General features: G+C 52.8%; 16 protein-coding genes and 3 long non-coding RNA genes across 40 annotated transcripts; 11 read left to right on the top strand and 8 right to left on the bottom strand.

Moving 5' to 3' along the window:
• Positions 1 to 6,920: 6,920 nt before the first annotated feature.
• LOC135282610 (uncharacterized) lies at positions 6,921 to 9,016 on the bottom strand. 2 transcript variants are annotated; one of them, XR_010348688.1, is made up of 3 exons: positions 8,923 to 9,016; positions 7,956 to 8,054; positions 6,921 to 7,860 (listed from the first exon to the last, which is right to left on the bottom strand). It is a non-coding gene; the product is annotated as an uncharacterized LOC135282610 (long non-coding RNA). The 2 variants fall into 2 exon arrangements; XR_010348687.1 differs by lacking the exon at positions 8,923 to 9,016 and having other exon boundaries at positions 7,956 to 8,662.
• Positions 9,017 to 9,469: 453 nt separating this feature from the next.
• Positions 9,470 to 38,271, top strand: FAM222A (family with sequence similarity 222 member A). 3 transcript variants are annotated; one of them, XM_064392244.1, is made up of 3 exons: positions 9,470 to 9,882; positions 25,082 to 25,200; positions 36,114 to 38,271. In XM_064392244.1, exons 2-3 carry the CDS (start codon positions 25,119 to 25,121, stop codon positions 37,319 to 37,321), a joined length of 1,290 nt encoding a protein of 429 aa, XP_064248314.1. In that variant the 5' UTR covers positions 9,470 to 9,882; positions 25,082 to 25,118; the 3' UTR covers positions 37,322 to 38,271. The 3 variants fall into 3 exon arrangements, with proteins under 3 accessions (XP_064248314.1, XP_064248316.1, XP_064248315.1); XM_064392246.1 differs by lacking the exon at positions 9,470 to 9,882 and adding an exon at positions 9,927 to 11,075; XM_064392245.1 differs by lacking the exon at positions 9,470 to 9,882 and having other exon boundaries at positions 14,589 to 25,200.
• Positions 38,272 to 42,469: 4,198 nt separating this feature from the next.
• Positions 42,470 to 50,949, bottom strand: TRPV4 (transient receptor potential cation channel subfamily V member 4). Its single transcript, XM_064392269.1, has 16 exons — positions 50,872 to 50,949; positions 48,273 to 48,717; positions 46,907 to 47,079; positions 46,605 to 46,757; positions 46,362 to 46,502; positions 45,975 to 46,273; positions 45,356 to 45,535; positions 45,112 to 45,270; positions 44,932 to 45,024; positions 44,695 to 44,768; positions 44,444 to 44,609; positions 44,178 to 44,244; positions 43,635 to 43,948; positions 43,409 to 43,536; positions 43,089 to 43,210; positions 42,470 to 42,960 (listed from the first exon to the last, which is right to left on the bottom strand). Exons 2-16 carry the CDS (start codon positions 48,635 to 48,637, stop codon positions 42,818 to 42,820), a joined length of 2,577 nt encoding a protein of 858 aa, XP_064248339.1. The 5' UTR covers positions 48,638 to 48,717; positions 50,872 to 50,949; the 3' UTR covers positions 42,470 to 42,817.
• A 417-nt stretch (positions 50,950 to 51,366) lies between these two features.
• On the bottom strand, positions 51,367 to 54,111 carry GLTP (glycolipid transfer protein). The gene is made up of 5 exons (XM_064392844.1): positions 53,932 to 54,111; positions 53,237 to 53,298; positions 52,908 to 53,041; positions 52,279 to 52,429; positions 51,367 to 52,120 (listed from the first exon to the last, which is right to left on the bottom strand). Exons 1-5 carry the CDS (start codon positions 54,032 to 54,034, stop codon positions 51,938 to 51,940), a joined length of 633 nt encoding a protein of 210 aa, XP_064248914.1. The 5' UTR covers positions 54,035 to 54,111; the 3' UTR covers positions 51,367 to 51,937.
• A 280-nt stretch (positions 54,112 to 54,391) lies between these two features.
• TCHP (trichoplein keratin filament binding) lies at positions 54,392 to 59,844 on the top strand. Of its 2 annotated transcripts, XM_064392842.1 has the most exons (12): positions 54,394 to 55,300; positions 55,382 to 55,550; positions 55,749 to 55,805; positions 56,375 to 56,443; positions 56,644 to 56,799; positions 57,020 to 57,132; positions 57,441 to 57,507; positions 57,766 to 57,938; positions 58,160 to 58,241; positions 58,423 to 58,608; positions 58,677 to 58,781; positions 59,251 to 59,844. In XM_064392842.1, the coding sequence occupies exons 1-12, from the start codon at positions 54,768 to 54,770 to the stop codon at positions 59,281 to 59,283; spliced, it is 1,743 nt and encodes a 580-aa protein (XP_064248912.1). In that variant the 5' UTR covers positions 54,394 to 54,767; the 3' UTR covers positions 59,284 to 59,844. The 2 variants fall into 2 exon arrangements, with proteins under 2 accessions (XP_064248913.1, XP_064248912.1); XM_064392843.1 differs by lacking the exon at positions 55,749 to 55,805 and having other exon boundaries at positions 54,392 to 55,300.
• A 233-nt stretch (positions 59,845 to 60,077) lies between these two features.
• Positions 60,078 to 84,174, bottom strand: GIT2 (GIT ArfGAP 2). 5 transcript variants are annotated; one of them, XM_064392838.1, is made up of 21 exons: positions 83,822 to 84,174; positions 79,512 to 79,645; positions 78,906 to 79,018; positions 78,123 to 78,228; positions 77,734 to 77,820; positions 77,458 to 77,588; positions 76,925 to 77,019; positions 76,335 to 76,380; positions 75,526 to 75,577; positions 74,984 to 75,056; positions 74,560 to 74,657; positions 74,172 to 74,283; positions 73,572 to 73,714; positions 72,703 to 72,852; positions 70,972 to 71,220; positions 69,514 to 69,603; positions 67,118 to 67,200; positions 66,849 to 67,031; positions 65,241 to 65,357; positions 63,049 to 63,112; positions 60,078 to 62,286 (listed from the first exon to the last, which is right to left on the bottom strand). In XM_064392838.1, exons 1-21 carry the CDS (start codon positions 83,994 to 83,996, stop codon positions 62,074 to 62,076), a joined length of 2,514 nt encoding a protein of 837 aa, XP_064248908.1. In that variant the 5' UTR covers positions 83,997 to 84,174; the 3' UTR covers positions 60,078 to 62,073. The 5 variants fall into 5 exon arrangements, with proteins under 5 accessions (XP_064248908.1, XP_064248903.1, XP_064248905.1 ...); XM_064392833.1 differs by lacking the exon at positions 65,241 to 65,357 and having other exon boundaries at positions 83,822 to 83,977; XM_064392835.1 differs by lacking the exon at positions 65,241 to 65,357 and having other exon boundaries at positions 75,526 to 75,574; positions 83,822 to 83,977.
• A 260-nt stretch (positions 84,175 to 84,434) lies between these two features.
• ANKRD13A (ankyrin repeat domain 13A) lies at positions 84,435 to 96,561 on the top strand. 2 transcript variants are annotated; one of them, XM_064392841.1, is made up of 16 exons: positions 84,437 to 84,849; positions 86,267 to 86,320; positions 86,858 to 86,990; positions 87,102 to 87,226; positions 87,642 to 87,687; positions 88,305 to 88,448; positions 88,859 to 89,054; positions 89,623 to 89,689; positions 90,609 to 90,690; positions 91,365 to 91,423; positions 92,036 to 92,172; positions 92,469 to 92,626; positions 93,016 to 93,120; positions 93,307 to 93,458; positions 93,669 to 93,733; positions 94,488 to 96,561. In XM_064392841.1, the coding sequence occupies exons 2-16, from the start codon at positions 86,312 to 86,314 to the stop codon at positions 94,684 to 94,686; spliced, it is 1,677 nt and encodes a 558-aa protein (XP_064248911.1). In that variant the 5' UTR covers positions 84,437 to 84,849; positions 86,267 to 86,311; the 3' UTR covers positions 94,687 to 96,561. The 2 variants fall into 2 exon arrangements, with proteins under 2 accessions (XP_064248909.1, XP_064248911.1); XM_064392839.1 differs by lacking the exon at positions 86,267 to 86,320 and having other exon boundaries at positions 84,435 to 84,849.
• Positions 96,562 to 97,560: 999 nt separating this feature from the next.
• Positions 97,561 to 306,940, bottom strand: C17H12orf76 (chromosome 17 C12orf76 homolog). 2 transcript variants are annotated; one of them, XM_064392846.1, is made up of 3 exons: positions 306,937 to 306,940; positions 99,299 to 99,402; positions 97,561 to 99,194 (listed from the first exon to the last, which is right to left on the bottom strand). In XM_064392846.1, exons 2-3 carry the CDS (start codon positions 99,396 to 99,398, stop codon positions 99,109 to 99,111), a joined length of 186 nt encoding a protein of 61 aa, XP_064248916.1. In that variant the 5' UTR covers positions 99,399 to 99,402; positions 306,937 to 306,940; the 3' UTR covers positions 97,561 to 99,108. The 2 variants fall into 2 exon arrangements, with proteins under 2 accessions (XP_064248916.1, XP_064248915.1); XM_064392845.1 differs by lacking the exon at positions 306,937 to 306,940 and having other exon boundaries at positions 99,299 to 99,455.
• On the bottom strand, positions 100,309 to 107,325 carry LOC135282865 (sodium-dependent serotonin transporter-like). The gene is made up of 13 exons (XM_064393055.1): positions 107,151 to 107,325; positions 105,366 to 105,500; positions 105,056 to 105,275; positions 104,791 to 104,929; positions 104,472 to 104,606; positions 103,687 to 103,790; positions 103,082 to 103,209; positions 102,889 to 103,001; positions 102,509 to 102,640; positions 102,326 to 102,425; positions 102,032 to 102,132; positions 100,583 to 100,750; positions 100,309 to 100,389 (listed from the first exon to the last, which is right to left on the bottom strand). Exons 1-13 carry the CDS (start codon positions 107,323 to 107,325, stop codon positions 100,309 to 100,311), a joined length of 1,731 nt encoding a protein of 576 aa, XP_064249125.1.
• SGSM1 (small G protein signaling modulator 1) lies at positions 110,828 to 144,865 on the top strand. 5 transcript variants are annotated; one of them, XM_064392029.1, is made up of 26 exons: positions 111,759 to 111,865; positions 111,958 to 112,001; positions 121,336 to 121,411; positions 124,652 to 124,814; positions 125,570 to 125,722; positions 126,208 to 126,275; positions 126,408 to 126,553; positions 126,957 to 127,088; positions 127,594 to 127,718; positions 129,107 to 129,174; positions 129,542 to 129,705; positions 130,081 to 130,210; positions 131,472 to 131,642; positions 132,485 to 132,623; positions 132,880 to 132,944; positions 133,263 to 133,408; positions 134,371 to 134,499; positions 135,052 to 135,234; positions 136,907 to 136,978; positions 137,484 to 138,065; positions 138,752 to 138,876; positions 140,021 to 140,103; positions 140,291 to 140,400; positions 140,653 to 140,749; positions 141,105 to 141,272; positions 141,531 to 144,865. In XM_064392029.1, the coding sequence occupies exons 1-26, from the start codon at positions 111,847 to 111,849 to the stop codon at positions 141,617 to 141,619; spliced, it is 3,447 nt and encodes a 1,148-aa protein (XP_064248099.1). In that variant the 5' UTR covers positions 111,759 to 111,846; the 3' UTR covers positions 141,620 to 144,865. The 5 variants fall into 5 exon arrangements, with proteins under 5 accessions (XP_064248098.1, XP_064248097.1, XP_064248099.1 ...); XM_064392028.1 differs by lacking the exons at positions 111,759 to 111,865; positions 131,472 to 131,642 and adding an exon at positions 110,828 to 111,105 and having other exon boundaries at positions 129,539 to 129,705; XM_064392027.1 differs by lacking the exons at positions 111,759 to 111,865; positions 131,472 to 131,642 and adding an exon at positions 111,151 to 111,505 and having other exon boundaries at positions 129,539 to 129,705.
• Positions 155,424 to 220,240, top strand: KIAA1671 (KIAA1671 ortholog). 7 transcript variants are annotated; one of them, XR_010348860.1, is made up of 14 exons: positions 155,424 to 155,700; positions 175,620 to 175,748; positions 176,014 to 177,652; positions 178,219 to 178,312; positions 179,725 to 182,925; positions 183,681 to 183,803; positions 210,537 to 210,655; positions 214,624 to 214,876; positions 216,338 to 216,512; positions 216,712 to 216,839; positions 217,029 to 217,162; positions 217,309 to 217,391; positions 217,755 to 218,081; positions 218,741 to 220,240. XR_010348860.1 is itself a non-coding variant. In XM_064393008.1 (14 exons), the coding sequence occupies exons 4-13, from the start codon at positions 176,067 to 176,069 to the stop codon at positions 217,385 to 217,387; spliced, it is 5,892 nt and encodes a 1,963-aa protein (XP_064249078.1). In that variant the 5' UTR covers positions 155,424 to 155,700; positions 156,539 to 156,614; positions 175,620 to 175,748; positions 176,014 to 176,066; the 3' UTR covers positions 217,388 to 217,391; positions 217,755 to 220,240. The 7 variants fall into 7 exon arrangements, 6 of the variants coding, with proteins under 6 accessions (XP_064249078.1, XP_064249077.1, XP_064249079.1 ...); XM_064393008.1 differs by adding an exon at positions 156,539 to 156,614 and having other exon boundaries at positions 217,755 to 220,240; XM_064393007.1 differs by having other exon boundaries at positions 217,755 to 220,240.
• On the top strand, positions 223,212 to 226,663 carry CRYBB3 (crystallin beta B3). Its single transcript, XM_064393014.1, has 6 exons — positions 223,212 to 223,339; positions 224,023 to 224,102; positions 225,345 to 225,463; positions 225,542 to 225,674; positions 225,752 to 225,894; positions 226,402 to 226,663. Exons 2-6 carry the CDS (start codon positions 224,028 to 224,030, stop codon positions 226,565 to 226,567), a joined length of 636 nt encoding a protein of 211 aa, XP_064249084.1. The 5' UTR covers positions 223,212 to 223,339; positions 224,023 to 224,027; the 3' UTR covers positions 226,568 to 226,663.
• CRYBB2 (crystallin beta B2) lies at positions 229,777 to 232,522 on the top strand. The gene is made up of 5 exons (XM_064393015.1): positions 229,777 to 229,830; positions 230,485 to 230,603; positions 231,325 to 231,499; positions 231,951 to 232,093; positions 232,218 to 232,522. Exons 1-5 carry the CDS (start codon positions 229,777 to 229,779, stop codon positions 232,384 to 232,386), a joined length of 660 nt encoding a protein of 219 aa, XP_064249085.1. The 3' UTR covers positions 232,387 to 232,522.
• GRK3 (G protein-coupled receptor kinase 3) lies at positions 245,081 to 300,859 on the top strand. Its single transcript, XM_064393129.1, has 21 exons — positions 245,081 to 245,513; positions 258,577 to 258,653; positions 272,551 to 272,624; positions 275,070 to 275,171; positions 275,966 to 276,040; positions 276,923 to 276,984; positions 277,967 to 278,018; positions 278,632 to 278,723; positions 281,178 to 281,277; positions 287,497 to 287,575; positions 287,979 to 288,109; positions 288,860 to 288,954; positions 289,792 to 289,899; positions 291,867 to 291,933; positions 292,105 to 292,205; positions 293,595 to 293,661; positions 294,115 to 294,210; positions 296,405 to 296,567; positions 297,311 to 297,447; positions 298,340 to 298,453; positions 299,892 to 300,859. Exons 1-21 carry the CDS (start codon positions 245,401 to 245,403, stop codon positions 300,051 to 300,053), a joined length of 2,067 nt encoding a protein of 688 aa, XP_064249199.1. The 5' UTR covers positions 245,081 to 245,400; the 3' UTR covers positions 300,054 to 300,859.
• Positions 306,208 to 363,715, top strand: MYO18B (myosin XVIIIB). The gene is made up of 45 exons (XM_064393053.1): positions 306,208 to 306,265; positions 306,824 to 307,100; positions 307,404 to 307,651; positions 308,666 to 308,946; positions 309,040 to 310,263; positions 310,485 to 310,551; positions 310,687 to 310,799; positions 310,897 to 311,073; positions 312,052 to 312,250; positions 313,048 to 313,190; positions 314,108 to 314,208; positions 314,604 to 314,667; positions 315,881 to 316,025; positions 320,051 to 320,215; positions 320,770 to 320,860; positions 321,733 to 321,925; positions 322,548 to 322,628; positions 323,587 to 323,737; positions 323,858 to 324,017; positions 324,661 to 324,844; positions 325,894 to 326,086; positions 326,607 to 326,716; positions 328,272 to 328,337; positions 329,724 to 329,852; positions 330,079 to 330,222; positions 331,753 to 331,842; positions 333,029 to 333,148; positions 333,259 to 333,367; positions 333,814 to 333,938; positions 335,458 to 335,612; positions 336,399 to 336,522; positions 337,095 to 337,289; positions 337,390 to 337,500; positions 338,061 to 338,165; positions 340,158 to 340,304; positions 343,367 to 343,480; positions 343,890 to 344,006; positions 344,639 to 344,722; positions 346,071 to 346,208; positions 346,445 to 346,630; positions 353,675 to 353,808; positions 355,027 to 355,068; positions 355,779 to 355,940; positions 361,074 to 362,332; positions 363,105 to 363,715. Exons 1-44 carry the CDS (start codon positions 306,208 to 306,210, stop codon positions 362,329 to 362,331), a joined length of 8,280 nt encoding a protein of 2,759 aa, XP_064249123.1. The 3' UTR covers position 362,332; positions 363,105 to 363,715.
• Positions 363,716 to 382,436: 18,721 nt separating this feature from the next.
• LOC135282910 (uncharacterized) lies at positions 382,437 to 385,276 on the bottom strand. Its single transcript, XR_010348888.1, has 3 exons — positions 385,087 to 385,276; positions 384,623 to 384,759; positions 382,437 to 382,762 (listed from the first exon to the last, which is right to left on the bottom strand). It is a non-coding gene; the product is annotated as an uncharacterized LOC135282910 (long non-coding RNA).
• A 4,097-nt stretch (positions 385,277 to 389,373) lies between these two features.
• SEZ6L (seizure related 6 homolog like) lies at positions 389,374 to 427,869 on the top strand. Of its 2 annotated transcripts, none has more exons than XM_064392138.1 (17): positions 389,374 to 389,877; positions 412,392 to 413,114; positions 413,734 to 413,867; positions 417,587 to 417,779; positions 418,279 to 418,464; positions 418,839 to 419,004; positions 419,687 to 419,853; positions 420,613 to 420,807; positions 420,922 to 421,060; positions 422,730 to 422,926; positions 424,000 to 424,194; positions 424,596 to 424,787; positions 425,007 to 425,201; positions 425,528 to 425,560; positions 425,682 to 425,796; positions 425,969 to 426,071; positions 426,347 to 427,869. In XM_064392138.1, exons 1-17 carry the CDS (start codon positions 389,808 to 389,810, stop codon positions 426,374 to 426,376), a joined length of 3,033 nt encoding a protein of 1,010 aa, XP_064248208.1. In that variant the 5' UTR covers positions 389,374 to 389,807; the 3' UTR covers positions 426,377 to 427,869. The 2 variants fall into 2 exon arrangements, with proteins under 2 accessions (XP_064248208.1, XP_064248207.1); XM_064392137.1 differs by having other exon boundaries at positions 389,597 to 389,877; positions 425,685 to 425,796.
• On the bottom strand, positions 396,327 to 400,196 carry LOC135282398 (uncharacterized). The gene is made up of 2 exons (XR_010348594.1): positions 399,574 to 400,196; positions 396,327 to 397,431 (listed from the first exon to the last, which is right to left on the bottom strand). It is a non-coding gene; the product is annotated as an uncharacterized LOC135282398 (long non-coding RNA).
• A 3,914-nt stretch (positions 427,870 to 431,783) lies between the features above and the next one.
• On the top strand, positions 431,784 to 440,310 carry ASPHD2 (aspartate beta-hydroxylase domain containing 2). The gene is made up of 4 exons (XM_064392482.1): positions 431,784 to 431,960; positions 434,321 to 435,374; positions 437,728 to 437,841; positions 438,849 to 440,310. Exons 2-4 carry the CDS (start codon positions 434,495 to 434,497, stop codon positions 438,956 to 438,958), a joined length of 1,104 nt encoding a protein of 367 aa, XP_064248552.1. The 5' UTR covers positions 431,784 to 431,960; positions 434,321 to 434,494; the 3' UTR covers positions 438,959 to 440,310.
• Positions 440,311 to 442,996: the final 2,686 nt, after the last annotated feature.

Genomic DNA, 442,996 nt, shown 5'->3' with positions numbered 1-442,996 from the left:
AAGGGGAAGTTTCGCTGCCACTCGATTATAGGAGATTGTAAAATCGCATTAGGGAGGTTGGCATTTCAAGGCTGATGCGTTTGGACAGGGTGTCTCTCCCCGGCTCGGAGGGATCGATTATCCATCAGAGGGACGGCGGCTGGAGCTGGCACTGCACACAGCTCCCAGCTCCCACTGCCATCCACAGCAGGGCAGCCCAGGGACCCCCAAACAGGGCAGGGCTGGGGGAACCCCCAGGGCACCTGGATCCAGTGTCCCCCTGAGCAGGGCAGGGACAGGGGAACTGGGAAGGGGAATGTTCCTGTGCTGGAGAGTGGGATCCAGCAGTGAACAGCCCAGCCCAGATTGTGAATTCCCATCCTGGTTGCTCACACCTTGTGACTCCATTCCTGCTCACAATCCTACCTGGATGACCCATTTGATGCCAAAACCCCCTGGCACCTGCCCCTGCTTCCCTCAGTACCCCCACTGCCATGCCAGGGCCAGCGCCCTGCTTGCTCCCCAAGCCAGGTGTGGCTGAGTGACACCATTCAGTGTCACCTCCCTGGGATGATGTGGGAAGTGTCACTTTGCCTTGGGCTCACTTCTTTCCACTCCATGTCCCACCACAGCCAGGATTTGGCACCGCTGGGGATGTGGGGCTCCAGGCAAGGGGATGGTTGTTATTTTGGGGTGTCCTCCAAGGGCCAAATCCCCCTGGTTCCAGGGAAACACCGGACGCCTCCAGCACGGCTCCAGGCACCATCGGCTGTGCTGGGTGCTGCCATCACCCTTCCCTCCCTGGCTGTCCCGGCTACCCGTGAGCCCCTTGATTAATTCCCTGAAACCTGCAGTGCGCAAATGAGTAATAATCCCAGCAGTGCTAATTGGTGAGCTGTGTCCTGACAAATTGATTTGCGTTGTGTTAACATGGCACGCCCGGCCGGCCCCGCGCCCACCGCGCCGGGGTCACTCCGGCCTGCTGGGATCAAATCCTGGAGCCACGGCACGGATGGCTCCTTCCTCCCTGGCTCCTGCCTGCCCCGGGGTGGGCAAGACTGGGGGTGAAGCCAGAGCAGCCCCCAAAGCCCCCTGACTTTCATTCTGTTTGTTCTCAGGGGGTCTGTCCTCTGGACAGCGGGAGCTTCCAGAAGCTGGGCAGGAACCCAGGACAGGAGCAGGGCAGGAACTGGGAAGTAGCCTGGGACAGGAACTGGGCAGGAATGGGGCAGGAGTGGGGCAGGAGCTGAGCTGGAGCCCGCCAAGAGCCCGGGGCTGCGCCGCTGCCTCTCGCTCTTGTCAATTCTTTATGGCACTGCATCTTTAATAGCTTTACAGAGCCCATTTAATGTGCTCCCAGACATGAAGTGCTGTCTAATCAGCACATTTAGGAGAATTGCCCACATCCTGGTCTCGCTGCCATAAAACAGTGCCCACAGAAGCATCTGTAATTAATGTTTTTTTTCACTCGCTCTCTCTCTCTCCCACTGAATCAATTTATAAAGCGCGGACTTCCTCTGCGCTGGAGCTTTTAGGCTGTTTTACTCCGGCAGCCGAGGTGACTCGGCAGCGCTCGTCAATTAAGCAGCTGTGTATAATGGATGCTTCAGAGTAAAAAACACAGCCTGATTCCCAGAAATGATCAATGCGCATTTTTCTCACAAAAAAACCCCGGCTCGCACGTCCCCACCGGGCTCTGCTCAGCCTCCTGGGGCTCAGCAGAGCCACCGAAAGGGAAAGGGGGGGGTTGGAAAAGAGCTGCTCTTTGCCCCTGCTTTTGGAGTGGGGAATTAAAAACGGGATGAGAATTAAGGACAGAGATAATTAGTGTCACCCGCTGGGCAGGACCTGCCTGTTGCCACCCGGAGAGGGGGAAATCACTGGAAGTCCTGTGCTGGGGGAACACATCAGTGTGGCCACGGAAGGTGGGAGGGAATGTTTTGGGACCCCCAGGGGGTTCTGTGAGGTGTCACAGCCCCCAGCCCCGGCCAGGGAAAGTTTACAGGTTTTATTGCCGGAGGTGGCTCCTAATTGGGAAGAAGGAAATAAAACGGGAGTGAAAGTGGGGCTGGGCCGGCAGAGAGGGGCCAGTCACCCCCCTGTGCCCCGTTTTGGGAGACTTCAAAGCCTCCCGGCGCACAAAGGCGCTGCCTTTGCTCTTTGGCCGTGCGGATCAAAGCCCGCGGCGGGAGGGCACCGGCAGCTCAGCCAAGCACGGGGGCCCCCAGCCCCAGAGCCTGGAGATGCCCGGCACCACCCAGAGCTGCCACCTCCTCCCCATTCCCGTGGGATCCCCACTGCCCCGGGATGCAGCAGGAGCCAAGGCCTCCAGCACCCCGTCACGGCCGTCAGCCCAGTGTGGGTGTCTCCATGTGTCACCAGGGCTGGGACAGGGATCACCCCGGTGTTCAGCACCATCCACAGGGATTCAGGGCTGGGAAGCCACCCCAGGGTGATGAGGTGGGGTCAGGAGTGTCCCCCCCACACAAGGGCAGCCCCAGGCCTTGGCGGCTCTGCTGGTGCCCAGCAGGACAGCGGCCGTCCCACAGAAACCTGCTCTGAAATGGAAAACTTATCATGGCGGTTAATTGGTTTTAAGCAGAGCCTAATTGGGATTGTACACCTGGGCACCGTGCTACTTTCTGAGCCATAATTGGCCTCAAAATTGGGAGAGGGGGTGGCGTGACTGGGCTGTGAGAGGAGGGATGCTGGGAGTGGGATGTTGGGAGCACATTCCTGGGGACATGGAGCTGCGAGCTGGGAGCTGACTTCCAGAAGATGGATATTGGGAGCAGGGCCCTGGGAGTGGGATCTGGGAGCAGGATGCCACAGGAGGTGGGGTGGTCCTGCCAATCCACTGGGCTTGGCAGCGCTCATGTGGGAGCCCTGCCAGCTCCTGTCATGCTGCAACAGCAAGGCTCTTGCCCAAGAGAGCCGTGCCTTTTCCAGGAGGGATTTGGGGGCTGGCTCCATGCAGAGCCCGGCTCGGGGGCACACAGAGCCTGATTTGCACGGTCCTGGTGTCACACAAAGGCAGAGCCGTGCTCATGGTGACCGATGTGCTGGCTCGGTCACAGACCTGGCTGCCTCATCCCCAGCCCCAAGCTGAGCATGGTGAGGATGGTGGGGATGGGGAGGATGGTCCCATGGGACAATCACAGCCCAAGCAGGGCTGGGGATACCCAGTGGGCTTCCAGTGAAAGCCAGGGTGCTGCAGAGAAAGAATTTTTTGAAAAAAAAAACAGGGGAAAATCCCGATTTAAAGTGATCATCTGCTGTGGAGGCAATGTCACACCCTGCTGGGGACACGGGCAGGTCCCAGTGCCAGGTAACAGGGACAGGGATGGCACGGATGGATGGCAGAGCTGCCAAGATGTCCCGTTTCTCCTTCTCTGGAATACACCATGTGGGAATGGAACTCCTCGTGCTCTCTCTGTCCCCATTAACCTTCCCTGGGTGCTGTGGGTCATCAGGAAGGGAGCCCCATGTCCCGAGGAGCCAGAAGGGGCAGAGGGGGCAGGAGGAGGAGCTGAGCCTGGTGCTGTCCTGGCCACAGTGCCACAGCCAGGCTGGCCAGGGGACGGGCAGAGGTGTGGGCAGGGGACTCAATGCTGCCTTCCCAAAAGTCAGGGCTCAGCTGCAGCACCTCATGGAACCTGGATGGGTTTGCCTGAAGCAGTGTGCCAAGAATTAATATGCAGGTGGAAGGATCCTTCCCCCTGGAGCTGGCTGAGTGAGGGGAACACAAACCCGGCGGCTGCCACGGGAGACGACGCTCTTATCAGAGCAGCGACACCGACAACCCGGCTCTATACATTTTTAATAAATCATTTGAAATTCCTGCCTGTCAGGAGGATTGAATCGGGTGCTGAGAGGCCGAGGGGCTGTGCCAGCTCTCCTGGCAGCCCTGATGGGGGGCACAGGGGTTCTGGTCCCAGCATGTGGCATTGCTTGGAGCCGCTGGGTGTTGCTGGTGCCCTGGCATTGCTCTGTCCCACTGTGGAAGGTTCAGGGATCATTCACCTTCCTTCTCCCACCACAGCCGGTGCCTTCCACGGTGCTGGGGCTGCTGACAGCCCGGCAGAGCTGGGAGCAGCACAGGGGAGAGGGGGAACCTGCTGAAACAAGCAAATTGCAATGATTCCCCTTTTCCAAATGTCAGCAGATTTGGAGGAGAAAGAAGCAAATAAGTTAAAGGTGAAGATCTCCTGGGAATCTCCAGCTTGCTCTGCTTTCGTTCCCACAGCTCAGCTTCCTGGGGCTGCCCCCCTTGGCAGGGAGCAGCCTGTAATCCAGGCTGGTAGCACATCCCAGCACTGCTCCAGAAATGCAGATAAACACCCCAGCCGGGATTTTGGGGCAGAAGGAAACTGGTTAAAGAGCAAGGGGAGGGAAATAAAATATTGGTGTGGGGGCAGGAACAAGCCCAGCAGCACCATCAGGCCTGGCCCTGATTGTGTCCTCTTCCAGGAAATGGTCACTCACAGAGCCAAAAGGCTTTGCCAAGGAGCTGGTGAATTCCCTGTGAGTGAATTCCTCTGTGAATTCCTCTGAATTCACACCCTGGGGCAGCCTGGCACCCTGGGGACCAGCAGGGAGGAGGTGATGGCCACAGGACAATATCCAGCTGTGCCCACTGAGCCCTCCCTAGGAGTGGCACTTTTGCTCTGCCCACAGAGCAGCTGCAACCTGGGGACCCCCTGAAACCAGCACAAAGAGGCTGTGGGACATGGCCCCGTGCAGGATGTGAAATATCCCCAGTGAGATAAAACCAAATCACCTGTCAGTCAGCACCTTATCTCAGGTGGCATCAGAACCTCAGGACTAACAGGGATAGAAAATGCTCCACAGGCTGGAACTGGCTCCTCCTTATGCACCCGGCTCACAAGGGCTTTCACACAAGATTTTGGTGAAATATATTGAATTTTTCACAAAATACCGTCAGGAGGGAAGAAAAAGGCACGGGATCTGCTCGGGCAGTGACAGCGGAGAGTGAGGACACAGTGACCTCAGGATGCTCCTGGTCACTGCCAGGATGCAGAGCTGGCACAGGGCCACGCTGGGGCTGCTGTTCGTCACACTCCAGCCCCAGGAGCACCTGGATATTTCTGTGCCCCCACATTGTGAGGGCTGCGGTGTCCCCTCGGTGCTTTTATAGGATGGGAAGGGTGAGGGGAGCTCTTGCAGGAAGCTGGGCTCTGCTCCTTGTGTTGGAGCTGGGAAGACCCTGAGGGGAGTCACAGGAACGATGATCCATCATGTGCCAGTGACCCGGACGGGGATATTTTTAAGCAGGGAATAAAAATAGACTCAGGCTGGCAGCAAGCACTCGCTCCTGGCATCACTGTCAAGGGGGCTGGGGGCTGGGAGGGGGGGCAGGGTGGACCCCAGCCCCTCACCCATCCAGCACACCCCTCACCCCACACCCTGATCCCCCCACCATGGACAGTCCATCCTGGCTTTCTCTCGGGGTGGCTTTTGTGTCACCACCGGCCCCTGGGGACTGTCACCCTGCCCAGGCCACCCCCTGGCCCCGCAGATGCCAGGGTGGTGCTGTGGGGCTGCCAGTGCCCCCAGAAAATGCAGCCTGCTGCACTGGGAGAGGACGCAGGCGCCGCTGGCCCCGGGACCCGGCTGGAATGGGGATTTGTTTCAGCTGAATAACTCGCTGAATCTATAAATAAACTGGGGGGAAGCAAGCGCAGAGCACGGGAGCTTCTGCCTTGCTGACCCTGCAGCACCCCAGGGAGCTGCCCCCAAATGCTGCCCAGCTCCAGCTCTGTGCCCACCCACAGCAGCGGCACCCGGGGGCACAGCAGGGAGGATGCTGCTGGACACAGCTCCTTGCCCAAACAGGAGCTTTCTGAGCCTGGATCAGCCCTGTGTCCCCTGTGCCCCCTGTGCCCTCTGTGCCCTCCGTGCCCTCTGTGCTCCCTGGATCCAGCTCTCCCAGTCTGGCCCCAGCTCTCGGGGAGCTTCTGGCCCCGAGGACTCCAGCAAGGAGCTGTTAAGACACCAGTTTTTCTTTGTGGACAAATTCTGCTCTCACTGATGAGATTTGGGATCCAGGAATGTGCCCATGCACTGGCACCGGGCGAGGGGCAGCAGATCCTCTGTGCCACAGCAGCAGCTTGGAGAGACCCCCACTCCTGCCTTCCTTCCTCCTCCTCCTCCTCCTCTTCACGCCTGGCTGCCCCTGGCCGTCTCACTCCGCTCTCCATTTGCTTTCCCAACAGATGTTGGTGTCTCTCCTCTAACGAGCATTTTAACGCCGGAATGTCTCTCTCCCCTCTGACTGGGAAGCAAAAAGCTTGACATCTCCCATCAGCATCAAAGTCCCTCGCCCCAACACCCCGCACCCCACCAGTGCTCTGTGTCCTCCGTGTGGTGCTGCCAGGGCAGTGTTTGTGTCCCCCATGTGTCCTGGAGCCACCTTTTAGACCCCCATCCCCTGGAGTGCTGCATTTGGAAACAGCTGGGAGCTGGGGGAGACCTCTAAGGGTTTGATGGGAATGGGAAGTGGGGTCGTGAGCCAAAACCAGCCATGGGAAGGAGTGATGACAGCAGCACTGGCACTGGTAAACCTCAGCAGGGTGGGTGGGCATCCGTGTGTCCCTTGCTGTGCCCAGGTGACATTAAACACAGGCAGGAGCTGGCAGGGAGCTGAAGGTGCCATTTCCCCCTCCGTGTCCTTCATCATCCCTTTGTGTCCCCTCTGCAGCACGGGAGGGCTGTGTGCAGGGCAGGAGCCAGCGATCCCAAATATCGACAGCGGCCCCGATCAATGCTATCTCCTCTTTCCATGCCTATGAGCTCATTGATTTTTTTTTTTTGTTGTTGTTACCTCTGTGTTTATGTAATGTCTGAACTTTGCACAACTGAACCGTTTAATGTGCAGAAAAGAGCCCTGTTGCCATGAAAACGGACCTGCAAATGACAGCACGGATGCGGAGATATCCCTGTTTTATTGGGCCATACGGAATGGATTTTAACCTTGATAAGTCAATAACTTTTCGTACAAAAAGAACGAGAGCAGATACAGCTTTCAGAACCTTGAATGCATTTAAAGCAGAGAGTAATGGCCCGGTTTTAATCCCCGGGAAATCTTTCTCGTACCGAGGGCCAGGCATTGCCAGGGCAGAGTGACATTTTGGGCAAAGAATTACAGCGTGCATTTGTCAGGATGAGAGATGGAGACACTCCGTGCTCCAAATTGCCAGTGCCGGTCAAAAATAATGATATTAAATTAAAGGGATATCGTTATCTGAAAGAGCACAGAATCAGAGAAGAGAATCAGTGAATGGTTGGAGTTGGGAGGGACATTAAAGCCCATCCTGTTCCACCCCCTGCCATGGGCAGGGACATCTCCCACTATCCCAGGTTGCTCCTGCCCCATCCGACCACTTCCAGGGATGGGGCAGCCACAGCTTCTCTGGACAATCTCTGCCAGGGCCTCACCTCCCTCACAAGGAAGAATTTCTTCCTCATATTTAATCTTAACCTACTCTCTGTCAGGTTGAAGCCATTCCTGTTGTCGTGTCACTACAATCCAGTGTTATTCCTGTTTTGGGAGCATGGAAAACTTCGGGTGGGCTCCCCAGAGCCTCAAGGGAGGGACTCACCCGCCGCCACCCCAGACGTGCTGATGCATTATTTATTTGTGCTAAAGCAGAAGGACTTTTAAAAATCTCTCTCCTCCAGCTTCCTCCCTGCAATTCAATCCCTCTGGAAGTGGCAGCGGAGCCGGTCTCACTTTGCAGAGCTCATTCATTAGCAGATTAAGGCTCTCCTTGTGTTCCCAACATCGCTGGGGGAAATTTATGTTCCGGCAAAGTATTCACGGGTTTTCTGAATCACAAAAGTGTTTCTCCTCTGTAAAGTCTTAAAAAAAAAAATAAAAAGGAGAAAAAGGATGGAAATGGGGAGGTCAGAACTGCTTAATAGTATCTCCTTGAAGGCAGTGCCAAAACACCCACCTTTTGAAGTTTGCTATTCCGGGATGGATCTCTTCCCTGGCAAAGACGCCGTCACCCTTTCAAGTCCTTCTGAGTGACTTCAGGTGGCTAAAACATTTTCTGAGAAGAATGAAGGCTCCTTTTTATATCTTTTTTTCCCCCCTGAATAAAGAGCAATCTTTCTTCCTGCCTTCCTAATAGCTTTGATTAAATTATCTCTGAAAAATCTAAGTGCTGTTCGCAAATCTGTAATGGTTTTATTCTTATCGCCGGCCTCTACTGCAACACGGGGAAGCAGATAAATAAGCTGCAGAGAAGGTATAAAACTGCACCAGAACCTGCCAGAGAGATGAGCTAAAAATGTTTGAACTGAAACAAATGAGCAGTATGAATAGCCCTGCTCCGAGAGGGAATTTATTCAATATAATGTATTTTCACAGGGAGGATAATACGTGTTATAATTGCACAGAGGAGTCGCTCTCCTGAAAGCAGATCTAGCTATTATTTTAATTTCCCAGCCTGCAGCATTTGCTGGATCAGGAGTGGTGACTGGAGCAGCTTCACGTTTTTGGAAAATGGGCCCTGGGTGTCAGCTCTCCCCTTGCCACCCCTGATTATGGATGCCTGGAAATCTGCTGGTGCTTCCAGTGGAGAGGCCACAGGAACAAACCAGATCCACTCAAAACTCCTCAAAACTCAGCAGAGAAGCCAGATCTCCCCAAAAGTGGCCAAACCTCAGTGCTGCGAGGCAGGAGCTGGGCAGGAGGGATGCAGGGAGGGGATGAGCGCTGGGGGCTCACACTGGGCTGCTGAGGGGGAGCTGCTCGTGTGGGACCATCACGGACAAAAGTGAACGGGCTGCCCCCCTCGCACACGGAGCGGCACAAACAACCTGTGGCAGGGATTTTGGGGAAGCAATAACGGATTTCAGGACTTGTGCTAACCGGGGCAGCCTCATCCGCAGCAGCGGACCTCACAGCGCACAGACCTCAGGGCTGTCTGTGGCCATGAGCGCCAGGTGAGCTCCAGCCTGGCTCTCATCCCCCGCTCGCCCCGTACTTGTCAACCGCGGCTCCCCCGCGGCAAACCCCTCACGCCAGCAGGACTACAACTCCCATGAGGCCTCACGGCGCCCCCCAGCCCCGCGGCGCGGCGCCGGCGCGCGGGGCACGCCGGGAAGCGCAGTCCCGCCGTTCGGATTTTCCCGCTTCAGGCGGGGAACGGGGCGGGGGGGGGGGGGACGCCCCGCCTCCTTTCTCCCCCCTCCCCGCAGGACGCGGCGCCGTGGCCATGGCAACGCGCCGGGGGCGGGCCCGAGCCGCGTGCGGCCGCCGGGCCCCGCGCGGGGCGCGCTCAGAGCCGCCGCAGCCGCGCGCCGGGCGGGAGCCGCGAGCCGCCCGCCGGGGCCGCCCCGCCCGCGCCCCCCGCCCCGCCCCGCCCCGCCGCGACCCCCGCCCGCCGCCGCCGCCGCCGCCATGGAGCGCTGAGCCGCCGCCGCTGCCCCCCGCGACACCCCCCCCGCCCCGCCGCACACCCCCCCCCCCGCCCCGCCCCGCCCCGCCGCCGGGCACCGACCGCCGCCGCACAAAGGAACCGGGGGCAGCCGCGGTGTGATGCCCCGCGGGGTCGCCGCGCCGCGCCAGCTCAGCCGCGCCGGGTGGATTTGGGGTTGATTTTTTTTTTTTTTCCATCCCCCCGGATATTTTTTTTTTTTTTTGCGCTCTTCCTATTCCCGCCCCCCCCGCCGCCGTTCCCCGCGGTGCTCCCCGCCGTCCCCGCCGGGGCCGAGCGCCGGGACCCGCACGCTGGCCGCGCACGGGGCGGGGCGGGCCGCCGGCGGGGCGCGGGGCCGGGCGGGCGCCGCCGCTGCTGCTGCGCGGCCCGGGGGGGGCGGCCCGGCGCGCCCCGCAACGCAGCGCCCGCAGCCGGCCCGGATCCAGCTCTGACGGTAACGGGGGTCCGGGCACCGGGGGGGTCGGGGGGGTTACCGGGCGGGGGCGCGGGGAGCGGGGGGCTCCGCCGGCTCCCGGAGCGCAGCGCCGCCGCAGCGCGGTGCCCGGCGGTGCCCGCGGAGCCGTCGCCGCCGGGGCCCGGCTCGCCCGTCGCTACCGGAGAGGAACGGGAACAACTTTTGGGTTTTTTTGGGTTTTTTTTGGTTTTTTTTATCCGATTTTTGATTTTTTTAAATGGCTTTTTGGGTCGCCTGACTCACAAGTGGAAATAAAATATCCACGGGTGCCTCCAGGAGGAAAGCTGAGACACTTCCAGCGGGAGCCGACCGGGAGCTGCCACCTTTGCTGCGACCCTTTTCTGCCCCTTTTCGCCTGGGGGAAAAAAAAAAAAAAAAGAAAAAAAAAGAAAAAGGGATTTTCTCCTCCGTCCCGGGCAGGCAAGCGCCCGATCCCACCGCGACACCGGAGCGGGTGGTGGCAGAGCAGGACCCCGCGCCTGGTGTGGATCCCGCCGGTCACAAAGGAGAGGGAAGAAGGACCCACCCAGCGATGGTTTATTTAACACCCGTCTCCCTGGCTGCCTCCGCCGGGTCAGGAGGCTCTGCCGGGGAAAATCCCCTCTGGAAAAAGCTCCGCTGCGGAGGCAGCATCCCTGTGGCGTCTTCTGGACCATCGGCGCTGGGAATACGATTCGCCGGGGACGAGGCATCGTGGTCCCCGAGAGCTCCAGGGCATCCACCGGGGCGGCCGCCGGCTCCAGCCGGGGACGAGCGAGCTGTGCCGCCTCTCCGGCTCGGTCCCCGGCAGAAACGAGGTGTTGCCGGTGCCAGCAGCTCAGCCCCAGCGTCCCAATCCAGCCCCGGGGAGAGCCGTCACATCGTGGAGATTTAATGGCTGGAGAGGCAGGGCCTGGACGCAGCGAGCCGGCGGCACGGCACGGCACGGCACGGCACGGCACGGCACGGCACGGCACGGCACGGCACGGCACGGCACAGCTCGCTGCAGGGCACGGCTGCGACCGGGGCTCGGCTCCGGCCCTGCGGGGTATTTCCGAGGAGAGGCAGTGGCAAAGTTTTCCAGCCGTGCTTCGATTTGCCAAGGGATGAATCCATTGGCATTGGGCAGTGGTGGTTTGCCCGGCTCTGGTTGTCAGGATCTCCGTAGGGAGGTTTTTGATACGTATTTATGTGTGTGTATATATATATTTTATATATATATTTATCTGTGCATCCTGCTCGGGATGCTCTGGCAGCCTGTCCGGGTGGGTGAGGATCTTTCATGGAGGGTGGAGTGGCCGTGGGGCTCTGCAGGCGTGGGGACAGAGCCTCTCTCAACAAGGAGCGTCCAGCATCGTTCTTGGGATAATTCAGTGGGATTGGGCAGTTTTGCCCCTTCTCGTGGTGGGGTCTGACTGCCCGCTGTGCCCGGCACACGTCGCTGGTCAGTGCCCATCCTGGCCATCGCTCTGGTGGGACCCTGGCCCGCAAAGCTCTCACACCCAGGCTGTGATGATGGAGATGAGGTGGGAAACATCCCTGGCAGAGGGCACCCGGCGTCCTGCGAGGGGTTTTTCTTAGGAAGGATCCATAAAACTTTGAGGAGTGGGTTTGGTGCCCGGGTGTGAGCCGGGTGCGGTCGGGCCAGGCGGCCTCGAAGCCGCGGTGTAGAGCAGGGGAAGGGAAAGCCATTCCCTGGGAGCACGGCTGGTTTTCCCAGCTCCAGGAGCAGCTTTGCTGCTGCTTTGAGGGTCGGTACCAGTAGGGCAGTTCTTGATGCCGGAGCAGCACCGGCTGTGAGCCGGGCCCTGTTTCAGCCAAGCGTGTCGTTAAAAATCGCAATATCTCGGTGTGAATATTTACCCCCAGGCTGGAGCAGGGAAGCCCATGGAGGGAGGACACGAGTGGCTGCTGCCAGGCTGCTGAGGCCACGTCACCTCAGATTTTTAGCCCCTCTGTTTTATTTGAGCCTGAAATTGGTCCATCCCTGAGCGGGATGCGGAGGAGCCCCTTCCCTCCTGGGGCTGGTTTTTAATTGCGTGATGCTGCCCTGCCCGGGGAGGGCTCTGGCTTTGGGACCGAGGGTCCCCCAGACCCACAGGGGTGATGTCCCCGAGCCGGGTGCCCCGTCCCCGAGCTGTCCCCGATCTGTCCCCGCCGTGCGTGCGGCATTACTGCCGGGCGCTTGCATCCCTGCCAGGCGGCGGAGTTAATTTTTTTTTTTTTGCCTGGAGCGGGTTTCCTGCGTGGCCTCAACTTGTGTGGGAAAATCTGCGGTGGAGCCGGGCAGCCCTGCTCCCTCTCCGGCGCGATCCTGCGGCACAGGGGGAGCGGAGGGCTCGGGAATGTGTGCTGGGAGCCAGCCCACCGCAGCCCCCTCCGCCTGTCGGGGTACCCCGGGCAGGGATGCGGGGTCCTGAGCGTGCAGGGTGGTGGCAGAAACCTCCTGTCCCCACGGCTGCGTGTGGGGACAGCAGGATGTGTGTCCCTGGGTACGCTCTTTGCTGTGGTGTCTCTCCCTGGATGGAGGCAGTGTGTGTGTGACCCCCCCAGGGCTGGGGGTGCTGCAGCTGGCGGGGTGGGCCGGGGGCTGCACCTGCCGGGACCCCTCTCCCGGCCCCCGCCGGCATCTGTGCCGCCGCATGTCCGTCTGCAGCAGGCGCATGCATGCAAAAAAATAAGACATTTCTTCTTTCTCTTCTGCCTGCGCATTCCTCAAAAAGCTAATATTCATGAAAGGTAATTCAATCAAACCGCGATGCCTATCAGCTAATGCAGCAAAGCTGGCGCAGGGGTGAGAATGGGAGCCAGGAACACAAAAGCCCTGTTTTATTACCTCCTGCTTGCCTGAGAATTGCTTTTCTCCCTCGAGTGAGCCGGCTAAAGCTGGCTTTATTATGTTAACCTATTTGCGTGTCAAGAGCTATTGTGCCTCTCTTTATCTGTGTTTGTATTTGCTCGATGCAGGGAATAAAAGGACGAGGCGAAAATGGATGGCTGGTCAGTGCTCCGCACTCTGGGGGCACTGATTGGTTGCTAAGTGATTTGCATCCCCGGTAATCGCTTTTATCTCGGAAGGATGTCGTGTATAATTATAAGCCTACTGACATCTTTTGAAATCTGCCTAATGGGTGTTTTTAATTTACATGGGAAGCAGGGGCTATTTGTGTTGCTCTGATTACAGGTTGGGCGAGTATATGGGTTAAAAATACAGATATTTCCATAGATGCGGGGCACCGGCAGGGACGAGGCTGGGATTTTTGGCAAGTCCCTGCTCGCCTGGGGACGGGTGGAAGAGCACAAGTCGCCGTGTGTGAGTTGGGGGTTTAATCCCTCAGCCCAGTTGTGGTGCTGGTCCTGCAGCCATCCCGTGAAATACAGCACGAGGTGGGCTCCTGGCTGCTGCCAGAGCCAGGGGACCCCCAGGACCCCCCTCTGCAGTGAGGCATGGGGGGGCTGTGCCACCCAGTCCCCACTGGGCCATCTGTGCCAGCATGGGGCTGGTGGGGGTGGCACACGGAGCTGGCTGTGCCAGCAAGGGGACAGCCTGAGCTTCTTGTTCAGCCCCCCGTGCAGGGAGTACCTGTGGCAATGGTGGCTGGGGGTACCTGTGGAACCATCGAAGCTCCAGCTGGGTTCACACGGGATGAGTTCACACAGCCATGGCCAATAAAGCACCTGTGCCAGCCCTGGGCACCTGCACCCAGCAGGGTCCCAGCAGGGTGGCTCGCTGGAGCTGCCAAGGCACCAGCAGGGTCCAGGGTGATCTCCCCGTGTCAGGGGCATTGGCAGGGCCGTGGATGCCTGTCCTGGGCAGACAGCAGGATGTGGGTGCTGTGAGATTGTCCCGTGTGTGCCTGGGTGCAGAGGAGCCACGTGTGGGAAACATCCTGGCAGGAACACCGGGCTAGCAGTGCCAGTGACACGCTTGATTTCGTGTTTCTGTCTGTGCTGTTGGAAAAGCAGAGCTCTGAGGTGCAGGCAGTGGGGAGATGAGGGGTCTTGGTGTCCCCCCAGGGCTCTGTGCACGGGACTGGGTCACCTCAAACACGCAGAGGTCCCGAACTGAGGCTGGTGCTTGTGACAGGGGCTGGGCTGGGTGACAGTGTGGGGCAGGTGACCCACGGGGACAGCTCCAGCCAGCTGCCTCCCTCCTTCTCCTGCAGGAAAGGCCGGGACTGAGCCGCAGGCACGTTGCAGCTCCCTCAGGCCGTGCTCAAGGTGACCCCATCCATTTGCAGGGCTGAGGTGGCTCCGTAGCACACGGTGCTGCTGTTCTGAGCAGGATGGGGTGCAGGGAAACGTGGGGCACGGGGAAAGTTGATAGAGGAGAGCAAGTGCTGGACCCCACACCTTGGAGCCTGGTGTGCTGAGCCCCCCTGCACAGGCAGCCCCATCCCATCCCATCCCATCCCATCCCATCCCATCCCATCCCATCCCATCCCATTCCATCCCATCCCATCCCAGCCTGTCCCGCTGGCGAGCGAGCGGCGCGGGCGCCGCTATTTATGGCTGGCTGTAAACAAACTCCCAATGAAAGAAAGTTAATGACCTGAGACTGACAGGAGCCTGCTGGGAGTTTTTATAGCCCCTGGGACTCCTTTTGCTAAAGAGAGAATACATCAGCGTTTTAACCCAAAACGGCGAGAGCCGCGCGCTGCGGGGGCGGGGGGACAGCCCCAGCCTGGGGAGGCATTTCAGGGGGGCTGGTGCTGGGTGAGGAGGGGGCTTCGGTAGGGAGACCTTGACTCTGTGTCCCTGCGTGGGACTGGGATGCACAGCCCCCCTTTTTGAGGAGGCACGTCCCAGCATCGGGGGCTCTCCAAGGCTTTGCCATCTGCCTCTTGTAGGTCATCTCTCTGCGCTCCAGGCAAGAGCAGGGCTGGCTTAGCGTGGCTGGTAACCACACACTAATAAAGCCTTAATACCCTGCAGCGGGGAGATTTCACTGTCAGAGATAAATATTCATATTGCTTTCCAATTCAGCCTTGGCTGCACGACAAGGGCGCCGTGGGGGGAGAGGGGAGGGCTGCGGTGTGCTCCGAGCCCCGCTGGCTGCCCTGCCTGCTCCTGCCTGCCTGCTGCGTTCAGTACCGTGCCCTGGCTAATTGTGGGCTGTGAATATCGTGCCCAGGGCTCTCAGGGGACAGGATGGTGAGCGTGGCACAGGGTGCCCCTCTCGCCGTGCTCCCCGCCTCCTCCTTCGCCGCCGCCTCGCGCACGCAGCCTCCATCTGCACGCGACGCTTGATTTACCGAGGAGAGCTGGCAGTTAAACCTGACAAATTGAAGGCAGTTTTAAGTGGTTCAGGTTAATTAATAGTCAGGGAAGTATCAATTTTTTTTAAGGGATGCTCTTGGCTCGCAGGGAGAACTGGAGTTTGACTTTGCCTTTGGAAAGTATCACCATCTGCACGGGTGGGCGCCCGCGGGCAGGGGGATGGAGCTGGGCAGGATGCTGAGCTTGGTGTCACTGCTCCAGCTCCTGTCCCACAGCCTCACACTGCTGCTGGTATTTCTGACCCCGGCTTGCTGGTGCTGAGGGAGTCGCTGGCACAGGGAGGGACAGGGCTGTCCTGTGTGGCCCCAAGCTCCACTGCTCATCTCAGGGTCCTTCGTGGCTCTGGTTGTCCTCTCTCCTGGGGTCTGTGCCATGGCTGCAGTGCCAGAGGGTGCAGCTGTGCCAGTAACCAGAGAGATTCATCCATAGCCACGTGTAGTGGCACAGCTGGGTGGCTGCAGTGTCCCTGCTCCCGTGGGGGACCCGAGGGTGAGCAGCAGCTTTAATGGGGGGTTCATGGGGGTCCATCCTGGGCTGGGACTGGGAGCTGGCATGGATGAACTGGAGCAGCATCTGCTCCCCTTGGTTTCTGCACATGACCCCCATGTTCACATCTGCCAAAGCCTGGGAATGCTGAGGGGAAGACAGATTTTTAAAAATCCCACTGAAAGAAGGTTAAGTCTTGTATAAGGAGGAGAGATGGCCAGTCTGAGTGTGTGTGGCACAGGAAGGCTCCGAGCTGTGTGTGAGAAAGTCTGCATGGCACAGGAGCTGAGCTGTGTCTGTGATTGTCACGGGATGCCACAGGGGTGGACAGCTCTGGGATCTGGCTCAGGGCTGTGTCCCAGAGCAGCACAAACCCTTCCTCAGGCCATGTGCTCTGTCTTTCCCAGCACAGAGCAGGATGCAGGTGGAAGTGATGGGTTTCCAGCAGCCCTAATTCTTGGGAATATGAGAGATTAAGGTTAGTGACCATTTTTTAACTCAATAAAGGGGAAGACAAGCTGGAGTCTGCAGTCCAGAGATATAATTAGTTCGCAGCAGTGGTGCTTTCTTGATTTAGCTTCAGAGAGCAGAACAAGACAAGGATGTTATACCCAATTAGCAATAACATACAGCCCGAGCCTCGCTAGGTGAGATAACAAGCCATTTTTATAGCTCTTCTTTACGGACTTTTTTTTTTGGAAAGAGAGGGGGGGAAAGACGAAAGGGACCAAGTCTCGATTTCTTTTCATCAGGGAACAATTATCAGTGAGCTCAGAAAGCCCAAAGCTGAGTGATCTGTTGGCCAGCGCGGATGATAAAACAAATCCAGCAGCTCAGAGCTGGGCTGAGGCCATCTCTCCATGCAGCTGGGGGAGGCTGAGCAGGTGACAGCCGTGTCCCGGCAAGGACACGGCCAAGGGCCACCCACACACCGTGGATGTGCAGCTTTGTGGCACATGGCCTGGCCGTGCTGCCCGCGGGGACCTGGCGCAGGTGGGCGCTGCTGGCTGTGCTCGGGCTGTGTCCCACGGTGGGTGACACCGAGCCGTGTCCCCTGCCCAGCCCCGGTCAGGTGGCAGCCGCCTGCCTCTGCCAGCGCCGCCGTCCCTTTGCATTGCAGATCGATGGCCATCGATTTTTCCTCCCCTGTAAACCTGCCCGGGTCGGGTTTTTGTGCACGTCTGGCTCTGCCGTGGTCGGAGCAGCCCGTGCTGGTCCCTGATCCCATCCAGCTCCCCTCTGCAGCAGTGAAACTCAAGGACATCCGGAAAAACAGCCTTGTAAAGAGTCGGGAAAACTCGGGTTTCATTAATCAGCTGTTAATGACGGGCTCTGCGGTTCGGTGGGGTGTTTGCAGCCTCTCTCCTCGCTCCCCAGGGCAGCAGCCCCAGCCCCTCCTGTGGTACCCGCTGGGGATGGGGCTGTGCCAGCTGGTTTGGGGCACCTGTGGCAGCAGGGTGTCACCCTCAGCCTGGGGACACTCCTGCTGCACAGGGGGCTCAGTGTGGGTGACATTCTCCCTCCTGATGTCGCCCACCCTGCAGCCACCCCTCCGATGGGGCAGAGCCTGGGGATGGACAAGCAGGCTGCTGTCCCCTCCGTGTCCTCCCTGTACCCTCCGTGTCCTCCCTGTCCCCTTGTCAGAGTTTTACAGCCTGCCAGGCAGTGGTGTGGCTGCATGGGACCACCTGAGCTCATCCCACCGCACCCCAGCCCACCCGTGGGAGCTGGGCTGGGCCATCCTCGCTTGTCCCCGCCGGGAGCCGCTCTCCGGGCTATTAACACCCCGCGATGATCATCAGCTCTCGTCGTAATCATTAAGACTATTAGAAAGAAATGTTGGCTCGCAGCTCGTGTCAGACTTTCCGTTCTGCTTTGCAAACGCGCACAATTAATGCCAATCAGGCGGGGGAGGCAGCCAGCTCCGATCCCGGCTGCTCCCAATCCCGGCTGTCAGCTCTCCCCATCCCGCCTGGTACATTTTCATACAATTGCTATAAACATCTGAGGGAAACTCCGTGTTCTTCGGCAGCGCTGAGTATTGTTCTCTGTTCCTTTTAATTACTCGGCATTCAGCGGCTCATCCGGCCTCCCGATCGGTGGGGAAAGTAGGGATTTGTAAAACAAATAGAGAAATCTGGAGAGATGCCTTATTTTCCCATTCAGTGCCTGCCTTAGGTTGTCTATGGCTAAATAAGAAAAACCTGCTAATTTTTCTTTGTCTTTTTCTTCCTTCCCCTCCCGAGTTGCTTTCTCCCCACGAGGACACAGCCTGGTCCCTCTCCCCAGAGAACCCCAAAAGCAGGGTGAGCTTGGGAGAAGGCGGGGAAGAGCTGGAATTACTTGGCCGGATGGTGGTATAATCCTTGTTACAAAAGTACACATCAATTATAAGAATTCCTACAGTAATCTTGGAAATCTATCTTTTCTGCTGAACCAGCTCATTAAAGAGCACCATTCATTTCCATCTCTCCGGGTGAGAAGGGTTTAAATCTCCAGAGCTTTGTGTTACCAAATAGACTGAGGGTGATGGACTCGCGTTAAATATTAAAAGGAAGAAGTTGATTTTTATTTTTTTTCCCCTTTTTTTCCCCCCAGACCGGCAGCACAGACAAAATGGAATGAAAGGAGAGGAGGGTGAGGGGTCCCTGCTGTGAGAAGGTGTTGGTGGGTGACACAGGGCTGTGCTCAATGGCTGCCTTTGAGGACCCCCCATTCCTCCCTTGGCCTGGGGACCCCTCCAGCTCTGGGGGAGGAGGGAGGGAGCGAGGGAGGTTTCCCCAGGCCACCCTGGCAAGCCCCCGAGCCTGCGCCGGAGCCGGCCGTGGCACAGGCAGGGCTTTTGTGTGCCGGCGGGGCAGTGGGCGAGGGACGGGCACAGAGCCCCTTTGTGTGCAGCTGCGAGCAGAGCAGGATGTGGGACAGAGCCCAGCCGTGGGGATGGGGAGCTGGTAGCCAGGGATGAGGAAAGGTAGCCACGGATGGGGATGGAGAGCAGCGGCCGGCCGGGTCGAGGGCGGCGCGGGGCGATGTGTGCGCTGTGCCGAGGCTCTGTGCAAACATGTTAATTTGTTTTCTTTCTTGCCTCGCCTTTCAGGGTAATTGGTTGCATTTGAAGCCTTTGTGAAAGGCTTTGATTATAGTAATTTCAGCAGCGCGATCTACCCTGGATTCCTTAGCGAGATTCTTTCACAGCTCCAGAACTTGGGGCTGTAATTACGGAGTGGAGCACGCCCAGCTGCCGAGTGTGGGGCAGCTGGACAGGGCACCACGGCCATGGGAGCACAGGGACTGTCACTGCAGGGGACAATCAAACCCCTGGTAGGAGTGAGCCAGGATGGGACAGGAGCTGTGATGGGGAGCTTTGGTCTCTGCACTGCTGAGTTTGTTGGGTCTCAGCTGGAGTGCCCATGGTGTGGTTGCCCGTGCTGGAGTTGGCTCCTGGCTTGTTGGGGTCCAGAGTGCTTTTAGTTGCTGCTGCATGGAGCCACTTGGCTTTTCTGCTGGTTGATCCCAGGTCTGTGCTGGGGCTGGGACTAAAGCCCGTGAGCATCCCGAGCATCCATGAGGGACAGCTCCCCAGTCCGTGTGCAGGAGGAGGGCATGGCACGGCTGTGTCAGATCAGTGAGGTTTTGCTTTGAGGAGCTGTTGCCACATCCGAGGGGCCACGTCTCCACATGTCTGGCAGGACCTGGCAGATCCTGCCCGCCCGCTGCGCGCTGGCCCTGCCGGGACCTCGGTGCACACAGCCAGGGCTGAGCCCTGCCAAAAACACCGACGGCACCCAAGCGGGGCCCTGACCTTTGCTAACAGGGCCGCTCCCCCCTTGCTCCTGGCATTTTGTTCCCAGTCCCACGTAATGACCTTCTCGGCAGCGCCGTGCCAGCGTCTGCCACTTCCAATTACCCACGGCTGCTCGGCGCCCGCCGCGGCACGCGGGGCTCCTTCCTCCCTCCATGCCCCTGCATGCTGCACTCTGATCCCCCACCCTCCTGCCCTGGGGAGCCTCAGGAGCCCCCCGAAAGCCCCCAGGGCTCCGGGGTCCTGCCCTGGGGTGCTGGAGGCTCTTGGCTTTCCAGAATCATTATTAACCTGTTCGAGAGCTGTTCCCGCTCGCAGCGAAAATAGATCTTTAATCTCTGCCCAAAATAGCTCATTTGATGAGAGGCCTCCTTAAAGCTGACACATAAATTTAACCAGGCCGCCCGAGCCCTGCACAGGGACGTCTGCAAATGCTCAACAGCACTCGAATTGTTGGGTTTTTTTAAATTCCATCGTTGCGGACATATCTGATACCCAATTTCTTCCTTAGGGTCTTTGGAAGTGCTCAGGAGATGATTTGCCGTGCCCTGTCCCAGTTCCTTTCACCCTGCTTGTGAGCAAAAGGTTATTTTAGGGTATTTTTTCATGTTGACTCTTGAACAGTCCAAGGCATTTCTCCTTGGAGCTGCCACAAGAGCAGAAACCTCATCTCTGGGTGGGATGGGATAGACAAGAGATGCTGCTGTAGGATGCCTGTAGCAGTGAGTGGTCCAATGCCACTCTGTCCCTGGCACTGTGCCACGGCTTGTGGGCTCTGTGCCATCCTGGTGTCACAGCAGCCCAAAAAAGTGGGAAATGAGGATGCTCAGGGTGTCACAGCTCTGCTCAGCACCAGGTCCAGGGCCCACCCAGCACCTTCCCAGTATTTCCACAGAGCATGGGCTGGGGGAAGCCACTTGGCTGCTCTGAGTCTCTCCCCCAGCCCCCCACAGTCCCCACATCCCAGCGAGACCCTGAGCAGCAAAATAATCACTTCCAGCATCATTATCCATCGCAAACCCCAGCTTCCAATTTTAATCAGAGGAGCTGGTGTTGCTTTAAGATCTGCGGGTTTTAAAGATCACAAGAGGGGTTAGAGAAAATTACCCTTGACTCTTACATGCTAATGTAATCTCTAACCAGATCTGCAGCACTGCAGCTAAAATTGCTTTTTAGATTAACATTTAATTATTAACAGGGCCCCCTGAAAGGCCTGGGGCTGGAGCACGCGGAGGGGAGCGGATTAGCCGGGCGGGATGAGGGAAGGTCGGGCGAGGGAAGGTCGTGGGGTGACTCGTGTCACCTTTGGTGACAAACTTTGGGTTTTATTTTACCTGATGCTCCCCGTGGTTCACAGTGGGGTGACCTTTCTGTGCTCACTCCTTGTAGGGCTGAGCTGTGGCATCGCTGCATCCCCTCCACCCTAAATCTGGATGGGAGATGGGAGTGGCAGTGCCAGGCAGCAGCACCGGCCAAAATCCTGCTTGCCCTGCAATGGGTGGGCATCCACTGTGTGTGGAGGGGAATCCTTCCTCCTCTGGCACCTCCTCACCCTCGGCATGGGATGGGAAACCAGTGGTGGTGGCAGTGACGGATGGGGGTGGTGACAGGGAGCTCCGATGTCCCCAGGGCTGTGAGGGAGGGGAGCTCCCTGCTGGTGTGGTTGGATTCTCCTCCACCTGTGGAGGGACGAGGGACAGGGATGTTCTCTGTTGTACTCTTCACACCAAGGGCCAGTGAGGGCTTTTGCTTTGTTTCTCTGGTTGCTGCCAGCCTTGGCCTTCTCTGTGCTGTCCGTGTGTCTGTCTGGCACTGTCAGGAGCCTCCTGTGCCTCTCAGGGTCACCCCTCACCTCCTGTCCTCCTGCCAAACCCAGTGCTGGCTTTTGATAGCCAAGGAGGACACAACCATGGTGTGGCTCAAACAGCTTTGCAGTATCCCTGGTCCCGCCCCCCTTTCCTCTCCCAACCCCAAAAGCTCTCTTTTGATGGGATTGCACCCCAACAACACCTGGGGAAGGATCTGGAGCTGTTCCACCACAGCCTGGATGGTGACCAAGACCTTGTCCCTCACCATCCCCGCCCTGCCACAGCTCAGCAGCCACACAGACCCACTTCAGGCTGAGACTTTAAAAGTTCCTTTTTTCTTTTCTCCCCCCTCCCGTCACATTTCCTTTTATCTAAATCCTCGCCTGCAAAAGCCTCAATCGACAGCTGCCCTGGCCTTATCTCGCGGGAGGGACCTTCGCAGGGCTCTCGGAGGAGATAAGCCCGACTTATCAGCTGCTGATGTCAGAGGAGGTGCCAAACCCTCCCATCACTGGGGCTTTAGACATAGAGGGTGGTGTTTTTTATTAAAGTCACAAAGACCTTGGGCTTATAAATAGTGTGATGTCGAGATGGATTAGCTGGGTGTGGGGCAGGGTGGAGTGGTGGGAGAGGGGAAGGATGGAGTTGTGGCTCCCCCATCCCTGGAAGTGTTCAAGGCCAGGTTGGACAGGGCTTGGAGGAACCCGGTCTACTGGAAAACATCCCTGTGCATGTCAGGGAGTGGAGGAGAATGGGCTTTAATGGCCCTTCCAACCCAAAACATTTGGTGATTCTGTGATGCCAGAGTTGTGGAATATGGGGTTGGGGCTCCTGGGGCACCTTGCTCCAGATGTCCCCAAGGGACCCCACTGTTGGTGGGACTTGCCCTGTGCCCCAGTGCTGGGTGATGGTGGGTCCACGTGCACAGCCTGGGCAGAGACCGTGCAGACTCGGGGCGTTCCAGCAAAACTGCTGAGTGTTGCCTTCCCTGCCACGAAAGAGCCAGAGCAGCTTGAACTAAATCGGATCCTGCTGATTGGAATTAGTTCAAATGCAGATGGAGCTAACTAAGCCGGCGCTAAGCGTTGGACAGCCCAGCGCCCAATTCCCATCAGCTGATTCAGGGGCTTTTCGGAGCGGCATTAGCGAAATGCCACCGCGGCACAGATGCCCATTGTGCCAGGCGCCCACCCGCTCGCCCACGGGCCCTCTGGGGCTTGGGGCTCCCAGCAGGGTGTTGGGGTGGACAGACGGACGCTGTTCTGGGGTCGTGGCACCAGAGCCTCCCTGGTTCTGAGCGTGCCTGTGAAGGTGGGGCGAGGAGCAGCGTAGCTGTCGGGAAAATCATCTGGGCTGCGAGACGCCGGGAGACGGGGGCAGCAGCAGGGGCTGAATTAATCTGTGCCTTTATTCAGTTTGGCGTGTGGCTCCCGCGCCTCTCCCGCCCGCTGCCGGCGATGATCCCAGCCCAGGGTGGGGATGGCTCCAGGAGGGAGCTGGGCTGTGCGTGGCAGGGCGCAGAATTGTGGGGACAACCTGTGCCAGCATGGAGGTGTCCCCAGGGCTCTGCTGGGCCCTCAGGGTGCCCTCAGCTCCTGTGGCAGGCTGCATCCACACCATCCCTGTGCCAGCACGTGGGTTTGGTGACCCCCCGGGTGCCTTCTCCTCGCTCTCAGCCCCGCGTGCCACAGGGACCAGCAGGGGCCTGATCCAATCTGGCAGTGGCACGAGCCGCCCACGCCGCCCGTGTCCGCCAGGGACACGGGTCAGTGTCCCCGCGAGGAGCGGGTGACGTCCGCCGCTAATCGGCCAGATGGTGACACCCGGCGGGACGCCAGCCCCGAGGTCACCGCGGAGCTCGGGCTCAGGTACGGCAGGAACCAGTGCCATCATCCATCTCCTGCACGGCCGTGGGTGCCTTGATCCAGGGCCACCCCTTGGGGACAGCGATGGGGATGAGGTCGGGGTGGCAGCTCCCGTCGTGGAAAATCCGGGTGCTGGGCACGTTCCGGGGGAGCCGAGGCGCCGGGAGCGGGGCTGCGTAATGAACCCCGAGTCCCGGCGGGGAGAGGAGAACTCCTGGCAGTCAAGTGCGTTCAGGCTCTGAATAAGAAGCACTTCATTCTCTTTTCAAATTGTATAATTTCTGCCTGATTGTAATGGCATATTTTAAAATTACCAGAAATCGAAGCCAGAAAATGGATACGGCTGCTTTTACTGCGAGCTGCGTTAACAAAGGATATGTAATGCATGAAATAAAAACACCTCCCTGCCCCCCTCCTTTTTTTTTTAAGACAGTAATAGGAGAAAATTGGTTTTGAAACTGAATAAAAGTCCCTTTCAGAGGAAATCATTTCTTTCAGGGTACCTTTGCTGAAAGTAAAATAGTGAATAATGAAAGGTGGTTACATGATTGTCTTTCATTTAGAGAGCGCGAGGACAGATGGAATCTGGGAGAAATGCACGATTGGAATAATTGCATGGTAACAAGGCGCTTGTTGTGAAATTAGTATCTTAAGAAAGTAGTGAAAAAGGCTTTTACTCATGAATACTTCATTATTAGGAGAAAACAGCACAATTTGGGTTCTCCAGACACCTGCTCGGTATTAGATGACTTCCTCCCCTCCTCCTCCTCCTTCTCGTCATCCTCCTCCTCTTCCTTACACCTTTTGCTGACGAGTCTCTCCTTGTCCTTGCTTTGCTGGGGGAGTCAGGGTGAGACCCTGAGCCTGATGAGCCCAGCTGAGGCATGGACACCCTGCATGGATCCCATCCCGGGGATTATCCCAGAGCCTGGCACCCTCTGCCTGGTGGAGGGCACAGAGCAGGAGCAAGCATGGGTCCCCTTGTGTGTGCCCATGGTGGCTGTAAAGGTGTTTTAAAGGGTGACATTTAAACCAGGAGAGCTTGGAGAGCCTCAGGCACAGCTCAGGAAGCATCAATCCATGCTTTATTTCCTTGTGCTGATGGTCACGGGCTCTGCCAGAGGCCACCACGTGCCTGAGGCCACCGCATCACTTCCCAGCTCTGGGACATGTGGGAAACATCCTGGATGGCTGCAGGAGGACACGATTCCCCCACAACAGAGAAGATGGAGTGATGTACCCAGAGGTGACACCCATCCATGGTGTCCAGTTGTGACCCCCGGCCATCCACGAACGTTCAGCCAGAGAGCAGCAGCGCAGGAGCTGGAACGCCGGCGGATGGGCACCACGCCTGCTTTTCTGCTGCTCCTGCCCACGTCTCCCTGCCCTCTCCGAGTGGGAATATCGCTCCCTGCGCCAGCTGGAGCAGTGGGAGGGTGTCAGCAGCAACTGGTTGTAACTCAGGGCCCCGGCGGCGGCTGGGGAAGGATGTACAATGAGCAGCACCGTGGTGACGACGACTTTGGCCTGACCCCTCCAGCTTTTGTCAAGCGGATTTTGATGCCAGCTGGGAGCTGGCGGCAGATCCCAGCACCCCGAGTGGGATGTTAACACTGTCTTTCCCCAGCCTCGGCCGGGGTCACTCTGTGCCAGGAGGCACCGGCTGGCACGCCGGCGGAGCAGTCTGGCACCGCCACGATGCCCCGGCTGCGCCACATTCCCGGTGGGAAGGGCGGAAAGCTCTGCAGGAAGCGCAAATCACCCGCTGAGACCTTCATATTTATTTTATAGACATCCCTATTCATTTCAGGCTTTCAGAGTTAGTTGTTTGTCTCCAGAGGAGCGAAGGCACTGAGTGCAGGGGAGCTCCTGCTGGGTGGGCACCGGGGTGGTGGCAGGGGGTGTTGGCAGGGGGTGGTGGCAGGTCCCTGGCTCACCGTGTGTCTCCTCTCTCGCAGGGCACGGGGCGGCAACGCCCGCAGGGAAGCCTGGACCATGCTGGCCTGCCTGCAGAGGACCCAGAACCCCCCAGCCCAGCACCTCCCCTGCCCCAACAAGGCGCTGGAGCCACGCAAGTGTAAGTGCCCGGGGGCGGGCGCCCGCTTTGATGCTGTTTCCCTTATTGAAAAAGACATTTATTTAACCGATAATTAAAAAGAGCAGGAGAAGCGGGGAGGAGAGGGGGAGGAAGGAGCCAAGATAAGCAAATTAAATTGGGTTCTGTGGTTGATAAGTCCAACTTCAGCAAATGTTGCAGAGCTGCCTGGGAAGCGTGGCGGCAGCAGAGGATGGTGCAGTCGGCCCCCCAAACCTCCCCGGCCCTTCCCCCCCTAATTACTTTCCCCGTTTGTGCTGCAGCTCGCCTTCCCCAGGAGCTGGCCTTTCAGATAAGCTGTAAACTAGTTACATTAAAATGGGATCCAAAAGGTCACTCCGGCAAAGCACCTGTCTCTCCCAGCCTTTGTCTCTCAATCCAAACCGTGATTAAATGTATATTTAATGAGCCTGCTTTAGGCAGGCGTGTTTGACCTCCCCGGCTGGGAAAGACGCATTAAGATTCTCAAGTGATGAATGTGTGTTTTAAAGAGGGGAGTGGATATTTTTCTGCTGGTCTCAGTTGGATTTTTAAACATTGCCGGCTGAAGACAAATCAGCTGCTAAAGCTCTGCTTGTTAGGCTGTGACAGCCCCCGGGTGTTTGTTTAATGAGCTGGATTTTCCTGTAGATGTTTTTTTTCCCCTCTACCTGGGCACCCTGAGCAGCCAGGTGAGCTGGGCATGGGGTTTGGACAAGCTGGGTATGAATTTTGGACGATGCTCAGCCTCTCTGGGGACCCCCAGCATCGCTTCAGCATTGCACTGCCAGCCAGGATGGTTATTTATCCCTGGAAGTTCTTTTATCCCTGAAACTTATCATGTTCATGGCCGTGGACAGGGCTTGGAGCAGAAGGTGTGCCTGCCCATGGCAGGGGTGGGAAGTGGGTGATCTTTAAGGTCACTTCCAACACAAAGCATTCTGGATTCCATGATTTTTTGTGTGAAGCTCCCCAATGGCCAGCACAGGGAATAGGACACCCAGACCAGAGGTGGGGTTTTGGGCACTCGGGTGTCACAGTGCAGCTTGCACTGCACTGGAGCATGCAGTGCCTCCCAGGTCTCCTCCTTGTTGGTGTCTGGAAGGAAAAAAGGATGCTGCTTTTGTAAAATGATTTGTAATCCGTCACGCCTGAGCATCGCAGCAGCACAGGGCTGGTGAGAGGTGTCCAGCTCCTGGAGAACCTCGTTGCCATGGAATAATGAGCCCAGCCGTGCCCACATGGTCTGAGACCCACGGGCAGGATGAGCCTGACAGGGTTTTCTGGAGAAAAACTGGAGGTGTTCAGCGTTGAGAATCTCTGTGTGATCTCATTGTGCTCCTGGGGTCAGGATACAGCTGCTGGTCCCCACAGCATTCCCAGCAGAGCTAAGGAGCATCTCAGCTCATGGAACAAGCCCCAAAGGGTCCCTAGGACTGGTGGAGGGTCTGGTGCTTTCTAGCATTTCCCACCCTGCCATAGGAGCTGAAATAAGGAGGTTTGGGAAGCAGGAGCCCTTATGTGGTGTCACACACAGTGCCATGGGTGTGAGAGATGCTCCTGGATACAGCTGCCTGTGTCCTGGGAGGGTCCCAGCCCCAGTGTCCTGGTGGTCCTGGAGTTGTGCCAGCGGGATGGGGACACAGGTTTGACCCCACCCCAGACTCTGGCAGCGCGGGGTACCCAGGAGACAGAGACTGGTCTCACCTCATCCTCAGGCAGGACCGTGCTCACCTGAGATCTCCAAGAGAATTGTGTCCCCCAGGATGGGTGGCAGCAGCCAAGCTCCTGCCCACGCTGCACTCACCACCAGCCAGGTCACCTTAATCAAAGTTTAGCTGCCCGTATGTTTCCGCTCATTACGGGCGAATCCGGCACGTCTCGCTCCTCTCTGCCTCCTGCCAGCGCAAATTAAATTGCAGGTGACATCCAGGGCCACGCATCTGGCTTGGAATACAATTTTCCCTTCCTTATTTATGGCACCTGTGGGAAGCACAGTGGAGGGGCTGGGAGCTGGCACGGGGCTGAGCTCCCGCTGCCACCGGAGCGCCCGCGCGGGGAATCGCACCGAGAGCGCGCTCTTCAAACCAGGCGCAATTTAGAAGTGCCTCTGATTACTTAATTTGCTCCTGAGTATCTCAGTAATTATCTTTATGGGTCTTATTTCTGTCCTCTGGCATTGTTTCTGTCGATATTAAATGAGTCTGGCTCTCGGCACATTGGCCGTCTGGCCCAGCACCACTGTGAAATCCTATTATCCTGCCCGCGCCGCTGATTAATTTTGGTATTAATTTCACGTAAAAGGTGAGCTGACTCATTTTCCTGCCCATGCAGGGAGCTGCTGGTGCCTTCACCCCCCGGTTCTGCCCCTGGCCTTTCCTGCTGAGTATTGTCCCCCCCATCTGTGTGCCCCCCACATCGGTGTGGCTGCATCCCAGCGGGCCTGGAGCATCCCACAAAATCCATCCTGACAGAGCTGGAGGTGACTTTGCTGCTGTTGCCAGCGGTATTCCCAAGGCTGTTCCGTAGGAACCAGCCTGGCATGCCTTGAGGAGGATGCAGGAAGGTGCCAGAGCCCTTCCAGCCCTGCCTGTGCCTCCCTCCTCCAGCAGAGGAGCAGGAGCCTGCAGAGCAGCAGCATCCTCAGGAAAATATCACGTCCAATTAACTCCAGCAGCCTGGTCCCTTTTGATTTTATCCTGGGCGCATTACAGGAATCCTGAGCTTCATTTAAATTATAAATCAAATAATGCCCCTCTCAGCTTGGCCAAACTCTTTGCTGCTCCCACTCTCAGCAGTCACGGAGCAGTGGATGGTATTTAATGAAATGTTATATTCCATGTGCCCTCCTCCAGCCAGCCTGGCGCTGGCAGTGTGGCAGGGAGCAGGATGTGCGTCCCCCTAAAGGGGCTGGGAGCCATGGGGAGTTCACAGAGGTGAACCTTGAGCATCCTCTGTGGCCTACAGGAAAGATGGAGAGGGGTTATTTACAGACTTTGGAATGGCAGGATGAGTGGGAATGGCCTCACACTGCCAGAGGGAAGGGATAGATGGATTTTGGGAAAAAATTCTTCCCTGTGAGGGAGGTGAGGCCCTGGCACAGGGTGCTCAGAGAAGCTGTGGCTGCCCCATCCCTGGAAGTGTCCAAGACCAGGCTGGACAGGGCTTGGAGTTACCTGGGACATTGGAAGGTGTCCCTGCCCATGGCAGGGGGTGGCACTGGATGAGCTTTAAGGTCCCTGCAGCCCAAACCAGCCTGGGCATTCTTTCACCATTCACATCCTCCCATGGGAGCTGTCACCTCAGCCCCACAGGGACAGTGTGACAAATGGCTCTTTGGGGGTGGCACAAACCCTCCCGGGGCCCATCTGGGTATTTAAACACTAACGAGGGGATGGCCCTAATGAGAGGTGATGGCCAGGGCTCCCTGCCTTCAGGGTCACCCACAGCTCTCCCCGCACCTGTGGGGACTCTCATCAGTGATAAACCAGTTAATTGCACACGGGGTGAGCCCCATTTAATGGCCTCTCGTTACCCAATTCTGCTTGTTCCAAGGGCATTTTCATTAGAGTGGCTGCAGCGAGGCTTTGCTTTTGTACACACCCATAAAATATCATTTTAATTTCATGAGGGGTTACACATGAGTGAAGTAAGATTAATTCTTTCATTTTCAGTTTCTGGAAGGGATCGGTTAATGATGGTTCTGTGTATTTATATACGTGCCATAAAAAGGAGTTCAATTAACTGCTGGGCCCAAAATGTGCTGTTCACTTGCACTTTCCCTGCCAGGAATCGCTGCAAAAACACTTTTCCCTTGGTCATGTGTGGAGGATGAGGTGGGGCTGCTCAGTGCCCATCTCCTGCCAGGTCAGAGCCCTGGATTTGGGGTGGGCTTGGCTGGTAATGGTGCAGTGCACGAGGAGGTTTTGTTTGTGCCCAAACTTCCCAGGATTGTGATGTCCATTGGCCACAGAGCAGGTTCCTGGGCACTGGCAGACCCCAGGATGGGGCACCCTGCTTTGGAGGTGCCCACCCTGCTCCCCTTGGCGGATACAGAACCCGTGCCTTAAATTAATTACAATATTAATTGGCTGTGGATGAGTGAGCAGAGGGGCTGGGGGCAGCTGGGATGAGCTGCAGGGCCAACAGAGGTGGGGTCCCCTCCTGCTCCCGGGGTCCCTCGGAGGCCCTGTGGTTAAATGGCATCAGAGCTTCTGAAAGGTGGCACTGGGATGGCACTGGGGTGGCAGTTGTGTTGGGTGGCCTCAGGGTGCCTCTGGGGTGGCTTTTTAGGGCTCTGTTGGCTTCAGATGGGTGGCACTGGGGTGGCACTTGTGTTGGGGTGCCCTCAGGGCTGCGCTTGGGCAGCGTCGTGTGACATACAGGTGACATTAGGGCAGCATCAAGGTGGTGCTGAGGTGGCACTTGAGTAGTGGCACTGGGACAGCATCAGGATGGCTTTGGGGTGTCACTGGGCTGACAGTGGGACAGCAGCAGGGTGGCTTTGGGGTGGCACTGGGCTGACAGTGGGACAGCATCGGGGTGGCTTTGGGGTGTCACTGGGCTGACAGTGGCACAGCATCAGGGTGGCATTGGGGTGTCACTGGGCTGACAGTGGGACAGCATCAGGGTGGCATTGGGGTGTCACCGGGGCATCTTCCCGCAGCGGCACGGTGGCTGTGGTGGCACAGAGCACGGTGCCTGTGCCGGGCTAATACCTCGTGGAGGAGACAAATGGGAAGTGACACGTGTGTGTGTAGACGGGTATTTGTGGTGACGCTTTGACTGCAGATAATAAAGTGCTCGCCCCGAGGTGATCCAATTCAGCAGCCGCCTCGGCAGAGCCGCACGCGGCAAGGGGGAGAAGAAAGGGGAGGAAGAAAGGCCCGTCTGAAATGACATGTCAGCCTAAAAAGGGAACGTGTTAACGGATGAATATCTGGGGACGGCGAGCCCGGCGCTTCCCTTTGTGCTTTGTCATGAATTTTGTTGTCTTTGCAGATTCCGGCGCTGCCGCGCGGGGTTTGCCACCTACGGTTGTTCAGATGGATTCCTCCCGCTGTTATTGCTGTGGTTGGGTTAATTTAAGCCCCCGGAGCCCTGGAGCTGGGGTGGGTTTGTCTCAGCTCCTGGCACCAGGCCAGGAGGGGGCTGTGCCGTGGGGTGTGGTGATTTTGGGGACAGTGCAGCGTGCTGGTCACAGGGGGTGCTGTCCCTTCAGTGATGGGGAGGGCAGGCAGGGACCCCACGGCGTGGTGGCCTCTGTGCCACCCATCCTGGGGACACTGTCACCATAGAAACTGGTGCTGGGCGGGAGGGCTGGGGGATGTGGCAGCTGCCCAACCCACCCTGAGCGGGGGGCACAGTGCCCACAGCCCCCCAAAAACCACATGGCTGCTCTCCCCATGCCCACCCATTGGGCACCCTGCTCTGGGCAGGGCAGCATCCCCCCAGCCACCCCCCAGCTCCATCTGGGACCCCCTAGAATGTGCCCTGCCCTTGGCTGGGGTCACTGGCTCCGTGTGCCAGCTGTGCCAGGCTCTGCCCTGCAGGGCAGTCAAATCCTGACAGGCAGCTTTGCTACTTGGGGCACAGACCCAAAACTTGAAGGACTGTCTTGATTTGTTAAATGTAGCAGCTTTTGTTTGTTTTCTTCCAAGTGTTTTTCAAATATTGAGGTTTCTTCCAAGTGTTTTGCAAATATTTAGGGTTTAGCTTTTACAAAATCTGTTCCCAGCGTGGCAGGCAGAGAAAAAGGGGATTTTTGATGCTTTTTGAAGCTTTGAAGGCACTGGGATTGCCTTGCTGCAAGGGGAACAGGGATCCTGGTCCCAAAGCTGGGGACGAGCTCTCTGCTCTCACAGAATTTAATTCCTTTGGAGGCTGCAGCACTATTATTTTTTAATAAGAGCCATTGGCACTGCTGCTCAGGTCCCCAGTGTGCTCCTGCCTCTGCCCGGCATCGCTCCCCTTCCCACCCCTCCTGCCCCTGTGCCAATTAAAAATGCTGCCTAATTGCTGCCCTTCTGCCCTGCCAGCTCAGAGAGGCTGGGCAGGAGCAAACCAGGAGCTCAGGGCTGGAAATGCCAGTGCTGTTCTGGAAGAGGGGCAGGGCAGGACAGGGATGGAGGGTGAGGTTGGGTAGGATGCTCAAGGCTCCAGGAAAATGCCCCTTCCCAGGGTGAATGTGGCAATGGGACCCAGAGCTGGGGCAGACACTTTCCTTGAGCTGCTTTTTTTGGGGTCAAGCCCTCCATTGCAGCTTTTTTCCCATCTGAAAAAGGGGTGAAAAGCTTTTTCTTTTGGGACCACGGGGAAGGCTCAGGGAAGCTTCCAGCCAGCCACACGTCGCCTTCGGCAGCTTTATAAAGATTCCCTGCCGAGATTACTGCTTTCATTTATTGCAAAATATTGTAGCGCCTTCGATGTGTAAAAATAAGGATTGTCCCATCTTATCTCAGAAGGAATGGGGGGGAGGGAGGGAGGGAGCAGCACGTGTCTCTGGTGCTGCTGTTAACCACTGAGGTGCCGTGTCCTGCCACGTTCAGCTTCTCCCTGAGGAGTCCTTGCTCAGGGCTGTGGGGCTGCCGGTGCTGATCCCCAAATTGTTCCTTCTGTGCACCCAGACCTGCTGCTCTCCATCCCCTTCCAGAGCTGGGCAGCTGCCAGGCAGTGCAGCCTCATGGGCTGGAAATTAAAGGCACAAATTGCTGGTGCCCATGCTCATCCTCCTCCAGGAAAGAGGGAGCCCAGCCAGGGATGTTGTTCCAGCACCATCCTGGGGGTCACACAGGCACCTGGGCTGTGGGAGCACAGTGGAGCTTCCTGCTGTGTGCTGAGGGTCCATCCTGCTCTTCCTGGTCCAGAGCATCCTTCCCAGTACCAAGCATCCTTCCTAGCAGTGAGGATCCACTCTGTCCTTCCTGGTTCTAAATATTCCTCCTGATCCTGAACATCCTTCCCAGGACTGAGCATCCTTCCTGGTCCTGAGCATCATTCCTCTCCTTCCTGCTCCTGGGCATCCTTCCTGGTGCCATTTTGATCCCACAACTGCTTTAACCAAGTTAAACCAAGCTAACCCTACTTAGCTTTCCTTCTCTTCTTTCTTCCCATCTTCCTTTTTTCCCTTGACCTTGGGGCTGTGGCTGCAGCCAGGGATGGTGTGAGGGTCCCTAGGGGCTCCAGGGGTCAGAGGAATGCAGGGGATGCAAGGAATGCTGTGCAGGTAGGGGATTTGGGAGATGCAGGGAATGCTGGATGTGTGGGGGATGTGAGTGATGCCAGCAGCAGGCAGGTGGGCACATTTGAGGAGGTTTTGGGAAGGGTTCCTCCCACCTCTCCCACTCTTCCTGGTCCCTGTCGGACATTTTGCCTCATCCTGCTGCTCTGGGCACAGCAGGGCTGGAGCTCCCTGCTCCATAAAGCAGAGATTTATCCCGGACCGAGGCCCCAGCAGGGTCTGGGATTTACATCTGTGTCTGGGACTGGGTTTGGTGGCCAATTTGCTAAAGTAAAAAGTTGTTTAGCTGGAGGCGTAATCTCATAAGCCCGTGCTGCCATTAGCTGGGGTCTCCTCGCTGCCTGGCTTTCCAATAATGCTCCAAGCAGAAGCTCAGAGTAATATAAAAAGCCATCGGATTATTACTGCGGGCGATGCATTTTCCATTTACAGTAATAAAATACTGAAGAAACAAAACAATTTAAAATTCCAATAAAATTCAAACCAAATCTTCGGCTGCTGAGCAGATTCAATTATTTAGCTGTTATTGAGTGCAGGCTGGAAAAATAGAGCAGGTCAGGGAGGGAGGGGGAGCTGGGGGGGTGCCGGACGCATCCCATGGGAATGCCGGTGAGGGAGGGAGCTGGGAGGCAGGGAAACATCTGGGAGGAGGGGCTGGTCGCTAGCAGTGCCTGGGCTGGGTTTAGGGATGGCAGGAGGTGGTGATGGCTGTGCCGTGCACAGGGGAGTTCAGGAGGGGATGGACACGAGGACAAACAGCCAGCAACAGTGTCAGGGATGTCTCCCATACTCCAAGCTGAGGAGGGGATGGAAATGGAGGAGAAGCAGTGAGTGGCAGTGTCAGGGCTGGATCTGATGCTCCAAGTTGAGGAGGGGATGGAAATGGAGGAGAAACAATGGGTGGCAGTGTCGGGGCTGGATCTGATGCTCCAAGTTGAGGAGGGGATGGACAAGAGGACAAACAGTGAGTGGCAGTGTCAGGGGTGGATCTGATGCTCCAGGTTGAGGAGGGGATGGACACAGAGGACAAACAGCCAGCAGCAGTGTCAGGGCTACAGCCAGCAGCAGTGTCAGGGCTGGATCTGATGCTCCAAGTTGTGGAGGGGATGGACACAGAGGACAAACAGTGGGTGGCAGTGTCGGGGCTGGATCTGATGCTCCCAAGTTGAGGAGGGGATGGACATGAGGACAAACAGTGAGTGGCTTAGTGAGGGCTGGCTCTCATGCTCCAAGTTCAGGAAGGGATGGACACGGAGGACAAACAGCCAGCAGCAGTGTCAGGGCTGGTTCCAATGCTCCAAGTTCAGGAGGGGATGGACATGAGGACAAACAGCCATCAGCAGTGTCAGGGCTGGTTCCAATGCTCCAAGTTCAGGAGGGGATGGATACGAGGACAGACAGCCATCAGCAGTGTCGGGCCGGCTGCGCCCGCCGGTGCCGCGTGGCTCGGGCCGCTGCATCTCGCAGCAATTAGAGCCCGCTGCAAAGCAGTAATTAGTGCGGGAGCGGCAGCGCCGGCGTGCCGGCAGCCGCCGGCAGAGCGGCTCTCTGTAATTTTCCCGGCGGGGGTGCGGTGCGTCACCCTGAGATGTGACAACACACCGAATTGGTGGCTTGTCACAGCCAGCGCAGCTGGAGCAGAGAGGCGACAAAGGCTGCTGCGGGCACGCGGCGATGGCCTCGGCCAGGCTGGCATCACCGGGCTTGTCCCGTGGCACAGGGCCAGCCCTAAAGTGTCACCTGTAGCCTCAGGGCTTGGGGACAGGGTTGTGGTTATCCCCGTCAGGGAGCCGTGGTGCCCACAGGTGACATCCCCTCCTTCCTCCCTCCTGCAACAGCCCCTTGGTTTTTTAATATTTTTTCCTCGGAAAGGAGTATTTCCATGGTATGGGCTCATTAGGGATTCTGCGAGTGTCACCAGCTAATTAGTGTCATGTTAATTGAGTATTCACGATGCTGCCACCTCCAAGGACAGTGGTGCTGGCATGAAGGGGAATGCAGATGTGCCGTGCTGTTCCGTGCCATTCCGTGCTGTGCCATTCCATGCCTCTGGGCAGAGGGGTCCTGTTCTCAGCCCCCTGCACCCACTGGCTTGGAGGGTGCCCATGCCCATCAGAGCCCACCATGCCCCCTCAGTGTGCCCTCACTGCCCTGCTGGCTCTGCAGGAGCTTCCCAGGGGCCGGAGGCTCAGTGCCTGGGATGTCCTGGTGCCACAAGTCCTCACGTGTCCTGCCAGAGGGAGCTGCTGGTGCTGCTCCTCCTGTGTTCCGACAGCTCCTCTAAATCCTCCTCAAAGGCGCTGGTTTTAATTGGCTTAATACACTCGTTAATAACAATGTCTATTTAAGACACCTGTGAAAAGCCCATAACATCAGCTTAATGGGAGCAATGGCTGGCACAGGGCTGTGTCCTGCCTGGGCAATTCTCTCAGTTCTCTGATGGAGAGCATGGAGAGTGGCCATGGATGGAGAGCCTGGAGAGCATGGAGAGCAGCCACAGCCTCGCTGCTGTGTCCCCCCTCTGCTGCTGGGAGCAGGGGTGATGTGGACAGTCACAGATTCCAGTGCATCCCTCCTGCTGAATCCTGATTTTAGCCAATGTCTGGTTCATCTGGGCGTGTCACAGCCATGGAAATGTCACTCAGAGCAGGACTGGGACAGGAAATCCCCTCACAGGGAATGTGGAATTTACCCAGAGGTGCAGCTTTTCCGTGGTGACTTTGCCACCCAGGATGTGGTGGCGTCAGGGGTTGCTGATGCTGGTGGCATCGGGAGCAGACTGCTCCAGGTACTGGGGGGCTGAGCTGCCTGGCAAGGCTGGGCCTCCCCAAAACCCCCAATTTTACCACCTCTCCCTTGCAAAACCTTCCCCTGGGCAGCCACCAGGTCTGGCATTCCCAGTGTGCCGTAGACACCCCTTGGCAGGGCTGGGAATTTTGGGAACCAGCTGGGAACCAGCCATCATTCCCATGTTCCAACGTGTACATGCACGTGCCTGCATGTGTGTGTGTGTGAGTGTGTGTGGAGATTTTAAACACCTAATTTATTCCTTCTATTAGATAGATTTTGTAGATTTAATCATTTTCACAGTTGGTGGCTCATTGGATACTCAAGATAAACTCCAAATGAAAGTATAATGGGAACGACAAATGAGTTTTCACACCAGAATGGCAGAAACTTGCTCAGGAAAGAGTTTGAAAGGAACAAAACTATATACATATATAATTTTTTTTTTCTGCAGTGGCTTTTGCTGACTCCAGTAGGTTACCACAGTTAATTTCACCAGTTTTGTTCATCTGTAAAATTGCATAAAAGTGACATTTTTGTGCTCATTATAGGAACTGCTGATTTATGGCTGGTAAATGCAATGCTTTTCCATTTTTGGTGAGGTTCTCGTAGCAGCGCAAAGCACCCATGAAATTGCTTGTATAATGTAGTTTAAATCCAATCTCAGAGAAAGATTCCCCCGTTGGGTAAAGTGACATTTCCATTCTCCACACCGAGTTTATTTTAGGCCACTTACAAGTGGCTCCCGTCAGTGGGAGGGGACAGCTCGGTGCCGTGACCTGGTTTCTGCCGGGAGCGGGTGGGATCCGCCCTGGGGGAGGACGCTGCTGGGCTGCAGGGTCCCCTCATCCTGGTGGCACTGGATTCACCCCCAGCTTTGCTCCCGCAGGCGAGACGGCCCCCATGCATTCCCCGCGCTACCCCAGCCCCGCCGAGCTGGACGCCTACGCACAGAAGGTGGCCAACAGCCCGCTGACCATCAAGATCTTCCCCACCAACATCAGGGTCCCCCAGCACAAGCACCTTAACCGGACGGTGAACGGCTACGACACCACGGGGCAGAGGTACAGCCCCTACCCCCTGCACGCCGGCGGCTACCAGGGGCTGCTGGCCATCGTCAAAGCCTCCGGCAAAAGCGTGGTGAAGAACTCGGAGGGGAAGCGGACTAAGCTCTCGCCCGCCCAGGTGGGCGTCGCTCCCTACCCCGCCTCAAGCACTTTAGCTCAAGGTCCCTCCTGCGCCGGGCAGCTGAGCTACCACGGCGGCCAGAAGCAGCTGGAGGGTCCCGTGCCCCCCAACGTGACGGTGGCGGCCTCGGTGCTGCCGCTGGCGGGCAGGAGCCTGGCCCTGCCTCCCTCCAACCTGCCCTCCATCCAGAGCATCATCTACCAGATCAATCAGCAGTGCCAGGCGCAGGGTGCCCAGCCCGGCTGCCCGGCCGTCGTGGCAGCCCACCCCAGCCCGGCCAAGCACGGCGCCTTCGGCCCCGGCTACGGCGGCACCGTCCTGCCCGAGTGCCGCAAGGGCGCCGAGCTGCCGCTGGGCTCCAACCCGGCCGCCGCCCTGGGACCCAAGGCGGGCGTTTACCCCGAGGGCATGGACTACCTGGTGTGGCAGCAGAAGCAGCAGCAGCAGCACCTGCGAATGTACAGCGGGGGCAGCGGCGGCGGGGGGGCCCTCAGCAAATCCCCCGAGACGTGCGCGGGCGCCTCGCGGCCCTACGGCCTCGGCGGCGCTGCCGACAAGGTGAGCTCGTCCCCCTTGAACTGCATGCACGGCAACTTCGCGGTGGGGCAGTACTTCGCTCCGCCCTGGAACAGCATCCTGGTGACCCCCAACAGCGACTGTTACAACCCCCCGGAGCTGGGGGCCGGGCCCCGCGAGCTGGGGGTGCCCCCGGCCGAGGGGCTGCCCAGCAAGACCCTCTGCAATACCTCCATCCTCAGCAGCAGCCTCCAGTCCCTGGAGTATCTCATCAACGACATCCACCCGCCCTGCATCAAGGAGCAGATGCTAGGCAAGGGCTACGAGACCGTGTCTGTGCCAAGGCTCTTGGACCACCAGCACGCCCACATCCGCCTGCCCGTCTACAGATAAGGGACCGATGCTGCTCTTCCCAAACCCAGGGCGAGGACTTTGGCGCGAGCCGCGGGCACCGGACCGCGGCGGCGAGGGCAGGGGACAGGGAGGGGGACGCGGGGTCGGCTGCCAAAAGGGCTCCCGGGACACTGGCGTTGCACCGGGGTCCCCAGACTGGACACACCCGCGACCCGCTGGAAGCCGAGGCCGAAGGACCGCTTGTCTATATAGCTCAGAAATCATTTTATCTCCACGAATGTGAACAGGGAATTGCTACGAGTTGCTGCTATCCAGGGAGGGGAGGCTCTGCTGCGCTGGCGGTGCCCAGAGCGGGGCAGAGCCCGGTGCTGTGCCCGGCCGGGAGGCTCCAGGGTGGGTCTGGGAGGCTCCGTGGTGGCCAGGGCTGAGCTGGCAGCTGTCCAGGAGGCTCCACAGTGGCCAGTCCTGGCACAGCAGTGGCTGGGAGGCTCCGTGGTGGCCAGTGCCAGCCTAGTGGTGGCCGGTCCCAGCCCGGCGTGTGGCCGGTGCGTGGCCGCAGGGAGCTGGCGCCTGACCTGTAGCTGAAGTCCGTAACTTGCACTGCTTTGATTAAAGCTAATAACTGGGGACAGTCTGGAGGCTATTTAAGAAAAACACTTGAAAACTTGAACAGATTTTTTGGTTTCTTTAATTTTTTTTTTTTTTTTTTGGTTAACTAGGCTGTACATCTATGTGTTGGCTGCTACAGAGTCTCCTCCCACCCCTCTTCCTCCTCATCCTCCTCCTCTCGCCCGGCCCCACAGTGGCCACGGCTCCTATTCCCACTCAACCAGGAGATTTGGGACCCCCTCAGCCCCTCTCTCCTGGGAACCCCTGGCTCTCACACTTCCAGGCTGTTTTATTTCCTCCCTTACTGTCAGTTCTACCTTGGTTCTGGGTCGCGGTACTGGGGCGCTCACATACCTCCTTTTTTTTCTCTTTTTTTTTTTTTTTTAAAAAAAAACTAAAACCCAAACAATTCCAAAATTATTATGGTCCGTTATTCACTCTGTGTAATTCTGTGTTTAATAGATTTGTTCATTTACAAAAGGCTCCTCACCACGAAATACAAAGTGTTTTGATGTTTAAAGGTAAAAGAAGAATAATATCCCGATGAAACCCAAGGCGATTGTGCTCGGAAAAGAGGTACTGTATCCCTGAAAGCCTGTTCAAGCACTAAGTGCATTTACAAATCTCTGAGAATGTTTTTTTTTTATACTAAAATTGACCATTATATTCTACTGTGAGAAGTGCTGGCTGCACTATATTGTTTTAAAAATGAGAAAACAAAATGAAAAAAAAAAAGAAAAAAAAAAAGAAAAAAAAAACCAACACAAAACCCGCAAGCCGTGTGTCCGGATGGTGTTTTTCCCAAAGTAAAACCAGGATCTCGCTGGATGTGTGCTCTGGAGTCTCTTTGCTTTGCTGTGGCCTCCCCCAGAGCTGGGACACCCCCCTGCTCCCAGAGATTTTTAGGGCACAGAGGAGCACCTATAAATAACCTTTTAACGATGCTGAGCCATTAATCCTGGCACCAGCCTCCGCCTCACACCCAAGGGGTGGCACATGGGACAAATCCCTGGCTTAGGGCTGTGGCCTCACGTGCACCCTTGGGACGCCCGTCCCTCATGGGGCAGTGGGTGCCAGGGTCAGGCACCGTGTCCCCATCCTGTCACCAGTGCAGGGGGTGGCATCTCCGCTGCCATCCATCACTCCTGTTTCCCACTGGGTTTACATTCCAGGGCCATTCCTGGTGCCCAGGTGGGGTGGGGGCTCTCTGGTGGCCCTAAATCAGACCCCGCTGCTCTGCCCAGCAGCAGCAGCAATCACATCAGGATAATGGGACTGAATCCCAAATTGATCCAGGCTGTGGATGCTTCTCCCCGGCCTCGGTGTCCCATGATGGGACACACGGCGTGGCCTTATCCCAGCCAGGGAGGGGACAGGGTGACAGAGGCTCAGCTGCCTTCCGTGCATGACCAAGAGGGTACAGGGATGGGATGGGATGGGATGGGATGGGATGGGATGGGATGGGATGGGATGGGATGGGATGGGATGGGATGGGATGGGATGGGAACCAATGGGAATCAATGGGAACCAGTGGGGATGGGAATGGGGACAGGATGAGGATGGGGATGGGATAAGGGTGGGGATGGGATGAGATGGGACAGGGATGTGGGTGGGACAGGGATGAAGACGGGAATGAGATGGAGACAGGGATGTGGATAGGATGAGATAAGAATGGTGAAGGCGATGAAGACGGCGATGGGATGGGATGAGGATTGGGATGGGATGGGGGACAAGGACAGGTGATGGGGACACAGCCACGTGCCTGGAGCTGCCCCATGGCCGTGGCTGAGGCCAGGGCTGGCAGCTCCATTTGCCTCTGCTCTGTCACCACAACAGCTCCGTGGGTATTTATGGCACGCCGGGAGGGGACCTCTCTGTCACCGGCAGCAGCGAGCGGCGTGACAGCCGATCCAGGGAACAAAGAGAAATTGGGACAAAAGGAAATTCTCACAGAGGTTAACATTACTGATGGGGGGGTGCCACTGCCTGCCTGCGCATTAAAATTATTCCGTCTGGAGGAAGATCTTCGCTCAGATCTTTGTCATTAAAAAGACGCCACATCAAAGGAATGTGAGGCTGGAGCAGGCGGGGCTGCTGGGGGCAGGGCAGCCCCTCCAAAGGGGGACTCTGCAGAGGCTGGGGTGCACAGAGCCGTGCTGGGGGCTCCAGGAGAAACTTTGCTCCGTCAGCGGTGCCCGTGGGAGGAGGATTCATTAGCACTGCCTCCATCAGATTTCCCAGCTCGCCATAAATCAGGGCGAGCGGCTGGGAGCGACGGCGCGATCCATCTTGCAGGTCTCCAAGTCATTACATTTCATTAGGAGGTGTGCGGGGGTTTTTATTATTTAGCAGGTTAATTCTCCCCTCAGATCGCTCCTTGGGAGGAGGATTTCGCTGGGCACGGGGAGGCTTCAAGTGAGGAATGCAAAATAAATGGGTTCCTCCTTGGTGGGTACCTGCTGCAGTGCCAGCTCTGGCAGGTGCAGGTGAGCACTGGGGGACCCAAAAACGTGCACAGACTGGTGGGAGGTGGGGCAGGGACACCTGAGGTACAATCCAACAATGAGGATGAAGACACCACAACCCAATGCCCTCCCATTCTGTGGGGCACAGCACACACGAGCACTGTGGGAACACACAAGGAAACAATGCTGCTTCTGGCCTACAAATACCTTCCTATTCAAATTATACCAATAATAATACCAATAATAATACAAATTTCGAAGTGCATGAGGCTGATATTAAACTTAGCCTTTGCTGTTTGGGAGCGAGGAGGAGAGACAGGCAGTATAAATTGCACGGCTGCAAAAGGACTTAAAAAAACCCATCTCTCATTTTGATTGATATTAGCTTCACAAATTAAGCTTTAGATTTATCTAAAAATAAATTTGCTTCCACGCTCCGCATTCTGGATGACAAGTGCTTTTCTCTTCCCTTTGTTGGGTTTGTCATCTCTGGCAGGGCGGCGCGGGGAGGGGCGGGAGGGGGCCGGGGCCGAGCACCCCCCGTTCACCGGCCCCCCGCTGCCCCCATGGCCACGGCTGAGGGTGGAACAGCTCCAGGCTTGGTGGGGCAAGGGGGAAAAGGGCCAAAGTCAGTCCCTGGAGGTGGCAGAGGCCTGCTGTGCTGGGATGTCACCATGGTGGCTGTGGTGTCCACGTCCTCACAGAGCCACCGCAGAGTGCAGAGTGATGGTGCAGGGGCTTGGTGACAGCTGTCCTTCCCACACCCCAGATCTTTATAAAGCTCACTGGTATGTGGCCTCTTGGCTTTGGGGCGTCAAGAGCTGCATGGGAGGGGAGAAAATTGGTTTATGTCTCATTTTACTGGAAAATCCCATCTCTGGTGCTGCAGCCGGGGGCAGCCACAGTGCTGAGCCCATCTCTGGCTGAGTCCTGTTCCAGGGCTCCCCAGCCACCACAAATGGCCCAGCCAGGACTGCCCACTGTGGACCTGTGGCCACCCACTCGGGTGAAAGCCAAGTTCATTGTTTTCACCCAAGATCCAGCCTGGAAGCAGAGCAGCTCAGCTCCTCATTCGATTATGAGGCAGGAGCCGCCACCTCCGCCTCTCCCAAGGAGCGATAATGAAACATATTCATCCCTCACCCTGGGGAAATACTTAAACCACAATATGAGAGATGTATGTAAATCACATTTAAACGGAGACGGTGCCGTTAACGCTGACGGCAACTCATCAAGTTGGAAGATGAAGTGTCCCCTCTGCTGCTAAAGGGTTTGCTGAGAGAGCTGGGCTGTCCCCAGGCCCTGGCCAGGGGCTCTGGCAGTGCCACCGTGCCACTGGTGCCCGCCCAAGGCGCCCCTTCACACCCACACAAAGTCCAGCTGTTAAAGGAACGCTCACCTCTGCAAGTGGCTGGGAGGATGAGGAGGAAAGGAGTTACAGAGGGGTGATGGATGGGAATGGGCTGGGGATGGGAGTGGGATGGGGCTCCACGGGGATGGGCTAGGGACGGGAGGGGATGGGGTACGGATGTTGTGGGGGTGCGGAGAGCTGGTTTGCAGCAGCCCGGCAGCGGTCACACCCCTGAGCTCGGGGTGCAGGGCCAGCCCGGCCCGGGCTCCCCGCGCCCGCCGGGGCCGGGCCCGCATCGCGCGGTGTGCGCTGCCCTCCAGTGGGGCGACCGTGCACCGCACCCTGCAGCGCATCCCTGCACCGCACCTGTGCATCGTAACCGTGCACTGCACCTGTGCATCGCATCCATGTGTCACACCTGTGCATCATATCCATGTGTCACACCTGTGCATTGTAACCGTGCACTGCACCTGTGCATCGCATCCATGTGTCACACCTGTGCATCATATCCACGTGTCACACCTGTGCATCGCATCCATGTGTCACACCTGTGCATTGTATCCCTGTACCGCATCCCTGCACCACACCTGAGCTCAGCACGATGGGTGAGCATGCCCAAAGGCACGGCACGGTTTGGCATGGTTTGGCATGGTTTGGCACGGCCGGGGAGCGGGCAGCCCCTCCCTGCGAGCCCTGCCGGCAGCCCGGCTGTCCCACCAGGAATCACCCAGCGCCGGGAGGGCACGGCGGTGGCGCGTCAGTCTTTATTACTAAATAAATAACCGTATAAATCTTGTGCAAAACTCTGTGGCAAAACCTGGGCGGGGGCCGTGCTTCCCACCCGGGCCCAGGCTCCCGGCACGGCACGGCACGGCACGGCACGGCACGGCACGGCACAGTGAAGCTGGAGCTCGCCGGTGAGAGCCGCGACCGCGGGCACCGCTGGGGCAGCGCCGCGTCCCCATCCGGGCGGGACAGCCGGGGGGACAGCGGCTGCCGGAGGGGACACGGGCTGCGCGAATCCCTGAGGAGCAGACAAGCACCATCCATCCAGCCCAGCCGCGGCTCCGGGGGCCCGGGCAGAGTCCATCAGCTGCCGGTGCTGCCGCGCTAAAGCGGGGAGCTCGGGGCATGGCCGTGCCGCCGCTCCCGCGGCTCCGCTGTGCCCACGGTGCCCAGGGGCACCACCACCTCCTCCGGAGGGCAGCTCTTGTTCAGCTCCACCACGCGCGGCACCACCGTCGACCACCGGTCTGTGGAGAGCGTGGGAGATGAGCAAAGCCTGTGGCTGCTCGCCAAGCCCCCAGATCTGCTCCTGGGGCTCATCAGAGGCTGCAAGCGGCGTCGGGGGGGATGTGCCAGCCCAGAGCAGGGCGCTCACCTCTTCGCAGCCGGCCCATGGTGTGGGAGAAGCCGTAGTACTGGTAGGTGTCGCTCTTGCCCGGGTCCTCACTGATGATGCCCAGGTTCTGGTTCCAGTGGGACCAGTTCACCTCGTCCACCCTGTGGGGAAGGTCAGACCCGCAGGGGCTGCACGGAGTGCCCGGGAGCCAGGGCGGGACCTGCGGCACCCACCGGCAACGCCAGCTGCCTCCAGCCCGCTACAAAGCACCCAGCAAATGAGCGCACGGTGCCAGCCCCCCAGAATGCTGCTGGGAGAAGCTCAGCTGCCCCCCAGCCTCCCAGGGCGCCCACCTTTACCTGAAGCACCAGCGGCGGTCGGGGGTCCCGTCCGTGCCCTTGCCCACCGTGACCATCTCCCCCGAGCGGAAGGCTTTCCGCAGGAACACCGGGAAGGAGCGCTCGATGTCCAGGATGGTGGTGGCCCACTGCCAGGGGACACCAGGGACTGATTGAGCATGGAGGTGCCTCGATGCTGCAGCCCCTCCCTCCCGGAGCCCCCGTCCCGCCACGCCCAGGGTGGTACCTGCAGCTTCCAGATGTGCTTGCTCTCCTTGGAGACTTGGCCCACGGTCTCACCCATGAGGGCGATGAGCATGTTGAGGAGCAGCACAAAGGTGAGGATGATGTAGGTGACGAGGAGGATGATGAAGACGCCGGGGTATTTGGCGCTCTCGAGCATCTCCAGGTCGCCCATGCCGATGGTGAGCTTGAAGAGGTCGAGCAGGAAGGTGCTGAAGGTCTGGCTGTCCCGGCAGGAGGGGTAGGTGGGCACCGTGCAGTTGGACTTCTCGCTGCAGGACTCACTGCTGGGACACGGGTTGAGGAGGGACACCAGGGCTGGGGGAGAAGGGACAGGGACAGCGAGTCCGCAGGGGCAATGGCAAGGACAGGATCCACAATGGGCCCCAGCGTGGCTCCATGCTGGCTGAGACCTTCTCCACCATGGGAGGAGGCAAAGGCTGAGCCTGTGGGTAGGTGGGATGGAGCTGGGGGTCTGCAGCCCCCTGCCCAGCCATGCTGAGCCACAGGGCTGTCCCTCCCCCAGCCAGGGGAGCTGGCTGGTTACCTGATGCGTAGCCAATCATGAAGAGCAGGTAGACCAGGAGGAAGCGGAACAAGTCTTTGAAGAGGATCTGAAAGTGATGGAGAGCAGGGTGAGGTGTGCTGGACCACAGCATCATCATCAAGCTGTGCCACTGGCAGAGCTGGGCTGGGAGCAGGGCAGTGGAGAGCCACAGGAACCCTTCACAAAGCCTGGAGGGACCTCTTTGAGCTGCACTCCCACAGGAGGATCACCCCTGGAGAAGGACAAGACCCACGACCCCAGCAGACCTTCTGGATCATGATGCTGTAGGTGCCTGTCAGCTTGAGCCCACGGGTGAAGTACAGGGCGTTCATCCAGCCCAGGACCAGCGCGAAGACCATGACAGCCAGGTAGGCCTCGATGCCACCCAGGTACAGCCCCGCCGTGACAATCACCAGCACCGAGTAGATGAAGCTGCAGGAGAGCTGGGCTCAGACCCTGCAGCCACGAGCCTGGGGGATACAAAGGCTCGTGGTGGCCCTGGGGGTTCCCCACGTACTAGAGCAGCTGGAAGGAGCCATCTATGAAGAAGGAGTTCACACCTGGGCACTTCTTCATGAACAGGTCTTTAATCTGTGGGAGAGAGGCAGAGGCTGGAGGGTCTCAACTGGCAGGGTCCCCATGTCTGGGGCCACTTTGGCAGTGGTGGATGCTTCAGGGGACAGGGCTGTCACCCCTGGAGACCCCAAAGAGTCCAGTGGTCCCAGGGGAGGACCCCCTGCCTTGCCACACTGACGTTTGTGCAGAAGAAGAGGATTCCAGTGAGGAGGGTGATGATCTCCCCGGCCAGGCGCAGGTAGTCGGCGGTGCTGCTGTAGGGGTAGGGCGGCTGCGGGGAGAGCACAGGGCTGAGCTGCTGCCCCATCCCCGGGGACAGAGCCCTGGCAGACCCCCCTGCAGGGCCGTGGGGACTCACGGGGCCTTCCATGGGGCGGTAGTAGGCGACGAGGGTGAAGATGATCATGGCGCTGAGGTAGGAGACCACGCTGATGTAGAAGGAGACAGCCCCAAACTTGCGCCACTTGTCCCTCAGCAGCTCGTTGATGGGCTCCACGGCCAGCATCTCGTGGCGGTTCTGGTGGCACACGGCTGCTGGCAGAGGGGACAGGGCCACCCAAGTCCCCTCCAGAGCCCTCCCAGTCCCCCCCAGCCCTGCACACCTCGATCTTGCTGTTGTAGACGAGGATCTCCAGCACGGACACCTCCTCCCCACAGGTGTCCAGTGAGGAGAGGTCGTAGAGGGAGGAGTAGACAGGGCCATAGGCCCAGTCCTTGAACTTCCTGGAGAGGTGCCGGGCGTCCTCATCCGTGATTTCCCTCCGGATGATGTGCTGGAAGATCTGCCAGAGGGAGGGAGGGAGGGAGGGCTGCTACCCACAGACCTGGCCCCACCTGCTTGGGGCACCCTGCCCTCCTCCCACCCATCCTGGCTGCACCCCCCAAGCCCCTCCCTGCACCCCAGCGAGCTCAGGGTGCTCCCAGGAGCTCCTGGGGTGATGCAGGCACTGTTGCAGCCCTGCAGGATGCTGCAGCTTTTGCATTTTGGGTGACTCCCCCCCTGCCCCACCAGAGGCCAAGGGCAGGTCAGGGGAGAAGATGGGCTGTGTGAGGGTGTGGAGTTAATTGGGAAAGGGCCAGAACGCAAAGGGGTGTTAATTAGCCAGGTTAATAGGGCTGCACATCCAGGTTTCCAGCAGCATCTGCAGAGAGAAGCCGTGCATGCACTGAGTGTGACAGGGACAGCACGGAGACGTCCCCAGCACGGGGGGGACACCGTACCCCGATCTTGCCGGTCTTGGCTGCCATCATGAGCGGGGAGAGGCCGTCGTTGTTGAGCAGAGCCTCCAGGTTGGTGTCGGGGAAGAGCTTGGCGCACTTGACGAGGAGCAGGTCGTACATCTTGGTGACAAACTTGGTGTTCTCGCGGGTGTTGTCGGCGATGGCCACCAGGGCGTGCAGCACGGTGTTGCCGCGGGAGTCCTGGCGCCGCAGGTCCGCCTGCTTGTGCCCGTTCTCCGTCAGGTAGTGCACGATGTGCGGCTGGTTGGTGCAGGCGGCCAGCGAGAGGGGCAGCTCACCTGCGGCGACAGCACCGCGGCCCCTGTCACCCCATCCCCGCTGCGGGGACACCTTGGGGCGCAGCGCCCCAAATCCCCCCCTGCTCACCGAAGTAGAAGTAGCCGCCCTCGCCCTTGGGCTGGAAGAAGCGGCCGCGGGCCTGGGCGTGGACATCTGCTCCTTTCTCCACCAGCAGCTCCACGTAGTGCTTGCAGCGGCGCTCGATGGCGATGTGCAGCGCTGTCTGACCTGTGCCACCGCCGCCCGTCACCACCGCCGCGCCCGGCGACATCCCCCGCGCCCCAGCCTTCCCACCCCAGTGTCCCCCAGCAGTGGCCCCACGCCCCCCACCTCGGTAGTAGACGTCCCTGAAGGGCGAGTTGATGAACTCGCGCATGTTTCCCGTCTTCTCGGCGATGTCCAGCAGCACCGGGATGGTGTCGTTCTTGCCCCCGCTCAGGTTGAGCAGGGCTTTGGGCAGGCACGTCTTTCCCGTGGAGGGCTCTGCGAGTGGAGGGTGCTGATGGGGGGCCAGGGCAAGCCCCTCAGGCTCCTCAGGCCCCTGGCTCCCCATGCCAGAGCTGTGCATCCCCATTCCCTAGGAATACAGGGGTAGCCAGTGGCACCAGGGCAAGGAACAGCCGGGTCCTCACCTCGGAACTCCTCGTCTGTCAGGCGCTTCTTGTGGGTGAGCAGGAAGGAGAGGAGCCCATCCAGGCCGGCCGGGGACCCGCGGGAGACGATGTCGAAGAGGATGGGTCTGTTGAAGACCTTGAGGACGGGGGGCGGGTCGGGAGCCGGCCCCTTTGCGGCGGGCGGCTGCTTCCTGCGGGAGGAACGCCGTGGCTGGCAGCAGGAGCCGCTGCCTCGGCTGCCCCCACCTGTGCCATGAGCTTGAGGGCGCTCAGCCACTGGCGACAGGCACGTGGGTCACCGGTGGGGCCGGGGCAGCCTCCCCATCCACAGCAAACCAGTGCTCCCGGTGCCTTTCCAGCTCCCACCCAGGTGCTGCAGCGCCTGGGGCCCCCAGCTGTGCCCCCCACGAGGGACGGGCCGCGGGCTTGTCACGCTCGGGCACCACGGGTGAAGCCAGACCGGTCGGAGCAGTCGGCAGCAGGGCGGGGGGGACGGACCGGGAGCAACTCCGGGCACCGGGAATGGAGGCAGGACTTTTGGCGGCTGCCCCAGCCGGGGACTTCCACTCTGTGGGCTCATGGGGCATCCTGGCCCCCTCCACCCACCTCCACGGGGAACATCCCGCTCTCCTAAGCCGGTTGCACCCCTGGGTGGGGACGCTGGCGGGCCGCCCCAGGTGCCCGCACAGAGGGGCATTGTGCGTCCGGGCCGGGCTGCCCCCCCGGCTCCGGTTTCCTGGCGCGGGCAGGGCGGAGGCGCTCCTGAAAAGCCCTTTCATGCCGCAGCCAGACGGCCGCACCGGCCAGGGGAGCGGCCGGCGCACAGAGCCTCTTTCATGGCTCCCGCAAGGGGGAAGGGGAGCGAGCTCCGCGGCACCGGGGGCTGCGCAGCCCCAGCGCGGCACGGCACAGCCCGGCGCGGCCACCGCGACTCGCTGGGAGCTGCTCCGCCTGCCCAAAGCGCCCTGAAATGCCGCTCGGGGGTCCGCCCACGTCCCCTGCTACTGAACATCGCCATCCCCATCCGGGTGTCCCCAGCTGAACATCCCCCAGCTGAATGTCCCCATCCCTATTGGGGTGTCCCCAGCTGAACGTCCTCATCCCCATCGGGCTGTCCCCAGCTGAACGTCCCCATTCCCACCGGGCTGTCTCCATCTGAATGTCCCTATCCCCACTGGGGTGTCCCCAACAGAACATCCCCACCGGGGTGTCCCCACCTGAACGTCCCCATCCCCACTGGGGTGTCTCCAACAGAACATCCCCATCCCCACACAGGTGTCTCCATCTGAATGTCCCCATTCCCACCGGGGTGTCCCAAACTGAACATCCCCACCCGGATGTCCCCATCCCACCACCCCGGGACCCGCGGGGGTCCCGTACTCACTCCACGATCCTCCTGCGCCAGCGCTTGTTCTCGCTGGGGTGGTGGCGGTAGGTGCCGTAGTCGAACAGGGAGTCCATGGGGGCTTTCTTGGGCGCGGGGACCACGGGGGACTCGTAGATGGTGGCCTCCAGCAGCTCCATGGGCTTCGGGGCGCCTTTCCGAAAGGCCCCGTGGAATTTCATGCGGAGGTTTTGCTTTCCATCCCCGGCGCCGGGGGGACCCCGGGCTGCCTCGGCGGGGCTCGGGGTGTCCTCGCTCTCGAACAGGTTGGCCAGAGAGGAGAGCGGGAAGGATTCGTTCTGGAGGGAGCCGTCCTCCCCCGCGCCCTCCCCGGCATCGCGCGGGGCGTCCTCGCTGTCTGCCATGGTCCGTGCCCGGAGGGACGGGCACGACTGACCTGCCTGGCTGGCTGTGACTCCCGGCTCCTTCCACGAGAGCAGGAGACCTGGCAGAGAAAAAACCCGGTGTCAGCCCCAAAACACCCTCCCCATCCTCTCCCCGCGGCGGGACAGGTCCCTCACCCACCCTGGCGAGGCTGGGGCCGGCAGGACCCGCTGTCGCTCAGAGTCTCCCGGACGGTCCTGCCGTGTCCCGGCTCTCCTCGGCACCCACCCACCCGCTGCGGGGACCCCTCACGTCTGCGGGGGCCCCTCGGGCTGCGGCGCTGCCGGGCTGGGCGAGGGCGAGCCCGGCCCCGCTGCGGTCAGCCGGGGTGCAGCCCAGGACAGGGCACAGAGCAGACCCTGTGCGCTGCGATCTGCCGCCCAAGGAAAGAAAACATTCCTTGGGATACTCCCCACATCCAAGGAAGCGTCCAGGGAAGCGCCCAGGAGCTGCCACCGCAGCAGGGCCGGGAGCGGGGCCAGGGCTGCACAGCCCAGGGGGGCTCGGTGGGACCCGGATCGGGGCACCGGGAGGGGCTGCAGCCCGCGGGAGGGCAGGAGCAGCGGCTGGGACAAGAAATTACGGGTTTAGGTTGCCCAGAGGGACGTGGGGATGAAGGAGAGACGTGCCATCAGCGCGGCCAGCAGAGCACTGTACCGTGTCACCGCGTCCTGCCCGCCACGTCCGGGACACGGGCAGGTGACCGACCCCAGGCACTCCCCCAGACCCGATCTCCACCAAAACCCTCCGGAGAAACCCAGCAGCGTTAGGGCTCAGCACAGCTCCCGCCCGCGGCGAGCTCAGCCCTCCCGGGACGGAAAAAGCAGCGGGAACGTGTCATTTTGTGCTGGGCTGAAGCTCTGTGCGACAAGCCACAGTGGCAGGCTGGGCTCTGTCAGGGAAGGCTCGAATGAGGCACAGGGTCCTGGCAGCCACGCGGGGCTCCGTGGGCACGGGGGATGAGCGGGGCAAGCGGCCCCAAACCCTGCAGGGACAGGGAGGGGGCTCAGGGAGCAGTCCCTTGTCCCTGCCACCCCTGGGGACACCCAGAGGGGCTGGGGGACACCCAGCAGGGACAGCGCAGCCCTAGGGGACACAGAGCTGACAGATTTTCCTCTTTGCTGACGTTCCTGCCATCCCCGTCTCTGCAAGAAATTCCACAAGCACCTGCCAAAGCCCGCAGGTCCCACATCCCGACCCCATGCAAACAGGGGCCCTCGCATGGCCAGCGTGACCTTGGAAAGGGAGGAGGGGGAATTGCCAAGCACACGGACCCTGCGGGCTGGGAATGGGGACGGAGCACCTGACCTGTCCAACCTGGGCTGGAATCCGGAAAAGCGCAGCTTTAGGGAAAACCTGGACACGGCACGGGCTGTCCCACACCTGCTGTCACCGGGTGAAGGTGACAGCTTGAAGCTTGTGTGGGAAATGAGGGACTCGGGGCTGGTGCCGTCAGCCCCGGTGCTGCCAGGAAAGGTGCTGTCACAGGGGTTTGATTTGGCCCCTTGGTTATTTGGGTTTGGGTTTTTCAGACTTCCTCACCTCATGGAATAACTGAGTCAAGGCACAGCACTCGCATCCAACACAAACCCCACCTGTGCTCCCAGCTTCCCACCAGGTACCTCCCAGTTGGACCAGTGTCCCCTGTCAGTGCCCGCTCCTGCCACCACGGGAGCACGGACGCTGTCACCAACACCGGGATGTGCGGGGACATCTGCGGGTGGGCGGCAGGGAGGGTGTCCCACGACATTAAAGGGTGATCCGGGGGGAGTGAATCACTGAAACCGCAGCGGGCTCTAGTCGGAAATGCTCATCCCGAGTGATGCAGCTGCTTCCCAAAATCATCCTCACTGCTCACCTCGGCAACAGCAGGAGCTCGGTGTGGGCAGCATGGGGGGTTCGGAGCCGGTGGGAGCCCCCTCCTCAAAGCTCCGCCTGGGAACCCACCCGCACCTCAATCTCCTGAGTCCCCAGGCTGTCCGGACAGTGCCGGGGCATCCATGAGGGTCCGCCTGGCCCAGCCCAGCTCAGCCCTCGACCCCGGCCTCACCCGGGGTCTCCATCCTGCCCCGGTCCCCGTGTGCTGCCCGGAGAGCTCCATCCTGCCCGTTTCCGCGTCCCCGCACCGGAGGCTCCATCCAGCCCCCGGTGCCCGTGTCCCGGCCCGTCCCACTCCCGGTGGTGCCCCCCGCTGCCCGCTGCCCCGGTTCCGTACCGCCAAAGGTCCCGTGGAAAGTCCCGTAGGCTCCGGCGCCGCCGAGTCGCCCGGGGCCGGTCCCAGAGCGGCCCCTCCCCGCCCCGGCCCCGGCTCCAGCGGCGGAGGCGCCGCCGGGACCCGCCCTCGGGATCGGCCCCCGCCCGCCCCGGCAACCCCGGCCACAAAACAGCCCAGAAGGAACAGCCCCAAAATACCCCCCCCCCAAAAAATAAGCCCCCGGGAAAAACGTCTCTGGCACAGCCCTCCCAAAGAGCAGCTCCAAAAACCCTCCCAATAAACAGCTCTCCCAGGATACGGCTTCAAAACAGCCTCTCAGGAACTGCTCCAAAACATCCTCCTCAAAACTCTCCTGAACACGGCTCCACTAGGAAAAAAAACCCGAATCTCCCCACCCAAAACAGCCCTGCCAGATACAGCCAAAAACACCTTCCCTAAAACAGTCTCCCCAGGCACCCTTTGGGGCTGACACGGCCCCAGATGAGGCTCCCAGGCCACGGGTACTGTCAGTTTTTATTAATTGCTGCTCCCGGGGCTCAGGAGGTGAGGGGGGCTCATAAGGCACCGCAAACACCACGGGGACAGTCCCTGGTTTCTGAATCCCAGCACAGGGGCTTGATCCCACGCCAGCACTGGAGGAGTTGGGATCACCCAGGAAAGTCATCAGCTCCTCCTCCTCCATGGGCATCATTCCTGACAATCCAGTGGCAATCAGCACGAGGTGCCCGTCGGTGGGTTCCAGGCACAGTCCGAGTGCCACTTCATTCATCAGCAGGACACTTCATTCCCTGCCCCACTGAAGACAGGAATCCAGGAGTTGGGACTACAAACACTTGTTCTTCCTCTTGGGAAATCCAAGGGTGACACCCACAATTGTTTTATTGCCGTATTTCTAATAGAAAGTTAATTACTGTTATTTTTTGGTTAGAAAAGACATTATCCACTGCAGATCCAGACAGGAATCGAAGTCACCAGAGAGCTGGGAGCCGCCCCAGCTGCCTCAGTGATGAAGATATAGGTAACACCCATCACACGTTATTTAATCTGTGCCAATCCTGTGCCAGCTTCAGGCTTTGTAGCTCAGCTCAGCGTTCATCTTTGTGTACATCTCATAAATTGCATCCAGGATTGGAGTGACCCTCGTGAGAAACTGGTGGATTTTTTCTATGCTTTCCTCTTCCTTGACTTCTTTACCATTCTCCAAGGCCTTCAGCAAATCAGATTTGTAGGGAAGAGCATAGACCGAGCCCTGTAAAACAGGGAGAGGATGTTTGACCCCCACAATAGAGACCATGAGTTGGGTTGTTGCTATGTGCCAACGCTGTGGGGGTCTCTGGACATTTGTCAGTGCACAGGAGCAGCCTTAGGGATGGTGTTTGGATGCCTGGAGAGGGAGGGAATGCTCACCGTGAAGAGCTTCTGCAGCATCCAGCCGTGGTATTTCTTCAGCGCGATCTCGTAAGCCTTCAAGGCGTTCACTCGGATGAGGTTGGGATGCTCTTCATCCCTCTCCCCGTCAGAGATGCTCTGCAGCAACACCAGAATGAATTTCAGACCCCTGGGAGAAGAGCAGAGATGTTGGGCTCAGGGAAGTGGGTGCTGCTCCCCAGCTTCCGGCCTGGTGTTTGCAAGCACCCCAAAACCCCACAGTGCCAGCAGTGCATCCCTCTCGCAGAGCTGCTGCCTGCCCCTGTGTGTCCATCCAGGGAAGAGAGAGGAGGGCTGCATGGAGCCCCCAGGGCAGGATGGAACCCCCAGGTGAGGCCAGGAGCTGGGCAGGGTCAGGTGCAGCCCCGTGGATCTTCCTGACCTGTCCAATTTGTGGGCTTACGCTCTGAGGTTGAACTCCCCTGTGCATTCCCAGGTTGGAGATTTGAAGAAGGAGTTCCCAACAGCTGTGCTCCCCAAACACAGCACCCCACTGCCAGCTGCCCAGCCCACAGGGAGCAGCCCAGCACACACAGGCTCCGTTTGGAGCTCTCCAGCTCCCCACATGCCGGGACAGAGCAGGAGCAGCTCCCGACGCCGTGAGTCACCTTTTCAACCACATCAGCGCCAGCGTCGCGCCCGTCTTGGGCCAGGCCGAGCCGTGCAGCTCCTTCTCCACCTCCAGGATGTTCTGCAGCGTTTTGAACTTGGCAGGGTTGGAGTCATAAACCGCCCGGATTTTCTGAGGGCAGAAAAAGGGGATTGGCACCTGGGAGCAGGGACTTTGGGCAGGAGCTCTGGGAATAAACTGTGACCGGGCGAGCCGCTGCTGAGCCCAAAGTCCCCGTGGGAAGAAAAGCCTTTTGAAACACCTCCAGTCCCACAGCATCTCTCCCCAGGGATTCTCCTCTCCGAGCCCTCCTGAGTCCCTTCCTACCTTGATATTTCCAGTCAGGTCTGCTTTGACTGGCGAGTAGACTATGGGAGTCCCCAGGCAATCTGTGGGGACAGAGAGGGAGAACAGCTGGTGACACAGGGAACACCACAGACTTCCTGAAACCAACAGGTTTCACTTTAAGCACTGAGACTAGAAAGGGATCTCAGAGCTTCATACACGGCTGTTGGCCCTTGGGACAGCCCTGCCACCTACTGCGGCCCCACCAGCGACCTCCAATCCCCCTGGCTCCGGGACACAGCCCTGGCAGAACGTCCTGGAACAGCCTGACCGGCACCGGACACTGCCCGTCCGCAGGCAGGCAGCCCCACGTCCTGCCCTTCCGGGGCTGCCACACAATAGCTGACATTGTGGAGGGCAGCGGGCACATCGTGCCACGAGGGCGGCCACGCCGACACCCACCCGTGTCCCGGCACCGGGTGGGATGGCAGCCCCGGGCGATGCCTCGGCATGGGGCGCTCCAGGGGACGGCAGGACGCTTCCCAGCGGGGCTGCTCGGCGGGTTTGACAGGATCGTGATGCAACCCGGCCCCGGCAGAGCAGCCAAGCCCGGCGTGAGCGCTGGATCAGGTAGGGGGGCACCACCCAGAACTGGGGACGGGGCACCCCGAGCGGCTGAGCCCGCAGCAGGCCCGGTCCCAGCCCGCATCTCCCAGCCCCGGCCACCCCGGTCTCACCGAAGAACGGCGGCAGGTGCGCCACGGCCTCCAGGAAGGGCAAAGTCTCGATCTGCTTATCAGCCGGCAGCGGCTTGAACTCGTGCTCCAGCAGCAGCGCCATGACCAGCGCTCCTGTCCGGTTCCCCCCTCACCGCTCCCCGGCTGAGGGGGCTCTGAGGCGGCGGGGGCCGACCCGGCAGCGCGCCCACGCCACGCTCCGCCCCCCGCCTCTCCGACCAATGGCTGCTCATCAGCCGTACGGCCGCTGCGCAGCCATTGGTGGGAGAGGCGGGGGGCGGGGCTTTCAGCCCAAGGAGGAGACCACGCCCCCATCGCCCCCTCAGACGCGGGGCCTGGCCGTGCGCTGCCCCGGCCGCGTTCCCAGCGCCGGGCGGGCCGGCGTTAATTATTCACGGGACATAAATATTTTATAGGGAACAGATGGAAAACAAACCTCAACGCGCGGGAGTGATGACACACCTCAGTGAGGGGTTGGGTGGGAAAGTGACACCGAGCGGGGACACGGAGAGGTGACGAAGAGCTGGGAGCGGAGGGAGGCTCAGCCCGCCCGCTGCGTGGGGAGCGCACTTGCCGGTGACAGGGCCCCAGATACGGTGTTTTTACCGGTTGTGCTGGAAAAACAGGTCGTGGGGCGATAGCGATCGGTGCCTGGCAGGGCGGGTGCGGGTACAGAGCGGGTGCGGGTCAGCGGCGGGGGCTGCCGGCTGCTGCCGCCTCCGCCCCGCTGCCAGGCTGCTGTGGTGTCCGGAGCCCTCCCGGGACGCCTGAAGCCTCTGCCGTGCCCTCAGCCCGTGCTCAGAGCCTGTCCTGGGATATCCAGCGCTCCCTTCGGGATGCCCGGAGCCATCTCGGGATGCCCGCGGCCGCTCCGGCGGTGCCCGCGCTGTCCCGGGTCACTCAGCGGCCGCTCCGCTTGGGCTCGCTGCGGGCGGCGCCGCGCTGGTGCCCTGCCAAGGCGGGCAGAAACAGAAACCTTTAACCCCTGGGATATTTACAGCGCCGCGAACCCCGCGGCGCTGCGCGCTCCGAGCCCGGCCCGGGCTGTACCCGCACCTCCTGCGGGCGCTCGCTCGGGGCCGGGCCGGAGCGAACCCACCCGGCCGCCGCTCCATCTCCCGACCCTGCCTCTCTCCCCGCCTCCCTCCGCCGGTCCCCGCCTCCCCGTGTCCCTCGGCGGGAGCCGTCGCGCTGCGATGGCGCTGTGGCTGCGGCGGGGCCGCGGCCCGGAGCGCAGGGCGGCCGAGCGGCGGGAGCTGCAGGAGCGCAGCCGGCAGCAGTGGGAGAGCACCAGCCGCGCCTTCGCCCGCGCCGCCGCCTGCTGCTCGCTGCAGGCGCGGTGGAGCCAGCCCCGCGTCCCCCCGCCCAGGTAGGGCCGCGGTGCGGCGGGTGCCGGGGGTGCGGTGCGGTGCGGTGCGGGGGTGCCGCTGAGCCCCGCTGTGTGCGGCAGCGCGGCGGCGGCGCGGCGGGACGCGGAGGAGGCGGCGGCGCGGCTGGAGCGGCGGCGGGAGCGGCTGCGGCGGCTGCTGGGCGAGGAGCGGGAGGCGCTGGCGGCGGAGCTGCGGGAGCGGCGGCGGAGCCAGGAGCTGCGGGACAACGCCGGAGAGAGCGGGAGGAAGGTGAGGGAGCTCACCGTGCTCGGCCCGCATGCCGGGGCTGGTCCGGTGCAGGGCCGCTGCCGTGCCTCAGCTGTTCCAGCGGGACTTGCTGGAGGTGCCACCGCCTGGTGCCCTGAGCCCCTGTCAGCCTCGGCGGGTTTGGGATGCCGAGCACTCCTGTGTCCTGTATCCTGACCTGAGCCAGCTCTGTGTTCCCAGTTCGCTGAGCCGCCGCTGCAGGAGCGCTGGAACAAAAACAACGCCGAGCTCCGAGAGGTGATGTTGCTTTCTCCTGAGTCCCTGCTGCCTTGTATTTATTAAACTGGTTTTTAACTTGAAAGTCATCGTATCTCTGCTGTGGTCACTCATCTCGCATCACAGCAACTGCCCCAAGTTCTGATAAACAAAAGGCAAAGAAGCAAAGAGTTTTAAGTTCAAATAATTTTAAGAAGCCCTCTCAAAGGTGTATTTTTAAAAGCCAGAAATCTGTTCAGACTCTGAGCAAATTTTCAGAGCTCACAATGTAAATATCTCAGGCACATAAAATATAAATAACACAAAAAAATATAAATCTTTATATCTCACCTGCCATGCTGTGGGGCTTCCTCATTCTTTATTCCACCCACGCGCTGCTGCAGCATTGCAGTCCTGTATCACTGTCACTGTGGTGTTTCCCATGTGACAACGACCCTCAAGACCTGGTGGGCACCTTGGACACTCAGATGAGCCCACCTCTGCAGAGGCAGATCCTCCTGGGATTTCAGGTGGTGCTCCAGAGAGTCTGGAAGATCCTGGGGGCAGAACCTCTGGCACTGATGGCCCTGCTACATCTGTTGTGTCTCCAGGCAGAGTCTGAGCTGCAGAGGAAGCACGTGAGGGAGGCTTGGGGTGATCAGCTAACACAACAAACCAAGGTATGGGGGCAGCCCTGGTGTTCTGGGCACTGGGAGGACTCTGCAATGTGTGTGTGGGGTGACACTTGTGCAGGAAGGGCACTGTTAACAAAGCTGTCCAGCTTGCAGGACTCTGCTCTGTGGATTTTCAGAGAAACAGCCAGAAGCTGTTTCTTTGAGTCAGGCTAACCTGAAATGCTGTTTTCTTTTCTTTGGGAAAGGAAGAGGTGACCAAACTTGAAGAGAAGAAACATGAAAATGAGTGTGAAACTGCACGAGGGGAAGCACTGGAAAGAATGAGACGAGAGGAAGAAAAGCCTCAGCTGGAGAAGACCTTGCTTCAGCAGATAGAAGAACTGAAACTGCAGGAAACAAAGGTAATCTTGACTTTCTCCTCATTGGAGAAAGGAATTCATTGCTTCACTTGGAAATACAGCAGGGCTGACCTGACCTCTTCTCTCCATGTTTGCACTGCAGGGAGGGTTTTCCCTGCCTGCAGAGGAGCAGAGCAGGGTACAAACTCTGGTCAAGCATGCTCTCTGGGATGTTGTAGCTCTCTGATGAACTCTCTCTCAGTGCTCGTGTTTTCCTTTTTAGGCAACAAAGCTGAAAAAGGAGCAAGAGAATTTATTGAAGCAGCAGTGGGAGCTGGAGAATTTGGAAGAAGAAAGGAAACAAATGGAAGAGCACCGGAGGAAGAAGGAGCTCGGGTAGGACACCAAGTGGAGCTTGTTTTGGATAGAATCTGTTCCTGTGCCCACAGCAGTACTTGGGACACAAGGAGATATTCCAGGTAGCAGTGGTAGAATGTAAATATCCGAGTTTTGGTGGACTTGCCCATGGCAGCCAAGGAGCAGAGGCACTGGTGCTGTTGCTTTTTTTTTTCTGGTAGCAGGTTCTTTATTGTCACAGATGTACCTCCTCAGGTGCTGCTGTACAATGATGTGGTGCTTTAGAGTCAGTGTGACTAAAATACTGTTGGTTTTTTTTTTAAATTTTGCTTTTTTTCCTCCTTCAGTCGCTTCTTGAAGCATCAGTGTGATGTCCAGTTAAGGAGACGAGCGCAGCAGGTACAAGAGGAGCTGGTAAGAGACTCATTTATACTTTATAGATGCTGTGTGGTGAAAAAACTTGTTGTGTGTGGTTTGTGTGTGCCTCTGATTCCTACAGATCAGGGGGCCCCTTCCAGCTTGTGCACAGGGCAGGAGCACAAAGCTCACGGGGAAGCAGCAGATGGAGCATCGTGCTGAGCACATGACACTGTCACCAGTAATGCCTAGAGGAGCCCTGCACACGGGCTGGGAGGCTCTTGGATAGTTGTAAATCTCGTGGTTTTTCTCCAGGAGGCAGACAGGCAAATCTTATCAGCCCTCCTGGAGAAGGAAGAGCAGGATCAGAGCTGGCAGAGCGCGTGGCGGGGATGGGCGGTGGCAGACGTGGCCTGGATGAAGAAGGTCATTGAGGAACAGCTCCAGCTGGAAAAGGAGAGGGAAGCAGAGCTTGAGACTATCTTCAGGTGAGTCTGAACCTCTGAACCTCACCTGAAGAGTCCATGTGTGCTGAACGTTCTGGGTCAGGGGGTCACTGAGAGGCACAGGTGGGATGGACGCACCAACTGGCACGGGACAAACCTGAAGAGAAACCCGAGGGCTCCTCTAAAGCACAGGACAGCTTGTGTGTGCCTGTGGAGTATACAGGGAGGGTAACCTCAGAGATAATTCTTCCTCTCTCCTTTAGGGAAGAAGCAAAAAAAATCTGGGAGAAGAGGGAAGAAGAATGGGAAAGAGAGAAGGCGGCCAGAGATCGCCTGATGAGTGAGGTGATGACCTCTGTTGATGATGTGTGCCCCTTGGCACAATGAAACCATCATTCCACTTGTAACCCACCACCCTCTGGAGAGTTAGAGCCTTCCATGCTGGGGTGGAATTTTTTTGCTTGTCTGGTGTGTTTCCTGGGAGCTGTTTAACCATCTCCTCCCTCCATCCCCTCCCTTTGCACAGGTCCTTGCAGGCAGGCAGCGCCAGATCCAAGAGAAGATGGAGCTAAACAGAAGGGCCCAAAAAGAGTCCATTAAATATCGAGAGCAGCTGATCAAAGAGCTCGAGGAGGCCAAGGAAGGGACTCGTCGGGAGAAGGAGCAGGAGGAGGAACAGCAGAGAGCCCACAGGAGGGAGCTGCAGGCACAGGTAGGCTGAGCTCCCAGTCCACACCTGGCTGCTGGGGCTGCCCCATCTCACCCCATTTCCCTGTGCAGGGGACAGAGCACAGCTTGAGAGGGGAGGAGCAGCAGGAGGGATCAGCCCGGCAGCACCTGGAGGAGCTGGAGCAGCAGGAGGCCAGGCAGGGCTGGCACAGCAGGGTAAGGTCACACCTGGGGCACCCTGGGGTCACCCCAACACCTGAGCCCATCACGGAGAGTGACACCATCCTTGTCTCTGACCTGCACTTCAGTAATCACAGTACCAGGGCACAACACAGGGCTGTTCCTTCCCCTCACAGAGCTCTACAGTTCTCTTTTCTTTTTTGCTGATATTGAGATATTAGGCCCTAGCTTGTAAAGAATTTTTGAGGCAGATGTGTTGCTGATGCCTCAAATCTTGCTCAGTGCTGGAAGGGATTTATTTGCTACATTAGTGCAGTTGGTACAGTGCAACTCCCGTGCTCAGTGTCTTTGTTGACTGTCCTGCTGTGCCTGGCTCTAAAATCAAATTTGAGTAACCCTACCTGAAGCCCCTGCCCAGCCCATCTGCTCCTGTGCATGCTCAACTGTGTGTGGATAAATTCCAGAGCCCATAAACCTGTGCTGCTCTTTGTTTTGACCCCATCAGTTCTACAGTTACCCAAGAGCAGCTTGGACCTGAGGAATGAGCATGAGATGCAGCTCCAGACTACAAAGAGAAAACTCTGAGCACCCAAGGAACTCCTGAAATAACAGTGCCTCTGGAATAGCCTACAGCGAGATCAAGACTTGACTCAGTCGATTTCTGAAAATATTTTTTAGTTGTGGCCAAGCTGAAGAGGAGAAAAGTTCTACTGTCTTCAGGAATGTGGAGGTGTGAGCACCTTCAGAGAAGTGAACTGCTTCACTTTGCATTCTGGAGTTGTGCACATGTATTTTGGTATGTGAGAAGCTGAAGCAACCCAGCAAATTAAAGGGCCCTGTGGACCCGAGCCACAAAAGCATCCGTGTCTCCCCAGGAAGAGGAGCTGTGGGGCTGTGTCAGACTCCCACCTTGGAGAATCAGGCTGTGCCTGGTTCCCACTGGACTGTGAGGAGTTAATTCATAATGTGTATTGCAAATCAGTCAGATCATGTGTGCTGTGGCAGCAGTGCTTGCCCAGTTCCTCTCCAGAAGGTGCTGGAGAATGAAATATTGTTTTTCACTTCTTTAATAAATAATGAATAATTGAAACCTGAACAAGGATTTGGTTTTCTTACATGAGCAAACCACTGCAGCAACAGGAGAGGAGATTGAGTTTGATTATTGCAGTTCATTCCTTGCTGTTACCATCCACTACTGCAGCTTGACATCAGTCCTGTCCCAGGGCACAAGGAGCTGTTACAAAGACTGGCAGCACTTTACTCAAGAGCAAAAACCTTTCCAGGGATCTTTAGAGAAGCAGCAGTCAAATAAACCCACATTATTTCACACACTGAAAGGGTTTTAGCATTTTATAGTAATACTGTAAACAAAAGATTAAAAGTCAAAATATTGTACAGACAGAATGACACTGATAAATACAAGGTTTGGAAAAAGGCAAAAAAAGCTTTTCCTTTCCTCTGCAGCATTTTGTAAAGGAAGAGCAAGTTTGTTTACAGGGGAACAAGAGATCTAGTCCTAAAAGAAAAACACACCTTTGTTACTTGAGGTGCTACAGACTCTGTGACTGCAGTGCTGTGAGTGGAGGGTTCATGAATTTGCTGCTGGGGGTTCCTGTGGGGTGTGGACCACTCTGATTTCAGTGTAGCTGGAGCAGGGGCTGGCAGTTACTAAAGTGTCCCTTGGTTTTGGATCAAAGGCAGGTTTAAATACTTGATAAATTACACCATAGCTCAGTGTCACCCTGCTTTGGAAAGCAGGTAAGATATGTTAAAAAACAGCACACAGTGGTGTCCTGGGAGACTGAAAAATACCATCTGCTGCCTTTCAGCCATTATTTAAGGAAAAGTTCCTAGAAGATTCTCAATGTATTTAATTAATTGCCAGTTACATGATTTTGAAGTAGGTTTCACAAAGGTCATTTGCAGTTTTAATCCCAGCCTGCCTCTGCTGTCTGGCTAGAGCTGCTTCTGGGGTTCAGAAGGGCAGAAAGGAAATAAAACACCACAATGAAGAACATTAATTTACTGGGCTGTCATCTCCTCTCTCCATTCCTTCCCTCCCTCAGACTCTGGGAGCCAGACAGCACCAGGAATCCAGCAGTGCTATGGCACTTTTATATCCACACAAACACACCATGGCTGGCTCCTGGGCAGGGACAAGACACTTCCAAATGGGACAGAGGCAAAAATCAGTGATTTCCTGCACCACCGAAAATTCAGACTCCCAAAAATATGCTCAATTTTTAAATTATGGACTGACACACTTCTATGAACTGTTGTAGATGAAGCAACCTGGAGCAAACATGGCCACTGGGGCCAGGCAGCCTGGCAGGGGTTACTCAGCAAGTTGTCAAATTTGTAAAGATTTGCATAAAAAACTTAGGAGATACGAGAAAGATTTTCACATTTGGATATGTTGAGGTACAGAGGTTATGTGCTGTGGCAGACACAGCTGCTTTTGCACTGGCACTCTTCTAACTTCCTTTTTTTGTTAATAAGCACAGAAATCTTTAGTGAAATTGCATCTGGAGTTACTGAGAAATGCTGCTGCAAACAAGACGGTGCCTCAAAGATGACAGGAAAATTCTGCAAGAAACTTAAAAATGAAATACTAACTCAGAAACAAAGGATAATATTTAACCACTAATGCCCTAAAATAACATCAAACATATATATTAATGGCATAGTGACAACTAAAAGAAATAACTATTAGGTTTCAAATTCCTTCCAAAACAGATAAAGTGACAAAGACCTTGTAGAGTTACACGTAACAAGCTTGGATGCCCACAACTACTACTGGTTTAGCAGACTAAAAAAACAAAAACATATTGCACAACAGTTGATATGGGAACAGAGAACGTTGGGCTTGCACCCCGTTACCAGGACAAACCTTCTTCCTGCTGGGAGCAGTCCCGGAGCCTGGGGAGCCTCAGCCAGCAGGATCCCAGCAGGGGAGGCTCCAGAGGGATGGAGATGCTGCTCTCCCATCCGTGCAGCGGTGTCAGAGCAGTTCCACCAGCAGGATCTGAAAGCAGAGCGTGGCCCCAAGGAAACATCTACAGCGCTGGGACATGAGAGTGGCTCGACAGCTACTTGCAACATGCTATTATCCAAAACTACACTGGCAACACAGGCACAAAATAAGGCAGTGGGTTAAATTAATCATAAAATTGTTAGAAAACATGCAAAAATAATACTGAGTTTAAAAAAAAAAAGTTTCTTGCCCCTTGAAGTTTTTTTTTTCCTCATAAAAATGCGCATAGTTCCACACCTATACGTTGAAATCCAACCTTTAAAAAAAACCCCGGAGTAAAAAGCCCCGAGTGCCTCAGTTGTTGTTCTCTTTGGTTGTGATGGTGACCAGCTGCTTGGCGGCCTTGGCGATGTCGTAGGCGCACTGGATGACCTGCTGTGTCACCAGCTGGATGTCGGGCGCGGGGCTGGGCTCGGCGGGCAGCGCTTTCCTGCACTCCGACTGCAGCCTGTAGGCGCTGGATGTCAGCAGCCGCAGGGAAGTCCTCACCAGCTCCGACTTGGGCTTCTGCGAAGGGAAAACAGACGCTGGGACAGGCAGAACAACACAACCTTTTAATTAGCCGGGAGTGCTCACAAGGGCTCTTTGATGCGGCCGAGCCCCGATTCCCCTGGTGGCAGGCGGCGGAATTTCCCTCGGCTCTCGGGGAGGTCCCGAAGGGCTGCCGGGCAGCAGGCAGGGAGCAGTGCTCCGTGCCCTCCCTTAGGAAGTTACTCATGCTCATTTCTGGTGGCTGTTTACTGTCCCCTGTCCTGGCTGGCAGGAGGGGACAGCATGTCCAGGATATGGGTGCAGGCAGGACAGCAGCTTTGGTTCTTTACTTGCAGTTTTGGAGAGGTGGGTAAAGACTTTACAAGAACTTGGTCACGGGGATTTCACTCCCTAAATTTTCTGTGAGCAAACAGATCGCTTTGATGGATGGATAACAGATTTAAACGTGGCTCCAGGAAAGAAATCCAGGTGATGCCATTCAGATGGAAAAGGGGGTGATGAGTCTGGTGAAATTCCCATGTAACCACACAACTCTTCATGCCAGATCAAGCACCTCCAGTTTTGTACAATTCTTAAGAGTTTTACATTCAAGAGTACAACTAAAGGCTGGACTCACACTTCAGCCTTTACCAGTTGCCACGCTAATAAATACAAAGGTGCATCATAACCCCATCATTTCTCCCTACCATTTTCATTTTAAAGTGAAATAATTTTTGATTTTCATTCTGAAGGGGAATTACACACGAGGAAAGCACTCTGATGGTGGCAGGTACTTACTTTTGGGAACAAGGCTGCCATTTCTGTCACTGCCACATGTATTCTCTCGGAGCACGGTATATAGCTGCAGAAAGATGCTCTGGGTTATTCATTGTTGGAGACTCCCCTCCCTCTTCCACTTCACTGCTCAGTGACTGTTAATCTAAAAACAGCCACGTGACTTCAAGAGAAAGCAAGAACTTAACAGTGCAAAATGATTTCTTAGGTTTTTGTTGTTTTTTGGAGTTGGTTTGAAGGAGTAACTGTCCAAACTTTTATATAAAACTTTGTCAGGAAAGTCTCCATTTGTGTGCAACTTCAGAACACCAAGATGCCTTCTTGGATTAATTAATATCCAGTAAACAGACAAGGCAGAGTTCTCACACACATGCAACCCCAAACTACCAACTGCATTCACAGTCTGAATTCTAAATATTCGCTAATTCTGATGAGTTAGTTAATAAAACAAAGGCAGATTCCATAAATACTCACAGATTTCACTTCTGATTTATATACCAAATGAAAACCGGTCTGTCCAAAATAGAACTATTTACCATAAACTGCTGTGAATAGTGATGTTAGTGTGCTCTCTCACAAGTCTCATTTCAAAATATTCTTATGCTAAAATTGAGTCTTTGAAGCATAAGTTAGTTCACATGATCCAATCTTAAGCAAGAGAATCTCAAAACTCACAAAGCATTCAAGAAAACTATTCAGCATGTGTGGGTTATGGTAGGTCAGTGCCCTTTCAAGCAAAAAGAGCCCCCAGACCCACCCCCCCAGTCATTATTGATTTGATCTTGCAACACCAAAGGTGCAAAAAAATCAGTCACTTGCAAATGCACCGAGAGAAAAGCAACACACTGGGGTCATTTTGGCAATGCAGGAAAATTGCTTTAAAAGGAGTATTTCTATGTGTCTCAAGTCACATGAGTTCTTCCAAATAAACTAAAAGTGGAGAGAGGCCTTCCAAGTTCACCACAATTCCCCTTCTGCTGTGGAGTTAATGATTAATCTGCTCCCTGCAGCCACAGTGACCAGCACCCTACCTCATTAAAAAGTCAATTTACTGATTAAACCCTTCACTAACAAGGCAGAGAAAGCCCTGAGAATAACCTGAATGAGACACTCAGGTGAACATGTTTCACTGTATGTTCTCTAGGTCAGCTGCAAAGTTTCCAGTGCAGCCTGGAGGAATGGCTTTAGTTTAATGTCTAAACACTCACTGTGAGATGCTCTGACTCTGTGTTGGGTTTACACACCTCCAGTGAGACATCAGGAAGATATTAAAGTAGTGGCAGCTTGGAAAGGAATCCCTCATTAGCAGTAAATTGTGTTAATCTCTTCCTCCAATCCTGACATTTGTTGGGTTTGAACCTGGGCAGTTCTGTTTTAAAGAGCCTCTCAGGCAAATGTCACTTTTATTTTAGGCACTTACAAACAATGTTTAGGTCAGGTTGGAAGATATCATATAAACAGACATCTTTTTTCATGGATTTGGGATACAAATGATCTCATTTGACCCCCAGCTGTATAAACACTTGAGAGGACTCAGATGTCAGGTGTGAATGTTCCACCTTGGGAACGTGAAACTCCTGCTACTTTTACAATGGTGCTAAGAAGCAACCATGTGTTTTGTTCATAAAATTATGGAATGGTTTGGGTTGGAAGGGACCTTCAAACCTCAAAGATTTCTTCCTAAAGGAAGAAATTCTTCCCTGTGAGGGTGAGGAGGCCCTGGCACAGAGAAGCTGTGTCTGCCCCATCCCTGGAAGTGTCCAAGGCCAGGCTGGATGGGGCTTGGAGCAACCTGGGATAGTGGAAGGAGTCCCTGCCCATGGAGGAGCTGGAACAAGGCAGGTTCTAAGGTTCCCTCTAACCCCAACTATTCTGTAATTCCATGAACCAACCAAGTTGTAATTTAATTTATCTTGACAGGCAACAAAACCCAAAATAGAGCCAGGAGAATACACCAGAACCAGCTGCAGCTCCAGGCTGTGGTTCTGCTGCCCACTGGTACCTCCTGGGAGCTGCAGGGGCTGTGCCACACCCCTGGCCTGGAGGGGCTGCCTGCAGTTCCCTCATCCCCTGCAGCATTTCATGCATCGCCTTCCACGACCCCCGTGCGTGCGGCCGGAGAGGGAGGGACAGAGGCAGCAGAGAGAAGGAGAAAGGACACTGTGCCTGGGAGGCAGGGACAGAGGCCAGAGTACCAGGAGGCAGGGCCGGGCTGCTGGCTGGTCAGAGGCTGCAGGGGCGCTCGCTCGGCCCCGGGGAGCCGCGTGCCGAGGCTGTGTCTGAGCTGGGATGGGCCCCCACGCTCCACGGGCCTGCTGAGCCCATGGAGCACAGGGAAAGGGGTGGGAGAGAGTGAGAAACAAAAGGGAGAAGGGGTTTCATTAATAGATTATACTCTTGCATTTTTTTACTCTCCAGCACGTGATTTTTCTCTACAACGCTCCCAGCACGAGCTTGGAGGATGTGTTATTACATCCTCAAGTGTCTCATTTTGGTAAGGAAGCATTCCCTTGTGTTAAGGAAGCCAGGGAAGAGGAAAACAAAGAACAGCAGCTTCCTCGTTCAGTGTTTTGCAAGACAACACTCATCTAAGCATAGGCAAACACCTCACTCCACGTGTGGTACAGAAAACAAAAATGCAGCATAACAGGTTTTTTAAAAACCTGATCAATTCAACAACGAAAGCCAGGTATGCTGCATTGCTTCCTTCAATGATGTTTAAAAAAATTCACAACTGTATAGTGTGATAGACATAAAAACTACACTCATTTGAAGCTTCTCTGTGTGAAACAAGCACCAAGAGACTGCACTAGAAAAGGTTACACCAAGGGCAAAGAGCTCAGTACAAACACGGCAGAAGTCGTCACTCGGGTGAGAAGGAGAGGCCACGCCAGCCCTGCTAAAAATAGCAAAGTACAAGAAGGAAAAAACACAGAACAAAAGTGGCCCCATTGTTGTTCACTTCTCTGAGCCAGGCAGGAAGTGAGGGCTCAACACAAACCTCTGCTGCTTCTCCCAGGCACAGAGGGCACCGAGCTGGGGCCACAGCAGAGCCAGACCCAGCAGCCTGCAGGGCCAGCTTTGCTGGAGCCCAGAGTGTTCCAGCCCCAAAATGTGCTCATGTCAGGGAATATGTAACTTTGATTTACAGCCTTCTAGAAGAGCTGTGTGGGGAAAAGCACCTGCTGATCAGCAAGGGTAGTATCGCTTTTTGTAACCCACAGCTATTCTGGAAATTGTTCAGGTTGGCCAGAATTTCCCTGAGGGAGCTGAAGCTGCAGCAGCCTGATCTGGTCAGTCAGTGCTCTGCTTACTCAGCTGGCTCTGCATCTAAAACCAATAGTTCAAAACACTTTTGCTGGTACGTAATTTGTACTAATACCTCAGTAGGAAAGCCAAATTCTCCCTCTTTCACAATTTGCACCAAGCAAGGCTTGGTGTTACTATCACATTCTGCAGGGTGTAATTACCTATGGACATAGAGGGGTGAAGACCCAAGAAAAATTTGCAGGGAGTTTTCTACAACACCTTTGATTTGTGTCTATTACAACCCTGGTTTTGCAGCAGGACTCACAAGTTAAGGGCAGGGCAGGCAGCACTGCAGCCAGGACCCCCTCACAAGGGGCTGGTCACTTGTCCCCAGTTTGCCCTGTGGCACTAAGGACACCACAGACCTACACATTTTACAGGTGTGAAATAGAAGAGCTGTATTTCAAGTTCACCTGTGCTACAGGTGGAAACGCCTGAAGAATTTCCTTTGTTTTCTCACCAACTCCAGAGCTTTTCCAGCTCTCCCTCCTTACCTGTCATGTTTGTTCTCCTGTGCCGCCCTCAGCAGCTCCTGGATGTTCTTGGTGATCTGCTCTGTTTTCCGGATCACATCTTCTGTGCTGGGCAGGCTGGAGCTGGGGGCTGGGTCAGTGTCCTCAGGGATGGACCCCTCCCCCTGCCACACCACGCTGCGCTGCCTGCCCTTCCTGCCCGACCTGCAGGGAGCAAAGCAGGGCTTGGCCCGGGGACAGAGCAGTCCCCTGCCACCCCCAAGCTGTGTCAGCTGTGTCACAGCACCTACCCTGGCTCCTCCAGCTCCACGGGGGTGGTGGGGTTGTCATAGTCGCTCTCAGACACGCTGCTCTGCTTCTCCAGCTTCGAGGCCTGCAAGGAACAGGTTTACTTCAGCCTGTGCAGGAAAGAGCAGCTCTGGGCTGGGCCAGAGCCACAGGCTGTGGATTTGCTCCTTGCACAACAGCTCCTGCATCACCCTGCAGCTGCTGTGCCCCTCTCCCCATGCCAGGCTGCTGCTCAGCTTGTACCCAAGGTCCTGGGCACTGCCAGCACAGCCCCACCAGCCCCTGGACACCCAGCACGGCAGGACAGACAGACAGACAGAGCACAGCATCCTTCCCTGCCACTGAAACTGCCCCAGGGACACACTCTGAGAGGCCACCAGGAGCAGAGGCCAAATGGAGAAGCAGCACCATGAAACAGGAGCCTGAACAGTGAGTAAGAACCACTGGAGAGGGAGAGAACCCCAGAGAAAAGGAGGCCAGGCCAAGAGCAGAGCAGAGGCCAGAGACCACGGTGGGGAGGCTGAATGCAGAGAGGAAAAGCCACTGCAAAATGGGAGCCCAAAACAAGGGCTGAAGACTATTTTGGCTTTCCCACTGCCACAAAGACGGGAGACAGAGATGGGGGAGCCCAAAGTGCAGGTGGAAGACTGAGGGCATGCATGGGACTGATGAGACCTGGAGCTAATCAAAATTTGGGGCCAGAGGAGTTAAAGCCCATTGCAAAGTGAAGCCCAAAACAGGGTGGGAGGACAAAGTGTGAGGAACTGAGGGACACTGAATGTTTAATTCTGGTACAGAGCTGGAAGATCAAAGAAGTGGGAGCTGTGCCCCAGAGCACTGGATGCAACAAGGGCACGAGGCCAACCATGAGAGGGCCACAGAAGAGTAGTGTCAAAAAGAGGAGAGGGGCCAATTCCAAAGTGGAAGCTGAAATGAGAGCAGGAGGAATGCAGGGAAGCAGAGGCTGGATTGAGCTCTGTAGACCCATTGCAAAGTGGGAGGCTGATCCCAGAGCAAGGGCTGAATGAAGAAAAGGATATCAAAATGAGCTTGGAGGGCAAACCCCCAGCCAGGCCCCAGGATCACCACACATCTGCTTCCTCAAGTCTTCTAAAAACTGCAAAGCTTCACCCAGGTGCCCAGCATGGTGTGTCTGGTGTCACTCCGATCACAGAGAAGCAGCTCAGGGTTCTTCACAGACCCAACAACCAGCCCTGGGGCTCTTACAGAAACCCTGAAGTTACCATGAGGGAGTCTCCAGGGTTAAACTGTAAGGGACACCTCCAATCTGCTGATCAAATAATATTTCTGCCTCAAGGACAGACCAAAAATGTGACCAGGAACTGGTTTTCACTGGCTGAGTTTCAGTACATTTGTTAAGCACTCATCTGATGTTAAACCCATCAATTCTTAAGTGAAGCACCTGGAGTTAGAAATCCCTTTTCACTTTTAAAGTTACTCTGCACAGGAGGAAAAACCAGCATTTTTTGAACACTCCTCTCTCAGGACAGCTGGTAAAGATCAGTTGTAAAAGTGAAATGGATTTTGAAGATAAGAAACTATTTTATGTAGAGAGTCTGACCTTTCCCCACTCCCAGGTGTACAGAGACAACAATCCTAATAGTGGAAAAGCTCTTACCATCTGCTCAGAAATACAAACAACAGGGATGAATTACAAGAAGAAGATACTGTGGAATCACTAATATAGAATCAGTGTAGAAAAAAAACAATCAACCAAACCCTGTGCAAGTTTCCAGTATCAGACAGCACTGCAGCCAAACCCAGATTTCCATTTGGCCAAGTAGGATATTCCCTTGAAAGTTTTTATTCTATCCCTACTTCCAAATCTAATATTTTCTGGACTAATATGTCCAAACATGGCACAGCCAAAATAAAATTGGAACAGAAGGAATTAAAAAGCAGAATCTGTGTCCTGGCAGGGACAGACCAGAGTAAACATTTAAACCCCCAGATTTTTACCTGTAAGGCAAATAGTCAGTCAGGACCACCTGGATTGGTGCAAGCCACCAGCCCCCAAGGAAAGCAGCTTTGAAGCTGGGCCTCATGCAGTGCTTTTAGTCAGCAGGAGAGTTGTACATTGGCTTAGAAACATCAGTGAGAGCCTGGAAAATCAGTGTCCAAACAGCAGCCAGCTTGTCTTGGGGCTGTTGTGCAGCTGAACGAGTGACCTGGAGAACTGTGCGTGGTGTTAAAGGCTGAAGATGTGAAGTTAGAGAGAGGCAAGAGCCCAGAGCTGGTGGCAGCAGGAATGGAAGGGAGGAAATTCTGCTCCATGCAGGCTGGAAGGCCAGGCAGTGAGAGGGGGAAGAGAGAGGATGTGGTTCTGGGGAGATTGGCACCTCCTCCAGGGAGAAGATGGATTGGGAAGGTACTTAACCCTTCGTGTGCTCTCATCCCTCGACCAGGAAAGCGTGGAGGGGAAGGAAGGTAGAGATGAAGAGGAGGTCACAAACGCACTCCTCCCGATCTAAAAATGGGAAAGAGAAAAACCAAAACCAAAACACAAACAAACTCTTAACTGAAATCAAAGGAACATTCTTAAAACCATGGAGATGACACAAAGCAAGAATGATGTTGAGAATCTGGCTTAGGCTGAGGGCACTTAATTCTTTCAAAATACAATTGAATTCATGCTCATTCTAATACTGAGATTCCAGAGGTGCCAAATTCCATGGAGAACAAAAAAAATTCACCACATGCCAAATTAACTAACTCCACAACACAAATCAATGCTTCAGAACTGCTACTGCTATCCAAATTTCCACCCAAATGACCAAAGGACCTATACAAAGCACTGTCACATTTTGCAAACACCGTCACACACAAATGAATTCTGACATTTCTTGCTGCCAGAACTGCCATCATATCAACATGACAATATAATTTAAAATTATCTAGATTTCATAGCTTAAATTAATTTAATTGAAGGTGGGGATTGAATCCCTTGGTGCATTCAACCCTCTTCTGTGGGATGTGAATGGAATATTTACTCTCCCTCATGCCAAAGGTAACTTCAAAACACATTTTAAAGGTCTTACTGATTTGACTGGAAGGAAATAAAAGACATTGCTACTAAGAGGGAAAGATATTGTCAAAAATCCACATATTTTCAACGTGTGTCTAAAAGACACTGTCCTGTATTGCAGCCCACAGGGCAATCTATGAAGATGAAACAAAAAATTAACTGTGCTAATTAATTAAATGCACTTGTTAATTAAATGCACTAGTGTGTGTTGGGTCATTTCTGTAAAGTGTGAACACTTCAGTGCAAAATCCCTCTGGCCAACAGAGAACTCCCTCTCCACATCACAGGAAAATACCAAACCAGAAGAATCTGCTTGACTGGCAGATCTAAACCATCTCCAGCCTCCAATTCCAAATTCAGAATAAGAAACTGGTAGTCTGGTGAAAATTTTTCAACTTTATTTTATTTTTTCAAGGTGGTTATGAAGTTCCACAAATTGGTACCTGCATGTTTATCTCCAGAAATACAAGAACTTTACCTACCTTCTTGGAATACTACTTCCCCCTCCCTTCCTGGTTTTCAGACAATCACATATTGATATTTTACATCTATATATAGTGTGGTTAAAAAACCAGCAAGCAGAAGCCAAAAGCTCCAGTTTCCATATTCCAGAACTGCTACAGCTTCTGCTTTTCAAACCAACAGGCTCCTGCAGACATGTTAATACAGCAAACATGAACAATTCTCACAGTTTTATCCCCCGTTTTTTTTTTCCCCTCTGAGGCAGAAGCTGAGTGAACGAGCAGCGTCGGAAGAGACAGGAAAGCTGAACATGAGAGGCAGTGCAGAAGCAGCAGCAGTTTTACTCACGTGTGGAGGGAAGGGCTGCAGCCTGGTGATGTTTTCCTCTGGGTAGGTGACCTCCCCCATGGGCAGGTAGGGCTTCTGCCCCGAGCCAGTCTCGTACATGGACATGGGCCTGCTGCCCCGGGCCGACGGGCGCCGCTTTAGGGAGGAATTGCTGCTGGGGTCTGGGTACTCAGAACCACTTTGCACCTGATAGATATTGGTTGTGGCCTGTCTTCTGAGGTTGGTATTTTCACTCTGTAGAGTTTGGAGCTGAAAGAAATGTTTAGCAGTGGGATTTGGTTTCCTAAGAGCAAGTGCCAAGAGCAAAGTGACCACGCGACACTCGCTTGTCAGCCGTACCAGAAAATCCAGGTACTGCTGCCTGGGGGTTCATTTCTTTTTCAAAAACTACTTTACTTGCTTGGTACAAGCATAGAAACACCTTTGTTCCAGATCTGGAAATATTTAGGTGCTGGTTTCCAGCAGCTGCTGGGATGTAAACTTGACGTTAGATGTTAAAATTGGCTGCTGTAGTTCAGAAACACACGACCCATTCCCTCCAGCCTGCTCTACTGGCACAGGAATCCTGGGATAGAAGGAGGCTGTGGGGGAAGCACTGCCAACACAACAGTCTTCCAAGCAAAGGGATCCATTGCAGCAGCCAATACAAGGACTTAGAAGACTTTAACATAAGGCCAGTGAAATCTGACAATGCCAGCACAGACACCAGAAGCAGCACAAAGGAACTTGAGCTTGCTCTGCAAAGCAAGGAGAAAGTTCAGCTTATGAAAATTAGGCATCAGCTACTGCTATCTAAAGGCCAACAAGAAAGCATTTTAAAGCTTTTATTATTATGTATTTATTTGATAGTGAAAATGTACGAATTCTGATTATTTTGTGGACTTGGAGTAAGTTTGCTATATTAACACATCGGAAAGAAAAGATGAAGTGAAGAAAAACTGCAGGACAGAAAAATTTCCCTTCTGCTACACCATGAAAATATCCTCATTAATTCATAGGCCCCAAAGGGTTTTTTTTTTACCCTAAATGATTATATCCGTCTAAAGAAACCCAATGTACATGAAAAATTAATTCAATTGATGCAAGAGAAATGCTGAAACCAGTACAAGCTGTTGAAAGACCAAGGAAACAGCCTGAGATCTCCCAGTGTTCACCATTCTAAAAGAGTAGAATTGGCACTTAACAGACAAGGATATTCCAATTAATCTGAGGGCAAGCAGCCAGCCCTTTCTAGTGTTAGTCTAGTTTTATCCTATCTTTCAGACAGGATAGTGAACTCAGATATAAATTGTCTTTTACCCCACAAAAATATAGGTAAGTGCACACACATACAGTGTACTGACACTTGATTCCTCATTGTTTAAATCTGCTTATTTTGAAGCAAGACACCAAAAACACCCAGGACTTGAAACAGCTCTCCTGTCACTTGGAAAACTGATGTTAAAGTTCTGACATAAGTTAAATCATCCTTGTGATTTGCAGGGCTGGATCACCACCAGCACCACAAAAAAAACCCAAAAAAACCCCACAACATTCAAAGCATGTGCTGCATATAAATATTTATAGTCTCATGTCTGATCCCAAAGCAGCTCCACTTCAAAATGAATTTTCTCACTATCCTAATACTGGATTATTTCTAGTTCCTTATTCCAGTAATATCCTCAGTTCCAGCAGTTTTATTCTGACAATATCAGATATCCCAAAAGCTGGAGGGAGGGGTTCCTCTGTTACCTTTTTCTGCATAATCCTCAGCTCATCACTCAGGTTGATGTTCACTTTCATTAACTGCTGAATCTTCACCTCAGAAGCCACCAAGGCATTTTTAACCTGCATATATTCCTGGGCTGTCACTGGTCCATCTGACAAGTCTGAATCCAAGCTCTAGGAAAAAGGAAAAGAAAAATACTTACACCATTAAGAAGAAGAAAACAAGATAATGAGATTTCAACAGCTTTTCATGTACTTACTTTAAAGGCATCACAGTTCAAATGAAGTTGAAATTAATAAAATCCATTAACCAGAATAATTTAAAGTCCTCTAGAAAATCAATCAGCTCTGAGCTCCTCTAAAAACATTTGCATCAGCATTTTAGAGATAAAATACTCTTTTATAAGGGTTTTTAAAAATATGCAATAAAGAAGTGCAAAGTTATGAAAGACAGACTGCTAAATATCCAGTGTGCATTTCCAGAGAAGATTAAAGTAGAACCACCAGGTTTTACTGCCCTTTGATGCTATTCTGCATTATTCCAGGAATGGTTTAACTCACCTGGACACCATTGGTCTGCTGTGAGTATTCCTCCAGTACGAAGTAGCAAATGTTTGTGAAATACCATGGAATCACTGATTTGGAGCTTTTTGGCACATCCAATTATTTCATCTATGCAATTAAATCTGTATCTTATCCTCCAGCCACACACATTACTTTTCTAGAGAGGCTTTTTTTTTTTTTACAATAAAAATTCCTCAAGCAACAACATTTAAGGAAGTTCATAGACTGAGGCATGATTACAATTAATTAAAATATTAATTTCCTGATAATTTATGCAAATTACCTTTATGAATAACACTTGGGGGGGTGTATCACTATTTCAATCCTACCTTCTGCCTGTTTGATTTAGCTGCATTTGTTTCCAGGTCTGTATCTTCATCTGAAGCAACACTGTCATAATCAGGCTGGTCATTGTCCTGACTTTCACTGCTGTGCTGATTGCTGATTGATTTCAGAATCAGCTCCACATTTTCTGCAGATCAACACATGAAACACATACTAGTAAGTATGGAGAAGAAATAGAAGTTCATAATTTGGAAAAAATTCAATTTAGATCCACCTAGGAGGAATGAATGATTACTGTCCAAACCTTCCAAGTATTATGGTTTTGTTTTTTTATTTCTTCTAAGTGTTTAGGCAAGTTAAAATAAGTGGTGAGAATCCTTCAGCAGCTTAATAAAATTAATATAAATTGAAAAAAACCCCAACAGACTACATTGGACAAATGGATGTCAACATGCAAATGAAAAATATAGGGAAATATTAAAAGATAGAAAAGATTTGTTTGGTATTTTGTCTCCAGAGGGAAAAAGATATATGAAAACAATATACAGATCTCTCTCATAATTCAGCTCTGCTGAGGGGCTCTGGGAGTGACTGAACTACTGAAGAAGTGCCTGCAAAGGAGCTGACAAGTAAAGCTCACTCACCTTTGGAACCAGTGAGAGAATTCCCCTGTTGTCTTCGTTTGGCATCACTTAAAATGTCTATAACCAGTGTAGCAAACTCGTGGGCATTAAATCGAGCCAGTTTCTGCCTTCCCTAAACACAGGAAAATGCAGAGGAAAGAAAAGTACATCCTGTATCAGAAGAACAGCAGAGTCCCTAGGAAAAACTAAAACTACACACTTGGTGTGGACTATTCAACTACATTTATTGCAAAAAGTGTGGTTTAAAAGGGAAATGTGAAATTATTTTAACTTTTTTCCAAGTAGATGCAACTCTTCTACAATAATAAAATGCAGTAAAGCAATATTAATTAGGCCAACTTAATTACCTGGGCTGTTATATTAATTTTACAGTATTAAGATTGCATACCTGATTCCTGGTTGAGGAATATTCAGGATTTACAGGAAGAAAAGGGACCACAGTGGTCTCTGTCACAAGTGTGCTGTGGTTCTGAGTAGCAAGCCAAACTGTTCCAGAGGAAAAAAAAAAAAAAGAGGGAATAACCTTCCTGTACTGCTTGACAGTATTTCTTGTCAAATAAAAGACTGCAATTTCAAACACAAACACAATCAATTCAGAGGAAAGCTTTTCCCCAGAGGGTTCTCTACTTTGTGGAAAACACAAGATTTTTTTCAATTAACATCCCCTTCAGGCAATGCAAGACAAAGGAACCCTCCTCAGCAGTAGCTGCTGAATACAGAAGCACTTGAACAGAACATGTGCTTGGATTGGAATCTTGTATGTAAAGTGACAATCCAGACTTGTTTTATTTCATTCCAGAAGTCTCACTCACCTGCATCTGTTTCCCTTCTGTCAACTTCATCATACACATCCATGGCAAGTTCTTCAAACAAGTGGTTGCTTAGCTAAGGGTAGAGGAGAATAATTAGAGTTTGAAAAGAAATGAAACCCAGCTAGATCTCTGATAACAGAAAATGACAGGGAAAATGTAAGAGCACAACTCTGCTCTTTCCTCCAGCCTCTGTAATCCACAGAAAAGCTCCTTTCTCAGGCTGCACAGGCAGCAGACATGCATGACCACCCCATTTCTAAGTACAGAAACAACCACCCTCTTCTACACTCCTTTCCTGGTCAATGGATTTTTTTTCCTGCCCCATCTGATCACAAGAAGACCTTTTGTGTTTGGGGTGAGGCAGAGGCACTGTGGGAATGAGGTACCAAATGGCACTGGAGATGTGAACTTCAGGGAACAGTGAAGGCTCACAAAACATTTGTGTATCAAGCTGCTCCTACAGCAGACAAGTGAAGAGATACTTGTGCTAGGGAGCCTGAGGGATGGGAGTTTGCCACATCTAGAAAAGGAGTTTTACTTACAGACTGAAGCTTCTTCTTGGCTGCTTTTGCCAGTTCTGATACATCCAGACTGCTATGAAAACAAGAAGTGATCATTACATCTACAGCATTTCATGGCTTCTACATAGCAAAATTCTACATTTTAGTAACTCAGTGATTAAAATGTCACTTTTACCTTAACCCCCTAATATTTCAGTATTTGTAGCATTGTTTTTAACACACTGATGTTATTACTATTGCTACTGTAACATCACAATTAGCATATTATTAACCTTTATTTTCAAAATTAAAATGAAACAATACAAAGAACTCTTTGGAATATGAAAACCCCCAGGTTTTTACCCACTCAATTTTTAAGTTACTGAAGTTTTTCACAGAAGTTTTGCAAGCAGGAGGTTGGACAGTGGTTTACTTACAGCCGTCTTATTTCCAATTGCACAGCAATAAAAGAGGAACAGGAACTTAAAATTAGTACTTGATACTTCTTATACAAATCTGATTTCATTGATCACAACCAAAAGTTAAAAGCATTAAAATATCAGAAAAATACTCAATTGGTCCTTAAATTATTTCCACCATCTGTTTCCTAGGAATTCCCCATGTGTGTTCCCTCCCCAGAAATGTCTCACCTTCTCCCTGCATTTTAATAAAGACAATTGGCTTCTATAATTTTATGATTTTGTTGATATCCCAATATTCTTTCTACGAAAAAGACTAATAAAGGCACACATAAAAAAGTTAGAATAGCAACAAGCTTAAAAGGTGTTTCAGAAAGGAAAGAAAACTTAATTATTAGATGTTTTCAGGTATGTGATGGAATCAGAACTTACCTGTCTGCCATCTGAGGTATAACAAAGTGCTGCCCATTTTTGTGCTCTAGAATCGAAAACAAATTGCACTTTACCAGGCTGGTACTGCCTACAGTTTTCAATAATAAGCATCAGGCAACATTAAGTAATTTCTCTTGCATGTAATTACTCAATTAAGGCTTATTAGTTGTATTGAAATTCCAGGAAAAAAAAAGAAAATTAAGTTCTAACACAGGTACCTTTATGGTTATAAAGCTGTAAGTGTTCTTGTGTTCAAATGGCACCCACTTAACAGAACACTCCCCTGCTGTTGCACTTCAATTAGAAGAAACTACTTGAAAGAGTTTCTACAGTATATAAAGAACATGTATTTGAGGAAAACCAGGAAGGAATTTTGGTTTTAATTTCTGTCTATTTAAAACGCTGGATTTTTATCCCAATTTTAAATGCATCATCCCTAATCTTGCATCTTATACTATCTTTGGTTCTGTGTAATTTATTTGACTATTTGGAAGGGTTACAAAAAGTGCAGTGCACAAATATGACACAGCAGAGTCTGAATGTCCTGTAAGTGACAGTGACAGGTCTGAGGGTGCAGGTGTGCTGCTCACCTGGTTTCCTGCCACAGAGGTAGAAAGCCAACCTGTCTGTGAGCTCGTACTGGATCTCCACCAGCCTCTCTGCCAGCTCGTGGTGCCCCCCTTGCCTGCTCACACACAGGGACAGGGGCAGTCAGTGACACACAGAAATGGTCAAACACATTTAGTACAAGCCAACCCTGCACTGTTTGGTGCATCAACCCATCACAGACTCAGCCCAGTTCCACCCCGTGTGCCCCAACCCATCTCTGCAGTCTGGGACATTCCTACAGCAATTCCTGAGCTAATCCTCACTCCTGGAGCCTGAACTTGCAGGAACTCTTCTCTAATTAATTTCCTGTGAGCTGCTAGATTGGCACAGCCTGTGTTATTGGCATCATAGCTGATGTCTCAGGCACACAGAACACAGGCTGTGATCTGATGAAAATACTTATTCCTCATTTTTAGTCATTCACTCTTTCTCGAAAAAGTATTATCAGCATTTAGCAGACAAATTATATCTTAGCGGGTGCATTGTGTGATTTATGGATATCAGAGACTCCTACCTTGCATAATCAATTGGAGTTTTCCCATTGGAATCTTGTGTGCCAGGATCAGCACCATAAACTGCCAAGAGTTCTGCTTGCAAAGTCTGTCCTGCCTTAGCAGCAACGTGCAGTGGGGTGTTTCCTTTCTCCTGCAAGAGATTAAGGAAAATATCTACTTAGCCAACAGGTCTGAGTAGAAGATTGAAATATAACATGAATCAGCTGAAATGAATGTAAATAATATGAACTGGAATTGATTGTATATCATCAAAATAATGAAAAAAGTGTTCCTACAGGATGGAAGAAGTTGGCTTGAGCTCCTAAGGAGAGCAGTCGCAAACAGGTCTCCAGATTTCCTGTCCTCACACTGGAATGGAGTTGCTGAAAAAGAAGCAGAATTATATTTAACACACTGATTCAGCACTTGTTTTTCAGCCATGCTTTGAGTTACAAGAGTATGCAGAGTTCTCACTACAGCTCTTTTGTGTAAAGGGTTTTCTCCAAGTTCACCTCAATTAATGCCTCTCAATCATGACCTCCAGTGATAACCACAAAAAGGGGCTTCATGTTGAAGTCGAGCTTTATTTATTTATGTGATAATGCAGAAAACCAGAAACAGTTAAGCCAAAAGCCAGCAAGGGAAGGCAGTGAGATTTGCCTGTGCTGTCCCAGGAGGCACTGACCTTGCTGAGATCCTTGGCAGTGACACTGTCGTCCTCCCGGCACGGCAGGCGATGCACAAACGCTAACATTTGATATTTAGCTCTGATGAACTCTGCTTTGTTGGGACTGCAAAGAGAAATCCAGGCAACAAGAAGGGAAAGGAAAGAAATATCAGTGTTTTGATAAGTAATGCAGATGTTCCAGAAAAAGAAAAATTTCACAAATGAAGGCTGAATCAGAGATTTGCGTGTTGCTGATGGCAAAGTTAGGCATGGAAAAATATTTTCATTAAAAAACAACCCAGTGAAGATTGTCTGACTACACAGAGAAAAAGTCTGTTACAACCATCAAACATCTGCAGACTGTAGCACGTGGTGTCTGTTTCTTAAAAGAAATACAGACTTTAAAATCATGCCAACATAAGGTCTATACTTACTCTACACAGTTATTTACATTTTAAAGTGAAGCACATAGTCAGGGACAAAATTCTCTGAACTTTTATTTAATTCCTCAACCAAACTCCATTTTGTTGGCAGCATTGAGTTAAATGAAACATATGACAAAGAAAAGTCTTTTGACTAAAGTGCAAGCAGAGCTCCTCACTATTCAACAGGAATCATTAACTCGGAGAATTCAAGCACCGTATTCCTATTACTGCAACAAATTTTAAACAAATTAATACTTGGAAATAAAAGAGTAACTACCAAACACACAGAGGTTCCTATGGATTCCTTGTTGCCCTGTCACTGCTGAATAAAACAATCCCACTTCTCTAAGACAACAATTCTGCTTTTCCCACTTACTGCACTTTATCCTGCGGGCTGGCCTTGCGCCGCCCGCTCATCACGGAGGCAGGGTCCAGCAGGGAGTGCTCCCAGATGGAATTAGCACCATTGTTGTACAGAGTTTCCACCATCTGAAAGCCAGAACACACAGATATTTTGCTGCTGGCTGTATTAATCAACTATCTGTAATTATTTTCAAGCAGGTATCAAGCCAACAGATTCCCACTCTGTGTGCCAGCATCTGGAACCTGCTGGGATATCATAACTGGGCACGTGTTTAGGATGTTATGATGTGGAATTTAGTGAGAACACCCTTAGATCTCTCTGCTCTTCCCAACAGCACCTCCAGTGAAAAGAACATTCAGGTTGAAGCACATGTACTGTGGAATTTCTTTCACAGATGTACTGTGAAAGTTGAAAGTGACCTTCCAAAGCAAAGTTATCAAATTCAAAATGCAAAGATAATTCTGACTTTAGTGGTCCACAACAAAACAAGAGAAATAAAATCAGAATAACTTAGAAAAACAAAGCTTTAAAGGACCATCCCTCTCAGAAAAAGGTTTAGTGATTTAAATTGCATTTAAAAATCACCATTTTAATGGAGGAGAACAGTTTCCTCTGTACCTGCAGCAGTGTTGGAGGCCACGGGGTGTGTTTGAGATGCCTCACTTGGGAGATGTGCCGGCCCAGGCTCCTGTGCACACTGCAGCACTCGTCACAGATCAGGATCCCCCTGTTTATGGATGCCCAGCAAGGATCTGCAAAAGAAGCCATCCATTATAACACAGGAAGCAACACGGCCTTGGATTGCAAAAGCAGAGTCTAAAATGAGCAGCTCTGCCTTTTAACCTTCCCTGCTCAGCCACTGCGTGAATGTCACAGCTTTGCTGGGGCTCTGGAGGCTGGGAAAATGGGAAACACCAGTCCTGGCACTCATAGGGGATGTGGGATTCCAAGGACAGTGAGAAGATCTGCAGTGGAAATTTGGGGAAAAGCCCCACTGCTTGCAGTTCTTGTGGAAATACTTTCCTTTCTAAACATAACAAAGCACTGAATTTATCACCACCTTGAAGTGCTTTACTTGTTGTTTTGTGGACTCCCACAGAAGTGTTCCTAACAACAGTGCCTACTTGCTCTTTGAAAAAAACTCAGTGTTTTTTTTACCTTGTCAAAAATACTTTTTAAAATAACAAAATCTACACACAAGGTTGCCACAGCACTCAGCCTTTTCCCTGCTACTCAGTTTTCAGTTCTATATAATACCAATGCCTTTTAAATTTCCACATTAAATAATAAAAACACACAAGAGTGCCATAATAAAAAAGGATACATATGCGCCAAGTCAAAGGCTCAATAAAATCCAAAATTCTCAAGCAAAATAACTTCATCTCATAGCAGATATGAACTGAATCATCTTATAAGCAGCCCAGAAAGAAAACTGATGGGAAGTGAAGTAGTAAATAATATATATGAGCTACAAACATCAAAAGGCATAAAATCAAGTAGGAATAGTGGATTAGGTTAAAACAATAAATGCCCACAGGACACCAAACAGGTCCCTCAGCTGCTCAGAGCTCAGTCTCCAGAAGAAATTCCAATTTCTGTCAGTGACACGTGAAACTCAACGTGCCAGAACTCTGCAGGAACAGGCAACTGAGCAGCCAGACAGAGCTTCAGACCTAGCACATCCCAGGAGAACAAACAAGGAAATCAAGACCTCTTTTATTTTGGAAAAAGTCTTAATTTCAAATGCAGAGATGAAGTCTGAGGCCAAATAAGCGAGTACAAGGCTGCCTGGTATTTGATGAGAGAACTTGTGAGTCCTGTCAGAACACATCTGAGCACTGGTGCATCAGATGGAAAAGTCTCCTCTGACCCACACAAATGGACTGAATCCCTGCAAACATGATGTGATCACAGGTTTCTGAGCAGAGTTGATGATCTGGGTGTGCTGCAGGCAAACCTGTCCGAGCCACGAGGGACAGCAGCATCTGCTGACCCACCAGAACCTGCCCAGGCCACAGCCAAATTAAAGCAGGTGAAATAAGAAAAATAATCAATTTGTTAAACAACAAATTACAACAAGCACATTGAACTCCTTGTTAAATCATTCCATTATTTAACAACTTTGATTTCCAAGAAGAAAAAGAGCAGCTATGGAGTGAAGATGCATTCATGGCAAGCTAATGACCCAAACTGAGGCAGCCTTCCAGATTAATGAGCCTGGTCCTTTCTTGTTAGAGACAACCTCATCACACACGGATGGGATCCTCAGGGATCCTTCCCCTTGCCCATTCCCAGGCTGTCTGTGAGCATTGCTCTGCATTATCAACAGTCAGCACTGGGGGTTTTCTTTACCTGCACCTCAACACCCAATGCTCCTGGATATTTCAGGTGTAAATTTAATGCAATGAAGTATCTGTCCTGGAATTTGAGTAATTTTTAAGAGAGACCTAATTATGGACTCAATCAGAATATGTTTAAGCCAGTACCAAAATACACAGAATCCCACAACCACTGAGGTTGGAAAAGACCTCCAAGACTGAGCTCACCTGTGAGTGATTATCCCCTTGTCACCATCCCAGAGCAGTAATGCTACATCCAGGAATTCCTTGGACACCTCCAGGCATGGGGACTCCAAACCTCCCTGGGCAAGGCCTGACCACCCTTTCCACGAGGAAATTCCTCCTGGTGTCCAACCTGACCCTCCCCTGGCACAGTTTGATGCAGTTTCCTCTCCTCCTGTCCCTGTTCCCTGGGAGCAGAGCCTGACCCTCTCAGGCTGTCCCCTCCTGTCAGGGAGTTTAGCAGAGCCAAAAGGTTCCTCCCCGAGCCCCCTTTTCTCCAGGCTGAGCCCCTTTCCAGCTCCCTCAGCTGCTCCTGGTGCTCCAGCCCTTCCCAGCTCCATTCCCTTTCCTGGACACGCTCCAGCCCCTCAATGTCTGTCCTGGAGCAAGGGACCCAGAGCTGGACAAAGCAACTGAGGGGCCTCAGTGCCCAGCTCAGGGCTGGCCACAGCCTGGCCCTGCTGCCCACGCTGGTTTTGACACAAAGGACAGCTGGGGAGAAGCTGCAGGGCCGGGCAGGCGCTTTCAGGAACCTGCAGGGTGGTTCAAAACAGGAAGCGTGAGACGAAGACAAACCCGGCCCCGGGTTTGAGAAGCGAGCTCCTGCCTCGGGATAGGAAGTGCAGCACCAGAGCTCCTGTAAGATCACCCGAGTCAAAGAAAACCCTCCACACTCTGCAGGGACAAAGGGGGCATTGAGGAGCTTCCAGGAGGAGCAATAATTAATTTGCAGCTGCCCTGGTGCAAAGGCTGCAGCCCCCAGGTCTCCTGGCACAGCCCCCCAAGCCAGGGACAAACCCTCTGGTCTAGCTAAAGGGAGGGGCTGATTGGTTTTATTTACAGAAAGATAAAATTAAGATTTCTTTATATACATGGATAAGGCAGCGGATTTCTCGTAAATAAGGAAAGTTAAGATTAATTTATACATGTGGATAAGGCAGTGGATTTCTAGTAAATAAGTGAAGAGCTGGCAGTGCTCTAATGTCACGATAAAAGGCAGGGTTACAGGATTACCTGACAGTGATTCTGATACCCCCAGGAGCTCAAGGAACACAATTCACACAGCTTTATCTCCGAGTCACAACACCCCTGAGGTGTGTGAGCACAGATAGGCTGCCTTGTGTGATAGGGAAAATTGCCTGCCTGCTCCATTTATTGTAAAACCAAGTTTCTACAGGGGTACAAGCAGAATCCAGACTAGTTTGGGTTGGAGGGAGCTTAAAGCTCACCCAGTTCCAATCCCTACCACGGGCAGGGACACCATCCATTATCCCAGGCTGCTCCAAGTCCCATCCAGGCTGGCCTTGGACACTTCCAGGGATGGGCAACCTGTGCCAGGGCCTCACTACCCTCCCAGGGAAGAATTCCTTCTGTTAAAAGAAGAAAGTAACTTCCTGGAAGTTAATTTGGAAGTTTTACAATTTTTAAAAACAACTCAGATTTAATAAAAGTTGTTCTCCTTTCTCCCACATCTTATCTTCTACCAACTCAAGTGTTATCTACATTATACGTGTAATAATGATGTATTATTATATTAGTGTTTTAATTCATTTCAGTACATGCATAATTAATTAATTATATGGGAAGAACCTGCGCAGAACACAAACAGCAAAAACTAGAGAGACAGAAAGGACACAGACAGAGCTGATAAAATAAAGCACGACGGTTTTAGATACAAGAGCAGCAGAATTACAGACGGTCAGGAGACAGGACAGCCCTTTCTAAACACAAAATCTGTTTCCATTCGCTCCCAAACTGATCTGCAGTGGGATTTGTGCCAGCCCAGAGCAGACACTGCTCCCTGAGCGCCTCAGACACCTCAGCACAACTTTCCTTGGAAGTCTGGGACACCTACACCCAACCCCGGCCCGGGAGCAGGGGATGGGTGCCGAGCCCCGAGCCCAGCCCGCTCCGGCCTCCCCAGCTCCCCCAAACCTCCCGCTCCCTTCCAGGGACACATCCCCACCCCTCCCACCTGGCAGCCCCGTGACTGGAAGGTGCATTTCTGTCAGCTTTCCTCCCTCCCGAACGGGGCAGCTCCGCGCTTCCTCCGCGGGACGCTCCCGGAGCTCTGCCCGCCCCGGGCTCGGGAGGGGCGGCGGTGCCGGCGGGACCCGGACTCGGACCCGGAGCTCTATCCCAGCCCCGCAAGCGTCCCAGGCCAGCCTGGCCGCGGCTCGGAGCAGCCCGGGCTCCTGAAGCTGTGCTGCCCCCGGGCTTTAAGCTCCCTTCCCACACAAACCACCCCGCTCCACCACAGGTGCAGCGGCGGGGACACCCCCGGGCCAGCGGCGCCCTCACGGCCCCCGGCCCGAGAAGGGTCGGCGGGACGAGCCCGCGCGGTGCCGGCGGCGGTGCCGTGCCTACCCTGAGCGCTGCAGTCGGCGCACACCTCGCTGCTCCTCAGGCGCTTCGCCATCGCGGGCCCGGCGGCAGCGGCGGCGGCAGCGGGGCCGGTAACGGGCCCCGCCAGCCCCGGGCCGGCCCCGCGCATGCGCGCCGGGCCGCCCTGTGCCGCTCCGCATGTCGCCCGTGCTGCCATCTTTACTCCTGGCACTGGCCTGCCTTCAACTGAGCTCTGGTTCAGCGGCGCAGCACTGAGCGCTCACGCCCGGGGTTGCAGCCGCTCGCCCGCTGCGCCCTTTCAGCGAGGTGACGAGAGAAACCGGGCTTTATAAGCCTGGTGGAAGAAGCCGCTGTGCGGCAAGCCCTGCCCTCACCCGCCATGGCGGGCGGGCGAGCGAAACCAAGGCCGGGAGAAGGCGGGGTGAGAGCAGCCGAGCGCTCCCCCCGCGCGGCGGGCAATGGGACAGCTGCGGGCGGGACGTTCCATCTGTCCGCCCGCAGAGGGGGAGGGGGGAGCGGCTTCCGCTTTCCGTGCGGTTGTCGGCGGCGGCGGAGTGCGGGGCGCCGCGAGGAGCCCCCCCCCGCTCCGGCCGCGGTGTGGTTGGCGCCAGCCGTCCCCGGAGGGACGGGGAAGAGGGACGGGGGCGGTGAGGGGGCGAGCGCGGCGCGACCCCGGGAGCGGCGCTGAGGGGGCTCCGGGAGGAGACCCTCGGGAGCGGGGGCTGCGCCAGGAGCAGGGGAGACCCCCCCCCCCCGCGGTGGGGTTTTGCATGGGGCTCCCCTCGGAGAGGGGTGAACGGTTCCTAGCGGGTTGTGGCCCGTGCTCGCACACACGCCCGTGGGCCGGGTGGGTGCCGGCGGCGAGCAGAAGGGCTCAGGGCTTGGGGAAGCTGGGGTGTGCGGCGCCCAGAGAGTGAGGGGCCCTGGCTGCCCCTCGGCGGGTGCGTGCCGGGATGAGCTCGCCTGGCGGGGCCGGCAGCGCCTTCCCCCTGCACGTCCTGGTGTGGAATAACGACTACAGGCGGCTGGACGAGGAGCTGCGGCACCAGGTAACGGGGCCCGGGGGCTGCTGGGCCGCTAAAAGCGCCCTGCTGGTGCTGCCAGGAGCCTCCGCTGGGCGTGAGGGGTCCCCGCACTTCGTTACCTGTTTATTTGTGGTGCGGGAGTGGTGTTGGAAGGTGTAGGAATATAGTTTTGTGTCAGATATTAAACGTTGGTTTCCCATCTGTAAAGCTGTGCTCTGAGCATTCCAGCTCCAGAGTAGCTCTTGGGGCAGTTAGGAGTTGCTCAAGGAGAGCAGCTGTGGTGGGGGTTAATTTATTTATTAAAGCAATAAATAGTCTTTATCTTAATGCAAAGTCAATGTGCAGCAAAGGTGGCTGCTGCTGCTGCTGGACATCAACCCAGCCTTCACTTTGCTGAGCCCCATCAGCTCTCATAGATTTGCTGCTGCCCAAGATTGGGGGCAGAGCTTTTATATTGGTTGGAATGTTGTCAGCATCTCTGGTAAAAAAAAAAAAAATGGATCATTGTTCCATGCTGGAGAGTAGAAAACACAAAGCTGTCCCCTCTCTGGGATGTGATGACGTAAGGAAATGGCCTGAAAGCTGCAGCAGAGCTCGAGCAGCAAAAATCCTTCTGGCTGAGCACTGTGGAAAAACTCTGACAGGAGCTAGAGCGAGGTACAGTTAATAAGCAGAGCTGATTAATTAATTATACCTGACACCACAAGTAGGTGAGCCCAAGAGCAGCTGTGCTTCCTCCTGACTGTCACCTGCAGCTCTAACGGTGCACCTGACTTACTAATTCCTGCTTAGAGCATGTTCCTGCCCTGGTTTGGGAGAATCTTTGGAATGCAGCCTCACTTTTTATCTAATTTACATCACCTTATGCATTAACAGAAGTCTTTAACCTCACTGGCACGTTGCTCCTGTGTGTTTATTTCTGCCACCTGTGAGGGTTTGTGGTTGAATAGGGATCACCCAGCAGCTCCCACCTGTGGAATGCTGCTCCCTCCCTCCATTCCCTGGGGGAACCAGCAGCGTGTGGAGATGGACTGTCTCTCTTACTTCCTTTACCTGCTTTTAAACCCTCTGTTTTATTTTTTTTAAAGTATTCCAAAGATCTGTTTCCCCCTGCCTCTTTGGGATGAGCTTCCTGCTGCGGAGGGATGCGGGAAGGGATCAAAGGCACTCCCAGCTGCAGCTGGGCTGGAAAATGGGGTCGGGCATGTGGGGACCAGGGAGCAGCAGCAAACAGTGGGGAGGGACCCTTGGAGCTCTTTGGTGCTGCAGGAGGTGGGGAAGCAAATTAATTAATGTTCCACCCCAGAAGTGAAGTTGCTTTAAAGCGAAGCTTTCCCACTCTCTGTGAGATGTTCTGACTTGAAGCTGTCAGATAACGCTGTTAACGTGCATAATAACCTTCCTTTCTCATTCTGCTATTGACTTTCCCCTTTTCCTTTAGTTATAGATGCTCTTCTGTTTCAAATCTCTAAGCTAATAGTGAAAAATGTGTAAGGTATGAGTATGTTGTGCTTGCATGTTTTGGATATTTGTGCCTGTGTAGTTTATTTTTTATTTTAGTGACTTGTAGAGAATGCCCTCACTCCTCATTGTGCTGTGTGTGCTTTGTGAAACACCATCTGCTTCTGTCCTTTCCAAAAGTGCTGTCCAAAAGCTGTGTTGTATGCCCTGTTGCCTTTTTTCCCCCTTTTTGTTGTACAGTTTAAGCCCTCTGTGGGGTCTCAGGCTGTCCATGGGGTGATCCACACGGATGAGAACTCCCATCTCCTCCTGAGCCTCCTGGGGGGAGCCAGAGGGGAAATAATGACAGAACAAGAAATGAAAAGCACCAGCAAGAACTCCTGTCCTACAGATTTTGTGTCATTTCTTAGGCCCCGTTCTGCTTCTCCTTTTATTCCCGTGGGGGAGCGAGCCAGCTCCGCAGGAGAGTTTGGGAGCGGATCCGTGGGAATGGCAGGAGTGGTGACTCCTGGATTAGCCCTGTTTGTGCAGGCTCTGACGAGCTCTGCTCCTCTCTCTTGGACACTGGCAGGATGTTGAGCAGCGGGACCCACGGGGCCGGACCTTGCTGCACTTGGCTGTTTCCTTGGGCTACATCGAATCTGCCAAGGTCCTCCTGCAGCACAAGGCAGATGTGACCAAGGAGAACGCGCAGGGATGGACGGGTAAGGAGCAGCCCGGGGTGGCATCCTGTCAGCAGCAGATGTTCTGTGTTTTTATGGGGAGTTTTGGTCAGCAAGCAAAGTGACACCTGGCTGTGGCTGGGTTTCTTGCAGTTCTGCATGAGGCTGTCAGCACAGGGGATCCAGAGATGGTCCAGCTGATCCTGCAGCATCGGGACTACCAGCAGACCTCCATGACCCTCGGAGGAGTTCCTGAGTTACTGCAGAAAATTAACGAGGTAATGATTTGTTGAAGTGTAAACTCTCACACCAGACTGAAATCACTGCTTCAGCTGAGTGAACTATTGCAGTCAGCTGGGCAACTGTGTTTTGTTCCAACCTGCCTATTCTGTAGGAGGCTTTTCTTTGACTTTATTTAATCCTTTGTCATGTAGTCCAACATTGGAGGCTGAATCTTGAGGGCATTACTGCCCCTCCAGTAAAACAAGGAAGAGCAGCTCCCCAGAAAGCAGCAGGGGCAGGGCAGTGCCTGTTGTTGCTACTTTCAATTTCAGTTTTAGCAGTGGCTAATAATTTCTCCAGTTCTGCTCTCCTTTTTTTTTTTTCTTCCTTTATCTAAAATGTTCACAGGAAATGCTGCACTGAATGTCAAACTATTTCATGAGGTATTCATCAGATGTTTTCCTTCTGCAGACTCCTGACTTTTATGTGGAAATGAAATGGGAGTTCACTAGCTGGGGTAAGAATCTTGCTCCTTGTTACCAATTCCAAGCTGTAAAAATGAGTTACAAATGTCCCACAACAGAGGCAGGAAATATCCGCTCCCCGCAATCCTCCTGTCCTCCATCTCAAAATGACCTCTTGTGCTTTTGTTGCACAATTATCCTTTGTTTCCTGTGTGGTTGGTTGGTTTTTGGCAGTGGAGAATTTAGCTGTTGTTGCAATTGCTGAAGACTTTTCTTGATTTTTTTTTTACCTGTCCCTGCCCATCTGATCATGTGTCATCTGTGGATGCACCGGTTGTTTGGGAAATACCTGCTCTTCCCTGAAAGGAATGAACACTAGGCCTCACAGCTGATTAAATATTTCAAATATCAAACTATTAGACTACCAGGCATGGGGTTTATGCCATGTCACACCCTTCAGTCTGAACAAATATCTTCTTCCTTTTCATATTCATCTTTAAATTAGACTCATTTTGCCCTAAACTGGTTGTTCTTAAAGCTGAAGAGGATCAGTGTCTCACCTCCTCTGGAATGACATTCCCAGGAGTGAGCAATCCCTGTGCTTGAGTTCATTTCCTGTGTGCTGCACCTGTTGCCCATTTTCCCTTTCCATTCCTCCCCTTTCTCCCAGTGCCCCTGGTGTCCAGGGTGTGCCCCAGCGACGTGTGCCGCATCTGGAAGAGCCGGGCCAAGCTGCGCGTGGACATCACCCTGCTGGGCTTTGAGAACATGAGCTGGGAGAGGGGCAGGAGGACTGTCATCTTCAAGGGAGAAGGTAAAGAGTTCACCTCTCTGCACCACTGACCCCCAGATACCGTGTGAGCACAGCGAGAAACCCTGATTTTACACAAAAAAGGCCTCTTGTGTTTTATGAAGGTTTTATGCTTATGTTTGTGTCTCATAGAGATACTGTTTTATGAGGGCTTAACTTCTTTGCTTTGAAGAAGTGGGGTGCTTTGAGTAAAGCTGAGGTAAAAATTTGGTGATGGGCTAAAATGTCAGTATTTTATAGTTTCCATCCTTTTCTGCTGCCCTACATATAAAAAATAATTTTAGTTCCATCTCCAAGTTTGATCCCTGCTGAGTGCAGAAACATCTGGGTTTGATCCACCATGTACCCCCAGCTTTTCACCCTGGAACACTTGCTGAGTTTTTTAACTTGAAATGTTGCTTTTCTTCCACCAGACACTGGTGGCTGGGCAGAGCTCATTGAGATCAACCACGATGACAAGTTTGTCACAACAGAGAGGTTTGAGATCTCCCAGCACATGAAGCGTTTGACTTTGGGGTCGATGACACCCAAGAGGAAAGATGTGGAGAGGCGCCTCACATCCCCAATCATCAGCACGTGCCTTGATACCAAAAACATTGCTTTTGAAAGGTAAGACACAGAGTTTCTCCTAGCAAAAAAAAACCATTTTGATGTTATGCCTGAAAAAAGCTTTAATGACAAACTTGCAAAAGTTTTGATAATTAAAACTTTTAGGGCTAGGTCTGAAATTACTTTAAGCTTCATAAACTGCTAGATAAAGAAATTTGGGTTGGTCAAATTGCCACTATTGCTTGGCAAAAAGTTCCCAGATGAAAGAACTTCCAATTTATCACATTAGTGGGATAGAATCATTAAGGTTGGAAAAGGCCTCTAAGATTGAGTCAGTTGCTCACTGCAAATTTGTATTTCACTCAAATCCATGTGCTGGAACTGATGGACAAGAACTTGGATTTGGTAACAAATAGGTCAACTCTCACATGAATACTTTAAGTAAAAATGCACAGTATGTCTTTTAACAGCCACACATTTGTCTTTCTTCATGACTACGCCTATTTATCCAGGTATCTGGGATTAATAAGCTGTCAAATGTTGTTTAAAATGAGATTTAGAGGAACCAGCTGGGGGGTTGTATAGAAATGCAGCTGTGCAGACACTTGTGGTGTTCCCTTTTTGTCAGAACCACATCTGGATTCTGGGTATGGAGGACAGAAAAATCAGAAGGTGTCAATGGTTATGAAGCCAAGGTAAAGCCTGTTCTGTTTTTCTGACAGATCTTGCAGCAAATTGAAGTCTGGCTGTGCTTTTTCTGTATATCCTGACTATTTCAGGTCTTCAGATTCCTACTGGGACATTGATTGTGTTGCCAGCAGAATTGGGCTGGAGTGAGGAACTTCCAGGCTTGTGGGAGGGATGGAGCTTGTGTGCAGGAATGTCACCAGGGGTGTCAAGGAGGGGAGAGGAGGGACAGAAGATTCAGCAGAGCTGCCTGCAGTCCTTCCCTTCCAGAGGCTGGCACTCAGCTCACACTTGAGCACTGCCATTGTTTCAGTGGGTGAAAGTGGAGGAACCTGTTGATAATAGCAGCACTTGAAGCAGCCATGAGAGGCACCATGGATTCATGGGCTGGGCTCTGCCCTGCACCTGAGACACAGCTGCTCACAATGGCTCCTCCTGACACTGCTTTTGACCTCTGTTTCACCTCAGTGAAATATTTTTCAAGGTGGTTTTGCAGCCTTACTGTGGTAGGAATTTAGGTTTAGAAGCACAAGATTTCATTTCCCTGATTCTGTGTTTACTCCAGGTTTGAGCATTGGTGCAATAAATTTCATTTTGTAATTTCATTCACCAGAAGAGTGAGTGCTGAGTAGCTTTGACATTTATCTGAAGGTTTTTCCTGATAAGACTGCAGGGCTGTTCAGCTGGACAGAGAGTTCATTACTGTTCCCAAACTGTCACTAAATATAATTTCTGAGCTCTTATAACTAATCTCTGATTAGAAATAATGTTCCCTGACTTTCCTTTTCCATTCCCTCTTAAAATCTCTTGGAAATTCCTGTCTGTTGTTGAGGTTGGTTCAGTTAGTTTTGTGTACATGATGTTTTACTGGGAAACTTTTTTTAACCTGTGATGCTGATTGGTTTTTGTCCCTGTATTTTTTGTAAGGTCTACATGGCAAACAACGTGAACGTGGTCACACGGATCAGAACAGAACATTTAACAGAAGAGGAGAAGAAGAGATATAAAGGTATCTTCCCCATAGGAAAATTGGGAATAAATACACCCATTTGGCTGTCTGACACCTCCTCTGTGTCTGAAGAACTGGGCAGACAAACAAGGAAATTCTCTTCTGACTTTACCCTGCTTTTCTTTGACCTGTTCTGTGTCTGAGGCAGCTCATTATTTCACTCTTAACCTACAAATGAACCTGGTTTTATCCCAGCTGTATTTAGAGGAAAGAAAAACCCTTCAAACCTGTTGAAAGTTTGCTGACAGTTTTAAAAGGCTGCACTTTTCTGCTCTGGAATGTATTCCTGCCCTTACTTCACTTCGGCTATGGGTATAAGTTTCACAGAGACTTTGTTTGCTTGGAATTTTTGTTTTGGTCTACTAATTTCTTCTGGTATTTGAACTAGAGTAAAGGGTGACCAGCCAGTTACTTTATATGGAAATTCTCCTACCCTGGGGCCACTGAGGCACTGGGATTCATAAAGGTGTCTGCAAATCATAGAAACCACTGAAAATCTGTGCTCTGTTCTGTGTTGTACCTGTTTTGGACCATCAGCTGTAGGTCCTGGGCTTGCCTGAAGCTCACAGGAGATCTGAACAACTTCCCTTTGGGTGGGAAGCCTGGCCTGAGTGCCAGTTTGACTGCTAATTAATACTAATTGCTGTTTTTATTTTCCCTCCTGTTACCTGAAGCTGATAGGAACCCTCTGGAATCATTCCTGGGGACAGTGGAGCATGAATGTGGTGCTCAGGTGAGTGCCTGATGTCAGCACAGGTCACTGTGCCAGCAGGAATTCCTGGTGTGTGGAGTCACCTCTTGTTTCCTTAGTTTGGCAGCACTTTGGATTATGAGGTTTTCATTTGCCCTGAGGATGTTTTTGTTTGGTTGGAAATAGGTGAACTTTGAGATCCCTTCCAACCCAAACCATTCCATGATTCCACCTGGCTTTAGAAGCTCCCTTGCTTCTGAACTGTGAAAGAAAGTGGATAATGGATTTGCTGGCTCTCTGTCAGGATGGCATTGCACATTTACAGGGATTTAGAGATTTTGGGTTCAAATTCTCCATCCAAGTTTTGAGTTTAGTAAAGGAGTCTGGAAATGCTGTGGCTCATGTGTGTATTTCTAGTTGGTTTTCAGCCTTAAAATATCTAAGTAGATTTTTCCTGTCTCTAAAAATCTGGAGATTTTTAACCTCAGTAAAACAGAATAAAGCCTCAGTCTAATAACAGCTGGTGCTTATGGCTGTGTGTCACTGTGTCTGAAATAGGGAAGGAGTTACTTCACAAAGGGTAAATTAAAAGTTTCTTGTTGTAACCGCTCTTTATTCCTTTTGGGTTGTTTTCTTCCCTCTCTTTCCTTCTAGAACATATCCAGGACTACAGAGTATGCTACAACCAACAATCCCACTGCTATTACTCTGGAGGAATACTTCAACCCAGAATTTGATTTGAAAGGCAGAGACATAGGAAGACCAAAGGAAGTCACTGTTAGAACACAGAAGTGAGAAATACCATTTTAACTGTTTCTAGTTTGTCTCTTCCCAGTTACCTAATCCCTGGAAATCATTTTTACAAATATCCATTGTAGTTTTTCCCCCTGCTTTCACAATTAATTAGAAGAGAGATTTTGAAGTATTCAGCTATGATCGATTTTTAATTCCACTGAGTCAAAGCAAACATTTGGGCTGGTGCTGTAACTTGTTAGTAACCTCCTGTCACTGCCCAGCTGCCTGTTTTGCTTTGCATCTGTTCCTAAACTGTGAATTTAGGATGTTCTTATCCTACTTTGTCTTTAAGATTTAAAGCAACCTTGTGGATGAGTGAAGAGTTCCCCTTGTCTCTTATGGAACAAGTCACTCCAATCATTGACCTGATGGCCAGAACCAGTGCTCATTTTGCCAGACTTAGGGATTTCATCACTCTGGAATTTCCACCAGGATTTCCTGTCAAAATCGGTAATATTTAGCAATTTTTATTGTAACATCTTGTCCATTTTTTCCCCTTTGGTTTGGCAATGTATTATTTACAAAAAAACACATTGGCTTTGTAGTTGTCTCACTGCTACCTAAAATGTTGTTTTGTACATCTGGAGGCAATCCAGAAATATAATTTTAAAGACAATATAATTCCTGTGACAATGAGCTGTTGTCAGCCCCTTTCTTCTTAGCTTCAGTGCCTTAAATTTGGCAAATCTTATTTTAAAATAAGAGATTTAAAGAGAGATGGAGAATAACTAAAGCCTCCTTCTTGGTGTGGTGACTTCCTCTGTGCTTTGACATTATAAGAAACTGTTGTAGAAGCAAGTAGGAGTTCTCATTTTGACAGAAGTCTTGTGCTCTTACAGAAATTCCCCTGTTTCACGTGCTGAATGCCCGAATTACTTTTGAAAATGTCAACAGCTGCAGGACAGCTGAGAGAACCTCTCCTGGAGGTGCACAGAGTGATGCAGGTAAGGGATCCCACCTTTTTACATCCCTGTCCCTGGAATGCACAGAGGAGAGAGAAGCTGAACTGCAGGGAATGGAACAGGGGGAGCTGCAAGGTGTTACTGCAAAAACATTCATCAGAACCTTTTCAGTTACAACTTGTTACAGACAGGGCACACTGTGTTTTTAACTTCATTTGGCTTCTGTAGGTGCTAATTTTGAGGTTGACCAGTCGGTGTTTGAGATCCCCAAATCCTACCACATCCAGGATGATGGCAGGAACATCCACGTGCAGGATGAGGACAATGAGATCATGCAGTTTGCCATCCAGCAGAGCTTGTTGGAATCTGGTGCAAATAAAGTAAGTGCTGGGGTCTGTACATGGCAGCTTGGGCATGGACTGTGCAGCAAGAGCTGAAGGAAAGCAGTATGGGACCAGTTTTTCTAAGACTTTAGAAGATAAAAATAATGTATTTCAAAGAAGAAATAAGGGTGGTTTAAGGGTAGCTTTCAGTGAGTTACGCTGCAGATCTGATAACTGCTGTGGAATTGTCTCTTTGGCCATCTCTAGGAATTGGAGGTGCTTTCCAATGGAGCAGTTGCATATTCCCCAGACTTCAACATGCAGTATCAGAAGTAAGTACCTGTTTTCACATCAAGCCATGCAGTGACAGAGCAAAAATACCCCCAGCAGTAGCATGAAGCAATTTGACAATTTTTTTTTTTTTTTTGTGTATGAATAGCAAATGCAAACTTGAGGTTTCTTCTTGTGCTTCTTCCAATTTTTCCAAAAAACAAGACTTCCAAACTGGCCCTCCCTGGTTTATGTTGTGTAGTTCTTTCCAGCTGTGGGGCTGCTCTGTGCACACAACAAATTCTTCATACAAACAAAATACAAACCCAGTCCTTCTCTTCTGCTCTTAAAACTCTGGATTTGGTCCCTCTGTGTTGAATGTTTGGTTATTAGAGGCTGCACACTTCAAGGCAGCTCTTCTTTCTTTTCAAAATCCTTATGTAATCCTTAAAAATACAGATTTAACGGACACTTAAAAATGTGCTCTGGTGTCTGTGGAGTCTGTCTGCAGTTAAGTGCAAAGAAACCAAGAGCTGAATCTTCTGGGTTCTTCTATACATGAAAAAATCCCTTAAACCAGGTGAGGATGCTTTTAGAGGCCCATTGAAAATATAACTGTTGGCATCTATGAAAGATTCAAAGGAATCCCTGTTTGACACGGAGAATTTTACAAGTGTTGGAACTCAAACTGTTTTCTCCCCTCTGGGAGAGATTTTCAGGTTTGTGAGTCTAAAACAGTTGCCAGGAAGGATCATTGCAAAGAATATGAGACAGGCTCTGTCTCTTTTACATCTCAAAATTGTTCTTTTCCATCAGGGCACTGCAGGAGAGCTTTCTGACAAGATCAGGGAACTCCCACAGCAGCAGCACCAGTGAAGCCTCCAGCTTTGAGAAGGACTTGCAGCTTGCCATGGAATTGTCCGTGCGGGAGCAGGAGGAGCAGGAGAAGCAGCGTCGGGAAAAGGAGGATGCAGAGCTTCAGCAAGTTCTACAGCTCTCTCTTGTGGAAAAATAGCTCCTAAGTGACCTCCTGAAGCAGGGATGACCAAATCTGTGTAAAACTGGAGATTGTCAGAGCTGTCAGCCTGAAGACCACTCCTGGATTGCTTAAGGAAACGTTTTACTGCCTTCTAAGTTGGCATCAGCTTCAGAAACCTGATTTATTTTTGTTTGGGGGAGTTGTAGATCACAGGACTCCACATTTGGCTCCCCAGCCATGCAGTCTTAGCTTTGAAGGAAATGTTTTTATCTAAACTTATTTATTGAAGAGCAGATGGAAGTTTTGCTTTGCACCAGGATGTAGGATTGCAGTAAAGCTTGAAAGTCTGATTTATGAGGAGTTCAGGAGGGAAACTTCATTACTTACCAAAGAAATATTCATCTGCTTCATTATTTCTTAATAATTCAAAGCCATTGCCTGTTTTTCCAGCTGTTTCATGGGAGAGCATCTCCCTGCCTATACACACACAGTAGTTCTTCATGCTGACAGATGTTTTCTGTTAGTTTTGTTTAGATATGGTTATCTCTCCTCTAGTTATTGAGATTTTTGGCTTAAGAGGGATAATTTTATACTTGAACAGCTCATCCAAGCTCCAGATTAAACTAGTGCTTTCTGAAAAAAGGACAAAATAAATAGCCAGTAACATTTTAGATGCTGAAATGGGACCATCTGTCCAGTACAGCAGCAGTTTCTGCAGTGATTCCAGACCAGCTCGTTCCCCTGCTCAGAGGGCAGCAAGAAATTAAGGCATAAATACAGGTGCTTCTTTGGGATCTCTTGGTGTGCATGGCTGAGTGTGGGTGCTAAATGCAGCCAGGAAAAGAATTCAGGGGAGATTTCCATGTGTCCTTATTGGAAGAGGAGTTTTAATTCTGCAAGGGAAACGTGTGTTGCTTTTTGAACCCCAGCGCTTGTCCTTCATGTGAATACATCTATTTTTTTACCTGAATATTTTTATTGATTTTAAACCAAACCACTAGGCCTACACTCATCAAACTGGTCTTGTAACGATTCCTAGGTCTGTTTTAACCAGCTTTCCTCAGGTTTTTGGCCATACAGGATCTTTGTAGCTCTTTTATCTGCACTCCTCTCGGTGTTTACAGTACTCACACTGTGACTCACAAGTGCACTCCACAGGTACACGATGAACAGCCACAGGAAAGCCTTACAGTTGTTCAATGTGAGCAATATCCCTCTGCTCTGCCTGCCAGGGCTGGAGGAACCTTTGGTACAGCTGCTCTGAGCTTGCTCCTAATGCTGCTCCTGTTCCTCAGGGCACTTCTGGGTGACCAACTCTTAATTAACCAATGTAAAATCACTATAAAATGGACTTGATCATAACCAGTGGGGCACTTGGAACCCTATTTTAAACCAATAATCCATTGTTTTACATAGGAAATTATTACAGTTCCTTCAGTGTACACTAGGACTGGCCTCTCCACACTGGTTTTGTTCCCTGGCACAACTTGCATCCCTGAAAACACCTTCCTGGGTGCTGCTGGAGTGGGGACTGTCCTGCACAGGGGCAGTGGGCTGGGTTGGGATTTCTGTCTTTGCAAAGGGGATTCCTGTGACTGTCACAGCTGGGAAAAGGGAAGAGGCCTCGTGTTGAGCTCCTGGCAGGGTGGGAGGTAGGAGATGGAGCCGTGGGCATTCCTCCAGTGGGAATAAAGAGTGCTGTTGCCTTTACAAACTGCCTGCCTGGCATTGCCTGTCTTCTGCTAAGCTTTTCAAAGGTTACAAGAGGGGTAAAAATAGCATTTTTCAAGCTGACTTGTTCTGGTTTTATATTTAAACTAAAGAACATTGAGCACTTTCAGCTGAAGTTTTGTTATGCTCCTGCTTCTTAGTCTGGGACTGTAAAATAAATTGGATTAGGTTTTGGGGTGGGGTTGTTTTGGTTTTTTTTTTTTTTGCTTTCTTTGACATTTGTATCATTCCAGCTAAAACTAGAAGGCCCTGCTTCCCTCAGCCAGGTGCTGCTACTCTTAAAGCCTGGCTTATCTCTTTCAGTGCAAGATGGTCATGCTCTGTGTGCTGGAAGAAAAACCAAAGGTACTGCACATTACACCACACGCAGGTATTTTTTCTCACACTGTATTTGGAGGTTTTTGGGGGTTTTTTTGTAATTATCTGGGATTTTTTGGACATTAAAGTGACATTATCATCTATGAAATTCTCCAAGGTAGTTCTGGCTTAGTGTGAATCAGACACGTAATCCCCAGAACCACTTTTGGACTTTTTCAGCCAAGTTTTGAGTCTCCCTGTGTTGAGAAGGGAGAATCAGTACAACACAGAAGTTAGGGCAGTGAAAAGCAGGGAACCCTATTCATTTCTCTCTGCATCCTCTTGTAAGAGAGGAGCAGAGGGTTCTCAGTGTGTCTAATATTAAAGCCAAGACTCTTGTGTAACAACAGAGTCCAGTCTCTCTCTGAGGCAGCTTGAGGCTGATGTAGGAAGGAGAAGCTCAGAGTTACAAACACCTGTAGCTTCTTCTAAAACTACAACCAGCTTTAAAAGTTCTTTAGGTTGATGCTGTTAGTTCCTAAAAGCAAGACTATGTGCTTTTTTTTGGTGCTTTTGACCCCATTTCAAGGCTTTTTACATCAGCAATTCATGATTTTGTTTATTTGGAAACCCTTCTTACACTGCTTTGGCTGAGGTTTGATTCATAGCTGAGCTGCTGGAAACTGCACAACCACTGCAGGATGTGCTTCTGTCGTGCTGTTAAATGGCTCCTTGCTGACAAACATCCATGGAAACATTCCCCCAGCACTGCCATCCCACTAAAAACAAGGTAGGAGCCATGAGGTGGGAATCAGGACAGCCTCACCCTTTCCAGCCCAGTTAATAACAAACAGCACAGCCATGAATAAATACGAGCCTGGGTTGTTTACTGAGCGTTTTATTTGTACAAAGAGGCATAGCAGGGAGTGAGGAATGAGAGCAAACAGGAATTCTGCTCCTGGGAATGCAGAGCTGAGGCTGGGAGCTTCACCATCCACCCCCACGAGCAGCACAGGCTGCAGGCCAGGCTTCACAGCGATGAAGGACCAGGAAAAATCAGGAACACAGGAATCAGAGAGCAAAAGGAGGGGCAGAAAGCAATAGAAAGAACAGTGCTGCCTTGCTGCCTCACTCTTGGATTAACAGCTCCATCTGCTCGAGGCCAGGCTCACTCTGTCATTTCTCAAAACAAAGAAAATCCCTGTTCAATGCCAGCACTCTGTGTCCTTGAAACACAACAGAAAACACCTCAGATGCAGCACGAGGGCTTGAGAACAGGTCAACAACAATTGTTCTGGAAGTTAACGTTTTAAAACTAAATAAATTACTAAGCAAAACACCCCTATGTTAAATATTAAAGTAATAATTAGTAAAATCCAGTTACTATGTGTAGCAGTGCAAAACAAAATAGCAGCTTTCGTATGGAAGTGGGATTCAGTGTAAACAGTTATTACTGAAACTGCATCAAATGGGTCTGGCTGGAGCTCAAACTCTTCCAGAGCATCTGCCTGGCCTGCAGACCTTGGGAGGCTCCTGTTTCCAGGAGCAGTGACCAGCACATGCTGGAATCCCTTACCTGCACCCCAGTTCCCAACAGGCTCAGCAGGGCTGGTTTGATGGGAGGTTTTGGGGCTTTTTAGCCAGGAGTTAAAGCACGTAACAATGGGAATGAGAAGCCTGACTTGGGAAAACTCAGCTCATGCATCAGTGTTCTGCTCAGAGGCTGGAATGGACCAGACCCTCCACCCACTGCTGGCTGCTTCACTGAACTTTTACCTTTGGAATATTTTAAAATGGGACCTTAAAGCTCATCCTGTTCTACACCCTGCCCTGACAGGGACACCCCCCACTACCCCAGGTCGCTCCAAGCCCCATCCAACCCCAGGACTCAGCGTTCAAACAAGGACCTGAATGAATCAGAGAGCAAAAAGCACACACGTGGAGCTGCTCCCCGCACAATGCCCCAGTCTCGCCCTGTTCTTGCGCCTGCACGCCCCGGGGATGCTCTGGAGCACACGGGCTGGGATCAGCCTCGCAGAAACGCTGGGATTTGGGAGGCGTTGCTCAGCCCCTGCTCCGAGCCGGGCCCAGGAGCTCCAGGAGCGTTTGCCGAGGGAGGAGATGATTCCCAGCACCCGGCCACGCCACTGCTGGAAGCCACATCGCGATGGAGCCGCGTGATACAGCAGAGATGGGAGAAAAGCCACGCTCGCATCCTCAGGGCATCCCCAGCAGCTGACGGGAGCGGAGGGGAGAACCGGGCGGCACCGGAGCACTGGTGGCACGGTGGGCACCGGAGGGGAGAACCTGCTGGGGTCGGTACCAGGCGGGAGAACCGGCAGGACTGAAGCGGTGCTGGGACGGTGGATGCCAGGAGGGAGAACCGGGTGGGATGCAGCATTCTCTCGACGTCCCGCGGCTCCCGCTCCGCTACCGCCGCCGGACGGGCCGGTACACACAGATGGCCATGAGGATGATGGTGAGCAGCAGAGCGCTGAGGATGCTGCCCAGCAGCACTGCGGCGGGAGGAGAAAGAACATTCATTAAACGCTCCCTGAGCACCTCCCGAGCCCCCGGCCGGGTCGTGGCGGGGCCATCCCCGGTGCCCCCCGCTCCTCACCCAGGTTCTGGTGCTGCAGCACAGCGTAGGGCCGGCTGCGCTCCGCCGGGCCCGGCGACAGCGGCGACAGCGCCCAGCCCCGCGCCGCCGCCAGCCCCATCGCGGACCCGCCGGGCCCCGGCTTTGTGCGCCGGGCACGGACCGGCCCTGCCCCTTCCTGCGCCCGCCCCGCCCCGGCACCGGCCTTCCGGGGGAGCGGGGCCGGGAGCGGCGCCGGGAGAGGCACCGGGAGCGGCACCGGGAGCGGCTTCGCCCCGCGCCCGCCCGGGGCAGACCCGCGCGTCCACCCCGCGCCTCCCTGCACCCCCATGGGCATCCTCTCCCCCCCTGTGTCCCCCCTAGCCCCCGCTGTCACGGACGTGGGTTCTTTCCGGTGTTTTATGGGCCCCGGGAACGGTGATGCTGCTCTGGGAAGCCGCCGCAGGTAGCTGCTTGACACAGGCTCAGCTCGACCCAGGGTTTGGTTTTAAATGAGGTCTATTAGGTTTTTTCCCCTGTTCAAATGCCTGTTCTCTGCGGCAGAGGCACCGCTCCGCCCCGGCTCCAGCAGCACCTGGGACCCACACCGGGGCCCGGGCCATTCCTCCGCCGGATTTGGGATCTTTGTAGCAGGACAGGGTGGGTCTGGACAGCGACAGCCCCTCCTGTCCCCAGCCCAGCCCGGCGCTCCATGAACACAGCACTGCGAGCTGCGGCTCCTCTCCCCCCGCTCATCTCCGAGCATCAGCATCTTTATTTTCCAGACACGGCACAGTACAGACACGCACGGGGGAACCTCCGAGCGGGGCAATTCCTCCGTCTGCCCCGGGAGCTGGGGTGCTCCTCCAGCCCCGGGCGCTTGCCCCCTGGGCTGCCAGCCGGTCCCGTTCTCCCTGCCGAGGTTTTCCTGCCAGCAGCGAGAGCGGGCTCAGCTCCGCCAGGGATGCTCACGGTGGGGATGGCAGCTGTCCCCTCGCTGTGCCACGGAGGGAGCCCGAGCAGCCTCCGTGTCCCCCGGCCGTGCCAGCGCGCTACAGGACGGGGGCCATGCCCACCCCCTCCGCCTGGGGGGCTCGCATCCCCTTCTCGGGCCGGATGCAGACGGCGAGGCGCTGATGGGGAGACAAAACACCCCGCGGTTCCCTCCTGCCGTGCCCTTCCCGGGGCAGCTCTCCCGCTGGGGTTTAATTGCCGCTCGAACAGAGATGCTGAGGATGCATCAACCAGCCTGGGGCTGGCCCCAGTGGGGTCCCTGCCCACCCCAGCCCACCCAGGAGCCCTGGGGCTGTCAGCCCTGCTCCTGACCTGCTTGAGGGACCCCGGTGTCCAGACGAGCTTGTACACCATGTAGAGGGGGATGCAGATGAAGGACGACGCCCCGATGAGGAATCCCACGGAGATGCTCCACTCGGGGTACTGGTACTCAAAGAGGGTCAGGGGTGGCTGCTCCAGGAGGGAGCTGATGACGATGAACTGTAACGAGCAGAGCCACAGGGGCCTCGGGTGCTGTGAGCAGTTTGGGCTCCTCACACCAGCACAGACACGGAGGGGCTGGAGCGTGTCCAGGGAATGGAGCAGAGCTGGGAAAGGGGCGGGAGCACCAGGAGCAGCTGAGGGAGCTGGGCAAGGGGCTCAGCCTGGAGAAAAGGGGGCTCAGGGAGGATTTTTTTTATCTCCCAGATGGAGGTTGGGCTCTGCTTCCAGGGAGCAGATGAACCAGAGGAAATGGCCTCAAGTTGTGCCAGGTTATGTTGGATATCAGGGAAAATTTCCTGACCAAAAGGGTTCTCCAGCCCTGGCACAGCTGCCCAGGGTGGAGTCCCTATCCCTGGAGGGCTTTAACTGATGTGTGGATGTGGGCCTTGGGGACGTGGGTTAGTGGTGGCCTTGGCAGTGCTGGGTAATGCCTGAACTCTTTGATCTTAGAGGGCTTTTCCAACCTAAATAATTCCCTGATCTCCTCAGCTCACCCCTCAGGTTATCAGGGTACAGGGATGGAACAGGATCATCTCTGAGGTCCAACCCAAACCATTCTGCAATTCCATGATTCTCTGAGCACCCTCCACATCCTGCTGCTCCCCCCATCATCCCAAACCCCAGCCAGCATGGACATCACAGGGACGTCTCCCAGGCTGCCCCCCTGCCTGGGTGAGGGTTTGGGGCTCTGTCTCACAAGCCCCTGGCCTGCGAGGGCTGCTGAGCCCCGTGCTGAAACAAAACCATTTGCTGTGTGCTTTGATGATAATACTCCTCTCTTAATAACCAGGGCAAAGTGCTTAGAGCCATAATTAATCCTCACAAGGCCTCTCCTCCTGCAGATCCAGTGAGATTAGACCCCTCTGCCGACAGCAGCCTTTGAAGTGCCTGGGAGCTGGCATTTCAAAGGGACACATCCAGCCCAGCACAGGGACATGGACCCGTGGCCAGTGCTGGGAGGATGAGGCAAGGCTGGGTGAGCACCCAGCTTTGCCCTGGAGCTGTGGAAAAGGCTGGAATGTGAACTTCCAGCTCCCCTTCTCAGTGAGGTCCTGGGGATGTGGGCACTGTGGCAGTGCCCCTGGCTGGAGCAGCACCATGGGGAGGGCTGGTATGAGATCCCACAGCCCTGTCTGCTCTCCTGGCAGCTTGGTCACCTCGTGTGGGTGACAGGGGAGTTATCCATGGCACGGGGAGCTGGGCAGCAGAGGGGAGTGGCTGTGGGGTATCCAGAGAGACAGCAGTGACCTTGTCCATAATTTGGTCATGGATACTCACTGCCAGCAAAGCTGGGCTGATGGCAACCCAGCACAGCTTCCAGAAGAGCCCTGGGGTGAAGCCCAGCATGGCTTTGACATCGTGGGAGAACCTCTGGATCCCTGCCAGAGGAGAGAGCCCTCTCAGCCCCGGGATCCCGCTGGGGATGTGGGGTCAGGGGTATCCACACGGACACAATGCCCTCTGTTCCCATCCCAGCCTGGCCAGGAACCACACACAGGATCCAGAGCCTGGGATTTACTCACCTGTGTAGGTGGCCATGGAGTGTTTTCCACCACAGAGGCAGTTTCTTACCATAAAACCAGGAGACAGCGATGGTTTCCAGCAGCACCACTGCCAGGATGGAGCAGCCGGCACCAAACTCCTCCAGCAGCTTCACCACGTAGGCTCCCCCCTGGGGCAGCAGGAGGAGGCTGCAGACCCACGGGGTGAAGGAGGGGACATGGGGCAGGGCAGGGTGGTGCCAGTGGAACTCACGTAGGTGAGGGTGCTGAGGGAGCCCAGGAAGCAGACTGTGATGAGGCCGAGGACGAAGAGCTCCCGTCGCCCTGCCAGGACCTGGGGGTACTCGTCCATCACGGCCGTGATCACGGCCTCCAAGCCTCCAAACTGCCAAGGAAATGCTGGTGTGGGGTGGGGAAATGGGATGTGGGGACTGTCCTGCTCTCCAAGAAAATCTGCATGAACAGGGATGTCCCGTCCCATCCCATCCCATCCCATCCCATCCCATCCCATCCCATCCCATCCCATCCCATCCCATCCCATCCCAAGGCCATAACTCCCCTTGTCACCCCACTGTCAGCCATGGGACATGGCCACCCCCGTGGTGGGGACACAGCTGGGCTGTCCCCTCCTACCGTGCTGTCCAGCCCCAGGGTGATCATCATCAGGAAGAAAATGATGGCGAAGAAGGTGGATCCCACCATGTTGGCAATTGCCTCAGGGTAGGTGATGAAGAGCAGGCTGGGCCCTAGGAGGGGACACTGGCTCGCTCGGCTGCTCCCTGGCACAGCCCTGGGGGTGGGAAGAGGCTGCTGGAGGGAGGAGAACCTTTATCTCTGGCGACATCCTCCACCTCCACGTCCCTCATCTCGGCCATGTAGCCCAGCACGGTGAAGATGACGAAGCCTGAGAGGAAGCTGGTGAGGCAGTTCACAGCACTGGTGACCAGCGCATCCCTGGAGGGCAGAAAAGAGGCAGAGACCCCACTCCAGGTCAGCCCTCACCCCGCTCCAGCTGCCCTGGCCTTCCCCCACTCCACTTCCCTCTCCTGGTGGCCTGTGACACCAAAACCATCAGTGAAATGGGGAAAGATGCCCAGCCTGCAGCCACGGGGACCAGGAGCTGCTGGGATGTGGCAGTGGGGACCAGGAGCTGCTGGGATGTGGCAGTGGGGACCAGGAGCTGCTGGGATGTGGCAGTGGGGACCAGGAGCCACTGGGATGTGGCAATGGGGACCAGGAGCCATTGGGATGTGGCAATGGGGACCAGGAGCCACTGGGATGTGGCAGTGGGGACCAGGAGCTGCTGGGATGTGGCAATGGGGACCAGGAGCCATTGGGATGTGGCAGTGGGGACCAGGAGCTGTTGGGATGTGGCACTGGGGACCAGAACGTGACTCCCCTGCAGCTGTGCCCACTGGGATGGACCCTCACCGGTAGCAGTTGTTGTGGAAATGGTTGTAACTGGCCAGAGCAAGGATTACTCCAAATCCAGGGCCCAAGGAGAAGAAAATCTGTGCAGCAGCATCCACCCAAACCTGGAGGGAGACACAGTGCTGAGTGTCCAGAGAGGAGTGTCCAGGCCTCCTCTCCTGCCTGCTCCGTGTCCCCAGGAGATGTTCTGGGGGCTGAGGAGCTGCTGTGGCGTGGAGTGAGCTCATTCCCACCCTGGGCTCAGCAGTGTCACCCGTGCTCACCCACACTGGGAGCAGGGATGGATGGATGGATGGATGGATGGATGGATGGATGGATGGATGGATGGATGGATGGAGGGATGGATGGATGGATGGATGGATGGATGGATGGATGGATGGATGGATGGATGGATGGGAGCCCCGAGCCTGCCCTGCCCACTCCTGCTGACACATTCAGTGCTGGCAGCACGGCCCTCATTACCTTTAATGAGAATTCTCAAGTGCTGCCTGGTAATTACCCACAGGAAGCCCATTGTCAGCCCAGGGGGGAGCACAGCACAAACAAAAGCGGCCAGAATGAGATGGGTGATTCAATTATGGATTTACATTTCCAAGAGCCTCTCCAGGGCGCCTCGTTTCTGTGGGAACAAGGGCCCCTGTGCTGGGGCCAGACCCGTGGGCAGGGTTGGGTGGGTGTGCTGGGCAGGGCTCTGGGTGCTGCCGTGCCCAGGTGGGTGGGTGGGTGTGCTCTGGGGGTCTCTGGGTGCTGCCATGCCCTGGGCAGGGGGTCCCACCCGCACTCACCGCCGTGCTCAGGAGCTTGCCCCAGTCTGGGCGCAGGTAGAAGACCACCCCTCTCCAGGCTCCAGGCAGGGTGGCCCCTCGGATGAGCAGGATGAGCAGGACGACGTAGGGCAGCGTGGCTGTCACCCACACCACCTGGGGGGAGGCAGCTGTCACCCCGTGTCACCACAGAGCGCCCAAACCCCGTGCTGGGCTCGCTCGGGGTGGCCTCAGGGGCAGGGGATGAGGAGGGGGTGACATCCCTTTTTCCACAGTCAGGTGGGTGGAAAGGTCCTAGAGGTGAGGGGTCCCCTCCTGTCTTGGCTGGAGCCCTCCTCACCTTCCCAGAGGTTTTCACCCCTTTCCACAGGCTGAAGTAGACGATGGTGAAGATGAGGAAGAGGCAGAGGAGCAGCTGCCAGCGGATCCCCCCAATGTCATACAGACCCCCGGATTTCTGGATCTCCAGGACCTTCCTCCTGCAGGCAGGGATCCCCACGGCTGGGAGCAGGCTCAGCCCCAGGCAGGCAGTCCCTGAGCTCCCCAGGAGCATCCCCACCCCAGAGCCCCCTCGGGGACGTGCCCAGCTCACAGCATCCACCTACGTGTAAAACTCCTCTGCGGGGGACCTGGAGAAGTTGCTCCAGGTGACGTTGCTCTTCCCAAAGTAGTTGGTGCAGTCAGGGGTGTTCCAGGGGTTGTCGCAGCTCGCCCAGGGCAGGGTGCCCGAGAAGGACGAGTAGAAGTAGTAGAGAGCCCAGGCAATGATGGTGTTGTAGTAGAAGGAGACGTAGAGGCCGATGATGCAGATGGCAAAGCCGATGCCTGGGAAAAGCAGGATGGGGCTCAGCCCTGGGACACGGCCTTGGGGACCTGCTGGGGGCCACGGTGTCACCCCAGCTGGGGGGGGCTCACCTTTAAAGATGGGGCAGATGCGCTTCCAGATGGGGATGGCACCTGTCCTGTGGAACTGCCCCAGGGCCAGCTCCATGTAGAAGAGGGGCACCCCCCCAAAAACAGCCATCAGCGTGTAGGGGATGAGGAAGGCTCCTGCAGGGGGGGGAGCAGAGCAGGGTGAGCGCCAGGCTGCCAGGGGACCGTGGCATTGTCACCCCCCTCCCTCCTGGCACTGCCCCAGCAGGTTTGGGTGTGTTTGTGAGGAGTTTTGGAAATGATCTGGTCAGAGGAGCTCGGAGATGTGAGACCCTGCTTGGTGTTGCAGCTTCCTGGGCTCCCAGGACAGCCCTGCTGGGGTCCCAGCCCTTGCTGGGGAGGCCAGGATGGAACAAAGAGCCACACAAACCATTGGGGAGGGGACAGGGGAGGGGACAGCCAGCACCCCTCAGGTCTGGAAGAGTTTTGGAGGAAAATCTGACTGAATATGCACAGCCACCCCAAGACACATAATTAGCGCTGTAATCTGCATTATTCATAACATCCTCATTTTTACTGGGGCTACACTTGTACCCCATGGAGCTTTTGGAAGTGAAACTGCTCTCTGAGTTCTGCTGGGATTAGTTAATTTAACACCCCCCAGCTCCTCCTCCTGACAGATGTGAGTGTGGTGCACCCCAACATTCCCAGTATCCCCAATATCCCTGTCACCTCCAGCATCCCAAATATCCCCAGCACCCTCCTGCACCCCCCTGTCTGCCTGGCAGGACTGGCCCAACAGGACCAAGCGTTCTCAGTGTTTTCCTTCCAGGCAGAGCCTGAATTGGGGGTGAGTCCAGTGCTGCCCATCCCTCCACGGGGCTCTGCTGCCCCAGAGCTGCTCCCTGAGCTCCTCACCCTCCTGGCTGTGGGGCAGGTGGAAAGCTCCCACCCGAACCACAGGCACGCAGAGGGGCTCAGCTCTGCTCCCAGTCCCACAGGAGCAGCTCACAAATAACTCTGTTTCAACGTGGGCACCTGGGATCCACAGTTTTGCCTTGAGTATGGAACTAATTATCTCCTGCTAATTTTCCCAAGCAGTGGAGGATGCTCCCCGAAAGCCAACTTTGGCAATTAAATCTGCTGCGCTTTCCCAAACAGCACAAAATTCTCATCCCTCCTTTTTCATTTCCATGTGAGGGGGGCTTCTATCCTGCTCCATTCCGAGCAATTTATTTAGCTGTCATTTACTGAAGGTTTTTCCCTTTGTGGTGTTTCTGTGTCTTCTCTTCCCGTTGATCCCTCAAAGCCAGGGCTGCTCATGAGGTGCAGCACTGCCAGCCAGGATCCACAGCAGGAGGGTGGGATGCTCATGAGGATGATTTTAAACCAGGAACCATCCCAAAGAGCAGCTTCCCAAAGTCCCAAAATCATGAAGTGTGTGAGCCTCCCAGCCCAAATTTACAGATCTTTATCTTTTTTTGCAATTTGGACGATGCTGGTTTTCCTTTTGTGATCCTAGAGCTGCTAACGCACCTCTAACCCCGCTGGGAAAGGAGGGAAAGACCAGAAAAGGAGGAAAGGAGCCCAGGGAAGGAGGATGGAGGGAGTGGAGGAGGATTTTGAATGAAGAAAGACACAAACAGAAAAGAGACAGATGTCAGGAGAAGTTGGGTCGGTCCTTAAACCGCCCTGTCTGAAGTGGAGCAGCTGGAAACAAAGAAGGAGAAGAAACAGTGAATTCTTCAGGGTGGGAAAGATGGAAAACGAGGGAAAAGGCATCATTTCTCCAAAAGAAGACTTAAATAAGCCCACTGGTGTCCTTACCCCCTCCGTTCTGGTAGCAGATGTAAGGGAACCGCCAGACGTTGCCCAGATCGACGGCGAATCCGATGGCGGAGAGGAGGAAATCCATCTTTTTGCTCCACTTGTCCCTGGGGTGGGTGTGGGGGTTTGGGGGTGCAGGGCTGGCAGGGGGACCCAGGCAGGGCTGCTCTGCCATCCTGCCACCCCGGCGAATCCTGCAGGATTCAGGCTGAGTAACTTGGGAAGGGTTTCTGTGCTGCTGATGACAGATCCGAGGAGGGGAGGGTCAGGCTGGCTGCGCTTCCCCACCTCCCGCTGGAAACCTGCACGGGGAGCAGCCGGCAGGGAAACAGAGCCCTGCTCTGATCAAAGGCAGTGGGGAGGGCAGCCCCCGAGCCTGGGACCAGCCTGACCCTGCAGGGACCAGCATCATCCCCCAGGGACCAGCCTGACCCTGCAGGGACTGGCATCATCCCAATGGGGACCAGCATTATCCCACAGGGACCAGCCTGACCCTGCAGGGACCAGCATCACCTCATGGGGACCAGCCTGACCCTGCAGGGACCAGCATCACCTCATGGGGACCAGCCTGACCCTGCAGGGACCAGCATTATCCCACAGGGACCAGCCTGACCCTGCAGGGACTGGCATCATCTCCCAGGGACCAGCATTATCCCACAGGGACCAGCCTCACCTTGTGTGGATAAACATCACCCCGTGGGTCCCACCCAGGGGAGGGGATTCCAGCTCAGTTTTTGGGGCTGAGGTGGTAAAATGGGACTGTGTTTCTTCCTTCCTCCTGACAAATCCTGGTTTCTCTCTCCATGGTGTGTTTTGCTAAGGAGGTGACATTGATGCTCGCAGGGGAAATTCGGGAATCGTGGTTTGGGAGGGAAGGGACCTTTAAAGGTCATCTCATCCATCTGGGCTCGACAGGTCTCTCTGTGGTGTGAATTGCCAGGAAAAAGCCACACAAAAGTGAAATAACTTTCACAGCTGAGCTGTGACCAGGAGGGGATGGCAGCACCCCCAAAGCCACCGCTCTGCCCCGCGACAGCTTCACAGCAAAACTCATTGCAGGGAAACGTGTCTGTGCAGGGCTTGCACAGACCTGAGGTCACCGGGTTCTCCCGGGGCTCTGGGGGCCTCCAGCCCTGGCTTTCACAGCCTTTCCAATCTTTAATTAAAAGAAAATACAGGAGAGACGGAGCCGGAGCTGCGGCTCCAGGGCCATGGTGAGCAGGTTGCTGTGACGACGTGACGCAGCTGCCGGGCACGGGAAGCCTCTGGACACTGTTAATCCCTCAGGCACACACACAGGGACCCGTTGGAAACCTCCAGTTAAAAGTGTTTTTATATTTTTTCTTTTATTTTTTCTCTTTTTTTTCTTTTTTTTTTCTTTTTTTTTTGTTTTGTTTTGTTTTGTTTTGCTTTGTATTGTTTTGTTTGTGTCTGGCCCTTTGGCTGCTTCGGCTGTCATAGAATGGAATCACAGAGTCACGGAATTGTTTAGGTTGGAAAAGCCTAAAAGGGGGTCCAGTCCTCTCAGCCCCTCCACAGGGTGGACTGCACTCCCTCTCCGCTGTGGAACCTGAAATTATTGTTGCTTTAAGGTGAAATAATTGTTCTTGGAACACCTCTCCTGCTGTGAAACACAGCAGTTTTCTGCTGGGGGGGTTACGTGGAGCCACGAGGATGTTCCCCCAGTGAAGGGGTTGGGGGGGGGGTTCAGGGTGGTCCCTGGGCTGGGGGGGAGTGAGGGGAGATTGGGGGGCTCCCGGCACAGCCCCTCCATCAGCTCCTAAACCTGATGTGGCTCTCCCCAAGCCCAGCCCCAGCACACAGGTGGGGAGGGAGAGTTCATCTGCCCCGGTTTATATGGGATTTGTGCCCCTCCTGGGAATTTCCAGAGCCGTGCATCCCAGTCCTTCAGAGCTGGAGTGGAGATGAAAGCCGAGGCTGTGGGGGCCGCCCTTGTCCCGGGTTTTGGGATGAAGGGGAGAAATCCCCTCTGGGGAGCGGGGTTTAACCCCCTGACCAAAGACCATCTCGGGGTGTAAATAACAGAACTAAGGCAGCTGGTGCCCTAACAACTGTGAAAAATAATAGATCATAGAGAATAGATCACAGAGAATAGGTAAGAGCTCTTTGTCTGCTGCTGGCCCTTCTTTTCTCCGGGTGGTTTACACGGAATGGCTCAGTGGGACAAGTGGGAGACCCCCCTGTTCCCACGTCCTGCCCCTGCTCAGGAGGGCTCAGCAGATGGGCTGAGGCACTGCCAGGGGTCTCAGGGGTCTGCGGGAAGCAGGGACAGCCCCCAGCATCCCTCCAGCACTGGACAGGGACCCCTTTCCCAGTGTGAAGCAGCAGCTGTTCAAACTCTGGCATCTATTTCAAACCAATCTCCTTTCTCTCTTTTCCCTCGCACCGAGCTGTCACACCACGCTCGGGGGCAGAGCTGTGCCTGCAGGAGCAGCGGCGGCCGGAGCTGCTCCCGTGCAGGGTTGGAGCGCCGGGATGCTCACGCTGCTCTCCGGGAGCTCGCAGTGCTCGGGCACGGCCGGTGCTGCAGCCCCGGGCCGAGCCGAGTCGGTTCAGCGCCCCCATCGCACAGATGCCCCGGGATGGCCGGGGAATGAGCCGTGCACGCCCCCGGGGGCACGGCCGCGCTGTCAGAGCCATCAGCGCGGAGCTTTGACATCCGCACCCGCCTTTGGAAACCGCCCGCTGGAAAGAGCTGCTGCAGGTGGGAGGAGGGCAGGGGAGAGGCGTCCTGGGGAGGTCGTGGAATGGTTTGGGTTGGAAGGGAGCTTAAAGAGCAGCCAGTGCCACCCCTGCCATGGCAGGGACACGTCCCCTGTCCCAGGCTGCTCCAAGCCCCGTCCAAGCTGGCTTTGGACACTTCCAGTGATGGAGCAGCCTCAGCACTCACAGGGAGGAATTCCTTCCCAATCTCCTGTTTCCCCACCTGAGACAGCGTGGTCAGACACTCTGTGCATTGCCCCAGCCACTTCTGCTTTTTCCCTGTTGTTTTCCTTATCCAAAGCACAAATCACTTCAGATTGAAAATGCAGAGTTGAAATCCAGCTCCAATCAGATTTAAAGTTGAATATCCCTTGCTTTAGAAGTTGTTTCTAAACACCAAGATGACTTGATCAGCAGAATGCTTTTATCCCACCTGCTCATCCATGCAGGGAAGTGAATTGTGGTCTTAAAACAGCTATCCTGTTTAAGCCTCAGAGGCAGCAGTGGGAAGTTTAATTTAATTAGCATGATACTTGGAGATGTAACTTAATCACATTAAGAATAGATCAACGTGCTCTCATTTAAGCTCTCCAAGCTCCAGAAAACAGGGGCCAATCCTCTCCCACCTGCCTTTAATCCAGGGAGGCAGATTTTTCCAAGGAAAAGGAGCCAGCAAGGCTTGGGGGGAGCTTGTCCCTGTGCTTTTTTCAGATTATTTTCTCCCAAGGATTCTGGGACCCATCTGGTCCAGCAATCACATTCCTCCGAATTACATTTGTGCTAAACGGGTATTTAACAAGCAAATAAACAGCGAAAAGCAAACAGAGCACACGGAAATACAGGTACGGCCCAGGCTTCCTCCTGGCCCCTGGAAGGTGCAGAAGGAACCGAATTCGGATTAATCCCGAGGCCAGAGCTCCCTCCTGTCCTCCTGCCGCTGTGCAGCGGAGGGAACCACTGGGATGGTGCTCCCTGCTGTCAGTGAGGCACCGAGGAGGAGCAAAGCTCGGCGGCAGAGATGCAGCCCAGCCCTGGGCGCTGCCGGCGGTGACAGCGTGTCCCTGTCCCCGCGGCCCGTGCCGGGATGGAGTCCCGGAGCAGCGGGGCCGGGCCGGGCCGTGCCCGTGGCCGCTGCCGCCGTTCGTAGTGACTGAAAACCGGACTGCGGAGGAGCCAGGATGCTGTTTCTATGGAAATGTCCTGGAACAGCAAACCAGGGAAAACAGAGGAGGTGGTAATGGAGCTGCAGGCAGGGCACTCTCCGAGGGGCTGTGGTGTGTGGTTTTGAGAGGAGGCGTTGGGGGTCTCCGGTCGTTGTCACCTTCCCGCTGTGCTGGAGCTCACCGGAGCGGGCCTGGAAGGCTCACACCTCAAAGGACGCGGTTGTTCCCCCCTGCGAGGGACCCCCAGGGCTGTCCGAGGCCACACACTGCCCCAGCCGTCCCCACGAGCGGGGACACCCGCAGGGCTCTCCCCGCTCGGTGTCACCCAGCCCGGCCACCGGGGGCTGGCCCGGGGGTGCGGGGGCCTGGCTGGGAGGGTAACGGGGATCAGGGGCTGCTGCGACACCGGGGGACGGCTGTGACCGCACCGTGGGACCGGTCCCGGCTGAGACCCGGGCGAGAGCACCGGTACCCGTCCCTCGGGCCGCCGGTGCCGGGGGTGTCGGTGTCAGGGGTGTCGGTGCCGGGGGTACGGGGCGAGCCGGGGGTGCCGGGGCTGCGGATGATGCCGGGGGTAGCGCGGATGCCGGTGCCGGTGTTACCGGAGCCGGGGTAGCGGGGTGCCGGGGGTACCGGAGCCGGGGTAGCGGGGTGCCGGGGGTACCGGAGCCGGGGTAGCGGGGTGCCGGTGCCGGCCGCGGATTGGCGGCGGCGGCGGCCCCTCCCCGGCCGGCGGGCGGGGGGCGGTGCGGCCGGCGGGCCCGGCCCGGTGCCCGGCAGTCTGCGGGCGCTGCGGAGCGAGCGCGGCCATGGCGGCGGCCCCGGCGGGTACGGCGGGCACCGGCACCGGGACCGGGACCGGCACCGGGGGTGGCGGGGCAGGGCCGCACTAACGGGTCTCTTCTCATTTCTCCCCGCAGAGGCGGAGACCCGGCAGCGGCTGCTGCGCACCGTGAAGAAGGAGGTGGGTGCGGGACCCCGGCCCGGTGCCCGCGGGAGCGGCGGCTCTGCCCGGGGAGCATCCCTGGCTCCGGCTGCTGCTGCTGCTGCCGCGGGGTTCAGACCCCCAAAACCAGCCCGGAGTGGGGCCGAGAGCGCAGCCGGGCGCGGCTGCGGGTCCCGGCGGGCGGAGGAGCATCCCTGCGGCGCCGGTGCCCGGCATCCTTGGAAAATCGCCTTTGGCCGGGGGCAGGGCACGCCACAACTTGGGATTTTGCGCAGGGAAAAGGGGCGAGTCCCGGCGCTGCATCCTTCCCTTGGGAGCGGGGATGGGACGAGCCCTCGGCGCTCCTGGGCAGGGCGGGGGGCAGCGGTGCTGGGGACCCCGGCCAGGACAAGGGGGGGCCCAAATGCGTGTGCCCGCTGCGGGGGGATGGCGTTCCGCATCTCGCCGTGCTCCCCCTTCCCGGGCACCTCTGTTAGTTTGTTTTGTGCCGAGCTCCGTGTTTATCCCATGTCCACGGTCCATCGGGTCCCCGAGCACCCGGGGCTGTTGTCACGTCCCGCTCTGTCCCCGCAGGTCACCTCCCGGCATGCCGGACGTGGGGAGGTGTGCGGTGTTTGTTTCTGGCGTTACGAGCATCTCGCTATCCGGTTTCCAGGGAGTGGAAGACACGGCTTTGGAGTCGGGAGGAGCAGAGCCGTGGGCGGTGGGTCTGGGGAGGGGACAGCTCTGCCCAGCCAGACCACTTCCCACCTCTCATCCTGTGCCGGGTGTGGTGCTAAGGAATACTACTGGTTGCCTCAGCAACGGCTATTAAACCAGGAAAAGGGTATGACATTTATTTGGCGTTGTGGATAGAGCTGCCATCTCATTATTGCTGTCTGTGGCAGCTCCTGAGTGCAGAGCAGCTGCTGCAGGGTGGGAGCCAGGGCTGCTCCTGCCTTCCCCCAGAGCCTTCAGCTTTGCTGGCCCCCAGGGCTGGGGAGAGTGGAGCTGGTACCCCAGGGAGCAGAGCTGGGGCTGGTTCCTGCCCTTCTCGTGGTTTTGGGGGAGATGATGTGGGTTTGGTGAACGTGGGTAAAGCCTGAAGGAAGGAGGGTGTGTGGGGAAAGCCCTCCTGCCCTGTGCAGTGCCACCACGGTGCTGTGAGCTGGGTGTTTGTCACCCTCTGGGCTCTCTCCAGCAGCCCCTCGGTGCTGACACAGAGCAGAGGCTTTTTCCTGGTGATCCCAATGCTCGGGATTCCCTGCAGGTACCAGGTTGTTGCCATTCCCTTGGGATTTGCCTCCCACTCCTGCTGGAAGTGCTGAGCTTGGGCAGGGGCTGTGGGTGCCACACAGGTAAGGGAATTCCATGGAGTGGAATTCCCACTGTGCTCTGGTAGGAATTCAAAACCTGGGGAAATATCATCCTGTAGGTTATGGAGTGAATCATTCAGCACCATCCCTGAAACCAGGAGCAGGTGGGGCATTCTTGTGCCTGTTGCTCTCTGCTCATGCTTTTGGTTTTCCTTCCTCTTCTAGGCTGGCCTCAGGTTAAGTCAGGAGGGTGTGCAGACTCCCAGGAGCAGTAGAAAGGGCCAGTTGCAGAAATTTGGATGGTTTTTTTCCCCACTCCCAGGATTTTAACCTTTCTCAGACCTGCATTATTCTCATTTCACGAGGCCACGCCTGGTTTTGCTCCCTCAGTGCGGGTGAGAGCAGGGACAGGCAGGGCTGTCCTTGGGGAGCTGTGCCACGTCTGTCAGGGTCATAACTGAGAAGACAAACACTGGGAAGAAGGTCTGATCCGAGCAGGGACAGAAACAATAAACTGGAATTAGCCAGGGCACCGAGCAGCCCTCAGCATTTGGCTGTTGCCATGGTTAAGGCACTGGGCTCTGGAGAAGTCCTGTGCTGCAGTGCATGTGCAGGTTGAGATGAGCTGTGTTATCTGTCACCATCTTCTTCCTCCCCCCCCAAGCCCATATGGCCACAATAAATCAAAGCAGCCCTGGAAGCTGCAGGATGGACTGTTTGTCAGCAGGCTGCAAGGGAAGGAGTGCAGCCTGACTTGGTGAGGCATCCTGTGTGCTGTTGTGCAGGGCAAGCAGCATGACCAGCATCCTCTGGTTTTTAGGGCTTTTATCACATGGAATGAGGCTTTTTTACTAACCCAGAAATGCCCAAGTTTGGAGAGGTGTGGGTTTTCAACTAGAAATATTCCTCTTATAACCTGTGCTCCTTCTTTTCCAAGTTTTGTTTTGCATGGAGGAGAGCCCTGAGCAGTGTTTCCAGCCCCTCCAGGCAGCTGCAAGGCACAGAGGAAGGGGAGCAGGTGTTACCTGTGCAATCCCCCTGCACACGTGGCCCTGGAATGTGAGCTGAGTGGCGTGTAAAAGCAAACAGTCATCTTGGGCTTTCTTCTGCAAAAACTTGGTTTATGTTTAACTTGCCACTCAGGAAGCAGCTCTGAGTCTTTGCTCATCAGTAACTGCTGAACCTGGATTGAATATTTTGCTGCCTGCTCTTAGGATTCTTTCAGATATTGGGGTTGACCACAGCCTGCTTGTCTTCTGCCAGATCTATTGTTTATTTTGCAGTAGCTGGAATGGTTGTCACTGTGTAGCTGTTGACTAATTCCTTCATCATGTGTCATGGGAACAGCAGCAGTCAGTCTCTTCCTCCCACCCTTTCAGAGAAGCCCCTGCTTTGCAGCCATGTTGCCTGGTTTGTGGCTAAATAACACAAATGACTGGTAAGAGCAATGTTTTTGCAGCTTGGGTTTGTTTTTCTGTGTGCCTGCTATTCCAAAATATCAGATTGCAGGCATCAGTGCCAGCTATTTCATTCTGGATGGGTAGAAAATTGTAAATTAATTTAATGTTACTAGGATTTGAAAAATTAATGTTGAGAGCTTTAAGTGTTCTTGAGGCCAGTTTATTAAAAAAAAAAGAAAAGGGAAAAGGCCTTTGTGTAGCTGTCAAAAGTGTTCAGGGAAGATAAGGATGAGGATGATGAGCTGCAGGCAGGTAATGAAAGCTGCTGTTGGCAGAGGGACCCTCTGATGTCTCTCAAGCACCCAGGGCAGCCTTTTTTCAGATATTTCTGTACCAAGAGAGAACAGAGGGCCCTTAATGCAGCATTTCTCGATTGCCTGCATCGATCTGCTCTGGAGAGCAGCTCTGATCACTGGGGACCATTTCCTCTCCTCTCAGAGATAAAAGCAGGGCTTTGCACAAGAGCTCTCGTGCTCCACGAGCCCCTGCCTTGATCCTTCATCCCCAGAGCAGGTTTTGTGCTGCTTTCCCCCTTCCTCACACCTTCCCTGGGCCTGGGCACCCTCTGTCCTCTGCTGCCAAAATTTCCCTGCCCTCCTCCCTCCCTGCATCCTGGCTGTTGCCATGGAAATTCCTGGCTTTGCACAGATTCAGGACTCCAGGGCAGTTTGGAGCTGGAAGTTTCAGCCCTTGGTTTCAGCATCGTCCTTTGCCACGTTTCAGTGAGCCCAAAAGCCTCTTCAGGGTGCCATCACTACCTTGGAAAAGCAGGAGCTTTGGGATGTGCTGGGAGCAGAGCCCAGCCTCGAGGCTGGGCGTGCTGGAAACACAGAAATGACTAAAGTTTGCCTTAAATGTTTCCTTAAATGTCTGCACTGAGCATTTACAGCGAGCAGTGCCCACAGATGGCGTGGAAATGTGCCTTTGACAAGCACAACAGGAATAGAACCAGCTATAACGTGATCTCAGGCAGCTCAAATTAGTGTTGCAAGCAGGGGTTTTTTGGCCAAAAGTTGATGCTCTGTGAAGAAAGTCTTGCTGCAAAACATTCTCAGCAAACACACGTGGCTGGGATCACCCCTGTGTCCCCCAGGGTGCAATGTTGCATTATGGATCCTTCCATTAATATGTTTTTAAATTCATTTTCCAGCCAACTGCACAAATATTCAGAGTTCTTCTCCTCCTTTATCCCCCCCAGGAGCCTCACCCCAGTCCCCAGCTGTGAGCACAGCTGGTTCCTGGGGAAGGGCTGGCCTGGAATTCCCTCCCGTGTGCCACGTGGAGGATCCCTCAGCTGCAGGAGGTGCCATGTTTTATTCAGCAATGGTAATAAATAATTAAATAAGACTTTCAGAGAAGCCAGAGGTCTCAGTGGGCTGGAGGGTGATCGATGTTTCTGAGGCAGCAAGAGCAGGGAGCTGCCAAATGGCTTTCAAGGCAAGTGCCTGCTGCCATCAGAGCTGTCCCCGTGCTGTCCCCTCCTGCCAGGGCCACCAAAAATGCCTCAGGGTATAAATGCAGCCTGTGCCCTGCAGCTGGGGGTGTTTTAACTGATCCCAGCACAGTTAATTGGGATTTTTTTGTAGTGGTCAGCCAGTGAGCTCTTGGGGAAGTGGCAGAGCGTGGCTGCAGCTGGGGGTGGTGCTGAGCCGGGTCTGGCTCCTGCTTTTGGGATCATCAGGGAAAGATGGGGAGCGTGGTAAGGCAGGAGAAACAGGAAATCCTGCAGCACCGAGCTTGGAAATGTGAATTTTGTCAACACGGCTGCTGAAAAGGGGCGTTGTAGCAACAGGACAGGCAACAGGCAGACATTTCATTTTCAAATGAGGAGATAAATCTGGTTGGTGAAAGGTTTCAGTCTGAGGGGTTCTGCTGTAGCTGGAAAAGTGGCTTGAGCTCCAGCGTGGCCAAAGTGCTGAAATATCCCAGGATTTCCATCCAGCATTCCCTGCACATTGCTGTGGGCACCAGAAGGACTTGGGGTTTGGAAAAATGTCTTTGTGTCCTGGGGCTGAGCAGAGATCCTGCACTTGCTTTGCTTGGGACACCTTTGGTACATCCAGCAAAGCCAGGCTAACATTCCTGCTGGGAAATATCCCCCTGCATGCCAGGGGAGGCTGTTTGTCCTTGCAAATACAGCCCTGCCTGCATCTCAGTGATCTTCAGATTTTGTAACACCTGAGAAGTGCTGCAGTGTTCCATGGGGAGCTGCTTCCTGGGGGGATTTTTCATGGAAAGAGACCTTGGTTGGGAGAAGCAGTTACAGGAGAGCTCAGACCACAGCAGGGAATTCCCAAATGCACTCGTTGCACCAAAACTGACAAGGAAAATGGGATTTTTTAAGTGCAAGAATTAACTTCAAACACATAATCAAAGCAGTGATGAGAACACTGATGAGAATGAGAAAGCTCCACTTGGAAAGGAATTGGAAAAGCAAATGTACAAAAGCAAATCAAGTTTAAAGCCTCTTTCATCAATGGATTGGGTGGTTTGTGGTTTTTTTTAAATTATTTTGTTGTTTGTTTGATGGCTTTTGAGGGCTTGCTGGTTCTCCTGGGCCAGGTGGATTGAACAGGAACTGTGAACCTGGGAGTGCTGGGTGAGTGGTTGGGCTCAGTGATCTTGGAGGTCTGTTCCAGCCTAAACAATTCCATGGTTCTGTGATGAATTCCATGGTTCAGAGGGGGTGCAGGCAGTGCAGCTTCCTGGCTCTGGTCCTGCAGCATCTCATCCACCTGATCTGACACCCTGGGTGGATGTTCAGAGGGAGCAGGAGACATCTCCCTCCTCATCTCCCTCCTCATCTTCATCTCAGTCATCTCCATCTCTATTTTTTGTGTAAATCCTTTGGGTTTGGGATGGGATGCTCTCCCACTGCTTTGGCTCCAGTGTGTGACTGCTGTGCCACATTTTTTGCCCATCCAAGTGTTTTTTTGGTGCTGGATATGGCAGCCAGGCCCATTCCTGGATCTGGTGGCCAGGAGCATCCCCACAGCTGCCCTCAGCCTGTGGCAGCGTGAGCAAGCTTGACCCTGGAACAGGACTGGGAAAAGGATCTCCCTGGGGACTCTGTTTGCATCTGGCTTGCTGTAAACAATTTCACAGAGTTGTGAGCATGGCCAAATAGACAGGAGGTGCTGTGCTTCCACAGAAATGCCCTAATAACCACTGAAAGGCTTTGCAAGAGGCAGGAAAATGGACTGCACATGATCCAGAGTACAGCTTCTGTAGGGAAAAATCTGACCAGGCACAACAGTTGAGAGTCAATATTGCCTTGGACTGATGAAAGCTGCAGTTCTTGGTGTGCTCCTGCTCCCTGCACCTCGGTGGTGGCAGTGGCTGTGATAACATTTGGCTTGTTCCAGCAGTGTAAATGACAGCAGGGCTGGCTGACAGCAAAGCTGGACTTTTGGTGATGCATATCCCTGGGAATTTTGTAGCAGAGAGGTCTAAGCCTTCATCCTTCATCCCTCCCTGGGGTTGTTGGACAGGTGAGGGTTTGATTTTCCTTGTCCTGTGCTCCCAGCTGGAGCCTGGGGGGCTGTTGGTGCTGTTGTGGAATACTTGATGCTATTCCTCTCGAGTTTACCTACAGCAAAATTATTAGTTGCTGTTTTAATTTCCTTTCTAATAAAAGAAGAGCAAACATCTCATTTCTCTAGGCTGGCATGAGATGCAGAGTGGGCAGCTTCATCTGTTGGGATTGTTCTGGCTGCAGTCTGAGAATTAGCATCAAAATGCAGCACACTCAGAGGCTGCTCCAGTCTTCTCTGTGCAGGGAGCCAAGTGTGCCTGAGCCATGTTCCTGTCCCCAGGGTGTCACAAATCCCCTGGCAGATCCCAGCTGTGGTGGGAGAGTCCTTTGGGGTCTGCAGACAGAGGATCTGTCAGGAGTTTTGGGCTTCTCTGGCTCTGAGCTGTCCTACAGATGTGTCTGTTTGGGCAAATGTAGGATGGTTTGGTTGGAAAACTTTCTTGGTAGGTAGAGGAGGTTGGGATCTCCTGGCTCCATTCCCTGGAAGTGTTGATTCTGTTCCCTGGGAGTGCCCACGGCCAGCTTGGATGGGGCTTGGAGCAGCCTGGGGTAGGGGAAGCTGTTCCTGCACTGCAGGGGGTGGAATGGGATGAAATTTAAGTTCTTGCCCACCCAAACCATTCCAGATATCCCTTGTTTTGTGTTACAAGGCCATGTCTGTCTCTCTGGTGTTTGTGTTTGTCACACACCAGGTGAGTGCCCTTGTTGCCCTTTCCACTTCCAGTCCTTTAGACTTGGTTTATTTTTAGTGTTACAACTCAGTGCAATTAATTTTTTTTTTTACTTTTAATGAGTAATTTTCCACTAAACTGTGTCTCCTGGAAGGTGTTTTGTTTGTGCCTGGAGCGTGCAGGTGGTTTGTGGAGTGTTGGCACTGAAATGCCCTCTCAGAGCCGGGTCCTGCTGTCCTGGATGGTCCCCAGGCCTGGACAGACAGATGGTCACTGCCCTGGGGAAGGCCCCGTGGCCTGAGGCACTGCAGGCATTGTCAATGTACTGAAATTTCAAATATTTGAATATGCTGCTTATGTTGGAATATTTCCTGATGGAATCAGAAGCTGGTAAAGACCCTGCACGTTGATTTTCAGGTGTGTTTTGTGGAGGAGGGAGAGTAAAATCCTGATAGCACCACCAGTGCTGCCACGGGTGTACATTGAATATCTGTGTGTGGTCATTTTCTGGGAGATCAGTTGGATGTGTGAGAGAGGAGGGCTGAGTCCTGCTGCCTGAGGAAGCTCAGCCTGCCTGGGCGAGGGTCAGCAGCCATCTGGACCAGGGTGGCTCAGCCAAATTCCAGGGAATCCCTGGGGGCCCCAAGATGTGAACCTCCCCACACCACCAAGGGGTGGTCAGGGATGGTGCTGGGCTGGGCAGGATGCCAGAATATCTGTGCTGGGCATTCCAGGGGGAGGGAAAGGGGCAGCCCTGGGCAGCACGTGGTGGAGGACACGAGGTGGGTGCTGCTCCCCATCCCTGCTCCACCCTGCAGCCAAGCCTGGGGCTGTGTGGGAGACAGAGGCTCCTCTCCTCTCTGCTGGGACTGGCTCTGTCCCTGTTTTTGTGGCTGAAATGTGAAATAAAATGGTGCTGGAGCAAGGAGTGAGGGTTGCAGCTGCCTCTTCCCTGGTGCCCAGCGTGGGACAAGGGGGAAGCTGCAGGTGAGGAAGGAAGGAGCACCAGGAGGTGCCCTGGCCAGGGACAGCTGCAGTTTTAGGACACAATACAGCACTGAGGTGGAAGATGGAGCTTTATCCTGGTCCCTGGGGTGTTCATGCAGTGCAGTCACTGCTCTGAGCACAGGGCTGGAATTTCCCAGCGCTCTGAGGCACCTCCAGTCCCGGTTCCACATCCCAGTGACATTCCTTGCTGTGACTTCCTGACTCAGTAGCAGCTCATCCGAGCTGCTGGCATGCAGGGAAGGCTCAGGGCTCTGTCAGTCACCGAGCAGGGAGCAGGGCTGGGATCTCACCTGGCAGAGCAGCTCTTGGCTCAGAGACTCTGCTCTTAATCCATACTCAGGATTTCCTTTATGGAGCTGTCAGCCGCGCATAACTGACCTTGATTACACCTTGCAGAGCAGTTTAATTCCCCAAATGATGCCATTAAAGGTCTCTCATTCGTGCCAAGGTTTGCTTGGCCAAGTCTTGACCTGCAGTGTTTGCCTCCTCCCTGTGCCCTCAGGGAGAGCACCTTGCACAGCAGAGCTTCCTTCACACCCTAGCTCCGTGCTGGCAACACTTCCCCCTGTGTTTTCCCAAACCAAGATGTTACAGAGGCACTGGAAGATGAGATCCAGGCATGCTGGCAGCTGTGTTTGAAAGGAAAAGTGCTTGGGAAGTGAATGTTTAAGGAGCAAAGATTCAGCTGGGCTTTGGCTGCTTGCAGCAGGATTAGGGAGAGTGACAGCTGGGGATGGAAGTCACCACTCTGCTGCCAGACCTGACCTGCTGGCTCTGACCTCCTGTCTGCTCCCTGCAGCAGTTGCCCTCCTAGTTTGTGTGGGGTCCTGTCTGTTTTTGTCCCCTAATCGTGCCCCTGATGAGCACTAAGTGACAGCTTCCTCTGGATCAGCTGAGTGCCACTTGTGAGCCAGAGAGGGCAGAGCTGCTGGCACTGTGTGCAAATGGAATTCCTGGGCACAGCTGGTGCCAGGTGATCACTGAATTAGGCATTGATGGAGAGTTGCAGTCATTTGGGACAGCCGTGTCACAGGACATTTGTCAAACAAAATGAGAGAACAGAACAATGCTGTAAAAACCTTAAATGTGAGATTTGTGTGCCTTTATTAGATGGGTTTATCTAAGTGATGCTCCATTCCCTCAGTTAATCCTCAGCTCACCGTTTTCCTACTGTGAAGTTTCTCAGAAATGAAACAACCCTTTTTTCATACCTGGCTTTTTGAAGTGGCTGGTGATGCTCAGCAGGCAGAGCTGCACCAATCCTCTGTGAGCTCTCCTGTGCCACTGGGAAAACCTGGGAGCAGAGGAGGCTCCTGTGCACCCACCCCACCGCAGGTCCATGGCTGAAATTCCATGTTTTCCCTGACTGCCTCTGTCCTGCAGGTGAAGCAGATCATGGAGGAGGCTGTGACGAGGAAGTTTGTGCATGAGGACAGCAGCCACATCATCTCCTTTTGTGGTGAGTCTGGACTGGGGCTTTTGGTGCTGTGCCACTCCTGGGAACACTCTCCAGCTCCAGGACCTTGAGCTGGGGGAGTGGGGAGTGCCAGGGGATGGATTCTTCTGGCAGAGGTCAGAGTCCCTGAGGTCTTTGTGCTTAAAATATACAGGGATGTGTCAAAAGAGGGAGGGGTGCTGGCAGTGTGTGCAGCCATAGAGGAAGGGCTAGAAACAATACTTTATTTTTAAATTCCCTTGAGAATTAATCCGACTGAAAGTCTGTCAAGTCCAAATCTTTTCTTTGCTGTTATGGAATAGGAGTTTATGGAAAGGAGGCTGGGCTTTCTGCTTTCCTGCTGGGCTCTCACATCAAAGACTCTCAGGAGCCTGTTCCCAGCCCGTGGCCCCTGAGAGAGCAGAGCAGACCTCAGGTGTGACTCATTCCCTGCTTTTCTGTGCAGCACGAGGCTCCTCAAACTGCCATTATTTATAGGCTCCTGTGACAGGGAGCTGAGGCACCCAGGCACGAAGGGCTCCTTGGTTCCTTCTGGCCTCTTAAGATGCTGCTGCATTCCCCTGGTTCCTGGCGAACCCCTCCTGCTCCATCTGCTGTTCCTCTCACTGGAATGCTTCCTTCACCTTCCCCAGTGCTGTGGCTCTCCAGGAGCTGGGTGAGCTTATAAATAACCTCTTTGCCTGCCAAGCAGAGCGTGCTGCAAGCCTGGCTCTGGCTGCCAGAGCTGCCCTTTTCCCTGGAGAGAGCTGCCTTCCCAGCAGAGCCCTCTGTGCAGCACAGACCCCTGGGGATGGAGCAGTGGTCTGGCAGGGAAGGGCAGCTCTGAGGGGGGGTTTGGAGCAGACAAACACGAGCTGGCATCTGTCACGTCCAGGCTGCCCTGGGAGGCTGATGGGGAGCCCAGGGTTTGGTGTCCACGCCAGCCAAGGCTGCTCAGCCCGAGGGGTTTGGATCATGTCAGAGCTCTGGGCAGCTCAGGAGTATTTCAGTCTTTTGGCAGGAGTCAAAGCTGCCCCTTAGCTGGGGGTAGCTGAGCAGGGCTCCTGCACCATGTGCATCTGCTGTAGATGATATCCTGAATATCCTGGCTCTGCTGGAAGTTACATCCTGGGGGATGAGGAGAATCTCTTTGCAGTGGTGACAAAACTGAGCTCCATAACTCATCCTATTTAAAAATCCTGCCATCACCCCTGGATTTAGTAGAGCATGGGGAGAGGTTTTCCTGTGGAAGCTGCACATTTCCCTGTCGTTTGCCAGCAGGAGAGGTGTTTTGCATGGGTTCAGGTCTGGCATTGGGAGCAGATGCTGCTGACAGCTCTGGATGCTCTGTGCCAGAGGCCTGTCAGGAGCTGGGATTTCTCCCTGCCTGGCAGGAGCTGGGATGTGCTGCCTGTGACCTGAGCACAGTGAGAGCCCCAGTGCTCCTGTTTGCTGGGAATTTGGAATGGAACTGGTGGCACTGGGAGCTCCCTTTCTTGGGATTGCAGCAGGAGCATCCCTGGCTGCTCACCCCCTGTGGGTACCTGAGCTTTCAGCACCAGCCTGAGCTGGGCACTCCAAATGGGCACCCCTGGGTGCAGTCCCAGGCACGTGGGGCTGTTTGTCACTTGTATTTCAGCCACGGAGCGTAGGACAAAGCCATGGAGCAGTTTGGATTTTATTTTATTTGAAGCTGCCTATAATCCTGGGGCAGCTGAAGCCCTTTGGGCTTTGAGGGGGCTTGTGCAGGGCCTGGTTTCAAAGCCAGGTGTCCATGCAGTGGCTCTGCCTGGCTGCTGGGGGCCCAAATCTGTTCTGCCAGCACAGGCTGTCTCACCACCCCTCACATGCTGCTGCTGGGCACTGAGCTCAGGCATGATCAGGGCAGGATAATGAGCCTCTCCCAGCCTGGGAGCTGCTGAGATGGGGCTGCACAGAATGCCTTTTTCTGTGTCTCCATGGAGCTGTTCAGCTGTAGGGAAGTGTGCCTTTCCAGGCAGGAGGGGAAGCAGCATCCAGGCTCAGCTCAGCAGCGCTGGCTTTCCCAGGAGGAGGGAGCAGAACTCCTTGTCAGACCTGGATCAAGGGCCTGAGGACTGTGGGTCTGTGTGATTTTCCAGTGCTTTGATCAGCCTGTTTAATCAGTCTGTGTTTGGCACCAGGCATCCATCCTGAGCCCGGCCAGGGGGCTTTGGGAAGGAGCTGCTGGCTGAGCCTGTCTGTGCCTTTCTGTGGAGTCATTGCTGGTTCCTGGGATCCCTGCTCACCCTGGCAGGGCAGGAAGGTGTCTGGGGCTGTCTGGGCACTCACTGGGGTTTGGTGAGTGCCTCTGGGCAGAGTTCAGGACGTGGAGTCAGGCACTGCCTTCCACAGGGGCTTAATGAGTCCCTGTGTCCCCGAGTGCCAACAGAGTCCCCAAATCCAAACTGAGCTGCTGGCACTGCCTGTGGTTTATCCCCAGGGTCTTTGTTCCTTTCAGCTTTTCAGAGAAATGTTTGTGTGAACATTGAGATTTTTTGGGGAAAGTTGCCCCATTTCCTGTGCTGCTTTAGAAACCCTCAGGCTGCCTGTCCTTGCTCCTGAGCTTTCTCCTCCTGACCTGCACCGTCCCAGCACAGGGAGTGAAACCTCCTGTTCCAGCTGTGCCCATCCCTCAGACTGGGCTGAAGGGAAAACATCAGGGAGATGCTGGTTTCTCCACAATCCACAAGAAACCACAAAAAAACAAACCCACAAAAAGGAGAATGTCAGCCTGTTTGCCCAGCACAGCAATTGCCCTGCCTGGGGAAGCTGTGGTGCTTGTTGTTAATTCCCATGTGGGATGGGATTACAATTTCCTGAAGCCAAGGTGGGGATGTCTGCTTCAGATTTACTGTCTGAGGAGTTTTGGGAGCTTCCATCCGTGGAAGTGTTCAAGGATAGGTTGGATGAGGCTTAGAGCAGCCTGGTCTAGTAGGAGGGGTGCTGATGAACAGTCCCTTTCTGGATTCCTTGTAATCCCCTCAGATCCTGGGGGTGCTGTGAGGTCTCCACACAACCTTCTCTTCCCCAGGCTGAACAGCCCCACCTGACTCATAGGGAAGGTGCTCCAGTGACCCAAGGTTGGCTCAGTTGGGTGGAGCATGGTGCTGCTAAAGCCAAGATTGCGTGGTGCTAACAAATGTGTGTTCCATTGATGGAATCCCTCAAAGAGCTGGACTGGGTGACCCCTGTGGGTCCTTCCAGCTGGGGATATCCTGTTGCTGAGGCCTGTGCTCTCTGCAGCCGCCGTGGAATGCTGTGTGCTGTTCGGGCTGAAGCGGAGGGCGGCCGGGTTCCTGCGCAGCAACAAGATCGCAGCGCTCTTCATGAAGGTGGGCAAGAGCTTCCCCCTGGCAGAGGAGCTCTGCAGGAAGGTGCAGGACCTGGAGCAGCTCATTGAGAACGCGTAAGGCACCAGCATGGCTGCCAGTCCTCTCTGCTCACTCGGGTTTCGGGGTGGGATGTGTGGTTTGGGTCCAACTTGAGCCTCGGCAGGAGGAATTGCTCCCTCGGTCTTCTCCTGGGTTTTTTATGTCTTGACCAAACTGGTTGCCGTTCTAGGAGACTGAGTTGTGGTTGTGGTTTAAGCAGGGTGGACAAGTTCTAAGTCTCTGCCTCTGCTCTGGTGCTTCAGGGACAGCTGAGCACGCTGCTGCTGAGCTGTCACAGTTTATGGAGCAGTTCACCAAGCCAGCTGGAACCACTGTCCCAGTGTGCAGGGCTCGAACCTGCAGTAATTCAGCTGCTGTTTGGGAGAGGATTACTCATCCTTGGACAATTAGCAGGGAGATGGATGGAGCAGCGACCTGCGGGCAGGAATTTTAAGCTGTCCTAAGATGAGCTGCTCTGCGTGTGAGCTCAGCCGTGGAAATGTGTGTGGGCTGGAGGACTGTGCTGAGGGAGAGCAGAGTTCTGGGGTTGTCTTTACAGTGGGGAACTGATTTGGTGGCCTCTGGTTTCAAATGCAGGTGTGGCCCCTCTGGAGCAGGGGATGGGACAGGCACAGGGAACAGCTCCAGAGTTGTCCCAGACAATTCCCTGGGATCCCCCAGCCAGCACGGTCAACACCCCCAAACCCCTGGTGGCAGGAGTGCCCTGGGCTCCCTCAGAGTTCAGGGGTGAGCCTGTGGCGTTGTTGTCTCTTGTCTTGTACCTCTGAAGGAGAAACCAAGCCCAGGGGGTCCCGGAGAACGTGCGCAAGGTGCCGAAGCTGCCCAACCTGTCTCCTCAGGCCATCAAGCACCTCTGGATCCGCACAGCCCTCTTCGAGAAGGTCCTGGATAAAATCGTGCACTACCTGGTGGAGAACAGCAGGTGAGCACTGGCACAGCCCACCCATGTCCTGCCCGTGGCACTGGGGGTGTTGCTGGCTGGAAATACCTATATCCATGTGGGCCAGGGAAGTCCCTGCGTGGCACAGGCCAGGTGTGTCACTCAGTGCCCATCCTGGGACTCTGATGGATGCCCTGCTGCTGGTGACCACTGTGCACTCCCTGAAATACAGACAGGCCACACTGGCCCTGGTGGTGGCTGGGCTGTCAGGGCTGCATTGTCCTTGTCTTCTGGGATCTGCCTGCTCAGGTGTCCTGTGCTGGGACAGGTTAGTTAGGCGATGGTGATGTGCTTGCAATGTGCTGCAGGAGGGTTGCTGCTCCCCAGGAATTTCTCAGCCTGTTTAGGGCTTCTTGCCCTCTCCCTATCAAGGAGTGATACAGAAAGAGAAGGGCAGGATGGGGATTTAAACCACTGTCTATAATTTTGCAGTGCTCCAGCATTCTGATGTCCTTTATTTCTTCTAGTAAGTACTATGAGAAGGAAGCTCTCCTGATGGATCCTGTGGATGGGCCAATTCTAGCATCTTTATTGGGTAACACTTGCTTTATTTGCTTTCCCTCCTTGCTTTCCAAACCCATGCTCCCAAATCTGTGATCTGCAGATGCAGGAGGTGACCGTGGGATCAAGGATGGCTCCCTTATGTTTGGGGTGTTCCTCTCCACAGTGGGGCCCTGTGCACTGGAATACACCAAGATGAAGACTGCTGACCACTTCTGGACAGATCCCTCTGCAGATGAGCTGGTCCAGAGGCACAGGATCCACAGCTCCCACTGCCGCCAGGACTCGCCCACCAAGCGCCCGGCGCTCTGCGTGAGTGGGGGATAAACCTCTCTGAGCATCTGGGCTCCCTTTGCTTGGAAAGACCTGTGGAGCCCTCTGATGAAGGAAGTCTTTGAGGCAGAGGTGCTGGGAATGTGGCCCAGGGAGAGCCATGGTGTGCCAGCCCCTCCTGGCACTGCATGCCGAGGTCTGTGTCCCTGAGATCATCATGTGTGAACAGAAAGCTGAATCTGCTCTGTGCATTGCAGAAAAAAAAAGTCACTCCTGATGCTTTCTGAGCTTGGACAGAGTCAGGAATCCCCTTAGAGGCCCCCGAGGGAAAGATTTCTAGTAGTGGCTGTCATAAGTGAGGAGGGAATGAGGTTCAAGAGAAGCTTTTGGGAAGCCAGAGGTGTCTGTGCTCACCTCACATTTGTGAGTGCGTCTCTTGCAGATTCAGAAAAGACATTCCAGTGGCAGCATGGATGACAGGCCCTCCCTGTCTGCCAGGGACTACGTGGAGTCCCTGCACCAGAACTCCCGAGCCACGCTCCTGTACGGCAAGAACAATGTCCTGGTGCAGCCGGTGAGTTCTGCTGGGAACCTGGGCTTGGAAACTGCTCTGCCCATCAGCACCTTGTTCTGTCCCAAGCTGCTCTTGGATGGAGAAAGCACATTTTCCATCTGGGAAGGCAGTGAGTGGGCTGTGTTTGTGGAGGTCATTGTGATATGGATCCTCCCAGTGGGATGGAGGAGCTCTGCTCCAGCCTGGGAAGCACAGGCTCCTCTCCCTGCCCATTCTTTACCACAAAACTCCTTCTCCTGTCCCCTCCTGCTTCTTGCAGTCAAATAAATGAAGTGCAAACTGCTTTTAGGTGGAGCTATTAGGTTTTCCTTGCTAGGCAGTTGCTCTCAGCCCTTTTCCAAGGCCCTGAGGTGTCCTGGAGTCTCTGCTAGGAGGTTTTCCAGGGACACAGTGGGTTCCTCCCTGTTTGTGACTGGGTGGGCAGGGCTGTGTGAGGGGCCACAACTGGGCTCCAGGGCTTTGTGCTTCTTCCAGCTCAGTGTGTCACTGTGTTTCTCCTCCCAAGCGAGATGACATGGAGGCAATCCCGGGGTATCTGTCCCTTCACCAGACTGCTGACATCATGGCACTGAAGTGGACCCCCAACCAGCTGATGAACGGCTCCGTGGGGGACCTGGACTATGAGAAGAGGTGACTGGCTCTGAGTGTGCCAGGGCAGGGGGGGAAGTGTTCCCCTGGGTCAGAGTTTGCATCTGGGATGCAAAGCTATCACTGTTTTCCCAGAGCAAAACCATCATCCTTGAGCCTGTAATGGGAAGGAGGCAGGGAGAGGGTGGCAGGAGGTGGTGTGAGATGTGTCTCTGCTGGGAAGTGCTCAGAGAGGGAGTGGGGCTTGCTCCAAAACACACAAAGTGGTTTTGTTGGTTGCCCTGGGGGATTTTCTGAGGGGAATGCTCTCCCTCCCAGCACAATGTGCTCCCAGGTTTCTCCTGGCTCCAGGAAGGTGGGAGTGTTTAGGATACTGATGCTTTGACCTAGAGATCCTCATCAAAACTTGGTCCTAGTTTCATTCATTGTCAGTTGTAGTTTTTTGTTTACCTGTGTACTTTCCATCTCCCCTTTCTTCTTGGCCCCCGGGCCATTCAGTTGTGCCTGGTACCCTCCCCTAAAATCTGTTTTCATCTCTACACTCCTTTTCTGAGTTCTTGCCTTGGGCATCAGCCTAAGCTCTAAAAATTCCCAGTGTCAAGACGTGACCAAGAAAGAGAGGAGGCAGATGGCACAGTAAGTATGACTGTACAAGGAGTCACTCTTGCACACCTTCCTGTCCTTCACGAGCTGTTTTTAATGTTATTTAAGCACTATTTTTACAAAGTGGCAGATGCTGCTGCTGCTCAGAATCTGGAGATTTGCTTTGTTGCAAAGAAGTGGGATGTGATTGAGTGCTGACACCCTTGGACAGCAGTGCTGGGCTCTCCACGGGAATGAAACCCTGCCTGTCTGCTCTGTCTGGTGGCCACCAGCTCTCCAGCATGTTCTAGATCTGCTCAGACACCTCGAGCTGCCTGTGCTGAGACAGTTCTTGAACAGAAGCAGCTGAGACCAAATCTGTTGTGAGCTCTGAAAAAACCCCACAAATTGTGAGGGGTTATTTCCCCTCCCTGGGGCAGAGCAGCAGCACATTTCCTCATTTCTCACTGCCCTTTTCCTTGGGGCTCCAGGGCTGCTCCTGAAGGATTCTTGGGCTGCTCAGAGGAGAGTGCTCAGCTCTGCAGGGCTCCAGTCCCTCCCTGCAGTTGCCAGGATCCATGGACCTAGATGGGATGTGTGAGGGCAGAGAAACCACCCAGGGCAGGTGGGACAGGACTGGCCCTGGCTGAGCTGAGGTGGCAGGGACAGTTCCTGGCTCTGGAGGCATGTTGTCACTCATCAGGCTGGCATCACTGCTCTGGGATCTCATCCTTTCTGTGGCTTTGGCTGCTGCCAGGGGATGAGGAGCAGGGTTTGGAGCTGCTGTGAGCAGCAGCAGAGCCTCTCACACCCTCGAGGCTCACAGCTTCCCTGTCCCTCTGTTCCAGCGTGTACTGGGACTATGCCATGACCATTCGCCTGGAGGAGATCGTGTACCTGCACTGTCACCAGCAGGGTAAGGCCACAGCTGGGGCTGCTGGGGGCTGTGGCACCTGGCTCTTCATCCCTTACCTCTGGGACGTGGTTCTCCAGGGCTTCAGGGCAGTTCCAGGGCAGTTCCCCAGAGTTTTGGGTGGTCACTGTGATTTAAGTGCTTCTAGAAAAGTCTTTCCCCAGCACCTGGCTGTGGTGCTTGGCTGGGAGTGCTCCCTGCAGAGCAGGGCTCTGATTTCCAAGGGGGTGATCCCAGCAAGCCTGTCTTATCATGGACTTAGAGAAGAACCCACACAAGGAAGAAAGTCCTTATTTTCCATTCCCTGAGCTCTCCTGCCTGTGCTGTTTCCCCCACTGATGGCTGTGTCTGCTCTCCCTGTTGCCAGCAGTAGACAGTGGTGGCACGGTTGTCCTGGTGAGCCAGGATGGCATCCAGAGGCCACCCCTGCGCTTCCCCCGTGGAGGACACTTGCTGCAGTTCCTGTCCTGCCTGGAGAATGGCCTCCTGCCCCACGGGCAGCTGGATCCACCCCTCTGGTCACAGCGGGGAAAGGTGGGTGCCTGTTCCTGCTGGGGTTCCCCTGTGGACCCTCTGCCTGGCATCAGCAGCTGCTGTGTTTTAAATCATCCCCTCCCCAAATTAATACATTCAATTAATTAATATTAAAATGTGGTGGTTGAGTTTAGCTCATGGCCTTGCCCAGCTAAACAGACCCTTCTAGAAAGCTGGGGGAGGGCTGCCCATGAGGGTTTGGCTCTCTGGGCTGTACCTACCCTGTGCCCAGCAGGGTTAGGGATTCACCTGCCACTGGAAACTTGGTCTAGGGGCTGCTCCAGCCCAGGGAATGTGCAGACATGGCAAAGCAGGAGCTTGGGAGGGGCGTGGTTGGACATGGGTGGCTGGTGAAGGGCAGGTTGTGCTCCCCAGGGAAAGGTGTTCCCCAAACTGAAGAAGAGAAGCCCCCAGGGCTCCTCGGAGTCTGCATCCGACAAGGAAGATGATGAAGCCACGGATTATGTCTTCAGGATCATCTACCCCGGGACACAGACGGAGTTTGGTGAGTGCAGGGCAGCCTTTGGGGGGGTTGGAGGAGCTGGGACACGGTGCTGGTGGGCACGGGGCAAACTGGGAGGTGGTTCCAGGGGAGGGGCTCTGCTTGTGCCAGTGCTGCCTGATGGAAATGTCATCATTCCTCCCTGGGAGGGTGGGAGGTCCTGGCACAGAGAACAGCCAGATGTGGCTGCCCCATCCCTGGAAGGCCCCAAGGCCAGGCTGGAAGGGGCTTGGAGCTACCTGGGATCATGGAAGGTGTCCCTGCCCATGGCAAGGGGTGGAGTGAAATAATCTCTAAATTCCCTTCCAACCCAATCATTCCATGATTCCATCTTTTGTTTTGTTTTAACTTCCACTACTGAGTCCTTTGTTTCTGCAGCTACACAACAGCACTAATGGTCAGCAAAACCCCCTCTTAATAATACCCACATAATATCAGTTAAAAGGTTCACTTTGGTCACTTGGGGGCCACCTTCTGCCATCACAAGCCCCCAGGGATGATTCTTCCCTTGCTGCCCCAGACTGCACTAAATCCACTGATGTTTCTTCAGTGTGGCTCCTGCAGCACAAAGGGGAGGGCCCAGCACCCTGCCCTGGGTGCTGCCAGGCTGCACCCACCTGCCTTCAGTCCCTAACTCGAGGGAGGGGATGCTGCTGGATTCTCCAAAGCAGAAATGCCTCTTCATGTCTGGTGGTGAATGATCTGAACCTGGCTGAAATGTCTGTACATATCTCCTCACTCTTCCGTGAGGTGCCAGGGACTGTTTTCTGACCTCTGGGGACATCATAGGTGACTTTAGAAGGGGGAGAGAATGAGTTTTAGATGGAAGACTTGTGGAGTGTTTGTTAAAAAAGCTCTGAAATCGGATGGGAGCCTTTTTCCTACTTTTTGGAGGCTATGAGGGAGAAATGACATCCGCTGTGACTCCTCCATAACGTCAGTTGAGATTATACTTGGTTCTCTCTGCCTTCAGCTGACTAACACAATTCAGTGAGTCAGATAAAAACCTGATTGGAGCTAAAACAGCAGATAGAGATGTGCCTTTCTGTGGCTGCCTTTTGATCTCCCCCTTAAAATTCTATGCTGGGGGCCACATTTTCTGGGAAATGAATTGCTGCCACCTCCTCAGCTGGCATCATCACAGCCTGTGCTGTTCCCTGTGCACCTCCTCAGCCAGGGGTGGAACTGCATCATTCTCTCTTCTCCACAGATTCTTCCTTTCTCCCCTTTCACTGGTGCCTTTGTCCTCTCTCTGTGTCTCTAGTTGCCATTAATGGTGCTTTTCACCCATTCCTTGCACCTGTGACTGCTGGGAGAGGGAAGATCATGAAGATTCCAGCTGGAAGCAAGATGGTGGTGATCCCCAAATGGTGTCTGAGTCTCCCTGGCAGATCCCGAGCTCTCCGTGCTGCTCTGGGCCCCTCTGGGCATCAGTGTAATGAGCTGTTGGTTGGGTCTGGTGCTCAGCTCACCTGTGTTGTCACTTGGGAGCTCCTGCAGAGCTGTCCCTGTCACCACTGACTGTCCCTCCCTCAGTGGGAGGGAAAGAGATTTCTGTGGGAATAATTCAGTATTTTTCCTGCCAATGTAATTTATTCCTTATCACGAGCAGGGAGAGCCAGGGAGAGCGAGGACACCTTTGCCCAGCCAGAAGATGAAATTTCTACCACAATTTAATTTCCAAGGAGGAGTAAAAAGGATTATTCTTCATGGCCTGGGCTGTGCATGGGTGGTACCTGAGCAGACCTGAGGCCTTTGCAGCAGCACTTTGAGTTTAAGCAGGGATTAACAAGTGACAACATGCAGAGCTCCTGCTGTCCCTCTCAACCTCTTCATCCAAGTCTTCTTCTCCTCTCTTGTGATTTGGATGCTCCCTTCTTTCCCTGAACTTTGGATGGGATCCTTTGAGGGATGGGCCTTTCCCTTCCAGTAATCCACTCTTCCTGGGGCAGCAGCTGATTTCAATCCTGTTTTCTCTCTGGAGCCTCTGCGTTGGGTGTTGGGTTTCTGCCTTGGTCAGCACGAAGCAGTTTAAGATCAGCTTTCTGAATTAGCTGGTTAATTACCAATGGTTCTCTCTCATCAGTGCTCTTTGTTCCCTTTCCTTTCTCCTGAGCTCACCAGTGCTGTGATTCCCTGTGGTGGCCCCTGCTTGGTGGCTGGAGCCTCCTTGGCAAGAGTGGGATGCTGCGTTTGCCAATGAAAGCTCTCTCTGCAGCTCCCTGACTGCAGGGCAGTGCCAGCCTCTAGCTGATGCTCCTCTCTGCCCTCCTGCAGTGCCCCAGGACCTGATGGACGCTCCAGGGGCTGTCCTGCCCCCCATGTGGCAGCCCAGCACCCGCAAATCCTCCTGCTCCTCCTGCTCCCAGAGCGGCTCCTCCGACGGGGGCCCGGCCAACGGCTGCAGCCACGAGAGGTACGAGGGCACAGGGGCACAGCAGAGCCAGGGCTCGGTGCCCAGGAGCCATGGCAGGGCCACTGGGATGTGGCTGAGGCGAGGCTTGTCCCTGCATCTGGGACATCTCGGCTGCTCCAAGCCTGGCAGCAGGAATTGCTGCTCTGATCCCTGGTGAATCTCTGCAGGCAAAGCTGGATCAGTGGGATCAAAGCCAGGCTGAGGGGATGCACAGGAGCATCTTCTCCCCTCACATCCTGTGTGTTTCTGTTGGCAGAGCTCCTCTGAAGCTGCTGTGTGACAACATGAAGTACCAGATCCTGTCCCGGGCCTTCTATGGATGTGAGTACTTGTCACCCCGCTGCTGCCTTGGGATGTGTGACAGGAGAAGGGGTGAGGTCCCGGGCTGGGGGAGCTGGGACCAGCCTGCTGCACGTGCTCAGGGTGGGGAGCAAGCAGCTGGGCTCTGACTGTCAGCCTTGAGCCCCGTGAGCAGCAGCACTGGGGTACAAGATGAGGGACCTGTCCCTGGAGACTCCCTGCTCCGAGGGCTGGATGTGGCTGCAAGGAGTCCCCCCCAGGGGACCAGATCTTTCTCCTGCTCTTCATCCTCGTGTTTCCTGGAGTTCCACAGCTGAAGGTGGGGTGTTCCTGCTGCAGGGCTGGCCTACTGCAGACACCTGTCCACGGTGAGGACCCACCTGTCGGCGCTGGTGAACCACAACATCGTGTCCCCTGATGTCCCCTGCAGCGCCAGCGCGGGGCTCACCGTGGACATCTGGCACAGATACCTGCAGGACAGCTCGGTAGGGCCATCCCTGGGGACACACCAGCTCTGCTGGGCTTGGGGAGCCCGGGGCTGTGTCACTGAAGTGGGTGTAGCACGGGGAGGTGGTGAAGCATGTCAAGAAGTTCCTCAAGGAGGGAAGTCAGCCAGGCTGTCCCAGGCTGCACGGAGCCTGAGGCTCCTAATCCTTGGCATGTGAGAGCTGAGGAGTGAGCACTGCTCTTCTGCAAGTGCTTCTGCTCAGAGCCTGCCTGCAGCAGTGTCTGTCACCCAGCTGCTGCTGTCCTGAGTGGGGTCCTGAGTGCTGCCAGCTCAGGGGCACAGCAGTGGTGCTTTGGTGACTTTTTGGGCCACTCTTTGGTGTGGGGAGCCAAAATGTCCACCCACAGCAGCCTCTAACTCTGCTTAAACCCAGGCAGGGGTCTGAGGGATCACAGGCAGTGAGGCTGGGGGCTCTCTAACACAGAGATGAGACAGAGTTGAAAAATAAAGTAGGTATTTATTAGAAGGCCTCAATGGGTCCACCTAGGGCAGCACAAGAGCCCAGCCAGGGCTACACCCAAGATGAGTCAAAATGGTCACAAAATGCATGACCAGTTACAGGATCTCTCACTTTTATAAGTTCTGCTCCATTTGCATATAGGAGCTAATTGTCCAATTATATCTTTAGCCCATGAAGCCCCATACTTGTTTTTCTCTCTTCAGTCTATGTTTTTTATGCTCTTGGGCCTGAGATTTGGATCATTTGTCCTTAGTCCCCAGCTAGAGAAGGAATTGTTTTGTCTCCCTAAACTCTGTGAAGAGAGCTCACTGTCCCTTAATGTGAAGCTCAGAACTGCCCACCAAAGCAGCACAGGATGTGAAAAACATAAAAGCTAAAACCTGAGGCATCATCTGTGGTGCTGATGGGTGGCACAGCCAGGCTGGGGGCACCTGCACATCCTGGCTGTGCCTGTGCCCTGACCCAGGCTCTTCCCACAGAGTTACGAGGACCAGGAGCTGCTGCGGCTGATCTACTACGGCGGGATCCAGCACGAGATCAGGAAGGCGGTGTGGCCCTTCCTGCTGGGCCATTACCAGTTTGGCATGACAGAGGCAGAGAGAAAGGAGGTTGGTGAGGGTGTGCTGCCAGCTCAGCAGCCCGGGGTGCTCACTGGTGTGCTCTGGTCCTGCCCAGTGCAGGGGTCTGCTAGCAGAGGTCTGTTAGCTCCATGGGAGATGGTTTGAAGTAGGGGTGAGGAGGAAGAGGGTGTTCCTGGCACTGAGGGGCTGTGAAGCATGGCATTGGGCTTCCTGGCTCTGTTTTCCAGCATGGAAGAAGCCTCAGCACACCCTGTGAGCCTACTGGGCCTCCTGTCCACTCTGGACTGGGCTGTAGGTAGGAGTGGGGCAAACCCTTGGATCAGCAGGAATTGGTAGGGCCAAGCTTGTCACTGGGCTGTGCAACTCCTCGTGTTCAGTGCCTTGTGCACCTTGGGAGGGCAGGGAGGAGATGGACGGGCATTTTTCCATCCAAATTTTGGCCATGTTTTGTGCAGGGTAGAGGTGGCTGTGTGCTGCGAATTCACACAACTGTGCACCGCCCTGTGTGGGGCACAGCCGGGGCTGGTCTGGGGCTCTCCAGGGACAGCCATTGCCAGCCCCTGTCCCCCTGTGTCCCAGGCTGACGAGCAGACCCGGGCGTGCTACGAGCACACCATGGCAGAGTGGCTGGGCTGCGAGGCCATCGTCCGGCAGCGCGAGAAGGAGTCCCACGCCGCGGCCCTGGCCAAGTGCTCCTCGGGGGCCAGTCTGGACTCCCACATCCAGAGGATGATGCACAGGGACTCGACCATCAGCAACGAGGTGAGGGCTTGGGCAGTGCCCACCCAGAGTCCCTGTGGGGTGCAGACACAGGTCCTGCCCAGCCTCCTCCCCTGACCTGTGCCCACCTGTGTGTCTTGTTGTTCACTCTGTTCTGTCTAAGCGAAATAATCCTTACCTGATGCACTTCTGGGGCAGGATTAGCTCCATGGGAGATGGTTTGAGGTAGGGGTGAGGAGGAAGAGCATGTTCCTGGCACTAAGGGGCTGTGAAGGAGGGCTTCCTGGCTCCCTTTTCCAGCATGGAAGAAGCCTCAGCACACCCTCAGTACACTGTGTCATCCATGGGGACACCCAGCACCTTGGGACTGGCTTTTAGCAATGCACTGAGGAATGAGATCCACAGCCCAAACCAAAGGGTGTGGAGGGAAAAGCCTGTGAAAGGAAAGGCAGCCCTGGGAACAGAGTCCAGGGAGTGTTTCCATGAGAGTTTTGTCCTCGGAGGAGAAGAGCCCAGCATGGCAGAGCATTCCCTGACCTCAGGCTGCTGGCCCAGAGGGGAGGTGAGCGCTGGAGATTTGATCTGCTTCCTTCTGGGAAGTTTATGTGGGTGCTTTGGGAAAGAGATGAGCTCAGCCCCAGTCCTGCAGGCTACGTGTGTGCCCAGAGAGGGAGAGATGCAGGGAAGGCAGGTCGGAGCCAGGGGCAGGGTGGAACTGGATGATGCAGCTCTCAGAGGTGCTGCTCCATTGGCTGAAGCTCTGGGAATTATTCCTATCCCCTCAGCATCTCCACCGTGGCTCTTCCTTTAGACCCACGTGTGGGAAGGGAGCTGGCAGAGTGAACACATGCAAAGTTCCCCCCTTTTCCCATCTCAACCTGAAATTTCCTGTTTTAAGTGCTCCCATGGTAATGGAGGAAAACTGTCGCCCTTCCTTTCCCCACCAGAGCCCTGCCCAGCAAACACCCACAATACAAGGGTGGGGACAGCTGCTGTTCTGAATGTGCTGCATTTTCTTAAAATCCTGTTGTTTGTGTGTGATGTCATGGCCACGCTCTGCACTTCTGCTCAGTTCATGGGGAGGACTTGCTCTCGTTGTGGGCTGGTTGTTCAGAGGGACCCCACGGAGCCAGGCTGGTGCCTGCAAAGCCCAGCCCTTCCCTCTGTGCTTCAGCTGGAAGCCAGAACCCAGTGCTCGTGACTTTGAGAGGAGCTGCTTCCACCGAGTCTGGCTTAAAACATCAATATTTGTCCTTGAAGAAAAGGAAAAAAAGCATGAATATGCTTGGAGGGACTGTTTTATAGCCTGACTTCATTGTTTATATAAACGGAGCTGGGCTGAGCTGCATTGCTGCCAAATTAGGACAGAGATTTGTAGAAATTCGCACTCCAGGGAAGCAGTGTGACCTCCGTGCAGGCCAGAGGAAAGCAGCTCCTTCAGACCCAACACACAGCACTTGAACAAGTGCATTGACCTGACAAAGCTTTGGCTTTGTCACCTCCCCAGCAGTGTCAGGGGCTGAGGCAGGACACTGTGCTGGGTGATGCAGCACCACAGATGTGACAGGAAAATCATGGGTCACGTATTTACTGGATGCATTTTCTGCTTGTTCTTCACCTGCAGAAGTGCCACCTCTGCTTGAGCTCCCTCTCCCTGACCCCTTTTCTTTTCTTTTCTTTTGTTTCTCACTGCCTTTCTCCCTGTCACCTGCAGTCCTCACAGAGCTGCAGCTCCGGCCGGCAGAACCACGCCCGGCTGCAGAGCGACTCCAGCTCCAGCACCCAGGTGAGCACCTTGTCCCTCCATTCCTTGTCCCCACGGCTCTGCTTTCCTTGGGCTGACCTCTCACCACAACCACAGTGATTTCTGGCAAACAGAACCCATGTTGGAAGAGGTAAATGAGTCCCCAGCCTGCTTTGGAGCTGCTAATGTCAGATCTGTGCTCTGCTTGGGGTGTTCAGTGTTCACCTGCCAGCTCTGCCCTGTGGCCTCACACCTGAAGGTCCATGGCTGCTCCCTCTTTTCATGCCCAGATGTTCAACATCTGTTGAAATTTCTGCCCAGTATATAATGCCAAGCAAAGCAAAGTCCTTTGGAGCAGGGGTTTGTGGGCTTGGAGTTGTGCAAATGACCAAGTACTGACTCAGATCCAGGCAGAAGAAGCTAAAGGGGGATTTTCCTCCCTCTCCACTGCTGGGAACATGGGCACTATGAGTACACAGCTCTTGGGGATGCAGTACCCATGTTCCAAACATTTACTGAATACCTGGGATGTCTTCCCACTTTGCAGGTGTTTGAATCTGTGGATGAGGTGGAACAGACTGAAGTAGATTCTCAGCTGGAAGATGGCAAACAAAGCAAGATCCCCAATGGGACAGTCCCCAACGGCACGTGTTCCCCTGATTCTGGGCACCCCTCTTCCCAAAACTTCTCCATCACATCGGGGTTCTCGGAGCGCAGCTTCAGCAACGAGGACAGTGCCCTGGAAACCACCAAATCCTCCTCCAGCTCCCAGGGAAAGGCTGCTGGCTCCGACCTGCCAGCCCCACCAGACACAGACGGTGTCCAGCAGGAGAAGCTGCAGGGCCAAGACAGCCTGGAAGGTGAATTTCCCACTGGTGGCAGCGTGGATTTTGTCCCCATGGGTGAGGGCTCGGCGGGGCTCCTGCGTGACAGTGACACTGTGGCCCTGACTGTGGTGGAGAGCTGGGCAGACAGCGAGGCTGAGAAGCAGAGCCTGGTGGAGAGTGAGGACAACCTCTCAGAGGAGCCAGAGATGGAGAGTCTGTACCCACAGCTGGACTCTCTGACTGTGACTGATCTGACCAGCAGTGAACCAGCTGCTCTCTCCTCCACGGGCGTCACCTACTCTGTAAGTACAGACCTGGCATGGGGGGGTTCCTTCCTGGCTGCCTCACAGGACACAGAGCAGGTGCGGTGGGAAGGGCCCTCTGGAGATCATCCCCTGCCAAGGGAGGGTCCCCTGGGGTAGGTGACACAGGAATGTGTCCCAGTGGGTTTGGGATGTCTCCAGAGAGGGGAGTTCCATGCACTTCCTGGGCACTGTTCCAGGGCTCTGCCACCCTGCATGGGAAGAAGTTTTTCCTCATGTTGTTGTGTTTCAGTTTATGACCATTGCTCCTTGTCCTGTCACTTGGTACCACTGAAAAGAGGCTGGCACTCTTCTTTTGCACATGATTTGAGATGTTTGTATGGATTGATGAGATTCCCTCTCAGTCTTCTCCAGACTGACCAGGCCCAACTCCTGCAGTCTCTCCTCATCAGAGAGATACTTCAGACCCCAAATAATCTCTCTGGCAGCTCCTTGTCTTTCTTGAGCTGTGGAGTTCAGAATTGAGCACCACACTCCAGATGTGCCTCACTGGGGCTGAGTGGAGGGGCAGGATTTACCTGCATTTACCCTGTGCTGATTCTGCATTTGGGCGCAGGGCAACTCCCACTTTCCACCCAAGCTCTGGCCTGTCTCTCCGCTGCCCTTGCAGCTCTCTCCATGCTTTTTACTAGAAAACAAATCAACTCTGCTCTTGTTTTGGGCAGCCAGAGCTGCTGGACATGTACACGGTGAACCTGCACCGCATTGAGAAGGACGTGCAGCGCTGTGACCGCAACTACTGGTACTTCACCCCCGCCAACCTGGAGAAGCTCCGCAACGTCATGTGCAGGTGGGGGCTCTGGGGGCCTTCCTGGGGTCCACCTGCAGGCTGGAGCCTCAGACTGTGGTGTGGTTATGGAGTTTTGCTCCTTGCCTTCCTCCCCTCGTCACCCAGCACTGGGTCACAGCTCCAAGGAGGTGGCGGGTCCCAGACCGAGGTGTCCGGCTGTCCTTCCCCATCACTGCTGTGTCCTGGGCTTTTGGCCAAGGCAGGGGCTCCCTGGGCTGCCCAGGAACCAGTGCAGCCCACCTGCTTCCTGCAGCATGCCTGGCAAATGTTTTAATGAGGATCAGCCCACAGAGCTGTGGTGCTAATGAGAAAGTGCCTGAAGCACTGGAATGGTTTGTGCCTGCCTAAAATCCCAGGAGAGAGCCAGACCTGGGTGCATTTCTGAGCCCTTGTGACTCAGAGCTTGCTAGTGACACTCACAGGCTCAGACCAGCTCCAGCTCAGCTGTTGCTTCACAGGCAGCAAAGGCTAAAATATTGTTACTCATCTTGCAAACATGAGGAGAAGCTGCTTTTCCATTAGTGCTGTCACTTCACCCGACAGCCAGAGCTGGAGATCTCTGCTGAGATTAGACCTTCAGCACAGCACATTTTGGAAAACCAGTGGGCAGGATGGAAAAGATCCTTCCCTTGTGCCAGCAGCAGATCTGAGTCCTCTCCGAACACATTTTGCCTTGCTACCAAAAAAGGGAAGATATCCCTGCAGGGCTGGGTGCTTCCTGGGACACTGGGAATGGGAAGGGGAGGCAGGCAGTGTCTGCAGAGAGAGCCAAGGGGATGAATGGAGGGAGAAGGATGAGAATGAGAGATGAACAAGTTCTATCAGTCTCTGCCCTTTAACCAATGACCCCACTGTGCTGTGCTTTGCCATTTTGCTTTTCCCTGGGCTGATGTGCCCTGCACAGCCGTGGCACAGCCCTGCATTGACCCTGGATGTGGCCATGGCAGGGTGTTGATACAGGACTGTGCCATGCATGCCTTACCTGGGAGGCACCACAAGAATTTAATCATTTACAGCATAGGGATAACGGAATTACAGGTGTGATTTACCCCAGCATCCCGGGAAGGGAGACAGGGCATGGGCAAAGGAGGTGACAGGTGGTGGCACTCAGGTCCCAGGTCACCTCTCCTGCTCTCTCACACAGCTACATCTGGCAGCACATTGAGATTGGCTACGTGCAGGGGATGTGTGACCTGCTGGCCCCTCTCCTGGTCATCCTGGATGATGGTGAGTGGCTCTGCTTTCTCTGTCCCTGTGTGGGGATGTGCCTGGAGGTGTGGAGCAGGATCCTGTGATGCTGTCTGGCTCCCAGGAGCCCACCCTGGGGCCAGGCTGGATTTTCTGGAGGGATGTTGCTGCTGCAGGAGCAGCAGTGGCCGTGCAGCCCTGCAGTGATTCTCTCCTCCCTGCACAGAGGCTCTGGCTTTCAGCTGCTTCACCGAGCTGATGAAGAGGATGAACCAGAACTTCCCCCACGGAGGAGCCATGGACACTCACTTTGCCAACATGAGGTCTCTGATCCAGGTGAGTTCCTGGCATGGGGATGGCAGCTCCTCACACCCAAGGGGGAAAGCTGGTCCTGGAGGGGCTGGGGTGGGTTTCAGTGCTGGGGAGCAGGAGGGACAGGGGCTCTAAGGACAGCCTGGGGCAGTGTGTGCAGGAAAGGGAGGGAGGAGCTGGTGCAGGAGGGGAGCAGTGGGATGGAGGGAAGTAGGCAGAGGGATGGATGGTGCCTTGTGTGTGCATTCCTGAGCTTCCTTTTGCTTTTCTGGACAGATTCTGGACTCTGAGCTCTTTGAGCTGATGCACCAGAATGGGGATTACACTCATTTCTACTTCTGCTACCGATGGTTTCTCTTGGACTTCAAGAGAGGTGTGTGAGAGCACCCAAGGGTGGGGCAGGGTCTGCTTCCAGCCTTCTCAGCAGGTTTAAACTTTTTTTTAAAATTTCTTTTCATTTTTCCCTGGTTTATGTTTGGCTGATTGTTCTGTCTAGATACAGAACCTGTTGTTCCAGACCTGTTGCTGAGTTTTTCCATGACTATGTCCTGAGGCCTTTGTCACCTGCTGCTGGGCAGAATATTTCTCCCTACAGATGACTGACTTCTGCTTCCAGCTGCAGCAGGTTCCTGTGGGAAGGAAGCACTCAGTGTGTCCCCCCTGCTGCTGTGAGCTCTGTGAGCCTGGGTGGGGTGAGTGGAGTGGTAACTGCTGTTCTCTGCTCACAGAGCTGGTGTATGATGATGTCTTTGCTGTCTGGGAGACCATCTGGGCTGCTGCTCACGTCTCCTCTGCTCACTACGTGCTCTTCATAGCCCTGGCCCTGGTGGAGATGTACCGGGACATCATCCTGGAGAACAACATGGATTTTACAGACATCATCAAGTTTTTCAACGGTACAGCTCGTGCTCTGTTGGGCTGAGGTTGGGGCAGCTGCTCAGGTGTGGGAATGTTTAACACCCAGAGCTCTGAGTGGTCTGGTGGGGCTGGAATCCACCTGCCCTCCTCAGCAGGGGCCAGCCTGGATGTGTTGGAGGGAGCTGAGGTTTGGGCTGGTTAAGGATGGCTCTGCAGAGCCAGGTGGCCCTGCCAGGGGAGGTTGGGAATGTGGGGTGGGGGCTGCTCTGCTCTGACCTGGCTGGTGTGTGTTGCAGAAATGGCCGAGCGCCACAACACCAAGCAGATCCTGAAGCTGGCTCGGGACCTGGTCTATAAAGTGCAGACTCTGATTGAGAACAAATGAAGGAGCCGGGGCAGACGAGGCACCCAAAGAGCCAGGACTCCCCTCCGACGCCTCCTCCCTTCTCCTGTTTCTCCAAGTGCCACACCCGTGGGACTCAGGTGGTGGGACATGTGCTGCTATGTGAGCTGGGAGTCCCCTGGGCTCAGCACAGGCCCAGGCTCAGACCTTCTGCAGTGACTCAACCAAAGATCCCTCCAGGTGTGTTCCTGTGCTGGGAGCAGGACCAGGCAGTGGCTTCCTGGCCTCGGAGCAGCTGCCGTGGCCACCAAAACTGCCCAGGCATTGCCACATCCCAGGGTGGAGCTCGGGGGCTGGGGGAGCAGGGCTTGGTAGCACAGAGGCAAAGCTGATTCCTTGGAAAGCTGCTTCCTTGGGCAGCCCTTCCCTGTGGTGTGGGAAGGCAGCCAGCCCTGAGAGCCCAGGCAGTGCAGGGATGCTGCCAGTTCTCAGCTTCTCACCAACACAATGAGGTTGTGCCAGTAATGGGGGGCACTTTGATCACAGAAATTCCTCTTTTGATCTTGTCCCTCAATGCATTGCTTCCCCCTCAGTATTATCTTTTCTTAGGGCTCTGTTTTCTCCCTGGGATTTTACATTGTTCCTACAATATCTGAGCACACAAGAGGTTTGTGTCTGGATGGATTTTCAGAACAGCTCCAAATTCAGCATTGGGGTTATTTTTCAAAATCCAGCCTCTTTAATGTTCTCTGAACACTGGGAAATCTGGTCCTGACCTCCTCTGGGAACTCCAGGCTGGAGGTTTTCTTACCTGCCTTACTTTAGCTGCTTGTGGTAGGAGTCTGGTCTCTTGTTGTTCCTCTGAGCTCTTGTGAGGGAAGGGCTCAGAAGCAAGTCAGAGCTCCTGATTATCCTGACTTTCCCTCTGACAGCTTCAGGGCTGGCTGTTGAGTCCCTAAACCCACTGAGCATCTCCAGTTTGGTCTTGGTGGGCTTTCCCCACAGGCCTGTGAGAGGAAAATAGCCCAAGGTCCCTGAGTGGGCTTTGCTTTGGGAAGATGCACTTGTGTGGCCACTTTTCCTGCACAGCCTGGAGCCCACTGCATGAAGTGCCTCTCCAGCTGCTGTGTCCCACACAGGCTGCCCTGCAGAGGCTTCGGAGTCATTTTTCAACTCAGGTAAAAACAATACAGGAAAAGGAGAGGGGTGGGTGGATGGAGGGTCCAGCCCAGCCCGGGAGGGCAGTGCTGGGCTGGAGCTCTCTCTGAGGGTACTTTCTCTCAAGTTTTGCTGCAAACATTTGTGTTCCCCCCTGGTGCAATGTGTGCTGTGTGTGTGCTCTCCTCTGGCCCTGCTCCTGCCTTGCTGCTGGAGTGCTCCCACAGGAGGGAAAGGGGGCCTTCCTCCCCCTGTGGAACATCTGTCTGTGCTGGTTTGTGTTGGCTCGTGGCACGTGTCAGATGTTGCTGGCAGAAAAAAGGTGGTTGTCAGTGTGCACAGGAGAAAAGTGCTGCTTCAGGGAAGGTCTGAGCAGCGTGGTGCAGTGGTTTGCTGTCTGTGAGCAAATCAGCAATTTCTGTATTCTGGGACATGGAGGTCAAAGCTGGAAAGGGCAGTGGCACGTCCTGAACCCTTTGGGGAAGGGGCTGGGGAAGGGGGAGAGCAATGGGCAGCCCTTCACTCCTCATAATCCCAAAAGATGTGTACAACAATCTGGGAAATTCCCTGAAGCAGTAAAACCCCAAAGGGTGCTGGGCTGCAGTAGCACAGGAAACAAAGAGCTTGAGATCTGCCAGTTCCTGTGAGAATCTTTCATCTTTCCACCAAGCAAGAGTGAAAAGCTCGTGTCCTCCCTCCTTCCAGGCTGCTCCTGTTCCCCCAGGGCTCTAGGAAGGTCTGTCACCTGCCTAGAGGGAAAGGGAAGTGTCTGTCCTCCCTTTCCTGAGGGCCAGGGACCTACAGGTCACCTCAAACACCACCTGACCAAGCAACATTGCTGACACTAAACCTTTCAAGCTTCTTTCCTTGGTTTTTAAACAAAAACAGCCAAGAAATTCTGCACAATATTTGCTGTCTGTATTAACTGAGAGTGTCTTTGGGCCGCTCAATAGCAGTGTTTTTTTTGAATAATTTCTTGGGGGGGGAAAAAGTATTTATTTATTGATTGTACCTGACTGTGTGTCCTTGTGTGCTGGCGTGTGAGTGCGCTCTGTTGTGCAAATGGAGATAGAAATTTTCAATGTTATTTACGATATCTTGTAAATGTTTACCAGAGAATCGTGTCTATATATAATATATATACAGTATAGAGAGAAAATATGTCAACTAAGTGGGTTATTTTTTGAGGGGGGGGGCGGGTGAGAAATCTTTTGCTTCTAAGAACTGTGTGGTTTCTATAGCACCTATTCCATGATGTGCCAATCTGTCACTGTCCCTGTGCTGGGAGAGCTGTTCTGGTGGGGCAACAGGAAGCTCAGAGCAGAGCCACCATCACAACCTCAGTTTGGCTTCACCTTGGTTCTGACTTTAAGACTGGACAAGAGGAAAAAAAAAAGAGGGAACACTAATATAAAAAAGATATATTTCAGCTGTATCCTGGGCAAGTTCTTGTGCATGTGGGGACCCACAGGGAGACCCCACTAGGAGCCTGGGGCACTCTTTGATGGTTAAAAGCTGTTAAGAAGCTGAAAGACAAAGGTTTTGCTGTGGAGCTGTTTGTGGGTCTTCTCTGGGCTCAGCCTCTCCTGCCCCCCTGCTGGATCCCGATGAGATAAAGCCTTGTTCTGGAATTCTGACAGGGCGGTCGTGGTGCTGGAAGCCAGCAGGGATCTCTCCCAGCTGTGCAGCCCGGGATGGCCTGTTTGCCACGCAGGAGAAGCCTGTCACCAGGCTTGTCCATATACAGTAATCTTGTCTGGCCCCTTGGGGAAGAGGAATGTCTCATCCCAGCAGCTCTGTGCAGCTGAAATCCTCCCCCACAATGGCACTGCCAGCCCAGGACTATTTTAGCCTCTTGTTGGCTCTGTGGGAACAGGGGCTGGAGCTCTGTGCCTTAAACTGACAGAGGGCAGGGTTAGATTGGATTTTAGGGAGAAATTCTGCACTATAAGGCACTGGCACACCCTGGATCCCTGGAAGTGTCCCAGGCCAGGTTGGACAGGGCTTGGAGCAACCTGGGCTGGTGGAAGGTGTCCCTGCCCATGGCAGGGGGTGGAACTGGGTGATCTCTAAGTTTCCTTCCAACCCCAACCATTCCATAACTCCATGCCTTCTGAGGAGATTGCTGCAAGGGTGGCATCAGCTGCCAGCCCACGTTCCCTGCCCCAGTCACTCCAAGCTGAGCCTGAGGAAGGAAGGAAGGAAGGATGGGCTCCATGGGCTGAGTTCAGCTCCCATCACCCCCTCACTGAGCTCCCACTTTGCTGTGGGGTTTGTGGTTTGTCTCACACTGAAGCTGCTGAGCTCAGATAATCTCGGTGTGTGTAAATCCTCTCAGTGTTTGTGTCCTGCCCCTGTGTTCCCCTGAGGGAGTGACAGATGGATTCTCTTCCTGCATTTGAGCTTTCTGCTCTTGCAACCTTCCAACCAGCTCTTGGTACTCATCTCTTTTGGTGTCACCTGTGCAGACCCTTCAGAAGTTGTTTGTTCCTAAATGTGTGATTTTCCTGGGAGTTTTTCTCTTGCTGTGTTGAGTCCCTGAATGGCTTTGCTGTGAATGTTTTTTTATGAAGACTGAGAGGGATTTTTTTGCATGGGAACTTCCTGCTGTGTCCCTGTTCTGCTGTCATCCAGCTCCTGGCATGGGGAACATCCCTTAACTTATCCAAATGCACCTGGTAGTGCAATGTGAGCCATTAGTGGAACTGCAGGTGTCAGCCCTGGTCACTGACAGGTGAAAAAAGATTGGAACTGTTGAAGAGGTGGGTCCCAAAATCCCTGGAGACACCAGCCTTGTGGCCAAGAGCAGTTTATGGGATGAAGTTCTTCTTATTCTTTGTTTTTTATTTATTTATTACTTATTTTGCCTATTTCCCCTCTCTTTCCTGGTTTTTCCTGAGGTTCATCCCCTGCACTGGGAGCCACTGTAGCCAATGGGCCTCTGACCAGGGATGGGACCAGTTTTGGGCTTCTCATCCCCTAAGTTTGCTTTTGAAATATCTTACAGTATCTAAATCCCCTTTCTCTAGAGGCACAGTGGGAGCCTCTGAGCCTTTGATCAGTAGGACCAAAATGATGATCATGTCATCAAAACCTCTGTCTTATTTCTCATTCCTTTTGGGAATTTCCCTGAGTGCTGAGCAGTTCTGGGCTTGCCTTCAGCACTTTCCTATGGTGTGAGCACAAATTGATAGAGCACAATGTAGAGATGGAGTTCCAGCCCTTCCTAGCACTATGGAAGGGTTGGAACTCACCAGAACCTCTGTCAGAAATTCCTGTAAAAGTTTTTTCAGATGCCCTGAAGTAGATCAAATGCCGCTGATTGTTCCTGCTTTTCCACTCAAGGTCAGCATCCTCATTGCCCTGAATAAGCAATATTTCACTGATTAAGGTATCTAAACATTGTGGTTCTCAGTGTGGCCACTTTTCTCTCCTCTGGTGGCCACGTGGGCCATGGCTGAGGCCATTTGGCACCACAGCCACATGTTCACACAGCTCAGTGTGTGGATTCCTTCCCAACTTCGCCCGAATCCTGAACTTCTGGAGAATGTACATGGTTGGAATAGGAGTGGAAGTCTTTCAATGTGTCTAATCTAATCTAATTTCTAATTTAATTTTGGATTGGTGCATATTCCACCTTAAATTCCTGTTCAGTAGTTTAATAGCTTCCTTTTATAGATGGATTTTGCACATGGAGGCTGAGCAGAGCCCATGGATGGTGCTGCAGGGGACAGTCCCTTCTCCATGGTGGCTCCTGAGCCATCAGCAGTGGGACATGATGGGAGCAAAGGCATTTTGCATCAGTGCTTTGATGAGGGGAGGGAAAAGCACCATTTATCCTTTTTTTAAAATTATTTTTTAACAAATTAATGCTAAAGATTAAACTATGCACAAGATCTTAAATACATGGAAGTTTTAGGAATGAGTATGGCTTTGCTGCTAAGGACAATAAAGAATTGAAAATCCTGATCCTGGATACTGAGAGACTAAAAATGTCATTGTTGTGACTATGTAAGATTGACTTAAATTCTCAGAAATTCATTCTCTCTGGAGAGTAATTCCCAGAAGCCAGGGAAGAAATTGTTTTCCCAAACAGAATTAATGAAAAGCTTTGAAAATGCAACATGGGTGTAACCTCAGACCCACGATTGTCACTTCCCTGGTTCAAGGAATGTTCTGGAGAGCCAGGCAGGGTGACAGGGTGTGACAGCCATCGTGGGGGCTCTGTGGGACAGGGAATCACCCCTCAGCACAGGGATTTGAATGTATCTGGTGTCCTGGCATTAGACTTTTCTGTTGCCCTACACGGAATTGCTGCTTTTCTCTGTTGGATGCCATTTTGGTCTCTGGGAGTTGCTCGATCTGAGCTTAATGAGCACTTACAGCTTTTAATCTATTTGTAGAAGTGCTGCTAATGTTCTTATATTATCTGAATTCCACACTGTGGTAAAATATCTGTTTTATATTATTTTATTCATGCTTTTGAGGTTTTTTTTTAAATGTAAACTGTTCCTTGTTGTTGAGAAAGAAAAATTAAAGCTCTATTCTCTATGGTTAATGTATTTTCAAATCAATCAGATCTTGGTGGTTCTTTCTGTCTGCGTGGTCTCTGGGGAGGCAGTGAATGGGGATATCCTGAGCAGGGAGTGCCCAAAATGCTCTGAATTTCCACGCTGCTCATGGATTTCAGAGCCTCCTGTTGCTTGTGATGAGCCTCCCCTGTGCTGGGGGGGACTTTGGCTTCTTTTTGCACCCTCCTTGTCCTCATGGTCCTCACTTTACCCCATCCCCATCCCTGGCCTGCTCAGTCCAGCTTTGCTGAGCCTGTCCCTCTGGGCAGATGTGTGGCAGTGACACCTATTTGGCCCTGCTGGCACTGTCACCTCTGTCCTTTCTCTTGCTCTATGCCCCCTAGAACATGGAGAATTTAAACTGGTGGTGAAATAGAGCGATGGAAGAGGAGGAAAAGCACTGAGCAAGGGCTGGGCAGGTCCAAGGAGGTGTCAGAGCAGATGGGGAGGTGACAGAGGGCCCTGGCATGGTGGCAGCCCAGAGCTGGGCCGTGGTGGTGATGGTTTGTACCTGTGTGTGATCTTGTGCTGCCAGGTGAGCTGGGCAGGAGGTGAGGGAGTGCATTCTGCAACGGTGCCCAAAATGACCTTGGACCTGATGTCGTTCTCTTGCCTCAGTATTTCCTGGATCAGTCTCCAGACCTTTAAACTGGCAGTGATAGGATGGGCTGCGGTGCCTTTCTTGCAGGGAAGAGGAGGGACAAGCTTTTCATCAAAAACATGAGGAGGACAAGCTGCCTGTGCTCCCTGCTCAGGGTTGGCACTTGTCACCCCCTGGACTCCACAAGATCCTTGGGTGCTTGTGGGTCTTCCAGCTGTGCCATGGGGGGATGCCGTGTGTGGGAAGAGGGAAGAGGTGTCCCCAACCTCCTTTCTGTGGTGTCAGTTCCTGAACTGCTGTTGGAAGGGTCCACATCACCCCAATGTTGTGTTTTAAGCAGCACAGAATTTAACTGCATTTCTAAAAATGGGAATGCAAGGAAGGCTGGATGCTCACTCCAGATTCCTGCCTCTACCTACTTATGAGAAGAGGCTTAATTAAATAAATCCTGGTATTTAATTAATCCTTAATATGTTTGCTTCTTGAGGCATGTTTGCTCTAATGGCCCAGCCCCAGTTTCCAGTGCAGGCTGAGGTTTGCAGGGAGCTCAGAACTTCAAAAGCTGATGAAGACACTCCCCAAACACGCACAGTTTGCAAAATGTCAGGGTGGGATTCAACCAGCCCTTGCAAATGTGTTAATTACCTGATATTAATTGGCAACCTAACCACCAGGGGCCACATCCCCAAGGTGCCAAAGCAGGAATGCTCTGTGTTCTGAGCAGAGAGACTGGCAAAAATCCTGCCTTTTGGATGGAGGAAAGTAAATGATCCTAAAAGTGAATTTCATTAATTTTTAACTTGGGATAGTTTCTCACAAAAGCAGCTATCCTGAGGTTGTGCTTTGAAGTGCATGGAAATTTCCATCAGTTGCCACCTCCGTGCAGGGCAGGAGACAGCAGCTCTGGAGAGGCAGCAGCTCTGTCCTGTGCAGGAGGAGAAACCATTCCAACCCCTTGCCAACAAGGGCTCCTCAAGAGATGCTGAGGAGGGGCTGGATTATGGGAGCTCCTCCAAGGGGTGGTGGCAGCCCCGGGACTTTCCATGCTCTGTTTTGCTCCTCTGCTCCTCCTTTGGCTGCCAGGTGGCTGTGGCAGATGAACCAGTTTGGCTGTGCCCGTGCCCAGGGCTGGGTGTGATGGGGGGCACTGGGGGCTGTGCTGGTGAGCCCAGCTGGGAGTGCTCGTCCTCACACACCCTCCTGCCAGGCTGGGGCACGTGGCACTGAAGGACCCAGAGTATTTATAGCCCTTGTTAACATGCATGAATGGACACGCTGAGTCCTGGCACAAACATCTGCCCAGGTGGGTGCTGTCCTGGCAACATCCTGTGCTCCCTCTTAACGTGCTCCAGCAACTCTTTCACAGAGGCCTTTTGCAAAGGAAAATGAAGCTGAAAATTCAAAAGCTGATCCAGAGCTGTAGCAATCCCTGGGTAAATCCTGCAGAGGCCCAGTTTGTACAGGCACCACCACCTGGCTGATGCAGGGATAAGGGGCTCACAGCCTTGGGTCACTTCCCAGCCCTGCAGCACTGGGGGATGGAGGACTGTACAACAGGGATTTTGTTAGCCTGGGGTTGGGAATCTCAGGGCACATAAAGTGATTTTGGATGGAAGAGACCTTAAAGTCTACTTAATTCACAGAGGCACCTTCCACTATCCCAGGCTGCTCCAAGCCCTACCCAACCTGGTCTTGGACACTTCCAGGGATGGGGCAGCCACAGCTTCTCTGGGCAACCTGTGCCAGGGCCTCAGCACCCTCACAAGGAAGCATTTCTTCCTAAACTCCAATCTAAACCTCCCCTTTCTCAGTTTAAGTTTTCCTTTTGCTTGCTTTGAGCGCAACAACTGAGGTGAAGCAATCCATGCTCTGGCATTTCCAATGAGCTGTGGATGTACCTCACAGCCATGAAAAATGAGCTGAGATCCAGGAGACAACAGCACAGGGATGTGTTAAGCCAGTCCTTAAGCACAAGGAAGTATGGTGCTGTTTCCTGGAGCATTCCTCAGGAAGTGAAAGCATTTCTGCAAGGCTTTGGCAGCCGTGTTGGAACAACATATGAGTGCTTAGGAGTTATCAGAGAGCTCTGTGATAGTGCAGCACCAAGATTATCTGTGCTGCTTCAGTGGATTTTCTGAGTAGTTTCTAGGAGTTGAGAGGTTGTTGGGGAGGAAGATGCTGCTGTCACTGTGCACAGCTTGGGGTTCAGTCGGGTTTAGTGACTGACCTGGCCCTTGGGTGGATGAGTTTGAGCTTTTTTTAGTCCAGCAAATGGAACACAGATCCTCAGCTTTATCGCCGTGACTAAGGACGTGTTGTTGTTGGCTGAGTTACAGGAGTGCGCTGAAATCTGAGTCACTCTTCTGCTTGGCAAAACAAAAGCAGACTCCCAGGAAATCTGCATCCTTTTGTTCTCCCCACAGCCCCCCAAGCCTGGCCATGTGCTGCTGGCTGATAGCACAGGGATCAGGATGGGGCCATGTCCTCACCCAAAGCGGTGCAGGCAAAACCACCAGGGATTATATAACTGGCAACAATCCCACACCCACTGGTTCTTCCCTCTGTTGCACTGAAACCTCCGTGACGGTGCAATCTAACAGCTCCTTCCTACTGGAGAGCATTATACATACAAATTTGACACTCAATTATCCTTGTTTTTTAGTCAAGGATTCCTTGGCTATGGCTGCTTTCATCAGCTGAGGTTTGACAGCCTCTGCCTTCCCAAACTTCTCCTTTCTGGAGGAAGAAATATTGTGTGGACACCACGGTGTAATCCCACAGCTCCACGCCCCCTCCCAGGGGTGATGCCCTTTCCAGGGCCTGGCAGAGCTCAGCCTTCACGAGGACATTGGACCGTGTGTTTAACAGACTATTCCCTTTAAAACAGGACTCTCTCTCCTGCCTTCCTCCTCCCAGCCCTGTTCCCGAGTCAAACTTGAGGATGGGAGAGGCAGCAATGGGGCCCCATGGCCAGTGGGGTTTCACTGGGAAGGCAGTGCCCTCCCTGTGCTCTGAGCCAGGCACTTGCTCTCTCTGTAGCTCTGCACTGATTTCCATGGTGGATGAGCAAGAAGAGGTGGGAAAGGAAATTTTAAGGACAGTTGCCGTGGTGGTGATGGAGAGTGGGAGGATTTCCTGTTTTCCTTTATGCAGATTATATGTAGTGGGCAGTGGAGCACCTTCCTGCAGCGCTCAGTGCCTGAGGTGTGTGGGGAGCCTGTTTCCTCCTGGGGCTCATCTGAGCTGTCACCAACAGTTCTGGATTTTGTGGGAGCAGTCACCTGGGGGAAGGTTGCAAGGCAGGACACTGAAGTGCTTCCCTGCTGAAGGCCAGAGCATTTCAATGCCACGTGGGCCTGGGAAGGGGAGCAGGGGAGCACTGGAAGATCAGTGTTCCCCTGACCCAGACGGGCTGTTTTTGCATACACCTCCACCTTTTCACATAACAGGAGCAACTGGCTCAGCAGGAAGAGAAGGAGACTGCTGGAACAAAGGAAGGGATTTTGTCGCACCCGCCAAAGTCAGGCAGGGGTGAGACAGAAACGAGACAGAGGAGGGGCTGGGGGTCTGCCTGGGTCCCCTGGTGTTTGTCCCTGCCCTCAGTGTGCAGGTGTGTCATGGGCAGTGTCCATGTGCCATTTGCAATTAACCCGTTTCTCCACTGCAGGGCACTGACAGGCTGTGTGAGAGCAGCTAAATCACCCGAGCAGCCCCACTGGAGCACAGAACATTCACTGGTACTCCCTGCTTTGTGCCATTCTTAGCTCAGTTCTGAAGAGATCCCAGCCTGGAAATTAATTGTATGGTGAAAAGGATAAACAGTGGCATTACTCATCTGAGGAGTGGAGCCTTTTGTTTGAAAACTGTATCTGAAGAATGGAAACTTCACAGATAAGGGACCTGTCATTCTTTTCTGAGTGCAGGCACTCCTTCACTGTAGATTGCAGCTTGTCATCCCTCTGATGGCTCCAGTGAAGTCATAAAACAGAGGGTCAAAGCTCAGATGTCTGCAAGATGGGTCTGGAAGTGTCTGTTCACTATTGCCATCCACACTGCAGGGTGGAATTACAGCCCTAATTCATATACATGGGGTGAGAGGCCAGGGCTCTGCATTTAACTCTGCCCCTTTTGGGGTCACCTCTGCTCTGTTAAGTGCTGATAAACACAGTGGGACAAAGATTCACGCTGGGTCTCAGGTGGGGACAGAGCACAGGGGAAGAACCTTTCCAGGGGCCAGGGCTGTGCCTCATGCCAGGTGCTGTCCTCGCCCTCTGCTCACTGCAGGACACACACACTGGATATTGGAGCATGTCCAGGGAAGGGAACAAAGCTGGGAAAGGGTCTGGAGCACCAGGAGCAGCTGAAGGAGTTGGGAAAGGGGCTCAGGAGAGACCTTCTGGCTCTCCACAACTCCCTGACAGGAGGGTGCAGCCAGGTGAGGGTCATGCTCTGCTCCCAGGGAAGAAGGGACAAAACCAGAAGGAAATGGCTTCAGGTTGTGCCAGGGGATATTTAGATTGGATAGTGTGGAAATTTCTTCATAGAAAGGATTGTCAGGCATTGGAACAGACTGCCCAAGGAGGTAGTGGAGTTCCACCCCTGAAGGGATTTAATGAATGTGTCAATGTGGAGCCTGGGGACATGGGTGGCCTGGGCAGTGCTGTGGTTGGACTCGATGGTTTTAGAGGGCTTTCCAACCCAAAAATTTCTATGATTCTAAGGGAGCAGCAGCACTGGGGTGGCAGTGGGGTGGCAATGAGGTGGCAATTCTCCTGCCTGGTGCCAGAGTTGGGGTGCAAGGGCTGGCTGTGACAGCCGGGGGTTCCCATCCCAGCGCAGCACCACCACTCCCACAGTTCTGCACTACAGCCATTCCTTTTCTCACAGGTTTGGGGTGTCCCCAAGGCAAGAAGGGCCGGGTGAGGATCTGGCCCCTGCGGCCCCACACGGGCCAGGCCGGGCCTGCTCCGTGCCCCTCAGCGCCGCCATCCCGCCGGCGCAGCTCTGCCCCGGGCCTGCCGCACCTCCAACCAGCCCGAGTTTCTGTGGCCACTTTGAAGCTCCCAGGTCTCATCTCCCGGGGCATTTGCCAAGGCACCCGCTGAGGCTCCTCCTCTCACAGTGGGAAACAAGACAGCGGCTCCCTGGGAACACGGCTGCTCTCTTGAAGCATCCATTTGAATGCAGCTCCCAGGGCTGTGGAGCCTCCACAGCCTGGCGTGCCCAGTTCTCCCGCTCTGTCTCTGTGGAGGTGTTTTTGTGGAGGGAGCTGCCATTAAGTGGCTCCTGAATAACTGATCAGGCGCTTTTCTCGTTCCTTATGACTTTGCTGAGAGCCCCGTGTGCCGGAGCAGGGATTCCCAGCCATGGGTGGAACAAGAACCGCTTCAAAGAGGTGCAAGAGACAGGAACACCGTCCTTGCAGAGGCGCTGATCCAAGCCGTGGATCGGCCTCGTCTGTGCCAGAGCTGCAGGGAGGGTGCTGGCGGGGAAAGGTGGCTGAGGGGATGGGTTACGGCTTGGCTTCTGGAAAAGTGGAAAGGCAAATGAGTCATGGAATTGGGATCCCTTGGTGTGGTGAAGATAAAAGGGTTGCTAAGGTGGGGAAAACACCTATATTATCCTGATTTGGGAGCAAGGGGGGAAGCTGTGGGAAAGTGATCTTAATTTAAATGGGATGTGGGTGGGAACAGAGGAGGCAAGGCGAGCTCCATATTCCTGCTGCTGTTACAGGGCTGGATGTTTTTCTGCTGAAACTTTTCCTCTTGCTCCCATCCATGCACCTGCTAAGCTACAGAGACTCTGCCTGGCTTCCTTGGAATGGATCATGGAGAGATCCAGTGGCTCCACTGGCTCAGGAGCCCTGTGCCTGCAACAGAAGGAGATTTGGGCTGGTTAAAGGCAGAATGAGTTCCCCATGGAGGGCAGGGACACAGGACCTGCTGCCTGGTCTTTCCCTGTCCTGCCAAGAGCTGGGATGAGGACATGGAGATGGATTTTCCCTGTGCCATGGCATCGCCCTGGCCCCTGGCCAGCCCATCATCCACACTCCCCTTCCTCCTGCCGTGAGTCATGGCCTCGCCTCGGAGCTGACTTTGGCCTCCTCGGCAGGGAGCCACACCTTTGGTAATGACAAAAAGCAGCACTTGGAGCTTTTGAACTGTGACAGCTGTGGCATGGAGAGGATGCCAGTGGGCAGATTCCATGACTTGGGTGCCATTCCTGAGAGGACTAAAGAAAAACACTCCCTGGTCTGAGCAGAAATGTTTCCTTTCTGATTTTCTCTGCTCTGAGGCAATGTTTCCTGGACTGGGCTCCACAGCTGTGCTACGCTGAGAGTGACAGAAGGACAGTGGTGGCCAAGGAGCTGCCACTGGTGGCCACAAAATTGGGTTTTTTACCTAGTATGCAACAAGCCAATAATGACACAATCGAGAGAGAGTCATTGATTATTTATTTCAGGGTTATGCAGCCTGGGTGCTCAGTATATTCCACAAATCCAGCACACCCCACTGACTTTCCTGCTGTTGTTTACACACAGAAATTCAGAGTTAGTAACTTTCCAAGCACAATCCTTTATTAGGGTTTGTCAGTAATTTCCATGCAAGTTGCTTCTCCACATGCCCAAGGGAAGGGTCTTCACCTGGGCAGGGTCTTTCTAACCTGTAGGTGTGATTTTTATTATTGTAACAAACATAGTTCAGCTACAGAATGCACCAGCTTTGAAAGTTACCAATGTTTATGTAAACATACATCAATTTCTTAGTTCGGGTCCCTAAAGCTTGTAGTTTCAGGGTGTCCTTGACTAAGGGATGCAGCTATTGCCTGTTCCACTGATTAGAATCACAGAATCCCAGAGCAGTTGTGGTGGGAAGGGCTCTCTGGAGATCATCCAGTCCAACCCCTCCGCCAAGGCAGGGTGACCTGGAGCAGGTGACACAGGATTGCATCCAGGTGGGTTTGGAATGTGTCCAGAGAGGGAGACTCCTCCCTGGGCAGCTGTCCCAGCGCTCAGCCACCCTCCATGGGAAGAGCCTCTTCCTCCTGTTGAGGTGGAACTTGTGTTAACTGCTCCTTATCACCGGGCACCACTGAGTAGAGCCTGGCACCATCCTCTTGGGACAGGATTTGAGGTGTTTGTATGGATTGCTGAGATTCCTTCCAGACTGACCAGGCCCAGCTCCTGCAGTCTCTCCTCATCACAAAAACGCTCCAGATCCCTCATTATCCTTGTGGCCTCGGCTGAACCCAGTCCAGTATCTCCCTTTTTCCTTTGACCTCGTCCAGAAGCAGACACAATAAGATAATCTTGACACACCCCACATTTTCCAGCCCTACCCACGCCCAACCGCTGTCCCTGGGGACGGCGGGGCCGGGACTCGAACCCGCGCCCCGCGCGGAGCAGGTGGAGCGGGGCGGAGCCAATCGCGGCCGCGCTGCGCGGAGGAAGCCCCGCCCACGGCCCGCACCGCGCGGTCACCATGGCAACAGCGGCGCTTCCCGCGGGGCCCCGCGGCCGCCGGGGCGAAGGGGCCGGACCGGCACCGGGGCGGGACATTCCCGCCTCCCGCCGCCTTCCCGCCGCCCTCCCGCCGCCTTCCCGCAGCCCCTCGCTCCGGGGAAGCGCCGAGGGACGGCCCCCTGCCCGCCCCGCCCCCGGCCGTGCCCGGCCGCCGCTCTCCGCCGCCGCGGGGGAAAGGCCGCTGCGCGCCCAACTTCACTTCAAGCAACTTCCCCGGCGCGGCGGAGCCGGTGCTGGGCTTTGCGGAGGGAGCAGCCGGTGGTTGGGCTGGGTGAGTGCTGCTGGCGGAGCCACGGGGGTGGGACAAAGGCGGGCAGCGCTCGCTCAGCCGTAGGGCCGGCACGGGAATCCCTTCCCCGCTTCCCCCGGGGTGCCTCGCCCTCCTCGCCGGCTCCCGGGGAACCGCGAGGGGGTCCCGTGCCCAGGGTGGCCCCTCGCCCCGCTGCCGGACCTCCCGGCTGCTTCTTTCCCACTGCGTCAGCGCCAAGGGCTTGTGTCCTCGCGGGTTAAAAGAAGAGAAAAGCCCCCCTCCAAAAAAAAAAAAATCCTTTTGTGGTTCCAGTCCGGCGGCTGGAGGTGGGCAGGGGTTGTAGGTGGTTTTTGGTGGATGGTGTTGTTGCTCGTGGTTCTGAGGATTAGAGCGCAATTTTGTAATCCACGAGGGCTGCAGTTATCTGTTCCTCGCTGGATTAGGGATGGTAATGTGCTTGGAGGTCTTAAATGGACAAATAAAGATGCTCCCCCCTTTCTCCCCCCCTGGTTTGCAGAGCAGGAGGGATTCAGGCTTCCCCGAGAGTGGTATGTGACTCCTTAATGCCTTGGATTTCGGGAAATATATTATCTGCTCGTTAAAATTACTTCGAAGTGCCAGTTTAAAGTCATCATGCTGCTTTTTAATTGAAGATTTTCATATCTTTGTTTGTTGGCAACGTGTGTGCATAGAATCCCAGGCTAGTTTGGGTTGGAAAGGATCTTAAAGCTCATCTCATTCCAACCCCCCTGCTAAGGGCATATATTTTTGTTTTGGAAGCACTCGGGTGGACAGATTTGTGTTGTTCTGGTGGCATGCAGCTCATTTGTTAATTTTTCCTCCTAACTCCAAATCCCAGCGGTTTATATGTGCACGGAGAGCCGTGGAGTGCTGCTTCTGGGTGGATATAGCTGGTCCAAAAAGATCACGTGGAGGTCAGTTCCTTGAATTTGCACGGAGTCCTGGGCTCGGGTTTGGGAGGGAGCAGCGCTGGGATTCTGGATGGGTGAAGCTAATCAGTGAAATCCCAGAATTTCCTGTGTGGTGCTGCACGGAGCCGGGTGGAAAGCTTTGCGTTCCTGAGCCTGCCTGCAGCATTGTTGCTGTTCTTGCCTTTCTCCCGTCTGGAGGTGGGAGATTAATCCCGTGGATTCAGGTATTGACTTGACTTCTATTTCTGTGGCGTAATCCGGGCGATTCTGATTTGTGTGTGAGGAATGGGATTAGGGGAAATCACACTTGGCAGATGGCGGAGCCCTTCTGTGCCATTAGGAGATATTGTAACCTTTGATTATACCTGCAGGTCTGGTAATAGAATTCCATTCCAGATCAAATATTGCTCGTGATAAATTACTGGGATCACATTAAAGGAGCTGCAGCAAACAGAAATTGATGTTTTGTCCAAACTGGTGCTTTACTCCGGGGTGGTAATTGCAGGCAATTTTCCCTGTCTGCTGAGGGGTAAACTCTGTTTCCAGGGTAACTGGGAAGTTGTTCAGCTGCTTCTGAGGTACTTTTTTGCCAGAGCTGAAGGTTGTTGGCATTTTCTTTTCCTTGTCTCTCCTCCACAAACCAGAAAGATTTGCATCTCTCTAACGACCACATGAAAATGGGAGTTTTCTTTGTTTTCCTGTGACGTTTGCAGGGTGTGTAGGGGAAGCAGACAGTTGTGTGGCAGAAATGCTAATAAAGTTGCCTGGCAGCTTAATCCAGGTAAAGACTTTCTCAGAAAAAAAAATCTTTCAAGAATTTATAAACTTTTCCCCTCTTTTGTTTTTTGGCTAGGATTTTCTTCACAATGTGCTGTGCCTTTTCCTGTAAGAATTATCAGGGATATTTAATAGTAAGCAAAACTATAAAGCCTTTGTGCTTCAGAGTAGTTAAGGAGGTTGGAATCCTATTTAAATAGATGTTGTAGCCTGTAATTCCCTTTTGATAGGTGTAGAGTTTATTGAAAATGGGTGTGTAAACTTTTCCTCTGTTTCAGACAATGCCCTAAGCTAAGTCTAAGCTAAATGCTTCCTTCCCAATGTATAGAAGACACAGAACCAAGTCACTCTGGAGTGTCACAGTATGGAAAGTCCCTAAAAGGAGGCAAAGTCTAGGACCGTTTCCAACTCGAATACTTTGGTTTGTCATTTTTTTGCTGTCTCATTTTATATGTGGCAGTAAAGGACGTGCACAGCCCCGGCCCCAGGGTTGTGCTCACGCTGCAGTTCTGGAGCTGCTGCTCTTATGGCAGGAGAAAGGGCACAGTACCCATCTGTGCTCCTCCTCATGGCCTGACGAGATAACCAGGGATTCAGAAAATTTCCATGGCTGATGATGAAGCAGTTTTTCCCTCTGCCATACTGAGGCTTTGTGTAGCTGCAGGATTTTTTTCTTGTGTTTTTTTTTTTTTAATTCCATTTTCAGCCATGTGCAGCACCATCACCTTGGGTGTTAATTGAGCCCCTTAAGTGTGCAGACTCCTCTGGCAGTGGCAATGGGCTTCCCAAATGCCTGATTTCTTCCAAAGTGGAAAAAACCCACTTACAACTTGAAAATAGGCTTTACTGAAAGCAGGAATTTCAGACTTTGTGTTTCATAATTTTACCAGCCCTTCCTGCCCCATGTGCTCAAGGTGACATTCAGACCACATGTGAAAGAAGCAGGTCCTGACCAGCAGGTCCCAGGAGGATGGAGAGCTGAGGTATTCCTGCTCCTGGGATTCTTTGCACAGCTCTGTGATTTCACTTGGGTGTTGTCCTGGACTCTGCTCCATTCAGCACTCATGTTTCTCTGGCTATTAGATAATTTTGAAACCAGTCCTGTCACCTGCCCTCTCTTTGGCACGTGTTTGGTTACTGCAGAGTGCAAAAGGAGCTCAGTCTCTGTGGTAATGAATGTGCTGCTCTCCACTCCCTGGTCCTTGCCCCGGAGTTATTCTGTGTTTGGTTGTTGCTCATGGAGCTTCCTCCCTTCTGGCAGATTTTCCAAGTAACACGTGAATCAAATTGATATGATTTCTCTGTCCTTGAGTTTGTGTGAAGTTTTCTTATCTCTGTTTACAATCTTGAAAATTCTGGTGTAGTGTTGCTTGTGGGGAGTGCTGTGCAGATCAGGGATCACATTGGAGAGGATTTCCCTGAGTGTGTCAGTTAGGGACACCTTACAGTTGTGATTTCCTCTCCTTGCTGCTCATGTGTTTAAAAATTGTGCTGGTTTCTTTTGGGCAGTTTCATAGACAAAGGTGTTTCTCCAAGCCATGGTGTGATTTCTCAAATTGATACTCCACAGAAGTTGATAATTTGGCACTGTTTCTATCCAGGGAAGTGTCCTTTGGCAGTACATTGGTCATGCTGGGTAGTTAGTGAAAAAATTGACTAATTGTGGGTGTGTCTAAATGCAGATTGGAGTGTTCTGCATCCACTTATGTGTAATGTTGCTGTTCTTTCCTCATTTTCAAGCTGTTTATTTTAATGGATTGTTTTCTTGCATGAGGTTTGAAGTCTTTCACTTCCCAAGCTGGGTGAGTGTCCATGATGCTGTTGATCATAGGGAGGTGTGCAGTGCTGCAGCCTTTCTGCTCATTGATTTTATAAATTTATTTATTTCTTAGGGTAGGTGCAGCTTGTTCAACTCTCAAGTAGCAGGCAGCATTTGAGGAGGAAGGGACCATTCCAGTGAATCCTTTCTGGAGCAGGAGATCCTGCTGTGTGCTGTGGGCTGCTTGGAAAAGCGAGACTGAAATAAATGCTCAATCCTGCAAGCCCAGGCATGAGGCTTGTGGTGATGCTGTGAGCCCAGTCTGTATCACTGCTTTGTGTTTGGTGCACAGGGGTGACTGGAACCTGGGAATGTTGCAATGTTTTTAGGTGTGTTTTTAGTTTTGTGTTAAGAATTGCCCAAAGGCATTGTAGGGCAAAAGCCACAGATTTTTTGCTTTTGCTTCAGAAATCTCTTTAAATGAAGAGTCCCTGGTTGTGGTAGTAGGATTTGCAGTGTAAACCACTGCGTGGTTGTCTTGAGCTTGCAGCCAAAGAGACTGGAATAATAGCATCAGGAGAGCTGAGGAATTCTCTCCACAGCAACCAGGCTTGAATCCTAATCATGGCCCTCGGAGCCACCACAGGCTTGGTGGGTTTAACAGCTCAACTGGAAGACTCCATGCTTGACAAACTCAAGATGCACCTGCTCTAGGCAGCTGGATGTGCAGACTTTTCCTAAAAATGTCCAGGAATTGGCTCTTGGGTTGCCTGGACGTGCTTCCAGTGAGATTTGACTGCTGATTCTGAAGAGATGCTCTTCTTGCTGGGTTAGGGGTGAAGTTGGTTCTCTGTTTTCTTGTCCTTCATTGACTCTCAGTGAGAGAGGGACATCCATGAACTTCTGAACTCTCAGGCCATTCTTTTCAAGCTGAGTTCCAGGAATAATTAAAATATTTACAAGCAACAAAGCCAGAGCAAGTCAATTGCTCTTTGCCTTGAGAGGGCTTCTATAGGTGAGGAGGACTTTCCATGTCTTGAGTTCTGTTAACTGGCAGGAAAAACAAATTCTCATGGAAACCTGGATATTGAGTGTTGCCAAAACATACTAAATTTAGCGTGGTGACTGTTTTATCTATTTGCAGCTATTGCTTAAAAAAAAACAAACCCTAATGTTTCCCTCTTATTTAATGATTGGTACGACCTGAACATCTGATCACAGAAGGATGTTTAAGTCTACTGCGTGATGATTCTCCTCAGGCCTAGGCTTAAAGAATTCAGACTCTTAAGATTAAGCTGTTTATGGGAGCATACTTTAGGTTCTTTTCTCAAATCAAGGAGGTTTATTTTCTTGGTTCCCACTGTCTTTGTTCTGGGAATATATAATGCTGGAACTTTTGCAAACAAAGACACTTCCAAACAGCTTGGGGATATTTTTCAGTGCATCTGCATAAATAGGAGATCATTAATACATTTTTTTTTGCAGTTCCTGAATGCCTTACACTTACGTTGAGACAATGGGAGTTGAGTTTTCTTTTTATGCTCTTCATCTTTACAAAACACGCTTGAGGAGAGGAAGTGAATGTTTTCTGGGGGTTGTGTGATTGTGGTGATGCAGCTTGAGCAGTCCAGGGCACAGAGAGGGTTATTATCCAAAACACTGCTTGTTTGTGGTTGAGTCATGTCCAATGAGCACACACTTAAACATTGGGGGTGGGGGGATCCGGGCTCTTCTAAAGCCACTTACAGAGCTGTTCATTAAAAGTTCTTATCAGAATTAAGTGCCAAAACTTCCAGTTTTGGGCTAGAGTAAAGCCTCTGCTTGCCTGAAAGGAGATAGTGTTGGTCTTGGAGCAGTGTGAGAACTGAAAGCTTCTTACTATTGTAGTAATTACGAGTCAGGATGGTCATTAGGCTGCTGTAACGAGCAGGAAAAGATGACAATTCAGTTGCTGGAGGTTTGGTGTGTCCCCAGTTTTCACTTGGAGGGAAGAAGCGTGTGCGCTCCAGCAGCTCCTCCAAAGAGCGATGTGGGCAGCTTTGGAGTGAGCCTTGTCTTACTGCACACAGCTAGACGGGCTTTAATGTGGGCAGGGAGGAGATCTGAGCCTTATTTCCAGGTCAAAACACCCCTTTCATTTGGTTGGGGGCTGGGAATTGCCAGGAGCCGAGTGGGCTGTTAACTCCAGCTCCAGGCTTGACCCAGTTCTGGGAAGCTCCGAGCGGGCAATTCCAGCTCTGCTGCAGGGGCAGCGCTGGGATGTGGAGATGGATGGCAAAGAGAGAGGAAAAATCACTTAGCTGCGTTCTGGTGTTTAAATCTAAACGACGTGGGTTTAGATGCTCGGTCTGTACTTTGTTAGTTTTCCTTTGATTTTGGCAGTTACCCTTCATAACCCTTCCCACCTCTTTCCAGGGGTAGGAAGCTGCCAGTGTTTTAGTGAAATGCATGGAAATAAGAGGATTTGTGTGTGCTTTTAGTGCTGCTACATTGTTGCCATACACAGCAGCCTCTTCTGTTTATATTTTCATAGTGACTGTTTTTGTAATCACATTATTGGTTAAATATGTGCTTTCAGTGCCTTTCAACAAGCGATGTTAATAAATGTCAAGTTCTAAAACTGGTTATTCCTGCTGTTGTAAAATGAGGACCATCATTATTTTACAGTGTTGGTGAGACTTTGAAAGGCACGAACAGGAGGGGAATTTTAAGTTTGCCTTTATTTTGCTCTTTTAATGAGCTCAGCCTTGAGCCTGTGCTGGGCTTGGCTGTCTCAGTGCAGAGCCGTAGCACCGGAGTTGTGCCAACATTTAGGAGGGATGTTTATCTGCTGGGAGTATGTTCAACCATACAAGGCTTTCGATGGACAAAGCTGCCTCATCCATAACGAGGCCAGCAAACCAGGATGTGTTTTAAACAGAGCTGGAATTTCTGGCCACTGTAACTGTTGGATATTTCATGAGAATACTGGGAATTCTTCATTGACCCAAGCGAGCACAACAGGCCTTTCTGCTGGAGCTGAGCAGCACGGCTGGCTCGCTCCCTCACTGAGGGACTTTACAGAAATGTCACTGTTGTTATTGTTGTCAAACAGTGTCTTACTGTATTGGCACTATTGAATGTCAAATATTAGTGTAATCTGTCGTTAGAATGTTTTCAGCAACATGATGGCTGCAGAGCTATCTAAATACCATCCTGTTCCTGCTGTAAACATGATGCAGTGTGGGTTTTTTGAATGTTTGAGCAGTAGTAACAGTTCTGTCCAAGAGAAGCTGGGGCTGCCCCATCCTTGGAAGTGTCCAAGGCCGGGTTGGATGGGGCTTGGAACAACCTGGTTTGTGGAAAGTGTCCCTGCCCATGGCAGGAGATGGAATGAGATGAGCTTTAAGATGCCTTCTAACACTTCTTCTATAATACATATATTCATTTATCCAAGTAATATTAGATATTTCTAAAATGTATGGATTTATGTATCATAATTCTTACAAGTCATCATAATGTTCAGTTAATGTTCTTCACAAAATGAATATTTAAAAAAATAATTAAATCACTGCAGCTCGGCGGCTGCTGTCTGCTAAGGAGAGATTAAATGAATCACTCTGATTACAGCAGAGTTTCCAGTACAACTTCAGGTCTTTGTTGCTCTCCTAAGTACAGTTTTAGTCACTGTTCCTGTGTGGATGTGCTGGAGAGGTTTCCACGTGTCTGACCTGCTCTCACTTGACAGGGCAGTGGTGTTTTGTTGCCTCCTTCCCCAGCTGGGTGAATCACAGCCCCCATCAGAAATGCTCATCAATAGTTACAGGTCAGCATTTCAAGAAGGTCAGGGAGGCTGCTTTCTGCCTCGTGAGCATTATGCTAATTCAGTCGTTAAACGTATTGGAATTGTGCTTCCTTTTGCTTCTGCAGTGCTTGCAGATTCCATGGGAGCCTTTTCCCTGAGCTCGGAGCACACAGGGTTAGTTTTGGGCAGGGAGAGGTTTTCTTGTAGCCTGTGTTGTAGTCAGACACAGGAAATGTGTCTGTAGATCTCAGTGTGAATCTGTTCTTCATGTGAAATATTTGCTTGAATAGTGTCACTGTCACGTTGGTGCTCATGCATGAGGAGGAACTCGAAGGGAGGTGATGGAGAGGCTGAAGGCTTAAGATGAAATACGTATTTTCCTCTCCCAAAGGCACTTCACTGAAGCACCTGTGTAACTGTACAGTACTGACACCTCTGAGGAACCATATTGAGCCTTTTCTCTCTCATTTGTTTTTAAATACTGGGAATGTATTTTAGTATTGCTTCCACACCACCACATGTAGAATCTTCAGAGATTATTTGTGCTCTGTGTGTGTGATCCATGTGTAAAGTTATGATCACACAGAGCATTGTCTTTGTTGATATTGGACTGTTGCACACAATGTACAAAGCAATTGATCTGGAATCCAGGTTTGTTCTACTGTAGATTTATGGCCGGCTCAGATGGTGTTTTCACAGACTTGGCTCTGTAGGGAGCAGGTTCATATATTTTTCAAGTTGTCTCAGAAATTCTTGTTTCACTTCCATTGTATTATTTTATTTATAATTTAACAGCTTTCATGTCAAATTTGCACCCTTCAAAAATGCTGAAAATGGTTACTTTTAAGGTTAAAGCTTTTTCCATCTTTGTTCACCTTGACTGTAGAAGTGGTTGTGCTCTCTTCTCTGTCATGTCTTGTCTAGTAACCCTGGAAAGCTGGGCTTGAACCGAGCTCCCAGAGCCCAGGGCTGGAGCTGCTCACAGAGAGAGTCAGCACCACAATTTGTCAGATCTAATGGCTCTGCTCCTGCTCACATCTGGGCTGAAGGCTGGAGTAAAAAACTTGTTAAGGCACGAGTGTATGTTTTAAAATATATAATTAACAGAAGGTTGTTTATAACTGTTTACCAATGTGCAAGACAGTGTTTGTAGTAGGTTGGACTGGCTTTTATTAGACTTCAGAATCTGTGGCGTTTATCACTTTGCTGCAGAGCAAACAGGCCACACATTGCACTGGGCAGGTTTGGTCAGGCAGAGCTCTTCCAGTCTGGCTGCTTTTTGTTAATGCTGATTTTTTGAACACTTTGGCTCTTGAGCCTGATAACTTTGTGGAGGAGAACTCACCAGGCTGACCAGGGCAGTTCCTGGGCAGAGTTTGTGTCCGGTAGTTCACATGGACCTTTTGTCTGTGGTTTGCTGCTTGATTCATGTGTGATGAAACAAAATGAAAAAATTGCCCAATCTTCTTCACTGAGCAGGTGTCTTCTGTTGGCTCATCATGTTTCAAAACTGCAGATTACTAGAAAATGAAAAGAAATTAGATTTTGTGCCTAAGTCACTTCTGAAGCATCCTTCACCAGCTGCTGTCTCATGAAAGATGTTGGGATATGTGGATCTTTAATTTCCTTTCCTACTTTGCCACTTCACATTCAGTTGCTTGGATTAATGTGGCTCCTGTTCTGTAACTGATTTTGCTCAGGTGGGATTCCTCCTTCAGAAATTCTTGATGCAGTGTCAGTTATCTGTTTTTATGACAACTTCATGCCACCCTTTGAACTTGCAGATCTGTACCAGAAAGGCCAGCGAGGGAGTTGGCTCAGCAGATTTCTCAGTAGCTGCAGGACTTGCTGTGCCTCTTGAGGCTGGTGAATGTCTCTGCCTTCCAGAGGCCTCCAGTGGTGTTAACAGTGGTCACAGTGGGTCATGCTTCACTGTGGGACTCTGTGGGGACAGGCATGAACAGAGGTGGGGAGCTGGGAGAATTGATGTATCCTGGTTTTTGAGTCAAATTTCAGTCCAAGGATCCTTCTTTGTAATAACTTTGGAAGGGTGTTTCTAAATTCACTGTGAGATAGTTTCTCAGAGCATATCCAAGGAAGGGATTTAGTAACCCAAAAACTGAGATCAGGTGCCAGGGCTGCTGTAACTGTGGTGTGAGTGTGGCTGGCTGGGGGTGGTTTGAGGGAAGCTTCATGGTCTGGCTGCTCAGGGGCAAGTGAGTGCTCATGCTGAGGCACTCAGATCTGGATGAACTGGTGAGGACAAACCTGTGATCTTTCACTCCTCCTAATTCTTGTGAGCTGCAAAATATAGCCTGTGTCAGCTATTCATTATTCATTGCCTTAAAATCTAAGTGATCTCTACATTGGACCATGAGTTCCGAGTGCTTTTGTGTTACTCTTCTATCTTCATTTTGATGTTTAAGTGCCTCTCTGCTCTCTGTGCTTACAACTTCTCAAAAAATTAAAAAGCCCCCAGGGTTCACTTGTGGTTAAAAATGCCCTTCTGTGCCAAAGCTGTGAATGTGAGCAGCCCCTGGGGGTCCCTGTGCTGGGCATGTTCCACACCAGTGCTTGTGCACATCCAGGCACTCCCAGGCTCCCAGTGCCACCAGAGCTGGTTTTTCCCACTCCAGCTATTTCTTTATCTTTCACCCCCCTCGATAAATACATTAATGTTTTTAGTGCCTGAACTGTTGTCTTTCAATTAATAGGCATTTTTTCCCCCTTCTGTGCTTTCTCAAGCGTGTAGGGAGGTGGAGGAGATTGTTTAGTACTCACAAAGCTTTTGGGTAGTGTACGTGTTATCAATAATTCATTACAGGCCTTGATTTTGCTGAATAATGTTGTGTTTCTGAAGAACAAGGTAGTGTACAATGCATGTGCAGGCTTGTTGCTGTCGGAGTTCTTGGCTTAAACATCCTTTTGTTCAGAAATGAGGAGAAATGCAGTGTCACTGCTCTGGCTCCTCACAGTCACACGCAACCCTCTGTGCTCTGTTCCATTCCTGGGGCTTTGGGGGAAGAGGAAGCTCCTTTGTGAGTTGCTGCTAACAATGCCCTGCTCACAGGCTACCAAAGGAACACTTGTACAAGCTGGCAATACCCAGCCAGTGGTTCTGAGGTGGGCGTTTGCATTAATGTGGGGGAAAAAAAACCTATTTCCTGCATATGTGAAAAGCCAGATGTGCCCACTGAAGGAAAAAGAGGAGCCTTATCATCAAGGCAGCAGCAGCAGCTCCTCTGGCACAACGTCAGGCTTTGTTGACAGAGCAGGTTTGTTCTGGGTGTGCAGCTTAGGGCACTTTATTGATGGCTGGCAGGAGGCAGCACCCTGCTGCAGCACCATATCCTACCTGATTTAATGCCAGGTGCAGTACACAAGGAAGAGATCAAAGAGCTGTTGGAACACTGGGAACAACCTGAAAGGCAAAAGGATTTCATGTCTCAGTATGCCAGTGTGTTGTAGGGCAGAGGGTGACATAAGGGATTTTGGCTCAGGCATGATATATGCCACCAAGTATTTGGCTTTTATAACAATATTTGATTTGACTCAGAATAGATCCACCCATCTCTCCTTAGTCCAATGTTTTTTTTCACTATCTTTGAGACAGGAGTGGAAATGGTAAATCTGAGGGTCATGTCCATTTGATCTGAATGAGTTTTAATGGCTCCATCAGTATCCTGAAAGACATAACTGGAGTAAAATTAATCCAGTTTAATACTGTTAATAATTTTCTAGTTCCAAGTTGGGTCATCTTTTCTGTGAAGCACTTCAATTGCTGCTGTAGAGCTGAGATGCAGGTGCTGCCTGGGAGATGGAGCTGTGTTGTTTATTAGTGCCAGCTCTGCCAGTCCTTTGTCACAGTGCTTGTCTCCTGCAGCAGTACCAGGGAGATCTGCTTATCTCCAGCTCAGCACTGCTGTGCTGCAGCTTTGCAGGCTTCATCTTCAGGGCACAGGTTGTTGTGACTCAGAGGAGCAGGCTTTGAAATTGTTCATTTGTTGAAGAACAGAATCATCTGTTCCTGGGAACCACCTGGTCCAGCCCCTGTTTATCAGGGTCCTGCTCCCTTGCAGCTGCAGTTCATTTCCAGAGCACTGCCTGGTACGAGTATTTTGGGCTCGAGTGTATTTGCTTGTTGACTGAACTTGACTACGTGCTTATGCTCTGACTAATCAAGTATCTGAAAGGTGGAATGATGGACTGAGTGGAGAAATTGCTGTGACACAGTGTTGGCTCTCTGTTTTGATAGAAAATGTGTCATTAGCAGCCAAATTGAAAGCTGTTGAACACAGAGCTTTTTGCATATGATTTTTTTTAAGATCACAAGTAGCAAACCAGCCATCAGAGAAAACATCTGATAGCAGAGCTGTGAGAGCTGAAGCAGTACATAAATATTCGTACCAAGAATGTGCAGTGACAGTTTTCCCCAGATCTCCCAGGGAGGCTGTGGAGTCTCCCTCCGTGTAGTTATTCCAGAGCCATGTGCCATGTGCTCTGAAATGACCCTGCTTGAGCAGGAAGATGGGACCAGCTGACCCTCTGTGGTCCCTTCCAGCCTGAGCCAGTCTGTGATCGTGTGACTTCTTTTAGTCCAGGTGAAAGCTTAGGAGCAGTGTAATCTCTTGCAGCATCTCTGCTCTGAGTGTTTTATCAGTAGCTGCCACGTGCTCTTTGTGAATGAGTCTTTGCTGGCGACTGTGCAGCTTCCAAATGTGTCTGACAGGAAAAGTACAGGTACAAAAATAATGCACTGTAAACCTGCTTTCTTGTTTTTGCAGGAGCAAAGGAATGTTAATTCTTAGCCCTCGGATACATGTTAGTCACCATAGCTATGTATACACATATATCGTTTTTAATGTCGTGATTTTGGTCTTCTTGCCCATCACTCTCTTTCCTTTGTCCTCCAGTTTTATGGGTTCAGGTTTTCTCCAGATTAAACTGTTGAAGTGATCTCTTGGTGTGTTCAAGGTCATGCTCCAAGGCCAGTAGCCTTAAGTTTTCTGAAAGTCTGGATGAAGCCACTTTTTTTTTTCCTCTCCATATGGCAATACCTTAATTCATTTTTCAGCACTCAGATGAATGTATAAAGGCTCAGTATTTATAAATTCGTCCTGGTGACCCCATGTCAATCACAGGACAGCTTGAGCTGGTTGTACTTTCTGAAGGTGGTTTACTGTGCCAGGCCACAAATGCGTTTTCCAGCGCTGGAAATCCATTAGAATTTGAGGAGGCAGATCAGAGGATTAGGGGCTTTGTCCTTCTGACACAAAAGCACCTGCTGTGCATGAAGGCAAGCAGGAAATGTCTTCTCACCTCATGCTATTTCTGTGTTTCAGTGACCTTCAGAGGCTGGGTTTGTGTAGAGAGATCCTTCCCCTGATTCTTGCCTGGGGGCACAGGGCCATGGGTCAGCTTTATTTCTGAAGTCTTCAAAGTGCTGTGGAGGCACTTGCCTATTTTTGTAACAAGTAGGTGGATTTTTTCAATAAACCAAAGCCCCCGGATCTGCTTCACTCAATCCTTTGACTTGAATTCCTCAGCAGGTCAGCCAAGCCCTGTCTCCCACAGTTCACATGAGCTTTGGTGTCCCCACCAGGCTGCCAGGCTCAGCAAGGTGCTGTGCTGCAGGGCTATTTTTACTGCACCTCTGCTCATCAAGGAGTTCCAATGTCAGTGTCCAAGTAGCTTCCACCACTGTTTTGGGAAGAAAATGTCCCAGTTATATCATTGCTGCTTTTAAAGCATTTGCAGCAGCTGGTGGCTCTGAAGGCAGCAAATAAAACAAAGTCCAGTGGTGATATCCATGTCCTGTCAGCTCTGAGATCAAACAGTTGTCCTTCCCTTGTTGCCAAAAGGATGAGAAATATGCACAGTTACAGTAAATATTTCCAGGTGTGGGTGGTCTCTAAGCTCCTTTTACTGCTGGAACGTGGTACCGAGCGTGGTGTTGTGGAGGGGAGTATCAACTGGAAGAATGCCAAAGTTGTTTTTCAATCCCATATTTCTGTCTGTGCTGCAGCTGGCTCATCCATCTCCTTACACTCCTTCAGCTGTGTCCATGGTGTGCTTGCCAAACGAGAGCATTCCCACCCAAAGCTGGAGCCTCTGGAGAAACACAGCCCTGCCTCAGTTCTGGGGCTTTGGAAAGTGCTGCCTGCTCGAGGTCAGAGGGATCAGTAGCTGCCTGATGTATTTATGAAACTATAATGAGCCAAATTTCACCTTTTTAAAGCAAGGTCGTGGAGAAAATACACTCAAAGGACGCATATATAAATTAGCTTTTGATTAATTCTATCATATTCAGGATGTGCAGCATAAGATATCAAAAAGAGAGTCAGGGATTTAACCCATTCCTTCAGAATCCATGCAGGAAAACTTAACTCTAGCCAAAATTTATTTTAAATACAGTCAAAAGTGAAGTTAAGCTTCCTTCAACAAGAAGACTGTGTTGCAATTAGCCAGCAGGAAGTTTCATGATGATTTTGAAAAGGTATGAGGAGAAATTTGCCAAATTGCAGATTCAAGTACCCACCCTCTGCTGTGTCTAGGACATAACCCCATTGACTTTTGGGAGCTGCAGGTAGAATAAAGTCCTCCCTGAAACAACCAAACATCTTCCTGGAAGAGCCTTAATTTGACTTATTAATCTTTTTCAGTTCCATAGTCAGTTTTTCTTGCTTGTAGCCAAACCTGATCATTAATATTTTATCTGGCACGCAATGCAGTTGTTTCTGGAATGTCTTTTTTTTTTTTCCTGCTTAACTGCATGGGAAGGTTATTTGCAGGTCTTGTTTGTGGTTTAAAATAATTTGCAAGGATGAAACCTAAAAGAACATTAGCAGGAGTTGAAGCTGACCACAAAAGCAAAGGTTTGATGAGAGAAGCAAACAGAACAGCATTCTGAGGCCTGCTGGGAATACCCACCTTCTGCACAAATACACTTTTAACCTCACTTCAGCCTTATCCCATAATTCATGTTTTTCTGCAGAATGTCATCCTTAGCTGGCAGAAATCAGGATTTTGCTTTTTTTGCCTATTTCAACTGCCAAAAGAATTGGACTTTCTGAAAATACCCACCCAGTAATGAGCTGGGTGGAATCCCTTGTGTGGAATGCTGGAGGTAAAAGATGATTCACACAGGAGGGTGAGGATATGCAGCTTCTGGTACCAAAAAATGGTGATTCACCACCATTTAATGTAATTTTCATTTGGTTGGGGTTTTTTTCCTACCTGAGACTCAAGAGACTTTCAAAACAAATTAAGCCTACTGTGAATCTGGAAAGGGAAGAGAGTTTCCTCTGAAACTGTCAATGAGAGGCTTGGGGAGAAGGAAATTGTGGAATTGGGGTGTGAGGAGGCAGTTGTGCAGGTCAGAGGAAATGCCAAGAGTGTTCTGTCAGTCCCTGTGCTCTTGAGGGATCTCTTGAGTAGAAAACAATATACAAAAAGGAGAATCTCCAGCCAAGACCTGGCTTGGACAAAGTTGATCTTGACCAAGGTGTTGGCCTGAATTGTTTGTAGAGCAGTGGTCATTGCCCCCAAAGCCCAGTGCAGAAATTTCTGGAGCTGAATACCCAAAAAATGGGTACTTGATACTAAATCTGTGGTAGCAAACTGTTCTTTTCTAAAGGGGGATATTCTGAAGCTGTTTTCTAGAAAGAACTGTAGCAATCTTTTGTACATGAATCCTGTTGGGTTACGTTTTATATGTGACACACAGACATTGTTATGAAAATTGCACAGACTGACAGCTGTGGAAACATATTATTACATGTAATTTTTTACCCAAATCATTCTCTCCAGACACATCTGTCTCATGAATTCAAGGAGATTTGGAGGATGACTCCCTTTGCCCCACAGCCATCATGGTGCATTCTCTCCTGGTTACACCCAGTAGCATTTTGCTGTTGAATCCATAAATTAATCACAGAATCCCAGACTGTTTTATGTTGGGAGGGTCAGGGACAACTTCCACTAGCCCAGGTTGTTCCAAGTTGTGTCCAACTTGTCCCTGGACACTTCCAGGGATGGGGCAACCTCTGCCAGGGCCTCCCACCCTCACTGTGTTTTCCTGAATCCCTGTCTCAGCTGATTGTCCTGCTACATCAGGAATGTGATCTTAAATTCATACTGGCCATTCCAATATATTTAACATAGAATTTTTGCTTTACTGAATAAATATTACAACCTCTATGGGGCCAGCTTGAATTACTTAAACTGCTGTTCTATAACTTGTTACCATTTTAACTGCCCAATCTTTGCAGCGTGGAGATCAAAATACAAGGTGTAAAGTTCTCACCGTGGGACTGAGGTGGCAGCCCTTAATGGAAAGGGAGGCTGGAAATGCTGCAGCTCTTCAGTGCAGCTGCACGGGGGTGAAGCTCTGGCAGGTGATGGTCGTTATGCAATTGTACTGGCAGGAGCAATTAGAGATTTACAAGTGCTTGTAAATGCTGCTATTTATAGGTCGGACACTTTATTTAACAAAATGCTAATCTTTTCTGTAGTGGGAGGAAATGTCAGAGTGGAGTCTGTCATGCTTGGGTTGGGACTGGACTCTATAATGTCCAAAAGAACAGCCCTTAGTTCTTTTTGTAAAAGAGAAGAATTAAAGGTTTCCAAGAGACTTGGACATGGGAAATGGAGGAAGGATATTTTGAATTTTGCAATATTTTGGAATTCTAGTATTAATGATCTGTGGTGCTTTGCAGATCTATCTGGCTTGTGAGATTTGGAATATGTAGTTTTAATTCTCAGCCTTCTAGTTTTCATTATTGAAAAGCAGAACTGAGTTACTGTGGAAAAGATAATTTAAATGCATTTTATTAGCTGTTTTTACTTTGCGAATAAACTTGTCCTCACAAATTAAAAATTAGAGCCATTATGGAAGTATTTTTGATAATCTCTCCCTTTAAGAGACCCTGAATGTCCTCTTAAATACTACTGATGGATCCCACTGCAGCAAATAATAATGTGAATGAGGCTTAAACCCAAAAATAGAAAAAGCCTGCTTTTTTTTTTACTGAATTAGTTTCACGATCTACTTGGTTGTGAAAGTTTCAAAATAAGGTTTTTTGTGTTATTTTTGTTGCGCTGTAGTAAGTTATGTTCTTGTCAGCACTGACACTCATACGTGCACAGTAAGTGATAGGATCTGCTCTGTTAATTCTTATTTAATCCAATCAGCACCTCTCCAAGTGCAGGAAGGAGGATTTCTGGGGAGAACGGGCAGGGATTGCTGCAGACTGACCCCAGGGTTTGGTCAGTGGGGACAGGAAGGAGAAAGGAGAGAAGAAAAATGTCTGTAAAGACTAAATCATTTTAGACAGTGGGGCAACCTTTTGTAGGAGAAATGAAATAAACCTTGGTTTATGGTCATTGCTCCCAGTAGCTCCTGTGGCTTGTTGGGCCAGGGGAATGTACAGAATCATGGAATCCCAGACTGGTTTGGGCTGGAAGAGTCTTTAGAGATCATCCAGTCCCAACCTCCCAGCCACAGTCATGGACAAAGCCGTGTTTTCAGGAGCTGATAATATATGTTGTTATACAAACTTCTTCCTGTATCTACACAATAAGGGAGTAAATTTTTTATATTGGAAGCAGATTTGCTGATAATGTTGTATATAAAGAAGAAAAACTTTGTGTTTATGAGGTGATTTTCTGTGGAGTATTTTTAGTGCTGCTGGAGCCAGGCTTTCTGCTTGATCTCCATGTCATAAACATATTTGGTTTTGTTTTTTGTTTGTTTGGGTTTTTTAATAGCAGAGACATTCTTAGTGGAATTTTTATGCTTTCCACCCTTAGAGAAGACAGATGGACTTGTTTATCTGCTGCGAGGTTCGGGGCCAGATTATAGATGATTTTGCTTTGTGTCATTTAAAACATTCTTGTTTCTGAGCAAGGAAGTTGGCAATGGTCACGTGATTCATGGTGGAAAAATTATCTGCAGGCTGTTGCTGTTGCCTTAATAGGCTTAAAGGAATTAGCAGTGATGTAAATAATAGTTGAGTGTGTGGTGGGTGGGCAAGTGCCAAAGCGAGGGCGTGTTTGGGGTGCAGCCCATCCCAAATGATCTGCAAAAATAACCCTGAGAAGCCAATAATCCATTTTGATTTCTTACAAGGAAATTGTTGATAATTTTTGTAATGATCTTTAATTAAAAATGCAGGCAGCACCTGAGGGCATTAAGATTTGGAGGGACCTGGAGCGGTGTTGGCATTTGCATCTCTGTGACACCCTGTGGTGGCTCAGCTTGGCCCAGGAGAAAAAAACCATCCCAGTCGCAGGTGTTTGGAAGCTGAGGAAGAGGAGCAGCAGGGGAGAGCCAGGCCTTCATCTGCCAGCCTTTCTGATAAAAGCAGGAGGATTTCAAGAGACACTTGAGTGCCATTTATAATTTCATTTGTGTGCAGAATGCGCCTGCCACAGCCAAGGGGAGCGTGGGCACTGCTTGGGAGGCACGGAGAGAAACAGTGCCCAGAAATGGGGACAAGGTGGCTTTGAGGCTCTGCCACACGGGATGGGGACATGCAGGGGCAGCATGGCCAGCTCGGCTGACTGTCCCTGGGCAGAGGAGGTCAGGGAGGCAATGACATGGTGTAGCTGATGCTGAGGGATTTACAACTGTAGTAGTACGATTACAGCAGTATGACTAAATATTAATAGCCTCTGAAATCCTCCTGCAGTTCAATTTACAGTTGATCTTTATAAATTGCCCCAAATTTTGTATGTTGCCAAGTGGACTAGAGGTATTTTATTAAGAAAGAAACAGGTTTATCTAAAACAAGATATGTTTCAAAACTGAGACACAGTGTCTGGTGTATGTTACACTTGGCATTGATGACATGATTCCTCTTTATCAAGTGTGCTTGTATCAAGGAGCTTTATCATTTTCAATGTTGGGTGATTATTTTTCCACTAAATTTTTGTTCTTTTTCAAACACTTGTCTGTTTGGAGCCACGTATCTGTTGGAGGGCATCTGAATTTAAAACATGAAAACTGACTTGGGTAGGTTATGTAGGGGAAAATAGGGTCCTGTAATGCTGGAATATAATGAAACTGAGGAAGGGGTAAATTTTGTGTTAGGAATATTGGCTGGAGAAGCAAGTTGTACTCTGTTACCAGGGATTAGGTCCCACATTATAAATTCTCTGCCCTGCGTTCCATTGAGGATCAAGTTTTAGTCCATTTAAGAAGCTCTCTGCCCCCTTCTTCTTTTCCAGAGAAACAGGGACTACAGAATGATAGGAGAGAATTTATTCTCAGCTACTGCAAGACCGATGCTGTTTTCACAGCTGAATTTTTCCCTTTGCAATGTTGCCTGTGAGCATCAGCCTCATTCCAACAAGTTTCCTTTTACAGCACCTCCCAAACCTTTGCATCCTTGGAATGTGAGAGCATTTTAATCGGATTTTGATGGCGTTTCTTAGAGCAAGGAGTGGGAGAGGGAGGAAGATTTCATGGAGATGTGTGAGCTGGTGGAAGGGGCAGATTGATGTGGATAAGCTGATTGGGTTAGTGGCTATTTTGGAAAGACGAGGTCACGGACTTGGGAGGAGGGAGATGGCATCAGGGATAAGTGGTTGAGACAGAACTCCAAGTGGATTGGAAGATGAAAGGGAACGGACAAGGTGAGGGGAGTTCATTCTCCTGCCTGAGAGAGGGAGCACAAGCAGGGACAAAAATAAATCCCTGCAACTTCAGTGCCAGTGTGGGCTAAGTCTGGTCAAGGGAAGCTGAAGGTGAAATATCCCCTTGTCCAAACTGCAGACTCAGGAAGGCAAGATTCTGCTTGGGTTTTTTTAATAATCACAAACGGGAAGCTCCATATTCCACAGAATCTACAAATAAGTTTATTTGCATGGTAAATTCACACCAATATAGGGTCCAGTGAGTGGAGTCCAAAACTGCCCCTTCAGAGGCTGCCCAAAAGAGACAAGAGGGTGACAACACAAATTTGGGCCCCTGGTTATGAAGTACAGTGTGAGTTTTCTAAAAATGAAGAGTATGACAGCTTTTGAAGGAAAAAAATAATCTAACCTTACATAGCTGCCTGCATCTGCTATGAGTTTAAATATACTTCTGTAAGGAAAGATTCAGGTTACTTCTTGGAGCTGAAATTCTAATTACTGCTGGTTTTCCCACTTCTCTGCAGTAAGAATATAATTAAAGCCAAAGCTCTTCTCCTGCCTTTGCTAGCCAGATACAAAACTGCTTTGTCATGGTAAAAGTTCCATTTTGATGGAAAATCAGCCTTTTGCAGGTCAGCTGCTCAGGTAGCACTTCACAGACTGCTGCCCCAGAAAAGAGCTTTACAATAGAAAGTAAATTACAGTAATTGAGATTACAGTAATGCAAAGCTCTGTGTTTAACCAGTGATTGACAGCACTTGAATATGCGGTCTTACCTAAATGCGGTTTTAACTGCTCAGATTTGTTGTGTCTGTTGTGCAGTTTGAGTTATTCCCCCTTCACCTTTCAGTTGCACCTTTAAGTGGTAATTTCTTGTAGATTCTTTAATGGCTGTTTGAAAAATAAACATTCTTCTGCTTTTTACAGTTGCATGAGGTCATTTTTGCTTGGGTACCAGCTTTTTCTCCTTAGAGTGCTCTGGATTTTTGTCCCACATGGCATTGTCTGGGTATGTGCCGCACCTGAACTGGAATATTTTGCTTATTTGCAGGTGAGGTCTGGGCAGTGTCTCTGGAGTGATCACATTCCCTGTCCTTAATGTGCCCTTGGTGACAAAGCTCGTGTTGTCACTATGAGGAAAGATTCAGGCCCTATGGATTGGATGCAGCGGCAAATTATGGTAAGTGGGAGCCGGGAAATTTGTAGGATATGTTTATTTCCATTGTATTTGGTTGTTGGGCCAAGCTAGTAAATGATGGTGTTTCTTGTTTTTTAGAGAAGGAACACTGTGTCTTTCAGTGTGATAAACTCTGGGATCAGCATATCTGAAAGGCACCTTAATCTGAGTTTGCTTCCTTGTGAATTTATGTGAGAATGATGTTATTTGATGTTCATGCTGACTCTACATCAATACTTGCATTTTTCTCTTCTTTTTTTTTTTGCAGATTCTTTTTCCTTGCTGGAGTTTTTCAGTTCTGTTGAATGTGTAATTCCAACTATGGCAACAAGAGTAGAAATAAATTCTACTTTGGCGTCTTTGACGGCAGTCCCTGACCTAGCTGAGCTCAGGGCTGAGGAGAAGGCACAGCGTGTGTATGTCAGTGTGCTTTCAGATGCCAGCAACAAGGCAAAGGAGGCCTCAGCATCCCTGACTCTGGAAGAGAACAAGAAATTTGGGAATTCCTTGAGATCTGCAACGATGCCCTCGCTGGGATCAAGGCCGAGACTTTTCCCGAAGCCTTTTTGTAAAGAGAAATCCTCGGATACTTTTGCAAACGTCAAACCGCCCGTTCCAGCCTTCAGATCCAGCAGCATGGTGAGAAAGACCACTGAGGAAACGTCCTCTGTGAAGGTGTTGAGTGGCAGTGTCCCTCCCTTAGTGGATCAGAAAGCCATTGGCACCGAAAATCAGGCTGGCAGTGACATGGTGACAAACGTGACTTTCTACACGGGGCCCAGCGCCAACACGGTCATTCTGTTTGAGCCAGGGGGCCCCGAGCAGACCAAGGTCAGCCTGGCCCAGGAGAAGAAAGCTCAGGAGCGCAGGGGATTCACTGCTCTGCAAAGCAAGGACCTGCAGGGCTCTGGGAAAGCAGCAGACACAGCCAGGAATCCTGACGGGGCTCTCCACAGGCATGTGTCGTTCTCCTCCGCTCTCAGACCAGAATCCTGGAACTCCCTCAAAACCGGTGACAAGAAAGATGCTCGTGAAGTTCATCCAGGGGAGAAGAACAATGATGATGCAAATAATCTCAACAGTAAAGCTGATTTCTCTGTTGATGTCCAGCAAAGGGCAAAACATAGACCGGTGTCTGCTATTTTTCTGGAATCATTACGAGATCAAAAGTATCACGCTGTGGAAGCTTCTGAGGAAAAGTCTCCTGTGGAGAAATCTGGGGTTAGAAAACCAAGACCTTTGTCCATGGACCTGACAGCTAAATTTGAACATAAAGATCTTTCTTCTTGCAAGAAGGCTGGTTCATCCCACGAAAGCAAGGAGGATGTATCTGTAATTGCTTTTACTGATGTGGGTAGTCATGATCAGTCTGAAACGGGGCCAAAACATGAAGAAACTGAATTGAATAAAAGCAGTTCTTCTAAAACAAATCTGAAATGCAGTAGTCAGGACATTGGCATCCTAAATAATGGGAAATACACCTGGGAAACCAAACTTAAATCTAAAAATGAACAAATTGAGACAAAACCAGAAATAATTATTAACTTGCAGGGTCCTGAAAGAAGCCCTGAAACAACCAGTGAAAGCAGAACTAACAAGGGGGGGAAAAGAGCAGATCAGAAGGAAGGTTACACGTTCCTGGGCTGTGAAAGTCCTGCAGCTTCCTCAGAAAAAGAGAATAATATTTTAAGAGGTAGTGTTAAAAAACACATAAGTTTGTTTACTTTGGAAAATCCCAGTGCCACAGTGGATACAGAGATTCTCCCAGCTGCTGCTGAGAAGGAAAACAGGTGTGTGACCATCCAGCAGAGGATCAAGGAGCTGACAACAGAAAATCCTGAGGTTAAGGGAGGAAATCTGCGCCGGTCCCTGCAGACACGGCCACTCTCTGCAGACTTAACCAAGATGTAGGTTACAGAGAAATTCTCTTTAATCCTCTTGGCTTCATGTTGTTCAGTAAAACTTGCTCTCTCAGTCCAGTAAAAAAAGCTTGATCATTTTGCTTCCACTTAATGTGATTTTTTTTAGTAGTATTCTTAAGCTCCTTTCCTGCCTTTTTTAATGGGAAAGAGAGAAAATTAAATATTTTCTGACAACAGCTGAAAAAAATGAAGCTGTCAATATTGTGACCTTTGCACTTAAGTGTAACTGTCAGTGAGAGATATTATAGCTTGTTGTGCATATCTAAATCCTCTATTATCAATTAAGATGCATAAGTAACAATATTATTTATAGTAACAATAACTACTATTGTCATATTAATATTAATAATTAGTATATTAATATTTTGGAAATTCCTCTGGTCTAGAGATACAATTTAACCACCAAATACAGTCATTTACTGTGAAATAGTGGTATTTCTCCTTTATGAAATGTGATTTGATGGATAATTTCTATCAGCCTGCTTTGGTAGGAAGCCACCCTGCTCACTGACCAGCTGGACTAAAGAAGTAACACCAGTCCTTTGTTTTAGGTTTTCAAGTCCAACATCAGGGGGTGAAGCAAAGCCTGAGAAACCTGGGGAGGCTGGAGCTGACTCGATTCACGACCTGCAGGAAAATCCAAAAGTAAGGAACTGGCAGCAGCTGGAGGCTCCAGCTGGCTCTGCAAGGTCCTGGTGTGTGTGGCTTTATCAATCAGTGATTTTTAATGGGTATGGAGATTATTAGGGCTGACACAACCCCAGTGGATCTGCTGGTGTGAGTTTGTCTTTGGGATGTGCAGAGAAGAGTTCAGGAGTGTTGTGTCAGCTCAGGTTGTCAAGCTCTGTGTGCACACTGTTCAGTGTAGGAGTGGTAGAAAGGGAAGAATATTTTGCGTTCTGTTTTTAAAGGATTTCTGATGCATGAAACCCCAGTGAGCTGCCTGTGGCTGTGCTTGGTTTGTGCAGTGATTCTTTATTTTCTTCAAGCAGAGCATTCAGATTGTGCTTTCCTGCATCCCATTTCCCAGCTCCTGATAAATCTCAGCCTGGACCTTGGTCGGTCTCCTCAACAACATTTACCTGAGCAGTTTAGACAACAAAGTGTTCCAGGGAAAATGGGGATTTGCTGTGGAAGCTTTAGGCTCTGTCTGTTTCTAAGCAACACTTCAGTGTTGCAAAACAGAACTTCTCTGGTGACAGTTCTTGGTAGAGGAGATTTAATGTAGTTTAAGGGTGTTTGTAGTGAGCTCTTATGGCTTTTTTCCTGTCCAAGATAGGAATATGTGGTAAGGAAAAGCTACAGGTGCAAAGTTTCTGTAGTTCAGTGTTATTTTCAAGGAGAGCAATTTGTTTTAAAAGGAAAATCTTTCATTAATGGAAGTGCTGTTTTCAGAATGTGACAATAAAATAGGATTAAAGAAATTAGTTGAAGAATATAGCTCAGACCTTAAAATCTCCATTTATAAATGGAGATTACCTTTAGTGTTAATTTTCTGATGTTCTTTAGCTTTTTTGAAAGACAATCTTAAGTCAACTCTGAGTTTTAAATTTTAAAACCTGAATAAAATATTGAACTCCTATAAGACCTCTAGTATTCTGATTCCCTTTATTATTTGCATGCTGTGCTTTTTCAGCAAGTGCCATTAAAAATACCACCTTTAGGATGCTGCTTGTATTTCCTGTAAGTAGATCATAGTGAAGCATTGGTAGTAAATATTAATTTCCATCTTTCCTTTCTTACTTCGGCTCAGCTTAATATTTCTCATAGCTGAGCAGCTCCAGCTGTGATATTTACTCAGATCTTCATGTTCCTTGAAGTTTGACCATGTAACTGGCTATTAAAGAGATAATTCTGTTAAAATCAAGATTCGGGAGCTGGAGCTACACATTCCCTTAGGTTACCTTGGTCTCAGTGGAGTTCGTGTTCAGGGAATGTGGATGTCTTTGACTTGTACAGGCTCTGTGGCACAAAGTAGGTGCAAATAAGTTTTAAAATAAACGTTATTGGACTTTTTAAAAGAAACTCAAGATAACTGTTGGATTTTATTGTTCCAGAGCAAGGAGCTGAAGCTCACCCATGGCACAGATGTCACTGAGGCATTTGCTCCTGGGAAGCCTTGGAAATCCCGGCAGGTTTTAAAGATAACCAATAAACCTGATCAGCTGGAGAGGAAAGGCAGCTTCCTTGGAGATGCTCAACATTTCTCACAGCAGAGTGAGAGTTCTGTCTCATTCACGAGCAACTTTGAAAAGAAATTAAACCCAGCTCTTCTGGAAAAGCCCTTCATTAAAACTGTGCGGGCCACCGTGTTTGAGCACAATGTGCAGAAGCACAACGTTGTTGCTGAGCATTGTGGGGCTGATCCTGCACCAAAAAGGACCCAGGAGCCTGAGGCAAAGCAGGACCTGGTGGTTTCAGGGCACAGCAGACGCTCATGGATGGGAGAAGGGGAGGAAAGCACCACTGCAAAGGAGCATCACAAACAGCCTGATCCATCAAAACATCCAGCACATGTAGAGAAAAGTCCCAAACCAGCTCCTTCAAGTGAAGACAAGAAAATGAGTCCAGGAATTGTCTCGGAAAAATCTTTGGTTGAGAAGAGTGAAAAACCCACTCCCAAAAATGCAGAAGATTCTCAAATTTACCAAAGAATAGAGCCCAGGTATGAAATCTTTCAGACTTGTGGTGAGAGGGCTCTTAGTGAAGCCATCACAATGGCTCCTGAGAAAAAGGCCATGACACTCAGAACTAGAAAATCATCTGTGAAAGAGAATAAAACTGATGAGGATGTTGTACCTACAGGGCAGTCAGTTAAGACAAGTAGTCACACTCTTTACTTGAAAGAAGATAATGTTACTTCAGAAGCCAGAGAGGCAAAAGTTCTCACAAGCAAGGCTGTGTTGAGAGAAACTGCTGGTTTTCTCTCCAGTGAATGCACTTTACCTGAACAGAAAAGAGACTCTGATAAAACTGATCCTGAGCCACTGTTCATAGCTGAGAAATCACCTTATTCCACAAACAAAAGTAAAGGTTTGGGAATGAGTGAAAAAGTCAGCAAGCTACATGCTGAAATTAAAGGTGATAAGAGTGAAGTGTCTTCTATAGAGAAAGCAGAGAGGATTAATGTTGTGAAATGCTCTTCTGAGAAAAGGAGTTTCAGGGCAGGTGGGACAGACATCCATGAATTCCGAACCAACCTGGATCGTGAAGTGATTTCCACACGTGTCAACAAACACGGGGCTCAGGCTTCAGTGCTTGCAAGTGGGCAGTATTTTAAATCCTCCAGTAGCCACCCCCCTGATACAAAAGGACTGAATGTTACTAAAGAGGAATCTGGGGCCTTTGGGTTGAGGAAAAGTCTGGAGTTAAACTGCAAAGAGCAAGACTTCAGCTTGGCTTGTACAGCTCCTGAAAACAACGAGAAACTCCGAGGAGCAGATCCAGAAGACAAAGTCAGGAGAAGCAAAAGTAGCGTTTCTGACTTGAAGATCTCTGAAAGGTGGAGGAGGAGGACCTTGCCTCAGGAGTCACTCAAGGTGGAAGAAGTTGTGTGGCTCACTCCTGAAAATATCAAGAAGCTGAGCCGGGCAGATTCATTGCAATTGAATGAAAATTTACTTAAAAAGAAAAGCAAAAATATCAAAGATGGGGTGGAGGGGAGTGAGGCTAACCAAGCTGTTCTTGGCAGTCCTGATGATTACATGAAACATCAGAGTTCTGTCTTTGAGCCAAAGGCAACTTATTTTGCAGTGACTTATCAGATTCCTGGTATCAAAAAAGAGAAAAGCTTTGTTGGTGCTCCCAGTGCAAGTGAAATTAATACGGTCTCTAGTTCAAGCGAGGCAGCAGCAATTAATCTGGACCCTGTTTTTCCTGGAAGGTCCAAACCTTTATTGCAGCAACCAAATAAAAATGTGACAAGTTCAACTTGTAGAGAAGACTCCTGGGAAGCACGTATTAGCAAGGATTGGGTCAAAGAAGATGAAAAAGATGCTGTTTCCTCCAAAAATGTTGCATTTGGTAATTTTCCTGCGTCTAGGAAAGATAATCAACAGCATCTCGAAAAAGGTCTGGATCATTCTAAAGAGAAAATTATAGATGTTGATGCTTTCCTGTTAAAACATGATCTGGAAAGTACAGCTCAAGCTGATCTCAAGAGTGGCAGAAGGAAAATCTCCTCTTACCACGAGCCCCGGTCCCCGCCGCGTTCCACTCAGGTGCGTAAGGACAGTGAGCTGGGCCCCCAGAAAAGGAGTGACAATAATTCTGATCTGCCTGGAAGGAAAGCTGAGGATGGGTACAGATCCCAGATTCTCGATATTGATGCGCTTATGGCAGAATATAAAGAAGAATCAGCAAAGGCCAGTAAAGTTCAGGAGAAGCTTTCTGAAGATCTTGGCTCGCTGAGTAGGGAGAGAACAAAGAACAAAAGAAATGTGTCGGAGAGAATGACTCTTACCTACAGCTGGAATGAGTGGAAGAGTGGATCAGACCACTATTCAGTTAATAACAAACCAGGTGAACGTGCAGAAGAGCAGCACAGGCCAGAGAAACTAATCCTAAATGAAAAGAGCAAAGAGAAACTGGAATTACGGAGCCCTGAATTTGATAAGCAGAAGTCCAAGGACAGAAAGATCAGCCCTCCTTACTGGGGAAGCCCCAGCAGCATTTTTCCAGAGAAATTTGTAAATTCACCTGTGGAATTTGCTAGGAAGAAAACTTTCATTGTTGATGAGGACGAGGAAGTGAACTTGACCTCCAGAAATCAGGGTGCAAAATTTGTAATTGAAAAGGTGCAGCCCATAAATGCAGTGAGTACAGAGCAGAGGCTGGAAGTCAATCTGGCCTCCAAGTTGTCCCTGAAGGCTGATGATGGGCTCTTGCAGAAGAAGTTGGTGACAAAAGAACAGTTCTTGGAGGTGTCTCCAGAGGGCGATTGGAGCAAAAACATAGTGAGGAGCTCTACACTGAGAAGCAAAGACAGCTCCAATAAAATGGGTGAGGGAGACTCTTTCAAAAGTAAGAGTGATTGGAAGGGCTACATGTCTGGGTTTGGGACTGTCCCCGCGGATCTCAGGCGATCCTACTCAGAGAAATGCCGCCAAGGGAGGGACAGCCTGCCCCTCCTGCAGGAGATGAGGGCGAGGAAGGACCTGCATCGATCCCGGCCCAGCTTCCCCTTGGAAACTGTGGATAACTCGTGGAAACACAAGGTGTCAGCTCAGTCAGATCCATTCTTCCATGAGGATAAAAAGGTATTTTCAAATGGTAGCCAAGTGTGTCATATAACTGTAACTGAACTTTTTTTTATTAAGATTTTATGTCCTTGTAGCACTTCTCAGTGCTCTGCAGCAATGCAGCAGATTCATACTTTTCACTGGAATTAATTTCTTTTTGAGTTCTCTTTTCTTGAGCAATGGCTATTGCACTAGCTGACCTCATTTTTGCTTCAAGTCTAGAAATACTTACTGATGTTTTTGTGGAGAGCTTGATAAAGCTTTAAAAAGTGTGCTTATTATTTTTGTGATGCTGTGATCCTGGGAATTTAAATTGTTAACTCTGCAATTTTCTATTTACTTGAAAAGAAGTAATTTGAGTTTATTTTACGAGTTGTCAGCAGTGATCTTTCTGGATCTCTCTTTGTTTTTTGTCTTTATCTAAAGGAAGCAAATTTTATTTTTATTTTTACTGGGTGAATGGCCTTCGTTTGTCTAAAACTCCACTGCTTTCCTGACCTGGGTGAAAGCAAGAGATTCCCTTCACACAGTGACATGTGAATGAAATCCAGAGGTTGGATTTGGTTGGAAAAGACCTTAATGGTCCTGTAATTCTGTGATTAAAGTGTAGGATGTTCATGGCTATCATGTTTTTCCATTTTGTGTTTTCAGCCTTGAGTTTCCTCTGGTTTTGGTTTTTTTTTTTTCAAAAGGCATTTTTTACATATATGTATATAAAATATGTATGTGCATATGCATGTGTATTTAATCACATTCATATCTGTATTTTACAGGCTCCCAGGAAAGAGTGGAGCAAGCAGAGCTCAGACAAAACAGAGGGAACAGACTTTTCCTCAGTGTCTACACAGAGGAGCCACCACAGTTTCTACAAGGAGAGAAGAGCAGATTTTGGGATGGTACGTGACCCTGGAGGAGGAGTTTGGGTGGGATCAGGGAGCTGCAGCTCTGTTTTCCTTTCTGCAAAGGGCAGTGCTGGAAGGATGAGTCTGCCAAGCAGAGAAGCATTTGCTGGGGGTTGAAGTGGTGAGGCTGCCCCTCCCTGGGATCCCACCCCAGTGCTCCTGCCAAAGCTTCCAGCACTAAGCCTCAGCCTTGCAGCTTGTTCACTTTACTTTCTGAGTGAAGAATTTTCATCCTGAACTCAAGATGGCTCTAGAGCATTACAGTTTTTGTTGTCTTCTCAGCTTGTGCAGACAAATAGAGCTGTGTCCCAGCCTGAGAAATGTTGGGTTTAATTGTCTTTCTGTCAGCAACACACAGAGAAGTGTTTTTGGGAAAGATCACAGCTGACATTTTGGATGGTTTGATTTGTGTCTAACACACAAATTGTCGAGGTGAATTCCTGCTTGATGTTGTTGGGTGCTGTTCTCCTCAGTTTCAGAAGGATGTCCTGACTTTAGCCCTCAAAAAAATTTTATGTAGTGAAATAGCATCCTACATCCAGCTGTTGTTCTGAACTACGAAACAAAGTCTGGATGTTCCAAAATATGTGTAATAAATGAAATATCAACGTTTCCTGAGGGAAATAAAGGGTTTGGAAAGTGGAGACTGAAGGATGTTGTCCCATGGACTGTCCCAAGGTCACACCTCCCCTGTCCTGTTTGTGCCAGCACACTCTGCAGTGAGGTGCTGCACTGCCCTGTTCTGTCATGGCTCACTCTGCTGTTTGCAGCTCTTTAGCAGAAAGCACACAAAAATATAAAAAAGTAAAAGAAATTCAGTATTTGCTTCCCTTCTAGCAAAGAAAAAGAGAACACCTAAACCTGTAAGGATTTTATAAACAAGTTTCCTAATTGGAGTTCTGGAAATGGGCTCAGATTGTTCTTCAGTTCGAGTCTTTAAGCTTCATGGAAGGTATCCAAGGGCTGATGTCCCTTTTTTCTTTCCCATTCTTAGCATGGTTCATCTTAAGGAATTTGGGTTATTGACAGAATGGGCATTTATCCAACCCCTGAAAGTTATGTGCCATCAGCTTATAGTGAAAATATGTAAAGGTGGTGTTGACCAGCTAGGAAGTGTGGGACAGAAGGGCTGTTGGAAGTCGTGCTGGGGTAACTGAACTGTTCAGGTGCTGTATCAGATAAATACAGCTGCTGTTCTGCAACTTCTTTGTTGATTGGGAGGTTACTCAGAGTAATCCTTCAGCTTCACCAAGTGTAGCCTGAGACAGGAAGGGAAGGTGGGAATGGGAGACTCAGCTCCATGAAAAGAGAAAGCTGACCTGTGTGGAATTCAGTAGGATCCGAGTGCTTTGCTCCTTTGTGTTGGTTTGGAAAGGCTCCTGGGGTGTGATTGTTGAGCAGTGCCATGGGAGCCAAAGGGCAGCCTGCTCCTCCTGGGTGCAAAGTGTGAGTGAGTGAGTGCCTGGAAGGGGCTTTGACTTGCATTTGGGAGGTGGAAAACTCACCACACTGATGTTTTTCCAAGTCTCACGGAGGTACTGCAGAAGGTTATGTAAAACCAAACTGTGTCTTCTGCACCAAGGCTATGTCTTTGTTTTCCTTGGAGAAAACAGAGATTTTGGGTGCGGAGTCACAGCTCCCGGTTCCATCAGCGCGTTCCAACACTCCCCTCTGCTGGAGACACATCCGAGCTGTGTGAGGTGGACAGACACGAGGGGTCAGGAAAGAGCCATGGAGCCACAGTTAAATCCCCTATTCCCAGAAATCCCAACGCAGTCTCTATTTCCCTTGGTGCAGCTGGAAAGAGGAGTTAGATGGAAATGTGACATCGTGCTGCTCTTTGCTTTGAATGGTTTCTGGTTTATGTAGTTGGGAAGTTACTTGTTTTTTCCTGGTGGCTTAGTGACAAAATATGTTCTCCAGTCCATATTGCTGGTCAGTGAGGGTATATTGGTATTGTCCTAGTGAGACTGAGTGCTCAAAGTCACAAGCCTTGTTGTAGAATAAACTATTCCTTTTGATTCACATTCACCACTAAAGCAGTGAAGAACTGATATTGATACCCCTTTATATTTGCCAAACAAGTTTACAAGAATCAATTTGTTGTATTATTCCATGTATGTCTGTGATAGTAAACTGCTTGAATGGCATTTTCCACGACAGCTGATGAGCTAGGTTCCTATGGATAAACACAATTTCAAATGGAATTAAGGTGCAGTAGTAAAATTTACCTCTGGAGAAGCCATTTCTTTGTGAGTATATTCTAGAGAATCTGCTTGCAATTAGGCTTTTAGAACATTACATAGGATGACTTTGAAATCAGCCATTGCAAAATACAAGTGATAATATGGGATTGGTGTTTGAAATTGCAAAGGATGATACTTTGGAGATTTAACACTCATCTAGATCATATTGTTCAGCTATTTTAAATTTGTATTGATTAAAAAATAGAGTAATGCTTTTACAAAGATTCAAGCATCACTGCTGGACTGTCATCATCTGTGATTTTACTATGGCTGGTACTTCCCTCCCTTTTAGCCCTTCTGCAGCACAGAGTAGGTATAAAAATTAAGCTTTGTGCTTTGGACAGCGAGAGGTTTCTCTCACTGACTCAGCTGCAAATCTCAGAGCCTGCAGCAGGCTCAGGGCCTTGGGCTCTTGTAGGATCTTTTCCTTTGGACCTGGAATGCAGGTGAAGGGACTGGTGTGAGCACTGAGCAATCAAACCCTCTCTGGGCTGGTACCTGTGGTTGGACGTGGCCTGTTTCCTGTCAGTGCCATTCCTGCACATCCAGGGACAGCCACAGAGCTCGGGAGGTGTTTCCATAAATTGTGTGATGCCATCAGAGCTGACGCTCAGTCACAAGCCTGGATTCCTGATTGAGTCATCCAGACTGATAAGAGTGTTGGGAATGAAAACCTGAGGAATGTGTGCTGGGACTCATCCTCCAAATAAAGGAACTGCAGTTGTGCTGTGGGGCTGGAGGATCTGCACCTTCAGCTGCAGGTGGAGCAGCTTTAGTGCAGCTTTGGGTTATAACCCAAACTTCTGCTTTGGGGAGTTAGAACAGAGCACTGCTATACTAGAACTGGTGTAGGCAGGAGTTACTTTGAAGTCTCTCAACATATTATTTATTTATTTTATATTAAAGTCTGGGGTTTGGGTTTTTTTTGTCTTTAGGGAGGAAAATCTCTCTAATGGTCTCCATAGAAAGATGCATTTATATGAGACTGAGATATGTGGGTGGAGAAGGATTTGTTGAAGAAAATCATGAGCTGACTCCTAAAATATCTTGGAAATGAAGTGCAAGGGAGAGAAGATAAATATTTTATAAACATGTGCAGATGAATTTATGGTTTGGCTTGTCACAGTTCACCAGTTGTTTTCAGTTCTGCCCATGACAGATCTGTCTCCTGCCCACTGAAAACCACACCTTCTCTTTTTCTGGATTGTTTAAAGTCTCTAATACTGGAGCTTTGTTCCTTTTGAAACCCATCTTGAGTTGTTCTGTTACCCCAAAAACTGATGCAACCTGGAAGAAAATCAAAATACTTTGGTTGAACTCTACAGGAATTCATAGGTGATGATTAGGAAGGTGGGAGGTAGTTTCCTTGAAGTACCAAAATTTCAAGGAGAGGAGGCTGCTGCAGCATCCTGGAAGCAGTTTTGTGTCACCTACACCTTGTCCCCCCATGGGAAGGGTGAGAGCTGGAGCAGTGCTGGGAGGGGACAGGCTGCAGGGGCTCTCCCTGGATGGGCTCCTGTCAGTAATCTTTCCTTTTCCTATCAAAAAAAGGATGTAAGTAAAAAAAAAAAAAAAAAGCAGTGTTACAATTCCCATTTTTGCTCTTCACAAACCACCCACTGCTGATGTCCAACAACTCCACCACTCTCTATTTTAGACCCAGCCCAAGGAGGACGACCCGGGGGTGGGTAAAGCTCTGCCTGGGCTTTCTTCCTTTTTTGGCAGTTTTTCGTTCCCTGGGAACATTCCAGGGGTGTATAAAAAGCCACTTGGTTGTGTCTATTTCTTCTCGTTCACAAAAGACATTTTTATATTCAAAGAACATAAAAACAGCAGCTCCTCTTGTTACATGTGTGGGTTTTTGTCTTTCCTGTACATCACCCAAAACAAGGTCAGCCAGCGACCCCGCCGCTGTTGAGAGCATTTAATAACTGAGGGGTTTTAAAGCTTCCCTTTCCTTCTGGAGGGCCTTTACTGCAAAACCCAAAGTCCTGTCACTAATTCCAGCCTGACCCAGTCCAGATTACGGAGCTGGGAGCAGTGGGCTGCTCAATAACAAGTGGTTAAGTCACGTGCAGCTCAGCGGCTGCTCCTGAGGAGCCCCAGCTCCTGCTGGTGGTGGTGGTGACGTGGGGCCAGACACACTCAGGACATTATTACATTATTCATGGTGCTTTTAATTGCTCCACTCTGCTTTTAACCGGTGCTGGAGGCGGGAGAGCTGGGAGCTGCCTGCAAACAGGGATGGGTTGGCGTTGACTCGGAGCTGTGGAAAATGGAGTATTATTACTGTCCACGTCTGCTGAAGTTCCTGCAGTATCTGTGGGTAAGTGTGCTCTGGAATGTCTGTGTGCTCCCAGAGCTGGCCGTTTCCACTCTTTTGCAGAAATCCTGCTGAAGCTTTCATCAGCAGTTCCTTTTGGAGTAGTAACGTGAAACTCATGGTTTATTTTGGGTGAGAAAGGCTCTTTTATCTCTAATACATAAAACTGTAGACTACCCGAATGTGTCTTGGAAAATCCTTCCAGGAATCGACGTTTCTTCCTTGTTTATGCAGAACCCTGGGAGTTGTGGTTTAGTTTAGTGTGCGTTAGGAATATTTTTCCCTCTTTGTGTAAAAGCTCTGCCTGGCTCTGGGGTTGCTGCCCCAGAACCCTCCTGCACTGCTGCTGGTACAGCCACTGCTATTCCAGGAAAACAGCCGTGCTCATGGCTTTAGGAGTGTGTCATTTTACAGTTCCTTACTTGTTTTTAATTTGACTCTTCATGGGTTTCGATGTCTCAGTGAGCACTTCCTCTTCCAACACTCCTCAGGGCTGTCTGTCATGAAAAGCTCTTTTTAGCAGGCTCTGACTGTGCTGCCCTGCCAGCTTTGCACAGGGACTGCTGTGTGTCTGAAACTTTCACATTTATAAAACATGAATTTGAGCTGAAAAGCCTTTATGAATAAATACTGTACTGCTTTGAACTAATGAATGTTTTAATTTCTCCTGTACTCATCAAAGATCAGGTTTCATTTGCTTGTTGTAGTTTGCATTGATCTCCATTTTTTCAGCTGTCAATTCAGCATGTGATCAGCACCAAACCTTTTCTTGTTAGCTGTTTGCTATTATGTTTTAAAACTGTGGCAAAGAGTTTCCTTCTGTCATTTTGAGTTTACTTCTGCAATCCTTGCCTGTGTGTCCTTTGATCAGCTGTGAGGTGAGATTGCCCACTGTGAATTTCTTACAGCTGGGAGAGAACATTGTGCTTGAAGAACTGGGGATTTTGTTGGAAACCTTTTCCTGCTGGAGACTGTAGTAGCATAAAACATGGAAGTGCTTTGGACATTAATTTTTTTATTTGACCAGCTGTATTTTTAAGAGAAAGCTTCCTTTAAATGGCAAACTAAAAAAATCAGTCATTAGTGTGAGGAGGGGGTGGCTGTTTTTCATGGTTTGTCATTGTGAGAAATATGAAAGGGCTGGTTCCCTGCTCTTGCTTTGACATGGGATTTTCCATAAGGCCAGGGGAAAAATCCCAAACCAACCCAATCTTTGGATCAGTCCAGATGGTGGGATCCAGTATTGTGCAGTTCTAGGCTGTAACAGAACAGAATGTTGTATTTTCTGGGTGTATATTCTCTTTTACAGGCCCTCGAGCATTCTTTACTCACTTTCATTCATGCACACTTCCTGGTTTACTGCAAGAAAATATTAGAATGACAGTTCTGCTGTTCATGATGTTAAAAAAAGAAATTGAAGGGACATGCACAGTTGTGCCTTCTGTCACTTTCTGTGCTGCTGTTGCAGCTGGAGGCTACTGAGGAGATACTTATCTGTTCTCTCTACTTACAGTCAGGAGTAACCAGAGATGTTGGGGTTGGTTGTCAAGTGTTATTTAATCTGTCTTGGGGAGCTGAGATGCTTTATTCATTAGGCAGACATACCTGAAGAAGCTACAACTCTTAATTAAAAAATACTATAGCAAAAATCTGCTTTTAAAGCTACTCTGTGGAGTTAGTGTGGGTTGCATCTCCTCTGCTGTGTGTTTGCTGTACTCCTGCAGTGGTGGAGTTGGGGGACATCCCTGGACCCACTCAGGGCCAGCTCTCTGCTGATTCCTTGCTGATTGCTCTCCTGATCTTTGGGCAGGACGTGTCTGGCTGTGACAAACAGCATTTTCTGAGCACAGCAGGGGCTGTGGTCTGCCCCAGCAGTGGTGTGACCACCACACATCTGTGTCCTGTGCCTGGGTGACACCTCTGGGTTTCTGAGCAGTGTCTTTGTGAAACCTTTTTTTTTTTTTCCACAGCTTGTATATATTTTAATATTTTTCCAGTGTGCATGGGGTATCCATCACCCCTTTTCCAGCTGGTGAGGGGCTCTGCTGCAGCTGGTACAAGACACCTTTAGGTCTGGCTTGCACAGGAAGTCCTGTGGGTGCAGCTGCCTGGTCTTTCATCAGGCACAGGGTCAGACTGGTCGTGCCAGGTGTGCAGCCACAGCTCTGGGGTTTCCTGTTCCAGTGCCCTTTGTCCAAGAACCAGGTTTTTTTGCTTCCTGGTGGACAAAACCTCTACTGAACTGCTCTGGTGGTTCTGTTCCTGCCCTTGGCCTTCTCAGTCATCAGCAATTCTTGCTCTGGTTCACTGCTCAGTTTTAGCTCTCTGGAATGGGTGTGGTGGTGGGTCTCCTGCCCGTGCTGGTACCAGTCCTGGTGGACTGGTTTTTTCCCCAGTCTGGCACTTGACATTGTTCAAACAGCAAAGAAATGCCACATCCTGAAAGCACTCAAAGCACGTGCTTGTTTTAAATAACATATTCCTCTGCAGCACTGTGATGGTTTAAAAAGACCTTGTTCTTTATTGATAGTCATGAATTGAACAATTGCAAAATCAAAAGAAAATTGGGGTTTTTAAGGAAGAAGTAAGATTTAGAGTTTGTTTTGACAAGGTTTTGGTTGCTACCTTTAAAGAGCAGTTGTGATGTGTTTTGTCAGGTGACTCTGAAGGAAGCAGCAGCTGGTTAATAACCACTGTCCTGACGTGTCACTGCGAGAGGAGGTGGGCTGGTGATGGAAGGAAACTGAAATCATTGTCTGGAGCCACGGGTGATTATCATCCTGCTCTGAGGGGGGGTTATCCCTGCTCTGAGGGGGCATTATCCCTACTCTCAAGGGGGTTATCCCTGCTCTGAGGGAGGGAAGGGGCTCTGTGCAGGTGTGCTCTGCACTTCTGGAAAGTTCCTGTGGACTGTGCTGCTCTTCCCTTGTGGGATTTGCTTTTGGTGGTGGGGATGTTTCTTCCAAAGAGTTAAAAACCCCTCTTACCCAGGTGTCTGCTCTCCTGGTGCCAGCTGGAGCAAACCTGGGTTACCTCTCGATAACCTGGTAAATGATGCCCTCGCACAGGAAAATCTGGAAAGGCATTTCCCCAGTTCCTGGCTGCTGCTGTAGAAGAGGAATTGTGTGTTTGTGGCACTGCTGAGAGCAGGCAGACAGGTCAGCCTGGCCGAGGAGCCCCGTTCCCAGTGGGAACACGAGGGAGTGCTGTTCCACCACGCAGAGCTGCTGGCCCACAGCCACATCCCTGCTCCCAGCCCGAGCACACGTGCTCAGGGCTCAGCAGTTTGTTCTAATGAGGTGTGGTATTAAGTTTAATTTACCATAAAATGCTCACATGGAATAGCACATTCTAGGTTAACTCGTCGCAATAAGGGTTTCATTGAGTAAGGTGTAATCATTTATAGACCTGGGCATTTTTTTGTAGTGACTGTGTTGTTCCAGGTTCAGAGTGGCTGGAAGTGGGGCTGACTGTGCCTGCCCTCGCTCCCCTTATTTTAAATCTGGAATTGTGAATATGCTTCTGAAAAAGTTCTTCCCTGTGAGGGTGGTGAGGCCCTCAGATTGTCCAGAGAAGCTGGGGCTGCTTGGAAGTGTCCAAGTCCAGGCTGGATGGGGCTTGGAGCAACCTGGGATAGTGGAAGGTGTCCCTGCCCATGGCAGGGATGATATTTGGGTTGGAAAGGACCCTATTCTGTAACACGATGCTAAAGAGAATTGTTAAACCTCATTTACACACACAAAGCAGAGGTAACTTCACTGCCTCCCTCCTAATATTCTGATCTAAAGTTGTTTTGACTCAGTTCCTGCTTTCCCAAGCTGTTGTCCGTGTTGCTGATGCTGGGAGACAGCCAAGTTCCCACTATTGTTCCTGTCCCTTCAGCAGTGGTGAGCTGTTCATGCAGCCAGTGTGTGTTTACTGTGCTGAAAGGAAATGGTGATTTTAGGGAGCTGCTTGAGCACAGGGAAAGTAGCTCTTTGTAGAGGACTTTCCTCAGGATGCCACAGGATTTGTACTGCAGGGCACAGGTGTTCTCAGTGTGTAACTTGGGGAAATCTGGAGCCTGAACAAAGCTTGGAAAAATGTAGTGTTTGGTTTAATGATTCATGGTGGAGAGCAGTAAATCCCTGACATCTAAAAGGAGGCAGAAAGGATTGAGTGCTGTCCATGTCCTGGGGAATGGGGGGGCATGGGGCTGTTGTGCTGGGTCTGGGAGGAGGAGGAGGCAGTGAGAGCAGAGAGACCTGGAAGTAAAGGAAGGTTGTGCACTCAGGGTTATACAGCCATCTCAAATAAATCCTGTTCTCATCATCAAGTGGGCTAAAATGGGTGAAGGAATTACTGTATTAACTTACAGCTGCTGTTTGGTCAATTTACTGCCACCAAGCAGTGCCTGATTCCACATGGAATGGTGTTTTTAGGGAGAAGATGGAAGAGCAGTGTTCAGACAGGCCTTGGGCAGTGTGTGATCACACTGGGAACAGCTGGAATGGGTTCAGAAGCAGTTCCTTGTTACTGATCTTTGAAGAAGGAAATCCCTTGCGTTAAAAAAAAAACAAAAACTCTTCCTCCAGAGTGTTCTCTGAATTTTGTGAGTCAGATCTGAGCCCTGAGTAGTTGGAGATTTCCTGAGCACCCTCAGTGAGGAGAACAAATGCTCTGACATCTCCTCGGGCAGGTGTGGAGCAGGAGCAGCATGTTCTGCTTGTTTCTGTGCCCTCCATTCACCCTGTGTGCCCCGGGAGAAAAGTTCAGCAGGTGAAGGTATTTTAGGCCATGTTCTGTGCCCAAGAATTCTCTTTTGAGGATGTTTTGTGGTTATCTGTGCTTAGCATGGCCATTGGGTCAAGTGATGGAGCAGCAGCTGCTCCATGTTGGAGTTCCCAGGAGAGCCCTGGTTGTGGCATTAACTTTGTTTTCCCTCCCTGGGGCAGGGAGATCCACTGCAGACATCCTCATCCTGGATTTTTGTTTGTACAAATTAAAAACAACCTGCAGCCATCCATCTTTTGCTTGGCTTGACCCCTTAGACATAAACAAATGTAAAGAAAATTGTTTTAGTCCTTTCCAGTGTATTTGTGCTGTAGGAATTTCCTGTTTCTGTTTTTTCAGTTTTTCCTCCTCCATTGAGCTAGAAGGGAAGTGCTGCAGGATTATGGACATGGGCTTGCAAACAACCTCGTGTATTTTTAGCTGGTTTCCTCAGCTTTAACATTGATAGCTTTGTTTTACACTGAAACAATTCAAGGCACAAAATCTGTGTATGTTCAGGATGTTTAACTGGGCCTTGCTTGGGTTCAGGAGATACCTAGTTTGGGGGACAAAACAATTGGCATTTTGTGAAATACTGTTGTACTTTAGTTGTCGCAATTATGACTGGTAGTTGCATTTAAATTGTTTAAAAGCTTGGAGTAAAAATTTTATTTCACAGTTACCTTTATTTACAGATTTTTATTAATCTTGAAACAATTACATGCTACTGCAAAAGTGCCCAGAATCCTGGGCAGAGAAAGGATGGCTGACTTTTTCATTACAAATAAAATGGGAAAGTTCATTTTTTTGCTGATCCTGTCAAGGATCACTGTGGCAGTAGAATGGAAAAATTACTCTGGCAGGTATAAACAAGTATGTGGGGCATTCGTTCAGTCATGAAAACTATTAATGTGCTTTCTTTATCACAAGGGTACTACAGTAAGAAAAAGAAGGAATGCAGATCCATTTTTTTTTCTGTTTTACTTCTCTTTAAAAAAAGACTTTTTAAAGTAGCCATTGATGGGCTCTTTTATGAAATGCTTCTACACCTTTCTTTAAAAACCTGCCATATCAGTGTGTGCTTGTGTAAACGTTCCCAGTATTGATGCAGAACCTGCTGCTTTCACAGCCTCTCCTTATTCACTGGTTTGTGAGGCCTCTGGGGGCTTTTAAAATTACCTAGCAGAAGGAAAAAGTATGGAATTTCAGCCTCTTGTAGATGGTATGTGCAAAGGGAACACCTTTAGTACCAAGGTCTCTCTGCAAGTTGTCTGAGATTGTGAATAACCATTAATTAGAGCTGAAGCTGTGAGTGTAGCTTGCTTAATTTCAGTAGAAAATGAAAGTAGGAATCAAAACCAAATATTTGGTGTAAATATTGAGATACCTGGGGTTTCAGGTTACAAAAGAGATTTCTCTGTATGGACACTGTCCAGAGTCCTTGTGTTAAAACACTCCATCCATTCCACTCTTTCCTCTCTTTTGTTTTTTTTTTCCCTTTTTCTTTTGACTGTGGAGTGCCTGTCTGCAGGTGATGCTGTTTGGACATCTCAGTGAATTGCATTATTATATCACCATGAAAATTTTTAAAAACCCACAGAACAGATAACACAGCCAAAGACACAAGGCCTTGGTGGTTTTAAGTGTCATGGGAATTCCTGGATTGGGATGGGGGCAAGCTGGGCATCTGCCATGGAGCAGATCCTCTCCTCCAGCTGTTGAGCTTTGCTCTCTCTGCCAGAGGTGCAGCCAAGCATTTCCTTTTTACTTTAAATGAGAATTGGAAGGTGATGTGGTAAAATCTTCCTGATGGGGGTGTTGCACGTGAGAAATTCAGGCTGTAGTTAGGAATGCTTGCTGCTCCTTCTTGGAATGTGACAATTCCATTGGCAAAACACAGAACACAGAGGCAAAAACAAGGAGCCTATAAAACCATGAGTTGTTTGTCATGTCTGAGGAGCCCAAGAGTAATTTAGTCTGGAGCCCTGCAACCGAGCCCAGCCCAGAGCTGCATCTTTAAATAGTCCATCGTGCCAAACACAAGAGGTTAAATTGAGTTCTCTTACTAATGAAGCAGAGTTGGTGTGGAATGCAGGGCTGGGACAGCCTTACAAGGGCAGGCTCTGCTCCTGGGGGTGTCACAGGGTGGGACTGGATCTGCCTGTGCTCCTCACAAGTGCTGGGTCCTGTTTGTAGGTGGGATGGTGGCTCACGGAAAACCCTTTGGAAGTGCCTGAATTAATGCTAATTGCTAATTGGAGTGGAGTGATGGGGGGAGGGGGTGATAGGAGGAACCTATCAGTGAATTCCTGAGTGAAGTTGCCACAAGAGCAGAAATTGTTGTCACACTTAGTCCAGACTAAGGTTGCCCATCCTTCTGCCTCATCTGCTTTGCTGGCAAAGGATCCTTCAGAGGACCCAGCTGAGGTGAAAACTGATCCCAGGTGTCTTGGTGGGTCTTCAGCTGGGTTTCCTTCCCCATTCCATGGTGGAGCTGGTGGCAGAGGAACCCCGTGAGCTGGGAGGACTCACACCCCCAGAGAGGCTGCAAGTCCCACCTGCCCCTCCTGGGCTGTGTGTTCTGTGCTCTGCTGCTTGCTGGCCTTCTTTAAATTGACCTTGCAATCCCACAGAGTCATTAACATAATTACATGTGTTTGAGAGCAGGTGAGGCTCCAAATGAGCTGTAAGAGGCTTTTGGAAAATATAATGTAACCATGGAATTTTGATTTCTACTGAATAAGGGGAGAAACAAGGGTTGTTAGGCCTTTGTGCAGGGTTGTGTTTTTGAGCTGTAGGTGGAATAGATGTGAATAATGGAAGTATCCAGCAATGTTTGAATAACGAGGTCCCATTTATTCTGAGGTAATTAGTCATGCAGTTTGGGTAGCTCTGTGTGTGTGTGTGCTCTGTTTTCTGGAGCTGCAGATCCCTGACAGCCCCAGAGTGAGATAATCACTCAGATTTGTCAAGGGCAGAAGATCTTCTTGTGCTGTTCCTGTTCAGGAACAAGCCCTCACTCAGCCAGGACTGCTGGGCTGGGGGCCAGTGAGAGAATCCTTCCCTGGGAGGGTGCTGAGGCCCTGGCTCAGGGTGCCCAGAGAAGCTGTGGTATCCCTGGAAGTGTCCAAGGCCAGGCTGGATGAGGCTTGGAGCAACCTGGGACAGTGGAAGGTGCCCACAACCTCCGAGGGAAAGGACTTTAAAGCTCATCTTGTTCCACTCCCCTTCAAGTTTAGATGAAGTGCTGGAAAAATCTCTGACTACTTGAATTTGATGGTGAAGGTGCATCTGGATTGTTCTCCAAAGTATTTTGCCCTGGTGTTAATTGAGGTGTAAATCTAAGCAGTAATTTAGATGCTTCAATACCCAGCAGTGTGTTCACGTGGTGCCAGAAGATCCTAAATTTAGTATTGCAGAAGGACTCAAATCAGCAGTTTTCCAATCTTCTGAGGACAAAAATGGTATATTTGATTATAACATTCTTTTTCAGGGGAGGTATAATAAAAAGTGGAATAGATTCTGTAGAGCATTTTCATATCCTTCAAGTTCCATGCACATGTGAGGAGTCCTTGCAGCGAGCTGTAGGAACGTTTTGCTCTGTGTACCCTGGGTGAAATCTGGCTCTGCCTCTCCTCCTGTTTGCCCCAGGTGATATTCCAGATGGGGAGTTAAATTTATGTTCTGCTCTGCCCGTCGTGGTGAGGTGAAGGAGCTGCTGCCTAACTCACACAGCAGCTCCAGGCAGAGCTCTTGGGCTGCTATTTCAGGGGCTCCTGCATCAGATGGAGCCTGAAACCCTCTTGGGGTGGCAGAGTGCCCCATGCACAGTCCCTGCACTGCAGCAGGAACAGAGCTGCACTTGCAAAGGCACAGATGTTTGAAATATCACACTTAAATTTAACAGCATGAAAATGTGCACTAAGTCTTAAATTCCAGCCTTGGATGCAGGATCTCCATCATTCATGAAGCATTATCCATAACTCTGGTAGATACTTTTTTTTTTTTAATATCTTTACAAATCTAAGAAACGCCCTGCTCTTGGGGAATCTGGTCAAAACTATCTCTTTCCATTTCCATACAAAATAACCCTGCAGCTCTTTAAGAGAAGAACTGTGGGTGGGGGGGGGAAATGGATTTTCTCTGTTGGTTGGACTTCAATTACTGAGGGCTTTTATAAGGCTGCTAATTTGCAAATCTTCAAGACAAATACATTCAGAAATGAGAATAAGTTAGAGAAAGCTACATAGTGTCACTGAAGTTTTTCCTGGAGATAAGTTACAGGTTGGTGGAGCTGAGCTCCTAAAAACAGGGATTAAAAGGGAAGGCGTCCTGTTTCCTCAGGGTATCTCGGGTTCATGCATGCCTGCAAGGCACATTTCTGATACAGTGAGCCTTACGCAAGAACCATTGCATCAAATGTTATCTAGAAATTCTTTGTTCCATTGAATCTCTTCCTGGATAGTTCAGAGGAGCAGAGGGTGATGCAAGTTCATGGTACTTTGTATGGCAAATTAAGCAACAGCCACAAACCCCCTTGAACAAACAAGAGAGTGAGCAGCTCCCAACCTGCCTGTCTTGCCTCTTTCCCCTTGGTCCTGAACTAGTCACGGCTTGACTTTGGACTTTGAAGTCCAAACTTACGTCATAAACTGAGATTTATTGATTTTAAACTCAAAGCTTTTATTCCTGCTGTCCTCCCAAGCGGGCTGTTCCCAGGGTTCCATGGCTGGTGACACCTGGGGTTCTCTCATTGCCCTCAATTTTGGGTTTGTGGTACTGACCCCGTGGTCTCCCAGCAGCTGGGAAGGGAGCAGAGCTTGGGAAGGACACGGAGCCATTCCTCACAACAGGGAATGGTGTAGAAAAGTGGAAAAAACCAGCTTCCAATGGTCAGACCTGTTCAGCTTCAGTTTGAGCCTCTGGCTTAATCATTATCCTGTGCTGATAGCAGTCGGGGACGTGTCCTCTTTGAGGCCATGAATGGCACAGTGAGCCAGGTACGGGTGCTGGCACTGCCCAGGTGCCCATCGAGCAGCAGGACCAGGGTGCAGGTGTAGGATTCCCAGTGGGAATCTTCTGGTGTGGGTGTGAGACATTCCCTGGCAGAGCCACGTTCCCCGGGAAGGGTTAAAATCAGTGAAGTCCACGTGACGTATGCAAACTATGAATCATTCCAATGGATCTGTGCAACTCCTGCCTGCTCCGGAGCCAGCAGATGCTGTTCCCTGCGTTGCCATGGGAACCCTGCCTGTACTATAATAAAGCCCAGCCCAGATCCTTCCTTGGGCAGACCTCTGCGGCTGGTCACCTCCTCATTGTTTCCTCCCCGGAGCACGGGGACAGAGAGAGGAGGGATCAGCACTCCAGAGGCAGCAGCGTTCTGCTGTAACCTCGTGTGTGAGGAGCACGGAGCCTGCACAGCTGTGCATCCAGAGCCATGTGAGAGGAGAGGAGAGGAGCAGCGGGGACAGTCGGTGCAGTTTGTCCCTGGGCTGGGAGCCCCCCTGGAAGCAGAGGAGCTGATGTCATCCAGCAGCTCTTTTGGCAGGCTCTGAGCAGCCCCGCGGGGAGGGCTGGACATGCTTCTTCCCCTTCAGCCTCCCCCGGCTCCGCACTCCTGCCGAGGACAGCTCCAGGATGGCTCCGAGGGCAGCAAGGATGGAGAGGAGGGGATTCTGCTGCTGACACCCTGCTGCAGAGTTTTCTGAGGAGAAGCTGGATTTATTGTTTAGAAGATCGAATCGATTTTGCTGCTAAATGGATTGTATAGGAGCACCAGAACTTTGGTCAGTGTACTCTCACCTGTCGAGTGGCCGAGCCAGGAGAATAAGATTTGTTTTGTCCTTCTGATATTTATAGCAGAACAAGAACTTGGCTGCAAAAGGGAGTTGCTTTTCCTGCTCTGAAATGAGAGAGTGAAAACCTAATTCTCTGCTTGCAAATGGACTCGTTTCAAGTGACTGTGTCAGGATTTAAACATTGATTTATCTCTTTAACATGGCTGAATTAAACATATTTTGATGGAACTCTGCAAAGCCGATTGTAAGTAGGAAAAGTCTTTTATTTTTTCCTACTTGACAAATACCAATCTCCCACCTCACATCTTTGGTTATTTAATTTTAGGAATATGCTGAGGGTGATAGTGCAATGCTGTTTACCTTAGCTGGAAATATTTTATACACGGAATCACTTTTCGCAAAATAAATCAGGGTTGTTAAGGAGGATATATTTTAATTGCTACTGAATATTGATATTCCATCTCTGCTGGAAAAAAAAAATGGATTACCTTGGAGACAAACTGACAGTGGCACAAACTCACATGACCCAGTGGATGGGCACAGTGCGGAGATCCTTGCAGGAAGCACTAAATTTAGTCACTGCTGCGGTGGCTCATGAGCGGAGTGGAGGGGAAGGTGGCACCAGGACTCCCTTCAAGAGAACCTCTTCCTTCAGGCACTTTGCATCCCGGAGCAGAGAGTCCTTCCGAAGGTTTTCAGTGCGGAGTCAGCAGAGGTTTTCCTCTCTGAGGAAGAGGCAGCCCAGCTCAGAGCCCCCCGAGCTTGTAAGCACCTTTTTGAGACCCTCAGGGGAGAGAATTCAGTGCAAACCCTCGGGTTTGCTGCAGCATTTTATCTTCTAACAAAACCTCCCTCCTGTCTGCTTTTCCATCTAAAAACAGCCCCCAAAACACCTCCAGATAGTGCTGTCTGTCTGTCTGCTCCCAGCTGCTTTCTTCCTGCAGCCCAGGTGGATGTTTTCATTTGCCAGGGAATCAGGGTTTGGGGAATGGGAAAAATGTGGTTGATTTTGAAGCAAGACAGTAAGGTAGGGCACGTATTGGTCTGAAATTAGAAAGTTAAGCTGCAACTAGACTGGTGTTGGTCACTTCCCCAGCACAGGCCAGCATGGCTTTGGGTGTGCTTCAGTATTTGTGATTTTCTAGTAAAAAATGCCTGAAGCTAAATTTGTAAGAAGACTGAAGTGCTGTCACTGTGCAGACAACATAAATGATCATAATTTCCTTCTTTTATTGAAAAACAGGTGTTTTTTTCTCAGAATGCTTCCTACTTTGTCATGCCACAGTAGCAGTAGGGTCAGTGTGACTTGAGAAGGCTGTGGCGTGGCAGGGGCAGGCTGCGCTTCCTGGGAGCAAAGGAAAGGTGAAGAGCTCTTGGTTCTCCACAGCTCTGTGCCAGACAGAGCCCTTTCCCCTCCCTTTTCCATTGGTCTCCAGGTTATTTTCAGGAAGCACTGTCTGTATTGCATGGCATGGCAGAGAGGTGAAGGAGAGGCTGGTTTTCCTGAGGGCTTCAGCTGCCGTGATCTTCCTGGCCATTATTGACACCCCCAATTCTAGTTCTGGCACATCCTGCAAAGCAGCAAAAGTTTGGGGTGATAGGGAGTGAAAGGGAAGCAGATCTTGTTTATTCTGGTTTATTTCATGGAAAGGAGCTGAAACCAGTGGTTTGAGTTGTACCTGAAACTGGTGTTTTGAGCCCAGTGTTTGACCAGTGACTGTGGTTCAGTTGTGTGGAAAGGGGCCCCAAGCCTTGGTGCCAACATGTGGGTAAATCCAAGCTCTCTGAAGTGGCTAAAATGTTTTGGTTTCTTTTTTTATTATTAAACAAAACGGTTACTCACTGTGAAGTGTAAACACAGGCAGCTCTGGCGGGGTTTGCTCAGGGAATGAGCGCAGGTGACGCTGCATTCCTTGGGCAGGTGTGGTGTTTGAATGTGGCTCTTTCCACTGCTCTCTATCAGCACTGGGTAGAGCATTTCTGTCCTGGCTTGCTATCCATGTCCTGTTTGGACAGACTGGGAAAGAAAATAGTGTCAAGTAAGCACAAAAGAATGAAGGAGAAAATATTTGGTAACCACTGTTACAGTGTTAGCATGGTGAAGTTCTCTTGGCTTTTTTTTTAAGCTGGTGGTTCAGATTTATTGGGATCATCTGAACGAACAACTCGTGTAGAAGAAGGGTGAAAAATGGGAATGTGAAACCTGCAGAGGACAAATGTTCTGTTGTCCTACAGAGCACTGCTTACGGAGCAGAAATCAGGAGACGTGGGGTGACCTTTTCACTTAAGTCACTGGTGACAGTCCTGGAGCTGCTGTTCCTCTGTTTCAGCAGGAATTCTGCTTGTGCTTGGCTTTATGTGGGAATTTGGTTTCACTTGGGCTCAAACTTAAGCACTGAGCACTCCAAGAAGTTTGTGGTTGGTGCCATTGTGTCTGTGGCAAACAACTGCTGAATACGGACCTGGAGCTGGTGCTTTTTTATCTGATTGCAGCAGAGTCCTGTCTTAGTCCTTGGAACTACTGGCCTCGTGCTAGGAAAAAAACTATGGAATGAGTAAAAAGTGTGTAATTCATGTAAACTGATTTCTGTGCTGCTTTGGGGCTGCAGTGTAGAGCAGCACTTGGGGCTGATGGAGTTTTTAAAGAAAGCAGCCGTGCCCATGAACTCCTGCCTGACACAGCCAGGGGCTTCCAGCTCCCTTCCCTGCTGCCACTGGTGGCTACTGGTGGAGAACTTGGCATCACACAAAGCACAGAAAGCTCTCCAAATTCAACTCAGGCAGCACAATTTAAGTCAGTGTGAGTAAACTTCTTCACTCTCACATCTGCGAATCCATAGCTGAGCTTGCAGAAGTTTTTGCTTTGCACTGAGACCTTCTAAATAGAAGCTGATTTTTCTTTCAGGTATTTTGATGGAGTTAATTGTCCATTTTCATCTCGTGTCATCAGCTTGGTGTCTTTGTAAGAGGAGCAGAGATACATGCATTAAACATGGCCTCAGATTTAATCAGGGTCTGTTGGTCATGGTTCTATTCTAGGTGTGAGATCTGGTTTCACAGCCAGCACTGTTCTAGGTCTCGAGGTTTGTTGCCATACAATGAAACCAGGGCAAGCTGTTTGATTCCCTTGGCTCCACTTACACTGCTAAAAAAAGTCATGGAAAACCTCAGAGGTGTTTCACACAGAACAGGAAAGATGAATTCTGGGGCTGAGAGTGGTCGATGTGTTTTACCTAAATTGCTCTGATACATGCTAAAAATAACACCTAAGTGCATTTAGGAGTGGTTTGCTTTTGGTGTACTGGGCAGTCAAGGAAAATGTTGTTTTCATTCAAAATTCATCTGACAGCATCATTGTTACTTAGTTTGGACTCAGTTTTTAATTCCAAAATAAAGATGGAAGTGGAGTGATTTGTTTGATGCATGTGTCCCAGATGTGCTGGGAGGGTTTTTGTTGCATCCTACAGCTCTTTCCCTGCTAGAGGCTGAAATTCCCATCCTAGTTTTTATTAATCTTCCCAGATGTTTCATTTTAAGCTTCGACAGCTTTTTGCTGGTGGACCCTTCCTTTTCCCATCAAACAGGATCCCTTTCTGGAGCAGGGCAGGGTCCTGGTTTGAGTTCCACACCTGCATTCACCTGGGACTGTGTCTCTGCTTTAAAAAGAGCTTTGACCTGTAGTGCTTGTTGTGTTGTACCCTAATCTATCTGCAAAAGGTTTATCCTTTGTGGTGAAAATCCTTCAACAAATGATTTGTAAAGAGAAATTACTACAAGTTGGCACTTTGATTCTGAACTTGGAATAGGTACAGGCCCTACGGTGAATAGCTGCTGAATTGTCCTGCCCTAATATTCACAGTGAGTTGTTCTCAAAAATAATATTTTGGTACTATCAGTAAATGGAATTTTAATCTTTAAATTTAATCTTTAAATTCCCAGGGAGCTGCTAGGGTAGGGGGAAGCAAGTTTGCAGCGAGCAGGCTTTAAAAATGAGTTGTTTGTCTTGTTTGGGGCTGGGGGGAGGAGTGAAGCTGTTCAGTTTAATTAATGAAGATACAAGGGCCAGTGCTGAAACAGTTCCTGCTTTTTCATTCTTAATAACTTCTCTTTGGTTTAACAGGCCATGAACGTAGCTGGGCAGATAAATCTGGGCCAGAAACCCATAGTGATGGGCATTTGGTGGCTGCCTTTGTTGTTCTCTCATTATTTTGGCAGGAATAATTATTTAAACGACTTTACTCTGTGATTTCACTTCTGCTGACTGCAAGGAATTGGTTTTTACCATGCTCTTAAACAAGAAAAAAATAGAATAAATAGACTTAGAGCTGATATTTTGTGCTCATCCACCTTGCTGCCTCTTTTTTTTTCTTTTTAAGCTGTGAGTGGCAGAAGAAATAAATTGTATCATACAAAAACTTCTCTGAAGGCAAGCCTTGGAATCAGAATCCCAGAAGAATTTGGCTTGAAAGGGGGCTTAAAATTACCCAGTCCCCCCCTCTGCCATGGGCTGGGACACCTTGAAGGCCAGGCTGGAAAAACTTGGGATAGTGGACACTTGCAGGGATCCAGGGGCAGCCCCAGCTTCCCTGGACACACAATGCAGGGCCTGCCACCCTCACAGCCTCCCCATCCTGGCAATCCATTTTTATTGAAATTGGTAATATTGTGAAAGTTTTGGGAAACACTGCTGGCGTTCTCTGGGGGGTGACTGTGTGTGTGTTTTGACTGCTGTCTCCTAGAACATCTCCTGAGCTGTGTGTTGAAACGAGTGTGTTTGTTATTCACTTGTTGTCAGGAAATCCTATCACTTTCTCTACATCTTTAATTCCAGGCTTTAATCTAAGGAGAGCTTTTTTCCCCAGGAATGTTTGTTTGAAGTTTAACTTGTGTCTCATGTGGAGAGACTTAACTGTGTAGAAGAGCTGTGAAATGCAGCATTTGGAGTAGGAGGTGTTGATTTCAACTATGCAGCTTTTCAAAAAAAAAAGCAAATCTATCCCCTCCTTGGCATCCCAGAATGAAATTGCCTTGTTCTGGCTTGTGCCTCCTGCAGAGTTGGAGTCGAGGGATCCTGTTCCAGGTTTTATTGACTCTGATGGGAGTTACACGTGCCCTGGGGAGAGCCTGGATTCCCTCTCACTGCTCAGGAGCTTCCTGACCCAGCCTCTGGCTCCTTCCTGCTGCCTTGGCTTTCTTAGGGCTTCATTCCTTATCAGCTTGGCTGCCTGAGGCTGAAAAGGAAATTTAATCTGATGCTCTAGGAGAGGTTTTAAAGATGTTCCCAGCGAGTTCCTCTGCTGTGCTGTGGTGTTGTACACTCCCACCTCTCAGAGGAAGTGCTGTTGTGGCTCACTCAGCCCTAGCAGGGATTATATTTAGAATTAGATTCTCGTCTGCTTTTTGCACATCGGGTCAAGCTCTGCTCCATCTTCAGCCTTGTCCTGAACCACCTGACCTTGTGTGCTGAGTGTTCACAGCCAGGCAGAGCAGCTCGATTTGCAGGGTAGAAAAAATTACAAACTCTCAAATGTCTTTGAAATCCTCTGTGGAATGAGGAGGATAACAGCACCAGGAGTCAGTGCAGGAGCAGGGAGCTGATGTCACTGCTGATCGTATCCAGATTCCTGGCAAAACCAACTTCATCTGCATTCATCTGGCCATGCCACATTCTCTGCTGTGGCCAGAATCGATGCTGGGTAGACTTTGGGTCTCTCTTTGGTGCTGCAGCCTGTGCCAGGGCTTCACCACCCTCACAGGCAAGAATTTCTTCATAATATCTGATCTAAACCTGCCCTGTGCCAGATTAAAACCATTCCCCTCCACATCCTTATCCAAAGTCCCTCCCCAGCTCCCTTGGAGCTCCTTTAGTACCTCTGAAGTTTTTGCTCTGCCTTTCCAGGGAGAAAGGGTTGGGATTCAGTCCTGTGCACCAACGGGGAAGCAATGAAAAGGGGGAGAATTAGACCAGTCACCCTCTAAAAACAACTCCTGTTTCGTAAGGGAAATGCTGTCAGGCTTTAGCATCAGGGATGTCATTGGTGGTTGGGTATCACATCCCTGTGGAAGAGGCAGGGCAAACTCAGATGGAAAGGCAGCCCAGGGTTGCATAGCAACAGGGAGGCTGTCGGGCCTGATGGCATTTATGAGATGCTTGGTACTGTGGGACTGGAACGTACTCCACTGCCCATGGGAGAGGGAAACATCCATTATTTAAAGGGTTTTTGAGCAGAGCAGTGCAGCTCCTTAGGATCTGAGAGAGCTGAATGTGCTGTGTGAGTGCTCCCAGTCACATGGGGCACACGTGTGTTTCTCCAGGCACTGTTTCTGCATTCAGCAGCAGCAGCAGCTCCACTTTTTCACATTAAACCAGCTTGTCCTGCCCAGCCCAGGATGCCCCAGGGCCAGTGGGATTGTGGAGTGGTCTGGGTTAAAGCTCATCCCATTCCAGCCCCTGCCATGGGCAGGGACACCTTCCACTGTCCCAGGCTGCTCCAAGCCCTGTCCAGCCTGGCCTGGGACACTTCCAGGGATGGGGCAGCCAGAGCTGCCCTGGGCAGGGAAGCATTTCTTCCTGACACGAATCTGAACCTGCTCTCTGTCAGTGGGATGCATTCCCCCTTGTCCAAAGTCCTCCCCAGCTCTCTTGGAACCCCTTTAGATACTGCAAGGCCATAGTAAGGTATCTCTGGAGCGTTCTCCAGGCTGAACAATCCCAGTTCTCAGCCTTTCCTGATGGGAGAGCTGCCCCATCCCTCTGATCATCTTCACAGCCTCCTCTGGACTCACTCCAACATCTCCACGTCCTCCCTGTGCTGGGGCCCCAGAGCTGGACACCCCACAGAGGGATGCTCCACCTGAGCAGACTCCACAGCCACTCACTGCCATCTCCTTACCTGCTGGCCACCCTGGAGGTCAGGAAAGCCCTGGAGGTTCTGAGATGGATTAATTCCCTTAATTCTGTCCCTGCTCTCGGGGCTGCTGTCCAGGGATGGGGCAGAGCTGTCCTGTTTGGGGCTGTTGTGCTGGCAGGGGTGCTGGGGAGGGCTGGGGAGCCTTCCCTCATGCTGGAGGTCTGGAACCCATCCCTGAGCTCAGCTGGGCAGTTCCTGGAACTCTTTATCTGGGGCTGCAGCAGGGAGGGTGGGGGCAGAAGGTGCTGCCTCAGCCTGGAGCATTCCCCTGGGCACCGACTCCATTCAGCAATTAATTAAAGCACAGAGCTGGCTGATCTCACCAGTCTGAATCCCACCTGATTGCTGGGAATTAAGAGGAGCTGGAGCCATGACTTACTCCTTATGGGCAGCATTCATTGGATGGATAGTAAGTACAGATGGAAATCCTGGGATCCTCCTCCCACTTGCTGTCTTGGCATTTGGGTACTTCCAAATTAAAATCCGTGGGCTGTGACCCATAAACTCTCTTATTGTGGGGGGATTTTCAGTGTTAGTTGGTTTCAATCTGATATATTACGTTCTGATAATTCTGTTAGTGCTCCAAAATATATAATTCACCTCTTAGTCCTTCGGATCCTTAGAGTAATTGTAGAATAATTTAGGTTATAAAGGACTTCTTGTGCTAATCAAGCCCAGCATCCCATTCAGAGCAGAGTCAACTACAAAATAAGATCATAAAATATGAATAGGTGGAGGTCTATTGCTGTCTGCCTGGCATGCTGTAGGGGAACAGCTGGAATACTTTTTGGGATTTGTAAGAACTTGTGAGCTCTGCTAAAATGCAGTGTCACACTTAATGGGCAATTTAACCACATTTTTTGCTTCTTGAATTAAAGTAAGGACAGGAGAAAATGGGAAAAACATTAAAAGCAGCCCTTTTCAAGAAATCAGCACCATTTTTTCTCTGAGTTGTATATTAACAAGGCAGATGGTCAAAACTTCCTTCCATTGTGCAGCTCCTCTTCATACCCAATCCATGCCAGTGGAATTCAGCTCTGAACATTCACACTCAAGCTGTGGGCTGTCACTTTGGCTGGCTGATGTCTCGGGCTCCTTGGCAAACAAGGATATTTTTGAAACTGTCTGTGCAGCTTCTGACTCAGGAGATCTCTCAGAGCTGGTGTTCCTCCTGTGCCAGGTCTTCATTTCCCATCAGTGCAGGAGGGTTTTGCACAGAAATGCCTGCATTGACCCAGAGTTAGGGGTAATTTTGGGGCTGGTGGGACCAATGTTGTGTGTGTATCGTTTTCAGGAACGGGAAATTGCAGGAGTAATCAGCCCTGGACTGTAGCCAAGCCCAGCTTAATTCCAAGGGAGGACTGAAAGAGGCATAATCATAATGGCTCATTTTAGAAGAACCAGAGGCAAAGCAGGACACAGCTCAGCTGCTTAATTTTATAGAAAAATCAAGTAGGTTTTTTTCCCTAGCTCCTGGTGTAAGAATTGGGAAGTTAAACATCAAAGCTTGGAGAATTACAGCATTTGAAACTTGGATCAGGCGTGGGTTTTATTTGATTTGGGAGATTTTTCTGTCGTCATAAATTAGAAAAGTTCTAATCTGGGTTTATCTTGTGTGTGCTAAAAAGACATCAGACCCCTCTTTACTGCTTTTTTTTCCTTTGGAATGATTTGTTTTCCAGTTTCCTGAGTATTCTGTTTATGGAGGAAACGTCTGTACCTTGCCTGGCTTCATGTGTTGGCTGCCTTGAGTCTTTCAGGAGTGTGGTGACAATAATAGAAAAGAGATCTTTAAAAAAAAAGCTAAAACTCTTCATTCTTGCTAATAATCACCTTCTGGCAAGGAAAATCTTCCTGGTTTGTTGTCACTTCCTTCCTCAGCACCCCCTCTCCTCTGAGCTGCTGCACAGGCTATAAATTGCTTTTCTGCACTGCTCTCGGTGCCCCCAGCCAACACCTCCTCCACCAGCCAAGGAGAGGATCAGCTCCTCTTCCCACTCCTTATTTTTCTGCTTGGTACCTAGAGAGCATTTATTTTTTCTAATTAATCATTTGGCACCTTAAAAAGTACGTGTTGAAAGGGTCTGTCAGGGAAGGACACGATTGTCTTGAAATAAGCAGCTTCCTCCAGAAGCAAAATGAAATAATGATTCTGAATATAACAAAATCTTTAGAACACAGAGAACTCTGTATTTCTTAGAGCTTGGAGTGTTTTATTCCTGACATTTAGGCTTTGTTTGTTGTATTGAACTCAACTTCACAGTGCCTTCAGAAGCAGTAATTTTATTTCCTTTTCAGGCTTATTTTGGGTTTAGCACGCAGAAACAACTCTGCTAATGGTGTCATTCTGGGCAGCAGTGTAAAGTGTTGTTAGGTATTACTGAGCCTTCGCAGGAGTGGTGTCTTTGCATCTAAACTTGACCCCCGTGGCTGCTGAGCCGTTGTTATCTGGGCTGTCCACACCCCTCCAGCACAGCCCCCACGGCCCGATAACTCACACTGTGTAAACAAGGGCTCCCCACTGCAGCTGCTTCCAAGCTTTTTAGTCTAATTTCTAGCAGAAACAGCATGAGTGAGTGCAAATAAAATGGTGCCATGTGTAGAGGTAATGGTCTTTAGCTGTAACCAGTTGAAAACACTGTACAAATTGATTATAAGGATAGGGTAACTCATGATGTGGGATTGGCATTGGAAAAAAATCATAATAAGCATCAAGGTGGAAAATAATCCCGACTGAGCCTGGACAGTTGGGAGGGAGGTGAGAAGAGCCACTGGTATTTGTCAGTGCCTTTCCTAGAAGGGCAGCCACTGGCCAAAGGTACCATGGGCACTGGGTGAGAGCTGAGCCCAGGAGTCCCTGGAGCAAATCATGGGATTGGGAAGCTGCAGAGGGAATTTGTGGAAGGCAAAACACACAGCCAAGCCAAGCAGAAGGAAATGCCCTGTGGTTTCTAGGAAATACCAGACTGTCTCCTGTGTTGGAAGCAGCGTGTGCCTGGCTCACATTTGGAATCTTGTACCTGGCATGGACTGGGAAATGTAAGAGCTTAACTCGCCTCCAGGCATTCATGTACTTATCTCTATTTAGATATCTCTGCAGGATAGGTTGGACTCCATCTTTTTGAGGGTTTTTTCCAACTTCAAGTTCCTATGATTATATAAAGTGCAAGAACCAGTGAATTCTGGGGCTGCAGGAACATCTGGAGTATGAAAAGCAGGAAACGTCTGTTCCATGTAACTCACAAACCAAGCCTGTTTGACTTGAGTATTGCAAACAGAATTTTACTTGGTCTTTAACTTTGAGATGCGTGGTGATAGTTGGAGTAAATGGTGGAGCCTTTTGTATTTTCTTTGCTTGGTGATGGTTGCAGTAAATGGTGGAGCATTTTGTATTTTCTTTGCATTAAAACACGAACTCTTTGTCAGCAGCAAAGAGCATGACTTAAGTGGCTGTAGCCACTGGGAAATAAGAACTGATTATGAGAACTGGAAGTGTTGTGGGACTTCTTCAGTAGCCAGGTGTCAGCACTGCTGAATTATTCTTAATGGTTTCGTAGTCTTAAGGCAGCATTCTTCAGGTGTACAAAATTAAGGAAAACATGCAATCTCTCCTTTTTTTCCCCCAACAATATGAAGGAATCCTGCATATTAAATATGGGATTTCTTAATTACTGTTTCTTTGTGTGAGCTGCCTGAAGAGGAAGAGTTGTGTTCTAGTCCAGCAACGTGCTCTGCTCAGTTGGTTGGAGGCAGGGGGTACTTACAAAGAGAAAAATCCTTGGATTTTTCCAAGGGCAGGTGGAAAACCATGTAATTTGCTATCAGATAAAATCTTGATAAGCTTGGAGTGAAAGCCATGTTTGTATTTGTTCAGGGTAATGAAGGTGAAAGAGACCAACAGTTAATTATCTGCTCCCAGTGTAGGATTTCAGGAACTCTTGAAGCTCCCTGAATAACTCTGCACAACTGCAGGGCTGGGTTGACAGTGGTGTGCTGCAAATCTGGGGTGCCAGCACTGACCCACTTCTCTCCCTGGAAAGCTGAGGGCCTGGGATCCACTCATTCCTTCTCAGAAAGCAGCAGATCCATGAATAAAAACAGTCAGGAAAGGAGAGGTCAGAGTAAAACAAAGCAAACCCACCATGGTCTGTCCTGGATTGGGTTTGGATGTTACATCCGTTTGTAGAAGGCTTTTTGTGTCTGGCCCTGTGCTTATTTATTTATTTATGTATTTATGCATTTTATTTTGAATGTCTTCCAAGGAAAGCTTGGGGGGAAAAAAAAGGATCATTTTATTAAATGCAGGAAAGGAGCTGTGGAGTTGATGTTTGCCTGCTGTGCTTGAGGGGATGAAATATCATTCCCAGCACAATTCCTTGTGCTTGCATAGGTGCTTTGAGAAGCTCTCTGCAACTTGAGATAAGAACAATATTAAAGCAGCGTGGAGTTCCTCAAACCAGGGAGTGAGCTCCAGCCTCTGGAATCCTTTATTTGCCCAGGAAAACAATTATTGTAATTATTGTACAGAGAATTGCTGTACAGAGAATTGCCGCTCCGACTTCACAGCAGTTCTTGTGTTTAAGCTCATTCCCAGTCGGCCGAGTTTAATTGTCAGATTCCAGCCCATTACTGCCAGTAAAACCTGTTCATCCCTGGGCCAGGGGCCGGAGCACTGACTGGAGGTGTTTTTGCAGGACCAGCTGAGGCAGTGCTTCTCCAGGCAGCCGCCGGGGGCGAAGGACACGGACACGCTGGTGCAGGAGCCCGACAGCCAGTACGGCACCTGGAGCGAGCAGCGGCACAGCGGCGACAGGTGAGGCCCTGCTCGGCTCGGGGAGCAGGGCAGTGCTGCAGTCCCACATCCCAGGGTGATTTCATGCTGGAACGGCCTTAAAGATCTTCTCATTCCAGCCCTCGGCCGTGGGACACCTTCTGCTAGGGCAGGTTGCTCCAAGCCCTGTTCTTGGACACTTCTGTTGGTGAACTGCAATGATTGAGTTAAAATCACATGCACAAATTTATATATATAACAGCATCTCTTGCTTGCAAAGTTTAATGACATTTCTTTTTCCAGTTTAAATTAATCTTCTTGCAATCTAGGTCTAATTTTCAAAGTTCCATTTGCTTTTGCCAAAGCATCCTGTTTATCAAATCTCTTATGTTAAACAAGTCCAAAGTCCATCATCTCTCTTGTGTCCCCCAACATTCTAACACACTTCTATTTGTTTTCTTTGTTTTTAAGTCTGATTTTCTGTCATTGCCTTTGCTTTAACAATACTACCGGGTGGGCTGAATAGCAAAATCCCTCTGGAATAGCAGAGTGGCAAAATCCCTCTGGAGCAGGGACTCTGGGCCTCAGGTGGGGTGACTCAGGGTGCATCTCTCCATGCCCACATCTCAGACTCTCAAGTGTTTTATTGGTGGTGAAGTGGAGGATGAAATGGAATATCAGCTGAGCAAGACTGACACTGAGTATTGCTGATGCTTTTCTGTTCTTAGAATGATTAGTGAAATAAACCTAGAGCAGCAAAGTGTGAGGTTTTTTATAGTTCACACCTGTTGTGTAAATTACATCTTGATCTACCCTGAACTTGTATCATGTCTGTTCAGTGTGGTATGAAAATAGCATTTTATCTGGTTTTTAATGCTATACTTACTGGGATCTTGCAGCAGACATTAATGTCAATTACGTTTGGTTTGTTCTGCACTTGAGAACTGTGTGCTATGAATATTTTTATTGCTTGTGAAATCAGGGTAAGGACCAGCTTGAGGTTCAGCAGCCGAGTGAATGCCAACAGTGACAGCCAGGCTGCTGTAAAATTAACTTGGATTCCAGGATGGTACAGACATTTCTGAGATCAGTTTCTTAACAAAGGTGCTTGTCTCAGCTTCACAGCAGACAGCACTGGAGAGTTATTTCAATCCATCCATCCTGATTAGAACAGCTCCTCCTAAACATTCCGGTTCACTGAAGGACTGGACTCAATCCCATGTGCTGGAATTTTGTTTGCACTGCAAGAAGTGTTTAGATTTTGCCTTTTTTACAGTGTAATGGTGACAGTGTAGAGACTCTTCAGCACTTTGCCACCCCATTGCTCTGCTTTATTTTGACTTACAGCTCATTGCAGGGGAATTACTGCTGTATTAATTCAGGCACTTGAAGAGAAATGAGATTAATGTACCTTTAAATAATGGAAGTCTTCCTGGAATGTATTGAACGTGCATTTTGTCTGCAGTTTATTTTGGATGAAGTCCCTGCAGGAGCAGTGCAGACGTTCTCCTGACGTTGCTGTGGGTGCTCTGAGCAGGGCTCTGCCTTTGGTGCCTCCTCCTCCTCACCCCAGCTGGGGGCAGGAACTCACAGAGATGTTGCTGGTTCAGTTTTCCTGTTTGGCCTGGCTGAGTTTCCTCAGAGCATTTCTGCTGCCAGCCCCACGGTGTGACATCCTGCAGGGACCAAACGGTGTCACAGCCTCCTGCTGTGCTGGGGGAACCTCCACTCTGGGGCATTTCCCACTGCTGCAGCCATGGAGGGATTATTTTAGGAGTGTTCCATCAGTGCTGCTGTGAATGACCTCATCTTCATGGAATCACAGAATCCCTAAGGTTGGAAAAGACCTCCAAGATGAGTCCAGCCTTCACCTGAATCCCACCGTGCCCATTAAACCAAGCAGTGCCACCTCTGCTTGGCATTTGGACACTTCCAGGGGTGGTGACTCCACTGCTCCTCTGGGAGAGGAAGGGAATTTTAAAATCAAAAGCCATAACTTCATGGCAACACGGTGCTTTTCCTAGATGAGCTTTGGGAAGGTGAAGGAAGGAGTGTTTTCCTCTAGAACTGAGTCACTGCTGGAATTAACATGAGGAGCATCTCTGGGCTGGTTCCAGTGGGCTTTGGCCAGTATCTCCTTGGGATGGATAGAGGTGAAACCATCTCTTTCCATTTGGAGGTGTCAATTGGATTTTTCTTAGTTTAGCTGAAAGATTTTTAGTTTTTCTCAAGTGCTTGAATAAGCTTTTCCAAATTGGCACTGAATAAAACTCTTTTAGGTTAGAACAATCTTCATAAGGAAAATTACTGTTTTTTACAGGAAAGGAATTGGTTTTAGATGGTGGAGCCTACAGCTCTGATTCCTCATTTCACAGGCTGAAGCAACACCTTTTTATGGCCTCTATACACTGTCTTGCTAAAACTAATTACATTTAATTGCAGTTGAAAGTGAGGATTGCTGTCAGTTTATTGTTCATTGTGATAACCATCCTGCTGGGTTTATGTGCTCCACGTGAGGGATGATTTCTCAGAGAAGTGTCTCTAAATGTACCTGTGGAGCATCAGGGGCAGCTCATGGATATGCTCACAAACCCTGAAATCCTAATGAAGTAATAGAAAGAGGTGCATGATATATCTCAGTAATGAGAACTGGAAATATGTTTTTGGTTTAATTTTTCTGAAGGGAATTTCCCCCTTAATTTGCTGTTCACTGGAAAGAATCCACAGCACATAACTGGGTTTGGACTCCAGGTATCCCTCCCACATTTGGGAATGAGCTGTGCCATAGGGGTTGGTGTATGGAGCTGTAATTGTGCAGAAACTCCAAAGGAAATTCCACTGGGAAGGTTTGGGAATGAGGAACCACCAATCAGTGCTAATTCAGCTGGATTTCGATCACATCTTGCTCTCAGATATTTCTGTTTTAAAAGCCACAGTGAATTGTATAAGATGTAGCAGGGAAGAGACTTTTTGCAAATCCACCAGGATCCTTTCAGCACACACTGTAATTTCCATGAAAGGTCCTGCAGATTGTCCCTCCTCTCTCCATTTTCCCATATTGCAGTGGCTCTAAAGCTGCAGATACCAAATGTGATTTGAAACAAAAACCCTAGACAAAAACTTTCCCCCAGAGCTCATTAGTGCCATTCTTAATTATCCTGGGGCCCACTGGCGAGGGAGGGAAGCAGCATTCCCTCTGCTTGTGTGCTGGAAACCCTCTGGGCAGTGCCTGCTCTGCCAGACTGGACATTGTACCATGTGCTGGTGCTGGTGGAATGCTGTTATCCAGCAGTAAACTCCTGAATGGTTTTCTCCTGGGGTTGCTGTACCAAATACTAAGGTTTACTGCTTAAAAGATATGCATAAATTGATATATACATGGGGGGTTTAGGTTTAGAACAGTTTTCCTAGATATGTGGCCAAGAAATGCTGTTTAGTGGCAAAAGACTTCTATCAAGAGGAGAAAAAAAAATCAGAACTAAATCCTTTAGGTTTTGGGTTTTTTTCAAACTGGGAGTTAGAAGCAAGACAGCCCAATTTTTACTGACAGTAGAGTCTTCCCTTCAAGGAATACTCCAGCCTTTGTGACAAAGGCAGACACAACTGTGTCCAGCTTTCAGTGCTGACCTTGCAGCTCATTCCTGTCAGTGTAGGCCACGGGAGGAATTCCAGGAATATGCTGGGAGCATCCCAGCACCGGGGAGCAGGTGCTGCTGCCCTCCTTTGCGAGGCAGGAGAAGCTCTGCCCATGGAGCCCTGCCTTAGGCTGCCACCTGGTGCCCAGCTCTCTTCAGCTCCAGCATTCCTGAAGGAAAAAATCCTCTGGCTGGGTGGAATCCACCCCAATCCCCAACACACTGTGAACCCAAGGGGTGAGGGCTGGGATCCACACTCCGCTGCTGGTACTCAAACTTTCTGTTCCACTTTTATTTAACCCCTGTGATCCAGCCTGGCCTGGCAGGTCTCTGTTTGCCCTGAACTCTCACGGGTTCCATCTGCTCCATTTGCAGCTTTGTGGGAGAATCTCCTTGCCTGGACAATGAGGTGGTGTCCGGGCGGAAGCAGCCCGCGGGCAGCCACCCGTCCTCGCTGTCCTCACAGACTGAGCCTCCCTCCCTGCCTGAGCACCATGACTTCTCCAAAGAGCAAAGGAGCACCAGCCTGGACCGTTCCAGCACGGACATGGACTCCACTGATGGCACTGATGTGCCTGCTCCAGGGGACACACTCCCCGAGGACAAGAGTTATTTCTCCTTCATTGATGTGAGTTGCCATCGTGGGTTCCCTCCCCAGTTCCTTCTGGAATCTTTGCAACCAGTTTTGCCATGCTTTTCCCACACTGAATTTTGCCAGATGTTTTCCTGCCTGAAAAGTTTAGGATCAAAACTACAGAGTTCTTCTAAGTCTCTGTGGTGTTTAGGTTCTGAGAGATTCCATAAAGCTGCTGGCCTTGGATAATCAATCATGGAATCCCAGACTGGTTTGGGTTGGAAGGGATCTTAAAGCTCATTCAGTTCCACCCCCTGCCATGGGCAGGGACACTTTCCCCTAGACCAGATTTTCTCCAAGCCCCATCCAACCTGGCCTTGGACACTTCCAGGGATGAGTATTGGAAGCATAAATAAATAACACAAACAGCCAGTGACTGCTGTGCTGTCAGCCATGCAGATTTAAAGCTGTAAAAGCCTTCACTAATATTTTTCTTATTTACAATTAGCTTCTTTCCACAGTAGCTCACAGTTGCATTTCAAAGGATTTTTTTTTTATATTGAAGAATCTTGCATTTGGTGTAAGACCAGGAGTTTCTGGCCTTACACAGTTAATTAGGTCTAGTGCTGAAAGAACTTTGTTTAGTTTGGAAAAGCCCTCTGAGATCACTGAGTCCAACTGCTCCCCCAGCACTGCCAAGGCCACCACCACGATGTCCCCAAATGCCACATCCATATAGTGTTTTAACACTTCCAGAAGGTTTTGTTTTTTCCCTGGGCCACTAAAGGTGTCTCTGTAAAACATTAATAGCTCTAATTACAGCTGGCAAATGCTGTGTGATAAGTAGTTTATTCCTGACCTGAAATTTTTTGAAAAAAGGAGCAAACCCACATCTTCTGGAGAAGGGGAGGCTCAAGGATATTTGGTGGTTACAGGCAAACCTGTAACAGCACATTGCTTTAAGCAGGTAAATAAATTGCAGCTCCTTATTTTGCTCTGTAAATGTTACTGCTGATTGGATGTGTTGGAAATGACTGATTACAGAAGGTTTCTGAATGCTGGGACACTAAACTTGGAGTGTCCTTGTTGCTGGTGAGTGGCTTTGAGTGTTTGTGGCTGGCAGGGAAGCTGCAGCTCTGCTCCCCAAGGGAATTTTGTGTAGTTGTTCTTTTTACACCCCAGTCTCGGGATTTGCCTTCAGCTATGACAGCTAGCAAGGCCTGTATTCATAAAAAACTCTGGGAACTAAACTCCTGATTATTGCAGGTTTTTTTTATATTAATTTAGTGCAAATTATTCATGTAACTCAGGTATCCACAGCCTAGAGAGGTCAAAGAATTCCCAGTTAGCCACAAAGTACCATGTCCTCATCGTACGCTCTCTTTAATACGATTTTAAGTGACTACAAAAATAATAATCAGGCAAATATCCATTTTAATTGGTGAATGCAATCAAGTGGGTTGGGATTTCACTGTGGAGGAGCTGGGGCTCATTCCCAGGTGTGTGTTTCTGCAGCACACAGCTGTCCTGGACTCCAGTGCTCTGAAGACTCGGGTGCAGCTGAGCAAGAAGCGCCGGTGCCGGGCGCCCGCGTCGCACTCGCTGCGCAGGAGCAGAGGGCTGGACATGGAGAACAGGTTTTCCTTGACAGAAGAGTCAGATAATGGCTGGATGTTCAAAGATTCCACAGGTAACCCCTCAGTTGTAATGGAATAATTGGTTGTGGTCAGCCTGGGTGCAAGGGCAGGAGTTGGTAAAAGGTGTTTTTTAGATACTGCCCTTCATTCGTGCTTGAGTGCAGGAAGAGATGTTGAACAAGGCAGAGATGAAAAGCCAGCTCATGGTTTCCCCCTCTGCTTTTTTTCTTTTTTTTTTTAACAATTAATTAGAAGAGAAGAAAACTATGCAACAGGAAGATTCTGAGGAGGAAGACAAGATCCAGCACACTCCAAGGTCATCTTCTGTGCAAGCCCAGAGACTGCCTGTGTTCCCAGGGATGGATCACTCTGTTCTCAAGGTGAGCTCAGGCAGAGCCCACTGGGTGGGAGATAAACCAATTCAGTACCTGCAGATGTTTTATAAGGAATCCCCTCACTCATTTCAGGACTTTTTTTTTTGTTTTTATAAATCTGGAGTGATCTGTTCTGCATTAAAAAAAAAAAGCCTGGATGCTGGCTTGAAAGGCTTTCTTTATCTTTATGTTTAGGCCCAGCTGCGGAAAAGACAGGAGTCTGAGAGCACTGGTGACATTGGCTCTGCTCAGCTCTTCAAATCCCCCAAAGCACAGCTCGGCACTCCCGGCAGCAGAGTGCTGCCCTCCAGTGTGGAAAAGGAGGACAGGTGAGAGAATCCCAGCTCGTGCTCTTCTTGGTGGAAGGAAAAAATAATGCAACAAGCTGTACGTTCCTTTTCGGTTGTTGTTGTTTCTGGCAGGAGTTTTCATAATGAAAGAATAAAGAGGTTTTTTTGGTTTTTTTATATCATAGGTCAGAAGAAAAGTCTCCTCAGTGGCTGAAGGAGCTGAAATCAAAGAAGAGACAGAGCCATTATGAGAATCAAGTTTGAAAAGGTACTTGGGTAAGAAGTGGGGCTTGGTTGGGTGCAGGTGTGCAGTGACAAGCTCACATTTCCTTTGATGTGGCCCCACCAACACTGCCCTGTGCACCAGGGCTGTCAGGGACTGCTGCCCCTCCACCCCCAGTCACAGTTCCACTCATTCTCTGTGCATCATTTGATTTCCATAACCTTCGCTCTCTTGGGATTTTCCAAAGTTTGAAAACTTTGTGTGGTTTCGTCACAATTCTGGGTGGCTCTTGAGCATTTAATGCATTAAATAGACACAACCCAGGTGGCACTACAACAGAAAACACATTTTAAGGGGTTCCTGCTCCAGCTCACCATATCACACCCTTCTTTCTGTTTTCCTTTCCAGACAGTGATTCAAACTGGGAGAAGATAAAGAAGTTTAACAGAAGCCTTAACTCATCTGAACCTAAACCCCCATGTCATGTTGCTGCTGTTTGCTTCCTGCCTCAACTGCTCTGTGCATGGTGCCTTCCTGTTTTGTGGAGAAAAGCTGCTTCAGTTCATAGTCAAATACAAAGCTGTGTCTGTCAGCTCGGGGGGACAGTGGCACTTGAGAGCTGCCTGCCAGGAGAACCCCCCTGGGTCACGGTTAGCACTTCAGAAAGTTTTGGAAAACAGAGAAATTTGGGAGTGCTGTGATCCAGGGAACACCCCTCGCTGTGGAACAGACTCTGTAGGTGTTCACCTCTGGGAGTTGTGTCTGGCTGGGCTTTGTGTTTGTTTATGAAAACAATAATTTTAATCAAATTTATCTTTTTTTTTTGTGAAAAAATAGTAAGATCCTATTTAGAATGAAATTTGTGGAAGGTGAGAGTGGAAGAACAAATCATGTTTACTGCCATATTGAAAAAGGAAACTTGATTATTTTTTGTAAAATGTATTTTTGATTGGCTTGTATTTACATGTGATCTGCTGACCTGGCAGATGGAGATAATTTTTAGATGAACAAAATGTTAACTTTTGTCACTCTTGAAGTGGTATATTCTGTGTTTTGTCAGCATGTGGAATAATTGCTTCATTGGAATGTCTTTCCTAAAAATGATCAAGCAATAATGTCAACCAGTTCTCTTTAAAAAAAAAAAAAGTAAAAATATGTAAATACTGTTTTTATAACAAAAAAGGAAGGGAAGAGGGAGGATGTTACACTCATATCAGGGTTCCAGTTAATTGTTGAATGTCACTTTAATAGCAGTTCAGATAGTCCCACTTCATATTTTTATTTGTTAATCTGTAAATACCAGGTTTAAGTTTTTATTTTTATGCTGATTTTGTGGGATAACCTAAATGTGATCTTCAGTTTCTCAGATGATTTCCTGTCTTTCCTTTGGCAAGATGTGCTGATAGCGGAGTAGAGCTCTCCTGGACCACACGGGTGTTTGGGTATCCCTAATTCTCAGATATTCCCTGTCTCTGGCTCATTCTGAAACACCGACCCCCATGGCCATGGAGGACAGACTCGATTCTTGCCCCAGATAAGTGCTCTTTCAGTAACCTTTAAAGTCAGTAGCCCAGGGAGGGAGGTGACCCCAGGTGTTCCTCAGGCTCAACCAGGAAAACGTGGAAGAGGGAAAAGGAGAGTGGAGAGCTCTCCTCACCTGGCAGAGCTCCTTGGGCTGCACTCCCCATGTCCTGCTGAGGGGCTCCTCTGGATACAAACCATAAAGCACCAGCACTTCAGCTCCTTTTCCTTTTTGTCTTTTTTTTTTTTTTCCCAATCAGCGTTTTGGGAGCGCGGCTCCCGTGGGGCCTGCCCAGGCCAGTGTCTGTCAGGCTTGGAGCTGCCAAAACCATGTGCCAATTCACCTCGTGGAGGAGTCACAGGGGGGCATTTGCAGTCCCAGTCTGCAGGAAATAGCAGCAGGAGGAAATAGCAGCAGGATGGCAGCAGACAAGTCCCATCTGCACACCTCCCGGATTTTATTCCGGTGGCAGCTCCCTGTGCTCCCTGGAGATGAGATGGAGACATCTGTCTGATGTAAAAGTCTTTTCCCTGTTGCTTTGCCCCGTTTCTCATGGGAGCTGTTGCCACTGTTATTTTGGCAGCCCCTCTGCTCCCCACAGAGCAGTGATCCCCAGGATTCTGGTGGAATTTTGGGGATGGGCCGTGTCAGTGCAGCCACCGCCATTGACCAGCTCCTTTTAAAACCTTGCACAGATTTCCTTCCCTCTCCTTTGGATGATGGTGGAGAAGGTGGCTCCTGGTGTGGTTTTTGGGGTATATTCCTGTGGCAGCACCCAAGGGTTCCGTGGTGTGTGACACCCCTGGGCCAGCCTGGGCAGCAGGTGCAGGTGAGGAGGATGATGGTGGCTGTTCTCACTCACATCAGGTGGGGCTTCCCCCGTCCAGAAATCAGTCCCTGCTCACAGGAACTTTCACACAGGCTGCGTTTTCCACTTCCACAGGTGACAGTGTTGTGTTCCCAGCAGTTGGAGGATTTACTGGTTCTTGGTCTAGGCCAGAAATTCTGTAACTGTTTGTGTGGAGGAAACTGAGGGGATTGACACGAGGTTTCCACACAGCCCTTGAATGTGTTTGCATTTCCACATCTGCTTGGACAATGCACTGAAATTACTGTATTGGGTAGTTTAACCTACTACTGAGAAATGTTTAATGCTTAAATGTCTAATTAAAGAGCATCTTTAGAATGTTGTTGAATGGGAAGGTGTTTTTTCTGCTCTGTTATTTCTTTATATTGTACATGGATTAAATATCTACTTCCTTCTCTTTGGGTTATCGCTCTGTAATAAAATATATATAAATATGTTATTACTTCTTAAATGATAGAACAGACTGCAATACACTTTATATAATTCTATTTTAATTCCAAATAATGCTTCTTGGAATTTTTTGTGCTTTCACTTTTGTTGCCATGTGCTTTTTCCTGCTGTTTATTTGAGATGGAAGTGAGCTCTAAGGTTCCTTCAGATGTGCTGCTTCCTTCACTCCTGGATCCTGCCCTGGAGCAGGTTCAGCTCTTGTCCAAAAAGTGATGCTGAAGGTGATGAAGGCCCTGTCATGTCCTTTGTCTCTCCCCTCAGAGCTCCTCAGCTGTTTCTCCTTGCTTAAAAAGCAACATCAGTACTGGGTTTAAAGGTGGATGATGAGTTTTGTGGAATTCAGGAACACTTTCTGACTGCCCTCCTCTCATGATCCCCAGCTATCCCTGCTCCAGGTGGTGTGTCAGGGACTTGCACAGCTGCTCCATTCCAATTTTTATTGGAATTCCCAGTTGTGGATTTCTTCTTTTTTATTTTTCTGTTTGCAAATTCACCTTTTTAACATCTTCAGTTTGGTCCTCATCCACCAGAGCCTTTCACTTCCTGTAGAGAAAGAAGCAATGCTTGGTTCTCCAACCTTTGACATTCCCCAGACTTTCCATAGGACTTAACCCCCACACTCCATCCCCTTTTCCCTCCCACACAAGTTTGTTTCACCCTGTTCTGTTTGCAAACTGAAATGCACGTGGGGCAGATTTGGGAACACAAAGTGTGACCTGTAGAAGGTTTGGAGCAGCAAATCCCGATTTCTGCAGGGCTGGTGTGTTTCAGGGGCAGCTGGGCAGTTCTGGGGTGCTGCCTCAGGGGGTGGCTCTGCCTCACGAGGTGTGTCCAGGCACAGAACCTCTGGGGTGGGTACCCAGAGCTGTCACTGCTGTCCCCAGGCCAGCTCTGGGGGTAAAACAGGCTATTCCAGTGGAATCCAGAGCTGTCACCAGAACTGTGCTCCCTGCCAGCCCAAGGTCACTGCACCTCCCTGGAGGACTCTGGTGCAGGAGCAGCTGCAGCCAAGTGAGGGAAGTGTTGGATCCATCCCTTCAGCCCAGTGCTGGGAAGGAAAACAGGTATTTGCTTTAATTCCTTTTAGAAATGGACTTTCAGGAAGTGAAGGCTTTTGGGGCCAGGTTTGACAGGGCTTGGAGCAACCTGGTCTGATGGAAGGTTGGGGGAGCAGGGGGGCAGAATGAGATGAGCTTTGAGGTCCCTTCCAACCCAAATAATCCTGTGATTATGTGAAGCCACCTCCATGGAGCTTTGAAGGGATTTGGGGTGTTCTGGCAGGGACTGCAGAGTCCAGGCCTAGCTCTGCTCACCCTGGGAATGGAGAAGGGTAAGGGTGGTAATCCTTCCCCAGCTGGTGGTGAGCTGTTCCATGGCTGTCCTGTTCACCAAGAATAAATGTATTGCAAAAATATAACCTGAAATAACCTCTGGTTCTTCTGGTGGGATTGGCAGAGGAGATCCAAGGTCTGGTGTTTATGGGTTTTTCTCATTCCATATTAAACAAAATGGTATCAGATACGGTTTTGAAGGAGCTCTTGTGGAGATTAAGCTTTTATATTGCTCCTTGTAGCCTTATAGAGTTTGTAATCTGGGTCACAATAAATACATAGATAGAAATCACATGGTGTGATAAAAATCCTATATCCTGTGTTACACAGTTTACTAGGGGATAAAGATATTCTGGCTGCTCTGTTTTGTTCTGTACCATTACAGTTCCAGTTTAGCTTTGCCAGGTATTAAAAAAAAAAAAATCTATTTTCTAACAGTCATTTTTCAAAGGGGTTTAAGAGGCTGACAGCGAGAGGAAATTGAGGTCTGTTTGGGAGAGGCATCAAGGAGATCCAGCGCCCCTTCTGTCATGTTTTTGGAATTGCTTTGACAGTGTGGAGAGTGCAAGAGGCAGATCCAGGGCCCTGGGGCTGTGGCAGACTCGGTGAATGAGGCTGCTGGGAAGGAAGGGACTGGCACGAGAAATTCTTTGTTTCTAATTTGTTGAGGACAGCTGATGTTGTGTTTGGTGAGACAGAAATGAATCCTTTCCTCCTGAGTCTGTTGGAGCTGTGGCACCTGTGGGACAGTTCTGATGGGGACAGCAGATCTTCACCAGGAACCACAGGATGGGCAGAATGAGGCAGAGTCACTTGGGGACACCTGGGTGATCCCTGTCACACCAGGCCTGGAGCATCACCCAGCGAGGCAGGGATGGGGCTGAAGGGCTTCATTCTAACACAGACAGCAGGAGAGATTTCCATCCCTCTCCCGTTCAGTTTGTCCAGCCTGGCCCAGGGGATTCACTTTCCTGGCTTTTACACTAAAGGTTTTGTGGGTAGCTGTTGATTTCAAGATGAGCCTCACTCAACAGGTAGAAAAACCTGTAAGGGTCGTAGTAAATGGGGATATGTGCAGCTGGATAAAATATTCCCTGAGGAATCAGGATGGTTTGGGTCTGAAGGGACTCAGAGGTGAAGAGGGAGTCTGGCCTGCTACCAGCAGAGTGCAATGCTCCCAGTTTGGTGCCTGGTGTGAAATGCTCCTGGTTGGATGCCTTACATCATCCTGTGCCTGTGAGGATGGACAAACCCTTGTGCCAGGCTCCAGAAATCCCTTGTGACACACCCCAGGATGTGTTCCCAGCGTGTTCCTGGGAAATGCTGGGCAGAGAAAGAAAAGGAACTCCATGGAGAGGACCTGCTTAGGGTCAAAGCTAAAGCAAGAACACCAATCTGGAAATTGGTCAAGCTCTCAAAGCCAACCCCAGCCCTGTGTCACACCTTGCATGGAGCCCTCACAATTGGGGATATTTTGCCCGGTTTTTGCTTCATGCTGCACTCAGTTTCCAGGCTAAACCCTCCCGTGAACTGCTGATGGTAGAGTTTTCCAGAGAACCTGGCAAGAAGCAGCGTGAACGTGCTGATGTGAATTTCGACGTTAATCTTCTGTAAATCGAGTGGCCCGTGTGCGAGGGGCGGCCGGGAGAAATCCGCATGACGCTCCCGCAGCTCGCTGCTATTGACAGGAAATCTCATGGCTGGAATTCCGTGGACGCAGCTGCTGCATCAGCGCCCGGGGAATTCTGCTGTTCTGTTCAGAAGCGACCCATAAATAGCGGGGCCGGCCGCGCCGCCCGGCACAGCGGAACCACACGGAGAGGTAGCACTGCTGGGACTGCAAGGGGCTTTCCAAAGAGTCCGTGTGTCTGAGCCCCCCAGCGAAGGGTTTGGACAGAAGTGAAGCTGCAGGGTTTGGTTCAGGACCTTATCAAACTCCTTTAAGCCCCTTGGCAGCGTGGCGTGGCCGGGGAAGGCGTGTTCCAGTGTTGGAGCAGAGTTTTGTGGATGTTCCTGGAGAGTGAAGAGGGGGCTCTCACCGCCTTCCCCCCGGCCAAGACAGCAGCAGCGGCTCCAGCTGCCGGGTTTGGTGTCCCCTGGGATGCTGGAGCAAGGGAGAGGTGTCAGATTTATGTTGTGGGGAAAGATGTCAGCAGCTGGAAGCTGAGAAATTCCTGCTGGGAACAGAGGCGGGGCTGTGAGATGGGAGTTTAGTGGCAGCTGGGTGAGCTGCCCGGGAGAGCAATCCGTGTCACTTGGGACGTGGCTTGGTCCAGTCCTGCGGGTGCCTGGGTGAGCATTTGGGGCCTGTGTGCAGGAGGGAGAGGAGGATGGATAACGGAGCTTGCTGCTAGCCTGGACATCCCTGGGGACTTACAGCTGCTGCAGCGGGGTCTGTGCTAACCCCTGCTGCCTGTTCCGTGCCAGCTTCATCCTCTGTGTGTCACCACCAGCCGTAAATCCCAGTGCCTCCCGCCTTAACCTCCTGCAATTTGGGTTTTCCAGGCACAATGACCGAGCAGCAAAGTCCCCCCGAGCAGATGGCGACTGGGGAGGGTGCTGGCGAGCGAGGTGGCAACTACAAGGTATACTGGGCTGGACTGGGCTGGACTGGGCTGTACTGGAGACGTCTGGATGCTGGGTGGAACTAGTGCCAGCACTGCAGGTGCTGCTGGGGACAGGAGTGGCCTCCAGCTGTCCCACAGCAGCAGTGGGTGGTGGCCCTGCTCTGGTGTGGAGCCCAGGGTGGGCTGCAGGTTGGGAAGCAGCTGGGGCTGGGATCTGCTGCTGCTGCCTGCAGGAGGGATGCTGCTCCCTGCCTGCGTGGCTGCCAAGGCTGTTGGCAGGCCAGGCTGGTGTGCAGCTGCCCAGGGATTTAGTCCAGGAGATGAAGCATCCCAGCACAGCAGGATCAGCTGTGGGCCAGGCACTGAAACTCCCAGGTGTGTTTGTAGGTCGGGATTCAGCCCGTAGTTTGGTTGAAGGTAAATCAGCTGCAGAGGATGTGGTGGGTGCAGAGCTTGCCACAAAGCTCCTGCACAGGGAAGGCTGGAGGTGGGAGCAGATCCTGCCAGTGGGAGAGGGTTGCCAGCAGCTGGGGCTGTTTGTTGTTTATTTGCTCCTGAGGAACCTGGGTGTCACCTCTGTCCCTTGATTCCCCCATTATGTGGTGTGTGCAGGAGGCTCTGCCCCTGTCCCAGACTCAGGTGCTGCAGCTGGGACCCCTTTGGGACAGTGCCAGGGGGTGCCTGGTCACCCCACTGACCCTCCTGGTCCCTGAACGGTGCTGGGCACCCTGGGCCCTGCCCCGTGCCATGCTCTGGGCACTGGCACTGGCTCCAGCCCACCCTGCAGGCTCTGCTGAGAGCAGGGCAGCCTGGGCAGGCACTGGGGTCTCTGCACCTGGCAGGGCTTAGAGGGAAACGCTGGATAAAGAGCTCGTGCCAGGCCAGCTCAAGGGCATGGCTGGATCTGGAGGCAGCAGTGATAAGGAAATGATAATGGGCAATGACCTGGCTGGGGGTAGGAGAGGCAGCCCGTGGCTCAGGAATTCTCTTAGCCCAAACCTTCTGTGTTTCCAGTGCTGAGTTTGATCTGGTTTTCAGCCTGTCATGGACAAAATTCCAGCTTGTGCTTTACCAAACAGACACCCTTGGCTGGAGCTCTGTCAGGGCAGAGGCAGTGGCAGGACCCAGCTCTGCCGGGCAAGGAGTGGCATTGGCACAGGATGGGATGGAGGCACTGCCAGAGCCCTTTGATCACCGCTGCCCCCATTTCCTGGGGTGTTCCCCTGCTGTGGTGGCTGACAACATCTCTCCCCACCTTAGATCACAATCTACGAGCTGGAGAATTTCCAGGGGAAAAGGTGTGAGCTGACAGAGGAGCTCCCCAACATCACCGAGAAGGAGATGGAGAAGGTGGGCTCCATCCAGGTGGAGTCTGGCCCGTAAGTCTGGGGTGGGGAAGGCAGAGCAGCCCCAGGGGCTGACAGGGAGAGCATCCCCCTGACCCTGGGCTCCTGCAGGTGGCTGGGCTTCGAGCGCCAGGCCTACGCCGGGGAGCAGTTCGTGCTGGAGAAGGGCGACTACCCCCGCTGGGACTCGTGGTCCAACAGCCACAGCAGCGACAGCCTGATGTCCCTCCGGCCCCTCCAGATTGTGAGTAGGGCTGTGCTGGGGTGGCCACAGCGCTGGGGACCAGCAGGGGACAGCCCCTGACCCGCCCTTTCCCCCAGGACAGCGCTGACCACAAGATCCACCTGTTTGAGAACGCGGGCTACGCCGGGCGCAAGATGGAGATCGTGGATGACGACGTGCCCAGCCTCTGGGCCCACGGCTTCCAGGACCGCGTGGCCAGCGTCAAGGCCCTGAACGGAACGTAAGGATGGGGACACCGGGGACACCCCAACAGGTTCCTGCCCGTGGCACTGTGGTTGGTCCCCCCAGGGTGGTGGCAGGGGCACCTGGCACAGCCACAGCAGCGGGGCAGCTGCTCCCACGGTGCTGCTCGTGTCCCTTGTTCCTTCCCTGCTGCCACCTTTTCTCTGGCCCACAGGGAGTCATAGGGACACGGCAGTGTCCCCAGGGCTGGATGGTGGCTCCTTGCCCTAACCCACCAGAGAGCAGTGGAGCTGTGGTGCCTTGAACCCTGCATCCCCTCCTAGCACACAGCGTTTCCCACCTGGGCACTGCAGCTGCAGCCTGTGTGGTGACACCTGGTGACACAGGAGTGGCCTTGAGCAGCTGTGGCAGGCAGAGATGGGGATGGGGACACTGGGATGGAGATGGGGACACTGGGATGGGGATGAGGACTTTGGGATGGGGATGGGGACACTGCCCCTGTCCTGGGGGGTGGGCACTGCTGAGCACTGCCTCATCCCCACAGGTGGGTGGGCTACGAGTACCCCGGCTACCGGGGCCGCCAGCACGTCTTTGAGAAGGGCGAGTACCGGCACTGGAACGAGTGGGACGCCAACCAGCCCCTGATCCAGTCTGTGCGCCGCGTGCGGGACCAGCAGTGGCACCAGCGGGGCTGCTTCGAGAACAGCTGAGGGACCCCCAGCCCCCCGGGGCCCTGGCGGGGTCCCCCGGCTGCTGCCGTGACCGTGGTGATTTTTGTGCAAAAACCTCAATAAAGCTCTGAGCTGGAGGCTGCCGGGGCCTGCCTGGTCCTGGGCTGGGGGAGGTCAGGGAGGGGGGCAGGGGGTGGGGATGGGGATGGGGATGGGGTTCTGGCCGTGCCCAGGAACCCCGCAGAGGGCAGAGGGGGCAGTGCCAGTGTTTGCAGTGTTACACAAAGGCTGCAGCTTTCCAAAAATAACGCCCGGCGCTGCCGCGTCAGGGTTTTTCCAGGGCCTCTGTCCCTTTTCACAGCAGCTCCTGCCCGCTCCCAGGGCTGCTGGCCAGTCCCCGGGCAGGGAGGGGGCCGGGGGGATGTGGAGCAGCCATCCCGGGGTGGTGCCAGGCCCTGTGCGCTCCAAGGGGGGCTCATCCCGTGGTGGGACAGCTGTGCCCAACCTCGGTGTCCTGCAGGCTCTCCAGCCTGTCCCCAAGGAAGTTTCCCACAGTCCTGGGGTGGTTTCTCCCACGGGAACGAGCTCTGACATGGGGGGGCTGTCCTGGGGGCAGAGGTGGGGGTTCAGGGGTGCCACAGGGTGCTGGTGGGACACTGAGCTGCCCTGGCACTGCCCTTCCCCAGGGGCACTGTGGCCACGCTTGGGGACCCACTGGGCTGGGGCAGAGAGGGGAGATGGGCTTGAGTCCCCCCGAGGGCTTCGTGCAGGTCCTTGAGCAACCCCCAGGAGCTTTCCCTTTTTGGGGGGGTTGGTGGCTGTGGAAGGCGAGTGCCTGGCCCCGAGTGGCAAAAGCTGCTTCCAGAACATTCCACAGGGCTACCACGGCCGGGGGCTGAGGCACCACCACTGCCCAGGGCTGGGATCAGCTAAACCAGCCCAGCCAAGGGAGGGGATCACTGGGGCTGTGCTGAGCACTGAGGCAGAGCCCTGCTGAGGGGATGGGACGTGGCTGCAGGGCTGCACTGGGGCCTGGGACAGGCCCATGAGGGTCCAGGGCTCGGGATTAATGGAATGGATTAACCCAGGAGGTGGGGAGGGCAATACTGGATCCATCTGTGGGGCTGCAGCAGGAGACACGGGCAAGGAAGGAGGATTCCAGGGCTGGGAATGCTGGAAACTCTGGATCACACCCTGGCCTGTCCACGGCCTGATGGGTTCCTTGCAGAGCTGCAAGGTCACCTTGGTCCCTCTGGCCCTGGATACCCCATCACCTGGGGCTGGGGCAGCTGCAGACCCCAGGGCTGACCCCCCCCATGTCACTACCAGGCCAGGCTCTGGTGACAGCACCCTGTGTGCAGCCATCCTGGGGTGGGGCATGGGGCAGAGGTGACCCTGGGGGGGCTGCAGCCCATCTCCTGCTGTGGGACCCTCGGGAGGTGCTGTTTGGGGTCTGTTCATGCTGGGTGACACTTGCTGGGGTGACGGGGGGGAATCCAGCCCCTCTGCGGGGTGAAGGATTCTGTGGGTGCTGTACAGTACCAGCAGTGTCCCCTCTCTGTGAAACCTCCTTTGCTGCAGCCCCCAGCCCTGCGCAGCCTCCTGGCTCAGCTGCTGGGACAAAAACAGCAAAGGGACAATGACAGCAAAGGGACAACGCCAGCAAAGGGGCAATGCCTGTAAAGGAACAATGCCAGGAAAGGGACAAAGCCAGATAAGGGACAACACCAGCAAAGGGGCAATGCCTGTAAAGGGACAATGCCAGCAAAGGGGCAATGCCAGTAAAGGGGCAATGCCAGCAAAGGGACAATGCCTGTAAAGGGACAAAGACAGCAAAGGGGCAATGCCAGCAAAGGGACCCTGGTGCTGCCCTCGCCCTCCTGGCTGTGCTGCCCATCCAGGCACATCCCAGCCCTGGGGTCTGTGAGCCCCTCACCACCTCAGCTTTGTCCTGGTGTCACCGAGGGGCCCCTGGGGTTCTTCTCAGGGACCCCAAAGGAGCCCAACACTCCCCCCCGAGTGCAGCCCGGCCCAGCCCCGGTGCCGGGCGCGGCTCCGCGGTGCCCCCGGCGCTGGCACCGGGCTCTCCCTCCCCGGGCACCGACGGGCAGAGCCGGCGCTGCCCAGCGCTCCGGGGCGTTTTATCGCGCATGGAAAGAGCCGAGCTCAGCAGCCCCGGCGGCGGCTGCCCGGCTCTCGGGGGGATCAAGTCTCGGCCCCCGAACGCCTGAAGCGGGGCTGGCGGGGCTTTGTTGGCCCGGCCCGGCCCGGCTCTTGGCACGCGTTCGGCTGATGCTTGCAAACTCCAAATCTCCTCGCCACCAGCCCGACAAAGCGGGTGACTCGAATGTGACAGGTAATGAAATAACTCGGGCTTGGTGCTCGGGCAGACAAAGGCTGCGGCGGATCAGCTGACCCTGGTTTTCATTGGGGTTTAATCCAGCATTCTCGCTTTGAATCAGGCTTTAACTATTTTGTAAATAGTTTTGGCACCTCTCTGCTGCAGCTCGGTATAAATTCCACCTCCCGGGCCCAGCCCGTCACTGGCTCAAGCGGGTACTGGTATAACTGGTAAGACTTTGCTATTTGCTGTCCTCTCTTTTGCCGCAGCCTCCTGCCGACCCCCGGGGCCGGGGTCCCTGCCCGGTGCCAGCAGCGGCTGAGCCGGGGACACTCCCGTCCCCGCAGCCCAAAGCCACCCACCCACGGCTCTGTTCCTTTTTGTCAGGAAGGAGTTTTCACCTCTTTTGGAGCTGCTCGGATACTGAGGGTCCCTCTGGGCTCCTTCCCGGGGGTGGCAGTGCCAGGCTGGGTCGGGAGGGCTCGGCACAGGCTCCTGGGGATGGGCTGGCAGGGGGGAGCCCCAGTGCTTCTCTCCATCGCCCCTTCCAGCACCCACGTGGGACTGGGAGCTCAGCTGGACAGGGAGAGCAGGAAATCCTCGACCACAGGGCCTGGGCTGCGCTGGGAATGATTTAGGAATTCCCTAGGCTCACAGTTCCCTGTGCAGGTCCCAAGGAGCCCGGGGAGGTTTGGGGTGCTGAGCAGCCCCAGCAGAGTTTGTCCCTGACACCCCCAGGCTGAGCCCATCCTGCTGCAAGCCCAGGTCCCACCACCCTCTTCCCTGGGCAAACTGCAGGGCATGGACACAGGGCACGGGGCTCTGAGCAGGGTCCCCAGCATGGCCTCAGGGGCAGATTTTAACGTGCTGAGTTTCCCTCCCAAGGCAGCAGACAACCCAGCCGATGATGGCTTCCGAGCACCAAATGCCAGCCTCCAAGCAGCAGCAAGCCAGCTCCAAGGTCAGTGGGGGTCTGCCCAGCCCCGCAGCGGGGCCGGGGCACCCTCAGCCTCTCTGGTGCCCAAATCACAGCCGGAGGCACTGCTGGGAGCAGCCGAGCTCCCCTTGCCGGCACCCCCGGCTGGTGCCGAGCACCGGCAGCGCTGCTGAGCCTTTGCAGCGCAGGGATGGGGAATGGGAAGTTTTTGGCATCCCTCGGCCTCGGGGCAGGTGGAGCAGCTGGGAGCAGATCAGGCGCTGATCTCCCACCACCGCAGCTGACCCCTGAGATCTGGGCTGGGCTGGTGGCCCCGGGGCTGCCCCCGAGCTGTCCCCGGGTGTCCTTCTGGTGGCTGCGGGGCTCCAGCCACATCCCGAGTCCCTCAGCTGTTTGATGCCCGCTGTGAGTGTGGGCATCCCTCTGCCAGGAGCCCCGGGGCTCTGGGACAGAGCTGGCAGGGCCTCGCGGGCACCCGTGGGTGACACCTGCACCCTCAGAGGGGTGGCAGCGGTGCCTTGCACTTGCAGGCTCCTGAAAATCCTCTGGAGCGCGGTTTTGGGAGAGGGAGAGGTCTGGGCTGCTGCTGATGTGCTGCCCCTGGTCGGGGACAGCGTGTGCCCTCCGCGGTGGTGGCAGGGAGGGCGACACCCGCGCTGAGGTGCTGCTCTCTTGCAGATTGCCATCTTCGAGCAGGAGAACTTCCAGGGCCGCTGCCATGAGCTCAGCGGGGCCTGCCCCAACCTGAAGGAAGCCGGCGTGGACAAAGTGGGCTCCATCCTGGTGCACTCCGGACCGTACGTGAGGGGCCCGGGGGCCTGCGGGGGGTGGGAGGGGGCTGGGGAGGAGGGGTCTCCCCGCTGCCACTCCCGCATCGCCCCGCGGAGCTCCTGCGGCCAGCAGGGCTGAGCTGCTCGCCCGCCGCACCCCGGTGAGTGCCCGCTGCCAGCAGGTGAGCAGGGGGACGCAGGGGGTGAGCAGGGGTGACACTGGCGCCTGGACAGGCTGATAGCCCCGCTCAGCGTGGAGGGGTGCGGGCGTGGGCAGAGATCACAGCGCTACCCCCAGTTTGGTTTCCCTCCCTTTGGGAGAGGGGAAAGGTGAGACTGGGACCCGCTGGTGCCCTCTCCCCACCTGCCGGCCCTGTGTGTGCTCTCCAAGCCACGGGCTCCGGGCGAGGGAGAGCCCCCAAAAAGCCCCCGGAGTGTTCCCAGCCTGCACCCAGCAGTGCTGCTCCCAGAACAAAAGGACAGCTGGTAGGGGCACAACCCCAGCTGGGATATTTGGGTGATCCCGTGAGTCCCCAGGGACCAAGGATGGGTGGCCACCAGTTGGGAGCATCCCCAGCGGGCAGCCCTGAGGCACCCAGCCCCGCCTGGCACCTCCCTGGCACCTCTCCCTCCCTGTCAGGGAGCAGGGGCACGGCCGGGGCTCAGCCCGGGCGCTCGCCGGGGGCGGTGCCGGGGCCGACCCCCGCTCCGCTGCCCCCTCTAAAGCGCGTCCCCTGCTCTCTTGCAGCTGGGTGGGCTACGAGCAGGCAAGCTGCAAAGGGGAGCAGTTTGTGTTTGAGAAGGGGGAGTACCCCCGCTGGGACTCCTGGACCAACAGCCGGAGAAGCGACAGCATCACTTCCCTGAGACCCATCAAAGTGGTGAGAGCACCCAGACAGCCACTACCCACCCGCCAGACCAAGGTCTGCAGCCAGAAGTCTTGCCCAGCCTTCCCCCGCCCTCCCCAGCCCCGCGGGCGGAGGGGCACCCCCTCCTGCGCACCCTCGCCCCAGCCCTCGGGGCCCGGGGAGCCGTGGGGGGGTCGGAGGGGGCGCGGGGACGGGGGCAGTGGCAGGTGACCCCAGAGCCGAGGACGTCTGCTGGTAAGTCTGGCAGTGCCCGCGCAGGCAGCGGCTCTCTGAGCTGGATGGAGGGATGGATGGATGGATGGATGGATGGATGGATGGATGGATGGATGGATGGATGGATGGATGGAGGGATGGATGCTGAGCACACCCGGCATCGGTGGGAGCGGCGGCACACGGTGCCGGCCCTGGCCTCGGGTTCCCCCCAGCCCTGGGCTCTGCCCCCCTGCCCAGCCCAGTCCCGCGGGGCCGGCAGCCCTGACCGCGCTCTCTGCTCTGCCGGCTGCAGGACAGCCAGGAGCACAAGATCGTGCTGTACGAGAACCCCAGCTTCACCGGCAAGAAGATCGAAATCATAGACGACGATGTGCCCAGCTTCCACGCACACGGCTACCAGGAGAAGGTCTCCTCCGTGCGGGTGCAGAGCGGCACGTGAGTACCGGGACCGGGACCGGGGCCGGGGCCGGCTGGGCGAGCATCCCCGCCGGGCTGGGCTCCGCAGGGCGTGGTTGGGCTGCGTGTGTTGTATGACCCTCCCCTCCGCTTGCCTTGCCAGGTGGGTGGGATACCAGTACCCTGGCTACCGGGGCTACCAGTACCTGTTTGAAAAGGGGGACTACAAGGACAGCTCAGACTTCGGCGCTCAGCACCCCCAGATCCAGTCGGTCAGGCGCATCCGGGACATGCAGTGGCACCAGCGCGGTGCCTACCACCCCACCAACTAAAGCCCCCGGCCCGTGCCGGGGCGCGGGGAGCGGAGCAAGCGTTCCCCCGGCCGCCGCTGTGCCCCCGCGGCCTCGCCTCCCGCCTCCCCCCGTGTGATGCCCGCGCTGCCGAAGCAACTCAATAAAGCTTGGAGTTTCAAAAGTCCCAGCTCTGCCTTTTCATCCGCGGAGGGACCCGCCCTGCCCTCCGTGCTCCCGGCTGGGGAGGGGGCTCATCGCCGCGCCCCCAGTGGGTGCTCTCAGTGGCACCCAGCGCCGGTGCCATCGGTGCTGCCGGGTCACCCAAGTGTCCGGGGTGAGGGAGGTGACCTGGGGGCTCTGGGGCTCAGCCCTGTCCTGTGTGCACGGCCAAGGCCGTGGGTCACATCCTGCTGCGGGGACAAAGGTGTCCCCCGAGCTTTGGGGCAGATGTCACAGATGCTGGGGGGGTTAGGGGAGGAATTGCCCTCTCTGTTGAGCCGCCTCCAAGCCGAATAATAGCTTTAATTATTAGGTTCTAAAAGCTCTAATTAGTAACAATGCTTAATTTAGCAGTCACGGTGCTAGAGGATGCTTTTACCATCCTGTCATGAGCTGGGCAAAGGAAGCGGAGGAGCGCAGCCGCACCTGCCTGGCGGGGGCTCCGCGCGGTGCCAGAGGCGGTGACAGTGACAGAGGTGGCGGCGGGGGCGGCCGGGCTCGGTCCCCTCCGGCCGCAGGACGTGCCCGTGGCAGCGCTCAGTGTCACTGCGGGGGCACAGGAGAGGGGTACCTGTGGGGCACCCGGGGCACCCCGAGGCTCCTGCCCGAGCAGGGACCCGCCTGGCTGCGGGGTTTGGGTGTGAATCCGGCAAACCCGGGGGTCAGGGATGCACAGCATCCTCCCCGCTGGCGGGGTGCGGTTCACCCCCAAATCCTCCGTGTGCTTTTCCCTGGCTCCAGGCTTTTCCCTGCGCTCGGGCGGGCACAGCCCAGCCCAGCCCACGGGCCACCAGCCCGATTCTTCGCTCGCCACACGCTGCTGAGGGATGCCAGCTCCTCGGAGAGGCTTTGGCAGCCACCGGCTGCGCCCCTGCGGGAAGCTGCGCCTTTCCCTCCCCAGGGAGCATTCAGGATCATCCCAGACCGGAATGTTTTTGTGAAAAGTGGGGTTTTAGCGGTAGCAGCGGCAGTGCCCTGTGCGTGCAACAGCGGGGTGGGGAGCAGAGACCCCAAAGCACGGAGTCAGAGATTCCCGGCCGTGGAACCCTGGGATGGTTTGGGTTGGAAGGGACTTTAGAGCTCATCTCGTTCGACTACCCTGCCATGGACAGGGCCACCTTCCATTAGCCCAGGCTGCCCCAAGCCCCGTCCAGCCTGACATCCGGGGGCCGGGGGACAGCGGAGCCCGGCTCTGGTGGGCTGGGAGAGTTCTGGGGGAAAAAGCACCGAAAGCAGAAGTGGAAAATGTGAACGAGCCCAGAGCAGCTCCTGTGGGACCCGCTGGGGGAAATTCCTGCTCTGGTGGCTGGGTGCACCCAGGTGGGCGCCCTCGGGTCACCTGGAAGCAGCTTCAGCTCTGCCCAGGAGGGTTTTTCCCTCGCTGGCTCTGGGGAGATGCGCTGAGAGAATAATTTGTTTTTTTAAATTTTTATTCAGAAGCAGAAGATCGCCTCCGTCCCACGCCCGCTGCCGAGCTGCCATCTGGCTCGCTGCCACCGCGCTCGTCACCTCAGCAGCTCGGAGCGCCCCTGGCCACCCCGGCCGTGCCGCTGTCCCCTCCCTCCCGCTGGCCGTCGGGGCTGCGGGGACCGCGGGGCGAGATGTGCCACGGCTGGGTGGGTGGCTTTGCCCTCGTGCCAACAGCCGGCAGAGCTGAAGGTGTTCTCCAGGCTGGGGAAAGGATTTTTTTTTATTTATTTTTCTCCCAGCAAAAAGGACGGGTGGGGATCAGACCCCACCGCTGCCGGCCGTGCCGGTTCCAGCCCCGGTTCCTGCGGTGCCCAGGGCGGCTGGAGCTGCTGGGGTGGGCGGGGGGATCCCCGCGACCCCCGGCAGGTGAACCCAGGGGACAGGGGCTGCCTGCAGGGGAACAGCGGCAATTTGCCGTGGGTAATTAATGAAGGAGTAAGAATGATGCAAACCCTGGCTAAATCCGACACTGAGGTGTCTTTTCCTTCCTGTTTTCTTTTCCTGGAGCAGCAGCCGCTGTCTCTCCTCGGGAAGTGCCTCCGTCAGGACCGTGGGTGATGCGGGATGGGCTGGTGAGGAGGAGGAGGGAAAAGCGGTGAAGAGATGAAGATGTGCCCGTCGGCTCCCACTGGCTTTGCTTTGCCTTTGCCAGCGGCAGCCGGGTGAATCCCCCTCGGGACACGCCAGGTTGGAGAATCACGGGCTAAAAAACAACAACCTTGAAAAAATATGAGTTGTTTTTTACTTAGATACAGCGGGCTGAGCTCAGTCGCACCTGCAGCCTGGGTGCTTTGGGTACCTAATGTGCCTTGCCAGCTGTGAGGGCTTTACTGCGGGTTTAATGGACTTTTATCCTCCGAAAATTATTGTTATGTTTAATTCTCCATCTTCAGGAGCCACGTGATTACACGAGACTCCTAGCTTCATTTTTTTTTTTCTTTTTCTTTGCATTAAATGGAGCCTCCAGCCTCATATTTGTGCCTCCACGCACAGACCCAGCCACAGACACTGGAGGTTTAAGGAAGGAAGGAAATCCAAGCAGGAACCCAGCATGTATTATTAAAGCCTTGTGGTTTTCAGGGCAGATTTGTGATTTATCAATGTTCAGCTTTGGCATGTGGAAAAGTAATCTCTGCTCTGATTAATGCGAGGGCTGAGGCAGGAGTGAAATATCCCGGAGAGAGAGAGGAGCTTTGGCTGTCCCCGAGATTCTTGTCCTCAGTTCCAGGCTCCCATTTGCTTTCTGCTCCTTGTTTTTGCTCCTGACATCGGTGTGATGAGGCAGGGAAAGGAAGCAACGAAACCTGTACAGCTCCTTACAGCCAGTAAAACCCCTGTCCGGTTGAAAAGCGAATTAAGAAACATCGCTCCTTCAGCGGCCAGAATTGGAAGCAGCCTCGTGGAGACATAATGGGATTACCGGGTACCAGGGGATTGGATGAGGAAACCCTCAGGAGCAACCCCAAACTCTTCACTAGCACAAGGGGATGTGTGGGATGCACATCCTCAGTGGGAGCTGGGCTGCCGTGGGACGGGGCTCCCTCCGCGTCCGACACCTTTCAAAACAAATGGAAAAAATGCAAATGTGACATTTCCCTCCGGGCGAGCGGCCAGGGCAGCCCCGATTGCTCCGGGTTCAGCCAGCAGTGGCACTGTGACCCCTCCACGGGGACAGCACGGCCGGAGAGCAGCAGCTCCAGGTGGGGCACTGGCACAGCAGCAGCCAGCGCTGTCACATCCTGCAAATCCAGCGGCAGGGAGTCCCGTCAGCGCCAGCAGAGGCCGAGGAACGCTGTCCGAGCTGGAAACCCCTGGGCAGCACAAGTGGCAATTAGGAAACATCTGCTCCTCCCAGCCCGGGCGAGCGCATGGCAACGTAATGGGATTAAAACCTATCACCGGATTAGGGCAGCGCTGCACGGATCAGCTGCCGGGGATGTTCTTGTGGGGGAAAAAGGAAAAGCAAATTTCTCTCTTCGGCATGGACATAACCTTTATGTTCCTTTTTTATTTGTACCTTATGCACGGTGCAGAGCTGGAGCCAGACCTTCTCTCTGCACGGTTCAGCTCATCTCAAAGGAAACCGGGGCTGAGTTTAAGCGATTTCAGATGAAATGGCTGTGTGAGCAGCCAGTCCCTGGTGCAGGACACAGGCCAGGAGAAGTGGTTTTACCTGGGAGCCTGGGGCGTGACACGGTGGCCTGTCCCCTCTGTCACCTCTCTAGGTGCTGGGAGGTGTGTCATGAGCTGGGTTCAGTCCCTGTGGCAGAGCATTGCGTGGTGGGAGGCTCATGCAGGAGCAGTCTGGAGCATCCCTGGGGCTCTTCCCCTCAGGGGAAACACCCAGCCTGCAGAAAAACCCTGAGCCAAGCCTCAGGAAAGAAGTCTGAGGCAGGAACAGCGGGGCCTGCATTAATTGTTCCCCATGGCTCCTGTTAGAAAGGCACAGCTTATCCTGGCCACGGGGCCACCTCGGGCTGCCCCAGTGCTGCCACCCCGGGCACAGCTGGGCTGCTTTGGGGGTCTCCATCCCTTTGTACCCAACGCCTCAGCCGCGGAGGGCCGTGCCAGGCATGGGCACAGCAGCCCCGCAGACAATGGGGACATTCTTCGGCAAAGCAAAGCAATAACGCGGGGAGCCGCCCGCTATTTTGGGAGCTCATATGCTCCAAGGCAAATGTCATTTGTGTGTAAGATCCATTTAGGGAGCCGCGTAATGAAGTCGTGCATCATGAGGAGGGACCAGCTCGCTTAGCAACCTTGCCGCGTGTGACGTCTGGTGCTCCTCTGCAGGACGGGATTGCTCCTTCGGCAGCCGCAGAGGATGAAACGCTGCGAGCAGCGGCCGGGAGAGGCGCTTTGGGCTGCCAGCAGCTCCCGGCCCCCGAGATGGGCTGGTGCCGGGCAGGGTTTGGGTGCTGTGAGCATCCCCCAGCTCCCAGGATGAGCTGGTGCCCCTGTGCAGGGCAGGGTTTGGGTGCTGTGAGCAGCCCCCAGCTCCCAGGACGGGCTGGTGCCCCAGTGCCATGCAGGGTTTGGGTGCTGTGAGCAGCTCCTGGCTCCTGAGATGGGCTTGTGCCCCTGTGCTGGGCAGGGTTTGGGTGCTGTGAGCATCCCCCAGCTCCCAGGATGGGCTGGTGCCCCTGTGCTGGGCAGGGTTTGGGTGCTGTGAGCAGCCCCCAGCTCTCAAGATGAGCTTGTGCCCCTGTGCCATGCAGGGTGTGGGTGCTCTGAGCAGCTCCCAGCTCCCAGGATGGGCTTGTGCCCCTGTGCTGGGCAGGGTTTGGGTGCTGTGAGCAGCCCCCAGCTCCCAGGATGGGTTGGTGCCCCTGTTCTGGGCAGTGTTTGGGTGCTGTGAGCAGCCCCCAGATCCTGAGGTGGGCTTGTGCCCCTGTGCCGGGCAGGGTTTGGGTGCTGTGAGCAGCCCCCAGCTCCCAGGATGAGCTTGTGCCCCTGTGCCATGCAGGGTTTGGGTGCTGCGAGCCCCTGAGCTGCCCCTGCCCGCGGAGCCTCGGCTCTTTTAGGGGTGGAAGAAGCTGAGGCAGGGCAGGGGGACAGAGCCCTTTGGTTGTGGGGGATGAAAGGGAGAGCTGCGGCCTCGTTTCCCATCGGGGGATCCCCCCTGGATGGAGGTGCGGGTGCCCTGATGTGCTGGGTGTACCGGGGGCTCTGGGCACAGGCTGGCAGCAGGAGGAAGGCAGGGAGGGAGGGAGAGGATGGCTGTCTCACACCGCGGGAATGTCCGTCCGGGTTCTCTCCAGGTTTCCGGGTGATGAGCAATTACGGGAGAGATTTACAGATCAAGCAGATTAAGTCAGAAGGCAAAGTCCATTATCTGCCCAGATGAGCTGCAAAGGCAGAGGCCGTGTGGAAGCAGGGCTCTTTAACCCTCATCCCGCTGTGGGGACAGTGGCCACTCCAGGCATGGTGGCACCAGGACCACAGCAGGCCCCTTCCCCCAGTTATGGGATTTTGGTGCCCGAATTTGCCCTAATTCCCTTGTAGAACACACGGCACTGGCTGTTGCCTGTAGGAAACCTGCAACACCCTCCTGCTGGAGGTGCCTCTTCCCAGCCACAGGGCCAGGCTGAGCTGCAGATGCTGCGGCCATGGGGATGCATTTTAGCAGAAAGATGCTTTTGAGGTCACTGAGGGTTTATTCACTGTGCTCTCTGACGTGTAAATCTCTCTGAGAACAGTCCCAGTTCCCCCGGGGAAGGCTGTTCTGGGGGGGCTGCAGCCACCCGTGTGGATGTGCCCACTGACCCACTCCGAGAGCCCCTGAGGTCACTCCCCTGGGCTGGGGCCTCGCTGGATCCACCTTCCCTCAGCTGTGAAATGAAGGCAATTTACTGCTCTGCTTTACAAGGGCGCCGAGAGGGAAGATGAATTGTTTGGCATGTGGGGCTGCAGACAGGATGGGCTATGATCCTCAAATCCTTGTTCTGATGTTTGCAAGGCTCTGCTGGGATCGTGGGCTCCTTTCCCCAGCCTCACTCCAGACCAGGCGGCCACGGATTTGGGAGCTGGCACAAGGGCTCATCCAGCAGCCTGGGGACAGCAGGGCTGGTGGCCCTGGTGACCTCAGGCCCGACGTGCAAAGGGCAGCTCAGTCCCAGCACCTGCGTGCGGGGCGGTGACGCAGCTGGAGGCACCGGCTGCGACAGCACCTGCGGTGCTGGGATTAAACTTGGCACTTAGAGCCCGAAAATCTGCTTAGGGGAAAGCTGACACAAACCTCAGCGCTGCCAGGAGCTGTGCTGCGGAGCAGGGTCAGAACTCTCCCTGCACTCTGGCTGATCCCAGGCTGGTGCCCCAGCGGGTGTTACCCACAGCTGTGTTCCACACATCCCACTGCCCTCGAGTGAAAAATCCTGCAGTGGGATGATGTTGTAGCAGATGTCCCAGCCATGCCAGCCCATCTATAGCTCCCTGCCCTTCCCCACAGCAGGGGTGTCCCCTCCTCACTCCCTGGGGATGCAGGACCAGAGCCCCACCACACAGCCCTGCTCCCTGCTGGCTCCTTCCCCGTGCAGTGAATTCCCAAACACCCCTGTGCCCTGTCACCAGCACCAGGTGGCATCCCTCCAGGAAGCTGTGCCCCCACTTCAGCTTGCTGGGGTGCTCCTTCCACTCCTTCTGTGCCAGTCACGGAGATTTTTGCTGCAGCATCAGGAATTCTGTGGGAGAGGTGGCACACAGCACCCTTGCCCATGCTTTTGGGCACAGCACAGCCCTTCTGGGACCTGGGTGCTACTGATACCGAAGTGAGTTGTCAGTGTCATCTCCTACCGAGCTGCAGAAGGCAGTAATGAAGGCTGCTGAGCATGCACTTCTCCCTAAATTACCTCATTTATTCAGGGAATCAGATGCCGCAGTCTTTCATGGCTTCTTGTGAGGCTCGGATCTTGTGGGATGCAAGGCTATTAATAGGACCCAATCTTTCCCCTTCTTCTTCTCCGGGCTAAAGGCAGAATTCAAACAAGGGCCCCTTTGATGTGACAGAAGTACAAATAAACCCCGTGCCATTTCGCTCCCAAGCAGGCAGTGCATTCCCATGTTCCTGCTGGCTTTGCCTGGGTGAGGGCTGGAGCAGCAGCTCTGGGGCTGGGCAGGAGCAGCCTGTGGTGTCCCTTTCAGCTGTCACTGCCCCTGTCTGTGGTGACACCAGTGCTGGGACCAGACGGGTGAGATCGGATGCGGGTCAATGACCAGCCAGGGCAGCAAACGCCAATTTGTGTGTAAACACACTTGGAGCACAAAGAGCCAGGGAAGAGAAATAACTAGAAAGCATTTCCCACACAAGCAGACTTGTTTCCAAGGAGCAGAGACAGCCTCTCCAGCGCTCTGGGGATTTCAGCACTGCATTCTTTAGCTGTTGACCCCCTCCCACTGTGCCTGGTTTGGCATCGCTGTGGCTGGAGTGAGCTCTGAGCCCTCCCAGCACCTCCAGCACTGACCCTGTCCTGATCCACTCCTGTGGTCCTGATCCACCCAGCAGAACCTCCCAGGGGAGACAGGCTCTCGTTTCCAGCACTGCACAATTCACCTTTCATAGATGCCGTGGCAGAATCTGAATTACCTTCTACTGTTTCAATAGCTGCACAGTTGTTGGTTTTTCTCCTTCTGTCCCTCAGAATTTATAGCCAAATTAGGCAATTATTGATTTTTTTCCCCTTTTATCAAGTTACATTCAAGCCAGCCTGTGGAACAGCAAATGCTCAATGGGTCCCTCTTGACATCTGTTTGTCTGATCAATCTGTGCAGGGAAAAGGCTCCTGCAGTGTCTGATCCCACCACAGTGCTGAACAGGGACACTTTGACTCTTTGTGGGGCTTTGAGACATTTGCTGTTCCAGCCCTCATTGGGTTTGTTTGCTTTAGCTTGTAACAACACACTCCGGTGTTTTTAAATCAGGGAATTCTCGGGGAGGGGTCAGTTCTGAGCTGGGCATGGGATGACACAGGCTGGGGGACATGGGGAAGGTGCCCTGTGACCCACGAGGGGTCTCTGAGGGTCAGTGCCCCACTGCCCTTGGTTCTCAGGCCCCTCTAACCCCCTGGGCAGGGCTGGAATGAGCCCCTCCAGCAAGGAGCGAGCGAGGTGCCATGTCCATGTCATCACTGACCTGCAAGGACAACCAAAGTCAGAGATTTATGTGTGAAAATGGCTCAAACTTCCCTGCCCCGTGAGAGTTCCTGCAGAGGAGCCCAGCTGGGTGCAGAGGGATGCTCCAGGTGATGCTGCTGAAGGAGCAGAGCCAGGGCTGGGTGTTAATGCAGATCCCTGGCTCTCCCTCCTGCAGTGGCTTTCATCTCTCCAGTGCCACCCCCGTGGTGCCTCCGCGAGTCACCCAGGATGGTTTTGGTGTGGCTCTGTCACCCAGCTTTGTCCATGCTGCTCCTTTTAAAGCTTGTCCTGGCCAGGTGAGGGGGCGATGCTCCTTTATTTATCTGTGTGCATGCAGGGAAGCTGTGCTGCCATCAGCGATGTCCCCGTGTGTGCTGCCAGGGGGTCACAGTGACAAGCTGGCAAGGCACAGCCTGGGGTGGGAGGCAGCACCAGGACATTGCTGTGTGCCATGTCAGGGGAAGAAAATGTGCAGAGGGAAATGTCAGTAAGGTATTTTTATTACATGGTGAGAGGGGTGGTGTGATGCAATTGCGAACGGGAGGCCCCGGTCTTCTCGTGCCTGTGTTTTCTCATGCAAGTCTTTATACATGTTGCATGACTTTCAACTCTGCTCTTATCTCTGCCCCCAGAGGACATAATTATTGCTAGTCTGACTATGCCAGTACAAATGTTTGATGGTGAATAATATTTTTGAGAACTGAATTGCCACTTGTTTCCTAATTAAAACCCAACCTCCTCATCATGTCAGCTATTTGCAAAAGGGAACACGATGATGATAAGCTACATTGAGGCTCTACCTGCCTGAGGTGGCTGAAGTGGCTTTGTTAAAAGTATTCAGGAGCAAGCAGGAGGCATCCACAGAGATGCAAAAGAGCTTCTCCAGGAGGTCAGAGCTGAGGAGCTCTCCCCACGCTGGGATTTGGGGTGCCAAATGCAAGGGCACTGTGAGGGCAGAGGCTGCCTTCTGTAAAACTGCTCCTCCTGGAACAGACAGTGAATAAAAGCAGCAGCAGCCATGGCCATTAATTACTCTATTTGTTTTCCACATTGCCTCTCACCACTTATTAGCGCAGCACTAAGGAGATGGGATGCAACCCCAGCCTGGGTGTGGATGCTGCAGAGGAATGAATGCCTGTGGGACTGGCATGGATGTGCCACTGCAGGGGAGAGGGGCCAAAGCCACCCCAGGGCCCGGCAGAGTGCAGAATCTGACGGGCAGAGGGGATGCAGTGAGGCTGTTTCTTTGGGATGCTGGGCTAAAGCTGTGAGAGCAGTGAGGCTGCGGGATGGGGAGTGCTGGCGTTGGAATTCCCAGGAATGTATTTGTATTTCTTCCTGTCCTGCTGGCCTCAGGCACTGCAGCACTGCTGCCTGATGAATCCTCACACAACCTCATGAAGCAGGAGCTGCTTCCCCTCCAGGTAACCCCAAGCTCCTTGGGAACATTGAGGTGAGCGTGGGGAAAGGGGTTCTGTTCTCTCCCCTTCAGTCAGGCACCCCAAAAGTACAGCCAGAACTGCAGCAAAACATAACCTCGCTATAAACAAGCCACAGAGAGTCAGATTCCCGTGGGAATCCATCACCAATAAATGATTCTCCGCCAGTGCTGCCAAGGAGGAGCAAATAATTTGTCCTCTCTCTGGAGAGCATCAGCCCATGGAGGGAACTGAGCTAAACACTCCTCGATGCTCTCAATCTCCACCTATGTGCATTTCTGGCAGTGTATCAGAAATATTAGTAAAAATCGGATTAAAAATAATATTTAATAATCTTTTATGTGAACATCTCCCTCGAGAGATGTTGCTGGCATCAGCACAGAGAGGAGATCTTATTTGATATGGGATTTGGCACAGCTGGGAGGGCAACAGGACGGATGTGGTTCCGTCCTGGGTAATGTGTTGCAGCATTATCTTGATGGGATGGTGTCAGTGTGGGACGCATTAATAAATCTACAACAGCCTCGTAGCTCTCTGGAATATCATCTGTCACGCTGTGAAGCAGAGCAGGGCAAAATTAAACATTTAAATCTCACACAGATGGTGGGAGGAACTCGCTCCTCGGAAGGAAGGAGCAGCAGAGGGGAGGTTGGGTTCCTGGCTCCGCAGTGGATGCAGAGCCTGCAGCCCAGCCAGGCCTCGAGACACACTTAAATTGATTGAGCAGCATCCATCACCATCCACAGAAATGTCAGGAGATACTTAAATGCATTCAGAGTGCATCATGTTCTGACCTCTGCTAACCCCGGCATCGATTAACTCTGGGTTTCCTTTACCTGCGGGAATCCCCAGAGCACTGTTTATAAACATTCACAAACACCAAGCCCAACACAGGAGGCATAAAACAACACAAGAACAACGCAAACATTCGGCCTGGGATGCAACACAGCCTAAGGAAAGCTGCAGGTTTGCACTTGGGGAATTGAACTTCCCTGAAAAGGAGGAGGCTGGCACTGACAGGGGAAAAAAAATCAGGTTTGATTCCACTCGGTTATTAAAAAATACCCGTCCCAGTGACCTTTAAAATATCTGAATATAACACCAAAAAATGCACGTGTTGCTGGAGGTGAGCATGGATAGCCTGATGTGGGCCAGGGCCTGGGGTGGCTCTGGGGACGTGCCACCACCTCTGACTGTGCTGCAGCCACACTTGGGAATCAGCAGAGCAGAAAACACCTTTGCTTATCACTCACCACCACCCTGGTGGCTGCTGCCACACCAGCACCAAGAGCAGAAAGAACAAATTCCTTAACTTGGCCCTCACCAGACCTCACTTCCTAGAAACTGTCACCAGGAATGCGTTTGACGTCTACACAACAACAATATCCAGCTAATAACGGTGAAAACGTGGCACAGCAGTGAACAGGAGAGCATCAGGAATCCTAAGGGGCATCTTGGTGGCTGCTTTTGCCGTCACCACCCCTGCAAAGCCATCCAAACCTCTGAGCAAACACAGGGCCCTCCTCACCCGGGCGATGGTTTCTGTTTGCCTGGGGTGTTTAGCAACACCCTCAGGTCAGCGCTGAGATCCTCCCCGTGTGCTGCTGCTGCTTCAGGGATTGAAACCCGGCTCTTTCCATGGATTTGGGCAGAGGAGCTGCAGGAGCCAAAACTGGGGAGTCCCCTGGGAAGAGCCAGCACGGGGCACGTGCCCAGTCACATCACCAGGCTGAGGATGTGAGAGGAATTTCCCTCCCATCACACTCCTGCAAATGCAGAGCCCACGTGGAGGCTCTGGAAGAACTTTTGGGGAACCACAGCCAGCCCCAGCAGTCCTGCCAGCCCAGGGGATTTCAGGAGATAAAAACGCTCCTTTCCACGGTGTAGCTTGGATCAGTGAAACCTTTGAACAGGGCTGGTGGGAGGCTTTACCCTGAACTTCCAGGAGGGATGTCCCCCACGTCTTCCTCTGCTCCCTTCCACGCTTGCTTGGACACCCTGAGCCTCAGCTTTGCTCTGGGGCCACTGGTGGAGGAGAAACCTTCCCCAATGGATCTGTTCCGGTGGAAAGTGTCGGCTTAAATTAAAATTTTCAACAAAAAGCAGGTTCTCAGACGGCTCATAATGAGGCACATGGTGAAATCCTCCCAGCTGTATGCTCTACCTCGCTTTAATCAGATCATTAACTTTCATAAAGATGTAGGCAGGAGGAGTGGCGGCACTTGAAAAGAACTCAAAACACGCTGAGTTTCAAACTTCAGACTTGTCATTGACTTAGCCTTTCATTGAGCCAATTATTTATGACATATTTGATGAAATTCAGAAAAGAAAGCACTTAAAATCTGCATATCTGCTTGGCTGCAGTGGAGCTACTACTACTTGAAGGAGGAACACGAGCAGGGATCTCTGCTCAGAGCCTGAGGACACCTGGGTGCCTTGTTTTCATCGTTATTTGCCAGCAAGTGGTTCAACGAGCACCGATGGGGCGTCACACAGACAGCATTTATTTGTATCCTGTTTTTGCTATGCATGCGTTTTAATAAATTATGAGGAAATTAATTCTGAATTTATGCGTCCAACTGGGTGCTGAGGCTTTGCAGGCAGCTCCGCGGCTGGAGCTGCCTCTGCTGCTCCCCTTTTGCGGAACCGCGGAAGTTTGGCTTGAAAGAACCTAAAATTCCCATCCCACCCCTGACCAGGGACACCTTCCACTACCCCAGGTCGCTCCGAGCCGTGCCAAACCTGGCTTGGGACGCTTCCAGGGATCCGGGGGCAGGCACAGCTTCTGTGCCAGGGCCTCGCGTCAGAGCGGGCCCCCGGCACCGCGACCCCCGCTCGGTGCCGCGGGCGGTCCCCGCTCCGGCCGCCGCCGCTCCATGTCCGCGTTTTGCGCGGCGCCGCGGGGCAGCCCGGTCCGCCCGCCCCTGCGAGCGGCGGGCCCGGGGCCGCGGGGGCCGCGCAGGCTGCGAGCGGCGGGGGCGGACCGGCCGCCGCCATGGGCCCGGCGGGGGCGGGCGGGCGCTGAGGGGGGCGCGGCGGGGGCTCTCCCTCCTTCCTTCCCTGCCTCCTCCCCTGCCTCCCTCTGCCGTCCGTCTGTCCGTCCGTCCGCCCCTCCTGCCGCCCGCCCGGGGCGCAGGGCGGGAGGCGGGAGCGGCCCCCGCGCTCCGCACACGCGCACCGGGAGCCGCTCGGCCGCACCGGCGGAGCCGCCGCCGCCGCCCGCCGCCAACCCCCGCCCCGGGGGCGGCTGCCCCGGCGGAGCCTCCATCTGCAGCCCGGCGGCGGAGCGGGGAACATGGCGGACCTGGAGGCGGTGCTGGCCGATGTCAGCTACCTGATGGCGATGGAGAAGAGCAAGAGCACCCCGGCGGCCAGGGCCAGCAAGAAGATCACCCTGCCCGAGCCCAGGTACCGCCCGCCCCGCCGCGGCCCCGGCCCGGCCCCCGCCGCCCTCCCCGCTCCGGACATAACGGTCCGGCCGTGCCCCCGCGGCCTCCGCCGGCACCGGGGCCGGCCCTGGCAGCGCGGGGCCGGGCTGGATGTGTGTGCTTTAATGCGCGTGTTTATTTGCCACAACTTGTGCGGGTTCCCTCGGCGGGTGAAGGGGGGACGCCGCTCCCCGCAGGGACGAGCGGGGGTTTATGGATCCCCTGCCCGGTGCTCCGTCCGGCGGGCGAGGAATTCCGTCCGGAGCGGTCGGTGGCAGCGAACGGAGCCGCTCTGGCCGTGCCGCTCTGCTGGGCGGTTTTTCGGTGATGCTTCACGGGGTTTGACAGGGGATGCGGGAGGAGGACGGGGCCGGAGCTCGCCCTTAGCAGGCGGCTCACGGAGCAGAGGTGCTGCTGCAGCTCCGGGCTCCGTGGCCCCGACCTTCCCCGGTCCCACCGCGGCGGCAGGAGGGTGCCCTGGCACAGCCGAGGTTGTTTGCTTGGGGCTTGGTGCTAAAAGCAGCTTTTCTTCTGCAAAAACAGCTTTTTTTTCCCCCGTGGTTATGTGTTGGTTATAAAATCACCTGAGCATCGCTTGTTTATTGCTGAAATTAAAACTGAGCTTTTCCTTTTTTTCGTGGCTCTTTGTGTGTTGTGTGTATATGTACATATATAAAATGAAGATTTGGCCAGCAAACAAAATACTGCAACAGGAAAAATCTAAACCAAATTTTACTGCAGAATGTGTAGGCAGTTTGGAAGCCTGCTGGTGGCCTAGCCTAGCTGTCTGCTGTGAGCCAGGGATCGCTGGAGCCCTCTTCCCACTTCTTCACTCGTTTTCCTGCCTTTCTGCTGGAATGCTGGGAGGCTGCAGAGCAGGGGAAGGTGGAGGATGCTCTGCCCGTGTTTATCCCCCTTGCAGGGGCAGTGAGAGCTCAGGTGATGAAGTTTGCCTGTTGTGTTTAAGGTCTGGTTGAGGATGGTGCTGCTGGCCAGACAAAGGTGCCTGCTTTTCTCCTGGTGTGTGTTTACACTTCAAAAAATATCCATGACATTTCATCTGCCCTGTTAGCCCGAGGTGCAGCTGTGCTGGGGGTGCTGGTGGCTTCATGTGCCTCTGGAGATGCCAGCGCTGTCCTCGGTGATGTGCCAGCGGTGCTGCTCCCTGTTCCCAGCAGGGATGTGGGCAGGTAAAGGTGGGACGTGGAGGGTTGCAGGGCAGGAGGAGTCCTCCCAATGCCATGAGAGATATCAGCATGGTTGGTGTTTGTGGGGAGGCTGGAAGCTGCTGCCTGCACCGACATCCCTCGTGCCCGGCGCGGCGGAAGCCTCGTAGCAAGCACAGCACGAGGCCCGAGGAACCTGCTGTGCTTTGCTCTCCTGCTCCAGGATTGACGTGCTTGGTGGTTTCCCTGAGCTGGGGGAGATGGTTCACCTGTGTTTGGCCCCTCAAGGTGGGAGAGGCAAGCCAGGTGCCAGAGGAAGTTTTGCAGGGAAGGCGAAAGGATCGGTGGCCAAAGTGCCTCGCTCCTTGGGATGCCTGTGGAAGGACCTGTTGGTGTGAGATATTAAAGGAGAAGCGTGGTGTGTGATGCTCTGCAGGAAGTGAGAAACCTTCAGTGAGGAGAGGTTTGGGGCTGTACAGGGACACGCCAGGCCCTCGGCACAGGAGCGGAAGGAAGCACGGACACAACCGAGCACAGGGACTTACCTCAGCCCTGGACCACAAACGGCTCTGGTGTGCCCAAAATGACTGAACCTCTCAGCTTCTAACTGAAACCAGGGATTTCCTCATACAGTAGGAAATTGTGACTGTTATTCTGGTGTCAGATATCTTTGTGCTGGCTTCTGGCTGGTTTTTTTGATCCCTCTCATTAGAGCAGACATGGTGTGCTGGGTATACTGAAATATTCTGTATCGCTGGCAAAGTGATTCATTTAAAATGACATAAATCGGCTGGTTAAAGGCAGGTTGATATAGTAACAGGAAAAAAATACAACACACAGAGTCCTCTCTTGTTTGAAATCAAACAATTTTTCCAGATATTCCTTATTTCTGTGTGTGTGTGAGCAGCTCCTTGGAGGAGTCTGAGCCCGGCTCTGTAACACTGGGTGTGCAGCCATCCCCGCCATCAGTCCTGGCTGTCACTGGGACAGAGAGCAGGAAGGTCACTGGAATATCACATCTGCTTAAGAATAAATGCCCCTGCATTATTGCAGTGCTCTGCTCACAGGAAGGTGTTGGTTTATCTCTGGTGGGCAACCACAGCCCAGGGACGGCTCCTGTGCCCTGGTGTTATCTCCTACTGAAATATTAGAAAGGTTTTACCCCTCGTCTCCTTGCTGGAGCCCAGTACACCTGTCGGCACCCTTTTTATCTTTCCTAGATAAGGCTGATGCTAAATGAAGCAAATGAGTTTACTGTAATGCAAATTTGAGGGGGCTTCCTGTTTACAAGGAAATAGCTGTAGTGCCGGCAGAATGAATTCCAAGGCTGCAGGCCAAGGCTTAGCAGCAAATAAACCATGAGGGTGAAGAGTTTATTGGCCGTAGGGCTGATTATTGCTGAGTTTTCCTGAATTATCCTCAGACTGGTTTTGTCCTGAAATCGTTAAATATCACAGTTTGGGGAGGAAGCACAGAAAACACTAATGAGCCGGGGAGTGCCTAAGGAAGAGGATTAGTGTGTTTTTGTTTTTGTTAAGCACCAAAACAAAACAACCCTTCTTCCATCCTCTGTCATCTGCTTTTCCTTCCCTTCTGCATTTCCTCCTTTGGTTCCTAAGAGCCTTGCCAAGAGCTGTGAGAGCTGTGGTATCTTTCTGCTGTACATTGTTTCCTAAAAGCCTGTTTTTCAGGGAGATTCGCATGGGTGGGCAGAAAGGCTGTCAGAGGCAGAATATCCTGCTGAAATCAGGCCTGGAATGGGAAGGAAGTCAGCCCTGTGGAAATAGAAGCAAATATGAAACCTAAATCTTATCCTGCAGCATTGCTCTTAAATATCTTAAGTTTTGGTGGGAAATGAGTAAATTAACTGCATTCTGAATTTTTCTGCTATTCAGCAGGCTGCTGAGGGTTTTTACTTTTCCATGTCGATTTTACATTTCCCTTATTTTGGTCAGAGGGAGTGGAAGAGCACTATAGAACAGCTGTTTTTATTTGCCAGCAGCTTGTTCTGGTTTGAGTAAAGGATTTGCGTAATGTGAAGCTGAGAAAAATGGTCCAAGAAATCAGGTAACAAATGGGAGAGGGTTCAGGGCTTGCAGAAACCTCTTGTGTGCGCCTCTGGAAAGTTGACATTAAACCTTTCTTGCTATAAACATCACGTAAGCTTTGGGTGCTTTTGGTATACAAATACCACGGGCATGGTAACAAAACACAGCATCCATCTGTCCAGGGTTCGCTCCCTGAGGCTGTAGATATTTCTCATCCCATCTCTCCTTTTCTAACCTGCTTTCACTAATTACCTCTATTTCAAGTTAATTCTGATTTTTCTCCCAATCTTTTTATTTGGTTTCCTGTGTTCCCCTGAATCTTGTTGGAGCATGTTGCAGTCACTTCTTTTCTTAAAAATCATGCTTTTAACATGAGATTTTTTTCTCAGTTATCATCTCATCTTCACTTCACTTGTAAGGGTGAATTCTGGCCCCTGGTACCCAGCTGCTTCTCCTAGGGTGGTTGATGTGCCCTTTGCTTTCTTACCCAGTATTCAAACTGGCTTGTTAAAACTCTGATTGAGGGTTTTTGAAAACACAGAGGTTAATTTGCCTTCCCAATTCCCAATTCTGTCCTGAGCTATTTGTAATTTCTTTTCCTCCTCTATTTGTGCAGAATATTGTTGAAATCCAAGCGACATCTCCTGCTCAGGGTTAAGCATCATTGCTCTGTTCTCTCTTGCTTCTGATTTTGTAATTCTGTGCTCTTGGCATTACTTTGCTCTTTCTGTGGATTTCACTTCATTCTTTGAGGTGGCCTTCAGGGATTTCTTGCACCTTGTGAAACTTCTGTAAATCTCCAAGTTGCAGGCTCATGTTCCCCTGTCTGAGCTGTCAGTCTGGGTGACTTTGGTGGTGTTTTCTCTGGCATTGTTTAACGCCTCCGTGTTGTGTTTATTCATTTACCCTGCTGTCTCTGGGAACGTTTTCCTGACAATTGCTTGTGTAATTTTCATTTTTGTTGCTGTTCTGCCCGTGTCAGCCCTCTGTGTCTCTCTAGGTGCTTTTTTGTTGCTGTAAGGAAACTGTTCAGTTTTGGGCACCTTCCTGGGTAGCTCCTTCCAATCAATGCTTGACAAGCCTTTCCATTAAGAAATTCTTTCTGATATCCAAAATCTGAAGCTTAAATGAGTAAGCTGAAGCCTATCTGGCTATCTGCATTGCTAGTGTGAAAAGGCACATGTGAGGGTTCATGGGGGGGCTGCTTGAGGAAGGGGAAAAATTTGCTTTTTTTCTGAGCTAACGGTACAAGAAAGGCTGAACACTTGTGATTTTTGGTGGATTAGCTCAGGGTGAGAGAGAGTAGTGAAATTTTGATTGGAAATTCAGCCTCCCTGCTTTGCCATCAGCAGAAGTGTGTGGTTGTGAAGGCAGTAAGAAATGGCTCTCTCAAAATAATTGGGTGTGCATACAGAATGCTGGGGCTGCTGACAACGTGTACTTGCTTTTTATCTCAAGTCAGCTTTGTACTCCAGCACTTTCTTGGGAAGAATGCACGCCTGGGGATGGATTATGGCCTGTCAGTGTAGGAGGCTGCATGGGAGGGCTCCTTATTGCTGTGGGTGCTGCTCTTGGCTCTGTTTGGGTGCTCACTCTCTCTATTGGGAATTCAGTTTTTACTGTACCTGCAGTGTCCCACACCCTGATAACAGACAGGCCTCTGCAGCAGAGCACAGGAGGATGAAAGTCCTTTGCAGAGCTTTAAGAGACAAGGGATGAGAGTCTGGATGAAGGACAGCTTGTTATTATCTGTATTGCACAGATCAGGAGCCAGTTAGGCAATACCTGATGTAGCTTTGTTCACTTGTGGCACCTTGGGCAGGTGCAGGAGTTGAAGATTAATTTTCTGAGCCTCAGTGGAGACCCTCGACTGTCTCAGCTGCTGAGCATCCAGTGCTTGGAGCATCTCTGGGCACAGGAAGGAGAGATCTGGCCTTCAGAGAGATGCTCCAATTACTTCTCCCTGGGGAGGCTGCAGGATTGCAGCGTATGTTTTGCAGCACAGACCTTCCCTCGGGTGTCATTACCTTAAGTAAGAAAAAAAAAAGGTAAATCAGCGGTGATCTGGGGGGAGAACAGTGTGCAGCCTTCTGTTCCTGTGCTAAAAACAGAGGGATGATTCTAGCTGTGTTTTTTGGGGAAAGCTTCTGAAATGTGATGTTGTGTTACAGGTGTGAAGCACTCTGATCCGGTGCAGGTGGGCTGCAGGACCTGCCAGATGTTTATTTTCAGTAAAATTAATGAACTTCATAGCTCTTAATCCTTTTATAGCTGATTTTTTCAGTGCCCAGACCTTCCTGTGTGACATGGTTTCAGCCAACACTGGAACTATAACATCAGGACACGAGCGTGTGCAGCCCTTGGTTTCTGTTCTGGTGAAATCATGTGGAATGCCCTGGTTTAATCTTCTTATCAATAATAGCTTTATTTTGTTGGTAATTAATAAAATTAGTAGAAAGCCTATCAGGAGCCGTCAGGTCCAGGTACATAAACCAATAAATAACAGAATTTAATTGAACTAAATTGGTGCAAAAGCAGCAGTTTCTAGCTTAGAAAATACAGCTGTTTTCCACAGGAGCTTCACTCTATACTTATCAAAAAAAATCATTCCAATACTGACTAAACACCTATATAAATACACCTTGCAGAAATAAATAACAAATTTTGAAAGCATTTGAAGGATCATAGAGCCCCTCAGCCCTCTTCCACCATGCCAGGAATTTGTCCTGTCACCACGTGTCATGTCCTATTGAGGAGGGAGCTGGGGGAAAGGGCGGATTTTTTGGGATCTGGTGGAGCTTGCAGATCAAAGCCATCATTAGGGATCGAGTCTGGGATGTGTGACAGCAGACAGGCACCAACCAGCTGCACTCCCAGCTCCTGCAGCCTCCCTGGGAGCTGGGAATTGCTGGGTGCTCGAGGGAGTTCCACCTCTGCTCGAGGTGCACATGAGCAAAGAGCTCCTGCGTCCTCCCGGGAAATTAAAAAGCTCCAGGGGAAGCCAATGAAACACTCAGTGCTTCAGACCTTGGAGAAAGACACCCCTGTCCCGAGGGGCCCTCCGTGTGACAGCTCTGGGATGTGCCTTGGCTGCTGTTTGTTGGGATTCTGCCTCAATTTCAGCAGGGAAAACGAGCTCTGTGAGGATGAGCTTTAGGTGGGGGGTCCGGAGGATGGTGGTGAAGGGAGCTGGATCCAGCTGACAGCCAGAGGAAACGGCCTCAGGTTGTATCAGGGGAGGTTTAGTGGATTTTTGGGTGGATTTTGGGCCTCAAAATGGTGAAATTTGGAGGGGAAAGGACCCAAAATCCACCCAAAAATCCACTTTGGGATCATGAAATCTGAGAAAAGGGACCCAAAATTCCTGGAATTTCAGGATTCCAAAAATTCCTGAAAAATTTTGGGGGCAAAGGTGGAAAACCGGCGAAAATCAGAGGAAAAATGGCGCCAAAATGGTGAAAGTTAAATGGAAGAAAATCCCAAAAATCTACCCTGAGACCACAAAATTTGGGAATGGGGAACAAAATTCCTGGAATTTACGGATCCCAAAAATTAGTGGAAGTCTCCATCCCTGTAGTTTTAACTTGTTTAAAAGAGCTTTGAAAGATCTGATTCTTAGGCCAAATATTTCATCCCAGTTTTCACTTTTGATCAATCTTGCATTGCTAAACCTTTGAAATGCACTTGTCCAAAGAGAAAAAAACAACCCGCTTTAGGCTGTGGTGGCTCTGGGCCATTCTGCCAATGCTTTGAATAGCACTTGTTGACCCTGTCATGCTTTCAGTTCAGAGGCCTTTGGGGCAGGATCTTTGGTCCAATTTTAGCAACTTTATGATGGATTTGGATAGTGGAAGTAAACATTTTAAAATCTCTGTAAAATTGCATCCTGAGCCTATAAATGAATAAATAAATCAGAGGCGTCTGTCAGTGTTGGCCGTAGTTCTTGGTCTCTCAGTCAAGGTTTATACTTGCTACTTGCAAAGAAAGTTCTAAACATTTGAGATTGAGAAAGATTAGAAAAAATTGGCACGTCTTCAGTAATTTTGTGTTTGTTTAAAAAAAAAGTAATTTATGATTGGCGAATGCCTTAATTGCAGTCAGAGCGAGGAGATGTGATTTTGCTCTGATTTCCCTTTCTTGTAATTTCTCAGCAGCAGCAATCTGGTGGAAGGGCAAGTCCTTGACACTGCAATTTGGTGTAATTATTCCTGCAAAATTCATGTACTTAGAAGCTTTTATATTAGTTTCAGATTTCAGCGCTGATAATGCCTCAAGGATCTCGGGGCTGGTGTTTTGTGAAGTTGGAGCTACAAAACTCCTGCTTCTGGCTCCCTCCTTGTAAACTTTCTTCATTAAAATAATTTGCATAAGTGGAGCTGCTGATGCTGGGAGGGGAGGGGGTGTGGGCAGGTGTTGCTGAGCTCTAATCCCTTCCATCCCACAGGGCTCTGGGGTGAAATATGTTGCTAATCACCCACGACAGCTCTAAGAGCATTAGTTTGCTGCAGTGAAATGACTTGGCTTGGTGTGAGGGCACAAAATGGGGCAGAAATGGGTGAAGTTGGGCCAGAAAATGGCAGGGTCCCGTGGAGGTGGGGGTGTGTGTGTGGTGTGATGTGTTTGTGGGGAGAAATCAGTGTTTGGGGTCACTCATTGCTTTGTCAGGTGATGAGGATGAGCATGTGCATTAATTAATAACTGACTCACAGAAGGATTTGCATTGGGAAAGACCTTCAAGATTGAGTGTGATTCTGTGAGGTTACAAGTAATGCATACATATATCAGTTTAGATGGTGTAATGATCTTTTCTGTCTTTCTGTGCTGGGAATTTGCCCCATGAACTGCTGGAACCACAGTGAGCACGTGTGTAGCAGCTTTTACAGCATTGAGAGCCCAGTCATTTGGAGAAGTATTGACTTCTGCTGAACTTTGAGCCGAGTGCAATCTGAGAGGAAGCAGAATGAAATGGGTTCAGTGGTTTGTGAGTGTTCAGTGTTTATTACCCCTGACACAGGAATAAATTAAGGTGGCTGTGATGTGGAGATGGGATTTTGGGAGTGCAGAGAGTGGACAGGCACTGCCAAACCTCGGCAGTCAAAGCACTGGCCATGGAGTTGATGAATAACTGGCGTTTTCTTGAAATAATCATTAATTTGGATGTGCCAGGAGCCATCAGGAACTTAGTGTGCTGTTGGGTACTGGAGCCACATGTGGCAGAGGGATGGTACCTGCTCTAATGACAAAGAAGAGGGAAAAAATAAATCCAGCTTTATTTAACAGACTGAAGATCTGAGCAGATAAAGTTTATGACTTCATAGTACAGGAAATGTTGATAGAGTTAAATCCTGAACTAAGCTCTTAGTCTCTGTGAAGCTGCTGTTTCATTCTTATTTTGTTTTTCTGTTCTCCTGTTTCAGCCTATTGGAGAATATATTAATGACTGGAGCTGCTCATTTTTAATGCAGGAGTGGTTCTTCAATGCTGGCCATTGTTTTTTCCAACCTGTGGTGTGCATGTGTACACCTGCACACCAAATAACATCCCACAAATCTGAACTCTTATTGATTTACAAGAAAAAATGATCTGGTCTGATGATAAATAATTCAAAGCTCCTTTAAGATCCAGCAGAAGAAGGGCAGTAGTAAGGAGTTCCTTGACCTAGTTCCAATAGTAGGAGCATTTTGCATAGGGATACACCCCATTGCCTCATTCTGTGCCCTTTCCTTGTCTGAGGAATGAGTTACTTTCAGAAGAACTTCAGGGACAAAGTCTGTGTGAAATGAATAGCATAACCTTTATAGAATTATGGAATAGTTTGGGTGGAAAAGACCTTAAAGCCCAGCCAGTTCCACCCCCTGCTATGGGCAGGGACACCTTCCACTGTCCCAGGGACACCTTCCACTGTCCCCATCCAGCCTGACCTTGGGCACTTCCAGGGATCCAGGGGCAGCCACAGCTTCTCTGGGCACCCTGTGCCAGGACCTCCCCGCTCTCACAGAGAAGAAATATTTCCTAATATCTAATTTAAACCTCCTCTTTGCCAGTTTGAAATCATTCCCCCTTGTCCTGTTGCTACATGCTCTTGGAAAAAGTCCCTCTCCATCTTTCTCAGAAGTGTCAGAACGAGTGCTGATTGTTTTCCTCTCCTCTGCAAATCCTGGTTTGGGCATATTCCCTCATCCCTTGGGGTTGTGTTCCCTGTGGTCAGTTCCTAGTTCCAGTGGCCATCCCTGGGCACACACACTCAGACACCCAGCAGAAGTTTGATTTCTCCTGCTTGGCATGCTTCTCCTGGTAGTCCCAGGCTGTCACTGCTGTGTTCTGGGGAGCAGCAGGAGTGGCTGTTGTGTCCAGTGCTGCAGCCAAGGACAAGTTCTGGCTTTGGCTGAGCTCCTCTCCAAGGCTCCTTCTGCTTTGCTGCTCCTGCTGGAACTCGTCTGAGAGGGAGGATCATAGATGCTCTTGCCTTACATGGCCTTTTCTGTGTTAGAAAGGACATAATGTGTTTTCTTCTGAGCTTTTCAGACTTGTGTTTTCAAGTAGACATTTTCCTCCTGTGCCGACCTTGGCACTGCGGCTGCTGCCTGTGTCCTGCCAGGCTGCTCACAGACACTGAGAGCTGTTTAATTCCAGAATGGAGCTTAACCTTGAAGGCTGCTTTTCAGCAGGTTTCTTTGATCAAGGCTGGAGTAACTAGAGCTCCAAGATGCAGCTTGAAGCTCCTTTCAACAGACTGTTCAGCTCGTGCTTGAAATAAATCCCTTTTCTGGGCAGGTGGAGGAGCTGACCAGGTTAGAGTGACCTGTTTATGGTTTGATGGAGGTGCAGATAAGTCATCTTCTGCCTGCTTGGGGCTGGCAGTGTGCTCCAACCTGCTCTGCAGGCCTGAGGTGTTTGTTCAGCTCCTTCTTTGGGGGCAGCTTCACCCAGGGGCTCTCAGAAGTGCAAGAGCACCCAGCTGCCCATGCCCAGGCACTGCTGGGCATCTCCCTGGGGCCAGTGGCAAAGTGCTCCCAGTTAAACCAGTAATTACAGAATCCTGCAATCACTGAGGCTGGAAAAGCCCTCCAGGAGCATTGAGTCCAAGCTGTGCCTTGTCCCCACCTTGTCACCCAGCCCAGAGCACTGAGTGCCACGTCCAGATGTTCCTTGGGCACTTCCAGGGATGCAGACTCCACCTGGGCAGTCCCTTCCAATGCTTGACCACGCTTTCAGTGAAGATAAAGATGCCCAGAAAGAGGTACACAGGGTCCAAGCTGCATTTCTCACCAAATTTTAGGCCTGACTTTGACTTCCCCTAAACATACTTCAGTTGACTTGTGGTATGTGGATAGTAGATGGAGTGTTCCTGAATTTTTTGTTGTTTGTGGTTTTCTTCCTCTTTGAAATGAAAAGAATACATGAACAAAAGGTTTTGCTGCAGTCCAGTTGGATGTGCTTTCATTTCTGAAGTCTCCCTGGATTTTGTTTTTAGCCAACTTCTGTTTCTGCTCCTTGTGAGTGCTGCTATTAAGGTGGATCATGCTGTGAACTGAGATGAACTCGTGCAGAAACGGCCACTTCTTGCATTAGTGCGTGGTTTGTGCTGATGGCATCTCTGGCCAGGGAAAGCTTTTCAGAAATGGCTGCATTTCTGTGAAATGCAGCTTTTAATCCCAGATTGTTTACATGTAGGGCAACTAATGAGTCAATGGACTAAAGCAGAGAGGGAACCTTTCTTCCTGTTTGTGGAATGTGCTAAGCTCCATTTAGAAATTTTCCATCCTTCTGAAGGATACATGGACTCTGCTTCAATTCTTTGAACTCCAGAAGATTTCTACCCGTAACTTCCATGTGAGAATTAGCAGGTGATTATTCTGGATAGTCATAATCCACTCCATGTAATTTATTCCTATTTATTCACATGGATAAGTAGCAATGATTTTAAAGCAGTGCGAGCATCAAGGAGCTGGAACGTAGGGCGGACTCCTGTAGCCTGTGATCATTTTACACATTTGTTCAGTTTCTGTGGCTGCAAAAGACATTTTGTTCCTTTGACGTTATCCATCAGACCAGAAGTATGGGATGTCAGCAGAGGAGGAGGTGCTGGAGAGGTTTGCTCCTTACACAATCACTGTTTTCCTGGGCGCCTCAGTCGCACGTTAAATTTTCATTATCTTCTCCCATTGTCTAGACTGAAGATCTGTTGATGTAATTTCTTGCAGCGCACTCGTTGGAGCAGAGGAAAGCTTCCTTGATGTCATTATTATGAAAAAGGCTTATTCTGTTACTGCTGGTCTGGTGGTCAGTGGGAACAGGACGGTGCCAGGGGCGATGGCAGCGCCAGGGGGCTCAGGGAGGAGGGAGAGCTGGGGGCTCTGAGAGCTCCTGCCAGGCTTGGTCATCTCCAGTGGCTCCTCTGTAAGCTCAGAGGGAAGAGGGGAAGGTCTGGCTGGCAGAAGATTTGGGTTGGATTTTAGGAAGAAGTTGTTCCCTGTGAGGGTAGTGAGGCCCTGGCACAGAGAAGCTGTGGCTGTCCCATCCCTGGATGTGCCCAAGGCCAGGTTGGATGGGGATTGGAGCAGCTTGGGATAGTGGAAGGTGTCCCAGCCCATGGCAGGGGGTGGAACAAGATATTCTTTAAGATCCCTTCCAATGCAAACCATTCTGTGACTCCACAATCACTTATTTACTGCTCCCTCTTCATTTAAAATCAGTATTTTGTTTAGATTGTTAAAATACACAGAGGGCAGACCCAGTTCTTAATGAACAAATAAACAGCAAGTTCGTCACTGAATAATTTATCATCTCAAACCTGATTAACAGTGTTCAGCCCTCCCAGTTCTTGTCTGACTTGATGTGGTGGTTGGCCTCCAGAGCTCTCGCTTTGGATCACACTGTTCAGAGATCCGTGTTCCACGTGGGACTGGGAGATACACAGAGAACTATTAATAGGATTTTTTTCCTACATGGGAGTTTAGGGCCTTCCAGCAAAGTCCTTGGCTTGATTATAGACTTTTTTTCTGGTCAAGTCATTCAGACTTCGTGCCTCAGCTCCTCTGAGGAGGAGTGTGGATGCTTTCCTCCCCCCATGGGGGAGATGTTTGTCAGTATTTGGGAGGCTTCTCAGAATTTTGATGATGGGGTCCCTGTGAGCACACAAGAGGGGATGTCTCTGAGATCAGCAAGGCTTAGCTGCTCAGTCTTGCTGCTGCAGAAATAATCAGTGATATTTAATGGCCTTGTTTAGAGCATCAGTACTTTGTTCAAGGTTATTTTTATAATAATAAATAGTATAATTATAATAATAAGTAGTGTAATTATAGTAATAAATAGCATGTATGGAAATTATTGATTTTAAAATTGGAAACAGAGAAAGTCTGGCGGAATTTTGGCTTGATACTGTGACAATAGAGTTGCTTTACCAAGGCCCAGCACTGCTGGCCTGCATTGATTTTAAGATTTATGTTCTTGTATTGTTGCCCATATGAAATTTTTATGGGCATTATATTACAATGAATATTGAAGTTACTTGACAAATAAAGGAAATCTTTGTTAATGTGGTTTAAGTGAGTGATTGTGACATTGTAAATTAGGCAGAGTAGATGTTAAGTGCACTGCAGCCAAGCAGGGCCTGATGGAGCTGCTGTTGGCTCCTTGTGTGACTTGTGCAGCTATTCTACTGTGCAAGCTAAACCTGAATAAACAGGAATAAAATGGTGACCAGGCTGTCCCCTGGGAAGTGACCCCAGGGATCAGCTCACCCAAAGCCAGGCAGGGCTTTTCTTCAAAGGTTTAAAAAAAGCAATTTAAAGTAACTCCCCTTTTTTTTCTCTTTTTTTTCTTTCAGTATCCGCAGTGTTATGCAGAAATACCTCGAGGAAAGGGGTGAATTAACCTTCGACAAGATCTTTCATCAGAAAATCGGTAAGTCATGTCTCAAGGAAATGTTATTTGTGTAGATATTTTCAAGATCAGTTTGGTTTTTACATTTCTCTGTGGTGCCTGCTGAGAACCAGTGCTGTAGATTGAAGAACACTGGAGGGTGGACAGGACTTAGTGAAACAAAGGTCTTCAAGAAGATGAAATGTTGTGAAAGGGAAGAAGACAGAGCAAGGCCATCTGTCAACTTCAGGTTCTGGAAAACTACAGGGAAAATAATTAAATTATTTGGAAACATCGAGGAGAAAATGATATTACTTGGTATGGGCTTGTCAACAATGTAATGTGTCACATCAGTTAAACTTTTTTTTTCTTTGCAGAGGTAATGAGCCTGTTGATAAGGGAGCAGGAGGAAAGATCCCAGATGTGTTGTCTTGACCCTCTGACATGGTGTTCTTGCTCCCAACATGGGGAGGGTGAAAACTGTGTGTGCAGGGGGTGAAACTGCTGGTGAGCTGTTAATCATGGAAAGGTGGATGCAGGGAGTGGGAACATCAGAGATCAGTGCTCAGCCAGCTGAGTGCTGCAGTGAGGGGCTCTGTGTTCTGCTGTGACACACCGAGGACAAGGACAAAAACCCCACAAACCAGGGGAAGGGGGAAATGCCATGCTCCCAGGGAAATCCAGCAGTGTCCTTCCTCTCCACCTGTGCCAGGGCAATCACAAGGCACAGCCTGGGGACCCTCAGGGCAGGGACTTGGCTGTGACAGCCAGCCCTGAGCTGTGTTGGCTCAGCTGGATCACCGGACTAAATATAAAGTCAGTGTTGTAGCCAGTGAGGCATGTGAAATAATCCTCTTCTGGCAGAATGTTGTGTCCATCCTGGCAGTGGATTAAAAAAATATACATGGACCTGCTGGGAAAAGTCCAGGAAAGAGCAGTGGGAATGAGCAGTTTGTTAAATCTGACCTACAGGGAAGTATTGAAATAGGGTGTGCTGTGGGCACTGGAAGGGAGAAGTGAGGTTGAACATGATTCAAAACCAGAAAAGCTGTTGCAGAAATGATGAGGTTAGTCCATTTTCTAGAGCTTTAATGTTTCAATGTAAAAAAAAAAAAATTAAAATTTTAGTGGTAGTGTGGGTAGCAAAGCAGGGAGTGGATTTCATGAGGGGCTCTTGGGATCTTTGTCTGGCAGATTTGAGGAGTGAGTTGGCTGGGATAGCACAGCTGCTCCTGTCTTGGAAATGGGGAATGGGCTGGGAAGTCTTGAGGAGGTAAGTGGTTTTATTCCTGCCTGAAATGGGACTGCAGTGAACAAAGTACCTGATTTCCCAGGAGAAGTGGTGCAATGGGGGCATCTTAGGGCTGGTTGAGTTCTCACTGGCCTCCCTTCTGGCTGGAGCAGAAATACCCCAAAACCTTCCTGCTTGCCTGGCAGTCTGCAGCTCACTGGAGTGGGAGTTTTAGGCATTGCCAGATTAAAATAATCAATGTTCCTGTGTCTCAGAGTGTCATTAATGAGTCTCAGAGCCAGTGGAAGTCTTGGGGAACTTCTCAGTGTTTTTCAGCAATTGGAGTGTGGTCTGTACTTGTGCTTAAAACCATGACTTTTTATTGTGGCCGAAAACTTTTGCCATGTAAATGCAGATACCTTGTTTGCTTGTACTGACACCTCAGTGTGTACTTCAGCTCCAATGCCTGTGCTGAATCGTTAATATTTTGCTGTAGCCTGGCAGTTGCAAAATAAGCAGAATTTTAAGCAACCAAACACAGCCTGTCTTCAACTGAGTCTCTTTGGGGACAGTGAAATGAAGAAGTCCTTTTTTTTTTTTCTCTATAAAAAGAGAAGTCAAACAGACCATCTTCTATGTAATGGATATGTCTATTTATGTAATTGAATACTTTTCATTACCTGTTACAGCGAGGACTGTTGCAGTTATTTTGATTAGTTACAGCAATTACAGTTAGGTAACTGAAGCCTTGGAAGGATTAGATCTTTCTCTTTTTTTCCCCATGTTGGTAGTAGCCATTAAACCTGGAATTTTAGAGCCCAGTTTCATTAACATTTTAGTTTCTGTGCACAGAGGAGAGGTTTCCTCCTCCTCTCTCTGGGTACAGTCAGAGCAGGACTTGCCCTGGATTACCTGGAAATGAGGAGCAGTTCTGTGAATGCTGTGCAGAGTTTCAGTTAATTCTGAAGCTGAAATAGGATTTAGAATGGAATTAAAAAAAAAACACGACTGTTTTTAACAGCAGACTTCGCATCACGCTGGAAAATACAGTATTTCCTTACTGTGGTTGTTCATTGAAATTTGATTGCGTTTTCTAGCGTGTTCTTTGCCACTCAATTAGCTCTGTTTCCAGACATTAGCATAATTGCTAGTGGTAAAGTACCTGCAGTTTTAGGCAAGCGTTATGCAAAGGGCTGTGAGCAGAAGTATGGGGAGGTAATTAAAACTCTAATCACCTTTTTGTTCTGCTCCTTGTCTCTTTGGCTGGGGGGGATGTGGTGAGACCACAGGTGGGGCAGGTCCTGGGTGTGCCGGTGTGGGGGGGTCTGCATCAGCCTGGGTCTCCAGTAATTCTGCTGGATCATCCCCGGTTTTTCCTGTGATAATTTTGTGAGGAGCCATCCAGCACTCCCTGCTTTATCCTTACACGCCGACTATAAAATGCACCAAGCTCCCCAGATTTTCCTTGGCAACTGCTCTAGATGAGAACTGGTTTGTTTCTGTTTTTTTTTTTTTTTTTTTTTCCCAGACCTAAATTTTTCTTCTCAGCTCCAGGTCACTGTTCTGTTTTTTTCTTTTTTCCTATTTTTCAGTATCCTTTCAGATGTAAACCCAGGCTTTGATCAGCTGTCTGATACAAGGGCTCTGATGTCAGTAGGGATGTTTCCCTGTGCATGTGTCTAATTATGGTGCTGGTCTCATCACCTGCAAGTGTTTATTCTTAGTGAGCCCTAAAATCGTTTTTAGGGTCAGTGCTTTCCTGGTCCCACTGCCAAAACTTGGCCCAAATTCCCTTCCTGCCAGGTGTGCAACTGCAGGGAGTCACAGGAGCAGCTCTGGCTTGGAAACCAAAACCTTTAGGCTCAGGATAAGAGCAGGAAGCTCATCAGGGATGAAAATGGCCCTGAGGCTCCATCGGATTTGCATAAACAAGCCTGTCCCCTGTTTGCATCTCTTCCCTCAGCAAGGCAGGCAGGCTGCTCTCATCCCTTGGTGCTGGCACTGCTGTTTGCCCCCCGAGTGATGCTCCAGAACGATCTGGAGCTCTCTAAGAATGTCCTGGTGAGTCAGAGGACATGGAGCTCGTGGAAGCACCCAGAAGAGTGCTCTGGCAGCCCGGCCCAGCCGGCTGTTCCTTCAGAAGCTGCTTCCTCCACAGCAGAAGCCTCTTGGGGAAGTACAGCCTGTCTCAAAGCCGAGTGCGTAACCACCTTAGCTGGTTTTCTTTTACCACATCCTGTTTGCTACAACACCAGAGATTAGGAGTTTCTTTAGAAAAAGAAACGTTTTGAGAGGTTTTGGAAGTGTTCAAGGCCAGGTTGGGCAGGCCTAGGAGCAGCCTGGGCTAGTGGAAGTGTCCCTGCCCATGACAGGGGTGGAATGAGATGGTCTGTAAGGTCAAACCAAACCATTCCATGACTCTGCTATCCCAATATCCATAATTTACACGTGGAATCCACTCTGCTTCACAACTGTGTTAAAATTGCACGTGGAGTCCTTGTCATGTTCCCGTGCCCTGTGGGGTGGGGACACTTGGAGAGACCCTGCCCTCAGAGGGAGGTGGGAAACGAGCAGATCAGGGGCTGCTGCAGCCAAGGCCTTCAAGGGAATCCATGAGATCATAATACTGCTTTAGAACAGCATTATGCTGGTTATTCAGTGCTTTGGAGCAAACTTGCTGCCAGCTACAACTCCGTGACTCTGGGCTTTCAGACTGTGCTGTGAGGCAGGGAATGGAATTGGGTCAGAAATCCTGGGATGTGATCTCAGAGCATCCCACAACTCCATGCCTGGCTTGGGTCAGCCTTGGGTTCTCTGATGGCTGCTTGAGACCCTCGTGAAGGCAGGCAGGCTGCCCTCATCCCTGGGCTGGGGGGACGTGGCAGTTCCTTCACACCCTTCTCAGTTTCTCATCTCTTGCACAGCCGTTGGGGCTGGGGGAAGGATGAGAACAGGACGTGTTTTAGCTGCTTCAGCAGCTGCTCTTGCCACAGTGTAAGTTTTTCACCTTTCCTAGGAAGCAACTTGCTTTTTTCCCCCCCAAAGGTGGCTCAGTTTTTTTTTTTTTCTTTGTGAAAAAGAGCTAATTAAAACAACTTGTAGTTGACGTAAGAAGTTACAAACCTCTTTTTTTTTTTTTTTCCTTATTTACCATCCACTTTCGCAGAGTGAGGGCTGATCTTTCTGAGGTGATTCATTCCACTGTCTTCCATATCCTCCTCAAGCAGCTCCAAGCTGGAGGCTTTCCCAGCAGGGGGGAAGCATTTTACCATCTGCACCAGGGCTGGTTCCAACCCACGGGGGCTTGTGGGGGCTCTCAGCCCCTTCCCTGCTCCCCTTGTCCTGATCCAGCTCAGCATGGATCATGTTTGTTCTGCAGCTCCTCAGCTGAGCTTCCAGAGCGTTTGGTCTGTTTTGTAGCTCCTTCTGCACAGGGACTTTTGTGCCTGCCCTTCTCATTTTCAGGGAAATGTGCTCAAACTGACCCTGCTGGCTGCTGTTTCCTCCAGCTTGGTCAGGGACAACTTTCTGTTAAAAAAAAAACCCAACAAAACCAACCAAAACTGGGGTGAGAACAGCTACAGCAGTTTTGGGTGTTTTTTTTTTTTTTTTGGTTTTTTTTTTTGGTTTTGTTTTTTTTTTTGGAGCAGTGAATTATGCTTTCTGTTGCTTCTTTCTCTAGTTACGGACTCATTATTTCAGAGTTTTGGTGCTAATCATTAAATAGGAGTTAAAATCTGTTGAGAAAAACATTCTTGGTCTTCCTCTTTCTGCTGGCACCGTGCTCCCTGAACTGCCTAAAAATAACAGGCTGGGAAAAGTGACTCCCTAGAGCATTATTTAAGCTATTGTTTAATTTAAGCAGAAGATCTATGTGCTGTTGGCATTCTGGACTAATTAAATAGTCCTCTGAGGAAATAACAATGAAGGCTATAAAACTTGGTCAGGAGTAAAGAGAAGCACCTGAGATTTTGGCTGTGAAGTGAGCAGGGATGACTTCTCTGAGCTGTAACTCAGCACTGTGATAAATTTGCTCTGTTCTGGTGCTTTGATGTTAAATAATGTTCAGTCAAGTAGCAGGGGCATCGTTACTTGGTGGGTTTTCTGTAAAAGCAGGGGCACAGGTTGTTTCTGCAAAGTGGTTTTATTCTGAGGTTCTGGTTCTGACCTGGCAGCCGCCACACAGAAGTAGTCACCACCAAAAATAGGAAGTTGTCTTCCGAACAAAAACGATATTTAAAATGCTGTTTGAAGCCAGATCTTCTTCTTTCTCATGGTATTTCTAATTTTCAGCACAAGATCATCCTGGGATGTGGGGTTGTGGACAGGCTGCAGGAGGTTCTCAGGGGCTGTGGAAGCCCCTCTGTCCTTGCACGGTTCTGTGATCAGTTAAAAACAACACAAGAACCCAAACCACAAGGAGACATCGGAAACTGTGTGGCTGCAAACTGAAAGAGAAACCGTTAATGTGAGATATTTCACAGGGGATCTGCTCCTCACACGATTCTCTGCTTGTACCAAACAAGCTGGGGGTGGGGGGGACACTGAAAGAGAAAATCCATGCTCTGAGCCTTCTAAAAGTTGGTCTGGTTTTCTGTTTGCAGTGCTTTTTTTCACCAAATGAGTGTTAGATTTAAGATTTATTTATTGTGTCATAATTTCAGTGTTACTGGAAGCTACATTTCTTTCAACACCCTCTTATTTTGTGGTAAAATACAGTGATACTTGGCATGAATTACATTGAAGATCATTTTGAGGGGTGTTGCTGTAGATTTTATGTGCATTGGAGTTGTCTGTCTTGGTGTCAGGGATAAAGAGTATCCAAAGGCACTGTGAAAATGCATGTATTCATTTTGGATTTTCTTTTGATGATAAATAATTGAGCATTTCTTTGTTGGGCTTCAGCCTGATCTCCCTGCCTGCCTTTGTTGGGGGGTTGAAGATGCTGAGTTGTGTGATTTCCCAGGGGAGCTGCAGATTAAATCTGAGCTTTAAAATAGGAAAAATATATACCCTATCATCTGGAACGTCCCATGATGGATAATGTACACATCCTGGGAGATTAGCATTTATATGCAGTGCAGTTGTTGGAAGATATAAGGCATGGGGAGAAAGTCTTTATCTCAGCAGAGCAGTGCAATTATATGGGTTTTGGGTTAAATTATCAAGAATTCCAGGCAAACTGGCAATTTTGAACTGAAGTAGTAGCATAGGAGAGAAGAAGAGAGTGTTAAGGAATATCACTCTTTAATAGAGAGAACAAATTAGAAATTATTTGCATGGCATTTCCCTTGGCTGTTTCCAGGGAAGCTTCCAGAGAACACACACAAACACAAGCACCTGCCCTGCTGTGCACCTGCCAGAGGTGTGTTTGGTTTGCCCCTGGAATCCTGTAGGAAAATTCATTCCTTTTGGATCTGAAGGGCGCTGGGTGGTTGGTTCAACCCTCTCCAGCATCTTTTTGAGCTCTCTTTGCTGTGGCTTAAAACTATGTGAGGGAGGTTGATGGGTTTTAGGAAAATGTTCTTCCCCAGAGAGTGCTGGGTGCTGAACAGGTTCCCCAGGGAATGGGCACAGCCCTGAGGCTGCCAGAGCTCCAGGAGCAGCTGGACAATGCTCTCAGGGACAGCCTGGGATGTTGGGGTGTCTGTGCAGGGCCAGGAGTGGATGATGATCCTCTGGGTCCCTGCCAGCTCTGGGTATTCTGTGATTAACACTGTGCAAAGTGGCTTCCATCCCAAAGGTGCCGTTTCCTCTCTGCTTGGCCTCACTTGGGCTTTCTTTGCCCTTTCCTGGTGGAATCTTCTCCTTGTGCACCACACACTGATTTCCTCTTCTTCCCAGCCAGCAATTCCTCAGTCAATCTGAAGCAGTTGCACTCCCATGGCGTTTTTATCAATGTGTCTTGAAACAGTCCACGGGCTAATTAAGCCTCTGAGCACCACTGTGAAGTAGGGCAATGTTAGTTTGCCATGTCTGCGAGGGGGCATGGTAACAGCTTTAATGGGCTTTACCTGCATAGCTGTAAAACCATTATTAACATGTTTAATAAAGCAGATTCTCTGGGCCTGCCAGTGCTGCTCATTCCCATCGGTGGGATCACTCAGCAGTATCAGCTCAGAACCGGCACCAGTCTGTAGAATCTAAATTACTGGAGCTATTAAGTGCTCTCACTTTCAGCAGTGCATTTAAGGGATAGAGAGGTCAGAGCAGAGGAGCTGGAGAGCTCTGGCTATCAATTACTGCATTTCCAGATGCTTTTATTGGTCCATAGATCATTTCTCCTATAAAAGAACGTGGGCAATACACCTGACAAACCCTCTTCTCTGACAGTGTCCTGTTCAGCCACGGCCTCTGTGACATCCTGCTGTCACCTGTGTCCATGGAGGTTGGATAGGTGGGGTTAAATACATCCAAACCAGTTTCTTGGTGTTTCTAGATACTTCTGCCCATGATTTCTGTGATTAAAAGAGGAAGAGCAGCAGAACCATCTGTGTCTGAGCCTCCAGCTCACAGCAGCTTTCTCCGAGTGCCAGAATGAACCAGAGAAGAGTCAGAAATTCCTGCAGGAGAATCAGCTGGGCTCTGTCACTGTTGTTTTAGTGGTTTTGCTGCTCTTTACCTAAGTGCTGTGTGTATTTACTAACTGAATACTGCTGGCTTTGTGTTTTGATTTTGACCACAGCACAACAGTTCCTCGATGCTCTGGCTGAACAATTTGGCTCTTCACAGTGGTTCAGATATTGAGCAGAGCTTGAGGCAAATACTGGCACCAGGGGCTTGAGAACACCCAGAACACCCTTTTGTTGTGGAATTACTCCATGTATTCTTCAAATAATCTTGTCTCCTTGCTGCCACTAAAAACCACACCTGGATCTAGGCCCTACCTGAGGAGCAGAGCTGCAGCTCCCAGTGGAGTTTGTGTGTTCAGTAATTGGTAAAAATAAAATTCCTAGCTTGGAGCAGGGCAGAAGGAAAAGTGTGTTTCTCAATAATAAAGGGGTATTGGTTTGTATTATGTAATTAATTTTAAAATGTTTATAATGGAAAAATACTGGTCAGAAAAATAACAACTTTCACATCCTTGGTAGGGCCTGAATTGTGATGTGGGGAAAGAACAGAGACAACAAAACCCAATCCAGCACCATGAGGTTTTTAAGCTGCTCCTGGTGGTTAGTTTGCTGGTACCTTCTATTACCAGTTGCAAAGGGCTGTGAGTTTCTTCTGTTTACAAGTGAAGAAAAAAGAAAACCTCAAGTGCTGTGTATTCCTTGATGGGATTTAGTGAAGGAATTTAATCACATTCTTTGTAATAGCTGATTGAAATGAAATGCTGCTATTCTGTGTTTAGTGGTCCTTTTAAAAATCAGAATATTTTTGTATATTTCTGTTTAGTGTTTTTACTCCTCCATCTTATAGAGGAGCTTTTTCTTGTGTAAAACCCACTTTTTTCTTTCACCTTTGATATGTTGAATGTCTTTGATTTTTTACTTCAGTCTGCATGTTAAAAGAGACCAGAATATGAAGGATAGGTAGTAAATATGGTTCAGAGCTAAGTTTTCCCCATTATTTTCTCTGCATGGCTTTAAAAAATTATTTATCACACATGCAGTATTCAGAGCTACTATTTCATGAGGATATTCAGAGAATCCCTGAGTGCCTTGGGTTGGAAAGAACCTTAAAGCTCATCCAGCTCCACCTTCCACTATCCCAGGTTGCTCAGAGCTCCATCCAACCTGGCCTTGGACACTTCCAGGGATGGGGCAGCCCCAGCTTCTCTGGGCAACCTGAATAAGGATAATTGAATTATTTCAGTAAGTCTATAAATTCACTGCTTGATATGCTCTACCTCAGGCTCAAGATTTTGAGGTTTGACACAGAATTTGTGAATATTCCTCCATTATGTGCCCAGTGTGAGTGCTGGAGGAGCAGCTCAGCTCTCCTGCTCCTCTCCCTGCAGGAATTCCAGGCATGACAAGTCTGGTGTTTAGAAAGAGGGCTGACCAAGCTTCAACAATTATTTCTCTGGGTGAAAAGCTATTGGAAAATAGGCCTGGAAATTAGAAGTTTTTCTTTGACAACACTTAAAACCTTTTAGGCAAAGCTTATTTTCACATAATGATTTCTAGACCTCATTAAACAAGCTACCTGGCAACTTGCAGCCTAATTTTGAGCTCAGTTTGGTTCTGTTCTAAGGGGATTGTTCTGTGCTTTTCACCATTGGATGCACGTCCTCATGAAATACAGTTTGTTCTTTTCCCCTGCTTTCTATGCACAGGAATATGTTTCAGTCTGTTATAATGTATTATTTTTAATGCAAAGGGAATGAACATTGGGCTCAATTAGGAAAGAATAGAAAAGGGAAAGGAAAGTAGTGGAATGTGTGATGCTTTCTGGGCTGGGAGGATTTTTGTGGCTTTGCACCTTGCCAGAGCACAATTCCTACACAGTTTTCCCTGGTGATCTTTGTTCCTGGAGAGGAAAATTGGTGGTTCTCTCAGTGGTGGAGCTCTTAGGTGGCCTGGATTATTCTGTGCTGTGTCAGCTCTGTGTGGGCACTGCACAGAACAGGAGCCTCAGCCCGGCCTGGTGTTCTGTGACAATTGCAGGCTGGTGGGAATCACAGGTTTTATGTGGTTTTTTGAGACTTTGTCCCAGTGTTTGTGTCTATGACCCAGATCTGTTCCTGGTGCTGGTGGATCTGAAGGTCACTGAGGGCTATTTCAGGAGGCTGAACACACCCACAGCTGGATTTAAACACAGCTGTGCTGTAATGTCACTGCGGTGTGGTGGCTGAGCTTTGTTCTACATAAGAGACATTCCTGAGGAGGAGATGCCCCAGAATCCCAAAATAATTTGGGTCAGGAAATTCTTCCCAGAACCACTGAGTCCAACCTGTGCGAAATCACGACCGTGTCACCACTGAGTGCCACATCCAGCCTTCCTTGGACTCCTCCAGGGATGGGGACTCTGAACCCTCCTGGGCAGCCCTGACCACCCTTTCTGGGAAGAAATTCCTCCTGGTTTCCAACCTGACCCTCCCTTGGTGCAGTGTGCTGCCAGGGAGGTGCAGAGAGCAGGAGGTGAGACGTCCCTCCAGCCATGGCTTCTGGCTGTTATCCGAGTTCACCAAGCTACAAAGATCACGAGAGACATCTTGGAGTGACTGAGATTGGACACCTTCAAGTGTCCTGAGCAGGGACAGAGCCTGCGTTGCAGGCTCGCATTCCCATCCCACATTCCCAAAGCTTTTCCTGCCCGGGAGCCCTTGGCCGGGAAAGGAGCCCGTGTCTGGTGCAGATGTCACTGCTGCTTTGTTTGTCAGGGTTCTGTATTTATACACAGCACGTTTCGGGAGGATTTGGAAACAGCTTGATATTTTTGTTCTCTAATTTGCTATTTTGCCTACTAGAAAGAGGCTACATCAGCGTTTTGGACCACGTTCAGGCCCGCTGTAAATAGATGCAGCTTCCTTTCAATCAGTGACATTGTGAATGCTGGTATCGGGGCTAAACGTGGCTATTTTTAGCTCTGCTCTCTCACCTAGTCACTCCTGTTTGCTTTAATAAGATTTTTATTTACTTCTGTTAAAAGGTTACTTGAATCAGATGCTCATAAAATTCCAGTTAGAATTAGATAAGTCATTTTCTCCGAGTGTTTTATGATGGAGTTCCTCGTTGTTGTTCTGTTTTATTTTATTTATTATTCTGTGCTCTCAGCTAACTGACAGGGATGAAGAGGTGGTGCTGTGGCTGCAGGTGACCTTTAGACTGCTGGAGGAGGCAGAGGACAGTGCTGGCCCCTGTGGGGACGTTGGCAGGGCCACAGACAGGAAAATGCCACGGAAGTGGAAAAGGAGAAGGCAGCTTTAATCCTGCTGAGTGGCCCTAGTGAGGCCACTCTGGGCTGTGGTGTTCAGTTCTGGTCTCCACTGTTCAAGAAAGACAAGGAGCTCCTGGAGAGGGTGCAGTGGAGGTCACAAGCATGATGAGGGGTCTGGAGTGTGTGGCTGGTCACCAGCAGCAGTTGTGTTCTTTGACTGTGGGAAGGGCTGAATTCTGGAGACAAAAACCAGGGGTGGGGTGATGCTGTTGGTTAGAGTCAGGATTTCATGCAAAATTCTTGTGGTCATGCTGGAAAACCACAATTATTTGAAATAAATACTGAAGTAAACATTCATGTTCTGTTTTAAAGAGATGGGTTAACTTGGTTCCCCTCCTTGTGCCCTCCGAGCTTGGACAGGGACCTTGTCCAGCTGGGGATGAGCTCTGTGAGTACCTGGTTGTGGGTGAGCTGCCTGACCTGAATCTGCTCTCCCCACCAGCCCATCCCTTCCTGTTTGTGAGCCTCTGATGAGCACTGCAAACCTCAAAGGTGGCCTTCATCCCTCCTTGAAAGACATTTTGCCGTGGTAATTAGAGTCAGTGCAATTCATGGCACTTGGCAAATTTGTCTTGGGATTATCCATACAAAGCTAAAGGGGAAAATGGTTGTCCAGAGTCTGGGAGCCCAGAGGAGCTGGGTGCTGCCTCACACTCTGTGTGTGTATTATTGATATCATCCATCACTTTGGTGTTGCCAGAAGAAGCTCTTAAAAAATATTTTTCCTTTCCCTTAACAACCAGTGATCTGGTTGTTGCAGAAATTATATAGTTATAGCAGAAGGAATCTTTAAAGCCAAAGCTGTCAGCATCTTTATTTCATAAATAATTGCTGGTTCTTTTTAGCTGTTACTTAACGCTATCATTTTATTAATTCCTGCTTTCTGTTCCTGGGCTTATTTTTCTGTGTGCTGTTCACTGTGCTTATTGTGCTCCTCGTCAGCTCCCCCTGAACTTCTTAAAACTCCTGTCACTTACTCAATGCTGCATCTGTCACTTCGTTGTGCCATTATGTGAGAGCTGCAGTTTCTGGCTGATCATTTTTCACTCAATCCAAGAGCAGCAGCAAAGGAGGAGATTTCCTTTGTGCTGCAGGGGAAGTGCAGGGTCTGTTGATAGAATGGGAGGTTGAAACAGAAACAATTCCAGTCTGGGGAGCATTATGGTCTAACTGGATTTGTCTGAATTACAGAATCACTGAATGGTTTGGGTTGGAGGGGACCTTAAAGATCATCCATGGTAGGATGGGTAGGAGCACCTGCTATCCCAGGTTGCTCCAAGCCCTGTCCAACCTGGCCTTGGACACTTCCAGGGATGGGGCAGCCACAGCTTCTCTGGGAACCTGTGCCAGGGCCTCCCCACCCTCACAGGGAATGATTTCTTCCATATACCTCACCTAAATTTCCCTTTCAGTCTGAAGCCGTTCCCCCTTGTCCTGTCACTCCAGTTCCTGATGCAAAATCCCTCTCCAGCTTCTTTGTAGCCCCTTCAGATCCTGGAATGTGCTGTGAGGTCCCTACCCAACCTTCTCTTCCCCAGGCTGGGCAGCCTCAGCTCTCAGTCTGTATATTTTGGGTATATCTGGGTTTTTGCAGTACAGTGCCAAGGGGCCTCGGGGAGGAGCAGCCCGTGTCCTGTGGCTGCATAAGCCTCTGATTGTTCCCTGTGCCATGGGCTTGGGAACCTCATCTTTCTCTGCCATAATTAAATTTAAAAAGTTTGGAAAATACTGAGCCAGGCTGGAATGTTTGGCGTGGCCCTGCTGGAAATGTGTGTTGGTATATTTTCACACTCCTCCCACAGTTGTCTTTGTGGTTTATTGTTGTGTTTTTTTGTTGTTTGTGGGTTTTTTTGGGCACCAGCCAGGAGCTGGGACCAGGCCAGGGATTTTTCTTTCACTGCATTCAGAGCTGTTTGTGCCACTCTTCAGTCTCTTAATTACCCAATCTTTGGTTCATTGTCCTAGAAAAGTTCAGTCCATTCAGCAGGATTCTGCTCCGTGCTGCTGCTGGTTCCGTCATGTGGGAAATAAGGAATTTGAATCAGCTCCCAAAATTTCACTTTTTGTCCTCAAAAAGCCAAGCTGGCAGGGAGAGGTGGAGGTGCACGGTCTGGCTGAGGAGGTGGGGGACTTTGGGTGGGTTTGGCACTGATGGGGACATTTGTGACACAGATTGCTGTGTGAAATTCCAGGGTAGCAGGTGCCAGCTCAGAGGCAGGGAAAGACAGAGAGCTTCCATGGGATGAGGCTGGTGACAGTGCATTAAAATGCTCCTAATGGAAGATTCTCATCTGCAGCCTGCCGGGGTCATGCTCTAAATTACTTGCAAAGGAACTGTAAAGACCCTGATGTAATTTATTGAGCAATAAAACCCATTAGAGGTAACATGAACCGGTAATTCTGAAATGGGAGTGCAGAAGAGGTTGTGCTTCATCAGTGAAATGTAGGTAAATCTCTTGCAAAAAAAAAACCAAAAAAACCAAAAACGTGAATAGTGTCTAGTTTTCACTGGGAAAAAAAAAAGAGAATAAGAAAATATGGTCTGTGAAGAGGAACAGGATATTTTGGTGCATTATGGAAATGCCTCATAAAATCCTCAGCAGGTGGAAGCAGTAATGGGCTTAATACACCTGTGGGAGGTGAGGCAGGCTCGGGATCCTTTTGTGCTGGAAATGAAGAGCTGGAGTCAGATTCCTAAACCTTGGCAATTGGGGATGCTCACACAGGTTTACACACCCCGTGGTGCAACTCAGGTGGTTTCATGAGCCTTTTTACAAGTGTAATGAGACATGTTTTTTCTGATTTTTTTTCTGTTTTTCTTTCCAGGATTTTTGCTCTTTAAAGACTATTGCATGAATGAGATCGATGAAGCTGTCCCTCAGCTGAAGTTCTATGAGGAGGTGAGTGCTGGTGATGGAGGTTTGGGGCTGTGCAGGGAGCGAGGCTGAGGGAGGCTCTCCTTCTCCTGCTCCATCAGGGAATGCTGAGAGGGAAGGAGAGGGAATCAAAGCAGCGTGGGCTGGTAGAAAAGGATCTGGGATGAAGCTGCTGGTGTTGGGGTGACACTGAAACCCTTCAGGGTCCTTCCCAGCAGTTTTTCACCCATGGGAAAGGCAGCAGGGGGGGATTGGGGAGGGATGAGGGGTGGGAGCTGCTCAGATGGTTCAGGAGCTGCTGTGGCAGAGGGGACACGAGAGGTGGCCTCAGATGGATGAGTTGTGTCCCTTGTCAGGAGATACCCAGTGAAGGAGCTGGCAGGCACTGTGCAGGGCACATCCCAAGGGATCAATAATTCCAAGGAATGCCCTGGCCCTCCCCAGCTTCTGCTGCTGCAGGGTCTGAGCTCCATGGCTCCATTCATTCATTCATTCCCTGTTATATTTGTGACACTGAGTAAAGCCCCAGTGAATCCTGTCCCAGATGCTGATTTCATGGCCATGCCTGATGCTCAGGGTGAATTAGAGCTGGGATAGCCTTGGCTGCTTCACTCGTGAGCTGAGAATTTAACCTTTTTCCTTGCTATCAGCACAAACAGCTGGTATCAATTTAGAGCTCAGTCCTCAGCAAGATTCCATTCCCCCACTCAGATCAGATACCTGCTGTCAATAAAGAATCTTTTTCTATCATTTCCATCTCTTTATACACTGAAGATATCACTGTCATAAGTAATCCAAAAAGGCCTGTTGTACCAGATTATTTAGCAAGATATTTTTGGCTGCCTCTTTATCTCTGAAACAATTCAAAATTGTATTTTTAGGTTATTAGCAAAATGTTGCCTCAAAAGAATTTCAGTGCTTTGTCATGTACTTCTGGAAAAATCCCATTAAAGATATTTAAAGAGAGGTTCATTGTGTTTTCCTCTGTGACATACCGGATCCAGGAGCTTTTCCTTTTTTTATATATTTGATTTACTTGCTGCATTTATTACACATAGAATAATCTGAGTACATTGCTACATTAAAAATTGCTTGATGTAGAAGAGTTCTGTACTCCAGGGATTTCATATCACTGCAGCTGGAGTCACGATCAGGCATTTAACAGGATGAGTGATTCATCCCGATTGGTTTCAGAAGGAAAAGAAAAGAAATTAAAAAGAAAAAGGGGGGAAAATGGGAAAAAAATGGGAAAAAAAAGAGCTTCTAAATACTTGAAAACAAATGCATTCTGATCCCAGTTTTTGAGGAGATCCTTTTGGTCTTTGGGGGACTCTGCTGAAACCCCTGAACACTGACAGGAGAGTTGAGTCCTTTAACAACCAAACATTGAGGGATAGGAGCTTGTGCTCAAATAAGACAATCAGATATCCATCAGGCTTCCTCCTGTACTGCTAATTATTTTGTGTCATTGCATTAATTAAAAGTGTTTCTTGGGCAAAGACGTTTTGAGTCATTTTAATTATAAATTGGTATCAAGGGGGAAGCAGCACAGATGGCAGATCGGGGTGGGACTGGTGCCTTATCATGTCAGCAAACAGGAGCAGTACAGCTAGAAAGATACTGACTTTAATTAATGTTCCACCTCCAGAGGTAGGTTGGTTCCAGTTTGTCTCTTGAGAACTGGACTCGATGATCTGGGAGGTGTTTTTCCCAACCTCAGCAATGCTGGGGTTGTGTGGCACGGAGCAGATCTGCTCACTGCCAGGGCTCTGGATCCCAGGGCTTCACAGGCTGATGCTGGAAGGTCCAGAAAGTCAATGCTGAGTCTTTCCCCTTGCATGTTTTTTTAAATTTTGTCACTTCTGGAAGAACTCTTTCCCTAAATATGCTCCAGAGGACCCTTGGACTGGGTGAATATTTTGTTCTGGAACTGGTTGTCAGGATTTGTTCTGTAAATGAACTGTCTGAGATTGCTGTTTTTTCACCTGGAACACACTGATCTCCTACAGCACACCTGAGGAAACTGGATGTATTTTGTAAAACTGTCTTTTAGCCACCTTTAGGTCTCAAATTCACAGTGTAGCTGAGCTATGTGAACATTTTGAAATGTGCTTTATATTCTTTCTTGGACATCTGTACTGGGTGTGCTGTGATCAGGGAATTGTTGACTGGAAGGGCCTGTTGAGTCCCACTGTTCACTCAGCCCTGCCAAGTCCACCCCTGAGCATGTCCCCACGTGCCACATCCAGTTAAATCCCTGCAGGAATGGGGACTGCACCAATTCCCTGGGCACCTGTACCGGGGCTGGAAAATTCCAATATTAAAGGGAAATCCCAGCCGTAACTGTGCTGTCACAGGTGATTTTCCATCAATAAAGAAAACAATCAAATAAAACTTCAGCCTTGGCCCTGTTTTGACCCAATGAGTGAGAAATCACAAGGAAGTGTGTGGTGTGTGCTTGTGCTGCAGATCAAGGAGTACGAGAAGCTGGACTCAGAGGAGGAGCGGCTGTCGCGGAGCCGGCAGATCTACGACACCTACATCATGAAGGAGCTGCTCTCCTGTTCCCACGTGGGTATCCTGCCCTTTCCCCCTGCCTGGCAGCAGGAATAGCTGCTGTTCCATCTGGGTTCCCCTTTGAGGATCAGGGTTTGGCCGAATTCAGAATGTCGCTTTTTTTATTTTTATTTTTGGGGTGTAAATGTTGGTGGCGTGCTGCAATTTTTATTGAAGTTAGTGGGACACAAAGGATGTATCAGGAGATTTTTCTGGTTTATGTTTCTCTAGAAATGTCTGTTTCCAAAAGGATTAAATAAATGCAGGGTGTGTGTATAAAGATGTGGCTAAAGTCACTGAAAATACACATTTCCTCTAGCTGAGTTTTGGGCCCATTGATCTGTTCTTAACAGTTTCATGTGCTCTCATCTCAAAGAAGGATTTGCAGGGTGTTGTATCCTGGTGATATAATGCTTTGGGTAGAGGGTTTAAGTTTTTCTTTTTTTTTTCTTCCCCCAAAATGCATTATTTTAATAATAAAAAGTTCATGTCTTCTTCTGGCTCTGGAGCTGTGTCTGTAAATAGGATTTTTCATGGATTTGTTAAAGGAGGATCATCACCCCCTTTGATTTTTACCTTCCTCCTCCTCATACTCCCCTCTCCTGCCTTTCTGCTTCAGAATAATCCTGTTACTGGATCATTCTGCACGTTTCACACAATATTCACTGTCACATACCTGTGGGAGGCCCTATTGATTCCCCTTGGGGTCGGTGTTTCCATGTGGGGAAAAAGAACAACAGTGCTCTGACCTGAAATGAAACTCCTGACAGTTCCAACTGTTTGAAATCTTCCTTTTTCTTTTCCAAAAGCCTTTCTCAAAACAAGCTGTAGATCATGTACAAACACATTTAGCCAAGAAACAAGTGCCAGCCAGCCTTTTCCAGGTGAGCTTTCACAGTCTGAGCATTCAGCTTCTCTGACAGAAAGTGACTGTTTAGATACTCTTTAAAGAAACAGAATAAATGGGACTGGTGCATATTCTGTGCTTTAAGTGGGATTGAAATGCTTTTCCAAGTCAAAATTACAATTTACTCTTCTTATGTATAATATTTTCAAGCACATTTAGAAAAGCAAACTATACCTTAGTGTGCGAGCAGAAGAGTTTTTATAGTTGTGTAATTTTGAGCCATTAAATGATTTAGAGTAAATCACTTTCCATCAGGAAGATGCTCATCCTGTCAGGGTGAACTGAGCAATGGAGAAATAATCTTATCCATCATGGGGGTGTTTGTAAGCTTAAGTGTCTTTTATCTAAATCTGATGTATTTTTATGTGCTGAAAAAATGTGGAGGTTGTCCCTGCCTGGTGTCTTTGTGCTCCTGAGCTATTCTGGCTGTTAGAAATTGGTGGTTGCAGTGCTGGGGGATGTCTCAGCACTGCCATGCGAGGAGGTTGGGCCCTGGCACACCCAGGGGAGGGATTTCCCTGGAAAAAGTCACCTGTGATTTCAAGGTGCTGATCTCTCAGCAAGGACAGAGAGGAGAGAAGCACCACAGAGATGAGGGAGCAGCTCTGGGAAGTTTGGGTTCCACAGGGGTGACAATTTATTGGTTAAATACATTTGAAAGAAGAATTTTTTGCCCTCACACCCCTTAAGGTTTTCTAGCTCATGAAAGTATTTTGTGGTTGATTTCAGGGCACCTGCTCAGATTCCTAAAGCCAAATAAAGTTAAAATGCTTTGTTGAGGCTTCTGTGTAATGGATAGGATTGAAAAAAGACTTTATTGTCTGCTTAAATACTAATTGTGTTTCCTCACCCCTTTTAGCCATATATAGAAGAAATTTGTGATAGTCTCCGAGGAAAAATATTTCAAAAATTTATGGAAAGGTATGAACATGGAATATTACCTGAATTATCTGCCTGCTGTGGTGGGGAGCCAGGTCCTTTCAGTACTGCTGGAAATAAGACTAAAAATGTGTATTAATGCACGATTAATGAAATTAACCCAGCTTTGTGAGATATCCTGATCAGAGTCAGGATGTATGAGTGGAGCAGCTGGAAAGCTCAGGATTTCTCAGTCAGGGCACACAGTGGTTGGAGTTTGGGCTGAGAAAAGGCAGAACTGGGGTTTTGGGGGTATTCTGTGTAATAAAGAATTGAAGGCACAGGTCTGGCTCAGCAGAGCAGCTCTTTCCTGCTCCTGTGTCTGGCTCTGCAAAGCTCAGCTGCCACCCAGCAACAACCCAAATCCATTTTCCAAACTGGTTTGGTGGCATTCTGTGATAATTATAAAAATGCTTCCATAAAGCTGTTATTTCTTACTTTGAAAATAAATACTTAATTATTCATGTAGGAATAAGCAACTATTTTATTATTTTTTTCCCAAAGCCTGTGGTATTGCTGATGTCTTCCCTATTTTAAGATAAAATGAGTTTAAAATATTCCTTGGAGTATAGGGAGGTTCATTAACATAAATCGAGCTGCCTGTGTTTTTTTATAATTATCTTTCTCTTGGTGTAATTTAAATGTTTGTTAGTTCCAAACATAGTTGTTTAAATATTGAAAACCATCTTTGAATGATTGAAAACCGTGCAAGAGAGCTGTGGGGACACACTGAGCACTTCCAGGGATAAGGTTGTCTGCTCTCTTTCTCTCCCAAGGATGTGGAACATGGAGTGTGCTCTGCCTGGGAATTGTTTTTCTTGGTGGGGGTAAGATTACAGTTGGTGAAAGGAAGGCTGTCATTTATTAAATACCACCCCACGCCCTAGCTCAGACTAGATTTTAAATATCAGAGTCTTGACATTTCCTGTAATACTCTACACAATAGTCTCAGACAACTTTTAAACTTTTTTTTTCTCTTTTGCAGTGACAAGTTTACTAGATTTTGTCAATGGAAAAATGTAGAGCTAAATATTCATGTAAGTACTTACAAGTATATTTATCTTGTCAGAGGCTGATACAGGAAAGAGAATGTTCAGTTTTGAATCCTGCTCTGCAAAGGCCTCATTAAGGAGGGTGGTGGATGTCACTGCTCTGCTATTCTTAGGCACAGCCCTGATGATTCCTGTCTGGACGTCCCCTCTGCCTTCCTCAGCTAATAGAATTTTGATTTTTTAATGGCTGCAAGAGCTGAAGTGCCAGAATTGCTGCTCTTTGCCAGCCCCAATCCCTGTCCACCTCCTTTTCCCACTCCAGTCTGATCCCTGCACCCTCTGAGCCCCTTCCCTTGGCCTCAGCTTTTGTTCCTCTTCACTTCTGTGTGACAACTTGGGCTGCAAAAATAGCCCTGAGTGAGACTGGCAGATTTTGGGAGCAGCAGCCTCATTCCCCTTGGTGCTACTTCACACTGTAGTGCTTCCAAGTACATGGAAATATCAACAATAAGGGGCTCCTTTTCCAGCACAGTAAATGCTCTTGAATTACAGTTGAGGATCTCAGCACATTCATGGATCATTTAGATGTTTTCACAGTAAGTTTTTTAATGCTGGAAAAATGAAGGTTTTGTTTTGTTGTTTCTGTTTGCATTTGCAGCTGACCATGAATGATTTTAGTGTACATAGAATAATAGGAAGAGGGGGATTTGGTGAAGTGTACGGCTGCAGAAAAGCAGACACTGGAAAAATGTGAGTATCACCCACTCTGTGGCAGATTGTAAACTCTGGACTAGTGAGGAAGTCCTTCCAGTCATTTCTTAGGAAATCACTGGGAAGCAGCATCACGTTGCTGTGAAGTTCTTTGTGGTGAAGTTTAACCCCAGAATTCTGATTCCTGGCTCACTCAGTGGATCCTGTTCTATGCCAGGCAGGGGCTCAGTGTCACACAGCTCCTGGGCACGTGGAAATGTCCTGTCAAAACCAGTGGAAGATGCAAATGTGTGCTCCAACAATTCCCTGAATCAGAGGATATTCCTGTGGAACCCCTGGTGGCTGCTCAGGTGTTACCTGTTCCAGGTGGAGCTGCAGGAACCTGTCCCCAAATCTGGGCAGTCAGGGCTGTGCCAGAGCCCATTCCCAGTGTGCTGCTCCCAGTTTGGGGAATTCCATCAGTGCCTGCCCCATGTGTGGTGAAAGCAGAGATGCCTGCTGCCATTTGGAAGGGAATATCCCACTGCTGCACTTGTGCTTCCCAGAGCTCTCCGTGGGAGCTCCAGGGTCAGCCCTGGGTGGTTTTTATTCTTTCTGTGATCTTACCATTCACACACCTCCCCTGATCATCAGATTTCCATTTCTAGGCATCGTGGTCCCAGTGTGTTCTGATTGAACATCTGGGCATGGATTTAACCAGTTGTTCTCAATACCAATCCATTTCTTTATTTACACCCCAGCCTTTCATCCTGCTTTTCTCCTAACAATTTTAGCCCACAGCCCATCCTTAAACATTTCCCTTCCAAGTGAGCAGGGCATGTGTGAGGTGCCCTGTGTCTGGCTCCTCTGGCATTTATGTGTGCCTGACATCCTTGATAATAATAAACTTCTGACTCTTAACAAGTGGAAGACATCTTAATGCTGCTATTATTATATTCAGTATTTCTGCAATGACTTCAAGTATTTATATTAATACTCTTACTAACAACGCTGGCTTTATTCTTGCTTTGGTACTGTTTGTCCATGTACAGTTCATTCATTTGTCCATGTACAAAAATAAACATTTTATTTAGCTTGAGGCACGCTCAGCAGGCAGTTCTCAGAGTCCCAGCCATCTCCATGTCTGAGCAGGGCTCTGGCAGGAGGTGGATAAACCCTTGGGAAGTGAGAAGGACAGGAAAAGTGAAGCAAAGGACAGGTTTTATTAGATGTAAATAGAGCAAAGGGAAGCTAAATGTGTGAAAACAACCTTCTTTTTCAAATACGGAGCAAAACTTAAGCTGAGGGGTAGAAGTTTGGTTTAGCTCTTCCTAGATCCAAACCTGTGTGCCCATCCCTAACCCAGCTCCCGTCCCCTCTAGGCTGCCTCTGCTGCACTTAGAGCCTGTGACTTGATTTGGGACAGGTTCCCAGAGCAGCTGTGGCTGTCCCATCCCTGGGAGTGTCCCAGGCCAGGTTGGATGGGGCTTGGAGCAGCCTGGGATAGTGGAAGGTGCCCCTGCCCATGAATTTAAGGTCCCTTCCCACCCAAACCATTCTGTGATTTCCCTCAGCCTTGAGCACCCCCAGTGCCTCTCTCTGGTCAGGGCAGGGTCAGGGGTTATTTTTACTCACCCTTCACAGACTCCTCAGGGAACACATGAATATATTCCCAGTCTGGAAACTTAAAATTCACCCTCACTCCCCCACTCCCAACACACTGATGGATGTCAGGAATGACGTGGCTGTTTTTGGGAGCTGGAGCTCCCTAAAGGTGAGGCTCTGGGGCTGGATGGGGATGGGCATTGAAGCACTGCTGTCTCGTGGTGATTTCCTAAAAATCCATGAGTGCCCATCCAGGAGTCTTCTGTGGAGGAGCACACGTGTCCTTCTCACTGATGTCTATTAATGAACTCACCCAACAGCTTGGAAAAATACCCAGCCTGGATCATATCCTCCTGTGGTTGGTGGTTGTTAGGGTAACATCCTTTGTGAGCAAAATTTTATTAATTTGTGTAGCACAGATGGTAGAAGACTAAAAAAGCTTTCTTGTGTGTATCTGACTTTTTTCTGAGTGGAAAGAAAATTAAGGAAAAAAAAATATATAAAACTCAGCATGTGTTCAAGATATTGCTTTCCTGATAGAGTTGAAACTGTTGGAATTAAATGGTAACATAACAGAGTTTCTGTTATTTAATTCCTAAGGCAGATCCTTGCTTGTAGGTATGAGAAAATGAATATATGTTGTGTAATTCCTATCTCACTGCGATGGTTTGGACATGGAATTATTTGTTAAAGCACATTTCTCTGTCAGGAGGCTTCTGCTGGAAATGTGTTAATTCTGGGAGATTTTGGAGGTTTTGTGTTTGGCCTGAAATGATGTTTTTAGTCCTGGGTTTAAGTCTTTCAGGATCTTGCTTACAGGATCCTGTGAATGTGCATGGCCTGGCTGCCAGTGAATAGTCCTGACAGAGGAGATCTTTGGTGCTTTTTCTGATTTATTATTTTTTTCAGGTATGCAATGAAATGTTTAGATAAGAAGAGAATCAAGATGAAGCAAGGAGAAACATTAGCCTTAAATGAAAGAATTATGCTGTCTCTTGTCAGTACAGGAGTAAGTATCACTATGTTATTATTTCTTCCTTCCATATAATATAAAATCTGTTACATATAATGCATATTCCATCAATTCCCTTGTGTGACATGCAAAAATTAACCTCCACTGGAGCCTCCCCCTGATTCTTGCAATGTGTCTGAAATGAGAAGGGAAAAACCAAACTTGCTTGATCAGTTTGGGTCCTACAGAATGAGCATCTTTGCTGCAGAGGCTTGAGGGGGTGCCCATTTCTGAGGTAATTCATCCTCCCACACTCCTGATGTTTTAAATATCCATTTTTAAGTATTTTTGTTTGAAACTTTTCCAAAACACGATTCTGTCTTGTAAAAAAGAATTTTTTTTTCTATAGTTAGATAGTACTTTGGTGGGATCTAAAGTGCTCCTGCAGACAAAACTCCAGTTCGTCTTCCCTTTCCTGTTATTCTGATATCCAATTTTTCCCTTTTTGTTTTCTGTGTACTGTAGCTGAGTCAAGGTGTGCTGTTGTATTTGCAGTGACCCTCGTGGCAGGAAGGAATGATGAATCTGACTCCATGTTCTCAGAAGGCTAATTTATTATTTTATGATACTATAATATATTAAAGAATAGTATACTAACTATACTAAAAAATACAGAAAGGATAGTTACAGAATGCTAAAAAGGTAGTAATGAAACTTGTGACTCTTTCCAGAGTCTCAACACAGCTTGGCAGTGATTGGCCAATGAGTGAAAATAACTCACTCCAGTGAAACAATCACCTGTGGGTAAACAATCCACATGAGCAAAACACAGGAGAAACAAATGAGATAAAATTGTTTTCCTTTTCTCTGAGGCTTCTCAGCTTCCCAGGAGAAAAATCCTGGGCGAAGGGATTTTTCCAGAGAATGTGAATGCCACAGTGTACCAAGCCATCTGTTCTATTTATAAATTGGATTAAAATGAGACGAATTAAAATCTGAAGCTGAAACCATCACTGGTGTGTGCAAAAAGCCAGCAGCTGCCTGGTGCTGGCTGCCCAGCCCTGGGGTCGCTGGCTGGTGGCTCAGAGCAGTGCCAGGCAGGACGGGAGGTGGCTGTGCCCTCCTTGCAGTGACACCGTGGTTGCCATGGCTACTGGTGATGCTGGCAGGAAGGTTCACTCCCCTCACCTCGTGGTGCATGAATTAAACACTCAGTGTGGGAGCACAGCCCCCGTGCCCACAGACACGGGGGGATGAGGATGAGGAGGAATTGTGTGTGGTTTTGTGCAAGGGCTGTGCAGAGAGCAGCATTCCCTGGTGGCACAGAGCAGTGGCCTTTGTTCCGTGACACCAGGGCTGTCCCCAGACATCAGGGGATCTTCTCTGTGGGACAGACTTTGAAGATCCTCAAATCCAGGTGTTATCCCCACCCTGCCATGGCCACCACTAAGCCAAGGAGAGCTTCCAGTGCCTAAAGGGGCTCCAGGAGAGCTGGAGAGGAGTTTGGGACAAGGGAGATTGGCTTCCCACTGCCAGAGGGCAGGGTTAGATGGGAGATTAGGAAGGAATTATTCCCATGAGGGGGGGAGGCCCTGGCACAGGGTGCCCAGAGAAGCTGTGGCTGCCCCATCCCTCAAATGTCCCAGACCAGGTTGGATGGGGCTTGGAACAGCCTGGGATAGTGGAAAGTGTCCCTGCCTTGCAGGGGTGGAACTGGATGAACTTGAAGGTCCCTTCCAGCCCAAACCGTTCTGGGATCTGGGATTTATCCCTTCAGGATTTTTGATCAAGTTACCTGTTTTCACCAGAGATCAGTTGTGGTTTGTCCAGGTGTGTCAGGATTCCTGAGAACCAGTGGGGAGTGGGTCTGTAGTAGAGACTAGACAAGAAATCGAGGCAAATGAGTAATAATGGTCCCATTAACTTTAATTTGTGATTCTGTGGCTCCAGCACTGAATGTGAATTTGCATGTCTAGAGATTCCAAGAGAAAATAGTTCAGGAGCTGCTGGTGGAGGCAGTTTTCCCACAGGCCAGCACACGGTGAGGCTTTAAGCAGGGGCAGCAGCAGGAGGAAACATTTGTTTCTTTTGTTAAGGATTATCAGCTCGTTAGAGTGACATTTCTTTCAGATCCTCAGAAATCTGAAGGGCTTTGAAGAGAGGTTTTGTAACAAAGTGCTGCTCATTCAGGTCAGGTACACCTGGGCAGGAGAAGCTGGAGCACTTGGAATATGCAGAATGAGATAGGTTTGAAGGTGCTGGAATAAGAGAATTCCTTCAGTCCCTGAACAGAAGCTGGGAGGCTGCAGTGGCTCGTGGTGTGCCCGGGGACAGTTCTGCACTGCCCAGAGCAGAGTGGAACTGGGAAATCCATCACAGTACAATTAGTCATTTAACTGGGAATCCAGATGTCTCTGCAAAATGCATAATAACAGCTGTGCAGATGACACAGCTGGTTGTGTAATCAGCTCTGTTAATCCACCTCAAGCCCTGGCATTCCCCAGCACCCTGGAGCACGAGCTCCCATGCTGGAGTTGGTCGTGGCTGTGTGATGAGAGCAGCTTTCCATGGGTTTAGAGAGAGCAGCAGTTTCCAGTGGGGTCAGGAGTACAGCAGAGCATCTGGAGCCTCTTGGATGGTCCTGGTGGCACCAAATGTGGCTCTGCAGGGCTCGGTCTCTGTCGGTGCCTTTGCTGTGTCACTGTGGTGTAACGGGGACAAACTGTCACTGAGCTTTGTGTTTCCTCTTCTGCAAGACACAGGCCCCATCTTCCCCTCCCACAGGCTGGGAAGGCGTTGTGAAATCCTTGGAAGGTCACAGAGTAGGGAAAAGATTTTACTTTCTGTTAAAACAAAAAGATACTTCATTTCTGTAGTAGCCAATATTTGCCTGATTCCTGTTGAAAACTGGAACATGGAAATCACCAAGGTGGTGATGGACTCTATGGAACCAGCCAGTCCCAAATTGCTTGTGGAAGGAATGGTTATTCCATGAATCTTTTCCTGAGGGTAGGAGGGGATCATTCCATCTGTGTTGCAAGACCAGGGGCTGTGCAGGGCTGTGCCTCCTCTCTGTTGTGGCTCCCAGTTTTTTCTTTCTAAAAAAACCTCAGCAGCTCAGCTGCCTTACCCAGATCTTCTTGAGAGGATTTTACTGATGGCTGCTTTCAAGATTTCCTCCAAGGGATGATAAATGTAATCCCAGAATATCCTCACTTGGAGGGCCCTGCCCAGGACACCCCAGGAGATCAATAATCTGTTTTTTTGGAGCAGAACAGGTACTTGGTTGGTTTTCACTGTTTCAGGCACTGACACATCTTTGGTGACATGTCAGGACAGAGCTGCCCTCCAGTTAAACTGGGACACAGCTGCTCTGTGCTCTGCACACCTTTGTCCCCTGTTTGCTGTCACTTTGTGCCCCAAAGCTCAGTGCTTGGTTTTCTGGGAAGAGTCAAAACCAAAGGTTTCCTCCTAGAGCACTTTTTAGTGTGCTAATGTCTTTAAAATATCACATTTCTACCTTTTTTTAAATGGTTGCTCTAATATTTTTTTTTTCCTTCCACATGATTTATTGCCACAAATTTGACTTCAGCATTTCTCTGGATTCAATCCAAGATTGTTTGGATGTAAGGAACTCTTTCCAAACTGGTCTTAATTCACACATTAATGTCATAATGTTGCTTATTTTCATCAGAGAGGAAAGTTGACTGCAATGAAGAATTGCTCTCCAGGGAAATTGGTTTTATTGCTTTATGTGTTCTTTAAAAAAAATAACTGTAGGGTGGGTTTTTTTTTATGCTGTAGAATACTGTTTTGCTGTGTTTTTTGTGTCAGGAAAATACTGCAGTACAGTTTTTCTCTCTGTTAAGCAAGGAGAGGGTAGTGATGAAATTAGGAATGCTTGCACAAAAATGAGTTATGCATCACATTTACACTTCCAGATAACTCCTATTTTTAAAATCCATAAAAATATAAGCAAGCTATGTTCTACTGTAGAAAAACCTTTTTATTTTTCTATGTGTGGTGTTTAAATTCTACCACTAAATCCTTCTGGGTAATTAGATTGCTCTGAAATTTTAGGAGCCCTGCTTGGGGACACTTCTGAATTACCCAGTCGATGCAGGAAATTAAGTTAATAATTCTGCTAAAGCTGCTGTTGTGAAGTTAAGTGGCAGCTACAATAGTCCCCAGCACAGAGTTTGTAACCAGAGGTGGTGTCTTGTGTTAGACACCACATCAGGCTCCTTATTTTTAGGGCCAGTTAGGAATTTGGCTTTTTTCCTGGATGCTGTGCAGGTGTTTCACACCCATCCCTCCTGTTTGGGGGGTGCAAAACACAAACTGCAGTTGGGTTGGAGAGGGGCAGAATGTACCCAGGTGTGCCATTCACATTTTCTGAAAAATCCCTTTGCCCAGGATTTTTCTCCTGGGGAGCTGAAAAGCCTCAGAGAAAAGGGAAACAATTCTTATCTCATTTGATTCTCCTGTGTTTTACTGGTCTGGGATGTGTTTAGAGGTTGTTTACCCACAGGTGATTGTTTCATTGGATTCTGGTGTGAGTTGTTTTTACTCTTTGGCCAATCAGTGCCAAGCTCTGTTGGGACTCTGGAGAGAGTCACAAGTTTTCATTATTATCTTTTTAGCATTCTGTAAATATCTTTTCTGTATTCTTTAGTATAGTTTAGTATAGTATTCTTTAATATAATATAGTATCTAAAATAATAAATTGGCCTTCTGAAAACAAGAAGTCAGATTCATCATACCTTCCTTCATTGGGACACCCCACAAATACAATACCCTGGCACTGTGGGGATCCCTGAAATATAATTGTTATATGTAAAGATACATAAATTATATATATAAATATAAAGATTGATAAGATTTATATACAATATATATTACATTATGATATAATATATAAATATATTATTTATGTAATGTAATATTTTTAAGATTTATAAATTTATGAAGATTTAGAAATACAAAGAAACCCTTCTATCTCAAGCCCATGGAAGGATGAGGGGCTCTGAGTGTCCCTGTCCCTCCCTTTCCTCTCTCTGGAGCCGCCCCGCGCTGCCCAAGGCCGCCGTGTTTTGCTGTTTCTAAATTGGGAAGGGAGCAAGTTCCTGTCAGAGATTCCCAGAGCTTTCCCTGCTCCATCCTGCAGCTCCAGGACTTTGTTGGAGCCACGTGGGGCTGTGCTTCCTGCGGGGTGTGTGGGGCTGCTCTGCCTTTGGGGTCGGATGTGGGATGGGATGGGATGGGGCACAGCCGTTCCCAAAGGGATCACTGCAGAGCCACCCCACAGCCCTGCCTTGCTCCCACAGGGTGTCCCTGCCCATGGCAGGGGCTTGGGGTGAGTTGAGCTTCAAGGTGCCTCACAACCCAAAGCATTCCTTGGTTCCATCCCATATGGCTTTGGAGAAGAAGTTGAGGAGGTGCAGCCACCCCCTGGTCGTTAGCCAAGAGCCTCCTTGTGTCAGGAATAGTGGCCAGCAGGACCAGAGCAGGTCCATTCCTTATGGAAAGGGTTCTCCAGCCCTGGCACAGCTGCCCAGGGCAGTGGTGGAGTCACATCCCAGGAGGGATTTAAGATCTGTGGATGTGGCACCTGGGGACGTGGGTTAGTGGTGGCCTTGGCTGAATCCCTCAGTCTCAGAGGGGTTTTCCAACCTCAGCAATTCCATAATTCTGAATTAGCCCTTGCATGCAGCACTTACAAGTGCAGAGGAAGGTCTGCCAGCTGCTGCCCTGGGGTTTTGAATGTGTGTCCTGGAGGTACCAGCACACAAGCAGACCTTGGGAACAAAGATGTGTTTTTCCAGTGGAATTTTTTATGGCTGCTTGTCTTAGACATGGGGTGAGTTGAGGTCCAGGTGCATCAGGAGGTGAGGTGAAGCCCATCCCTGCCCTGGCTGCTCTGCTCTGACCTCCTAAACCTGCTCCCACAGCCCTTGTGTTGTGGGTTTTGCTGGATCTGGATGTTGCTGTAGCTGCTTCCTGAGCATTTTAATGCTCCAGAATCCCAGATCCTGCCTGGGGTGTTCACATTCCTTCAATCTTCTGTTGGAAATGCTGCTGGAGGCCAAACACCTTCACTGTCACCTGGGCAGGGCCCTCATTGGGGGGACAGGGGCTACCAGTGAATCTGAATTTCAGGAGAGAATTTGGGAATACTGGCAAATAGCACAGGAAAAATACCAGGAGTATTTTTATCTTGCCTAGGTCACACTTTGCTTTTTGCCTGAGGTGAACCTCTTTGCTCTTCCCTTGCAGGACTGTCCTTTTATAGTCTGTATGACCTATGCCTTCCACACCCCTGACAAGCTCTGCTTCATTCTGGACCTCATGAATGGTAAGCAAGGCTTGTTCAGATGATGATGATGATGCAGAAATTTTGGCAGGAGGATTGCTGAGATGGTTGGTCCCTCAAGCCTATGAGCTGATTTTATTCTGCTCTCCACAAACCAATGTGTGGTACAGCCTTTGCTGATGTGGAAATCCTCTGCTGGATTAGTCACTGAATGCAAATGTTTATGAAATAAATGCATTTTAAAATGGAGTTTCAGACTGATCAAATCTCTGTATGAACTTTCTCAGCTGTTTTGTCACCACACAGATTTGCAGAGGGTGGGGCTGTGTGATCCTCAGGTAATAAGAACCTACAAAAGCTGAGCTGTTCCCCCACAGTGTCACCCTGTCTGCCTGCAGGGTAAGATTTTACTGTTCACTTAATTACATCTCAATTCTCATTTCAGGAGGAGATTTGCACTACCACCTCTCCCAGCACGGAGTGTTTTCTGAAAAAGAGATGAGGTTTTATGCTACTGAAATCATCCTGGGGTTAGAGCACATGCACAATCGCTTCGTGGTGTACAGAGACCTGAAGGTAAGGGCTGCTGGGTGCCTGAATCCACACAGCCCTCAGATAACTTCCATGGATTACCCTTCCTGAAACCCTTCCTTGGCAGGATTATTTCTTTATCTGCCAGATTTTTGTACTGAGTTTTCAAAGTCGTTCTAATCTGTGCCATTATCCAGTTTAACCAGCCCGGGAGAGGCTTCCTGGGGGTCACAGTAAATCCTGTGAAGTGTTACTGATCTCCCTGATGGCAATAATTTAGAGGATATAGTGTATTTCTGGGAACCCTGAAAGAGGCCTTTGGGTGTGTAACAGGGGACAGCAGCAGGACAGGTGCTGGGGGGTTTCACTGGCACTTGGGAAATCAAGGACAGGTCCCAGAGAAGAGACCCTGGACCAGGTGACAGCACAAGGGGATGAAAGTCTGCCCAGAGACTGAGAATAAAAGGTGTAAGAGCCACACACAGACCCTGCTGTGAAGAAACCAAAAGCACCTTGAGGCCAGAATGGATTATTCATTTATTTCCTGCTTTGTGTTCAAACCTTGCCTGGTTATTCCCTCCTGTTATTCAGTATTTCATAACCTGTGGAGTTGATGGTAGTGCTCTGTGAGAACGTGGATTTTTTATCTAGGAAGTGCCTGGTATATTGATGTTAAATAAAAGAAGGCAATTACCAATTACCAGGGAGTATTGATGTTTGAGTTGCTGTGCTGTGAGAGTTTGCAGTTGTCAGCTGGGGAGTACCAAGCACTCACCTCCTTCTGTTGGTTTCCAGCCTGCAAATATCCTGCTGGATGAACATGGGCACGTGAGGATATCAGACCTTGGGCTGGCTTGTGACTTCTCCAAAAAGAAGCCCCATGCCAGTGTGTAAGTATCATGTCTGGGGGCTCTGCTGCACATACAGGTAGTGCTAAATCCATCCTGAATTTGTCTTTATAACTTAACTTTGCCTGAAGGGGAGGAATGACACTTGTGTGGCCCAGGCTTGCTGAGCTGGTGGCTGTAATGAGGTTTTTTGGGCTCCTCTCCCTGTTTTCCTGCACAGTTGTAGCAGCTGATGTGTAGGCATGGCTGGGAGATGACACATTATTTCGGGATGATTCACTGCTCAGAGAAGAACCTGACTGAGTTAAAGTACCAGATTGCTTTAATTGTCCCAACCTGGTAATTAAATATTCCCAAACTGACTAAAATCCTGGATTTATTGTGTCTTTCTCTTTCTGGATCTTCATGGAACTGGAGGCAAATTATGTTATTTTCTGCTTCTCAGCATCAGGATTTAACTGGGATGTGAATTCCTGGAGTTGGGTGTGGATTCAGATCTTACCTGGCACGTTTCATTCTCAGGTCCTCAATTGCCCTGATTTAGTCTCGGAATTTATGCAAAAAGGGAAACTCCAGCCTGTCACACCTTAAGAGATTTGCAATTCTGTAGCTTCTTGAAAAAAGTCCATATGTTTTGAGTATGTCAAGGGTAAAAGCAATACCTGGTGGCTGCTTCTTAGTGGTGCCCAGGGGTGAGCTCAGGAGTGTCCTGTGCTCACACAGGTGACACAAAAAACCCATTGGAAGCAAAAGAAAATGGTTAAAATGATTTTTTTCTAAACTGGGCTGTCTTATTGAGGGAATACTGTTTTTTAATGATTTTTTTCCCCAGTGATAATGTTGGATGTAATGAATGCTTTGTGCTGTTGTGCTCTGCAGAGGAACCCACGGGTACATGGCCCCCGAGGTGCTGCAGAAGGGCACAGCCTACGACAGCAGTGCTGACTGGTTCTCCCTGGGCTGCATGCTCTTCAAGCTGCTGAGGGGGTGAGTGGGGCTCCTGCCTTGCCTTTGGGAACCTGGGGGCCTCTGTGGGTGTCCCTTGGAATAGCAGGACATGGTGTGTCAGATTCTCTGAAGTGAACCCTCAGTGCTGGCCCATGTGTGACAAAACCAGGCTTTTTCTTCCAAACCAAACCCAACCCAAGCATCCTGTCGTAGCTACAGGTGTGGAGGCACTTCTGTCTGCTCTTTGCACTGCTGCAGGCAGCAGTTTGCTCCTCTCTGGCAGTGTTTTAAGTGCTGAGATGTTGATCCTTGGAGTGCTCCAAGCAGCCCTGTTGAATCATGGGCTTTGTGTTAGGCTGAGACTTGGTGTGGAGGAGCTCTTGGCTGCACTGGTCCCTTTTTGGGTGCTACTCAGCCTTCCCTCCTGCAGGGTTTGGGCCAGGTACAAGGTGTGGATCCTTCCATTTGCTGAATCTGCCCTGTTACCTTACCAGTGTCCAAAGGTACGCAATAATTGCAGCTTTGTCAGCAATTACCTCCTCATTAAACTTAGTGTCTGGTTTTGATTAATGCCATGGGATTTATCTGAGCAGTCAACAAGCACTGATGGGCAAGTGCTTGTTGAAAAAGGCATCCTCAGTGTTAATGGAAACCAGAAGAAATCTGAGGCTTTTCACAGTGCTTCTCTGTAAAGGTTGATCATTAGGTCATCCTGTGTCCTCACACATAATTAATTATAAGCTTTTATCTCCATTGCAGGCACTGTACAAAGGAAGGTCAGTGTGTGACTTGAGAATTGAACTCTAGAGCTGTATCAATTTAACATTAATTGTGCACCAAGCAGACTATGTAAGGGTGCAAATAAAGAGAGGAGTGGTGCTGAAATTGCCAGTCTTTGTCCCTGGCAGAGATGTTCAGGGTGGTATCAGTGCTCAGCCAGAAGCTAGAGCATTATTCACAGTGAACTCTCATTCCTCATCTGTTCTGAAGCCAATTAAACACATCCCCAAACAAGGGCTGGGCACATGGTGCCATTTCTTGGTATTTGGTAAATTTAGTCTGGCACAGAATCTGCCCATAAGTCGCCAGTGAATCATTTTCTTCCCTGAACTACTCAGAGCCTCCTTGTCAGAGTACATGAGGCTGTGTGGGAACCATTTACCTGTCATGCTGAAAAGAGAAAAATTGAAGTCCTGGTCCATCCATTGCATTCATCAATCAGAACATTTTTGAGAATAAAAGAAAAATAACTTGGGAGTAGCAGGTCTCTAGTTGAAACATGCTGGTACACTCTGCCATGTGGTAAGCCAGAATGCTTTAGAATAGCTAATTAATGGAATTGATAAGTGAGTAACATTTTGATTGTGAAAAACATCATCCCCTCAAGGTTTTAAAGAAAAGAAGCAGGGATTATATCCTAAATATAACCAAAATATCTCTTACTACAATACTGCTTCTTTCACGAAGGACTGTGTGATAAATCTCTAATGGGTCACAGTCTTGTGTAGCTTAGAGGAAAATTCAAATTCAAGCCAGAATTAGGAAAGGGATGAAGCTGATAATTTATAAGATACCATCAGATATCTTCCCAGTGGCTGATGCTGTGGGATCTGTGATCTCTTATCTCTTTACTCTCCATGATGGGGAATGGTGAGTTCAGTGGGTCATGCTCACCTTCCCTGTAGAAATCCTTGGATTTAAATCCCTGTGGGTGATGGCTGCTCGGGGTTTAATTGTTAGCTGAAAACTGTTCAGGTTTTTGGGAGATAGATGTAATTGGTGAAGCATTTGAAGCACATCTTAAAGGCCAGATCACTGTTGAAGAATTACCCAACTTTCTACTCACCTTCCTGTGGATCAGATTGCTCTGCAGGACGGGGGTGATGAGGGGGAAGGATGGAGCTAACAGGATGCTCCACTCTTTCCTGGCATTTCCACAGCTGAAATACCCTGATATGCTGAGGCTTTACATTTATTTATTAGCATTCTTTTTCTTCTTTCCACAGGCACAGCCCTTTCAGGCAGCACAAAACCAAAGATAAGCACGAGATCGACCGGATGACGCTCACCGTGGTAAGGCCTGGCCCCAGTGACATCCCCGTGTTCCCTGAGCTCCCATATCCCCTAAAACTGGAACTGCACCCCCTGTTGTCCCAGAGAACTGTATCTGCACGCAGAAGAGCTGTTTCCAAACACCAGCAGAGAAAATGGTGGAATATCTCTTTGTATTTGCTTTCTCCACAGAACGTGGAGCTCCCGGATTCCTTTTCTCCCGAGTTGAAGTCCCTTCTGGAAGGGCTCCTGCAGAGGGATGTGAGCAAGAGGCTTGGATGCCAAGGAAGAAGGTAGGTGTTGTCTTCTCCTTGGACCTCTGCCTTGAAAAATTTCCATTTCTCTGTCAATGAGTGAAAATCTGCTTCCTGTTGTGAGGATTTTAATTTTGGAAAGAGAACATTAAAAAGTGCTGCTGCATGGAATTACATTTCAGATTCCTTCGGTTTGGACATGTTTTTTGGACAATTTCTGTCCTTAAAGCCTTTCTCTGAGTTCCCTGCAGTCATGCTTGCATTGGGTGGTGTTCCTGCTTCTCATCCCTCGGTTGTTTTTCTGGTTTTGCCTGATCTGTTTTGGCATGAAATCATATGACTTGACTCAGACATACTGATAGGGAAAATTTATTGCTTATATTGTATCTGTAATGATAAGAGCATAGTACCAAAAAAACCCCAAAAAACCAATCCAAAAAACAATCCCAAAACCACCAAGCAAAAAGCTGGGATGGGAGTATTGCTGGTGCTGCCTGTCACTTGATTTTTCTGAGGAAAAAAGCTTTTGTTTTGTTTCTTCACTACAAAACACTCCTTGCTCCTGCCAGGCTCACCTTGCTTGTAGCTGTTCATGAAATTGTTATCTCCTACTTAAAAAGCCAGTGTGAGACTGAGACAGGAGGGGAGAGAAGTAAACAACTGTTGAGAAACCATTGGGATGTGTGATAACAGGTAGATGGTCACACCTGAGCCTGGGGCTGGCTCCAGTTCCAGTGGGAGATTCAAAGGGTTTTTGTTTTGGAGCTCTCTTTGATAATGACCTGAGTTTGCTTTTCCCTGGGAGATAACAAGAGTAGTTGATTATTTTCCCATAAAATTTGTTTAATGTCAAATGGTGTGGAGTCATCTGGTTATTTACAAGCAGTGATGGGGATCTGAGTCAGAGCAGTGTTTGGGATCTGACCCAGATCCATGTTTGGGATCTGACCTAGATCTGTGGTTGGGATCTGGTCCACATCCATGTTTGGGATCTGACCCATAGGATTGTTGGGATCTGACCCAGATCCATGTTTGGGATCTGACCCAGATCCATGTTTGGGATCTGACCTGGATCTGTGTTTGGGATCTGACCCAGATCCATGTTGGGATCTGACCCAGAGCAGTGTTTGGGATTGACACAGATCAGTGTTGGGATCTGACACAGAGGAACGTTGTTTGCTGTTGGAAATGATGGAGTGCCATCAGGAGCTCTTGCCTGCCAGCCCTAGAGCAGTGTTCCAAGTGTTTCCACATGAAAATCTTCTCTCCTGTTGTTTACTGAGGAATTCTTATATTTTATTTGGCAAAAAAAGAGCATTTCCCTGATGTTCTCAAGTGATAGAAATGTGACCTTTGAGGGCTTTGTATTCCTTGAATACACTTGAAAAGCTCTTTCATTTGTTGACTTCAGTCACTTCTGTTTTGCAGCGCACAAGAAGTAAAGGAACATCCTTTCTTCAAAGGCATTGATTGGCAGCAAGTCTATTTACAGAAGGTAAAGGATAAAGACAGTAATTTTACTGACTTGGTAAAGCAGTAAAAGGAAAATAAACCCAAACAGGTACTGAACAGAAAACTTGAAGGTCACAGTGCCCAGCACAAGTGTTCACTCACACAAATACAGGGAGGGTTGTTGATGAATATTTGGATATTCATTACTACAGATCTTCCTGATTGTTAGGAGTAAATAATAACTTTTCCAGGCTCAAATGACTGCATGTTTCCTTTCCTTTGTCTCTAAACTGGGGAGTTTTATCCCCAGATTTTTGAAGGAGCTCTAATGAAAAGAAGTGCCAACAATTTTGCTCTGAAGTTTAATTCCAAGGGGGGCACTCTGGCACAGTCAGGTGTAATCTGTGCAAAAAATACAAAGGTTGTGCATGACTACAGAAGGGAGTTAAATAATACCCATGAATTTGTCTTTAATGATGCTGATTTCAATTTCTAGTACCCTCCCCCCCTGATTCCTCCCCGGGGAGAAGTCAATGCAGCAGATGCTTTTGATATTGGCTCCTTTGATGAAGAGGACACTAAAGGCATTAAGGTACCCACCTCTCAGTGCTGCAGGGTGGCACTGGGACTGCTGTGCTTGGCTTTCCATGTGTGTGTGGCATTCCTTTGCTTCAGGGCTCTGGATGTGCAAGGAATTCCTTCAGGCTGGGAGAATCAATCCGTGCTGTACCTTGGGCTGGTTCCCCTGTTTGTTGTTGCTTTACAAGTCCTTAAGTTTTTAGGTTAAAAATCTACTTTCTTACCAAAAGTTTTATGTGATGAAGGAAATGTTTCAAGTGGTTAGAAAATAATTGGGAGAGCCTCAGTTTTTCAAGAGTACCTTATGGTTTGTGTGTTTAAGAGCTGGGATTTATTTCTGGTAGCTTGGAGAAATGGAGCTAAACCTTATTTTAATAGTTGGGTGGTCAGAGAGTGCTGGGGAAAAATCTTAAAAATTACAAATTGTGTTAATAGTAGCAATGTCATAAGTTAGAAGAGTGGCAAAATAAATTTTCAGGTTCTGATATTATCCAAAATGTAATGAAAATAGTATAAATTCTATTAAAAATAGAGAAGTTAGAGCTGCTGGCCCCTTTGGGACCCACATGGAGGGGGTGACCCCCCTGTGAATTCCTCCACTCTCTGAAGTTTCCCTGGGACTTTGAGGCAGCAGGGCTTGGGTCAGTGCCCTTCATTGTTTTCATCACCCATTTCTGCAGTAGAATAGATCTCATTCTTGTTCTTACAGAAGTGAGTCAGGAGGGAAACTAATTGTTCTAAACTTTATAAGGAAAAAGCCCCATTAAGTACTCAGTGAGCCTAAAAGGGAGCTCGTCTGTCAGTGTCACCTGCTGTGGTGACAGAAGCTGGCACAGAAAAGTGCAGAGAGCCCAGGATGTTCTTTATCCCAGAAAATTCCACATCTTCAGCATCAATGTTAGCCTGGCAGGATTCCAGTCTGCTGTGATCCTGCAATGCCAGGATTCAGAGGAACATTTTGCAAGGAAGAGCCAGGGAGTCTTTTTATTTCTTGAGGGGCTCAGAGGTTCTCAATGACATGATTTATGATTTAGTGAGAGCTCCTCTCGTGGAATGTGAATCACCAGCAGGTCAGTGCTGTGTCATCTCCAGTTTGGTCTCAGAATCTCATAGCTCAGGCTATGAGATAAATTCAGGGATAAATTTACCCTTGGGGGTGAGTCAGGGAGGGACAGTACAGCCCCACTGGGTGTCACAGGCTTCCAGAGGGGACAGGAGGATTCCTGCCTGAGTCAGCTGCCAGCGAAGGTGCCAGGAGCCCTCTCTGCCCTGGGCACCACAGTTTGAACCCTTTGCTCTCCTCCCTGCTCCCTGGGGTTGAATTTATTCTGCAGAGTGTCCTGTGACCCCCCAGACGAGCATGTGAGCTTTGGGGTTATGAGGGAGGAGCCCTCAGGGAATGCCTGTGGCTGTTCCCCTTTCCTTGGGGGCTTCTGGGCAGGGAGATCTTCTGGGTGTGTATTTTCCTGCTGGGATATAGCATGGATCTCTGAAAAGGAGAATATCTGTTCCAGGAGTGCCTGGCCTGACTGCAGCAGGAGAATTAAGCTGCTCCTGCAGCTGTTGCTGCTGCATCCACACAACTTTAAACTCCTCCAGGGATGGGCACTCCACCACTGCCCTGCTCAGTGCTGGGAAACCCTTTTGGTGAAGGATTTTTTCTCCTGATTTTCTTCAGTGCAATTCAATTTAAGTACTCAAAGGATTAGTGGAGAAAAGAATCCTTATACCAGTAAAACTGAGATCTGCAGCACATGCTGTTGAATTCTGAGGGTTGATTATTAAGAATATAAAGCCAAGCTGTGGAAGCCTGGAAGGCAATGCTGTGGAAAAGGTATCTTTGCACTTATTCATGGAGTTTTTGGGCTGGGGAAGTTTTTGTGCAGCAAACTTAAGAGTACTGCTGCTTACATTGGAGTAATTATTTCAATGTCTAGAGAGCATTATGGGGCAGTGTTGAGTGAGGATTTTGGAGCTATCAAACCAAACAAGTTTTGAGCAGGTGGCCTATTCTCTGCACATAAATTAATATCTTTGCTTAAATTAGTGTCTGTGCTTCTCTTGCTTGCATCTGTTTGTTTTGTGAAGCTTTGAGTTCAATCCATCGTGTCAAATAATACTGTTGCATGGGTAACTATTAACTGTTGGGGATAAGAGTAGTGAAAGTTATTAAAATGTTGGGTTTTTTGTTGTTTTTCTCTTGCAAGTTGCTTGATAGTGACCAGGAGTTATATAAGAACTTCCCTCTGGTAATATCGGAGCGTTGGCAGCAAGAAGTAGCAGAAACTGTTTATGATGCAGTAAATGCAGACACAGATAAAATTGAGGCCAGAAAAAGGGCTAAAAATAAGCAGCTTGGCCACGAGGAAGGTAATCTGTCCTTACACTTCTCTCATCTTTTGCTGCTAGGTAGTAATTCCTGGGTTTGGAGTTCTCCCATTGCTGCCATTCCCAGGAATCGTTAGGATTTGTTTAATTGCTGTCGTGTTGCTTAAGATCTTTCTTAATGTTTTGAAATGCTGAATGATGACATCAGGCTTTGGAAGGAGATTCATGGAATCACAGAGTCCTGGAATGGTTTGGGTTGGAAAGGATCTTAAAGCCCATCCAGTTCCACCCCACTGCCGTGGGCTGGGACACCTTCCACTGTCCCAGGCTGCTCCAAGCTCTGTCCAGCCTGGCCTTGGACACTTCCAGGGATCCAGGGGCAGCTACAGCTTCTCTGGGCCCCCTGTGCCAGGGCCTCCCCACTTTCCCAGTGTGTGGGGTTTGATTTCCTGCCCAGGAGCTGGGAAGGGCCCCAGGAGGTGTTGCACAGCAAACTGCAGCTTGCACGGGGGTGTCGCATCGAACCCCCAAACTCTGGAGAGCAGCATTCAGCGCTTTAAAAACTTCCTCCAGTGAGATACTTCTTTAAGAGCCGAGTCCTGCCCTTGTTCCCTGCTCTGCAGCCCCAGCAGCTGTGTGGTTAGGGCAGGGCTGGGGCTGTGTGTGTGATCTGACCCTGCTGAGGGCACGGCAGGTCCGGGGCTCCGTCCTGCACAGAGCTCTCTCAGAATGCCTTCAGCTGCACCTCCCGTAGCTTTGCTAACCAACATCTCCTCTTGGTTTAGATTATGCCCTGGGCAAGGACTGTATCATGCATGGCTACATGCTCAAGCTGGGGAACCCCTTCCTGACTCAGTGGCAGCGGCGTTACTTTTACCTCTTCCCCAACCGGCTGGAGTGGCGAGGAGAAGGAGAGTCCCGGGTGAGTGAGGGGCCCTGGCAGCTCTGCTGGAGCTGGGACACACCTGGCGTGCCCAGGAGTTCTCCTGGGAAAGGAGTTTTCTCTGAGTAAAAGCCCATTTGAGTATCTTCTGTCTCTCTGTAGTTAACACATAGCTTGCACTGCACCCAGGAGACATAAAGTTGACTTGAGAAACCTGTTTGTTTTGTTGTGTTTTTAAAGGATTTTGGTAGTTGATGGTGTTGTTTTTCGTTTAGGACCTCTGGACTATTTATACAAAAAAACACAAACTGGTAAGGTGACAAATGCTATAGCATTTTATTTCCAAGAAAATGCTATAGTGGCTGTAGTGTAGCCCAGCTGTGCTCATGTACAGGGCAGATAATTTGTATATTTAAATTAAGGAAGCGTTTGGAATTTAAGACATTGTGTACTCTGCAGTCCATAGGGAGAGTTTGCCTGCACACTGCTGTGTATGTTCTCTTTGTAAGTATTCAGTGCTGAAATATTCCCTTTCAGCTCTTTGAAGTAGTGAAATTGCCTTTTTTTTGGTAATAACAGTAATGCTTGAAAAATGTATCAAATTATATGCAACTCTTGAGGGAAAATAGTGAATATTCTGTTTGCAGACACACCTATTTGTAGATTCTTATTTCATGCTGTCATTACTGGCTTTCAGAACTGATATTTTGTTGTCACTATTGAAGCAACAAAGCCCCTTGTAAATCTCTCTCTTACCTTACTATCTATCTTTAGTTCATGACCCAGCCTTCAGAAATAAATGTTTGTGTAATGACATTTAATGTTCATCACTTAATTCATGTGGATAGTCCAGGAAAATGAGATAGTGGCTTTATTTGATGGGTAACAGCATTTTTTTCAATTAATTCTCTGCTCTTTTGAAATGCTGCAGCAAAACCTGCTGACAATGGAACAAATAGTATCTGTTGAAGAAACACAAATTAAAGATAAGAAATGCATCTTACTGAGAATTAAAGGAGGAAAACAGTTTGTCCTACAGTGTGAGGTAAGACTTGATTTTTTGATAACCTGATCAGATTGTTTTGCATATGACAAACAATTGACATGTTTTTGTGCTCATCCTGTTGCATGTTAACTAAGGCTCTTGGTGAAGCAGAGCTGAAATGTTTATCACCCTTGAGTTCTGAAAGCAGCTTGTCATGGATTTCAGTGGCATTTGGGACAAAATTAGTTGGGTTTATTAAATAGCTAAAAACCTCCAAACTTCTCAAGCTCCAAGGGCCTCGTTGGCTCGTGTCTCACTGTGGGGAGCTGCTGGAGCTCATGTGTGGAAGGGGAGAGTGCTCAGGTCTTCAAAACATTGTACCAGCTTTATTTGGGGTGATGGAGAATTGCACATGGGCAATACCCAATATTGTTCATTCCTTTGGAAAATGAAAGTATCTTCCCTGAAGTGCTGTCTGACAGAGAATATCGTAGATATTTTTGCCCACAACAAAGGAGAAGAATGATGAGGAGGACTCCATTGATATCAGAAGGCTAATTAGTTACTTTATTATACTATATTATTCTATACTGTATTACACTATATTACATTACATCTAAACTGAGTCTGCCAAGCACTCAACTGCACTCCACTGCACAACATCTGGTGACTGTCAGCCTACAGTCCTGACACACACACACACACACCTGGATCCAAGGGGTCAGTGAATCAAAACACTCACACCAAAATCTAATTACCAATTCCCTTCAGGTAAACAATCTTCCATAATGCATTCCACTTGTGAGCAACAAGAGGTGCAGCAATTGAGACAAGAATTGTTTTTTCCTTTCTCTGATGTTCAGAGAATGTGAAACCAAGAAATATTCTCGGGAAGAATTGTGCCTTGCTTTTTCTCTGTGAGGAGAAATGTGGCTACAAGAGAAGTCACCACGTAGGATGAAGTGCCAAACTGTTGCCACATTTCTCTTCGTAGAGAAAAAGGCACAATTCTTCCCAGGAATATTTCTGGGTTTCACATTCTCTGAACCTCAGAAAAGAAAACACAGTTCTTATCACTTGCTGTGCCTGTGCTGTGCCAAAGTAGAATGCAATATGAAGATTTTTTCACCCAGAGTGAGGATGTTTTGTTCCCTTGGCCTATCAGGGCCAAGTGTGTTTGTGTGTTGGACTGTCACGAGAGAATCAGACATGAGTGCAGTTCTGTGCAGTTGTGAGCAAGGCAGATTCAGTTTAGATGCAATGCATATGGCATAGTATAATAAAGTAATTATTATTATAATATAAAGTAATTATTATATTATACTATGCACATAGCATAGTATAATAAAGTAATTATTTAGCCTGCTGCTGATGGAGTCAGATGCATCATTTTCTCTCCCTCACCCACGTCGGAGTCGCCCTTGTTTTGGTAATTGGTGATCCCGACGTGATTCCAGCACACAGCCTTCACACCAAACTGCTTCTGTGTCTCTTGCAGAGCGACCCTGAGTTTGTTCAGTGGAAAAAGGAGCTGACAGAAGCTTTCACCGAGGCCCAGAGGTTGCTGCGCCGGGCTCCAAAGTTCCTCAACAAATCCCGCTCCACAGTGGTGGAGCTCTCGAAGCCCCCGCTCAGCCACAGGAACAGCAACGGGCTGTAGGAGACACCCACCACGTTCCCGCAGGGAGAGCTGCTTGGTGAACCCGCAGAGCGTCCCAGAATCCTTGCCAACGAAAGACTTTGTGCGGAGCCGGAGGCGGGACGTGCCTGGGAGAGGAGGAGCGCGACGTTTACAGCGTGGGATCACGTCAGCACCCTGCCCCGGCAGCGCCCGCCGTCACCGAGCCCGGAGGCTGCTCCCTGCTCCCCACCCCCGGCGGGGCCCGCCCGAGCTCCGTCCCTCTGGAACTACTGATGGAAGGAAGAGGCTTTGTCCCTGCCGTGCCCGGGGTGGCGCGGGTGCTGCTGGCTGGGTGACGCTCCCCTGGTGACACCGACGGACCGTGGTGGGTGCCCCCTCACTCTGTGGTGTTGCCGTGTCCTTCCCGACCATTACTGCTGACTCTCTGATAACCTTGCTCCATACTGCTGATGATCAACAGTGTGACTCTGATGCACTTCAAAGTACTGAATTCTAACTGTCCTGTGGTTTAAATGTTATTGCTACTTCATGGGAGCGTTGAACTCGAATTATTCCCTGGGTTTGTTGTACTCACTAATAGTAGCTACCACCGTTTTGCTTCTTCTACGTATATGCAGTACTATAACTGACACAATAGAGTAATAATTGGTGAAGAGGAATTTATGGTAGCTTCATCTAGTGCTCTGTTGTATAAATTGACTATTTTAGCACAGTTTTTAAAGAGCAGATTCCTTTTGACAAGTTTACAGTGAACATAAAAGACAGTTCTTTTCCATTTCAGGTCAACTGCACTTTTTAAAAAATTAAAAAAGAAATTATTTAAATCCAGTGCATTCTAGAGCATGTGCTGGGTTCCGGTGTGTGTGGGTACCTCGGTACGTATCCCGGCTCACTCCTCAGTCCTGGGACTTGGGATCCTCCCCTGCTGTACACAGGTGTGCTCCCATAGCATAGAAATCCCCAGAAATCCCCAGGTCCCCCTGGAGCCCGGCCTGGGAGGTTCGTGCACATATCACAGCTCAGCTTGGGAAAGGATCTCTCATTTTCTGTTCTGAAGAGTTCAAACTGCCCACAGTGAAAGCAGTGTGAGGAAACTGAGCGTGGCACTGATGAGCTGATCAAATGCCAGGTTTATGTTAATTCTACCTGAGGCATCAGGGTGGAAAGTGTTGCTGAAGGAAAGATCTCATCCTGAGCTGTCCCACAGCTTCAAGCTGGGCCTTGCCCTGGGTGTTGTGGTGGTTTTCTAAGAGAGAAGTCAGGGCTGCACTTGAGCTGTTTTTCCAATTCAGTGAGCAGCTTAGAGAAGATTTTTCTTCCCAGCTACAGAGGTACAACTCTCACAGTCCCTGAAGACAGGGGAGCTGTGCCTGTGTCAGTGGGAGTAGAAGTTGTGCGTGGTTTGTCGAGCGTGTGTGGCTGTCAGATCACCACGGAGTTTGGAGAAAAGTAGTAAAAGTGGCTCTGTTTGCTTCTGCATGGGAGCTGGGTTTGCTGCACAGCTTGTACAAACCCTGCTGACCAGCTGGGGCTGCACCAAAGGGAAAATGCACTCTGGAAAACACCCCCCTGAGAAAGTGGTTTCTTTCAATGATTTCCCCCCACTATTTATTTTCCAAATTATTCTGTGTAAACAGCACCAGCCTCTCTGTCATTCCTGTTGAGCATTTCAGCTCCTCTGTAAGGAGCAGTGTCAGAGGTGATTGGTCAAAGGTTGGACTTGATGATCTTGGAGGTCTTTTCTGATCTAAAATAATCCCATGATTGTGTGGTATTTAAAAAAATGTTTGGGATAAAAAATGCCTCATCCCAACTGGCTGTGGTTCAGCTTTTCCTACAATACCATGCAATGCTCGTATTTTTCTGCTTGATTTAGAAAAAAGCCCTCAGATGATGTTAAAACCTTCTCACAGTTCTTGTGTAAGTTGTTTTTACTTTCTTAGTCCCTGCTCAGTCCCATTCTTCTCCTTCAGTTCTTTTCCATGGCTGGATTTCACTCTCATTCCCTGTCAGCAGATTCCAGTGCCGATGGCAGTGAGGGAGGAACAGCTCATCACCTGGGAAATTGTGCCTCAAACCCAGAGATTTTATATGAAATGAAGGCTGTGTATTGTCTTAGGGAAATACATTTATTTTGAAATGTGATGGAGTTGGGATGGCCCTGGAATATTCTCATTATTGTGATCCTTGCTGCTCCATCCAACCCCCAGTGTGAGGGGCAGGAAAAGATTTGGATTTCTTTAGCCAGCTGTGATTTATTGCCAATTGAAAATAGCTTTATTTTTCTGACTTGTGTCTAATTGGGCAGCTAGGAGAGGAGAGGTTATCACAGTGACAAACTCCTGAATGAAGGTGGGATCCCAAAAAGAGATGGGGCTCTGTGTGGAAGTGACTGGATGTGTTGGTGTGGAGGGAGACCTGGAATTGCACCCTCCAAACCAAAAAATCCTGGATACTGCCACAGACTGCTCCTTCCTGGTGTAGTTTTTGTTTTGGACAAAGATTCCTGGTAGTGTTAATTTGTGGGGGATCTTTAGGATTCCTCGTTTATTTGCTAATTATTTTGCAAATTCTTGAAAATGTTAAAGGAGCATTTACTGAGGGGTGTTTTTTGTGTTTGTTTTTTTTTTTCCAATCCTTCATCCAAGTGTTGGCCATCCACTTCTCCCAGTGTAAATCTTCTTCCTCTTAGCTGTGTTTGAGCTTTTTGTGTTCTTGTCCCTGGTCCAGCAGAGCCTCGGCTGCAGGCTCTCGGGTTCTTCCCAAAGTGCTGCTGTGAGAGAAGCTGGAGTAATGCTGGAGTGGATCCAGCTGGGATTGACATTCCTGGTATGTTCCCCCACCCCCCAGCAGGCTTCAGAAAATCTTGGAGCAGGCTAATAATAGCTGGAAGTGTGTCTGGGAAGGGAGGGCTGGCAGGTAGGGAGAGAGCAGCTCTGGGGATAGACCTTGGCTTAGTCACATCCGAGTTTTCCTGAGTTTCTTGGGGCTGTCCTGAGCAGAGACAGGAGTTGGGCTCTGATGATCCCTTTGGGTCCCTTCCAGCTCAGGATATTCCATGATTCTGTGATTCAGCACCTCCCCTTTGGCAACCCAGTGGAAGATTTTCCTCTCCCGCTTCTATCAAGGGGAGAAAACCCAAAAATTAAATTGTGAGCTTGGGTTTGGCTTTGAGATAAATCAGCTGTCTGCAGCCTGGTGTGGAGGTGGTGGAAACACAGGTTTGTGCTAAAAAAGCCTTGTTTTGGTTGTGATCCTGCCCACAGTGGCCCCTGGGGCCCAGAGGAGCTCTCGGGGTTGATGCTCCCTGAGCAGCACCAGCCCCAGCACCGTCACTCCTGGGGTTTGCAGGGAATCAGCTCATGAGGAGTGAAATCCCTGGAGCTCTGAGTCGCTCTTTCCCTGGCAGCTGGTCAGCTTCAGGACCAGGTTCCTTGATCCCGTGTCCATCTCCGTGTCCCACGGCGGTGTCACCGCCCAGCACGTGGCAGTGACACGGCTCCTCCTCCTCCTCTGAGGTGTTTGCACCCGAAATATCCCCAGGGGAGGGACTGCTTGAAGTGTACAGTAGACAATAAATAATTCTAGGTTGTGTTGATTAATATAAGGAATGAGTCAGTTCTACAAATTAAAGGAAATCTGAAAAGCGTATTTTGACAAAGCATAGTATTAATTTTAATATTGTAAAAAAAAAAGAAAAGGAAAATATCTAAAGTATACAGAGAAAATATGTATATCCAAATGTCTGAGGAGTTTCAAGATAATCTACTTTTGTTTCCTGTTGGTTTCTATTCCATGGTGTACATATTGTGTGGATGGAACATCGGCTGTTTTAATACTATTGTTAAATTGTATTTTTATTTTGTGTTAAACTAATCATCACAGACTCAGCTTTATTTTGTTTATGTAAAGGTTGCTATGCTCTGTAGGTATAAACCCGAGAATTCTATTTTAACAGAAAAAGCATTTTATATTATTTATTAAATACATGTTTCTCCAACTTCTGACATTCCACAGAATTTCTGCTCCGTTTATGTATGGAAGTGGCAGCTCCTTTCAAGCAGGATCAGCCAGCTTTATTCTGTTTTTCATGACAAAGTAGGGATGGATTCCCTGAGGTTGTGCAGCCTTTCTCTCCCTGTACGGGGACTCCAGGCTCTATCAGGACCATCTCAGGTGGCTCCTGAATGGAGAAACACCTGGGAAAATCCTGCAAATTCACCCCTCAGTGGGATATTTCCACATTTCTCCTTCATCCCTCAGCATTCCCAGAGCAAGTGTTTATTCACTGGAGTCTGTGCTGAGTTAAAGAGAATTAATGACCTAAATTGGGGCAAGGAGTCAGCGTGGTGTTTGATCCAGCCCAGCCATCAGGGAATTGCAGAGCTCTGTCATTCCCAGGGGAAGGAGCGAGTGGAGGGAGAGCCTGGACATGGGGCTGGGCTCAGGACCCAAAATGTCCTCACTGGAGGTGGGTTTGGTGTTTCAGGGGGATCACTTGATCCTTAAAAACAGGATCCTGAGGCAGGAGCAGTGCTAGATCACTGTCCCAGGGCCAGGGCAGGACCCTGCTTGGTGTCACATCTCGGGGTGGTGGCCACCAGGGACCCTGCAGGGATTGGCCCTGCAGTGTGGGGAGGGTGGCACCAGGCAGGACCCCTGTGTGGTGCCATCTCCCAGGAGCTGCCTCTGCTGGGCACATCTGGGCACGTCTGCAGGGCCAACCCCAGCACCTCTGTCCCCAGTGAGGTACAGAAATAGCCCTGAATTTATCAGGTCGCTCAGTTCCTAAAAATAATTCCAGTTGTGAGCCTGGCCTTGTGCAGTTTGAGGAATGCTTGAGGTGTAACATTGTGTGCTCTCAGTTTCCACCGTGGTGGGGCTGGAGGTCTGTGCTGGTCAGGGCTGACCCCCGTGGCATTTCTGGGTGAAATGTGGCATTTTCCATTGCCGCATTTCCATTGCCACACTGCTGCTGAAGTTCTCTCCGTGCTGAGGGGCTGCCTGGGGCAGGGAGGGATCCCTGCTCTGCTCCCCAGAGCAGTCTCTGCCTTTTTTTCCCTGTTTCCTTCTCTGATCCAGTTGGATTTTGGGGTGAACTGTAGCCCAAGCTGTTCCTGGAGTAGGGGGAGCTGGCAGTGCTGGTGGCATTGTGGCTCCTTAGTGTCACCCCTGGAAAGGTGCCGTGGTGGGGACAGAGCTGGTGGCCTGGGGTGTGTCAGGCAGGGATTTGGCAGAGAACCTGGGGACAGCTGCAGGAAGGTGGCTTTGTCCAGGGCCAGGTTGGTCTGGGTTTTGTGTGACACGCTGAGTTTCCAGGCTGGAAAAGGAGATGGGCTGAGGTATGGGAGGTATCCCTCAGGGAAAGGGAGAGAGCAGACAGTGGGTGAGGTGGCACAAAAAACGTGCGTGAAAAACAGAATAAAGCAGGAGCATCCTCGGAGAGGGGATTTGTGAGCACTTCTAGTGCCTCCCTAGGTCCTTTAAAACAAAAAGGAGCAGATTCACACGAACAGCTACTCGCGATGAAGGAAATGATCGAAAGAGAACCTGTCCAAAATGTGTAATTAATGGTAAGCAAAGCCAGGATCTGTAAATAACTTTAGATATTGTATCGATGAGATCATTCCTTGTTTTATGTACTTGGCTCTTTCCATATTTATTGTGGGGAGGAGGGTCCCATGAGCTGTGGCCTCGCTCCTCACGGACTGTCCCGGAGTTTACAGCCCCGTCGTGGCGGGTGTGCCACACTTGGTTCTTGCCGCCAGTATTTTTTTAACGGATTATTTTGGCACAGCTAAGCTGCTTCTGTGTGTTGGTCAGTACAACTGCTCTCCTACCAGACCAGACCCCAATAAAAACCGTCCTTTGCGTGTGTGCTGGTGTCCTGTTCTTTCCGTGTCACCCGTCCCTTCCCGCGCCGACCGTGAGGCTGTACTGGGCTGTACTGGGATGTACTGGGATCTACTGGATGGACCTCACTGCCGCATGCACAGGTAAGTCCCTTCCCTCCCCCCAGCCCCTGAGTATGGTGTGTTTGTCCTGGTTTTTCCGAGGGACACACCCCAGCTGTGTCCTGCAGGTGAGACGTGCTGGCTGTGCCAGGAGGGACTGGGAGGTGTGTGACAGGTGACCAAGGGTGGCTTTCCACCCACAGTGGCCAGGCTCCCCCATGGCTGCAGTGCCACCTGGGAAGGATCATGGAAACCACGTCCTCGTGCTGTTCCCAGGTGGGATTGGGGTTGGTGAGATGCTCAGCCAGCCCTCAGTATCCTGCCAGGGGACTCCAGACTGACAATCCTCTTTCCTTTCTTACTACCAGAGCCATTCTGGCAGTGGGTGCCGGTGCCCTGGGTGTGTCCGTGGAGCTTTTGGGTCAGATGCTGAGTGGCCGAGGTGGGGACATTGCCCCTGTGCTGCTGGACTTGTCCTGAGCAGGTGACATGCTCCCTGACTGGCTGCTGGGACATATGGGACACAGGTCCTGCTGGGCCCTGGGGGGTCACCCTTGTCCCCATGTGGTCACCACGTGTCTGCTGTGCTGCTCCCCTCCCACCTGCCCTGCCCGGGTGCTGACCACGCTGGTGTTGGTGCCAGGGGCTATTTTGAGCTCTGCTCCCAGGTCCTCCTCCAGCTCGGCCCCATCTCAGGGCTGGGGGAACTGGGGTGCACTGGGGAGCCCCGCGCTGGGCTCCCAGCCTAGGGTGTCCCCCTGGGGCAGCCCTGGAGTGCTCTGGGGGGTGGCTCACACCCAACCACAGCGCTCCCCCCATTTCTTTGGGGTGCAGAGGTGTGCACCAAGCAGGGCACGGGTGACACACGCGTGCCAGCCGCTGCAGAAGCCAAGGAGCGGGAGGGCCCCGCGCTGCCACCGCCTCTCCCCAGCCGAGGCCCCGGTGCCACCGCCGCGGCTATTTTTAGCAGTGACATGTGTCACCTCAGCTGCCACCGCGGCGGGGGCGGGGGGAGGCGGCTGCTGACCCTCTCGGCGCTCCCCGCGCTGCCGCCCGAGGCTCTGGGCTCGCCGGGATCCCGGGGCCGCTGCGGGACCTCCGCCCCCGCCAGGTACCGGGGGGCCCGGGCGGGGTCGGGGTCTGTGGCTGCGCCGGGCCGGGGGACCACGGCAGGGAGGGGTATTTTTAGTTGGGAATGGATGGCCAAAGCGGCAGCCCCGGCTGCGGGGGCGGCTTCCAGGCGCGGGGCTGTGCCGGGGAAAGAAACACGGCGGGGCAGCGATGGGGACGGGGATGGGGACGGTGCTCCCTGCCCTGTGCGGGGTGGTGGCTGGGGACCCCTCGATGGCCTCGGCCATGGCACACACCAGGACCGATCCAAACGCCCTCGGCCCGCCCGGGGCTGTGTCCCGAGCGGGAGGAGCGCGGTGCTGGTGGCGCTGGTGCCACTCCGGGTGCTCGCTCAAGGCACGTCCCCTCCGTGCCTGGGTTTCCCCGAGGAGGGTCCCTCTCCGGCCGGGGGTGACAATGCCCTGCGGCTCGCCCGCTCCGGGTGCCATCGGGGCCGGTTCTCCGGGGACAGCCGAGCCCGGCTGGGGGGACAGCGCGGGGGCAGCGCCGGTCCCCGAGGGCACGTGGCGCTGGGGGCAGCCGCCCGGGAAGGCAAGTGACATTCCCAGCCCGCTCCTGGCCGCTCCTGCCCTTTACTGTACAAGGAGATGCGGCTGCCGGGGAGGCAGAGCGGGGCCGGACGAGCCCCGGCGCGCTCGGTGCATGAATGATCCCGACAGGTGAAACCGCGCTCGGCCCCAAGTGGGGCACGGATGGGCTCCTGCGGCCATCCAGCCTGGGGCTGTGGGGTCCCACCATCACCCCCCTGCCACCAACCCTCTGTGCCACCAACCCTCAGTGCCACCACCTCCCCACGCTGCCCTGGTGGCTGCTGGTGGCCTCCCCGTCCCCTGCTGTGCCCCAGTGGTGCCGTGAGCTCAGGTGGGCAATGCCCGGCAAGGTCACGGTGCTGCCGGCCTGGCACAGCTCTGGGGCCGGCAGCAGCCCCTGGCTAACTCTCTCCTCTCTCTCTGCCCGGCGTGTCCCCGCGTGTCTCTGCACAGCACCGTCCTGCCTCGCCGCCACCATGGCCATCTCCTCGCGCCTGGCGCTCTGGGAGCAGAAGGAAAGTCTCGGTCCCTGGTGGTGTTTTTGGGCTGGGTGCTCGGGCTGCCTGGGAGCTCAGTGCTGGGGGTATCACTGCAGCAGCATCCCTGCAGCTCCCTGTGCACTTTGTGCTGCGTCCGGCCCCCTGGCTCTGGGCTCCCTCACAGCCTGAGTGTTCTGTTTTGAGTGATTTTCGCCTGCCTGCGTGAGCCTGGCAAGGCAGGGCTTGATGCTGGTGCTGCTGCTGGAAAAGCTGTGGGGCTGGTTTTGCCCTGGGGCCTGCAGGGCTGCATGTGGCTGCGGTGATGCTGGAGCTGCTTCTTGCCTGGTTGCAGCCAGGACGGTTCCTGCGGTGGCCACGCCGGGGCTGCTGGCACAGAGCAGAGCTGGCACAGAGCAGAGCTGGCACAGAGCAGAGCTGGCAGCACACGTGGGCTCCTGCTGCGCCAGCCCTCAGGGGCTGCACCGATCTGGGCGCTTCTCTCTGGGCTTTTCTTCTCGGTGCTTCTGCTCCCACAGCATCCCTGACCCAGCCTGGTGCCGCAGGGTCTCAGCCGGAGCAGGGTGCCCTGCTGCCACTAAGAGGCTGTGCTGGCTCCTGTCCCCGTGCCTGCCCTGTGACCCAGCTCTGCTCCCAACCCCAGATTCGTGACGAGGACCGGGGGCCACCCCCGTCTGCACCCCCCCTGCTCCTGTCGGTCATCCCCGGCGGGTTCATCAAGCAGCTGGTGCGGGAGACCGAGCAGGAGGCCAAGGCGGCGCGGCGGAGGAAGGAGAGCAGGCTGGGCACCAAGGAGGAGGTGAGCACTGAGCGACCTCACACAGCACCGGGCAGCTGGGTGTCCCCAGGTGTCCCCGGGTGTCACAGCAGGCTCCTCTCCTTTGCTTGGCAGCCCGCAGGGAAGGACGGAGAGAGCCGAGGAGGGGCGGCCAGCGAGGGGCCACTGCGGAACGGGCTGAAGGCAGAGGGGCAGGGGGGCAAGGGGGTCACTGCCCCCCCTCACAAGGAGCTGCCCCCTGTGCTGGGGACTGTCCCCAGCAAGACCCCAGCCCCTGCGCCTGGTCCAGCAGCGCCTGCCCCCAAACCGGCAGAGACACCCCCCAAAAAAGCAGAAACATCCCCCAAAACGGCAGCACCTGCCCTTAAACTGGCAGAGACACCCCCAAAAAGAGCAGAAACACCCCCCAAAACGGCCACACCTGCCCCCAAACCGGCACAGACACCCCCAAAACGAGCAGAGACCCTCTGCAAAGCAGCAGAGACATCGAAACCAGCAGAAACATCCCCCAAAACAGCAGAGGCTTCTACCAAACCATCAGAGACCACCCCCAAACCATCAGAGACTACCCCCAAAGCAGCAGAGACCCCTCACCCTGGGGCTCCCAAGGTGGGAAAGCTACCGTGGCTCAGGAAGAACCCCAAGGACTCCTTCCCGGGGGGCAGCCCCCCAGCTCCAGCTCCTGCACCCAGCCAGGGCCTTCAGCGTGGCAGCAAAATTCCAGTGAAAGAAGGGGACACAGTCAAGGGGACAGTCCCTGAGAGCACCAAGGAGAAGGGGACAATCCCTGAGAGCACCAAGGAGAAGGGGACAATCCCTGAGAGCAGCAAGAAGGAGAAGGGGACAATCCCTGAGAGCACCAAGGAGAAGGGGACAATCCCTGAGAGCATCAAGAAGGAGAAGGGGACAATCCCTGAGAGCAGCAAGAAGGAGAAGGGGACACCCCTGAGGCACGAGGAGCCCCCAGCCAAGGTGAAAGCCCAGAGGGAGCTGCTGTCAGCCAGGAAAGAGCCAGAGAAGATGAAGAAAGATGTTGGAGGTGACAAGAAGGAGCCAAGGGAGATCAAAAAGCCTGAAAAAGCCACAAACAAGTCAGAGGGTCTCAAGGGGGAGCCGGGAGGAATCCAAGAGAAGTCCACAGATGTGGGAAAAGAGGTGGGGAAGGTGAAGGAAGAGCTGGGAAAGGGTAAAGAGATGCTGAAAGAGAGCAAAGGGATTGGCAAGAGCACAGACAAGGACCAGGCTAAAGAAACATCAGGAGGGAGCAAAGAGATGAGCAAGAGCATGGAAAAGGAGCAGGATAAAGAGGCATCAAGGGAGAGCACGGACAAGGACCAGGTGATGTGTCAGGGGTTATCTGGGTTTTGGGGCACTGGTGCAGTTTTCTGGTTCCATCCAGCTCCTCCCTTTCCCGTGGGCTGAGCTGGGGCTGGTGGGATGACAAACCCAGGCCTGGATGGGCAGGGCTGTGGAAATGTCCCTGTCCGTGGGGCAAAGGCAGTTTGCTCGGCTCAGTTTTCCCCCTGCTCCTGCCCCATTCCCCTCTGTGCTCCCCCCAGGCTCCGAGGGACGTGTGGTACGAGGCAGAGAAGGTGTGGCTGATCCAGCAGGACGGCTTCACCCTCGGTAACTCTCCCTGCTCTGCCCTGGGTGGGGAGCAGAGCCGGCTGTGCCCCGGTGGGTCGGGGCTGGCTTTGGCCCCTGGCACACCCCACACCGGCTCTGCCCGGCTTCCCCCACGCTCAGCAGCCTCTCCTTCAGCCACACAGCTGAAACCAGACGTGGGGACCCCGGAGCTGCCGGCAGGAAGGGTCAGGGTGCGCCGGGACGAGGATGGCACTGTCACCGAGGTGGACGAGGACAGCGTGCAGAGGGTGAGCCCCTTCCCCGGGCTGGGCGTGCAGGGACAGTGCCAGGGCTGTGCCCAAGGTGTCGCGGTGCCAGCACACAGTGCCTCTCTCCCTTCCCCAGACCAACCCCCCCAGCCTGGACCAGGCCGAGGATCTGGCCACGCTCGTCAGCCTCAACGAGTGCAGCGTCCTGAACACGCTGCGGCAGCGCTTCCGAGCCCGCCTGCCCTGCACCTACGCGGGGCCCAGCCTGGTGGCCATCGCCGCCGGCCCCGAGCCCGCCCACGGCGCCGGGAAGGTGAGAGAAGGGACTGGGACAGCGGGATCCCCCGTGGGAAGCGGCCACCAACCCTCCTGGGGACAGTGGCGGAGGGCGACGGGCGCGGCGGGGCCGGCAGGTGGCACCGTGGGACTGTCACAGTGCGGGGACATTTGGGACCGGGATGCTCTGGGGACATTTGGGACCGGGGATGCTCAGGGGACATTTGGGGCTGGGGATGCTCAGGGGAAATTCAGGACCAGGGATGCTCAGGGGACATTTGGGATCGGGGATGCTCCGGGTAAATTCGGGACTGGGGATGTTCTGAGGACATTTAGGACCGGGGATGCTCTGGGGACACTCGGGACTGGGGATGCTCAGGGGACATTTGGGACCGGGGATGCTCTGGGGACGTTTGGGACCGGGGATGCTGTGGGGAAATTCGGGACCGGGGATGCTCTGGGGACATTTGGGACAGGGGATGCTATGGGGACGTTTGGGACCGGGGATGCCCTGGGGAAAATCAGAACCGGGGATGCTCTGGGGACATTTGGGACCGGGGATGCTCTGGGTAAATTCGGGACTGAGGATTCCCGGGGGACGTTTGGGACCGAGGATGCTCTGGGGACATTTGGGGACTTGGGATGCTCTGGGGACATTTGGGACCGAAGATTCCCTGGGGACATTTGGAACCGGGGATGCTCAGGGGACATTCAGGACTATGGTTGCTGTGGGAACATTTGGGACTGGGAATACTCTCGGGACTTCTGGGGACTTGGGATGCTCTGGGAACACTCGGGACCAGGCATGTTTTGGGAAGAGGATGCTCTGAAGATCCTGATGGCCAGGAATGCTCTGGGAGTGCTTGGTCTTGGGGCTGGGGGAGCTCTGAGGACTCAGACCCGGGAGGTTCTGCACCCTGGGGAGAAACCATCACCCTGAGTGCGAACCCCTTCAGGATTTTCTCCGTGAGAAGCCTGTTTGGGACGTGCTCTGTCACCCTCTCCCTGCCCGCAGGTTCCCAGGGGGAAGCGGGACAACCTCCCCCCACACATCTGCTCGCTGGCACACAGAGCCTACAGGAACCTGCTGCTGCAGAGGCACGACCAGGCCATCATCCCCCTGGGGCACAGCGGGGCCGGCAGGACCCGCTGCTGCCAGAGAGCCCTGGAGTACCTGGTGGGCACGGCGGGCAGCCTGGACGGCAGGGTGTCAGGTATGGGCAGGGAGAGAGGTGTGGGCAGGTGAGAGGTGTGGGCAGGGTGTCAGGTGTGGGCAGGGAGAGAGGTGTGGGCAGGGATGGCACTGGGTGCTCGGTGCTGGGCAGAGGCAGCACACAGAGCCTGTGCAGGCTGGGGGCACACAGCCACACAAAAACCTGGATTTGTGTCCCCTGAGGTGGCTCTTAAACAGCCTGTGCAGGCTGGGGGCACACAGCCACGCAAACACCTGGATTTGTGTCCCCTGGGATGGCTCCTAAGAGCCTGTGCAGGTTGGGGACACACAGCCACGCAAACACCTGGATTTGTGTCCCTTGAGGTGGCTCCTAAGCAGTCTGAGCAGGCTGGGGACACACAGACACAAAAAAACCCTGGATTTGTGTCCCCTGGGATGGCTCCTAAGCAGCCGGTATGGCCTCGAGTGCCACTGTCCCCATCCCAGACTCAACAGATTTGCTGCTTTGATCAACAGCAGCGGGAGGGAATTACTCGAGTGACTCTTTCCCACCTGCTCGGGTTACTGGTGACGTGGCTTCAGAGGGCAGGGTTGGATTTCGGAGCTCTCTCGGGTACACTGTGCTCTTGCAAAGGGCTGAGGGACAGCCTGGAACAGACTGGGCAGGCTGGCACGTCCCCTTCCTGCCAGTGTACACCCAGTGTGGGATGCTGACCCCATGCCCGGGCAGCTCCCCAGGGCTGGGACAGACCCCAGAGGAGCAGGCAGAGGTGAGGCAGGAGGAGACACCTCGAGAGCTGCGGGGTGGCTCAGGGGGCTCTGCTGGTGGTTTTGCAGTGGAGAAGATCCAGGCCATGTTCACAGTCCTGGGAGCCTTTGGGTCGGTGACCACCAGCCACAGCAGCAGCTCCACGCGCTTCTCCATGGTCCTGTCCCTGGATTTCAGTGCCACTGGCCAGGTCACTGCTGCTCACCTCCAGGTACCTGTCACCTGCTGAGATGGCAGGGCTGTGGCTGAAAATGGGGGTCCTTGGGGTGGGGAGGAGCCCCCTGAGCTGCACTTCCCGGCCAGGCTGGGCACGAGGAGCGATGCTCTGCTCCTAAACCAGAGGTGCCCAAATGGCCCCCAAAGAGCAGAAGCTCTGTCAGCAGCGTGGCAGGGTCCCCCAGCCTGTCCCTGTCCCTGGCAGGGAGCTCAGGGCAGTGCTGGGATGAAATGTTGATGAGGAAATGTATAATTCAGCATTTCATTAGCAGCACCTCACGGCCGCCTGGAGCTGAGCCTCAGAGGGCTTTTATCACCGTCAGGGCTCCTATCAAAGGCTCTTTAATCAGAGCTGCCCGTGCCCCGGGCCTTGTCTGAGGGAGGAGGAGGAGGCTGGAGCCTTGTCTGCTCCTGGGGAGCACCAGGGCTCCCCACTGCTGGCCCTGCTCTGCCCTGGCCACCCACGGGGAGCTGGTGCAGGAATGTCCCCGTTAGAACCACCAGAACCACCTTGGCATGGTTCTGTCCATGGGACACGCTGGGGTGGGGATCCCCAGCTCTGCAGACTCATTGCTGGCTCCAGTGCTGGCACTGAACACCTTTGGCAAGGCTGGAGATGAGCTGGGCTTGTCTGGAGCTCAGGCAATGACTTATCCCAATCCTGCAGCATCTTTGCTGGGGCCATGGCTCTGCCCAGACCTCTGGAAGCTCAGAGGGACCGTGGGTGTTGCTTTCATGCACTGGAGTGCTGCTCCTCGATGCCTGGATCGTGATTCAGCTCTTGCTTGCACAGCCCTGGGTGGGAGGAGCAGCGCCCAAACCCAGCTGAGTCCCTGCAGGGAGAAACCCAGCCCCTCCTTGGCAGCTGCCAGGAGCACCTCCCCACGTCCCTGTCCCCTCTTCCCTCCCCAGACCCTGCTGCTGGAGAGGGCCCGCGTTGCCCAGCAGCCCGAAGGAGAGAGCAGCTTCAACGTCTTCCCACTGCTGCTGGCAGGGCTGGACGTGGCAGAGAGGTGGGTGAGACAGCCCAGGCATTCCCCATCCTTTATACCCAAATTCCCTCCATCAGTGGGGTTGTGAGACCCCCTGACAAGAGACTGTGAGAGCAATGGGATCTTTCTGCGTGTAGAGAGATTTCATGAAATGAGAGCATTTCCTGATGCATTTTTGCCCCTCCACTAAAGCTGAAATTGGGGTGATAAATGAGACAGAAATCCCTTTCCCTCTCACTTCTGGCTCCCACCAGGCTGTGTCCCCAGGAGAACGCTCCTGCTGCTCCAGCTGATGTCCCTGCATGTGGCAGTGCTGTGGTGGCCTGTCCCATCCAGGTCCCTCAGAGGGTGGCTGGGGGTGCTGAGGGCAGGCAGGGATGGAGCTTGACTCTCATTTTTTTTGTGATTACTCCCAGGACGATGCTGCACCTGCACCAGGTGGCTGAGAGCAATTCCTTTGGGATCAAGCCGTTCACAAAGGTAGGGAGAGGGAAATGCTGGAGCCTCGTGCCCACCTGAGGGGGGATGCTGCAGGGCACCCCCTTTGTCACCAGCAGCTGGAGGGTGACTTGGAGCCCCTGGTTCCTGGGAGACTCGTGGGGATTCCACTGGGAGCCTGGAGGGGAGGGAGGGGATGTTGGGATGTGAGGAAGGGTCTGCCCAAACAGCCCCCCCAGCACCCCTCTGCTGGGACTGGGGCTGCCCTCCCTGGGATGTGTGCTTGGGATGCCACAGCCACCTTGGCACCAGGTCCTGCTGCTCCAGGGTCACCTACCCTGCATGTTCCCCTGCAGCAGCAACTGCCAGGGGCAAGAGCATCCTTTGGGCAGCCCAGAATGTGAATTTTAGGGGTTAAAGCTCCATGGCTGACTCCCACCTCCAGCCCCTCATTAGTCTGAGCTGTCTGCAGAGCCCTAGCAGATTGTCCCCGAGCCAAAGTGCTGGGATGAATCGCAGCAATTTGCAGTTACATCATCTACTGATGAATCCAATATTCCATCTTCATTAGGGAGCTCCTGCTCCACTTTGAAAGCCAGAGGAACTGACTGCTGAGCTGCAGCTCCAGGGAGGGCACAGCGAGCTCCTCACCCTGCTGGTGCAGCAGACTTGGGCTCAGAGATGGGGTTTTACCCTCCTTTCACAGCTCTGGCCTCTGGGGATTTGCCACCCCAGTTTTCCCTGGTCCCTGCCAGGATGGGGTGCTGCCTGCTGGAGCTGGTGGCTCCTGGCCCCACGGAGCAGCCCCAGCTCAGGGACTGCAGGAGGGGGGTCTGTGGGGGGAGGTGGCAGGTGAGGTCCTGCTGGTGGCTCAGCTCTGGGCAGGAGTGTTTGGTGAGGAGCGAGGGGTCAGGGCTGGATGGGCAGCCTGGGCCCTGGAAGGTGTCCCTGCCATGGCTTGGAAGGAGATGAGCTTTAAGGTCCCTTCCAACCCAAACCACTCGCTGATTCCATGAAATGAAACATCCACCTCCAGCTGCTGCTCTGGAGACACTCATGAAGCGGGAATTTCACATCCTTGTGTGTCAAGGTGATGTACCCAGCTCCTAACAGCAGGCACCCCAGGAGCCTGCCGGTGGCTTCTCCCCTTGCTCCAGATTTTCTGAGGTTTCCTTGCTGTCCTGATGGTTTCTCTCTCCCTTCTGTGGTCACGGTGCCCAGCAGAGGCAGTGACAGTGGCTCTGTCCCCCTGCAGCCCGAGGACAAGCAGAGAGCCTCGGTGGCCTTCTCCCAGCTCCGGGCTGCCATGGGCACGCTGGGCATCACCGCAGAGGAGCAGGCGGCCGTGTGGCGCGTCCTGGCTGGAATTTACCACCTGGGAGCTGCTGGAGCCTGCAAAGGTGAGGGCAATCCCGCCTCTGCTTCCCTCACGCCTTGTGTCTGTGCTTGGAGCGTGTCCTGGCAGGGATCAGTGCTCAGGGATGATGCTCATCCCGAGGCTGCTCCGTTTGTGGTGGCTCCAAGTTCTTCCTTGCTCTTCCTGCATGGTGGGAGGTGGGATGCTGGTGGAGCAGCTCTGTCCTTGCCACATGTGGACAAGGCAGGGGCTGCTGGGTGTTGTGGTATTTTCGGGGTCCCCAGATGAAGGTGGGAAATGATGAATCTGACTCCATGTTCTTAGAAGGCTAATTTATTATTTTATGTTATTATAGTGTGTAAAAGAATGCTATACTAAAACTATACTAAAGAATAGAGAAAGGATACAGACAGAAGGCTAAAAGATAAAGAATCTCATGACTCTCTCTCCAGAGTCTGACACAGCTTGACCGTGACTGGTCATTAAGTTAAAACAATTCACATCTCCAACCACATTCCAAAGCAGCAAAACACAGGAGAAGCAAATGAGGTGATATTGTTTTCCTTTTTCTCTGAGGCTTCTCAGCTTCACAGGAGAAGAATCCTGGGCAAAGAGGATTTTTCAGAGAATATGACAGTGACAGGGTGTCACCTCATGCCAGCTCCTTGGGAAGGACTGGGGTGGGTGTCTCCTTTGTTGTCACGTTGTCCCCAATGACACCATGAAGGGACAGCTTCAGGTAGCAGTAATTTCATCATCTCTTGAGTGTCTACCACAATAACTGAATTATAATAGGCTGAGTCGGGATGAAGATTGTATTTATAGAGACTTTGTTAATACGGACAGGCAGGAATTGCCTTATCCCTTACAAATTATTTTAGGACGTGCTCTAACCCATTTTAGAGGCAGCCACATTGATTTACACCCTTCAATTTATGAGGGCTGCATAAAGGCTGCCATAAACTAAGGCACAGACATTTATAAATGTCTCTGCAACATGTCATAACACATCTTATGGTAATTTATGCCATTAATCATTTATTAATTATTTTAAAAGGATAGACGCTGTCAGGACTTACAGTGAGTTCTCTTTTCTTCTTTTTGTTTCTCTTTCCTCATCTCCATCTATCTTAATGCCATTCCAGCTTTTATAGATGACCCTGTGCTCTCAGACTGATGAGTGTCAGAAGGCTCTTGGCCAAAAAATTTGAGATTCTTTCAGCCCTGTGAGTTTTCAGGAGAGCAGATTTTGGAGACGTGTCTCATTTTGGGAGCGCCCAGCTCAGTGGCAGGTGGAGGGATGGTCACAGGGAGCTTTGCTTTGCTCAGGCTTCCTGCACATTGTGTAAATCAGTCTGGGAGGGAATGGAATGCTGTGCCCAGCAAATGCTGCTCCATTCTCTGAGCAGGAGCAGGATGGGAGTAGCGGATCCGGGCAGGGCTGCAGCTCTGAGCACTCTCTGGTGTGGGATTAACAAGCAGATCATGTCTCAGTGTCGCTCACTCTGGTATTGATTCCCCCACCGTGTGTCAACAAAAGGGGAGAAATGAAAGGAAATATGGATAAAAAATGGATCAAAGCCGGGTGGAGCAAAAGTCTCAGTGGGGGCGACGGCTCTTTTAATGTGGTTAAACCTGTCTCCCGATAGCCATCTCTTCCCTTCCCCTTTCATGCCCTTTGATGTTGTGTATTCCAAATCCTCTCCTTGAAATCTCGCCGAAGGGAGCCTCGGCACTGCTTTTCCAGGGCATTCAGGAGCTCAGCCAGGCACCTCCTCCATCCCCATCCCCAGCCACGGCCCTGGCACGTGTTAAACTGGCCCCGGTGTGGGCTAAAGGCACCTTTCCCCCTTCCCTCCTCACCCGTTCAGTTTGTGCAGGAATAAACCAGGAGGGAATTTCACCACCTCTCCCTGGCTGGGGGTGGAAAATGCATTTGCAGCTACAAAAACGCTGAGAAGAAAAGGCTGAATTTCAAAATCTCCTTCTGCTCCATCCCAGCGTCAGCTCTTCCCGCTGCCTTTGAGATGTATTAGAGCAGCTCTTTTATTAGGAAAGCAGCCTGGCAGCTGGAGGCCAGCAGGGCACCCCGGGCACCATTCACCTGAGTGCTCCAGTCCCTTTGTGGGCTGCAGAAAATCCCCTGGTTTAATTTATTTGCTGTCCCTGTAAGCAGGAGGGAGGTTTGGGGCGCAGCGGGGGCAGCGCTCAGCTCGCTCTCACGCTGTCCTTTTGCTGCCTGATATCAGAATATCAGCATATCAGAATATCAGAATAAAGCTTTGTGGCTCCCAGCTCCCTGTGGGCTTCCCAGCACGCACCTGTAACGGAGGTGGCTGCCATTCCAGCCCTCCTGGTGCTGCCACAGGTGTGTCAGGGGTCACTCCAGACCCCCTGGCACAGCGAGGCTGCTGCAAATCCAGCCTCCAGAACGCCTTTGGATGGAGGAAAACCACAGGGCAGGAGGGCTGGAACCTGCTGCTCAGGTGGGGGACACTGAGCTGCCCCAAACCCTGCAGAGGTCAGGGGGACCAGGGCAGCAGGAGGGACAGGAGCATCCAGACAGCCAGGGGGGGATTTTGGGGTCAGTGAGACCACCAGCAGTAGCCCAGGGTGAGTGCTTGAGCTGCTGTGGCCCCGGGGGTCCTGTACAGACCCAGCCCCATGGCATCATGCCCTGGGAACCCAGGAAACTGGGCATTGAGCAGTTTGGAATTGGGCTGGGGCTGTGGCAAGAGAGGCTGAGCTGTCCCTGTGAGTGCTGAGCCTGCGTTTTCCTTCTGCCTCTCTTAAATATTACCAGGGCCAAAGTAATTCCCTTCAGGAGTTAAAGTCAGCGAGTTTTCCATGGCCACATCACACTCAGGAGAGCCATGTGGGGCTGCTGGTTATAGTTCATGGAGGCTAAAATGGTGCCTGGGGATGCCAGGGCTGAGTGGACCCTCTTGTTTGTCCCAGGGATGTTGGAGTGGGCACTGTGGGATGCTGCAGTGGGCAGTGTGGGGTGCTGCAGTGGGCACTGTGGGGTGCTGGAGCAGTGTGGGATGCTGGAATGGCAGTGTGGGATGCTGGAATGGGCAGTGTGGGATGCTGGAATGGGCAGTGTGGGGTGCTGGAGCAGTGTGGGGTGGTTGAATGGGCAGTTTTGGGTGCAGGAGTGGGCAGTGTGGGATACCAGCCAGGTCTGTGCAGCCACCCCAGCCCCTCCAGCTCCCTGTCAGGCAGAGCTTTTGTGTCTGACAGGAATCAGCGCCCGTCCAGCCAGCTCAGAAAAGAACAAGTGGAAACAGAATAAATCAAAGCCTGGAGTGTTGAGGCAATTCCCCTGCCTGCTCCAGCACAGCCCTTGATGTCGGAGTCCTTCAGTCAGCCCAGAAAATACCGGGGAAGGATCAAAGGGGAAGGGAGAAGGGGGTTGGCTCATGGGTGTGCTGTGAAGCACCCCCAGCCCTCGAGCCCTGCTTTGTGCACCCCCTCAGCCAGGAGTGGGTTCCCCATGGAGCTTCCCGGGATGTGGCCACCTCTCACTCTCCATCCCATGCCCTTTCCTGCCACCAGCTGTGTTTTAAGGGCCCATTTTAGCTGTGAGCCCCCTGAGCTCCTCACCCAGCACCCCAAAGTGCCACCCTGAGGTCTCTGGGTGATTTTGGCTGCTCCTATTTTTGCTCATCCCCCTGTGTTTCTGAGCTGTGCTGCCCAGCTTCCTCCACTGCGCCTTTCTGTAAAAGGATTAATCCTGCAGATGACTTCCCTATTGATTTAAATCATTAAGCTGGAATCGTTATCACCGGCTGTGAGCGATGCCTGCTCGAGGGCAGGAACTGCTGCTCCCGGCCGTGGGGACAGCAAACACTGCTGGGACCCTGAAAGGCGATCCCGGATTTCGAGGGATTGGCTCCTAATCCCATCAGCTCCCACCAGCACATCTGCTGCTTTGCTCTGCCGAACTCTGACGCCCTGCAGTTCGCCCGCTCCCCGAGTCGCCTTTGGACCGCTCTGATTTTGGGGGGGCACCGGGGTGATGCTGAGGCAGGGCTGGCCCTGGCTGAGCCCCGCGCCCCTCCGCAGTTGGCAGGAAGCAGTTCCTGCGGTTCGAGAGCGCCAGCCGCGCTGCCGAGGTGCTGGGCTGCGACGTGGAGGAGCTCGGCAGCGCCGTGTTCAAGCATCACCTGAGGCACATCCTGGCGCAGGTGACAGCGCGGGGCCGGCCCCCGGCAGAGGAGAGCCCGCCAGGTATGACCCGGCATGCCCCGGCCCCTTGATTCGTTTGCTGAATTTAGAGATTTCCCCCGTTTTTCTAGGCAGAGCTCTCAGTATTTAAGCACCTGCGTCCTGCAAGGAGATCTGGATCAGGGATTGTGCTGCTGAGCCGCCAGAAACCTTAAATTATTGTATGGCTCTGATTCATGGAGGCAGATCCGGCATGTGTGAGGTGGGAGGGTGAGATATTGCCTGGATTTCAGGTCAGCCTTCCCACACTCCTTAAAGGCTGGACTTGATGATCTTGGAGGTCTTTTCCAACCTTGATGATTCCATGGTAGCAGCAGAATTCCAGCTGGGCCCTGCCAGTTATCCTGACAAAAGCAAGAACCTGAGGAGGAGACCTTTGACATGGCAATAGAATTCCTTAAATCCACGTGAGGCAGGAGAGGAGCTGGAGGCAGGCCAGGGGATGTGCTGTGGAGATGTGTGGGTTCCCTGCACCACAATCCAGGGAATCCCAGGTCCCACCTCAGCTCTGAACTGGGAAATTAACGTGTTTCCTGCTCTTCCCTTCGCTGTGCCAGGGCCCAAGATGACGGGAGTGGAGTGTGTGGAGGGAATGGCCTCGGGGCTCTACGAGGAGCTCTTTGCTGCTCTGGTCTCGCTCATCAACAGGTACCAAAGAGGAGCTGGGGCTGGGGGTGGCAGCCCCTTCCCCAGGGCATGGAGCATGGCTGATTCCTGCTGGAAAAACAGGCAGCCGTGTGAAAATCCTCATGTGGGAGTGGCGCTGGTACTGCAGAATGCAGGGAGACCCCGATGCAGGGAATGATTGGCATTTGATTCTATCAATCCAGAAGGCTTAAAAATTGCTTTATTAAAGCTATACTATATTATATTAATGTTGTATTATAATTCTACTAAAGAGATACAATACAATACAATACATATATATACACTATATATATTATATATATTATATATATATACACTATACTATAGTATATATATGATATATAGTATAGTATATATATTATATATACTATATATACACACACTATATAGTATATATATATGCACACACACACTATATATATACACTATATATACAGTATATATATATAGTATATCTATACTATATATATATCTCTACTATACTAAAGATACATACCAAAGAAAATCTCCTGACTGTCTCCAGACAGTTAGGTACAGCTTTGACTCAATTGGCTAAGGAAACAAAACAACTTTCACTGGTGTTTAATTAATGCAATTATTTTAGGTAAACAATTTTCTTAACACATTTTAGATGTGTAAAAAAATAATAGGAGTAGAGAACAGAGATAAGAATTGGTGTGGTTTTTTCCTTCTCTCTGTGCTTCTCCAGAAAAATATCTTTGGGAGGTTGTGCCTGCTGCTCTCTGTGAAGAGAGCTGCAGCTACAGCGCTGGCACTCCATGTCCTGTGCTCTGTGGCACTGTGAGGGCACAGCTGGCACCACTCTGCTGCCCGTGGGTAAATCCTGGTGATCTGTGTGTGGCTCTTCCCAGGTCCTTCTCCTCCCAGCACCTCTCCATGGCCTCCATCGCCGTGGTGGACAGCCCTGGCTTCCAGAGCCCGCGGCAGCAGCGGCGCGAGCGGGCGGCCACCTTCGAGGAGCTGTGCCACAACTACGTCCAGGAGAGGCTGCAGGGGCTCTTCTACGAGAAAACCTTCCTGAGGGAGATGGAGAGGTACAGAGAGGTGAGGAGCAGGGCTTGGGAGCTGCTCCCAGCACCCGGGAGTGCCTTTGTGCCCAGGGGTCCCTGTGCCCCGCTGTGGTGTGAGTGAATAACTCAGGGGCTTCACTGGGAGGGCTGCAGCAGAGCTGGGGGAGCTCTGCAAGGAGCAGAAGCCTCTCTCTCCATCCCCTGCCTCAGTTCTGAATCCTCTTGGCTATTTCTGGTGTGCCAGAGCTGCTCTCTTGGCATCTTTGTGGAAGCTGCCATTGTAGGGGGGTTGGAATGAGATGATTTTTCCCAACCCAAACCATTTTGGAATTCTATTATATGCTTGCTCCAGCTCAGGAGACTTTGTGCCTTCTCTTGGCACAGCTGACTTTTTCCTCAGGTGATGAATAATAGAGAATAGAAAGGAAAATGATAAATTATTGCAGAAATAAGCTGTTGAGAAGCCTGGAGGCAGAGATGAACTTATTATAGGCTGGAAGGAGTTACCATAATGTCTCTAGCTCTGAGAAAAGAGCTGAATTCCTATGGTTTAACACAGACATCATCGAGTAAGGATAGATGTGCCCTTCCCTAGTGATGAAGACTTCCAAATGCCATTCCACGACTGAAACAAGCTTTTCAATGATGTTTTCCAGGAAAATGTTGAGGTGTCTTTTGATCTTCCAGAGCGCTCTCCCCTGGCCACGCTGTCCATCATCGACCTGAGCTGCTCCCAGGTACCCTGTGCCCTCTGCACCCTGCTGCTGCAAGCAGTGAGAGCTCCAGAGGCAGAGTGGGGCCCTGTGGAGCATCAGAGCAGCCTGAATTGTTGCAGGGAGGGGGGCACAGCATCCACCAGGGTGTTTTTTGGCTTTTTAAAATATAAACACCCACCCTGACTGAGCTCTGCATTCCATCCTGGGGTGACGGGCTCCTCTGGGACAGTCACTGCTGTGATGGGTGATGTCCAGAGCTGGATCAGGTGGGGAGGGGCTGCTCTGGGCTAGGTGAATTATCGTGGTTTCTGCTGGGCTGTTGGGGTCCACTCCAGCTAGCTATGGACCCTTGCCCACTCCATAATTCATAGATGAAGGTAAAAAATTGAGAAACGCTCTTCTCCACATGGGAAATGTTCTCCTTTATTCCAAGAGACACACCAGAAACCCATGGGAAAAAGACAGCATTCCCTAGTGGCAGGGGAATTTTATATTGGGGACAGAGGAACAGGCCCACAGCCAGTGGGATACAGTGAGGAGAGGCGAGGGTCTCTTCACCCAGGCAGAGACCACCAGAGAGTACTGGGGTGGGTGAGGGAACACCATGTGATGGGGGAAAGGGATAACAACCCATGTGATATAACATGAGCTATACAGTGCAATATAAAAACCACTCTGTGCGAATTCCCAATCACCCAGCGCAAAGCAACAACCAAATAACTATTCAGTGCAACACAACAGCTCGGGGCACAGCTGGAGCAGGGTGTGGGGGTCAGGGTGGGCTGTGGCTGGAGCCCAGAGCCCCCCGTGTCCCTCGGGAGCCGCAGGTGGAGGTGGGAGCAGGGTGTGGGGGGCAGAGCGGGCTGTGTCTGGAGCCCAGAGCCCCCCGTGTCCCTCGGCAGCCGCAGGTGGAGGTGGGAGCAGGGTGTGGGGTCAGGGTGGGCTGTGGCTGGAGCCCAGAGCCCCCCGTGTCCCCCAGCAGCCGCAGGTGCTCCCGGGCAGCCCCGGGGCCGCTCGCCGGGGGCTGCTGTGGATCCTGGACGAGGAGGTGCTGGTGCCAGGCTCCGGGGATGGCACTGCCTTCGAGCGCCTCTGCTCCTACTTCGCCACCAAGGGACCTGACCAGGATGGTGAGTTGGGCTCGGCTTGGCTGCCCAGCCTCTGGCATCACTTTGGCTTTGGGATTTTGGGAGATGTGGATGATTAAACCCCTCACTGTGTTTTTCTCTGGGGTGCTGTGACTGTCCCAGGCGAGGGGCACCTGCGCAGGTGTGAGCAGACGCTGCACTTTGAGATCTGCCACCAGCTGGGCACGGCCCCCGTGCGCTACGACCTCACGGGCTGGGTCAGCAAGGCCAAGTTCAACCTCTCGGCCCAGAATGCCATCCAGGTGCTGGAGAACTCCACGGTGTAAGTGCCAGGAGGTGCCACAGTGTCCTTGGGAGGGGGCTGGGGATGCCCCTGCCCTGGGCTGCAAACCTGCCCCAGCTCTGGAGACAGAGAGGGGAGTGGGGCATCCATTGTATGAACAGGGGGGATTGGTTTCCCAGTGCAAAGAGCAGTGTTAGGTGGGATATACTGGGGAGAATTTCCTGGCTGTGGGGGTGGTAAAGCCCTGTTCCAATTCTGGAAGTGTCCAAGGCCAGGTTGGACAGGGCTTGGAGCAGCCTGGGCTAGTGGAAGGTGTCCCTGCCTGCGGAGGTGCAGCACAAGTCAGAGCTGTGAGGCTTCACCAGCAGCTGCCCGGGTTTTCCCTCTGCTTTGAGCAGCCTTGCAAACAAAATTGGAACTGAAAGGGAACTGAACTGCTGCAGGTGTCAGTGCACACAGGGGGATTTTAACCTTCTGCTAGCATGCTCCTGGCTCAGTCGGTTTGGGCTCCAACCCAGGGAAGCTTTAACAACAGAGAACAGGCTAGGGACTTCTCCCATGCTCCCACCAGGGAGGATGCAGAGGGTGGGGGTGTCCCGGCAGCCCTTCCCGCTCCTCAGAGCAGCACCAGTTTGGGATTTGGTGTGGCAGAGGCCGGGGTGCCAGCGTGTGTGTCCCGCAGAGCCGCGGTCCGGCAGCTGGCGCAGCCGCGGGCGAGCGCTCCGCCGGGCTGCCGCGCCCTGGCCGGGCTGGACGGCCGCTCCCAGCCCGCGCTGCACCGCAACGCCTGCCTCAGGAAAACCTTCGCCAGCAGCTTCGCCGCCGTCAGGAAGAGGTCGGTGTGCGCCCAGATCAAGCTGCAGGCGGTGAGTGCCAGCGCTGGGACACGGCGGTGCGGGCGGGGGGTTGTGGCACGGAGCGTGGTGACACCGCGGGGGGATCTTGCCTTGGCATGGCTCCTTACCGGGGTGCCCGCAGCCCCAGCGGTGAGTGAGCTACTGCCCGTCCCATCAGGGATGTGGCCAGCGGGGAACTGTGCTGCTGTCACTCAGGGAGAGCCACAGGCAAAGAGATCAGGCGTGGGTGGCACAGATCACACAGAGATCACAGATCTCACACAGATCTCACACAGAGCACACACAGATCACAGATCTCACACAGATCACACAGATCTCACACAGAGCACACACAGATCACACACAGATCTCACACAGATCACACACAGATCACAGATCTCACACAGATCACACAGATCTGACACAGAGCACACACAGATCTGACACAGATCTGACACAGATCACACAGAGCACACACACATCGCACACAGACCACACACAGATCTCAAACAGATCTCAGATCACACACAGCTCACACACAATTTCACACAGATCTCACACAGATCACACACAGTTTGCACACAGATCTCACACAGATCTCACACAGATTACACGGGCACCTCGATGCTTTAATCCTCTTAAGTGCTCAGACAGTATCCAGCCCTCTGCGCTGGGCACGTGCCAGGCTCCTGCTGCTCTCACACCTAATTAAGTGTCCAAATTCTCTCAGGAAATGAGGCTCAGGCTCTGCTGAGTCCCTGATCAGACTGTTTTGTGGTCCTGCCTGTCCCTGGCAAACCCCCTCCCCAGCATCCCTCAACCACAATGATTTTTAATCCTTCCAATCCAAATAATTTCATGGTTCTACAAACCCTGGCCATCACCTGAACACGTGGCACATCAGGAGGAAGGGTCCTGCTCACCACTTGTGTTCACCCTCTGACTGATGCTGCTCCCAACTCGGAGCTGACTCCTCCACCTGCCCAGACACCCTGTAGGTGCACAGGGAGCATTTCCCACTGCCAGCACGTGCTAACCCTTTGTCCCCTCCATCCCCACTGACCTCTGCCACCCTCCAGGATGCCCTCACCAACCTTCTCCGGCGGTCCCAGCTGCACTTTGTCCACTGCCTCCTCCCAGGGATGGGCCAGGAAGGGCCGGTCCCTCGGCCCCCAGCGCCACCAGACTCAGCCCCACAGCTGGATGTGGTGGCCCTGAGGACGCAGCTGGAGGGGAGCCAGCTCCTGGATGCCCTGCGCCTCCACCGTGTCGGTACGTCCAGACCCTGCCCCTGCAGCTCCCTGCCCCTGGCTCAGCCCTTCAGCCTTTGCCATCACCTGCTTCTCACCAGCAGGCAAGGAATCCCCCTTCCTTCAGAAATTCCCCATTCAGAAACTCTCCTCCATTTTTATTCCTGCTTTTTGCAGGGGTTCTGAGCCCCTCTCCTGCCTGGGCTCTGTGGCTGCAGCTCCAGTGGAGCTCCCCTTGGAGCATCAGGCTGCACCTGCACTGACCACAGCCACAGCCCATGCCACGGGGACAGGGAGCTGTGCAGGAGGCCCAGGGGTGACACGAGGTGCTGGGGTGGCATCTGGCCACCTCAAACCCATCTCGGTGCCCTCTCCCTGCCCTCACTGCAGGGATTTCTCTCTCGTGGCAGCTTCCCATGTCCCTCCACCCCCGGTGCCCTTTGCTGTGCACAGGATGTCCCAGCAGGTCCCTCCCCACCTGCCAGGGGCAGTGGCAGTGCCGGGGGCGTGGTGCAGCTCCCAAGAGCCCTGTGTGCCCCCAGGCTATTCGGATCGGCTGCTCCTCACCCAGTTCCGCAGGCGCTTCCAGCTGCTGGCCCCGGAGGTGATGAAGAAGCACAGCTCTGCCTACGAGGTGCCAGATGAGAGCAAGGTGTGTGCTGGGCTGGGGGGCACGGGCTGGCACCCCCGGCGGGGCTGTGATGGTGCCAGAACTGAGGGGAGAGTGTGGGCATTGCCTCTCCCTGGCTCCCCAAAAATCTGGGAGTGAGGACAAGCCAGGCAGCATTCCCAGGGACCCAAGAGAGTGGAATCTTCTGGGCACTGGGCATCACCTGCAGCCTGGGGTGACTCCTCACCTCACCCCGTGATGCTGAAAGCCAAAAGGGCTCAAGAGGGAATTTGGACACCTGCCAGTTTTATTTGTTTCCGAGTAAATTTGTAGCAAAACCAGCAAAAAGCCATGCCTGGAATAAAGCTATGGATGAGCCACCAAGAGCTGAGAGGAGCTGAATTAAAGCTGGGCACGTGCTGTGCTGTGCAAACTGCAGCCAGCATGTGCAAAGGCAGTTAAGACCTCGGGATTTAATAAGACAAGTCTGACAATTGGGAAAGGTCAATATTGCTATGAAATGCTGTCGGAGGCAGAGGGTGCCTTGTCAGCAGCGTGTAAGCAGGGGATTTGGAAAATCCCATCCTCCCCGGAGCTTGCTGCCACGAGGGTTTGTCAGCTGGGAAATGCTTCCTGGGACGTGGCATGAACCTGGCTGCTGGAGCAGGAGAGGCTCAGCTGTGAGGGGACAGGGCAGCGGGAGCTGGCCCTGTGCTTGTGCTGGGGTGGGACAGTCCTGCACAGCCCTGCTCCAGTCCTGGTCCCAGCAGTGCCACCAGAACAGGCACAGCCACAGCACTGGTGCTTCCTCACCCTGGCACGGTGTTTCGGGCTCTGTGATCCACATCTCCCTCCCTGGTGTGCTCCATCCCCTCCTTGCACGGCTGCTGGTGAGGCCAGGGCTGCAATCCTGCTGCTCCTGGGTGGAATATTCCTTCTGTGGGTTTGTCCTTCGGGGAGCAAATTGGATGATGTTGTGTGGAATGAGGTGTTAGCAGAGGATTTTTGTTACAATTTCTGTAGCCCTGGGGCTTTCAAACCATCCAGACAGCGTGGCTGCCCCGGGGGAGTGGCTGGTGTTGCTGCTGCTGTGTTCATGTTCTGGTCCAAAGCTTGGAGTAATTGAGTTCAGGCTTCTCCTTGGGATAATCTCCTGCTTGAATCCTCCAGGAGTTCTGTGCCATGGGCTCAGGGGAGAGCTCAGCCCTTCCCCTGTTTTTGGCTCCATGGGATGAGCTGTTGGTGAGGGGGCAGGAGGGGAGCACTGAGTGCAGCTGGATGGCCCTGGGACAGGCACTGTCCCCTGTGTCACCTCCTGCCCGTGTCCCAAGGCTCTGCCAGACCAGGAAAAGGAGGAAAATCTTCCCTGCAGCTGCAGATCTCTGCTCCCCATCCTGCTGAAAGCCTCAGGGGAGGGAAGTCCTTGCACTGGGACTTGGGACTGGGCTTTGGCAAGGGGAGGAGGAAAGGAGGGCAGAGCTGGGTGAACCTCACTGGGTGCCCATGAGGCCTGGGGGTCTCTGCACCCCATTTCAGCAGCTGACAGCAGGGTGTGGGTGTTCCCTGAGCAGTCCCATGATGTGTTCCTTCTCCACAGGCTATCGAGGAGCTGTTCCAGGCGCTGGATCTGGAGAAGAAGAGCGTTGCCATAGGACGCACCCAGGTACCACGACTGTGCCCTGCTTCCCTGTTGCTCTGGTGTGTGTGGGCACAGCCCCATGCCAGGCTCCCCAGCAGCCCAAAGCTCCCCAAACTGGGGACAAAGGCTCTCCTCCGCTGCTGCAGATGGCACCAGGTGGGCTGGGAAACTGAGACTCTAAATATCAGAGTAAAATCCTCATAATTCTCATCTGAAAGCAGTACCCAGGGTCAATCCTCTACCTAATTACCAAAATCCAGCCAGCCCCTGGTGGTATTTAAGTTCCTAATTACCATTGATGTCTCCTGGGAGTGAAGGGGGCTTGGGCAGCTCGTGGGTTCGCTGCAGAGCAGGAACTGTCACAGCAACCACATTTGAACCTCGGTGTGATGGTCTGAAAGAAAAATTAATTTCACGTGCGTGCTTGCCTTCAGCTCTGGAGTTTGTACAGAAAGAATTCACAGAATGGTTCTGTGGAGCAAAATGACTTTCTTTTATCCTGCACTGTGCAGTTTGTAATTATCTCCTCTCTGGAACCCTCGTTCTTAATCAATAGCACGGTGGCAGCCCCGGTCACATTTTGTTAGGGACGAGTTCGCTTTGCCGTCGCTTTGAGCATTGATTTTGTACCAGCTGTGAAACTTGCAGGGTTGGGGAGTTAATTCAGACATTAATGAGGCGATCGAATGGGTGGTGGAGCAATCATGGCATCAGCTCGGGAGAGCCACTTTCCTTGGAGTTGTGCTTTGATTCAATTTGGCACGGTTAAAATGCAGCTCTCCCAGCACTGCCCCGGCCTCGCCCGTGTCACTCAGGGTTATTAAAGCTGGGCCATGGAAATGGCTGGGAGCTCCTGGTCCTGGATTCCAAGGGCTTCTCCCAGCAGTGACCCAGAGACACTTCAGACACTCAGAGATCGATACCGGCCTGTGTCTGATGGCATCAGCAAATCTGTCATTTCTGAGGTGCTTCTGACCAGTTCAGAGAAAGAAAACAATCTGGTTTATTTTGGTTTTGCAATTGTAACACATCACTGCTGTTACCTGTGTGTATCTATGTCTCACTGGTCAGAATCCTCTGTCAGTGGAGGTATCCATCCATCCATCCATCCATCCATCCATCCATCCATCCATCCATCCATCCATCCATTCCATCCATTCATTCCATCCATCAATCCCATCCCATCCCATCCCATCCCATCCCATCCCATCCCATCCCATCCCATCCCATCCCATCCCATCCCATCCCATCCCATCCCATCCCATCCCATCCCCACAGTGAGGGGAACAGGCAGCATCCCACAGGAAAAGTTCTGAGGAATTGCACTTTGTGATGGTCGATGCCTCTGTCAAGGAGGAGGGAGGGTTCCCAGCCCTGGCCTGGGGTGTGTCACCCATTCCTTGCTGCCAGGTGTTCCTGAAGCCGGGGGTGATGTCCAGGCTGGAGAAGCAGCGGGACAAGCTGATAGCCCAGAAGATGACTCTGCTCCAGGCTGCCTGCAAGGGCTTCCTCAGCCGCCAAAAGTTCAAGAGACTGAAGGTACCCATCCCGTGGGCTGGGGACACTTGAGCCCACCTGGGTCAGTGCTGCTGGGACACGGCCCACAGCACCCAAATACAGCTCTTTAGAGCTCCTTTGAAGCTTTCCCCTGCAGCCATGAGATGCTGTGCTGCCATCCCTGAGCTCCTCTGCCCCTTTCCCCCTCCAGCCTGGTCCCTCCTGGCAGTCCTGGCTGGGTGAGGGCCATGCTGCTGTGTCCCCACAGATCCAGCGCCTGGCCATCCGCTGCATCCAGAAGAACCTGCAGGTGTTCCAGGCAGTCAGGCACTGGCCCTGGTGGCAGCTGCTGAGCCACGTGCGGCCCCTGCTCAGCGTTAACCTCGCCGAGGAGCAGCTCCGCGCCAAGGAAGTGAGTGCCAAGGGTGGGCTGGGATGGGTGCGACAGGACAGGGTTCTTTAGGGGCTCTGCCTGGTGGATTGCTCAAGTTGAAAGTCACTTCTGCCCGGGCAAAGATGTTTTTCCTACCATCCAGAAGTTGGCATCTGTTCTTAGCCCAGTGCCACACGTTCTGCAGAGCTGTGGAGGGAGAAGTGACTTGCTTAGGGGGACAGTAGCAAACACACCCTGTTATGGTTGTGTTTGAGGGTCCCAGGACAAGGGAAGAGATGAGAATTTTGACTCCATGTTTCAGATGGTTGATTTATTATATTATGATATTATATTAAAATGCTATACTCAAACTATACTAAAAAGAATAGAGAGAAAGGATCTGTCAGAAGGCTGGAAAGGAATAGCAAGGAAGGAATCATAACAAAAGCTTGTGACTCTCAGAGAGTCCGACACAGCTGGATCTTTGACTGGTTATTAAGTAGAAACAACTCACATGGACCAATCAAAGATGCACCTGCTGGTAAACAATGTCCAGACCACATTCACAGCCATCAAATAGTTAATTGTTTACATTTCTTTTCTGAGGCTTCTCAGCTAGAATAGGAGAAAAATCCTAGCAAAGGATTTTCATACAAATATCATGGTGACACCATGTCCCTGCAGTCAAATTCCACCCCAGGGTTCCCCCACTGCCCTCCTCGTGCCCTCTGCAAGCTCCAGGGCTGTGTCCCCTGAGCGAAACCCCTGGGGATGGGCTTGTCAGCCTGTGGGGAGATGAGCATTCAAACATCCCTGTGACAGAATGGACTCCACTCTGTACTGTCCCCAGTGCTGTGCTGGCATCCACCTGTGTTGTCCTGGGTGATGGGAGATGCTCATGGACATTTTTTGTCCCAGAAAAGGCTCCTTTCAGCCCTCTGCACCCTCTGAGACCTGCGCTAAATTCCTCTCTTTCCTGGAATCCCGCTCCTCCTCTTGCCTTAGCGAGGTTTTAACAAGATGTTTTCAGGCTGGCTCAGATGAAATAAAAGCTGCCCAAGCCTCTGTTTTTGTCTCCAAACCCACCTGGGATCCATCAGGCCCCATCATCTGTTAACCTCTGTTTTTATCACCACGCTGCACGTTCTGCTCCTGCTCAGTGTTGGACATCAAAGCAGGACAAGGCTGCGTGGAGCAGCTCCTGCTGCCTGGGAAGGAATCACAGCCAACACCGTGCCTTTGCACCGTGCTCTGATACCTGCCAGGGCCCTGAGACACTCCCTGGGCATGATCCAGGCCCCTGGCTGTTCATCCTAGGCTTTTGAGGTTTGCTGCTCTCTCATAAAACATGCTCTACACACACCAAAGCTGACATTCCCTCCGATGGAATTCATGTCAGGAGCTGTAGTCCCGGCAATTTGCAGTGAGCAGCCTTCAAAGTTGCCTGGTAAATTTTATTAATAAGGCAGCTATGTCTCTTCCACTTATTTTGAACAGAAAACAAGGTTTTCATAAATAAACCGAGGATGCTGGAACTCTGTGTGTGTGTTTTTTTCCAATCTTCCCTAGGAGGAGCTGGCGGCGCTGAGAAGGAAGCTGGAAAAATCCGAGCAGGCATGCAGCGAGCTCAGACAGACTACAGAGAGTCTGGAGAGCAAGGTACAGCCCCAGAACCTCTGGTGCAGACCCTGAAACATCTGATACACACCCCAAAACCTCTGCCACAGCCCTGTTTGGCTGGGTTGGGATGGGAGCTGATGGGGATGAACAGGAGCAGCAGTTCCAGCAGAGCAGGAGGAGCCATGGGCAGGGGCAGCTGCCAGGGATGGTCCCCTGGACAGGATTCTGGAGAGGCTGCAGTGTCCAGCTGCAGAATTCCAGGCTGGCATCACTCCAGGCTGCCCAGAGAAGATGTGGCTGCCCCATCCCTGAAAGTATCCAGGGCCAGGTTGGATCAGGCTGGGAGCACCCTGGGCTAGTGGAAGGTGTCCCTGCCCATGGGGTAGAACTGGATGAGCTTTAGGGTCCTTTCCAGCCCAAACCATTCTGTGATTCTGTGTTCCCAGCTGGCTGCTGATCCTCTGTGGGTTCTGCTCTTGGGTGCGCAGCTCCTTGTGATTGTGCCTGGGATTTTGCCAAGCATCATGAGGAGAAGGAGCTCCCAAGGTTTCTATAAATACCCCGGGCTTTCCCAGCTCCCTCGGCTGCAGCAGGGCTGAGCTGGGTCTAGGCTGCAGCTCTGCCTGATGGAGCCGACAGCCCCCAAGGCCAGGACCCTCCTCATCCCTGGGAAGGGGGTAAAGATGGTTTAGTTTAAGCCCTTTGGGAATGCTGAGCAAGGCAGCTGCCTCAGGGCAGACCTAGGAAAACACCAGGGAGAGAAATCCTGTGGGATTTGCTTACTGGGTTAAGCTTGTGGGATTCCCTAAGGACCTGGTGCCTGCACAATGTGAGGTGCCTTAAAATGCTGTCAGACACAGGAAAGGAGTGTTGGAATGCTGTGTTTTCCTGTGGCTCCGCAGCCCCTGGACTGGCTGAGCAGGAAGGACCATGTGCCCGTCTGCTCTGCGGAAAATGGAATTGATTTTCTGGATTAATAATTCTCCCCTTCTGCTCCTGGTTTCAAAGGAAATTTAATGCAATAAAGTAGGACAATGGGGAGCTGTGATGAGCCCTGCAGTGCAGGCAGCGTGGCACAGGCAGCTGCCACACAGGAGCCTGGGCTGCCACTGGTGACACTGGTCAGGGCCGGTGTGCACTCCTGAGACCAGGCAGAGCTGTCAGGATGGCTGTGGCATGGCAGAACCCCCCCAGCCATGCCCAGACTGACCCCCTGCTCCCCCAGATCATCGACCTGACCACGGAGCTGTCGGATGAGCGCTACAAGGGCGATGTCACCTGCCAGGCCCTGGATGGGGAGCGGGCGGAGCGGCTGCGGGGCACCCGCGAGCTGCAGGAGCTGCAGGTACAGAGCCCCGAGCCCTGTGCGGTGACAGTGCCCCTGCCATCCCCCTGACACAGCCCTCCTGAGTGCCCCAGAGCTGGGTAGAGCTGCTCCCTTCCTCCCTTCCCCAGAGCAAACACGACCAAGTGCAGAAGAAGCTGGAGTCGGTGGAGAAGCAGCTGGAAGAGGCCCAGCAGCTGGTGCAGCTGCGTGAGATGAAGATCAGCGGCTCTGGAGGAGGTAGGGATGTCCCTCCGGAGGCAATGCATGCTCTGGGCATCCAGCCTGAGAAGAGGGCAGAGGTTTGTCCCACCCAGTCAGTGCCACTCTGCAGCCCCTGGCCACTCCGGAGCGTTCTGTCACCCCGTGTTGCTCATCCAGCGGGAGCTGGCAGTGACAGCTTGGTGACACAGCTCTGGATCTGGCATGGGGCTTGTGGTGCTGTGCCCCAGGGTGCTGCTGCCACTGCTGGGATGGGGTGGGATGGGATGGGATGGGCACACGTGCTGTGCCTGAGGCAGGGCACAGGTTCTGTGTGAGCGGGGCACACAAAGCACAGCCGTGCCCCATAAGCTCTGTGCTGGTTTCGGTGCTTTGTGCACCCCCTGCCCTGCTCCCAGCAGGGCCACGGGGGCTGGTCAGGCCCCAGCACCCACCCTGCACCCCTGGGTGTCTCTCGTTGGCAGAGGATGAGTGGCAGGTGAGGTTTGACTGTGCCCAGACCGAGATCGTTTTCCTGCGGAAGCGGCTGGCGCAGCTGGAGGAGCGGCTGGAGGCAGAGCTGGGCACCAGGACAGGGCTCGAGCAAAAGGCAAGTGCTGCCAGCCCAGGAGGGGACAGGGGCACCCATGGCAGCCGGGATATTCCTCTCCCTGCTCCCAGGAGCTTTGCAGGGCTGAGGCTCAGCATTGTGTCTGCTTTATGTTGCTGTTCTCACTGACCAGGAAAAACCAGATATTTTCTACTGGTCTGAGCCTCAGAAATCACTTTTGCATAGCAAAATTCCACCTTGGTCAAGTGTGAGCGTTGGCAGAGGGTGAGGAGCTGTGGGCAGGGGGTTTTCAGTGGTGGGTCTTGGTGCTGCTCTGGCTTTAGGAGCTGTACATGGCTGTGCTGTCCCCATCTGTCACACAAAGAGCTGGCAGCTCCTGAGCTTTGCCCCGAGGAGGGAAAAAGCCAACGTGCTTCCCTGAGCAGTGCCTGGGAGCCAGGTCACTTCCCATAAGGATAAAACAAAGAAATAAAGATTTCTCATGGTACATTAAATAGTAATAAGAAAGAAGCTGAGTTTTAGGAGCTTGGGTAAAGTGAAGCAGCCCATTTGCTCTCAGTTAGTGTGGAATTACAGGCTTCATTAATGCAAGATTTTGCTTATTTAAAGCCATTCCTTAACGACTCCATTCCCTGGCGTGGGAGAGCTCTGCATGTCTGTCCCAAACACCACAGGAATCCTTGGGGATTCCAGTCCAGACGCAAAGAGAAATGGGACCAGGCATCGCCCCTGACTCAGCAGGAGGGGCTGGGATGCTGCAGGCATCGGGGGGTGCCTGGAGCTGGGGGGACACAGCACCTCGGGCTGTCCTTGTTTAGTGAAAAACCTCTGGGTGAACCAGCTCTGGGGAATAAAGTGAGGCTGAGTCCTGGTGGGGATTTTATCCGGGGGTGTGGGGTCGGTGGGGCTCCTCTGTGGGGTGTGTGGGGTGCAAGGGTCCTTCCTCCGTGGGGTGTGTGGGGTCAGTGGGGTTCCTCCTCTGTGGGGTGTGTGGGGTCAGTGGGATTCCTCCTCTGTGGGGTGTGTGGGGTCCAAGAGTCCTTCCTCTGTGCGGTGTGTGGGGTCAGTGGGGTTCCTCTGTGGGGTGTGTGGGGTGAGTGGGGCTCCTCTGTGGGGTGTGCGTGGCATGGGGTCCCTCCTCTGTGAATTGAGTGTGTCATGGAGTCTATGGGGTCCCTCCTCTGTGGGGTGTGTGGGGTCCAGAGGTCCTTTCTCTGTGGGGTGTGTGGGGTCAGTGGGGCTCCTCCTCTGTGGGGTGTGTGGGGTCCAAGGGTCCCTCCTCTGTGAATTGAGTGTGCTGTAGAGTCTATGGGGTCCCTCCTGTGTGGGGTCCATGTGTCCCTCCTCTGTGGGGTGTGTGGGGTCCAGGGGCCCTTCCTCTGTGGGGTGCCTGTGCCGTGGTGTCTGTGGTGTCTATGAGTTCCCTCCTCCATGGGGTGCATGTGTCCATCTTTTGGGCGGTCCATGGAGTCCCTGTGGTGCACGTCTCCATCTTCTGTGGGGTCCCTGGGGTCCGCGTGTCCCTCCCTGGCTGCCACAGCCGCTGTGCCCCCCGCAGCTGGGCGAGGCGCGGGCGGCGTGCCAGGCGGCGCGGGACGGGGCGCAGCGGCTGCGGCGGCGCTGCCAGCGCCTGGCCTGCGAGCTGGAGGACGCCCGGCTGCTGGCTGAGAACCAGCAGAGCCGCAGCCACGAGCTGGAGAAGAGGCAGAAGAAGTAAGGCTGGTGGGGAGCACCGGGAGGGCTGGGGGTGCTGGGGCAGGAGCCAGGGGACGGGGAGGGTTGGGGTGGTGAAGAATCGTGTTTCCTGGGCTGTGGGGTCCACTCCGGCTGGCTATAGAGCCTTGCCCACACAATACTTCATAGACAAAGATAAAAGATTGAGAAGCACTCTCCTCCACGTGGGGAACGTTCTCCTTTATTCCAAGAGACACAGCAGGTGGACAAACCCATGGGAGAAAAGAGAGCATTCCCTGGCAGCAGGGAGCTTTTATACCCCAGGATGGGGACACAGGGAGAGGTCCACAGCCAATGGGACACCAGTGAGGAGTGGCGAGGGGAGGGGTAACCCAGGGGAGAGAGCACCAGGTGGTACTGGGACAGGTGAAGGAAAGGCCAAGTGATGGGGAAAAGGGGTAACAAACCACATGATATATAACATAAACTATACAGTGCCATACAAAACTATTCTGTGCAAATTCCCAATCACCCATTGCAAGAGAACAACCAAACTGGTGCACCACAACAGGGTGGGTGAAGAGCTGCTGTAAGGGTGGAGCTGCTGTAAGGGTGGAGCTGTTTTTGTTTTTGCTGCTGGGAGTTATTTTTCCATCCCATTGCTCTGTGACTGACGCAGGGTCTGAGCCCAGACCGGTTTGGGTTGGAAGGGACCTTAAAGCTCATCCAGCTGCATCCCTTGCCATGGAGGGGGAATATTCTCCTTCCACTATCCCAGAGTGCTCCAAGCCCTGTCCAGCCTGAGCTTGCTGTGCTGCCCTCCAGGTTTGACCTGCAGTTAGCCCAGGCCCTGGGGCAATCTGCCTTCGAGAAGAGCCTCCGTGAAAAGCTGTCCCAGGAGAACACCAGCATCCGCTGGGAGATGGGCAAACTGCAGCAGAGCCTGGAGGTAGGAGGAGATCCCACTTTGCTCTGTTGGACCCACTTTTGGGAGCAGCACTCATTATCCTTGCAATTAGAGCAGAGGCAATCAGGAAACTTGATTCCAATTTCTCTTAGCTCAGTGTGTTTAAATCTCCTTCCAGAAGGGATGTTTCTATGTACAAGTGATGCTCACCCCATGATTCAGCTAATCAGGGCCACCCCCATTTTCACTGGGGTCACTTGTGCTCTTCCTCACATGCCTACCCCCAGCCCCACCTTGGGGAAGGTGCTGTCTGTGCCCCATGGGATGGTGCTGCACCAAATGCCACCGTGGTGGCAGGGGCATGGCTGCTGGGGTGGGGGGAACCCCCAGGGCTGCTGCCAGCCCCCCCAGGCAGCTGGGGCTGCAGGGAACCCACGGGGGACACCCCAGGGCAGTGGGAAGGTGAGGTCAGGATCAAAAGGGAAAACTGGGCACGTGGCTCTCGATGTGGGACCCCTGCTGCTGCTCCAGGGGGTTGGGATGATGCCTTTGGGAGTGCTGTGGGTTCTGGGAGCAGGGTGTGAGTGTCCAGGCTCTGACCCCGCTCTGCCCAGCACAAGGAGGCCGAGGTGGCCAGGCTGGAGCAGCAGGTGGCCGTGCTGGCTGGCCGAGTGCAGGAGCTCAGCACCCCTGGGGCCACAGACACGGTGCCCACGCTCAAGAAGAAGCTCTGGGACCTGGAGGGCAGCGCTGCAGAGCAGAAGAAGGAGCTGGAGCGGCAAACAGCTGCTGTGGATCACCTGGAGCAGGTAACGTGGCGCTGGGGGGATCAGGGGTGTCTGTCCCTGCTGGGACAGCCCAATGCCATCCTCATCCCCTCGGGGTGTGCATCACCTCTGGGTGTTTCAGCTCCACGAGAGGCTTGAGCTGGAGATCGAGAGGATGAAGCAGATCCACCAGAAGGAGCTGGAGGACAAGGACGAGGAGCTGGAGGACATGCAGAAATCCTGCCAGAAGAGGGTAGGTTTGATGCTGGCTGCTCCTCAAAGCTCCCCATGTCCCCAGGAGCCCTTCAAGGGGTCCATGTTCCTGTTTTCCCACCATCACCCCAGCATGAGCCTCGGTCACAGCCTTGGGGGGCAGGCTTGGGGTCAGAGATGAGCCCCTGTCACAGTGGAGGGGCTGTTGGGGACAGTGTGTGAGAGCCACACGTGATGCAGCACATGGACCCAGTGCTCCCAGTAACACCAGTGTCAGCTCCAGGGTGTCATGTTTGGGGATGATTTGCAGAAAACAGCCTTTCCTCAAGGCCATGAGGTTGGTGGGTGCAGACATGAATTCCAGAGCTGCAGGGGCATGTCTGGGTGTGCTTCAAACAGCCCATCCTGTCCCCAGTGTCCTGCAGGTCCCTGGCACTGGCACTGCCAGGGTAGGAGGTGCTCCAGGGGATGTGGCCCATTCCTGGTCCCAGTGCTGGCTGCAGAGGTGACTCCCTCTCCTGGGGAATGCCAAACCCCCACCGTGGCAGTGGCACCTTGAGGGGTGGCTGGGCACTGAGCGTGGCTGGGTTTCTCCCACAGCTCCGGCAGCTGGAGATGCAGCTGGAGCAGGAGCACGAGCAGAAGCAGATGGTGCTGCACGAGAAGCAGGACCTGGAAGGGCTCATTGGCACCTTGTGTGAGCAGGTAAGGGGGCAGTGCCCTCCCAGGGGATGATTCGTGGGCCATGCCCTGCCCTAAAAACAGGAGTGGGGATAAACAAGTGCAGCCAGAGCAGCAGCCTGGTCTTGGTGCATGTGCAGCTGCTCGTGGTGCTCTGTCCATCATCTGTCCCAGATGCCACCCAGCCACAGCAGGCACTGGGATCTGGAGGTGTTGGGACTGGGATCACTCAGGGGCTGCATGGTCCCGCTAAAGACCCGCAGAGGGGAACTGTTCCTTTCTGTACAGAATTATCCAAGCAGGGGAAGGTCCCTGCTTTTTCCTGGTGTTTCATGAGAGCCAAACTAGCCAGGTCTAGCACTGGAGTGCATCCAGCTGCCTAGAAAAGCAGTTTATCCAATCCTGCTCGTTGCAGAGGAATTATATCCCGAGCATATTTGGTGCACAAATCCTTTTTCTCTTTCTGATCAGTCTGTGGCAGCAACTGGAAAAAAGCACACCCAGTTCTGCTCCTGTTCAGCCAGCAGGTGAGGGGCTGCACTCAGCCCCCTTGGGCATCCTTGGCATCACCTGGAGGCCACTCCAGAGCTCTGGGGACTGAGAGAGGCCAGGGCTGAGGATGGCAGCAGCTCAGTGTCACTGTCAGGTGGTGCTGCACCCCAGCACTGCCCAGAGGATCTGTCACATGTCCCCACCCACCCTCACACTGCCTTGTCCCAGTGCCACTCACCCTGGCACAGAAACCAAGCCCTGTGTCCTCTGGCTGTTGGCACAAGCTGTATTTCACCATTTCACCAGCCCTGGCAGTCCTGTGAGTTCATTAAATGGGATGAACCCGGGATGTTTGCAGCAACAGAATGGGGGGAATATTTCAAGCAGACACAAAATGGTCTGACAAGGCTTATCCAACACAACCCTCCTGCTCCTGGCTTAGAAAATGTTTTGGGAGCTGTCACAATAAATAATGCTGTATCAAAGCAGGGGATTATTACAACAGTCCAACACATCCTGCTTGTTTGTGGGAGGGGAGCTGAGATGGATGAGCAGGCAGCAGGAGCTGGGGAGGCTCAGGAGGAAAGGCTTCCTCTCCCTCCAGGACAGCCCCCAGGTGTTGCCCTGGCATCCCCCAGCCCCCCAAGGGCAGTCCTGGTGTGAGGGAAGGGGAGATGGGGCCACGCAGCTGGAATTGCTGTGAGACACAACCACAGTTTGGCAGCAGCTATTAAATAAAATCCTGCCTTTGTCACTTAAAAATCCTGGGCTGCAGTGGTGGGAGGGGGCAGCTGGTTCCAGCCATGGCACCAAATTTATCCCCTGTGGTCGTGGACAGACCCTGAGCAAGAGAAAAATGATGTGAGCAGTGTCCAGGATCCAGCTGGAGGGATGGCAGGGGAACAGCAGTGGTGGTGCTGCAAACACCCTCTGGTTTGGAGAGGACAGTTCATTAAAAAATGGGAAGAAAACAGCCAACCCAGAAAACTAATTAAGGAAATGGAGATGCCAATGATTTTTTGTTCCAGCAAATTCCAGCCAGCTCTAAACCAGGCTACAAGGTCAAATCCACACAGCTGATTTTAGCCAGTGAACAGAAAAAGGAGAAGGAAGGGGTTTGAAAGGAGAGCCGTGGAAAACAACCTAAATGGAAAATGCTCTTATACCTCAGTTATGCTGAAATCGAGCACCGAAACCATGTCCCTGTTTATTTGGTGGCTAATTCCTTTATCCCTGTAACCATGGTTGCTCTCTCCCTCTCTCTGGGGGTTTTTTAAGGTACTCCTCGTGGCTGTGTGGCCAGGCTGTCCCTCTGGCCACAGGGGTGGCCACTGGGGGGATGTGACTCGTGGAGAGCAGGGCTGGGCAAATATTTTCAGAGGAGCAGCTCTTTTGTGGGGAAAAATACAGAACTGGCCGTGGCACTCAGTGCTTCGGTGCAGCTAACCAAAACATCCCTAAATTGAGTGGGGAACGCTTTGGGATGGGGCAGAAGGGCTCAGGCACCCCCTGTCCCCTGCCCAGATCGGCCACCGCGACTTCGACGTGGAGAAGCGGCTGCGGCGGGACCTGCGGAGGACGCGGGCGCTGCTGGCCGATGTTCAGCTGCTGCTGGCGGCCCCAGGCGAGCCCGGAGGCGGCGGCCAGGAGCTGGAGCACCTCCGCCAGCAGGTACGGAGGGGCTGCGGGCGGCGGGGACCATTCCCGGCCGCCCCGGTTTGACTGAGCGCTGGCACGCAGCGGGAGTCTCCTCGGAAAAGGAGCGCTTCCCTGTAATTAAGGCAACGCTGGTGAAGTGTTTTTTCCCTTTTTTTGCTGTTAATTACCTTCTGTTTGGCGCGTTTCTGTGCGTCTCCTACGGCCGGGCTGGGGCGGCGTTGCCATAGGGATGCTGCGAGCGGCAGAGAGGGATGGGGGGGATTTGCCGTGGTTTGAGCTCAGCGGTGTTGGGTGACCTGGGGAGCGGCTCTGTGCCACCACACTGGGGATATCCCCCACCCCAGGGTGAGTTCTGAGTCCTGTGGGGTGCCCTGCCGTGGGATAGGGGCACCACGGGGCTCTCCATCCCCTGGTGGGCCGTGTATTCCCAAGTGCCAAGCAGGGGCTCAGCTAAAGCTGCTGGTCCTCTGAAACCACTGAGAAATTAATCTGTTCCGCACATTTCCCCTGGAAACGAACGAATCTGGAGGCACGAGCAACTCCAGCAACACCCAAATATAATTGGGTGGGTAGTTGTGCATAAATAACAGCTGTGAGCAGCAGCTGTTCCCACCTGTGCTGGGGGAGAAGGGGAAGGTGAGCTGGGCCTGATGGAGATGGAGATGTGTCCATGCCCTTACCTGGTTGTCCAGGGCAGGAGATGGCCATGGCTGGGACAGGCCACAGTGGGAATGGCCATTTTTTGCACTCTTGTGCTGTTAAGTATTATTGACCCAGTGCTGTAGTGCTGTGCTTCATTAATCCCTCGGTGTTTCCCAAATCCCACTTTGGGGCTGGAGAGGTTGCACTGCCCCTGTTTTTTCCCAGTCCCTGGTGGGAGGGAAATGTGGCAGGGCCCTGCCCTCAGGTCCCTTCCGTGATCTGAGGGGCCTGCGTGGATGCTGAGGTGTTTCCTCTGCCCATCCCGTGGCCATCCCGCCGTGTCCAGCCCCATCCCTCTGGGGAACAATGCCCAGCTCACCTGGGGAGCAGAGCTGGGGAAGTTAATCTTTAATCCAGAGAGTAAAGTCATGGAGAGAGCAGCTGAGGGATCTGAGGGGGCTCAGCCTGGGGAAAAGGAGGCTCAGGGGGGACCTTGTGGCTCTGCACAACTCCTGACAGGAGGGGACAGCTTGGTAGGGTCAGGCTCTGCTCCCAGGGAACAGGGACAGGAGGAGAGGAAACTGCATCAAACTGTGCCAGGGGAGGGTCGGGTTGGACAGCAGGAGGAATTTCCTCATGGAAAGGGTGGTCAGGGACTGGAAAGGGCTGCCCAGGGAGGTCTGGAGTCCCCATCCCTGGAGGTGTCCAAGGAATTTCTGGATGTGGCACTCAGTGCTCTGGGCTGGTGACAAGGTGGGAATCAGGCACAGATTGGACTCAATGATCTTGGAAATCTTTCCCAGCCTTAATGACTCTGGGATTCTGGGGTTCTTGCTCCCTGCACACCCCAGTCCCCACAGCAAGGCAGGAGGTCACTCTCTGTCCCTGTGGTTCCATGGCTGCGCTCAGCTCCCTTGTGTTTGGAGAAGAGGAAACAGCCTGGATTTTGGGAATGCAGAGCTTTTGCTGTGCCACCAACACTGAGACTCTGCCTGTGTTTAAAATGCCACATGATTATTCTGTCCTTTAAGCTGAAACAATTTCTAATGGCATTCATGACGACTTTCTCAAAAGCCAATGCATCCTACCAGCAGCCCACGGACCTGCACGAGAAGAAAAACTTTGCTAAAATGTTACATTTCCGTTAATCAAAATCCATATGGCTGGAAGTGCAGCATTGTTTCTTAATAAGGCTGAGGCATCCATTTTATGCAGGTATTTAACAGATGGTGTTCACAGCAAACTAATGTTGTTCCACAGTTCATACATTATGCATTTTTTGGGGGGAATTTCAATTTATTCTTCCCAAGTGGGAAAATTCCATTACACGAAGTGAATTGGAAGCTGATGTTTAATGAGGGGTCCTGGAGATGCTTTTCTCCCTGATGGAACTATCAGGGATTTGGTGGGAATTGTGGCAGGGAAGAGGCCAGTCCATGATTGTGGATGCAGCTGTTTCTAGAGCAGCTGGACAGGTGGGAAAGGCCATAAAACCAGGAGCTGATCTGAGTGGCATCTTCAACTCATCCCAGCAAAGCACAGAGACTTTTTTACAGCTGATGGAAGAAAGTTCTTCCTTTTCTAGTGAGAGGTCTCAATCTCCCCAAACAGTGGAGGGAAGCTCTAGTGATAGTATTCCATGATTCCCCTCACCTTTTAATTTTTTTTTTTTTTTGAGAAAAAGAGATTAAAAAGTAAAAAAAATAAATTCTCAAACTCTTGCCATGGTGTGCAGCTTTTCCCGTTGCTCCCTGGAACTCCACAGGGAAACCAGGACCAGGCACAGGAAATGAGCAGTGAGCAGAGGGGTTTATTTTTCTCTTTCGTAGAGAAAAGAAAGAAACCCCAACGAGCAGGGGAAGGAACTGGATGTTCAGGTACAGCCTACGACAACTCCTCCGCCCAGGCAAGGGGGGAGTTTTCGGGATGACGCTGCAGCTTCCAGATGTTTGCAGCCCATTGAAGATCGTTGTGATCTTAATGGCTGAGCTGTAAAACCCGAGAGCAAATTAGCGTTTATAAATGGGATCTTCCACGTGTATTTGCAAATGCAATTTACGCCACGTGAAAAGCCCATTTGCAAACCCCCGAATCATGAATTGCTCTAATCAGGAATTACATGTAATTCACATAATTTTGCAAATTAATGATTCCAGCTCCACCTCGCCGAGGAAGAGGGAGGATGTGCCACCGAGGCTGCTGGACTCACCAGGACAGTCAGTGGTGTTGGGATCTGTGCTGGGAGGTGCCAGGGAATCTTTGCCTGCCCTGTAAACGAGGAAAATGGGTTTAAAACGTGGAGATTCAGTGTTCTTCAGCAGGGAAAAATGCTCTGTGGAAGTGGGAATAAACGTGGCTGTGTGGCACGGGGACAGCCCCATCAGCATGTGGGTTCTGCTCCTTTAATGATGATCCCCTGCAACTTTTCCCAGTTGGAAGAGAGTGAAGCCAAGTGTGCAGAGGCCCAGAGATGCCAGCAGGCAGCAGCCCAGGAGCTGGAGAACCTGCACACGGAGCTGGAGACCCTCAGCAGAAGCAAGACCCTGGTGGGTTCCTGGAGCTGTCCCAGGGCAGGGCAGCTGGGAGGGCACAGCCCCACCTCGGGGGGTTTGGCAGCAATCAGCAGCTGCTTGGCTAAATCAGCCGCTACCAGAGTGGCTAATAAATCACCTCGCAGTGTTAATTACAAGTGTGAGGATATTTACAAAATATCCCAGCGTATTTACTGAGTCTCCAAGGTTATTCCTCACTAAATCACCTGGATAGTTTGGGAACCACAGCCCCCGGGTGGGGGGGGGGGGTTAATGGGTGGACAAAATTCCTGCAGGGGAGCAGCATCCCATGGTCCTGCTCTGCCTCTCTGATGGGCTGGAGGCTGTTGGCAGCACATGCCAGGGGGGATTTGGTGGCTTCCCTGTGGGATCCATGAACCAGGTGCTGTGGATCCTCCTGCAGGTGGACGAGCAGCTGTTCCAGCTGCAGCACGAGAGAGCAGACCTGCTGAAACGCATCGATGAGGACCAGGAAGACCTGAACGAGCTCATGGAAAAGCACAAGGCTCTGATCGCCCAGGTAGGAGCTGGGGCAGTGTCTCCAGCCCTGGGAGGGCTCTCGGAAAGCCCTGCAGGCTGGCACAGAGCAGGTGGTGGCCCCTGGGGCTGCACAGAGGGGTGAGGAACCCAGGACAGAGATGCTGTGATGAGGACGGGAAGGCTCACAGCACCAGATCCTCTCACCTGCTTTAGTTTCAACACTTGGGGAATCCTACAGCTGCCCCTCTGGGTTGTTTTTATTCCTTCTTTCACCATTTTCTCATGCCAAGGTTAAAAATGCTGCCAGACAGCCTTGGGGCTTTCAGTGCCATACCCAACCTATGTCAGGCTCTCCCAAAGGATTATCCTGGGAGCTGAGGGACCCCAAAACTCCCATGGGAGACAGCAGGCTGGCCAGGCTGACAATTCACAGTCTGATGCCCTTTGCAGAGGTGGGAGGGATCCAGGAGCCTGTGTCTGGAGCCAGGACAATCTGTCCTGATCCACAAATACTTGTTTCAAAAATTAGGGAAGCTGCAGTGAGTTGGGAGGATGAAGCTCCATCAGGGCAGTCCAGGAGCAGCTCACTGTCCCAGTGGCAGGAGGTTGAGGCAGGAACCAGCCCCCTGCTCTGATCCCACTGCTCCCACTCCAAATGTTCTATTTCTGCAGTCAGCCACAGACATCGCTCAGATCCGGGAGCTGCAGACACAGGTGGAGGATGTGAAGAAAGAAAAGCAGAGCCTGCAGGAGAAGGTAATTCCTGCAGGGGAAGCTAATTCCTGCCCAGCCTGTGGCACCCCTGCTGAGGAGTGGGATCTCTTTAGGCTGGAGAAATCTTTTCCTGGCAAAGTTTTTGGGATTCACAGCCTGGCTTCTCCCTCCTCCCCTGCTGAACTGCCCTGGCTGAGATGGGCTGACCCCGGGGCTGCCCCGGGTGGGCACCAGCAGGGGCTGCACCCCCTGGCCTCAGTGGCTGTGCCAACCCTCCTGGAGTGAGGGATTTAATTTTGAACACATGAGTAATCCCATTAAGTGAAGTGCTTTACTGGAGCGTGGCTAAGCTGCCCAGGAATCAGAAGCAGGACTCGCTCCTCCGAGGCGGAGCGGGTGGTGCTTTGGAGATAGGCCGGATAAAAGGAGGCAAATTCCTGCAGTTTTAGGTCAAATCCAAAATCTGAACCCGGGATCACTAAAAGGGCAGTTTCCTTTGGAGATCTCGGTGTAAGAACTGAGGAAACAGCTTGGCCCAGGCAGCTTTCCACAAAGACTGTGAATTTTTACTCCTGCTGTCCTCAAAGAGTCTGTGAGGAGAGAAAAGCAAAGGAGCCCCAGACACGTGTCCCTGGCCAGCAGGTTCTCCATTCAGAGCCACACATCGGTGTCAGGCCTGCTCTGTGTGCCTTCAACAGCAGGGAATTCTCTGGGAAGTGAGGGCAAGGCTTGGACACATCACCTCAGGGGCCAGGAGAGACCCCAGTGCATGTCAGGGACTGGGGAGGGGATCAGGAAAGGGGATCTGGAAAGGGGATCAGCAGGGAGGATCAGGAGAGGGGGTCAGCATGTTAGCGTTCAGGGACACATAATCACTGAATGATTAAATTCAGGTGCTTTTATTAAAGAGCTCTGGGTGTCAGGGGTACAGACGCAAATCTGACTCCGCCATGGGTTCGGGATGAACATGTTTTTATATTCGTTATGTAACTTACATATTAATTATTAAACGTACATTGTTCTATTGTATATATTGATTTCATCCAAGCATAGGTTTCTTGTGATCCTCCCTCAAACCCTTGAACATAGTTTCTCATGATTCTTCTTACGATTAAACAATAATTATATCTAAACAATCATCACATCTAACAATTATCTAATTTATCATACACTGGTTACACAGGTGCAGTTTCACATGATCTGGCAAACACAAGGCCTCATGTTTCCCAGGGCCTACTTTCAACATTTCCCCAGGGCCTACTAAGCCTGGCTTCCTTTCTAACCCCCCGAATTTTCTATGGTTTTAAAATCTTTTTCTGTCAAGCAGAGGGGTTCGGCAGGGGGGCTCGGCAGAGGCCGGGGGATGCTGACACAGCCCCTGCTCTCCCAGCTGCAGGCAGCTCAGGCCAGGGCGGCCCAGCTGGAGCAGTGCCCGGCCGAGCGCGCCATCGTCAGCCGCCAGGAAGCTCGGATCCGGGACCTGGAGAGCCAGCTGGACTTCCAGGCCGTGCAGATGAAGCGCTTCGAGGTACCCCCTGCTCAGCTGGGCTGGTGCCAGGCAGGCCTGGCAGTGCCACCGCCTCGCCTGTGGGGACAGCAGCGCCGGGGAAGGGCTGGGAGGGATGGCTGGCGGCTGGGACAGTCCTGGTGGTTGGTGGCACTGCTGCTCTCTCTGTTCCTGGTTTCTGGGGTTTTGTGACAGCCAGCAGTGGCTTGGTGCTCACAGGGAGCTTCCCAGCAGCTCAGCTTGCCCTCACCCCCCAGGTGCTGGTGCTGCGCCTGCGGGACAGCATCATCCAGATGGGAGAGGAGCTGGAGAAGGCGGCTGAGTCGGAGGCACGGGAGAGGGAGAACACCAGGTACTACCAGAGGAGGATGGAGGAGATGAAGGCTGACATGGACGAGCTGGTGCAGAGGGAGCTGGAGTCCAGCCGCCGGCGCATGGAGCTGGTGAGGAGCTGCTCCTGCTGGGTTTAGGTGCTCCCATGGCCACAGGGGTTTGCTGCAGCTGGAGGTGACCCTTCATAACCCCTGGGATGGTCTGAGGGCTCAGAAAAGTCATTTTTGTGTGGTCCTTTGTGTGCTCTGGGGATGGAGTTGTTCCTGGGCTGCTCCTCTGAGAGGGGCAGGGAATTGCTTTGCAGCTCTCAGCAGCCCCAAACCATTGAACCAAAGCTGTCCTTGAGGACCCTCATGTTCCCTTTCTCCATGGCTGGTCTGATCACTCTGCTCCATGGTTTTTTTGTGGGAAGGAGGTGGCTTTGCCTGCTCTCACAGAAATGCAGTTCACGTGTGGATGTGGCACTCAGGGACATGGTTTAGTGCGGGACTTGGCAGTGCTGGTGGTAGCAGTTGGAGTGGATGATCTTGGAGGTATTTCCATCCTGGATGAATCTATGATTCCAAGTTAGGTCATTCCTGCAGCTCCTCATGCTGTTTCTCCTCATGTCAGGCACAACCAGGGTGGGTGAGGAATGCCCTGGCCCTGCAGCAGCCCCTGAGTGCTGGTCACAAGGCTGGGTGTGCCAGGGCTGGGTGTGCCATGCTCAGCCCAAGCACCAGCTCCTCCTGGAGCTTCTGGCTTTGCCAAACCCTGCTGTGGCTGCAGCTCAGACAGTGCCAACCACAGCTAAACCCGCTCTGAGTGAGTAGAGCCCCAGCTGGCTTTGGAGAGCAGCAAAAATAGATTCACCTTCACTTTCCAGCCCTTTCCAGAGTCTCTTTTCATGTCGTTTCTTCCAGTAATCCAAGGGAAAGCCTCGCTCCCGAGTGGTAATTGAAAGATATTGCACTTCTGCTGGCAGCAGGGCTGAATTAGGAGCAGTTATTTTATCAATAATCTTTTAGTTAGCAATCAAGGAGATTTCGGGATTTACTCTGCCCTGAGGCTGCCAGCCTTCCCGAGGGGAATGGTGTGAGTGATTCCCAATCCTGCACCAGGTCAGGCTTTGTCCTTGCTCTGCCTGCTCCAGCTGCCAGGGCAGCCTCCCCTGGGCATGGAATGAGGTCGGATCTCAGCCTCTGATGCTCTGCAGAGCCGTGAGATGGAGGGTGAGAGGCTCTGCTGAGGTGCCACGGGCATTCTGGGCTCCCTGATCCCCGTGGCACTGGGGAGCCGTGGCTGTGGGTGATGTGATATTGGGTGTTTGTTGCAGCTCTGCTGGAAGGGCAGTGCTTGGAACGTGGATTCTCTGGCTGTTGGGATGGGGGTGGGTTCTTCTTGGGTATTTTTGGGGTTGTGCCTGTATTTTTAGCAGCTTTCTGAATGTTTCATGTGGGGATGTGAGCGATGAGTGAAGGATGCTACAGGAGCTTCTTTGCTCTCTTGTGTTCTCCCAAATAGAGTGTGCAAAGAGGTCTGAAAGGGATTTTAGAGGCACCTCCCTCAAATAAGACACAAACAGCTGAAAAACAGCTGAACTTTTAAGGCAGGACTGAGGGCTCTGGGTTTATCCAGATGCTCAGATATTTGGGGTCATCTGGCATCTGCAGGAGAGAGGAGCAGGGGGCTCCCCCAGACACAGCTCGCCATCCCAGCATTCCCATGGTGATTGCTCTGTGGGATCTGGCTCCAGGGGCTGCTGTGGCATTCCTGGGAGCAGAGGCATCCCCCAGACCGTGTCCTCTGAAGAGCACTTGAATTAAACATGGGGCAGAGCTGTGATCAAGGAGCCCAGCCCAGCTTGTCGGGAGCCTGGTGAGGAGCATCAATAGTTAATAGAAAGCCACTTATGGCTCTGCTCCTGCTAAATCCCCCATCAATTATAAATCCAGCCTGAATTATTCACTTGACATTACTTAAGTCATGCTCTGCTCCTAACAATTTTTTAAAAAACTTATTTAAATACACGCTGGTGAGGTTGTGGACTTACCACACACTGTCGAGGTTTAAAGGGGAGGTGTTGAAGGGACAAATTCCTGGCAGAGACTGGGTTAAAAATCCTGGTTTTTTTTAGAGCTGCTGCCTGTATATGTAGATATATATGGCATATATATACAATATACAGAACAGAAGGTATTTTGTTCTCACACCTCATATTTATCAGTGGAAAATCCCATGACACCATCCCCAGCCAGGCTTAGGGTGTCTCCATTCCATCCCTCCTTCTTTTCCCACCCAGTTTAGGGCAGTTGGGAGGCAGCCTTGTGCCATCCAGCAGGGAATACCCAGTGAGGAGCAGGGATGAGAGCTGGCTGCCAGGCAGATGGCTCTGCCTCATGAATTTTGTAAGAAGGATGGGTTTTGAACACTCTCCAAGCATGTTTGGTAATGATGGGGGTAGGACTTGGCCCTGCTGGACTCTCTTTGCTCTGGCTGCACATCCTGGGTTTCCTCCCTGGAGCTGGAGCTCCTCTTCCAATAAAATCTGGATCCCAGCTCCTCATTTCTCAGCTGCTGTGTTGGCACCCAGAGCTTGACAGGCCAGCCCCAGCCCCCTGGTGTCCTCAGACCATGGTCAGGAGGGAGGGATGGATTTCCAGCTTGGGGAGCTTAAACCCAAGGCTGCTCCCTGTGTTCATGGTGTGTGCACAAACACTCGTGCTTGTCCCCTGCGTGTGTCCCCTGGTGAGGCTGCAGGGCTGAGAGGGATGGAACAGGGGTTAAGAAGGATGGAACAGGGGCTGGGAAGGGTGGAATGGGCTGGGAAGGGTGGAATGGTCTGGGATGGATGGAACAGGGCTGGGATGGATGGAACAGGGGCTGGGAAGGGTGGAACAGGGGCTGGGAAGGATGGAACAGGGGCTGGGAAGGATGGAGAAGGGTTGGGAGCAGCAGGAATGTGGGACAGTGAGTCTCTGGGACGAGGCAGTGTCTGGGATTTCCCTCTTGAGGCTGCTCTTAGGGGAGGATGGTGCTGGCTGAGCTGCCTGCACAGCTCAGATTTAATGGGGGAATTGAAGCATCTGGATGAAAACTCTGGGATAAAAACTCTGCAATGAGGCCAGGAGTGCTCAGGTCTCTTCTCCTGGAGAGCCAGGAGCCTTCTTGGAATGCCTAGGGAAAAACAGGGGCTGACCCAGCTGGGATGAAGCCGTGGCTGGCCCAGGCACAATCCAGGGACCCTCTGGGTCCCCTGGTGTCCCTCTGTACCCAGCACAGCTCCACTGAGCCCTCCCCCAAGCACACCAGGGGGGCTGCTGGGTGCTATCCTAAAATCAGCTTTCTTTAATGAGGCTGTGAAACTCATCAGCACAATAATTAACTAATTTTACAGAAAGCTGAAGTACAGGTGTGAAGATATTCTTCACAGGTTGTTTTTTTTTTTATTTTTGTGAGAGCCTCAGCGTAAACAGTGTAAATAACCTTTTGTTTTCCTCTGGTTCTTCTGCTGGCAGATCTTCGTGCCCTGGCCCTGCTATGGCCATGTTGTGTAACACAACAGAGCTGGAACTCCAGGATTAGGAGTTTTTGCTCATTTGCAAACTATAAAGGGGTTTTTCTGGTGGTTTTTTTTTTTTTTTCGTGTGTGTGGGGTTTTTTTGTGGTGTATTTTTTTTGGGGGGGGGGTTAATGTTTTCTTGGGTTTTTTTTGGTGTGTGTTTTTTCTTAATTTTTTTTTTTTGCCTTTAATTTTTTTGGTGGGTTTTTTGAGGCTTTTGGGGTTTTTAATTGGTTTTTTTTGGGGTAAACTTGTTTTGTTTTTTGGTTTATTTTGGGTTTTTTGTTTGGTTTTTTGTTGTTGTTGGGGTGTTTTTGTTGTTTTTGGTTTTGTTTTTGTTGTTTTTGTTTTTTTTTTTTTGTTTTTTTTTTTGACGCTTCCAGTGAACTCGAGCAGCGAGGTGGGAGCTGTTTGTGCCTCCAGCCGGGAGCGCCGCGCTCCCTCCCAGGCAAACGCTGCGCTCGCAGCAGGGTCCCAGCCATCCCTCTGATGTCCCCGCAGCTCCTGTCCCCATCCCCGCCCGCTCCTGGGGCTTCCCTGCTGCTCTTCCCTGTGCCTTTGGGGAAGTGTAAGGACAATTATCATCAAAGGCAGCCGGTCCTTAGAGGTGACAGCGGCTGATGGAGGAGCCAGGAGTGAAAGCTCGCCTGCGTATTTGCTAATTAGGGCTGTTGTGATTCTGCTTTGCCATTAAAAGAGTAAATTCCTCAGGAATCCATCAGCTGCTCGCTCGCCAATTACACGGTGCTCACTCCAGCCTTCAACCCGGCAAATTTTGTCGCTTCAAACTTTCCCAAAACCCCGCGAGTTAACGGCTTAATTAAAAATAATAATGATGGATGAATTCCGCAGGTGCACGCTAAGTTGTTAGAAGAAAAGGGATCTAAGTTGGATTAATTAGATTACACTTGACTTGAGGTGGATGGGAGTGAGCACCGTGGTGTTGTCACAGCAGAAATAAACAAAAATACAAGGTGGTGACAAGGACGTGGTGCTGGCCTGGGAATCCTTTGGAGTCCCAGGGATCATTGCACTGCTGGTTTTGTTTATCTCCTTTTAACCTCTCTGCAGATAATTCTGAGACAAAATTAGTTGGGGGAATAAAAGCCTCTTAAGGAAAAGAAGGTTTAGAAATCCCCTTCCATGAGGGATGTGCAGAATCTCTCCAGGAATCCAGCTGAGAGCAGCTCCCTGTGGGTTTGAGGAGTGCCAGGCATCACTGTGTGAGTGAGCTCCTGTCCCCTTGTCTTGGGGAAACCTTTAATCCAGGCTCCCTGTCAGCAGGGATCAACCTCAGCCTTCTAAAACCATGGTTTCTGACCCACCAGCAGAGCCAGTCCTTTGCTCTGGGGCATCTGTCCCCCAGTGTGAATGGGAGAATCTGGTGTGGAAATGTATTCAGAACCAGGCAGAACGTATATTTTATTTATTGATGATAAAATATACATCAGCCAGGGGTTCTGAGCTGGGCAGGCTGGTCCTGCTGTGCGTGTCTGACTGGTTTGGTGGAAGCAGCCAGAGGTGCTGGTGTCAAAAGGGGTTTAGCAGCTTTAGCCCCTCAGGTCCATAGTGCAGATTGCCCAGTAATATGAATTTTTCCTCTTTATTTCTCTCCATTTTCTGCTCAGAGGAAAAAAAAAAAGCCAGCTCTGCCCAGTGTGAGGGTGTCAATTCTCAGCCCAGGGACTGTGTGAAAAGAGAAAAGCTTCTTGGATTTACATTTAGATGGAAACAACGTGTGTCAGAGGTGTCCAGCAGCTCCCTGGGTGCCAGGGGCCTGGTGCTGGGATGGGCCTTGTCAGTTCGTGTTCTGCAGGCAGTATTTTGCCATCTGAAACGGAATCATTTTGGCAAAATCATTCCTTTCCTTGAGACAATTGCAGGGTGTGGAGAAAAACATGAGGTGTCTCCGTGGCTGAGATGTGGGACAGCTGGGATGGGGCCGAGCAGTGTCAGCTCTGTTTCCTGGCTCACATTCAATCTCCCCTCAGGTGGCCTGTGGTCAGGGGACCCCAGGGTCACCCACAGTGCCCAGGGTCACTCCTGGTCACCGTCCTGAGACCACCAGTATGGGTGCCGCAGGCTGTGGGTGCCAGGGATGTCCTGGGGGTGGCAGGGGGAGCCCCAGCTCAGCAGGGATGATCCCTTTCCTCTCAGCATTCCCAGGGTCATGCAGAAGGTAGCAGGCTCAGGGGGGACCCCCCCAGCCAGGGGGACCCCCCATCCCCCAGGACATTCTGTTTGCTGCTCCCACAGCCATCCCAGGGGGTTTCTGTGTCTGTGGCCAGAGGAAGGGGGTTTGGGGTGCTGCTGGGGGGATGCTGTTCCGTGCCTCCCTGCCCATCCCTGTTAACAGCAGCAGAACAGAGGAGTGGAATTAAATGCAGCCACTGAACTATATTTAATTTGTGCCATAGCCTGCAGATGAGTCAATAGAGGCTCTTATCAGCCTGTGGAAGGGCTCAGCTGTTTTATCAGGCAGCAGTTCCACTCCCTGCTCCTGCAGTCCCAAACACTGAACCCAGGCACGTGAGCACCTGGGGCTTGGGGCTCTTTCCTCCTCTCAGGTGTTTCACTGTGAGCCCTGTTCCAAGCCCCTGAGGTCCCTGATGAAACACTTCCCTTGATGAAACAGCTCCTTTCCACCTTCTCCCCGAGGCGGGAGGGAAGTGGAGGGCTTGGAAACACCAAGTTTCAGGAAACTTCCCAGCACTGAGGTTTTTCCCAACGCCAGCGCGTTCCCAGGAGCTGCTGTGACACCCAAACAGGGCTGTTTCTTTCCATGTTTTGATGAACTGAGATGCTCTTCCCCCGGGGCCCCTGTGCCTGGTGATTCCAGGCCTTCCATTATTTACTGTGACAGTGTGGCAGCTCCTGTGCCCTGGCCTGTCTCAAGTCATCCCTCACCTTGTCACTGCCGCCGTGGCGATTTCACAGCTGGCAGCTTCAATCACTGTGGATCTGCTGCTCCCTCCTCTGTGCCCTGTGATGGCCTGGGAGCAGCAGGGAGGACTCCTTCCCAGCTGGAAGGGTGTGGAATGTGATGAGCATGGGTGCAGGGCCAGGCTGGTGTCCTTGGTGTGCAGGGTGGGTGATGTTGGTCCATGGAGCTGTGGGGGTTGTGTTGGATTGTGAATCCTGGAGTGGTTTGGGTTGCAGGGACCTCAAAGCTCATCCTGTCCTTCCCCTGCCATGGGCAGGGACACCTTCCACTATCTCAGGTTGCTCCAAGCCCCATCCAGCCTTGCCTGGGACACTTCCAGGGATGCAGGGGCAGCCACAGCTTCTCTGGGCACCCTGTGCCAGGGCGTGCCCACCCTCCCAGGGAAGAATTCCTTCCCAATATCCCATCTAAACCTACCTCTGGCAGTGGGCAGTCATTCCCTGTGTCCTGTCACTCCATGCCCTTATCCAAAATTCCTCTCCATCTCTCTTGGAGCCCCTTTAAGCCCTGGAAGATGCAGTTTATGTTCACAGGCACCACAGGGCACGGTACAGCTAACCAGCCCGCAGAGGCAGCACTGGGGTGGGGGTGGGATGGTTCAGCAGCCACCCCTCTCACAGCTCAGGTGCTGTGGCAGGTGCAGAGCCTCACCCGGTGTCCCCTGTGCAGGAGCAGCAGCTGGCAGAGCTGGCAGAGGTGAGGCAGGGGCTGCAGGCTGACCTGGGCACCTCCATCCGCCGCATCGCAGACCTGCAGGTGGCCCTGGAGGGGCTGCGTGACAGCGACGACAGCGATGCTGACAGGTGAGGAACGGGGGCTGGGGGAGCTGGGGGGAGCTGGGGGGAGCTGGGGGGCTCAGCTGCTCTGTGCTGGGGAAGGGGCAGCGCTGGGAAATGCCAGGGTAAGTTCATGTCGTCACCCTCACGTGTTTGCGCTGCTATGAGCAAAAAACTTTGTGTCAATGGAAGGTTTCATGGAAAGTGTCACCCTTGAAAACCATCCTGGGCGGCCCAGCTTAAAGTGAGCAAAAAGGGTGGGAATAGCCCCATTTGTACAGCAGGTCCCTGGCAGCAGTTTGGTGGTGCCCCAGTGCTGGGTTCATTGAGTGGAAATCCTGCTTTGATCATCCCCAGGAGTTGGAGGAACTGGGTGATTGGGTAGGGGGTTTTACTAGGAAAAAAATGAGGAGAGAATTCCAGTGCATTTTTCAGGTGTTATTTCTAAAGCCCTTCAATTTTCCCCTCTGCCACGCAGCTAAAGGGGCATCATGACAAATGGGGACAAAACAGAGAAATGAGTTTAAAAGGAAAAAACAAGAAAAAATAAAGCTGAGGCGTGCTTGTCACCACTTGCTCTTGCTCTGTGTGGTGATTAAACCAGGGAAGGGTGAGACAGGAGCTTAGACACTCACTGCTTCCCAAAAGAAGAGTGATTTCCAGTGCAGTTGATGCATCAGTGGAGGTGAGAAATGCTTCCCGGCAGGAACGGCAGCGGCTGCGGGCAGGAGCAGCCCCAGGCATCACCCCCCGAGCATCACTCCCCGTTCTGCTCCCTCCTTTTGCCCCAGGGTCCCTTTGCAGCCCGGCCTGACCCGTGCGGGGAGCAGGGAGGGGTCTCCAGCCCCACTCCTGTGGCTGTTTTGGGAGTGCTGCCCAGTGGCTTGGTTTGAAAAGAAAGCTGTTTGCTAAGGAAGGCAGGAGCCTCCCTTGAAAAGGAAAATGTAAACCCCCCCTCCCTCCGAATTACGATGATTTTGGAATTTAGAGGCTCTCAGGCAAAGATATGGGAATAGGAATTACAGAAAACTGCCCCATGAACAGAAGATAACCACCCCACCTCTATCAGCTGGCAATAAAATACACATCACACACCCCCAGCTGCATCTTTCAGCCCAAGACACCTGGCCTAGCCCTGCCCTGGCCCCACAGGCTGTGCAGCAGTTGGGCTGGGCAGTTTTGCACCTCGTGGTGGGTTTGGGGTCCCCCGGGGCCATCACTGACCCTCTCCCCCTGTCCTTGCAGCGCGCGGACGGCGCGGGAGTCGCTGTGCTCCAGGAGAGACACGTGAGTGATGCCAGGAGATGGTGCTGCCAAAGGACAGAGCCTGGGCTTCTGCCACAGCCCAGGGAGCACCAGCAGCTGCACCCAGGGGTCGTGAGCCCTGCAGTGTCTGCTGCAGCTGCTCACACTGGCATCCAGCTGTGCTGCTGTGTGCCCCACGCCCATCGACCCACTCCCTGGGAGCTCTGCCTCTTATCCCAAGGGATGCTTCCACTCCTCTGGGCTGTGCTTTGAGGGATGAGGATCTGTGGCTTTGAAGGAAAACTGAGATCCTAAAGATTTCATCCCCTACACGTGGCCTGGGGGCTCCTGCTGGGTAGGCTGGGGCAGCTCAGGCTCTGGGGGAGCCCAGGGGTGCACAGGGCCCTGTGGGGTGCCCAGGGTGACAGCAGCTCTGTCACTGCAGCTCCAGCCCTGGGGAGGTGTGTAGGGCTCTGTGGGGTGCCTGGGGTCACACTGGCTCTGTCACTGCAGCTCCAGCCCCTGGCACTGCAGGGTTTTCCTGCCCAGGGCCTACAGGGCACTTGCAAAAGCTTGAGGAAAAAAAACGAATGGCAGCAAGAATGGTACAAGGATGAGGCTGCCTGGAAAGGTTTCTTTTCCCTGTGCTGGTCACAGACCACCCACCCTATGCCCTGTGCCACCATCAGAGTGACCCACCGACCCCTGCAGCCCACACCTGCAGGGCTGACAGGTCTCTCCTGCCCCCTCAGGGATGCCTGCTCCAGTGTTGGCTCCGTGCTCAGCCTGGAGCCTGCAGAGAGTGTGAGATCCTGGCCGAGCTCCTCCTCAGGCTGGACGTCCCTGGTGAGTGCCAGCGTGGCCGGGAGCGTTTCAGCACCGTCCGTGGGCAGCCGCAGCACCCAGAGCCTCAGGTAAGGGACCCCCAGCCCACCCCGGGGGTGTTGGGGGGTGCTGAGGTGTTGGGGCTCCCTCTGGGCTCTCCTGGGATGTGCAGAACGGAGCTCAGAGGGACCTGTGGTGTTTAAGGTCATAACATCAAATCAAGGAAAGCAGTCACTGCCACGCCAGGATCAGTGAAACACCAGATGAAAGTCACTACATCAAAAACGTGCTTCAAGCAGGAAAATATCCCTTGATGTATTCTCTGGAGATAATTTAAAGAGGCAATGCAGCCTATTTGAGGATTTGTATGCCATATGCTCGCTGCTGAGGGAAAGTGATGCGTTTCTACTGTTCTGATATCAAATATGTTAATTTTTGGTGGTGATGCTGATGGGCTGAGAGAGCTGGAGGGGGCCCAAGCACCTGCACAGCCCAAACGTCCCTGCTTTGCTCTGTGGGTGCCCAGGTGCCCATCCTGAATTGGTGCCCATCAGAGGGATCACCCAGTCCAGAGCAAAACCCCATTTCTGTGTCACAGAGAAATCTGTGTTTCACGTGTGAAACAATCACACGGCTTGAATTTGGAAAAGCTCTGTAAATCAGGGTCTGGGGCTGCATTGTGGAGGGAGCTGTGAGGATGGAGGATGGTGTCAGATCCCTCTGGAGGTTTGTGAGGACAGGGATGGAGCAGGGATGGAGCCCTGGGGCAGGGAGCAGAGTGGGCTCCGCAGAGCATCATCCCCCTGCAGGGAAGGTGAAAAAGGTGCCAAGTATCCAAACTCGGGGTGGGCAGGGCTGAAACTCAGGGTGGGCAGGGCTGCCAGGGCTCCTGCTTGCAGCCCCTGTGATTCAGGACCTCCCCACCCTGCTGCTCTCCCAGGGGTGGTGTCTCAGGACACACTTCACTACTTTTCCACTTTTTCTCCCCATAACCAGGGCAGGTGCCAGGCTGAGGCTGGGCACAGCTCCCTGCAGGTGTAGATGCTCCAAGGTGACAGGGTTTGCCAGGGTTGTGGAGCACAGTTTCACTGCAGACATTAGTATTAATGTCCCTGCTCTGATTCTGGAGAGCTCCATCCCCACGGCCCCCACCTGCCTTGTACAGGAGAATCACAGTTGTCAGAACTGATGTTCTGAAGAGCAGCTCCCCAGCAGGAAACACCCTGGGTGAGCTGGAGCAGTCTGGGGAGGTACAAGGCAGAGTTTAAGAGCAGTCAGGCAGGGCAGAGACCTGTGGGGAGGTCACAGAGTCCTGGAATGGTTTGGTTTGGAAGGGACCTTAAAAATCATCTCATTCCAGCTCCCTGCCATGGGCAGGGACACCTCCCATGGAGCAGTGGTGAGTGGGAGCCCTGAGAGCTCTGTGCTGAGCTCACTGGTGCCCTGCACAGTAAATAAGGCCCTTCCTAAGTGCTGCTGAGGAGGCTTTGGTCCGAATGACCCAACTCTGGTCATTAATGAATGACAGAAAAACAGGCATTGTGGTTAATATCTTATTTCTGTGCTAAACCACCTTGAATTATAGAAGATATGCAGGCTTTCAGGTTGGACATCAGGAGGAATTTCCTCATGGAAAGGGTGGTCAGGCCTTGGAAGGAGCTGCCAAGGGAGGTTTGGAGTGCCCATCCCTAAGGAAGGTGGCACTCAGTGCTCTGGGCTGGTGACAAAGTGGGGATTGGGCACAGCTTGGACTCTGTGGTCCTGGATTCCTTTCCAACCTCAGTGAGTCTGGGATTTTGGGGTTTGCTGGGCTGCCTGTGGCCCTTGTGAAAAGCAATTTGTCCTGAGCCCTGGCCACAGTGTGAGCATCACCCTCTGTGCTGGGGCTTGTGAAGGGACCAATTGCAAATGCTGGTGTGGGAGCTGAGTTTGGCTGCAGCTCATCGAAGATGGAAATAGAGCGAGGAGGGGATGAAATGCAAACAAACAGGAGACGAGACTGGAGGTAATAAAAATGAGATCAGGGAAACGAGCTCTTCCTTATTAAGATTCCTTTGTTTTACACAAGCTCCCAGTAATGAAAAACGAGTCCTGCTCGTGTTGGCTGCTCAGCACCACATCTGGGGTGTTTGCTGAACAAACAGCTGCCAAGAGCCAGAGGAGAGCCAGGAGCTCTTATCACCCCTGTGCTTACAGGAGGGAGACTTTGATTAACGTTTCCTTTAATTCTCTGCTATTTAAATGCCTGTACAAAATGCTGGCCAGCAGAGCTAAGCCTCCATAAATATGACACAGCGCAGGGTTAGGATAAATATGATTTTTTTTTTATTAAGAAGCCAATTTAAAAGTTTATGTATTTATTGTGCCCCTTTCCAGGCAGGTCAGGGTTGTGCTGTGATGGGAGATTATCCAGAGGTGCAGTCAGGGAGTGGATCCACAGCCCAGGATCTGCCTCTCCATCCTACATCCCACAGGACTGGGGCATCCACAGCCCTGGCATCACCCCAGGATCACCCTGACAGCAATTCCCCTCCCACCTTGGTTCACAAAACCAAGAGCCCTGGTCCTGAGGCTGCTGGGGATCCGACACGTTTATTTTTAAGCACGATTGTGTCAGGAGCAAATCATTACGTGGGAAACTGGGAGCTCTTGTATAGATGATGGTGTGACAAGAAAATCCTCTTCTGACAGAAATGAGGCCAATGTCTCTTCCCTCCCTGAAATGGAGCTGTCTTGGCTTTATTTATCAGCTCCCAGGAAAAGCATCCCAGCCACACTTTCAGCCCTGGTCATGTGTTGCAAAGCATGTGTGGATTTTATTGTATAAATGATTTCAACTGGTATAATTGTAATCATGCTAATTGCTATGTAATCTTCACTAATTATTGTTGTATGTCATTTGGTTTGGTGTGAATGGCAGATTGCAGAGCTCTGTTGGCTTCCAGGTGCCTCCCAGGCATCTTTTGCTGGGAAAATCATCTTCCCTGAGGATGTTGGAGGAGCAGGGCTCTGATCAGGGCTGGAGGGGCTCATGGTCCTGCCTCCCGTGGCATCACCTTCTTTTGGGGCTGCCTGTGACTTCCTGGGGTCATTCTGAGCCCTGGGATTTCATGCTGGGAATCAGCTGGGGATTTATGGATGAGCAGAGGATGCTGCAGGATGGGGTGTGACCATCTGGCTCTTGTGTCCTGCCTTGTGAGGGGGATGAGGATGAGGAAGGTGAGCCATGATTTTGGAGGGGATTTTGGTAGGCATAAGGGAACGCTTAAAGAACCAAATCATGGAATGGTTGGGGTGGGAAAGAACCTTCAAAGTCATCCAGTCCCACCCCTGCCATGGGCAGGGACACCTTCCACTGTCCCCAGCTTGCTCTGAGCTCTGTCCATTCTGGCCTTGGACACTTCCAGGGATCCAGGGGCAGCCACAGCTTCTCTGGGCACCCTGTGCCAGGGCCTCACCACCCTCACAGAGCAGAATTCCTTCCCAATATCCCATCTAATGCTGCCTCTGGCAGTTTAATGGGTGCAGAAAATAAGAACTTTTGGGAGAGACAAGGATGGATGGGGCAGTCTTGGCCTTTGGCTGTAAACCAGGGCATGGAGAGTGTGAAGTCCCAGCTTGGACTCCGGGGCTGTGTGGCCCTTGCCAGCCATGGGAGCTGGAACAATCCCACCTTTGCAGCTTTCACTCCATTTCAGACTCTGAAGCTTTTCAGAGAAGCAGTACCTGTCAGTCATGTTGAACAGGACAATAAATACAGCGTGTTCAGTCCTTGTTCACAGCCCATTAGTGGTTCTCACATCTCCACTCACTTTTATCTCAGCCTTAAAACCCAAATAAAAACCCTGATGCTGGTGTTTAATTTATGAAAGCCATTCATGCAGCACACAGGTTACAGTATTATTTGGAAACGTGCAGAATGAATGGAGCAATTTCTGTACAAAACCTCACCAAAGGATTACACCAGCCATTTAAGTAAGATGCAATTTAGGATCCTAAAATCCAGCATTATTGAAATGTCTCAAACTATTAATCAGCTGTGGTGCTTCAGCAGCGTCAGCACGGACGGCCCTGAAAGGTGCAGTGATTCAGGGAGATGAAATCTCTGGTTAATTCCTTTTGTGTTGAATAATCAAGTGATTTAGGCTGGTTAAATGAGCAGGGAAAGGCGGTGGGTACCAGTTCAGGGGGGCACCTCTGTGCGCTGGGCTGTGCCAGCGGGTGCCAGGCAGCTGGAGCTGCTCCACTGCCCCTTCCCATCTGCAGTCACACATTTCCCAGCTCTGGAGTTTGTCTTCAGCCCGTCTCGGCATGTAAATTATTTCACGGGTCAGCAGAGCCTGGTCCGAGCATCCCGGGATTATCCTCTCCCACCCCATTCCCATGGCAACAGCGCCATTCCCGGGGCAGGAAGCTTCATTAGGAGCGCTGCTCCCTCCCACAGATGCGTTTGTTTTTTGGGTCCTGCCCCTTTGCTCTGCCCTGTTCCCTCTTTCCCCCCTCTTTTCTTTCCCAAATTCCCATCCCAGCAAGGCCAGACCTCGTTTCCCTGGCTGAGCAGTGATGGGGTACCTGGCAGTGGGGACACTGCCACAAAGCAAATGCAGGTGCTTGGAGGGGATCACAAAGTGTCCCATCAGGGGCTTGGTGACACCAGTGACCCCAAGCCCACTGGTGACAGCAGTCCCCATCTCTGTGACGGGTGGATCCCGTGTGGTTCCTGCACCAGCCCTTGTTTGGGATGTGGCCCTGTCTGGCCATCCCCCCTTGCTGTGCAGAAACACCACTTTCAGGGGGTGCAGGGCTCCTGTTGGAGCAGCAGCCTGGGTGAAACATGCCCAGCAATAACACTGAGATGTGTCGGGGGTGCGCTGCGAGCTACTTTCATAAAATTTTAGTGAATAATCTTTGGCTTTGACAGAAATAAAATAAATCCTACATATTGCTGTAATCTGTCAAGAAGAAGGATATTTGGAGGTAAGTGCTGGCTTGGCAGAGCTGAAGCTGGTCACACCGCACGCTCTACACCAGGAATTATCCAGGCTGGCTGACCTGGGCTTATTTAAGATAAAATCCTTGGGCATTGCCCAACTGCTGGATGCAGCAGTGAGTTTATCCCATGGCAATGCCAGCTTTTCAGTGCTCATCCTCGTCCTTGCTGGATGCCATCCCGGTCATTGGGAATCCCACAGTCTAACCTAACACCGATTTCTCTTGTTCAGGGTGAGCAGGGACGCCAAGGACCCCGCTCTGAGCCGGCCTCTCTCCTCCCGGAGCTCTGCCCGGCCCGGCGAGGCTGCGGATCCGGGCAGGACAGCGAGTCCCCTGCTGGCCTCCAGAAGACGGGAATATGGAAAACCTCAGGCAGACGAAGAGCTGGAAAGCCCAAAGAAGCCCGTGGACAGGGCAGGAGACACATCCCCGGCTGCGGACGGGAGCATCCCCAGCGCGCTGTCCCCGCCGGTGCCCAGCAGGAGGAGGCTCTCGGGGGTCTCGGTGGCCTCGGGGCCGGTGCCCAGCTCTGCCGCCCTCTCGGAGTACGTGGAGGAGCTGCGGCGGCAGCGGGCAGCGGAGCGGGATCTGCCGGGGCTGGGCATCGCCTCTCCGCTGCCCATCTACCGCACCACCGGCGCCGCGGCCCTGCGGCGCTCCAGGGCTGCCCCTGCGGCCGAGGAGCCCCCGGGGAGCCTGGAGGGAGACCAGGCAGGGGACGGGGAGGCAGCGGGTGCCAGCCTCACCCGCTCCTCCAGCCTGCGCAGCATGGCCTCGGAGCCGGCCGAGCCCCCGCGTTCCCCGGCGCTGAAGAAGGCGTCGAAATTCGGCTCCTACGACTCCCTCCTGCCGGCCCTCGACGGCTCCAGCCGCCGGCCGAGCTCCCCGGCTGCCGGGATGGAGGTGGCGCGGCTGAGCTCCTGGAGGAGCTGCCTGGAGCCGTCGCTGGAGGATGTGGAGCTGGGGAAGGAGCCGGAGGGATTTCTGAGCTCCCTGCCCGGCGATGCGCTGGGCGAGGGGAAGGGCAGCGACCCCTTCAGCTGGCGAATACCCACCCTCAACTACGAGAGGAGAACCAAGGTCGACTTCGATGATTTCCTGCCGGCCATCCGCAAGTCGCGCTCGGCCAGCAGCCTGGCCAGAGCCCGCAGGGACAGGAGGGACGGCCAGCGGCCCCTCACCGTCCGCTTCGAGGACGAGGCCATGGCCGATCTGGAGCCCTCCGAGACCAAGGGCACGGCCAAGTGCGGCCCGGCCCCTCGGGAAGAGCCCGGGGAGCTCTCCGACTGCTCCTCATCCTCAGGATCCCAGCGCTCCTCCCGCAGTGCCGACAGCATCAAGCGGCGGCCGCAGCCCCCGAGGGGCGCCGGGGAGGGCTCCAGCGGCAGGGCCGGCGGCCAGGGCAGCGGGATGAGCCGCCGAGCCGAGGCCGAGGGCAGGGAGGACGATGTCAGCAGCATCATGAAGAAATACCTGGGCAAAGAATAAGGTAACTGTGCTGGCTGCCGGTGGCGTGGGCTCAGAGCTGTGGGGGCACGTTTGGGGTGCTGCCCTGAGCCTCGGTGGCTGTGCTGGTGATGGGGAGTGTGTGGGCACAGGATAGTTGGGATAGCAGGAGTCTCCGTGCTCGTCCTGGTGTGTCAGAGCATCCCAGAGCTGCCTCGGGGTGTGTGGCACTGGGATTGGTCCCCCCTTGCCTTTGCACCTTCAGAGCTGCCATGGGGACACTGCTGGTGCCAGGGACAGCCCCAGAGCCTTCCACAGGACCAACTCGGGATTTCCCAAAACCACCATCCCTCAGCTCCTACCCCAGCACCTGGCAGACTCAGCCCCCAAGCGCTCCCTGCTCAGGGGCCCAAGTTTCTTTTGGTGATTAGAAATCAGCTCAGGTTGGATGCTGGGGGTTCCCTCTGTGGAGGATGAGGCTCCCACCTGGCCCAGACATCCTTCCCCCAGTCCTCAACAGCCTCCAGCACCCACTTGGATGCCATGTCTGGATTGCAAGTGACACTTGGAGAATTAGGATTTATTGCTGCAATCCAGGTTTGAAAGCGGAGTCCCTAATGAATGCGCCACTACTGTAATTAAGTGTTTAAAATAGATTAGAAAAACATTTTGTAAAACCATTGCCTTTAGAGTAACTTATTGGATGTCAAGCTGTGACCAAATTGACTAAGCCAACACACGAAGGGAGCGCGTGTTAATAAAACATTTCTTTCCAGGAAGCAAATTTGCATAATGCAACGTCCCACTTTCTGCAGGATCCGTTTCCATCAAGCCCCGACCCGCAGTGACGAGGAGCCACGTTGGGCACACAGCTTCCCTGCTCCTGGCAGAACCACCTCACGTGAGCAGAGACTGCAAAAGGATCCACAAAAGTCATGGGATGGTTCTACAAACTTTTTTTTCGGTCCTGGACAGAGCGTGGTTTCCTCGTGCTCCTGCCCCGTTTGCCAGTGCTGCAGCTTTGCTCAGGGCAGCCGCTGGACAAGGACTTTCCTGTTCTCCTGCAGTTGTTCAACTTGGGAGTTGGTGCTTAAATTAAAACCCAGTGGCTGCCGCAGATGCTGAGGATGTGCCATGGCCTGGGAAAACCACTCTGAGGGGAGCTGGAGGGACACCAAACCCCTCCTTTGTAACCCAGAGCTGCAGCCCAGGTGTCTCATCCCACACTGCACTGCTCAAAAATCAGCTCATCTTGACGAGGTTCTTATAATTCCACAGGTATTTGATGGATCCATCTGTGCTTCCATGGCTGCAGCCTGTGGGGGACACCTGGGCACATCCCAGTGGCTTGCAAGGCACATGGGCAATACGGGGCTCTATTTAATGTCTGCTTGGTTTTTACACAATAAAATATTTGCTTCTTTGACACACAGGTCCCTTCTTGTCGTTCCTTTCCCCACGGTGGGAGCAGATCAGTGGAAATTGTGCAGTGCAGAGCTGAGCACCTCCTTCCACAAAAAAAAAAAATTCCTCTTTTCTTGGCCTCACCCTTCTTTCCTAGAAGAGATCCAAACTTATTCCTTGATCAGAGATTTGGGGCAAAAGGATACAGGTCCATGCACAAATCTCTCCTCTCCATCAGGGATTTCCAAGTCATTTGCTTGGCTGGCAAATTTCCACCAATTTGCACATTCTCCTGGGACCCCCCAGGACAGCCACAGGCCAGTGGCAGCTTGAAAGGCCAGTTGGGCACTGTTCAGCATTTTGTTTTGCCTGTTGTATTCTTCACCTTCACTTCTCATTTAAAGCGAAGCCTTGCAGCAAGCAGCGTTTTCCTTGTCAGCGATGGATGGGGAGCCTGGGGAGGAGGGCTCACATCAGCACTTTGCTCGGCTGCCTGTCAGCAGTTCCCGGCCATTCCCGGCAGCTCCGCGGGGCTGGCAGCCTGGCAGGGGGCAGCTCTGCTCAGGGTGACATTCCCTCTGCTCCCACGTGTCCCCTGCAGGATGTGTGCCTCATGCAAGAAGGCAGCAGATGAAGAAATTGCCTCTAATTAGTTTGAAATTGGTCTTTTTTAAATGATTCTGCTATTTCTGGGAGAAAAAAAACCAAACCCAAGTGCTTTTCTCTCTGCAGTGAGTATTGCTCCCCAGAGGGATTTCACAGAACCAGGGAATCACAGAAGGGTTTGGGTGGGAAGGGACCTTAAAAATCATCCAGTTCCTCCTCCTGCCATGGGCAGGGACACCTTCCACTAGCCCAGGTTGCTCCAAGCCCCGTCCAACCTGGCCTCGGACACTTCCAGGGATCCAGGGGCAGCCACAGCTTCTCTGGGCACCCTGTGCCAGGGCACCACCACCCTCACAGGGAAAGATTCCCTCCCAATATCCCATCTAACCCTGCCTCTGGCAGTGGGAAGCCATCCCCTCATGTCCTGTCACTCCATCCCTTGTCCCAAGTCACTTTTGAGCTCTCCTGGAGCACCTTTAGGCCCTTCAAGGGGCTCTGAGCTCTCCCTGGAGCCTTCTCCTCTCCAGGTGAGCACCCCCAGCTCCCCCAGCCTGGCTCCTTGGCAGAGGGACCCTGGTCTGCCCCAATCCAACTGGTGGCACCTGAGGGGAGGGACACCAGTGGCACCTGAAGAAGGGACACCCAGGAGCAGGAGTCCAGTGCTGCCCCACCTTCAGCCCCTGAACTCCAGCCTACAAACCACCACTGGCCAAGGTGTTGCTTTTCAGCTCAGTTTTAATCTCATCTCCAAACGTGACACAAATTTCTCATTATTTGTGGCTGTAGCAAAATGATTCTTTTGACACAAAGCCTTTGATTTGGAATTACTACAGTATTGGGTTTGCTGGAAATTAAGCTGTTCCTATTTCAACTTGTGGGAGAAAAGCAGATTTGTGTGTAATACGCTGACTTCTTTCTTTTCCTTTTGCTTCGCAGGACACAAAGGAAATTGCTCTGTCACTTGGAATGGCTGTGCACATCCTTTAATGACAAACCAGGACAAAACGATGCTTGGCCTGGAGCGTTGCAGGCTCAGTCCAGAGAATTGTTTGCCCTTGGAGCAGCCAGAGAGCAAAGCTCATGGATGGTGAGACCGAGCCATCCATCAGTGCTGGCCGGCGGAAAATACGGCGTGTGCACAGCACAGGAGGGAAAGCTCTGGTTCCTGCTCCCCCTGGGAGGCTCAGGGGACACAAAAGTGATGGCTGAGCCAGCCAGGAGCAGGACCACGGCCATTTATAGCCTGGAGTGGGAGGACAGGCGTTATTCCCACTGCCCCTGTGTTTTAGCACGTTCACTGCTCTCAGCACAAGAGCTTTGCCCTGTGCTGCTGGCAGGGCTGGAGGCCCTGGGGAGGGAAGTGTGGAGGCTCCATGTCACCCCTGGAGAAGGGAGAGTGCTGTACCCAGCACCCCTGGGCCCACATCCCTCCCTCTCCAGGAGGGGCAGACCCTGGCAAAGGGAAATGTCTCCACATCAAATGCAAGAGCATCAAGCAACCAGACTGCCAAGGCTCTAATTAGCATAATTAAAGCGTGCTCTCTTCTCCCACTGGCTGTGCCTGTGGAAAGCCTTCCTCAGAGGAGTGATCTCTGTGAGAGCTCCTTCTCTGCATGATGCCCATCACTCAGGGCTGTGTCCAGAGCCATCCTGCAGCTCTCCTGGAGCTTTCCTGCTGGCAGAGCTTCCTTTGGCTCATCACATCCGTCCCTCATCGGCAGTGCGGGTGAGCTGAGCAGGCTCTGGTGCCATTCCCTACCCTGCTGAGGTGGGCACCAGGGCTGGAGACCTCCCTGGTCTCCCCATCACCCCCCTGAACCACAGCACTTTGCAGGAGCTGAGCATCAAGGAGATCATAGATTTCCTGGGTTGGAAGGGACCCACAGGGATGATGGATCCAACTCCTGGTCCTGCACCAGACCACCCTGAGAATCCCACCACGTGCCTGAGGAGCTCTGTGGCCTCCTCCATAGCTCTCAGAGCAATCAGGGGACTCCATTTACTGCACTTCCAAATGATTAGCTGGGTCTGTGAGGCTTTTTTCCAACAAATAATCTGTTTTCCCCAGCACCTGTGTCTGTGAACGCGTGGCTTTGACTCCTAACTCTGCTCAGGGGGGTGGGAAGCACCCAGAGCTGCACATCCTCCCCTGGTAGAGCAGCCAGGGCTGTCCTGATGGGTTGGTGGCTCTGGCAGAAGGATGGGGACGTGGGACCTCCACCTCTCCTGCGCTGTGTTCAGCTCCTGCCCACGCTGACAGGATTCAATTTCACGGCACTTGGATGCAGTGAGTTAATTCCTGATTGCTGCCATGCACGGAGCCTCTCTGCCACTAAATGTGTCCCTTCCAAAAGGGAGATAGAATTGAAATTATTCTCCTTGGGGTGGCTCAGCAGGCGTGGCAGCCTCCCCCTGCCCTGCTCACTGTTTGCTGTTGTGGCTGGGCTCGTGCTCCAGCAGTGGCTAAGCCCACCCCCAGCACTGGGACCTCCAAATGGGTTTGGAATGGAGAAATGGCTCTGTGAAGAGATGAGCCAAGAATCTGACATGGCGTGGCACTGCAGGGATGGGTAGAAAATGAGAATGGACTGGATTTGCCAAAGCAGGGCTGCCTTGGCCACCCTCCTCATCCCTGTCCTGACAGAGAGCAGGAATTGTGTCCCTGTGCTGTGCAGGACCGCTGAGGGTGACCCTAAATCCCCTGTCCCCATCAGAATCAGGCTCTTACCCCTGCCCAGGGTGTCCCCCCACTGCCCATCCCTGTCAGGAGGGAGGCAGGATGAGCTCCCTGCCCAGCTCCCACCTTTCCCCTCACTCAGGGCCATCTGTCAGCCTGAGCTTTATCCTTATTGAAGCCCCGCTGGGATTCCTGCCTCAGTGCCAGCCAGCCCACACCCTCCTGCCGCGCTGGTGACAAGAGCTTTGTTGTCTCCCGGCAATCCTGGAGCATCCCGGAGCATCCCGATCATCTGGGGAGCATCAACCACCCCACACCCGCACCTGCCAGCGCCTCCCGCTGTCCGAGGGGGAAAAAAATCCCTGAGGTCAGGACAGGGAGTCAGAGGAAGGAGCTGGGGCTCTGGGCTGAGGCTCGGTTTAGGCTGACACTGATGCTGCTGCTCCTGGGGCTGGAAAAGCTGAGATGCAGATGGCAAAGGGGGATGTGGTGGGGCTGGTCAGTGACCTCCCAGGCTGGGATCTGCCCAGGAGCAGAAGGGACAGGGCTGGCCCTGCTCTGGACCCTCACATGTCCCTGGTTTCTCCCAATTCAAAATAATGCAGAATTTATAATACATATAATGCAGAATATAATGCATTTATAATGCATATAATGCAGAATATGCATTATAAATATATAACATATGTAATGCATTATATGCATTATAAATATATTGAATATATTATATATTTTTTATCATCTATCTGATATATTTTGCATATACATTGTAAATAAACTATTTGATATATGGTATTTACCTATTATACATTGATACATCTTATAATTACATTGTATGTTATATAATACATTATATATTATAGATTCTGTGTGATGCATTTTATTGATGTATTCTATATTTATAGAAGAGCTTGCTATGTCATCAAATGACTGATACAGTAGGGAAAAATCACTATAATTATCCTCATTCTATTTTCCACTTTCACTAAGTGTACTTTTGAGCTGTTATAATGGCTATAATTAATTTTTGGTTGTTATTTTGGAGTGCAGCCCCACGCAGGCCTTTCCCACCTATATCCAAGAGACCACTTTTACCACACACCCACAGAAGGCCACCCTGGCCATTAAGGAAAATTGCTGCCAAATGAACTTAATACAAATTAGATTTAGCTGGACAGCCAGTGAACATTCCCACTAATCTGGATTGTGCTAAATAATTTATGAGAGGACTGAGGGCAGGAGCTGGGTCCTCATTTCCTCACCCTGGTGATGAAGAGGCAGCAGTGCCACTGCTGGGCATAAACCCCCACGCCTTGGCCGTGGCTTTGGGGGAAAAGTGCTGTTTTTCCCTCAACTCCCAGCCAGGCTGCTCTTCCTGAGTGATGAATTTCTCTGAATCAAAGTCCTGAAAGAACAGCAAGAGCTTAATTACAGTGCAGGGTCTTTGTGCTCGTGTGGCACATTGCAAACCAGCTGGGGAGAGAGCTCCTGCAGCAGGAACCTCCCAGAGCCGCTGCTGGCACTGGGCTACCTGGAGCAGAGGGAGGCCTTTAAAGGGAATAAAACCCACCCAGCAGAAGCAAATCCCAGATCTGAGACTCATTTGCATTCCAATTGCAGAGCTCTGGGCTGGCACTGACTCCAACCCACCCAGGCATCACCCACAGCAAAAAAAATCCAAAACTGGGGCAAACCAGTGCCGCTAAAAATGCTTTTCCTAAGGAATATTCATGTTCTCCTCTGCTGGCTGGAGCAGCCAGGGCACCATGGCTGTGCCTTGGGAGAGGGGTCCCTCAGAGCCAGCCCTGACCCTGAGCTCGTCACGCTGCTGCCACTTTCTGCTGATGTGTCAGAAATAGCTCAAGGTCTCGGGGGCTTTCAGACAAAGGTTTGGTACCTGTCCATTTTAATTACTCTCCAACAGCACCGCCTTTGTCAGCTGCCATCCTGAAGGATAAAGCCATCCTGCTTTGCCAGAGTTTCCCAGCAGCAGTGGGTGGGATTTCACAGGGATTTGGTCTGCTTGGTGCTGTACAAACACAGCCAGGAGAGGTGCCAGGGAGGGGCAGCAGGGCTTGGTGCTGGGGTGCCCCGGGCAGGCACCGGGACCAGCACCAGGACGTGGAAGCTCAGCCGAGCACGGGGAGCGTGGGCAGGGATCCAGGGAAACAGGACTCCGTGCTGGAAACCTGAACATGTGCTTTCTGGAAAGTGCCAAGAAAGCAACATTTGGAGGTTAAGAAATGGCAGAAAACAGACAGATTTTTCCATGCGAAATTCGGAGAAACGCCGACTGCGAGTTTGGCGGAGCCCAGGCTGTGCAGTTTGGGTGATTAATTCATTAGTATTTATAATATATACAGGGGGCTTTGGGCCCTCAGATGGAAGGTGTCGGTGGCATTGCTGTGACGGGTGGCTGGGGACAAGGCACGAAGGATGGGGTGCAGGAAGGGCAGCGTGGGCTCTGCCACCAGCCCCGTTTGCCCCTGTGGGTTGTGGGATGGGCTGGAGGTGCAAACCAGGTGTGTGAGGGGGGCACAGCCAGGGCACACCTGGAGGGCTCCGTGCCCTGATCCCTGCTGGAGCACAGTGAGGTGGCAGTGCCCACTCCCCTGCCCCAGCTCTGCGCCCCCCAATATCTTGGCATTGTGGGTTTTGAGCCCAAAACACCCTTCAGATTAAATTATTTATTCCTGTGAAATGTGCTTACAACTGCAGAAGGATTTCGCTTAATTGAGAGTGCAGCCAGCATTTTAATAAAACTATAAAAGGGTGAAACGTGCATAAACAGAGGAAAAGTGTTTAATCTCGGCACAATCACTTGATGTTCATGAGAGCATTTAGCTTCCAATATAGCAAAGCAAATAATACTGAGATCCCACGAGCAAAGAGATATTTTTATCCTTTTGCACAAGCCCTGGGTTTAAATCTGACATTATAATTGTGAATTATGGTAGTCCATTACCATAGCTACAGGAGGCTCTGACCAGCCAGGGGATCAGGTTACTAATGGCTGTCACAGGTTGGCTGTGGTGACAGAGATCCCTTGGGACTGCCGTGCCCTGGGTGACACCCCAGGGGTGGCATTGCAGCACGTGGCACAGCATGGGTGTGGGGTCAGCGTGGCAAATTTGTGTGGAAGCCACTCCTGCCTGTGCTCTAGAGCTGGGACCAGCACCCTGCTGTCACTGGATATGGGACCAGCACCTTCCTGTTACTGGATATGGGACCAGGACCTTCCTCTACATTAAATATGGGATGAGCACCTTTCTGTGCATTAAATATGGGATGAGAACCTTCCTGTGCCTTGGATATGGGACCAGCACCCTCCTGTGCATTAAATATGGGACCAGAACCTTCCTGTGCATTAAACATAGGACCAGCACCCTCCTGTGCATTAAATATGGGATCAGAACCTTCCTGTGCATTAAATATGGGACCAGCACCCTCCTGGAATTCCTTGGAGGTGCTGGCTGAGGGCTGAGGCTCTCTGAGCCCCACACTGGTGCCCATACCCTCACACCAGTTACAACAGGCAGCACATCCTCCATTCAGTCCTGTTAATAGCTGGGAGCAGCTCGTCTGGGCTCTGGGATTTGGGATTGCACTGGATCTGCTCCGACTGCATCACTCAGACACCTCTGCAGGACCAGCAGGGGCCCCTTCCCCACCCCTCCTGTGCTGAGCATCCTCTCAGCAGCACCAGGTACGAGGCAGGGAGAAGGAGAACCCCTCAATGTGGGATTCAAACTCACAGCCTGCTCTCTGAGAAAAGCATTTGTGTGGTGTACTGTAACCAAGGAGACTGGGAACTCGGGGAAATGGCCAGTCCCACTTATCAGGAGCTTTTCTTCATCTCTGCTGGCGCACAGGATTGTGCTTGGTTTAATAAAGAGGTGGAAACAGCGTCGCCCTTTGCAGGCAGAGACAATTCTTCACCAGGCACCGATGTCCCAGCTGGCATCTGCTGATAGGGAAAGATGGACAGCTCAGAAACCAGAGCAGCCAGCAGCTGGAATTCCCTGCACTCCTCCAGGCACCAAATTCCATCCCAACTGCAGGAATCACCAGGAAATTTCCAGGCCCTGCCAAGGAAGGCTGCTCGTGCCAGCTGCGGTGGGGATTTGGGGTTCTGCACCCACCAAAGGGACTCAGGACTCTGCCCCAGGGAGCCTGGGCTGTGCCCAGAAGATGTGGAGAGAGAACACTGGGAAAATCCCAGGGGATGCTGCGCTGTCACCTCTGTGGCCCCCAGCAGGGTGCTGCTCCTTCCATCCAGAGCATTCACGTGTTCCTGCCTGTCTCAGAGCCTGCTCCTGGGGAGGAAAGCCATTATTTAAACATTAATTCCTTGTGTGGGCTCTCCTGCAATAAAGCAGGAGTGCGGAGGTGTTGAAGGAATTACGTTTTTATTTAATCACGGAGTAATTACAGGACCAGAGCTCTATGGAGCAGCTGTGATTGACTTCCCAGCTCAGCCCCAGCTCACAGGAAGGGCCAAACTGCCTGACACCAAACACTCAGGGACCACCTCACCCCTGGCATGGCCACTGCAGTGGTGCCACTGCTCAGTGTGCCACAGAAATGTAAATAGACAAATATAAATATAAGAATATAAAAAATATAAATATAAAATGATAGAATAAAGATAAATATATAAATATAAATATAGATATAAATACAAATATATAAAAATAAATATAAATAATATAAAATATATATAGATATAGATATAGATATAGATATAGATATAGATATAAATATAAATATAAATATAAATATAAATATAAATATAAATATAAATATAAATATAAATATAAATATAAATATAAATATAAACATAAATATAAATACACATGCATATCTATATCTATATCTATATCTATATCTATATCTATATCTATATCTATATCTATATCTATATCTATATGTCTATATCTATATCTATATTATCTATCTATCTATCTATCTATCTATATGTATGTATATATATATATATATATATGTATATCTGTGCATATATTTATAGTGTTCTGCAAGGACAGCCCCAGCTCAGACAGGGCTCTGTTTCCAGGGTGGTTTTGCACCAGGGAGCTGCAGCCCCATAACCCAGAGCAGGTCCCTGGGGATGCATCCAGAGCACTCTCCAAATTCCAAATTTTGTACAGACACCACTTAGCACAGGGCAAAGGAATTGCCCCAAGGGTGACAAGGGCAAGAGCATGGCTTGTGGCAGGACCAGCTGCACTGGGAGCTGGGAAATGTCTTTTCTTCCCCTTCCATGGCAATTACCTGAATCTGGGTTTGCCTTAAAAATTCCACCGGTTTTATCAAAAAAGCTGATTTTGAGGCCAGAGTGTTCTGCAGGGTCTGGGCTGACACTGAAGCACAGGCAGTAAATTCCTCCAGTTGTTTTTTGCTCAAGTGAAGCTTTTCCCTCAGAAAAAACATCCCGACTTAATTTGAAAACTTCAAGAGACTGAGAAAGCATCACTTCCCCTTGATAATTCGTTCCAGTGGTTAATTACCTCGCTATTAGAAATGTGTCTTTTGTTCTAATTTAAATGTGTCTGGCTCCAGCTTCCAGTTGTTGGCTCTCTTGTGCTTTCCCTGCTGGATTAAAAGGCCCTTTCAGAGCTTGCTCCATCCCAGGAACATTTTTGCAGAGAGGATTCAAGACACCTCTGGATCCTCCTTTGGCTAAACCCCGGGGACCTCACTCCCCCCTTGCCTTTCAGTGGTGTTTTTTCAGTCCTCAGGGAATTCTCCTCCCTCTTTTATTCACCCTCTCCTGTTTGCCAATCCCCTCTTTAACAAACCACATTTCCCAGCCCTGTTGGAATATTTCCCTTGCTCCCACAGGTGCATCTGGAGCGTGCCAGGACCACAGCAACCCCCTGAACCTCACCAGGGCTGTGCTGGGGCTGCTGCCTGCAGCCTCGGAGGGTGTCAGAGCCCTGAGAGTGCCCCTGGAGCTGCTTTTGCTCCTCCAGCCTCCAAATTATTTTCACATTTGATGTTTTCTGGGACGCAGCCTCCCAGTTTGCGAGCATGGCCTATATTTCCTGTGTCTAGATAGCAGCACTGCCTCGGATTTGATTAAAATGTGTTTTTTCTTGGATGGCAGCAGATTTACCAAGGAATCCAGATTCCCCCGCTCCCGCAGGACACCGTCTCGCCAGCAGACCCAGAAAACAGGGCTTTGTACCCCAACTTTGTGGGATGGGAGCTGTTTCTTCATCCCAGAGAGCCACCCTGGGCGTGGAGCCATCAGCTCCTGGCGCTGCTGCCAGCACTAACAGGTTTAGCACCAGCCCCACGGGTTAAGCTCCTTAGAGGAAGCAGTGCTGGCTTTGTGGGAAGATCAGGGCTCAGGGATCTCCCTTCCCATCCCAGCAGCCTGGGAAGCACTGAGGGAATTCCCTGCGCTGTTCAGGCCCCGTGGCTCTCCCACAGCTGCTGCCATAGCCGTGCCACCAGCACAGCCTGCCATGTGAGGAGCAAGAGGGTGACAATGCACCCTGCAGGGCTCTGGCTCGGCCACCAGAGCACAGCGAGGTGGTGCTGCACCACACGGTGCTGCTCCTGGGTTATCCAGCAGCAAACCCTCCCAGAGAGGCCCTGGGAAATGCAGGTGGGCAAGCAGAGGGTGCTGGAGGTGCCCTGCAGGTGGATGTCCCAGCACAGACACCGGATCAGCCCCATCCCGAGCCGGGCATGCGCCCACGGTGGCTGCAGAGCCCAGAGCTGGCACTGGCCCAGCTCTGGCACTGGCCCAGCTCTGGCACTGGCCCAGCCCTGCTGGCAGTCACAGGCTGAGGTGTTCTCAGCAATCAGATGTCACCTCTAACCACGTCTCCAGCTGGCAGCTCCGTAGGACAGCTCTCATTGTCCCAGGGCGGTGACACCGGCGGTGTCCAGCTCCAGGGACACCACGAGCACACGGGCTAATCAATGATGATGGCATCACTCAGCCCCAAGGACCCCATCCCAGGGGCATTCCTCTCTCCCAGCACAGCCCTGGAGCCACTTCCTTCATCCCCACATTTTGCAGGACTTTGTGTCACCACCTGGGGAGGGTCACAGCGCCAGGTCCCGGTTTGGTGGTGGCTTTTTGATCTGTCCACCCCCCTGGGGACACTGCAGAGAGCTCCCTGGGGACACTCATGGATCCCTCCTTGTGGCCACATCCCTCCTGGGAGGGTGACACACAGGGAGGGACCACACGACACCCACGGCAGGAGGAGATGCGGGGGCGTTTCCCAGGATATAAAAATCTCTGGCAGCTTCTCTGAGCAAAGCTGGGGCCGGTTCCCTCCTTCAGCAAGCCCAGTGCCTCTGTGCCAGGCAAAAAGGGACCTCTGCCCTGCACGGGAGAGTCCATAAATCACCAGTGACTTGCTCAGCTCTGCTCTCACCAGGCTGGAAGCACTCACGGATGCTCCTTGTGGACCTGCCCCTCCTCCTCCCAGGTCTTCCACAGAAACCACCGAGTAAATAAAGATAAGGCTCTTACTCACCGCTGCCCACGTGAATCACCCCGTTAGGGCAGCCAAGGAAAACGCTCCGTTTTCCCAGACCTCTGCAAACTAAAAAAAGCAGCGCTGGCTGTCCCCTCGCCCTTGCTCTGGGCTGTGCCTGTGGCACGGAGCCTTTGCCAAGCAGCTGCAGCAGAGCAGAGTCCGGGCTGTGCTCCTGCTGCCTCTGCTGCTCTCCTGCATCTCTCCTCCCGTGCCAAAGCATCCACACCCAGGGGAATGGCACGGGTGGGAAAGGCAGCGAGGGGAGGCTGGCAGAGGGGGGAGCAGCGTGTGAGGCAGGGATGGGACCAGAACGGCACCAGCTCCGAGCTGCCGGGCCCACAGAGGCTCGGGGGGATCCAAATCCCCATATCAGTGCTGAGAGACAGCAGCTGCAGCCTGCAGGGAGCATGGCAGGGGGCTGGGATGCTGCTCCAGGACATGCGGATTGCTACAGGGATTCAGGGATCTGCTCCTGGAGTGAAGCAACAACACCCTGCTGGGGGAACAGGCCAGCGTGGGGTTCAGCTGGGCTCTGGTGGGACACCCAGGCAGGTTTTATGGCTGAGCAAGTGGATGATTCCCCATTCCAATCATCAAATGGATGATTCCCCATCCCAGGCTGGAGACACGTGCTCCAGTGGAAAGTTCTCCTCTCCATGGCAGGGAGTGGGACATGATGGGCTTTGAAGTCCCTTCCAACCCAAACCGTTCCAGGACTCCATGACAATAGGATCTCATTCCATGACAATAGGATCTCACTCCATGACAATAGGATCTCACTCCATGACAATAGGATCTCATTCCATGACAATAGGATCTCACTCCATGACAATAGGAACTTATTCCATGACAATAGGAACTCATTCCATGACAATAGGAACTCATTCCATGACAATGGGAGCTCCTGGCGGGAGCAGGAGGAGAGGCAGAGCCGGCATCCCCCAGCCTGCTCCCCTGGCAGGGCACACGTGTTGCTGCATGATGGATGTTTGCTCTGTACCAACCCAGGAGCCGAAATAAATTGCAGCTATACAATGAAGAGGCACTTTATTGCTCAGGCATTAGGCAAAGCTAATGTAATCCGAACTGATATTGAATACAAATCCTTGGCTGTGACTCACCCTGCTATTACATTGTGTTCTGCAGAGCAGCCGCGTGCCATCAGAGTCAGGCTTTAGGGAAAAATAAGAAAGGAACAGGCTTTTCTCTCTCCCTGTGAAAGACAGCTGCAATGACGGCCAAATCACCCAATCATTGCCTTAATTAATAATTATTCGGAGCCTCCTGGGATTGATTGGATCATTATGACACCAAGTGAAGCCTGAAGAAGAACTCTGGGGGGAAGATGGTGCTGATTCCATGTTCACTTTGGCTCTCTCGCTTGCAGAAGGAGCATATCAAAGCTTCAGGAGCTCACAGGGGGAGAGAACCTGCATTTTTCCTGGGATAACTCATTCCTGCAAGCCACACCAGACTTTACAGCCATCACCTGCTCTTTCAGCCTGAAGCCCAGCATGAGGCCTTTCTGCTGTGCCAGGGCAGAGCTGCAGCAGGAGGGTGAGGGAGAGGGGAGCTTTATTCCCCCAGCCTGCCTCAATCACCTCCCTCCCTCCCCGAGGCTGGAGCTGGGATCCTGCTCAGCACCACGCTTGGCTTCAGGTGCCACATGAGTGCCTGATGCACAGCCAGCAGCCAGGACTGTGGGTGGCACTGCCAGGGCATCCTTCCCCTCTGGGAATGGGGTGTTGAGGATGAATCAAGACCCCAAAGACTCCTGCAAGGCAGGGGCTATCTCTGCCCAGTGCTCTGTGAGGTTCAGAGTCCAGCACAGCCTTGTGCTGAGTTAGGAACTCTCACCACACCCGAGGTCAATGCTAATGCAGTCCTTGATCCCACAGCCAGCACTGCAAATCTTCCCTCCAACAGAGCCACGAGCCCTCTCCTGCTCAAACTCTCATTTTCCCTCTAACTGTTCACTTTGAGAGCAGACAAACTTGGGCAAACCAAATTGTGTCCCCCTGGGCCACGAGCCCCAGAGCATGTCAGCATCTTCAGCATGCTGAAGGGCAGAGTCCATCTCCCTGCACCCCTGATCCCCTGCCAAAACTGCACCCAGGCACCCCTGGGGAGAGCCTGTTCATCCTCCACACGACTCCTTGAAGTGTGCCAAGAAAATAAACATGATCCCTCAAAGAAAAAAATCCCAATCCCTCCCACTCCTGTGCTGGATCATCCCCCTGTTGGATATCCACGCTGTGAGCACAGGGATGACCTAACCATGAGTGCTGAGCATGGCAATGGCTCTCCAGCACCCTGAAGTGCCTTCCCTGGCTGCAGGCACATTTCTTGGCTGCTTTGGGTCACCTCACTGGCTGGAAGTGGATCCTTGCTCGGGGCTGCAGCAGGATGGGGACCAGCGAGGAGCACCCCAACCTCTGTCTGGCATCTGCTCCAGTGCCTCAGGGAGCTGCCAGGCCGTGCTGCAGTGATGAACACACCTTCTGCTCCCTGGCTTTGGGGAAAGGGAATGAGCCATCCTCGTGCTGCCAGCAGAGCCCCCAGTGAAGGCAATAAGTCATTTGCTCCCCTCCCTCCCTCACAGTGCACCCCTGCTTAATGAGATCATCCATCAACAGGATTTTTGGAAGCTGTCAGCTCTGTTCAGGCTGAAAGACTCAGCCATCAGCCACGGGGATGTGTCAGGGCCTGAGGAATGGGCAGAGGCACTCGCTGCCTCCCAGAGCAGCACTGCCCTGACCCCCGAGCCCAGACCCCACAAAGGCCTCTGCTGCCATGCCATGCTGCTCGAGGTTTTCTGGGCACGGAGCACATCCAGGCACTGGGAAGGGCCTTTCCTGGCTCTGCTGCTGCTGCTGCCGTGGCACAGGGAATGCCATGTGCAGCAGTCCTGGGCTGCTCCCTGGAAAGGTCAGGCTGGCAGAGCGCAGTCGCCAGGAAAAGGCTCCCAGCCCCCAGCCCTGGGCCAGCCCCCAGCTGATTTATTTGCCCTCTGACAAACACGGGAAGCAGAGCAGAACCAGGGGCAGTGGGATGAAAGGGGATGAAAGCAGATGGCAATGCTGGGAGGGACCAGAAATACCTGCAAGGCTTGAACTTCAGAAAATCAGTCTAATATGCAAATAAATGCATTTTCCACAGTGGTGTGCGTGGCAGGAGGACAGGCAGGGGCTGCTGCTGAGTGGTTCTGCCCCGTGAAATCAATCCCACCCAGCACACACAGGCTGGGTCTGCCAGGAATCCTTCCCAGGTCCTGCTGGCCCACCTCTGGCTGGCACCCACAGCTCACAAATGGAATTAGAGCAGTGGTGAGTAAATGGAGACCTTTTTCTCCAGAGTGGTAAAAAAGCTTATGGAAGTGAGGAAAATGTCAGGAATGACAGGGATTTAGGGAGGTGTGGGACAGAGCAGTGTTGAAGCAGCAGCCAGGGTGCTCAGAGCTGGAGTCCCCCCAAATGAGAGGCTGAGCATGCCCTGGACAGGGCAGCCTCGTGTTTATTCCCAGTTTGAGCCCCTTGACTCGTCCTTCCTGCCCATCCATCTCCTCTGGGCTCCCCACTGGGATATCCCAGAGATGTGGCTCACCAGGGGCTGCCACCCTTCCTCCCTCCCCAAGTCCCACCACAGTGCCACACTCCCAGCTCCACTTATCTGCTGCCAGGCTGACCAGCTCTGGCTGTAATTTCATGCTGTTCTAAGCAATCACACTTGTAAAGCAAAAATCACGGCTGTGTTTCATGGCACAGAATGTGAAGGAGGCTTTTAAGCTCTGGAGAAATCCCAGCTGATGGCTCATCCCTCTATCCCCACGCTGGCACCGCTTCATCCCAATGCCCGGACATCCCCACAGCCACCTCCTCACCCACAGCTTTCCGAGCTGTCACAGATAATAATTTCCTCCTAATATTTAATCTAAACATACCCTCCTTCAGCTAAAAGCCACTCTCACTCACCCCAGCACTGCACACCCTTGTGAAAGACTCACCCTCCTCACCCTCCTGCACAGCAGCAGCCCTGCAAGGGGCAGCCCTGCAGTTGCTAAAAACCCTTTTTTAGCAGCTCTCAGTGACAAACCCCAGGTGTAAGGAAGAATCCCCACCCTGGCTGTGTCCCACAGCTGCCCTCAGCCCCCAAACCTCCTCCCTGCTGCCCTGTGACAAGGGGCGGGTGGATGTGGGGCGTGGAGGGGACAGAGCTGCCCTGTGTCCCCCTCCCGCCGTGCTCAGGGACGTGGATGATCCCTGGTTGTGCCTGTCACCGTGTCACACAGCCTGGCACGGGCGCCTCGTTAGACAGGCAGGGAACGTGCCGCGTGTTTTGGGAAGGAAACCAAACTCCGTATGGCGCTCTCCATCTGGGCTGGGAGGCTGCCTGCAAGGAAGGAAGGACAGCCAAGAGTGCACACCACTGTCCCAGGGCGACAAAACCTGTCCAAAACCCTGTTCCCGGGTGCCACTGCCCCCACCTGTGCTGGGAAGAGGGACTGGGAGCCCCGGTGGTGGCAGCCGGGTGACACGGGGAGGACACGGACAGGATGTGAGGCTGCAGTGATGGAGGGGGAGGAAGGGAAGGATTTCTCCTCCTGTGGCTGGTGATTTTCAGCCTGAGCTGGGACAGGGAGGGTGCAGCCTGCTGCTCTCTGGCAGGGACAGGCTGCAACGCTGCAGATTTGCTCCAAGCTGTGAGGTGGCTCTGACAGGGACAGCCCCCACAGCCTCGATTTCCACTCTGGAGGGTCAATACTGGGGAAATGCAATGGAAAATCTTTTATAAGAGCAATAACTCTCCCCAGCTGTGTCATTTAGAGCAAGGACAAGTCTGCGAGGGAAAGGTTGTTGTGATGAGAGGTGAGAAGCTCTCTGGGCTCTCAGCGTGGCTGGCCCTTGGCTGGCTCCTGACACCCCAGAAACCCCCAGATCCAGCTGGGCTTAATCCTCAACCCTGCCACGTCCTCACCTGACCCCATCCTTCCCCTGCTGCCAGGAGGGATGGGCTGCCATGGACCTGCAGCTTTTGGCAGCTTTCTGCCCTCCCAGTCTCCACCAAAGCCTCCTGCTGGTCCTTCCCTCCTCCAGCACCTCCCCAGCCCTGTGAGTTTTCTCCTCCTGCAGTAACCAATGAAAAACCCTGAAGAGTTTTTGGCAGGAGACTGAGCATTTTCCACCCCTGCATGCCCTGAGGGCAATTCCTGCTTTCCATCTTATTTATACTCATAAATCCAGCCGTGGGTGCAGCCAGGCTCCCCTCTGGGAGGAGATTTATCACCTGTGCTCCTGTGGCTCCTGCCAGGACTCCTCCCAATGGTGCTGTGTCCAACAAGTCAACAGCTTGTCCTGGGGCTGTGAGGACCAGGAGGAGCTGCTGGCACTTCCCTTCTCCCATCTGTCTCCAACAGCAGGGGAACAAAGCCTGTGGAGGGTGGGGAAGAGCTGGCAGTGCTCAGGACCCTCCTGAGCTTGGTTGAGGCTGGGGCTCAAAGATCTCAGAGGTTTTATCCAGCCAAAATTCTGTGATTCTCACCCATGAGCTTTCCATACCCTCATCCTGCACCTTCCCTGGGCACCCCAGAGCCTGGCCACCATCCTGCAGGGTGAGCCCTGGGCTGGCAGGGCCGTGTCACTCTGAGCCAGCCTCTCTCAGGAGAGGGATTATTGATCTGCAGCTGGCACCGGGGCCAAAGCCTGCTGAAAGTGTAATTAATTGATCAGTAAGTGCTCTGAGATCCCAGATGAAAGAGCCACGTAATTACCAAGTATCATCCAGCGGCCCTGGGAGTAATTGTGATAACGGCTCGGGGTTAGCACTGGAGGCAGAATTACCTCGGTGCTTAATGCCACCCTCCAGGGACAGACCTTAATGCCACCCTCCAGGGACAGACCTGTGCCACGTGGAGGGGGCTGGAGAGCTGGGACCCAGGAAACAAAACCCCTCAGTGCATTCCCTGGGATGCTGGGCCCTGCAGAGAGGCTGGGACAGCAGGAGAGGGTCAGGAGGGTGCAGGGCTGGGAGCTGCTCTCCAGAGTCAGAGCAGAGAAGGGATCTCTGGCTCCCAAAATCACTGAGGTGGGACAGGACCACATCCTGTCATCCCCCATCACCAGGACTGTGAGCACCTCAGCTTCCAGAGGAAGGCACTGGAGTCTAAAAACTGTGGCTCCAGAATTTCTGATTATGCAAAAATTCTGCTCCGTGTGGGATTCTCTGACAATTCCCAGCCTTGTTTTAGATTTTTATGCTCTGCCATAAAAGCAGTTATAGTAAATTATTAGACCTACACGTGGGCTGTCAGGAGGCTTCTTCCCTATTAAATCCCCCACGATGTTGTGCCCTCCCTGCCCTCAGCTGGGCTCTGTGTCCCTTGTCCCTCCAGCCCTGGCACATGCTGGCCTCAGGGCCACCAAGAGTTTGGGGACTTGGGGCTGGTGCAGCACCTTTCCCAAGGAGTTTTCCCAGGTGCTGGGAATCAAAAACCAGTAAATAAACCAATAAAACCCTCCTTGGAATCAAAACCAATCCTCACTCTGTCACCCCAATGGCCAGGTCAGGGAGAGTGGAGCAGGATTTGCTTCCGTTGCCAAACACAAAACAAAAACTGATCTCCTGGGTGCTGGGGAGAGATTTACAAATTTCCCTGGTTTATTCCATTAACCCCGTGGCTGCTCAGGGATCTCAGCAGTGCTGACTGCAGTACAGTGACCTCCTTTAACCTGCAGCCTCCTTCCCACTCTCCCAGCCCCGCCTGAGCCACAGCCTGAGCAGATCTGAGCTCTGGTGCCACCTCCGGGTGACAGGAGGGGGACAGGGGCATCTCCCGGGGGTCACAGAGAGCTGAGCTGCCCCAGGACACGCTGTGTCACTCAGCTGACACACACAGCAACTCGGTGCCTCACACACGCATCATCTGCAGCTGGAAATGTCTCCACAGGGCTGGAATTGGGTGGGATGGGATGGGATGGGATGGGATGGGATGGGATGGGATGGGATGGGAAAAGTGCTCAGAACCATCCTGGGATGCTCTTGTATTTTTTGAGAACCCCTGACAAAGGCGAGGAAATTATGAACCTGACTTCATGTCCTTAGAAGGCTAATCTATTCTATTCTATTCTATTCTATTCTATTCTATTCTATTCTATTCTATTCTATTCTATTCTACTAAAACCATACTAAACGGTACTAAAGAATACAGGAAGGATACAGACAGAAGGCTAAAAATACTGATGAAAAACTCATGACTCTCTCCTCAGAGTCACAGCTTGGCCGTCATTGGCCAATAAGTAAAAACAATTCACATGTTGGATAAACAATCTCCAACCACACCCTAAAGCAGCAAAACACAGGAGAAGCAAGTGAGATAAAATTGTTTTCCTTTTTCTCTGAGGCTTCCCAGGAGAAGAATCCTGGGCAAGGGGATTTTTCCAGAAAATATGACGGTGACAGGGTGCTGCCTCAGTCTGTGCCAGCTGGGACAGGTGGGCAGAGGACGGGTGGCAGCTCCGTGTCCCGTGCCATGGAGAGGCAGGACCTTCCTGAGGGCACAGGCACTGCTCTTAACGTGCTGCAGCCTCAGGAATCCGTGGGTTCTCCCACCAAAGGAGTGCTGCACGCTCACCACAGCCCCTGCAGAGGGATGGGCAGCAGCAGCCACAGCCCTGAGCAGCGAGGTCGGTGCTCCTGCAGTGCATTCCCAAAATCCCTAATTGCAGCTTGTGCTGCATCTCCCACCGCATGCACGCACACGCTGCAGCTCTGCCAGAGCCCCACATGCTGCTGCTTCCTCCTCCTCCTCCTCCCCAGCCTCCCTCCCACCTCTCCGAGTCCTGCCCGGATCCCTGCAGATCCTTTGGTGTGGTTGTGTTCGAGGGTCCCCAGGACGATGGAAGAGATGAGAGCCTTGACTCCGTGTTTCAGAAGGCTGATTTATTATTTTATGATATTATATTATATTAAAAATGCTATACTAAAAGAATAGAGAAAATGACACAGACAGAAAGGTGGAATGGAATGGAATGGAATGGAATGGAATGGAATGGAATGGAATGGAATGGAATGGAATGGAATGGAATGGAATGATAAGAAAAACCCGTGACTCTCAGAGAGCCCACACAGCTGGACCATGGTTGGTCTTTAAGTAGAAACAACTTACACGGACCCATCAAAGATGCACCTGTTGCATTCCACAGCAGCAGCAGATAATTATTGTTTTTCTTTCCCTCTGAAGCCTCTCAGCTTCTCAGGAGAAAAAACCCTGGTGAAAGATTTTTCATAAAAAATGAAAATGACACCTTGGCACCGTGCTGGGGTCTCTGCCCACCCTTCCAAAATAGAGCAACCCCCGGGTAGAGCCATGGCCTGGAGCTCAGGGGACACCCAGGGACGAGCCCCTCCAGGAAATGCCTGGATGGAGCGTCAGGAGCCACGTTAGCCCTGCCACCCCCACAAACCCCGGGGCAGGGGCTGGGAGCCAGGGCAAGGCTGTGCAGAGAGGAATTTATGCAGCAGCACCCAGGGAGAGCCGGGGTTACTGCCGGCCTCTCATCACGCTGACACACACACACAGCAGCAGGAAGTTCCAGCGAGCTCCTTCACAGCCCTGCACAAGTGAAATGTTGTTCTTTTGTTGGGATCTCTGGGAGTTATCATCCCTGGGAGCTCACAGAGCTGCAGGATGGGCAGTGGCTCTGCCCCAGGGGTGACACTCGGCGTGGGGACCCCCCAAAAATCCCCAGCCCAGGGTAGAGCATGAGGACCCCAGTCATGGTGTGGGGGCTGTGTTTTAGGGCTTTTCCTCTTTAAACAAGCCCAAAGCCTCCACCCAAAGTCTCCCGGGAGGCGGAGGGACAGGCTGGAGGCGGTTAATGGCTTTCCACCTGCGGGAGCTGCGGAAATGCTCCCAGCAAAGCACGGGCTCTGCTCCAAGCTCTTACAAGCTAATCAATGAAACATCACAGCTTGGGAGCCGGGGCAGAGCAAAGCAGCACAGTATGGATTTTATTTTTTCATGCAAAGAGCTTTAGTACAAATCCCTTTCCCCCCCCCCTCCCACAAAGAGTGCAAGCAGCCTCTGCAGAGAAAGCCAAGCTTGGGGCACCAGGGAGGACGCAGGGGTGGGCTGGGAGGGGGCTGTCACCTCCCCTGTGAGGCACAGCCACAGTTAGTGCCACTGTCCTGCTCCTTGTGCCACCCAGTTCATGATTCTGGTCCCTGGGTGGTGCCAAGGCAGGGGAGGTGCAGGTGTGGCCCTGCCACAGACACCATCAGCAGGGGCTCTGGGGGCTGCCACTGCCTCTGCAGAGCTGGGGGGGAGCAAAGCACCGCTCCCTGCTCCAGCTGCAGGGGCTTTCTGGGACCTGAGCGATGCCATCTGCTTCAGGCACTGCAGAGGGATCCTCCAGTCCCTGGGACCCTCCAACCCACATTTCGTGGCACAGGATGATTTGAAGCGAGTGGCTGCACTGCTTTGGCAGAATAACTGACTCTGTGCTGTGCTCAGGGCTGTGCTGTGTGGCTGCAGGTCCTCACTCAGGTAACCACTGATCCCAGCCTGTGCAGCCCCTCCAGGGATTTGGTGCTGGCCTGCAGGCCCTGGGAGCCTGACAGAGCAAACCAGGTCTGAGCGGGCTCGTTACTAATTCCTCCTTGTGAGGATGATTCTCCTCGTCTGTCTGCTCCCCGGATCTGTCAATGAGCCAGTTCATTCCCACTTAGGCAGCGCTGTGCTGATACTGCATCACACTGATTCCAGGAGAATGTGCCTGCTGCCACATCCAATCCATCACAGCAGCCCACGGCAGCCATCGGATCCCTCCCTCCCTCCAATGCATCATCCCCTCAAAGATCACAATCAGCTGTTGGACAAAGCCTGCCTTTCACAGTGCCATGGTTACTGGTGCCGACTGGAATCTGTGATTTCCTTCTTTTCCCTTATTTCCTGTTCCTTTCCCTCCCACCCATTGGTGCTCACCCCCTCTCTCCAGTGGCTCCAACAACTCGGGGATTATTCCCAATCAGCATCACTGAGGAATGCTGATTGCATCAGTTCCTCACAGAATGCTTTTATGGTTCCCATGGGGAAATCATTTGAGCCAGACAAATGAAAAATATTTACCTGTGGTTGGAGCTGAGGGCCAAGGTCTGCATCCAGCTCATCCTGTCCTGCAGACACCTCCAGCCCTGCTGGGCATTCCTGCCTGGCTCAGGGTGCTGAGCACTGGTGCTGAGCCCTCCTGCCTGGATCAGGGGACTCTGAAATGCACGGGGAGGCACTGGTGTGAGGGAGAAAGCCAGAGCATTTTCCTGAACACAATTAATGGATTACAGAGAGTGTGGAGTAATGCAGAGGCAAAGAAATCCCTCTCTCCAGAGGCAGTGGGATGGCAGTAAAATCATGCTGCACTCTGCCTCACTTCATAAAAACTTCTTGTTATTCCTCAAGGAGGAATTGCAAGAGAGGACAACAGTTCTGTGCACTCCTGGATTTACAAATGCTGTTTTATGTATCAGTGTAATCTCTCTTGCAATTTATATGGGATGCAATGAGTAAACACCAGCAGTCCTGGCAGGAATACTGACTGGGGAATGGATGCAGAGAATGGAGGACAAGGTAGGAAAGCCTCCCCAGAGCAGGTATTTTCCATCTGAAAGGCAAATTTGTAGAAGGCAGATTTCTCCAGGATTTGTGGGGATGGTCAGGATGGGGGAACCATGGAGCCCTGGCTGCTCTGTGACTGATACAAACCCTGCTGGAGCAAAGAACTGAAAATCACAGCAGAAAAGTCTTGAAAACTTTTGGGACATCACAGCCCAGCAGTGAAATATGGATACAGCAACCAGAGCAGCACCATTGCCTTGGGAAGGAGCCTGGCAGCCATGGACTGGAGTGGCTGGAAGTGCCTGGAGCTGGAGGGAGCCTCTCCAGGCATTGCCATGAGGAGCTTTAGTTAATTAAGCACTGAATGATGAATTATGCATGGAGCATAAAACAATGTCCTGATTTCTGCTGGGGAATTGAGGAGCCACGGGCTCAGGTGGGTGCTCCCAGCCTTCAGCCCTGGGGCACAAGGAGAGCTTTTGCTCCATGGAGGGAAAAAGGACTGTGGAGCCATGCTGGGGTGGCCCACACAGGGACACGGAGGGGTGCAGAGGTGCCCCTGGGCACACAGCACCCTGGGCAGGCTGTCCCTTCCCTCCAGTTCCACAGGGATGCTGCTCTGCTGCCTGCCTTCCCCTCAGCGGGTTTGCTTCCCTCAGCCCCCTCCAAACCCCCGTGGGCAACAGGGAGCCTATTTTCAAGCTGTGCAAAGTCTTCTTCTGTTGACAAGGAACAAGGACTTCCCTCCTGAGCGGGCCCCCAGCTGTGCCCGCTGGCACTGGCTCAGAGGGGCTGGATGCCAGCCTGGCCTCCAGCTCAAACCCCCCATTCAGCGCCGTGTTTGGAAGGCAGAGCAGGGAATCAGCCCCGTTCCCAAAGCCAAAGGCTGGAGTGGCTCTGCCATCTCGGAGGGACAAAGGCCTTTTCTGCCCTGGGACAATATTGCCACTCAGCAGCAGTGCCCCCAGCCTGGGCACGGCTCCTCAGAGCCGCCTTTCAGCTGCACTACGGGGCACCTCTGCTTCCAAGTCCAAAGCTGAGGTTATTTTTCCGCTTCCTTGTGCCATTGAAGCCCCCTGGGTGCTGTGGAGGAGGGGTGAAAGCTTCCCAAGGGAGCTGCAGGGAGGAGGCTGCTCCCCTGTGTGAGCAGGGGGCAGGAGGGGCAGCAGCCTGGCACCCCGTGCAAGCCCTCACGGGAGCTGCATCCCCAAAATAACCCCCAGAGTGTTTGGGATGGCTCACACAGAGTCAGGGGAGTGGGGTCTGTCCTGCTGGGCTCTGTCCCCAAAGCACCTGTGTCCCCATCTCCCCCTGGGGCTGCAGCAGTGCGGGGGGACAGGAGCTGCCCGTGGGGTCTGTCCCACCCTGCTGACGGGCACACGCTGCAGGATCCCACAGGCTGGATGTGCCCGGGGTTCCACAGGCTGCTCGGAGCCCCCGGCAGCCCCGGGGAGCGGTCGATGGATCGATGGGCACAACTGCAGAGCGAGCGCGGCGGCAGCGGCGGCTGCGGCAGCGGCGCCAGAATAAATGAGAGATTGATTTTCTGGGCAGCCCGGGTCCCGTGGATCTCAGCTGCCGTGACAAAGGGAGTGCGGGCATGGCTGGCACCGTGGGGCTGTCACCTCGCTGTGCTCCCCGGTGAGGGGCTGGGGGCACCCAAAATGAAAGGAACTCTTTGCTAAAAGGCAAAGCAAATCTGAGTGGCTCCAGGGGACAGACCCCAGGCAGGGAGCTGGCAAGGCTGGGGACATTGGGAAGGACAGGAAAGTGGGTGGCCTGTCCTCCTGTGGGACCTCCCTGCTCCCTGTCATCAGCCCCTTCCCAAACCCCAGCGAGCAACACCAGAAAGGCACCGTCTGCCTTTAACATCTTATCTCCAAGCTGCTCTTGCTAAGTCACATCTGACTTAATTATGGTAATTAAGATTGACATTAATACAAGATTAAAATGTGAAATTAAAATTAGCTGTGAAACTTATCTGAGTTTTTAGAGCAGTTATTGATTTTCTCCACTGTTAATCAAAGGTCTGAGGTAATGGCCGATGAACACGGTGCTAATTAGAGCAATGCCCATAAAGTGGCCTCGGGAGATGTTTGTCTTATTTCATGGAATACCTCAGGTTTCTGACCACACAGACATGGCCCTGAGAGCTGCTGAAGGAGCTCAAGAGGCCACTTTTTGCCCACTCCTGTTGGTGCTGATGCTGCTGTGGAGCTGGGCTGTGCAGGCAGCCGTGCCCAGCCGTGCCAGGGCTGCAGGAGCTGCTCCAGCTGCAGGGATTTCAGGGTGAAAGGTGTTCCAGGGCTGCAGGAGCTGCTCCAGCTGCAGGAGTGTCAGGGTGGAAGGTGTTCCAGGGCTGCAGGAGCTGCTCCAGCTGCAGGGGTGTCAGGGTGGCAGGTCCCAGCTGCAGGCAGAAGGGCCCTGGTTTTTCGGGAATCAGTAGGAGCACGGAGATCCCGGGAGCACCGAGGCTCCACACCCACCCCGCTGTTTCTCCGGGTGAGATTTCACAGCCCATTAGGCGCCGGCTGCGGGAGGGAAATGATTCAAATCACAGCAGCTCTGGGGAGTGCATCCCACGGTGCATCCCGTGGTTCATCCCAGCCCGTATCCCTGCACACATTCCTGCCTCCCAGCTCACCTGAGCCCCCAGCAAAGCTGTGGAGGGACAGGAGGAGCCCAGGCAGCACAATTCCCAGCAGCATGTCCCTTCCCCAGCTGTGGTGCCCTGGAGTCAGTGATGTGATGCCCGTGGGGTGCAGGCTGGGCTCACCTGCACCCCCTAAGCCCGGCTGAGCAGCTGAAGCTTGGGTTTCACCATTCCCTCTCCATCACTAACAACTTTTGCCACTTCGTGGGCATTTCTGCATCACAAATACAATATTTGGTCTCTTTTCCTGCCTGTTTCCATGGCACTGCTGTTATTATCTGGCTATCTTAGGAGTTTACTACAATGCAGATGAGCACAATAAAAATCACTCAAGGAGAACTGCTAAATGAGAGACAACTCTTATCTTTAGCACCGGCAGGTCGGGAGGGAAGCGAGGCTGGAGCCGAGGGGGAGCAGTGCAGCCTGGGCTCGCTGTGCCACAAGCTTTGTTCGACCAAATTAAACCTCTGAGCAGGCGAGTCCCGGTTGGGTATGAGAGTAACAGCGTTAAATAACACGCTGCACCTCTCGCTGCTTTCTCTCCCTTTCTTATTTTGTTCTTCTCGAGCCTGCTGCCCAACTGCTCCCAGCTGGCAGCGGCTGGGAGTGACACCGGGAATGCAAATGACCTGCCGGCTTCTCCCCAGCACCCCCGGGGCAGGAGGGAGCTCAGCACAGAAAACGCAGCAGGATCAGTGCCCGTGCTTGGACAGCTCCTTGCCTCGGTGCGTTCTGCCTGGTGGCACTGGTGGTGACACCAGAGCGCGATGGTTGTTGCTGAGGTAACGGGATCAGTGTAATTGCTCCCGCAAAGGTAGCGGGGACTTCTCAGATGGCAGCAAACAAACTGGCTCTTTAGGGAAGAGGCTGGGCTGTGTCTCGTGGCTGTTTGACACCGGTGTTGTGCACTCGTGACATCGCTCTGGCTATTTGAGCTGACAGGCAGAGGACCAGGCGCTCTCACAGGGACGTGATTCACAGTAAACATTTCAGGGCAGGATCTGGGATTTCAGGAGAACCAAGCCTCTGTTTCTGTTCTTCTCAAAGTCAGTGTGATTACACCGTGTGCGCTGCGGGCTCAGAGGGGCCTGCTGGGAGCCCTGGGCTGGTGGGATGGGCAGGGGGGTCCTGGGAGCTATCCAGGCCACGCTTCCCCTGCAGGCAAGGAACATGAGGAGCTCTGGGGCCGGGTCCTGAGCAGGGACTGCCTGTGTGCTGCTTCTTTTGCCACAGGACTGAGGGTACCCCAGTGCTCACCCATGGCCAGCCCAGCACTACGGGGTGCCCTAAGCAGCACCCACAAACTGGGGGCTTCTGTGTGCTCAGTGCCCCCACCCCACTGAGGTCAGGCAGATCACAGCTGCAGCTCCCTGCAGCAGCAGGACCAGAAGCCCTGGGGCACCCCTGATCCCAAGGGAGCCATGGGAGCCTCCCCACAGCACCCCTGCCCTATTCACAGCCTGCTTTGGGGGGCTGGAGGAGAGGGAAGGAGGGTACATCTGCCTTGAGGAGGGAGTGAGAAGGGCTTGGAGCGCTGAGGGGGCTTCAGATGCTATAGGGGGCTTGGGGACAAGAGGCAGCGAGATGGGACAAGAGCCAGGCTGATGTGGGCCCGCAGTGGGAGCACTGCCCAGGCTGGGGGGGCACCCGGAGCGGGAAGGAGCCGAGCAGGACGGAGGAAGCCGCGGGCAGCCGTGTGCCGGGAGCTGCTGCGGGAGCCCCGCCGGGGCCGCTCGGTGGGGCCGGGGCGAGCGGGGGGAGCTGCGGGCGGGGCCGGAGCGCTCGGCGCTGCGCGGGGGCCGGAGCGGCCGCCGGCGCCCTCCCCCGCCGCTCGCTCCGCGCCGCTCCGCGCTCCCCGCGCTCTCCGCTCCGCTCCGGTCCGCCCTCCGCCGCGCCCCCGCTCCGCTCCGCTCCGCTCCGCTCCGCCGGCAGCGCCCGCCCCCGCCCGGCCCGGCCCCGCTCGGCGCGGAGCGGCTCGGCTCGCATCGGCTCGGATCGCATCGGCTCGGCTCGGCTCGCCCAGCCCAGCTCCGCCGCGCCCGCCGCAGGATGCCGGGGCCCCGCGGGCTCTGCCTGCTCGCCCTGCTGCTGCTGGGCACCCCCGCGGCCCCACGCCCAGGTAAGCGGGGAGGAGCGCGGCTGCGGGGCTCCCCGGGGCTCCCCGGGGCCCGCCGGCTCCCGGCTGCGGGGAGGGGGCACCGCCCGGCGCGGGGGGATGCAGCCGGGACCGGGGAGGGGGCGGCGGGAGCGGGAAGGGCTGCTGGAAGCGGCCGTGCCATTCCCGATGGGGGACCCCCCGCTTCTGCCGCTCCCCGGGCCGGGATGAAACTTCTGGCATTGCGGGGAAGCGCAGCGGCGCCGGGAGCGGCGGCGGGAGCGGGGCCCGGCGGAGCGCGGAGCTCAGCACCGCGGGGCGGACAGCTCCCGCCGCCCGGAGCGCCCCGGGAGCCGCGTCCTCGCCGGGAACCGAGCGCCAGCGGGGCCGCGGCCTCCCGGGAACCCTGCCGGACCCTCCCTCCCGCAGGGAGAGCAGCCCCGTGTGTCCCCAGCCCCCCGTGTGCCCCCAGCCCGCGGTGCCCCTCCAGCCCCCACTTCCATGTCCCCACCGGTGTTCCCGCCCCACTGTCTCGGTCAGGGGGTGTCCGTGGGGGGTGAGTGTTTATTCAGGGGCTGTCTGTTCGTCCCACGTGCCCCCCGTCCCCACGCAGACCCGCTCCCTCTCCCACTGCCGCGATGCCAGCCCCACGAACGGGCTCCGGGATGCGCCCGCGGGTGACTTGGCAAAGTCACCGCAAACTCGCGTGGGGCTTGGGGAAGACTGGAGCGGCGCCTGTGCCCAGTCCCTTGGCACTCAGGGATGCCAGGAGGAGGCGGCCGGGCTCGGGTGTGCTCTGGGTGGGGTTCCCAGTGTGGATTGTTCGGTGGGAGAAGGAGAGGCCAGTGTGTGCCGGCGCTGCAGTGTGCTGGGGCCTGAGGCTGCCCTCCGGGGCTGGCAGGGTGTTTGTAGCAGACACAGCCAGCTCCTGGTGTCAGGAGAGCTGCGCGGTGCTCCAGCCCCTGCTCTCGTGCTCACATTGCGTTAAATGACTTTGACTTTTCCGTCTGCATCCTGGCTCTCCAGACAGGGACTGTATTACAGAATCCTTCCTTTCTGGGCAGCAAAACAGCAGTGGATGCAGAGGGTGGCATTTCTCCCTCACCTGCACGGGTTTGTGCTCTGTGTACGTGTGGAGGAATCAGATGCAAAGTCCCTGCCAGTTCTGGCATCCTGTTCCAGCCAGGGGACACGCAGAGAGGCACGTTCCTCTAGGGTGTTACACAAACGCTCTGCTCCGGGCTGCCGGGGCTCTGTGTGAGAGCAGCAACCATCCCGGGCTCCCGGCGGAGCTGGGAAGCAAAGCCAGCAAGCACAGGCCCAGTGAGGGCTCTCAGCTCCCTCACGGCCTCGTGTGCTGAGGCAGGAGGGCTGCCCCAGTCCCACTGGGAGCATCAGCAGGCAGTCCAGCTCCCGGGAACAGGATTTGGCACAATCTGCCATAAATCTCATGGTGGAAGAACACAGTGTGCTGAACTCCTCTTTCCTTGGCAGAGAGAGGGAGCTGATAAATTGTTGACCCTTTACAAGGTTTGGTGAATTATTGCAGCAAAATCCCAACTCCTGCCTACGCAGCCTGGAGCCCGTGGCGACATGGCAGCTCTGCCCGTGCCTGGGGGGAGTCTTGTCCATCTGTGTGCAGGGGGACACAGCCAAGGGCCCAGAGCAGCGAATCCTGCTGTTCTCCAGCTGGGGAGGAGCAGGATCAGACCCCGCAGAGAGAGATTGCTCTGCTCCATCTGCTGCTCTTTCTGTTCACGCGTCCAAGGAAAAAAACCATTTTCACATGACTCGCACCCATCGGGTGCTTGGCTGGTGGCTTTGGGTGCTGTGCACCGGTGAAGCCATTTAGATCACCAGAGAGGAGGTGTGAAAGCCTCTCCTCTGCTCCCAGCATCCGCTCACACCCACCCACCGGCGCAGAGCAGGCAGCAGAGGCACGTCCCTGCACAGGGACCCGTGCCAGGAGGCTCCGGGCAGCCTGTGCTGGAGCAGCAGCATCCCGGGAACGTAGGCACCAACAGGGGCATCTATTTGTACCCTGGAATGGTGCAGTGGGCAGACAGGGGGGGTTTGTGGGCAGCTGAGTGCAGACAGGGCAGCGCTGCCCGTGCTGCCCATGCGGGCACTGGGGATGAACAGCTGAACCCCTGGGAGATCCAGGGCTTCTAAATACATTTGGGATGTCCAATACAGGCTGTGATGAGAGCAGCAAACCCTGCCTGAGGCTGCAGTGCTGGGAGCAGAAATGCAGCTGGGGGTGCTGAACTTCGGGCTACTCTGCACCCCCAAAGTCTGCACCCTCCCTTCTCTTCTTCGAGGCACTCCTGGGGTGGCTGTCACAGCCCAGCAGCAAGGACAGAGATGCCCCTGGCTCTGTGGCGAGCACGGCACCACGGGGGGTGTTTCCAGAGGATCAGGTGTGTCCGGCAGGAAGGAAAACAGAGCCTGAACTCGGCGAGGGCTGCAACAAGTGCGCGGTGAGCTCTCGCGGCAGCACCCCGAGCAACGAGATAACAGCACCGAGCCTGGCTGCCAGCACAGATAACAGCAGTGGGGATTGTCTGATGGAGAGCTATCAAAGGCCATGGCAAATGGCTCCTCTTCCTTCTCTCCTCCTTGGCAGAAAAGACGAGGAGAGCCTGGATCAGGAGGAAATGAAATTAGTCGCTCTCAGCCCTCTGCTTCTCTGGTATTTTTTGCCGTTATGAATATACAAAGATGCCATTTCAAGCGCAGTTTTGTGGATGTCACAGTGTCACAGACATTTCCTTCTGTACATTTTTAACTTCTCCTTCACTGAGGAATCTGGGAGCAGGATTTAGGGCTGAGGAGCCAGGCTGCGCCGAGTCAGCTGAATGTGCTCCCTTGGCATCCAGAACGGCAGCAGAGATCTTGGAATAGCAAACCGTGGAAAAAGGGAAGTGTGTGATCCATCCCTTGGAAGTCAGGTGGTGCTGGGATCGGAAGTTAATGGGTAATAAGTGATGGATGAGGCAGAGGAGTGCCAGGGCATTTCTGGAAAGGCAACGTGGGCATCCAAACGGGCTGGTGTGAGCGTGGCCCATCCTGCTAGCAGGCAGGGATGTTCCCTGGGTATTCCAGGTCAGTGCCGAGTGCCGGGGTGCTTTGTTATCCCATTTTGTACAGACAGTTGTTTTTTTAATGAAATAGGCTTTGTCTGATTAAATAACACACAGCTTTTGATGTAGACTACAAGCAGCCTCAGAAATCTGTGTATTTTCCATCCTCTGTCACTGCGATGAGCACAGCTGCTTCCAGTGGGCTTTGGGAACAAAAAAAATGAAACCAGAGTAACCTTCTGTGAGCAATCCGAAAGTTATTTACTTGATGCGATTTTATTTCTCAAATATTTGAAAGTGGTTACTGAGCAGTAAAATAGGCTCCAAGGAAATCCTGTTACAAAACACAGGCTCTATTTTAATTAGCATGACGTGAGCGACACGGCTGGAACCGGGGCTGCCACCGAGTGCATCTTTCAGGAGCTCGGAGATGTCTGTAGGAAACACGGCATGAGCACCGGCTTTCCAATTTTCCAGTCCATCAGGATGGATTTACACTCTTGTCAGGGGTATGAAATTGCTGGATGTGGTGCTGAGAGTTGTGTGTCTTTCACCACTTGACTCGCCCAGGCTCTGCGAGGTGGGGACGTGCCTGTCCCTGCTCTGGTCCCTGCCACAGGAGGGGCAAGGGGACACCCCAACAGCACCCAGCCCTCTGCCCTTGCCAGGGCAGGATGAGCACCAGGATGAGCCACCCTGGGGACCAAGGGCAGCACCTGCCAGGCCCCTTCTGGCAGGGCAGAACGTGGGGCCAAAGCCAGCAGAAACCTCGGGGTGCAGCTGGAGCCAGCCCCTGGCAGTGGGGAAGGGGACCTGCCACCCCCAGCTGGTGCACCCCAAACCAGGGGCCAAAGGCAGAGTGAGGGAGGCTCGTGGGGTGAGAGAAGCTTTGGCATCACTCTGGCTCAGGCTGCTGCCCTTCAGCTGCTGCTCAGAGCTGTGCTCCACGGCTTTCCAGAGCCCTTCCCAAAAGGAGCTGCTCCACGAGATGGCTTTTCCTGCTGCTGCACGAGTGAGTGGTGCTGGATTGATGGGATGCAGGGCGCAGATCTGCCTGGTGCAGGTGCCTCAGCTGCAGCCCTGATGCAGTGGCAGGGAGCTCAGCCTGCAGCAGGAAGGGAAGGAGAAGGGCTCTGCAGCAGGAGCCCTTCCTGCCGAGGTGCTCAGGCAGGGAAGGTGTCCTTCATTGCAGGGGACAGGCTGCCAGCTCCTGCCTGTCTGTCTCCTTTCACAGCTTGTTAACCGACAAGTTGTTAAGGATGTTCTCGCTCTGTCCCACGGGGCCGGCCCCTCTCTATCCACATCCTGCTCTATCCACATCCTGCTCTACCCACGGATAAAAATACCTGCACAATGGAAAAGGCAGCCAGAGAGAGGAGTGAAGCTGCAAGAGGAGCAGCCCTGCAGACACCAAGGTCACTGAAGGAGGAGGAGGAGGAGGTGCCCGTGGTGCAGCCCAGGCTGAGGCAGCTGTGTCCCTGCAGCCCGTGAGGATCCACAGGGAAGCTGAGATCCTCCTGCAGGCCTGGAGGAGCCCGTGCTGGAGCAGGATCCTGGCAGGATTTGTGTGGCCATGCAGAGAGGAACCAACACTGGAGCAGGTTTGCTGGCAGGACTCGTGAGCCCGTGGAAGGGATCCAGGCTGGAGTATCCTATTCCTGAAGGACTGACCCTGTGGAAAGGACCCACGCTGGAGAAGTCCATGGAGAACTGTGGGAAGGACTCAGGGTGGGAAGTTCATGGAGGAATGTCACTTTGGTGGGCACCCAGCATCCATCCAGTGTCAACCCAGCACCTCCACAGGGTCAGCTGCGCTGCTGGGAAGATGGAAAACAAATGAACCTCTGCTGCTCAGCTCTGTTACATCCTGGATTTCATCTGTAAGGATTTCATCCATAAGGATTTCCAAAATCAGAGGACAACCATGGAGCTGGGTTGCTGGAGGAGCCAACAGAAGTCTGGGAGTGAAGGGCAAAGCTGGGAGCAGGGGAGGCTCATCTTCCATCCCAGAGAGGGATGTGCTGTGGGTGTCCAGCAGAGCCCTGGCACTGGCTCAGAACCAAGTGCAAGTGTTGGTTATCTCTGCCTTGGATCTGCACCCCAGTCCCTGAGGCTGGGGGATTCTTGAGCAGCCACAATCAGTGCATGTGACCTGGGACACCCCAGGACCTCCCAAAACCCAGGGGATGTCAGGGAGGATCTGCCAGGAGCTGTAAAAGTGGAGGCTGTGTCTGTGGGGAGCGTTCCTCTGGCACTGGGGGGACGCCACCATTCCTGCCCTGGTGTCATTGCTGGGTGTCACTGCTGGGAGCGAGTGTCACACTGCTCAGCTGCACTGAGCTCCCAAGCAGGGATCCAGCCAGGCTCCTGCTCCTGGGGAGCCAGCAGGGGCACCTGGATCCAGCCCTGGGATGGGGACCCTTGGCTGCAGTGCTGTGGTGGCTCAGGGCTGTCCCCAGTCAGGGGATGATGTCCCCAGTCAGGGGATGGTGTTCCCAGCGTGCTGAGGAGCTGATTTCCCCTCTGTTCCATCTTTTTGCTTGCTGGAGCTCCCACCAGTGGTGCAGCTGCAGCTGGCCGGCTCCCAGGGCACAGCCCCGACTCAGACATCCCTTTTATTCCTTTTTCCTCCTTTTCCTTTCTCTGGGAAGAGGCCAGAGCAGCAGCTGACCAGCCCCAAGCACGGCTGAGCCTGGAGCTCTCCTGCTGCACAGCGAGGAGGCTCTGCCTGAATTCCCAGCTCTGCCTCCAGCAGGGGCAAGCACGGATTTGCCCAGACCTTCCTCCCTTTTCCTGGCCCCAGGAGCCCATGGACTGCAGTAAATCTTCAACCCCCAGGGAGCCCAGGAGGCTGGGCAGGGGCCTGGCTCTGTGCCTGCTCCAAGGCATTGGCACCCCAGGACAGATGGCTGCAGCAGGAAGGTGCAAGGAGACTTCAGGGAAGCTCAATCCAAGCTGCTGGCGGTGCAGAGGGATGGGATGAGCAGCCTGGCCACTCAGCCCAGCTCCCAAGGCACCATTCCAAGTGCAAAGCTTTAGTCTAGGAAGGAAATTTGGTGCCAAACGCGAAGGCATCCAAAAAACTCGAGCACGACAGAAGGGATAGCTGTGGGATGGATCCCAGAGCGGCGTCATCTGCTCGGCAAGGAGGATTCTCACCCTCGGCCCCGTCTCTCTGTCTTGCACGCTGGGCTGGGATGTGCCAAACCCGGGAGCTGAGGGGCCAGGAGCACCCCTGGGGAGGGTGGCTGTGCAGGGGGACCAGCACAAAGTGGCCCCCAGGGGACACTCAGCTGGCACTGCCACGTGGGGCACAGCAGGCTCAGGAGCAGCGTGGGGGGTGAGGGAATGTTCTGGAAAGCGGTCATCTCGGGGCAGGTTCGGAGCTAGTCAGAACGGCTGGAAATATTTAAAATTCAAGGGAGAATCTCCATCTGACGTTTTTGGGTGGATTAATGGAGCATGGCAACATTTTGTGGATGAGATGCTTCATCTCGGGCAGAGTGGTGGCTGGGGGACAATTCTGAGGACATCGCTGCTGATGTCCCCTCTGCCACCCTGCATCTCTTCCATGATGATGGGGCTGCACAGGAACGGGGCTTGCATCTCCTGATGCTGATTTAAATGCAATTTCAGTGAAAACCAGGCTTTTCCTGACAGTCCTGAACTTCCATTTGCAAAGATACCAAGTCCCTAAATTGACAGACCACTCTGGCATGAGCCCTGAGAGCTCCCAGTGCTCCCAGCACACCCCTGCCCACTGCAGGAGTGCTTGGCAAAGTCCTCTTGGAACATCCAGTGCCATCCTTGCAGAGCTCAGACTATTCCCAGCACTGTCAGGGTTAATCTCTTCTGGTGCAGGGACCAGATTCTGGAGAAACACTGCCCAAAGCAGCCACCCACAGCAAAGCCATCCCAAAATCTGGGGCCCCAAGGCAAGGAAAGGCTCCTTTCCAGGGCACACAGCCCCCACCACACAATGTGTCTGCCTTCCCTCCTTATCCATCCCCATTATCCACGCAGCAGTTTTTAAATTGCTGCTGGACACTATATTTACATAAATATGTGAGCCAATGAGGTCTAAAACCCTGGTGAGCCCTAAATGGTGAATTAGGTTTTTGGAAAGAGGATTTTATCAATTTACTGCGAGTGCAAATCAACAGAACAGAATTTACAAACCCATCAAAAAAGCGAGGTGACAGTTTGGAATTAATCCTCTGCCCCAGGCACAGGATGTACCTCCACAAACATCTCCCAGCATAAATATATTTGAGAAATAGTGGAGGAAAACGTAACTCCTAATGCCTGAGCACGCTGGCGGCGGCGGCAGCGGGAGATGAATGGAGTTAATGTCATCGGGAAGGTGCTGCCGCCTCCTGCTTTATTTTTATCCAAGACTCAGCGCCCAGCCTGCGCTGAGATATTGCAGTTTGTCTTTGTGCCAGAATTTCCCCCGAAGAAAATCTCCCCGATAATCGCTCTTCCTCATCTGGTCCTTTAAAAAAAAAAAGAAAAAAAAAGAAAAAAAAATTAATTCCGTTCCTCCCCACTGGCTGGAGAAGCCCCGGAAGGCTGAATGTCCCCGCGGGTTGGATGTGGCTGGGGGACGGATTTGGGACAATAACTGGCACTTTTGGGGCCATTTGGGCGCAGGGATCAGCGATGTCCCCAGGCTCAGGGGATGCTGCTGGTGCCGGCTCCTTTCCTGGGGAAGCCGAGCTCTGGCACCTGCTGGGCCACGGCGCTGCTCCTTCCTTAGGGACCGAGCACAAACCGCGTCCAAACCCAGCCCAGCGCCCTAAAGGCACAGAAATCCCCAATTCCTGTTCTCCCGGGCTCATCCCCCAGCGGGACGGGTGCGAGGGGCTGCTCTGCTGCCCCCTGAGGGGCTCCGGGCTGCCACCGAGATGAAATCAGCGAGGCAAAAAGCAGTAAAAGCCAAACTTCTCCAGCTTTCTAATCACAAGTAGAAAGGCTCCTTTTCAGCTTTTGTTTGCGGCTCGCAGAGGAGCCCGTGGCTGCCAGCGGCAGAGATGCTGGCTTTGTTGTGGAGATGACTGTGAAGGACACAGGCTGTGTTCCCATTTAGGAATGCATTGAGGCTTTCTTGGAATTCATTAGGAAAGGTAGGGAGGGAAGGGTGCAGCAAAACAAGAGTCCTTGCCACTCCCCAGGGGAAGAGCTTTTTAGTTTTTCCACTGCAAAACATCTTTTTGCAAAATTAAATTGGAAAGTGGTTCTGTTCCTCCAGCGGGGCTCACCTGCGAGAGTGGGGAAGGGGAAGGGGAAGGGGAAGGGGAAGGGGAAGGGGAAGGGGAAGGGGAAGGGGAAGGGGAAGGGGCCCACCCTGCAGTTGTTCCCCAGCATCACCAGGCTCTGCTCCCAGCAGGAGCCCCCTCAGACCCATCCCGTGTATCCTGGACAGCTCTGCTAGAGCTCAGCATGGAATAATGGAGTGGTTTGTGTTGGAAGGAACCTTAAAGCTCATTTTTTTTCCACCCCCTGCCATGGGAAGGGACACCTTCCATTAGCCCAGGTTGCTCCAAGCCCCGTCCAACCTGGCCTTGGACACTTCCAGGGATCCAGGGGCAGCCACAGCTTCTCTGTGCCAGGGCCTCACCACCCTCCCAGGGAACAATTCCTTCCCAATATCCCATCCATCCCTGCCCTCTGGCAGTGGGAAACCATTCCTTGTGTCCTGTCACTCCATCCCTTGTCCCAAGTCACTTCCGAGCTCTCCTGGAGCCCCTTTAGGCCCTGCCAGGGGCTCTGAGCTCTCCCTGGAGCCTTCTCCTCTCCAGGTGAGCACCCCCAGCTCCCCCAGCCTGGCTCCAGCCCTGCATCCACAGGGTGACCTGACTCCTTGTCCCCACGGGCACATTGTCCCCGAGGGCACAGCCTGAACTGAGTCACGCAGACATCATCTCCTCCCTTCAGTGGCTCAGGTATCCGCTCATGGGGGAGGGTTGGATTTTTCCACATTTCCACTCCACGTGCACCCAACCAGCCTCAGGAGCAAAGTCTTTCTTGAATTATACAGTGTTACATCTCTGCTCCAAGGAGAAACCGAGCGAGCAGCAGGGGCAGGAACCAGTCACCTCAAACAGGGGGTCAGCTCTGAAAATTCCTTCCCCAGCCCCCCAGCACCATCCCCAGCTACAGCCCAGAGCTTTGCCCCATGGAAAATCCAAGTTTTTGGATTTTCCATGGATTTGTGTTGACCTCCTGGTGCTCAGAGATGGGGTGTTGTGTTTACCCTGAGCCAACAGCCCCACCTGGGGCCTCCTGCCTCCATCCAGCTGCTCCTGGCTCTGCTGCCCCGCGGGGTTCCTGCCCAGGAATGTGCCTGTCCCTGCAGGACAATGTCCAGGGTGGTTTTTGCCAGGGGCAGGTGGTGGTGGCACAGCCCAGGAACCCTTCAGCCCAATCCCTGAGCGCTCAACATTGTGTGTCAAAAAGGCAGTGCTTAAACCCAGATTTATGTCTCAGATGTGCCTGTTTTAATCATACTACACTGCTATCAAAAGGACATTAAAAATGATGATTACCCTCCAGGAGCATAAACAATGGCAGCAGTGACAAAGCCCTGGTCCCAGGCGGGTGGCACACGCCTTTGTGTAATTGGACAATTCATTACCTGCTGGGGAGAAGAGCCAGGTCCTTCCTCACCACATTTCCCCATCACCAGGGTGGCTCAAAAATGACATCAGGAGGAAATCTGCCCGGCCAGCAGCGACAGGGGACCAAAGAGTTGCCCACGAGGGAGTGCAATGCTCTCCAAGCCTCTCCCCAAAACCCCCTGAGGCAGGGCTGGGGGCACAAACCACTTCCAGGGGTGAGATTTAAAGGTTTTCTCTTAACTCAGCCCAGCTGTGCTTCAGGAACAGCCAGCCCATCCCTACCATGGGTTTCTGATGTTGATGTTCAGGGGATTTTTGGGGGTAGAGGAAGGTGACATTGCCTAGTGCCTTACAAGGGAGATGCCTTTCCCTCAGCATCCTTGGAGCTGTTCCCAAGGTGAAGGTGGTGGCAGCAATGCCCCATGGACACAGGGGAAGGTGACACAGGAGGGACATTCCCTGCTGGCCACCAAGTCCCCCTGGCTTGTTTATGATACCCTTTTAGCTTTCTCTTCCTCATTTTTGGGGAATCCAGGGGTTTTGTGGGTGCTGCTCTGGGCACAGGGAGGGGTCTGGGTGTCCCACAGCCCCCCAGAGTCACCAGCTGGGCACAGCACCCTCAGCAAAGCGTTGTCCTCTCTGTTCCCAGTGCTCCTGCAGCCCCCAGCACAGCCTGTCATTGTCCTTTCTGATAGAACCCAGATCAATCAAACAGAATAATGGAGCAGAGGTCAAGGAAGGCTGTTCCTTCCCCGGGGAACAAGGAGCTGCTTTCGTCAGAAGTGCCAGGGAGCCAGCTTAATTGTTCCAAATCTGAGAAATTATGAACGTGCCTGATAATTGTGTGTCCTCCTGTGCTGGAGAGGGAGGAGAGCTTTGGATGGGAGCATGGAGCAGCGGGGCTAAATCAGCTTTTAATGCCCAAAAAAACCTGGTTTTCAAGGGCTGGTGGTGCCACCCATCCTGGGCTGGGAGGAAACTCTGCCTGTGCCAGCCCAGCTGGTGCTGGGTGGGAGGAAGAGGGATGGAGGAGGATGAGGAAGGATGCAGGAGGATGGGGAGGGATGCAGGAGGATGGGGAGGGATGCAACAGGATGAGGAGGGATGCAACAGGATGAGGAGGGATGCAGGAGGATCTGAAGGGATGCAGGAGGATGAGGAGGGATGCAGATGGATCTGAAGGGATGCAGGAGGGTGAGGAGGGATGCAGATGGATCTGAAGGGATGCAGGAGGGTGAGGAGGTGCCTGGAGCAGCAGACCCAGCAGGGCTGGGCACTGCACCCAGCACCAAAGCTGCTGCTCACCATGCAGGAGCACCCTGCTTCTCTCCTGACATCCTGATGGCTAATGAAAATACATTTGCTATCTGTATTAATTAAAATAAAGTGCAGCAGCTCGTCATGAGGCTCCGTGGGAGAAGCTGTACATGGGTTATCATCATCCAGCACAGCATCGTGCAGTGATGGAATTAGTTCTGCCAGGCCATCTTTAAAACACAAATCACTGATGGCTGATACAGCTGATAATTAATTATATAAAAACCAGTGGCACTGGGAACGAGGTGAGGGCTGAGCAGCAGCAGCAGCAGCCCAGGGATGGGCTCAGGGGGGTTGGGTGCTCTCAGCGTTTGGGACATGGAGGGGGTGAAGCCTGTGCTAGCCCCAAAGTGCTGCTCTGCCCCCCAGAATGACTCTGCTTTCAGTGAGAACAATTTTAAAGCGATAAAAATTGAATTTCAGCCATATCTTGCCTGAAAAGGGGTTTGTTTCTGAAGGAGTGAGCCCGTGCAGGGCACATCTGAGCACTGGGATGTGCTGGGGTTGCAGTTCCCACTTGGAGCTGCTGGCAGGATGTGCCAGAGGAGCTGCTCTGCTGCCACCCCCAAACTGGCCAGCAGCAAAAGGCAGGATATTTATTTTTTAGAAGGAAAAACCAAGGAAAGGAGTGACACCAAGCTGGTGACAGCTGCACCAGGGCCAGGCTGGACAGGGCTTGGAGCAACCTGTGCAAGGTGTCCCTGCCCACGGCACGGGGAGGAGCTGGATGGATTTAGGACCCATCCAACCCAAACCCAAACCCTTCTGGATTCTGATCACACCTAGCACCGCTCCAGGCTGTGGAGGAGCATTTGGGAGCCCAGTGTGCCCCATCTCCCAGCCATCCTGGGCAGCTCGGAGCTGTTCCCGTGGGGCTGGCAGCAGGAATGGGAACGGGGGATGCTGGGCTGTGCCCCAGCTCCTGCCAGCCTCGCTGCAGAGCCCCCGATCGATGGAGCCCAATAACTGCAGCAAGCACGGCCATCAGTAACGCTGCCTGCCCTGCCCTCCCCATCGCCAGCCCAGGGCCCCCCCCGGCTGTCAGGAGTCATTAGGCACCCGAGCTGCAGCGCTTCAGAGCAGGCACCAGGGTCCTTTCAAGGGCACCGGGCAGCACCAGCTCCTGCGTGGCCAAAAAGGGAAAACCACTCCAGAACTGGGAAATGATAAAGCAGCAAAAGGGATTCCTGCAGTAATTCCACAAAAAGAGGTTGATTTGTCAGAGTTCACCCCCAATTATGACCAAGCAGACCACAAATGAATTAAGTTCCTTAAGGCTGGGATCACAGAAAGGGGATGGGCTGTCACACCAGCAAACCAGGCTGTAGCCTCACCCCTGATCCTTTGGGAACTAGCCCAGAGGGAACATGAAAACACACATTTTTGGGGTTGAAAATCTTCTAAAACACCTAAAAATTGTTGTAATAGGAAAGAGAATGACTGACATTGCACAGTCAGTAGTGAGCAAATGTGAAATCTGAAGGGAGAAAATGCAAAGAAAATCATTTGGCCTGGAAAGAAGATTCTCCCTGCAAGCTGGGACACACTAATGCCAGTGCCTGTCCTGACCCTGCTTGGTCCCCAGGAGGGATAAACGGGGCCAGCACAGGGCTGGGAGGTGCAGGGGACAGGGAATCCCCAGATGCTCCATCCCCTCATCCTGAGCAGCTCCAGCTCTGCTGCCTCTGTGTGATCCCAGCAGCTGCATCCCACGGTGGGAAGAGCAGAAAACTCCATGTGTGCCCTGTGCCAGATGTCACCTGTGCCACCCTCGTGGCTCTGAGGCACCTCTCCACCTTGGCAAGGTGGCCAGGACCTGATGGGCTCCAAATCCTGCCTTGAGATGCCCCAGGGCAGTTTTTGGGTAAATCTTTTGGGGTATCCCTGCACAAACCCACGGAGGAGAGCAGCCATGGGCAGCAGTGCTCAGCCACTGGGGACAAGTGACAGCCCTGAGGTGCTGCCAGCCCCTGCTCCTCTCTCAGAGCCTGGACTGGAGCCACGCTGTGATTCCTGTTACATCCTGTGAAAGAAATATAAAGAGCTGCCAAACAGATTGAGCAGAGGCAGCTCAGCTCTCCCCCAGCTGCTGCAGGGGCAGCTCAGGCGGGAGCTGAACCCTGGAGCTGCCCCAGCCAGGGAGAGCCGGGCTGTGATCTGCTCACCTGCACCCCGAGTGTCACACTGTCACCTCGAATGTCACATTGTCACCTCAAATGTCACATTGTCACCTCGAATGTCACACTGTCACCTCGTATTTCCAGTGCTGGAGTGCAAATCCCATCAAACCCAGCTCTGTAGACAGCTGGGAAAACAGGGGAAGTTGGGAATAGTCACATGGATGTGGCTGCCTGGGAGTGGGAATGTTTTGTGGCCAGGCACAGGTGAGCAAACATGAAATCTGAAGGGAGAAAATGAAAAGAAATCATTGCCTGGAAAGAATATTCCCCCTGCAAGCTGGGACACACTAATCCCAGTGTCTGTCCTGACCCCTGCACCCCAGACCCCTGCTCACCTGCACCTCAAATGTCACACTGTCACCTCGAATGTCACACTGTCACCTCGAATGTCACATTGTCACCTCATATTTCCAGTGCTGGAGTGCAAATCCCATCAAACCCAGCTCTGCAGAGAGCTGGGACAGCGGGGGAGGTTGGGAATAGTCACTATTCCATGGATGTGGCTGCCTGGGAGTGGGAATTATTTGTGGCCAGTCACAGGAGCAGTCAGAGATTGTAACCGGGCTAAACTTTGTCTCTGCAGATGTTTCAGGGCTGTGTGTCCAGGAAGTGCTTCCCAGTGCCCCCAGGAGCAGGGAGTTTGGCTGAACCCACTCCTGCATCCCTGCCAGGGCTCCTGCATCCCTCCTGGGTCCCCTCCACCAGCCCAGAGGCCATGCCAGGGCACAGAACCCCTGCCCAGCCCTTGGCTCATGCAGCACTGGCACCGAGAGGGGCTGGCATGGCACAGTGTGGCATTCACATTCTCTGAAAAAATCCCTTCACTCAGGATTTTTCTCCTGGGAAGCTCAGAAGCCTTAGAGAAAAGGAAAACAATTTTATCTCATTTGCTTCTCCTGTGCTGTGCTCATGTGGAATGTGGTGGGAGATTGTTTACCCACAGGTGATTGTTTCACTGGATTCTGCTGTGAGTTGTTTTCACTCTTTGGCCAATCAGTGCCAAGCTGTGTCAGACTCTGGAAAGAGTCACAAGTTTTCATTATTATCTTTTTAGCCTTCTGTAAGTATCCTTTCTGTATTCTTTAGCTAGTTAGTTTAGTATTCTTTAATATAATATAGCATCACAAAATAATAAATTAGCCTTCTGAGAACACGGAGTCAGATTCATTCCGTCCTCCCTGCCATGGGGATCCCTGCAAACACAACAGCAGGGGACACAGCTGGGCAGAGCCAGCCAGGCAGGACCCCCAGGATCTGCCAGGACCTGCCAGGATGGCAGCAGGAGCTGCTCTCCCAGGGCTGACCTGCTCCCAAAGGGTTAATCCCAGCACTCGCTCCTCCAGATCTGCTCCGCTGCATCTTAACAGTGATGGGAGATTAATTATTTTAGCTGCAGAGAGCTGACTAGAACGGGGTTTTGTAGCTAAATATACTCTCTCTTTAGGAACCCATTTAATTTTATGCCCTGATGTAGACGGCTGGGCTGGATGATTGGCAAAGAAAGAAGGAGCTTCTCTTCCCCCTCTTCAATTTTTAGCCTGAAAAGCTGCCAAAACACTCGATTTCCTCTCCCCAGGTGGGCCCTGAGGAGTGAACATTCCAGCTGGGGAGCCCAGGAGAGGCACAGGAGGGATCTTCTTCTGCTCCTTCATTCCTCTGGCTGCCCCTGGATCCCTGGAAGTGCCGAAGGCCAGGATGGACGGGGCTTGGAGCAGCCTGGGACAGTGGAAGGTGTCCCTGCCCCTGGAACAGGGTGGCACTGGATAATCTTTACAATTATTTCCCCCTTGAACCCAGCCTGTTAATTCCTTTCAGCCAGGTCTGTCTGCAGATGTGCCTTTCTTACACTTGGTACCATAAAACCCTGTGATAAACCCAAATTATCACCTGCAAGAGTTCCTCTCTTTCCAATGGCTTTGCTGCTCCCTGGTCCCTACCAGTCAGGAATATCAGGATAATTCCTGCCCCATGAGCTGGGGGCACAGTGGGATCCAGCCAGGACAGGACAGAGATGCTGCAAATCTCCTGATTCCTCCAGAACTGGAGAGCCTCTTAAATTCCTCTTCCTCTTTACCTGCTGCTGCTCCTCCCACATTCCTTCGGAAGGAGCTGGGCAATTCCCGGCCTCATCCCTGGGGGTTTGGGTGCCAGGGCTGGGGACACACGGTCTGTGGAGCCAGGGCACCACGGGCAGGTGCCCCAAAGCCACAGGTGCCCGTGCAGGCTGGCGTGGCCAGAACAGACGCCTGGGAGTCAAAGTCTCATTGATTCCAGCTCCACGAAGCAGCAGTGAGGGGGAAAATCCATTTTCCTCCCAGCTCGGAGAAGTGTGTAATTTCCCGGCATCTGTCAGGGCTGTGTGGATCGTTAGAGCAGTTACAGCTCCTCGGGAGCACCGGCAGAGGGGGGAGAGGTTTGTGAGTTTAATTCCTGTACTCCTTGTGGTGTCCTTGCTCCCGAGCCCACAGGCAGCGTGGATGCTCCAGGCAGGCACAAACAGGATGGATTCACCACTGAAGCAGGTTTCCAGGAGGGTTTTGCTGGTGGAATGTTGCCCCCAGCTGCAGCAGTCCCCATGTGGAGCCCAAACCCCTGGCCCAGGAGCCTTCTCTCCCATGTCCAGTTTGGGGGGATTTCCCCATCTCATCCCAGGGCTGGGCCCAAGTGTGGGTGTGGGTGTCTGGTGTCCCCTGGACTGTCCCAGCTCTGCATCCCCTGCCAGCACAGCAGGTCCCTGAGCCCGTGAGCTCAGGCAGCTGGAGCTGGTGAAAATCCTCCCTCCCATCCCTGGAAGTGCCCAGGGCCAGGCTGGACAGGGCTTGGAGTGACTCAGATTAGTGGTTGGTGTCCCTGCCATGGCACAGGGCGTGGGTGAGGTGATGTTTGAGGTCCCTTCCAGCTCAAACCATTCCAGAATTTGGTGATTCCACGTTTCTCTCCTCTCTGCCTTCCCAGCAGAGATGGGTTTGCTGCTGGGAGCAGGAGCTGGGTGGGCAGTGGGAGCAGAGCCTGGTCCTTCCCGGCCACGGCTCCTCGGGCTGGGCACCACTGCCAGCATCCTCACCCAGTAATGAGGGGTTTCCATGGCAACCTTATTTGAGCATCTCGAGTGACACAGATGTAAATTTTAAAATGAAATATTCAGACCACAGTCCTGTGAGCATAAATAAACCCCTGCACATGGGCAATTTAACAGCATTTTAAAGCAGATCCAGGACTCCCCAGGGCCGGCACGGTCTCTGTGGCATTGGGAAATTCATGGCAATGGAAAGAAAAGTGTCCTGACCTCTTTCTGCCCCAGGAATCCCAGCTGCATCCCAGCCTGAGTCCAGAGCAGCAGCAAATCAACGAGGTGTTGGTCACACCTGCCCTGCAGAGGATGTGGCACAGAGGGACAGCCCAGCAGGGACAGCCAGGCGTCCCCTGGAGTGGGAGGAAAGCAGCTCCAAACTTTCTTGGCCTCTGCTGCACTGTCTTCCTGAGCAAAACCTGGGCATCTTTTTCTTCTGGATTGTCTCCTGTTAATTACTCCGTGGAACAGTGCAGGTTTTCCCACTGGAGGCTCCCAGCATTTCCAGGCTGCCACCCACGCTGGGACAGGCACCTTCACGCCTGTGCCAGAGAGGAGAGCAGCTCTCTGTTTTCTCCAGCAGCGAGGGGAATGTTCACTGCAGTCCATCCACAGCCCTCCTGCCAAAAACGAGAGCAGGCTCCCGGTGCTGAAGCGATTTCAGCATTTATTATAATAAAAGGAAGGCCTAAAGGAAGGGGGCCTGGCCCAGCAGGAGCATTCCCACCGAGGATGCTGCAGCACCACTGCTGGGGCTGCTTCAGCAGCGATGCCCCCGATGTTCCAGGTGGAGAGGCACAAGTTCAGTGGGTCAGAAGCCCCTTTTTATCCTGTTTTTTGTCCCTCTGGATTGGTTTCCTTTTGGATCCTTCATTTGCATGAAGGTTTAAGGTGGTTGATTGGCCATTACAGTTCTGTCCAGGCTCGTGGTGCACTTTGCTCAGGTGTGTTATGGCAAGTTGAGGCCCCTATTTCTCACAACTACCCTTTTAAACCCTTTTACAATATAATAACCCAGCTGTGAAAAATGCCAATCACTTGTTTTTAAAATTTTAAAAGTTTAATCATAATAAAATGGTTCTAAAAATAGTAATATAATTAGACTAATAAAAATTTGAACAATTGAGATTCAGACAATACGAGACAATAAAAACAAAGAGTTACGGACAGTCTGTGTACCTTTTTCTGGGCAAAATTACCCCAAAAAAGACCCACGTTAACAGAGGATTAACCCTTAAAAGCAAGAGCCTGTTGCATAGTCATACACTTCATATATGATGCATAAATTCCATTCAAACACAGGATTCTGTCTGGTCAGTGTCAACTTCTTCCTCTTAATCCTAACGGCGTCTTCAGGGCTGAGCACGGCGGGAAGAAGTTCATTTCTTCTGATAATGAGATAAATTCTGGTAAATTCTGGTAAATTCTGGTAAATTCTGGTAAATTCCGGTAAATTCTGATAAATTCTGATAAATTCTGATAAATTCTCGTTCTCTGGAAGATTCAGGTGTCCTGTGGCTGCTATCTCAGTGCAAGCCCTTTCTTTAGAAAAAAAAAGTATCCTACCTAGCATAGTTTCTATTTTAACATTATGTCATAACCTAAACCTGTATTTAACACACTACTTAAGAAAATTAATACAGCCTAACTTTCTGACATAACACATACCATATTCATTTTAATATTTGCGAAAAGCCAATCATAAAACACGCATTTTTTCACACAACTAACAGTACATGCTTAACGATCCTTCAACAATTTTACAGCAGTTTTCTAACCTATTTTTAACACTCCCGTCCCCGTCTCACCTTTGCCGGGAGCGGCTCCGTGCCGCGGGCAGCGCCGGCTCCCGGAGCTCCCACGGGCATGACTCACCCACACCGGATTGCCACGGCTTTATTTGCTTCGAGGGGGAGCCGACAGGATGCTCTTGAGGAAAACGGTTGTTTTTTTTCCTTTCCTGTTGGAAAAAACTTGTTCTGCTGAAACTGTGACTGCGGGGAAACCTGGGATTCGCATCTGCTGCTCGCAGGCAGAGGCTGCATCCGCCTGCGGGGACGCTCGGGAAGTGAAAGATTGTTTCAATTAAGGGTTTTCTGCTCTTCAGGATTCAAGGCCAAAAGCTTTTAAAATCCGAAACCAAACCAATCACAGCCAAGTGTTTTGGTGGACACAATCTGCTTTTTCTCTTCCCACCCAAACTCTCTTTTTCCTCCCTGAGGATGAAACGTGTGGCACACGCTGGGGGTTGGCATGGGAAGGAGTAGGAGAGCAGAAGGTGCCCAGGGTGCCCCTTCCCACCCCCAGCCCTCTGAGGATGGAGGATTACACCAGGACCTGCCTCAATATCCCTGATTTATCCAAGATCCGGATGAACTCGTCCCCAGCTGGGGTGATCCTGCTCCTCCACAGGCGTGCACGGCAGCTCCTGCCAACCCTGCTGCATCAGCCACGTGGAATGGGGAACTCCAGGGGCTCAGCCTGCGGGCAGAGGGTGCTGGGCAGTGCAGGATAAACCCCAGCTCTCCACAAGGGCTTGGGTACGATGCCAGCAGCATCTCTGGGCAGGATTATCCCAGCCCAGCACCCCTGAATGCGCCTGAGCCTGACACAGGCAGAGCTGAACATCACCGCTAATAGTGCCTGGATCAGCTTTATTCATTTCTGCTGCAATCAGATCCTAAACCCTTCCGGACAGTGATTCCTGAGCTGGAGCTCCCGCTGCCCTCCCTGGAGCAGTGCTCAGGCGATACCATCGGCATTAGTAATGGGAGCTGTGATAGGGCTACTCCTGCTTTGCCTCTTTCAGGAGCACAGCAGCGAAACGAGGCCTTTGTGATTATTCCAGCAGCCTTTTATCAGGCATTTGCAGCTCTCTAATTCCTCTAAGCCCCTCTGGCTGAGGTATCTTGGCAGTCAGGTTCTCCTGGTGCCACGGCACCTCTGGAGCAGCAGCGGCGTGTTGGGCACAGCTGCCCACGGGACACGGGCCTGGCTGGGGGTCCTGGGGACCCTCTCGCATGGGGATGAAGCTTTGGGGCTGGGGAGGAGGATTTTGGTGCCTCTGTGCTGTTGCTGCAGGTGGGTGGGTGTTTGGTTCCCTGCCAACACCCAGTGCTGTGTCTGTGTGAGAGGAGATGCTCTGGGAGCTGCTGCCCTGCCACCCCTCCTGTCCTGCTGCCTCTCCAGAGCCTGGTGCCACCAGCCCAGCCCGGGGATGGGGCTGTGCCCCTCTGGCAGCTCCCACACACCTCCCAGGCTCGGCACCGCCGCTTCCACCGTGGCTAAGTATAAACTGTGGGGGCTGAGGCTGGATGGAGACATCCTCCCTCCCCGGAGCCCAGCTTCCTGCAGTGTTTGCACACACCCAGGCACGGCCCAGAATAGACCTGGACGCCAGCTGTCCTTCTGTTAAGGTCACTTTGTGCCCCAAACTGTCCCAGCCCTGCCTGGCCCATCCTGCAGGAGCAGCTGCTGTGCCCACCACGCTGCTGGGCACAGCACAGAGCCCCCCGTGCCACCCTCGGGGGTAGCGAGGCATGCAGGGCCACCAGGGAGCTTTCCATGGGTTTGGAGAAGGATTCCCAGTGCCAAACTGCCCTTGGAGAGCTCCTGATGGAGGTACAAGATAAACCCCTCGTGCATCTCAATAGTGTTTATTTCCTCCAGATTAGATCAAGGTCAGACCATTCAGGGTGACCATTTCTCTTCCAGCAGCTCTGGATTGATCACTTGCACAGAGCAGGATGAGTTTTGGCAGCTGGGGAGGATCCTGTGTGGCCACGATCACCCCATGGGCCTCGGAGGTGGTGGGATGGCAGCTGGAATTCAGATCAGTGGGAAGGATTTTACCAAATCCCACCCTGGCCCTGCAAACATGGAAACCCTCTGCAACCCTTCCTTAAGGCTGGGGATGCTCAGTTCTGCTTCCCAAACGGGCTCCAGGCAGGAATGAGTGGGCAGGGGGCTCTGGGGGCGCTGGGGCAGCACCCAGAGCACAGCTCGGCTTTGGGGGTGGCGATCACTCAGGAGCTGAGATCCACAATCAATTCTCTCCCTGATAATGTGGAACAAGTCCTTATCGATCCCGGATGCCCGTGCCTGCCCCTCCCCTGCTCCCGCCCGGCTGTGTTCCGCCCTCTCCCTTCCCTGGAATGCGTTTGCCCTTTACAAACCCCGGCATGTTTAGTGTCTCATTAAGGAGTCGCTTTACAGAGTGTTTTATTTCATGCTTTGTTAAAGACAGAATCGAGTAAATGCATCCTGGCAAAGGATCTAATAAGGAATTAGTCAGCTTTCCAAAAGCATAAAATATGGTTTAAAGGCACAATCCATTAAGAATTAGGGTTCACATGACAAATAACCCGGGGATGCAGGATTGGTGTTTTCTGGAATGTGTCGGCTTTAAGGACTCAGGATCTTTGACTGTCCTGCTGTGAGCCAGTGCCCCGGAATGTCCCCGAATGTCCCAGAATGTCCCAGAATGTCCCAGAATGTCCCACCATGTCCTACCAGCCAGCGAGCCCCCTCCTCTCCCAGGGCTGTGCTTCCTCCCCTCTGTCTGAGAGCCTCATCCTCTCCCATCATGGACAAAACCTTTTGCTGCAGAGCCCTAAAACTGTCACCGGGGCCATGGGAGAGCAGCCACCGACTGCTCCTCCCGGGCTTGGGGTGGGGGAGGAAGAGAAGAACCCTGCAAAACTCTCAGGGAAGGAGAGCTGCCACTGGCACAGCCTTGGGGACATTCCCCCCATCAGCCCATGGAGGCTGAGATGGAGAGGGAAGCAGACGCACCAAGAAACAAGCAGAGGGTGTGGAAGTTCCTGGTGTGGAACCTTCTGGTCACCCCCAGAAGTGTGGGGACACTGAGGCACCCAGCCTTCCTGCGGGGAGATCACTGAGAGCTGACACAAGCTGGTGGTTGCAGATGATGTGTGTGAAATGTCTCCTGATGCGCTCAGGGAATGGGTGATGGATTTGCCGAACCACTTGCTAATTAAGGAATTAATGCTTTAACTTGTGGCAAACAGCAGGAGAGGCCAGGAAGCCCTCGGGGGCCGGGACAGGTTTGCTGGTGGCTGCAGCAGGGTGAAGGGGCTTGGGGCAGGCACAGCTCTGTCCCAGGGGCAAAGGAGCTGCCCAGGCACCAGCAGAGTGTCCAAGGACTCTCCTGGACCGAGGAGCAGTGTAGGAACTGCCAGAGTTTTGGCAGCTCCATCCTTCAGGCTAATTCCCCAGCTTTTGCCTTTCCCCGTTGCGTTCCTTATCTTTGGTTCTTGCCAGAAACTGCTTCTGTTTTCCAGGAGATGGAGCAAAGTCAGTTTTCAGCGCTGCTCAGTCCCTCTGCACAGGCTGCTTGTGCCCTCCCTCGGGCCCTCTGGGCAGTGGCACCCACAATGTTTCATGATTCACATACAAAAGCTCCATTTTCTCCCTCCTTTTCATTCCAGTCCTACCTTAATTAGCAGAATTTCAGACAGAAAACCTCAAGTTAAATGCAACCCAAGAGTTGTGCTTCTGTTTGAAACACCTGTACTACCGAGGTGAGCCGAGGTTTACCTGGAGTCTGTTTGGGAAGGAAACCCTGACTGCTGCTCCGGCCCCCATCCCATGGAGAGCTGGTGCTGTGGTGGCCACGTGTCCTGGCTGCCACCACAGGCATGTCACAGCAGGCATGTCACAGCAGCTGGAGCTGCTTTAGGGCTCAGCTGGTGCCTGGCAGCCCCAGGCCAGCAGAGGGGCTGGGGGATTGCAGACCCCCTGTGCCCACAGAGGGACGGAGACCCTGCGTTCCATAGGCTCCAAACCCTCCCAGGGGACACGAGGGGGCTGGAATTATGGTCTTTAAGTACCGTGCATTAAGTGCTTTCCCTGGCAACTGCTGTTTCCATGGAAAGCGTTGACTCTCGGGCGCTTTGCGGCATCTCGCACAGCTCCCGGCGAATTCCAGCCCGTGGATCACAGCCAGGTCACCCCACAGCAGGGATAAATCTGTATTTATGCAATTACCCCCTGGCCAGAGCGGTGCTGGGTGGCTTTGTTCTCTCCCTCTTTCCTGCCCATCCCTGTTCCCAACAAATGTTGGGTTGGGTTGCCCAGCACGGCGGTGCCTGGGTGTGTTGTGCTGTGGGGGCCGCTTGTTCCTTCTTTGGGAAGTGGTGGGTGTTCCTGCAGCTTCCCGGGGGGCTGATTTCACACCAGCAGCACACGAAATTTCTAATTTCATGCCCATTTTTGCCCAAGTCCCACTTCTCCCTGTTTCTTGCAGACAGCGGATCGGGGGCAGCGCTGGTGCCGGCCAGCCCGGACCCTCTGGCTGAGGATGAACCTGTGGAGAAGATGGGAGGTGGAGCTGCAGAGCTGGGACACAGCACGGCTTTGACTGGTGGAGCTGAGGATTTTGGGCATGCCCTGGGTTCAGGCCCTGGAGCTGGGGAGCAGGGGAAGGGCACTGCCCTCAACCTCCTGCCAGCCCCAGGAGAGACCACGCCGCCCCTGCCCACGGCCGCCGCTGCCCCCAGACCTGATGCCAAGCAAACTTCCCCTGTCAAGAAAAAGCCACCGACTCTAAAGCAAGTAAACACGGGAAGGAAACACCCAAGGCTGAAGCCCACCCCAGCAGGGCCCCCTGGGACTGCCTCCCCCTCCAGCCCACGGAGCTCCAGGCTCCCCACGGCTGCCCCAGGGCTGCGGGTGCCAGCAGAGGACACGGAGCAGAGCCCCCCAGAGCTGCCCTGGGTGGAGCAGGCCACCACCAGCCGCCCTACTCTGCAGATCTCCCCTTCCACCCTGCCCCCAGCTGTCCCCCAGCCCTTCCCTGACAGCACGGGGGATGCTGGGGAGGCTCCGACCGCGGCTCCCGCTGGCGCTGCCGTCATCCCAACCAAGGGCGCGGAGAGGGACGCGCACGGCTCTGCGCCAGAGGAGAGCCAGGAAACCACCACGTCCACCATCGTCACCACCACTGTCACCACCACGGAGCCCACCCCGGGTGAGCTGAGCTGGGCACAGGGCTGTGGCACTGGTGGGGAGAGCAGCACGCTTGTGTTTAGGCAGCCCCCCTCCAAAATCAGGACACCACCCGGGTTTGGGGGCTGCCTAAAATCTGCTCTTCATGCATTTTGTGGTTGGAGGGAGGAAACACTTGTCCTGGCTGGGAGAGCTGGGAGAAGGCTTCAGGAAGAGCTCAGAGCTCTTTCCAGTTCCTAAAGGGGCTTCAAGAGAGCTGGAGAGGGAATTTAGACAAAGGGCTGGAGTGTCAGGAGAAGGGGGAATGGCTTCCCACTGTCAGAGAGAAGGGTTAGATGGGATATTGGGGAGAAATTCCTCCCTGTAGGGGTGGTGAGACCCTGGCACAGGGTGCCCAGAGAAGCTGTGGCTGCCCCTGGATCCCTGGAAGTGTCCAAGGCCAGGTTGGATGGAGCTTAGAGCACCCTGGCTTAGTGGAAGGTGTCCCTGCCCATGACAAGGGCTGGGCTTTAGTGTCCCTTCCAACCCAAACCACTCTGTGTTCTGTAATTCCATGGGATCACTGATGGGGCAGGGATTGCTGGGTTTTGGGGGGTGGGAGTGCAGTGCCCTGGGTGTGACCCCGCTGTGTGTCCCCTCAGTGCTCTGCAGCATGAGCTTCCACGACCCCGAGGGCTACATCGACTCCACGGATTACCCGCCGCTGCCCCTGCACGGGTACCTGCAGTGCACCTACAACGTCACCGTCTACACCGGCTACGGCGTCGAGCTCCAGGTGAGCCCTGCCCGGGGCTGTGCCCACTGCCAGATTGTTTATTTGTTTTATTGTATATTCTTGGTCGTATTTTTAACAATACAATTGGTTATTGTACTTGCGTTGCCCCCAGAGCAAGGAAGGAATGATGAATTTGACTCCGTGTTCTCAGAAGGCTAATTTATTATTTTATGATACTATATTATATTAAAGAATACTATACTAACTATACTAAAGAATACAGAAAGGATACTTACAGAATGCTAAAAAGATAATAATGAAAACTCGTGACTCTTTCCAGAGTCTCAGCACAGCTTGGCCCCAATTGGCCAATAAGTTAAAACAATTCACATCAGAAGCCCAATGAAACAATCACTTGTTGGTAAACAATCTCCAACCACATTCCAAAGCAGCAAAACACAGGAGAAGCAAATGAGATAATATTTTCCTTTTTCTCTGAGGCTTCTCAGCTTCCCAGGAGAAAAATCCTGGGCAAAGGGATTTTTCCAGAGAATGTGAATACCACAACTGCTCACTGCAGCAAATGGTGCCAAGCCTTGGGCACCTCTGCCCTGGGCACCTTCCCTTGATAAAACAGCTCTTTCTGGGGAAAAAATATATTTTTTTCTGAGGCTTTGAAATAAATTAACTCAATGAGGGAGCTGGAACATCCTGAATGTCAGCGATGATCAAACTCTTTAAATGTCACGCAATTAATTTAACCAAGAGACGCTGGCAGCAGGTTGTTAAAAAGGCACTTGGTGGGATAGGGCCACCAGCTCCCTGCCCTCTGCACCCCCTGTTTGCTGGGAGGGTTTGGGTGGCTCTGGGGTGAGGAAGCCCAGGAGGGCAGCCCAGGTTCCTTCTCTGGCTGGGGCAGGTGCCCAGCAAATGCCCACCCGTCAGAGCAGGGGGTCTCACCCAAGCTGATGAGCACCACTGCACCATCAGCTCCCCCCAAAATGAGCATCCCTCAGCCTGGTGAGGCTGCAAGCAGGGCAGGGGTCTCTGCCCATTCCAAACCCTCTCCAGGTGAATCCAGCCCAGGGTCTCCATGCTGCCTGCAATCCTTTCTTGTGATTTCCCCCTGTCACCATTTGCATCCAATTTAAATCCCTTCACTTTGAATTTGTGTAATTAAAAGGAGCTGGAGTTCCAGCGGGGCTGTCCCTGCTGTCCTCCAGGTAGGCACAGTCAGGGGCTGGCCACGAGGCCACCGTGGCTGCCAGCCCTGGTGGGGAGGTGGCCCTGGGAGCAGCAGTGGTACAGGCTGAGCACTGCAGGGTCTGAGCAGCTCAGCCACTTCTCCATGGCAGTGGAGAAGGAGCTGGACACAGCAGCTGTCTCCTGAGATCCACAGGGTGCTGAGGACAGGCTGCTCTGCTGTAAATTCGCCTCTGTCCGTAATCCATCAGGTGACACCACTCCTGACCTCACTGCGTTGCGAGCTGAGGTTTTAATGGAGCATAAAATTGGCCTCTTCACCCCCCCAAGCTTTGCATTTTGCTTTGCTGATGCTTTGGAGCGTTTCAGACAAATTAAATCACAACAGCAGGTCGGTGCTGGTGGAGCATGGCCTCCTCTGCAGCTGGCAGTGCCCTGTGCTGCAGCACCACGGGCTCAGGGCTGGGGGTGAATTCCAAAGGGAAGGCACTGGATAACCTGAGCTGTGGGGTCCCATCAGAGGGGTTTGGGTTGGATTCCCAGCTCCTGTGGCAGGGGAGGTGCTGCCTCTTACCCTGGGGATCTCATTAAAGGCATCTGCAGGAGCAGAGAGAAACCCCTGGGGCAGGAGCCCCTGCATGGGCAGTCACCTCTCCCTGCAGGGCTGTGGGACAGCCTGGGGGTGACAGAAATGCCTGTGGCATTCCAGCCCTGCCCAAAACTGCTCCTGCAGGCACTGGGAGCCATGCAGGAGGACACGGGGACACTCCACTTCCTTTGGAGCCAGACCCTCACTCGGTGCAGGGAGGACACAAAGCCTGGATGTCGGGCATGGTCCTGGGAAAGGCTGGGAGCTGCCCTGGGCTGTGTGAGAGCTCGGGGTCCCTGCTCAGCTCACTGCCCCTCCTTGCACCCCTCTCAGCATTCCAGGGAGAGCTGTGTCCCTGCCTGTGCCAGCCCTGGCAGCTGGGAGCAGCCAGCTCTCCGAATGCTTCGTGAACTTATATTTATTTTTAAAATCCTTGAATCTTCTTGGCAGGAGATAGAATTTCCCTAAAGAGGTTTTTCCAGTGGGTGAGCGAGGCTGGCAGGCTGGCTCGAGGATCCCTGCTGCCTTCCCAAGGCTCTGCAGGAGCTGCTGTGGGTGCAGGCAGTGACTGAAGTCAGAGCCCGTGCTCCCAGCCCCTGGCAGGAGCTCGCACATATGGTCCCTCTCGCAGGGCTGACGGTCCCTGGCGCGGGGCCACGGCAGTGTCTGCACTCTCTGCTTACTCCAGGCTCCTCTGGGAATGCCAGCCTGCTGCTGGCACAGGGAATGGCACTTGTGGTGGCACCCTGCTCCCCTGGCTTCACCGGGGGGAGGCTGCTGGTGGAACTGAGTGTGTGTCCCGTGACACCCAGCACTGCTCCCCAGCTTCCTCCCTTCCGCAGAGCTCTGCCTGCTCCAGCTGCTCCCCCGAATCCCCTTCCCAATTTCCCAGAGTGATTTGGCTCTGTGTCATGTGCGTGGTGCCACCAGCACCGGAGGGACCCAGCTGGGGAACAGGTTTGGCTTCAAGCAATTGCAGAGCAAAATCTGTTAGAAACACCTTGGAAAAATCTTTGCAGGGAGCCAGACCCAGCTGGAGAAGCAAAGCTCTGTCCCAGTGGGAGCTGGGCGAAATTTCTGGCATCGTATGGAGCCTGCTTGGATCCTTGGACTCCAAATTATTCACCTAAATAACACCTAATTTATCCCATTTATTAATAACCAGATCTGAGCCATCCCACCAGGCACAGTGTGCGCTGGCCATGCTGTGATAGGGCACGTTTTTGGGGCAATATCTGGAAAAGAAGAAATGACCCAGGGCAGGCTGGGGGTCAGAGTTGTAAGTGCTCCAGACAATGCTTTTCCCTGCCAGGACCCAGCTGGAAAAATAAGGCCAAATCAGCTCCTCTTGGATTGAAACATGGGCTGGGGTGAACCCAGGCATGCCCCGAACCAGCCTGGGGATGTTAATCCAGCTTTGCAGCGAGGAACAAACTTTTCCAGGGGTTTCCTCCAGGAGCAGGCTCAGGATGCTGAGGGCTGGGGGTGGCTGCATGCAGTGCCCTTGGCGTAGGGCACATGCCAGCCCTGTGTGCCAGGGGGAGGTGGGCACGGCGGTGACAACAGCCACAAATCCCTGCAGTCACAACATCGTCGGGAGCGCTCCCAATCACGGCTGGGCTGGTGCTAAATATAGAGCCCCGGGCCTCACACACTCAGGGAAACAAACGGTCTGATGAGCATCTTTCTGCTGAAATATGAGCCCATTTATTAAGCTAAATGGACGTGAAATGTAAATGTGAGGTTACTGCTCAGCTATTTCCAAATAATAATTAAAGCCTTTTGGAACTACTCATTAGATGCACTTGCTGAGTGGCTCCCCAAGCGTTCCCCAGTGGGGTGAGGGATCCTGGGGAGGTTTCCTGGTGCACGGGGTGGCTGGTGAGCACCAGACCCCGAGGAGTGCCCTGGTTTTGTTGCAGCACTGTGCTGGGCTGGGATGTGACCACTGGGGTCCCCACAGCTCTCAGGTCTCTGCTCCCCGCAGGTGAAGAGCGTGAACCTGTCAGATGGGGAGGTCCTGTCCATCCGTGGCGTGGACGGCGATGCCCTGGTGGTCTTGGCCAACCAGACCCTTCTGGTGGAGGGCCAGGTGATCCGCAGCCCCACCAACACCATCTCCGTCTACTTCCGCACCTTCCAGGACGACGTGGTGGGGACCTTCCAGCTCCACTACCAGGGTGGGTGTGTCCCCAGCGTGGGCAGGGGGGTTTGGGGTCAGTCCCACTTGGCTGCAGGGTCAAACCAGTGGGCTGTGCCCCCACAGAGCAGCCACGCTCCTGTTTCACCCCCAGAGCCCGGGCTGGGGTGGGTTGAGGTGTTGTGCCCAGGGCAGAGGGTTCAGTGTGCCCTGGTGTCCCCAATCCCAGTGCTGGCTGTGCCTCTCACACCTGCCTTGCCCCGTTTCTGTCCCCGTGCAGCAGCTCCTCCTGCACACACTCACACTGCCAGTCTATTTTTTACCTCGAAGAGCTTTAAAAAATAAATGAGTTCCAGCAAATTATTTTTAAAATAGAAACTGGGTCTGGGCAGGAGCAGTAACAGGTGGGGAAGCAGCGGCAGTGGGGGGTTGGCGGTGCTCTGCTGCTGCTCTGTGTGACACGTGGGCACATCCAGCACGTCCCCACGGGGCGGCTGGAAGCAGCTGAGCCCTGAGCTCCCAACGTGTGCCTGTTCCAGTGTTTATGCTGAGCTGCAACTTCCCACGGAGGCCTGACTTCGGAGAGGTGACGGTGATGGATCTGCACTCGGGTGGCATCGCTCACTTCCACTGTCACCTGGGCTACGAGCTGCAGGGCCCCCGCATGCTGACCTGCATCAATGCATCCCGGCCACACTGGAGCAGCCCCGAGCCCATCTGCTCAGGTACCTGCACGTGCCAGCCCCGTGGTGGGAAGCTGGGCCCCACAGAGGAAAATATGAGTGCTTGTCTTTGCCCCATGAGATCAATGTTGTCTTAAGGGGGTGTGGAGCAATGCCCAGCCCTGCACGGGGCATGGCCTGAGGTGCCACAGGTGGTCTGACAGCAGAATCTGTCCCCTCGTTAGGCAGCAAAGGAAATTAAGATTTTATGTCTGTGTGTGAGTATAAATATGCATTTGTGAGTATAAATACGTACAGACAGAGCAAAGCAGAGCCAGGCAAGTTGTCTGTGCCCTGGGCACTGTGAGGAGAGCTGGGCAGAGGGCAGCACAAATGGCACCGTGCCCATCGCAGCGGGGCTGTGCTCTGTGTTGCAGCTCCCTGTGGAGGGACAGTGCACAATGCCACCATCGGCCGCGTGCTGTCCCCCAGCTACAGCGGGAACCACTCTGGCAGCATGTACTGCGTGTGGGCCATCGGGGCCCCCCCGGGCCAGAAGCTGCACCTGCACTTTGAGAAGCTCCTGCTGACTGAGAAGGACAGGTGAGGCTCCAGGAGCTGTTTCCTCACAGCCCTGGCACCAAGGGGGCTTCTTCTGCACAGGGTGAGGAGCAGGGCCTGTTCCTGGGCACTAAATACAGAAAAATGGAATTATTTGGGTTGGGAAAGCCCTCTGAGATCATTGAGTTCAACTGTCCCCCAGCACTGCCAAGGCCACCACTAAACCATGTCTCCACATTTACATGACTGTTAAACCCCCCAGGGATGGGAACTCCACCACTGCCCCTGGCTGCCTGTTTCAATGCTTGTCAGCCCTTTTGGGAAAGAAATTTTCCCTGGTATCCTTGTTATCCAGTCTAAACCTTCCTTGACACAAGCCATTTCCTCTCATCCTATCCCTCATTCCCTGGGAGCAGAGCATGACCCCCAGGCTGTCCCCTCCTGTCAGGAGTTGTGCAGAGCCAGAAGGTCCCCCCTGAGCCTCATTTTCCCCAGGCTGAGCCCCTTTCCCAGCTCCCTCAGCTGCTCCTGGTGCTCCAGCCCCTTCCCCAGCTCCATTCCCTTCCCTGGACATGCTCCAGCCCCTCCATATCCACCTCGGAGAGAAAACCCCAGCAAAAACCTGGAAGCTCCCAGCTTGCCCCAGCTGCTGCAGCTCACCCCGCTTGTGTCCGGGAGGGACTCGGGGGCGCTGTCCCGTGTGCCACGGCCCGTGTCCCCGCAGGATGGTGGTGTACAGCGGGGACACCAACCGCTCGGCCGTGCTCTACGACTCGCTGCGCGCCGACAGCGTTCCCTTCGAGGGCGTCATCAGCGACGGCTCCTCCATCAGGATCGACTTCCTCGCCGAGGAGCCCGCCGCCGCCACCGCCTTCAACATCCGCTTCGAAGGTGCTGTGTCCCCGTGCAGGGACCCGGGAGCAGTGCCTGGCTCAGCCAGGACACCCAGGGGCTGTGGGAAGGGTGCTGGCTGTCCCCAGCGCGGGCAGGGCTGGTGACCCTCTGCAGCTGCTGTTGTCATTGAGTCCCACTGCAGGATGGAGCCCTGAGCAATCCCATGATGGATGGCTTGGCATCCCCAGCTTGGGAACCTGTCACTCTTGCACCGATAATAACACAGAAACAGGCGGGATTATAGAAAGAGCAAAGAAGGCTTTATTCAAGAGAACCACACAGTTTATATGGAGTGATACAATAGATTCCATTTGATTGGCTAACTAACAAAAATATCTTCCTCACACACTGTCCTTGAGAGGAACAGAAAGGCAAAGTAGAAAAATGCCACCTGCAGATTGTTTATACTGAACAGTTATCACATCCTTACAGCTCCCTAAAAATTCTCACAAGCCGCTGTGAGAAACACTTGGCGTGTCTCTCTCTCTGTCCCATGGCATCCACAGGAAACACAGTGCCTGGCAGTGCCCTGAGCACACCCCTAGTGCTGAACCACCATGGCAGTGGGGTTTGGTGAGACCTGTGTGGTTCAGAATGGATAAATTGTTGTTAATCCTATAAATGCTCCCTGGAAGAGGCCATCCATGCCGGTGGGGATGCGGGGTCAGGTTCTCATGGGACAGCAGCAGGGCCTGGGGAAGCCCAGTGAGAAGGGAGAAGCTCCGTGTCCCTAAAGCTAACAAGGATCTCTTCCAGCCTTTGAGCGGGGCCACTGCTACGAGCCCTACATCCAGAACGGGAACTTCACCACTTCCGACCCCACCTACAACCTGGGCACCACCGTGGAGTTCACCTGTGACCCCGGGCACTCCCTGGAGCAGGGCCCTGCCGTCATCGAGTGCATCAACATGCGGGACCCCTACTGGAACGACACGGAGCCGCTGTGCCGAGGTCAGCCCTGCCCTGCCCTGCCCTGCCCTGCCCTGCCCTGCCCGTGGGCACTGCGGGGTGTGGGGTGACACCCCGGGGTCCCCACTGAGCCCTGCCCACCCCTTGCCCCCACAGCCACGTGTGGAGGGGAGCTGACTGCTGTGGCCGGGGTGATCCTGTCCCCCAACTGGCCGGAGCCCTACACGGAGGGGGAGGATTGCATCTGGAGGATCCACGTGGGCGAGGAGAAGCGGCTCTTCCTGGACATCCAGCTGTGAGTAGCCCAGGAGCTCGGTGTCTGTCTCTGCCCCAGAAGTGCTCGTCTCGTTTTGCTGCAGTATCCTGCTCCCCTCGCCTCCACCGTGGAATCACAGAATTCCAGAACAGTTTGGGTGGGAGGGACTAAAATCTGATTTCCCATGGGCAGGGACACCTTCCACTGTCCCAGGTTCCTCCAAGCCCTTTCCAACCTGGCCTTGGACACTTCCAGTGATGGGGCAGCCACAACATATCCAGACAACCCGTGCTAGGGCTTCACCACCCTCACAGGGAAGAGTCTTGCCATGCCCTGTTCTCCCCCTCAGAGCTTCCATAATCCCCTTTGAAGCACTTGGTACCCTGGGCAGGACTGAGTGTTGCTCCCTGAGTTCAAAGCACCATTACACGATCCATAGCAGCAGTGAATTGCTGCTCCAACAGCTCTGGAATTCTCCACAGGAAGCAGTGCCACAGCAGCACACGGCCATGTGCTCCTGGGGTGACACCCAGCACGTCAGCAGCTGGGTCATGTGGGGTTAGGAGAGCCTGGAGGCATCCATGGGATGGAAACAGCTCAATCTTTGGGCTGAATGTGAAACACAGGCACTAAGGGAGCAGAGCCACTCAGCAGGCCCAGGCTGAATGTGCTGGGGTCAGAGGGGAATGGGATCCAATGCCAGGCTGAGAGCTCTTGGCATGGAAACGCTGCTGCTGCAGCGGGAGCCTCCTTTGATGCTATTTTGGGTTTTCAAGAGGAGGACGTGTTTCAAGTAGAGGCTTAGAGTCATAAAGATTTTAAAGCTCCCCATAAAATCCCAAGTTGAAGCTCCCAGCACACCTCTCCCAGCTCTGTGGGTGCTGGGGCTGAGCAGAACTGGAGGCCAAGTGATTTGAAGTCATCAGGCATAAATGTCACTGAGAAAATCGTGTTTGACAGAAAGCAGAGATTTACTACAAATGTCAGCTTGCCACGGGGATTAGCTGGGCTCCCTCCAAGAACATTCCTAATAAAACATTTGGGGATCAGCTCAGGCATCTCCTGTGTGGCTGGGAGCATCCTGGTGCTCTCCTCTCCCGGGAAAGGAGGAGGTTTGTCCCTGCCGCTGTCCCTCCCGTGCCACCGGCAGCAGGGCCCCGGTGCCGGCTGTGCTCCCAGCCCTGGGGAGCCTTTCTGGGGCGTGGACACGGCAGGACAGCAGCAGGGAAGGGGTGTCACTGCTCACCCTCGGGGTCAGTGTGATTGGTCACCCACACTGCCAGCCGCGGCACGCAGAGAACGCCCCCGACACCAGGGCTGTGTCCCCGGCGTGTGCATCCATCCCCTGCCCTGGCCTCGGAGCGGGGGGAGAGCTGCGAGCCCCCCCCCGTCCCCTTCGGCTCCAGGGCAGCCGCATTCCCGGCGTGGACAGAGGCTGCAGCCATCCCTGCACGCTGTCCCCGTCTGTCCCCGCCATCCGCGGGCCGCCACTGCGCTCTGGTGGCCGCGGGGACAAGTGCGGTTCTTGTGGAGCGGCGGGGACCGGGGAGCCCGGCCTCGAACCCCCCGAAGGGAGTGACCCGGAGGGAGGTGACCCGGAGGGAGGTGACCCGGAGGGAGGTCACCTGGCTGTCCCTTGAGCCCCGCACCGCTGTGTCCTGCCTGGGCTCCCGGCACACGCTGCTCTCTAACCAAACTCTCCTCTCAGCCTGAACATCACCAACAGCGACATCCTGACCATCTACGACGGGGACGAGCTCTCCTCCCGCATCCTGGGACAGTACGTGGGCAGCAGCGGCCCCCAGAAGCTCTACTCCTCCAGCCCCGACCTCACCATCCAGTTCCACTCAGACCCTGCTGGGCTCATCTTTGGCAAGGGACAAGGATTCATCATGAACTACATAGGTACAGGGTGCTGGTGTGAGGAGGCGACACACAGCCAGCCCAGAATGTCCAGGTGCAGGGTCTGGCAGCAGGGAGAGTCACTGGGGCACCAGCACCCCCTTCTCATCCCACCCTGAACCTCCTGCAGGACCCCCAGCCCAGTGCAGGTCTCTGGGTCAGTCACTTCTGGGGTGTCCCTGTATGTGTCCCTTCCTTCAGGCTGGCAGCAAGGCAGGTTTGGTCCCTGTTAGCCCTGCTCTGGCCCAGAGGGAAAGAAACTGCTGGGAACAGAGATGCAGGATCCCACAGACACCCTGTCAGGCAGGGGTGCTCACTGAAGCCAGTCGCTGGGTGGGCTCCTGAGGTGGATGTCCCCTTCTCTGTGCTCCAGAGCAGCTCAGGCTGCACACATCTGTTCCAGTGTCCTTCGGGGCAGCTGTGCCTGCCAGGCTGGGGCTGTGCATGCCCACAGCAGAGACAAAGACTGTGAGGGGCATTCCATCCCCATGGCTGCCTCTTCCCCACCCTGCTTCCCGTGCCAGACTCCTTCAGGCATGTTTTCCTTGCGCTGCTGACAGCCCTGGCTGTGACAAACAGAGCGAGCTGCAATGCAGAGCACTGGGAGGCTGCAGGGCCCTGCTCGGTGCTCTGCAGCACACGGGGCTGGGGAGGGCAGGGCACAGCCCCTCACCTGAGCAAACCAGCCTGGGGGAAGCAGGGAACATCCTCCCGTGAGCAAACCAGCTGTGCTGTGACTGTGGTGCTGGCACCTCTCCTGCACCCACAGCTGGAGCTGAGCCTGGTGCTCCCAGCTTATCCTGACCCCAGCGCAGACCCTGTCCCATTTTCACCAGCCCAGCCCTCTCTCTGCCTGTAGGGTCAGGGCTGGGGAGGCTTCACAGAGCCTCTGTCACCCCCTGCTGCCCTTCCCTGTGCCCAGGGGATGCTGCCTGCACACCGGCTGTGCCATTTGTGAGCTGTGGGGAGGGACAGGCCCTTGGGAAGAGCCGTGTGTCCAGCTGGGGTGGCTCTGGGGAGGGCTGTGCCGTGGGTCCTGCCCGGTTGGTGACAGCCAGAACCCCTCTGGGCTGCAGAGGTGTCCCGCAACGACTCCTGCTCTGACCTGCCCGAGATCCAGAACGGCTGGAAGACCACGTCACACACAGAGCTGGTGAGAGGGGCCAAGATCACCTACCAGTGTGACCCGGGCTATGACATCGTGGGCAGTGACACCCTCACCTGCCAGTGGGACCTCAGCTGGAGCAGTGACCCTCCCTTCTGTGAAAAGAGTAAGTGCCCCACGGGAAGGTGCTGCTGTCCCTGTCCCACACCCTGTAACAGCGCTGGTCCTGCTCCCAGGGGCTCCCAGTTCCAAGGTGCTCCCAGGTACAAGGTGCTCCCAGCTCTGAGGGGCTCCCAGGTCCAAGGTGCTCCCAGCTCTGAGGAGCTCCCAGCTCCAAGGTTTTCATAGCTCCAAGGGGTTCCAGCTCCAAGGTGCTCCCAGCTCCAAGGGGCTCCCAGCTCTGAGGGGCTCCTACTCCAAGATGTTCCCAGCTCTGAGGGGATCCCGGCTCCAAGGGGCCCCAGATCCAAGGTGCTCCCAGCTGTGGGGGACTCCTGATCCAAGGTGCTCCCAGCTCTGAGGGGCCCCAGCTCCGAGGGGCTCCCCTCAGCCATCCTCTCTCCCCAGTTATGTACTGCACGGACCCGGGGGAGGTGGAGCACTCCACCCGCCTCATCTCGGACCCGGTGCTGCTGGTGGGCACCACCATCCAGTACACCTGCAACCCCGGCTTCGTGCTGGAGGGCAGCTCCCTGCTCACCTGCTACAGCCGCGAGACTGGCACCCCCATCTGGACCTCGCGGCTCCCGCACTGTGTCTGTAAGTCTGGGTGCTCTCTCCTGCTCCCCTGCAGTCCAGCCCCTCTCTGGGGGTCCTGGGTGATCTTCCTGCAGCCAGGACCCTGCCCAGCTCTGGGGGTGGTGCAGATCCTTGAGCTACCTGGAAGCAGAGGGGAGTGAGAGCTTGGGTGCTTCCTCACTGCCCTCAGGCTCCTTGTCTCCCTCGTGCTCACCCTGGATGTGTTTCATTCCCTTTCAGCTGAGGAGTCGCTGGCCTGTGATAACCCAGGGCTGCCAGAAAATGGGTACCAAATTCTTTACAAGCGCCTCTACCTGCCAGGAGAGTCCCTGACCTTCATGTGCTATGAGGGCTTTGAACTGATGGGGGAGGTGACCATCAAATGCATCCTGGGCCAGCCATCCCACTGGAGTGGCCCCCTGCCCATCTGCAAAGGTAACAGGGAAGGGGAGGGGGCAAGGGGACAGCCAACACCTCTGTCCCCAGCCTGAGACAGCTGTGGTCTGGCTGCAGCCCCAGCTGGGAGCTGAACTCAGCTGAGAGCTGGAGCTTCTCTAGATCTGGGCTCTGCTCAGCCCAGCCTGCTCAGTCCTGGCCACATGCTTACAGACACCAAGAGCTTATTAAAAACTGGGAGTTCACAGTGTGGTTTGGGACCAAACGGGGCAGGAGATCCCAGGTTTGGGGTTTCCAGCAGGCAACAGCTGCCAGCACCCAGTCAAACCCAGCTAGAGACCAGTAACTCTCCATCTCTCTTCCAGTGAACCAAGACAGCTTTGAACACGCTCTCGAAGGTGAGTGACGCGGCTTTCCTGGATGTGCAGGATCCTGGTGCAGCCTGGGAGGAGGGGGAGAGGCAGAGAGGGGATCACCCGGTGCCTGCAAATGCCAACATAATAGATCTCATCCTTTCAGTAGCAGAAGCTGCTGCAGAGACGTCGCTCGAGGGGGGAAATATGGCCTTGGCCATCTTCATCCCGGTGCTGATCATCTCCCTGCTGCTGGGAGGAGCGTACATCTATCTCACCAGGTGGGGCTCCACAGGGCGGGGACACGGCCAGGGCTGGCTCAGCATCGCCCTCACCAGCCACAGCCCCGGGCACGGTGCTGGGAGCGCTCTGGGGTGCTGGGAGCAGCTGGGCTGGGGGGATGTGGCTCTGGAATCAGTCTGAGCAGCCCAGTGACTCCGGCTCTCCCCGCAGGTGTCGGTACTACTCCAGCCTCCGCCTGCCCCTCATGTACTCCCACCCCTACAGCCAGATCACGGTAGAAACGGAGTTTGACAACCCGATTTATGAGACAGGGGTGAGTCCTGCCCTGCCTGTCCTCTCTAGGGACACTCCTGAGGGGCTTGGCTGGTTGGGCAGCCACGGGATGAGTCCAGCCAGGCTCTGTGGGAGCAATGGGACACGAGTCCCTCCGTGTGGCTGGGGAGGCACAGGGGGCTGAGGGGTACTGGCTGCGAGGGCATCGCTCCCCTGGGAACAAAACAACACCCAGGATCTCTCTTGCTGCCTGGGAATGGGGAGATGATCCTGAAATGCAGCTGCTGCCCTCAACTGGCTTTTCCTTGCTTGCAGGAAACACGAGAATATGAGGTTTCGATATAAGGACAGCAGTAAGAGAGTCTCCAGCAGCGAACTTAATGTGCTCTCATAGAACTTCCTCAGTAACTAATCCAGAGACCACGTGGAGTTTGGTTGGACCCCCGGACCTGCTGTTGTCTTTCCTTTTGCCTCTCTATTGAAGATTTTACTGTTTTCTTCACTGTATTTATTCTATTTAAACTGCGATAGGTGTGCTGCCCAGCCCTGGGCACAGGCAGCAGCTGGAGCCGGGGCAGAGCTGGGTCCTGGTGAGGCCAGGGGGGCACGGGGGCACTGCTGTGTCCCCCTCCATGGCAGAATGTCCCCCTCCATGGCGGAGCGTCCCTCGGCACTGCCCACACAGACGCAGGGGGATTTTTGCGGTTCTGATGTTGTTAAAAATTAAAGATGTCTCCATTGCAAGAGCCTGCGGTTGATTGCTGGGAGCTGAGCTAGCGCAGGGTCCCCCCAGGGTCCCACCCTGCAGCTCCCGGCTCCCACAGTGGGACCCTCCCCCGGGGGGCTCGGGGGGCACTGGCACAGGGACTGTCCTCGCTGCAGGGCTCAGGGACAGCCTGGCACACACGAGGTACGTGCTGCTTTCTTTTCCCACTTCGCTTTGGATGTGGAGAGGCAGCGAGCCAGGACTGTGGGGTGATGCCCTGCGGAGAAACACCAACCAGTGCCACCCAGCCACCAGCCCAGCACAGCTGGGAGCCCTGGAAGCCACCCTGGAGCGAGCAGAGCTCCCAGCTGGTGCCCCTCTGCTCTCTGCCCGTTGTTCCTCTCCAGCAGCACTTCCCATCACCCTGCCAGGATCACCCCGACCCGGCACGGCCCAGGGTCGCTCTCTGCCCCTGGCAGCATCTCAGGGTAAGCAGGATGGGCTGGGCTCCCTGGCTCCTGCTGCAGGAGGGGCCCTGGCGGGCTGTGCTGTGCATCCACACCTGGCTGGGTCCCCCAGGCGGGCAGGGGATGAAGGTGGAGCTGTTGGCAAGGAGAGGCAGGTGGGATGTGTGGAGGCTTCAGCACAGGAGCTCTGTGGGGAGCAGAGCAGGCAGAAATCGTCCTCAGTCCCACCCTCGCCATCCCCTGCACTCCTTCACTGCATCACCCCTGCCAGAGCCACACAGCGGTGGGGACACGGACCCCAAAGGGACACCACTGTCCCTGCTGTCCCCCAGCCAGCCCCTGGGGAGGGCAGCGAAGGCAGGGCCACGTCCTTGGCTGCTGGTGTCCTTCTTTTGTCCTTGTAGAAGAATGGCAAGTGCGGGAGGCTGGGTGAGCTCGGGGTGGTTGGTGCAGCTCTGCGGTGTACAGCTGGGATTTAGGGGTTTTCCTTTCAAAACAACGAATGTGTGTTTGTAATTTGTAATGATTAAAAAAAAAAAGAGGAAAAAAAAAGAGAAAAAAAAAATGTGCCAAAAAATGTACGAAGCATTTCATTTCCCTTCATACATGTCTGTTTTTATAAGAACAATGTGAAAATTGCTGGGATTAAATATTTTTGAACATGATCAAGTAGTTCCGTGGGAAGCTCTAGCATTCAGTATAACCTTGATAACAATTGTTCTGTATTTTTAAATGTCTGAAATCAGCTTGCAGACACTCTGGCCGCAGGCTGCAGCCATGCAGGGCAGGGTGAGGGCCGGGCACGCTGCATGCCCTGCTGTGGGATGGTGGCCCAAAGCCACTGCCTTGGCTCTGAGTGCCAGGTCCTGCCCTGGTGCAGCCCCACAGTGCCCCCTGCTCCTGTGGGATGGAGGCACCTGAGGTGGGACATGAGGTGACCTGGCATGGCCCTGGGGACATCTCCCCTCTCTGTGTCACCCCACAGGAGCCAGTGCTGGCTCTCCCTGTACCCCTTGAATTCAGCATTGCCCCTTCCCATGCCAGCCCAGCCCAGTGATGTTCACAGAGTGGGTGGGTGCTGCCCTGAGGCACTGGGACCCCACTGGACACCCTTGGCCATGTCACAAAGGACATGCAGAAAGTTTTGGGGAGCCCTGGTAGCCCAACCCCATTGGGCAGGGGGCCCATCCTGCCTGTGCCCTGCTCACCCATCAGCTGCCCAACAACCTGTGGCTGTCACCTGGCAGCTCCCCAAAACTACAGGGAGACCATTGTGGGGACAGGAGGGGGCTGCCTCACCCACCCCCAGTGTGCACGGGGCTGCATCCCACACAGGCAGGCACAGCTTGGGAGCAGCCCGGGGCTGGGTGGGAAAAGAAAAGTCTCCCCCTGCTCCCTGGGAGCCTCTCCGGGCTGAACTGCCCCGGTGGGAGAAGAAACGAGCCCCTGCGAGGTTTTCCTCAAGTGTGGGCAGGGCAAGGTCCTGCGGGGGCACCACGGGACCCTGAGCACGGCTCTGCCTGACACGGTGACTGTCACCTCGCCAAGGAGCAGCGCCACCGGGACACCCCAGCTGGGACAGCATTCCCTGATGCCAGCAGCCCCAGGTGTCCCTGGGGAGGGAGGGGGATGCTCAGCCCACCCCACCCCACACCCCGAGAAATGCCCGGCCGAGGAAACCTGGGGCTCCCGTCTGTCCCTGCCCCTCCGCACCCAAAACAATGCAACAGCGCTGCCTCCCCAGGCGTGCCTCTAACCAAGGTTACGCTGTGACATCGATAATGGCTTTGCTCAGCAGCTGCCAGGCTAATGCACAGGGGGCGAGGGAGCCAAGGCTCTGATGCAGAGCATTCCTGGGGGAGGGAGATTGGGTTATTTTTGGACAGAGATTGCAAGAGAATTAAAATGAAGGGGGAAAAAAAAAAAGCCCTTCATGCTGCCGTTCCTCCTCGGTGACGTAAAGCCGGAGCCAATCTCTGGCCTCAGGCGTTGTGCTGCGGATGGAGCTTTGTCTGGGCCCAGCAGCCTCGGCCACAGCGGCCTCCCCCTCCCTGGGGCCGGGCGGGGGCACAGCGGGGCCGTGCCACGGCAGCCACACGGCCGAGGGACCCCCGAGTCAGGCATGGAGCAGCAGGGACCCCTTGATTCCCTGCAAGCTGCACTGGAGGCTGGTGAGGCAACAGCATCCCTGCCCATTCCAGGTCAGGCACAGCATCCCTGCACAGCCCAGGTCAGGCACAGCATCCCTGCCCAACCTGTGTCAGGCACAGCATCCCTGCACAGCCCAGGTCAGGCACAGCATCCCTGCCCAACCTGTGTCAGGCACAGCATCCCTGCCCACTCCAGGTCAGGCACAGCATCCCTGCACAGCCTGTGTCAGGCACAGCATCCCTGCACAGCCCAGGTCAGGCACAGCATCCCTGCCCACTCCGTGTCAGGCACAGCATCCCTGCCCAGCTCAGAAGGCTGGAAAAGCCCTGGGATGCACTTGGCACAGCTCTGCCAGTGACACCCTGGCAGGAGCCCAGTCTGTGGGCAGCCTCCTGGCTCCAGTGGTTCCTTCTCCCTTTTCCTGAGCTGTCCTCCTGGGGCAGACACTGCCAGTGTCCTCCCCTCAGCTGTTGCCAAAACTGTGCTTGTGTTCTGCCAGGGCTGGGATTTCCTGGAATGTTTAGGCTGGAGCTGGGACAGTGCTCCTGGAGGGGCCTTCCCTGTGCTGAGGAATCACAGAATCATGGAATCATTGCTTTGGGTTGGAAAGGACCTCTAAAGTGCATCTTGTTCCAACCCCTTGCCATGAGCAGGGACACCTTCCACCATCCCAGGTTGCTCCAAGCCCCATCCAACCTGGCCTTGAACAATTCCAGAAATGGAGCAGCCACAGCTCTATGGGCAGCAGTGGGTCTCACTACTCCCACGAAGAATTTCTTTTCAATATTCTGTCTAAACCTTTTCTCAGTTTCAAGCCGGTCCTTGTCCTGTCACTCCACACCCTCATCCAAACTCCCTCTCCAGCTCTCTTGAAGCCTGCAGGAAAGCCAGGCTGGTCTTCAGGGAAGAGATGAGTGGTGGATGTGGGGACCAGGGGCTGGTCCAGAGTCAGCAGAGAGCTCAGAAGGCAGAGGCAGGCGAGAAAGGAGGGGAGAGCCCAGAGCCGCGGGAGTGCTGACAGAAGGGAGCAGGAGCTGGGCCTGAGGCTGGAGGGTCTGGGAAGGAGCAGGCTGGAAAAAACTCCCATTCCTTTTACCCTGCAGCACACAACGCTGCCAGGGCCCTGCAGCAGCACACCGGGCTGGGGAATGTGCTGGTGGGGGCACGGCAGGACCAAGCAGGAGGCAGAAAATGTGCCAGGATGGAAAACAAGGTGCGTTTTAGCACTGCCAGGGACGAAGCTGCTCAGAGGACGCACAAGCACACCTGAAGGGGCTGTGCAGGACAGTTCTGCTTCCACTTCCACAGCCCTGAGCAGTGCCAGGGGAGGATGCGTGGGCACGGGATGGCAAAATCTGCAAAACAAGGCAGGGTTTTTCTTGTGCCCTGTGGTGGTGACAGGTGTCCCACACGGCTCCACGTGGCACTGCCACAGGGCAGGGCAGGGCAGGGCAGGGCAGGGCAGGGCAGGGCAGGGCAGGGCAGCGCTACCAGGGCTCTGCCTGGACCCAGGATCTGTCTGGACCAGGGATTTGCCCGCGGGCAGCTCAGCTCAGCCGCTCACCCGGCACCTGGGCGATGGAGCAGGAAGGAGTGGAGCTCTGGATCCCCTGGGGCTCCCGGAACTGACAGCATTGGCTTAGGGGAACAGGAAATGGGTTGGGGAGGAAAAAGGCAAGCAGGAGGACTCACGACAGTTTCTCCACTAGCAGTAAAGAGTTGTAAAGGGACGCCCCAAGCTGGGAACAGTCTCCCCCCATCCCTGGTGCCGCAGCACACCCTCACATCCTCGCTGAGACATTCCCTGGCTGCCTGCACCTTGGGCATTGCATTGCCTCGCTGGGAGCTCCTGTCCGCTGCATGCCAGATGCATTTATGCATTTATTATTGGAGACAAGCAATCCCTGCAACCCGAGGGCTGCGGCACAAGGGGCCGGAATCCCCGGAGCCAGTACTCGCTCCCTGAATGCGTGTGTTCCTGCATCCCTGGAGCCAGAACCCTGCACATCCCGACTGCTGCATCCCTAACAGCCTGTGTCCCTGGAGCCAGTCCCCATTCCCTCGGTGGCTGCATCCCTGCGTGCTCCCACCCCTGGGACCAGCATCCCCAGACTGCTGCAGCCCCCAGCGCCTGAATCCTTGCAGCCGCTGTCGCTGCGCGTCCCGCTGCACCCCCGGTGCCCCCGCGCCTCCCGGGGCCACCCAGCCCCCGCGTCCCCGGGGCCGTGTCCCCGCGTCCCGGGGCGCCCGCGGCCGGGACGGGCGCTCCCCCGGGACCATCGCCGCCTCCTCCCGCCGCTCCATCCCCGGGACCCCTCCCGAGTGCCGCAACCCCGCGGCTCCCCCGCCCCTGCGGGCCCCTCCCGGCAGCGCGGGGCGGGCGCGCGGGGCGGGGGCGGGCGCGGCGCGGGGCGGGCGCGGGGGCGGGCGGGCTGTGCGGGGCCGGGGCCGCAGCTGCCGCCCGGCGCGGTCCCGGCGGGGGCGGCGCGGCCCCTCCTGCCCGGGCTGCTGGGAGTTGTGGTCCGCGGCGGCGGCGGAGCGGCGCGGAGGGAGCGCGGCCCCGCGCGGCCCCGCACGGCCCCGCACGGCCCGGCGCGGGCGGCAGGTCGGTACCGCAGCGCTCCGCAGCGCATCGCGGGGGGGCCGCGGGGGCGCGGGGCGGCAGCGGGGCCCGCGGAGGGGGCGCAGCCCGAGCCCCCCTTCCCCGGCCGGGGCAGGGGCTCGGCGTGGGGCGGCCGCGCCGGGGGACAGCGCGGCGGCAGGTGCCAGCGGCGCGCCGGGTGATGGGACACCGGCACGGCCGTGCCATCGCCACGCCGGGTGATGCGGCCACAGCGGTGACACCCGCTGACGCCGCCACGCCGGGTGACACCGTCACACTGGGTGAGAGCAGCGCGCGGGTGACACTTACTCTGGTGGCACCGGCGGGGTGGCGTGCTCAGGAGAGGGTGAAGGGAGCACCCACTGCTCCTGTTCCGGAGTGGCAGCGGGCATCCCGCCTCATCCCGAGGCTCCTGCTCCTCGTGCTGCTCCCAAAGGCGACACCAGCCGTGCGGAGCCGAGGACATCCCCGCCACTGCAGGCCCGTGGCCCGGGGACCCTGGCTGGGCTGAGCTGAACCCGCTGCCTCCAGGAGATGCCGTGGCCACCACGGAGTCACCGAGATGCAACTTTGTGCTGCATCGGAGCCTCTGCCTTCCTTATGTAACACGGCTGCTGCTGGCACGGTGCTCGCCTCCACGTCCTGCACAACTTCGGTGCAACGTGGAATTGCTCTCCCCTCCCTGGAATGGCTCTGCTGTTATCATTAGCTGAAGAGCCTTTTCTGGCATCTCGGGCCAGGGGTGCTGGATGTGACCTGTCTGGGTGCAGGGCCATCTCTGGGAGGTGACAGCACCCACGGGGTGCCCTGTGCCACCCCAGCTATGTGGTGTGTGTTGGGAGCAGTGCTGATGTTTGGGGCCCTGCCCCAGTGCTGGCACAGCCCCTGTGGGGGTGGGTTTGGTCAGGTTTGCAGTGGGGTGGCTGTGCTGGCACAGGAGGCAGCTCCTGGGCTGGTCCCATGGAGACTGTGCCCAGAGAACCCCAGGGCTCTGCAGCCCGAGGCTCCCTGGGTCTCTGGGGTCAGGCAGGCAGTGTGTGGGCACAGGGGCTTGGATTTCTTGCTGCTCTGATGGTTTCCCCCCGATCTGAGGTGTTTCCTGCATCCCTGGGGCAGCACTGTGGCCGTGTTTGTGCTGTGCTGCCCTTGCAGGCTGTGACTCTGACCTGGGCACCCCGAGGCTGTCGGAGCCCCCCAGCTCTGTTCCCCTTTGCAATGCCATCAGCTCTGACCCAGCGTGGCTGCTGTGCCTGAGCAGTTCCCTTTGTAGGGCAGGAGCCACCCTGAATGCACCTCACCCAGGGCCCTGCTCCTTCCCTAACGTGCTCCAGTCCTGCAGGTAGCACGGGGGCTGTGCTGGCCTCGGCGGACATCCCCGGCACCGACTCTGTGCTTGCACCTCGGGAAGGGAGGCCTGGGCGGGAGAAGCGGGAGTGTCTGGAGGAATGCCAGCCGTGGAGATGGAGGAAAGTTATCTTGAGATTCCCGGGAGGCTGTGACATGCCACGTGGACTGCAGATCCCAGGATGGGGCACGCAGGCAGCACGCTACAAGGAAGGAGGGTGGAGGGAGGTCGGATGTGTGGATGTTCCTCCCTGGGGTGTAACACTGCCTGAATCCCAGGTCTCCAGCCCTGCAGCACGTCCCTGCTGTAGGGTCAGATCCCATCTGCAGCCCGTCTCCATCACCATTGATAAGGAAATGCACGTTGAGAGTCTGCAGGACCTTGGCAGGAAGGGCTGGGGAGGGTTTGGATGGCTTTCCTGGCTCATAAACCCGTCTTGCTACTTAGAGTCAGTGCTCTTACTGGTGAGCTGGTGAAATCAAACAAGCCAGCCTGAGCTGCCTCTGTTGCCACCACCCTGACCTGCTCCCATGGCCATGTGCTGGCCCTGTGGCCATGTGCTGGCTGAGCTCTGGACTCTCCCACAGCTCAGTCTCTGGAGGGAGAGTCACTTCAGAACCATCAGATGGAGGGGATAAGCTGATGTGCTGCCAGATAGGGCAGTGAAGTGTGTACTCTCAGTGTATATTCACTTAGCAGCCAGATTTCAGACATGATAAGGCAGCAGTTTAGGAGAGGAGCTGGCGGATGAGCAGGAGGGGAGATGGTCACTGGGGCGGTGGGAGATGGGGCCTGGATCTGGGCCTTTTATTTGGGTATTTGTGGAAGATGCTGTTTAGAGCACGGGGGATTTACTCAGCATGGGCTGATGCTAGGTGACTATCCACCATCCCCTCCCTGAGGAGCCAGTGCCCCACACACTCCCAGCACACAGCTCCAGCTGTATCCTGTGCACTGACCCCAGCAGGGACCTCATGGGGCAGCCCTCTCCCTAACACCTCTGGGTTTCTCTCCCCAGAACCTCCCTCCAGCACTGCCTTTCAGGATGATGGGCCCAGGAACACCGGCGGGGACCCTCCAGCCACGTGGCTGCTGACCCGGGGGCCAATGCAGAGCTCTGGGGAGCGCAGGGCAGAGCCGCCGCCCCGCTCGCCCATGGCAGCCCCTTCCCGCCGCGCCCCGGCCCGGCTGCATGGTGTGGGTGCCCCTGAGCCCCACGAGCAGTGACCGCCGGGCCCCGCTGCGCGCTCCCAGCACCACCACCATGTCTTTGGAGTGGCTGATGGACTGGAGCTGGTCCTTGGACGGACTCCGGGATTTCATTGCCACGGGCATCCAGTCTTTCCGCGACTGCGACGCCACGGCCCTGGTGGCCGTCGCCTGCCTGCTGGTCCTGTTCGTGTGGTACTGCTACCACGTGGGGCGGGAGCAGCCCCGCGCCTACGCCACGGTGAACGCGCTGATGCAGAGTGCCGAGGCCAACGGGGTGCAGAACGGGTTCGTGTACTGCCAGTCACCCGAGTGCGTGCGCTGCTCGCACCACGACGGCCTCAACCAGAAACTCTACCACAACCTGCAGGAGTACGCCAAGCGCTACTCCTGGTCCGGCATGGGCAGGATCCACAAGGGCATCCGCGAGCAGGGCCGCTACCTCAACAGCCGGCCCTCCATCCAGAAGCCAGAAGTCTTTTTCCTGCCCGACTTGCCCACCACGCCCTACTTCTCCCGGGACGCTCAAAAGCACGACGTGGAGTTGCTGGAGCGCAACTTCCAGACCATCCTGTGCGAGTTTGAGACCCTGTACAAGGCGTTCTCAAACTGCAGCCTCCCACAAGGATGGAAAATGAACAGCACGCCCAGCGGGGAGTGGTTCACCTTCTACCTGGTGAACCAGGGCATGTGCGTGCCCAGGAACTGCCGGAGATGCCCACGGACGTACCGCTTGCTCGGGAGCCTCCGTACCTGCATTGGCAACAATGTCTTTGGGAACGCCTGCATCTCTGTGCTGAGCCCGGGCACCGTCATCGCCGAGCACTACGGGCCCACCAACATCCGCATCCGCTGCCACCTCGGTGAGTGTCCGGCGCCATGGTTCGTGTGTTGGGAGGGTGTGGAGGGTGGCAGCCAGGCCTGGGTGCAGGAGCCCCAGAAAAGTCTCTGGCACCCCGTGCTCCTGGGGCTCTGCTCTGCTTTGGCATGGGGGAGGTTTTGGGGGCTTTGGCAGTGCTCAGTCTCTGGGTACCTGACATACCCAGAGTCTCCAGATCAGCAGCAGGAGGGTTTCACCTCCTCCTCCTGCTGACCCAGGGTCGCGGACTCCTGCTGGTGTGTGATACAGGGCTGATTTTACATAGGGGTCTCTGAACGTCCCCCTCTCTGCAGGCAGGTCCCTTTCCCATCCCGGGATGTGGGGCAGCCTGGGGCGCTGCTCCAGGACTGTGTCGTGCCACTGGCAGCTCCTCTTTCCTGGAATCTCCTGGGTGCTTTGCATGGGACATGGGTGGATGGGAGCAGAGATGCTGCTTTGGGGTTTGCAAAGCTGCAGGTGAGGGCAGGGTGTCCCCTGGGGTGTCCCCTGCGGTGAGTCAGGCGCTGGGTTGGTGGCACAGCGCTCCCTGCTCGGCGGGCAGGGACAGGGAGAGCCCACACGGCACAGATAGCTGGGCTGGCAGAAATGCTGCTTTGGGGCTTGCAAAGCTGCAGGTGAGGGTAGAGGGGTCCTGGGGTGTCCCCTGTGGCAGGTCAGGCGCTGGGTTGGTGACACAGCGCTCCCTGCTCGGCGGGCAGGGACGGGGAGAGCCCACACGGCACAGATGGCTGGGCTGGCACAGCACCGACCGTGCCGGGGGAGGCACCGCACGGGCCCGGCTGGCAAACACCAACCGCGCCTGTTCAGCCAACAGCTCGGGTAAACACACCCAGGCAGTGCTGGCCATTTGTTTGGAATGGGAATTGTTTTCAGAGCTGGTCCCAGGAGCTGCCCTCGCTGGTGCCAGGAGGAAGCCTCTGTCACTGACGCCTCTCTCTGGGGCACTGGGGGATGCGTTCTCCTCATGAGGGGCTGGGAGAGGTTCCTGGGAGGAGCCAGTGATGTCTGAGTGGGCTCAGGCAGCACACCTGGAGCACACACGCCCTGGGCAGAGGAATGACACGGGTCATTGACTTGTCCTTCTGCTGGGACTCTGCGCTGGGCCGGGGGCACACTGGCACCCCCACCCTGGTGATGGGAATGCTGCTCTTGCTGTGCCCAGGGCATGGATGTGTGTAAAACACAACCTGCCTTTTCAGGCAGCTGGATCTGCAAAGCCAGCACAGCCATCCATGGGGCAAGTCAGTCCCGAGGATTTACTCCAGGCACAGGCAGCTTCCATGGGCCAGGGCAGCATCCTGAGGGTGCAGGTGGGATGGAAGGGCTGCAGGTTGCTCCCTCCCTGTATCCCCCCAGCAGCTCAGCTTCCCTGTTCCAGCATCTCCAGCCGAGGCTGTTGTGCAGGGAAATGGCTTTGGGTTTTGCAGCCTTTGAAACAGCAGCTTTGTAGTCCCAGCTTTGCCGGGCAGCTGGGAGTCCCTGCTGCGCTCGCTGGGTTTGGCATCACTCTGGGATCCATCCTGCTCGTTTGCTGCATCGTTACTGTTCAGCAGCCACGTGAGCCCTGACCCCTTTCTCCACCACGGCCTCATCTTTGGGGCAGGATGGCTCTGCAGCAGCTCCAGTGTCCCCAGCACTGTGGAGGGTGACAGTCCTGGTGCAGGAGGTGACGGGATCAACCCCTGTCAAACTGCTTTGGCTTGTGCTGGTATTTTAAGAAAAGACCCATTTTATTTCTAAGATTGTCCTTCATGTGGCCCTCACAGAGCTGCTTCCCCATGAGCGTTTTGTGACTCCCCCAGATTTCTGTCCTTGCAGCCCCATGGGTCACCCTGAGGCAGCACCTTGGATGGGGACTGAGGGATGGGCCAGGTCCCTGGGGAGCTTGTGGCAGAGCCACAGCCGAGCACATTTTCCAGCCCCAGTACAATTCCCACTCCCCCAGCCTTGCCTGGTACAGGATCATCACTGCAGGGCAGGAGGAAGGAGCAGGCAGGATCTGCCTTTGGTCCTGAAGTTAGAAAATATCCCAGGAGCCTGGCTCCCTGTGCACACCTCTGGGCATGGGCTCTGGGGACTGGGAAGCTGTTCCAGATATGAAAGTAGTGCCTGCAGTGCTGAGCTTGCTGGGGACAGTGAAAAGGCAGGAAGGAGCAGACAGGGAGTGGGGCAGGGGCTGAGCTGCTCCAGGCTTGGGGTTCAGGTCACTCCCTGCAGGGGAGCAGCCCCTCAGCAGCAGCGTGGGGCTCACACAGAGCTCGGTTTGCTCCCTGCTGCCCCACCACAGGGAACTCAGCACGGCCTGACCTCCCTGTCCTCTCTCTTTGTGCCTGAAGGTCTGAAGACGCCCAGCAACTGCGAACTGGTGGTGGGGGGCGAGCCCCAGTGCTGGGCTGAGGGTCGGTGCCTGCTCTTCGACGACTCCTTCCTGCACACGGCGTTCCACGAAGGTGAGTTCAGTGTGGGGGGCCTCGTGGTGTCCCCTTTGTGTTGGGGACTGGGGATGAGTTGGGGGGCACTCACACTCAGTCCCTTCTTCTGCCCCAGCAGGGCTGGGTCCCTGTGTCTGTCCTGGGAGCTCAGGGCCTTGGCTTGCCCCAGGCGGGAGCATTCCTATCCCTGGCAAGGCAGGGCTCCCCATGAACACGCTTGCTCTGCCTCAGGGTGCTGGGGCATCCTGGCACCCCTTTCCTGGCACACCTCTGGAGCCCCCCAGCAGCCTGTGGCTCGCTCCCATCCCGACTTGCTCGTGGTGCTTTCACAGCAGCGCCAGCCCAGCCCAGGGCCTGCTGACCCTCTCCCCTCAAGGCAGCTCAGCTTCCTTCATTGCCGAGCTCTGCAGGGCGGCTCCGGCTGCGGTGCCATGGCCTCAGCCTCCTCTGGCCCTGCTGCAGCTCAGCCTCCTCTGGCCCTGCTGCAGCTCGGCCTCCTCTGGCCCTGCTGCAGCTCGGCCCCGGCCTCCTCTGGCCCTGCTGCAGCTCGGCCTCCTCTGGCCCTGCTGCAGCTCGGCGCTGACAGGCCAGCAGGGGAGCAGCCTCACGCCCGCTGGATTGTTGGATTGTCCCTCCCTCCACCGCTGACGGAGGCTGTTCCGCTCCAGCTCTCCCAGATTACCCGGCATTAGTCGCCCATGGCATAAAAGCATCAGGCAGAGCTGTTCTATGCAGGGGAGCGTGTGGAGAGAGTGGGAGAACAAAAGCTGTTGCTTCCACATCAAACCTGCTGTGGGATTGGGAAGCACAGCTCCGTGCAGGGCCAGGAAGGCCGGAGTGGCGCAGCAGCCGCTCGCTGCACAGACCCAGCACGCAGCTGCAAGGAGGCCCTGCCTCAGGAATCCTCAAATCCCAAAGCACCCAGAGCCTGCTCCATGTCCCTGAGTTCCCAGTAAGCAGCTCTTTACTGGGATTGCACTGGGGAGGTGCCTCCCCACCCTCACTGTGCGTTTCCACTCCCCCAGGTGCCCCGGAGGAGGGTCCCCGCGTGGTGTTCATGGTGGACCTGTGGCACCCCAACGTGGCCGCGGCCGAGCGCCAAGCCCTCGACTTCATCTTCGCGCCGGGACGATGACGGCGCTGCCCGGCCTGGTGGGTTCAGGGCAGCTCGGCCGGGGCCTCTCCCGGCACACGGCCTCGGTGCTCCCTCCCGGGGCTCTTGTAAATGGAAACTGTGACGTGTATCCGCGCCCATCTCCTTCCTCCATCGTTGGCTTCAGGGATTCTTTTCCAAGCGCCGGCGCCTCGGCCCCGCCGGGGCTCGCTGCCCCCCTGCTCCGTCGTGTTCTGTTGCTACTGTGTTTTGCGGTGTTCAGAAGTAGAGTAACAAACCCAAGGGTGCTCGTTTGAATGTAATGTAAAATTTTTCTCGTGGTCATCAAAGGAACAACACACACACACACACCATAACAGCCAACCAGCCTGCCCTGCCTGGCTGCGGCCCTGGATGGATGGACAGATGGACACTGGGGGCTGCCACGGGCACTGTGCTCCCCCCAGGCTGGGTCTGATGGGCTGGGCAGGGCACAGCTCTGCTCACAAAGAACCCTCCTGGGGCTCCTGCTTCTTCCTCCATGTGCCAGCTGGGCCTCCCCAGCTCTCCTGCCCTCAGAAACCCCTTTTGTCACCCAGGCAGGGAGCAGAGTCCATTGCCAGCCCAGCAAGGCAGGAGCCCTGACCTCCACCCTGCTGAGGGAGCAGCACACACAGTCGTGTTCTTCAGTCTGACCAAGGGCGTTAGCAATTGCCCAAATCTCTTCCTTGCTCTATCTGCAACCCTCAGTTTTCCCAGCTCCCAGCTGGGAGGCCCTGCAGGGGCAGGGATGCTGTTTGGAAACAGAGAATGGGGGTTTTGTCTGTCTGTAGGAAGAAAGGAGGTCACCATTCCTTCTGCTGCTCCATCTTCTCCTTTCCTCAAGCCAGGGCAGGCAAACACACAGCGGCAGCTCCCATGGACCTGACACCACAGGACAGCTTCCCAAGGGGGGTTAATTTTGCAGCCTGAGCAAAGAGGCTCCACCCTGAGGTCCTGCCCATCCAGGGACCACCACGCTTTTCCTGAAGTCCCCCAGCACCAGGGTCTGTTTGGGGTCTGGGGGCTGGTTTATAACACCCCCCCAAAGCACAGTGTGTGGTGGATGCTCACAGCTCTGGCTGGGGACCCTTTGCCTCTGTGCCCTGTCCCCCAACTACTTCTTTACAGACTTTTCAGTGGTTCGATTGCAAGAGAAGGCAGAGATTTCAAATACATCTGAGATATTTTTTACACCCGTCTTGTTACAGACTACCTGAAGTGCATGATTTCTACACGCATTGGCTACCTGGACACAGGCCCTGGGGAAGCAGGCTGGCTCTGTCCAAAGGTTGGTAACATTCATACAGTGGATAAGCAAAGATTATCAATAAACAGTTGTGCTGAAAACAGAATGGGCTTTGCCTGCTGCTCTAACGAGTCCAGGGTCAAGCAAACACTGAGGGGTTGGGTCCTGCTTATCTGGCTGCTGGTGGGAGAAGTGGCCTGGAAGGAGCAGGAGCTGCAGGGTGGAGGGGGCACGGGCCTGTTTGCCAGGGATACAGTGAGCATGGCTAGTGCTCAAAAATACCCAGCCCATGGAAACTCTGTCCTGACCAGTCACTGCCTCCCAGGCCTGGATTGGCCAGGTTGGATGGAGCTCTGAGCAACCTGGTCTAGTGGGTGGATCCTTGCCCATGGCAGGGATTGCAAATGGGTATTTGAGGTCCTTTCCAGCCCAAACCATCCTGGGATTCTGTGATGTCAGTGGAGCCCAGGCTGCCAAGGAGCACAGGGAGCATCTCCCAGAGCCTGCTGGTGGGGGACAGCTGTGGGTTCCAGCCCTGCTGCCTGGCCCAGGGCAGCAGAGACTGTCCCCAGGAGCAGCTGCAGGCCCGAAGCTCCCCACAGAAGCCATCAGCCTTGCCAGAGCATCCACAAACCATTTCAGGAATTGCTTCCAGCTGCCTGCACTGATTCATCAAAGGCAGCAGCTTCCCAGGAGCAGCTCCAGGGCAGAGGGTGCTGCTCAAACCCCACCCAACTGCCTGCAAACCAATGCCTCACCCCCTTAAGCACAAACCCAGCTTGGCAGGGCAGGAATTGCTCCCCATGAGCCCCCCTGGCAGCACTCAGACAGGCCCAGCTGCTCCTCATCCCCTGATGCTCAAAATGCCCCATTTTTAAGCATCCTCTCCAGCACAGCCATAGCCCTGCGGGCTGGGAGCTTTGTGTGCTGCTCCCTCCTGACCAGCACAGGGCTGGGTGGGCAGACTGAGCCCAAGCAGCTGAAGGAGCAGAGCCAGCCCAGCTGTTCCTGGCTGGCAGACGGCTCAGCAGATTGCAGCGCAGGATCCCTGACGGCAGCAGGCAGGAGAATCCACCCAGTTTGTGCTGTGCCAAATCTCCCTCCTGTCCCTCTCAGGCTTTTCCTTCCACTTCTCTTGTGTTTCCTGCTAGAGCACACAAGCACTTCCCAAGCGCTCAGGCAGGATCCAAGTGGATCTCCCTGAGGAGCAGAGCAGGCTGGAGCTGCTCCTGCTGCTCCAAGGCTTCCTCTCCTGGGAATTGCAGAGGGAATCCAAATCTGCTGAGGGCACAGAAGGGACAGGCACAGCAGCATCTCCCAGAGGAGTCACTTGGCTCAGCTGAGCAGGGATCCCAGAGCACACAACCCTCATCCCTCCTGCCTTCTCCCACCCTGATGTCCTTCCTCACGATGTTCCCTGTGCTCCCTCCAGAACCAGAGCAGTTTGTCCATCACCCAGTGGATTTGTGCAGGGAAGTCACCAGGGAAGCAGCACTTTACCTTGTGCCATCTTCCACATGGATGCCACTGAAACGGGAGATCACCAGGGTGACTCCAGCTCAGGCTTCCCAGGGAGTTTTCACTCCTACACTGCCAACAGGCTCCTGACAGTCCTTGCATGCCCAGGATGGGAGCAGTGCCACACGACTCTGCTCCTGCTGAAACACCTCCTCAGCTGCCAGGGCTGCCAGCCAGGTGGCATCTGTGCCCAGCCACCCCTGAGAGCAAGCAGCTGGCTCATCCTCTGGAGTCCTCTGAACTTCCCAGCAATGTCTGCAGAGCAGCCCTGGGATGGCAGAGTGACCTTGGGAACCATCTGTGCTGGAGTGGGAGCAGAAGCTGTAGCAGTGGTGACCTGCCCATGCCCAGCTCTGATTCTAGCACGAGCCTGCTCAGCACCTCCCCTCATTCATGTCTCTTGGTGACACCAGCCACACATCTATCCATCAGGTAGCTTCCAGCAGCTGCTCTGCAGGACTGATTGAACCAACAGGCTCTGCCTGTTCAACCCCAGCACTGCAGGAACCACCCTTGGAGGAGGTAAACAGGGAACAGCTCCCACAGCCCAGCCCATCACGCCAGGAAGCACAAACACAACAACAACGTGACTCTGGCTGCTGACACACAGTGCTGGGATGAGCCTTGGAGACTCCTTTATTTCCACAGTCACACTGAGGGGTGTGTCTGCACCAGCAGCAGGTTCCAAGCCCAGCCAAACACAGCTATCCACCCCTCAGTGTAAGCAGCCACCACCAAGGGCCTCCCCAGCCACCACGGACTGGGGACACTGTGAGAGCAGGAAGGGGACAGCTGCTGAGGGGATACAAAACCTCTTTGGTCCCATCAGCTAAGAGGCAACTTTGGGGTCTGGAGAGTGTGGGCAAACACAGCAGTGAAGTGAGGTCCTGCAGCAGGAAGGAGGAGCACAGGCTGAGGGACACCCACACCACCACCACCAGCACCCAGCCCCTGGGAGGCTGCACGGCCAGGTGGGCACAAGGAGGGCAGGGCAGGGCTGGACCATCACTGACCAGGGAGGTGTGGAGGGACAGGGACATCCCTCCAGAGTCACCTGTGGCATAAAAACCTCCTGGGAGCACCCAAAGGGGGATTGTGAGCTCTGCAGCTCTTGTTCTGCTCCCGTGTGACAACAGGCAGGCACTGCTAACCAAGGTAAGGCACAATGTCTTGGAAGGATCATTCCCATGGATTAAGGGACAGAAATAAAGCCAAAGTCTGACCAGGGCAAGTGCAGGCACAGACAGTGGCTGACTGACATCTCTGAAAGCCAG

This window comes from Passer domesticus, chromosome 17 (assembly GCF_036417665.1).
Source record: "Passer domesticus isolate bPasDom1 chromosome 17, bPasDom1.hap1, whole genome shotgun sequence".
In the NCBI taxonomy this organism is placed as follows: domain Eukaryota; kingdom Metazoa; phylum Chordata; class Aves; order Passeriformes; family Passeridae; genus Passer; species Passer domesticus.
The sequence above is the reverse complement of the archived record's forward strand: the minus strand, read 5'-3'. Positions and strand labels throughout refer to the sequence as shown.

Excerpts from the sequence above, each read along its gene's own strand:
- FAM222A (XM_064392244.1), top strand. The coding sequence starts at position 25,119 with ATGCTGGCCTGCCTGCAGAGGACCCAGAACCCCCCAGCCCAGCACCTC. Across the intron at positions 25,201-36,113 it reads GGCGCTGGAGCCACGCAAGT|GCGAGACGGCCCCCATGCAT; the intron begins GTAAGTGCCCGG and ends TTGCTCCCGCAG.
- TRPV4 (XM_064392269.1), bottom strand. The coding sequence starts at position 48,637 with ATGGCAGACAGCGAGGACGCCCCGCGCGATGCCGGGGAGGGCGCGGGG. Across the intron at positions 45,271-45,355 it reads TCTACAACAGCAAGATCGAG|AACCGCCACGAGATGCTGGC; the intron begins GTGTGCAGGGCT and ends GTGTGCCACCAG. Across the intron at positions 43,537-43,634 it reads AGCACATCTGGAAGCTGCAG|TGGGCCACCACCATCCTGGA; the intron begins GTACCACCCTGG and ends GTCCCCTGGCAG.
- GLTP (XM_064392844.1), bottom strand. The coding sequence starts at position 54,034 with ATGGCGCTGCTGCTGGAGCACGAGTTCAAGCCGCTGCCGGCTGATAAG. Across the intron at positions 53,042-53,236 it reads ACCTGACTGGAAATATCAAG|AAAATCCGGGCGGTTTATGA; the intron begins GTAGGAAGGGAC and ends TTCTGCCCTCAG. Across the intron at positions 52,121-52,278 it reads TGCTGCAGAAGCTCTTCACG|GGCTCGGTCTATGCTCTTCC; the intron begins GTGAGCATTCCC and ends CCTGTTTTACAG.
- TCHP (XM_064392842.1), top strand. The coding sequence starts at position 54,768 with ATGCCCGGAGCCATCTCGGGATGCCCGCGGCCGCTCCGGCGGTGCCCG. Across the intron at positions 57,939-58,159 it reads GAGCTTGAGACTATCTTCAG|GGAAGAAGCAAAAAAAATCT; the intron begins GTGAGTCTGAAC and ends TCTCTCCTTTAG. Across the intron at positions 58,782-59,250 it reads GGCAGGGCTGGCACAGCAGG|TTCTACAGTTACCCAAGAGC; the intron begins GTAAGGTCACAC and ends TGACCCCATCAG.
- GIT2 (XM_064392838.1), bottom strand. The coding sequence starts at position 83,996 with ATGGCAGCACGGGCGACATGCGGAGCGGCACAGGGCGGCCCGGCGCGC. Across the intron at positions 76,381-76,924 it reads CCTCTGTGGCAGGAAACCAG|AGCACAAAAATGGGCAGCAC; the intron begins GTGAGCAGCACA and ends TTTCGATTCTAG. Across the intron at positions 74,284-74,559 it reads ATTCCTCAACCAGGAATCAG|GGAAGGCAGAAACTGGCTCG; the intron begins GTATGCAATCTT and ends TCCTGTGTTTAG.
- ANKRD13A (XM_064392839.1), top strand. The coding sequence starts at position 84,754 with ATGAGCTCGCCTGGCGGGGCCGGCAGCGCCTTCCCCCTGCACGTCCTG. Across the intron at positions 92,173-92,468 it reads GTCACTGTTAGAACACAGAA|ATTTAAAGCAACCTTGTGGA; the intron begins GTGAGAAATACC and ends TTTGTCTTTAAG. Across the intron at positions 93,459-93,668 it reads TGGAATCTGGTGCAAATAAA|GAATTGGAGGTGCTTTCCAA; the intron begins GTAAGTGCTGGG and ends GGCCATCTCTAG.
- C17H12orf76 (XM_064392846.1), bottom strand. The coding sequence starts at position 99,398 with ATGGGGCTGGCGGCGGCGCGGGGCTGGGCGCTGTCGCCGCTGTCGCCG. Across the intron at positions 99,195-99,298 it reads GCTGCAGCACCAGAACCTGG|TGCTGCTGGGCAGCATCCTC; the intron begins GTGAGGAGCGGG and ends CTCCCGCCGCAG.
- LOC135282865 (XM_064393055.1), bottom strand. The coding sequence starts at position 107,325 with ATGGCAGAGCAGCCCTGCCTGGGTCCCCCTGCCAGCCCTGCACCCCCA. Across the intron at positions 104,930-105,055 it reads CCCGCAGAGGAGTTTTACAC|GAGGAAGGTCCTGGAGATCC; the intron begins GTAGGTGGATGC and ends CCCTGCCTGCAG. Across the intron at positions 100,751-102,031 it reads TCAGCCCAGCTTTGCTGGCA|TTCATCGTCATCAGCTCCCT; the intron begins GTGAGTATCCAT and ends TGCTCGTTACAG.
- SGSM1 (XM_064392029.1), top strand. Across the intron at positions 112,002-121,335 it reads TGCGCACCGTGAAGAAGGAG|GTGAAGCAGATCATGGAGGA; the intron begins GTGGGTGCGGGA and ends TCTGTCCTGCAG. Across the intron at positions 131,643-132,484 it reads GGGCCCCTCTGGGCATCAGT|TGCCCCAGGACCTGATGGAC; the intron begins GTAATGAGCTGT and ends GCCCTCCTGCAG.
- KIAA1671 (XM_064393007.1), top strand. The coding sequence starts at position 176,067 with ATGGCAACAAGAGTAGAAATAAATTCTACTTTGGCGTCTTTGACGGCA. Across the intron at positions 210,656-214,623 it reads CAGCGGCACAGCGGCGACAG|CTTTGTGGGAGAATCTCCTT; the intron begins GTGAGGCCCTGC and ends CTCCATTTGCAG. Across the intron at positions 216,840-217,028 it reads TGGATCACTCTGTTCTCAAG|GCCCAGCTGCGGAAAAGACA; the intron begins GTGAGCTCAGGC and ends CTTTATGTTTAG.
- CRYBB3 (XM_064393014.1), top strand. The coding sequence starts at position 224,028 with ATGACCGAGCAGCAAAGTCCCCCCGAGCAGATGGCGACTGGGGAGGGT. Across the intron at positions 224,103-225,344 it reads AGCGAGGTGGCAACTACAAG|ATCACAATCTACGAGCTGGA; the intron begins GTATACTGGGCT and ends TCCCCACCTTAG. Across the intron at positions 225,895-226,401 it reads GTCAAGGCCCTGAACGGAAC|GTGGGTGGGCTACGAGTACC; the intron begins GTAAGGATGGGG and ends TCATCCCCACAG.
- CRYBB2 (XM_064393015.1), top strand. The coding sequence starts at position 229,777 with ATGGCTTCCGAGCACCAAATGCCAGCCTCCAAGCAGCAGCAAGCCAGC. Across the intron at positions 231,500-231,950 it reads TACCCACCCGCCAGACCAAG|GACAGCCAGGAGCACAAGAT; the intron begins GTCTGCAGCCAG and ends TGCCGGCTGCAG. Across the intron at positions 232,094-232,217 it reads GTGCGGGTGCAGAGCGGCAC|GTGGGTGGGATACCAGTACC; the intron begins GTGAGTACCGGG and ends TTGCCTTGCCAG.
- GRK3 (XM_064393129.1), top strand. The coding sequence starts at position 245,401 with ATGGCGGACCTGGAGGCGGTGCTGGCCGATGTCAGCTACCTGATGGCG. Across the intron at positions 278,019-278,631 it reads ATGTAGAGCTAAATATTCAT|CTGACCATGAATGATTTTAG; the intron begins GTAAGTACTTAC and ends TTGCATTTGCAG. Across the intron at positions 281,278-287,496 it reads TGTCTCTTGTCAGTACAGGA|GACTGTCCTTTTATAGTCTG; the intron begins GTAAGTATCACT and ends CTTCCCTTGCAG.
- MYO18B (XM_064393053.1), top strand. The coding sequence starts at position 306,208 with ATGGCTGCAGTGCCACCTGGGAAGGATCATGGAAACCACGTCCTCGTG. Across the intron at positions 311,074-312,051 it reads CCGCCCACGGCGCCGGGAAG|GTTCCCAGGGGGAAGCGGGA; the intron begins GTGAGAGAAGGG and ends CCCTGCCCGCAG. Across the intron at positions 313,191-314,107 it reads TCACTGCTGCTCACCTCCAG|ACCCTGCTGCTGGAGAGGGC; the intron begins GTACCTGTCACC and ends TTCCCTCCCCAG.
- SEZ6L (XM_064392138.1), top strand. The coding sequence starts at position 389,808 with ATGCCGGGGCCCCGCGGGCTCTGCCTGCTCGCCCTGCTGCTGCTGGGC. Across the intron at positions 413,115-413,733 it reads CACCACGGAGCCCACCCCGG|TGCTCTGCAGCATGAGCTTC; the intron begins GTGAGCTGAGCT and ends GTGTCCCCTCAG. Across the intron at positions 413,868-417,586 it reads GCTACGGCGTCGAGCTCCAG|GTGAAGAGCGTGAACCTGTC; the intron begins GTGAGCCCTGCC and ends TGCTCCCCGCAG.
- ASPHD2 (XM_064392482.1), top strand. The coding sequence starts at position 434,495 with ATGGTGTGGGTGCCCCTGAGCCCCACGAGCAGTGACCGCCGGGCCCCG. Across the intron at positions 435,375-437,727 it reads CCGCATCCGCTGCCACCTCG|GTCTGAAGACGCCCAGCAAC; the intron begins GTGAGTGTCCGG and ends TTGTGCCTGAAG. Across the intron at positions 437,842-438,848 it reads GCACACGGCGTTCCACGAAG|GTGCCCCGGAGGAGGGTCCC; the intron begins GTGAGTTCAGTG and ends CCACTCCCCCAG.